Source organism: Rhinolophus ferrumequinum, chromosome 12 (assembly GCF_004115265.2).
Source record: "Rhinolophus ferrumequinum isolate MPI-CBG mRhiFer1 chromosome 12, mRhiFer1_v1.p, whole genome shotgun sequence".
Lineage (NCBI taxonomy): Eukaryota > Metazoa > Chordata > Mammalia > Chiroptera > Rhinolophidae > Rhinolophus > Rhinolophus ferrumequinum.
In genome coordinates, this window is record NC_046295.1 from 42,218,044 (window position 1) to 42,794,759 (window position 576,716).

Below are 576,716 nucleotides of genomic sequence, written 5' to 3' on the forward strand. Positions count from 1 at the left end.
TCTTCCATGTATATAGGAGTTATAGGTGTGTGTGTGTATATATACACATATATATATATATACACACACACACATATGTGTGTATATATATATATATATATATATATATATATAACATAGGTAAACGTGTTGTTAAACTTGTTTTTCTCCTTTTAATCTCTTTTTTTATTATTTTTATAAAGATGGGGTCTCAGCCAAGAACCTACAAAGGTAGAGGGAAAATTATTTTTCCTCCCCTACAGTTTGACAACTCATAATGGGACCTGCTGAGACAACATTCTCACTCTGGAACCTGCAGATAGAATCCTGGAAAACTGGCAGAAGCCGGCAAAGGGTAAGAATTCTTACCAAAATCAGCTCTCATGGATCTCTGTCTGCAGTGCCTAGTTTAGAGAAGAAGGGAAGTTTCACCATGTCCTTTGCTTTCCAAATTTAGATTAGCAGGAGGAAATACTTGTGTGAACTAGTTCCTTGGGTATAGAGATTCTGGTAAAGACTCTCTGGTAAAGACTTTTGTTAGGAATACTCTCGTTTTCTATTGATCGTGTTCCTCCCAGAGATGGTCATTGTCTTTCTATTGTCTCTGTCTTTCATGTCATTTGTCATAAGGAGGAAAACCATAAGCCAAATGAGGTTTTATTTTCATCTTGTTCTAAGTCTTGAGAGCTTGGGTTTTTGACCAATTTGAGACCAATCTCTGGCCTCCACCAACCAGAAGATGCAAGTAATGGCTTCTATCTGGCAGCCAGCCTAATAAGCTGAGAATCTAAGACACAAAGGGACAAGCAGCATTCTCTTTGTCCCACTGTGCCAGCTCTCAGGAGAGTTTGTTGAGGGGTCCCAGTCCATAAGGGGTCTTTTTGTCTCAGCCTTCATTGTTTCAATTGTGCTGGAAGAGTTCCATTCCAGTAGCACCTGCCCAGTGTCACAGATCAGCAAGAGGGTCTGTGACTGCAGGTGTCTCATGTTCTCAAGGGAAACTGGAGACACAGTTTTCACCACACCATTCTGAATGCCGGTGGTAATGAAGGTCTTTGCTTTCTCAGGCTAACTCTTGGAGTGGACCTTCTGGATCTTGTGAGAGCTGCAACGCCTTCAGGGATGCCCCTTGTTTCCATGGTTAAGTCATAAAAAGGCTTATGGGTTTGAGTCGCTATTGAGATTAATATACCAAGGAAGATCCTATTCATCAACTTCTAGATCTGAAAAACCTTGTTTAGAGAACTCTCTTGCTAAACAGTTGTTTTATTGGTACCTGTGGAATGATCACATTGAAAAGAGAACACAAAGGAGTGTAGCATCAAGCCTTAGGGACTCTCTTAACAAGATAAATTACAAAGTTCTTTTTACCTTCATTTTCAGAAGATCCTACCAGATTTAGAGAAGAGTGAGAAAGATCAGTGGCCATATGCAACCCCACTCACAGGAGTCTTCATTGGCTGCTCGGGGGTGTTCCTCCCTCTCATTGTGATTGTACTGCAGTCGTAAGATAAGCCAGACAGCTCCCTAGGGAAATCCCTAGGGAGAAACAGATGACTGGAATTTCTCCCAGGCCCTCCTACACAAAATCAGGAAATGGATGAGCTGGAAGGTGATGTTCAGGGACTGACAGAAGTAATGATAGAGGCTTCCCCCCTAAAGTGAATTGGTCCAAGTTTGAATTTGTACACTCAAAACAGCATATGAAGGCCTTTGTTGAATGCTTTATACAGACTTTACAAAGGCATAATGCACTCGACCCTGAAATTTCAGAATATAGAAACTTTTTTATTTCTATCTCAGTTGAAATGGAAATCTCCTCCCTGATATAAAGAAGTGATTGAAGATAATGTAGTTTGATGAGCAGGTCAGCCCCACGATATCATTCAGGCTCAACCAATTCCTTGAGGAATTGGAAACAACTGTGTCTTACAGATCTTTACAAAACCAGAAATGCAGTTCTACAAGCCACACAAAGTCCACCTATCCTTACCAATCCCAAAAGCTCCTCTTCATCTCAAAATGCTTGTAGACATTGTAAAAGTTTGGGACGTTGGAAACAGAATTGTCCTGCACTTAAGAAAAGGAAAAAATTAAATAGTAATGACCCTAGATATCTGATAATAGGCACATACACCCCAAAACTTCTTGGAGAAAACTTAGATACTTTCTCTGTGCCTTTGAGATGTACATTTTCTACCCTCATCTTCTCTAGGACCATCTCTTTGAAATCCAAACTTTAAGGAGATGATTCTCCTCAGAGGGGGAAAAGAAAGGAGCTATTTGGAAATTGGGCAGAAGAAAAAAAAATGTGTCTTCTCTGCAAATATTGGTAAAAAAGCTTTAGCCACCTGAGTAGGTAAACTTATTCTATCTGCCAGAAGCACAATTTGGATCCAACTGTTCTTTTATAAACTAGTGAGTTTTGTATGATTGCACCTGATTCATGGCTAAAAGTGCATAATACTCATACGGTCTCTGTTTGCATCTGTCCGTATGTTTATGTAGGTCTACATATGTATGTTGTAGATGTGTGATATTTTTCTACCTCCAGATGGAATAGCCAGAAATAATTTGTAAAAGAGCTATTCAATTGGCTTAATAATATGTGCTTATATGAAATAAGTATTTCTAAACTCTCAGAAATACAGAAACTAACCCAAGTGTTTTCTAAGTTCATGTGATCTGGGAAAATATTCAGTAAATACAGGCTAGTTTAAGTAGGTTTACTTAAAATAGGCATGTCTTCAGAGTTATCGGAATGTAGATGTATAACTTTTATTCTACCTAGGTTTATTAGTCAAATAGGTTCATGTTGTCTCTGTTACAGAATTTTTCAGCAAGAAAAATAACAGGATGATGGTTAACTTTGTTTAATGAAATTTTTAGGAGTAATCTAAATATGATTTTTAAGACAAGTGAATTAAATAGATGTAAGTGCAATGAACTTTTTAACAATTATGAAGTTTTATAACATATATCTACTTTAAAATAGCTTCCAAATCATTTTGGTAACTTGAAACCTTAAATTTTTTCCAAGTTAAATGATGGAAATTCATTGAATATTTAGATCATTTTCAAATAAGGTAAAATACTGAAACATTAATTACTAAATATAGTTTTGTCTACTCTTGGCTTATCACAAAGAAACTAAACATATTCAGGTCTGAAAGTAAATGTCTTGTGCTACACGGAAAATTGTACTGTGAAGAAGGATATGCTTCTAAAGATTATGAAATGTATTAATAAATTTGCCAATCTACATAATGTTGATATGTAGTAGTTCAAAATCTCTAACTCCTTAGTTTTCAATAGAAATTAAAGTTGCCAAGGTTGGGAATTCTAATTAATGTGTGTAATTAAAACTAGTAGAAATAGCAAGGGAAATATCTCTATTTTCACAGAAAATAAGAAATGTTTTTGGTTAAGAAAATGTATGAGGTATGGAGATGCATTTTTGTTAAGGGAAAGAGAATAATTTTGTCCTGAAGTACAACCAATTGTTTCAAAATTGCAAAGAGGAGAATAAAGGACAAATTAAATGGATATAGAAAGTTGGGAAGTGAGAAAGAAAGGGAACCTTGTGTAACTAAGCTGGCTAATATCAATAGTGTACTTGTATAAAACTATAATTTTCTTTCATCTGCTAAAAGGATTTTCTTGGACTGTTTGTCTGCTCTTGATAAAAAATTGTGAAAGGTTTTTCTTTACCTTTTAAGTAATCTGCCTAGAAAGCAAAGATTTTGTGTTTTACTAAAATAATTTTATGTGCTTCATGTTATCTTTACCATTAGATCTTTGATTACTTAAGAAACTCAAGTCTTCTACATATTAAGAGCTAAGTTTTGCTTACAACTATGTAATCTGTATTTGCTTTTAAAATATTTTTATTGTCACTTTGATTAAATAGGTAATTAAGTATTGTTTCACAATAATCTGTGATCCTATTTGGCCAAGTGTCCAAAACCTTTGATATTTTTGACAAACTTCTAAAAATCAAATTCTAAATTAAGTCTTTTTTACCTTGAACTAGCTTGGAGTATTTCAGAGAACTGAACATCTATTTCTAGAAAATCTCAAGATTTCTCTCTCCTTATATAAAGAGATATTAAACTAATTAGGCTCTTGTTAAATTGCATGGGAAGGGCGGCCAGATGGCTCAGTTGGTTAGAGTGTGAGCTCTGAACAACAGAGTTGCCGGTTCAATTCTCATACAGGCCAGTGAGCTGTGCCCTCCACCACTAGATTGAAGACAATGAACTGCCACTGAGCTGCCAGAGGGGCAGCCGGATGGCTCAGTTGGTTAGAGCACAAGCTCTCAACAAGATTGCCGGTTCCCACATGGGAAGGGTGGCTGTGCCCCCTACAACTAAGGATTGAAAACAGTGACTGGACTTGGAGCTGAGCTGCTCCCTCCACAGCTAGACTGAAGCACAATGACTTGGAGCTGATGGGCCCTAGAGAAACACACTGTTCCCCAATATTCCCCAATAAAAAAAAATTTCTTTAAATGGAAATGTTTTTTAAAAATTGCATGGGAAGCATTGACAAATAAGAGGTGACCCAAAAATTTCTTTAGGTTATATTTGTATGGATACATGTTATTAATATAAGTATTCCAGAAGTCATATGAAATTCCTAGAAATCTGATATGTCCTGGTATGTTATCACTTGCAACTCTAGCTATTATCTTAAAATACATGTCACAGAAACAACCAAATTTCCTTGTTGATTGCATTCATTTTAAATTTTTTTTATCATTTACAGAAATTATTGTTTTGCTTTTGCAAAAGTGTTTCCACAAAAGTGCATCATCTTCAGGGAGATTTATGGAATGGTTTCTGAAAAGTACAGGTTTCTGATAATTATCAGATCAAACCATTGAACTGGGTAAGAATTAAACAGGAAAATTCTAAGGAAATACTGGATTCACAAAACTGCTAACACAAGATCAAGACCAACAAGACTTTATTACATGGGACTGAAGGAACTGATGAGGGTACTGATAATTTTTATAACTTTGTTTTGTTTTTCCAGATTTAAGGAAACCTTTTTCTTTTCTCTTAAGCTATCAGTGACTTAAGCAATTTCTACTAAGAATTTGGAAATTCTTAGTGAGTATTCTTATTTTCATGACAACATAGGAATTTGCATCAGTTCAATAAGAATCTGTTCTCCTTCTAACAGGACACAATTGGAAACGCTGGTTATATTATCAAGACTTTGACTGGAATGTCATATTTGAGAATGTGCATAGAATCAGATATGACCAGTTTTAAGGAACCAAGGCTGACTTTAAAGCCAATGAATCCCCTTGGAGAGACCATCTGGTGTCTTGCAGCCTCACCAGGTTCACAGGTACAAGGGTCACTTCCTGACAGGTGCAGGATATACTGAGACCTTGAGAAGAGAGGAAATAATCCCATTGTTTTGGTATTGCAGACAAAGTCTGAGGGCAAGACCTTGGCTTCCGAGCCTCTGAGAGGCTTTTAAATAGTCCAACCTGAGACTCCTTAAGAAAAGTTCTGACAAAGAGGTTTAAGAGACTGTATATATAGTCAATCACTGTTCTTGCTGCAATTATGTGAATAATCAGGCCAATTTTATTGAGACTAGATTTATTTTGCAAACAAATGAGTTTTACTGTAATTATCTTTGGTAAAAATGGGGTGATTATAGAGAAAAAAAGGTTCCTTTAGTAGAACCTATACTGCACCTTGTGGATATCTGATTCTAGACCTGTTGATTGGTCAGATTTCGTTATCTAGCTGTAAACTGGACTGGATCCTGAATTGTAGTTTCTTCAAATAATCTGGCTACAACTCTTCAAACTAACATTTCCAATTATTTTCCCCACTCTTTTGACTTGGAGTCACTAAGAACAAATTGTATGAAATCCCTAGAAATCTGATGTAACCTGGTCTAATGTTATCATTTGTAATTCTAGCTATTATCTTAAAGTGGATTTTACAGAAATAACCCAATTTCCTTGCTGATTGTACTGTAATGAATTCTAATCAGATCTTTAACCATGGCCATTTTAAGTTTTTTGTCATTTACAGAAATTATTGTTTTGCTTTTGCAAAAGTGTTTCCCAAAGTCCTGCAAACTGAATGTGAACAACTTGGTATAAATTTCAGTGAAATGGCCACAATAGCTCCTGTTCAAATATGCCTGATGACCTCGGAGACATTCAAACTGCAAAAGCTGCTTCATCTGAAAATCTTCTGACTGGCTGCCCTCATGACTCATACTGAGTTTGTAATTTGCTTCATCCATTAACCATTGTGGGGTTTTTTGTTTGTTTGTTTCGATAGAAATGCCTCTTATTAAATACCTGATTGTTCGTGCCATATTGGCCTAACTTTGGTAGCCCACCTCCTAAAATGAGACACAAGTATTTAACTGCACTGCTGACCTAGTCTCAAGACTAAGAGACTGGTTCAATAACAGTAATACAGCCCCTCCCTCAACTTAGCTTCTGGACTGTGAAACTCCTTTGAAATTTGAAATGTAGGACAGAAAGAGAGCAGAATGTATACCATCCCAAAATATGGCCTCTTTGGCATGAGGATTATTTTGAGCTGATTGATTTTTAAGAAAGAGCAGACACAGGAAAAGCTCTGAAAATGTAGAATTAATTACCCTTTGTAGGGGAAATTTACATTAACAAGAGAAATCTCCAGTTATAAGTGTGTCTCCCTTTCTGTACCCGGAAGAGAAGGATCAGACTCTAAATCACAGGAAACTCTTATCACTGGAAAAGGTGCCTAACTTAAATCTGCATAACAACTTTACTCCTGTTTACTGTGCTTTTCCATGACCTCCCTTAACTGGCCTTCTGCCCCTTGCCCACCCCCTCCCCCAACACCTTTCTTTTGTCTGTAGCTGGAGATGGTATTTAAGGTGATGATGGCTTGGGCCACTTCTGGGAATGACTCAATTTTCCTGGGTGTCTCCCATGTATACAGGAGGTGTGCATGTTATTAAACTTCTGGGGTTTTGTCTTCCTGTTAATCTCTTTTATTACAGGAGGGGGTCTCAGCCAAGAATCCAGAAGGTAAGGGTAAAATTATTTTTCTTCTCCTACAAATACCTTTAGAAAGTTTCTGAGTAGTTAACTGTTAACGTTACAGCATTTTTCTTTTGAGGAACAGAACCATAGCTCCTCAAAAACATGAGCTCTGTCGACTAGACAAAATAATTCTCCAGGTAGTCCACCAAAAGAGGGTTTATTCGGGAAAAGAAAAAGAAACAAAACTACCAAAGCAGTGTGAGGACGCACACCTCTGGCCAGCCACCAATGTGCAAAAAGAAGTGCCCCCTTCCCAAGATGGCCCCCCTATATAAATCCCTCTCCCTGAAGTTGGAACCATAAAGTTTTAACAGGAAGTCAGAACTAGTGAGTAACAGGGAGCCCAGCTCCGCCCATAGACCTCCCAGTTCTATGGTTAGTCATCTTAAGATGCCAGTTCACTTTTATCAGCTCAAATAAACATAACTTAATCCAATGCTAATGGCAGAATGGTATATTCTTAGTCTCCTCAGAGAGGCACAGCATACATCGTTCAAACGGCAAAACTGGTGACCATCAAAATTTTGGCAGGAGTTACATTATATTTGTTAAACAATTTGTACTTTTAGCCATTTCATCAGTTTACAAGGCATAGTCATATACATTGGTATATACACATACACTTTCCACCAGTACAACATATATGCTATCTAGAGACCATGTACCTTATGTCAACTTTGGCTTCATGGTGATCAAACTGTAGTAAAACTAAATTAGATGCACTGACATAGTCGTTACTTAGAACCGACTGCTTTAAAAAAAATCTTTGGTGGTGTGTTAAAGGCATCATACTTCAGCATGAAGAGAGAAAAAATTAAAAATACCTCAAAATTACAAGATTTAATAAAAAGCTTTAAAACTCAACTTTCTTTAAAAAAAAAAAAAGTCACCCAAATTAATCCTAGATGTTTCAAGGCATAATCTCTAAATTAACAGGCCCCCACCCCTCCGTTACATGATTTTTTAAAACACACTTAAATTTAATTTTAAAAATAAACAGTAAATCACAGTGGCTTTATAAAATATCAAATTCAAAATGACAGTCTTACAGCCAAAAGTCAAAAGAAATATAAAAACAATTTTGGAATAAAGACTTTCAAAAAGTTTTGCTAAACTTAAATATCTTCCAGGTTCCATCACCCATCTCTGTCCCGGTGGCCTTGGTGCTGTCCAGTGGGCTGGGTCGGGTGATGTCAGAAGCACTCGGAAATAAACACAAGGGGCTTGCTTGCGAGTCCTGTCTTCTGGTTTTGGCGAGGAGGAGGCAGCAGTTTTTAAACTAGGTTGAATTCCCGCAGGTTTAGTTGTAGAATTGTGTCTTTCACAGCAGCGAACACAAAGCGGATGTTCTCTGTGTCTGTAGCACATGTGAAGTGGGAATAGATAACTTTCTCTTTGTCAGGATTCTGATCTTGATAAAGCTTCAGGATAAAGTCTCTGGCAGCTTTGACATCCTGCTTTGGTCCTGGTCACGGGAGCAGGTAGAGGAATAAAGAAGAAAGATAAGAACTCACCACCAAGTCCTCCCAAAATCATTTTCAGTGTACTCTTGTTCTTATTTGGGATGCTTCTTTGAGCTCTTATTTCTAGGGGCATGATTTTTATTATATCCCATTATGAACCTGTAAAACAGTAAAGTGTCTACTAACATCTACAAATTGTACTTTAGGGCAATTTGTTGAAAAATTGTGACCCAATTTAATTTTCTGATTTGGACCACATTTAATAAAAAAACACTTTTATTTATTTTTAACTGTGTTTTTCCAGGACCCATTAGCTCCAAGTCAAGTAGCTGTTTCAATCTAGTTGTGGAGGGCGCAGTTCACAGTAGCCCACGTGGGGATTGAACCGGCAACCCTGGTGTTATGAGCATCGTGCTCTAACCAACTGAGCAACAGACCACCCCTAATTTGGACCACTTTTGAAAAGAGGTAATTCTTATTAACTCTGGCAGACAGAAGTGGGCTAGGAAAGGGAAAAGGAAGAATATGGGACTAACGTTATTAGGCACCCAAGTCTGCTTTTAAAGTTTGTGGGCTCTATACTACATGGCCAATACGGTTAATAAAAAGGAAAAAGGAGAGTGCTGAAACACTGCTCCTCTGACTATCAGTGTGAAACTTAATAATATTTGAGACCTCCAGTACCAGAAGTAATTAGCAATAGGGCATAAACTCTCCTTTGCATCTGTCATGTATATTAGGAACCTCAGTGTCTACCCTGTGTCTGGGAAAGGGGCTGCCACTCTTTAACCTACACATAAGAAGTGCCAGGTGCTCTGACCAGCACCAAGAATGCAAAGATAAGTCTGGCACAGTCTCTGCCCTCAGGAGCTGACTGGGGAGAGGGCTGAGTGAGCAGACCATGCTACAGAGTGACAAAGGCCAAGAGAGCAGGGCGTGAGGGTCAGAAGAACTTCCCAAAGGAGAGGGTGCCTGAGCTAGGTCTTGGCAAACAAAGTGACTTAGCAAAAGGAATTGCCATTTGTATTCCAGGCACTGGGAGAGACATGTGTGGGGGCACTGAGGCGAAAGCACACAGTAATGTGACTGAGCTTCTGCGAGCAAGTCTGTTCTAGACAGAGGCTCCTGTGAGCTCGTTAACGAACTAATTTCAGCAAGGTCAACAAGATGAACACTTACCTGTGTATTCTGGAAAATAGCTAATTAGATGAGAGTACATGATTTTTTCTTCCAAAAGATCCTTCTTGTTTAAGAACAAAATCACAGATGAGTTCAGAAACCAGGGGTAGGTGATAATGGTTTTAAATAAGGCTTTGCTCTCTTCCATGCGGTTCTAAGTGAGAAACATGGGACTTAAGGTTAACTAGACAGAAAAGCAATGCTTTGGAAGCAACATACCAAATCACTGGTCCCATCCACCTGTGCCCCTCTCAGCCAGCTCCAGTCTCGGCGTCACTGTCCTTGCTGTAGCTGGTGAGTATGTGGGCACCTCAGGGCACCAGGCTTCCTGCTTCCATTTCCACTTTCTGGATCTCCTCCTATATCACCCAACTCTTCTCTAGCCCCAGACTAACAAGTAAGGATATAAGACTTTTGTGCAACTTGGAACAAGAAGGGTTATAGCCATATTTGACAAGTTTTCTGTGTAGAATTATTGGGATTACCAAGAGGGGCAAGTTCACAACTTCAGACCTGAGACACCCACGTTACTGGGTGTGGGCCTCCAGACTGTGCGTCAGGAGTCATGTGACGATGAGGGAAAATAGAGCCCTTCAGCAGGGTCGCCACCTTGGACACTAACAGGGAAGGGAACTCGCCTTATTGAGCACTGACCTGTGCCAGGCCTTATCGGCGGGCAATACAGGCAAGCTCCACAAGGGGAACAGAGCCGCCATTTTATGGATGAGCATTCTATATTGTTCATGAAATGTAAATAGTTTCCCAAGGCCGTACAATAGTAGGATCTAGTGGAAATTATGCAGGACAGTAACATTTCTGAGCATTAGACACTGGCAAGAAAATATCAAATGTTCCTAATTTATGGAGGGCAGACAGGCACATACAGAGCTCACCTGATGACAATAAATGTTCGAGAGTATTCTACTCTCTTAAGTATTTCTAGGAGGAAAGAAACAAGAACTTCCCTTCAGGGAGGGAAGTGGTCGGACTGAAAAACATCAAAGCCCATAGGGACATACCATCAATCTCTAATTCCAACAACTCACAGACACATGGGTTCATTCTCCCGCTGAGTACCATTTGGGGGCCTAAGATCTAGAATTTATGACCAGAGAGGTAACCCCTCACTTGCTTTTAAAGCTTCTTTAAAATTTATTATGATCTTATCAATAATGACGTCCAAGGAAATACAGTATATGAAGAAACAATTCCTATACAGCATAGTAAATGTATCCAACACATCTACAACCAGGAGGGGAAACTGGAGTGGCAACCACAATTTTTCTACAAATACCTTGTGATTTTTTTTTTTTTTTTTTAGGAGAAGAAAAAAATATTTAATGTCTTAGCACATCAGGCTGACATACTTGTCCCTGCACACCTGACTAATCTTTTACGTTTCCTGACAAACATCGTAAGTAATTCCTGAGACAAATTTGTAGCTAATTTTTCATATTGATAACTCGAGGCCTTTCCTTTTTAACAAGGTTTCTCTATTGGAAGAGCTGAGTGGCAGCCAAGATTTCTATTCTCCTTTGCACAATGACACTAGTAAAGGGGTTAATCCTCCATTAATTAGCTAATGTCACTATGCTCCTCAGAGAAAAGTCTGGTCTCCAGAAAAACAAGATAGTTTGTTCATAGTTATTGCCTAATCCTGGACAGAGTTCCTTAATGATTTACTCTCATGCCCTAGAAGCAAGAGACATTTTTCTAAAAGGTCAAGGGGTCTTGTGAAGGGTAGGGGAGAGGATGAGGGTATCCCAGAGAAACTACCCCCAACCTCACAAAGAAGTGACTGTGAGGGTTCATGTCATTTTCCAGGCAGATCCAGCTCTTGGAGCGTGACCCAGCCGCACTATGGCAACTCTACAGAGGACACTGAATGCCTGATAGGGGTGGATCGTGCCCGTTGCCCTGAGCAAGCCCCTTCCAGGGGAAGTAAAGGGCAGATGCCATCCAAGAACAGCACCTAGCACCACTCCCCATGCCAGCTCAGCTAGGAACCTAATGTGGGAGTGCAGTGGGTCATGGAGGATGGGAAGCCCATTCTCAGGTAAGTTGATTGGAAATAGCATTGCTAAACTCAGGCTATTCATTAGTATACGGGGGGTGGGGGAGGCTTGAAAAAGACACCCCCAACTCAAACCCAGGAATATGAATCTCTACTGGGGGAGTCCAAAAAGGTGGTATTTTTTTAGAACTCCCCAGGATTTCAATATGCAGCCAAAGCTAAGAACCAGTGCTTCTGAGTGTCTCCATCCTTGGCAGCACATTACGTTAGATCCCAGCTTCGGGCTGCACACACCACCAATTAAATCAAGCTCGGGTTGGACCCAGGAGTTAGCTTTTTCTTTAAGGTCCCAAGGAATTCCAGCATGCATCCACATTTGAGAATCAGGTTTCCAGGTCAAGGTGATTCTCACACTTGTAGGTTTATGTGAATTATCTGGGATCTTGTTAAATGCACATTCTCATGTATTCGGTCTGGGTTGATTCAGTCGATCTACATGTCTAACAAGCACCCAGGTAATATCTATACTGCTAGGCCAGACTTCACTTTGAGAAGCAAGGTGATTGAACCTCAGGAATAGAGTCTCGTGCCAGAGCTGGCTGGCATCTGGCAAGCTGCAGACATAGGCCTCTGTCTTCCACAACTAACCAGACTTCCCACCCAGCATACCTCATTGTCACCCTCGGCCAGGACCTGGTCATATTCACTCAGGGCAACCAAAAAGATAATGGATGTGACGCTCTCAAAGCAGTGGATCCACTTCCGTCTTTCGGAGCGCTGGCCTCCAACATCGACCATCCTGTTCAAAGAAACTCAGATCACTCAAAAGCTGGAACACATGACTCTGAAGAAAAGGGACATGAATCATTCTGTCATGGAAATCAGCACTCTTTAGGGTCCTCAATAATTTTTAAGAGTGAAAAGGGGTCCAACGTTTAAAATGCTGGAGCACCGCTGCTTTGGGCAAGGAGGAACCACTGGCAGTGTCCTAGCAAAGGAAGCACAGAATGTATGTGAAGTTACTGAAAACAGATGCAGAGGTCAGTCAGGTGGACTCTGCTGAGGACACTGGTTAGGAGGCTGCTGCAATAGTCCCGCAGGAAGCACAAGCATCCACCTGGGCGCTGCGGTACCCACTGTAGTGCCAGGACACCAGCCACCAAGGGGCAGGAAGGTAAGCGGTCCTCCAAGACCACTCAGCTTTCTCCAGGCCTTTGCCCCTTCCTGTTTTTATGGCTCCTCTCATTTATCCACAGATCCTTTCTCCACCATTAGGTGGCTACCGCCCTTTCTTCCCCATAGAGATCTGTAAGTGCCATCTGTCCAATATGGAAATCCAAAGTGTCTGTGGGAAAAATTTCAGGGACTCAGAGAAAAAGGACTGTCACAAGCTTGACTGCTAACAGGGGTCAGGCAGTCTATGGAAATGAGTCAGGTGGCCCTGTGCAAAGTAGAAAAGCATGCACTTCGAGAGTGCTAGGGGCCCTGTCTGAAGGGATGACTGCTACCCAACTGTAGTCAACCACCGAGGGACGAAAATGCAGGCTCACTATGACCAGGTCCTCAAACTTTTCAAGAGAGACTAGATGTTGTTCGTGAAATTTTTAAATATTGGCTCTAAAGCTTTTTAGAACACTAAGTGGGCCAAAGAGAATTCATCTGTGAACCAGACACAGGTTTCAGAAGTTGCAAGCTGCATTGATTCTGAAAAGGTTTAGATAAATTCATGGGCACACAGCACAGGAGATGTGCTCACCAAGATGCAGATTTTCCAGGGGCTCAATCACAGGGCTCTGCCAATGCTACAGTGCTCGTAAAGCACTGGGTTATAATAGGGCTTTCAGACAGAACCTGGACATGGCAGGATTGGATTTGTGTTGTCTCAACTAGAAAAGCATGTGTAATGACTTATGAGGGGGAACACAGGCACTAGTGGATATGAAAGTGCTTTGATCCCATAGAAAATACCTAGAAGTATGAAGCCGTCTTAATCTGGAAGTGAGAGCAAATGGTGAGAGAGAATCATCTTCAGGAAATTGCAAATTGTACTTCGTTCTTAGACCTATTTTTTTCAATGAGTAAAATTGATAAAAATCATTTTTTTAAAGTACGTGGGGCACTTGGCACTACAAGATTTCAACACCATTGATTTAGTTTAATCCAGTGGAATAGTGCTTCTCAAACTATCTGTGGTGAAGTACTAAGTTTTTGTTTGGGCTTTATTTTGTTTGCTTTTCCAGTCTAATGTTTTTGTTAAAAAAAAAAATATATATATATATATATATATAAATAGAAAAATTCAATAAAAAGTATATGAAATTTAAGTCTTCAGTTTTCTAAACATTAGATTTAGTAAAACTTATGTAATATTTAAATAAATAAATCAGAAAAACATCACAGGGTGAAAAACATAATTTAAAAAATTACATGCATAGATTTTTGAAAGTGTGCCAATAGATGAATAACTTAGAAAATCATTATTACATACATAACATTTTCTTGTCCGGAGTGAAATAAAGATTTTGCATGTTGAATATGAAACACTGTGTATATCAATATTAAAGTTTTGACACAATGAAAAAAGTGCTTTGAAATTTGCAGTGCCATGCAAATGTACCATATTATTCATTTGCCATAATGAAATGTAATGAAGATTTACTTAAGTCATCCTAAAAGTACTTCCTATATTTATATGTGGAAATTCATATTTTTTTGCACAGCTGTAAAATAGTTCATATATACATTATCTTACATAATTTTCAATACACATTTTAGATTAATTCTTAGTTGTTTTGTTTTGTTTTTCCAGAATAAACCGTGTGATGGAGAGGGCATATTGCCCCAAAAGATATAACCCCTCTTAGAAATAACACATTTAAGATCCTTATGGGGACTTCCAAGCCTGGACACACAGATTCTTAATGGACCATGTCAAGGAGACATTCTTACCGAAAGATGATATTTTCCAAGTCAAACGGATACTCGATGATGCCGGTTGTAGGCACTCGAACACGAAGTATGTCCTGCTCCGTTGGCACGAACGACAGCGTGGCGATACGGTCAATGTCAGTTAGATAACTGTAACATTAGAGGACAAGGTGCTGAGGCTCAATTTAGAGAAGGGAGAAGTGTCTCACACTCCAGGGAAGTCACCCCAACTCAGAGCGACCCACTCAGATTCACAGGTTCCATCAGTGGCTTTGAGAGCCAACACTCCAGCCCTCCTCCAGCTGTTTTGTAGAGAATATGGATGAGAAGGTTCATGAGCCTTCTGGGAAATCTGTACATCACTCCATCTCTCCTGATTCTAAGCTCATCACTATCTGGCCAGGGAGAGAGACAGCGGGGCAGGAAGGAGTAGGATATTGGAATCTGCTCTCTGATCTCTCACCTGTCCTTCCCCTCACACTCAGCCTCATCCAAGAACATTATAGAATGTAGATGCTGTTCTTGAACACTTTTCTCAGTGGAGTTTCTAAGAAAATACAAAGGCATAAAACAGGCTAATGGCAAGTTCTTTCAAAAGTAACAAGAAAACTTTTTCTGTTACACTGGGAAATTAAACCAAAACTTGTCTTGGATTATTTTTGGCCATATGTTAAAGCCCTGAGCTTAAACCATACCACTTTTCTGTGGTAAAACAAGAGGACACTTTTGTTAAAGCCTTTATAAAAGGCATTTGGGGGCAAAATAACTAACTCAGGCCCTGGCCAATGACCGAGTCCTGAGCCCCTGCAAACTGAGGCTGGCCCTGCCCTCTTCCTACACAGGCAGAGCCTCCCTAGTCCTGAGCAGGTGGCATGAAGGAGAGCCAAGAGGTAACAGGCTAACACTATTCGTTGTGCAGCTCGCAGCACAGGAAGCCAACCACTGCTTCTGAGACCCACTGGCAGCCTTCTGAGACCCACTCCCTGTGCCCCATACATGACTCCAAGGCTTATCACCATTGACTTCTGTGTGTGACCTTCTTTTTTGCTTATGCTTATCTCGTTCCACCAAGCTGTATACTCCTTGACACGAGAGAGCACTGGTTTTACCTGCCACCCTTACCACAGTGCCTGGTCCACAGCAGGCACACATCAAATTTTTGTGAAATAAATGCCTGTCCAAAGAAGCAGACATGACTAGCAGAGTAGATGACAGCCCTAACCTGGACCAAGGAAATGTACCGGTGTCTCAGTCTCACCAGTGGGACAACTGTCTGGGTTTATTTTCTCTGATGCAGCTCCGTCTACCCCCCTCCACTTCCCACATTCCTCTCGAACTTGCCCCAGGTTTCAGGGCTCCATTGAATTTTACAGCAGTTCCAGTGGGTCTTTTCCAAATGGATCTACATCAAGAGCCCCAGCCACTCCCCAGGGCCTTCACAGAAGCAAATGACATTAGGCCATCTCAGGAAAGGGCCAGGGATGCTTTGGCCAATGGGAGGGCTGTTCCTGGCTCCCCAACTGTCAAAGGCAGTCTGCCCTCCCCCTTGGGACACTGCCTCCCTTCCTTCCGGCTCTTTTCTGTGTCATCCAACACGTTAATGGGACTTTTATTTCCTTTTCCTGCTTTGCACTTAAATGTTCCTGAGCTCAGATGGGTTGTGCCAACCCGGATTAATGGGTTAAACACTCAGCCTGGGACAGATGCCCAAGGAAACAGATAAAATTCTGGTTTCCTTTCCTGCCCACTGTCTTATCTAGATAGTGGGGTAAATCACCCACCCATGCCAGCACCTGAAGGGAAGGAGACATCTCCGGAAAGGATTTCAAGGCCCTCAGAAGATGGAAGATGACACGGGCCAAGGGGGGAAAGAGCTGAGATGCGGAAGCAGGAAGCAACCCCTCTTCAAGGACCATGATTAAACTATTTGCCCAGTGATCAGGCTGACAGAGGAATGGCCTCAGGAAATTCTTAAGTATATGAAATTCTGTGATCTCACTGGGATAGTTTGCATGCAGAACCATCTTATTTCTTTTACCCTGAAGATAACTTATTTAAAACTACAGCTTTAGAGATCCAAAATACAGTGTATAGGCCCTTGCAAGTTGGTAAACAAAGGGCTCCAGGACTGAGCATCTTGAGTGCTGGCCACTAGAGGGCAGCACAAGACCAGCCTTTAGAGGGCCTAGTGCATTGCAGCCTGAACTCTGATTTCAGATTTTAGAGTTGTTGAATCTGGCATCTACTGATCAGGAAACCAGAAGACAGAGGCATAGGGAGAGGAGGAAAATAGAAGCCAGAAGCAGATATAGTTCTCATTTAAATCAGATCATTTCAGTACCCCAAATGAATTTAGTTCCACCAAGAGAACCCCACCTTTGATTTAGACTAATTGAAAGGGACAGAGGTTTAGGGCATGATGAGGAAAGGCAGGTATGGGCAAGTAGAGATCTGAGATACAGAAGGGGACTGAAGGTTTTAGGAAGTGGGAAGAGACACACCAAGAAGTAAGAGAGGATACAGACGAGCGGGAGGGAGGTAGTGTTGGTGAGCTAGAAGCAGCTCCTGTACATGCTTTGAAGTACATGTAGCATGCTTGACTGAAAGCCCTTTGGGCAGCCACGCCCAGGGCTCTGTACTCACTATTTGGCAGAGTCTGACAGCTGGTACTCCCTCCTCCTGTCGTAACACTCCTGGATTCCTGGGTCCAGCCAGAGCTGCTTGATGGCTTCTGCCTGGTCCCTAGGGAGCGCACAGACCTTGTCTACTTCCACCTCTCTGATTAGCTGAGCATTTTCCTACTCAAAGGAAAGAGAACCTTTCATTAGGCAAAGGAAAGGAAGCCAACCCATTGGTGACAAGACTTGCCCTGGTTCGTGGGTCAGGGAAGATCTCCCTAGGAGCTGGGATGTAGTAGGTGGTCCCCTCAGCTGCAGCCACGTAGAGTGGAGACGATGTGTCTGTGTAACTCAGTGGAGAGAACCACTGAACCCGACACCTGTGGCTTTCAGCCCCAGCAGTACTCAGGGGCCAGTTTCACCAGCATTCAACACCCAGTCGTGACTAGAGAAACACTGGAATGATCATCATAGTACTAAGAAACTTTTCTTCCTCGTTAATAAGCTATCATTTGAATCTCTGCATAGCTAATGGAGCAATTTAAAAATAACCAGTTATTATTGTCAGTGAGATACCAAGGGAGAGAAAGTAGAAGTGGGTGGAAGCAATAAGGGAATGCATTGTCTTTAGAGGATTGAAAAACAATAGTAACACCAACTAATCGCCCGTCTGCTTTCTTTTTCCTCTTTCCTTCATTAAAAAAAAAAATAATTACTTTTTTAGAGCAGTTTTAGATTTACAGCGAAACTGAGCAGAAAGTACAGAGAGTTCTACTACAGTATGCTTTTTATTATCCTGTGTCACTGATAAAGCTCCCACTGGGAGAACCACTGCCATTACAACCCTACCCCCATGCCACTGATTGCTATACTGTTAGTATATTTACATTACCATCATTATTAAAAAATTATTGCACTAATACCATTGCCCTATTATTGCAGTAATTAAGATCATTATTACTGCAATTATTACTATTATCACAGTTACTATGTATTACCCACTTCGTATGTGCCAAGGATTCTACATCCATTATCTCATTTAATCAATGGAAGGCTAGCACAAGACCAGAAAGCTTTCCAAACCTTAGCAAATAAAAATGATAAGGTTGGTCTGCATCCACAACGTGTCCGTGTGCTGATCCCACGGACTCAGCATCCTATCCTTGGCTGCAAGTTGCAGCAGACGAGAATCCTGCCGAGACAGACAGAAGCCTGGCACCTTCTTCGCTCGGCCATCTTGCCACCCGTCACAGCAGTTGCATCATGCAGAGCTGGCTATTCACTGGCAGCTGTGAGTCAGCACAGCATCCATTTGGCAGCTGTGATGGCCTCGAGTATATGTGGTACCCCCTGAAAAGTTGCTCTTACTTGCATTGCTCATTCTCTTAATAGTCCAACAGGGAGCCAGAGAACAGGGAGATCTCCTAGATTCACCTGCCTCCAGCACAACCAAGGGCTGTGATGAAATCACCATAACTTTGCCTCACATCCATCACAAGAGTGGATAAAAACTCTTCCCCTAGACTGCAGGATCCTCAGGCAGGTAGATTCTGAAACAAGACCAAGGTAGGATGGGTTAGTGGGAAGTACCCAGGAAGGGTAATCAGGGCCCTGAGTTCTAAGTAGTGCAGTTAGGACCTTGAAGGATCCTAACAAGTTACGTGCCTCAGCATCCTCACTGGTAAAAGGAGCCAGTGATTTTCAGAAGAACCCAAGTGTAAGTAGAATTAGTCTTATTATTGTAACATGACTAATACATATTTCTTGTTTGCAAAACAGGACACATTGATACCCCTTAAACTATGATTTCTAACCCGCCCACTAGCACATTTTGTATTATGTGTCCTATTCAGCCAGAGAGAATGATAAATGGAGAACCTGGGCAGTATTTATATGGAGCAGAAGGGCTGTCTCCCACTTCCTCCCCTCTTCTCACCACCCTCCCTTCTCCCAAAGGGATCAGATGGTCTCTTCTCCTCCTGTGCTTAGCAATACCCTCTAAATTTAAAGTATCTGTTTCCTCTCTGTCTTCCTGACAAGTTAGGAAATGCCGTGAGGGCAAAGCCAATGTCTTATTGGTCCTTATACCCCAGAATCTAGCACAGTGTCTGGCAAATAACAGGTGCCCATCCAGGCCAGATGCAGGGTTCCAATAAACATGTGCGGCACTCATAAAAATGTATCTGAGAGAAAAATCACAAGGAAATAACAGCAAAAGATGCTAGGGCAGGATGGAAGCCTCTGCCGGTCATGGTGTTTGCACAAGGAGCTAGAGAACAGGAAAGTCTCTCAGAGGAGGAAATACTCCGGTGACTCTTGGCCAATCTGTCTTCCTCTCTCTGCCCCTGGTGGAAGCCAGCATCTTTGCGCTTTAGGTGCCTGCCTCTTATTCTGCTCTCCTAAATGTAACTATTAAATTCAGCATAACTGCTAAGAGGTAGCACTGTGAGAACCACCAGGGATGTTAAAAATATTTCTGCCTCTTCTCACAAACACAATGTAGGATTGTACTCCATGGTGCATGAAATGTGGAAGCAACATTTGTCTCTTTGAGGAAGAAACTTGAGTCACTCAGGAAGCCTGGCTGATGGAGGCTGAATTGTGTCTCATGACAATCACGACAGCAGGTGAAAGGGAATGTGGTAAATGACTCACTAGCTCTTTAATGAGCATAGTGACCTCCTAACACACTATAATACATATGTAGCATGAGTGAGAAATCAATTTTTCTTGTGTTAAGTAAGCTGAGCTTCGGTGGCAGTTTGTTACTGCAGCATAACCTGCTCTATCCTGACTGACACATGTTGCAATGGATAAACCCAGCATCTGGCTCTTCCAGTCATCAGAAAAAGTGGATCCCAGTGAAATATCACAGAGGAATGCAGCCTTCTACACAGGCTGCTGGGGCATGGAATCTGGGGACAGACACAGACCTAAACTTTCAGGCAGGTAACCAGGGGCGCTCAGCCAGGAGAGAAAGACATTTTGTCTGTTCAGCCAAGTGAGAGGACTTCGTAGGGAATCTGGCTTGATGGAAGAGGGGAACTCCATCTCCTTGGAAACCCAACAGTAGAACATGGGTTTGGAACAGACTGAACTCAAGTATTCCAAGTTTAGAGGTCTCCTGGTTAGTAGCTCTTCCACCTGTCAAGATCATTTTCTTTAACTTCTGATTTTGAAATAATTTAAGACTCGTGAAAGTGTGGGGGAAATAGTATAAGAGTTCTTCTGTGCCTTTCAAGATTGCCCAAATGTTAACAATTTACTACCTTGATTTATCATTCATCCCCTCTCCTTCCAAGTGTATGCACACGCACACACACACACACACACACACACACACACACACTTAAAGTATTTGAGAGGAAATTGCAGATACTATGTCTCTTTATCTCTAAAGTTTTCAGTGTGACTTCCTAAAAAACAAGGACATTCGCTTATATAATCACAGTACAATGATCAAAATCAGGAAATTAACACTGACACACTATTATAATCTAATCTTCAGACCTCATCCAAAATTTGCCAATTATCCTACTAATGTCCTTTACCTGCCCAATCAAGGGTCACATAATGCATTTAGTTGTCTATTTAGTCTCCATTTATCTGAAAGTTTCTGCAGTCAGAGAAGTCACTTGTGTCACTCTGGTCAAGAATGGCCTGACAAGGATATGCTCTTTAGTCACACGTCATCATGAGGATGGCTGCTAGATGGCACAGCCATCCCCAGAGAACATTCCAGGGACAAATACTATGAAGGATAGGGAGGAACGAAGAAGAGAGCGACCTGTTTTTTAATATAAATTTTATTAAAATATGACATGAATGACTTTTGTACAGCAGGCCCTCGAATAATGTTCTGAAACATCATTTCGTTGTAAAGTTGATGAGATGCCACAGGAACTTCACTCTTGTTTACATCAATTAACCTTTAGTAAAACTGGTTTTCTTATATGTAGTTTCGTTTAAAGTCATGGAACCTATAGACACCATCAAGTAAGGACTTACTGTACACTGTTAACGTCTGTGTGTTACAAAAAGTGGGGCATTGTGCATATTTTTCTCTGGCTTATCTAAATAGTTTCATACACAGGAGCATGAGCATTTTGAGAAGCTGTTCAAACTAACTCTACGGTGCCACCTTCTAAGAGCAGGGGGGCCCTTACGCGAAGTAGGAACAGTTTTGTGTCGTTTAAGACTGGCTTCTTCATCTCATGGAAAGAGGGGAAGAAAAGCTGGAAGAGGTTCAGCTTTTGGAAATGCTGTGACTTGGGTAGGGGACATGCTGAGTCTGAGGTGGCTGCCATCTAAGTAGAGATGTCGAGGAAGCAGGTGAGTAAAATGGGTCTGCCGTTCAAGGGAGAGTCCTATGCCAGAGGAGTGTATTGAATTGCAAAAAAAATGAAAACCACAAAGGAGTAAATATTACAGGAGCAAATTCAGCAGATACAGAAACATGACCAGTTTTCTCAAACACAGAGCTCATAGCTGGCTTTTCCTCTTTTCCTTTCTCAAAAAACCCCACCATTTTCACTGCTCTGAAGGAGAAACACAGAAAACAGACGCCCTACGTGTGTGCTTCGCTCAGAAATTCCCAGGGTGACAGTGAAAGGAGCTGCTCATGAAGTGGCACCTTGCTGGTTTCACACACGGATCCTCGGCTGCCTGGGTGACAGACCCTGTCGAGCCCAGCGAGCCCGTCCGGCTGGAAGCCAGAGCCCAGTGGGCAGCCCAGTTCTCCAGCAGATCCTGGCTGGGAAACCCTCTACACCATTAACCACCCAGGACTACAGGGCCCAGAGCTTTTCTCCAAGACCGACTTTCTCACTGACTGGGGAAGATTCTTCCCTTAGTCAGGGAGCCAGAGTTCTTGTTCTTGCATCAGATATTTAAGCATTTTCATTAAAATCTACATTCATTATCATATTCTACGTGATAAAAACCTAATTTAACAATATGTCAAGTATCTACTGTCATACGTAATACCTATGAACCTCACAAGTTTTGTGAAAACAAGTGAGGTTAAAATGAAACCTGTGATTGAAAATGAAAGTTCCCTGTAACATAGTATTTCTGACTTTTATACAATCACCCCTACTTACTTTAACATCTACATCAAGATCTAGAATTACACTACCTATCCTATTAAACAAAAATTATAAAGGAAAATTACAGTGCTCCATGAACATCAGCTTTTAAGGCATCTTCAACATTCAAAAGAAAATGCCAGTCAACTATACTAGAGAAAGGAGCTTTTTCTCCAGAAAAGAATGAGGAACTTCTGCTTCTGGTAAAGAAAGACTAGCAAATTTGGATCAACTCTTCCACTAAGGACAGCTAGAAATGGTGGACATAATATTTTCCTAAATATGCTTTAAAAATATCAGAAAACTAATGAAAAAGTAAATAATTGGTGGTCCAGAATACAGGGAAAAAATGGCATGCAAGGAGTTGACCCCAGCACTTGCGAAGCCTTTCTCCCTGGGGTTCTGCTTATTCTGGAAGGGGCAGTGGGAGGTAGGGTAGCTCCTCTGTCAATATCATGGGGCTAAGGTGACAGGGATTGAAGTGTAAGGGTTAGCAAGAGCAAAAGCCCCTGAGAAGCCCTCTGGCTCTGGGTTGGGATCCCAAAGAGCAGCCCTTTGGGGGTTGCAACTCATCTTGAAATCATCACAATCTCAGAATTGAATATCCCCAGATACCTGGCAGAAGAAAAGGAAATTCCTTTTTGGAGTTTGGAAGACAACATCTTCCTCACCCTCAAATTACTGTTTCACATGTGTCTGGCACACCAACAAAAATAACCAAGCTTAAGAAGACAACTTCAAAAAAAAAAAAAAAAAAGAGGCAACAATTAACAAGATAGAAAAAGATATACCATGCAAACACTAACCCAAAGGAAGCTGGAGTCTCTCTATTAACATAAAAGTAGACTTGAAGGTTTATTTATCAATAATACCTCAATAAAGCTGAAAAAAGTAGACTTTAAGGTTAAAATAACTAGAGATGGGGATAATTCAAATGACAAAAAGGTTCAGAAAGACATCATAGTTCTAAAGTTCTGTGCAGTTAACACCATAGGCTCAAAATATAAAGAGCAAAATTTCTTAGATCTAAATGGCAAAATAGACAAATCTTCATCTTACTGGAAATATTAACTTACCTCTCTCATAACTGACAGAAGAAAGAAACACAAAATTCAGTGGACATACAGACAATTCAAACCTCATAATCAACAAATTGGACCTTAGGGACACACGTAGCGCCCTAGATTCAAAATAACTATAGAATATTGCCTGTTTGCAAATACATCTATTAATAGAATATTTACAAAAGCGACCATTTACTTATTAAGGTTTCATTATTAAGGTTTCCAGCTTCTTTTGATGAGATTCCAGATTCTTTAGGGGCACACCATCGGCCACCATGCCACCAGCGCACCCCACTCATTATGCAGACATTTAAATACTCAATCGCTGGTCTCAAGCTATGAGATTTCTCCTTGTAGAAAGGCAATCTTCCACTAGGAAAGTAAGCTTTTCTAACCTAATCCAAGATTCAAAACAAAAAAAAAATCTTTATTTCTACTCCAATATGTGTCGTCCTCATTTTTTCTCCAACAAAAATAAGTAACAGAATTCACTGGCCACCAAGTGTTGGCATGAAAGGCCAAGTTACTTTATCTTTTCCTGTCAGTCAAAACCTAAGTGGGTTTCACTAAAAAGATTCTTTCCAAAGGCTCCTGCAATAAATTACTTTGGCACAAACATCTGCAGCCACACTGAGTGTTAATAATGCAATGGAGAGATGGAACCTGTGGCCTTGAACTGTGTCAACTTCGCTAAGCTGTAATGACATTTCCCAGAACTTCCTTCCCTGTCATACACTTCTGGGTTAGGGTTTGCGATAAAAGAAACTTTTCTTTTGTTTTTTTACATATAGGGAATTTCTTTTTCACATTTTAATTTTTATTTTATTTGTCCCCCGTCTTATTGAAATAATTGACTTACGTCACTATATAAGTTTAAAGCATACAGAGTGATGGTTTGATTTACATATATTGTGAAATGACTACCATCTTCTCTAACATCCATCTTCTCACACAAGAGAAATTTGAAAGAGATTGGGGAATCAGAGGTGAACAATGGCTGTTATGCTCTGAAGGTCAGAGCTCTTGTCAGCTCACATGGTGGCTGATTTTCTGGTCAACGTTAGTGACAGCATCCTGGCCCTCAGCACCCCCATCTCCCACTAAGGATCTTCTCCTTCAGCTTCTCCAAATCCTGGGGCAACTTCTCCATGTCCTGGGGCAGACACACGTGCAGGTCCATGGCAAAGGATGCCATCTTCTCCTACAAATCACCTGCATTGCCAACACGGAGGTGGTGAGAGACACGTGCAGGTTCCACTTTGTCCCCATGGGGTCAATTTTACCTTCACAGGTTCTGGTTTATCTCTGCAGGCTCTAGTTTGTCTTTACGCTGCCCACTTCAAATCCAGCTTTCTCCCTGCCTGCCATCCCTACTGACCAACACCAGACTGCAGAGGCACCAGTCTTCCAACTCCTTCTTCACATCTCCACCAGTTATATACAGCACCCTCCCCACAATACATGTATTATCCATATCACTCTGAGCAACTCTGATTTCCTGATTGAACCAAAATTGATACATAGGACCTTCCATTCTGGTACATTCAATTCTATATAGGGGTAAAATCCCCTATAACCTTAGGCCCAGGTGGTTTTAGCATCTTAGACCTCAGTCGGGGTGACCTAAATGGCCCCAAATTAGGTGGGCACTGGCAGCCAGACTCAGTCACCATCCAGTGCTCAGTATCTCATACCTGCTTCATGCCAGATCCAGGACTCACATCTGAATATGACTGTGACCCTGCCCTTGAGGATTTCAAAATGACAGCTATGCCTTTTGGTGGGAACTACTACAGTCAGATCCACACACAAATGCTAAGAGATCAAAGAAAGGGAGACATTTCAATTAGGCTTGAGTGAGCGGATGGGCCAAGATTTCCCACCAGAGGTGGGCCTGATGTTCGCAAGAAGAGGGGGGCTGCGTCCCCTCTTCCTGTGTTCATATATGTGGATTCCTGACTGTGCTTGCTAAAGACGGCCGTGCGAAACGGCGGGCACCAGATCAGCTCTTTCCATTATCACCTTTCACATACATTCCTTCCGCTCAGATGCTTTGGAAAGCACCTGAAGCCCCTGTGGCCCCAGGTGACTGAACATTTTACCAATAGCATCGGAATGCTCCCTCCCTCCATGACCACATGTATGCCTCCACCCCGCCAAAAGAAAGGAATGAGTATATTTGGCCAATGGAAGCTGCCTCTCAGATAATCATTTGTTTTGGGCCAGTTTAACTGCATGTGTCCAGAGGCCATATAATATGGTCATGTGATATAGCAAGATGGGACTTTCTGTCCCTGTCACCATTTTGCTCCCCCCACCTCCTCCCCTAGTTAAAATGAGTTATTTTAGTTTTTTGAGCACATCAGAATTTTGTCATAAAAGACAGTTCAAATTAGCAACAGAAAGATCGGTCTCTTTTGTGCCTGTGCTTGTCTGCAGAATCTGCTGGGAGGACTGGCAGGGCCTGTGCCAGAACCCACCCGGGTCCTCCCCAGATAAAGCCAGGAATGGCTGTGAGGCGCTGATGTTGAGAAGGCAGGACCGGCAGGGAAAGCAGAGGAGCAGACAAAGGAGAGAGACCAGAGAGGCAGGGCTGCAGGGAGCTCCTAAACCAAAAGATACCCCACCCTCCCCTTCCTGACAGGGAAAGTAATAAATGCTTTGCTCCCCTGTTTGCTTTCTGTAGCATCACAATTAACTGTAAGAAATCTTCTTCTTTTTTTGGCATTGGATTATGTGTATGGCCTCTTCCAGACAATGAGGCATAACTAAAGGTTTACAGTGACAAAAAGCACTAGCAAGGTCTCAGTTCAAGAACAGGTTGGTTCCAAATATTTATTTGTAAAGTTGGTTGTCAGAAGCTCCAACTGTTTTCCCAGTAAGACAGAAACTGCTGTGGGTCCACCAATCCTGTTTCATTTTCCTCTGGGCTCACAGGTTGTGCTGCATTTCCTGCCACCCTTGCAGTCAAGTGGGACCACATAACTGAGTTCTGAGCCATGGGATTTGGGCTAAAGTGATACACACCAGCCCCAGGCCTGGCCTTCAAAACTTCCCATGCAATTCTCCTCCACCCGTTCTCTGCCCATTTCTCAGCTGAAAGGGGAAGACAACGAAGGCCAGGCGGAGGGGACCCTCGAGGAGAAAGGAACCTGGATCTCTCAAGTACTGTGTGGAGCACATCCCACCACCCATCTCATTGGACTGAGATGGATGTGACTGGGAAGTATTTTGCTAAGGCACCGAAATTTTGGTGACTTATTATAGAGGCTATCATATGTTACTTTACACACACACACACACACACACACACGAACAATGTTAGGATGGGGGAGTCCTAAGCTAGCACAGAGATGAACCATTGTACTGAAGGTACCAGACCACATTTGGGTACGAGGGTTAGTGTGTTTCACGTATAATTTTATTAAAAAGCACTTATCCCTGGTCTCATTTTTTGTCTCCCACATCCTACCTCCCAGTGGTTCCCTCCTCAAGGTTCCAGTTTCTCACACCCAAACTGCACTGCCACTTCCTATACACACACTTTCTAAGAGTGTGAGCACCCAAATCTTCTCATTCCCCTTCTCTCCAATCAAAAACCACGGATTTACCAGGCAGGAGGCAGACAGCTGTGGAGAGAAGGGCTCTGAGCTCTTATGTTTTAGTTTCTTTCCTTTATCCTTATCTGAGCTCAAACATGGTATTATCAGAGAGAGTAGGCTAACGACCCCAAAATTTCAGTGCTTTAACAACACACACAGGTTTATTTTACACTCCTTCTCAGTCAATATGAGCCGAGGGTGGAAGTGGAGAGGACTCTGCTCCATACAGTTATCCAGAGACCCAGGCTCCCCATCAAGTGGCTTTGACAACTCCCAGGGCCCTGGAGTCCTGCACTGGATTATCCGCACTCAGCAGATGAAGGAGGAGAGCTTGTAGCAGTTGGCTGGATGTTTTACACTCCAGGTCTGAACATGGTGGACTTAATTTCTGAACACACAGTTCATTGGGCACAACTAGTCATAAGGCGCCATCTGAGTGTAAAGGAAGCTGGGAAATGTGGTCTTCCTGTGCTCAGGTGGAAAGTGAAGCAGGATTTGTGAATACCTAGTATTGTCTCTGCCATTCACAGATTCTCAAAGTCTCTTCTCTTCAATACAGTGACCTCTAAGGTGTGTATGGTGCCTGTGTGTGCTTTTGTACAGATCAGAGTAAACTACAGCCATGGGCCAAATATAGCTTATTCCCCTCTTTATAAATGAAGTTCAATCAGAACACAGCCACACCCTGCCATACTGTCCGGCTGATTTCACCACTATAGTGGCAGCGTCCTGTTGTTGCAATGGAGCCTGTATGGTCCACAAAGCCTAGAATACTTACTCTGACCCTTGACAGAAAGCGTTAGCCAAGACCTGGTATAGATGGATAATTTCTAATTAAGTGCGTCCAAGTAGAGCACTGCTATAACCTTAACTCCTTCATTCACGCACTCAATCAGTGGGAATATAATCATGAAGCACCCACTCTTTGCCAGGCACAACACTAGGTATGAAACTATGGCTATGAGAAAAACTTTGTACTCAAGTATTCAGTCCTTACAGGAATGATGGTAACAAGCAAACAGAGCAGGGGAAAAGAATCCTCTAAGAAACATATTCAATGAGTGTAAAAAGCACGAACATTTCACCAGTAAATCTCCCCCCAACTCTTCAGAATTTTCCAAGGGTAATGCCCAGAACTGACTTGGATGGCGGACCTGCCCTGAGACTGGAAGCCTATAGTAAAATTAAATAAAAGCACCACCCAGTGGGAAAAGCTGAAATTATTTCTGATTCAGACTCCTTTTCACAAAATTTCGAGAATGTTCCCATTTCTGTTTTCCTTTACTACTTCCTTAAGTAGGCCATTTTATTATATCCTTGTTTCCTCAGGTGTAATATTACACTGTTTATCTTTATAAAGTCTATGCTGTGTCACCAGGTGAGAACCAAGACCAGATGTTTCCAGAGGCCCTGAAATCCAAGACTGCAAGCTGGCCCTGGGGAAGGTGGAAGGTCCCTATATTCTTCCTGGGGCACTGTCAACGTTCTAGAGAAGCCACTGGAGTACGGAGAGACGATTTAAGGCAATTCCAAAAAGATCCTCCCATCCACTCCTGTAAAATAGGTTTTCAATTCAAACAAACGCAAAGACAAGGAAATGCTAGATTCAAGAGTTAGTTCAGTACACCCGCCAGGCAGGTACATCCAAGGCTGAGCTGAAGGACAAACATTGAGAAATAAAGTTCTTCCAATGGCACTGAGCCAGAGCTTTATCTGGATGCCTCTCTCATTAAAGTCCATCTTAGGCTCAGGTTTAATAACAGAAATTCCATGTGTGTGCCTCATAGTGACTCAGACACCCCCTTCTATCTACCTAAACATGAGCATTGGAAACAGCAGAGAACATGGAAAATCAGTAGGATTTAGTGGTTCTGGACAGACTGGAAGCTGGGGTGGGGCAGAGGGACATTTGGTATTCCGTGATGCCTTGCATCTTCCCTGCATTTGTCCCAAGGTTGGCAGAATTTGGGGACTCTGGAATTCTGGTTCCCAGCTGTTCAGACTAAATGAACTGCCCTTTCTATCCCCACCCAGGATTCTTCATGCTCATGGGTCAAGTCTTGGTTTATAAGATGGGGATACACCAAAGCAAGAGGAGGCACTCTTCTCTCTAAACGTTTTGGTTCACCGGGCCGTGTGGTCAGCCCAGCAAATATAAGGTGCTCAGCAGGGTGCCTGGTACCCAGGAAACTCCCAAGAGATGGCAGCCTTCATTCGCTTCCCTGTGCCTCCCTAATTGCCTGGTGTATATGTGCCACCTCGAAATAAGAGATAAAGTTGGTATTCATGGATTCCGTGTTTGCAAATTCATCTACTAACTAAAATGTAATTGTAACCCCAAAATCAAAACTCACAGCATGTTCACAGCCATGTATGGTCGTTCATAGAGCAGCCAAAATTTTGAATTGCCTGATGCCCACATTCCCAGCTGAGGTGGGACAAGGAGACGCTCTGCTTTCTCATTTCAGCTCTCATGCTGTAAACAAGTGTCCTTTTCACAGTCTACTCAGTGCTATGTTTTTGGCATTTTTGTGCTTTTTCTTGGTGATTATGCTGTTTAAAATGGCCCCCCAGCTGCAGTGCTAAAGTACTCTCTAGTGTTCTTAAGCTCAAGAAGCTGGGATGAGCCTTACTGAGAAAGAGAGAAGCTTCCTTCAGGCCTGAGGAAACTCAGGATATAATTTCAGCTCATCCACCAATAAGGAGGTTTGGATAAATCCATCAGTCCCTCAAGCCTCCGTTCCCTCATTGGTAAAGCTAATGATCTTTTCACCATGAGCATTCTATAGTGCTGAAGAATATATTCTTTCATTATTAGGCTTTAGAAACAGTTCGTCTGGTGGACACCCTTCTTTCAAAGTATAAAAGAAAACACACCCACCATAACTGCTCTTCCTGGAGACCCCCAAAGCAATCATTATGCTTTCCAAGGGAGGATGAATGAATTATACCCAGGTGCAGATATAAGGCATTGTCGTCATTGAAGTACAAGAAGCACATGGCACAGAACCACAAAGGACAAAGGGCTGTTTCTGCTCCTGAGACCCAGGGTCTAGACTATTCTGGGTTGGCCCTAAAATCGTCAACACAACCAATGTGTCAGCCCATCTCTCTCCTGTGTCTTACGTATCCTCAAAATAACTAGGAAGACAGCATCACAGGCAGTACCCCCAAAGGATGGCATCACCCCAAATTGTTTTCCCTCTCTCATCACACATTCATCTGTAACCCTGAGGGTCTGGACCTCAGGTTATCCCATCTCAGATGGAGTGTGCCATGATGCCGCAAAGGCACTCAGCCACGCTTCCACACAATAAGTGAGGTTCTTTGCAGTAACTGGGTAAAGTAAGGAAATGTGTTGGGATCAGAGCAAAGTGCCTCTTTACTCAAGCACTTCAAAGCTGTACAAACATTTAACCAAGTTTCATACTCCTTGTCAAAACAATCCTGACTGAGAAATCAGCTGAGCACATCTAGGTGGTGGGCACTAGATATTTGTGTAAAGAACTGGACATGGTCTCTTAAAGTCCCCAGAGTCCAACAGAAAGGGTTGTCTGCTTACTACTTGCTAGGTCATTCTGGGTCCCTGACGGAGGTAGATATAAATCCACAGAGCCTGACTTAAGAGAGTCACAATACAGTAAGAGACCAGTGCATATCTGATTGTAGCACTGTTTGATCCAGAATCCCTTAGAAATAGCCTTTTCCTGTCAGCAGCTGTGGGATCGATACCTAGTCAAGTAACAGCCTCAGACAAGGCCTCAGGAGTCACTAAAGTCACCTACCTATTGGACAAGTGAAGCATATGAGTTTCCCTTTAGGTGGCAACAAAGAATATCTGCACCCCAGACCATGGCAGAGAATTTATCAGTAATCTCTCTGCTGTCTGACTCTTACCAAATGCTGAAACGAATGATATTTATGGATTTTTTTTTCTGAAGTACACACAGTTCAGCTATGCCTTTGTCAACATTTCCCAGAGTGCTATACTACATAAAACACGACTACAAAATGTTTTAAGTATAATGAAAAAAAAAAAGTTCCTTGTCCAAATAAGTTTAGGACAGGTCCGAAACAGTCACCCAAGTTTTTTTAAACTGTAGGACTTCTCAGAAGTTGTGTGTGTGTGTGAGTGTGTGTGTGGGTAAGTAACTGCCTGAGATGCTGTCTTCCTAGTTATTTTGCAGATATGTAAGACACAGGAGAGAGATGGGCTGACACATTGGTTGTGCTGATGATTTTAGGGCCAACCCAGAATAGTCTTGACCCTGGGTCCCAGGAGCAGAAAAAGCCCCTTGTCCTGTGTGTGTGTGTGTGTGTGTGTGTGTGCGCGCGCGCAAGGCATGCACACTGAGAGGACAGGGATCTGAGTCCCTTTTCTTCACTGATGTGCCCCCAGTGCCTAGAATGGTAGCTGGCACATCAATATTGTTTGAATGAATAAATATGTGCTATATGAAGATCTTTACATTTAGTCAATCCTGATAAAATATATTAAATCAAGGAGCAAGTTGTGTTAACAGGATACATCAGTTCATGAAAAGTATAAATGTGCACACCAAATTCTTAAACATTCACTCCCTTAGAATGAGAATGCACATAAGGACGACAGAAAATAAACCCTGGAACTATAACAGGGCTCCCTCAATAAATGCAGCGTTTAGCAATAACTTACTGAACTGAGCAAACAGCCATAAGCAGCCCATAGCAACCATGACAAATAGAACAAAATTAAGCAGTCATGCCCAAACAGAGCACACAACCTTTAATAATATGCTCATTTTATTATGAGCTTCCAAAGAGGGGATTTAGGATCCACTACTTGCCAAACTCAAGTAGCTTAAGTGGCAGCTGAGGCCCCATTTTCTCAGAGGGTCTTACTGGCTCAGACCCCAGCCGATTTCATAGCTTGTGAAAGTCAGCTCTTCTGTAATTGCTGCTAATTCCCTGGGGATAAACCTTCATGGTTCAGTATCTATTCTCATTTGCACAGGCACACACACAAAGCTCCGCCTCTCTGTCCCTCACATAGAACATTCAATCTGTTCAAAATCTTGGGTTTCACAAAGAATGGTCACATTTCCCCGCCTTCTACCATGTCAGCAGTTCCACACCCGCCCCCCACCCCATATTTCATCTCTACTTCCTCAGTCCTCCTTCCTGAAGTTTTGGAGTTTAGGGGCTCCCAATTCTTCACCTTTCCTTATAAGAGTGAGTTCCCCTTTCCTTTATCACTCCAATGAAGAGGAGACATACTCAGATAATACCCCAAATTTACAAGCCCATCCTACTTTTGTGGACCCCTTTTGCTTTTGGGTGGTCCGCCCCCCCATTCTCCCTCCTTCTGGTTACAATTGGCCTTGAGGGACTATCTTGTGGATCTTGGCAGGTCTGTTAATTCAGGTGTCCTCTCTCCTGTGGCTAAATGCCAGGCTGCTCACACTTTGCTGAGACTGTGAACCCCAAGCAGAGTTATGTGATAACAGTAGGGATGGGAAAAGAACAGAGGAAATTCTTTCATTTTGATGGCAATGAAGCCATAAGGGTTTTGCTTGCTAGTGAGACGCCAGGAGTTTCCAGGTTCCTGTCCATTCTGAGATTGCTTCTTCAGCCTTCTCTTTGATTCCATGACTTCAGCTCTAGCCTTTCCATAAACTCTCTTCTTCTGCATGAGTTACCCAGCTTATTTCTGTTGATCACAACAAAAAACCTGACTCCTTGTGTATCAATAGAACCGAGCACCTTTTTTCTAATGTAAACAGGCATGGTCTGCAATAAAAGGTTTCCTTTCTTCATGGCACATCTAGTAACATCTGCCTGTATGCATGTTATTAGGTTGGTGCAAAAGTAATTGCGGTTTTTGCAACTATTTTTAACTTTTTAAACCACAATTACTTTTGCACCAACCTAATATATTACATTTAGTTTGGGAAATGCCCTAGATGTTCTAGGCTTTATTTCTGAATCGATTCAAAGGCTGTGGACGTCACCCATATTATCTGTATTAGTTTTCCATTGCTGTGTCACAAACTGCCATAAACTTAGCATTCTGAAACAACCTTCCTTTATTATCTCAGTTTCTGTGGGTCAGAAGCCCAGACATGGTGTGACTGAGTTCTCTGCTCAGGGTCGCATAAGACCGAAATCAAGGTGTTTGCTGGGCTACACTCATCTGGAACTCAGCATTCTCTTCCAAGCTCCTTCAGATTGTTGGTAGAATTCAGTTCCTTGTGACTGTAGGACTGAGGTCCTAACTTTCTTGTTGGCTGTCTCCTGAAAGTTACGCTTGTCTCCTAAAGACTGTCCCCAGTCCCTAGCCACGTGCCCCTCTCACAATATGGCAACTGCTTCTTCAGGACTAGCGAGAGAATCTCCCTCCCTCTAGATTTTCTTCAAATGGGCTGATTAGGTCAGGCCAGACAGAATAATTAACTTAAAGTCAACTGATTAGGGACTTACATCTAGAAAACCCTTTCACCTTTGCCTTATCATGTAATCTAATCACGGGAGTGCCATCCATCACGGTCCTGCCCACACGCAAGGGGAGGGGATTATGTGGGGCGTGTACACCAGGGGGCGTGAGTCTTGGGGGCCATCTTGGAATTCTGCCTACCACATGGTCTTGTTCATAATTCTGGAAGCATAACTACCTTTCACTTTTCCCTTGGCTTATAATAAAGGAGTGCCTGTGATAGTTCATATACGGCTGTTATCGGGGTTATTGTCTCTAATATTAGTTAGCATTTGCTATACGATGCCCCACATAAGAAATACTTTTGGAATTAAAAATGAAAAACAATGATGCTTCCCTGACAGAGTAGGTTTTGCCTGGTGGTCTACAGGAATCATATAAATGAACCTGATTTTCTTTTCACTTTAGCTAGTGGAGAGTTCAGAAACAAATACAGCCATACATCACGTAACAAAGTTTTGATCAATGACAGACCGCATATACCATACTATAACGGAGCTGAAAACTTCCTATTGCCTAGTGACATTGTACCTGTCATAACATCATAGCACAATACATTACTCATGTTCGTGATGATGCCAATGTAAATAAATCTCCTGTGTTGTCAGCTGCATGAATGTTAGCACGTGCAACAATACGCGGTACATAATACTTGATAACAGCAAACAACGATGCTACTGATGTATGTAGTTACTCTACTATACTTTTTATCGTTACTTTAGGGTATGCTCTTACTAATTATACAAAATGCTGGCTACAACAGTACGCTGTATCACGCAGGCGACAGCTTCATACAGCCCATGTTTACTGAGTCTCTTGATTGCATCATTTCCCTTGGGCTTGGATTTCATCTCATGTTGTTTTAGAAATGTCATGTAGCCTAAGTGTGCAGTGTTTATAAAGTCCACACCAGTGTACAATGTTTTAAGTCTTCACGTTCACTCACCAGTCACCACTCCCTGACTCACCCAAAGCAACTTCCAATCCTACCAGTTCCATTCATAGTAAGTGCCCTATACAGGCATGCTAGTTTTTATACCATATTTTTAATGTACTTTTTCTATGCTTAGGTATATAAATAATTAAGTCACAATTGCCTATAGTATTCAGCACAGTACCATGTTATACACGCTTGTAGTGTAAGAGCAACAGGCTATATACCATACAACCTAAGTGTGTAACAGGCTGTACCATCTAGGTTTGTGTGAGTGCCCTCTGATGCTCGCACAATGACGAAATCACTTAACCACACATTTCTCAGAGCACAGCACCATGGTTAAACAGCACATGGCTGTATGTAGCTAGGTCCAAGTACCTCAGTAGAAGTTTATGAATACTCATGTCCTACAATAACTGTGTTCTACTTTCGCCCCTGCCTCACTCTTTTATCTTAATTCAAAATTTTTCTGGCACTGGGTTTTTTTTTTAAGATAGATATTTTTATAAGTTGCTTCCAAGAAATACGGCATAAATACAAACTAACAGAATAACAATAGCTAGTATAAGCTGAGCCATTATTCTGTGACTACCTTGCATAAACATTATTTCATTTGATCATTTACAACAACCGTTTGAAATTATATACTTTGAATACCCTGATTTAATAGATGAGGAAACTGAGGCTTAGAGAGAAGGGGTATTAGTGGAGGAGCAGCCATTCAAGCTCCAGGTGTGCATGACCCCAGAGCCTATACAGTTAACCACCAGGCTCAACTGGTTTTAAAGAATTTACATTTTAAAAGGAGGAAGGAGAGGGGATGATGGCTGCCTGTGAAATCCTCCAGACTACAAAGATATCATCATACACGAGGGCCAGAAGAATTGTTTTCTGCACACCTTGCCTGCCAACTGCTCTTCTACAACTTAAAATGAAGTTCTTTGGAATACAGAATTCAATAGCCAGCTCCTTCTCCAAAGAAAAGAGGAAAGGGACCTTCAGAGATAAAAGAAGGGCTTAGAAATAAGTAAGCTTTGCCATGGTGGATTGCAAACGGGTATAACAGAGCATCTGATACCAAGCCCCAAGCACAACGTGACTGTTTCCATACCGACTTTCAGGTATACAGCATGCAACAGAGGAGTAAAAGGTGTTCTTAAAACAGAATATGGGGAACCAGAGTTTGAAATACACGTCTGAAGGCACACCATTGATGCCAGTCCATGTATTCTTTAATCCTTCTTCTAAATGACATCATTTATATAATAAACAGTTCTTAAAATCAGTGAGCAATTGTTGTTGGTGATTTCTATAAATATCAATATCAGTGTGATGTTTACAGAATAGTAAGCATCACTAATTAGTTCATATACTTACCTACCTAGTCCCATAAATAGTAGTGACTGGGGAAAGAGAGCAGGGCCATATGGTTCACACCACTATGACTCATGGCGCCACCTAGTGACAACTTCCCTGATTGCAAGTTCACTGATACAAGCAAGACTCCATGGTCCTTGCTTTACACCTCACAGGAGTCAAGTTTCAGCCCAAATCATGTGGTCTGGATTTTATCTCGAAGTCCATTCATTTCATTGTTTATAATGTCTGGGTAAGGTCCCAGACATTCTCACTTTGAGAGAGAAAGAGATTGAGAGTTAGAGTTTAGTGAAAGGCATATCTTTATTGTTTACTATTACTTTTAAGGCTAGTAGAACCACTTGGAGGACACTGGCCTGTAATTCAAATTTCATTGGCATGTCCTTTGAAGTATATAAAAATTGGCAAGAAGGATTAAGTTGCTTCCACTACTCATAAAGCAAATGATTGGTAAGAGAAATGAACCCAATCGCCCATGTCCCTCAGCTATCCATATCACTTCCTGGATGCTCTAATAGCCAGCTCTGTGTAATGACAGGCAAGGCCCTTCCAGAGTGTGAAAAAGGCCCCAGCAGGCAGCTGCTTTCCCTTGCATACAAGGAGCTGCGTGAGGTTGTCCTACTCTTTGCACCGAATTTAACACCATGTTTCAGTTGCCTGTGTTTCTCATGGCATGCCTCTCATGTCAAATGCGCCATCCCTCTGGCCTATAGACACCCTCACCCCCACCGCACCACATTTTAAACTTTCAAAATCATGCTCCAATGATGCTGCAGTAGTTCGCCTTCCACACTGCAGCTTATCTTCCTGAAAATAAAAAATTGCCACACAACTCCCAGAGAATCATCCAACATTCCTTGCTCAAGGTTTTTTTGCTTTCTTTACACTGTGTGTGTGTGTGTGTGTGTGTGTGTGTTTCACTTTTTCCATTCTTTTCAATTGCTTGAAAAACTCTTCAGTACATCACAACAAATATTTCGGTCACAGCTTGCTTTAATGATGTGCTTTTGAAATGGTGGTTTTAATCCTGGATGCATTTTTTGTTGTTGTTTTCTGTTTGCAATGAGAATCCACAGGCATGTGTGCCTGGGAGCATCATTAAGAGAACAGGGCACCTCAGGTTCCCAAGGGCTCCCTTATTCTTGGCTCCACAGCAGGCTAGTCCAGCACCACCCCCCACCCTGCAATCTGTTTTTTAAATTGTTTAGATTGTTTTCAATTATAGTTGACATACAATATTATATTAGTTTGAGGTATACAACATAGTGATTGAACATCTGTATAAGTTACAAAGTGATCACCCCAATAAGTCTACTACCCATCTGACACCATGCATAGTTATTACAGCATTATTGACTATGTCTGAAAAAACCCAAAACACCAATTCAAAAAGATATATGCAGCCCTATGTTCAGTGCAGCATTATTCACAATAGTCAAGATATGAAAGCAACCTAAGTGTCCACTGACAGAAGAATAGGTAAAAAAGATGTGGTACATATGTACAATGAACTATTAGTCAGCCATAAAAAAAAATGAAATCTTGCCATTTGCGACAACATGGATGGACCTAGAAGGTATTATGCTAAGTGAAAGAAGTCAGATTCACCCTGCAATCTTCAGGGTGTATGTCCTGGGCTCTCTCTAGATGGGATTGTGGAGGAGAGGCAACTGCTGGTCCATATTGTCTTCTCTCAGCCATGACCCACTTCCCTATAGGTGACACCAAATCCAAGTGCATAGCTTTGAAGAGGGAAAAAGGGCCTCCCAGGAACTCCATATGGCCTGAGGGTTATGCGGGATCTGTGGGAGCTTTGTTTTGGTAGCACTTGTGACAGGGCAGAGTGATGGCCTTATCAGTTATGCACCAGCCTGCGGTGTTTCCAGTGGGCCTGAGCTGGTGGAAAGAGACCTTGCTACAACTCAGTTCTGGAATAATTAGCCCTCCTATCAAAGTTTTATCAGAGTATGAATGCCAAAAATAGAAGACACCCAGTTAAGTTGGATTTTCAGATACATAACAAATACTCTTAGTCTAAGGATGCCTCATGCATTTGAAGAGCATTTGTGCTAAAATATCTTTTCATTTACTGTAGTATTTTACTGTAGTAAAGACACTAAAGAAATCTGGGTGCTTCTGTATCAGGGAATGTTTATCAACATTGGGGGCATTTCCGTGCCTTTCGAAACAAACTTGGCATCAGCAAGGCTACCTCCTCAAGGGGAAAAGGCAGAAATCAGTGCCCATTTGTTTCTGAATAATGTCTCTGCTTTGCTTCCCGCTGTTCCAGAAAGTCCACTTATCTGCAGAACAGAAGCTCTTTTTATCAAAAGCTGGAGAGGATCAACTGTTTCCCCCCCCCCCACCCAAGACTCCAGGGCCCCCTCCTCATGGGGCTCTTTCTGCCACCAACTTTAAGGACCCCCTCCCAATCACCCTCCACCCTCACACATGATAAGAAGGAACACACACAACAATATGAATATACTTAACTCCACAGAGCTGTGCACTTAAAAATGGCTGTAGTGATAAATTTCATGTTATGCACATTTTACAACAATTTAACAAAAGTAAGGAACAGAGGCATTGTTTTACCACGAGATGCCTATAATGCAGCACAAGCCTGTCATGCCCTGGGTGACCTCCTGCCTGCAGAATTCAGTTACAATGATGTCTGTCCTCACCTCCTACTATTTGCCTCCAAGTCCTTTACTTCATGTGGGTGCAAAACTACGGCCTTTCCTGCTTCTTTGATGTGTCCCCACGTGGCTCTCCCCTCCACAGCTGGCCCTCCCCACCGCTGCCTGCCAGAGGAAACCTTGCAGCTCTCAGCCCCTCATCTCCAAGGTCCCACCCACTCTTTCCGGAGCTCTCCTCCATCGAACTGACTTGCAGGGGAGGCTGAGACCATGGTTTCTCCTGCTACTTATGGAGTAGGAACAACGCCTGATTCTCAACAATTTTCATTTGTTTTTTTTCCAAATGTCAAATCAGCTTCTCAGTAGCCAAGCATAATAACGTGTCCTTATTCAACCCCAAACTGCCCTGATTTACATACAGGTATAAAGCTTTCTCCCAACCCATGGGGCCCACAAAGTGCCTTTTTCCCCTCCTGGCGTCTCACAGCTGCCCTCTGCCAGGCATCTCCATGCTCTGCCCTGTCCCCCAACTCACAGTGACCCGAGCTGAGGGGACCTGCCCACTAAGATGTTGGTGGTCCCAGAAGGCCACCAATGATGCAGAAGAGACTCCTGTAGTACCCGTATCTCCGTACAAGGGGTGCTTGCTGCACCTCTACTGAACAAATTCATTTCCTTTTCTGCTTTGACTTCCCTGTTATGGTTCCCCACCCTACAAACCTGTCAGAAAGCTATTCCAGACCCTAGTGAGTTGGATAGTCTCCACCAAATTTATGTCCACCTCAGAATGTGACCTTACTTGGAAATAGTGTCTTTGCTGATGTAACTAAGGTTAGGACCAAGATAAGATCATACAGGATTAGTGTGGCCCTAACTCCAATGAGAGATCCTTCTAAGAGACAGAAAAGGAGACGCTGAGATACAGGGAAGAAGGTGGTGCGAAGACGGGGGCCCAGATTGCAGTGATGCATCGACAAGCCAAGGAGTGACAAGGAGAGCTGGGGACAACCGGAAGCTAGGAAAGAGGCACGGACCAGCTTCTCCCTCAGAGCCTCCAGAAGGAACCGACCCTGCCAACACCTTCATTTCCCACTGTTCGCTCTCTTTCCCTGGGCATGTGCTCAGCCAAGTTGCCCAGGCAGCTGTGCCTCTTAGATGGGCAGTTTTTTTCTCTGCAAGCTCACTTGCGTTCAGGTTGGTCACTGGAACAGCAGTAATTGGAGGAGTCCTCCTGCAGAGGAAGCTGCAGGAGCTCTTGTTGTCAGCTCCCTCATGAAAGAGCTGAATGAAATCTCTCTAGAGGGCCCTGGTCTTCCCTCTATTCTCCCAACTTTGGTTAGAAAAGACTCAGCTCATACTTTTTGCAGCCTCTCTTAGCCTTTCAGGGTTCAGGAAGCACAGGCAGCTTCAAATCTCCCCCGCACCCCCCCCCCCCCAGCCTCCAGGAGCCACAGATCCCCAAACACCAAGTTCCTCCACCAGATCTGATATCCTTGGGCCTCCCCACTGGGATCCAATGGCCTCTCCCATAGACGGCTCCTCTCGTGGTAGAGGAACCCGTTTGAGTTCTTTTCTAAGATAACTCAATGGTGACTTCTGTCTCATCTCCACACCATTGCCCTCGGTGTCAACAACTGAAAGGTATTAAATAGTTTGGAGTTGGAAGCACAGGGTAAGAGAGTAGAGTTTAAAAGACCAAGCTCTTATCTTGATCTTCTGTTGCTAACAACAAAACATATCATTTCAGAACACAGAGCTATATTTGCTCTCCTTCAGATTTTAGAGCAAATGGCGGTAGAACAAGGGAATCATAAAACTCTCAGATAGATTCATTTGCTCTCTGGATGAGAAAAGATACTATGGATCCTCCATCATAATCAGACACAGCAACATTGCATCCAAAACAGCTGCCACAATTTGGGCAAAGCCAATAATAATTCTCTATTCAGGACACCTAAGACCCATGGCTGCTAATGAAAATAGTTCAGAATCAGTTACTGTCATAAAAAAAAAAAAAGTTTGCATTATAGGTGTACTGGTCAGTTCTAAGACAGAGGCTGACCTTTGCTTTAGAAAATCTCCCTGTGTGGCACAGGGCAAGACTACGGCCAAGGGGATTAAACTGGAAAAATGGACCTCTAGCCTTAACCTTTAGTTTTTAACTCCTGCCAAACATTTCTGTCATTTAGAAAGCGTGATTAGCTTTTAGATAAGTTTTATTTTCCTTCAGCAGAGAACATATGTCGTTTTTTAACCAATGTCAAAGCAACTAGAAATGTCTCAAAAATGATTATTTGTTTTCCATTCCAGGAGTGGGTGGTGGTAGAACAATGCCAAATTGAGCAGGCCAGCACTCTATGAGCCCCGAACGAGGCCAGCAAATCTCAAGAGCAGAGAGAATCTTGGAAGCTGGACAGAACCAGTCAAAGGGAATGGCTAAAATTCAGGAGAAATACTGGGTCATTCTGCTTCACATAAAAGTGCATGTGTGGATTCCTCTCTTCTACACAATTGCTTTCTAGGTCAGCAAAGAGAAGAAAGAAAAAGAAATATAGAATGAAATTGGTTTTTTTTATCATTACCTACATAATTACCTTTACTAGAACTCTGTTTTTTGTTGTGTGGATTTGAATTACTGTCTGTCCCTACATTTCAGCCTGAAGAACTTCCTTTAGTATTTCTTTTAAGGAAGGCCTACTAGCCACAAATTCTCTCAGTCTTTTCTCTTTTAATTTGGGAATATCTTTATTTCTCTATCAGTTTTAAACCAACTTTATTCAGATATAATTCACATACCACACAATTAATCCATTTAAAATGTACAACTCAATGGTTTTTAGAAGAGACAAGGAGTTGTACAACTATCACCATAATCAATTTTAGAACATTTTTATCACCCTAAAGGAAGCCCTGTGCCCATTAGAAGTCTGTTTTGGGTTAAACTCTGTCTGCCAAAAGGATATGCTTCAGTATTAACCCCTGGTACCTCTGAATGTAACTTTATTTGGAAATAAGATCTCTGCAGATGTAATCAAGTTAAGATGAGGCCATTAATACATTTGCCCAGTATCTTTACAAGAGGAAGAAAATTTGGACAGACATCCACAGAGAGGAGAATGCCATGGGAGGCCAGACACAGACACAGAGGGCAGATGGGAGGTTGGCAGTATGCTGCCCCAAGTGAAGGGACGCCTGGAGCTACCAGAAGCTGGAAGAGGCAAAGACAGATCCTCTGCTACAGACTTTGGAGCGAGTGTGGCGCTACCAACACCTTGATTTTGGACTTCTAGCTTCCAGAATGGAGAGAGGATAAATTTCTGTTGTGCTGAGCCACCCTGTTTGTGGCGCTTTGTTACAGCAGTCCTGGGAAACTAGTATAGTCACTCCCCATTCCCTCCACACCTTCTCAGCTCTAGGCATCCAACAATATACTCTTCAGCTCTCTGGAACAGCCTATTCTGGAAATTTTATACAAATGGGACCATGCAATATGTGCTCCTTTATGATGGACTTTTCTTACTTAGCACAGTGTTTTCAAGGTTCATCTATGTTGTAGCATATTTCAGGACTTCATTTCTGTTTATTGCCTAATAATATTTTATTATATGAATATATTGTATTTATCCATTCATCAGTTGATGGAGATTGGGTTTTTTACACTTTTGGGCTATTACAAATAATGCTGCTATGGCATTCATGTGCAAGATTTTTGTGTGGACATATGTTTTCATGTCTCTTGGTTATATACCTAGGAGTAGAATTACTGGGTAACTCTATGTTTAACTTTTTGAAGAACTGTCAAACTGTTTTCCAAAGCAGCTGCCCCCCCCCCTTTTGAATTTCTACCAGCAATGTATGAGGGTTGCCTTCATTTTTGAAAGACAGCTTTGCTGGATACAGGATTTTTTGACAGTTTTGTTTTTTTTCCTTTCAGCACTTTGCATGCACATAGTCTTCTGGACAACTTGGGTTGAGTTATTCTTGGTTGTCTCCTTTCAATCTGCCATTTTGCTTGTTTCTACTAGTATCTACTAGTATCTACTAGCAACCTCCTTACTTGCTCACTACCAAGATTTCCACTGTTTTTGACAATGACCTCAAGAATGATTTTCTTGCTGTTTTCCAAGTACAGTCAGTCCTTTCTGATAAAACACCATGTTTACGTCCTGCCTCTTTCTCAGCATAGAACCACTGTGCCTGAGCTGGGAGTGGGGACAATGGCTCACTTTTCCTGGAGTGAAACCTCTGCTCTACAAGTAGGCACTGTGTGGTGGGGCAGGGGACTTGACAATCCTTGGTCTTTTTTTCTTAGCCCTCCTGACATGGAACCTCCACCATACAAGCAGGCTTGAGTGGGGACAATGGAGGTCCCAGTATTTTCAGTCTATCATGCCTCGGACAGAGCCCCTGCCCCATAAATAAGAGCTGAGTTGGGAAAGGGAGCCTAGACCTCTCAGTCATACTTGCCTGAGAGAGCGCTTCCACAGACAGGACTGTGGAGGATGACATGCATTGACAGCCTGCACCACTCAGAGTGAAACCGTGGCATTGGACTAGGAATTAGGGAGAGAAGACTAGGAGCTGTGGCCCCGTCTTCTCAGCCCTACCCTGCTGGATTACAGCTTCCATCACATGGAGCTGGGGGAAGGAACATGAGAACAGGTCATGGCTCAATGCTACCAGTCGTGATGTTCTTACTGAGACATAGATTTTCTTGGAAAAAAAGTTGCTCCAATTATTGTGTGATCTGAGGACAATTTCCAGAGACTTTAAATGGCTGTTACAATTTTCACCAGTTAAATGGTTTCACTGAAGAGAGAGTCTACCAAGTTTTTCACACCACCATACTGAGGTCTGAAATCCTCTTATATTCGGATGTACCAGTCAATCGAGTTTCCTTTTCTACCACCAGCTAAAACACCTCTAAAATCTGAAGTGACTATCCTGCCTTTGTACCATGTTTGCTATGAGGTATAGGCATTTCTAATATTCAGAAATATTTCAAGTGCTTCTCTCTTTCCAGGAATATAGAAAGATTATCTTTTCCTGCCCTCCTGGAAATTGGGTGTGATTCTGCAATCTTCTTTGGCCAATGAAATGTGCAAAGTTTGCCACTTCCAAGAAGAATCATTTGCTTTGAATTAATTGCTTCATTGTTGCTGTATGCTTCTCTGTCTTCTCACCTTGGTTGCAACAAACCCTGGAGCTTTGTGATGACAGGAGCTTTGTGATGGGGAAGCCTCTGCTATCCTGAGTTCTGAGCAATAATCCTGTGAAGCAGAGCCTTCACTCTTCTGGTTGCATGTGGTGTGATCAAGAAATAAATCTTGTACGTTCTAAGCCACCAAAACTTGGGGACTGTTTGCGTCTGTAGCATATCCTAGCCTATTTTGACTGGTAAGAATTTTATTCTTTTTAAATCTTCTATCACACGCAGTAAGTACAATTTTATGAATTTCAGAAGATTCTGGTTAAGGTCAATTTCATCACTTGGTATCTGTATAAAATCCCAGCTCCTTAGCAAGTCCACAAGGTGCTCCATGTCCGTGCCTTGCCGATCTGTTGGTCTCAGCTCCTCCATACTCCACTTCCTCCTTCCTCTCTTGTTGTGTGTAACACATACCACTCCCACACATACCACCTGTTCTCCCCTTCTTTCACATGGTGCCACCAGCATGTGCCACTTCCTATGGAGGGGAAGGGCTGGGAGGGGAAGGTCGAGTAAAGAGAGACAATAAACAAGATGTTGCATTTGCAAATAAGTTGCTGTGAAAGTGGGAGGGCCCAGAAATAGTCTTTAGATGAGCTGTGTTAAAAAAAAAAAAAAGAACTTTCCAGAATAATTGTTTACCAGCATGTATTAAAGTTTTATTTCAAGCTTTCTGCAAGGAAACACTGACAAGAAAGACAAAAAAGTCTGGTTAAAGATTATTAGGTTAGTCAGTCAGTTGGGTGAACAACCCTAACTTCCCCCGAAGTTCTTAATCACTTAGGAGTATCGGAGAATTGCTCAAGCATTTAATCAGGAATGCGAATTACTTCCCAGAAGGAGGTTGAAAATTACATCATGCAGAAAGTTCCACTGCAGACCCAGTTTGACATTTTTTTCTTTCTCGGGAGGCTATAAAGAGACAGCGCTGGCTTGATTGGTTGTGGTTCACTCATCAGTTTCCTCTTTAGAATTAAGAAACATTCCTGGATTTTGTTTTCATTCATTCAAGCATTTATTGAGTGACAGATGACTAGATGCTGGTGTTATAAAGATAAAAAGAGTCTCTGCTCTTCAGGGAGACAGACATATCCACGCATAATTGTGCAAACAAACAAAATGGTGCCTCAGTATGTTTAGGGGGCTATGCAGAGGATGTGGGTGCATTTGGACTCATCGCGATGGCATGGAAACGGAAGAGTAAGGAATGGGCTTAAAGAAGAAATATTTATATTTTGGAGAACAGAAAGGAGTTACCAGGGCCTCCAGACACTCTGGGAAGTGGAAATGCTCAGAATGGACATGGCATGTTCAGGATGTCCAATGAGCCTGAGTGTGTGTCTGTGTGTGGGGCGGGGATGGGGAGACAGAGGCTGGTAGGGGAAAGGAGCCTGGAGTGAGTTCTGAGGACATGGGGTGGCATCAAATCATACTAGGAAGGGGAGCACTTGTTCAGACGACTCTGGATAGTATCTTCAATAAGAATAAACTGGAAAGAGAGGAATGGAAGGCTGGAAGATAAATATAAGCGAGAAATGATCAGGGTCTGATTCCATCCAGTGGCAGCGTCAGCGTTGGTGGCTGTAAAATACTCTGCCGTGGATTCAGCCCATGTCCATTTCCTTGCAAAAAGCTTACAGGAGATTAAGGTATTCACACATCTACAAATATAACTGATTGATAAGATAGAAAGTGGAAAATGCCTAAGAAACCTATAGCTAAAGGGCAACAGGGGCTCAGAAAGCAAAAGAGATTACCTACTAATTGGAGAGATCAGGAAAAGTTTCAAAGAGCAGTTAGCATTTGGGATGAGTTATAAGAATGTAGTAGGATAAATGCTGTAATGGGGAAGGCGTTCAAGTCTGATGAGACAAAATAAGCAAAGGTCTGGCAGTAAGAAAGCTAAAGACCAAAAATGGAAGATGTTGAGGTTTGGCCCCAGCAAGAGATTAGATAGAAAACAAACGCTGGGGCCAATTCATGGAAAATTTTGTGCAGTATGGAATTCGGACTGATTTTACAAGCAATGGGGAGCCATTGAGGTTGTATCAGCAGGAAAGAGTTGCGATGTAAACAATGCTTAAAGGCTGGTATTGTAACAAATTACCATTGATAGAAGAAACAGATGAACAGAGGCTACTGGAACCATCCAGGCCACTCTACATGACTGGAGAGCCCTGAGAATGCAGGGGAAGGGAAGTCTGAGTGAATTTGTTAGAAACCAAACAGGTGAACTCAGCATGACCCATTAAAGACTAGATAAACAGGCAAGAGAGAAGGTGTTCACATTAAATAAACATGGGAGACGGACAGGAGAAGTGGGAAATCTTAGGGGAAGAGGATTCTGAGCAGAGGCGGGGGCGGGGAGGGTCAGCTTGCTACAGACTGTGTTTGAGGTGCTAGAGATGCATTTTAGAGGAGATGTTCAGAAGGAAAGATGGGAGCACAGGTGATAAGTTAGGGCTGGTCCTAAGACTGGTAAGTCAATCATTAAAGGCACTAGCTACAGTCAGGCATGAGTGAGGATGAACTATCCATACAGTCTATGCTCTGCACCACAACAGGTTTAAGGATTTGTAAAGGTGGTAAAAAGGTCTCTGCTCTCAAGTATGATGGGAGGAGAAAGCACAGACCCAGAAAATTATTATGTACAAATATAAACAAATACATAAAAGGTAACATGTGCCAACCACATCAGTAACCTGTAGACTATTAGTTGTTTGGAAGTCTGCTTCCCCATGTGATTACCCCATTTATAAAATTATTATCAGTGAGTCGTGTTCTTAGAGTTGGACTTGTCTTCTTCTAGCATTTGACAAAATGCTAAATCTGGCAGTGGTTTTCCAAGTGAACTCTATTCTATATGGCTTGACATCGGCCCCCCAAATTATTTACAAATAAAGCATCCTTGCCAATCTGTGCACTAGAACTTCCATTGATAACTTGGATGACAGGATATCAGTATTTTTCTGTTGTAAAATGTTTTGAAATGTCATCATGGGAAGATGCATTAAGTGGAACCATGTTACTATCAGTTTCACAAGCCCCTCTCTGTTCACTGAATCTTCCATGGGATAGGCTCAATCATAGTGACAAAGGACTGCATTTCGGGGCCCTTACCTTCTAACAAGAAACACTGGACTGGAGTTTTGGCCAGGACAATTAGGCAATAAAAAGAAATAAAAGGCATCCCGGTTGAAAGGGAAAAAGCAAAACTCTCTCTATTTGTAGATGACATGATCTTACATATTAACTAAATCCTAAGGAATCTATTTTTAAAATATTAGAACTAACGAATAAGTTAAGCAAGGATGCAGGACAAAAGATCAATATAAAAAATCAGTTGTATTTTTATACACTAGTAATCAACATTTCAAAAATGAAATTAAGAAAACAATTCCATTTGCAACAGCATCAAACAGAATAAAATAATAAAGTTAATAAAAGAAGTGTGAGATTTGTATGCTGAAAACTACAAAAAAATGTTGGAAGAAATTAAAGATCTAAATGATTGGAAAAACATCTCATGTTCGTGGATCTGAAGACAATATTTTTAAGATGACAATACTCTCCAAACTGATAGACATATTCAATCAATCCTTACCAAAGTCCCAGCTGCCTTTCTTTCAGTTTTTGCAAAAATTGACAAACTAATTCTGAAATTCATATGGAAGTACAAGAAACCCATATGGAAGTCATCAAAATAATCTTAAAAAAGAAGAACAAAGTTGGAGGACTCACAGTTCCCGATTTCAAAACTTACTAAAAAGCTACAGTAATCAACATAGTGCAGTACTGGCATGATGATAGACATACAGATTAATGGAATAGACTGAAAGTCTAGAAATAAGTCCTTATATTTATGATCAATTGTTTTTTTACAAGGGTGCCAAGACAATTCAAGGGGAAAAGAATAGCCTCTTCAACAAATTGTGTTTAACAACTGGATATTCACATGCAAGAGAATTAAGTTGGATGTTTATATCACCCAATATACAAAAATTAATTAAAATGGATCATCAACCTAAATGTAAGAGCTAAAACTATAAAACATTTGGAAGAAAGCATAGGAGTAAATTTTTGCAACCTTTGATTAGGCACCAAAATAAAAAAGAGGTAAACTAGACTACATAAAAATTAAAAAAACTTTTGTGCTTCAAAGGATACTATCCAGAAAATGAAAAAAAAAAAAAAAAAGCCACACATATAAGGGAAGAAAACATTTGTAAATCACTAACCGAAAAGGGACTTCTATTCACAATAAAGAACACCTGACAATTCAGTAATCAAAAGATAAATAACTCAATCAAAAATAAAGGATTTGAATAGACATTTCTCCAAAGAAGAAATACAAATAATTGATAAGCATATAAAAAGATGCTCAACATTGTTAGCCATCAGGGAAATACAAATCAAAACCACAGAGACACGGCTTATATCCACTAGGATTGCTACATTCAAAAAGACAGGAAATAACAAGTGTTGGCAAGGCAGTATGGAAACAGTAATTCTGACACATTGTTATGGGACTGGGAACCATGCAGCTTCTTCCAGAAACAGCTTGACATTTCCTCACATAGTTAAATACAGAGTTACTGTAGGACCCAGCAATTCCACTCCTAGGTATATACACAAGAGAATACAAGGTACGTGTGCCACATAAATACCTAGTCATGAATGTTCACTGCAGCATTGTTCGTAACAGCCAAAGAAGGGAAAACAACCCAAATACCCATCAACTGACAAATGGATAAACAAAATGTGGTATTTCCATACAATGGAATATTATTCAGCAACAAAAGGAAGGAGGTACATGCTACAACATGGATAAATCTTGCAACCACTATGCTAAGTAAAAGAAGCCAGTCACAAAAGGCCACCTAGTGTATGATTCCATTTATATGAAAGGTCCAAATAGGCAAATCTAGAGTCAGAAAGTAGATTAGTGGTCGCCTAAGACTGGGAGGTGGTGAGAAAGATGGGGTTGGGGGGGGTGACTGTTTAATGGGTACAACAGGGTTTATTTTATAGGGGACAAAAATATTTCTAAAAATCATTTAATTATACACTTTAGAGGGATGAATTGCATGGAATGTGAATTATAACTCAATAAAGGTATAAAATTTTTAAAGGGTCGCTTGAAAGAGGAGCAAGAGGAGAGAGGAGATACTGGGATCTGGAATTCTGGACCAGGGAAAGGCAGTTGAAGCATAACCAACGCTGCTTAATAAGGCCGACAACTTGGTTTTCTATATGCCTCCGCCTCTCAGTGATTCTGGTGTAAATTTGAGTCATGCGTCAGAATGACCACGCTACTTCAGTAGTTCTCAAGCTGTGCTTCACAACATCACCTGGGAACATGTTAGAAAACCAAAGTCTCCTGCCCTACTCCAATCTCCAGAATCAGAACCTCTGAGAGTAGAATCCAGCAATCTGTTATTGGAAGTGATCCAGGTGATTCTGAAGGACACCCAAGTTTGAGAACCAGTGCTGTATTCCAAAGAGGGAGTAGTGACAGTCACCTGGCAGCTGTTAGTTTTGATTCAAGTTCAGAGGCAAGGGGAGACAACTCACCCGTATTGCCCACCATCACTGAGTGATGGAAAGTCACAATGTACTAACGGAAAAACAAATGAGAATAACGTCTGACCCAGAAGATGAAGTACTGATACAAACCCTCTTCTCCAGTGTAGCTATGCAAGGGAATTTGCTCATCTGATATCACCCATACTTATAGTCAGGTTTAGTTTTTATAAAGATTACCAGAAACTTTCTCTTGTTAAGAAAATTTTGGTCCCTATGATCGAAATTTGAAAAGGCTTAGGTAGATAATAGTTTTTACAATATTGAAGCCACAAGACAATACCTGTACTTAACTATTTATTTTGTATTACCTAAAATGTATCCTAGGGCTATGGGGCTCAGACCCTAAGAAAATGTTTGGGTCCTTCACTAAAAGAGTGGTGGGACTGGAAGGAATCTTGGTGTGGGGGTACAGGGTGGTCTGGTTCCAGGGAAAAAGCTGACAACTAAGCCTGGGAATGTTCTTCCCTCTTTGTTCTCCTCTCTTCTAATTCTCACTCTTCCTCATTCTTTCCCTAGCTTCCTTCCAGAGACAGGCCTGGGCTGAGACAAGTAGAGTGTCTAGGGCACACAATTCAAGAGGACATGATACGTTCTCTCAGGTCCCTGCATAATCCCCGTGGGCCATAGAAGGACTGTGTATGCTCCTCTTGTTCACTAGAGGCACCTGGAGAAAAGACCCACACGGGCCCTGGAAGTCACTCAGGGCTGTTGGGCTGAGGATTCTGGCTTCTGGGCACCAGAGATGATCTAGAGATGGCAGGGTGTGGGCTACAGGTGGGCATGTCCTCTCAGGCCCTTAAAATCCTTGCAGAAGCAGGCCCAAGTGGGACCCTCTAGCTTGAGTCTTTGAGAATTAAATTGGTTTGGCAGAAATACACATGACGATAAAGTGCAAAAAGGAGATGTTCCACTTTACAAGCAATTTGGGGAATGGGAATTCAAACAATTTAGCTTAGAAGGGTTTAAGCAGGGGACGGATGTGGTCAGAAGGCTTTGGGAATGAAAGAATCTGTTCCTTAATGTAACATTCAACCTCTCGGGGAAATGTATCAGATTGCAGGCTTTTTAAAATACTAAAAATGACAAAATTATACCAACAAAAATACCAGTTTTGGTACTTTAAAATAGCATAGAAAAATCAGGATACTGAAAATGGACATTGCCATCTCTAGTAACTGAAGGGGAGTCCTTTTGAGAGCAGGAAACATAGTCATATTCATCTCTGGTTAGCCCCAGAGCACAGCACAGCACCTGGCCTGCCGCTTGAATGAACAAAACCCAAAGAATAGTTCACACGCAGAATAATGAAGTTCACACACAGGGGTGTAGAGGGTTTCACATTTTGAGAGGAAACCTTAGCTGCACAAATGAAGAATATTTGTGTCAAAGAGGAAGTTTGGAAACAATGGAGGTTAGATATCTTCTCCAACATGGAGTATTAATATGTTCAGGCTGCCGTAACAAAATATCACAGACTGGGTGATAAAACAGAGATGTATTTTCTCTCAGTTCTGGAGGTTGGAAGTCCAAGATCAAGGTGTCACGAGCAGGTATGGCTGCTCCTCAGGTCTCTCTCCTTGGCTTGCAAATGGCCACCTTCTTGCTGTGCCCTTGCATGGCCTTTCCTCTGTGTGAGCACTTCTGGTGTCTTTTCTTACAAGGACACCAGTCCTATTAGATGGGGGTCCCAATCTCATGACCTCATTTAGCCTTAATAATCTCTTTAAAGGCCTTATCTCTAAATACAGTCACCCTGGAAGTAACAGCTTCAACATACGAATTTTGAGGGAATTCAATTATGAATATATTCAATTATGAATTCAGTCCATAGTACACAGTGAACTCAAATGATATGCCCTCTCCTAAAATCTTACTAAAATGATAGTACAGTAATTAAAAATAAAAGAAACCCGGTCAACCCAAGGACAAAATGCATTGGAGAGGTTATGGAGAGGTGGCAAGAAATACTGGGGAAATGGAAAGCAGATGGCAGATAAGTGAATGTTAAGTACTTAGCAGAGAAAGCAAAACTTGATATCTACTGAGAGATATACCCAAAAGAAACTAATGCATTTAAATCTCAGAGCACCTAAGAGGCTCCTGGGTTGAGAGTCCCACCGTTTAGAAAGGAGGTGCCCCTGAAGGCAGTGGGTTGACTACTTTAATGTCTGTATGAGTAACAGCTGGGGTTCCTGTCCTTCACAATCATCCCATATTGTCAGAAATCTAGCGTTTGCTCCCTTAGCTAGAGGACACAGGGCCACCAAGTATAGTTTGAGGAGTGGGTGCATTTTGAAAACAGGTATATTAAGTAAAAGTCTGTGTGATGAATGGTGAACTCTCTACCTCGTCCTCTTGCTCAGAATATGGCAGCCAGACTTGAGATCAGAATATTCCTCTCTGGGAAAACAGACCTGCCCAGGAGAAAAGACCTAGAGCTATAGGCATTTGAAACTCCATAACAAAATAGTCAGTCTACCATCTAATCACCCACTTGTAACACAGTACTGTGCTTTCTATCATCTTTTATAGTGCCTCCTTCTTAAGCAAGAAGGAACAGTCAAGGATTAACAGTTAAAGACAACCTCCAACATAAAACAGCAAAATATAAAGAGAATGAAGCAACTTACGGGAAACAGAGACAAGGCAAAGAACAACAATTTTACGAAGCCCTTATAATAATTAATATCTTTGGGAATAGAAAAATCTTTGAAACAAGAACAGAGTGCTATTTGAAAAAAAACATTTGGAGAACAAAAAGAACATTTAAAAAATTCTATAGACAGTGGGGGGAAATTGAAGAAATTCCTCAAATGTAGAACAAAAAAGATAAAGACGTACAAATTAGGAATAAAATAATAAGAAAATTAGAAAATCATCCATGCAGTCTAACATCTGGCCAATACAAGCTGAGAAAGCAAAAACAGAGAAAAATGGAGAGAAAGACTTTTTTCAAGGGAGTCGTAGATGAAAATTCCCAGAATTAAAACATATAAAATTTCAGACAGAAAGGGCTCTGGAAGACCTAGTACAATAAATGGAAAATACTCAAAAATAGAAAGAAGATATGAATTTTCTGAGAAAGAAGATCATATATAAAGAATCAGAATGGCATTAGATTTTTCAAAACACAAATGCAGGTTAAAAGACTGTAGAGTCACGGCTTCAAAATCTGAGAATGACTTTCAACATAGAATTCAATACCTAGACCAATAGTGATCAAGTGTAAGGGTAGAATAAAGACACTTAAGACATTTACACGTGCAAAATAAATGAACTCCCATGTACCTTTTCTTAGGAGTGAAAAGTATCCAAGGGAGGAAAATGGAATTCATAGGAAATAGAGTTTGTCTTATCACATGAAGACAAATTTTGAAAGTCTGTGTGAAAGTTTACAAACAGATGATAGGCGCATAAAACAATCTTCTTGAAAAAAATTAAAATGTGTCAAATAATCATGGCAAAGGAATGGCTCAACTGTGAATAACATGTATACAATCATACAAGTGATAAATGATTTTATCCCAAATTGTTATATAACAAAATAAAGAATATAAGACTGTGCATATGTGTGTGCATGGGGGGAGTAAACATACAATTGTTTCTGTAATAGGAAGTAAATAAACGTATAAGGTTAAAGCTTTAATATATGGAGATTATTTAAAAAAGAAATTGCTGAAATTCTGAAAGTGATCATTTCTGGGTAGTGTGAATCAGATATGAGGCAGAGGACTGTTAATTTTCATTTTAAGTCTTGTAATACAAGATTTTTAGTATGCACCTGTGTTATTTTGATTTTTTGAAAAATAATAAAAACAGTTAAGTAGTTGAGGAAGCTTGAACTACTGGGCTGTTCTAATTAAAAATTATGGTGAAGAAGCAGTTGCATTATCAGTCATTGATGAATTACAGATTTTAAAAGAATTATAAGCACTGAACACTAAAGCCACCTGGAGCATGACCTAATCTTTCTTTTGAGTTTCCTAAGGCACCTCCAGGTCTCACTATCTCAGAGTTATCACTACGAACATCAATAGGATAAGCACACCAAGCTGGGCCCTGGAGCTGGTTAACAAAAAGCTGTACAACCTAGACAGCATCACATTTGATACCAGGACCACTATCTAAAAGAGGGATAGATAACTTGGAGGATTCAGAGAAAAAAGACGAAGACTTAGAAAGCTTTGTCTCTTAAAATGCATTCCCCCAGACCTTCTGCCAGTCCTGCTTCTCTAAAGTAAAATTCCATGATCATAAATACTTGGGAAATGCTGTAGAGTTTATTTCCAGAAAATCATAATGTCTTTTCATGTATTAGAGGGGCTAGGATATGCTCAGAAAAGAGAAGGGCTTTTTTTGGTCTAATACAATATTTCTCAAACATATTTGACCATTTCAGATTTAATATCTATTTCAATCCCATTTGAAGAAGACACATTGGGAAATTCTGATTTAAAAGAGTTGGAAATTCATATCTACAAGGAAATATTGAACTGGAAGTATTTAACTTTAAAGGTGAGAAAGAAAAGAGAGAAGAAAGGGCATTCAAATTTGCAGAGCTGTTTTATACACATTGGACACTCTTGTACCGTTGGAAGAGAGAACACAAGGAAATGCGACTTAGACTCAATAGAGACTTAGGTTAGACCAAAGGAAGAATGATGTAAGATTGTTGAGTAAGATCTCAGCGAATAGGCTGCCCTAGAGTAAAAACCCTTTTTAAAAAACAAACAAACAAATCTGAAACATGACAGTACTAGATAATTAGCCGAGAACCCACTCTTCTCACCCATCACTGTATAGCGTTGTTGCAGGGGAACTACTTTTGGTTAATTTGCCCTCTGTGCCAAGTGACTTGGAGATAACATGCTGAGGATGGCAGAAGCACAATGTGAAAGTAGCCTAGAACCCCAAGTCACTGCTTAGCAGAAACTTGCCGGACCAGATACATGGACGTTACATGAACAAGAAATAAACTCCTGTTGTGCTGAGGCACGGAGGTTTGGGGGTTATCTGTTACAGCAGCTAATAGTACTTACCTTGACTATATAATAAATATAGCTAAAGGGTTTTGACAGAGCTGAGTGCTGAGCTTAAAGGTATTTATTGTATTCTCTACAGTACACGACATTCTTAGACAATGTCATAATAAATAAGAAACCAGGATGCTTGGCAACTTTAGGCATTCTGAGAAATCCACTGCAGCTCATAGTTCACAAAAAGGAAGCAAATGGAAAGGGAAAAGTATATACAAGGGGCTCAACTGTATTTTAATGCTCTATTTCTTTAAAAACAAATTGTTCTGAGATGATGTATGTAGGCAAACAAAAGAAAGGCAGCTTGCCCTATTAAACAGTTAAAAATCATATTCCTTAATTAGTTGGCCTTCTTCCCAGAGAGGATAATGCTTCATGAAAGGAATAAAGAATGTGCATGATAATACCAGAGAGAGCCTGAACTTGCTCTGCAAGGACTGGGTCCCAAGGCAAGCAGGAGTGACAGCCATGACACCTTCTATATGAGGAAGTGCTCTGGGGGAGATAGCATATCTACATTGTTCTTGGAATCTTTTATTGTATCATCTGAAGATGAGTAAATAAGGGAGGAATTTACTGTTTTTCCTTCCTTTGACAAATAATGACATTTCAAATCATGATAGTGGAAAAGTACTGTTTTTGAAACAGCTGACTTTTAGGAAACTTTTGTGTAATCTGCCTGCAGAGTCAAAGTATGAACACTGGCTGGGTTATTTTCCCTTTGGTTGGTTCATCTAAAGCCTCAAGTACAAAATCAAGTTCTCATAGGACATTAACATCAGTGGGTCTTTAACTACTTGTCATTAAGTCCTTTTAAGAAGAGCTTTGCCCTGAAATGCCTTGCTGATTCAGAGCTCAGATCCATGCCATTTTAAGGACGCTCTAACCTCCTGAGATGTTTCTTAGCCTCTGTGGCCCAGGGATAGGAATGGCTGTGAGAGAAGGGGAGGCTCTCCCACGTGGAAGGGCATCAACTCCTTTGACTACACCAGTTCCTCTGACCTTGCTGCTGGTGCTAGGATGGTGTTTCTAGTACATTTTTCTTCCATGATTTCATGATTTCACATTTTACATTGACAATACTCAGCTGCAATGACCCACTAAGGAAGTGAAATTTAAATTCACTGAACAACTGGCTTCCACGTGCGGCATCAGAGTCGTGTTCTTCCGTTTAGCTAACTCTGACGGAGGCTCTCTGAGCAACCGCTGGGGCTGTGGGTTGCCAGGAGCACAGTTAACCAAGACAGTGTAGTAGGAAAGATGTGACCTGGATCCGCCAAGAAAGAGATACTAATTGTATGGCAGCGATTTGTGGGTACATTCTTTCGGCCACGAGGGGGAATCAGAGATATTTTCATGGAGGAAGTGACATTTGAACTGGACCTTAGAGTAACAATGCACTTGTTCAGGAAAGGTCAGGAAAGGTTATTGAAAATTAGTAGTGCTTACTGTGGAATTCATCCACATTTTATGCCCCACTCATAGCATGCTTTGTGATTTTAATGGAATATTTCAAGCAAACAGAAAGGTATTAAAAATAATATAACAAATGTTTTTGTACCTGCTGTCCTGCTTTGTCAAATCCTAACATTGTATGCTATTTGCTTTAGGTCCTGATATCATATAGATGCTTCCGAGGTAGCCCCACCATTTCATATTCTTCTCTTTCCAAGGTAACCCATCGTTTTTCTAACTTGCAATTTGTATCCTCTGCTTCTTATTTTCCCCTCCATGGCACATGCTGCTAACAGACTATTCATTCTTTCCCATGTACCTTAGAAGAGCTCTCCACCCAGGACTCCACTGATTGAAATTGGCATGAATGAAAAAGCCTCCTGGCTTAGCCTCTAACTCCACCTCTTTCCAGAAGGCTTAGAACCTAAGAAGTGGAAGAAAGAATTAACTGAGTCTGATCTACCCTTTGGCTTTTCATTTGTCCAGAAGCTAATCTGGGTCTGAGGTGGACACTCCACAAATTGTACCTCTGGGGATACAAAGAACACACTAGACCAACAGTCAGATACCCTGATTTCGAACCGTAACTCCTCCTCCCTAGCAAAGTAACCATGGGCAGGACGCTTAGGCTCTCTGAGACTGTTTATCTACCTGTAAAACAAAGACACCACATGCCTGAGCTGCAAGCCCATCAGGGCTGAATCTGTGTGCCTTTAGTATGCCTCCCTGGCACCTTGAACTTACTTCTATTAGAGCATATCACAACTGTGTAATAATTATCGACTTGCTTGCCATCTCCACTGAACTGTGAACTTTTTGAGAGTAAGGACCATGTACCTGACATACAATAGGTGCTCAATAAATACTGGATGAATGAAACTGATCAAACAAATATATTTACAATTGAACATATTTATACACATGTTTATTATCTACAAACAACTACGAGGTGTAAATCTCAATTGGCAACACAAATTCGCATACGTAAATGACACTAGTAGCCAGTACCACCCCCTCTGAGCACTGAAACTTGGACTGCTGCACTTGAAAATGTTCCTGTGATGATAACTGGGCCCTCAACCTCTGAAGCTGGGCTGTCAAGGATCAAATCCACGCACTGCCAACGTACTTGTCATGGCAAAGTACTCAACCTCTTTGCTTCTCAATTTCTCATCTATAAATTAACTCAAATGAAAACCATCTGCACCAGGCCAAAGATTTCTATTTTATTCACGAATCAAACAACATACCTGGAATAAGACTGGGCCCATCATAGGAAGTCGATCTATAATACAGTTCTTGAGTGAATGGATCATAGGACCCACGGCCTAGGGTCATCGTAGGGGTCGTGTGATTTCATGGGCTTAGAAGTGCTCTGCATGATGCCTGGTACATAGTGAGCACAGAATACACTTACGCCTCTTTAAAATAATGGTTTTGATTAATAGTTCATGGCTCTGAGGGAACGAGTCTTGACCCTGGTCTCATTGTCCTCAGATTTCCCCATGCTGAAGGGTGCCAACAGCTGAGTTTTTCCCATAGCGTAATGGGAAAGCCAGTGTACTTCTCTGGCCCTCCTGGCTTTGTGTGATACAGTTCCTAGGATTACAAGATGAAAGACAGACCACAGGCCGTGAGTGAGTGGGTATCTGTCCTTGCACTCCTTCAGACTAAATCCTCCTCCCTATTCTATGAAGGTTCCTGAGCATACAAGTGTCCAGAAAACTGTATAATACATACAAAAATCCACAAACTGGTGGATAAATGCTAACGGCTGTGAGAGATTACATGAGTGGAATTTTCTGGCACATTGGCCTGATGTGAGGGGGCCAAATGTCAAGCATGCTCTAGATTGGGGAGAAAAATAGACAAAATGCTACTATGTGGGAAATTTCACAAACATATTGGAATCATAAGATGGTATTAAGAAAAGGGTAAGTAATCAGGCATGTGGTTACCCCAGGGCCTTTAGCTTTGCCACCTGAAAGCATCACTTCAGAACACGGCTCTGTTAAACAACATTTGCAGTTTTTCCTGATTTCAAAGGCTCATTTCACTTTTCACAATTATAAAAGTTCATTGTAAAATTCTGGAAAACACCAGAATGATTATGATATATGGAAACCTTTGCCACCATCAGAGATATCCACTGTTGTTAGCTTTTTGGTAAATCACCTTCAGTATTTTATAATTTACGTATTACTTTTCAAACAAACTTATGACCATATTGCAAAGAATTGAGCACAGAGTTTTTCCATCTAGACTGTGTACAACTTACCATGTTATTGAATACTCAAATTTTTTTAATGTTTTAGTCTATGGTAAAGTAAGGCATGCAAACAAAAAGCACGGTATAACATATACATACATTTAAAAATAAGAATAAAGAAAATAGAAAGAACACCCTGAAACATGGATCTTGCTGCTACATAGTAAATACATGGATGTAACATAATATAACCTTTGTCCTGTTAAATATTTGGGACCCAGAATCTTTTTGCAAATCTCTGATAATTTCTTTATATCTGACAAAAGACTAGACATAGAATGTGTAAAAACAAAACAAAACAAAAAATTAAAACAAACCTATCAAAATGCCACACTGAAGGAAAAAAAAAAGAGCAAGCCAATTAGAAAATCAGCAAAAAAAACATGAACAGAGATTTCACCAAAATAGATAAAACAGATGGCAAACGAACTCATGAAACACTGTTGGGCAGGAATAAAAGTCCTGGCTCTCCACTTGGCCTTCTCTGATATCAACCCACTGGGAGAGGGAGAGCCCCTCGTTACCTCCCTGTGGGGATGTGAGTCCCACTTTTCTGGCACTGGCCTAGCAAGAAGGTTGGGGCATTTTGTTAGAGCCTGGCGAGGGTAGATGTCTCGTCTCAGTTCCCATCTGGGCCTTTGTTGGCATGGGTGGGATGGGCCACAGTTTTTCTTTGTTTGTTTGTTTTTAATGGTGTTTGGCTGAATAGAGGGGCTACTACTTAGAAGCTTTCTGCCTTGCTAGGCTGCCTTTTCCTGGTCCTTTGGCTAGAGAAAGCAGGTCTCTGTTGGGGCTTTTTTAGTCTGTGGCTGTTGCAGTTCCAAGTTATTGGCATCTTCAGCCCCAAGTCTGAAATACATGAGGCAATATGGAAACCCAGGATATCCCCACTGTGTTCTTCTTTGGGTCCTGAGGTCCCTGCTGGTCTTTTTCTTCTCTACACCTTTCAAGTCTTCTTATGTTTGTTTTATGTACAATGTTCAGGGTACTTACCATGTTTCCTCGAAAATAAGACCTAGCCAGACCATCAGCTCTGATGCATCTTTTGGAGCAAAAATTAATATAAGACCCAGTATATATTATATTATATTATATTATATTATATTATATTATATTATAATATATTATATTATATTATATTATATTATAATATTATATTATATTAAAAACCCGGTCTTATATTATAGTAAAATAAGACCAGGTTTTATATTAATTTTTGCTCCAAGAGATGGATTAGAGCTGATTATCCGGCTCGGTCTTATTTTCGGGGAAACATGGTAACAAGGAATAGCGAAAAATATGTCTATTCCACCTTTCTGGAAGAAGAAGTCCCCATTTCTTTTAATGCAGAAACATGGAAGCACCTGTTTTGAACACCACTCCTCCTGGATTGACCCATTGGGGTGTGATGAATACCCATCCTCATGGATTGATCCTCAAGGAATTTTAGGGAGAAACGAAGGTGTAAAAGGTAAAGAGCCTAGACGGGAGGCACCTAATAAATGCTTTTATACTGAATAAACCACTTCTGTATAAGTATCAGGGATTTCAAAAGCTTTAACTGAGCTTCCCACAGAAATACAAAGCAACTTGCTACTAAATGAAAAATGACTTTAGGAAGAATGTGATGTTAATGTCCCTCCCTGTCTCCCCACTCCTCTGGACATGAGCCATGTGCTTGCATTGATTTCTAAAAATGGTTCTATAGAAATGTAACAAATACCTAACTTAACTAAGTACACAAAGCTATTTACATCCCACATAGGCCAGGACACCAAGATTTTGATGCAGAGGCAATGGCCAGGATGTGTACAAAAACCAGCATGCAAAGTTGGCTCCAGTGAGACGCTTTTACTTCTCTACCTACTTTGGCCCCAAATTATCCATTCCAACAGGCTTGATCACCTACTTTTGTTAAGTTTCCATCTGAGAAGTGAGAATTTAAACAACTCCCAAAACAACCGACTTAAACTATGAGTAATGGAAACAAGTCTTTTCATCATTTTCCATCAGAAATTCTTTTCAAGGGCCTTATAAACACTGTCATCTTTTTTAAAGCCTTGAACATTTGATCACTTGCTCAAGACTGTACAAATCCGATCTTCAATTCACAAGGCCTGCTCTCACTGGGAACCTGCTTCCCCGTAAGCCTTCAGCCTGCAGGGCAACCTTGTTAAGACCACACAGAGCTCCCTTCTGAAGGCCAAAAGCCAGAAACGTTTAAAGAGGGAAAAGCCCCTCAGAAGTCTCATTACCATGACCAAGTTTTCAGCATGTTCCTATCAAAAGAAACAGCCCGCAAAACTATGATCTCCCTTTTTTTTTTTTTTTTAAATGAGAAACAAGCCCACATTCAGTCCACCTCACTATGTCCTATATTGGGGAAGGCTATGGCTCTGTTGGGGTATAGAGTTCTGGCTGTGTCTGCTCAACTTAAAATTCTAATTCACTGGGTCTCCTCAAGTTAAAAGTCCCTGATCAACGGTACTCACCCTTTCCTGAGAGGAGGTAGAATTAGAGGTGTGAATCCAAACAGGGGAATCTCAAGAGAGAACCCTCCTTTGATGATAAGTAGGCTTCTGATAAATTAGTCATCAATGAATAATCCATGTATGCTTTTACAGAGAATACGTCTGGTCAAGGATACAGTTTAGTGGACAGACTAAATTTGAAAACATAAATAGACCCAGCCTGATGAATAAAGAATATATATTAATAATAAGGATGGTTTGAAAGTATAGGCTAAATAAAAAACTATTTTAACGTTTGTATTTGCTATCTTTCAATCTCTTTAAATAAACTCGGCAAAGGCACTTTGAATAACAGCATAAATAATAAAAACATGAATTACCCCAAAGCCAAGCCAAGTCTTGGGTGCCTTTCTCCCTTTCTGGTTACACTCTGCACAGAGTTCCAAACCAATGCCCGCAGTGCTATACTGTAAATTACTAGTTGACATGCCTGTCTGTTTCCTCCTCTTCCATCTCCCTGAAGACTGGGAATTCTTAAAGGCAGTACTGAGTCATATTTCATCTATGTGCTATGAGGATGCACCATAGTGTCAGAATAAAACTTGTGAAATAAACAAATGGATGCTTCAATGAACAAGTGATCCAATGAGGAATAAATTAGCAGATTTGAATCACATGCTGTTTTTTCTAGTGAGAAATCCCCACATGTGACAAAGAGGGACGTGAACTGAGATTTTGTTAGTTTCCCAACAGGGAGGAAGGCCTACAGTTGTAGCAAGGCATCACTATTTGTCTTATTTTTATAAAAAACTTTGAAATCCATAGCCCTATATAAATGTACAGAATACCAACAAAACAACATCTTTCCTTTTTTTCGGGGGTGGGGCTTAAGGGGTGGTGCAGATGAAAATAGGTTAGACCAGCGCTATCTAAGAGAAATATAATGAGATATTTAGGAAATATGTAATGTTAATGTCTCTTACAAAATTTAAAATTTTCTAGTAGCCATTCAAAATACAAAAAGAAACAAGAGAAATAACTTTAATAAAATAATTTAAAGTCAATATATCCAGTACATCATCATTTCAACATATAATCAGTGTAAAAATTTATTAAGATATTTCAAGTCTTTGCAATCCACTGTATATTTTAGAGTTACCACACATCTTGGTTCAGACTGGCCACATTTCAAGGGCTCAATAGCTACATGGGGCTAGTGGGTATCATACTGGACAGCAAAGGGTTAGAAAGATATTTTGCTCCCATCTGTAGCAACTACTTTTTGTTTGGGTTTCCCATGTCATTAATTTCCTCCTCCCATCCCACGACTCTTAATCATTTATCCTGACATTATCAGAGTGGTTAGAGACATGTCATTTCTTACAAGTCACCTGAAATCTTTTTCGCAAATGTGTAGGGCACAAGATCTAAATGAAAAGAAAAGAAAAGCAGGTTTTATAGCTGAAGAGTTGAAGTTCAGAGTTGTGAGGTATCTCTAGTCACAAAGCTAGATTAAGTCTCAGGCCACACAGAAAATCTCAGTCCTGAGACACTTCATTTCCATCTATCCATCTTTTAGAAACCAGAATACTTCACAGCAGGGAAAACAGCTTGTTTTGAGAGTTAAATAATGAAGAAAAGAACCTCTTGTTTTAATATGCTTACCCAACTCCTCCACAAAAGGCCAAATGGCTCTCTGGGGTGAAAACGAGGTTAGGTCTCAAAAGGAAATTATATCCCCAACTTGAAAGAGATATTTGGTTCTCTTCCAAAGGCAGGAGAACCTTTAAAAATAAATCAATTCCTCATTTTAAGAACAACCATGTAGAACATGCATGCTGGATCAAATGTCACGTCTGAGAAAATGTCACCATCAAAGCCAAGTACAGCAAGTGAATGCCACAAACAGGATAAAATCTTATCGGAATTCATAAAAAACAGCTGTCTTTCTCTGTATTTTCACTGAGTCTAACCTTATGTATTATTTCTTATTTAAGTAAACATACAAAGCATTTATTCCACAAGTCAGAAAACTAGATTCTTCTCAAAGAAAAATTCTGGCTCCTTTCTTCCCAATTCTTACTTCTTATATATCTAAGCCTTATTTAGTGGGCTTAGTCATGTGAAAGTTTCAAATGTTGAAAAAAAAATCTCTCTCTTTCTCTGTCATTCTTTCTCTCCCCTCCATTCTCCCGCTCTCTTGCTCTCCTACCTCCCTCTCTTTCTTTTTATTCTCCACTGCTGTCACTCCCAATACCACCATTACCTCAGTCTTGCCCTCGCCACCGATTAAGAAGGAAAATAGGTCCATAAAATGCATTTAGCACTGATAAGAATGAGAAAATTTGAGTTTTAGTCTTTAGTTTTTAAAATGATTAGTGTTACTGGTGTGAGAAATCTGAAACTATTTTGTTTACTGAAGCATAGAGCAGATGAGTCAATATGCTGGTATTCTTGGGAATCAGAGTTACTGCTCTGGGAGAAGAGAGATACATATGGGTTGAGGTGAGGTGGGAATAATGTGGTGTTGGATTTAAATTGGAGACTAACGATTAATATGTCGGTATGTATTTATATGTGTGTGTATGTGTGTGTATACACATATGTTATGTGTATATGTGAGTGTATGTTTATGTTTCCCTAGCACTTCCCACTGAAAGGGTGAGAAGCGTATGACGACCAGGTAGCAATGAGCTCACGTAGCATCCAGACCTTGGTTTCTGACTACAACTCCCCTGTAAATGGAGCTGGGCCAGGGGAAGTAAAAGTAGACCTGAAACGTATTGTGCCACAAAGCCAGATCTACTCAAAGAATAAAGAGGGACACAGGCACAACTTGAAGGGGTTCCAGGTGGCCAATTCCCACCACCAAAAAGAATAATTATCATAACACATTGAAATAAGAAGAAATAAATAAGAACCTAATCGGGGTTTTTTTGGTGTGGTAAAATATACATAGCAGAAAATTTGTCATCTTAACCATTTTTAAGGTATATTTCAGTGGCATTAAGTACGTTCACGTTGTTGTGCAACCATCACCATCATCCATCTCCAGAACGTTTTCATCTTTGCCAACTAAAATTCCGTACCTACTAAACAATAACTTCCCATTCCCAACTCCCCTCAGCTCCTGGCAACTGCCATTCCACTTTCTGCCTCTATGAATCTGACTACTCTAGGTACCTCATATAAAGGGAATCAGACAATATTTGACCTTTTGTGTCTGGATTATTTCACTCAGCATAATGTCTTCAAGTTTCATCCACGTTGTAGCCTGTGTCGGAATTTTATTCCTTTTTAAGGCTGAATAACATTCCATTGTATGTATATATTGCAGTTGTTTATCCACTCATCCATTGATGGAAATGTGGGCAGTTTCCACCTTTAGCTATTGGGAATAACGCTGCTATGAACACGGTTTATAAATATCTATTTGAGTCTGCTTCCAATTCTTTTGGGTTTATACCCAGAGGTGGAACTGCTGGGTCATGTGATAATTCTGTTTCATTTTTTGAGGCCTAGTGAATTTCAAAAAAAAAAAGGGAAAAGAAATACTTTCCCTGAAAAAATTATTAGTTCATAAATATAAAAAAAAAAGACCACTAAAAATAATCATTTTCCCCCCCGTCTATCTAACAGATCTTAGGATCACCAGTAGATGTTAACGGGTGGAGAACAGGATATCCACACACTGGAAGCCTTTTGTGACTGGCTTCTTTCATTCAGCATGTTTTCATGCATGTTGCAGCAGTTATCAGTACTTCATTCCTTTTTATTGCCAAATAATATTCCCTTATATGGATATGCCACATTTTATCTATCCATTTATCAATTGATGGACATTTGTGTTATCTCCACATTTTTCCTATTATGAATAATGCTGCTTTGAACATTTATTTACAGGTTTTTGTGTGGACACATGTTTTCAATTCTCTTGGGTATACACCTTGGAGAGGAATTATTGGGTTATATGGAACTCTGTTTTAACCTTCCGAGGAGCTGCCTGACTCTTTTCCAAAGTGGGTGCACTATTTGGAAGTATGCGGTTTCTTCTATATATGAGTATATTCTTGCCAAAATGATTAAATCTAATGAGAAAACAAAAATGCAAATCCTGATTTTGTGGCATTCGATAAGAAACTGGCCTGGACCCTTCGAAAATTTCAATGTAACTGGAGACAAAAATAAAAAGGTAGGGGGAATGCTATAACTTAAAGGAGAATAGGGATGACAACTAACTGTAATTCAGGGTGATTGATTTGTTCCTGCATTAATAAAAAGAGAAACTATAAAGGCCATATGGGGGCACATGGAGACATTTGAACTTGCATTTTATGTTGTATAATATTATACCTATAAAGTAAACTTTCCTGGGTGTACTAGTGGTATTGTAGAATGCCTTGGTTCTGAGAAGACACCCTTTGAGGTTTTTCAGGATGACATCATGACACGTGCAGTTCACTTTTACTTACATAAAAGTGTGTGTGTGTGTACATGTGCAAAAAGAAGAGATAGAGAAAGTATCACAAAATATTACCAATTGGCTGAGGGTATATGAGTGTTCATTGAACGATTCTTTCCAGTTTTTTTTTTCTAGTTGTGAAATTTTTCTTTTAAAAAGTTGAGAGTACAAATTATTTGAAGAACACAAAAACAAAAAAATTCCCCAACCTGTAAAAGCATGAATTAAAATGGGGAGAGAGAGAGAGAGAGAGAGAGAGAGAGAGAGAGAGAGAGAGAGAACTTTTCAGATGCCTCCTCAACTCATGATCTCAACTTCTGACGAGCTGAGGTTAAAAAACTCAGAATGTCACTTTAAGACTCATGTTTAGATCCAGGACAGAGTGACATGAAACAGAACCCTACTAAGGTTCCTTCTAGCCCTTCTAACTTACCTTGGGCACATCATGTAACCTCTTTAGATTTCAGTTATCTAAACCATGAAAGGTCTGGGTTGACCTAGAAAATACTTCAGCGTACCTTCTAGCCCTGAAATTCTATGCCTCAATAATCATACTTTTAAAAAAAAGTATATTTTTTAAATTAATTGTTTTTTCAGTTACAGTTGACATGCAGTATTATTTTATATTTCAGGTGTTATAATCATATTTTTAAGTGGGATTCAGGATGAATGTCCCTTTGAATATATTCTCATTGGGGTGACACTTTAGGACTTCTACTTCACAAGACTTTAGATGGAATGAGTGCTTTACTTCAATGTTAACCAAGAATTCTTAATCACATTTAAACAGATGAGCCTAAATATGGTGGGAATATCCAGCAGTCCTTGTGCCAGAGCACACTGCCTTTAGATGGGTCCCGTTGCACACTGAGGTTTGGTTCCCAGTCAGTGGCCTCTGGGCATCTCACCAAGGAGTAAGTCTCCATCTATGACCCAAGATGCCCCTGGGATAACCAGAGAGTCAGAGATGGAAAGTTCCCTTTCGCCCTTTCTATATCAGGCTCCTGGGATATAATTAGGAGGCAGCTCTCAGAACAGATGTGTAGGGAGTTAGGTTGAAAAATATCCATGGAGAAAAGGGAGAAAAGAGTGAGGAGTCATCTTGTCTGGAGATGTTCTAGGATTATTGGATAAGTGATAAAGCAGTCCAGCCCTTGCGGGGAAAGGGAGATGTTCTCAGAACTAGCCAAAGTCAGGAAGGGGCCACAATGTCTCCAATAGATTTGAATCTCAGGCCCCAAGATTCCAGGGCACAAGACAGTTTCTCAACTTAAATTAAAAAAAAAAAAAAAAAAAAATATATATATATATATATATATATATATATATATATATATATATATATATGACAGGAGGGAATAGAGGTTAAAAAAAACAAACTAAAAAAACCTTCCCAAGATGACCATAATCATAAAATTCCAGAATGTCCTCACCTCATTATTCTCCAAATCTAAGATGGGTTCTCCTTTCCTCTATAGTTTAAAAAGTTAAAGATCATCTAGTCCAGTTCCCTAATTTTACCCAAAAAAGCAGGTTCAGAGAAGGCCAGGAAGTTGCCCAAGTTATGCAGCTCATGAGCCACAAAGGCACGGTGCCAATCCCTGCTTTGCTCCCGGATCAGGTTCCAAGAGTGTGAAAGTGTTCCCAAAGTTGCATTGAAAACAGAAGACCCACCATTCTCCATATGGGTTTCCTGCACCAGCTCGATGTTAGGCCCTGGGAATCAGGACCCTGTCTCATCAAGGCAGAACTTGGAGGTACGACGTGTGTGTGTCTTTCTGGGGAGAGATCACGTTCACATCCCTCTTCTTTCTCCTCCTCTGTTTTTCCCAACTGAATTAAACCAAACTCATGAGCAGGTCTGGAAGGCTAAATAAATTGGCGGTGAAGTGAGTTAAACCATATAACCGCACTTGAGACATAATCCTGGCGGAATATCAAAGCTCAAATGAGTCCCATTTACACCATGATCAGAATATACTCTTCAGATTTTATTTGATCTTTCCTGGCTTTCTGGCATTGGTTCGAAGGTCACTGTCATGTGTTGTTTGTTTCAATTTGGAAAATAAATTTGAAATCATCTCTGGCTTGTTTACTTTTCTCTTCTAGGGAAATAAAAGAAAATTAAAAAAAAATTCTCCATGCAACTGTTTCAAGTCTACTTAAAAGAAAGCTCTCCAATCCTCAAACTTCATCCAACAGATGCACAATCCTGATAGTTCTGTTATTTTTTAAATTGCATGACTCTTTCGTGTAAATATTGAAAGAGATAACACTGACAGTTTGTGAGCTAGTTGGATCCCAGCCAGAGAAAAAGGAATTATTTGAAAGTGGCCAGGACCAGAGATTTTGGGAAAGTGAACCCTCCTTTCATATAATTTAATGCTTTCATAATCAAACCTTTAAGTGAGGACCCCAGACCTCACACTGCATGTACCCAGAGAAACGTGAAGCATAGTGGTTAACAGCTCTGCCTGGGAAGTCAGGCCACCTGGGTTCAGTTTCCAGCTGACATGTAATAGCTGTGTGATCTTGGGGAAATTATTTAACCTCCAACAGTCCTCAGTTTCCAGATCTCTGAAGTGGGGGCAACTGAGAGCATGCACACTAAAGAATTGATGATGCTAAGATAATATCTCTTCGATAAAGCCTGGCACAGATTCACACTCGTGATAGTGCCCAGAAGTATATGCAGTCCCCACAAGCGTGGGAAGAGATGGCCCATGCTAAGAGCTCTGACACAAGTGACACACTCAACACTCTCCACGTGGAGGCATGTCAGCTGAGTAACACTCCTGGCCTCTGCCCCTCCTTCCTTCCATGCTGTGAGAGGCCTGCCTCTTGGGGTGAAGCCTGGGATCTTCCAGAGCTGATGATGACATTATGGGTAAGTCTATCACATTCGAGGTTCAAACTAGAAAGGTCACATGACTTAGTTATGAGCCCCATTCTCTGCACTTGGCTTTAGACTAACATGATATTTTGGTCACCATATACCTTACTTCTTTGTCTTAACTTCTCAACTACTTTAGAACTTGGTCGCAGAAGAGAGTATTACTGAGTCTTTCTTCTAACTCATGAACAAGACAACCTTTTTTTCCCCTATGGGATTCCAAAACAGCTGTCTGGTGATTCAGCTTAAAAGTAGTCATTGCCACTGACTTAACTTTCACAGCAGGAGTATATTTGCAGTTCACCAAACACATCCCATGAGCTGAACACAGCCAATTCCAAGCTTCCTACACTGGATTTTGAGCCACATGACTATTCAAGGCTTGTTGATTATCCTTCACCCAAGAAGCGATATTTCCAATCGCCAAATATTTCCTCAGAAAAAGAAAAACATGCTCATGTAGACTCTCTGTTCCTTTTTGCATGATATCACAACCCCAAATGTAAGGAGGAAAAATATATCATGCAAAAGAACAGCTCAGTCATGCTCCAAGACTGGATATCAACCCTAGACAAAACCCTCAGATAGCTTTGAATTTATGATATTATTTTCACACAAGGTTTTAATGTTACTTCACTAAAACTTATTGAGCCCAAAGGGATGCAAAGATAAACAGGGCATGATTCCCAATCTCAAAGAACTCCCAGTTTGAAGTGCGAAAGATGCATAAATAAAGAATTAAAAGTAATATGGTGAATGCAAGACACTGTATACTAGAAAGAGTGCCTAACCCCAGGGACGATGGACGAAAGTGGTTGTCAAAGAAAGTTTGCTATAACATTGGATGCCTTATTCAAGACGAATAAATGAAGTCAGCTATTTATGAGTGCAGAGAGAATGGGTGTCAGGATGTTCCAACAGCTGGAGCAAACAGAGAGGTATGAAATATGCCGGAAACCACAATCCAGTAGGGAGAGCAGATGAGGCTGGACAGTTTATCAGAGACAAGTTCAGGGAAGGACACAATGTGGTCTTACGATCACCTGTGTGAGTTCATTAAAAAAAAAATAATAATAAAAAAAAATCAGATGCTTTGCCCCAGAAATTGGTTCTTCAGTGGATGCAGGCTTCTGGCAAACTGGCCTGCATCCATGTCAGGCACGGGAGGTAAAAAGTGTGTAAAAGCAGAGAGGTCCTTGGCCTTCATGTAGCTTCCATTCCAGTGGAAGCCAAGAAGGACTTGGCTAGGCAAAAAAGGAAGCAAAGAGCAAAGGGAAGAGCATGTGCAAAGTCCTGGGCTTGAGGGAGCATCATGAGTACTGGGGCCAAAAGAGAGGAGATCGCTGTGGTTGGAGCTGAATGAGCAAGTATCAGAGTTGTGGACATGCTGCTGAAAACGGCCACGATGCTTGTGAAAACAAAGCCTGTCTTGTCTGCATTATTGTGTGCATTTTGTTTTGTTTTTAATGCCCAAACTATAATTCACAACTTGAGATTTCTGATGCTATCCACCTGGAAGCAGCTTTTTGTGTTTTTTTTTTGGGGGGGGGGCAGGGGTTGGCGGTGCATCACCTTTGTGACATGAATACAGCATTTCCTTTGAGGAGCTCAAAGGGCACGGGGATAGACTGCCACGTCACAGCTTCACACCACAAGGAGAGATAAACAGTAACAGAGGCATGCAGCACATGCCCTGGGAGCACTCTGAGAGTCACTGAGGACTTAGGAGTCACTGGGAACCTTCACCGGGAGGACTCTTCCTCCAGGGAAACAGAGACCAATATATTCTTGAAGCCCTAGGATCTAGACTAGTTGTCCACTTCGCCTTCTCTTGGGTCAAGCTTTTTCATGTGGAGAGAATTTTGAGCTTGTGCCATTCATTTAATTCACAAAACAAACATGTGCCAAGTGCCTCGTGTTGCCCTGGGTCAGGTCTCCACCTCTAAGTTTTCTAGGTGGAATTACCATTAGGCATTATCAGTCATTCATGTTAACATCTAATGGCAGGAATGCCATCCACCTGGAAGCACAGAAGCAAAACTATCATAAATCAAAACTATCATAAATTCATAACCAAATTAAGGGAGGACTTAACCTCCTATGCAGATTAGGAAGAACATCAAGTTATATTTTTGCTGACAGTAACATGGGTCATCTCTGGCCAAACAGAAAAAAATAAAAACACACCACTCTACCTACAATGATGATAACTTGTCCCTTGTAGATAGGAAAGTGGAGAGCAGGATTCAATATGACAAGCTCTTGTTTCCTTTAAAATAAGGCCCATTGTCTGGGTACATTCAGACATGTGGACAGACAGAGCCGGCCAGCTGCTTGGTCCAGCCTGGACCGTTCTTTCTGAGTGAAGGAGTGAAGAAGTCATCAGAAATAGCACCATTTGTTAGGGAAGTTTCTTTTTCCAATCCTTTAACCTCATCATTAAAAAAAAAAAAATTAAAAAATCACAAAAAACTGTTTTAAACAAATCAAACAACTTGAAAGAAATTACATGGGTTCTGCCTTATCTTTCTGTCATTCTGACCCAAGATTTCTGTGAGGGATATTCTTGTCCACAGATGCCTCTTCTTGTAATACGTGAGAGCAGCAAGACATGCAGATGGCAGCATCTACACGAAGGGGGGCCATTCATTCATTCATTCATTCATTTCATTTGAAAACAGGTATTAAAAAGGTAAAAAAGGTATTATCCTCAGGAAGGAGGTGACAATGCATCTGCAAACCATACACATTCTGGAACATGGATTTCCTCATTGCAAGTCTAATATATGTGTCTTTCTGGTACTTTCTACTGTGCCTGAAAAGAACTCCTGGATTATATGAAATAAATCAACCTATACTGATATATATGTATATAACATTGTACTTGATGTACTGCCATCATTAACTAGGAAGTTAATAATATTGTGTGTTTTTTTAATTTTGGCAAAGAAAGTAACCTGTTCAGGACATAGCAGAATATGATTCTTTGTTTTTGAAGAGAGGTTACCCATATGTTTAAATTTTGTAATATCACAAGAAGACAACATAGCCTTCATTTGAGGAAGGAAGTAAACACACTGAGAACTTTGGTGATCTGCCCAACACTGTTGAGGGTGTAAATGACAGACAAGGCAAGAATTCAATTTCATCTCAGCTGTCACCTAAGTCTAGCACACCAAGAGCTAACTTGACCTTGGAAAGAACGATCTTCTTGTTAGATCTCATTGTTAGGGCTTTCCACCTTAACTGACCCAAATCATGCTGCTTCTGATAATAATGATGATAAAACCCCAAAGTGAAGCCTCCACACAACTCAACGGGAAAGACATTCCATGTCAGCACAGAACAGAGGTACAACAGGAGTGGGCAGGAATTCCGGGCCTTGGGGAAAAGTGGTGGCTACTGATCAACCATGATGGGCTCCCCTGCATTCCATCATTCAGCCACTTCCAATGGAAGGAAGAGAATTTAGAGGCATCTTAAAATACAAGCAGCGTCACTCCTGTCATCCTCAACCTTTTTGCAACTTACTCTCCCTTAACTATTTAAAAGATTAAAATATTAGAAGTGTCTTTTATTTTCAAAGAGAATCTAGAAAAGCTTTCTAAATCTTTCTACCCTTAATAAATTATACAATCACTCACAAAAGCAAACAATTTCCTAACCAGATCCTGTAAATGGTCGACTTAAACAAATCTTTACTTCTAATTACAAAGTGCCAAAACGACATAAAAATTTGATTTAAGGAAAACACAAAGCAACAGTAACAATGTAAAAGCAATTTTACATGACTTTAGCTCATTCTTAATTAAAACTGACAGTTTTACCTCTCGGAAATCAAGATGCGGTACATGAGATACAATGTCTCAAAGCTCCCTGAAAACATTTGAGCTTCTAAAAAGAAGCATCAATGAAAAAAAAAAAAAAAAGCTCACTGTTGTGGTTTCTAATGAATATGTTTTCACTCTAAAGGAACATTTACTGGTAAGCGCACGCGCGCGCACACACACACACACAGTAACTGTGCGCGCGCGCACACACACACACACACACACACACACACAGTAACTAATCCAACAGAAACAATTTGTTAAAAAGGCTGTATCCCATTTGAGTCCCCACCTTAAAAAAAAACTTTTAAGACAGAGAGGATGCCTTCTAGAATGTTTTACCTAGGATAATTAATACTGCAGAACTTATCAACCAATTAATAAGAAAATCTACCTTTAAATTCAGTAATACCCAATGAACACATGATTCCCTTGGCAAGACTCCAAAACAAACCCAGGAGGTAATTTCACTTTTCACACAAGTTTATGGCATTCATTCATCAGTGAAGTAACTGGGTGTTCAGAGAAAACAGGTCTAAGGGGACAGCAACACTGACACACCTGTTTCCTCTCTACCATCAGAAAATGAGAGTATAAACTTTGCCATGAGGAGAAGGCAAATTGTGAAGGACTTTAGATCTAACAAGGATTTTACTAGCATCACCAATGATGTTAGCTTTTATTAAAGAATTTTGAATTGTGAGGGTCTTCTACATGTTCCCCTTTATATTTTAAGATAGCAACAAAACTGGATATATTTTACATGTTGGATGGATGGATAGATGTTCATATAGACTGACGGTCACACTAGTTTCTGGATTGTTTGTAACTTTTGTGAGATTTCACCAGATTTTTGAAAGCATTTCTTTGGTTGTGGTAGGTTCATACTTAGCCTTGAGGTAGGGGAAGAAATTAATATTTCAATGATCAAATTAATCTCATGACTCATCATTCGCCCTAAAACTTACTCATCTCCCAAGCCAGGCTTAACGGGAGTGGGTGGTCAGATTTATTTGTGATGGTGATTAAAGGGAAAATCAGTTCTTTCTCTGTCCCATTCTTTTTATTCTCCAAACTCTCATATTTCAAGCTCTGATGATAGCAATTTTCACACTAGAGTCAACTTCGATTAATCAGAGAACTATTAGGATAAATGGAAAAGCTCCAACCTAGGATTTTAGTGGATAACTTGTTGTTGCTGTGCCACTAGCTAGAACTCCAAATTCTTAGTCAGGAGAAAAATGTACCATGTGATTTTTAATTTCCAATAGGACGTGGGAAGAAAGAGCCTAAGTTTAACATTTGCCAGAGAACCAGCAATCCTGGGCTACAGCCAAAGGCGGAACATGGGCCTCCTTATTCCCAGAGGCTCATGCACAATCTGACTTTGCAAACTGGATGAGGAAGTAGGACTGAAAAAATATATTTAAACAGATGTTTTAAAAATTAGAAAATAAGAATGTCTTAAAATACTTCAAGAAACTCCGAGAAACTCTTCTATAAAAACTGACATTGATTGACCATTTTCACTTAACTGGGCCTGATTTCCTCATATAAGTCTTTAACAGACCCTTCTGGAATTTTTTTGCTTCCTGAGAATGAAAAGTTAGGCTGGAAGAATTAAATACACACAGATATGAGACATTATCAAAGTGCTTTTTGGTGTTAACACATGTCATCTCTTGTGATCCTGCCCCATAAATATTAGACTTTATTACTTAAATGTAAAGTTGTGTATTTGATTCTTAAGTTTTATATCTGGTAAAATACCATCTCAATACCAAATAAAAATATCTATTAACAATGAGTGAAAATACATAATTACTTAATTTCCCAATGTATCATGTCTCTAATTACTCACAAAACAAAACCGTAAGCTATTTTTATTATAAACAAAAGCTGTACTTTGGGCATGTGATCAACATAACCTGTACCCCTCATTCTTTACAGGTCAAAAAGAAGTTGTAATTTCCACATAGGAACAGGAAGAAAAGAAGGGCAAGAAGTCGCCACTGATGCAACCTCTGGAGAATGAGATGCAGCCCTGTCCTCTCCCCTGACCCCACCCAGCCCTGGAAGCTCTGGGCATGATGCTGTGCTGGGCCCCTTCGAGACTCAACGGAAATAAACATGGGATCTGACCTGAATTCAAAAATGCCCCCTGGAGGCGCTGTCAAGGCTACCGGCACCTAATCTAACCAAGGCAGCCAGCACCGCTGAACAAAACAAACATCCTTAATGCTGAGCACTCAGTTTACCATTGGGTGGAGACTAATTAGGTCGTTCAATGGAAAAGAATACCAGAAGTCTCCCTCCCACTATGGAAAGATTGATAGGAAAGTCAAATCCAAACTCAATACCTCCAAATAATATTAAAGATACATGTTTCAGTGGTTCTCAGCCTTGGCTGCCTAATCAGAATCTGGGAAGCTTCTAAAAGTCAATCCAAAAGCTCAGGCTGCATTCCGAGAATACTTAGCGCTAACTGACTCCTGGGGTTGGTACCCTACAGCAGCAGCAGAAAAGACCCCCTGGTGATTCCAATGTGCTGCCAAGACTGAGAACCAACTATTGTTTGGGATGTCCTATTGCCTGATAAACCCAGCAATCCAGAGAAGGGGAGCTCCAAGGGGCTCAAACCACTGCAGGAACTGCAGACAGAGGCATCTGTCTACCCAAATGTAAAAGCTGCAAAACTTCAAACAGAACTAGCAGGGGCCCTGTGAAGCAAATTAAACCCCCAAAGTCACCCATTCAAGAGCTGTGGTTAGCTAGATGGCCCAAGCCTACCATCTCAACAGCAAACTGGAATTCAGCAAAAGCATCTATTGGATGAGTAATAAGATGCCCTTTTAAGGGAATTTCAGACCTCACATTTCTAGAAACACTGAATTCTAAATTAGTTACTTGGAATAGAATGGCAGGCAAAATACTTTTATTGTTTAATTATTAACTCTCCTTTTAAAAAATGTTGTGTTTTTCTTGTGTGATGAGCCCTTGCAATTAGATTTGTGTAAGTTACATGCATGTACGAGGTGACCCCAATGTTGTTAAGAGTTCCTAAAAGCAGGGAGTCAGGGAAGAATCTGGGGTCTGCTGCCAAGAGAGCCTATAGACCTAATACGCTTTTCTAGGGATCACTGAATATAGAACTAGAAGGCTTTTGAGAAGTCAGGCAGGCTGTCCTTAGCCCTGGGGAAATCTTGTATCTAAATCATCCAAGCAGATTCCTCAGCACCTTTAAGGGAATCAGAAACGTTTCCTTTACCACAGCACAGGCCTAGAAAGAGAATTTTCCAAGTTGGAAATGCTACAAACAGCAAAAAGTACGAAGCTGCTTGGGCTCCAGTGAAATCATCATTAGTAAACATGAGTTCTAAGCTAACTCAAATTTAGGAGCACTGCCACTGAGCAAAGGCCTCTGTAATATTTATTCAAGAAGTCATAAATTCTCATCTGTGCTCATATGACACTCTTGAGAGATATTCATAAGCATTAAGGCTTACTAACAGTGAGTAAATACATATGAATCATTTCTTTAAAAATCAAAGCAGAAAGGTAGAAGAAAATATTCTTCAAGGTGGTATCTTAATTGAACGACTATGGAGGTTCAAAATCAAATGCTGAACTAAATTTCTGATAAATTTCCTTTCATAAGTAGCCTGACAAGTAATAGGCAGATTTTCAACAACCTAGCTGAGCAATAAGCTCGCTAACATTTAAAATTTAAAAACCTCTAGGGCCAGCCCAGTGACTCAGGCGGTTAGAGCTCCACGCTTCTAACTCCGAAGGCTGCCGGTTCGATTCCCACATGGGCCAGTGGGCTCTCAACCACAAGGTTGCCGGTTCAATTCCTCGAGTCCCACAAGGGATGGTGGGCTCCGCCCCCTGCAACTAAGATTGAACATGGCACCTTGAGCTGAGCTGCCGCTGAGCTCCCCGTTGGCTCAGTTGGTTGGAGCTCATCCTCTCAACCACAAGGTTGCTGGTTCGACTCCCACAAGGGATGGTGGGCTATGCCCCCTGCAACCAGCAATGGCAACTGGACCCGGAGCTGAGCTGCGCCCTCCAAAACTAAGACTGAAAGGACAACAACTTGACTTGGAAAAAAGTCCTGGAAGTACACACTGTTCCCCAATAAAGTCCTGTACCCCTTCCCCAACAATAAAAAAAAAAAACCTCTAAAATCACTTTTCATTTCCCTCTACATACTCTGAAGAAAGTGTTCCGAGCTCTGAAAAAATAAGTTGAATAATCGAACTAAATACGCAGCAATAAGAATTGAGGGAAGGAGTACACCACTGTGAAAATAAAAGCTAATGAAATGTCTTTATCATTAAATGAATTATATATTTCACTCATTGTTCATGCCTGTCTTAACTAATCATTTCAAGTGATGCAATACTTTGTAAAGAAGATAACATATATCATGCTTCTTAAACTAATTACTTAATACTACTGGAACACAAATCATTTTTATCATTTGATGACCTAAGTGAGCATGGTATTCTTTGTTACAGTTTCACATTTAGAGAGAAAATTATTCAGAAAACAATAAAGAAGGAATGGATGAAAATGACCTAAACAAGCCAACAGAAGAAGCAATGAATCCATTTTTGGTTTCTGAACTTGCCCCAGTATTAACCTTATATTTCCTGAGTGCCATTTAATATATAAAGCACTTCATTTTGCTCATGTTGGCTTATGAAGTAGATAGAGCATGTGTAGTTTGCGTTTAATGGATGGGGAAATGCAAAACCAGAGAGGTTACATGGCTTCTCCCAGGACTAGAGTGGGCAACTGCAGCCAGTGGACTAAATCCACCTGTGGCCTGTTTTTGTATGGCCCATGAGTTCAGAATACCTTTTACATTTTGCAAATAGAGTTTACAAGCGAGCCCCACAAATTCGTTTACTCTTTGCCTGTGGCTGCTTTTGTACTGCAACAGCAGAGCTGAATAGTTGCCACAGAGACTGTATAGCTCTCAAAGCCAAAAATATTTCTTCTCTGGACCTTTACAGAATAAGTTTGCTGACTCCTGCCTGAGACTCACAGGGGAGCCATGGGTAGAGCTCAGCTTTTTGGGAACCAACCCAATGTTCTGTCTACTCAATCTTTTGCCTTTCCATCAGCCATTTCAGCACGTGGTTCATCCCACGCACACGGCTGAGGGAAAAGAGGACGTTTAGGAAGCATAAAAGTAGGTACTTGAAGTAGAAAGAAAGAAGGCATTGAGAATGGAACTCGATACCTCAAATGAGAGGAGCCGGGAGGTATAATTGACTTGTTTCCTAGTTTCACAGGGCTGTGGAAGGAGAGGCATTCTGCCTCAGGATGGACAAATCCAGTCTCAGTCATACCTGATTTAGATGATTTAAATGATGAGATTTGAGGGCTTTTGACTTCATATTTAGATTGGATTTGAGACTTAGAGTTGATGCTGGAATGGGTTAAGACTTTTGGGGATATTGGAGTGGAGTGAATGTCTTTTGCTTGTGGGATGGACATGAATGGGGGGGTCAGAGGACAGACTGTATTGGGTTGAACAGTATCCTCCTGAAATTAATGCAAACCCCAACCTCAGAAAGTGACTTTATTTGGAAATAGGGTTTTGGAGACATAATCAAGTTATGATAAGGTCATCCTGGATTAGGGTGGGCCTGAATCCAATGACTGTTGCCTTTATAAGAAAAGGAAAATTTAAACAGAGAGGAGAAGGCCACATGACACAGACACACAGGGGAGAACTCTATGTGAAGACAGACAGGGATGGAAAGGACATCAAAGATTGCCAGCCACCACCAGAAGCTAGGAGAGAGGCCTGGAAAAGTCTCCCTAAGAGACTATTGGAACGCATCAACCTTAATTTCAGACTTCCAGCCTTCATGACTGTGAAAGAATCAATTTCTCTTTTAAGCCCCCCAGTTTGAGGTACTTACATACAACGGCTGCAGGAAACTAACACAGATTAGTAGACAAGTGGACATGGCCTTATAAAAAAGAATTAAGATCAAGAGAAAAGGAGAAAGTAGTGGAATGTCAAATCCCATAAAACCTTTTTGTTTAAAATATAAGCTCAGAGTACCTCTAGAAGACCTTGAGGGAAAACAAAACAAAACAAAAACCCAGACAACTTGATCACTAAATCTGATTGGGTTTTAAAAACATGTTGCCAAGGTAAGAGAACTGACTTTCACTTAAAGCATTTTCTTCCCAATAGGTCTGTTTACAAATCCATCCCTAAAATCCAAGCTTTCCCCATCACCCTACTAAGACTGAGAAACCAGATGCATTTTACAACAGAGAAAAACTGATGAACTAAACCACAAGACACACCTCTTCTCCTAATCCTAAATTTCCAAAGATGGCCTAATTTTTTACCTTCTACAGGGTGATTTAAAAAGAATTGCACATGTTCAAAAAAATATAATGCATGTTGTCAAAACCAGTGTGTAAAGGAATCATCAGTCACTTCTAGAATCTCCCAGTGACACATTTGCACTTCTGACATTACTTGGCACAAAGGCTAACCACCCCCTCCCCCACCAACACACACTTTTCAGCATAATATTGTTGAAGGTTGAAGCTGTAGGCATACATTTCTTCCAGACTGAGGAAATAACGATAAAGGCACGAGTTTGCGGACACAATGTAAAAATAAATAAAAAGTATGGTGCATGCTGTGTGTTTTTTTTTTATGTAATCTAGTCACTGAGTAATAAAAATCCCGATTGCTTTGAAACTCTTTGTATATTACATATATATAAAGTATACATGAAGACAGGTGCCACAAGATCACGATAAAGTTGCCCTTGGGGGATGTATTCTAAGGCCCATGCAATTCTGGCATTTTAGCAGCCAAATTTCTTTTTAGTAGATCCACAAGAAACACATCTTAGAATTTTCTCTTTATCATCATGTTATGTTGTAACTTGATATTAATTATTTTAAATAAACTCTATTTCTACTCCAGAATCTTAATGAACTCAGACATGGTATTTCCCAACATATTCGCATTCCCTCATACCATATAAAATTTTATTTGCCTCCTCCTTCCACCCTCATTATTTTCCTATGGTCTTAAACAGATTTGTATTTTAAATAACCAGTAGTGATAGGAAAGCCAATGACAGCTTGATACCACTACTTTTTCAGAGTCCATTGCTAGTTGGGTTATAAGCATGGATCTCATAAAGCTATCACTTAACTCCCAAGGGCTAGTTCCCCAAATGCACAGAACCTACTGCTTTCTCTGAGTAGTCTCCAGGGCACTTGTGAAAATATTTCTTAAGACTGGGAAGTCTTGAAAAGTTGGCAACTGTAAACCAAAGATCTCTGTTGCTCCAGTGAAAAATTAACAGAGTATCTTAGCTGACATAGAAAACGTGTATGTCTTCCTTTTCTCATTGCCTGAAATAAGCAACCTAAATGACTGCCCACATTTCTGAATCCCTGCACGTGGGGTAGCCCCACTCGACCACCAGCAGTAAGACTGCAGGGCTGACTAAATTCATCACGCTCTCCTGGAGTTTGACCTCAAGAGCTTCTTTTGGCCTCTGACCAGAACACTCGGTAAATCTTTTTGTTCAGAGATCTCTGCTAACCAGAGTAGGAAAGCATGCAGTCACAAATAGGGTCAATGCCCTCAGCGCTTTACCTTATTCTGCTCACACACGTACTGTATCCTCAGCGTGTCCATGGCTCTGATCATGGCCTGCATGGCAGTGAAGATGTTCTGGTAAACCAGCTTCGTGAATCCCTTTCGATCTTCATCGCTATAACCAGACCCATGGATAATTCTCATTTGCTTGATAAAGGTGCTTTTGCCACTTTCACCAGTTCCTAACAAGACAAAACAAGTGAAAAACACAGTCAGCAATCCTCAAAAGGAACATACTAAGAAAGAAGGGATTTCCTGGTAGTATTGGTTCATGTCACAATTAACAGGTTGATGGGGTAGACTTAGAAAAGGCCTGGAGAATGCTAATGCAGGGTAGTACTAGCCTAAATCCCAGGACAGGGGTCCTTACCCTGGACCCTGTGCATTAGAAGGCCTCAAATCTCTCTCTCTCTCTCTCTCTCACATACACACACACACACACACACACACACACACACTCACACACAATTCATTAAGGACACATGAGTGTCTGTGTCACTTGGAGTAACCCTAACCCTTGGCACTGTGACTAACACTGTTTAGGCCTCGGGGAACTGCTCGCCCACACCCCTTGCCCTAAGGCCTCAAAAGAGTTGGCAACTGTGTCTGAAAGCCCAAGACATTTGAGGATCTTGCTACCGCTATCCCAGCAGTGGCAGTGATGAAGACTGCTTCAGAGTGCAGGGAGGATGTGAACAGCAGGAACACTTGGGTGAGAGAAAAGGCTAATTAACTTGTCAATTCCTTCCATGCAGATACATGAATGCAATTGATCCTTGTACAACGAAGCACCATCCCCAGTGGTGCTAAGTGTCTATATTCTTGCTACTCCTCATATTCCAATCTGTACTGCAGGAGGTCCTCTACACCTGCACATGGCAGCCAAGGAACAGTTCTGAGAATCAACCATTTCTGTTGCTCTGACATTTGTATAGATGTCTAGACTAAGACGTGTGAAATATGATGCCAGGGATTGACGTTAATATTAGATTGAGCTATTGCTTGAAAAGATAGTAAAAGTTGTAGTATAAGTGATAGAGCTTTATATGATGAAATGAAAATATTTTCTAATATTTTCTGTGATAAAAATAATTTATTGTATGAGATCCCATTACCATGTTTGGAACATGCTATGTTATATAGATGGTTCATTTTTCAATCTAAGTATTGCTTTGAGAATTTTGTTAACAATTCAGGTTGACATGTCCTCCAGAGGGCAAAGTTTCTTTAAATTGAAACGATTGTGAAACTATCTCAGAACTAAAATGACTCAGGAAAAGTTGTACACTTCAAATATGTGAATTTTATGCTATGCAAATGAATTTTAACATAGGTGTTGCAAATAAGAAAAGTTGTCTAACTCAGTATTTCTGCCAAAAGAATACAAATTATCTGATAATCTTAATTAAAACATAATGATTTTTCTATAAAGAACATAAAAGTTATTGAATAGGAAATGATTTCTTAATTATAAAATATTTTATTACTCATTCGTATCTCGTTGACCCAACAGAACACCCAGACAGTATATTTATAGTTAAATTCCATTGTCGTTGATACTTTGCAGACTCTTAGCCATAAAGAAAAGCCATAGTTATACATACCTTTTTTGAAATTTTAGTTATAGAGACATGTTTGTCAGAGTAGGAGGATGGAACATATTGATAATAGTTTGTTAGCTTGATTATAACCTATAACTATTAAGCCTTATGTGATGTGGGTCATCATTTGTACTCAAATCAGGGCCCTGAGAAACACTTAGGGGACTTGTTCAATTTTTCCCATGTGGATAATTAAGACAACCCTTAGTATTTCATAAGATTTTTCCCTGTTAAAAAAAATATATTCCTTCAGATTGATCTTTTCAAAGCACATATCTGATTTTCTGTCCATCTTTCCATCCTCAGCTCAAAACCTTCAATGACTTCCCACTCTGCTCAGAAACAGACAAAAGTTAACATGGCCGTCTTCACCCGCCACTTCTCATAACACTCCTTCTTCCACCCTCTGCATGCCAGCCGCCCTGTCCTTTCAGACCCTTCCTTCTTGTGGCCTTGCACATGCTTTTCACAGTCCTAGAAGGTCTTCCTTCGTCGTGCTCACCTTTGCTCTCGGCCTGGCCTGGCTTCCCTGACAAGGTCAAGTCCTTCTAGTCTAGGTTCTCATGGTACCATGAACTTCTCTTTGCAGTACTTGTTCCTGTACTTTTGCCCGTTAATGTCATTCTCCATTGAACATGTGTCTCCCCTACCAGCCTGTAAGTTCCATAAGGGTAGACAGGGGCCACGTTTGTTTTTACTCACACTGTCTCTCCTTGTGCCACATATGGCATCTAATACTTGGCACATGCTTAATAAGCTTTTAAAAAATTGTGGTAAAATATACATAACAAAATTGACCATCTTAATCGTTTTTAAGGGTATAGTTCAGTAGCAGTAAGTACCTTCACATTGTTGTGCAATCACTCTCCAGAACTCTCTACATCGTGAAGAACTGAAACGATACCCATTTAACAACTCTCCATTCCTCCGTCCCTCTGGTCCCTGGCATCCACCATTCAACTCTCTGTCTCTAGGAACTTGACTACTCCAGGTACCACGTATAGGTGGAATCACACAGTATTTGTCTTTTTGTGACTGGCTTGTTTCACTTAGCATAATGTCTTCAAGGTTTATCCATATTATAGCATGTGTCCGAATTTCCCTCCTTTGTAAGGCTTGAATAATATTCCAGTATTTTTTTGAATACCTAATAGCGATAAAGAATTCATCCAGTTTCAACTATTATACTGTCAACAACATAGGAAAATAAAGTAGGTCATCCTCTCTCAATTACCCAGTGTACTATGTAGGTAGCAATGACTTCCGCCACAACAGGAACCACACAAGAAGTGGCGGAGCCGGGAGCCTTATCTCAATTCTCTCCGACTCTTTCTGGGTTATGAACTCCAGTCCCAATGAGGACAAATAATAGAGTAGTCACTATATACCAGGTACTCTATACAAATTATTGCCTTTAATCCTCACAGCCACCCTACAAGATACATACCATTATCATCAGCTTTATTTTACAGACAAGAAACCTGGGACTCAGAGTGATTGAGTAACGTATGCAAGGTCACACAGCTAGCAAAGGAAAGAACGGCGATATCCTCAGACAATCGGATTCTAATGACAGACTGTATTGCCCGAGAAGAAAGTCGGGGTCATGACTAAAAAGACTTAGTTATACTGATCAAATCTGAAGTTCACAGCCATACACTGAACCCTAAGCCCTGGCCGACCCACCATCATGTAGGCGCACACTGCTACAGTGTGAGGAAGAACCTTCAGACAGGTGAAGGACAAGTGTCCTCACAAGCAGTCTCACTGTCACCGCCCCTTCTATCTCCAGAGGCTGGAAAGTTGGGTACTGTCTTTCCATGTCAGAGATGAGGAACCTGGCTGAGTCTGCAAACAAGGTAAGGTCAGTGCAAATGCAGAGCTGGAGCTCCAAGGCAGGCCATCAATGCTCCTGCCTACAAGGTTCACCACAAATATCACCTCCCTTGAAGGAATTTCTTCCCCTCCAGCCCCCAGCTAGGCCTGTCCCCTTTGAGCTCTCAACGTGCCTGTGGATACCCCAGCGGAACACATCGCCTAATTGTTTATTTACAGACACGTTTCTCACTACACCCTTAGTCCAGCAAAGTGAGGCATGGAATTCACTCATTTCGGTACTACGAACAATGTGCTTGCTACATAGCCAGCTTTCAAAGGATGGCTACATTACGGTATGAATGGAACACAGGAGAAGTCAGTTTTCTTCCATAGGTCTTATATCATGGACAACAGCAGAAAAATAAGATGTGAATCGTCTAAAGATAATTGCAATGAGAGCAGGTGCCCCTGAAGCCACCATTTCAGTGATGACTCTTGGCTGCCTAAACCCCATGTGATACCATGAGGACCTGTGGGAAGACTCTAGACTGTCAGGACTTGGTCTAAAGTTCTGGATCAGATTAGACCTTTGTTCTTGTAGAACAGAGGCTGAGGCTGAGGGAGCAGAGACTTAGTCTGGAATATCCTCTTGCTCTCATTTCAGCCTCAATATAACCCCAGTTAGTGTCTTCTTTTTCCCATGCAGGGGTCCCTGCATCTCCTCCCATCTATGATACTGCCACACTTCCTTCTATTCCACCATAGCAAGGCTAACCTCTGGTCTAGTGCTACTTTATCCCAAGCAAACATTAACACTTCTACATTCTATACACCATGAAGCTAATATGAATGGAGAGATTATATAACTATCTCAGGACAAACTGCGATTTTGGCCCTGAAACCAAAAAATCAATCAAGACTCAGCTGAAAGTTTTGTACGAAGGTAGAGAATCTTTTTAGTTATAAAGGCCATCTACTTATAAGAGGTTAAAGCCAACCCCATCTCCAGCTCCAAATACAAACAAATTTCTGAAAAGTCATTCATGTTGTTTTTGGACATGGAGCATTTCACAAAGAAAAATCTTAAAAATGATTTTAAGGATTAATAAAAAAAGAATACATAAACATATTTGATCAATATCAATATTTAAAAATATTCTTCAGTTCTACATTGCGGTTATTTGAAGAATAAAAAAACAAATGTAGAGCAAAAAAGGACAGGTTAAAGGCAAAGAAGAGAGCTTGAACAACACTCACCACTGGGGGCTGAGGCTGAGGGAGCAGAGACTTAGTCTGGAATATCCTCTTGCTCTCATTTCAGCCTCAATATAACCCCAGTTAGTGTCTTCTTTTTCCCAAAGGGAAACTGAAAATCAGAAAGATTAAAGAGTTGATTTCATCTTTGTCCCAGGTCTACGCTTGTCCAAGGTCACTCAGCTTGGAAGTGTTGGGCCTTAGGTCTAAATCCAGGTGTGTGCTGGTATGGGTACTTCCCAGAATAACGCGATGTGCTAGTTTTACACTGCTGCCCCAAATAAATGGCCAGTGACCCCTCCTATCAGCTTCTTAGTAGAGTCTTCACCTGGCCCTGAGATTCTAACACTTGGGCCTTTAATCCTTCAGAGTTCTGCTCTGAATAAGATGGTTCCAGCGGCAGATAGGGGCATGAGGGGAGTGGAGGTGGGAGGCGAGGGTCTCTCATCAATGACAACTGTGAGCAGGACCATGGGGACCAGTAAACGCAAGCTAAGGACCTGAACTGAGTTTCTTCACTAGTTCTAAACAGAAACTCAACACATAGACATTGAGTATAACCATTTATTCTGTGTAAACAAAAGAAAAATCTAAAGGATATGATTTTTAGAATGAAAATTATTGGTAACTGGAGGACGAGGTGACCTAACTTTTACATCCTATCTAATTACATATTAGTATATGTGGTTTGGGTCAGTAGCACAGCCCAAATCTCTTTGTCAGGACTTTCTTATCCACTCCCCCAGAAAACCAACATGCTGGTGGCGGCGCTTTCATGGCCTGTCAACCTCAGAGAGAGAGGGCAACTTGAGCCCTGCACCTGGGAGCAGCTTTTGGTTGGAAGGTGAACTTCGCTGCTGGGTTACTAAGGAATTCAATCAGAGGTCCCAAGGGAGGGTGGGGGAAGGGCGGGGCGAGGAGATGGCAGTCCTGAAGCACTTTTACTCCTGGACCCAATGCTGTCAAAACACAGATGGGGAAAGGAATAAAATTACAATTCTGTTTCTAGATTCGGTTCCAAATATAAAGAAGGGAAACGGCTCTTCTCCATTTACTTTTTGCTTCATTTTCACATTTGGGAGAAAAAACCCAACAACGGTTATAAGTACTTTTAAGCTTTCATTAAGTGCCTGCTCCATTTGATGAGGTTCTCGCTTAGCATCATCCTACCACAAGTGGTATCTGTAATAAAATCAGCAGATATGTTCTGAGTAAGGCACTGTGGCCAGTAATGCAGATTCCCAGGAGGTCTTGCTCTCCGACCTCTGGGCTGGAGTCCAACCTGCTTCTCACATCAGGCTTGAATACTCTCCTGAGACTCTCACTGTAAAGCTCCGCCCAGGACCCTCTGCCTCTCCCAGCCCCTTAAACGTGGCTTATTTCCTTTTCCAGAGTAGACACTCAATAAGTGGTTAAATTGAACATACACAGATTGTTACTCTAGCATGGATGGCATATACCGATAATTTGTGTTCTATTTTAAGTTAAAGCTCAACTCCACCAGCTTCCAGCTTTCTGTGGGTGACAGGTATGCACCTTTGACCTTGCACAGCTCGGAGCTTTCCTACAAGACACTCGCTCCTGGCATTCACTTAACCAGTGTGCCCCAAAAGTCTGATATTTGTGTACCTACCTTGTGATTTTTATCATATTCATATGCCACCTGTATGGTTATTTAATATTTTTACATTCATTTATTTAAATAAGCTTGTTATGAAAGGAAACACAAATGTCATAAATAACCAACATCGTTTACCATGATTAATCAAATTAAATATATTTTAATAAAGTAAATAAGACCAGCGATATTCAAACTAAAAACATTGTGTCTATCACCAGTAATCTGGGTATCCTATTTTGGGAAACAATACAAATTATTGTCCTATTTATGTGAAATGTACCCTTTTACAAAGTTCCATCCTTGAAGGAACTTTCCCCTTCTTTCTCTCTAGAGGCTTCTGGAATTCTACTCATGAACCTCACCCAGGTACAAAAAAACTGAGGGTTGAAACTCATGTAATTGAAAAAGGGCCAACAAAATGTCTCGGCACTAAAATTCTAAGCTCTTTCTGAGATTTGAGAAAGCAACGTGAGGTTCAAGTTTCAGCTTAATTTTAAATACACAGAAAGGCTCATGGAGGAAAAAAAAAAAAAGGTGCTTTTTAGGAGGCAGGAGGGAACAGAGGCCAAAGCAAAATAAATCCTTTCCAAGTGATAGACCAAGGACATCTAAACAGAAAGCCAATTGTTCTAAAGTTTATTACAATCTCTAGTAGAGACCACCTCCCTGAGAGCCAAAGCGAGAAGCTGATAAAGCTTCTGAGATGGGCAGAGCCATCTTTAGTACACAGTGATGTTTTCTAAAACCATGTGTGAGAAGTCATTGTTTTTTTAGCTCAGTTTTGCAGAATGTAAACAGAACAAAATGTAAATCAGAATAAAAATGGGAACACCTTTCTGGACATTGGTCACATGATCTAAAGGATCCATGAGACCAATGGGCTTAGAAGAGAATACGGACATACTGATGTGACCCACAAGTTGGCTCTATAAGCAACTTTTTTTCCTTATTTTTCTTGTTCCTTGAAATTGTTGGAGCCTAAAACAGAGCACACTGTAGTAACCCAATAAATATTTATTGACTAAAATGAACAGGATGACTGTTTTGGAAAACAATAGAAAGTGGGCTTGACTGACCAAGAGAAGGCTCAGAACTGATTGGGTAAATCTGAGTACACAAAGCTACCTCACACAGAAGCAGGCACCCTGCCACTTGCCCTTTCTGACGAGGACACTTAAGACCCAACGCCAATTCACACAGGGAAGCTCAGGTCCTTGTACCAGGGTTTCCTGGTAGTGGAGATAGATGAGTTAAGAAAATTCCTTTTGGAATCTTTAAGCAGGAGTGGTTCTCAGCAGCATGGAGGGCCAAGAGTGCTGAAACTGGTCCCCTCTAACTTGCAGCTGCCCCTCGGCAGCAGCCACGCCATACAGTGAGAGTTTCTATACGTGCAAGTGCTGTAATCTTGGAACTTGTTATTTTAAAGGTACTGATTTATGAGAGAATCTGGCTAGTGTTGGGTAAAATTCCAAATGATTCTTTGCTGCTGTGGTTGAAAGGTTGCGTCCTTCCAAAATTCAACCTAATGAACAGAAAACCTAATGACCCAGGTGATGGTAACAGGATGGCCTTTGGGGGTGATTAAATCATGAGGGTGGAACCCTCATGAATGGGATTAGTGTGCTTATTATATAGAGAACCCTAAAGATTCCATCATAAAACTATTAGAGTTGGGCAAGCCTGGTGGCTCAGGCGGTTAGAGTTCCACGCTCCCTAACTCCGAAGGCTGCCAGTTCAATTCCCACATGGGCCAGTGGGCTCTCAACCACAAGGTTGCCGGTTCAATTCCTCGAGTCCCGCAAGGGATGGTGGGCTCCTCCCCCTGCAACTAAGATTGAACACAGCACCTTGAGCTGAGCTGCCTCCCGGATGGCTCAGTTGGTTGGAGCGCATCCTCTCAACCACAAAGGTTGCCAGTTCAACTCCCACAAGGGATGGTGGGTTGCGCTCCCTGCAACTAGCAACAGCAACTGGACCTGGAGCTGAGCTGCGCCCTCCACAACTAAGACTGAAAGGACACCTTGAAGCTGAATGGCACCCTCCACAACTAAGATTGAAAGGACAACAACTTGACTTGGAAAAAAGTCCTGGAAGTACACACTGTTCCCCAATAAAGTCCTGTTCCCCTTCCCCAATAAAATCTAAAAAAAAAAAAAAGAATAAAAAACTATTAGAGTTGATAAATGAATTCAGTAAAGTAGCAGGATACAAAATTAATATTCAGAAATTCAGCTTTTTATACACCAATAAGAAACTGTCAGAAAGAGAAATTAAGAAAACAATCCTATTTACGACTGCATCAAAAAAATAAAATGCCTAGGAATAAATTTAACCAAGGAGGTAAAAGACTTATACTCAGAAAATTATAAGACACTGAAGAAAGAAAGTGAAGAAATTACAATTAAATGGAAGCTGTGATCAAAGATAGGAAGAATTAATGTTGTTAAAATATCCATACTACCAAAGCAATCTATAGATTCAGTGCAATCCCTAGCAAAATACCAATGACACTTTTCACAGAACTAAAACAAATAATCTTAAAATGTATGCTGAATAGCCACAGCAATTTGAGAAAGAACAAACCTGGAGGTATCACATTATCTGATATTAAACTATACTACGAGGCCATAGTAATCAAAACAGCGTGGTACTGGCATAAAAACAGACACATAGATCAATGGAACAAAATAGAGAGCCCAAATATAAACCCATATCTATAGAGTCATTTAATCTATGACAAAGGAGGCAAGAACATACAATGGGGTAAAGACAGTCTATTCAATAAATGGTGCTGGAAAAACGAAACAGATATGTGCAAAAAAATAAAACTGGACCACCTTCTTACACCATATACAAGAATCGATTCAAAATGGATTAAAGACTTAAAAGTAACATCCAAAACCTTAAAACTCCTAAAAGAAAAAATAGGCAATAAACCCTCTGATATTGCTCTTAGTGATATTTTTTCTGATCTATCTCCTTGGGCAAAGGAAACAAAAAATAAACAAAGAAATAGGACTACATTAAACTAAAAAGTTTTTGCAACAAAGGAAACCATCAACAAAACAAAAAGACAGCCTACTGAATAGAAGAAGATATTTGCAAATGATACCTCTGACAAGGGGTTAATATCCAAAATTTATTTTAAAAACTCTACAACTCCACATCAAAAAAACAAACAATCCAATTAAAAAATGGGCAGAGGACCTAAATAGACATTTCTACAAAGATGACATACAGATAGCCAATAGACATATGAAAAGATGCTCAATGTTGCTAATCAAGAAATACAAACTAAAACCACAATGAGATATCACCTTACATCTATCAGAATGGCCACCACCAATAAATGAACAAACAACAAGTGCTGTCAAGGATGTGGAGAAAAGGGAACCACTGGTGGGATTGCAAATTGGTGCAGCCACTATAGAAAACAGTTTGGAGGTTCCTTAAAAATTTAAAAACAGAACTACCTCATGACCCCAGTAATTCCACTTCTAGGTGTTTATCTTAAGAAATCCAAAACATTAATTAGAAAAGATATATGCACCCGTGTTCACTGCAGCACTATTTACAATAGCCAAGACATGAAAGCAACCCAAGTGCCCATCAATAGAAGATCGGATAAAGAAGAAGTGGTACATATATACAATGGAATATTACTCAGCCATAAAAAAGAATGTAATCTTACCATTTGTGATAACATGGATGGGCCTACAGGGTATTTTGCTAGGTGAAATAAGTCAGACTGAGAGAAACAGATACCAAATGATCTCACTTATATGTGGAATCTAAAGAACAAATAAACAAACAAAACAGAAATAGACTCATAGATACAGAGACAAAGTGACGGTTGCCAGAGGGGAGAGAGGTTGCGGAGCTGGGTGAAAAAGGTGTAGAGATTAAGAAGTACAAATTGGTTGTTACAAAATAATCATGGGAATGCAAAGTACAGCATAAGGAATATAGTCAATAATGTTGCAACAAGTATGTATGGTGCCAGGTGGGTACTAGACTAATCAGGGGATCGCTGCATAAATAATATAAATATCTATCCATTATGCTGTCCACCTGCAACTAACATAAGACAATATTGAATTTCAACTGTAACTGAAAAAAATAAATAATTTTTTAAAAAGAATGCATAGGTTAAGTAATAGCAAGATACTGACAAGGTTATAGTAATCACTTAAAATTAGGCCATATTACTTTTGCCTTTCTTTCTCTATCCCAGTAGGCTTTTGACTCCCAGGCCAACTTGTCCAACTCATTACACAGTTCTAGCATCACTTTTTCCATGAATCCCTCTGAATTCCCAGGTAGAGACTCCGTCTCTTCTTTCTATTACTACTATATCTTTACATACCATTATTACTGCATTTGTCGTGATGTTTATATGTTTGTATGTCTTCTGACTAGTGTGTCATTTCCTTTAGATCAGGAACTCTCTTCTCTACTTTTGAACCCTAGCACCTTGGGCAATACCTGCCACAGAGTAGGTGCTCAATAAATGTCTAAATATCGGAAGAATGTCCTAATACCACTTTCCTTCGCACTCCTCATCTAATCACCACACAGCCTTGGAATCTTTCCTACCATTTAAATCAGACGGGCCTTTCCCCAAATAAATTAAATATATTGTCCCCCTTTAATTCTCCTCTGCACCCCCAAATCAACAAACAACTTTGTGCCTACGCAACTCTCCAGTTCTCATCAAATGATCTTCATTATGGCTTCATCCTCTGAGAGAAAGAAATTGATTTTCTGTTATACAGCTGTGAATCAATGAGTTCACAATTCAATGCAGGACGTGCCTAGTCATTCCAATTATTATTTACTGAGCAAATGTTGAGTGCCTAGGTTGGGGGCATGCATCTCTACCCAAGTGGGGAAGGCCAACACTCTGGTTTCCTTTCTTCAGGCCAAGATCCCTTTCAGCCCCAGTCTCCCCAGATCCATGCGCTCCAGAATGACTAAGACCAGAAGATTTGGGTAAGATTTTTCCAATGTGTCTTACAGATATCCAAAAGAGTTTCTTAAGTATATATTATTTAATTTCCAAGAAACAGTTAATATCTGTTTGTGGGAAGATGTTCTCAAACGGCTGGACTCCTCTCTGCAGGGTGGATTAAAATGATCAGGATGACCGTATCTTCCAGGTGCCCAGGACCAGCCCTAGTTTATACCTGTCATCCTGAGGTAATTATCTATAGTAGCATTTTTCATTCCCAAAAGTGTCCTGGTTTGGACAATAAAGTATATGGTCATCCTCAGTATAACTCTGCCAATTTGTGGTTGGGAGAGACGTCACAGGCTCCTTTGGCCTTATAACTCGAATTTACTGCTTAAACATACAGCCCAAGGTAAGAAAATACATAACCTGCACCTTAACAAAAAAAAACAGCTTTTCAGTAAGACAATTATTAAGAGTTGCTAACATGTTTCTTATATTGGGAGAATGTAGTTTTGGCCTTGCTATAAAACCAGCTGAACAACAGAACCCAACCAGTTGCTTTGTTACAGACAGTGGGAAATTGCATTCAAAAGAGGTCAACTAAAAGAAATCTGCATATGAGATAGCTATTATCTGTATTAATTATATCTCCAGTGACCTACTTATGGCGGGGGGGGGGGCGGGAGGAGGGGCGGGGGGGGCGGGAGGAGGGGCGGGGGGGAGGGGAACTTTTCACCAAAAGCCAATGTGATGTCTCTTCTAAGGCTGTAGTTAAGCATATAAAAGAAATTCTGTTGTTATTTTTTTAAAAAAAGGAGGTAAATAAGCTCTTTCTTTTCTTGTTTTATCAACACTGGCATGCTTTGCTGTGGTAACAACAAGGGTTAGTCCCCCAAGGTGTGGGGAAGCAAAGGAGAATGATTTGAGGATTATTCTCATTTTACCCCAGGATATAGACGTGTTCCTATGGCCTTTTCTTTGGAATGATGGAGAAGGCAGTAATGCAAATAATTACAGCCAGGCACTCCAGTTGGGGTTGAGTATTGTTTTCTCCTGAGAGCTAAAGGGCCTATCCTTGCTGGAATCACAGATTTTTAATACACTAGTCAACTGTGTGACCTTAGACAAATTACTTAAACTCTCTAAAACTCAGTTTCCTCATCAATTAAATAGGCAGAATAATACCCATCCCATCATCACTTGTGAAAATTAAAGTCACTTTAATTCTAAAAAGTAGTATTCAAATATTAATTATTGTTACAAGTGATAAGAAAAATAACTGGAAATGCCATGGTTTAGGAGGCTGAATGTGTTTGAAACAAGACTAGCAGCAGGAATTATATAACCTTTGAGACCAGGAACGTAGTTGTCTTTCTAATAATGGGGACATTAGGAAGTGGCGCCTGTGTTTGTTTCCTAGGCTCCTATAATAAAGTACCACCAACTGAATGGCTTAAAACAACAGAAATGTATTCCTTCACTGAGGCTGAGGAAGACTCTGTTCCTTGCTTCTCTCCTAGCTTCTGGTGTTGCTGACAATTCTTGATGTTCCTCAGTCTGTGGCAACATAACGCCCACCTGCGAGTTTGTCTTCACGTGGCTCTCGTTCCTCTGTGTGTGTCTGTGTCCACATTTTATCATCTTGTAAGAACACCAGTCATACTGGATTGGGGGCCCTCCCTAATCCATATGACACCTTAACTTGATTTTATCTGCAAAGAAGCTCACATGCACAGATTCCAAATTCATCATGAATTGGGGGCACTCTAGTCAACCCCGTACTGTGCGTGTTTGGGAAAGGTGATTGCAGGCTCAACACTCAGAGAAACTTGATATAATAATTTTTGGTAGGATTTTTACAGAAAAGAAAAGAATAGGGGATTCCTACACATTTTCTAAATATATCAAACTTTTAAACTTCCAACATGAGGGACAAGGTTTCCACTTGTCTTAATCACCATTTGGATTGTTACTAGGATGCTAAAGAGTTTTCTCATTACAACTTTTCCCCACACTTATTTTCTGTGTGAAGTAACTCCCTTAACTAAAGTTATTCTTTAGGGAATATAGTCAATGATATTGTAATAACTATGTATGATGTCAGGTACGGGTACTAGCCATATTAGGGGGATCACTTTGTAAGTTATATAAATGTCTAATCAGTATGCTGTACCCATGAAACTAATATAATATTTTATGTCAACTGTAATTGAAAAATAAAGTTTTTGTAAATAAAATAAAGTTACTGGATTAAGAGTAAACGTGGGTGAGCAATTAAGTTTCTGCAGCAGTGTAGCAGTGTTAGTTTAATTTCATCAGCAACAACCCCAGAAGTTTAGACTCAGGGGTCTCATTCCCATTTTATTTGGTCCAGTACTTTGTTCAACTTTTTTGTTTTTAATTTGAATTTGCTGATTCACTAATTCCACACAAACCCTCTCACATTCTATCTGTAGTTGTCACGGCCCTCTATCAGGTCCAGTCACACATTTATGGTACCTGCTGAAGGCCTGGAAGCTTTGTCAGCCCTAAACAACATGATGTCTAACACGATGTGGCCCTGAAACCAGCCCTCCTCCACCAACTAGGACCATTACTCACTTTCATCCAAAATTCCCTTACCCTACAATTATGAGCCAACTAGTTTCCTTTATTAATCAGTTATTTTGTAATTATCCTCAGTTCAGCTTTTGTCTCCCTCACAACTAAATTAAAAATAGCTTTGTATTCTGTATCCTCCCACAACACCTAGCCTAACAATCTGCACAAAACAGACATTCAGATGTGTGCTGACTAAAAATGAAAGGGCTGACGAGACAACACCGAGCAATTATTCCCATTTTCTAGGGCTCAACACAGTGCTACCCTCAGAGTTGGACAAAGGAGCTTCAAATTTTAGAGGGCATCATTTAGAGGGCCCTCTTTCATGTCTCCCCACCCAGTTGAGCAATGAGGCTACAAGGCAGAAGGGACATGCCCACTTGTAGTCCCTGTCCTCTCCCCAGCTTGAAGACCATGCTCCAGGCACTTTGAGAACCTAGAATGTCGCTGCCCAAATGGCACCAAATACACTTCCAGGGCCTATATGGGCCCTTCTCCAATCCCCCTCCTGAAGGCGAAGATGCCACTGGTAAGTACATCCCTAGATCTGAAGGGTAGCGAAGAGACAGATGTTTGTGAGGGGGTATGGACAAAGCTTGGATGTGCTGGCCTGAGGGCGTGTAAAGCCCTTTGCATTGTGGGTGGGAGGTGGTGGTGACTAGAGGACAGCAGTCAGGGGCTTCCATTTGTACTCTTGCCTGTGCCCTGCAAATGTTAAGTGCCTCCCCAGCTCAATATGCACTCAGGATTAAAGAGATCAATCTCAATGGCAAAAATCACTTATTTCTCACTTTTACCCAGGACATGACTTCCCAGCCTGAGTATATTTTGGTATAGATCTATACAGCAGAGAAACATCAGACTTGTAGTTATTTGCTAAAAGGATCACAGATTGAAACAGGGAATATTTGTTTTCACCCAGGGTCTTTAAGAACTGAAGAAAACTTTGAAAGCACATAAGAATGGCACATATTATTGGCTAAATATGCTAAGATTCTTCTGAGTTAGCCAGTGTTACTGGACCAGCCATGTTACCCAGGACAATCAGGAGCGATGTCATGTGATCACATTCAAATCAATATTTCCCTTGAAATAACCGTCATTACAGTACACATCTAGGTTACAAATGCTCAAACATGCATTATCATAATATGCATTATTTAAATTAGGCACTACAGTGTCAAAATCAATTCAACAATACTGATTTAAAATGCATTTAAAATATCTTTGAAGTTACCATTAAATCACACACACACACACACACACACACACACACACACTATATATTTTTTTTTCTCCTATAATCTAATCATTGTCTACACTTTAAAATCCAAACAGAAGCTAATAGGACATAGAAATGAGATGGCCTTGGGAGGATTTTGCCAGGATTTTGCTGAAGTCTAATTATCCAGAGGAGAAACAAGATGAGTTATAGACTACAGTGTGCATATTAAAATGGCCACTTCCATATTCACTCTCATATACTGGAAATTTAGTTACATTAGGTCTCAAGATCAGACTTGAGATTCTCCCTTACTGGTTATGACACTGTGAGCTTAATTCCTTTTTTAAATCCTGAGTGGAAATGAAAATTCAGATGAAGACAGTGAATATTTCCATGTCTGCTTAGTCTTCCCCTGCCCCTACCCACATTCCAACATACGTGGATGAATTTTTTTCCACTATAGACTTAAGGGGGAAAAATTCAACCTCTTTGGCAGACTAGCTAAGAATTTTCATTGAACTTTATGCAGAACTTAATGTGCCTGCAAATCAACCACAATCCAAATCAAGAATTCTTGACTAATGTTCTTTGACACAGTTTGACATACATTCTCTAGATTTTCTTTCCCTCCTCTCTCTCCTGATTCTATTTCAAATTCTGAATTTTCTCACATTCCTGGAGGATTCAATTTCCATTCATCTACTGATTAATTTACAATCTAAACTCTGTCCTGCAGGTAAGCAGGGTCTTTAACTTTCTTCATCTGGATCATGATACCTGGTCAAACACTGGCTGACGTAAACTCCCCCTCTATCCATCCCAGCCTCCCCACTTCCTCTATGAGGTACATCTGTGGCAGACACCAGCCTAGTCAAGAGACTAGAACAACTGGGATCTCCTCATAGACATACATACATACTCACCACGCACCCTATCCGGTGAGCCCAAATCACCAGGTCATCAGGTACTGAAGCTGCTTCCAAGACTGAAGCTGAAGCCCTCTTTCCTAGAACCCTCCCTGCTTCTAAGTCTGGTCAATTCCAGCCCTACAGGACAGAATATAGTGAAAAGTGCGTGAAAAGGACGATTCTCCTACCAGATCTGAGCAGCATCTTTGGGAAACAAGAAATAAGAAAAAGGAGTCGGTGGTATGCTCTTTGTTTTTCTAAAAAGCCTATCATTTTCATTTTATTGGCTTATTTCATAAAAAATATCTGCAGTAATTTTAGAGTGGCAGAATTTGCAATATAGCCTAAATATAAAGAAATCCAATACAAGCAATCAATTATTTCCAAAAAAAGTTCTAAAACAAAATAGAAAGAACCTATAATATCCAGATTCTTGGGGAATATTTATTTACATTTTTGCTTTTTTCAGTTATTTTCGTGGGGAGCTAGTGGTGAAAAGTGAAGGGAATGGGGAGGCTTTGAGAGATTGAGAGATGAGCACATCTCCCATTTTCCTAGCGATGACATGACCTGCTGGAAAAGCACATTTCAAGAAAAAAGGCTTATCAAGTCCCCAGCTAGTTTTATGGAAGCTAACAATTCTCATACGTCATTCAGAGGAGCTGTATAAAGATTTATTATTAATGAAATGGTGAAATCTCAATTATTCGTCCTCTTTGTTGTTTTTCCTCCTTGAACTCAACTCTTGGATATGGCAAGGCCTCTCACTTTGTACCTCTACGACTACACAAGAGACAGAGAGAGGGAGAGAGTAAGGCAAGGATTATTTACCAAGAACCTGTGTGCCAGGGACCACACCTACCATTTTCATAAATGGACTCTCAATAAATAGTGTTTGGGACTAAAACCTTAAATGTATGGAAAAAAAATCAGATCTGTATGGCACATCACAATAAACTCACCCCATCCCAGATGAGTTAAAGATTTACATGCAAAAAAAAGTTAAATGATCAATATACTTAAAGGAAATAAAGGTAAATATTTGTTCAATACTACATTGGGAAAATTCAGACTATTTTCATATAAACAACAGAAATAAATAAATTTTCATAAACTACACCATGAAAAACAAAAAACAAAAAACAAAGCCTTTCCTAGGGAAAACCTATTCCAACAAAGAATTTATATTTTTCACTGAAAGAGCTATTGCAAATTAATTTTTAAAAGACATCAATAGAAAACATGGAAAGTATAAAAAAGACAATTAACAGAAAGATAATAAAAGTATGCATATGAAAAATATTTGGCCTCACTATCATAAAAGAGTGCAAATTAAAATGATGAAATAATGTATTCATCCATGAGAAGGGCAAAATTGACAGAAATTCCACTGCTAGTAGGAACATAACAAAATAGAGAACTATTCCAATTTATTCCTGCAGCACCTGTGCACAGCAACAGGAAAGACAATATGACAGCTTGTATCAATATCATTCAAAATGTGGTATTACATCATCCAGAAATTCCAATTCTAGGATACAGAACCCAAAGAAATCGTTGGACAGGTCACCAAAGACATATGTAATGGGACAGTGATCATAATGTTATTATACACAACAGCAAAAAAATAAAATTAAATGTACAGTGGTAGGAGATGAAATCAGTTAGCTATGTTGACTCTATACAATGAAAATATTCCATGGCCAAGAAAATCAATGCAGATGAGTATTTACTGACATGAAATGATGTTTCTAGTGTAGTAAATGAGAAAGTCATGCCATAAAATCTACCTTGTCATAGGAGGGACTATAGTAAAGGTTAAGAGGGATCCCCGTGCTCAAATTCTAGGTCTGTCACTCACCAGCTGCCTAACCTTGAGCCTCAACGGCCTCCTCTGGAAAATGGGAATGATCATAGTACAAGCACTTAGACCAGTGCTTAGCCCATAGAAAACAGTAAGTGTTACTGTTACTTAAAGGTGAACGTGATCTGGATTACTTTTATGCCTGCGTATGAATGCCCACACATATGCTTTCAAGTGAAATTATAGTCACCAAATGTTAATAGTGGTACTTGCTGGTTAGTAGGGATACAGTGCTTGTTTTTATTATTTATGTATAAACAGGTAAAGAAAATCCTATGCACATTTGGTTATGAGCATATCGTATCTGTTAGTTGTCAAAGTTTAAACCTGAGTGTTTTTGCTAAATTATTTTTTAAAGTTTTAGTATCAATTTTACTGTCACAAAGAGCAGGAATACAGACTGTTCCATTTCCTCCCTATTCTCAGTATCAGAACTTCATATCCTGTAGGCTATTCTAATACTAAAGTTATCCATCTTATATGAATTTTAAAATGATATTAAATATTAATACTTTACTGAAAAAAAAATTCAGATCCCCAAGATAATTGTGTCAAAACATTGCCCGACAAGACTTTTTGGCTGCAAGGTCTACATTTATAACATGAAGAATTGAGGCGCAGTATTTTTCCTTCCTAAATCTGCAGAAAAATATGAGCATCCTGCTCTCAGTTGCTCACAGACCTGGAGCTTATCACCTGATGCTGAAGGCCAAACTGGGATCTCATTTCTACTTCATACTTAAATTACATGTTTTTGTGGCCGATTTTTCTTTTTTAAAATGCAAGTGTAAAAGTGATACTTTTTATCCATCTGACTAGCAAAAATTAAAGTCAGATAATAATAAAATGTTGGTGAACGTGTAGGAAGTTGAAATTTTCATATGTTGCTGTTGGGAACAATAAATTAGTCCAGATGCTTTGGGGAGACTCTGGCAGTATTTTTTCAAATAAAAAATATGCATATCCAAGGTTGGTATTATATGATACTACGAAATTATTTAATGCCTTTGTAAAGAGACTCCAGAGAGCTTGACTACCCCTTCTGCCACGTGAGGACACAGTGAGAAGATGGCTGTCTATGAACCAGGAAGCGGGCCTTCACCAGACACAGAATCTGCAGGCACCTTGATCTTGGACTTCCCAGCTTCCAAAACAGTGAGAAATAAATTTGTTGTTCATAAGCCACCCAGTGTATAGTATTCTGTTATAGCACCCTGAATGGAGAGAGGAAGAAAGAGGGGAGAGAGACAGAGAGAGAGAATGTATGGAGAAATTAAATAATTGGATCATTTAGGTAAATGGAAAGCAGGTGATTATTGTATTGTTTGAAAATTATCAAAACAAAGAGTTGAAAAAAAGTGGCACACCTTCATGTGCACAAGGCAACATGCATCACTGCACCATCATTTATAACTGTAAAGAACTGAAAATGGCCCAAATAGCTAACCAACTACATGTTGGATAAAAATGTTTTTACAGCAATGAAAAGGCATGCACTGAATGTGGAATACAGCTACATAGCTGGATCTTATAAAGCAGTGCTGAATGAAAAACAAATGAAAGCAGGTTGCCAAATGAGTTTTACATCCTATTTATTTAAACGTTCATTTTTAAGCACACAGAGAATGTGGTGTTCATAGTTGCATAGCTATGAAAGATACGGAGAATGGGTTCAAAGAAGTCATGGCAGATACATACTCACAGGATGGATGCTAATGGAGTGGGAGTAGGGGATCATGAGGGATAAGCAGGGGCCATGTCAAACCTTACAGATAATACTGATGAAAGAAATCATTCTCAGCCACACGTCTGGGGAAGGTGTTTTTTGTTGTTGTTGCTGTTGTTTGTTTGTTTGTTTGTTTTAACTTAATGGATCAAATGTTTTAGAAAGGAATAAAATGGATTCATCAGAAAACTGAATCATCCCAGGCTACCACCAAGGCGGCACACTGCATCTCCAAGTATATGTTAGCAAATCCTAGGGAACCCAGCCTTCCTCTTCTTCGCAGCCCCAGCCAGGGACAGCTGTGTGCACTGAGCTCTCCCTGTTCTTTGTGCTAACCAATCCCAGGCTTCCCAAATCAGAAGCTGGGCTGGAAATTGCCTTGTAAGTGACTAATATGCCACACACACATCCCACAGTTCCCTCTTCCTTCTCCTTATGGTCAAGCAGGCTCTTCAAGGCCATGACCCTCTCTCAGCCCTTCATTCAGAGGTGGATTATGGCCAATGCAGAAGTAAACCAGTGGGGTGGGGATGCCCCTCCACAGCAGCGCACCCTGTGCCTGAGGGCAAGGAGGCATGCAACCCATGTATATACTGAACAAGTGCACGAGTGAGTAAGTGGATGTGAGAAAGGAAAGGATGAGAAAAAGAAAAATAGAAAGGAAAAAAGCAACCGACTCAGTGGAACTATGATGAGTCGGCAGAGCCAACCACATCTCCCAGATTTATTATACACAAGAGCGATTCTGGCCCACTGGGACAATAAACAGAACATGGTGCATATCAACAAAATCAGTCAAGTCAGAGAAGACCACCTTGCCCTTTCCAATGTTTTTATGTTCTAGGGTAACTACAGATATTGTGCTAAGCTCTCTCACTCCCACAATTACCCAAACAGTATTTCATTAAGAACAACATATTGGTTAACAGAGAATAGAATGGCCCCCATTTGGGAACCTTTTGGCAGGGGATGAAACCGTCTTTTCAAAGAGTAACAAGACTATGATGGAAAAACAAGAGTGGGTCAGGATAAATGGTACAAAGGAATATGCTAAGTTTAAAACTGTTTTCCTCCAGTGGAACGAGGGTACAGTGGTTAATAGATGATTCTTCCATGGGAGAAAATGGTACCATAGAAGGGAAAGTTACCTTTAGCTTTCATCACTAAACTGGACAATCCCTATTCAAAAATGAAGAGGCAAAAAGAAATTCCTCATAAAACCAGGGTATCATTATTACATGAGCAATTGTTAACATTTTTGAGCAAGAAATCAGAAGGGACCTTAGGAATTATCTTACCCACCCACCATTTGGCCAATAAGCTTAGAAAGCTAAATGTCTTCCCTGAGGTCTCATAACAATTTAGAACTGCAACCCAAGAATCCAAATCTCATATTTTCTGCATGGTACCATCGCATTCTCTCCTTCACAATTCTCCTCCCTCTGAAATCTGTTTCCCAGTCTCTGAGGCTTCTGTTAGGCAATCTTTTTTTCAAATTATTCTTAAGAAAGTGAACATATTTGAATATAGATTGGATATTCTACAATATGGAAGTGTTATTAATACTCAAGTGTGAGGTCGGGGAGGGCATAAAAGAGAGTCACCAAGCTAGAGTAAGGGATTTAGTCTAGGAAGCAGAAAATAACATGAAAAAGGGAAGCTGAAACCTAATGGTAAAGAGGGAGTGGTCTGGAAACTGAAAAGGGTCTACTAGTGTGTGGCAAAAGTCCCGTGTACCAGAAAATTTCCATTAGCTATAAAATTCTGCTGAAAAATAAACAACAAAAAATTCAATACTTGTTTCATGCTTGATTCAATCAGTATTTTCAATCATTCTTGATATTATAGCCTACATTTTTAAAATATAAAATCAAATAAATTTGTTTACAATTTTTGTTTTATTTTTCAAAATGAAATCCCAATTAAGTCACCCTCAACCCCAGTATATTGACTGTGAAATATTAGGCTCCACTCTAAGTAGGCACACTTTAGTCTTTTTCTTAATTGGTCATCTTCAGATCATGGGGCCTCCTGTAGGTCTTAACTAGTTTATTCCAGCCCCAGCGACAATTAGTCCTCAATACCAGACTTCTAGGCTTCTGGAAGCAAACATGGGTACCTGCTAGGAAATGTCCAGCAACTTCAGAGTCTATATCAAACCAATCTGGCATTTGGGTTGTTCACACAAATGCAGTAATTCAGGGACAAGGGATTAAAGTACCAACCTCTCACCATGTACTATTGCCCAGCAAATGTAAACTCAGGGACGAAAACTCACGGAGCTTGGAAATGCTGTCATCTCAACAATGGAACCTAAGGTAGATCCTTTGTTCTCTTCAGAGCTCATACTGTATACTATCATTAGGAGGGAGGTACTGAATCAGTTTCCTTCGGATGTGAGTGTTTCCATGGTGACAAGAATGTGTGCCTTTAAACTCTAGGGCAAATGAACAGAGCATTCAGTACACCAGGCAATTTCCAGATATCTTCAAAGCCTAGGGAAAGACAAATAACGTCTATAAGTCTTGCCAAACATTGATTTGTCCCATTTCTAAGCCATAGGAGGCCAATGAGGGAGAAATTTCAGAGAACTGCATCCCAAACCAATATTGATCATAGATCCAGAGTAAAATATGTCTGATTGTCAGAGGGGCTTATCTTGTCAAATGAAATTCTGTAGGCTTCACCCAGAATAGGCCTGAAGTTGTGACTGTCATGCAATCAGGCAGGACAGAGCAATAGGAAAAAAAAATTTTTTTAAACAAGATCTTTCCAATCAGTGCAATTGAAATAGTGCTTTCTAAATACCAAGGATGGTTTATCTCATGTTTTCAAATGGTAACGATGATCTCATGAATCTGAGTGAATACTTTATAAAGTCTATAATCCCTTCTTTTGTGAACTACCTATTAGAGAATTTTCTATGGAGTGCAACTTAGGGTCTTGCTGCCGTATATATCCATGTATTCGAGTTTATCTAGAATTACTTTAAAGACAGACCAGCACTACTTTTACAGACTCTCTTGGCCAAATTTGACATGAAGCTGGATGGCCACAGATTAGGAAGAGTCTTATCAGGAACTACAATTTTCACAAATCTATGTCAAATCCATTCCTCAACTCAACTGATCTATTTCAACTTTAAAATATAGATCTGCTTTTATTCGACAACAGAAAACCCTCGCCAGACAATATGCTTCAAAGTACCTTCCATCAGATCCTTATCAAAATCCTTTTTTGAGAAATGTCCACAGATAATCGTTTGAAGGACACACAGCCCGGCCACACTTTAGAATCAACTGAAGAGCCTAAGATAGGAGCCTCACCCCCAGGATTTTGATTCAATTGATGCAAGGTGGGGTCCAGGCAGGATATTTTTAGAAAACTCCCCTCGTGATTCTAAGGTACAGCCCATCTGCACCCAGAGGCTGTCCAGATGGTTAGACCTAATGAACTCACATTTGAAAGCACTTATTATTATACACGAATATATTTCTTCTTACTTAAAAAGTTAAAACATTATAGTTAAATCCTACCTCAGCCACCTCCACTGCTCTCCACAACCCCAGTCCTCTCTCAATAAGAGGTGCTTTCCCAGAACTTTATTTATTTACATTTCGATGCAGTACTTCTCTGCCTCATTATTATTATTATTTTTAACTTTTTAAATTTTATTGGAGAACAGTGTGTTTCTCCAGGACTCATCAGCTCCAAGTCATTGTCCTTCAATCTAGTTGTGGAGGGCGCAGCTCAGCTCCAAGTCCAGTCACTGTTTTCAATCTTTAGTTGCAGGGGAATCCAATGTGGGAATCCAACCGGCAACCCTGTTGCTTAGAGGTCTCGCTCTAACCAACTGAGCCATCCGGCCGCCCCCTCTGCCTCATTATTTTTAACTGCTACATAGTATGAACATGCCATTATTCATTTTAAAAATGAATAAATAGTTGTTTTTAAAAGCTAGTCCTCTAACTCTATGCCATCCAGTACAGTAGCTGCTAGCTACATTGGCTATTGAATACTTCAGTGAGGCTGGTATGAACTTAGACATGCTGTAAATATAAAATACACACCAGATTTTGAATATTTACTACTAGGAAAAAAGAATATAAAATATCTCAAGAATTTTTTATATTGATTACATGTTGAAATTATAATATGTTGGATATATTGAATTAAATAAAATACAACATTAAAATCAATTTCACCTGTTTCTTTTTACTTTTATAATGCAATGATTAGAAAATATAAAATTACTCATGTGGCTCCCATTATATGTCTATTGAATGGCTCTGTTCTAAATGATGGACATCTAGAATATTTGTAGTTCATTTGGCATTGCAAAAAAAGTGCCCCAGTGGACATTTTTCTACATCAGTGGTTCTCAACAGGGAACAATTTTGCCCCCTACCCCAGGGGACATTTGACAATATCTGAACACAATTTTGGATGTCACAACTGGCATACCGTGGGTAGAAACCAGGATGCTGCTAAACATCCTGCAACGTACAGCACAGCACCCCCACAACAAAGAATTGTGTGGACCAAAATATCAATCAATAGTGTTGAGGCTGAGAAACTTAGTTATGTATGAATCCTTGTCCACATGTGGGAGTATTTCTCAAAGGTAGATCTTGAGTCAGGGAATTATCGGTGCTTTTGAAATTTTTATAGGTATCACCAAACTGCTTTCCAGAATGCATATGCCAGTTTCCTCATCCATTAGCAGTACGTGAAAATATTCAAATTAATCATTAAAGAACAAATAAATCCTGTCTAGAAAAGTTCAAAAGGTCTCAAAACGTTCACTAAATAGTCTGAGTTCTTACTATCATCAAAAGGAGTAACAATAGAACTATAAGTGCCAGAGTTTAAATAATATTTGGAGGATTAATCTCCCCTACCATTTAAAAATTTGTCTTAAACATAATTCATTTGGGGTTCTAACATTGTCAATTTTTAACTAACTAGATTAATTGACTAGTATATTGCTTTGCTTTTCAACTGTGGTCAAAATTTGAATCTTGGGAGTGTGAGCTGTAAGTCTCAAATACTATGCTATGTTTTTTTTAGTTGTATTTGTCTTATACCCAGGGTCCTAAAGCACTGTCTGTTTTCTGAGCAAAGGCTGCCCTTGGCATGACCTTTAAGGGTAGTAACTGATAATACAAGTCATGTGCCAGGGCTAGGTGTTTGTTATATTAGTTAGAGATGATCCTGCCAAACAAATCAGCAAATATAAATACATTACACATCTAAATCTGTTATGGAAATCCAGAGCTGAAATTTATATGAAATGCATTGCTCTCATATTTGCATTTTACCTAGTCTTTTTTTACGAAGCAAGATTATTTACCTTCTCCTTCAATTTCCATATTTACAAAAATGCAAATTGTAGCAAACATGGTTCATGTTTTAAGTTTTTTACATGACAAATTAAATGTAAGGTACTCTAAAAAGCAGTCATAACGCTTTTTAGGAGAATTGTGACTCTTATAAGCTTCCTCTGTTGTGAACTCCTAATAAAAAACTAATTTTAACTTTCTTCCTGCAGTGACTTTTGAATCATGAATTCATTCTCAGCATGAGAGCCTGTGAAACGAAGTGAGTGCTAGAAACAATTACAATTTGTTCTGACTAGTCACCATTTCCCCCTACATGTTTAAAAATATGTTTTGTGGGGCCATTTCCAGAGTACAGATTTTCAAATTATGGCCAGCAAAAGCTGTTATGAACTTTACCATGTCTTGGTCTAAACTGATATTTATAGATTTTCATATTTTGGGCCTAAAAGATTCTAGATAATAAAAGAAAGAAGAGGGGGAGGAGGAGGAGGAAGAAGACAAGGAAGAAAAATTAAAGGCTGGACTGTAAACTCCCTGAGGAAAGAGAATTGTCTTTCTTGTTTATCAGTCTATCCACAGCCGCTAGCACACATCCTGGAACATCTAGCATAATTCAAGTGCTTGATTAAAGAGTGTAAGATGAAGTACAGTTACTCAGCTAAAAAAGCATGCAGGGTGGACCAAAATTTTTGATTTGGAAGCGCAAATGAGGACTTGGCAAAGCTGTGAGTACTGGGAAGTCTGGTAACAGGTGAGCAGAGCCCCTCCCAACAGTCATCCTGAGGAAGAAATGCCAGCCATGCCTTTCTGGGGTGTACAAGGTGGGCAAGGGATGGTGAAGTCTCTCAGGATCTATCTTGTTCTGTGCCCATGTGTCCTTTGCAGCAAGCTGAGGAGCAAACATGGCTGCCCCCAGCAACCCCGCTTTGGCTGGCCTAGTGGAGGTAGAAAGATGCAATTTAAGCATCAAAGTTACCCTTCAGAACCTTTATGGGATTCAATTTCAGAAAGGACTGTCGTACCACTTCTGAGATCAGCAAGGGTCTCTCAGCTACTTGATAGATTCAGGTGAAACTCCAAATCAGACAAGTCTGCCAATGCCCAGGCAGAAAGAACCTTCTATTTATCCAAGCCTTGATGAGGAATCCGAGTCCCACAGGCTCACCCTCTTATGCTATGAAAAGGCTCTACTGCCCCATATGCATTTTAAGCTGAACGCTTAACCTCATGTATCTCTTTTGCCTCATGTATCTCTTTTGCCTGTTTCTTTTTTTTTTTAATGATGTAGGAGAAAAAAAAATGTTTCCTCCCTGCAGATGGTGGCTTGGCCTTACTCTTGCTATTAACATCTTCTGAAACATGCTCCAGCCATACTCTTTCCTTGATCCTGGCTGTGAGGTGGTAACCAACAAAAGAGGCCAAGAGGATCGTGGTCCTGTTAGCACAGCGGCATAGAGATCATTGGCACTTGAGCTTCTAAGATGACACAACTTGGAAAGGGAAACACATGTTACCAGATGTGGCCTGGAAGGTATTGATGCAACAGCAACTCCTCTCCACGGCTAGAGGGACCAGAGTTGTCCTGCCCAACAGGTTTCCTGAGTACCTACTATACGTCAGGTCCTGTAAAATGGCTATAAACAAGATGGACCTGGTCCCTGCTCCTCAGGAGCTTAGAGAATGGTGAGGGAGAGATAACTCAATAAGAGACCATTGCAGAGTATAGAAGAAGGAGGGTTTTAAGGCAGGGGGAATTAAGGGTCAAGGCTTCCTTTGGACTTTGATTTCTCCCCTGGGTTCAGTGGATTTGAAGGTCCCTGTGTCTGGCTGCAAAAGAAGCCAGACTGAAAGAAGAGACATATTCGCAGGTGAAATGTATGTTTTTCTTTACATAAATCACACAGGGGGAAATGTCCATAAATTTTAGGACTGAGAACTTTATACTGGTGAGCTTTTGTTTTGTTATTGTTTGCTTATTTGGGGGAAGTTGTTTCTCTCTCTTTAAAGTAGTCAAATAAATATGTATATGTGCTTAATTCTAAACCAATTTCCTCCCAAATTTTTAACAACTTTGTTGTGATATAATCTATATATTGCATAGTTTACCAATTTAAGGTGTACAGTTTAATGGTTTTTAGTATATTTATTGAATTGTGCAATCATTAACATGATCTCATTTTAGAACATTTTTGTCATCCTAAAAAGAAATCTTGTTCCCAATTAACAGCTCTTCCCTACTCCACCACCCAGCCCAGGTAGACACTAATCTACTTTCTGTCTCTGGAGATTTGCCAATTCTGGACATTTCAGTGAGATCATGTAATATGTGGTCTTTTGTGACTGGCTTCTTTCACTTAGCATAACGTCTTTTTTTTTTTTTTTTTAGGTTCATCTATGCTGTAGCATGCATCAGGATTTCATTCCTTTTTATTGCTAAATAATGCTCTATTAAACGGCTATACCACATTTTTCCATTCATCAGCTGGTAGAAATTTGGGTTGTTTGGACTTTTGGGCTATTATGAGTATTACTGCTAAAAAAATTCATGCACAAATTTTGTATGGACATATGTTTCAATTCTCTTGGATGGATACGTAGGAGTAGATTGGCTGAGTGATATGGTAGCTCTATGTTTCACCTTTGGTTGAACTGACGAAGTATATTCTAAAGTGTCTGCATCGTTTTACATTTCCACTAGCAATATATGAGCCCTCAAATTTCAATGTTTCTGAAATAAGGCTATAATTTATAATCCAAGTGCATGTTTAGTATAGTGCATTCTTTAAAAACTGTTGGTTATTAAATGAACGGTACACCACTAATTAGTAGCATCTAGGATAACAGAAATGTAATAATAAGTTATTTACTGAACCCCAACTAAGTAGTAGGCACTCCTTCTTTAATGCTCATTGATTCTGTGACAGAGGTATGATCTTAATTTACGGATGAGGAAACTGAGTTTCAAAAAATGGGCTATAATTATATAGCTACCATCACTGTACAATGGTCACATTAGCATTTGAGCTTGGAAAGTATTTTGGGGAAAGTGGGATTTAAGGTGGGCCTTGTTTGGCAGGTATGGGTAGAACAATGGTAGAGCAATGCTCTAAGACTAAGTCATCCAATGTGGTAGCAACTAGTCACCTCTGGCTACTGAGCACTTAAAACGTGGCCAGTTCACATTGGGAAGTGCTATAAATACACACTGGATTGCAAAGACTTAGTACAAAAAAATGTAAAATATCTCATTAATAATGTTTATATTGAGTATATGTTGAAATGGTAGTATTTTAGATATATTGGGTTAAATAAAATATATTATTACAGTTAAAGATCAAGAAAAACCCCCTCAGCCCCAAACTCTCCACACTCATAAAAATGCCAGTATTTTTATAATATAATACCCAGGCCACTTCCCTGCACATAAAGGGATGAGAAATTGAGTCATATGCATAAAACTGATACTAGAAAAACTCCTCTCAATAGAGGCAAGGGCAGAAGCTTGGGGAAAAATGTTGGTGAAAAAGACAAGGAGCCAATGCAGGATCTTGTAATGCAAGAGTGCAGGAAAATTGAGAGATGAGGCTGCCTGGTGAGTTAAGACAGTGTCAAGAAGGAGGAGGGAAAACCAGTGGTGCCAAATGCTGAGAGGAAATGGAAATAAAGATGAGACAGTGCTTTTAATTTGGTCAGCAGGCAGTTACCCCAGGCCTCAAAAAGCAGTATCGGCACAATGGCTGGAATAGAAGAAAGCAATGGGTGTGGGTGGCAAACATGGACTTATCTGAGGGTTTTGGAAGTAAAATGGAGATGATTGGTTGTTTGAAGAGAGAAGCAGATCAAAGGAATTTCTTTTCAGCAACAAGAGCCATTTAGAACTCAGACAGAAGAGTGATTCTAAAGATCAAGGCAAGAAGAAGAATCAATGAAGGAGCAGGGTTTGGGAATGATGATGATCACAGATGGAGCCTTTGAAAAAGTAAGGGGTGCTGCTGTTCACCAAAGGTTAAGAGTGATACTCATTTAAGCCATGGAGCTATTTTGGAGCAAAGGTGCCTGAGGACATGTAAGAAGGTTTGGTCCTGTTGATGATGGATTGAGAGTCCCCATGAATGGTGCTGAATAGCAGGGAGGGCCTGCTATGGGACTCCCATAAGCACGATCTCAGAAGTGGGCCCAACACCCAAGTTACCCAGGGTTACCCAGTTCTAGGTGTAAAAATGTGCCCACAGAAAGTTGAAGAAGTGAAGTCTTACTAAGAATCTAGAATGGGTACAGGGAAAAGTGAAACCAAAACTAGAAGGCAGACTGGTAGACTAGGCAGCTGCTAGCCCAAAAATTACTGCACAGGACAAAGGCCAGTCTGTCCCACTTATGTATTAAAGCAGTTAATAGTTGAATGAAAAACAGTGATTTTGTCTTTTATATTTATACACAGCAGTATAGTCATTTAAATCAATAGTAAGCCTTATGTTAATTTAAGAGTGGGAAAAGACATAGAAATGTTAAGAGTAATATAGTAACCATTTTCCTTCATCCCTTTTGCTTTTCAATGCCATCATTCATTCATTTAACCTGTGTGGTGTTCCTGTAATATGCCAGGTTCTGGAGAATGAGCATATGGAGAATATGAAAGAGGAAAAAAAGTAGAATGCACATTTTATTTAACCTGAAACTTAACGTCCATCTTGATAATTCAAATTCAATGAGTTTGAGGCCATGTTTATAGACAAGCCAAGAAAATCGTCATTGGTCTTCTCTTTAGGGGCCTGGAGGAAGGTCACATCAGATGGACTGAAGTCAGAAGTCCTTGACTTTAATGCTAGATGTCCCATGGTAGGAAAATCTGTTTTCATGCCGAGCACGTGTACACTGTAGAAATGTTGGTTTTGTAGTAACATTGACTAACAATCAAAAGAGAGTAGTGGCTGAGACCAAAGGACTTAGAGGGGAGCCCTGAGCCATGTGAACTAGAAAGCCCATAAAAATTACATAGGTTAAGCAGAAAAATCAGGTCATTTGGGAGACTACCATTGGTCTTGATTGGCAGTGCATGATACTTTGGCCAGCAAGTGATAAGGAATTGAAAAAGGGACAATCATAGTGACAACAGAATGTTTTAAAAGAAAAAAAAAAAAGAACAGGGGGAAGAAACAGACCCAAACTGTAGAGAAGAAAGATTATAAAATGTGTCTGTGAAAGTATTTAGACTGGGAAACATATCAAAAAATAAAAATAAAAAATCCAGACAAATCTTACATTTTTCCCCCTCTCTTGGATCAGCCCTACCTTTTGACATCTCTCTCTTCCCACCTCTCTTTCTCTTCCCACCTCTCTTTCCTTCATAAAATAAAACATACACACATATCTATGGGTATACATACACACATTATATATATATATATATATATATATATATATATATATATATATATATATATATATATCATAGTTATACAAAATATGTAATGAGACACTAATTCCAAGTTTACCCCAAAAGATATTTTAGAAGAGGCAGATTTGTTTCAATGTGCAGTAAACTAAAAATAATTATATCAGAATCACAATCTGTAATTAAAACCTGAAATTAACTAGCTACAAATACAAAATCAAATTAGTTTGAATTACCCAAGGTAATGGAGTCTATCAAAAAATTAAATATTTTAAAGAAATAATTAGCCTAAAAGGCATCCCATGCCTTCAAAAGATTGCAAAAACCTGAAATGTGTTTACTGGAGACTCTGCATAATTTAAACGAGGTCAGCCCAGGTCCAATTAGAAAGGTGAACACAAGATGCTTCCGAATGCTTTTGGGTCATAATTTACTGAGCTGTAGCAATAATTTGCTGAATGCCCCACTGGTGGCTTCATGGAGATATTGCAGGTAGATAAGCACAGGTCTGTTACAGGTATAAACCATAAATAATAAGCCCACAGCAGTCAGTGCTAAATAAATACTTAGTGATGTTATTTCAGCCAAAATTAGATTACAGGATACTTTAATTCCCTGCTTGAAAATTACTTTTCTCAAACCTTGAAAATTTCCAGAGAATACGTTGAATTTTTCTCTGTAAAGAATGTTGGGGTTGCAGGAGAAGGGAGCATCAATAGTGAAGATCTAGGTTTTAGCTTCCATTGGGATATAATTGTCCTATGCTTGAGGAATTGAATATAAATAAGCTGGGTCCATTTCTCAGGACATCTGCAGGTTCTGTAATGGAGTAAAGAAGGAATGAGGGAAAGCAAAGCATGAGCAGTAGAATAAGGAAGATCTTTCATCAAAACCTCTAAGAGAATAGGATGCTTGACATCAGTTGAAGAACCATCACAGTTCAAAGACAGTCATGGCCCAAAACAACTACTGCGTTTCCCCGAAAATAAGACCTAACCAGAAAATAAGCCCTAGCGTGATTTTTCAGGATGGCATCCCCTGAACATAAGCCCTAATGCGTCTTTTGGAGCCAACCTTAAGATAAGACCCAGTCTTATTTTCGGGGAAACATGGTAGACTTTTTGTACCATTTAGCTATCACCATTTGTTTGTTTGTTTCAACATATGTCTGTTTCTCTGTGGTTATTAGACCAGAGGTTGGGGTATATTTGGGAGTTGGCACGCTACTAGTTCCACCTCAGTGAAGAAGGGAACCAGGAGGGAATACAGCACACAGTCAACTTAGCAAAAGAGAGAACCTGCAGGACACACAGGGGAGCAAGCCGCCTCTGAATATAAACAAGGGCATGGTGTTAAAACTAGTCTCGGCAACAGAAACATCAAGCTTGCCCTTAAGGGTATTTCATGTGTGAAGAAAAGGGCAAGGTGGGGTTGACAGAAATGGTGATTTTCAATGCCTTACTTAGGAATTAAAGAAGCTGTTTGGTAATATCAGATGAAATAAAATTTTTATTTCCCAGGCTGCCACAAATCTGTAAAGGTGGTTATATATGCATTAGTGGTAGAGCCAATAATGATTAATAGAAGGACAAATATTTATACAACCTGGAACCCATATATTGTACATTCTGTTTCTCCTCTTAATTCGAATAGGTGGGAACATAAGGATTAATATGCATACATTTTCTTCTCTCACTTTAAAATGGGTGGGAACATAAGGATTCTCACCGGCTGAAACTCTCAGGAATATTCATTAATCTTTGAGAGTCTTGTTATATGTAATTAACAGTAGCCAACACATCGGACAAGCTCTGATATAAAACCTTGGTAGCTTGTTTATTTACACTCAATCTTATGCAGGCAGGCAGCCCTCCTCCATGATGAAGCTATGCTATCTACAATATGTGATCCATCCAACCTTGAGTAGCAAAGGAAGAGAAAGACGGGGAGACACCTGAGCTCCTACCTGCATTGTCCCAGAAGGGACTTTCTGCTCAGAATCACATGGCTTCAATGTAACTGCCAAGGAGGAGGAAAAACACAAAGGGACACACAAAATATTTGGTGAACACTGACGCCTGCCACACACTCCCAACTTACTAAAGAAGAGTGAATCAACTACAGATATGCCCCATTGGGAGTAAAGCAAATGAGGCTGTTAAGGAAACTTTTAACTTCTCTAGAGGATAAATTGAAATCTCCAATGAAAGCTGGTGACAAAAGGTAATGTTTGTGGACAAGTTGGTAGAAGGTTATGGTTTCACACTTCACGCTCTTCCTCAACATTTGGAGTTGAGGCTTTTGCCCAGGCAAGACGCAGAAAATAGCTGTTGGGGTCCCATTTGATTTCACACAGGGCTAGAATCCAAGTTTCTCAACTTCACGTCCAATATGATGAAAACTAGACATTGTTTCCTTTTAGAACACGGGATTCCTATTGAGACATAAGGCTGCCTAAACTTTCCACATTGAAAAAAAATTAATTCCAGGTCTTAGGGTCCTATTGATCAACCCTTGTAAATTATATCACCTGAGATATTTTTGCAACTAGGAATGTCCATCTCAGGCCAACTGAGTTACAATGTCTAGGGACAAACCCAGGGAGTGATTTTATTTTTAAGCTACCTGGGTAATTCTAAGAGGAAATTAAGTTTAAGAACCTCTATTAAGAACCTCTATTTTAGAAGAAACTCACCTCATCTAGAAATTACTGCTTTCTATTGGTTTTAAGGCTGGGAAGATTTAAGAAATATTAAGGCTTGGGACCCACCCCAGATATTTGAATTTAATTGGTCAGGGTGGTGGGGCTGGACTTTGGGATATTTAATTTATTAATTGGTGATTTTAAACTTCAGGTGATTTTTATAAGAACTGCTATTTTATGGCAACAAAGCCATCTCTCACCCCTCTTGTCAGACCAGAGGTGGCTTGACTAAATTGGGGAGGGGGAAGCAGCCCCTGGGTCGGTGCTATCCGTGGTGCTGAAATGCCATCACAAAGAATTTTTCATTGGTAAGAGTAGTGAACATTTATTATTAAGATGATAAAACATAAAATTTTCTACTGTTGCATATTTTAAAACTGGGAGACACAAAACTTCTGCCAAGCACAGAAATGATGTTCTGTGGGTTTTCAGTTTTGTATTATGGCTTGTTAAGGGAGAGGGATTGAAGGGGCTAGCGAGGGGTGGACGGGGATGAGACACCGATGTTGAAAGACAGAGAATGCTTTGCTGTTTATCCAGAGATCAGGGCATAGATTAAAATAATTGTGACTGGTGCTCTTTGACAATCCACATATTTTTATTTTTAGCTGATGATAGTGCCCTGAATATTTTCTTAAGTTTAAATTGTCAGAATTTTTTAAAAATATAAGATACTTTACTTCCCGATTAAAGTTTGAAAGCATAATTGTTCATAGCTTTTAGTTTTCTGCTTAAGAAGATGGACATTACATAGTTTGAGAGACTATTTTCACAGATTAACATCTTCATTTTAGACTATATAATGACAATACCAGTGAAGATTTCTAGTTGATGCACTTGTGTAGTGTTATAAAAAAAATGAGCTAACATGGTGCTATAACCTCAATAATTAGATATGGCCAGAGGTTAATGTTCCCCATCTTTCTCTCCACATCCCTTATGTGATTATCACAAATGAAATTGTCCAGTTAGTAATCTTTTATATTCTCCATGCTCTAAAAACCTACACTCATTCTCTCAAACTTTTATGGAGATACGGTATGTTCCATAACTCCATCCAATAACAACTCAGCAACAAAAGGTTTGGATGAATGCTTTAAACCTTTCCCAATTTATGGCTGTTCTCGGAAACAGAGAAAATGCTTTCCAGAGTAAATGATGTTAGGAAAACATGAGCCTCATCTGCTAACCTAAAAATGTCAAACATCTGAACCCCAACTAATAAGCCAATAGTTCAGAAATGCATGCCCCTTCTTTGCCAAATTCTAGCATTTTCCATACGGCAGAAATATGTGTATGTACAGAAATCTAATAAAACACACAAAAGTATCCTCTGGAACAGTTATGTTCCTAGTCCTCAGAAAGCACTTGGAAATTAAGGGCTTTAAGTTAGACAGGAAGGCACTTGCATACACTAATGTAGATCCATAACATGTTTGAAAAGTTAACAGGGGGGAAATCCCTCAAATTAAGTTAAAATCACTCAAGAACTTATTTTACTTAGTACCAGGCTATATATGAGCTTGACCACCTGAATTTACCGCTTTGGGGGTAAGGGAAGCATCTGCTCCATACTTATTTAAACACTCCACACTTCAAAGGAAGAATTTCAGATAAATCTCATTTTCCCCTAAATGGAAGTTCAGAGCCTTGCCAATTTGGTTCGTATATTAATACAATAGAGTGCAGTTCTCAGACCTTGACCATAGCTTATTCTTCATCTATTCAGACATTTAATGAGTGGGTCTAGTAGCCACAAGCCTTTTAATGGATTCAAGTCAAAGTGCTTTTAAAAACGCACAAGTCCAACCATCTTCCAGTGGTAGGGCACTTCTCCCCCACCCCCAAGGCTGTCATCAGTCAGATAAGACTTCTCTTTGCCAAAGGGCTTTCAGGAGCCTGCTAGTTTACCATCAACATAATCAGAATGATTTTAGCACAGCTTCCCTGAACTTTTGATATTCCCCATCTATAAATTAAACACTCTGGGAACCTCCCTATTGAGTGCTTTCAGAGGGCTCTGTAGAATCTAGAAGCGGGAAAACAGAAGAAGATTTTGAAGGAGGTAGTTTGGAATTGCTGGTCGCACTATCATGGGCTCTGGGGGCTGTTTTAATGATGAACTCATAACTTCCTCAAGCTCTGACAGATCCCAGCACCCTAGTGTCTGGCTCTGCCGCTTACGCAGCTCTGCTGTAAACTTGTTTTTCCCATCAAATGATCTCAAAACTCTTGTTCTCCAAAGAGTCATGTTTTTATGGAAGTAAACAAAGAAATCATAAATACTCCTCTCCTGCCATTATGAGTTCAAATCACTGCAGTATCAGGACGCTCATTATCAGAAGCCACAAACAGTAGGACAAGGGTGACAGAGTGAAACAGTGAATAGTCATGGCAACAAGATTAAGTCTTGTCTCACTTTTATCTGAGGACCTTTGGCACTGCCCTGCAACGGTGGCTCTGTGGTTTCATTCTCTCACATAATTCTAAAAAATTCCATTATGTCTAGGGCCAATGACAGTTTTATATCACTTGAAAAACTTGTTTAGAACTTGTTCTGTGTTGTGCTTCCCGTATGACTCAACTGTTGGAATAGGTACAATGGTGAAAAATATCAATCTATAATGTGAAAAGAACAGGTTTGGTCACATGCTGTTACCATCTTAAGATACAGACTAGCATGTGCTGCCCTAAAACTCACCAAATTTTAAAAAATGGAATGAAAGTGAAAAAAATTGTTCATGAAAGTATATCCAGTATATCCAGATCCTCAGTTTAAACAGTGATGTCTGTCTTCTAACACGTATCTCACTTAAAACCTTCTCCTCATATAATGTCTCCCATATTATAGTTTAGTTGACACCCTCAAGCACCTCATTTCTGCACAAGCTTTGTCCTTATAAAGAAACAGGCTTCAAATGCAAAGAGAATTCATTACCAAGAAAGAGAATGGACAAGTTGGGTGAGAGGCACAGAGACTGCAAGTCCACCTAAAATACTTCAGTAAAACTAGAGATCCACAGTTTTCATACATGATAAATCCTTCCAAGCTGACTCTCATCCAAAACAGAGCCTCATGGGCTTAGAGAATGCTGTGGCTCCTATCCCAGACTGTAGGATGACACTGGCTAAGATGCTGAGTCACTGCCTCTGACCCATCCAGCTGTGGGAGACTAGGAGTGAGATGGCAGGCGATGGCATGAGGATGTTTGTTCTGGTGAGAAGGAGCCACCCCAAAATACGCCTTTTTCGGTTTTTTGTTTGTTTGTTTGTTTGTTTTTTGAATATTGATTATTTTAAGCTGGTTACTTTTAAGAAATGAAAGACTCAGGAAGAACATTTGAACTTCCCCCTAACTGCCTAAAAGAATTTTGATAGAGGACCTGCTCCAGGAAGGAAGCTATCATCATAGATAACTATAATTTAATATGAGTTAAGTGTGGTAGACAGGGAGGAACCTAGCAAGGTCTGTTTCATCCAAATCCTCTCTGTGTCCCTATGTTGAAAATGGGCAACCATTTGTTACCAACATTTTCTTTTCATCTCCATGTGAATTGCCTTCCTCCCTTTTGAAGTTTAAACTATTACCTCCCTTTCTCCTTAGTTCAAGATGGAATAAGCCTCAACTGTCTAATTTCCGGTCGCATATTCTTAAAGAACCTCCATATGTACATACATAATTAAATGTGGCTATTTTCCCCTATTAATCTGTCTCATGTCAATTTCATTCTTCAGCCAGCCAGAAGAACTATGAGGGAAAAGAGGGGGAATTTCCCCCTTCGCTCACACAGATCTCCGAGATCTGTGGCATTAGTCCTACCCTATGCCACTCCTCTAAAGTTGGAGTACCACACCATGTGGCTGGCTCCAAGGCACCCTGAACAAATTAGGGGTCTTCACTCCAAGGCTGGGTACAACTGATTGCAAAGGAGCAGAGCAGATGGGGTTGACAATTGTCTTTAGGTGAGAAAACTTTGTGCCAACACAAACAGCTCACTTACTCTCTCACATACCTCAACTATTCCTCCAAATCCAAATACTACTGGGACCAGAAGTTCTAGGGAAGGTGGGGGATGCCCCAAATTCTGCCCTCCCCCAACAACAAACAAAAGCAAAAATTTGAAACCAAGGACCAACTGCTTATCCAAGCCGATACTAGTTCTGGTATCATGACAGCTTGGTGACCTTGGGGCACATTCTTTCAATTTCCCAAAAATCAAGTTTCTCCAGTCTTGTAAAGTGATGTAAGCTTTGTAAATTCAAAGGACATCTTGATGCCTGCAGTCCCTGGTCTTGGGCTTTTCAAAGACCTATTATTCCTCCCTTAGCCCTTTACGGTTGCTTTCCATGGGAGGAAATGCTGAGTGGACCCCAAGTTCCCTTCCAAATACATTTCATTGACAGACTCTAAGAGAGGCAAAATGGGCTGCATTTCATAAGTTTCCTTTGGGTCTGCTGACTAATTTCTTTAAGTCAATGACAAGCATTAACTTGTTCAACTGTGAACTGTTTAGACAGAAGTTATTGCTAAAAGTGGCCTGTTTGTACTTTCCAGTGTGGACCAAAAAGGGGGTTCTACCGAAAGTAACCTCACAGGGTAATCTGATCATAAATTCCTAACGGCAGGTCATGGTGGGTAGTCATGCCCGGGCCTATAACTTTTTGGTAAAGTGTTTATCTTTGCCTTAAGCAGCCCTGTCCACTGTTTCTGTGCAGATAGGTTAACAAACCTTTGAAATGCCTCTTTTCAGACCCCTCAGAGTACATAATCTCGTTAATTATCCGTAATCAAATCCCCACTTGCTTTCCTCCCACCTTCATTAATCTTCCTTCCATTCCCTCCTTAATTCAAAATGCATAAAAGGAAGCTGTAAACTGCCCTCTAGGAAACATTGTTCCAGAGAGTATTTGAGATCTTGCTTTCCAGCAATTGTCATCAGTTTGGCTCAGATAAATTTCTATAAAATTCTCTACAGATTTGGACATTTCTATGTCAACACCACCTATGCCCCTTCCTTGCTCCACAGAATAATTTCTATGCTTCTCCACATAACTCTTTAGGACACACTGAAATTCTGTCACTTACTCCTTCAAAATATATTAAGCACCAATTATAAAAAGGCTTTGAAGTTTGGGATTTGGAATTTTTGCCTTCCTCTGGCAGGTTGGAAATATTATGGGTCCACTTGGGGCTTCTTTCAATATTCACTTAATATATAACTAAGGTGACCATATGTCCTGGTTTGTCCCAGGAAGTCCTAGTTTTTTCCTGTTGTGCTGGCATAATTAAGTGCCCACTTTTATTCTCAGACTGTCCCAGTTTGACTGATAAATTATATTGCCACCGTACAGCTAAGTAGATCCAGTTCTCATAGGCTTGGGCTGGGGTGTGGGGGTGTGCTGGAGGAGAAGGACCCACATTTAGAGGGACCACAGGAAACCTCATTTATTTGCTAGTCTGTGACAGGCTGTGGGAAGGAAACCATGAAGCTTGCTGCCACCTTTTAAGAAACATGTTTGGAATCATTTATTTTCAGAAGCAGCCATCCACGTAGAGAGGTTGAGGGCATAAACTCCACAGCCAGACATTTTCCTAGCTATGTACAAATGGGCAAGTCATTTAATGTCTCTATGCCTCAGTTTCCTCATTGTAAAGTGAAAATAATGTAGTACCTATACCATGAGGTTGTTGTGAAGATAACATGAGTCAGTGTGCCCGTGTATACCAACTATTAGAAAGAGTTTTCTGCCACAAACGATCGCCCTGGATCCAGACCCTTGTCCCTCACAGCTACATATTGGCCCAACATAAAGGAGATCTCACTTTCAGAGATTTGCTGCAAAATACTTGATGAAATCAACCCAATCAGATTCTCTTTTAGGAAATAAATGCTTGTGAATGAGGCAGGTCACTGAAGTTGAATCTCAAGTGACAGGAAGCTCTTGTTCCCACACTTTGGCCCAGTCACAGACTCCTTAGGTCCCAGGGCTTCTGATCCCGCAGAAGAATCAGCCTTGATCCTACATTCCTGTGGATTTTTGTTAGGATCTTTCATCACCCAAGTTCCTCTGTTGGTGGAGCTCTTCACCAACTTAAATACAGGGGTACAGACTAAGCTTAATTCCCAGTGGAAGAGGCACAGGGGAAATCTGAGACCCCGTATCTTGACATCCACTGGAACCTTCCACTTATAAAATATCAAATCCTACAATCTTACTTTCTGACGACAACTTCAGATCAACTCAGCTCCCTGGAGTTCATAAATACCTTGGGTTCCTCGAACCCCTCATTGTTCCTCATATTATTTCCCCCCCGGCTTCATTTCCTCTTCTACTCAGTCTGGATTACATGGTTCTATCATTTTAATACACTTTCACCATCACTTTACTTTCACTTCCCAGTGTTTGTCCAGCCAGGGCACCCAAAGCTTCCAAACCTGCACTGCTCCTACTCTGCACATGAAGCTCCAAAGACAATACAGAAAACTCAGTTATACTTTACAATTTCAGTGGGCCCTCCGTGCCACACTTCCCCTCAACTTGGGCTAGTTCCTACCTGCATCACTCACCTCTACAACTTGATCAACCTTTCCCTTCCTCCTCTGCTCACGGGTTCCCCCTCCCCCACTGCTTTAGACCCCAGGTAAGCACACCTTGGTTTAAGAGACATTGTCCACCTGGATAAAAATCCAGTCTCCTTAGTCACTGTCCATCAGCCTCTCCTGAGATCCTGTTTATCACCTTGGCCTTGCAGTTGGCCAACACTCAATGCCAATTCACATGTCCATTTTGCATAAGCTGTTCTATCTATCTGGATTTCTTTTTCTTCTCTTCAGTCTACTAGACAAATATTATCTAACTTTCAAACACACCCCCCCTTTGCCCTATCATCTCACCTGCGACAAAATTTAATCATTCACTCCACTCTTATCACTTGACGCCTCCTACATATTTCGGTTGTTGTACAATGTATCTGTGGTTGCTGAAATATCTGTCTACAAATATCTGTATCTGCTACAAAATATTGGGCTCTCTAAGGTCAGAGGGCTCATCTTATCTTTTATTCTCAGGGCATTGAACGGTACCCAAGATGTGTCAAAAACCATTGATTGCATTGATGGAAATGTCCATCTGGCTGGCAGGGCTGGGTTTTCACAACTCTACTCAGCCATGTTAAGTCAGGCTCCCACTGATTTCTGCAGTGCTAGTGTCTGAAATCTGTTTTGGTTAAACTGCATACAAAAGGATGCACAGAGATTTCCCAGCAGCACTCACGGGTACAAGGCCTAGATGTCTTGGGATATGTAAGAGCTTCATCCCATCTCCAATTGGCCTAATTCCCAAACAAATTAAGAGCCAGTAAAGCCTCTGTTTTGTGAATCTGCTCAGGAAATGGAGGCAAGGCCTTAAAGACTGAGTTCATGTTTGATGGGACAGGAAGAAAGAAAACAATCACGGGAGACAAGAAAGCATTACATTTATGCCTAAATCATTAGTGCTTCGGCTAAGAAGGCAGATAAATTGCAGGCAGCTGGGAAATGTGGAAAAGCGCTGGCAACAAAAAAACCCATTCAAGGAATCGGGACTAATCTGATTGTACATTGCAAAACGAATGCTTTCTCTGTAAATTCATGAAATTCCAGTAAACTTTTATTTGGGATTTTAATTGTTTCTGTTTTATCTTCTTATTGGTTGGGGATTTTATTTTTAAATCTTTTCAAATTAGTTCCATTGGCTCCAACTGACCCACTTCTGATTGTGAGTCTAGGCAGAGGCTGGATACCCTAACTACTACGTCCACGACTATGATGAGATCCCATCATCTCCTCTACATGCCTCCTGCCCTCCACAGTCCCTTCCCCCAAAAATATCCTTGGTCAGCTTTTTCACTGGTGTTTCTAAAACTTTCCTGTGCATACAAACCTCCCGGGGTTCTTGTTAAAATGCAGATTCTGACTCAGTAGGCCTGGGGTATGGTCTGAAATCTGTATTTCTATCTGACTCCCAGGTGGTATCAATGCTGCTCTGGGGACTACTCCTTGAGTAGCAAGGCTCTAACCCCTTACCACTGCACCCCAAGTAGGTCATCCAGGGAACAAATGAAATATTCCAGCATTAAACTTCTACCTACGTTAATTTTATCTAAAAATTTCAAATCTCAACAAACACAGGGATCTTCACATGGTCCATCTGTCAGATCGACTCCCCTCAGTTTTTGTGAAATGAATCGTGAGAAAAGGGTGGAAATACAATTCTGTGACTCAGACGTGGATCTACTTGTTCACTCCCATTCAGCTTACTGCAATATGCTGAAATGTGCGTGTCACAGAATTTATGGGATACATTATCTAGTTTCAGTTAAACTAACCCTCACAAACTATATGAAGCTTAAGTAATGCCAAGAACCTGCTAATTAAAGATAACATTAAAAATCGACATCTGTCAACCAAAAAGATGGTCCAGAAATCCAAAATTATAATGAAGATTCTTTGGAATATGGACTTACAGTCATCTTTAATTATGGCCTTGAGAGTATACTGCATCTGGAAATAATAGCAGTATATGCATATAATTTTTAAGTAATAATTCCTACTTGGAGGGGCACATATGCAAATATTATTTCACCAGTGACACGCACAGTGATGCTTTGGAGACCACTGCTCTATACTACCAGCTGGTCTCCCTTGTAGTATGGAATACACATCCTGGCATCCTATGGTCCACCCCCCACCCCGCCCCAACTCCCTTTGTCTCCGGTGTTATGACCTTCCCCCACCTTCCACTCTAACCAATCATCTCCAAGATCCCAGCTGATATTGCAGCTGATATTGCAGTAGGAAAAGCCAATGATCCCAAACTCAAATGCCTCAGGGAGGGATCACAAAATCATGAAGAGGGAAGAAAGAAAGGAAGGAAAGGAAGGAAAGGAAGGAAAGGAAGGAAAGGAAGGAAGGAAGGAAGGAAGGAAGGAAGGAAGGAAGGAAGAAAGAAAGAAAGAAAGAAAGAAAGAAAGAAAGAAAGAAAGAAAGAAAGAAAGAAAGAAAGAAAGAAAACACACAACAGCAGCATACATGTGATGGTAAGTGGAAACTGTAGGTCTCGGCACTGAGAAAACAATAGGAAGCAGCAGAGACTATGGCAGCATAGAGAATGCATGCCTTCTATTCTTGCTGTTCTTTGCCCAGATGGGCATGCAGATCCAGAGTTGCCAGATCTGATATTTCAGGGAAAACATATATGGAATTTTACTGGCTGTCACAACAATGTTTAAACATAGGAAAATACACACATACTTGAACTTGCCAAGACTGCAAGCCACATTTGGACCATAAGCCATCAGTGTGCTCTCCCTACTGTGTAGAATAAAACATTTAACTGCAGCCACACAACCACAATTAATACAGAGAGAGGCAGGAAATGAAGAACAAAGTTCACAATTCATGAAGTCAGAGTTAACACCAAATTAAGTCCGATGAAGGGAAAGGAAAAGAGAAATAAGCACAGGGAAGAGCAAAATGAAGCATCCAAGCTATTAAGAAAAAAAGAGCTAAGGCAGAGATTCCTGTGCACTTCCTCCTTTTTTCTCTCCTGTGGGTTAATTATTCATCAATCTCTCTTCCCCAGAGTTGTGGGCCCACTATGTATGGCCTTGGGGAAGTGACTTGTGCTCACTAATATTCATGTCACCATTTTTTTTTTTGAGCAACAAGACTACTTTTCCCAGCATTCCTTGAAATAGGTGTAGATGTATGAATGAATTTTAGCCCATGGAATGTGAGAAGTGACGTGCAGAAGTGCCAGGTATGGTTCATGAATGAACACACACACATTCACACATACGTGCACGTGCAGAACCTTCTCTCTCATCTTTAACTGCATGAGGAGACCAAGGTCTAGAGGAAAGTGGAGCCACGTGACCTGAGAAGCTGAACTCTGCTGTCACCATCCCAGACCTATCTGGACTATGATGGGTGTGAGAAATAGACTTCTATTTTGTTCAACTACTTTGGTCTCAATCCTCCCCACGTGAAATACATTTATCTCAGCCTGTACCTCCTCTTGCCCAGAATCTTTTCTTCTTCAGCTAACCAGCCCATTTTCTCAACCATTGCTCCAATGGCATGATCCCAGACTCCTTGCCTCTCATCTCTAAGCATGCTCTATTTTACTTGCATGGTTCTCAAGGTAGGGAGCACAAAATGGAATTCCTTATCTGAAGTGGGGTATGACTAGTGCAGAACAAAACAGGATTAGCATCTCATTTTGCCTAAATGGTATACTTCTATTGATGGAGCCTGTGATGTCTACCCACTAAACCCTACGTTGTTTTTGTTTTGTTTCGTTTTTACTGGTGCTTGTCTTCTGCTTCATCTTCCCCATTTTATGATTCCAGGTTTATCTCTTGGACTGTTAGAACTTTGAAGTCTATCATGTTAGGTTTATTTTGTTATTCTGTAGTATTACCTTCTTTGTACAAGTTTGTAGATCCTTTTTGTTTTTGCCCTTCTTCTCCTAATAGCACTTGTACTTCAATTACATGCAGTTTTGGTGCGGTGCTAGCAATCAAGGACATCTGTCACCTTCCGACCTAGCAACTGGTCATTACTCAGGCTGTATCAGCCACTCACCCCTCTTAAATCGGGGACAGAAGAATTGAAAGCAACTACAATAGATACATCTTGAAAGAAATGCCTCAAACGGATGATCCATTAATTCCTGCTACCCAGAATCCCAGAGCATCTTCTCCACACTTGCTTGTTTGGTCTTTCCTTGAATTCTGTGAGTCCCTCTTTTTTTGTTTTTTATTGCTGCTATAACAAATTACCACAAACTCAGTGGCTTAAAACAACACAAGTTAAGGGTCTAGCATCCAGAGTATATAAAGTTAACAACAACAACAACAACAACAACAACAAACCAATTTAAGCATGGGCAAAGGACTTGAATACACCTTTTAATAAACAAGATATACACATAAAAATTGACACTCAACATCAGTAGTCATTAGGGAAATGCAAATCAAACCCACAGTGAGCTACCCACTGGGATGGCAAATTTTTTTAAAAAAATGGAAAATACTAAGTGTTGATAAGGATGTGGAGAAATTGGAACCTTTGCATATTGCTGGTGGGCATATAAAATGCTGTAGGTGCTAAGGAAAAACAGTCTGACAGCTTAAAAAGTTACAGAGTTACCACATGATCCAGCAATTTCACTCCTAAGTACATACCCAAAAGAATTGAAAACAGGTACCCAAATAAATACACGCACTGCATGTCCATAGCAGCACGATTCACAACAGCCCAAGCGTCCATTAGTGGATAAATGGATAAACCAATTGTGGTATATTCATACAATGGAATATTATTCAGCCATAAAAAGGAATGAAGAAATGATGTATGCTGCAACATGGATGAACCTCGAAAACAGTATGCTAAGTGAAAGAAAACAGACACAAAAGGTCACATATTGTATTATTTAATTTATATAAAATACCCAGAAGAGTTAAATCCATAGAGACAGAACACATGTTGGTGGTTACCAGAGAGAAAAGGGATGAAGGGATGGGAAGCAATTGCTTAATAGGTACAAAGTTTCCTTTCGGGATGATGACAATGTTTGGGACCTAGATAGAGTGATGGTTGCATAACTTTGGGAATGTACTAAATGCTACTGGACAAGTTCACTTCAAAATGGTTAATTTTATGTTATGCAAATCTCACATCAATAAATGCACACACATGCACGCACACATGCATGCTCACACACACAAATTTATTAACTCATGGTTCTAGAGTTCAGAAGTCCTAAAATCAAGGACTTGACAGGTCTACATTTATTCTGGAGGCTCTAGAGAAAACTCATACTTTGCCTTTTCCAGCTTCTAGAGGATACCTGCATTCCTTGACTTGTGGCCTCCTTCCACCACTGGCATCCCTCAACCTCTGCTTCTGTCATCACACTCCTTCTCTAAGTCTGACCCTCCTGCGTCCCTCTTGTAAGGACCCTGTGATTATAGGGGTCCCACCTGGATAATCCAACATACTCTTCCCCATTTCAAGATCCTTAATCCATCTGCAAAGTCCCTGTTGCCATTTAAGGTAATGTATCCACAGGTTTGGGGGTTTAGGATGTGGACATCTTTGGGAGGCCAATATTCTCTCTACCACACTCCCCTGTACCTTCAACGAATTCCTTTTCTTGCTTAAGTTAGCGAGTGTCTATTGCATGTAACCATAGAACCACAACCAATAAAATGCTTTATATTTTTCAGCATTGCATTTGGAATGAATGGGGAACATGAAAGCAGCAAGCAGGATCTGGTGATTTCTTGACACAACAGGAGAATGACTAAGGAAATCTGTAGGAAATTTATGTTTGGAACAGTGCTTTCCCCAGAAACAAGGAAGCCAGACGAGCAGATGCTTAAATAGTATCTGAGGGCTGAATGAACAAAAGGATGAGAACAAAATATGGAATGTTTAACAAAAGCATTTAATCAGAGGCTGCAGAAATAAGGATAAGACTGCACAGAGGAGAGTAAAAACACCAGGAAAATGTATTAAATATAAAACCTAAGCTAAAGCATTGTTTAGCACATACAGAATGAAAGTTGCTACCTACCCTTCTTATGGGGTGACATCTCCCTAGTGCTAAGCCTGAATCTGAGTCAGAGTCCCAGAAAGTCCTGCTGTCCCCAGATAGAATTAACATTTTTCTCCATCCCACAAATATGTACTGTGTTTACCATGCTGCTCTGAACTGTTAGATTCACGGCCAATTCTTCAAAGGAGAGAACAAGCTTCAGTTTTCTCTCAGCCACTGCCTCAAAGTGCCAGGGAACACAGTGGGGCGTTCACATGCTAGCCACATTGAGGAAAGCAAAGTGCCAGCAAACAAATTTGAAAAATCCAGTTTGGAATCACAGAACCTTCGAATGCCCCAGGAATCTATTTAGTTCACTAACTTGGAGGACCAATTTACCGAAACCTGGCATTGGTTTTCACAGGTGCATTACTCCACAAGCCCTGGTGAGCAAATAACCAATTGTGGGGACAGTTTAACTCCCTGACAGGCCAGGCCACTTCATTTCCCTGAGCCTTTTAAAGGCAAAGCTATTTGACTGCCTCTGCCTTAAACAAACGGTTAGTATAGGCAATTCATTTGACTTTGACCTAGAAATTTAATTCATGCACAATGGAGTGAGCTAGGTTTTTATTAGGAAGTCAGGGTTCCTGGAAGAGCAAAGAATACTCTTTGTTCAATCTATCATCTTGGGGTTCAGGCATTACTTGTATTTCATTCTCAGAAGCCATAGCGTGAGTCAGCTCAGCCTTTATAGATATGTGTTTGTAGAAAGGGGCGGGGGGTGTTTGTTCATCCAGGTGGAGAAAGCAGAGAGGATGGCTGGATATTGCCTGTTTCCTCTTCACTTGGGTTATAACCTTTAGTCAGTATACACTGGGTAAACTAGGTTACCTAAAGCAACACTGACAGTTGGAGTTGCCTGCCAAAGCAGTCTCTAGGATTTTAATTAAGTATAACCATCCGAGTTATTGCCTTCAGCACCAAGAAGATAACTTCCTAATATGATGCTTTGCAACATACATCTTTATAGTCAGGAAAATATTAAATAAGAGTACCATTGACCCTTGAACAACATGGGGTTTAGGGGCACCAACCCCCATGGAGTCAAAAATCTACGTATAACATTTGACTCCCCCAAAACTGAACTACAGTCCCTCAGTATCCATAGGAGATTGGTTCCAGGACCTCCACAGATACCAAAATCAACAGATGCTCAAGTTCACTGTATACAATGGCATAGAACAAGGTACACAGTTAGCCTCCACATCCTCGGAGCCCCAACATCAGATCGAAAAGACTGTCTTTCAGTCCACAGTTGGTTGAATTCCAGGGTGTGAAACCCAGGGATACAAAGGGTCGACTGTACATATGTTTCTTGAAAAACATCTGTGTGTAAGAGGACCAGCACGTTAAAACCTGTGTTGTTGGAGGGTCAACTGTATACTCATGCCCCTCCTCCCCAGAAAGGAGGGGAAAGCCAATGCTAAGGATAGGAAACCAGTACAATGTCACTTTAAACTCAGCCAACTTCCCCATCATCTCCCTAACCCTCTGTAGTCAATTCTTAAGAGATTTCTCCCTGCAAAATAAAGTTTCTGGGCTTGGGCTTTGTCCTGAAGGAAACTGGTATGCGCTCCTTGTTGCGGGAGCACCCGTAAGATTCACAACAAAACCAACGTGACCTACAGACAGGTGGAAGCAGTGTCACATTTCTTATGAGCCATGGCACCGCCCCGCCGCTTCGCTTCTCTCCTGGGGAAACGTCATGGCATGCTGACCAGATGTCCCACATTTTCCACGACAGCCCTGATTTCATTTATTCTGTCCTACTGTCCCACAAGTCTACTGGCAGTGGTCCACCTCCCACTGTGTGAGCCAGTTTCTGTGCCAGAGTGATGAGGAGATGCAGCACAGCAAAAGGCCAGGGAAGTAACCTTTTGAAAGACTCGTTCACCCATGGAACAAACAAAGGTAACCTTGAGGCCACACACATGTAATAAAAGATTGTGCACAAAGTAATTAGGAAGGTACTATTACTTATCAGTAAAATGCCCCACAATCAGCTCATTTTCAAAGAACTAAGAAATTCCAGCCTTAAGTGGACCTTAGACCTCATCTTATTCACTTTCCCATTATAAAACCACAAGGCCAAGCAGCAAATAAGTAAGAATAACACAATGAACACATTAAACATTTTTTAAACATTTGAAATCACTACTGGCACAGGTCAGGAGTGTAGACAATATGCCAGACCTGGCTTTGGGGTAAGAGATTCCACATTCTTCTTGAGAAATAGGGAAACACAAGTCAGAACCTTGAAAAAAAAAATCAGTAACTTAGTCATCACATGTTTAGTGACAGACAACAAATGACAATGTTAACATGCTCTCAGAGATGAGCCCTGCCCTCCAGGAAGGCAGACCAAAATACTGCGTTTGTTGGACAATCACCCATTATATTCAAGGAGAAATGCATTGGTCATACCCTCCCCACAGCCAGTGCTCTACCTCCTACATCAAACCATTTCATAGTATTAACCCTCCCGGTAGAATTGAACACTCCATCCTTTCTCTCAGATATTTGAATATCTGGTGAAATTACAGAAGAAAAAGTTACTGGATTGAAAGAAATAATAGATTTCTCCCACTCCCTTTAAACGAAAAAATTTGGGTATACCAGAGGGGCTCATTATCCAAGCATTAAAAATTAAATGTCCCTGGATTCAAATCCTGGCCCCTCCCTCCCTAGCTATATTATTTGGGGGAGCTCCCAGAACCCTCCATTTCTCATGTGTTAAATGCACATAATTAACAAAATCTCTCTCTACCTTAGTTTGTTAGGGTGAAATGGTTTAATCTGCGCAAAACATGTAGCACGGTGGTACGTCATACAGCAACATAGTGCCTTGCTCTCTGATGAACGCTTCTCTTACAGTGGATCAGATTCTTCTTCCATCTGGTAAATCCACTCCCTTGATCAAAAACAGTCATTAGCTCCCCATTCCGAGAGGATAAGGTTCAAACTTCCTATCTGACCTTCACGGTCCTCTGACCAGCTTTCCACGTAGATTCCCCATAACGCCCTTCTTACACTCAATGTTCCGGTTTGATGAGAACCACGTGATTTCTTCTTCATGTCTAACACTTCCCTCTCTGTGCATGGGGTGCTTGAATCTATCCCTTAACATTTCTCTCAGAGGTCGTAACCTAATAATTCTGTGTATGGGTATGTACATGTTTACTCTCATGTGATCTTGGCTTGCTTTTATTAATTATCAAAAATTGGAATATCTCATCTATAAGAGTAGAGTTCTACATTCTCATGAAATACAAGATCTAACCACTTTGGTCCTATATTCCCAGGCAGCAACCATGGGCTTTACCTGAAAAGTTGCCACCCTTGTAGGAGAGATGAGCCTTCTCCAGTTTACCCCAGTCACCACCACTCCCTACAGTATTACACCAACCTGACTTTCTCATAAGGTTACCTGCTCGGTCCTCTGAAGGCATTTGAATTTGCAATCCCTGATCTACATCTTACCCATCCTACGCCCTTCATAAATTTTTCTTGATTCTTCTGTACTCGAAATATTTCTTCTTCTTTTTCAGCTCCCATAGCTATATTTGTTAAGGTACATGCCAAATGTACCAAAGGTACATGCAGTAACACTACACTGCGGTCCACTGTGGTATAATACTTTATATTCTTGCTTTATTGCCCTTCCCGAAGTACATACCCTTTGAGACAGAACTGATGACCAGAGTACCTGGCTTAACACCAAATACAAGCAGATACTTGATTAATAATTTAATTGAACAAAAATCAGGTATTTAATCACGGGAAAGTCACATCTCACAAGGCATGACTTTTCTCTCTTGACTGGGCTTAGTTTCAATGATCAATTATTCCTTAGGAAAAATTATTAGGGAGCTGGTGTGGGGGGCAGGGAGATGGCAGGAAGCAGGGAGGAAGGTCCCCTAAGTATAGAGGACGTCGCACTTACAGGCATGATGTGCAACTTCAAATTTTGTCCTAGATTCATTTGCAGGAAAAAAAATCCGTTCAATTCTTTAATGATGGATGTGTTACGATTCTATACCTTGTTAGCACTTTATTTTGTTCCATGGATTATTACAGACATGATTACCTTAGAATCACATAAAAACCATGAGGTCTTGAGGCAGTGTTATCACCCCCAGTTACAGAGGTAGAAGCCAAAGCTGTACTTTGCATGAACAAAACACCCTAACACTCCTGACTTCTGAAGGCTGAAATGATGAGGAGACAAGCACAGGCATAGCAACGGACACTCAGATGTCCGAGCAGAAGGCAACGTGTTGGTCTGCACCATCTGAGCTCTGATCCGGGCTGTCACAACACATCCTGCAAAGGATCACAGTCACTCTCTTTTGTACAGATTCTCCTTTTCAACTGGGCTGTTCAACTACATATTGGCAAAGAAGAGAAAGGGTGAAAGAAAAACAAGTCAGGTCAAATAGATACATAGCTTTAAAAGCTTGCTCTGAAGTACGTTTTTATTCTTCCCTACTAGTGAGCAAATGAGAAGGTCTAATAAAGCTAAAACCACCTTATGTTGTACAGTTGTTCAATGTTCAGAAAGGACTTCGTAGTACTACCTCCTTTTCTCCTAACGCATCAGCATCTATAAAGCCCGTTCACCAGCAAGGCCACATTTGCTGGGAGTTGGGGTAGGGAAAGATTATATCTCTGCCAAGACTAAATAAATTGGAAACGAGATATAAAGAAATAATAAGGAAATAATTCAGCAGCAACATGTTGGAACAACAGACTCAAAAAGAGTCGGAATATAAAAACTCTGAGTTTAGAAACTGGAGTACACCTACTCTTTGAATCTAGGCTTAGGTTTTTCCAGATATTCAATTCTTCTAGTCCAAGAAAGAGATTCTGTCTGCTCTACGAAAAAAGGCAGGGTCAGAGTTTCAGAGGTCATCAGCACTCCCCAGCCCCCGAGACATCAGCTCAGGGTGGTGGAAAGAAAAGGTAACTTGCCATGGATCCTCCCACTGCTCTGGTTTCCAGATGGCCCTAAATAGCATAAGAACTGAAACCAAATCAATCAGTGTGTCGGACACCCAAAGTTTCACGTGTCCATATGTAGGCTGCTGGGTTTTGAAGAACCTGAGCTGAGATGACACCAAAGCCACAGAGCTAGTCAGTCTTGGTAAAACATCCTTCACCCCTAGTCTTTCAATTTTCAAAAGGGTCTCGCGCACGCTACGAAAATGTAATACTTTGGCTGGTGTCTACAGAAGGCGAAAGAAATGAAAGAACTAGTCAACTGCCATGAGAAACCCGCTCCTGGCTTATAACTGAGTTTGTAGGTAGCAACTGTTTCTTAGAACGGAAGATCCTGGGCTTGTCCTTGGCCCTGACAGATTTGCTCAAGTTTCAACCCTGGTGCCTTCCCCATATGTGTAAGAGAGCTGGCTACACTCCGCAAGTCCAAGCCCACTGCAAACAGCTCTGTTTTTGTTTAAAGCAAGAAGATATTAATGTGTTATAAAAATGAAGAATACTGAAGGCCCTAGGAAATAGAAAATAAGTGACTAGCATTTGTGTAAGTACGGGGATTAAACTAGGCTTTTATTGTTGCCTCTCTGCCTGAAATGCCTTTCCCCAGAATTTCCACCACTCTTTAATGCCCACTTCCCATGCCACCTTTTGCCAAGAAATCATCTCTACTTCCAAACTACTAAACACTTTCTATCCCTTGCCTGGCACTAGGTCTGCACTATGATGTATCTGTTTGCCATTTTACAGGCCCCGGTTGGAAACGGTTGCTACTATTGCCGCATCTTCTATACTTGCATTCTCCATACCACTTGGCATGATACACAAGTACACACCTGATATTTGATCACTACTTGCTAAATTAATGTCAAAGATTTATTCCTTGGCTCAGCTCACAAAGGATTTGAAGAGCTAAATGAATGAATTACAGACGGGAATGTGCCTTTTCTACCCCAGATGGGCTATCACAGCTCATGAGCACAGAAGATGATTCTCGGTGACAAATGCCTTCAATACTCTTCCTAGCTCTTTATTCATATTAGTGATAACTACCATCTAGCCAGGGCTTTCCAAGTACATCATGCTGACCGCAGTACACACACACCCTTCATCTTACAGAAGATGAAGCCAGCGGCTATTTAACTTCTCCGAGCCTGAGGTCACACAATTAGGAAGGAGCAGCAGAGAGGTTCCGCCTCAGAGCCCCCTGCTTCTACACTTTTATCCAGCTCATCACACCACTCCCTTCCAAACCGTTGTTCCCAAAGCGAGATGCTAATCGTGTGATTATAAAATACTGCACTTCTCATTTCCTTTTCACTTCCTACCGCTCTCAACTAACCCACACTATCACTTGACAGGCACGTGAGTGTGATAAAGTAAATATGGGCAGCTCCACAGACAGGAAATGAATTTTACTGTGGCAAAATTCACATTGCAACCATTTTGACAAGAGAAAGATAGGAAAGCAGCACTTAAGGCTTTTAGGATGTTTTCAAAAGACAAGCGCCGCTTCATAGACCGGCTGAGTTTTTGTCGTTGTTGTTGTTTTGTTTGTTTTGTTTTTTAAAACAAAGACAAGATATGAGTCTTTTGGAAGAGTGCCCAAGCACAAGGCTGTTTATCTCCCAGGACAGGGAGAATGGAAATGGCACACTGGGGTTTCCTCAGACCCACAGGGAGGGAGCTGTTATCTCCCCTGCAGGCCGAGAGTCCATGAACACGTCGCTAAGTGTACTGTGTGAAAATATTCAGCACTGCAAACACTTCTGAACAGAAAAACGCAAAGCCACTTCATGTTCTTCTGTACTATGACATGCTTCTGTCCGAGTGCCAGCTCGACCTCAGCTCCTCATCTAAAGGCAGTGTCGCTAAACAAATGTCATTGCATCGAGTATAATAAACATAAACATTAGAATGGATAAAAAAGATACCGTTTTCTTAATGATTGAAATTACGCCATGTTCATTAAGCTGATTATAGAAACCTTGAAAGGATGACAGTGTTTTACACTCATTTCTTTCTGGCCAAAGAGACTTGCTGCATGGAATACGGTACTGCACAATTGATATTTGTTGACTGTAATTACCTAGGGTTAGAAATAAAGACCTGACGGAGAAAACACACAGGCTCCCTTATGCAAGGCTCTGGCTTTCTCCTATGCCGCCTCCTCCAAATATCCCATATCAAGTGCTTTCGATGCTGTCATGTGATAAGCCATAGTAGATTAAATACTCCTTGGGATCTAACACCAGGGGAAAGAAATAGGAGAAAGAAATTAAGCTGATCCCAAAACATTCCAAAAGGGAGTGAAAAAGAAGTTTGGTCATTTTACTGTCTATTTGATTTCAAGTGTTGAATTTCAGGCACATTCGTTGGTTAAATTCGTTGAAGGATGATTTTATAGTTATGGGCAGCGCTACAAACAAGCAACAACTCCTCAGGACCTAATTAGACCCTTTGGAACTGCCCTGACGAGCCAAACATCTTGCCCACATTTAGTTTCTTTCTAAAGATGCTGCATTTGCACCACATAAAACTTTTTTGGTCTCACGGCCTGAACTTCTCTGGAGAACTGATGAACAAACTTAGCAGAAATGGAAGTAACTGAAGCGGCCTTGAACAGGCACAGTATAACTTTAAAGACAAAACTGAGTTTGGAAAACAAAATCAACAGCATCATACCCAAGCAAGCTAATGAACTTGACGAACAGCCTCTGCCTCAATTCAAGATTCTTTTTCTGACTCATCTTCTTCAGTAAGTTTTTAAAGTATTTGTCTTCCCTGGTGTTCCATCTTTAGTGCTCTTCTTGGTAACATATACAGAAATATGAGATACTTGATAAAATTCTCCCTTTTAGCTTTCTCCAACACTGTTTTTTTATGTTAAAACAAAAACTCATAGACACAGACAATAGTTTAGTGGCAACCAGAGGGTAAGTGGGGAGATGAGGGTAAACAGGAACAAACACATGGAAGGAGAACTGTCTCTGGGTGGTGAACACACAATGTGATACATAGATGATGTATTACAGAATTGTACACCTGAAACCTACAACTTGACTAACTAAATCTACTAACTTCAGTAACGACTAACCATTGTCACTTCAATAAACTTCAATTTAAAAAAAACGAAACTTTTTTGAACATATGGACTCTCCTTGTGTTTGTACTGAAATCTGGCTTAGCCCATTTAGTTATTTTGTGTTAATTTGGCAATACTTCATGGGGTTGGGCAAAGAACTCATTGCTTTTAGGGGCTCCACCACCTCATAAATTTGGAACTGATGCAAGTATACTCCTTACTGCGTCATCTTTGTATCCTTATATCCCACAACAGAATGGGGCACATCAGATAAGTATTTCTCAGTTGAATGGACAAGCTGAAATCCTACTCATCATTCAAGTTCCATCTCAAAAACTCTTCCCATGAAGACTTCCCCAGTCACCATAGGTTGCACTGATTTCTGACCTCTTGTGTATTTTATCACTTTATAAATCTCCCCAATTAGCGTGTATGTTACCTCACAGAGAGTGCTTTCTGTTCAATAATACTGCTGAATAAACACAAACAGCAAATTTGTCTCGAATCCAGGAAACTAAAGGATTTCCTAGCATATATTTGGAGGGTCCCATTGCTCCTGAGACTCAGGTTAAAAAAACAAACAAACAAACAAAAACAAGGAACAAGGATAAAACCACTCCTTATAGAGTTCTTACTAATTCCTGATCCAACCATGAATGGAATACAAAATACTGACTGGGCTTCAGGCAAAGAGCCAAGAGGGGTCTGTCCTTCCGGCAGTCTATGCTTTGATCAGTTGCTTTAACAAGTAGTCTCTGGGAGTCCCCTAGTTAAGTGAAAAGCCCATGGCGGGTACAAAGTCGGACTGACCAGTTCATTCAACACCATGATTCATTATTTACTTGTTGAGTACATATTCATGTCTAAATAATAAACCATGAGCCATGGATATAAAAATGAGTGCCACTGCCTGTAATCTCAAGGGGATCTCCCATTAGGGGAGACTGATGTGTAAATACTTATTAAACAATGTAAGAAATATGAAAATAGATGAACACACCAAGTACCACAACTATTCAGAGAAGGAAATAACTAACTCCGTTGAGAGGGTCAGGAGTTTTTTCACAGAGTAATTGATATTAGAGTTAAGCCTTGCAAAATGAATGGGATTTTTATGAAATGTGAAGTCAGGAAATAGTGTTCTGGGCAATGAGAACAGCATTGGTAATATAATAGCATGCCTGGAACAACCACTGCTATTAACATCTTGGTCTGAACATAATCCTTGTGTATTTAGGTCATTGGGTAAAATAAAGGCCCTGGGGAAAAAAAGCCCCACAACAAAGAAGGTTTGAATAGGGGGAAGGAGAATGGCTAGACCCCTTCGCTGCAATACTGAGCATCCCCGTTAAGTGCAGGCAGCTCACACTCCACACAAGGATGACAAGTGAGGGCTGAATCTGGCCTAGTGGATTTGCTCTGAAAGGTCATCTTTTCCTAATTCCCACAAAAGCACTATATAGGCTAACTGGGGCTCTGCTGGTAAACAAAATTTGATCGCCATGAAGAAAACAGAGATGTGTGGGGACAAATGCCATCAGCTTTGTAATTTACATTAGCTTAGCCCTGAGGGTATAGCATCTGCTAACCCCAGGGTAGTGTATGGTGGTCTGTTTCCAGCAATGGGTTGGTCAAGTACACATGTACTGGTCAAGTGTTTGCTGGACCATGAGCTGCCAGCTGCCATCAGGCCTCCTTCAGTCTAAGTCATTTCACCTGGTGAGCTATTCCTTCCATCCACCATCATACCAAGTAACATCAAGATTTAAGATGAAAGGTATCCCCTTCCCAGAAGATGGTGGCTAATAACAGAAATCAAGAAAATTTTAAAAACTAGCCCAACAAAAAATTGTAACTGAAGTAGGCATTTGCGTCATAAAGTATCTCAATTTTTAAAAGTGAGGTAACAACACGTTTCCTCCTGTTTTAATTAAGATCTAGCAATGCATCATCATGATGTCCTTGTTTGGGGGCCTTTACACAGCTGCCTAGTTTTTTTAAAAAGTACTAGAGGTCCAGATTTTATGATGATGTCCCCACTCTGTGTCTACCTAATGAAGCAAATAAAAGAGAGGACCACTGAAGCATATTACTTTTCATCCTTGCAATTCAAACTTGTAAAATGCAATGACGGTCAAGCCCCTATCCTGACAACCGAGCTCATGTATTCTTATCAATAAAGAGCTTTTGTCGGTAAAACTAATTTTTTAACCCTTTTCTCTTAGGAAAATTTGAGAGCAATCGATTTCTCCTTTACTACCTACAGTACACAGGGTTTTCTTTGATACAACTGGGAAATTTGTGGCCTCCAATTCCTCCTTCTGGGGCCCAAAATGTGCAAATTGTCTAATGCTCATCACAAGGCACCTCAGAGCTGCTAAAACACACTCAGGGGAGTCCAGAGAGCAAGATGTGAAACCAGAGTGTAAAAAACAGAGTCTATGTGATAGAAATCTATGGATCTTTGGCAAAAGGAAGAGAAGTCAAAGGAAGAATCCTTTTCACTCAAGATTAGTCAGTCACTAATATCAGTGTTCACAGACAGAACACTCATTTATTCTGATAAAATAAACATTATTTGAAAACAAACTCTCTGGTCCTCCACAAAATATATTTTAGGAATTAAGATTTCCAATCACTTTAAATGGGAAAACAACACATATTTGTGGAACAACAGGGTTTTATTCTACACAGAAAGAACTTTCTTAATTTAAGAAACTTTATCAGGGTCAGTCACACGGGCATCTGAGTTGTGCAATTACACAGGGCTCCATGTACTTGAATTAATGCTCTGCTGTTGCCATCTTGAAATTCTTCATAAGTTTTGCACAAAAGACCCATTTTCACTTTGCACTGGCCTGCAAATTAGGTAGTCAGTCCTGAACATTATGTAACCTGCCATCAGTTCATAAATGCCCTACCTACACATCCTGGATTATATGTCCACGTTGCCAACTCTTTATTGCCTCTTTTCAAGTGGGGCAAACATCTGGTCACACCAGGCTCCTGACAAATCACTGGTTGTCAAAGTTTGGCCCACAAAGCTCTTCACGCTGTCAGCAAGCTCATACTGTTATCTGTAATATGGGCGTGCTTATTCTTCCTCCGTGAACAAATTACCTTTGTATTAAATCCAGACATCACTTCTTACTGTTACAAAAGCAGTGTTCTTCCTCCTACCTGTACAGTGGCCTCCCATCTGCAGGGGATACATTCCAAGACGCCCAATGTATGCCTGAAACCATGGACGGTACCAAACCTTATATATACTGTTTTTACAATACATACATACCTATGATAAAGTTTAGCTTATAAATTAGGCACAGTAAGAGATTAAGAATGATAATAAAATAGAACAATGATAACAACACACTGTAATAAAAGTTATGTGAATGGATATTCTCTCTCTCTCTCTCTCTCTCTCTCTTATTATATCACCTCACCCTTCTTCTTGGGATGATGTGAGGTGATACAATGCCTACATGATGAGATGAAGTGAGGTGAACGATGTAGGTATTGTGACGTAGCGTTAGGCTACTATCAGGGGTACTGTGCACAAGCACTGTGTCCAAACTTGACAGTTGATCTGATCATCAGATGGCTACTAAGTGACTAATGGGCAGGTAGCATATACAATATGGACACTCTGGACAAAGGGGTGATTCCCGTCCTGGGTGGGATAGAGCGAGATTTCATCATGCTACTCTGAACGGTGCACAATTTAAAACTTATGAATTGTTTATCTCCTGAATTTTCCATGTAATATTTTCAGACCACAGTAACGGAAACTGCAGAAAGTGAAATTGAAGTGGGAGGGACTACTTTACCATTATGATGGGTCTTGTGTGTGGAAATGGAAAGTTGGTGTGGTGTGAAACATTTTGGTCTGGTGACTGTAAATGTCTAAGAGCCACTGATGCAGACCCTAACCACACCTACTTGGTTATCAGGAATGACCCCAGATTTCTACAGTTGTGGAAGAAAATGAGGAACTCGAGTACTAGCCTGGGTCAGTGCTTCTTAAACTGGAGAAGAGAAACACAAGGGCAGCTGGCAGAGTGCTGGGGACACAAAGCCACAGCAGAAATGTCTAGAAAGCATACATTCTTCATTGTAAGTCATCCTGAACATTATCTGTAATATGGAAACAAATATGTTAGAGCCTAACGTAAAATTTCCATTAATTTTTGTAAATACAAGAGTCAGAGACACTTCCTGCTGAGATACTGCTGCTTGAGTTTATACCCAAATGCCCAAGGTTCCTCCTTCATTCTCCTCTACTGTTAAGGATACTTGGATGGAAAAGTTTCAGATGCTCTTTTCTGCTATGACAAGAACCACAAATATGACAAGGTCTCAAAGGATGACAGTCCTGAGGTTTGTATTTAGAGGAAAGCAAGAATCTGCTAGAAATTAGTGTTCTCAACACCAATAAAAATGTCAGGACCTCAAAGGTTGAGTTTGAGATTGTCTCATTTTGGTAAAGCCTTAAGCAGAGGTCCACAGGAAGCAGAGCAGGGTGGGATTAAGGACTGAAGCTGTTCCTTACACACTCCATCTCTTAGGTGAATCTGGCTACATGGTCAAGAGGACCCACGGGATCACTCCCTCAAGTCCATCATTATCTCAAGTCCATGGATATTGTTTGAAAACATGGCAGGATAAACACCATCTGGCTTCTCTTTCATAACTAACTGCCTGGCAGTCCTTCTGGTTTACCTTTCAGTTCTTACCAACGAAGCAGAATGACATGAAGCAAAAACACATAATCCAGAACCCAAAAACATAGGATCAAGTCATGGATCCACCACTGGCTAAATGTGTCTGAGTTTCTACAAAAGGAAAATAGAAATAATACCAATGGAGTCATTCTAAGGATAAAATTAAATAGAGGAAAGTACTAAGTAAACTATAAGGTGCTAACAATTATTATATCATTCTTTCTACCCTTATCATTGATTTTAACATCACCCAACAGTTCAACTTAACCCTATAAAAATTGTTAATTAACCCCATACAATTACTGTTGGGGCAGAAAAGGGTTAATAAAAGTGAACCTGACAGGGGACTGCATCCTGTCCCCAAGAACCACCCAGGCTCATCCCCTAGAAGTAAATCTAAGATGTCTAAACCCTCATTAAAAGAGGAAATAAGACCCAACTGGTTTTAACTGGTTCTTCACACATACACAAACTGCCAATACCTGCCCGTTAGTTGAACTCTAGTCTAATTATAATGCAATTAGAATGGAATGAACATTAAGGCTTGGCCCCCACACCTGTGGGTTTCTCTGTGTGCATTCTGGGTAAGAGCATGCGCAGAAAGAAACTAGTCATATAACCAGCATATGTCAATCAAATGACCTCAGTCTATACGTCACATCTCCTGCCACAAGGAAATTTACCTACCCTTTCCTCTATAAGGAAAAGCTAACCGAAAGTGAGGTGCAGTCCTCTGCCCCGGCAACGTCTGGGCCGGCTTCCTTCTTCTTGAATAAACTTCCTTCCTTGCCCTCCTCATTTCAGGCGGAGTCTGTGAATTCTTTTAATTGCAATGACACAACAATTACCTAAAACCTCAACATTAATTTTTTTAATTAAAAATATTTAAATATGAAAATCCAACTGGGCCATGGTGAATAAGGGAACCAGGACTCCTTTACTGTCCACAAATTTGTCAAAATGTCTATAGGAAAGAGCCCATTCTGCACCTCAGCTATGCTGACCAAAGAGAGTTACCAATCCATAGATAGAAAGATGGACACGAGCGACTCCTGACTGTGACCTGTAAGTGCTTAGAACAAGATGTCAAGGCAGAGGTGACATCCCAGCCACTCCAGATTTTTAAAGGCCTGGGTCCCTATCCTTCAATTATAAAAGCTTTTCATTCCACAAATTCTAATGTTTTAAAAATAAATAGCTCTGGTAGACAAAAATGATTGATGTGAACTCACACGAAGCTGCACATGTGCAGCAAATGGAGCCTTCCCTGCACACAGATATGAACGAGAAGCAAGTGCTTGGGAGAGTAGCTCCAGGGCTCTAGGGAGGGAAAGAATGGGCGGAAGATGAAAGGTGATGGAAGAGGAGGATGGAAATCCCAGAGAAACCTCCCTTGGGCTCGCTCAAAAAGGACAATCAACCCAGCAAGTAGTTTCAGACTCACTTATGTTTCTCTCCTTTCATGTTCTGGATCTCTGCATGTTGAGGTGTAGTAAGTGCCTACCATTTCCCTACTGGACTAGCAGGGACCCTCATAGACTTGAGTCCCTGTAAGAATTTTCATCTTTTTTTTTTTTCAAGAAGAGTCTAAGCAAGAATGTTCAATTCCCATGACAGTCAATGACTGCTGTGTGAATGTCAGTTTGCCCCTGTGACCTACAGTGTCCGGCACCGATAAATGCTCAAGAAGTATTTGTGGAACTTTTCAAGAGGCCAAAATCCCTGTTTTCTGGAGACATGTCTCATAAATCTTTGAGTCCTAGAGAAGGCTCAAAGAATTGTTGCATGAACATTACCATGAGATTTGCACATTGTTTCTCTGTCATTTACCATGGATGAGGATGAAATATGGCTGACAAAGACCCATCCAATGAGAAAGGAAACGAGTATCATGGGTCAGAAACCATACTGAGCTGGAAGCCAAGGAGCCTTGATTCTAGTTCTGCTTCTTTACTAATTAGCAAGTTTCTCTTCTCAGTCCCAGTTATCTCAGCTTGAAACAATGAGGTTGAACTGTATGATTTCTAAATTCCTTCTATGTTCTAAGATTCTATTATAAGCAGCATTATATTTCTATTCCAAAACAAAACTAGATAAAAGACTATCCACTGGCAAAGAGTAATTCTTGATAAGTCTAATATATTCTGTTGAAAGATATCTTCCTTTCCTGTTAATGGGAGGGAGCCATTCAAACAATGAAGTGATTCAGGAAATGTTTGCCAGAGCAAGATGAACTAGATTCTTAAGTGGGCAGCCCTGCAATGAAACAGAAACATTGTAAGTGCTTTATTATTCTTCCAAAAGGAAGAAAACTATTCTTTCCTTTTAAGGCCTTGACCAGGAGACGGCAATTTAATTGATCTGGAAAAAATTACCAGCAATTAATAGTTATTATTTTTTAAAAAGGAAAAAAAAAATAGCTATCTCTTACAAAAAAAAAAAAAATTCCGGTTACTAGGATTGAAAAACCTCATTCTTACTGAATCTATCTAGTAGGAGTATGTACAAATCTCTTTTAAGTCAAGCAACATTTCTCCCTAGAAGCCCATTAAGTTGGTTGTTATTTTTGGAAAACCAAGTTAATGAATATTATCCTGCGATTATACAAAACTGGAATCTCAGCCCCTTAGATACTTTCTTCATTAATAGACATAGCCCCCTTCTTTTCAGGAGGTGAATGGCCATTATCATTAAAACAAATATAATGAATATCAAAACTGAGATCTGTTTTTAGATGCTGTGTCTCCTGCATACTGGTACACACACTGTGTCTTAGCAAAGGCTCAAAAGAGAACTGTTGCATGAATGCTGCCACCAAATGGGCTAGACAGGGCTTAATTAGTTAGAGTTCTTGGGTTGTCATTTTCTGGGCAGATATTTTGAAAGGAAAAATGCTATATGGCTCAAAAGCTTCAACCTCCCTAAACCTTCTGTTGTGCACTATAAGTCTGTGTCCTGGAAAAATTCCGATGTTGAATTCCTAACCCCCCAACTGATGATATTAGCAGATGAGGCCTTTGAGAGATAATTAGGTTTATATGACATCACACAGGTGAAGGCCCCATGATAGGATTAGTGCTCTTCTAAGAAGAGGAAGAGACACCAAAGCTTCCTCTCTCCCCCAGCAACAAGGCAACTATCCACAAGTCAGGAATATGGCCCTCACCAGAGTACAACCATGCATGCTGGCATCTTAACCTTGGACTTCCCAGCCTCTAGAATGGTGAGAAATAAATATCTCTTGTTTAAGCCACACAGTCTATGGTATTTTGTTACAGCTGCTCATATAGACTAGAGATATCAAGTGGCATGCTGAGAAGACACAAGCAAGAAATCACAATAAGTGATTGCTGATGAATTCTGAAAACAGAAGCCATCATAAATCAATGAGCAGGCAAAGTGTCTTGATAGAATGACTATTTGAGGCAGATGATTCAGGTAAGTATGTGTGGGAGTTGGGATGGCTTAGTGAAATTTCTCGAGGAAGGCATGCTGGGTCAAACGTGTTCATACGTGTCTTATGCAGATTAACATCATCCGCACCTCACATACCTTAACATGGTATAAAGGACGACAGTGAAACCAGAGGAGGTTTCTTATAAAGACCAACTGCAAAGACCCTCCCAAACGTTTCTGATTGCCAAACGTCTCTTCAGTGTCTGCATGCTGTATTAGTTTCTTAGGGCTACCAAAACAAACACCACAGGCTGGAGGCTTAAACAACAGGAATTTATTTCTCATAGTACTGAAGGCTGGGAAGTCCACGATCAAGGTGCTGGCCAATTACGTTCCTGATAAGAGCTCTCTTCCTGGCTTGCAGTTGGCCGCCTTCTCACTGTATCCTCACCTGGGGTGGGGGTGGAGGGGAAATAGAGAGAGAGAGAGAGAGAGAGAGAGCGCTCTTTTGTATCTCTTGATAAGGGCACTAATCTCGTTGGATGAAGGCCCCACTCTCATAACCTCATCTAACCCTATTTAAATAGCTCCCAAGGCTCATCTTCAAATACCATCACGCTGGGGATTAAGGCTTCAACGTAAGAATTTGGGAGGGACACAATCATTCAGTTCATAACATGCTCCTCTATACTCACAAACTAAAGTTAAATAAGCCATTTATTCATTAATGCCCACATCCATATGAGTTGGATCAAATATAAGCAACCAAATAAACTACTTCTGTTAATACGTTTCTGTTATAATGATATAGACCAGAGCAAAGGAAAAGAATCATCTATTGGAAATATTTGTAAATTGTAAAAGATTCAACTCTTACTTCAGAGAGAGCTAATGTATAAATGCCACCAATTTCTCCCCCCTGACTGTGTTAAAGAGGATTCTGGTTTCACTTCTTAAGACTCTTCCCCCTACCTCACATTTCAAGGATGATTTTGCTCTTGTCAAACTGGGGCTTTAATAATGCAGGAGGAGTAGAGGAATAAGAAGAGGATAAAGACACAAAAGACACTCTCTGACACTGGGCCACACATGGCTCATGGCTTCAATCCACTTACATTAGTTTTAACCTGCCTTATTCTCAAGTGGCTTTAAGGCAACTTAGAATTCTGGTGACTAGACGGTGCTGTCAAGAACTAAGAAAGGTCTAAGATTTAACCCTACTTGAAAGCAAACAAGTTAGCCTGCCACGGTTTTCATGGGTGCTGGCAGAAGAGCGAGAGACAAAGAACTTTATTACTCATAGCATAGAAAGAGCATGAGCATCAGCATATTTGTATCAGTTCTCCTGCCCCACAGTCTCAAAGGGGCTCTGTGGACAGGCCCAGATGGATGCCTGAATGCTCTGTGGTTGCATTATAGGAGAGGAACTCAGAGCTTTGGAAACTTGAATCTTTTCTAGTGGGTGGTAAGTGTGTTTGCCCTTTACTCTGGAGAAAGGCACTCTCTCTATCTTTCAAGACTGTTTGTTATATGAACATCCTTCAAAAGAAAGTCTGGAAAAAGAACAGTTAGTGCTTCGTTGTAAGACATGCAGAAACCTAACAGGGCTGTGGGGAAGAACTTCCCAACAATGGCCATGGAAGTGGGAAGCAGAGATTTCAGACAATGAATCTCCCTTGGCTTTAACTGTCCTCCTTTTGTATTGCCCCCTTTCCATCCCTTTTCTTACAAATGTGATCTCCAGATTAAAAGAAGAAGGGAACAAAGAAAGGCAATGATAGTGATACCTTATTTTTCTGCTATTGGTGGATTTGAGTAAGTTGTCCTTCTTCGTGCACCCACCATAGCCTGATACCAAAGTTACAATGGAAAAGACTATTCTCAGTGAACCAAATAGCATTTAGCCTTTGAATTTCTACACTGAGCTGCCATTATGGACACAATTCTACTTAAAATGCTCTCATGATCTCGAAGTTTCTAAAATTCAGTTGCCCTCACAATGCAGAGTATGAACACATGATCGATGCAAAATTAAAAAAAAAAAATCACCATAAGAAAAAACTAAAGAGGAAACAACAGATAATATTGTCACTAATAATAATAATACAGTCAATGAGCCACATAACAATATTTCGGTCAATGATGAACCATATATATAATAGTGGTCTCATAAGATTATAACTGAACTGAACAATTCCTATTGCCTAGTGATGTTGTAACGTCATGTGACAATGCAATTCTAACATGTTTGTAGTGATGCTGGTGTACAAACCTACTGCACTGCCAGTCATATAAGTATAGCACATGCAATTATATACAGTATATAATACTCGATAATGATAACAAACGCTATGTTACTGCCTAGTATATTTACTCTACCACACTTATCACTATTTTAATGTGCACTCTTTCTGCTTATGAAAAAAAAAAAGGTTTGCTATAAAACAGTGTGCCATGCTATACCAGCAGTAGCCTCATACACTTTGTGTTTACCCAGTCTCTTGATGGCATCAATTTTGGGCTTTATTTAATCTTGTGTTACTTTATAAATTTAGTAGAGCCTAAGCATACAGTGTTTATAAAGTCCACAATGTTTTAGTGTACAGTGTTTTAGGCCTTCACATTCACTTCCCACTCACTCGCTGACTCACACAGAGCAATTTATACTCCTGAAAGCTCCGTTCATGGTAAGTGTTCTATACAGGTGTATCATTTTTTTATCTTTTATACCATACTTTTACTGTATTTTCCTATGTTTATATATGTTTAGACACACACTTACCTTTGTGTTACAGTTGTCTACAGTATTAGTAACATACTATACAGGTTTGTAGCCTAGAAGCAACAGATTATACCATATGTAGTAGGGCTATACCATCAAGGTTTGTGCAAGGGCAGTCTACGATGTTTGCACGATGACAAAATTGCCTAACAATGCATTTCTCAGAAAGTATCCCCATTGTTAAGTGGTGCAAGACTGTATAAACAACAGTTATTATTGAGTGGTTATAATAAGCCAGAACTATGCTAAAGAAACACATATACAAAATCTTATTTGATTTTACAAATAAGGAAATAGAGTCCTAAAGAAATTAGGTTACTTATCAAGAGCTATACAGATACTATGTGACAGTTGGAATGTAGACACAAAAACTGAGCTCTTATACATTCTACCAATTTGCCTCTGACAAGAAAGAAAAGGTAATAAAATCATATCAACCCAAAGAACCAACATCAAAATCCTCACCAAAGACCAAGGCTAGTAGGTAACCAAAGTGAGACAACCATGGAAAGGATTTTTCCCGAAGATCCTGTTCCAGACATCATTCTTACCAACCTGGCCATGTAGGGAGCTCCAAACACAATCTATATCTATAAAGGCCAAATACTTCCCTAAGGACTCTCATGCTCTTTGAGTCTGAAACCAGGCAAAATGTGTAATAAATAAATAAAAATGGAAAGCAAATACCAAAACCTAAAATGCAAACAAATACAAAGACACAAGGGGGGAAGAAAAAAGGAAGACAAAGACTCACTCATCCATGGGCTGAACTTACAGAACAGAGACTGGCTTCAGGAAAATTCAACCATAATTTGCCACTAAATAGCTCCCAATACTTTATTCTCCTCATCTTGCCAAAGCAGCATCATTAGAGTTTTAATCTTGTTGGAAAACATGTTGGAGATGAGAGGAACATATTCATTAAGGATTAGCAGCTGTTACTCCCACAGTGTAAGGGAAGCAACAGCGGCTAATAGTGTAGTCAGTGAGAGAAGCAGAGAGGTTATTGCTATATTTTTTTTTTGTTTGGAAATAGAGTATATTAGTCAGAGTAGGCTAGGCTCTGTTGCAGTAACAAATCCCAATATCTCAGTGACTTAACACAATGAGAATTTATTTTTCTTTCACACATATAAAGTCCAATTCATGTGTTCATAGTTAGGCAGCTCTCCTCCACGTGGTGACTCAAACCACAAGGTACTGTTTATCGGTAGCTCTGCCCTCTCTAGCTAATGGCCTCAAAGATGACTACAGAAGGAGATGAAGAGGATTGTGAATGGGACATTTATTATGGACCAGATTTATTGCTGCCAAATACGTGGTATTTATCTAAGTAGAAAATGAGAGATGTCACTTCCGATATTCTAGCTTGTAAATAAATGTCCTTTAAGATTGACTTCCCTGTAATGGCTTAAAAACCATTCTTTCCTGATGTCCCAATGAATAAATGAAAATGGTGCACATCACTTCCACCTACATTCTAAGGATGAAAACGAGACACATGTCCCATCCATCTCATTGTCTGTCATACAGAGTCAGCCAAACCATGCTGGGTTCTCAGTTCTTGGGCGATCTGGGTCAGGGTCCCATATCTTAGTGTTTTCAGTGTATTTCCCAAATAAATCCCGGGTCCCCACGCAGCTCAATTTTGACATTGTGTCACATTCAAATAAACATAGTGAGGCAACTAACATGTACTTAATTCTCCAATTCTTTCTCAATCTTTACAAAATGCCAAAGGAGAGGTGTATTCTTAATTTTCAGGATGTATCCTCAAAATGTTCTCTCCTTAATATCTGTTCCTTTAATATCTTCCACAATGAGTGAAAACATTCCCTGAAACCCTTCTGATTTCAACACTCCCTTCAAAAAAGCATCCTGACATTCAGCCCCATGGCTTTTCTCTGTCTTTCCTCTTCCCCACTTCAGTTCTACATTATAGATCAATTTGGCCTCCCTCTCTTCTTTAGCATTCTCTTTGCATCATCCACTGCCTAGATTTTCCCCATGGAGAGCTACCAGCTGACATAGTGAAAAAGAACCTTGCCCTCAAAGAAATAGGGGTGGTAGATCACAAATACTCCCACGATCATAATTTTACTGTTAACGCCAAAAGCATTTAAAGCAGCAAAAGCCAGCTTGCCTCCTAAAGGGTTATGAACTTGGAAAGACCAAGGGGCTTACAAGTCTAATTTAACCAAAAATCCATTTAGATTTGTCAATCTTACTCTTCTCTGTACTATAGTTCTTGGCACAAAGAAAGTTCTCTATTACCTGTGGAACAAAGGCAAGTGGTTTTGTGGCTGAAACAAATGTGCCAGAAGCACAGAACCTTTACACAGTAGGAAATGTGACCAGCCACTTGATTCCATCATTCTCCAGACTAGCCAACAACTTTTTAGAGAATAAACTGTCCTGGCATCGATCAGAAATTATCCCATTTAATCGGGATGTAAGGAGAGAATCTTTTAAGCCATTAAAGGAAAATCAATCTTAAGGGACATTTATTTATAGTCTAGAATATCAGAAGTGCCTTCTTTCTCTACTTAGGTACGTAGCACCAACTTGACAAAGTCCTGATCAGTTTCCCCCACCTCCAGGACTTTTCCAAGCCCACGCATCAGGAAATAGCACTTTCTACTCTGCCCTCACCAGCCACTCAGCATGTGCTTCATCCTGCTGCAGACCACCACTCTATGTTTGCATCACCTCTCCAAAGCACATGGGACCCTCTGGCAGAGTAGGATGACCAAGCAGGAACTGAGTAGACACTTGCCCCAAACATGTCCCAAAGCCTCTGTCCCTTCACCAACCTGTTTATCAATGTACACAGTCTGTACTTAGAACATCTCAACTCAATGTTGGTGGTTGAAAATGACATATACAGAATTCTATATACATATATACTGGGGGCCAAAAAAATTCATACACAGGACTTGTATTCATATTTTGGTATATATTGCGTATTTCAATTTTAATAGCTTTTTCCTTTCTTAAAATGTATATACAATTTCTTGGCACCGTCTGTGTGTATCTATCTATCTGTCTATCATTTATCTATCTATCTATCTATCTATCTATCTATCTATCTATCTATCTATACCATGTTTCCCCGAAAATAAGACCTAGCCGGACCATCAGCTCTAATGCGTCTTTTGGAGGAAAAATTAATATGACCCAGTCTTATTTTAATATAATATAAGACCCAGTATAGTATAATATAATATAATATAATACCTGGTCTTATATTAATTTTTGCTCCAAAAGACACATTAGAGCTGATGGTCTGGCTAGGTCTTATTTTCGGGGAAACATATGTATATATATACATATATACACACATATATATACATATATACACACACACACACACACATATATATATAATTATATAATATATATATATATAATTACATATAGAATATATATTCTGTATGTATAGAAATATACATGTATATATTTAAATAACAAGTGAAGAATTTTACCATACCCAAGGCTTCACTATGCATGCAAGACTTCAGAGTACTACGGAATCATCAGTTTTTTTGGTTTGTCTTTGTTTTTTATCAGAGAGAGGCCAAAGTATAAGACAGAACATGGAATCAAACAGAGAGAGCAAGATCTTTTGTTGTTTCATAAGAGTAATTCAATTTTTTCATATCTTGGTCTTAGAGCCATACTTTGTGGTATAAATATGGAAGAAAGGAATAAAAGATCTGTCTGAAATCTCACAGTTCTTAGCCATAGAGTAAGATGGGGAGTACCCAATCTGTGGTATTTATGCTGGAAACAAGTAAATCACATAAGGCCTTATCAATCCAGACACCGGCTACTGTAAAACATGCTGTATAGTGTTCACAGAATGGTAAAGTAGAATGGAAACATAATTCATGCAAGAGATCAAGGACATCAACATCTGGATTATTTGCAAGTGACTGGTCCAGGAAGGTGACTCTGACTTCACATGGCTTGGTCATGGCCTACCCAGGGGTAGAACGATGGGTGACACTCTGATTGGAACAACGTTTATGGTATGGCAAGGGCAATGCTCAATCAGAAAAGATGCTCGTAGCAAGTGGAATGGAGACAAGGCAGTCAACTGCAGTGAGAGGCATTACTTACTAGTTGCCAGGTAGAGAGAGAGCTGAAGTATTCCAGAACTCAGGCCCTGCCAGCTAGCCTGGAAGCAACAGGGCACTCAGACTAATGGCTATTTACCAATTGGCACAGGGATATTTCAATATTTAATGCCCAGCACAGGTATGCTGATGCTTACCAGCTAATTACCAGCCCTTGTTACAGCTCTTTCCCAAACACAGAGCCAAGACCATGTAGCAGTAGAGGGAAAACACCTCTGTATCTAAGTTACAATCCCCAGCCTTGTCACTTACATCACTATTCAAAGCTAAGCAGCATAAAGACCTCATCCTTATCCTGGGGGGGAAGAATTAGTCAGTAACCAGAGGAAACCAGAACTCTATTTTCAGCTCTCTGTGTCAAAGCAAAGTCCTCCCTCCAAATGTCTTAAGAAGAAGATGACAAATCTCTCTAGACCCATTTTCAATTCTAGTGTCCACACTTATGTGGACATATTGATCGGCAAATGTCTAAAAACAGAACTGTTGATTCCCTGTCCCCCTCGCCTTCACTCTCACCCACGTCAGTAAATGGCATTACTATTGACCCAGTTGTTCAAGCTAAAAACCTTGGGATCATCCCGATTCTGTCCTCGCATACCCCTGGGCCATCTATCAGCACAACCAATCAACCCTACCTTCAACATATATAACCAAATCTAACCAGTTCATCCACCTCCATAATTCCTATGCTAGTCCAACGCACCATGACAGGGCACCTGGACAATTTCATAGCATCTTGGTCTTCCTTCTTCCACTCTTACCACATGGAGTCTATTATCAGTCCAGCAGTCCGAGTTTCCCTTTTAGAAAGACAATCAAATCACCTCCCTCTATTAATCATTGCTCTCCCTTGGGCTCTCACAACACTTAAATTGAAATCCAAACTCCTACTTCTCTAATCATGCTTCTTATCATCTTCTCTCTCCCTCAGCAGAACACAATGCCTTTAGTTCTTCCTGAAACCCATTGAACCTATTTCCATCTCAGGCTGTTTCCCCAGCCTGGAACACTGTGTCATTCCCTGGTGTGCTGTCCCCTGGGTCTTCATGTAGCGTGGCCTGTCTCTCAACCCAATCTCCCCTCAATAGTCACCTCTTCAAAGAAGTCTTCCTATTAAAACCAGACTCACAAATCCCCCATTTCCCACTCTCTAGCCCCTTACTCTATTTGATCCTTCTTCATAGCACTTGCCTAACCTAAAATCACCCTACACATCTTTTTACTGTCACACTACAGTGTAAGCACCATGAGGGTAGAGGCTTTGAACTGTTCTCTTCGGATTGCCAGAGGTCTAGAACAGGACCTGGCCCACAGAAAGCTCTTGGATAAATAGGGAAGGAATAATTGATTTTTTTGACCCACCCACGAAAGCATGGTCACTTTCTGAAAATCCTTCTTTGGTATGCACACATATTTTGACATTACATTGCTTTTGTGATTCTTAAAGAATCATTTCATTGTTGAATTCTTATCTTGAAATACATTCTTCATGCTACTTCAGCAGGGAAAAAACAAGCAGTAATCTCATGGTAAACTACGAAAGTACACGTGCTTCTCATTATAGAGTCTTAGAATTGCAGAGCTGAGGTTTTAGTGATATTTCACCACCGTGATCTCATTTTACTATAGCTCACAAGGGTGTTCAGAGCTGTGCCATCCAATATGGTGGCCACTAGCCACATGGGGCCACAAAACACTTCAAGTGTAGATTACTTGAATTGAAATGTGCTATAAGTATAAAACACATACGATGATTCAAAGATTTACTATGAAAAAAGATTATATCGCACTGATAAATTTTATTATCAATTATATGTTAAATGGTTATATTTTGATATATTGTGTTAAATAAAATATATTATTAAAATTAATTTCACCTATTTCTTTTTATTTTGTTTTAAAAATGAGATGAAAATTTTAAATCACATGTGTGGCTCCCATCTGCAGCTCACATTGTATTTCCATTGGATAGCACTGATTTCAGTAAGATTAAATGACTTGCCCAAAGTCCCAATGCACTGAACCGGAAGAGACAGGAGCACGTGCTGGACTTTTTTGTCCACTCAGATTTCTTCCCACTGCCCAAATCAGCTGTGGATGGCATATGGTAGTTTTTTTTATTAGGGGCAGAGAGAAGAGTAATAAGAGCAAGTAGTCCCGGGAACCAAACTACCTTGTCAATCAAATTCCAGCTCCATATCTAGTAGTGTGTGACTTTGGGCAGCTCATTTAATCTTTCTTTACCTCAGTTTTCTCATCAAACGTAAAAAGTATATTGTGTACCTCAATAACTTGTAAGGATTAAATAAATTAATAGATATAAAACCCTTAGAATTGTATCTGGCATATAGTCAGTGTTATATAAGTTTACTGCTATTATTATTATTATTTAATAATAATTCATATACTTTATGCATATCCCAAGGATTCATATACTTTAAAGTAAATTGAAGGCTAGATTTGTAACTAATGACAAATAGTGTTAGTCCAAAAGTCCTTTTTATGTCAATAGATATTTCGATAATGAGAAGTTCTGGTCAGATTACCAAATTCAACATATTTCTGTCCCTGACAAACCTATTCCAATACACAGAGAACATTGCGCATGTAAATTCTCATATTATTTGAAAATTCAAGCACAGTTAGAGAACAAAGGAGTATGAAGAACTCTATTTATGCCATTAGTCACCAATGCAAACAAGAACCAGATACTATTTCCTCAGTTATGCTGGAGACACACACCACACACACACACACACTGAGTCAGTTTCTACCCTGAGCAGTCAAGGTAACTAACACTTCCACTTGGGCTGAACAGTTACTGTGGAAACTCAGAGCCAGAAGAATTTAGAGACTGCCGAATCCAGCGTTCTCACTTGACTAATAAGGAGGCTCTGTGACTTTGTGACTTTCCCAAGGTCACACTGCAAATTAGCAGCAATACTGGGACTCCTACCAAAGACTTCTGGCAACTATCCACTGGGCTTTAGACAATATTCTGCTTTGTCAGGCAATTGAAAGTTTAAAAGTACCCACAGGAAAAGCAATTCATTAAATAGGCAATGCGGCAAGTGTAATAAGAAATATTTAGAATTTTGAAAAAAATGCAAATCTGAAATAATATTTCTAATTATAGCTCTAGCAGATATCATAATATAAATTAAGATATTCTTTGAGTTTTCCTAATCATAATAATAATTAAAAACCAAACCCTTGCTGCTTTGGTCAACATGATTCTCCATAGAGAAAGATGACTTTAAATAGAAATTTCAGATGCTCAAAATGTACATTTTAACTAAACAAAGGAATATCGTTTTCTTGGGTAGTAATTTTCCTGGACATTTTCTGGTTTGCACCAAGAGATAACGCCAATGCAGATAGAATCAGTTTAATTATCCTAATGGCAAATTTCAATTACCCTGTAAGTGCTAACTTACAAATTAAATTATCTGGTACGTGTGTGGGGTGTGTGTGTGCAAGCACATACACACGCACGCATGCACACCTGTACGCACACATAGAATGTATTGGCTTCTTTGGGACCATGCCTATTTTATAGCCTCTACCTTTAGTGTCCAATCTTTTCTTGATGAGCTTATGTCAAATAAACGAAAGCCACCTCCTCATTTCCTCCACCTGCCCATCCCCTAAAACAGACACTATGAAATTATTAGGCAAGGGAGAAAGACTTCCTCATTACCCTAAATGAACTGTAATTTGAAAATGGCCAGGGAAAGTTCAAGCGGTTTTCTCATGCATGAGCTACCTAGTATAGTCTGTATTGCCACAGTGACAAATACAAAGGCAGAGAGAAGATATTAAAGGGAGTGAGTCAGACATTTTAGACATTTTAGAACAAAGAAGAAGCATTTAAACCCAAATGCTTGCTTTGCAGGCTTGCAGCTGGTGGAGTTTTGGGGAAGCTTATGGTTTGTCATTAGGGTTTTACATTTAATTCACTTTATATCACCTTGTTTTTTTAACTCATTCTTAAATAGCTTAGCATTTCCATTGAAAGAGAAGAAATGTGTGAACAATATTAGACTAACAAGATGTGTTCAAACACAGGATATCCAAAGCAGAACACAGACAAGCATTAAGAAATGCTTATATCGCTCATCTCTTGAATTTGAGTTTTTCTTCTTTAAAGTTAAGTGACAGTAAAAGAATTAAAAATGATACTCATGAGACGGATAAAAGAGCTCGGAAAGTGTAGAATCTCTTTAACACAAATTAGGTAATGAAGAAACTGGTTGCCACTGCAGGCGGCAGTGGCTACAGAATCCAATCAATTAAAATGAGGTGATTAAAAGTTGTTGTTTTTTAATAGTAGAAACCGGAATAAAGAAATAAGTGATGCTTTGGGTTGCAAGAAAATGTATGGCCTTCAAAATATCATCTGAAGTCTTAGGCTGAGATTGTAAATCTTTTCTTGGCTGGGTTGAACTTTACAAGATGAAGGAATGAGAATATCTAAATAATACACAGAGTAATAATACTCTTAAGTTAAATTTAAGAATAAGTATAGTAACTCTGAGCCAATAGAGTTTTGTTGACTCTACCCAAGTAGCTGTTGCTACTTAAGGTATTTCAACCTGATATTAAATCATCTATTAGAGTTGTGATAAATTTATAAGCATTAATAGTATAAATGCGATTATTTGATTTGATTACATTTAGAAATAGTATTTTATTACATTTAGAAACAGTATTTGACTGTTTAAAAGAATAAGATTAATTTAATGTGTAACTTTAGGTTTATGAGATCTACTAGAGTCTCTTACATGCTTTGTCAGTGGTTTGAAATATTTGAGGATACTCAGGTTTTTTGAGTGTGTAAATATATTTTAAAATGTTTAAAGGAAATTTAATAATTTAATGAACTGAATTAATAAATGGAGTTAACTTAGTAAATTAAAAACAAATCAAAGAATTAAGTGAAATGCATCGTTATTTTATACCAAAAAATTGCTAGATATTACAAAATTAAAACGAAGATTAAAGTAAAGGCTTAAAAAACTAAGTTTTTACATTTTTCAGCATGGATAAATTCAGTATCAATTAAAACACGCAGCTTCCACTGTTTATTTGTTCACAGAAAAGCCCTTAAAACATCTGCAAACTCAGTTACAAAAAACACAGGCGAGCATACTGTATATCACTAGAATGTTGATGACGGTGCAAGAACGAGAGACCCAGATACAGCATTGCCAACCAGCTGGCCAATCACATCACCACATCAGATTCCTCAGCCCCATATTACATTCTGACTTGTCTGCCTTAGAAGTGTGTATGATTTGGAAAGAACTCCCAGATATATTGTTGAGTATTAAAAAGCTAAGTGTAAAACAGAATGCATAATATTTTATTAACTAGGATACCTGTTTAGCTGCTATCTAAGAAGGGTCCCATCATTCCTAGTTCAGAGTTTATATCGCAGCTTCATGGAATCAAGGACATAGGCCTTTGCTATCTTATTGTTATTTTGTCCTCAACACCCAACTTCCATCTCCTGGTAAAAGATGGTTGCTCTAGCTTCTACCACCAAGTCAGCATTCATTTCTAGAAAGGAAGAACACTTCTTTTCCTTTTAAGGTCACAACTCAGAAATTGCTGTATGACTACAGATTTACATCCCATGGGCTGTATCTTAGTCAAATAGCCACACCTAGCAGCAGGCAAGCTGAGAAATACACATATAATCTTTAGCTGGTGTCCATGTACCCAGATAAAACTTGTAGTATTACAGGAAGAAAGAACTGACATCCCGGACACTGCTAGCAGTCTCTGCTACAAATATGCCACGTTTTCAGGAAAAAAATTTAAAATATATATTAAGAGTATTCATAGTTGTGCATAAGAAAATCTGAAAGCTTAGGAAACAAATAAGATTCATGAAATAAATTATTGGTTCCAGAACATCAGTCCACAGTCTAATGTCAGTATGTAATGAAGTTTTCATTAGTCCAAAAGTGGAAGTTTAAAAAAGGACAAATCGTGAGTTAGTCATAAAAGTATGTTTATTCAGTTTAAAGTGTTACCCTCTATGACCCTGTTTCCCCGAAAATAAGACCTAGCCGAACAATCAGCTCGAATGCGTCTTTCGGAGCAAAATTTAATATAAGAAACCGGTCTTATGTTATATATAAGTAAAATAAGACCAGGTCTTATATTAATTTTTGCTCCGAAAGACGCATTTGAGCTGATTGTCTGGCTAAGTCTTATCTTCAGAGAAACATAGTAAGATAAGCCCTCTTAAGTTAAAATATCCTTTCTTTTATGCAGTAGTTTTAATAGTAAGTGGCAATATATCTGTTTATTCAGCACGTTTCTGGAACCCCAGGCACTACAGAATATGCTGAGGATTTGCTGGTTCTAATAGTCCCCACACTCATCAAATTTAGACTCCAGCGGGGAAAACAGATAATAAGTACAGTATCAGAAATAGAGTTTCAAACTAGGATAATCATTGTTTTTAAAAAGAAATGTTGAATGGGCTGTGGGAGACTATTCTGGGGAGACCTAATTTGGATTGGAAAGTCAGTGAAAGCTTCCAGGAGAAAGGGATATTTAAGATACATTCTGAAAATGAATAGAAGTTAGCTAGAAGACTAGTAAGAAAGCGTGCTGTAGGAAGCCAATCGGCGTGTTCAGAGGCCTGAGAAGGGTTTGACCTACCGAAAGTCCCAAAAGAAAGTCCTGTGGCCAGAAATGAAGGATCACAGGGAATAATGGCAGAGGGGTGGCAGGGGACAGATAGAGAGTCTCAGGCCGCGTGCAGATTTTAGATTTGCACCCAAGGGTGATCAATGAGAAGGCAGATGTTTTGAGTAGGAAAATAATAAACCAATTTATATTTCTAAAAGGTTACTCTGGCTGCAGTATGGAGAATGGACTGAGGGCTTAAGAGTGATGGATAATGCAGTAATCCAGACAAGAAATAGGACGGCTTGGAGTGGCAAAGAGGATGGCAAGGATTGGGCACAGTAGAGATTTGGCTTCTGGGGGTAGATTCTGCTGCAGTGTTGGCTTGGGGAGCCGGAAGCAGGACCTTCATTAAGAACAACAGCTCTGGAATCAAAATGTCTGAGTTCAAACCTTCGATCTACCCTGGCAGGTGAACATTGCCTTGAGGCCTCAGTTTCCTCAGATGCAGAAAGGAGAAGGTAATACTCACTGCACCTTTAAGCATGGGAGATGTAGCTGAGATCGCTCATTTAAAGTGTCTAGAACAATGACCGGGTGTACAACTGTTACTATTTTATTATTATTTCCATTTTTAGTGTTATGTGTAGTAAATCAATAAAGACTCTCTGGAAATGGTTTAGGCACCTGGGTGGTCAATGATACCCTTTAGTGAGATAAGAAAGATAGGTAAAAACACATGATTTGGGAAGAGGAGAAGGAAGACCCTTTAATTTTGGATATGTTAAGAAAAGAGTTGATAATCCTGTCTAATGTCACATTTTTCATTGTGTTTTAGACAAACATATTAAAATATGTTTAACATTCTTACTTGGCAAATTTTTTAAATTGATATTCCCATTTTGTTTCCTTTCTCAATTTTTAAAAAATAAACTCAAAATTCTAAAATCTGAAAACTACTCTTTAACACCAATTACAAAGATTTATACCAACAAATGCAATATATTTATATGTGGAGCACAAAATGTCTTACTCCTTCAAATATTCCCCACTTAGTGCAATATAAAGTGATTATTTTTGCTAGCTGCACAGAAAGAGGCCAATTTCCTATGAAATTTGCTCAGGTAATGATATGGCTCTTAACACACCAAACTAGATTTAAACTTCAAAGGATTTAAGCCCTTGTAATGACTGATTCTCCTTTTAGAGCTTCCAAATTTCTTATTCATAAAATTAAGTGTGAGAAAGGCCTCTAAAGTCATAGATCTAACTTCTTTATTTTATAGACAGACCTATACATATTTTAAAAATTTATATAGGCCATGATGAGTATGATTTTTTCAAATTATTTCAGAATAAAGCAGAAAGGAATAATTAGCAAATTTCTCAACTATAATTCCAATCACACATCTAAATTTTATCACGTATAGTTACTAGGAAAAATCTTTAAGGAAAGGCAAAGAATATTTTCTAAATATCATTTCATTGCTAGGACCGAGGCTCGCTTTTCATATTTTGACACCACTAATCTAGGTATAAATATATCAATATGAGTAATTAGCCAAGATATTGGACATTTTTAAAAAATCAATTCTAGGCTTTTCTAATTTGCCCTTCTTAAAGAACCAGCCTAGGTCTATCTTCCTTTCATGAACACTCCTAGACCACCCCAAACAACAGATATCTCCAGCTCCTATAAGGAATTTTTCATACTTTTCATTTAGTTATTTCATGTAAACTACTATAAAGAGAGACATACATATTCATTCAACCAGTATTTGAGCTAAGCTCTGCTCAACACTGTGGGATCAATGTGAGCAAAGCCCTCAAGTAGTTCAAGGTCTCCTCTGAATGAAACTCTTCCTAAACTCATCAATTGCTTAGATGTGTCAACTATGCAGACATTAGAGCTCTTACAACATCTGGTGTCCTTTTTTTCCCCCCTTAACCTTTTTTATACGACAGTCCCTCTAATCCAGGAAGCAAACTTTTCAAAGTTTCAAAAATAATTCAAAATAGAACCTAGTGGACTAATGGCAATACACTGAGGTTTCTTCCCTAATTTCAGCACTCAAATAGGTTTCATGAAATTGAGTACTATGTCAATACTATGGAACAGTTTTGCTTTATATTAAATTTGTACTATCTGATTTGGGAAAAAAAGAGAGAGAAATAAATTACCTTGTAGCCTTGATTCCAAGACTTAATACCACACAAATGAACATGTTTGAGATGACTTTGCAGTGAATTGCACATTTACGATGGTGGTGTTGCTCTCCTGAAAAGCTGTCCTCAAATCAATGGCAAGTCTTACAATCAACGTTGCCTTAGAAACAAAGGAATTCAACCTGAAGACTCAGACTGACTTAATGAAAGAATGAGTTGGCAACTCAGACTTGACTTCTAGCCTTGGTTCTACTGCCAATTAGCTACTGGCCACCAAGCCCTCTGACATCTGCCGAATCTCTTCACTTCTCTGGACCTTCTCTACCCCATCCATAAAAGGAAGTTTTACAGTTGTGTTTCTCAAACTCTCTGTGGAAAGGGACCAGTTTGTAGACTGATACATTGATGAAATATAATAGAAATACCCTTAGATGCCACAGCAATGTTAAATTGCTATAAAAGTTTCTAGATGCTTACTCTCCATATTTGTACTTGTCGTGTGTGCACAGACTGGCCCGGGCCCACAACTGCATTTTGAGTGGCATTGACTTAGCCTACTAAAACTTAGATTACTATGGAGACTAAATGAGGGCTCTGCAAATGATTTACCACCTTCATTTATTTGATTTTGTTCAGTGATACAATTAGCTTATGTTTCCCAATTACCTAGTAGCTGAGCAACAGAAACGAAAATTCTGGGATTGAGTTATTCAGAAGAAAGGTGTTACTCATCGCAGATTTGAAAGAGCAGTGGCATAGTTAATCAATCTGTGGGTCACTGACAACTGACCAACAATACAGAAGATGGCTTTCAGGCGAATAATAAAAGATAAATATTTTCTTTTCCTCTCAGTCATTAAAAAAAAAAAAGTAGAAAATATGAGAAATTATTAGTTACTCAAAAAAAAGAAAAAAACCTGACAACCAGAATTAATACTTTTTGGATGGAAATACCAGCCAATGTTCCCTAGACGGTGAATTTTCAAAGAGAAGACTGATATATGGTAGCTCTTACTGGAATATGCTTCCTCTGTAGCACTTAGTCCATGATAGAAAAATAACTACTTAATGGTTATAGCCATAAATCCACTGCAATTTATAAGAGCAAAATTTTTTGAGTAGTACATTAAAGTACAAGAATTCATGCAAATGTAGCCACTTGTTGCTTTTGTAAGGATTCTGGCCAAGGTAAAACATATGTATGTTTGTTCTTCCTCTTTACCCACCAACCTGGGGACAAAGGCTAAAAGACCCCTACAAATTACCCAGCTCAGACTCTGAAGACCTTTCATCAAGTTGATGAAAGAGAGATTGTTTCAACTTCAAGAAACAGAGCATCTCCTAGGCAGGTTCGTTCCAAGGGCCTCCTGGATAACTGCTGAAAGATAAGGATGTCTGCCTTAGAACCTAGAGTGACAATCAAAGGCTGTCGGATCCTGAGCGCCAAGCCAATGCTATCAGACAGAGGTTCTCAACTTGAGCATGTATCGGGATCACCTGCAGGCTTGTTAATACAGATCGCCAGCCCCACTCCAGAATTTGATTCAGAGGGCCACAATGGGGACTGAAAGTTGCATCTCTAACAAGTTCCTGGAGGGTTGTGATACTACTGGTACTGGAAACACACTTCAAGTACCACAGGTACAAAACATCTGGTGATGGAATTGGGAAGACCTCAGACGTCACCTGATCCAAACCTTTCATTTTATAGGTAAGGACCCTGGGGCTCAAAGGAAGTGTCTTGCTCATGGTCATATATCCAGTACTCAGAGGATTCCCCACTGAACAAAGATACTCAGGTCTTCAGAGCCTTAACGCACTGCTTACTTCATGATTCTGTTATGGCTACACATAAGGACCCTGCTCTCCAAGAACGGGCGCCAGCAGAGACTTCATACTGCTGACACTCCTATCCACACGTCCTTCTGGGAACTACATGCTAGTTCTATCAGTGACTTCATACTGGTAGGCAGGTGGCCTGAGCCCAGACGGGATTGGCAGTACAATGGGAACTATTTCTTGCCTAGATTTTAAACCCAGGAAGACTGGCTCCAAAGAACATGGTCTGACAACAATGCCATGCTGCCTCTTCTCCAGCTCCCTGGCAGGTGGGCACAATCAGATGGGCTGAGGTTTTGAAAAGTGACACAAGGATGCAGGAGATGGTGACAGATGATTTGCAGCACTGCTGTGGAGGTAAACATCCAGCGCAGGCTCAGACACTACCTGGGTGGCTGTGTGCTTGGCGGTCTGGTCTATTGCCAGTGTCAAGACTCCCTTGGATCCTGCCCTTTGGCTGAACCTGCTCTCCAATTGCCTTTGATTCTGAGGGCTTCCTGCTTCCCCTCCAATAAATTATTCTTCTGCTTAAATGGTCCGCAACCAAGAACCCCGGCCGACATGATAGCCCGTTAATGTATTCATCAGCAGAGAGTCAACTGCTCATAATGGAAGTTAGGGTTCCCGCAGTGGCTCCTACAGGGACTTACCCCATAGAGCTCTTAGATTTCCACTGATGCTCTTGATTCCTTTGACAGTGTTTGCAGCAGTGGCTATTTGACTCATAGGGAGTCCTGCCCAGGCCATGTCTGTGATGTAAGTCACCTGGTGAGAAGTGATTGCTCTAGGAGTTCACCCTGATCCATAGACCAGATCCAGTAGACCATAAGCAAGTAAGGCCCAGAGGGCTTGCAAGCTTAGAAAGGAGTGGAGCCAAGTCACGCTGATGGCTGTGCCCTGGATCTGCCCCAGCACATGCTTTCTCCCAGTCTTTATTACTCAAGTCCTCTAATTTCATGAGATGCCCTGGTGGGAATCCTTCTAATAAAGTCCCCTTTTTGACTGAATTTCCATCTCTATTTTATCTACACAATAGTTTTTCCATACTGACTCACTGAAAACCCTTTTCTGCCTTTTCAATCTAGTTTCCTTCCTCCTTCCAAACCCACGCATGGGAGTTCTTACAAGGAAACTTTTCTCGTCAGTCAGGTATTACAGAAAGAGAGAAAACAAAAGGTGATCTAGACCAGAAGGCATCTTTAAAAAAAGAGAAAGAACCTTTTGAGGGTTAACATTTTTTTACATTTTTTATCACACTCTACTGTCAGATTTTTCCATTTCATATCTGCTCACAGCCTCAAAACTTTCATCCTCTAACTCCACGCTTTAGAAATGGGGTTCTTTGGGTACTTGGATACTGCTGATTGATTTGAATTTGTGGACTTGTTATCTTTCTTTCAAGTGGCTTAAGCATCTTAAAAGGAAAGGTTCAGTTGTTCTCCACTAAAAGTAACCAAGGCCTATAGAGAAACAGCTAAATCCTGGACTGGGAAGGGTGGTACAAGATGAGCCTGGAGTAACTGGTTATGCCTGAAAGTAAGGAAGTCCTCAAAAAAATGATGGGAATATGTCACAGTGACACAGGAACCAGCTTGAAAGGGATCTCAATGTGCAAAGCGGGTACCATTTGGCACCAAAATGATGAATTGCAATAATGAAGTAAAGACCAGTGGTTTAGAAAAACCTAGGGAATTCGTGAGTTTGTATGAATAAATAGGAGCAAAGGGAAGGCACTTACAGTACAATGTCCAATGCCAACTGGTAAATGTGGAGAGAGTGTTGGAGTTGGAAAATCATCGTTCTGTAGGCATCATGTTATAGATTGGATCAGGAATCATTATTTGATATGAAATCTAGAGGGATGTTTTGATGAGGAGCAGGATACCTGCATGGTCTTAGAAAATAGTTCACATAAAATTATTAGACAGCAGAGAAAACAGGCAACATCTTGATGAGATGATCAAATTTAACATCATCAACGACAGGCAGATGGACATGGGGTGACTCTAGAAGTAACCCTTGAGGACAACACATCAACTATCCAGATTTCCAGCCAAGAATGCATAGTTGGAATCTCCAATTGTAAGAAAATCATCAGACAAACCCCAAATGAGGAACATTCTATTTAAAAAGGGAGAGGGGACTATATTCTTCAAAAATTTTAAGTCACAAAAGCAATGAGGGCCTGTGGAAATGTTCCAGATTAAAGGATTATACATATGATGAATTGATACATATAATTTACCCTCAAACCTTTCAGAAAAAAATGAAGGGAACACACAAATGAGAGGGAAAATGGGGTAAAATTTCAACAGATCAATTGGGTAAAAGGTATACCTGTGGGTTTTTGTACTATTCTTAAATATTTAAATATTGTTCCCAAATTAAAACAAAAATAATAATAATGATTTGGGGCTAGGAGATTGACTGCAGAGTGGCACAGGGAAGTTTTTGGGATGCTGAAAATATTTTATATCATGATTGTGCTAATGTTTACACAACTGTTTACATTTGTCAAAACACATCAAATTATACACTTAAAATTGGTGACTTTTATTGTATGTAAATTATACCTCGATGAAGCTTACTTTTCTGTTATGGCTACACATCAGGACCCTGGTCTCCAAGAAGGGGCGCCAGCAGAGACTTCATGCTGCGGACACTCGCATCCACATGTCCTTCTGGGAACTACATGCTAGTTCTATCAGTGACTTCGTACTGGTAGGCAGGTGGCCTACCAGTATAAAGTATAAAGGATGACAACGTCCATTATCTGAAATGTTCTGTATTCATTTAAAGGCAGAAAGAAGAGAGACGACTTGCATTTGTCCTTGAAAGTCCTCTAGAAACTGCTGTGTCATGGATGGAAGAGGCTATCTGGTGAGGTTGGTTTATTCCAGCCAGGATGGACATAAGCCACAGATAAAGTCACATGGTCCTCTTTCTGAAGTATATTATGGCACAAATATTAAGCATTACATTAACATTTACTTTGCAGTAAACACAGTAGTGACACAAATTGTTAAAACACCAAAACTCAATGTAATCTGCCACTGAGGGTCCTTCCTATTACCTCAGGTCCTACGTACACCACTTACTGTCCCCAGAAGTGTCTCGTGGTAGGCAGGGACAAGTTTGCGTGTGTACTGAACAAGCCCCCACGTCAGCATCCTACCCTCCCCATTTTTCAAGTCCCTACTCAGAGGATCCCTCCTCCAGAGGCTCCCCCTTCACACACTGCCTGTGCCACCAACTTGTCATCTCTTTTAAGCATTTATGACCAGCATCCTTATGACAGTTACTTGTGAACAAGCACCTCCAACTCAATGCTTGGAAATGATCCCTGGCACTGGGCACTATGCCTGGCACTTTGGAACAACCTATTGGATTAAACTAAACAAAGAGGAAGGAACATGGACATACTTATTAATTTGCTCCTTTTCCTCTTCACAGAGCCAGAAAATTCTGTCACCTTCTATTGAACTTATAACATCTGTACCAGTTCCTATAACAGACTTCAGCCCAGGAACATAATAGCTCTGAAATGGGATTGTGTTCTAATCAATGGAATGAAACTTTCTGGGACTCCGATTTTCAATTCTTGGTTCAGTAGGAAGAGACTTTAAAATCAGCTTATGGCTCAGAAAACAGTGAGGGAGACTTCAAAGCAAGACATTTCTGTTAAAGCACTACCAGGACTATTTAGACAAACTGTTATGCAACCTACAACTGAGCCACTAAAATAGAAAATGATATCTCACTGGTGGCTAAAAAATGCTCAAAAATAGCGAATATATCTGATATCTACCAAGTGCTCATTGCCAAAGAAAGCCAAGAGAAGTTAGTTCACTGCTAAGAAACGGTAGAGCCAGGGTTTGAACCCAAGCAGTCTGGCCTAAGAACCTACATTTTTAATTCCTATCCCAATATAAGTTAAATTCCAATTCCTCAGTAAACATTCCTTCCAGACAGTTCCAACATAAGGTCTGCATCCAAAATTAAGCCATCAGAGTTGCTGGAGACATTCAACCTGATTAACAAGCAACATTTCCCCAAGCCTTATTTAATACTAAAAAAAAAAAAAGTAAGTAAAGTAAATAAATAAATAATCACATTCTCCCTCATTTAATTGCCATTGGCCAGACACTTTCTTCCTGTTCTGAACAGTGCTCATCAGCGTTCTTGTCAGAACTCTTTTTGTCCTACTTTTATCTGAGGAACTGATAAGGAATTTCTTTCTGCTAAAGTTGACCATCTTTATTTCCCATCTCTTTCTGCTGAGAGAGCATCACGCTGACATCTTGCAATTAGTAGCCCTAAGCAAACCAACAGCTTTTATCTTTCCTAGGGACACTAACCCCTCCTTTAATTAAGCACAAACAGGATATGGGCTGACCTATTGAACGCACTTTGGAAACATCCTCAGATCATTTCGTTGTAAAAGCATGCTTCCTTGTGAAAGACGTGGCTTTTCAGGTCATTCTGTGCTCCACACAGTATCCTATACTCCCTTTTGCAAAGTGGAGCTTTTGCCTGAGGCATCTGAGCAGATCATCTAATCCCCCCACTATAGAGATTCAGGTAAATGAATTTTGCATGCAAACTGCATGACTTCAGACAAAACAACACAAACCCTTCCCTGATTCCTGTATTTTCTGAGTCTCTCTGACTCCTTTATTTTGAGGAAGAAATGGAACCGTGCCCTTCTCCTTTAAAGACTGAAAGAAATCAGAGGTTTTAAACTCCATCCTTCTGGGGTTCTGGACAGCTCCATGTGGTTTGGAAACTATTTCTAGGAGTTTCTGAGTCACTAGCACTGACACAAGGACCTAATCACAGCAAGGAATGATGAAAATGGAGGTCCTGGGAGGCCACGCAGTCCTGTCTCAAGAGGACAGGAAGAGGGTTGGGGTAAGGACCTGGAAAGGTGAAGAAGGAGTCTAGTCCCCAGGATTAAATTTGACTTCCAGGGCAAGCAATTTACCTGTAAACATTCCGCCCCTCGTTTAAGTGTAAATGCAAGCATTGTATTTCAAACAAATAGGCTTATTACCAATACAGTATAGCTCAGTGAACTGCTTCATTTTTCATAAAAAGGGCCAGCATTTGACAAGCTCCTGGTATATTCCAGACACTATACTTCATACACTGACACAAATCAAAATATTTCAAAATGAAAGAGGGTTCAGCCTGTCCTTGACAAGAAAAACTATGCAGCTAAAGCTAGGCCTGCCCCTATCGTCTCTGGGACCTGGGGCAAGAGTACCAACGGAGGCCCAATAATTACTACTTTAAAGGGCTAATGACTCAAGTAAATTGTCACACAATCCTCCATTGAAAACAATGTAGCTTTATAACCACCTGGAAGCCCAGGTACAATTTAGAATTCTCAGGCACCTCTCAGAGTTCTGGGCCAGACATGATAGACCTGACCTGGCCAATGGGCAGGATCCCTTCTTTTCCCTTCCTCACCCAGGCTCCCTCTTGCCCACACCTGTGGACCCTCAGCCCACATTTCCAAGCTCTTATACAACCCCGCACAGCTCCCCTTTTGGGCACTCTTCAGGGATGGATTCTGCCCTGCCAGCTTGTACAGGCCCTGAAAGCAGGCTTGGGGACATTGGGGAGGGAATTCCACTGAGGTCTGGGGTACCAGGGCCAGACAGGACTTTGGGAGGGCAGCCCATTTCATCCGCAGACACTTAGCCCAGTGGGGAGAAGCACAGCCTAGGGAAGGCCAGACCCTGCCCTCTATAAACTCCAGGAATAAGAGCAAGAGGTTTTCTTGCCCAAGGCAACACTGACTAAAAGCTTTCTCCATTTTATTCTAACTAGATGGACTTTTCCTTCCTTGGTGCTTCCTGAGAGGGTAACTCCTTATATCAAAGTCGAATAAACTGGTTTAAGAGATGTCTGGAGGGATGGAATGAAAAAGTTGAAATACTTGCAGCTATCTAGAAAGATTTGACAGCTGATATCCTGGTCTGCAAGAAGGAAAAGGTAAATATTCCTCAAACCTCAAATGGATTGAACAAGGTTCTACAAAGACAGAAAGGTGGGTCCCTGGCCCTAGGACATAAAGTGGGCAAACCTTAAACGTTCGTTTTTGAACTTGGGTGTACTACCTAGAGCTGTGCAGGGAGACCAAAAGTCAGATGAGGAAACTAGCCAAGGCAGCTGGGGCCACAAAGTCTGAACACTAGGAACCAGCACCCGCTGAGTCAACTGGGCAAAGGAGGTCTGGGCCTGCTGCAAACAGAAAGACCTTGCCAGAGGGAACCAAGGGAGGCAAGCAGAGGGGAATCACAGTGAGAAGACTGGCCAAGATCTGAGCCTCACCCCCATGATTGACCTGGTATTTGCTTTGTCTTTTCTCAAAGAAAGCTCGCCAATTTTCTGGGCCTCCATTTTGAATCCTCTAAAATGGGGATTATTACCTGCCCGCATCACTGAGGGGTGATGCCCATAAGAGTTTGGCAGTCCCGCACTCGGTAAGGGCTCAGTCAACGGTACTTTATTTAGAGCTGAGAACGCAAGGGTCAGAGCTGAACCCAAGAGGTGCATCACGCAGCTCCCCACCGCCCACCCGAACACCCAAGATGGGGTTATGCAGAATCTGTGTGTGCTGGACACAGAGGAGTGGGGAGGTCCAGGCTTTAGGGAGAAAGGCAAACTAGAACTGATGGAGGGAGACAGACAGAGGTCAAGTGTTCGTCTCAACCCCGTTTTGGGCTGGTCGAAAGTCGCCCCGTTGGAGGTACAAAGGACAGGGGTCTAAGGCATCTGAGCCCGGGGATTGGAAGCCGCGCTGCACCCGCTCTGCCCCGGGACCGGCGAGGCAAGGTGTCACGCAGGCACTCACCTAGCAGCAGCAGCTTGAGCTCTCGGCGCGCGTCCTTCTTGTCGCGACGAAGCTGCCGCTCTATCTCGGCGCTGATGCGCTGCGACTCCTTCTCCTCCGCGGACAGACAGCAGCAGCCAGCCATGGTGTGCGCAGCAACCGACGGGGCGACGCGGTGCGCAGCGCCCGGATCCTCCGCGCCACCGCTCGCGAAGCCGATCCGCGACCGGCACTCGGGTTCCGGAGAAAAGACCAGGACCGACTTGAATTTTGGAGAAAGAGGCCCAGGTCTCCGGGGTTCAATCCCTCCTAGCGGGTGGGCTGCGAGGCGGGGCGAATCCCGAACGCTGGGAACGCTCAAGTGCACCCGGGACCTGGGCTCACGCAGCCCACAGCTCGCGGGAGGAGAGGGCAAGCTGAGGTTGGGGGCGTTGCCGGTCCCCGAAAGGTCCCCTTGTTACAGGAGCCGGACACCCAAGCAGAGGGCGCAGACGGCGCGTAAAAAGTTGGGGCGTCGGTGCCCGGGGGAGAACGGGCTTTCCCGGACCTGGGGGTGTCCCAGGTAGGCCAAGGGACGACTTTGGTTGGAGGTAAAGAGGCTGGCTGGCCCTGGCCTGGAGAGTTCCGAAAACCTCAGCAGTAACCGCAGAATAAGACCAAGTGGAAAGGTTCCTGCTGGCGCTTATGGCTCTAAGTGGCAGAAGGAGGCGGAGCGTCCCGAACCAGCAACCCTGGCGTCTGCCGGAGTTGGCCTTGTGTCACACCAAGCCAATGGCGCCTGCGGGCGAAAGGGCGAGCAGCGAGCTGGGGTGCGGGCTCGGGGGGGCCTCGAGTCTTCGGGAGCAGCCCCCACACCTGCCTCCCGGGCTGTAGCGTTATTGGCGCGGAAGGGCCTCTTGCCGAGGTTGCTGTGACCAGCGCGCTTTGGTCGCCAGGCCCTGCTCCCTACCCAGATCCGGGTTCTGACAGGTGAACGAGTTTTGCGAACTCCCAGCCTCAACTCCTCCCAGCTGCAAGAGGAGTGGAGTGGAGAGAAGCCGAGCGTCCGCCACGGGACACCAGAGGCTGAGCTTTCCACGCCGACCTGAAGTTAAGGATCGCACACCAGCCTCACCACCCCACACACCCTGGTTTCCTAGACGGGCTCCTTCCGCTTCCCGCATCCCCAGCCCAGTTCGGGCTTGGTTAAAGCACTTGGTCAGCTCGGCAGCCTGTCTGCAAGGTGCGGCTGGGCCTGAGCCCGCTGGCGCTGAGCTCAGAGAAGCAGCTGCCACTGGGTTCAGTTAAATAAGAGAAGTGCCAGAGCGGAGAGTAAATATCCTCCCAGCCCCTTCCTACACCACCGGACGATGAGGAGAGCTGGGGACGGGAGGAAATGGAAAACGGCTGGCTATTTTGCATTTTATGATGGGAAAGATTCCTGCTTTGTAGAGAGGACTCGTAGGTTTCCAGCAACACCTGGCATGTTCCCTGGCCCAGCCCTGAAGCCTGACAGCAGACTTGCAAAGATGGGTCCGCACAGCTACATTGGCATGGCTCCTGGAACGTCAGGATCATGTTTGAGCTGCATTAATAAAAACTTAAAGATTGAAAAGCACCACTTTGTACTCAAATGGCACTATAGAATTCAGATTACAACATCTGATTTTGTCTTCTGTGTAGATTTCGAGGCAGAGTGCAAGGAGGTCCACGGGAAAAGCAGAAATCGGAAGGTTGGAGGGAGGGGATCTTGTCTATAGCAATGAATGTTTTTCCCCTCTCCTCTTCAAGTCATCATATGCCACTTAAGCCACTTCACGGCGATAGGTAATTAGCTAATGCTTCCTCTATTAACAGCAAGCAGTAGTGTCTTTCATTTGAGTAGCATATATTTAATCAATTCAAAGGGAGAAGCACATTGAGTGGAGAGAGTGGTGTCATTATATAAAGAACTTGGCGTTATGATGCTCTCTGCCTGAAGGCCTTATTTATTTTACAGTTTAGGTAATGTAGACAAATCAGGCATTAAAAATGAATGTGCATACATTCTTAAATGCGTGACTTTATTTTCATTTCCTTGCAGGCGTAAGTTGATAGTAACAGTGACCCCTACAGGAAAACTCCTGGACATTTCCCATTTGATCCTTGGCCATTTAGCCACACATTTCTCTCTTAGCCCTTATAGATTCATTTACAATTTGAGAATAAGACCTCTTAGCTTCTCAAAATAATAGTTGCATCATAATTATTAGTATTTTTTAAGTGATTAAAATGTAGGCAAATTTATACTCCAAGTCAACCGGGATAACTGATCTGTTAGATCCAAAGTTGCTAAGATTTCAAAAAATATATGAAACATATTGCTACGGTAAATCTGTGAAACTTCCCTGGGCTGATCAACTTGGTAGTATATATCAGAAGCCTTAAATGTATTCAACTCTTTTGAACAAATGGGTAATTTTCCCCCTAAGAAATAATCAGAGAGGAGCCATGATTTAAAGGTTTTATTTCTAATAATAATAACAATAATGCAAAACAACCTAAGTGCCCAACTCAACAGGGAACAGGTCAAATAAATTATGGTCTATCCATACAATGAGATATTATATAGTCACTAACTAGGTGAATATATGAGTAACAAATTTGTGAATAACAAATATTTGAGGGAAAAATCTCAAAATATATTGAGTGAAAAAGGCAAGATACAAAAATATAAACAGTATGATACAAATTTTATTATGGAAACACACAGTTTTGGGAAACTAAAGGGATATATAGTAGCAAGATAAGTCGCTCTGAGTCATAGCTTTTTGGTTGACTTTAATTGTCTGATATAAAATTATTTAAGGTAACTCGAATAAAGTTATCCAGGCCCCACTTTCCTCAGCTGTAAAATGAGAGGGATGAACCAGATTAAGCTCAAAGGGATTTTCAATTCTTTCTTTGATAATTTTCACACTTATAAAATAATATTAAAAATAATCATAAACCTAGAGCATTGGTAGCTAGTGAGAACTATAAATTTAAGATATCATAAGTCAGTTATTTTTATATTACTATTTTTTATTCACATCTCTAATTTCCTTATCTATAGGATCTGGGGGCGGGATGAGAATAATTTTAAGTTATTAATTCATTTGCAACATCTTACCAGGAAGGGATAGTTTTGAAAAGAGGTCTTAGTAAAAGAGAATATTTGTTTTCCTACGTTATTCACAAAGTGCTTCAATTCCATTTCATTCCTCGTGGAAATCAGAGCACAGCCTTGACATGTGTTTCAGATACCTGCCAAGTGCTGGGCTACAAAGGTGAACTAATTATCTGATATTCTTCCGAATGTCTTTTGAGTCCCTCCCTGGCCCTGTACCAGGCACTGGGGATTCAGATAATGAGACCTTCCAGACTTTAGGTAGGTTTCAATCTAGTGAAAAGAGGTAAGACTGATACCCTGAAATCTGAACCCACCCCTCCTTGCTTCCTCCCAGAGAGCAGAGAGTGAGAGCTCAGAGCCACAACCTACAGATGTGCATAGTGATCCCCGCAGCCGAGCCTCACTTCCTGTCACTCTGATGTAACTCCAGACAATTGTAACCACATGCTCTCCCCACCGCCATGTCCTGGCACATGCTATTCCCTCTTCCAGGAAAGAAAGTTAGGTACTTTCTTTCCCAAACACATCTCTTCTGAGAAACCATGTACATCCTGGTCAGTTAGACCCATCTTTCTCTGCTGCTGGAGCACTTTCTCTGTTCCTCTATTCACCATCTTGCTCTATGACACCTGTTTGTTTCCTCGACTAATCCATTAGTGACTCACAGGTGGAGAGTTTTTCTTGTTCGTCCTAGTATTTCTTAATTCATAAAATTTAGTTGACTGATTAAAATTGAAAACAAGAAATATTAACCTGAGATAAGAGAAAAACTGGAAGAGAGAAAAGAAGGGTCTTGTGGTGGATGACAGTGAAAAACCAACAAGCAAGTCTACAGCAAATCAATGTATGATTTACAAAGGACTTGTGTCCCCAGTTTGCCTCCTTAGAAGGAATGACTGCCCTATTTCTAATTCAGAGCTCCAAGGAAATGTGCAAGTCGAGGGCTGAAAAGATGCTGTTCTCTTTGACAAATGTAGCATCTTAGAATTTTAACGAGTAATATAGAGTAAAAATATGACCTTGAAATTCACAAAGCTAAAATGGCACTAATACTTATGCATGTATGCTGCTCTGGGGCAGTGTTTTTCTGTAGTTGTGACCCATTCCTGGGGTATGATTTTTTTTTTTTTAAGGAAAAGAACAGAATAGAAATAGAAAATATTAAAGTATGCTACATGTATTATTGTTTCATGAAACTTTTGTTTCAGATGCATACGTAAGTATCAACTGTTAAGCAGATCAGTCATCAACAGGGGTTTGCTGGTCCATATCCCAGGTGGGTTGGACTAAATGATACCCAATTTTCTAAATCATTTTTCTGAGATCAACATGTTCCCAATTTTTCTTCAATTTTCCAAGCCCAATGTGTTCTCTATAATGTCTTGAGTCCTTCTCCCTGCTCCCATTCCCCACCCTTCCTCACCCAATCATCTCAGCTTCTAGATGAGGGTGGTAAGTTAAAGATGTTTTTGTATTGTCTGCCTATTATTGACTTCAGGCGTGTTGATGGAGTAGTGATGGATATTTAGATGAATGGGTAATCATTGTAGCTGGTGAATGGATGTACTCAACATATATTTTTCTAAGGCAGTCAACTTGTCAACATGCTGCTGCTCCAAAATATTTTCTGCCTGAAGACCAGAAACTGTTTATTATATAACTTCTACTGAAAATACTAGAATTACAGTTATGCACTGCATAATGACGTTTAGGTCAATGACGGACTACATATATGATTATGGTCCTATAAGACTATAATGGAGCTGAATCACCGGTAAGAAATGGAGGGCTCCCAACAGGCTGTATAATAATTCAGGAGGAATTCTTTTCTCTGGCAGTAACAATATTTGTGGGGCCTGGCAATAGACTCCCTCTCACTCACAAAACGTCAATCTGTAAGTGCACAGATTACATCCCAATCAGTTGTCCACTGACCTGTTTCAGCCATAGAGGCGCACTCAGAGGGCACTACAGCCCTCCCAGATCTAGCATGATAATCGTCAGAGTACATTGCTGTAAATTCTTCGTTGAGGACCTAAGATCCTGTACAAGAACACAGGTCCTCAGACACGACCTTAACAAGTATGCAGTGCCACTGCCACTTTAGTAAACGTTTTCTGTAGTAGTGTAGAGCCAGTCTGTCCCTGCACTTTGGAAATATTTTCAGGTTGTAATGATGTAAAGCATAGATAAGTTTTCTTTCTTCCATCAGTTCAATGCCAGAGAGAGCAATTTGTGCCAGACAGGGTCAATGGAACCAAACACAAACGTCCAAAGTCAAAATAGTGAGTCCTCAATTCTCCACCCTCTCCATGTTAAACACCCTCTTTTTTTTTTTATGAGTACCGCCAAGTTCCTTAACCCGACCACTGCTCCAACATGCAATAGCCAAAACCACATTGCCATGACAATCCCTGTTTCTTTATCTCTTATTGATTTCTTCTTTCTATTGATCCTCAGGCCACCTTTCACTCCCTCCGGACAATCACTATTATGATGACCTATGCTTTACACAGCCAGTTTCTCCTTGATATTGCCGATCAATTTAGCCCACATCCCTGTTCATGGAGCAGCACTGACAACTTTGATGCTCTATTTCTGACCTTGTCAGAAGGAAGCAAGTGGAGGTCTTGTGGGACAGTGTTTAGAAAGTCTGCAGTAGTGTACAGTGATGTCCTAGGGTTTCACATTCACTCATCACTCACTCACAGCAACTTCCAGTCCTGAAAGCTCCATTCATGGTAAATGCCCTATGCAGATGTACCATTTTTTTTTCTTTTATACCGTATTTTTACTGTACCTTTCTTATGTTTAGATACACAAGTACTTATCGCTATGTTACAATTGCCTATAGTTTTCAGTACAGGTTTACAGCCTAGCAGCAACAGGCTATACTATATAGCCTGATGTGTAGTAGGATATCCCACCGAGGTTTGTGTAAGTGCACTCGAGAATGAAATCATCTAACAACACATTTCTCAGGACATATCCGCTCGTTATGAGACAATAAAACCCACCTTCAAACACACGTGACTGGGAGAAGGCAGGAAGAGCTATAGTTTGTTTTTAAATCTTACTTTTCATGGGAGTTAAGTATCTCAAGAGTTTAAGGAGTACAATCTTTCTGATAAGAAGTTTGGAGATTTTTATTTTGCTTATTTTCTTTTCCTTTTTTTATTTAAGTCTCTCCCCTCCAATTACATCACTCTTCTCCTGAACAAACCAATGTTAACAACCTAGTACATTTTTTTCTTCATTATTTTTTATGCTCTTATAATGATACATAAGCATAAAAAACACAGGAGTTTGTTATCATTAGTTTAAAAATGAGACCATAACAAATGGTCTATATTTAACTATATATATAACTATATATGTATAATATAACTATATATATATAATATAACTATATATATATAATATAACTATATATATATAACTATAATATAACTATATTATATTAGACCCAATCTTATATTATAGCAAAATAAGACCAAGTCTTATATTAATTTTTGCTACAAAAGACACATTAGAGATGATTGTCCAACTAGGTCTTATTTTCGGGGAAACACGGTATGGGATAGATTCCCAGGGGGGAAAAAAGACTGCTGAATTGAAGGATATATATATATATATATATATATATATATATATATATATATATATATATATATATATTTCATTTTAAAAGATATGGCCAGATTCCTGTTTAAAAGACTAAAACAATTCATATTTCTACTAAAAAATATGAATACCCATATCCCTATCAGCAATAAATATTATCACTCATTAATTTTTGGCAGCTTAAAGGGCTATGTTAATGTTAAATGTTAAAGTGCTGCTTTACCTTATGTTTCTCTGACTACTCATGAATTTTTCATTTCATCATAGTTTGACAGCATTTGCATGTGCCACCTTATGAACTGTTTATTTATATCCTTTGCTTATTTTTAAAAAATTGGTCATTTGTCTTTTTCTTGATCTATAAGAGCTCTTCAACATTACATATCAGCTCTTTGTCATCTGAGCTACAAATTTTCAAATACGTTTTGTCCTTTATAATTTTTAATGGAACCTTTCATCATAGAAAAGATTTTATTTTTACATATCCAAATATCTCTAATTTCTTGCACAGCTTCCAGAGTTCCAGTCTTTGTAGGATGGTCTCCCCATTTATAAATTGCACATTCAGTATCTTAGGTTTTCTTGCAAGCACTTTTATTATTTTGTTTTTTTAACATTTAAATATTTAATCCATCTGGTGTTTATTTTTATAAAATGTGTTAAGATAGGAGACTAATTTTATTTTCTTCCAGATGGATAGCCAGTTGTCCCAACATCATTTATTGAACATTCCATCCTTTTCCCAATGAATTAAACTTCAATCTTTGTCATGTATTTTATTCTCATATTGACTGAAATCCATTTTTTTGAGTCTATACTGTTTCACCGAGCTATTTATCTATTCCTATATCAATACCATCTTGATTTGTCTACAGGGGTTCTATGGAATATTTTTATATCTGATGGGACATATCACCTGTCAATGTTCTCAAATTCATCTTAGTTGTGTTCATTCTTCCATATGAATTATAATATCATTTATCAATGACTTCTTCCCTGGACTTCAAAGCATAACTGTAACCCTAACTTTAGCTGCCTTCTTGACACATTGGCTTGCACATCTAATAGGAACCTTAATTTAACAAACCCAAAACAAAACTCTGAATTTGTTTTCCAAAATGTATCTTCCTGCTATCTTTTCCATCTCAGCTCCACCAAGCACCTAATTGATTACCTCTTTGCTCCACCTCCCACACCTAATCTTAGCAATTATAGGTTAGGCCTTAAGCCACATCTGAATTTGTTTTGGAACCACTGCATGCACTGAGCAGACTAGGGAATGTCACACACATTTAATCTTTGTGAATGAGGCGCCCCGAATTGCCCTGCTGTGTTACTGTTGTCCTTCAGGTATATATATTTCTATTTTTGCTGTCACCACTTCTGACCAAGCCAACAGCACCCCTGACCTGGACTAAAACAATAGCTTTGTCGTTGTTCTTCCTGCTTCCACTCTTGACCCCCTAAAATCCACTCACCACAGGACAAGACAGCCACAATGAGCTCGTAAAATCCCCAAACGTAGCCCATCATTCTCTAGATTAAAATCCACCAATCGATTTCCATCAGAGATTAAAATTAAATGTCCTTGTTCTAGATCATGAGGCCCTACACGATTGGCCATTGCCTGCTTCTCTAACTTCATAGCCTAACATCCTCCTTCCTGTTCAAATACACTCTGGTCACACATATATGTGACCTCATATATGATTTTCTTTAAGGATGGTTTAGAAATGGACAAATGTTAACAAATTTGGCAATTACTTGGGGTCTATCACCTGTTATCATGGCTGCTGTTATTCATACGCACAATACCAGGTCTTAGAAAAATGGAACCGATTTCATCTCAAGATCTTCATTTATTTTTACCTTTGAATGGAGACATTGTTTTTAACAAAAAACATGCCATGTAGATTGTCTAAAATTAAATGCATTTAAACTAAAAAAAAAAAAAAAAAAAAAAAAGACCTTGTACCCTTTTTTCTTTGGACATAACTCAGGGCCTTTGCACTATCTGCTCTGCTGTCTGAATCATGCTTCCTCCAGACCTTGAAATATTTGTTTTCTACTTGTGTTGTCAGTCTCAACTTAAATGTGACTTACCAAGTGCAGGCTTCCCTGGCAACGTGGCCTAAAGTAACCACTCCTCCCTGCCCCCCCATCCACTTGATAGCATCATACTCATGTTTTTATTGTAGCATTCATTACTATCTAATTTCTCATTTCCTTCTTTATTAGATCATCATCTTCTCCCATCACATAAAGAAGATAAGCTCCATGAGAGGGATCCTGACTCTCTTATTCACTGGTGTATCCTTAGGGCCGAGATTGGGGCAGCCACATCATCTTAAATTGTACCACGAAACTCTAATCAGATCCCATTCTCAACAATACAGTGAAGTCTTGGAAAAGTCAGCAATATGGGATTTGTGATTTGATATTTGCCTGTTTTATACTACAGTATGTAATACCAAGGAAAATAAAACACCACTCTGGACCCTTGATTTGTGGAGCTAGGACCCTGCCTGTCCTTGCCAGGATATGTTGATTATAAGCAACAGAGACCTAATGTAAATGGACTTAAGTTAAAAATAGAATTTATTGTCTCTTAGGACTGAGAAGTTTAGGGATGGTCTTGGTTTTAAATTCTGCTAGATACAGGTGCTAAAGCAATGTCATAAGGAAGCCATGTAGTGTTTAATAAGTATCCGTGAAATTCATGGATAAATAACACCTACCTCATTGGATTGTTATTGAAGATTAGAAGAGATAATAGATACAAAACTTTGACTCCTTGCCTGAAAATAGTAAGTGCTCATTAGTAGTAGATAGTATTATTTTTAAAATAATACATTATCATCATCATCGTCAATACTTCATATTTGCACAAAAGATACATTTGTGATTACTCTGGTACTGTAGGGAGACGGGAAAGCTCTCACTTTGCACAATCATTTGGAATAATTCCAACTGTCTGGGAACAACGGCAGACAGGAATCGGGCTTCCCAACAAAGGTAGAGAAGTAGACAAACACCTTGCACGGCCAGCTGATCCAGATAAGAATTTAGCCATTGAGTTCTCTTGAAAGTAAATGTTGATTTTAAATATCTGAATCAAATATGCAGTTTTTTTTAAAGGTCATCATGAATGAAGCAAACATCAGAGGATACTCCAAGTTCTCCTCTCTTATACATTCAGTCTTTTTCTTCATGATTTGAAAATCTGTAAGTTTCATAAATACCAGTTAGAAATGTGGAGTTAAAAAGAAAATATGCAGTTGCCTTCTATCTTCTTTAGTACTTGAGTCACTCTTTGATGTTTTTAGATATATGGAAGTCCACCTACCCCCCTTTTTAAGGTCGTTGATGTGGATTACGATGGCCAGAGATTCTCGGACATAGCTTCCTTCAAGAGGTGGGGTATACGTTCCCTCCTCTTGGAGCTGGCTGAGCTATGTGGCTGTGTTTGTTTGTTTGTTTAGTACACGGTTGTTTTGACTGATGGACTGTAGTAGAAATGACACTAGGTCAGTTTCTAAGCATAGGCCTTAAGAGACTAGCAGCTTCCATTTTCTGTCTGAATCACTCACTCCTGGAATCCTGATTTGCCTCATAAAGAATCTGGAGAGATCCCATGGAGAGACTCTGAGACTACATGGCTGAACTCATCCTTCCAGCCATACCCACCAAGGTGCCAGGAATACGAGTCAAGCCATCCCAGCCCTTCAGCCTAGCCCAGATGGACATCACCAAATGACCCCCAAGTCAATGCCACGTGGAGCAGAAAAACCACCAGCCAAGCTTGCACCAAATCCTGGCCCACAGATCCCAATATATAATAAAATGGCAGTTGTTTTGAAACACTAAGTTTTGAGGTAGTTTACTAAGCATCCATAGGTAACCTGAACCCTCTGGTGACATTTCCTTTAGTGCAATAGTTAGTAATCTGCTAAATCAGGTTACTTCTGAACTGATACAGAGCCAACTGAGCACACCGAAACTAGCCACAGTAAGGTCCTGGAAACAAGTTGGACAGTACAAGTAAATGGTTTGATGGCCAGAAAGGTTATACTACAACAGTTTCTACTTTGTGAAGCATATACCTCTTTCTTCTGAGTACCTAGAATGTGCAGGTACTGTCATGTCAGCGAGGGTATGGAGTACCCAGTATACACAAGCAATCCAAAAAAACTTGATAGTCATACACCAACTTTCTGAGCTATGTATTAAGCACTGATATAACAACGATTGTGAGAAATAGGACTTATTCTTACAGCTTCTCTGCTAGGTATAATTAATTCCTGCTTACATGTAATGAGTTCTCACTCTTCTTTGAAACCCCTACCCCGTGCCATAACATATTAGTAAGTGCCTTGTACTCAGTAGAAGAGTTAAATATTTGTTTAATAAGTCTTTTTGTTAAACATTTATTAAGCCCTCTATTTGCAAGGACTGCACCTGGCCACAGGGGTTGGCAAGCTTTTCTGTAGAGGTCCAGAGAGTAAATATTTTAGGCTTTATGAGCCAAGAAGCAAAAGTGAGTATATGATATAGGCACTTATATAACCATTTAAAATGTAACCATTTAGAAATGTAAAAACTACTTTTACTTCACACCATATAAAAAATTTGAACTCAAGATGAATCAAAGACAAATGTAAGAGCTAAAACTGTGAAACTCTTAGAAGAAAACAGGTATACCTCTTTATGGCCTTGGATTAGGCAATGGTTTCTTAGATATAATACCAAAAGCAGGCACAACAAAAGTGAAAATAGATAAACTGAGAAAGAAAAAAAGAAAGAAAACATAGACAAATTGGATTTCACTAGAATTGAAAACTTTTATGCATCAAAGGAAACCATTAAGAAAGTAAAAAGGCAGAATGGGAGAAAATATTTGCAGATCATATATCTGGTAAGAGTTTAATATCCAGAATATAAATAAATGCTGCAAGTCAACAACAAAAAGGAAAATAATCCATGAGAATTTTTAAATGAGCAAAGGACTTGAATGGACATTTCTCCAATGAAGATGTACAAATGGCCAGCAAGCACATGAAAAGATGCTCAACATCATTAGTCATGAGGGAAATACAGATCAAAACCACAATGAGATGCCATTTCACATCTACTAAGATAGGTATAATTATTTTAAGAAAAAAGAAAGTAAGTCTTGGTGAGGACATGGAAAAATTGCATTGCTGGTGGAAATGTAAAATGGTGCAACTGCTATGGAAAACAAGTTGGTAGTTCCTCAGAAAGTTAAACACAGAATTGCCTTACAAACCAGCAATTCCATTCCTACGACCCAAGAGTCCTAACTGATATGTGAACACTTTCTAAACCACTTTTATGTTCATTGTCTCCTTTAATTCTCACAGCACCTGAGAATGGTGGCAGAGTGAGGGCTGGAACCAGATCTCCTGCATCTCTACTAGGACCCCTTTTGTTGCGTTGCACAGACTCATGGAGAGAGCTGCTTGGTGCAAGTGTCAGCCTTGCTGTAACAAATGTGTCAAGCCTTGGCCAAAGTCAAGGACATTCTCAGTGCTGGAAAGAGTTCCTTCATCATGCAGCCAAATGCTGAGAACAGGATCCAGAGAAAATAAATGAACAAAAGAAGGCTGTTACACAGTAATGTGATCAAATGGCATGATTTATTTGCGTAATGGTTGCTGAAAAAGAATATAGCATTTAACCATTCCTTTCTTCTCAAATCTGTATCGATCCTTTTAAATTCAACCAAGGAGATAATCTAACAAAGAATCCTTTTGATTTTCACTTGCACTATTCATATAAAAATAAATCAAGAACAAGCCATAACACCAGTCACAAAAAACCACATACTACTGTATGATTCCATTTGCATGAAATGTCCAGCCTGAAGAGGCAAATCCAAAGAGACAAAGTAGATTAGTGCTTTCCAGGGGCTGGGGAGAGGGAAAATGGGGAGTGTCAGCTAAAAGGTACGGGTTCCTTTTGGAGGTTATAAATTGTTCCAAAATGAGATGATGGTGATGATTGTACAACTCTGTAATACACTAAAACACACTGACTTGTGTACTTTAAACTGAATTTTATGCCTTGTAAATTATAGCTCAATAAAGCTGTTAAAAAAAGAACAACCCATAGGAACCACTACCATTCTCTGTTGCATAACTCTACCTTCAAATGTTAACAGGAAACACAAATAACTTTTATTTAATATCAGCAATGTGCCAGTCATTCATTATATTATTTAAGTATCCCAACAATATTATTAAGTAAGCATTATTATTCCATTGCACAGATGAAGAAATCAAGGCTCCAAGAGATTGTATCATTTACTCAGAGTTACATAGCTGCCTAAGACTTTGAACAGCTGAGAATCAAATCCTGATCTATCGGATGCCAAAGCTTTGGGCTTAAATTTTGGGTTTAATCTTTGATAATGTGTCTTGTTTTTGTTGTTATGGTATGAATGGTAAAGATTGTTTACTGAATAGAGGCAGACACTTCCTGGTTTCTGAAATATCCTGAAACAAATGTCTTGATGAAGCAGTTATTCACCATGTCTCCTATAACTACCTTATCAAAGGCTTTCTTTGTGGCAGAATGGCTGGATCATTTCACTAGAGACTAGGGGATAAAATGATACCACTTCCCCTGCACCCATTTTTAAAAGTTGAGTGTTTTCAAAACACTCAATTCAGTTGTCTGGGGGTTTATCTGAAAGCCAGCCTGTAGATTTATGGATCTGCCTAAGCTCATAGCTCTAGGCACTCAGCTTGGATAAAACTGTGTTCTCAAGGTGTTTTTGAGCAGGACACTTTGTCCAGCCTCTGCCTACATTGAAAACTTTCACGATTTCCCTGTGCTTCAAAGATTAGCTGCTTTAGAAATCATCAGAGAGGCTCCCCTATAGGATATATTTTAATGTGCTGGTTGGTTGGTTATCTTTTTCTTTCTGCAAAATACGGACTTGGATTTATAGGATGTAAGAGGTACTATATTGCAGAATGTAAAATCTGTCTTAAATCGCCCCATATTTGGCAATGAATTTCTCTCTCTCTCCTTTAGCAGATTTCCAATTGCACTTCATAGATGGATTTCAGCTGGTCAGTTCCCTGTTATATAAACTTGGGAATGATTATTTGGACTATATTTCAAACCAGTCTTCCTTGAACTTCAACCGCCATGCACTGCTAAAATGCACCAGAAACTCTAATTGTAATTCTTTGCCAGAGTTTAGAAATACTACTTGACACTTTTCAATGCCAACATTTCCATTCCTCTGTCTATAGATTTTTCAGACATTTAGAAGCTCCTTTTTTCCTGTATATACCTTGAATCCCTTTCATTGTCTCATTGCTGGCCAGTAATCAGCTTCCCTCTCATTGGAGAGAGCAGGGAGGAGAGGTGAGTTAGACTTAAAAAAAGAAAAAAGGAAAAAAAAAGAAACTCAGGAGGAGCTGGTTTAAAAGAGTATAGAGTTCACATAAGACAGTGTTATGTTTTGTTTCACTATCAAAGATATTTCAAAAAACTAAAGTGGTGAAAGAAAATCTACTGTATTTATTCATATTTTTGATTACCATGTTCTTTCCAACAGGTCCTCAAGGCTCTGTTCTTTTCCCTCAATCTATTCTCTTTGTTGTTCAGAATGGTTATTACTATTTTTCTGTCTTTCAGTTCATTGATTCTTTCTTTTGTCCCGTCAATTCTGCTGTTGATACCATCACTGAATTTTTTTAGTTCAATTATCATAGTTTTCAGTTGTAATTGTTTTATTCTACTTTATATTTTACATCTTTACTGTGGCTTTTTCTTTCTTTGCTAAGACTTCATTTTTTTTTTTTGTCTCAAGCAAGTTCATAATTGCTCATAGGAGCATTTTTATTATAGCTGCTTTAACACTTTTGTCAGATAACCTTAATATTTCTGTCATCTTGATGTTGGTATTTCTGGATTGTCAGTTTTCATTCATTTTGAGATCTTCTTTGTTCTCAGCATGACGAGTGATTTTCAAGCAAAATCTGGACATTTTTGTGTTATGTTGTAAGACTGAATCTTATTTAAACCTTCTGTTTTAGCTTGGTACGACACCACTCCTGTATGGTAAGGGGATACCACTTTGTTCCCGTCAGGTGCAGGCAGAAGTCCAGGTTCTCCACTGGTCCTACATAGACACCAAAAGATGAAGACTCCTCCTTACTGCTGCACAAAGGTGGGAGTTCTGGCTCCCCATGTGGCTGTCACTAACACTTTGGTGGTTGTAGCCACTTTACTGTTGGGCAATCATTAAAGTCTGGAGTCTCCAGTATGCTTCCTCTGACACCATCCCAGCAGGGAAGGGAAGAGGCATTTTGTTACTGCTGGATGGAGGGGGAGGTCCAGGCTCTGTATGTGCTCTCCACTGAAGCCATAGGGATTAGAGGGGGCTTATTACCAGCCAATGGGGGTTAGAGTCCCGGTGTCCTACTTAGCCTCTCTGACATCACCTTCGCAAGGGTTGTGGGTTACCTCATCACAACCTCGTGAAGGAGGTCTGACCTCCTCACCTGACATTTGCTGGCACAGGTGGGAGCAAGCCCACAATTTGTCTGGGATGTTTAGCTGCAATAAAGAGAGCAGTAACTGTCTAAAAATGTTCTGTCTTGCTAGGCTGCCCCTTTCCTGGTCCTTCGGCTAGAGAAAGCAGACTTTTGGGGGAGGTTTTTCATCTGCACACATTGGGATTTCTGAGTTCCCAGCTTCTTTAGCTGTAAGGCTGGGATATATGAAGTAAAAAGAAAACCAAGGAACTCACCATTTGGTCATTATTTAGGTCCTGAAGTTTAGCCAGCCTGCCTTCTTCTCTCTACCTTTCAGATTCTTATGTTTAGTTTATATATAATTTACAGGATTTTTAGTTGTGCTTGGTGAGAGGAATAGCAAAAGGGTGTCCATTCTATCTTCCCAGAAGCAGCTGCACAATTAAATCAATTCTGATTAAATTTCAAATATGCTTTCTTTATTCTAGTTGAGTTCATTTTTTTATTAAAATGATACATTGAAGGAAATTTCTAACTTTTCTACCATCTTAACACAATGGCTTGAAGATCATCTTTCTTCTTGATGACTCCTGACTCTCCTGATTATTGATTATCCTGATTATGAAGCTTACTGTCTTTTGCTTCACTGTATAGATTGCAAGTGATACTATAGCACTCTTAACCAGAATGTAATTAGTCCTGTTAACATTGTACGTAAAGTGAGATTCAACAGGATCGAGAACCTAAGAATTCAAATTTTAGTACATTTCTTTTGTGATTTCTCTTTTGTCTTCAGAGATTTCTTCTTCTTTCACATATAAAACTGTATTCTGGATAGCTGAGTTTGCCAGAGATGTGACTTTTCCCTGTGTATCACGGTGTATATCATAGGATTTGTGCCATCTTAGATGGCAGAGAAAAGTGATATATATCACAAGATTCATTCCCAACACTCACAAATGTGCTTGATTTAGCCCAGGAGGTCTGTTTTGTTGTGTGTGGTGCGAAGGTATCACAATGCTCCCTAAAATTTTCTAAATGTAGCAAAATGGGTTATAAGAAGGAATTTTAACCACAAGTTCATTTAATCTCCTTCAGTTTTGCACTCACAAGAAGAGAGGCTTATACTTTGAAGATATGATCTACAGGAAACAAATATGGGAAAGGATTTGTTTGGGACAGGAAGGAAACTTATATCTACATTCCATTTCCAGATTCTCCCTTAGTCTTTGTGCTCTCAGTCTAAAAATTCTCAATGTCATGTGCTCCTCTGCCCATGGTGTCTGAATTCCTTCAGGAAAAAAGAGTTAGTATGGTGACCTCTTGCCATCACCAGAAATCTATTCCCAATTCCTTCTTTGACCTCCACCTAGCCTCCATATGTCCTCTGGATTAGACCCCGTTGGGAAGCTGATATTTGAGTTATACATGGTGGAACACATGTTCAGTGCAAATTTTATAATAATGAAAGTCCAACATTATACTCAGTAGGAGATGAGGAGTAACTTGGAAACAAAATTGGTTGATGAGGCTAGGATTTCCTTCTCAAAGAGCTGGACTGTTGGCTGTGTCAGGCAAGAAAATCTTTAATATTTTGTATTCAAGGTAGTGGATTTCAAGAAGCAAAATAGAATCAAAGTAATATGCCCAAGAAAAGAAAGTGTTAATTCTGACATCCACTTGAGTTTTATTTTATTAACTGACATCAGAAAGGAAAGAGTTATAAGAGCAGTTTACAAGTTAACCAAGAGCAAGGCCTGTATCACAGTGGGGCAGCAAGCCAGTAAGAAAAAAATCCGTGTACACGTAGTCTAGCTGGTATTTCATCATCACTCAAACGCACTAATGCTTAAAGAATGTGCTTCACATAGTTTGCTTTCCACATCATTTTATTTTCCCAAAACACATCTATCTCTTAGAGGATTCATGGCTTCCAGCTTTTACTTTTGGAAAGTCTTGAGCTATTTAGCAACGATGACTCCATCTAGAAGCAGAAGATTCAGGTTAAGGCACCATTCCTGTTCTCAGAGTTCTGACTGACACTGTGCCAAGTGACCTCAAAGATGGAGTGATCAACTCTTGGGCCAGCCACACAGTTGCACACTGACCTAGCTGGAGGAAGGAGGGGGACTCTTAGTGTGGCACTTGGGAGAAGACTGAAGGCCATCTCTGCTTGTGAGCTTTCAGCTTGAAAGAATATGTGACTAAAAGAATATCACTGTTGCTGCCCAGTAGGAGTCAAGGAGTGTTGAGAAGTGTGTGTTAATGGCCCTGAACCTGGAGGTTTCCCTAATGAAACAGTTAACTCCTGCCTGACTCTTTTACTATAAAAATTACCTGGAAGACTCTAAGACGTATTTGCCATGTGACACAACTCTGACTGATTAGTGCCATTTCTGTTCTGAGAGGGGTCTCACCATTTGGTATTTTCAAGCTGTGGCCAAACATGCTAATTGGAAAAGGCTTTTTGATCCTGTATTTTTTTTCTATTGCTGTTGTAACAAATTAGCACAAATTCAGTGGCTTAAAACTATGTAAATTTATTATCTTACAGTTCTGGAAGTCAGAGGGCTGATGCAGGTCTCACTAAACTAAAACCAAGGTGTGGGCAGGGGTGCATTCCTTTCTGGAGGCTCCAGGGGAAAATGCTTTCTTGCCTTTTCCAGCTTCTAGGGGCTGCCTGCTTTCCTTTTGTCTTCGTCCCCTCCCACCTTCAAAGCCAGCAATGGCCAGTTGAGTTCTTCTCACATCACTCCAACACTGAGGACTCTTCTGCCTTCCACTTCCACTTTTAAGTTCACTTGTGATTACATTGGTCCCACTCAGATAATCCAGGTTACTCTCCCTCTTTTAAGGTCATGTGATGAGCAACCTTAATTTCATCTATAACCTAATTCCCCATTGCATGTAACATAACATATTCACAGGTTCTGGAGATTAGGTTGTAGACCTCTTTGGGGGAAGAGTTATGATTCTTACCATAGACTGCCATTGCCCTTGGAGATTCTTGTCACCAAAGTTTAGTAGTTTATAGTTGTGTTTTTACTTGTTGTCATGGAGGCTCTGAAAAACCCTCCTGAGGCATCCCTAACAGTCGAGTTTGATTCCCCAAACCTCTTTATCATTGCCTGGACCTTTTGTTTTATTTGGAGCTTGGAAAGGAATTCCTTCCTACGTGATGTACAGTTTTCTTTCTGAGGCTTGACAAACTGGGCGTAATGTATCACACAAGTCTTATTTCACTTCAGTAAAGAAAGTAGCACTAGTGAAAGAGAAGGGAATAAGAAAAGAAGAATTTATCATCTGTTTATGAAGGCCTTCCATTCATCCAAATGTGTGTATTTATTCGGTCAACAAGTATTTATTGACTGCCTGCCATGTGCCTGGAAATGTGATTAATACTGGGAACGCACTGGTAAGCAAAACAGGCCCAGTGTTCGAGTTCCTTGCAGTCTAGTGGAAGATACAAATATCAATGAAATAGTCCCAGAACCAAATGTAGGGCTTGTGTTTAGTGCTACAACAGAGAAGTGTATGGCACAATAGACCATAATAAGGGGATTGGAGCTACCCAAAGAGGCCAGGGAAGACTTCCCTGAGGACGGGAAAATAAATGTGAGATTTGAACTCAAAGTGAGGAGTTAATTTGATGATGTAAATAAGACAAGAACAGTCAGGGAGAAGGGACTAGCATATGCAAAGGTCCTATAGCAGGATAAGGGATGTAAAGAAGGTTAATACATCAGGAACACGAAGAAATAAGGTGAGCTGGCTGTCAGAGGACCCTGGCTATGTAGACTGTGTAAAAGGCTTTGTCTTTATCCTAAGAAGCCATTTAAGGGTTTTAAGTTGATGGGGGTTAGGGGGGAGGAAGGGAATTATCTTACATGTGTATTGAAAATTTATCTGGCTGCTTTGAAGAAAACAGATTTTAATCAGGCCACCGAATGGGTGTTAGGTCAACACCGACAAGTTAGGAGTTTATTGCCATATTAGGTGAGAAATCTTGGTATCTTAAAACAAGGTAGTAATGATAGAGACAGATGTGCATTAAAGACATATTTAAAGGTAAAATCCTGATGACATGAAGATGGATTAGACTTAATGTGGGAGAGAGATGGGCAAAAAAAAAAAGGAGGGTTATGTCCTTGTTAACTTTGAGCTGTCTTTCATCTACTGACATGTCATAAGGGTAGTTGAATATGTGAGTCTGGAGTCAGGCTTCTAGAAATTAATTTAGGAAGTGTTGGCACATAGGTGGTCATTGAACTCTCTCCTCAGAGAGTTGAAAGGAGAGAAAAGGGGCTAGGAGTAAGCCCCAGAGTCCTCCAACATTTTATGGCTTGGGGAAACTGCGAAGAAAATAGAAGCTTAAGGAAACAAGAAAAGCAGGAAGAATTTCATTAACAGAAGTAAAGAGCTTATGTCAAGAAGCAAATTGTAGTTCGTGGTGTTCCTACTTCTGAAATGTAAGATAAGTTAAGGTCTGAAGGATATTTGCTGGGTGTAGTGACACAGTGATCACTGCTGAGCTCAGTGAGAGCTATCTCAAAGCACCGGTAGAGTGAGACACCACACGGGAGGAAGGTGAAGTGAGGAAAAGGGGGGAATCAAAGTAAAGAATGTTGATAATTCTTCTGAGCAATGGTTATGAAGAGAAACCGTTAGGGTGGTAATTGAAGGAGAATGAGGTGATAAATGTGAATTAGGTTAAGTTGGTGATGGTGTTGTACAGTCGTCTATATTGTTGACTTATTTTCTGTTTATTTGTTCTAACAGTTGCTGAGAGAGGCGTGTTGAAATAAATCTCCAACAACTAATTTTTGTCTATTTCTTCTTTCAATTCTGTTAGTTTGGGCTGCAGGTATTTCGAAGTTCTGTTATTAGATGCATATATATTTAGGAGAATGACGTCTTCTTGATGAATTGACTTTTTATCATTATAAAATATTCCTATTTATATCATAATATTTCTAAAGTCTACTTTTTTCAACTACGTATTAATATAAGCAGCTTTTTCTTTATCATTTACATGATACGTTTTCTAATCATTTTATTTTTTTAAGAAACAGACTGTATTTTTGGGGGCAGTTGTAGGTTCACAGCAAAACCGAGCAGAAGGTACAGAGATTTCCTATATGCCTTCCCCCACCCCCAATATACACAGCCCTCACCACTATCAACATCCCCTACTAGAGTGGGACATTTGTGACAATTGATAACCCTCCCTTGATACATCATTATCGTCAAAATCTATAATTAACTTTAGGGTTCATTCTTGGTGTTGTACATTCAATTGACAAATATACAAGGACATATATCCAACATTATAATCTCATACAGGAGAGTTTCACTGCCATAAATATCCTCTATGCTCTGCCGTTTCATCCTTCCCTATCCCCTATCCCCTGACACCCATAGAGAATTTTTTCTTGCTGTCTCCATAGTTTTGTTTTTTCCAGAATGTCACATAGTTGGAATCAGGCAGTATGTAGCCTTTTCAGATTGGCTTCTTTCACTTAGTAACATGCATTTAAGATTCCTCTATGTCTTTTCATAGTTTGACTGTTTATTTCTCTTTAGAGTTGAATAATATTCCATTGTCTGGATCTAGCAGTTTATTTATCCATTCACCTACAGAAGGACATCTTGACTGCTTTCAAGTTTTGGCAGTTATGAAGAAAGCTGCTATAAACATTTGTGTGCAGGTTTTTGTGTGGACATGTTTTCAGTTCTTCTGAGTAAATACGAATGAGTGCTATTGCTGGATCATATGGTAACAGTATGCTAAGTTTGTAAGAAACTGTCAAACTGTCTTCCAAAGTGGCTGTACCATTGTGTGTTCCCACCAACAATGAATAAGACTCCCTGCTGCTTCACATCCTTGCTAGCATTCGGTGTTTTCAGTGTTCTGAATTTGGTCATTCTAATACGTGTGGAATGGTATCTTATTGCTTTAATTTGCATTTCCCTAATGACATACAATGTGGAACATTTTTTCATAAGCTTGTTTGCCATCTGTATATCTTCTTTGGTTAAGCGTCTGTTCAGGTCTTTGGCCAATTGTTAGGTGGATTATTTATCTTCTTATTGAATTTTAAGAGTTCATCGGATATTTTGGATAACAGTCCTTTATCAGTTATGTCTTTTGCAAATATTTTCTCCCAGTATGTGGCTGATCTTTTGACCGTGTCTTTCTCAGAGCAGAAGTTTTTAATATTAATGAGTTCAGCATATCGATTATTTCTTTCATGAATTCTGCCTTTGGTGTTGTATCTAAAAATTCACCACCATGCCCAAGGGCATCTAGATTTTCTCCTATGTTATCTTCCAGGAGTTTTATAGCTTTACACTTTATGTTTGGGTCTATGATCCATTTTCAGTTAATTTTTGTAAAGGGTATAAGGTCTGTATTTAGCATTTTTTTTCGCATGTGCATATCCAGTTGTTCCAGCAGCATTTGTTCAAAAGACTATTGTTTCTCCTTGCATTGCCTTTGCTCATTTGTCAAGATCTGTTGGCTGCATTTGTGTGGGTCTGTTTCTTGGCTCTATATTCTGTTCCATTGACCTGTCTGTTCTTTTACCAATACCACCTTGTCTTGATTATTGTAGGTTTAGTAAGTCCTTAAGTCAGGTAATTTCAGTCCTCCAACTTTGTTCTTCTCTTTCAATACAGTATTGGCTATACTGGGTCTTTTGCTCCTCCATACAAACTTCAGAATTAGTTTTTCGGTATCCCCAAAATAACTTGCTGTGATTTTGACTGGGATTGCATTGAATCTATAGATCAAATTGGGAAGTACTGACATCTGGAAAATGAAAACCACTCTACTGAGTCTTCTATCCATAAACATGAAATATCTTTCCATCTATTTAGTTCCATATAACAAAATATTCCTAATTCTTCCCTCCTATCCCTTGTATCAGTGCTGTTATCAACTTCGCTTACACATAAGCATACATAAGCATATATATGTATATATAATCAAATGTGTTTTGCTGTTATAATTTTGAATAAGTGGTTATCTGCTAGATCAATTAAGGATAAGAAAAATAAAAGTTTTTATTTACCCTCACTCACTCCTTTTCCAATGCTCTTCCTTTATTGATATAGATTTGAGTTTCTGACCTATATCATTTTCTTTCTCTCTGAAGAACTTTTAACATTTCTTGCAAGTCAGATCTACTGTCAATAACTTCCCACTATGTTTCTTTGAGAAAGTCTTTCTTTCTCTTTCACTTTCAAAGGATAATTTGAAGGATACAGAATTCTAGGGTGGTCATTTTGTCCCTCTCAACACTTTAAATATATCTCTGCACTCTTTTCTTGCTTGCATGGTTTCTGAGAAGTTGGATGTAATTCATATATGTCTTTCTCTGTAGGTAAGCAGTTTTTCCTCCGGCTTCTTTCAAGAGTTTTTCTTTATCTTTCATTTTCTGCAGTTTCACTATATCATGCTAGGTGCAGGGTTTTGTTTGTTTGGCATTTATCTTTGGTGTTCTCGGAGTTTCTTGGATTGTATTTGGTGTCTGATATTCATCGGAGGAATTTCCTGGTCATTATTGCATCACATATTTCACCTGTTCTTTCACTTCCTCCTGCTATTCTCATTACTTGTACATTATATCTTTTCTAGTTGTCCCGCACTTCTTGGATATTCTATTCCACTTTTTCCCAGTCTTTTCTCTTTGCTTTTCACTTTTGGAAGTTTCTATTGAGATATTACCAACCTCAGCAGCAGCCATGCCCTTTCTTCTTATCAAAGGCATTTCTGTTACTGTGTTTTTGCTCTCTAGCATTTCTTTTTGGTTCTTTCTTAGAATTTCCATCTCTCTGCTTTCACCCATCTGCTCTTGCATACTGTCTACTTATCCATTAGATCCCTTAGTGTATTAATCATGGTTGTTTTACTTTTCCAGTCTGAAAATGTTAATATCGCTGCTATATCAGAGTCTAGTTCACACTGTCTCTTCAAAGTGTGTGTGTGTGTGTGTGTGTGTGTGTTGTAATTTTTTTATTGAAAACCAGACATGATGTACTGTGTGAAAGAAACTCTGGCAAGTAGGCCTTTAGTGATGTGCTGAAAGGAGGGAACGTGTCTTGGACTGTTAGTGAGCCCGTGCCTCTGCCCCGGAGCTGAGAACTTCACAAGTGAATCTCAGTTTTTCTCATGCCTTAAGCTGGGCTGGAAGGCTGGACTGGGGCTGGAATTAGGTGCTTCCCTTCTCCTAGGTCAGTTGGGCTCTCACAAACCCCCACAATGTAAGCTCTGGTAAAATAGTTTCTGTTGAGGGCAGGCCTTGATAAGAAGTATAAAATGTTCTGGTGTGTTTCAAAATGGTTACTTTTCCCTTCCCCATGCCTGAAACCCCAGGGCATTTTTCTCTGATCTTCACTATGAGAACCTGTCCAGGAGGTAAAACTCACAAACTTGTGGGGTCCACCCTAGAATTTTAAACTCACAGATTTGTCCACACTGAGAATCCAGTAGTTGGTGGATTATAGTTTAGGTTTTCCTACTCTGGTACTTGTTCCCACAGAGGCTTCTGTTCACAGGTTTCAGATCTAGTAAGTTGTGATTCTGTCTCTCCAATTTGGGGCGGGGGCTGCAGTTTGCTCTGTGATCTCACAATGGATCTAAGAAGGGTTAATATTTCAGCTTGTTCAGCATTTTATTTCTTCTTAGGATGGAGTGACAACTTCCAAGCTCCTTACATGCTGGACTAGAAACTGGAAGTTTTCCTTTTACTTTTACCATCCTTATCCATGTGTTTACAGTGTGTATCTCATAAACAGCATTTATTCAGGGCTGCTTTTTTATTCAGTCTGGTAATTGCTGCCTTTTGTTTTGATTGGCATTTATATTTAATGTAATTGTTGATATGGTTAGGTTTAAATCTACCATTTTGCTATTTTCTTTTTATTGAACCTATCTGTTCTTTTTCTTTTCTCTCTTTTTCTGCCTTCTTCTGGATTAATGGAGTATTTTTTTTTTTACTATTTTACTTTCTTTTCTCTTGGCTTATTAGCTATACCTCTTTGTTTTGTTTTGTCATGGTTGCTCTGAGGTTTACAATATGCATCATTAACGTATCACAGTCTACCTTCAAATAATATAAACTATGTCACTTGTAAGAACCTTAAAAGAATATATTTCCATTTCCTGCTCCTATCCTTTTGTTATTACTATCATACCTATTATTTCTACATATGTTATAAATTCCACTATATATTTTTATTTTTGCTTTTAAGTTATCTTTTAAAGAACAAAAACATGAGAAAAAAAATCTTTTATGTTTATTCACATATTCATTACTTCTTTTTTTTACAGTTCTTTGTGAGAAAGAGATCCAAGTGTTTCTCTAGTATATTTCTTTTGTCTGAAGAAATTCCTTTAACATTTATTATAGTGAAGATCTACTTGTAGGACATTTTCTCAGCATTCACGCTCCTCCAAAGTATGAATCTTTAATTTTTGAAAGATTTCTCCTCCTATGGGATATGAATATCTAGGCTGATTTTTTTTTTTTTCAAGCTCTTTAAACACTGCATTCTATTGTCATAATAGTTCCAGATAACACACCTCTGTTAATTTTTATCTTGGTTCCTCAGGATATAATGTGTCATATTTCTTTGGCCACTTTTAAGCCATTTTTTCCCCTTTATCATTGGTTTCAAATAACCTGATTATGATTGGTCTTAGTGTGACTTTTGTGTTTATCATTCTTGGGTTTGTTGAATTTTTAATACTCTCGGTTTACAGTATTCATAAAGTTTTTAAAAATTGCCATTATTTCTTCAACTGTTTTTTTCTTCTTTCTCTCCTCCTGGCTCCCCCTTTCCTCAGCTCCTGCTTCATTCCAGAAATCCTGTTATGTCAATTTTCTCTAAATGTCATCTGTGAGTTTTTAATTTCAGGTATTGTATTTTTCACTTCTTGTAGTTTCATTTGATTCTTCCATTTCTCCCCCTCATTATGTCAATGTTTGTTTGTTTGTTTGTTTTACTTCTCCAACAGATTTACTTATTTATTTTTGGAAAATAATGGAATTTTGAGAGGGAAAAAAACATAGGGTAGAGAGGTATGGAATAGAAAATAATACAAATGTAAGTTGTTCTGCTAATTTTTATAACCACAACAAATGAGTACAGAGAATGCCCTATACAAAACAATACAAAAAAAGGTTCAAAGATGAAGGTGTTTCCTTAGGCGAGGCTGAAGACTTCAGTCTTTGGATTTAGTATTTGGATTCACTATTTGGATATAGGCTGCAGTCCTTGTTTTTGGATGGGTCACTGGGTGTGTGGCATAGTCCATGCCTCTAACCAGATCTGAACAGAATGGCCACTTGGCCCAGGTAGAAGTAGACGAAATGTTTGCTTTCATGTGTTGTGTAACTACCAAAATTCCACCCCCTGATGCAGTACCAGATGGGGTTGTACTTCTTGTCAAACTCCTTCTTAATATGGGCCACAATGTCCTTCTCTGTGTCTTATTTCTCCAAAGCCCGAGTGGCACACTATATGGAGTCCTGCTGCATCTTCTCCAACGTATTGGCATTTTTGATCCTGGCCTTTCTGTGACACATGGTTACAGTGAAGCAGGGGCTGGCTGACTGCAAAGGTCTCCTGGGGGAAGAGGCTGGTGAGGCTCAGATCCATTTGGAGGTACCATCTTCAACTGTTTTCTTTTTTTACATTGAGGTATAACTGGCATATAATATTCTATCAATTTTAGGTGTACAACATGATTCAATATTTGTATATATTGTGGAATGATCACCACAATAAGCCTAGTTAACATCAGTCAGAATACATACCTACAGAATTTATTTTCTTGTGATGCTATCTACTCTATTAGTAACTTTAAAACATGTAGTACAGAGAAGGGTGGAATCCAGGATAGATGGAAGGACTTAGATGCCTCCTCTGAGCCTGGAGTAAAAAAGTATTCGAGGCTCTCTGAACCTACGAGGAGAGGTAAAGCATCATCTAATCAACTTTGAACAAACCTTCCCTATTGAAAAAAATCTCAAGGAGAAAACCAAGATGGCGCAGTAGGTAAACACTGTGCTTACCTTCTCTCACAACCACATCAAAATGACAACTTATCTACAAAACAACCATTATTGAGAACCGCCTAAAATCAAGCTGAACTGAAGCCTTTCAACTAAGGACGTGCAGAAGAAGCCACCTCCAGACTGGTAGGAAGGGCAGAGACGCGGCACAGGCTGGTCCCACACCCACATGTGACCATTAAAGATCAGGAGGGCTATTTCAGCTGAGGGGATCCCCCCACATCCCCTAAAGGAGAGAGAGATACCAGCCCCAACCCAGCCCAGGGTTAGTGCCAGGGAGAGAAGTCCCCATAATTTTTGGTTTTGAAAAACAGTGGAGATTGTGACTGAGTGAGACTGAGTACAGCTGCACTCACAGGCGCTCCTCTTAAAGGGACTGCACGTGGACTTACCCACCAACAGAATCAGTTGCTCTGAGCTCCATCCCTGGGGCAGCAGCTGGAAAGGCAGCAGGGACAAATGGTGGGGAGTTGAGTTGTCTGGCTTCAGACGGGGGCTGGAGAGACAGCTTTCTCCTGGATGGAGGAGGGGGCTGGTGGAGGCCATTGTTTCTTTGTTGAGCCCTCCCCCTTCCCAGCGTGCAAACACAGGTGCAAACACAGGCCGCTGCCCTCTCTGAGTCTCCATTGTTCGTTTGCCCGCCCTGGTGATTTGAGACCTGGCCCCGCCCAACTTTCCTGCACACCCAGGCGCTTTCAGTGGCTTTTTCGTGCAGGCTGCCTAGGGTCTCTCAAAGGTTTGTGGAACCCAAATAAGCAGCATCTGGCTTGAGCATGTCCTTACCTCAGGCCGAGCAGCTGTAAGCCGGCACTAGTAGCAGCTGGCGTTGGTTCGCGGCTTGGCCTCTCAAAGGTGCATCCAATCACAGCATGGGCAGCAGACATCTGCGGAATCCTTTCTGGCTCCTGCTGCTGTGTTTCCCAGAAAATAAGACCTAGCCGGAGAATCATCTTTAATGCGTCTTTTGTAGCAAAAATTAATATAAGACTGGGTCTTATTTTACTATAATATAACACCGGGTCTTATATAAGACCCGGTCTTACATAAAATAATATAATACCAGGTCTTATATTAATTTTTGCTTCAAAAGACGCGTTAGCACTGATTGTCCAGCTAGGTCTTATTTTCGGGGAAACACAGTAGGTGGCCCTGTTCAGGCATGGGCTGTGACTAAAGTAGACCTGCAGCAGATCCCCTCCAAGGTGGTCCTGGGGCTGGCCTCCCCAGTGGCCAGCTTCAAATCGAACTGAAGCATCACCTAGCCATCTCCAAGTATGACACACCCAAGGGGGCAGATTAGGCAGGCACCAGAGTCCTACTGAGGCAGATCCTACTCTGTAGGGTCAGCCCCTGCACAACAACTCTTCCTCTGTAGTCAAGGCCAGTCCTCTCAACTAGTGAGCCCAAGGGTCAGTCCCTCCCATTGTTGTGCAATTATCAACCAAGGCTCAACTACACAACCCACACAAGGGACACACCTGGAGCACGTGGCTCAGGTGACCAGAAAGACTGCGCCACTGAACTCCACAGCACACCTACCACATAAGATCACTCTACAAAGACCGGAAGACATAGCAGCCCTACCTAATACATAGAAACAAACACAGGGAGGCAGCCAAGATGGGGAGACAAAGAAACATGTCCCAAATGAAAGAACAGAACAAAGCTCCAGGAAAAGAACTAAGCGAAACAGATAAGCAATCTCTCAGATGCAGAGTTCCAAACACTGGCTATAAGAATGTTTAATGATCTTGTACAAATGGAGATAGAAACCATAAAAAAGAAACAGTCAGAATTAAAGGATACAATAATGGAAACGAAGAATATATTACAGGGAATCAACAGTAGATTAGATGAAGCACAGGATCCAACGAGTGATGAAGAAGATAAGGTAGTAGAAAACACCCAACCAGAACAGCAAAAAGAAAAAAAGAATCCAAAAAATTGAGGAGAGTTTAAGGGGCCTCCAGGACAATATCAAGTGTACCAATATTTGCAACTTAGGGGTACTAGAAAGAGAAGAGCAAGAGCAAGAAATTGAAAAACTATTTGAAGAAATAATGACAGAAAACTCCCTCACCTGATGAAGGAAATGGACATATAACCTAGGAAGCAGAGAGTCCCAAAAAAGATAAACCCAAAGAGGCCAACACCAAGACACATCATAATTAAAACACCCAAGTTTAAATACAAAAAGAGAATCTTAAAAACAGCAATAGAAAAACAGTTAGTTACCTACAAGAGAGCCCCCATAAGACTGTCAACTGATTTCTCAAGAGAAACTTTGCAGGCAAGAAGGAAGTGGCAGGAAATATTCCAAGTGATGAAATGTTGTAAAGATCATGTAAGGTGCCAGATGGGCACTGGACTTATCAGGGGGATCATATCATAGACTGTGTAGATGCCTGACCAATGTGTTATACACCTGAAGAGTTGAAGCAGAATAACATTGATTGTCAACTAGAAGTAAATATATAGGTATATGTAGTCAGGGATGTGGAGTACAACATAGGGAAGATAGTCGATGGTATTGGAACAGCTATATAAGATGTCAGAGGGGTAGTAGCTTGAGGGTGGGTTATCACTTTATGAGGGGTTTAAATGTCTAACTATTATGTTGCTTTGTACACCTGAAACTAATAAAAAATAAAATAAAATATGCAGCCCAGTGTTATTAACTATAGTCACCATGCTTCACATTATGTCCCCGTGACTTATTTAGAACTGGAAATTTGTACCTTTTGATCCTCTTTACACATTCCACCCACTCAACTCCCACCTCTAGGAACCACCAGTCACCAGTCTGTTCTCTGTATCTATGAGGTAGTGTTTTTGCTTTTTTTTTGTTTTCGAGTCCACACATAAGTAAGGTAATATAGTATTTGTCTTTCTTTTTCTTTTTCTGACTTATTTCACTTAGCATAATTCCTTCAAGGTCCATTGTGTTGCTACAAATGGCAAGATTTCATTCTTTTTCATGGCTAAATTATATCATTTTATACATATATATATTTATATATATTATGTAATAAATATATATATTCACTATATAAAAATTGTATCACTATGTAATATATATTTATATATTATATAATAAATATATATATTCATCATATATATAAATTATATCATTATGTTATATATATGTGTGTGTGTGTATATGTATATGTATTCCATTCATTTGTTAACAAACGTTCAAACATTTAGGTTGTTTCCATATTTTGACTGGTGTAAATAATGCTGAAATGAACATGGAAGTGCAGATATCTTTTCAAATCAGTGTTTTCATTTTCATCAGATCAGTACCAAGAAGTGAAATTTCTGCATCATATGGTAGTTCTATTTGTAATTTTTTGAGGAACCTCCAAACTGTTTTCCATAATGGCTGCATCAATTTACGATCCTACCAACAGTGCAGGAGGGTTCCCTTTTCTCCACAGCCTCGCCAACACTGGTTATCTCTTATCTTTTTGATAATAGCCTGTCTTTTTTATAGTAGCCATTCTAACAGTTATGAGGTGATAACTCTTTGTGGTTTTCATTTGCATTTCCTTGGTTATTAGTGATGTTGATCATCTTTTCATGTGTCTGTTGGCCATCTAGATGTCTTCTTTAGATACCTAGATGAGTCCATTGATAGATAATCTTTTCAAAGAATTAGGCCTTAGTTTTATTGATTTTCTTTCCTCTTGTCTTTTTAGTCTATATGTCATTTATTTCTGCTCTGATCTTTGTTATTTCCTTCCTTCTACTGACTTTGGCCTTCATTTGTTCTTCTTTTTCTAATTCCTTGAGGTGTAAAGTCAGGTTGTTTATTTGAGATTTTTCTTGTTTATGGAAGTAGTCACTTATCACTGTGAACTTCCCTCTTAGAGCTGCTTTTGCTGCATGCATCCCATTAGTTTTGATATTTTGTATTTCTATTTTCATTTGTCTCAAGGTCTTTTTTTATTTTCTTTTTGGGTTTCTTGGTTGACCCCCTGGTTGTTCAGTAGTGTGTTGTTTAATCTCCACATATCTGTAGTTTTTCCAGTTTTCTTTTTGAATTTATTTCTAGTTTCATACCACTGTGGTCAGAAAAGATGCTTGATATGATGATGCTTTATGGGATTTCAATCTCTTAAATTTGTTAAGGCTAGTTTTATGGCCTAACGTATGGTCTATCCTGGAGAATGTTCCATGTTCACTTGAGAAGAATGTGATCAAGTTTTTATTTAAATCCTTAAGCATATTTATAATAGCTATTCTAAAGTATTTGTCTGCTAATTCTATCGTCTCTATCAATTCCAGGTGTCTTTCCCATAACTGATTTATTTTTTTCCTGGTTATGGGCTTCATTTTCTGCTTGTTCACCTATCTACTAACCTTTAATTGGACAGTGGACATAAATGTATGTTATGTTTTTTAGTGCTGGATTTGTTGTATTTCTTTTGGGAGTATTAGACTTTGTTTCAGCAGTCAGTTATTTGTGGATCAGCTTAATTTTTCAAGGTTTATTTTTATTTTTTTACATTTACTATGGTGGGTTTTTCCTGCATCTCTCAAGAGGGTCATATGATTTTATCCTTTACTTTGTTAGTGTGGTATATCCCATTGATTGATTTGCAGATGGACAACTGAATGGAAATAACTGAAAAAACCATTAGGAAGGGAAGTTGTAGTCAGAGATTTGGGTTAGTGCTTTGATGGTAGAGAAGTTTCAAATTCAAAGAGTGGTCATGGAAATGGGTGACTAGAGTGGAGTAGAGGAATTGATTACTATAGATGAAAATGTAGAGGATTCAAAGTCCAGGCTGCCAAGTGGGTTATTCATATAGATACTGAAAGTACCTGGGGTAATGTCAGGGGTGGTTAACAGGTGATAGCAACAAGGAGGAAACTGGGCATTTTTATTTTCTAGAACATGGATCAAAGTTTTGCAAGGTCTTTATAAATCCCTCTATTCTCTTAAATGGCCTAATGATATGATCTTATGTGGTTTGTGTTTTCCTACTAAAAGACCTGTGCATATTTAGTATGTGTTTTAATGATTTAAAAAACTCGTGATGCAAGACTCTTGAGTGACTGAACAAACTCCCATTCCCAACTGTCTCCTTAACTGGCCTCTTTCTAATGTTAGTCATATGATACAGATCTGGCCAATGAGATGTGAGCAGAAATCTGCTGTGGAGTGTCTGGAAAAGCTCTTGCTTTCCTGACAAAGGTAACCCCATCTCTTTCTTCAGTCTTCCTTTGTGTGTAGTAATGATGGTTGGAACTGCAACATCCATCCTGTGACCATGAAGAAATGGCCTGAAAACTTTAGAGACATCAGCCCTATTGCAGTTGAGTCATCAAAGAGTAAGCAGCACGTACTCTGAACTTCTTGATATTTGAAGGAGGGGAAAGCCTATCTGTTTAAGTCGCTTGAGCAGACTTTTGTGTCCAAAAAAAAAAAAATCTTAATATACATGGTAAATAGCAGGTGTGAGCTCAAAGATATGAGTTCACAGCAATGAGTTGGCCTCTTCTGATGGTCAAAAGTATGCCCCTCAGTCCACGTCATACTGTTTAGCAACCTGACCTCCCCAAACTAACCAAGGGTACAAAGAGATTTCAGGTAAAAGAATGCCCAGGATTATAATAATAGGAATTGATCACTTTCTTTTTAGTCCAGTTCATGGATAGTAGCCTATATTTGATGGATTACATGTAATATAATCTATAATACTTGCAATACAATTTATCTCTAATGCTAATATTTAACGCCAGCAGATTCACAAGTGAGTTCATGGAGAAATGTCTCATTTAAAGTAATAAATTAACTCTAAAGGGATATCAAAAAGATGTCAAAAAGGAAAAACAATCTTCCCATTGTTCAATGATTCTGTGGATGATCTCAGACCAGGCACTCCTGGGGGTATTTCAGTTTATCTTAGAAAGTCTAATAAGTAACAATGAAATCAAAGGTAAGAAGCTAGGAAGGGTCTCACACTGCCATCTGAATAATTTAGATGGAGACATATTTAAAAATTTTAAAATGATGGAGAAAAAGGATAAGAAATTATAACATATTTGTGGTCGCTAATTGGAACGGGAGAAGTCAATGTTGTTAGTTTCCTGAATCACTCATATTTTGAACCATTAAATTAGTCTCTTGGTGCCTAATTCCACAAAAACAGTCAATTTACTTTACTGTAATTTTTTTCCCCCCGAAGTTTGCCTGAATTTTCTTCCAAGTTCCAGACATATGGGCACATATTCTTTTATATGGATGTCTTTGAATAATTTTTTCCTTAAATATTATGCCATCACTGGATTTTGTCGTTGTTTCTTTCTGGAAATACCTCCTCACTCTTTATAGAATTATGCCCAGCAAAAGTACTTGGGTAAAAGAAATCTGATGTTATGAAGTAATTTGGAATCCTGAGAGTGCCTTCTAAAAAGATAACAGCATTTGATTTTGAATACAATTTTATTTAGCTTTGAACCATCCCCAAATGTACAGGCCCCTGAAAAACTCATTCCTTTATATCTAATCCAAGACTTAATAATTAGAAAGCTAAATAAAATATAAGTACATTCCAACATATTTTAGAACAATATATTCAGACATTAGTACTAACAAAATTGTGGTATTATAGTTTTTGCATTGGCAGTGAGCCTCTCATTCTAAAGTCCTGTTTCATCAAGATTTGAAACAGTTTCCTTATTGTATTTTTTCTAAAGACATACCTTTACCAACCATCAGAAACTAGAGAAACTTGTTATAGTTTTAAAGAAGGCAGATACTCTTTCAGAACATGTTCCTTCACTTTTGTTATAGTTTTTAATCTCTTCTCTGACTTTTCTCCCAACAGTTAAATGTCACCATATATGCCAATTCTTTGATAGAATATTCTTTTCTCTTTCTTCTCTGCCTCTAATTATGTCAGCACCATCCCTTGGCTGGAGAATAAGACAAGCACTTTCCTGTCTCCGAGGTGGCAGCCAGCCTGACATGTCTGGAATTGGTTCGTCAGGGCTGCTGTGAGGGCTCATCCTGGAGGCCATGCCCAGGGCTGGGTAGGTGGAAGAAAGGAGTCAAGAAGCCCTCTAGACAGAATGACAACAAGCCTGGAATGCCTGCATCACTTTACTTCAACAATTAAAAATAATTAAAGATAACTAAAGATAAAAATATTCCAGTGTTCCTTCCAGGAAAAGGCAGAATTTTTTTCCCTAAATACATTATTGATATATGTAGTCTCTCACTGTGGGCCTTTATAGCAAATTCATGTCATGCTAGGGTTCCAAGTACTAATCTTGAACATCAACTATCAGTTGCAGGTGGGAGTCCACCAAAGGCAAAGTTCCTGACACGTCCCTGTGGGCACTTCCCCACAGGAAAGCCACCCCTGGACGGCCTTATTGTCTGAACTTGGGTTTCCCCTATGGCAGACCCGTGTAAAGGATTTTGGTACCAGTTGTTTCTTTGAGAGGTGACCCCAGAGAGCAGAGGGAGAGTGTATGAGGCAGGGGAGGGAGGAAAACCAATAAATTTAGTGTGAACGAATGGGTTCCAGCCAAAGCACGTGGGCTCGGGCCCACTGGGAACACTCTGCGGGAGTGTGCAGAACAAGCCTGGGGTTTGCCCACTGGGGCCCGAAGCTGCAGTATGTATCCACCAACTCCTGCTCCTCACTGGTTATGCGTCACTCCTCAGGCGTTGACTTTTGGTTTCTGGTCTGTGGTCAGAGAATGCTAAAAGGAGGCAGACAGCTCCTGACCTGAAAGAGAACTGTCTGTAGTAACCCCCGTGTGAATCAGAGGACATGGAAGGGTGGTGACCCTCAGCCATTCTGAGAATAGTGATGCAAGAGCACAGCTCCAAACCCTGTGGATCTGAGTCTGTGCTTCTCTGCAGGCATTTGTGTGGCATGAGATTTGTGTGGTCTGAGCCCCGGGTTCTGGGAATTCCTCATCCTTCATGGGAAGTGAGCAATCTGCACAGGGAAGAGTTAACTCAGGAAGGGAAATGCTAACACCCACCAGCGATCATTCACTAAATCATATAGGTTCAGCTTTATAATTGAGGTAAGACGACATCCAACTTTTGCAACTTCTGGGAGACCCTTCCTCCTGGTCTCGGCTGAAACACAGCCCCTCTTCACTCAAAGGTATTGAAGCACCAGCCTAGGTTTGTCTGCCCTGTTAAGAACATTGATTTGCCATAATTACGTAGGTGTTCTTTTTTAGATAGGGCAGAGCTCTTTCAAGACGGCACCTGGAAAGACTGGCAAGAGGAAAAAAAATTAAATGAAAATATTAGCCACAGATTTTGTGATATTTTGTTTTGAGCATGTCAATATGACTTATTTCCTGTGAGTTAAAATGCTTCTAATAACCAAGGGATAAGCAAGTCTGACTGTACATACTCATGTGCATTTGCACGTTTATCTGTGCACACAACTGCAACAGGATCAAGCCATTTTTAGATTCTACATGTATACCCACATATATATAGTGACCAGTTTTTAAAAGATGTAGGATTAATCTCATCACCTAACTGACATGAACATTTGCACAGGCTTTTCCTCTGTTCAAGCAACAATTGAGCTGCTTGGAGACATCACACACACACACACACACACACACACACACACTCACACACGTGCACTTACACTCACAAAGTGTTAGGTAAATCTGATATCCAAATTGATTTTGCATTCTTACTCCCCAGCTTCCTGGCTATCCATTCCTGCCATTCCTTTTGAGAGCTTACATATTTCTGTCCAAACTGCACTTCTTTGAGCCCATTATGAGCATTTTTGGTAATTAGCTCCAGGTCACAAGGAGCAGGACTGCATATGCTCTGGGTGCAGTGAGCCAGGTAGGCTTGTCCTGCTGCCATTTCCCCAGGTTTATGGAAAGGCGTTGTTGTGAAGGACTCAGGGTGCTGTGCAGGCCTAGCTGGAGGGCACATTGTTATTCATAATGTCTCTTCCCTACTCTGAGTTCAGTGATGTCACGAATCAGTAGCTTAAAACCGGGCATGGTGGAAGTATTGCACCGTGAGAATAAACACACACTACCAATCAGTACCACAGTCCTGTATCGCCCCCCCCACCCCTTCCCCACTGGTTATCACAGAGTGGGCCCTTTTGTATTCCACAAAAAGAAAGCAGGCTCCTTTTGCTAGTGCTGCTCTGATCCCAGGAGTATAATCATGGCTGCTATCACCTCTGATGTGAGCCCTGCACCTCAGGTGCGCCACGGCTGGTACCCTGACTTGACAGAGTGTGGCAGGGGGTGTAGGATTTCTAACAGGCGTGGCCTCCCAGGTGAGGCACACCCCAGAGCGGAGGCACACAAGATCTGGTCAGTGGCTATGCTAGCTTCCTGGCAGATGGTACAGTGTGGAATTCCCATTTGTAGACTTCTAGGGTTTGCCAAGCCTCATTTGCCGGTATGTCTTTTCCTGGCCCCCTCATTTCTAAAGGTGCTTTAAATATCCACCATACACATATATTGGGCCAACTGAGAAGCGAGGGACAGTCTCAGAGGCCCTTTATGCCTGTCTACCTGGGTGGGACAGGTCCATGGTCCTCTAAGCTGCAAACACCTCCTCTGGGGCTGGAGAGGACAAATAAGGCTGGGGAAGTCTGCACTGAGGGATTCCTGCCCGCACTTCTTTATCATTTGGTTTAATTATCCTCATAATTAAAAAGGGTAAGTTGCCTTCTTGTATCCTGAGGCTAATGGGACAGAAAAATAGTCTGTCTGGCCTTTGCATTCTTAAAGAAACACAGGAAAAGAGAAAATCAACACAGATTGCATTTCAAGTCTTGAGGCATAAGAATTCAAAGAAAAATCTTTAGAACTCCCTGTGTTATCTTAGATTTTAGAGACCTACATTTTCTAAACAAGGCCTTGTTTTGCAGGGACCTAGGACTCTCCCTTAAAATTGAGTGCAGTTCCTTGTAATAGCTGAATCCATATTTTAATTAGCCATGGCAGTGAAACAAAGGAACAATGGTAATGCATAGGTAATTTAAAACAAACCAACTAGACACCCACCCTTTAACCACTCCTTCCACTGTCCAACGCTGATCAAAAGTTCAATAAGGGCTTTAAATTTGGAGTAGCTGATGAGTATTGCAATGACTCAACAGTAAACAAAAGAGTAAGACACTGGCTTGCTTACCTTCAGAAACTGTTCTATAAACATTATCAAATGAACCATTGCTGTTCCTTAGTATCAAGTTCCACCTCCACTCTTTGCTATGGTCTAATTGGTTTCTCAAGAGGCAGCACTCAGGCTATCGCAACCTAAGAGAAAGATGGGAGGAGGCAGGGAAGATGAAGAGCCAGGCGGAGAAGCTTTCAGACCAAATACGTTTTTATTGCTTCCAGAAGGACACGACAGGAAAAAAAAAAATCTGACAAGGCAGGCTTACTTTATGAGTCAAAAGGTCAAGTTAAAATATTTGGCTCAAGTAATGTTCAGCGAGTGACTTCCTGTTCTTTCTGTGGATAGAGGATCTTCAAGATGATGCAGACGGACCAAGCTCCTAGAGTGGTCAAGCCCCAGTCAGAAGGCTCCAGAGTGGGGAGAGCTGGGGGGCTGCTTAACACCCCACTTGCTCAGCAGAGGTTGTGGGAACTGAGCATTCTAGGCCTGTACTCAGTGTCAGTCCCCAGTCACACCATTCCCTTAATAGTGACCTCCAGAGAGAAGGAGCTTCATCAACTGGAAATGGTCTCCCAAACGTGTAGGGATAGGATAGGAGAGCCTTAAGCCAAAGGCTTTTAAGTAAAAATGACACTCTTCTCTAAAGTATTTGGACGGAACAGTATTCTGAAAAACACAAAATTCACAAGCAAGGGCTGAGCTGTCAAGTTAGAAAGACTTAACCTCAGGTACCAGGAATAGGTTTTGCTTCTGTTAGAGTTTTAAGTCCCTACACAAACACCAATTTTCTAGAAAGACACTTGCATCAACCCCAACTTCACACAACTGCTATCAAAAGAAAAGCTACTTTTTAGCTGATCTCAAAAGCTGAGATACAGTGTTTCTACAAGTCACAGACATAAAGGATGCCCACACCAGGTCCTTTTACCCATGTGGAGTGCACCCATTCACTACCACTGCTGAATCGGGGACACTCTAAGCCAAGCATTATTTTTACAGTTGCTTGCAACTTAAATCAGAGCTTATTTATTTTTTTAAAACAAATGTGATCAATACTACCAATACGAATATTTCTACTAAAGGAGACTGAAATTTCTGATTATTTTAGAATGGAAAAGACTTGTTTTGGCTGTGTAGAAAACTATTAAACCTGCCTACTTTGGAAATGCATGTGCACTATAAAGTGTTTTAAGGAAGGAAAGATTTATTCCAGTACTGCTCATAATAAAAAAAAAAAACTTTCTGGAAGAATCTTAGGCAACTTCAAGAGAAGCAAAACTCAAGAATGAAGAATACTGTAGTACAAAATTATGGCCAAAAATACTGTATTTTTAACCAGCAAGATCATCGGGGCATTGTTATACAACATTAGGTGTTTTTTGCAAAACTAGTTCCCATCCCCAAACAATAGACAATACATGCATTTGAATGACATTTTAAAGAACAGTAAATGATTCTTTTAAATACTGCAAGTTAAAAATGTTTTCTGACAAAACTCCCTAAATACATAGGTCTAGTAAGTTTCCAACGTGATAACAGGTGAGGAATCCAGCAAGAAGTTGCATTTAGAGTTTTTTGAGGAAAAAAAATCCATCAAAAACATGTTTCAGCTAAAGTAACCTCAACAAAGTTAACATATTTTTTCTCCCTAAACTTAAAATATTCTACTGAAGAAAATCTTTCTCCCTGTTATTTGTTTCTGTCTTCCACAGCTTATGAAAATCAGAATTCTTTTATCCCAGTACGACCAAATTTTACCCACTAGGTGTTTTAATAACATGTAAATGTCATTTCCTAAAGGGCTGGAACCATGTGGGGAAATGGAACTACATGATAGATAAGGAGGTAAGAAAGAAATTATTATTTGAGCACCTACTATGCGCTAGGTGTGTATGCATACTTTGAACAGATGATTCCAGAGGCGAGAGGGTTATTGAAAGGGCATTGGTAACTGGGAAGAAGGCAGGAAATGGTTTGTTATTCTGTGAGAAAAACAAATGACAAGTTTAGACTCTGTACTAAGTATCTACTAAACAGCAGGTGTCTAGCTCCAAAAATCTCTAGCTAATCATATACAACTAAGCCATTTCTTTTCCTAATTTGATGGAACCAAAATGAAATCCTGAAGACATAGTTACCAGGGCAGACCCATTAACGCTACATATGCTGGAAATATGTAGAGATAGACAAACATACAATATTACTTGTCTTAATTTTTGTGTGTGTTTCTAACCAAAGATACATCTTCGGAAGAAAATATTAATGGATACCAAGCGCACCTTATTTGTATCAATTGAGATGTTGTCGATTACCAATTAAGTGGTTTTAAACCCTTATTTAATTTTAAGAAGAGCAGCAATATACATTACAATATTTGGGTACACTTTATTTTTATATGGGTTAACATTCTGCTATATTTCATTTTATTCATTCTTTTTTGAGAAACTGAACACAAAGGGAAATGGAGAGTAATTTGAAGGTTATTTCCAACCAATATGAGTCTTGCAGTATCTCATTATGCAGCCCTTTCTTCCCATTTTTTTTTGCAAATAATAGTCATTTTGACCCAAATCCAGCATAAATAGCATTTCACTGATTCCTAACTTAAGACAACTAAAATTTACAATCATGTGGCAGTATAAGTTTAAAGATTACAGTTCATACACCTTGACAATCAAGATAGTCTGAAGTACAAAAAGTAAATTGTCCTTTAGCTGAATTACCTTTTTCTTAAATATTAGACCTGCCAGTTAATCTACAAAAAAATACAAGTTTCAGGTGTCCTTCAAATACCTTTTGTAGATGTCAGCTGCTAGGAAACAACAGACACAGGTTCCTGACTACCCCCACCCCACCCCAGTCTATTCCTGACATTCAACAGAGCTCTTAATATGGAAATGTTAAAAAAAACACAACACTTTAGTGGATTTTTTACTTTTGAACGGGTCTGTTATTTCCCTTTGTTTCAGATATGAGGCACAAACTTCTTAATTTAAGCTCTGTAAGGCATAGTACAAACCTCCAATTTACAAATAAGGGATTCTCTGTGGGTTGGAACTGCCGTATCACGCAAAAAAGGGAAAAATCATCTGTAAACTGGTACACTGCAATGTATTAAGTAAGTCATGAACTGGCTGCTTGCCTTGGTATGCTGAAAAAAGGTCTCTGTGTGTTTGTTTTTGAATAAAACATGCCCAAGTCACCATAAAACTCGCCACAGACTTCCATTACTTAGAGCATCAATAGGAGTCCAGTGGCACACGCTTATAACGCTTGCAATCACAATATAATATAAAGCATGAGTAAACTTTGTTTTTATACAAAACTGAAAAGAATCCCTTCCCGCCCCCAAGCCCCTTCGATAAAACCCGAAACAAAGAAACAAAAAAGAAAATCCTTTAGCTTCGATTGACTAGTGTGGATACAATTAGGTTTCTACGTATCACTGAAGCTAGGGTGATCAATTTTTTCCATTCTCAAGAGAAGGGATCTTGTCATGCACCCTACGAGGAACAGTGAAGCCACAAACCTCAATTCTGCATAGCAATTCCATCCCAATTTCATAAAGACAAATATAACAATCTTTCCCTGTTTTGCTCGGCTTCTTCGAGCTTTGAGATCAGGTTTAATTGACTACAATCTACTATAGCTCTATTAAATAGAATATCTTGATTCCCTACAACTGTAACACTTATGATCTTGTGATGAGGTTTTCTCTATACACACTGTAGGCCTTCGAATGTTTACTTTTTTTTTTTCTTTTCTTTTTTTTTTTTTAAATTTTTTTTGCTGCACCAAATTTAAGATTGCCCTTTCAGGCAAGCAGTGGTCTCTAGCTGTTAAAACATTTCCTTAGTGGATCACAATAGCTTCTAAAACTGCCTTTCTAATAAAGGCCATCAGAGAGGTAATACTAAACTGTGCATTTGCCAAATAAGAATATGAATTGTATAAAAGCTCATATTCCAATCCTAGGTCAAATGGCAAAAGTTCTACAAAGTTGGTTTCCATGTTTGTATAAAAGCTCCAACTGATTTATGTATTTTGCTATGAAATTACCTTTGGGTCTTATAATCAGTATACCTCTACTCAGGAATGTGCAAATGATTTTATACAGCACGATGCTAGTACCGCTCTGTACGATAGTAAGGTTTTTTTTTTTCTTCTTTTCTAAATGGAAAAAAAAAAAATATCCCTAGTCAGAAATAAACTGACAAATTTACATTCTCCTCTCTTAAAAAAGTAAATAAAATAACATTATCCAAAATGTGAATTAGCTATAAGACATACAATACAATTACATAGATACATATCAATACAGCACATTCAATCTGCCAAAAAATTAAGGATTACAAAGCCAGTATGGATGCTGCAATATCAAGAGAGAGATGTATGTACAATGATTAGAGCGATTGTAATTGCGCTATACCTACAGGCAGTCTGTTTCTTAATTACAGGTGCTTTCTGAGCAAGGAAAAAAAAGTAACCTGTGTTGTCTGAGGCTGGGAGAGTAAAGAATGAGAACGTTCCATTACTATTTAGTAACTCTGGTACTCATCTAATAATTTCCTCCTTCCCTTTTGTTGTTCCAAGAGATTGATCCATGTGGAAGTTTAGCCTCATGCCAAATAGTATAGTAGTTAAAATGAGACCAGTGTCATGGCCTGATTCTAACTTCCCAGCAGTTTAAAACAATTATGATTAATTTTCTTAAATCATATTTCAACTCAAGCTGCTTGACAGAAGCTCATCAATACATGTGCTGTACTTTTTGCATTTGTTGAAAATTGCACATATAGAATTCCAAACATCTCTCTTAGTAGGTTCAGTTACATAAATACATGTTCTACACAACAGAGAGGTTACTTTTGAGTTAAGTTCATAAATCTTTCTTAAGTTCAACTTAATTAGTCACCAGTTTAAAAAGATCCAAAAGTGGTAAACTAGCAGGAACTTCAGATTTGCAAATTAAAGGTGTCAGCTTAATACTATCAATCATGTTCTTGGCAGACCTACTGGACCTTAAAGAACATACAGAGAGTACAGTTGGCTTCAAATGAAGAGACACAAGCAGATTGCATGTTGCATCACAGAGGACACTTTTCCACATTGCTGATTTGGACACTCAACATGGGACATGGACACTAAACAATGTGATTTAAGGGCAAAGAAAAGAATGGACCATGAGAATCAAATTTACAGTTGCCAATCATTTGGCAATTGGTGGTGCAGGTTCATTCACAGCCAATCATTTTAGGCTTCACAGTCTCATTCTCTGACATTTTAAGATACTGGCTTTTATCTTTTAAGCTCTTATTCTGTTTTACAAAAAGCCAGCTTTGGCAACACATACCCATAATAAAAGTCATCTAAAAATTGTGGCCCAAACAATAAGAAAAACAAGGAAGGAAAAGTCTTAACAGGGGAAAAAAAATTAAGAGCCATTCGGAAAAGGCTCTGGGTAGCAGCCATTGGGGTAATGTAGTGTCTGTTGGCTTATTTTTTGGCATCTGCAATTTAAAGAAGAGAGGGTTAAAAAAAAAAAAAAAAGAAAAAGCAGCAAGGAAGGGAGGAAGGACAATGGCACATGGCATTTCAAAAGAAAGGACTCTTTCTGTGTGTCTTTGCCCTTGCCTTACTGACTTCTTGCACATTCTCTGAGCAACCATGCTATGGCTGAAGGTAGAAATCCAAAAGAAATGACAACCGTTGGATGGGCATCCATTGTCCTAGCCCAAAGGGAGGCAAGACAATATATTTATATATAAAAAAAACTCTATACGTGTATTCAGAGCAATACATTTAAAACCATAGTATTAATACTTATAATCCTTCAGCAAAAACCACAAACTGTTAAATTAAGCTGATGTTGATGGCTTAAATCAAATGGCATTGTCCTGACTTTTTCATTCATGAAAAAAATCTGACCAAGAATGGAACTACAAAAAAGGCCATTGTAACCTGGGAAAAATCAGGAGGGAAGTATGGGTTAGGAAAAGGGGAATCAGCTTTGTTTTGCTCAATAGAAGAGAGAGAGAGACAAAAAGAGAGAGAGAGACAGAGAGAGAGAGAGACAGAGAGACAGAGACAGGGAGACAACTCTTAACTTTGTGAGTGCATGACCAAGAATTTAAAATACATTGAGTCACAAGGTTTTGCCTAAAAAAAAAAGAGAGAGAGGAAATGTGCTGGGACTGTACTTCAGCATCCTGTTTTTCCTCTGAATAGTTTAAATAAAATCATAATATGTACTACAAACTCTGTGGACACACTCACACAGAGTCCAGGACGGCAATAAATTAGTATTATGCAAATTGTTTTCCACAGAAATACAGTCCCTCTCGTCTAGCTTCAATAGCCCACCAAGGAAGGGAAGGGCGGTGTCGAGGAGGCACAATTAGACCAGATTATACTCCTTCAGGTTCAACTGGAGGATGGTGTCCTTGACGGCAGCAAAGACAAAGCGGATGTTCTCGGTGTCTGTGGCGCATGTGAAGTGGGAGTAGATAATTTTGTCACTGTCTGGGTTCAGGTCCACGAACATCTTCAAGATGAATTCTCGAGCTGCCTGGGCATCTCTCTGGGGTCCTGTTGGCCAAGGGAGGAGAAGGACAGTTTGTTAGCTCATCCACCAATGCATTCACTCAACAAGTGTTTATTGAGTCATTGCCCATGAAGATGATGTCTGCACTGCACATTTTTTTATAAGGTACCTACATTTTTTTTCAATTTCAGTTTACATACAATATTATATTAGTTTCAGTTGTACAGCATAGTGATTAGACATTTATATAACTTAGGAAGTGATCACCCTATGAGTTTAGTACCCATCTGACACCATATACAGTTACTACATTATTGACTTGATTCTCTATTCTGCATTTTAAATCCCCACAACTATTTTGTAACTACCAATCTGTACTTCTTAATCCCTTCACCTTTTCCCCAACCCCAACCCACCTCCCATCTGGCAACCTTCAGTCTATTATCTGTACATATGAGTTTGTTTCTATTTTGTTTGTTCATGTATTTTGTTCTTTAGATTCCACATATAAATGAGATCATATGGTATTTGTCTTTCTCTGTCTGACTTATTTCACTTAGCATAATACCTCCCAGATCCACCCATGTTGTTGCAAACGTAAGATTTCATTTTTTTTTTTTTATGGCCAAGCAATATTCCATTGTATTGTATTGTACCACAGCTCCGTTATCCAATCATCTACTGAAGGACACTTGGATTGCTTCCATTATCTTGGCTATTGTAAATACAGTTGCAATGAACATAGGAGTACATAAGTCTTTTCAAATTAGTGTTTTGGATTTCTCCAGATAAATACCCATAAGTAGAATTTCTGGGTTATATGGTAGTTCTATTTTTCATTTTCTGAGGAACCTCCATACTGTTTTCCATAGTGGTTGCACTAATTTGCAGTCCCACCAACAGTGCTGAAGGTTCCCTTTTCTCCATATCCTCGACAACACGTTTGTTGATGATGGCCATTCTGACAGGGGCAAGGTGATCATCATTGTGGTTTTAATTTGCATTTTCCTGATGATTAGTGATGTTCAGCTTCTTTATTGGCAGAAACGTCTATTTAGGCCCTCTGCCCATGTCTTAATCGGATTGTTTTTTTGTGTTAAGTTGTATGAGTTCTGCACTGCAGATCTGATCTGTTATAATCATCTTCCCCAACACTATCATGTATACTTGCTCCTCTTTGTCACTTTATCTTGCCCATCTGTCCATCCATCCACAAAATGTGGTTAGATGAAAACAGGCTGATGGCTTTTAGGCCAGGCTAAGTTTAGCTTTGATTCCTTGGGTAATAGGGAGCCACTGCAGGCTCTTCAGTAGGGGAGTGAGAGTGACTTCTATTGGACTGAGTTAATTGTATTGGTCTCAGCTATATAATGTGTGCATACAGACAGACATAGCTGCCTCAGGCTCCCTTATCAATCCACCCCCACATGTACCTCCATTATGGATCACTTTACGTTCTCTAGACTGAAATCTCTGTTGAAATAGAACACCTGTTCCTTAAGGTCAGGTTCCTCTATAGTCATCTCTTGCAGACATCCTGTGTTTTTGAGCACATCATGTTTATGTAGTATTCAATTCACTATGTGTGATGATAAAAAAAATATTGGTTTACATTTTTGTACAACTTATATGGGGTCTCTGATGTCCTATCTGCTTAGAACAAAGACTGTGATGTATTTAGCAGGATATAGTAAAACGTATTTAATAATTGTGCAATGGATTTTTAGATATGACACCAAAATCACAGGCAAAAGAATAAATACATCAATTGAACTCCATCAAAATTAAAAACTTTGTTCATCAAAGGACATTATCAAGCAAGTGAAAAGACAACCTATAGACTGGGAGAAAACACTTGCAAATCACATATCTGATAAGGGGTTAATATCAAGAATATATAAAAAATATGTATTTCTCCAAAGAAGATATACAAATAGCCAATAAGTACATGTAAAGATGCTCAACATCATTAATCATTAAGGAAATGCAAATCAAAACCACAATTGTCTACTAGACTGGCTATAATAAAAAAAGTGGAAAATAACCAGTGTTGGCAAGGATGTGGAGAAATTTGAACCCTTGTGCATTGTTGGTGGGAATGAAAAATGGTGTAGCCACTGTGGAAAACAGGTTGGTGGTTCCTCAAAAAGCTAAGCATAGAATTACCACAAGACCCAACAATTCCATTCCTAGGTATATACAGAGGGTGCCAAAAAAATGTATACACATTTTAAGAAAGGAAAAAACTGTATTAAAATTGTAATAATATATACCGATAACAAAAGATGAATACAAGTCACATGTATATATATTTTTTGGCACCCTGATATTCAAAGGAATTGCAAGAAGGGACTCTAACAGATATTTGTATGTCAATATTCACTTTTTTGGCATTATTCACAATCGCCAAAAGGTAGCAACAACCCAAGGGTCCAACAACAGAGCATTAGCTAAACAAGTAGTATACACATACAATGGAGTATTACTCAGCCATAAAAGTGAAGTTCTGGTGGATTTTACAACATGCATGAACCTTGAAACCACAAAGCCAAGTAAAATAAGCCAGACAAAAAAGAACAAATATGGTATGATTCCACTTATACAAAGTACTTAGAATTGAAATTTTGATCGACGATTAAGAAGGCTGGCCTGAAATAGTCAATGGAATTGGAACAGCTATCATATATGATGTTAGAGGGGTAGTAAATTGGGGGAGGAGGGTTATCACTTTGTGAGGGGTGTAAATGTCTATTACATTGTTTTGTACACCTGAAACAAAAACAAAAACAAACAAACAGTTTATCCTAAAAAAAAAAGAAAAGAAAAGAAAAAGGCTGGCATCATATTGAATGAAAAAGTGTCATCATTTAAAATGCTAAAATGCTATGATACATATAAAATAATTTAATGTCCTATCTTTTTCAATGTATTATGGTTAAGTTACTAATTCCACAGCAATAATAAAAATACTTAAAAGTAAAACTAATAGATTATTAGAGCTGGGGCAGCTTCTCATTTTCATAAAAGAACGCTACCTTTCTAGCTTGTGAATAAACTTCCTCCATATGATTTTGTACTTGCCCTACATGGGAAAAATGGTCTACCTTTTCTTTCTCTCTCTCTCTCTCTCTCTCTCTCTCTCTCTCTCTCTCTCTCTCTCTCTCTCTCTCTCTCTTTTCTTAATTCTAATGAATATCAGGACTAGCCTCAAGTTTACTAAAGAGCACTTGGAGTGCGTTATGTTTTTAAATATAAATTATGTTATTTGAATAAACAAACTACAAAGAAATCATTATAGCCATCACAGCAGGAAGGGAATTTTACAGTCTCTGTGAACAATTTTGCAATTCAAGCCCATGTGGAAATGGTAATTTCCCTTCCTAAAGTACAGAAATGGCATTCATTATGATTAAGACCTTGTAAGTGCAGAAATGTGGAAGTGTGAAATTTTTAATATTATAAACATGTTTAGTATAAAAACATCACTGCAGAGTGGGCCTAGAGTTTTTTCAGTCTTAGCTCATCTTATAAGGGCTTTGAGTCTCATGAAATGACAGCTGCATATGCTTTATGCATAACAATCAGTGTCTTTTTTATCATGGCCAAGTTCCCTATGTGCATTATGTGTGTACTGGGAGAGATTAACAGTAAACAACATTTTCAGATTTTAAAACATTCAAATGGGCACATGTTGGAAGGAAAATGCTTATAGTAATGGGAAATCTGGGAAATCATTGGACAAAGGAAATAAGTAAAAAGATCAGGAAAATGTTGCATAGAGAGGGAGAGAGAAAAAAAAACAACAGTACCCCAAACACCCATTGAAAAAAAAATATTGCAGAAAAATACAGCCAATGTTTGGTGTGGTTACGTGTGCTGCACCGAATAGCATGAGTCTCTGTGGGGCAGGCTGTGCTGTATCTGTCCTCTGTCATCTGGTATACAAGCACATCATGAAAACAGGCTGGTCTACAGAAGGGTGCTCTGTGAAGGGGTGGGGATCATTTTCCATCTACTGATGCCCACCAAATTCTGCAAAAAACTATGAATCTCTCTTTCCATGGGTGTGAGCCAAACACCTGTGTTTCAGTGTAAGCTAAAGGCTTTGTGCCCATCTTATTCAGGTAGACGTTGTGTTTAAAGAACTAGCCTGTTGCTTTGGGTGAGCAAGTTAACTACACACGAAGTTACTTCCAGTTTCATCAGGTACACTGAGGAATACAGTCTCAGGCATTTATGATTTGGTGGCAGGCTAGTGACAAATTAAAAGGGGTAAAAGTCAAAACACTGTTTAGGCTAGGAAAGGATTTGTTTTTAACGGAATAGCAAAGCACAAAGGAAAATGTACTTGGAGAGAGGATGGGAACTCACAGCTAACAAAAATGGAACTATCTCTAATACCTGATAAAGTGCACAAACATTTCCACTTTGTATTCACCAACCTTCAGAATCTTATATGTATTTTGAAAGGGACCTTCAGCTAAATAGGTAACCTTCAGTTAAATAGGTAACCTTCTCTTCTGTGAGTCAGCACTGGACCAAATGCATGTGGGATAAAGGGAGGAGTAAAACTTCATCCCTGATGTGTTTATATATTCACAGAAAGCAGTGAAGCCAAATTGAATCTAAGTTTTTTGAAGTAATTGCCTTTCTGAGGGAGCTTTTAGAAGTACGGAAACATTGTTAAACTGATATCCATCTTAGATATCATGTTGATACAGTAATTTTAAAAGTAGTCTGTTCTCTTGCAGTCATGGGCCCTCTGTAATAGGTCTTTTGTGTTTCTGCTCTTCTGAGGCAGGCACCGTGCTAAGTAAGTTAACTACATGATTCCATTCAATTCCTTTTTACTTAGGAAGAAAGTGAGTAGTTGACTAAACTTGTCCAAGGCATCATTGCCAGTAAGTGGCAGAGTTAGAACTCTGACAGTCAAAGCTTGTCCTCTAACTACTATTCTGCTTGGACCAGAGTTTGGCACACTTTCTCTGTAAAAGGCCAGACAGTAAATATTTTAGACATTTGATCTCTGTCACAACTACCAATTCTGCTGAGGCAGTATGAAAGCAGCCACAGTGCCTAAATGAATGCGTGTGGTTGTTTGAATAAAACTTCATAAAAACAGGCATCAGGCCATAATTTGGGGGTAATCTAGACTCAAGTATGTAATGGAGGCAGGGGAAGATATGTGTGTGTACCCAGCCACATAAGCTCTTATGGAGCAGTGGCTGTGACTCTTTCACTGGTTTTAGAGTGGCCGGATGCATTTTGTTATCAATTAATAGACAAGCATTTCTCAGAATGGGTTGGGTGTCATGTTCAGTTGTTCAACATTTCACAGTCTAGTTAGGGAGGTAAGATTTGTTTACAAAAAGGAAGTAAATAAGGCAAAGCCATCCATATGAATACTGAAGTGGGTGCTATTTATTCTAAGTGCTACAGAAAGAGCTTAAAGAAGGGGCACTGTCCCTCAGGATGATGGGATTTCATTGGCCCATGAAGCCTCCCGGAAGTAAATACTTCCTGAATATTCGCTATGTATCAGTCATCATGCTAAAATGTCACACATACAATATCTATTACAGTCTACAAAATAATCCCATAAGGTTGGTCCTAAGGCCCAGAGAAATGAAATGACTTGATCAGGATTCTATAAAAAGGAAGTACCAGAACTGGGATTTGAACCTGGATAGACTGGTTTCAGAGCATGCGCTCTTGACCACAAAACTGGGTTCTTTCCAGAGAGAGACAGAGGTAGACTGTCACCAAACGAAAGGGAGGTAAGGAGGGAATTGTCATGGTTGGTACACAATTACTCACAATTACTGGACTTTTCCTCTTAATATACTTATTTCAAAACATGTAAGAAGTTGTTTTCTTTTGCTATAACTTTCAGCATTTTTAGGGAATAAAATGTTTCATATCATTAAAACATAGAGCAAACAAAAATTCTCACTCCCTCCGTCACACCATGCACGCTTCTGAGGGCTAAGGCAGCAAGGTGCACTGCAACATGTTAGCTCTTGCATTGGTCTTGGGAGGCAAAACATCTGATACCGGGCTGGCTAAAGAGTGCTGACTTACCATCATATTCTGGGAAGTAGTCAACTAGGTGGGAATACATAATTTTCTCCTCTAGAAGATCTTTCTTGTTTAAGAACAGAATAACCGAGGAGTTCTGGAACCAGGGATATGTGATAATTGTTCTAAAGAGTGCTTTGCTTTCCTCCATCCGGTTCTGAAAAAAATTATCAGAAAAACAAGGCGTGAATTACTTATTACTCAATCTGTCAATTGTGTTTATTTCCAAAGTCCAACCCATCTTCTGTATGCATTCGATTTTTGTAACCTTGGTTTGAGCTGTAGTAGCTTTTATCAAGATTTACGTGCAAACGATTCAGGACACATATGGGCTGTTTTCATTATGCAAACTCTCGGGTTGACAAGCAGAAGAGAATAATAATAAATCTGCTGAGATAACTCCTTCAATCTTAAGAGAAAACAAAGCCCACAGAATCGTGTTAAATCTGGCACACTGATAAATTTTCATGAGAAATTATTCGTTCATGATCAAATACCTAAGATCTGAATTTAGAAGTAAATACCAGGCTTCCTTTTGCATATCCTAAGCAGTGTTTAATTTGGGACATCAGAATTAACTCTTATTTAAATGATGAAAACTAAGTTAATTCTTTGTCCAAAGTGCACCTATATTTCCAGAATTATTATTACTTATTATATAAATCTATCCATCCATCCATCCATCCATCCATCCATCCATCCATCCATCTATACACATACGGGGGTGCGAAAAAAATATATACAAGTGGACACTTTGGTCAACGTTGCTCAAGCAGTAGTTTGCCGTAATCAGAAGTGTTTGGATGTTGATGGTAGCCACACTGAACACCTCTTATAATTGCAGAAATCAAATGTGACTAGTATTCATCTTTTGTTATCGGTATATATTGAGTACTGAAGACTAACTGAAAAGAATTCCTATAACTAGGATATAAAGAAGAAGCCACAGTGAGACTGGTATGAGGGGCTGAGATGCAGAATGGGCAGGACCCATACCCATGGTGTGATGATTAAGAATTTGGAGGGATAGCTCGGCTGGGGAGGTTCCCCTCTGAGGAGAAAGGATCACAGTCCCACACCAGGCTCCCCATAACATCTTGAAACTGGTAGGAACTGTGTCTGAGAAAGACAAAGGACTGCAGGAGATGGAGACACTCTTAAAGAGCCTGCACAAGATTTACTTGCTCACAAACTCACTCACTCTAAGCTCCAGTAAAGGGGCAGCAGCTCAAAAAGTGCCAGCGAAAAATGGGGAGAAATTAACTAAATGGACTATCTTCAGGGCAAGGGCTGGAAGGACAGTTGTCAGGGCAACTTTTCTCAGGGGCAGAAGCGCTGGCAGGCGCCATGTCTATGCTCTCCATTAACCTTATTAAAACCGTTCATTCTGACCCACCAAACACCTGCCTGGCCCAAGACTCTTCCAGTGGCTCCTCCACACAAGTGACCTGCCTTGGCTTGCATTGCGGACTTTCCCAAAATGTCTCAAAGGTCCATAAACCCCAAAAAAGCAGCAGCCGGCCTTGGCGTACCTTGTGGATTTTGCTAAGCAGCCCCAAACACAAGAATTGACCGTTCTCAACTTGCATTGTAACTCCCATCAGGTGGCCCCAAGCCTGGCCTAAGTGGTGACCAGTCTTGGCCTACAACATAGTTCCAGATAAATGGCCACAAGTCCTGCACAGGTAGTGGCTGGTTTCAGCTCATATCGTGGTGTCCACTGAAGGGGTCCCAGGCGGGCAGCTGGTCTTGGTTTGCAGCATACCCTCTCCTAAACACCTCCAAGCCCAGAACAAGTGGCAACCAAGTGCATATCACTTTGTAGCATGTACCAAGAGATCTCAGCCTCCAGAACTGTGAGAAATAAATGTTTGTTGTCTATAACCTACCCAGTCTATGGTATTTTGTTATCACTGCCCAAACAGACTAAGACAATGATGATCAGGTAACCCTCCTCCCATGGACTAGAACCACAGAAAAGGTAGAGCACTAAAGTGGGAAGTATTCACCCTTATTCTGCTCCCCACTTTGTAACCATGAATGGAATGGTGTGACCACTGAGTGTCCTTTTACTGTCATTAGAAAAATCCCAATTCAAGCAATCAGTGAGGGGGTGTTATACCTCTAATCTTTAACATCTCAAATTGATTCTCAAGATTTCTAATTTGAAGGAAACGTTGTTTTATGCAATCCCCTGCTAACACATGACTAACACTACCCATCAGGTAAAGCCTCAAGTTCCTTAGTCTGGCTTTCACAGTTGAGCACAACCTGACCCAACGCCCATCTCTAATCTGCACCCCTCCACAGTGAGGCCCTCCACAAATGCTCTCTTCTCCACATAAATGGACTCAAAGTCATCACTGTCACACAAGCATGATTGTACTTTCCTGACCTGTGGCCTGAAATGCTGTCCCCACTCCGAATCCTCCAGATCAAACTGACTTCCCCAAGATATCCTTTCCTGAGCCCCCATTGGGCTTGCTCCTTCCTTACACCCCCAGCATACATTATCCTATTCCTTGTTTGCCCATCATTCAGTACACACTGAGGGTTTGTAGGAAGCTGGGAATGACAGTATGTTGGAGGTGCGGCCTGTATCCTGCAGGACAGTAGAAAATAGGAGTGTCAATGTGTAATTACAGGTCCATGGGATGGGCCGGTAAGAGTGGTAAACAGGCGAGTGGAGGTCACAGAGGACAGATTTGACTGCGGAAGGCTTAAAAGCAAATATAGTTTTGAGTTGACTCTTGATAGATGGAGAGATTATAAGGAGGAAAGGAGAACAAAAGCAAAAGAGAATTTAAACCCACACTCCTTTGAAGAGATCTATGAAAATTCTGTTTCACTATTTCCCCTCAGACATAACTCATTGAAGTGCACCTTATAAATTACCTTAAAGGTCATCATTATTTTAAAAGACCAAGACTAATTGTTATGAATAACCCATGATAATGTAAAATTTGAATCAAAATTATCATTTGTAGCTTATCAAACACTGACTACTTGAAAAAAAAATATTCACATCCTTAACATGGATGTTAGTGATTTAGGAACATACATACTCTCTCAGGTATTTATTTCATTTACATATGTTCACTGGGTAAATAGATACAATGAGTCCGAAGCCTTATGAAAAACAATTTGCAAGCCTGGTCTGCATACAGGTTTCCTCCCTCAATTATTTAGGAAAAAGCTTGGTGTATTTGACTTTATATCTCCAGCAGGATCACATTGTTATGTGTCCTGTCTGATGTCAACATTACCAGAATTCAAAACATTCTGTGCCAAGCTCCTGTTGTTGGAATAAGAGGGGGGAGGGAAGGGTCAGGGCTGAGCTGGAGACTTGGGTTTGAAACAAAGGCTCTGCCTTAAATACGCCATGTAACCTTGGGCAAGTGACTGAACCTCAGTTTCCTTGTATCTCCTAGGGTTTGGGAGGAAAGAATGAGGCAATGCATGCAAAGTACTTAACTATGACGGGAGCCATTATCAAAGATGGAAAAATTGCTACATCAGAATCTCTTGGTTAGGCAATGCACTCAAATCTTCAGCCAAACTATTGAGTCAGTAAAATCTTTCTATTCCTTGGAATTGTAGAAAGTTAATCTATTCATGATTTCAAGGCCAGATACATCTGATTTATGAGAAACTGGAAAATCATACAGATTTCTGCCAATTTTGTTCACTTAGAATGTTTCTTCGAGTATCTATAATATCTCTAAAAATGTTCAATACTCTCAACCCCAGAGCAAACCAAGAGAAAAGCAGATACAATATGTAAATGGAGCTGTTGGAGAGACAAATAATTAAAGACACTCCCTAGCCATTCCACTTCTGCTATCTAAATCAGAAAACAGGAATAGAAATGATAAGAATACCAAACAGCTGGACAGATATTATTTCCTCCGTGATTTTCTTAGTCTTTGCAAATCTTTGCAAGTGATTATTTGAAATCAAATTTGGCATACTCTCTAGGCCTAACGACAGCTCTCGAAGGTTCTAATTATTATAATTTATGCCTATGAATCAATGTATTCTACCTGTACAGGATGTTTAGAGAAGCAAAGAAACTGAATATATTTGCCTATTACCTCCATATCTAAGGTTTCTAGGCAATGAGATGAGATCACAGAGCAGGTCCTTGTAAAGTGAACTGGTGCAAACCAGCATGTGTTGTAGAAGAGGGTGGAGGAGGAAAAGAGGAAGACAGAAAGACTGGAGGCAAGGGTCCAGGAGAGGCAGACACACATCCTCAGGCTAAGGAGAGTGGAGAGCCTGGATATGAGCAAGAAAACATGACAAATGGGTAACCCTCTCTGACGTGGAAGCCCACAGTCCCAGAAGTGAAAGAAGACAGGCCTACTTCCTTAAATATTTTCTAGTAGTTGAGTTTGATCAAGTGACTAAGTAGCAACCTCCTTTCAAAGACTATTTTACAGCACACTGATCTTTCTACTGAAAATTACCCTATGCTCCATATCCTACTAATTTTATGCGTACATGCCAGTGAGCTAACGTTTAGCCTTATACATAAATTCCTTCTTTCTGTTCATAACGCTCCTCATCTACCAAGTAGGATTCAGATGTTTATGCCTTGAGTAATCACACCATTGACTTTTCAATTCACTGGCCTTTCTCCCCATCTTTCCCGTACTCCATCTACACCTACTATTCTGTGCCACCATTTTGGGTCAGTTTCACTAGTGGCTTAAGAGAGTTCATCACCTTCTTGTTCTCTGATGTGATATCTCAGGGCCAAATGCAATTGTTTCCCTGACTCTACTCAAAATTGTTTTGCCTTTTAAAATTTGCCTTTAAAAATTGTTTTGCCTTTTAAAAATTGTTCTATCACACTGCAAACTTAAACCCTATGTGCCATCACTTTCACTGTAATTCTTCTACTAAGGGTCTACATACCAGACAATTTCCCTTAGCTGGTTCATCGGACATTTTTTCCAGCCTGACTCTCATGAAGACCAGTTCCTTCCATGTTTCAAACTTATCTAAGTTGATGGCTATAATCTCTTTGTTTCTACTGGAGCTAATTGGAAAAGATTTATAAATTTTTACATAATGAAGATACAGATTTACCTCCAGAGTTTACAATAACTTATTCAGCATTCCAACCTGTCACAAACTTCTTGGCTTATGTCCCCAATCACACAAAATAATATTTTAGCAACAACCAACCAGGTGTCCATGAACTGAGCCAGCCACCAAGAGAGCCAAGGAAACAACTGGACAGATCTATAGAATGTGGCTGATACTCGATTGGGTAGATTCTAACTAGGGACCACAACGGACTGTAGTTAGACCCTGTGTCAAGAATCCAAAGGCACAACTTGGCTGAATAAGCATGGAGGTAATTTGCTTGTAGAAAAAGCTCATCTACTAAGGTCGACTTAGTATCCTTTTTCTAGATTTAGCCAGAACCAAACAAAAATTAACTTAAAATGGACAACAAAGAAAAAAATAACAGATTATTTTCATAGATACCAGTGATTCTTCTTTTCCTTGAGCATCACTGGTAAGGCACAGTAAACATTTAATGTTGGCACCAGGACAAAAATTAGGGCCAAGACACTCATCTATAACCCACTTGTTTGGAATTGTGAAGAACAGTAAACAGAAGAAACAGGGGTATGGTAATTTTGAATCACAATTATATGCAAACTCCTCCAAGACTGAGTACCAATTCCATGGACCACCATTCTCTAACGACCTGAGTTTCTGTAATTCTGATCTGACCTGAATGTTAACAGCAGCAAAAAAGAACTCAACTATAGAGAGCAAATTTTGGTTGGCCTTCCCCAAACTATACTTGTATTCATTTTCTAGATTTTTTTTATTATTAAAATTAAAGTTTGGGCTGGTCCGGTGGCTCAGGTGGTTGGGGCGCCATGTTCCTAACACCGAGGTTGGTGGTTCCATTCCCACATGGTTCAGTGAGCTGCACCCTCTACAGCTAAGATTGTGAACAATGGCTCTCCCTGGAGCTGGGCTGCCGTGAGCAGCTGGAAGTTGGCCTGAGCTGCCAGAAGTTGGCGTGAGCTGCGTCCTACACAACTAGACAGAGAAACAACGGCTTGAACTGGAGTGGGGTGGGGGTGGGAGTGAGGGGCAGGCAGAAGAAGGGAAAAAAACATTAAAATTCAATGATCTTTTGCATTATAAAGTTTATATATGGTAATGATAAAAAAAATTTAAAAAACAAAAGAGCTGAAGGAAGGGAATAATTCCCATGGTTGAATTGCCCACGTGAAACTTGTGTTTTTGTTAACTTTTATTTTCTAAAAGAACTTTTAGATTATAGAAAATCATTTTTGTATTTATGCTTTCCAATTTTGAAGCCATTAGCTACATGTGGCTACTGAGCACTGAAGTGGTGGTTAATGCAACTGAGGAAATTATTTTTAAATTTTATTTAATTTTAACTAATTAAGACATAAATAGTCACACGGGGACTGTGGCTACTGTACTCGTGCAGTTTTAAAGGATTGTGATTATCTTGTATATAAAATTTTATATCCTGTATTTTGCCCTCAAAATTACATCCTAAGACTTTTCTGTTTCAAAATTCATAAATATATTGAATTGTTTCTTAAAGTTATAGTGAACTTAACTAAATCCCGATTATAAGATAGCTTTTTTACACTAGTATAAATAGCTCTATGATTTATAACTTTGTGTATAAAGATTTTCCTAGTTATAATTTTCTTTATATCAATATATCAAAGCACACTGCAAAACTTAAGGTTCTTGATAACTGACTACCAAATAGCTGTCTAGAGGAGGCGAACTAACGTATGCATCCTGTAGTAACGTGTGAATTTGCTCTTTGCACTATTCCCTCTCAAGAAGAGAGTTCTATCCTTTCAAAATCTTTTTCATATCAAATTACATGTGGCATGAAATGACATATAGGGTGAAGAAAAATGATAGCTCACTGTCTTGGTTTGAATTTTTTTGAATATCAGTGAGGATGAACACAGGACTTGCTAACCTGTAGCATTTTGTCTTTTGTGAATTATCAGCTCAGCTCATTGCCAATGAAAATTGTCTGCTCACGTCATTGTTCTTAATGGTTAGTCACAGATTTGTATGAACTCGATTCTGAAATTATTAACCATTATTTCAGTTTTTTTTACTCTTTGTCATTTTGAATTTTGGTATTTCAAAGAAGTTTTCTGGAGGGTGTTTGAAATCAGATGAAATCACTTCGATATTTTTAACTTAGAAAACAGTTCTACTTTATTAAGAAAATCAAATTTCTGTTTCCCAATGGGTATTTTCCTTAAAGCCAACTTGGTTTCTTGTACTAGCTAGCTTGGAAAACGTAAGCCATAGCTCAACCTGAAAAAGCATTCTGCAAATTGTACTACAAATGTTAGCAAGAAAGAGTGTTTGAATGTCAGTTTCTTTTGTTTTGGTTGTCCACTTTCTGATTGCACAGTTGATGAATAGTGACTTAGCCAAATTACTGAAGACTTTGGATAAAGAGATATAGAAATAGGCTGTAGGGATAAAGGTAAAGGATTAAAAAGAAAACAGGCTTGGATGATACAACCGAGTTTGGAAACCCTGAATAGCCTGAAAAGGTCCAAGGAAGATTTATCTATCTATAAAAACCAATCACATACTCATCAGTACATCACACTGAATCTGAGCAAATTCTGCCAGGAAAGTGTAAATCTGGGGAAAATAGGGTGAAATGAAATAAACTAAGGCAATACAGTGATGCATTTCCTTACTGCATCAAAAATTTTTTTATGGATGTATCAATTTGGCCCAGAAACATGTATTTGCCTAATTCTTTGGCAAACACAATAGGGTAGTATCAGTGTCAGGATAAGAATTTGGTTTGTCTGTGTCCAAAGAGGTAATTTCAAAGGACTTGTATAAGTTGCATTTTGGGGCCCTATTCAATGGGGTACCACTTGACCTGACCCATACATGATCACATACACACAGAAGTTATCATTAACTCTTGGTTCCTAAATCTTTCCTTTTCTTCTGCCTTTCAAAGACTGTGGGCATATGGCTAGAATTTCCACTGTGAAGGATCAGACAATAGGTAAAAAAGGAGAATTAAGAAAGGGAATCGGAGTAAGTTTGGAACTGAAGGATGGCAGTCAGCAGATACATTGATCAAATTACAAGAAAATCAGGCAGAAAAGAGGTGTAACCTGTTGGCTTGAAAGTTTGTTTGTAAGGAATATACAAAATATTCTGAAAATAAATTGCTTGTAAAATGAGCTTGGTGCATTATACTCCCAAGGCTATATTACACTTTTAAGCATAGTGATTTGTCATATAATAGGGTTTTCTAAAGTCTTATTTTCAAGAACAATAAGCAATGGAACTTTTTTAGACTCTGACCTGTATGTTTAGCTATATGAATGTTATATTTATTTTACATAAAATTGAATATGACTAACATTTGTTTAATGCGAATATACACCAGGTTGTTTGAAGCACTTTAGTATGTAAAAGGAGCTAGCAAGCTTTTCTGTAAAGGACCAGACAGTAAATACTTAAGGCTTTGCAGGCTATACTACCTCTGTTGTAATTACTCAACTCTGCTGACGTAGCAGGAAAGCATTTATGGACAACACATAAGTTAATGAGTGTGGCTGGGTTTCAATAAAGCTTTGTTTTGGACACCAAAATTTGAATTTCATAATTTTCATGTGTCATTAAATATTATTCTTAGTTCAACCACTTAAAAATGTGGAAACCGATCTTAGCTTCTGAGCTGTACAATAACAGGTAGTGGGGCTGGATTTGGCCTGGGGGACATAGTGTGCTGACCCTTGGTATGGAGCAGCATTTAGTAATTCTCACACCAACTCTAAGTAGTCGTTATTGTGATTCCTATTTCCTAGGTAAGGAAACTGATAAAAAGCAAGTTAACCCACACACATGTGCATATGTATCTTTACACACATGTGTAATATATATCTTTATATATTTAAGAGTTTGAGTATATTTACTTATAATTTATGTTCAGAGAATTTATAATGTAAGATGAAGCACATATATGTGAAAATAAAAGCAAAAATAAGGTTCCCCCTCTAAATTTGTTGTAATATCTTTGAGCCTTAATTTTCTCTCTATCTTTTTTTTTCATAATTCTCAGTTAGATATTGAGTTTCTATATTTATTTTTCCTTTTACTTATTTATTTTTTAAAGGAAAAAGCATCCATTTTCTTTCCACAGCATGGAGGATAAAACATAAGAAAGAGAAATCAATGTTTTTAATTCATTTGCTTAATTTTTAGTGTCGGGCAGTAAGTTTATTTACCCAGATGTTAGACACATATAAAAATGCCTTTCCAGATGGCTTAATATCATACATCTGGAGTTTTAAACCAATAAAATTATTGTGAAATAGTCCTTACTTAAAGATGAAGATATATTTTTCATGTTACTTTCAGTAGCTTTTAAAAAACAATTCTATAAACATCTTTAGTTAATAAGATACTAATCTATGTGTGAATTCACTCTGTCTCTGCTTTTACTCTTGATTCCTCTAGATGATTAACAATGTGAAAAAGGGGCAGGGAAAATAAATATGAAAAACTCAAACCACTCAGCTTCAGTTTATATATCTACTAAAAGATATGATTATGGGTTTTTTTGGTAAACTTTCAGCTAAAATTTTGCTGTATACATTATCTGCAGTCTTCAGTAATTTATTTGACGCTTGTTCTATTATCAGTGGCTTTATTTGACAACGGACACTAGAACAAAGTACTAGCACCTTTTTAAAAGCAACATTGACTGTCTGTATAAAAAAAAAAATTGGGTTTCTGGTCAAGATGGTGGAATAGGTAAATGCTGTGCTTACCTCCTCTTACGACCGAACATATCAAAATTACAACTAAACTACAGAATAACCAACATTGAGAATCGCCTGAACTCTAGCTCAACTGAAGCCCTACGACTAAGAACATAAAGAAGAAGCCACCTCGAGACTAGTAGGAGGGGCAGAGACGCAGAACAGGCATGTCCCACATCTGTGTGTGACCATGAAAACTCAGGAGGGAGGTATTTATCCAAAGACATCCAAAACACTAATTCGAAAAGATATATGCACCTCTATGTTCACTGCAGTGCTATTTACAGTAGCCAAGATAAGCAACCTAAGTGTCTATCAGATGACTGGATAAAGAAGTGGTACACATATACAAAGGAATATTACTCTGCCATAAAAGAGAAGGAAATCTTACCATTCGCAATAACATAGATTGACCTACAAGGCATTATCCTAAGTGAAATAAGTCAGATTGAGAAAGACAAATATCATATGAACTCACTTATATGTGGAATCTAAAGAACAAAATAAGCAAAGAAACCCAGAAACAGACCCATAGATACAGAGAATAAACTAATGGTTACTGGATGGGATGGGGGTTGGGGGGCTGGGTGAGAAAGGTGAAGGGATTAGGAAGTACAAATTGATAGGAGAGTCACAGGGATATAAAGTACAGTATGGGGAATATAGTCAATAGTATTATAAAAACTATGTATAGTGCCAGATGGTTAGTAGATTTATTGGAGGATCGCTTCTTAAATTATATAAATGTCTAACCACTATGCTGTATGCCTGAAATTAATATAAAATAATATTGAATGTCAAAAAATTTCAAAAATGAAAGTATTCTCTGATCATCATCAAAAAAAAAAATCAGTATTCCCATCTTGAATGACTTATTGGTGGGTACAAGAAATTCACCCAAATGCATGTGGACCGACTCAAAAGATCTCTCCCTGGAAAACTATAAATTACTCAATTATGCTTTGGACAAACAAGCTTCGAGAAACAATGGACTCCCATGCCCCTTTTTAACCCCCCCAGCATTCTGTATAATGTACACATGACAGTAATTACTATATAAGCTGCAAGGGTATTCTAAATTTACAAAGATACTAAATTTTTTTCAACAAAATATTATTAACCCCACTAATGGAGAACTAAGAACTGGTTGTGAAGTGTTAAGATGGAAAGTTTTAGTACTTTGCCCTACAGAAGAATTTTCTCCTTCTCTTTGTTCTTTATTCTGATAAAAATTTGCAGAATGATGTTTAAATATTTTTAATAAAATGTTTTTATAAAACATTTGCAATATAACCTTATTACTAAATTGAGCTGTCAGAAAAAATATTTGTAAAATATCAATGTTCCACTCTGTACAGAAAATTGTAATGTGGGTGTTAGGCAGGAAGAAAAGATCTTTTCCAGAAGGAAGAGATAAGAGCAACACAAATAAACTCAGAGATAAGTGTAACACAAATAAACACCTTTAAAGACAAGTAACAGAAATATTAAAACCACACCAAATTAGCTTCTTCTATAATGAAGCAACGGTGTGTGTGTGTGTGTGTGTGTGTGTGTGTGTGTGTAATTCAGGTATCATGGAGAAAGCAGACAACTTGGAAAGACCTGAGGGAAGACCTGGAAAGATCAACACATGCGCAAACGCCAGTAATTCACATGGAAAAATCTGCCTGTGGTCACTGACACACAATCATTAGACGTTATCAGGTGTTACTACAGAGATTCAGCAGGACAGGGCTCATGGTTGGCACACAGCCTCGAAAGAGTAAATCCAATTTAAAACCTTTGAGGTGAAGTAACTTTTCAGACAATATAAATGTGTTGGAAAATTTATGAACTCACAAATACAAATGTGCTGGAGACTAGAATATTTGAATAAAGATAAAAGGAGAAGGGATCAGAACTAACTCTAATGTTGAAATGGAACAGATGAGGGAAATGGATACGACAGATCTCAAAATTGCTACAGGCAGAGTGAGACTGAAAGAGTTCCAACCATTGAGGATGGATGTGTTTGTCAGCTGGCTAACATTCAGTTTATGGTGGAGGTCCACTTTGGCTGATGGTCTTTGCTGATTGATTGGTAGCGGTGCCATACTTGTTAAATATGTAGTGAGTTTCTAAAGTTTTGTTAAGTTTACAATCTGTAAGTTTCATTCAACTCTAAGAAGAGCATTTGAAATTCCCCAATCAGTCCTTTCCACCTCCCACCAATATTTTGATCTTTAAGGCCGAGTAAAGGATTAGGAACTGTTGTTCCTGATGTAACTCTGAACTTTGCAGTGGAAGCTCAGAAACTGTAAGGGGAAGGAATTTGGGGTGACAGTGACCATGTGCTCTTGAAGGCTATGATAGCAGAAAGGGAGCACAGGTCCTATACATACATATTTCCGCTGACTTTAGAATGTAACCTAATAACAACTAGGATCAGGATGCAAGATGAAAACGACATAGTCTAAATTACCCTTAAAAGTGTATTTTGAAGGTACCCACTGGTGCCCACAAAACCATCTTGTCGTGCCATATGTCCGACACAGACTGCTATTCTTCTAGTGGTAGACAAGATCATGGTTTCCTTAGTAGCACCAGGTGAAGGTTGGTTTGGGTTTGGGTTTGCAGTTAGGGGCCTTGTTAAACAACGAATTAGTGTCACTGGAGTACCCCACCAGGCTCACATCCACACTGTGAGCTGCTCACACGAGGTGAGGCAGGCAGGACCTGAGAGAAACTGCAGGAAAAACCCAGTCCATTTCTCCATCTCACAGTGTTTCACTGCATCCTTTTTCTGGGTGAAAGGCAGCCCTCTTTCTCTCTCTTCATCCTTTTCTCTTTTTGAGGACTGAACATCTAAAACTACATTTTCATAAATTCACTTCTGATGATGTGACTCTACTGTGTAATTCCATAGCATGTGTTTCTAAAAGTGACTCTGACCCTAAAAGATTCAGACAGTCTCAAAAGATATGACTTGGACTGCTTAAGCCAATGCATTCTGATGAAGGTGAAAAGAAACTTCCAAAATCATCGTGGCTGCAAAGGAAGGTTTCCTATGATCTAAACTTTTAAAAAGACAAAAGGGGGATTGAGGGGACGAACGATGAAGAAAATCACATAATCAAAAATATTTAGGTAATATAAGGATTTGAAAAGAATTACCATCAGGTTCTATGCTTAGTAGGTACTCAAAAATTGTTACATAAATGAAGGTAAAAACTAGAAATAACTCAAAAAATTTTTTTAAATACCCAAAACAACTTGAATTTGAAAGAAATTTTCAGAAACTTCCAGGAAAAGACATATTTATTCCATTCTGTTCCGAGACCTCCCCAAAATCAAACCAAACCTAGTGAAGAAACTAGGAAACTCCAACCACAGATGTGGAAGACTATCTGCCAAATATGTGATATCAGCTCTGACCCAGAAAGGATGCTGAAAGCCACTAAACACCTTTCCATATTTCAGTTAGCCTGATATTTGTAAACGTAGGATCCGGACACACACATTCCATATCTCCAGTGGTAAGTGATAAACTTCCACTCAGAACACGGAGGATTGGAGGTTTTACATTAGTCCTTGGAGAGGCTGAAGAAGAGTACAGTAGAAGTCTAGTTCCATGGCTGTACAAGAAGCAGGACTGATGAGAGGAACAGCTGGGTTATGCCATCTTTATATTCTCCAAAACCCAGACTCCTAACCCAGAGAACTGCCTGGAGAGGAGGCAGGGAAAAGAAAGCTGATTAGTGACTCACTAGTGCAAAAACCTAGAAATTTCAAAACTGTGAAGAAAGTTTTCCAGTATGAAAAACAGAAACCTAAGCAAACAAGCAGGAAAAGAAAAAGAGACAGAGATCAATGCAGAAAATTAAAATACGTTGGAAAGAAAATAAAAATCCTCAAAAATATATCCTTGAAAAAAAACAGGATACTGATTCCAAAAGGGGATTATTTGGAGAATAACAAGAGCTTTGTAGTTTTAAAACAAGAATAGTCTATAAAAGCCAAAATACAAACAAAAAAGATGGTATGGAAGGTAACTCTAGGAAAATTTTCAGGAAGCAAACAGAATCGAAAAACTAGAGAGAAAAATTGAGAAAAATGAAAAAAAAAAAATCAGTCAAGGTAGTCCTCCAGCCAAAAGAAGTTATAGCAAGGGAAAATGGAGAGCAAAATTTCAAAAGAATAAAAAATTAAAATTTCTTACAATTAACTCTAGGTTAAAGGGCCCCAGAAGGGCTAGGGGAAAGAAAAAAAAAATCTATACCAAAACTGATCCTCCCTTAAATTTGAGAATATCTAGGATACACAAAAGTTTTTAAAACTTTCCATAGAAAATAGGGTCAGATATGAAGAATAAGAAGCAGAAGAGCCATGGATTTTTGAAGGGAACATTGGAACACAATGGAATAATATTCTCAGAATTATTTATATATGAGAATTCTATACCTAGCCAACATATCAATCAAGTTTGTGGGCAGAACATGGACATTTTTAGACAAAAATAAAAATTTAAAACTATTTCTCTGGACCCTTACTCAGAAAGCTCCAGGAGGATATGCCCCAGTAAATAAGGGAGTAAATAAAGAAAGAATAAAATATTGGATTCAGAAACAGGGAATTCAGCACAGGAAAAACGTTAACCTCAGGATGACAATGAAACAAGGTTCCAGGGTGACAAACATGTAAGATGTAAGAGAACAACCAGTCCTGATTAGAAAAGAAGATAAAGGATTCTACCGTGTTTCCCTGAAAATAAGACCTAGCTGGACCATCAGTTCTAATGCGTCTTTTGGAGCAAAAATTAATATAAGACCTGGTCTTATTTTAATATAAGACTGGATATGATATGATATGATATGATAGAATATAATATTATAATATAATACCGGCTTTTATATAAATTCTTGCTCCAAAAGACACTCTAATTAGAGCTGATGGTCCGGCTAAGTCTTATTTGCAGTGAAACACAGTAGAAGGAAGACCTCCGATTAAAAACAAAAAGAAAAGGAAAAGGAATTGATACATTATCTGATATGCTGACTGTGTTTTGAAATATTTCACAGATCTGTTGACGAATTAGAAAAGAATCAGCTAGCGATATACATACACAAAAAGAAAAAAACAGTAAAAAGAAAAAACAAGTAAGGCAATTACTAACTCCAGAGAAAAAAGGTGACCAAAAAAATGACTTAAATCACAATGTACTACTTAGCTCATCCATGAACAACATTTACACTGTCATATAGTATAAACATTGACTTATAGAAAATTGTTATGTAACTATGTTAAAAGGGTGGGAGAAGAAACGGGTGAGGGTATTCAAACATCATGATCTTTACCATAACAGAAGGACAATGCCCTTGATAAATAAAAAAACAGTAGTATAAATATGTTTAGAAATATTAAGGAAATAACAGAAACCAAAAGAGAAGAGTTGAGGGCAGTGTCTCTTATCAGAACTGTGGAGGGATGGCAATGGAGGAAGTGCCATTTTAAAAATGACATCTTTTAGTTATTCATAGTTATTCAGCTTTGTAAACCATTACTTGTTTTAAAAAACACAAATTAATTTTCAATCTTCAAAAAAAAGATGTACGAAAATTGGGCGAGCAGGGGAAGAGGGAAGGGAGCGAAGTGGAGACCAGGCCGCATCTGCAGCGGTGGCAATGCGTCCGCATCTGCCGCTGTGGAAACGCGGCCCGCATCTGCGGTGGTGGAAACGCAGCATCCGCAGCTGCAGAGACGCAGGGGATCCCAGGACAGAACAGAGAACACAAAAGCCAGGAGGTGGGCTCTTTCCCTGCGTCCCACAGCTGATCTCTCCCGCCCAGGGGGCAGCATATCCAGCATTTGAGGCAATAACCTCAGCTAAGACCTCCAGTTGGGCCCTAGGTCAGACAAAGGACACAAACTCCATAGCTGGGCCCATCCCCCTACTCTTCCAATCCTACCCCGGCCCTTCCAGAGACTTAAACTGACCCCTCCCGGAACTGAGGAGTAGTGTCAGATTACAGAGGAGCCTTAGTGCTCAGGCTCTGGGAAGACTGGCGTGCAGCTCTGACCCAGGGAAGAGGCTGGGAAGAGTGCGATTTTTGCTGGGCTGGGAGAAAAGAGACTCCTCCACCCCCAGCCACCACCTTTTCTGGCCTGCGGGAAGAGTGTGACATGGCTGGGCTGGGAGAGAGAAGACCCCTCCATCCCCAGCCCCATCCTTTCTGGCCTGCCTAGGGCAGGGCAATTACAACTGCGGAGGCACACACAGGGATTAGCAGTAGGCGGCAGACGCAGCTCTGGGCTTTGAGTAGCTCAGAAATCTCCCGCTCGCCACACACACACACACACACACACACACACACACACACACACACGGAAGAAGTGCCCTAAGACTCAGGAGAACTGGACACAGGGCTGATGGTGCTACTCTCAGTGCGCATAGGTGCAGGCAGGGGCAGAAACTGCACTGACTTTGTAGAAACTATCACCCAAACCCCTCAGCCCCACGCATCTAAATCTGCAGTCCCAACGTCACTCTGGGCACCAGGTGATCGGCTCTGCCTGCACAATACACAAAGGACTCTTTGATACAGCAGAGAACAACCTGGAGATTACTTGGTGGGCTTAAACCAAGACTGGCGCTGCTTTTTGGTTTTGTTTTGTTTTGTTTTGTCTTTATATCTTTGATATCTTTGCCTGTGTTGAGTGTAGGTTGTCGGTTGTTTTTACATGTGAATGTATTTGATTTTTTTCTTTGTTGTTGTTGTTGTTGAGCTTGGTGATTTGCTTTGTTTAGAAATTGCCCTACCAGGGCCCAGCTTAAGAGGCACAAGATTCAACAAACCCCGAGGCCAACTCCAGACCAGACCAGAATACTACCAGGTTTGACCTACAAGTGACACACCCAGAGGGAATTCTCTATAGGCACAAGAGCCCACAGAGGCCAAACCACATTTAAGTGGTCAACCGTCACGTAGCAGAACACCCTACAGTGGGCAGAGCCAAGTCTCACAACTAGTCAGCCTAGGAGTTAACCCCACCTACTCACAAGCAAAAAGCAATTAAAGATCGTCTTTAACAGGACAATATAAACAACACAAGATTTACCTTTGGAGCACACGCAGAGGAGAAGTACGAAGTAGTGCAAGTCAAATATAAAGGACACATACTGCATAAGATAACCCAGCAAGAACTAAGAACTCTAGGGGATCTACCTAATACATCGAAGCAAACACAGAGAGTCAGCCAGAATGGGGAAACAAAGAAACATGTCCCAAATAAAAGAACAGAAGAAACCTCCACAACTGGAACCAAATGAAACAGAGGTAACCACCCTATCAGAGACAGGGATCAGAACACTGATGATAAGAATGTTTAAGGAGCTTAGAGACGACATAAAGAAGGATAGAGAAATCATAATGAACAACCAGTTAGAAATAAAGAAGACAATTACTGAAATAAAGAACTCACTTGAAGGAATTAACAGCAGGTTAGATGAAGCAGAGGATCGAGTCAGCGACTTAGAAGACAAGTTAGCAGAGATCACCCAAACAGAACAACAGAAAGAAAAAAGAATAAAAAAACAATGAAGTTGGTTTAAGAGACCTCTGGCATAACATCAAGTGCAACAACATGCGCATCATAGGAATACCAGAAGGTGAAGAGGGGAAGCAAGGGATCCAGAACATATTTGAAGTAATAATGTCCGAAAACTTCCCTAACCTAATGAAGGAAACCAACATACAAGCCCAGGAAGTGCAGAGTTCCAACCAGGATAAATCCAAACAGGTCCACACTAAGACACATTATAGTTAAAATGGCAAAGGTTAAAGACAAAGAGAAAATCCTAAAAGCAGCAAGAGAAAGACGGAGGGTTACATACAAGGGAACTCCTATAAGACTATCAAATGATTTTTCTACAGAAACATTGAAGGCCAGGAGGGAGTGGCAGGAGATACTCAAAGTGATGGAAAACAAAGGCCTACAACCTAGATTGCTTTATCCATCAAGGCTATCATTTAAAATTGATGGAGAGATAAAGAGCTTCCCAGAAAAGAATAAGCTAAAGGAATTTATTACCACCAAGCCAGCATTGCAAGAAATACTAAAAGGACTTCTGTAAATAGAAGAAAGATGAAAACAATCTAACTACAAATTTTAAAATGGCAATAACTATGTACCTATCAATAATCACTTTAAATGTAAACGGATTAAATGCTCCAATCAAGAGACATAGGGTGGCTGAGTGGATAAGAAAGCAAGACCCTTGTATATGCTGTATACAAGAGACTCACCTCAGATCAAAAGACACACACAGGCTGAAAGTGAAGGGTTGGTGTAAGATATTTCATGCAAATGGAAATGAGAAAAAAGCTGGAGTTGCAACACATATATCTGACAAAATAGACTTTAAAATGAAGAACATATTAAAAGACAAAGATGGGCACTATATAATAATAAAGGGATCGATCCGACAAGAGGACATAACCCTAGTAAACATCTATGCACCCAACATAGGAGCACCTAAATATATAAAACAGATATTGACTGACATAAAGACAGAGATCAACAGTAACACTATCATAATAGGGGACTTCAACACACCTCTGACAAGGGACAGGACTTCCAGAAAGAAAATCAATATGGAAACAACAGCCTTAAATGACACATTGGACCACTTGGATTTAACCGATATTTTCAGAACATTTCACCCCAAAGCTTCATAATACATGTTCTTCTCAAGCGCACATGGAACATTTTTCAAGACAGACCATATGTTAGGCCACAAAACAAGTCTTGATAAATTTAAGAAAATTGAAATCATACCAACTGTCTTCTCTAACCACAGTGCTATGAAATTAGAAATGAACTACAGGAAAAAAACTGGAAGACACACCAATTCATGGAGGCTGAATAACATGTTACTAAATAATGAATGGGTCAACCAGGAGATCAAGGAAGAAATCAAAAGATATCTTGAGACAAACGAAAATGAAAACACAACGACCCAAAATCTATGGGATGCCGCGAAAGCAGTCCTAAGAGGGAAATTCATAGCTTTGCAGGCCTACCTAAAGAAACAAGAAACATCACTAATCAACAGTTTATCTTTACACTTAAGGGATCTGGAAAAAGAACAGCAAAATAAGCCCAAAGGGAGTACAAGAAAGGAGATAATAAAAATCAGAGCGGAAATAAATGAAATAGAAACCAGAAAAACAGTACAAAAGATCAATGAATCCAAGAGTTGGTTCTTAGAGAAGATAAAATCGACAAACCTTTAGCCAGACTCATTAAAAAAAAGGAGAGGACCCAAATTAATAAAATCAGAAATGAAACAGAAGTGACAACAGACACTGCAGAAATACAAAATATTTAAGAAATTACTATGAGCGACTATATGCCAACAAATTTGACAATCTGGAAGAAATGAACAATTTTCTAGAGGCGTACAACCTTCCAGGGCTAACTCAAGAAGAAACAGAGAACCTGAATAGACTGATTACCACCACGGAAATTGAATCAGTAATCAACAATCTCCCAACAAACAGGATCCCTGGACCAGATGGCTTTACAGGTGAATTTTACAAAGCGTTCAAAAAAGAATTATCACCTATTCTCCTTAAGCTCTTCCAAAAAAATCCAGAAGGAGGGAAGGCTCCCAAACACTTTTTATGAAGCCACTATCACCCTGATCCCAAAATCAGACAAAGACACCACAGAAAAAGAAAACTACAGACCGATATCTCAAATGAACATAGATGCAAAAATCCTCAACAAAATATTAGCGAACAGAATTCAGCAATACATTAAAAAGATCATACACCATGATCAAGTGGGATTCATCCCTGGTGTGCAAGGGTGGTTCAACATCTGCAAATCAATTAATGTGATACACCACATTAACAAAATGAAAAATAAAAATCACATAATCGTATCAATGGATGCAGAAAAAGCATTTGATAAAATCCAGCAGCCATGTATGATAAAAACCCTTAAGAAACTGGGAATAGAGGGATCATATCTCAAAATAATAAAGGCCATACATGACAAACCCACAGCTAACATCATACTCAATGGGGAAGAGCTAAAAACATTCCCCTTAGGATCAGGAACAAGGCAAGGTTGCCCACTTTCTCCACTTCTATTCAACATAGTGCTGGAAGTTCTAGCCACAGCAATCAGACAAGAAAAAGAAATAAAAGGCATCCAAATCGGTAAGGAGGAAGTAAAATTGTCATTATATGCAGATGACATGAAACTATATATAGAGAACCCTAAAGACTCCACCAAAAAACTATTAGAGCTGATAGATGAATTTAGTAAACTAGCAGGATACAAAATTAATATTCAGAAATCAGTTGCATTTGTATATACCAATAATAAAACATCAGAAGGAGAAATTTAAAAAAAATCTCATTTACAATTGCTCCAAAGACTATAAAATACCTGGGAATATATTTAACCAAAGAAGTAAAAGATCTGTACTCAGAAAATTATAAGACACTGAAGAAAGAAATGAAAGAAGATACAAATAGATGGAAACACATACCTTGTTCATGGATAGGAAGAATTAATATAGTTAAAATGTCCATAATGCCTAAGGCAATATACATATTCAACGCAATTCCTATCAAACTACCAACGACGTTTTTCACGGAAATAGAACATATAATCCTAAAATTTATATGGGACCATAAAAGACCCCGGATAGCCTCAGCAATCTTGAGAAATAAGAACAAAGTGGGAGGTATAACGATACCTGACATCAAATTATACTACAAGGCTACAGTAATCAAAACAGCATGGTACTGGCAAAAAAACAGACACATAGATCAATGGAACAGAATAGAGAGTCCAGAAATAAATCCATGCCTATATGGCCATTTAATCTATGACAATGGAAGCAAGAATGTACGGTGGGGTAAAGACAGTCTATTCAATAAATGGTGCTGGGAGACCTGGACAGACACATGCAGAAAAATTAAGCTGGACCACCTCCTTATACCATATATAAATACAAATTCAAAATGGCTTAAAGACTTAAATGGAAGATCTGAAACCATAAAATTCCTAGAAGAAAATATAGGAAGAAACTTCACAGACATTAATTACCCGGAGTAAGATTTTTACTGATATATCCTCTCGTGCGCGAGGGAAGTAAGAGAAAAAATAAACATGTGGGATTACATCAAACTAAAAAGTTTTTTCACAGCAAAGGAAACCATCAATAAAACAAAAAGGGACCTTACTGAATGGGAAAAGATGTTTGCCAATGATATATCTGATAAGGGGTTAATATCACAAATTTATAAAAAACTCACTCAACTCCAAAAAAACAAACAACCCAATTAAAAAATGGGCAGAGGACATGAAGAGACATTTTTCTAAAAAGGACACGCAGATGGCAAACAGACATATGAAGAAATGCTCAACCTCACTAACCATCAGAGAAATGCAAATAAAAACCATAATGAGATACCACCTCACCCCAGTCAAAATGGCTATCATCAATAAATCAACAAACAAGTGCTGGCGCGGATGTGGAGAAAAGGGAACGCTTGTGCACTGTTGGTGGGATTGCAGACTGGTGCAGCCACTATGGAAAACAGCATGGAGGTATCTCAGAAATCTGAAAATGAAACTACCTTATGATACAGCAATTCCACTCCTAGGTATCTATCCGGAGAAATCCAAAACTCTAATTCAAAAAACTTTATGCACTCCTATGTTTATTGCAGCACTATACACAATAGCTAAGACATGGAAACAACCAAAATGCCTATCGGTAGATGACTGGATTAAGAAACTGTGATACATTTATACAATGGAGTATTACGCAGCCATAAAGAAGAAAGAAATCTTACCATTTGCAACAACATGGATGGAACTAGAGAACATTATGTTAAGTGAAATAAGTCAGACAGAGAAAGACAAATACCATATGATCTCACTTATATGTGGAATCTAAAGAAAAGAATAAGTGAATGAACTAATCAGAAACAGTTTTGGAGACATAGAGGAAAAACTGAGGGTTGCTAGATGGAGAGGGGTGAGGATAAAGGGGAAGGTGAGGGGATTAGAAAACAGTCAGTAACCACAAGATGGCCACGGGGTTTTGAAAAGTAATTTGGGGAATGTAACCAATAATGTTGTAAAGATTTTGTAGGGTATCCGATGGACACTTGTCCCATTTGTGAGACCACTTCAGGGATGATGTAGATGCCTGATCACTGCACTGTACACCTGAAGCTGAAGCTGAAGAATAATGAATACCAACTATAATTATATATATCTTTACAAGAAGTGGAATACAGCATTAGGAATAGAGACAATGGAAATGTAATGGCTCTGTGTGATGTCAGAGGGATAGTGGATGGGGGAGGGAGGTTCACACAGTGTGAGGGATATAAATGATAAATATCTAAGTATTACTTTGTCTTGTGCACCTGAAACTAAAAAAAAAAAAAGAAAAAAAAAGAAAAAAGATGCACTTGTTCATGTGCAAAAAATAAACTTCTGTTAAGATACAAACAAAACTGCTGGCAGTAATAATCCGAATTTGGGAACAGAAAAGGAAGAGTGAGAATATGGAGGAATTTTTTACTCTCTTCTATAGCCCTCTGTATATTTAGAATTTTTAATAATGAACATGTATTATCTTGGTTATTAAAATGATAAAAAATTGACTAATGTATTTTAATAAATTAACAATACATTTACTTTATATTAAAAAGTTACATAAAAATCAAAAGGCAAGCTATCTAAAGAAAAGACAAGTCCGTTACTGGGAGTGATACATGGTGCAGAGTTGACAAACGTCACAGAAAACCAGAAAAACAGTCAGAGAAAAACAGTCAGAGAAAAACAGTGACTGTTTTAACTCCTATTTTGCTCCTGAACACTCGGTCAAGAAGAATCTTCATATTGAAAAAGATAAGGAGAAGATCAGCAAGGTGAACATAAGATTGGTAAGGAGATTATAAGAGGCAATTCTGATTGCTCTAAATGATATCAAGACATTCTAAGGCAATACATCTGTCTGGTTTTAGTTATTACCATTTTTGTGAACATTAATCTATATGATTAGCAAGGCCGGCAGGGAATGGGTCCAAGGACCCTGGATACTGATAGGAAAAACGAACAGAATGGGGTGGTGTGTGGAAGAAAGTTTGCCTGCACTGTAGTTGGAAAATCTTAGGTATTCTAAGGACGACACAAAGGCTCGACACACCTACCCACAGCACCTTCAAGACAACAGCAAGGGTAGTTAGGTGAGATGGAATTAGAGACCAACCTCACTGACTTTACAAATGTGTCAGAGCTAGTAATTCCTGCATGAGAACTTATTCCTTGAGCATCTGCTCTGTGATAGGTGGTGGATGTGGGACCTCAACCTTGTGAAATGAAGTATGTTTCTCCCACTGTATAGATGAGAGCAAAGGCTTAATTTTGAATTTCCCTGTCTGTATAAAGTGCATGTTTTTTCTACTAAGTCATGTTAGATGATATCAATTGGCGAGGAATTAAAAAAAATATCTCATTCAAAAACAGATGTTTATGATGTTTAAGATGTTGGTGAAATTCCGCTTGTTTCATGCTCGCAGGACAACGTGGCATAGAGATGGTTAGTCGGGAGAGCTTAGATCTTAGCCTGGACCCCACGGCCACTTCTTGAGAAGTCTTTTCACTTCTCTAGCCTCCAGTTTCCTGATCCACAGATGAAATAAAATCCAGTGGAAAAAATACTAATAGGATGAATACTTTCAGCCATTAATTTTAAATGGATTACTTCAATATTCATTCACCTTTACTTTTAAACTTACATTTCACTGCACTTCAAACACTATTCTTTTTTTAAAATTATTATTAAAATTTGTCATTTCATGGTACTAAAAATCTAAAACCAAGGCAATTAAAGGATAGTAAATGACTGAGGCTCTCCTAAAATACCCTGGAAAGATCAAAGGATTCACCACTATCCTGGGAAATGGAAAGCAGTGTTCCTAGCACTCATTTCCCTGATATTCTCAATTAACTTTTAAGGACAAGCAGAGACTGATGCCTTCAGTAGGCACCACAGTAAATGTGGGGCATAAGCTGCCACCTGTTCAACTGCTGTGGAGAGCAATAGGAGTGGATCAGTTTCAAATAACAGCTTAGCCCAGTAGGCTAAGTATTAAGAGTAAACTCCATCACTCTAGGGCTGGACATCTTTGAAAGCTGTGGGCAACACGAAAAATTTCTTAACCCTTCTTGGCTGAAATTCCCTAGTTCTAGAGAGGAAATGTCAACTGCTCTTGTCAAAAAGCATATGGAAATCAATGGCACAACATGCATATGACCAATGTTTAATAAGTTATAAAGTAAATATAAATGATACATGTTCAGTATGTGGATGTTGGCTCATTGGGGTGGGAGTCAAGCGTGCCATGTGGTGTAGGTACCACACCCTGAGCCAGTCCCTGGTGTTCTATCAGGACTGCTCCTGCTATTACAGTCAGAGTCCACCGATGTGAAAAGGTTGTGCAAAAGCATGGAGTGAAATAGGCTGGAGGCAGGGGAAGGAGGAGGCCTGCAAGAAGGGCATGTCTCCTGCTTGGACCTGGCTCCTGGCATTTGCAAAGGTTGACTGTATCCAACACTCCTAGCTTCTCCATTCTCTGTGTTCTTAGCCTCAGCATTTGGGAAGGACTTGGGGTCTTCATGCTCCACTCTGTCCCCAGGCTCTCCATGCAGTACCTGGTTTGGACATTTGCTCTTTTCCCTTAGCTGCCCCAGTCAGAACATGTGACTGGTATCAGACCCTTGTGGGGGAAAAGCCTCACCTGTACAGGAGCAATTTGATGTCAATTAGATCTTCACAAAGTGAGGTTGTTGGACATTCACCCCAGAGTACCCCTTGTTACAACTCCCTTAACCAGGTAACAACATTTTCACGGAAAACAGGTAAAAAGCTTTAAATATGCTAGCAGGTCCTTCTCATCTTTCCCTTTCTCTTTGTCTAGGTTTCTCAGGAATGTGTATGTATGGCGATAAATTTCTGATGAGAACTAGGGCACTTCAGAAACATTCATTTATAAAACAATATGCTAAGTGCCGATCATTTTTCTCTACTTGCTAATACTAGGATGGATTTTCTAGGCCAACAACTGTTGGTGTTAATTCCACTTACTGTGTACACAGTTTGCAAAAGTAAATTGGCATTTCTCTAAAATAATGTTTTTCAAACTACTGACGACAACCCATAGTAAGAAATAGTTTACACAGTAATCCAGTCATACACACATACAGGCAGACACACGCAGCTGAAACCAGTTTCATGAGACAATATTTTTCCTTATAATATGCGACATACTCTATTCTACTCAGTTGCATTCTATCCTCCCTATGCTATTCCAGATACTTGTATTTAAAAAAAGAAAAATGCTGAACAAGACCCATAAAACTGGTTTTATACCCAGCAATGGGTCTTGAGTGAAGAAAACTATTGTGGGAATTCTGTATGTCTTCACTTATTTAGACTGTTTTCTCAGTTATACTACAATAGCAAATATTTTGCAAGATTGGGCTAAAATGTCTCTTTAGCCAAATGGATACACAGATTTGAAGTCTTGCAGTAGAAATCCCGATCGGCAAAAGAATATTTGATTAGTTACATCTAGTACATCTTTAAAAAACGTTTTTTCCATTGAAAACCAGCCACAACCATATTTTCCTTTTATAAGTACCAAATTAATATTACAAAAGAAATCATACAATTCCTTTCCATCAATATGGAGAGATTGCTAATGCATGAACTAACAACTTCAAGTATACTGACCCTTGTATTTGTTATAAAATGATCAAGAACAGACGTTCTGCAAACTCAATCGTTCTAAAATGCAAAATATACAAAAGCATGCAAGCAAACAAACCTGCCTCTCCCCAGCAGTATTAATTCTAATGAAGTTTTTACTTAATTATCCAATATAGATGGGGCCTTAATATGAATATTTTAGATGTAAAGAGGCTTCTGTGATAATATAATCCCATTAGTAATTATCAGGGTATTATCATTAGGTACCTGAGAAAAACAAGTAATCTGAGATAGCCAAGGTCACTTCCCAGATGGTACACAGAGGCTGACCCCATGCCCTCTATCCTCCAGCCAAACGGGAGTGGCTCAACCTTCCCGGAAAAGGCCTGTGGTTTTTACTGAATTGCCTTTATTTCCACCATTCTTTCTGGTTAGAATATCCTCAATCCTTACCTCCCTTCTTCTGTAAAAATGGCCTACTTTGAGTCTCATCTTAAAAGCCACCTCTTTGGTGAAGCCTCCTGAGTCATCAAGCTAGAAAAAAAAATCTCTGAAATCACACATGGTTTGTGAACATCGTTTGTGGCATTAACCCGCCTTTGACTTCTTATTACAATTATTCATGTAAATGTTATATCAACACTGATAGACCGTGAGCTTTTTGAAGGGTAAAGGCTGTGCCTTACTTATTTCTATACTCTCCCAACACTCAGACAGAAAGAACCTTGTCATGTCAGGTGATCAAGAAATTGTTGGGTGAGTGACCATTTTGAACAGGATGAAAAATGTCATATATCTAAAACAGGGACTCGCATGTATTCAATGCTACCCTAAAGTGATTTAAATACATACCAACTCATGAGTCTAATAAAGGGAGACCCAGTACTGCTTTGCCTTTCCAAGTTTTCCCCTCTTAGTATATTTCTTTACAAATCTGTTTCCGCTTTAATAGTCTAACTAGCATGCATCATGTATCGTGTGGAACCCCACTTAGCAATTAAAGGTGATTAAGGGAGCTATTAGGCATCTGCTCTCAATATTATTCCAGGAATGGGAATCAGTAATAGCCTACCTTTCCCCACAAGCCACTGCTTACTACCTCAATTTTGGAAGTGCTTGCCCAGCTTTCCTTGTGGTTTTGCCTTGCAATGATTCCACGTGTTCCGTGGAGGTACTGCCAAGACAATACAAACATTCTAGAGTGGGATGAGTGTCTTCCCTGACTGAATATGCAGGCCTGATAATTTTGTACTGATAACTAACTCTAAGTGAGCCTGCCGTATAACCATTAAAATGAACAAGCATATGCTGTCATCTTCACTTAAGCAACTTATATGCACTTTAATATAGTTGAGTGTGTCTCACAAAGTCCAGTAAAGAAAAGACATGGATAAGTGTGGTTAACCTAGAAGTAGGTAGAAATTTTATAATGGGGGGTGAGTGGGCAGCGGACTAGGGGACTGAGAGGTTTTCTGAGCTGTGATCTCACTCAAAAGCAATGCTGCCACCCTGTGGATACCAAGAGTCAGAATCTGTATCTGAGTCAACAGCTCTCCCTTCTCTTTAGTGATAAACAAGAAAGACCTTCCACTTCCTGTAATTTCAATTTGATGGCTGTTGCCAGGACAACTAGGAAATGAGGAACGGAACAGAGAGACCTCCAAAAAAAAACTAGGTCACCGAAGTGAAGTTATTATATTAATTCTAACAGGAACGGTGGCCCTGCCAAGGGAAATGTAAAAATGAATTTGAAACGAGGTGCCACTGTCCTGAAATATGATGGTTACAGGTACGCTGTGCCCATGTTCAAGCCGTGTGAGAGTCTCATGTATCAAAGAGTGCTTGTAAATGCTTCCCTTGGACGCAGACGACAAAATGACTGTCTCTAACTCTTATCATGCACACAGTGGGAAGGAAAACCTCATTTTGAAAAATCTGTTGTCTCTTGTAAGTCAACCCCTCTGGCAAGTATTTCTTTGTGCAGTTGAATTGTCAAACAGATAACAAAACAAAATAAACATGGTGTAGAGAGGTCCCTAGGCAAAATTACAGTTAACATATCTCAGTAAAAATGGCAAGAGCACTGAAAAGTACCACAGAAATTTGAAAATTTTACGATGAAGAAAGAGTTCCAATGGTTCATTAAGAGCTTTATTAGAAAGTGCCTCTATATTTGATACGAAGGCGTGTCTCATTGATGCATTTGGCAGGTAGAGTAGGTACTCATTAAATATTTGCTAAATCAATGGAATTGCCAGGCTGAGAGAAGTTCTGATAGGACTGATGTGAACAAGTTTTCATACTCCCACTCAAACATTAAGTAACAAGCAGGACGGGAACGCTGAGTTCATCCAGACCCAATTTCCTCTGTTTACAACACATCCAACTGCAACCTGCAGAGGTTGAAGAATTTGCTCCAAAACCCACAAAGCATTTCTGGTAAAGCCAAGACTAGAATTCAATTTTCTCACCCTTCAGTGCAAGGCTCTTTGTTTCCTTGTTTTGCTATGTAGAACTGTCTCTGTCTGTTGTTAAACCTCGTAAACCTGAATTACTTTTGCAAACTCACTGGGTTTTTATACAAGTTACTCTGCTTGTATAACTGCAGATTTTGTCTTGCTTCCTCCAAAGTGATTTTAAATTAAGGACACTTTCAAAATTAGCATGGAAATTTAATGGCCTTTGCTGAGGATTTTTTTCATATATGAGTAGGGAATTAAAATCTAGTTTTGAAGTCACATTGCTCAGACACATACTTGAATCACATGTTCTTCACTATGGTCATTAAGAGGTGGTTTTCTCTCTCTCTCTCTCTCTCTCTCTCTCTCTCTCACACGCGCGCGCATGCACACACACACACGCCTTGAAGAAAAAGGTTTCAGGTTATAATGAAGTAGCTGCCGAAGGCACATCTTCACATTCACTGTTACAAAGTCTAACATGTTTTCTTGGCTTTAGGATGATAAATGGTCCCTTTGTGAAATTGTCAGTCATGCTTACTTTGCCTATTTGATGGCTGGGTATGGATACCACTGCCTTCAGAATGATGAGGGCTAAGCCTTAGAGTTTCTTATTAACTGGAGAGCAAATAAGCTTTCATATATTTGAAGATGCCTGCAGTCAGACAGCCTCCAAATAATAAATATAAAATTGTCTGGGGAGGATTCTCGGGAATGTGGTGATATGATTTGGGGTGACAGGGAGAGGAAGTACAGTCTGATAATTTAAACAATACTCATAATGTAGGTAAAACTATTTTTCCCCCTAGAAAGATCTAGAAATACCAATTTGGTATTCTATCTGATTATTGTGTTTATTATTCTCCAGCATGCTTCCTAAAACCATTATGGCATAATATGAATGACAGAAAAGAAACTGGATAGTCTCCTTTGAGAAACCAATATATCTGAATTAATTAAAAAGATCAGGAGCAAGTGGGATATTTAACCATGTTAAATAACTCTAGGTACTTACTAAATGCAGCAAAAATTTCCTAATTTGAAACAGTAAAGCCAAATTGCCCAGAACGCTCCTGTCATGATGGTATCTTTGTCAAATCCCTTTCCTTCCTTTTGTGTGGGGACCGACTTCACAATGCCAAAGTCAAGGGGAAAACTCTCTTGAAAGCATAATCTTGATCTTTTTCCTGTAAGCCCTGATGAGTGGAGTATTGAAAAATAACACTGGAGGCGTGTGGGGAGGCCAAACTAAAAGCGGGCATTCAGAAACCCTAGCGTCTCTTGGCTGGCAACCGCCTCCCTACCTGTGGGTAGGCATCAGCCTAGGCATGCTTCCTCAGCACTGCATCCCTCTCCAAGACAGGGTTAGGTGACTTTGGGTTTGTTCCACCAGCACATACCACTATGGAAATACTTCGCTGCTACATTGCACTACCTACCACTGCCCACTAACTCGAGGGCCTCCTCCATTGGGCTGGGAGCTTTGAAGAACAGGAGCATTATCTCGTAGACTAGAGCATCCTAAGCATCTAGGAGATGGGACACTCCATAAATAATTGTTGACAAAATAAATAGGTATTTTTTCATATGGCCTATCTCATTTAACAATCATTAACAGCTATTTTATTTTAAGAACCCAGTAAGAAGAGCAAAAAAAGCATTACTGAGCTACAGAACTCCCTTGTCCTGCCATAATCATACTCCCAGCCCTGGATGTAACAGAACCTTGACGGGCAGTGGGCATGTTCTGACTAGGTGAGTGATGCTTTTTGCTATGTGTCCTGGACAGGATTTGGGGATCAACAGGAGTCACTAATAGGAAAGACAAGTTTCAAGACCTGCCAACTATGTCAAATAAGGAGACTTACTTCAAGGGCACATTACCACCTGGATGGAAACCACACGGAATGGTTGGGGATTTCTGAAAAGCTAAAAATGCAGACAGCAACCTGAGTGGGAGGCTGGTCTGCCCCTATGGCAGAAGCTATTCACTATCCATCCAAATGGATTTCTCCGCTTTTCTTATAATCATAGAATTGACTACAACCAGAGAAATGACTTCCCAGTTAGACTCCACGTTCAAGCATCTCTCGAAGTTCTGTGGGACCATATGACTAAGTTCATGGAGCACGAACAAAGTGATATGTGCCATTCTGTGTCTGTAACTTAAAATAGCTGGCGTAACTCCACCATGTTGTCCTCTCCTTTCACCTGACTGTCACTCATTGAGAGCTGAACTCAATTGCTTCCCTACCCTACAAGAGACATGAATGTCTACATTCTGTGAGCCACTGTCTTTTCAGGACTCTTTGCTATATAGCAGCTGAGCTTTCCCCTAACTAATAAATTCTCTAAGGAGAAATTTGAATTAGGAGGAGATGGTGGCCTCATTTCCCCTTTACATTTCTGAGCTTCATGTTTCTTTATCTATAAAATGAGACGGGTAACTAAAGTCCTTTTTGGCTCTAAAATTCTATGATTCACTATTATTCATGTTTCCATGAGACCTATCCAATCCCACCCTAATAAGTACCCTGTTCCCTCAAGTTTGCTTTCACTGTGCCTTGTCAAAGCCTGCTCCACAGCTTTCATTTACACTGATAACAGCTTGTTATCTCAACCTGGAGCTTTTGCCATTTACTGAGGATCAAAGCCTTAAATTAAAGGATGAGCTCCTATTTGAAAGCTCAGGTACCAACTGGAGTTGATGAGATTTTGGGATGGCAAAGGCTGTCCATGAAATGATTCCAGTGAAATGGAACCTTCAAGTTAAGCTCTGCTTGTATTAAAACATAAATATGAAAAAAAAACACACATAAATATGCTGAAAATGTGTTATAACGGTCTGCCAACAGATGAGAACCTACCCTGACAAGTACTACAAACAACACCCCAATTTGTTTTTTAAAACCAGAAAGGAATTATCTTCAAGGACCCAGGATCACATAATAATTTCTCTCATGGCTACCCCAATATTTACCCTTCACCAGACCTGCAAATAATTATCAACTTCCTACCAGGGTAAAAATCTCTGCCTCCTATTTTCACAATTACTCCCGTATCAACTAAGCCATTTTCTCTCCCTTTCTACTTCCTCCCTAGCTCATTAATATTTCCTGTTAGGAAGAGAATGGCTAATATGACTTTCACATTTGAATCTCTTAGGAGCCCAGTATCTGCTCTTACTGGCTCAGGTCTCCAATTCTTACCAGCATAGAAAACACTATAATATTTTCTACCACTACTAACAAGCTATCAGCTATCACCATAGAGCTCTCACTATGTCTTGGATGTCAACTTTTATAAGAATGATATCAACCATAACTGCATTTCTGGCTTCCACCAGCTCTGTGTATCCATTAGCATGCTCTCCAGTTTCACTCACTGCAAACAAATCTCCCACAGGCATACCAATTGTTTTTTCAACTCTTAATAATCCAATATGTAGCACAAGTAGCACTTGAAAGCCCCGTTTTAATTTCTCCCAATCAACATATATATCCTCAACATATAAATATCATGGACATTTGAATTGCTTTGAAATTTTCTAAGCCTGCTAAATCCAGATATGTTCCTAAAGCTAAAAGCAAAATTCTAAGAGATAAAAATATCAATCATCTAAACTATAATATTTCTTGATTACACACTGAGTCTAAAAATACTATATAAGAGTATAAAAAATATTATATAAATTTAAACCAATTCAAAGTCAAAGAAAAGTTTATCTGGAAACCTCAAGTACAAAGGATTGTTTCTCTCCAGCAGGGGAGCCATCTTTAATTATTTGTGTGCACTGCCATGCAAGGATATTTGCTCTGCATTTGCTTTCAGAATTCTATTTTCACCATTTTCAAATGATCCATTTTCCTCAAATTACCCTTTGTAATAATACCCCTTTCCTCCAATACAGATCGTACGTGTGTTTGACATGATTTTCTTTAAGGTTACCCAGCACAGGCATCAAGGTGTAAGAGTTAAATCAACACGTAAATTAAAAGCTCTGAACAATATTATAAATATTCTAAGACACAATAGCAAGGAATATATTCAAGAAACATTACACAAGTAGATGTGTATTTAGATGGCACAAATGATATGTGTGCTTTAATATCTGTGTTTTAATGGTTTCTAAATATCAAAGTACTAATTTCTAAACTTCATTGCTAGCTTTTAAAATGAAAACTACATATCCATGATAACAAATTTTAACAACAAAATATATAGAAAAAGTGTTAACTTCCCGTGTTCTCCTGTATCATTTCAGAAAAATTTTATGTACATACAAACATATTACATGTATTGACATATAATTTTTAGATAAATGGAAAGTATACTATATGTATTGTTTATGCTTTCCTTTTTTTTTACTTAGTATGTTTTTGAGATTATTATGTCAGCACATGTAAATCTAGCTTATATGTTTCTTAAAGAGCTTAAATAATTTTCTGAATCAGCCGTCTTGATGTTCGTTTAGTTTTTTTCCATTCTTTTCAATCTCTGCACTTAAGTTTCTGTACAAATGTGCACAAATAAGTCAAACTGCTGAGGCAAAGGACCTGTGTACATTTTAAATTTTGAAAGATATCCAGAAATGTTTTCAAAAGACTGCTGTGTGTTTAATTTAAAAAACAAATAATTTTGTTTGTAAAGACTTAAAACAGTGAATTACAATAAATATACAGATAGAAATAAATAAAAGGAATTAACAGAGTGCCCTTAGGATATAAAACAATTTGGATATGTGCAAACCTCTAAAGACATAATTTCTTGGCAAAATTCTGCAGACCCCCATGAAAATACATACTTCAGATTTTGTAGCTCAATGGTAGCAACATAAACATGGTATTCAAAACAATGTCATGTCAATTTTATCAATATCGATCTGAACCTAATACCATTATGTACAGAGCAAAAATCATAATTTTATAGCTCTCTAAAATCTTTACTAAAATTTAGCAGATTATGATTTGGGGCTTTTTAATTAATAATCCGAAAACACCTGAATGTTGAATGAACATAACAAATTCAAAATCTTTTTTACTTTTTATTTCTGTTAAATTCAATCATAGCAAAAGTGAACCCTCTTCATTTGGTGGAATAGGCCCCTGCCAAAGGGATAAAATAGGATAGTCCCTTGTCAATCAGAGTTGTGAGACAACATGCTTTTCTGCTTATATGCCAAACATTTAAAAGCCAGTGTTCAGTTCAGCTCTTAGTCAACACCTGTGGGACGTGACCACAGTGCTCTGTCTCCTGCAGACCACGAGGCAGGTCTAGGAACAGAGCAGAGGCTGGACTGACGGACACTCCCTCCTTTAGTATGAACCCAGGAAACCATGTCCTAACCCCGGGATAACTTGTGGAAAGGCCAGACACTGACACAGACATTTTGGTAATATCTGAAGAATGAAAAAGGAAATAATGAAAAAGTGACAGAGGCACACGCTGGTTTCAAAACATCAACAATGTAAAACCAAGCTGAAGATTGCAGCATGGGTACTGAATAAGGTAACCCATGGAAAAAGAGCAGAGTTTTTGCCTCGCTTTGCCTTCTAGAACTACTACCGTGTTTCCCCGAAAATAAGACCAGGTCTTATACTGTATTTCCCCGAAAATAAGACTGCATCTTATATTAATTTTTGCTCCAAAAGACGCGAGGGCATATTTTCAGGGGATATCTTATTTTTTCATGTACAACAAGCTACATTTATTCAAATATAGTCACGTCATCTTCTGGAACATCATCGTCATAACGTACCAAATGTGTCCATCTGGCTGACGATCTTAACTGGGGCTTATTTTTGGGGTAGGTCTTATTTTCAGGGAAACGGTATGTGCTCTGGTCATAAGGATCTACCGTGTAAAGCCATTTCAATTATTCCCTCCAGCCCCTGTTGTCTGTGAGGCAATGAATGAGTCACCTTTTGTGATTTCGCTAAGTGCTGTACTTTTTAGGAAGGTAACTCCAACTTTGTTGCGGGATTACTGTACGGTGATCAATCAAATGGGAAGAGATACCATTTACATTCATTACAAAGGTAAATAAAAACTGTTACTTGGACCAGGACTGAGTTGTACAAACAAAGTTGAAAATGTCCTGTCTGGTGGGATGATTCTGTAAACAGACAGATAGGGGGTAAAAAACAAAGCATACAGGTAACGCAGTGCCAATGTACTTAGGGAAAAGACAGTGAGAAACAGTGTGAAAATCTGTAACTGATCAGCAGCCTTGAGCCCTGCGAGCTGCTCTGGGAAACATATAAACGTTCCACAGCAGTGCTATTTTTGTGCTTTCTGCAATACATTGCTATAAAATAGTTGTATGTTGTTAGTGGTTCTAATTGCAGGCTTATGTATTATTGGTAATGTTTAGTACCAACACTGGTGAGAGTGAAAGTTGTAAAAAGTTAGAAAACGCTTAGTCGGTGCCCAGATTTCATCCAATGCCACACAAAAAGGTAAATAGGAATTTCCAACATTTTAGGGTTGAAAAATACAAAGCTACACTCCCAAACAAGAAAGTACGATTAAGTCAGGGAAATATCAGGCTTCCAGTATCAGAGTTCCAATCTCAGACTATAAATCTTTATATAACACAGAGCTTGAGGATCATCTGCAGACACTTAATGCAACCTCTTAATTTAATGATAAGGGTACCAAGCGTTGGGTATTAAATGATTTCCCCAAAATTAATAGATAAGTTAGTGGAATGTGTTTTCCTTATCTGTAGCTCAAGGATCTTTCACAAAAACAATACATAGTATCCTGCTCACATCCATAGTTTCCTTTACTTGTGGAAGAAGCCATGCTCACCTGTGGAAAAAGCCAGGCTCTAAGACACTCGGAGAAGACTTTTTAATAGTAAGCAGTGGCAAAATGGGGAATTAGATTAATTACCAGATCATGAGTAAAAGCTTTGCATGAAAGCCTGGCTTCATCAGTAAAGTAGCAGTGTGACTTTGGGTAAGTCACTTAACCTCACCAAATCCCTACTTTATAAGGAGAAGGTTGAACTACATGAACTTGAACCTTTAGTGCTAACATTTTATAAATGTGATTAGTTTGTTCATCTTAACATAAACACCATAGTTTTGTGAAGCAACAAGTCTTTGTCAGGACCACTTTGGAATTTACCTTAAGGTTTATGCAAATTATTCATGCAGTAGTTAGAGTACCACCTAGTGGACATTTGGCTGACTTGACTAGCCAAGAGAAATAAAAATTTCAGTTTATGTAAGTGCTAGAAAGAACTATTTATCTCTTAAAAAAAAAAAAAAAAACAACTCAAAAGATTAGAAGGGCATCTAAAGGTCTTATTGTTCATTCTTGCTGACTTTAAGAAGGGTCAAAAAATAACTATCTTTGACATATGAGAATTTACTTATTTACTAATGTGACTGAGTGCCATTATTTGGCATGCTAGAAAAATAATGACTTCAAGAAATTGATATCACCTATGGAATGACAGACAATAATTATAAGTCACATATCTGATACGGGTTTAATATTCAGACTATATAAATAACTCTTACCATTCAACAACAATTAAAAACCTGATTTAAAAATGGGCAAAGGAATTGAAAAGAACTTTCTCCAAAGAAGAGCTACAAATGGCCAATAAGCACATGAAGAGATGCTCAGACACCACTAATCATTAGGAAAATCAAAATCACAATGAGATACAAATTAGGATGGCTATTATAAAAAACAAAACAAAACCAGAAAACAGTAAGTGTTGGACAAGGATGTAGAGAAATTTAAAATAAACCCTTGTACATTACTGGTGAGAATATAAAATGGTAAAGCCACTATGACAAATAATACAGCAGTACCTCAAAAAATTAAAAATAGAACTAGCATATAATCTAACAACTTTACTTTTGGGTGGAAGACAGAATTGAAAGCAGGAACCCAAAAGTATTGAAAGCAGAAACTTGAACAAATACCTATATACCCATTTTCATAGCAGCAATATTTAAATAGCCAAAAGGTAGAAGCAACCCAAGTGTTCATCAATGGATGAATGAATAATATACAATGGGATATTTTTCAACCTTAAAAAAAAAGGAAATTGTAACACACTTGTATGCTATATGAATAAAACTAGAAGACATTCTGCTAAGTAAAATAAGCCAGTCCTAAAAAGACAAATGCTGTGTGATTTCACTTATATGAGCTATACATCAGTAGTCAAATTCACAAAGACAGATAGTAGAATGGCGGTTGTCAGGAGCTGGGGGAAGGGACAGCGAGGAGCTACTGCTTAATGGGTTCCATTTCAATTTGAAAACATGGAAAATTTCTGGTGATGGCTGTACAACGATTAAAAGTGGAAAATTTTATGTATGTTTTACTACAGTAAAAAGTTACTATCAGTGTGAGGTGGAAAATGAAGTCTCTGTTTTTAGAGAAGAAAAACTCTTCTTTGTTTCCTTAAAACTTTTTTTTTCAAGCTTTTCTTAGTGGTGTAGAGTTCATATAATGATGCATCGACTTAATAAACACGTACTGCAGAGAGTGAATTCTTGATAACTTGAAAACACTTTCGAAAAGGGACTGTGTACTTTTCAGAATCCAGGAGAAACAAAATAAACACCATTGTCCCCTGTGACTTCTGACTAATAAATAATGCACATTTGATGAAACTTCTGGGTGTCTCTGATTTTCTTGAGTTTGATCCAAAAGGGAGAGGTGTTAAACATGAAAATGTTCACGCTATTCTAGGCTGGGCTCAGTGCAGTGCGAGAAGAGTCAGACAACAGCATGGTGTTCAGATGCCTGGCGAGCTGGCTCTGCTGCTTAGCTGCCAGTCTGTAGCCCAAATAGCAGGTGTGAACTAGTGACAACTGGAGCTGCCTGTGCTGGAGGGGACTGGGCACTCTGTAAGGAATGACTGGCTCTGCGTGAATGCCCTGTGCTCTTGTGTTCAAAGAGGAGGTGCCTGCTTGGGGCTTGTTGCGGGGGTGGGCAGCTACAAAAGGTATGGCTGTCTTTAGCAAAAATTAATGAAGTTAACTTCAGGTTTTGGTAAGCCCTTCTGAAACACTCTCTGTGTTCCTGAACTTAACCCACTGCTACAAAATGTACCTTTGGAAAGAGATATTGTGCAAACTGAATTTCCTTAATATACAAGTGTCAGGGGGAAATGTGTATGAGCATTTTAACAGGTCTGACATAAGCCCAAAGCATGAACTTCTTAACTTCAGATTTCTTGACGTCAGTTTGCTGGTAAGGCGAAGGATTGGGGGGAAGGTATGGTGGACCTCTGGGTTCCTCTAAAGCAAGATTTTACAGCGTTGGCACTATTGATATTTTGGGCAAAATAATTCTTCATTGTGGGTGGGCTGTCCTGTGCATTACAGGATATTTAGTAGGATCCCTGACCTCGCCCACTAGATGCCGGTAGCAGCTCTCCATCTGTTATCTGTGAGACCCCTCGCCCTTCAAATGTCTCCAGACATTGGCCCTTTGCTGTTCCCCAGGGGGATAAAATAGCCTTCCCCTAGCTCTGTTGAGAAGCACTGTTCTAAACCTACAATGTAGGTGGTCAGTTGCTCGGCCAATAAACATACATCACTAACTATTCTTGCCAATGAGCTCATCATCTAAGGAATTCAGATCTACACTGAAACTATTAGAAAATGATACAAGCCAGGATATAAGACTGTGTGCTCGAAAGTGCAAACAATGACAATAACTCTTGTCTGATTTCCACAAGAAGCTTCCAGGGCAATTTGATAAAATGAAATGAGAGTATTAATATCTAAAGAGAAGTCTCTGTTTTTCTTTAAGATGACAAAACTGCTTAAAAGAGAAGGAACAATAAAGGCCTTAAATTGGCCTGTTTTCAGAGGATTTCATATGCCAAAGCTTTTACCTTCTTTATCTCTCCAGCCCATACTGACATGTAATCAACTGTTAAATCTTGAAGTCACGGTGACCCCCTTCCCACTTGCTCCTTCTGCAAGGGAATCAGCCCTAAAATATTCTCAAAGTGTATGGAATTTATTGAATTTTAATGTTTTGAGGTTGTGGCTTTTATACTGAGCCCCAGGTAAGTAGCAAATTTCTAAAGGGGAGTATTTTTTAGACTCTTGGATTAGGATTAATCATCATCATAGAATAATCACTTTTGTAGCATTTATTACATGTCAGGGACTCTCCTAAATATTTTATATATATGAAGTCATGGAATCCTTATAATAACCCTAACACTGTTAAAGAATGCACTATTATTATCCCCACTTTACAGCTGAATAAACTAAGGCTCTGAGAGCGTCTCCCCTTCTCCCCACCCCCGCCCCCCGTCAAGGTCAAATGATGAGAAAGTAGCAGGTCTGGGGTCTGAATCCTCTTTAGAATTCTAAGCACTTCTTGCCAAAATTGCTAATGTAAAGTTATGTCTGAATAATCCTGGATACTCAGATCTCTTTAGGCCTCCATTCCCTCAATTGTAAAAGATACTGAACTAGATAATTTGTACAGATCCTTGCCATGCCGAGCTCATAACAGACGTCCAATAAATATTTACCCCTGGAATTTTCTGCCATGAGATATTCAAGTCAGAGGTGTTGTGGAACAAACACTGAGCTTGGGGCTTCTCTGTCACAAGATCCATCTCATCTTCAGTTTCACTATAAGACAACGGACTGGATAACTTTAATGGCAAGTAGAATTGCAGTATACACTTCTTCTTTGAGGCATTCCTTTACATCGAGAAGTGTTTTCTGAAGAAACCGTCTCTCTCTGACATTCGGGTTAAAGAATCAGTTCTATAGGTTCTACTTAAACACAGCTGAACATTCAGAAAACTCTCAAGCAACCTGGTGGATTTTTGAAATCTATGGGAACTTCAGTTAGCAGTAGTTTTCGACTGGTCTCCCTGAAGGTGCTACAAGTCACTCTGTAGCCCCGGTACTGACATCATAAAGATTTCTTTTCCTGTAACATTTGTTATGATCTAATAACGCTCTGAATGGAATTCTGATACAATAGTGACTTCTGGATAAACCCACTCTGATGATAAGCAAGTGGAATGAGATAGCTGACTCAGAGAATCCTTCAACCCTGGCCAGTGATGTGCAGACATTGATAAAACAAGGGCCTGTGTTGTCCCGAAGTACAGAGTGAACTTAGCCTTTGTTCCTTGAACCCTACTGGAGTAGCACACTATATCAAACAGCTAAGCAACTGTTATAAGGACAAATCTGCCAAACAACATAGAAAGAAGAGAAGAAACAGGAATTGCAAACGCCCCTCAACATTCACACAGCTCTATATCCCAGGTGGGCAGAAGGTTCGATAAAAATACATGGGTTTCTTATCTATTGAGACTATGCTACTCACTCAAAAGAAGAACACAGATTGTAATAATCCCAACGAGACCTACCTATTCTCTTGGTATAAAAGACAAACGGAATCTTAATGGGGATTGTGTACCTGGGTAATGAAACAGCAACAAGCACTAGTCTCTCCTCATGATGATGCGTACTCGTCAATGGGACTAAATAATTAGCAAAATGATTGGCACAATTTGAGAAATTTCAAGTTAGTTTTAGAATTTAGCATATGGTCTGGAATGTTAAGAATGCTAAGTTAATTTCATTGTTTAAAGTGATATATATCATTCCACAAGATTAGGTTTAAAATTCATCTTTCATGTTTTAAAAGGCAGTCTCCATGGATGAGAAGAAAAAGGAACACGAAGTCTATTGACGAACAATCAATTCATTGTCTAATCACAAATAGAATGATTTTTATCTAGTTAGATGTTGGTTCATTTATAATGTACTCAATGCCTGGAGGATTTGTGCAAAGGCAGGTAAATACTTCCCTTCACATCCCAAGACCCAAAAAAACACAATCTCAACCGAAACCAGAGAACAGAGCCTGCCAGACTCAAAAAGACAGAGAGCTTATTATCAGTGTCAACAACAGGCCTTTGTCAGAAAAGGTCCCCCACCTCCCGGTGTTTTTTTCATTACCGTCTTTCCCTTTGGAAAGCGCTCTACTGTGTGAGCGAGCATCTGAAATTCCAACCTGTAAATCATTTAGCCGGATGTCTCAGACCACCCTAAATTTCAGCTCCAACATCTTAGGAGCTTTTCCTCTTGTTTTGACAAGTCCTACGGCAAGACCTCGGGCATGACCTCCCTCCTCAGGGGGAGAGGAACTGAACGGCATGCAAGCTCTGGTCACTTTAGTAAATCTGGACGAAAACAAATGATTTATACATGTTTTGTATCTGTGCCAAAAGAACTCTTACTGAGCACAGGCAATGTAAACTGAATCATGAAGCAAAGATAAAACTGTTTTAAGATTTTCCTTTTTTAGGTTAAGAAAAATAAAACACTGCTTCACCCAGTTTGCCCATAGTTTTTATTTGGTTGGGTTTTTGGAGTGGGTGGGTGGGGTCCATGTATTATTCTAGTTCAATGGGCAACTCTAAGATGAGATGCGAAGGAAGCACTGGCATATAAACAGTGTATTTCAGAAACTCAGTTTAATGAATCAGTTTAATGAATACATAACCTGAGTGCAAGCTCTTTGAAATTCAGTGCTGTCTCTTCCCTTTTAGTAAGTTGACAGCTGATTTAAGGGGTGTGGGGGCAGTGAGAGCATGGGGAGAAATGGGACATACATTAAACATAAGTTTGAGCTGCTACGGCTTCAGTGATTAGTTTCTGACCGTCCTCATGGGGCATGTCAGGCTGGCACCACTGGGGAAGTGAGACAGGAAATCAGATGTTAATTACCGTATGTATTAACAGGATGCAAATTAATCCGGAAGAACATGGTTAGTGTCATTTTTTAAAAAGAGAATTCAAATGAAGAGGCATCAGGTGAAACTAAGTTTAACAGGAATTAAAGACTCTTGTCAATAGCAGATGCCTGTGAGCACAAGTGAGCGCTAAGGTTGTCTACAGCTCTGTGGGTGCAGCAGAAATGATTCCAACTACCGATCTCTCAAGTGTCATGTTTAGTGGACAGGACTGGCCCCAGAATTTGCAGGGCCTCGTGCAAAATAAAAATGCAGCGCCCCTCTTCAAAGATTATTAAGATGGCGACATCACAGAATTAAACCAAGTGTGGGGCCCTGTGTGGTTGCACAGGGCTGCACACCGGTGAAGCTGACCCTGTAAGTGGAAGACTTTCTATGCAAAACATACCAAGTGAGTGGAATTTACAGCAGTGATTGTTTCTGATAATTACTGTTATGTTAAACTGAGTCACAGAAAGGAAGGAAAAAAGCTGCCCTTTGGAATCCCGAACCAGAACAAAACAAAAACCCAACCTTGTTGATTAGGAGGTTGGGAGCAACTATTTCCTACCTGCTTCTGTGTTCTACTCCACGCTCACTCTTTTTCCCGATGCCTAGGGGAGATCCCGGGACCAGGCGGGCTACCTTCCCACTGACCAGTTATCTGCCAGTGAAGGGCATTGTGCAATGTAGACTAGGAATTTCTAAATTGTGATCCACATTTCATATTGTATTTAGTCCAAACATGCACACACACACACACAATAGAAACAGTTTCATAAAATAATTCTCCTGACTGTGATTCCCTTTGAGATTTTCTATTCAATTTTATTTAAATCTGTTCTATTTCATGTTTTAAAAGATGCTGTTCGAGACCTACCATACAGAATTCACAATCTGATAATAGTTCCAGCTCACTGATAATGCTGAAAGCCACGGTTTGAAAATACCATTATAGCCGCTATTGTTTTTCGGCCAGGTGTGCTGTCCTCCATGACTCCCACTCTTCTGGAAACCCAACCTGCCTCTGACCACTGGGTCAATGTTAGCTCATATGGAGACAGTCAACATACTACATCCCCCGTCCCTAAGATTTTCAATTTAAAGTTGGAGTGGAAACTTCCTTTCCTTTTGGGTTGCTCTGAAGATGTGATTCAAGGTTTGAGGAGAGGAAGAGAGATGCCCAAACCAAATCCTGGTTCCAGGAGCCCCTAAGGCAGCTTCCTAGTTGCATGGGCCACTCTGTGCTTGAGCTAGTTTGTAAAAATTTTTGTCTTTTTCAATCACAAAGTCATGATTCATACAAACACTATGATAAATAAAACATGTAAGCAGATAAAATGTTATGAATATGAGTAATTGTATCTTAAAAGTTATATTGACTTCAGTAACCCCCCCTTTTTTTTTCCGTTTTAAAATCTTTTCCTTCTGTTATGGTGAAAATAATTTTCTAAAACAAAAGCTTCCCTGTTTTTTAGCACTTGCACAAATAAGACTTTCCCCATATTTTAACTTATTGAACATGTATCAGTTAAGTTTATTACTCTGGCTATAAGGCATAAATGTCAAATCAAAGAGTTCTCTTAAGACTGAATTAGCCACAAATGATGTTGTTTAGAAATGAAAGTTATCACAGCATTTCTTTCACTATTAAAATTATTGATATTATGAACTATCATTTACTGAATGTCTCTGTGCTCCAGTAAGTTTACATATTACCTATTTTAATAATCCTCATGTCACTTTGAGACAAATAATATCTTCATTTTGTATATTAAAAGGGAGGCAAAGGGATATTTCGTTCAAGATTACCCAGCTTGAAATGGGTGCAGATGTGATTCAAACCAGGATTCTTTCTAATTTCTATTTCCCTGTTGCCTCTTCAGAGACTGCCTTGAAGTCATACATCATGGTTGCCCAATATCCCTTAAAAGAAATCCCTTTTCTCTTATTCCTTTTTTAGAGTGACAATTCACATTACGTAAATTGGCAATTCAAAAAAAATATTGCTTTTATTCATTTCTTCATAGGCTAATGTGTGAAGAAAACATGTTGAAGATGTCCCTGTAGTAGGTTTAACTGAGGTAGCAGAAGAAACCTGGTGCACGGCCCTGAATCTTACTCTATTCTTTCGGAGGAAAATTTCATGTAATCTTGTGACCTCCTATTAAATACTGGGTCTGGAGTTCCACCAAATGTGCTGTTTTTCTAGAGAATAACAAAGCTACTGATAATGATCTTAAGCTTTATAAAAATGCAGATTCCCTGTTAAAAGGCAAATTCTTCTCTTTTTGCAAAAAAGGGAAAATCAGATGGTCCTCAAGAAAGACCCCAGCTGGTTAAATCTGGCCACAGAAGTGGTGCAGATTCCTCTGGCTTTGAGCCCACAGCATTTTCATGTGATTGTCTGCAATGTAGAGCTTTCATTGATGCTGAGTTTTAAACCCTCTGCAGTTGCTCCATCTAACATGAACAAACAAGTGGTGAGATAAATCCTGGCCTCATAAAACTGTCTCTTATTTCAATAAACTCCTTAATTTGTATTATTTCTACAGACTGTCTGAGGTTTGAAGACATTTGGAACAAACTGACAGAAAATGGATGTTTTCTAATAGCGCTAAGCTTCTTTGATTAGTCATTTGTGCTGATTTCTTTAGTCACTTGTATCTCCATTTTATCCTCCTTAAACAATCAGGAAAAGAGAAAGCTGCTTTAAAAAGCTTACTTTTATTTTACTAGATTTGAATTGATAAAAACTTTAAAACGACTTAACTTCTAAAATATCTATTATTTCTGTAATTCTCACTGTATGTATGTATATGTGCGCGTATATACATATATATACACATATATATGTATATTATATGTATACACACGTACATATTTTTTTCATGGAAAAAAATTGGAAAATGTAAATAAGTAAAAGTAATGAAACATAAAAACAATTGCTTTAATCCAAACATTCAGAGATAATCCCTGTGAACAGTTTCATACTAACCTTCCAGACATTTTTGTATGCGCTAATAATAAACACCTGTTACATATCTTTAAAAATTAGATGCATGCTATCAATATTATTTTTGAAATCCTTTCTTTACATCAATATATACTATATAACTTTCTATCTAATGTTAATTATACATCCATATTATCATTTTAGTATCTAAATAGTACTTTATTTTTTAGATTTACTCTTATTTTTTTAACCAATCTTCTACCATTGAATAATTTAGTTGTTTTCAAGTATTCACAATGTTGTGATGGACTATTCTCTACATATCTTTGGGACATGTAGCCAATTTAACAATTGGTATAAATCCCTAGAAGTGGAATTACTGAATCAAAGGGTATATCCACCTCAAAGGATTTTTAAAAATTACCATATGATTGGCAGATTGTACCAATTTGTCCTCCACCAATAGCATACAAGAATATCTACTTCTACATCCCTCTTTCTTTCTAATCTTTCCCATTCTAATAGGTAAAAAGGCACTTTCAAACACCAATTGTGTTTTTATGGTTATGGAATGGTCAGATTTACTTTTAAAATTCAATTTAGAGAAGCAAGGACCTCCAAAAATCCACTCTTCCACAAAAGCAATGAGAAAACTAGCAAAAAATTTTAATATCAACTTTTTCAAAACTTTGAGAATTAACCAAAGGCTTGCAACAATATAAAGAGCAATTACTTAAGAAAACCAGATTAATCTGGATCAGCACAGTTGAGTTTTGTGGTGTTTTGGGCACAGTGCAGGTAGTCTTGAAAACCAACAGCCTCCCAACCACAGCAACTGTGAAAACCAGCAGTGACATTAAATGTAAATGAATCTAAACACTCCCACCAGTAGGCAGAATGAATAATAATAATAACAACAACAATAATAATAATAATAAAACATGATCCAATTATATCCTGACTATAAGAGACCCTCTTTAGATTCAAAGACACAAATGGTTCAAAAATAAAAGCATAGAAAAAGACATGCCATGCAAAAGTCACTAAAAAAGGGTTGGTACGACTACACTAATATCAGACAAAACAGTCTTTAAGACAAAAATTGTTACTAGAGACAAAGAAGGACATTTTATAATGACAAAGGTTAAATCCATCAAGAAAGCCTAACAATTATACACATAATATGCACTGAGAAATAGAGGTCCAAAATACATGAAACAAACACTGAAAAAATTGAAGGGAGGAAGAGGCAATTGAACAACAGTTCAAGACTTCAATACCTCACTTTCAATAATGGGTAGAATAAACGAGGCAGAAGATCAACAAATAAAAAGAAGGCTTGAAGAACACTATAAAACTAGACCTAACACGTATCAATAGACACTTGACAGAATTCATATTCTTCTCAAATGTTCAGAAGGTAAAACTCCCCAAATTGATATATGAGGTCAGAGACAATTAAGTTCGTGAACTTTTTGCTACAATGTTGCTAAACTTTTTTGACATCAGAGGGATTATTCATTATGAATTTGTACCAACTGGACAAACAGTTAACCAAGTTTACTATTTGGAAGCCTGAAAAGGCTGCATGAAAAAGTTAGACGACCTGAACTTTTCACCGACAATTCATGGCTCTTGCATCACGACAATGCACCAGCTCACACGGCACTGTCTGTGAGGGAGTTTTTAGCCAGGAAACAACTGTATTGGAACACCCTCCCTACTCACCTGATCTGGTCCCCAATGACTTCTCTTTTTTTCCTAAATTATTTATTTTTTCAGTTACAGTTGACATGACTTCTTTCTTTACCCGAAAATAAAGGAAATACTGAAAGGAAGATATTTTGATGACATTCAGGACATCAAGGGTAATACAACAGCTGTGATGGCCATTCCAGAAAAACAGTTCCAAAATTGCTTTAAAGGGTGGACTAGGTGCTGGTGGTCAGTGCATAGCTTCCCAAGGGGAGTACTTTGAAGGTGACTGTAGTGATATTCAGCAATGAGGTATGTAGCATTTTTTCTAGGATGAGCTCGCGAACTTAATTGTCTCTCCTCATACATATTAAACAAAATCCCTATAAAATCCCAGCTGGATATTTGTTTTCTTTTTTTACAGAAATTGACAAGCTGGTTCTAAAATTTACATGGAAATGCAAGGGACCCAGAATAGCCAAAACAATCTTGAAAAAGAACAAAGGTGAAGAAACCACACTTTCCAATTTCAAAACTTAAACAGAAAGCTACAGTAATCAAGACAGTGTGACACTGGCTGAAAGACAAACATACACATCAATGGAATAGAATGAAGAGTCCAGAAATAAACCCTATATGTATGGCCTACTGATTTCTGACAAGGGTGCCAAGACAATTCACAGGGAAAAAAAAGAGTCTTTCGACAAATGGTACTGGTACAACTGAATATCCATATGCAAAAAAATAAAAAAATAAAAAAAGCTAAGCCTTTATCTTTTATAACTATTAACTCAAAATAAATCACAATATAAAATGTAAACACTAAAACCACAAAACAGAAAACACAGGTATTAAATCTTTGTAACCTTAGATTAGGCAAGTTTCTTAGTTATAACACCTACAGCATAAGCAATTAAAGAAAAAGGAGATACATTATACCGTCAAAATTAAAAACCTTTGTATATCAAAGGACACTTTTAAGAAAGTGAAAAGACAACCCACAGAATAGGAGAATATATTCATAAATCATATTTCTGATTAAAGTCTAATATCCATTTTACATAAAGAATTTTTATAACTCAAAATAAAAAGATAAAAAAAAAACTGTTAAAACACAGGCAAAAGATTTGAATAGGTATTTCTAAAAAAAGTATATACAAATGTCCAATAAGCAAACGAAAACATCTTTAGTCATTGGGGAAATCAAAGCCATAATAACGTACCACCTTACAACTGCTAGTAAGGCTAGAATAAAAAAGGCAGACAATAACAAGTGTTCACTAGGATATGGGGACATTAGACCCTAATACAATACTTCTTGTATTGTATTGCAAATTGGTACAGCCACATTGGAAACAATTTGGCAGTTCCTCAAAAGGTAAACAGAATTACCAAATGACCCAGAAATTTTACTTCTAGAAATATTCAAGAGAAGGAAAAATATGTGTCTACAGAAAAAAAAAACAACTACATGAATGTTCATAGCAGCACTTATTTGTAATAGCCCAAAAGTGTAATTAACTCAAATATCCAAATATGAATGGATAAATATTGTATATCCATACAATGAAATGTTATTTTGCAATAAAGAGGAAGTATGTTACCACACAGATGAAAACAAAAGGTCACATATTATAAGATTTCATCTTTATGAATTATCCAGAATAGGCAAATCTAGAGAACTGAGTCCATATTTGGGGCCACTTTTTCACAGAGGTATTTGCCGATTCTGGCAGTGACAGCTGAGAGGCTAAGGGGATGGGGCTCTAGAAAACCATCGATGCTTTACATTAGGGGAGTGCACGAGGAGTGACGGTATGCCCAAGCAAACAGGCACAAGCAGACTACAGCTCAGCTCTTTAGCTACCAAAAGGGCTAAAAGGAAAAATCCTGACAATACCAAGGATTGTCAATGATGGGAAATGACAGAAACTTTCAGACACTGCTAGTGGGAGTGCAAATTGGTACATTAACTTTGGAAAATACTTTTGCCCTGTTTACTAAAGTTGAAGATATGTATTCCTCATGTGCTGGCAATTCCACTCCTAGGTATATACGCAACAAAAAGTGTACCCATGTGCACTGAGAGACATTTACCTGAATATTCACAGTAGCATTATTTGTAATATCCCCATATTGGAAACATACCAAAAGTCCATAAATAGTAGAATGGATTAAGAAATTATGGTATGCTCATGTTACAGAATATTACAGACAATGTAAATAAATGACTTACATGGAATAGCGAATATATATATCTTAAAAACATAGGGCGGAGTAGAAGAAGCCAGACACAAAAGTTTATGTAAGTTCAAAATAGCATACTGTCTTGTACAAAGTTCAAAAAAACATACCATTTGATTCTGTGTGTACAAAACCTAAACACAAGTAAAAAGCAAACTATAGCGTTCAGGGATGCATAGTTACCATGTTTCCCCAAAAATAAGACCTACCTGAACAATCAGCTCTAATGTGTCTTTTGGAGCAAAAATTAATATAAGACCTGGTCTTATTTTACTATAATATAACACTGGGTATAATATAATGTAATGTAATGTAACGTAATATAACATAACATAATATAATATAATACCATGTCTTATATTAATTTTTGCTCCAAAAGACACATTAGAGCTGATTGTCTGGCTCAATCTTATTTTAGGGGAAACACAGTGAGTATCAAAATTAAAAAGAGAAAAGCAAAGAACTGATTATCGTAAAGCACAGTGGTTACCTGCAGGCAGGGCACTAGCAGGTCTTGGCAATGTTGTTTCTTGACGGGGTGTTGGATACACAGATGTTTTATGATATTTCAGTGTGTTGCACACTTTTTATATGTGTACTTTATGTGTATATATGTATATATTTCATAATTTAAAAGGTTTAAAAAACCACCAGTGGAGATGGATGATGGATTTACTGTTCAATAGATGGTAGTGAGACAATTGAACAGAAATATAGCAAGAAAATATAAATCCTTACTTATCATACACAAAAATGAACTTTAGGTGTATAGAAAGCGTATGTAAAGCAAAACTATGTAACTATTCGTAGAAATTAAAGGATAGACCTTCATATTCTTGGGCAAAATAAAGAATTTTTAAAGAAAATACAACAATATAACTAATAAAGGAAATGAGTGAATTGATCACATGAAGATTAAAACTCTTTTGTAATATAAAGTGAAAAGACAAATCATGCAGAGAGATAATTTCTATATGTATAAGTGGCAAAAATTAACAACCAGAATATGTTTAAAATTGTCTATATCAATTTAAAAAAGAAACAACTCCATTAGGAGTTGGGGTGAGTGGGAGAACGGGCAAGGACAGGAAAAGGTGTTCTACCTTAAAAGCAACCTGATAGGCTGAGAAGCATGTGAAACACACTAGGGCTTATTCACATAATGGAAGTATATTATGATCTAAATCAATGAATTAGAGCCATGTGTGGCAACACAAAAAAAAATCTCAAAAACAATGCTGAGTAAAAAAACTTGCAAAATAAAATAGTTTAAACAAAATTTACAATCACGTATAATATCTAGAATCCCAATATTACACATTGCTTATCAACACAAACGTATGTAGTATAAAAGTGAAAAGGTATGCTTAGGAATGATAAATGCCAACTTGAGGCCAGTCGATTCTTCTGGGGAGGAACAAAAATGAATCAGGGAAGGTTACACAAGGTCTTTAATTGTATTGTAACATATCATTCCTGTGGAAAAAAAAATTTAAAGCAACTGTGTCAAAATTTTAAGTTCTCTATAATTTTATATTCTTACTGTTTCACTGAAATAGTTTATAAAAACAGAACTAAACCAATCTACTTTCCTAGCTATTCTTACAACAAGCTGTGTATTTAGACCACACAGTATTGGCCCATCACAAACTTTGATATTATGGCACAAACTTACAACTGAGCAAAACTTAAGAAACAGCCTTTATGAATTCTAATATTTGGTTTCCTGGAGGAATATTATCATGGATATAATTTACTACCACCCACAGCATCTCTTTACGAAGTTGCAGAAGTAGTCACTCAGACTCAGTAGCAAGAGAAGCTAACATGTTTTAAAGACACAGTGGATCTTTCTTTGATCACTAAAAGATGCTTGACTAAATTTGTGGACTACCACTAGGAAACATACCTGGTTGGGGATTTGTGTTTCAATTCTTTATCTTGCCCTCTAATCCTTACTCTCCTTTCTTCCAGATTTTTCAGGTGATTTATTTTATCATACTGTGTGTGCAATTATGTAAATACACACACATATAACCTTAAAGGAAAATTCTGATAGATTTTACTATATTAAAACTTATACTTCTGTTGATCAAAGGATAACATTACGAGAATTAATGGCAAGCTACAAAGTGGAAGATGTTTGCAACACATATGATAAAAGGGTCACATCCAAGAATGTAAGGAACTCCTACAAATTAGTAAGGAAAAGATAGATAATCTAAAAAAAAAAGTAAAAATAAAAATAAAAGGACAAAGTTAGTGAATAGCAGAGCTAATATTCCAATCTGAAGTTTTACTTTATTTACTTTAAAAAAAATTGTTTCAGTTATTTGTAACGCTATCACCTAGCAATGATGACAATCACTGTTTACATTTGGTCTTGGTAGAAAATCTTCCAAATTCTTTTCTTTTGGGGGTGGAGGGCTAATAACCTTCCCCACAATAATTATATGTATGTAATTATTTGTGATTATAGAAATCAGATTATACTAAATATACTATTTCATAATCTTTTTCATATAACATAATTCACTTTTTAAAAAACTACTGCAGAGCGGTCAAGATGGCGGAGATTTCACATTTCAGTGCAAATGAGATATTTTGGTGAATAGGATCCATCTAAAAATTCTCAAACCACCCCCATAAAAAAGAAAAAAAAAGTACTGCATAGATTATACTAATATGAGTTCAATGCAAAGTCTTTAAAAGATTTCTAATATACATTCACACAAAGAATCCATGTGTGCCTGCTTCCCTATGCCCTTGCCAGCACTAAATGCAGGTCTCTAGTTCAAACTCACAAATGGTGATTAGAAAACTTCCTTCTAGCTTCCTTCAATCAATGAAAACAAAGAAAGTGAGTAGGAGCAAATAATGAGGAAAGAAAAATAGGAAAGGAGTTTCAAATATGGACAAATGGCTGAAAAAGAACAAAGGAATAAGGAAATGGGAAAGGGGTTAAATATAAAAAAGTAGGGCATCTTTCAGGAATATCCTTGTTAATCAGGCCACGAATCTGAGACAAGTATACCAAAGGGTGAGAAGCAAGATGTAGTTTCTGATTTCATAATTTGATTAAGAGTCAATAAAGAAGAGTTTGAATCAATATAATTGAGCCTGGATATCTTAACCTAAGCTCTTACTTTTAACTACTACTTATAAATTTCCTTTAGGTATTTCCTTTGGAGTTCAAATGTTTTTCTCCTCAATTTTTAGTAAGGTTTCCTCTCAAAGCTGAATTTTATCTGAAAAAAAATTTCCAAAGCTCGCTTAGAGTTGTTAGAGCAGAACAGAATACATGCTTCACACTTTTAAAGAAAATGTTCAAACTTTGGTTGCAGTTGAAGAACTTCAAAATGACTTCACTTAAAAACTGAGTGGAGGAGAAACAGCCAAAGGAACTGCATATTGAAGACTATTCGTTTTAAGATAGTTGAAAATCAAATGAGCAATACAGGAACTCCGAATTACTGGTCTGGTCAAGGATCTCTGACTGGTCTACCTCTCAGAATAATAAGAGCTTAGAGGTAGACGAGAGGTATTTCAATTCCTTCTTGAAAGAGAGGATTTTTATGCTACTTCCATGCTCTTGGCCACTCGATACCTCATCTTGCTTTTCTTCTGAGTTTGTCTCTAATTTTTGGAAGACACTGTGAAGGAGGGGAAAGAAAGCTGGTCTAGAAGGACAGGGGATTGAGCCCTGGGTGACCTTGGCCATGGGTCTTAATCTCTCCATATTGTGTCTTCATTGTTACAATGCATACCAGCAAACCCTGATCAAACTTCACAGGGCAGTCAGCTGGTGAGATTCAAATGAGTAATGGTTTAAGCAAGTTTTGCACAGGCATAAAATGCTTAAAGTATTATAAATGTCTATTTTCTTCTACTATTCTTTTTTTTTTTTAAATCTACTGAGCAATTTCAAGAATCAGGTTTGAAACATAAATATTTATGAAAATAATGTTGGGGAATACATCTTGGCAAAGGGAGGCGTAGGGTATGGGATATTCTCTTCATATTTTGAAAAGACTAAAACATAACTAGTAATGACCATTTCAAAAGAATCAATATAAGTTAGAAATACACCTTCAAAAAAGAAGTGGAGGAGAAAAAAGTCCAATTCTTTGAGATTCTATAAAGTACTTGGTGTGTAAGAAGGACCCTGAGTCAATGTCTCATAAAACATCTTTGTATTAATGCTCAGATATTCAGAAAAATAAAGAGTAAAAGAATTTGGACACACACTGATAAACTGAAATATGTTTTGTGAATGCCTTATTGTGTGCTCTGGGCTTTCAGTGGCACTGAAATAATATATGCATGAAAAGATTACCACAGAATAGTCGGCTCCATGCTGATGTGTTATCATAGGGAACATCAGACAGCAAAGGGAATATGCAAATCCACACAGCTCTACAACCCTGATTATTCTTGCCCACTATTGAATAATGTAGTTCCTTCTTTGGAGGAAAAAAAAAAATTGTATGAAATTCATTCCCCCAAATCTAGGAAGGCTGAGAATCTAGACAGAAAAAAGCAGATCTACATAAATTCTGAAGATGAATACATAAAATTTTAGAAATATTAAAAGCAAAAGCAATAATCTAAACTACTTTCCTGACTTGCTTTTGCTAGTGGCCTGTAATGCATTTTCCCCAGTTTCCCAGGATAGAAAGGAGGCTGTCAGTATCCATTCCCAGGGTTTTCTCACAAGTATATACCAAGGGAGGTGTAACAAAGTCTTCTTTGGGTTGAAGTTATGAACATCAGGTTTCAAAACCAAGGACAAAATGTTTCAGGGGCTTTTTCAGTTTTGTCTCACCAAAATCAGAGTATGTGAGGAAAGCAGAATTCTATAATTCGAAATTTCCTTAATGATTTAAGAAAGTAGAGAGGCAATGACATTTTCATATATTAGTACAACTGAAAAAAAAAGAAAAAAAGGATGTGACTACATCCCAACATTAAAAAATACTTTTGACAGTGTTTCCTAATTACCAACAGTGATGGCTGTAGCTCACGTAGATGAAGTAATTAAGCAGCAATATTTTTCTTTCTTTGCTTATCTACAATCAGGCTTGATTTGAGGTCTGAGAAATGAACATCACAAAATGACTTTCACCTCATTTAATTGCTTTAAAAATATTCACAAGTGATAGGGAGTCCTAATGAAAAAGTAACAGATTTATTTATTGTTTTAATTTGTAGCACAATGCATCACCACAGGAATCAAAGAACCTGGAGAAATATTTTTAGATGTATGTAGTGCCTACACATTGAATGGAAAGTTACTGTGGAAACTTTAATTATGATATCTGATAGTCAAAACAATGTCATCTTATTCTAATTAAGATAAAAATATACTCACACAAAAATCTGATCTCCATAAGCAATGTCAGGTAAAAAATGGAATAAATGATCTGTAATGTCCAGATAACTGAAGAACTGGATTAACTAGAATTAGCTGATGAGTTGTCTAAGGAATTTACTTTCTTTTGTGTTTTGCAAATTGTAAAGTGATAAATTGAATGGAATTTAAGGACAATATTTATTTCTTTATAGATACAATGCATTTATCTCATATACAATATGTACTGATAAACACATAATTTTCCTCTAGCTATAATGTAAACAGTGACATAAATAAAACTATGTGTGCTTCTTATGTCTTATAAAAGCATGTCTCTTTTATGAAGTCTTTTAGGGCAAAGTAGATTTTTTTTTTCATTTTTGTATCTCTTTAGATACCTTGGTACCCAGCACATAGGAGACAAGCCCTCAAAGTATTTTTTCTCTTGATTGAACATTTAAAGAAATCAGAAATGTTGTATGCCTGCTTCCAAAATACATAGTATGTTGAAAATACTACATCCAAGGATTATGGAACAAATGGACACAGATACAGATGAAGACAGAAATACATACAGTAGTCCCCCTTATCTGCTTGGAACACATCCCAAGACTCCCGGTGGATGGCTGGAACTGCGCATAGGATCAAACCCTATATATACTACATTTTTTCCTACACATACATATTTATGATCAACTTTAATTTATAAAGTAGGCACAGTAAGAGATTAACAACAACAACTAATAATAAAATATTACAATTATAACAATATTGCAATAAAAGATAAGTGAATGAATTAAGTCACGAACTTTCACCTTTTCATTTCAAGGAAGCACTTTATGGCTTCTCCTTGGCATGTCTGAATTGCCAGCATCCTCTACTCTTGTGCCTTGGGGCTATTATTAAGTAAAATAAGGGTGAGATGAACAGATCTGATAACAAAGGTGGCTACTAAGTGACTAATGGGTGTGGAGGGGTCTACAGTGTGGATACCCTGGAGAAAGGGATGAGTCACATCCTGAGTGGAGTGGTACAAGATTTCATTACGTCACTCAGAATGGTGCACAATTAATAACTTATGAATTGTTTACTGAATTGTTTATTTCCAGAATTTTCTATTTAATATGTTTGGATGGCAGTTACTGCGGGTAACTGAAATCACAGGAACAGAAACCATGGATAAGGGGAGACTACTATAAAGAGATATCATAGCTAAAATTCTGATGGCAATTGAATAACTTAAATTTTGAGAACTGATTTTCAGCCAGTTTGCATTACAGCTACAGAGGGCAAATGGCGGGTAAACCTCATTCCTAAAAAAGAAGTTCTTTGATTGATTCAAAAGCCCATACATATACTTACACCCCAGGAAAGATTCTGAAATGCATGAATATGTATGTGTAGGAAAATAAAGGCTATGGGGGATTAGATGTGTATTTAATGGATGTTAGTACTTGCAGGAAAATACGTAAAAGAACTAAGAAGCCAGAATTCTTGTATCTAACAAATGCACGGTATTAAAAGTATATTTTAATATGCCAGATCTTATTTTAATCAGCTATTAGTTATCTCACTTCCTCCTCTTTATTTTCTACTCTATCAGAAGGAAAGCTAATAGTTCCTATTGGCATGGCAGTCTGCAACCTCTGCCTCTAACAAAATATGAATGGCATCTTTCTCCATTCCAGCACACACACTGAACTCCAGCTCAAAGTCACAGTTTTCTACGCCCCTTAACTATCTTCTACAACCAACTCTGACTTATCATCAAGCCTTTATCATCCTCAAAATCCACATTTATACCTGTCAGGTTTTCATGTCATGGGAAGTAGATTACAATACTGAACCAGTTCTCCAGACAGGCATATCAAGGATACTTTTTCAATCACTCACTAATTAGTTGAGACAAAATTATACAATAGCCTATAGAATTCTGTAAGGGCAGAAAGGCCACATTACCAAGATACTTCATGGCCTTATGACAAATTGATTTACAGCCCAGCTGCAAAGTCAGTCATGTTTGCCAAGACAGGTTTTGAGTTACAGTACTCTTTGGGACCCACCCACCACACAAACAATGATGTAGATAAAATGAAACAAAACAAAACAGTCTGACTCACTCCAACCTTCCCAACTTCATCTCACAGGAAGAAGGCTATAAAACGATTTGATGATTAGCTGAGGGATTTCCATTTTATATTAATTTTTACAGCCTCTGGATAATGTTAAAAGTATCAAATAGGGTCTAATTAGACCTGAACACACAGACCTACTCTTACATCTGACAAAAATGCTTACCTTTCTGAATATACCACGTGGAACCACAGGGTTATTTTTGGTCATTTAACAATGCCCCAAATCAATAGTAAAGAAAAAAAACAAAGTTTATTCCATACCGCACACCCTACCTTCGCTCATTTATTTGTACCAGATGTTAAATGATAATCCACTGCTGTCTGAAGAGCACTTACCTCATTGTCCGACTCCACGAGAACTTGATCATATTCACTAAGCGCTACTAGAAACATGATAGAGGTGACATTTTCAAAGCAGTGTATCCATTTTCTTCTCTCTGACCTTTGGCCCCCTACATCGACCATTCTGCAAGGTTAACAATATTCATATTAATAGCATATAAAGAAAAAAAATCAACATACATATAGTTTTACTGACAAATTTAGGAAAAATACTCTCTAAAAAGAATGGTCATCCATGTCAATTCTATTAATACTTATTGAACATCTAATTTTCTGTTACCTAACAAAGTCAAGACATTCTGGGTAACAAATCATTGTGGTTATTAGAAAGTTACCAGATGTGTATGAAAATTATAATTTTGTAAAAACTATTTCTGTGCCAAGCCAAGCAAAATGATGTTTTTATTTAATCAAGCACCAAAGAGTCAGAAACAAAACAAGTTTTATTTGTGTTAACCTCTCCTGGCAAATAGCGACTTCAGTTTATTTTCCTATAAAATGACAATGAAGATCCCCGTAATTTCTCAGGAAGGCTAGAAATGACTGCAAATATATTTAAAAGATGTAAGGTGCTGTACATTTCAATATGGGTGTGTCTGATGCTTCAACTAAATGCAAACACAACTCTGTGGATCCTTTATAGGAGGGTAAGCACTTTGGGCTGTTTTTCCTTTCAATATTTGCAATAATTTGGACAGGTCCAGTTATATGGGATAACATAGTGCAGTTAGCTTTATGCACAAACCAACTTGCTAACTGACCAGAAGTGAAGTGTACGGCATCAAGATGCTACAAGAGGCCATCATTTGAACTATTTCAAGGATTTGTTTTTAACATATTAGTTCTGTGCTGAGTTACTGCTCAGGAACCAACACTACCATCAATTAACTGGAGTGATAATGTACATATGAAAATACCTAGCAGTACTTAGCATTGAATCCAAGTTTCTTCAAACTATTGTTCCATATCTTGACAAAAATGTGTACAATGTTTGTAAGATAAAATACTTTCAGAGATGAGAATATGAGGTGCAAAAGTTTGAGAGTATGGCCCTTAAAGCAGTTGCTGAAAATTGCTGTTGTTCCTGGTGTTCTCCTGCCTCTAAGCATTAAACCTAAACTAAGAAATCAAGGTTCTTTGAGTAACTGTTTCTGAAAGTTTTCCAAGGCACAAAAAAAGATATCTGAGGGGCAAAACAATGGATCCAGGGAGACTTATGAACTATGGACAACAAAATTAGAATTTTTAGGTCTTAAGAAATATTAAAATGGTAGCTCTTCCCTAATGCTGAGATAATAGTATGTTACTTATTTACATGAAGTCCTCATTCCATGAAATCCTGTCACACTAAGCTATACAACATGCTTTTGAATGTGGCAGGAAATTATTTTTCCAAGTCATTACTTTTATTGTAGTGGCAAAAAATGTCTTTTAAAAGCTAGTGCACACAATGTAGGAAAAACAAGATGTAATAGTTACCTGGTTTCGAAAGTCAGTAATTATAAAGCAGTGAGGAGATAAAAATCTCCATGAAACATGTTTTCTGAAAATATTCTGTAATATGGTTATAAGAGGAAGAAAACTTGCATGTCTCAAATAAAAGATCTCTAAATGTTATGAACTCAAAACTTAAGGAATCCAGAATGCCTGAGCTGTAAGGAACCTTGGTGATCATCGAACACAACCATTTTATAGGTGAAAAAAAATGGTGCTCAGAATTATTCCAAAATGTCACCAGCTTTAGGGACATGTCTATTAGAATAGTGTATGGCAGCTACATGTGACCACAGGTACAGAGACTGATTAGAATAAAACACACAGCGCTCTGGCAGGGGCTGATGGGAGGCTCACTCATCAGAGCCTTGTGGCAGAGTTACACAGGAACAGTTACATAACTCCTACTTCATAACTCCATATTGTATGTAGTTTTCTTTAATGGGATGGGCTCTCCCAAGGAACTCAAGTCTCTACACTCAGACATATTTACATGTGTCTACTTCTCAAAGCACCCTGTGGTTTGTATTCTACCTAAAAGTACAACTGAGTGACAGTGCAGTAAGAGATTAAATGAAAGTACATCAGCATTGTTTACTTCTTTCTCATCTTAAAAAAACAAAACCAAAAAAAACAACCTCTGCTGAAGTATTACCCAGACAAAATAGCAGCAGTGAAGGAGGAAGTGATACATTTTGATTGTTTTCCTATGTAAATTTAGACTAGGTTAATCTATATTCAAAATCATGTGTTTTAAACATTTTCAAGCAACTTACTTTAGAAATACAAAACATCCTATATCTTTATTGCTACTGAAAAATTTTTGCATTGGTACCAGAGAACTTGGAGGAATCAATGACATGAAAGCTTCTTACAATATATAATTTCTATTATTAATAGGATCATAAGATCATTCATATCTTATGCAAATCTATTAATATATATATTATCCTCATAGTTAAAATGATTCCCAAAAAGTTACAATCAGAACAATGTTTGAATAACTGATTTTTTTTTCAATTATCAGCAAACTAAGATTTTATTGATTTCTTGGTGATTTAATTTGAAATGAGAAATCTGCCCATACATCTTTCCTCTGCTTCCTGTTTCAGGGACACATTATTTCATTTGTGTATCTAATGATAATTATTGGTATAAAGCTGATATTGGTTTAAAGCCTGCAAATGATTTCAATATTTATAGAGTTCACCAAAAGTACTCAAGGCATAAGAGCTGGGAAGTGGGTTGTATGGACTCAATTACTACCTGAAAATGACACTTTGTAAGTCAAAGGGGTATTCGATGATCCCTGTGGTGGGGACTCGAACTCTAAGCACATCTTGTTGCGTAGGCAGGTAGGCAGGGTCGGCAACGCGGTCCAAGTCATTAAGATAGCTAGAGAAGGGAAGACACAATGAAAATGTCAGTGACACCATCACACCACATCTGCCTATGGAAAGAGAAGGACAAAAATGAAACATACTAGAGAAGTAGAGAAAAGAAAAAGAAATATCAGAAAGTGGTAGAGAAGTTTGGGAAGTCCAAAGATAACGGCAACCTTCCATTGGTCAGAGCAAGATTACCCATCTATGGATTATCTGGTTCACTGTACTTCTCATTTCTTCTCTTACCATTAATTAGAATCCATGTAAGAGTAAATGGGGAGAAGAAATAAAATGACTGTCCTACCCCCTACTTGTTTAGCAGGTCTGGTGGGTGAAACAGGACTTTAAAGCAAATAGTTTTTGAATTATTTATATAAATCTAATTTGTATAAATAAACAGATAACAGAGTTACACATAAGGTCAGAATGCATTTTTCTTTTCCTTTTTGCAGAGCATCAGAGCTTTTTCCTGGAATATATCTCCTCATTCCCTAAGAACGGACAGCAGGATACCATATCCTAAATTTTGTGCAACCTAAGTCATTCATGCTTAGTGAAACCACAAGATTTTTAGTTATTGAGGTGACAATGTTTAAGGTCAGATATTCTGAGTATGTAGACACCACACCTAAACTTTACACTTATCTGCTTATATTGTACTTTTCTATTCCTTTGGAGAAAATAAAAAAGCATTTTTTATTTTGAAATAATTTTAGACTCATAGGAAGTTGCAAAAATATTAATGAGAATTCCCTTGCACCCTTCAATCAGTTTCCTTTAATGGTAACATCTTATGTAACGACAGTGCATTATCAAAGCCAGGAAACTAACACTGATCCAACACCATTAACTAAACTACAGACTTCATTTAGATTGCACAGTTTTTACACACACACATACACACACACACACACACACACATACACACACATTTTGGGGGTATATAGTCCTATGAAATTTTATCACATGTAGAGATCTGTGACACCACAATCAGGATACAGAATTGTTCTGTGACCACAAAGAAATTGCACTGCACTACCCATCCCAACCCTAACCCCTGGCAACACATATGTTCCCATCAGTATAATTTTGTCATCTCAAAAATTTACATTCTGTTCGCTTCTCATTTTTTCAAAATGAAAATAATTTGCAACTTTGAGAATGACGTAAGTTGATATAATAGATTACAAACAGGTGAAAATGACTGTTCTGCATTGCATCCTCATGATTTCAAAGAGTCACTATGCTCTCCTTGGCTCTGAGGAGGATGGAGCACAGATATGATTTCAAAACACATCTACAAAGTGTAGACACAAAGTAATGAATGCGTGGATAAGATTTAAAGAAAATATTAATATTTTTATCAATATTTTTATTAAATTAATATTAAATATTAATATTAGATTGGTGCAAAAGTAATTGCAGTTAAAAGGTTAAAAAAACAGCAAAATCTGCATTTACTTTTGCACCAACCTAACAGAATTGGAAGGAGTTAGATCTCAATACCTTTATGCCTACAAACAAGAGACAGAGAGTTCTGAGATATGTAACAGGGACCGTCTGGTGCAGAGCATGTTATAACTCAGCAAGCACAAACACTCCCCTGACGTGACCTACCTAGGTAAGGAGTTTGTCTCACCCACCATTATTCCTGCCTTAGTACCTAAAAGTGTGCCTGGCAAATAATACTTCATGAATAGTTGCTGGCTGGCTGGATGGATGGATTTCCTATGTTGAGATTTAGTTTTAGAAGTATTTGGTTATTTAAATATTCTTCCTAGTGGTGTTTCCATATTAATGATATTATTAAATTTGAAACTGGGTGCTGAAAACAAATGTTACATTAAGACTCTAAGATTCATGGGATCATAAAATACTGGAGCGAAGTCTGACTTTTACAAAGAAATATAATTACTGCCTTTTTAGAGGTGTATCAATCCTTTAAGACAAAAATGTATCAGCCTGAAAATTTCTACTGCAAAGCAACTAATTAGTATTCCAGTGGCCTTATCCCAAACACATCAATGATTCTCAAGTTGGCAATTAGCTCTCTACTGACTGATATGAACCAGCCTGATACCTTTAATTATTATAAAACTGGCTAGAGGATAAAAAGGGGGAGAAACTGAGAGAATACGGGCATGAGAGGCAGGAAAGAAATATAAAAATGGCACTGGACCCAAAATTTTAGTCAGTATCTTGGCATGTTCTTAGAATTACCTGATGGGGTTATTTAGCAAGCCCATGTGTCTCATTCTACAGATAAACCAGACAATCACACCATAAATACAAAATCAATGGGCTACTTTATATACATGGATTTTTCTTATTTATCAGATACTTGATTTGAAAACTTGAAAGGAATGTTCATTTTGAAACCTACAAGATCACCATTTATTTAACTACTATATACAAAAATTTAATTCAAATCAGAGAACTTCCAATTTACATTCACAAACTTGCTCAGAAATATACTGCCCAATATACCATTTCTACTAACTTAACCCAGTACACAGAGCTCAGAACAGAGGGTGCTGATTCCTGTACACAGGTGCTGTCATGCTCCTGTGGTGAAGAAAAACTGTAGCTTTCTGTTTCTCAGAGATGAACGAAACAGGCTACTCGTTGCCACTCCATTTTCAAACAAGTATTTGCACAGGAGAGTTTAAAGAACCAGCTCATGAAGTGGGAAATTACCTGTCATACTGCATGACAGAAACCTGGCGAGTCTCTCTCCAATTTAGAAGTATGAACTGAGCTCCCTGATAAACGTGCTCAGGTAAGATAGAATCAAAGGACACATCTGCGATTGAAAAACCACCTCGCAGGGTTAGAGGCTCCCCTAAAAATACTGTCAGTGGTGTCCTTCTGTGAACCGGGGGCATTACTGAGATACTGGCTGAATATCGAAAACACTTTTCTTGCAAGAATATTTTTTCCACTTCACCTTTCTTGTGCTCATTTTCAATGTCAGCATAGTTCACAGAGAGTAATAACAGCAGTATAACAACAGTGAACTTCTAACTGAGTGCCACAGGTATCATCAACATATTTCATGGTAAGGAAATGGCCATTGAGATGTTCCATACATTTCCGATTAACTGGAAAACCACCAGCAGTTCTTCCTTGATATTCATTTTGCTTTGCTTCAGTTGGGTAGTGGAGGGAAAGGCCCATTTCACTTGGAGTAAAGCAATTGAATTAATATAGTTAAAAACAAACAACCAAAAATCTGAAAGGAACTATATCAACGTAACTGCTAGTTACATTATCTAGAACCGAAACCAAACCAAACCCAAACACCCCAAAACAAGGCAAGAAAAACAAAACAACAAACCCTCCAAACAAACAGAAGATACAAACTATTTTCTCCTAGAGGAAGGTTTGGGTGGCTCAGAAGCTACACTATGATAATTTGTGAAGCAGGTTAAACCTGCAGGCAACCAAGACAAGCACTTTTCACTGCCAAGGAGAAGCCAGTGTGGAGAGCTTCTATAATAAGTCCCAAACCCACAACTCTTCCCCACCCCAGGACCTAGAGGGACTCATAGCACTTTCTGCATTTCGCATTTGCTTAGGGAAAAAAGCTCCTCTCTTCCCTTAGAAATGGAGTCCTGGCACAGTAAGACTAGAGCATCCTCATTTGTTGATTTGTATCACATTCTGAGAAAAGTTAATGGAATAATCTCTTAACCGAATGTACTTTCCATTGAAGCATCCCATATTCTGAGGGAAAACGTTGGTGGAATATGGGGGGGATGGGTTCATATTGGATTATTCCATTCATTTAACCTTTTACGAAGAAACACCAAGGTCTGAACAAATTTATATTACAGAGTAAATTCAGAGAGTTAATTATAGCTATAATTTGTTTTGTAGAAATGATTCTGAGTGGCTGCTGAGGTCATTCTCAGGGTGTTGCTATGGTGACAGGCACAAGGTACATTTCCAAGGCAATGTATGTTTAACAAGTGGCTGGCAGTAGCTCTCTCTTGATGTCAGGGAGAGAAAGCTCCCACGGTATATATGAGACTTATTTAACTGTCTAGGAGACAAGATATGGTTAGGACTGTGCTAGAAAATAGGTTTTAGTTGATTAAACTCACCTTATTCCAATTCATTCATGGTGATTTAATGACTTGCCATTGCTTTGAGATATTGATAATGGATAACTTCATACATGATTTTAAAAAAAACCTCAACAATTTCTCATGTGTTTGCCCACTTAGGGCTCTCACACTCCGTGGAGTCAGGGTCCATGACTACCTTTGTCACCAACACTTAGCAGAGGGCCTGGAACACAGCAGGCACTCAACATGTGACCCTAATTAAAACTATTTTATGAAAAATGTTGTAGTGGTCAGAAAGGTAGGTTACACTTTTTAGTAGAAAACAAAGGATGACGGGGGTTATCAGTATCCATATTTATGCAATAACCTCTCTGGGCTATTATTGGCCTGCATTATGTCAGTACTAAATTCTGAACTAAAATGCCTGTGATGAATGTAAAAACACCACAGACAGGAAAAGCACTATTTGTTTATTAACTTCATTTAGATGTGCTTTCTGCTCTTCTTTAGGTCCTGGCCACAAAATGATATAATTTGCATAAACCATTTTATGCCTATCAAGATTGCTGGCCTTGGAACTCACTCTAATCAAGCAGGAACAGAGGGAGTGAGTGGTACTCACTCACTGTGAGAATTAACAGGCAATTCTCACACAATCTCTTTAATGAAAGAAACAGGTTTCTGATGAAAAGCAAAGCAACAAAGAGACCTCTGTAGTAAAATTTCAACAGTTCCTTTCCTACCATCAGAAAAACACAGGGTCATCTGGAATTCAACAACACATTTTGACCATGACTTTCTGGTAGGTGGTAAGGATATGAAGATTCCCAGTGTATGATCCCTGCCTGTAAGTTTACCAACTTGTGGGAAGCAAAGAGTTAAATGAAGAGGAGAAACGGTGGGCTTTAATAAGGATCGAATGAACATTTATATATTCAGAAGAGAGTCATTTTCTGGGAACCTGTTGAATTGTCTCTAATTCTTGGTTATCCACAAAATAGCTTTCTGTGGCATGACTGATTTGTATGAAAGACTTACAGAAATCATGTACATTAGTTTAAAAGTACACATTGTAACTGCTAACTTCTTTATACATTTAACTTCAGGATCATCTCTGGTTGTAGAAAAAATAAGAAATTCAGAAATCCTACATAACCCATTACTTTAAATGATTAAAAATACATGAGAGAAGAAGCTTAAACGTCACTAAAACAATATATTCAAATCAAATTAAATACGGCATTTTCTCTGTTGAATGTGTTTTTAAAAGATACGCCAATTGTTCCTTAGTTTTGACAATAGCTGGTCAATGACAGTTTTGAGTTGGCCTTTAAATTTAATTTATGCTCCAATTTGACATGTTATGGAGAACTTATTACATTTTTTTAATTAAAAAAAATCCCCACCACCTATGACAGGAAGGCTAATTGAAATCTAAACCAAGAATAGCATAGAAATGAGAAATTCAAATGGTTTTTTGTTTGTTTGTTTGTTTAATGAAGGAAACATGAATAAAACTAAGAGATGGTTTGGTAAGTAATCTATATCACATTATGGCTGGGGTTCAAACATTAATGAAAGTTACAGACATACAACCCTCAGCAATTATACCAAAAGGGGGAATGTAACTGTGTATGTTAAGTGGAAAAAGCATCTGACAGGTGGTATAAATCCAACCAAACATAGTCAGAGAAGTAAAAATAACATCTTAGGCCTACATGAAGCATGATATGCGGTGTGTATTGGGTTCTTCCAACTCCTCTGTAAGCGCCTCCTATCGAGAGGCTGTATTTATAACAGATCTGCAGTTCAAGTTAGATATTAAGATGAAGTTCTGGCACAGAAAAGGAATCTTGGTAGAATTTCACATTTTTAATTATTGAAAAGAAGGTTAGAAAAACTAGGTCGACTTTATTAAAAAAAAATTAAGAAGACCTCATTGTGAGAGGTACAGTCTCGGGGGAGTAGAAAGCTAGATCATGCCATGAAATCTTATTTGACACAGTCGAAAGCAGTGGAAGCTAAGGAGAAACCAGAAACACGTCGTTATTGAACAGTTGCTATGTGACCAAAAGGATTCAAAGGAAAAAAATAAAATAAATTGTCACACTGAATGTAAAAAAAATGGAGTTAAAGTAACCGTTCTGGAACTGCCATCCTGAGGGGAAAGTCAAGCACAGGTTTTGGTATCAAGACCCACCCAGGTGCCGCCCTTATCAGGCAGATCCCGTGGCTGAAATGAGCCTGCCTGGTAACCTGCTTAGGCTGGTTAGCTGTCCAGGATTGCTCACTACACGAATACTCCCATCCCCAGAAGAACTCCTCCTTTTGTGGAGGGCAAATCAACGTTCCTCTTTAACACCTGGCAGACCATGAGTAAACTTCAAGGAGGTACAACATTTATTACAGGTACTTTGTTCATAAGAAGTTATTTGTTTTCAATACAAAATTCCAGGTTTCAAAAAAGACCCCCCAGTGGTAGCAGGTAGGTGACAATCTCACAGTTCTGAAAACTACTCAAGGGAGAATATCCTGTGGCACAAAAGAGAAGCCTAATTTTCCTTTTCCAAAGAATTAAGCTAATCCAGAAAATCAGATTTAAAAACTAAATTAAGTATCTCATAGAAATGTCCTATCATTTCATTTGGTAAATAGTTTCAATATCTTATGAATCTTGTATATGGATAGTTGACCAAAGTCTACAAGAGACTACTGGTATCAAATGGGGAATGGGCTGAATAACTGTGTCTGTCAGGTGGACACCAGGGCCACGACCAGGCCGGGGGTCACAGAAATGGAGTCTTAAGTCTGCTCTTCAAGCAAATAAATTGGCCTTGTAATTAAAAACAAAATAACAACAACAGAGGGTAGGGGGCTGAGGGGAGAGAAGGGAAGGGAGGAAGAGATTTTTTTTAGTTTGCCTATTTGGCTTTGTTAATTTATTCATCTTTCATATGATAACTTTCAAAGTTGTTGACTAATCTTGACCCAATTTTTATAGTTCAAAAACAAATCATAAACACTAGAGACTGGTTTTTATTCTAGTCTGCCGGTCACAAAATGTAATGGCTATGTTTAATTCAGTTAATTTACACATATTTATTGAAAATCTATTATATGCTAAATTCTAATGCACTTGTGTGTGTTGGAGGGAGGGAGGTTGGCACAGGGAGCTGGAACAAACTGCTTAAAATACACACACACACACACACACACACACACACACACGGTGCCAAAAAAATGTATACACACTTTAAGAAAGGAAAACACTGTATTGAAATTGTAATACTCATTATATACCAATAACAAAAGATGAATACAAGTCACATGCATACATTTTTTGGCACCCCTGATGAGATGTGTGTGTGTGTGTATGTATATATAATTTTTTTCTTTTCTTTTTTTTTTTTTTTACCTTCGGGACATTAGGCTACCTGGGAAGCAAAGATAGCACAGATGAATCAATTAAGAAATAATTAAGTGCCAAATTGTGAGCTAACTATGAATGCAGTAAGAAGGGAGAGATGATTATGAACTGTAGTCACTAGAGAATAGTGTAGAGAAGTGGGGGATGAGTTACATCATGCAGACGAGAAAAGAGAGATGAGAAGAAATTAGCAAAGACAAAATTTACTTATTCGTTTATTACTTACTCATTTGACAACTTTCACTGAAAGCTACTCACTGTGCTTAGCACTGAGTGGGAAACACAAAGACAGAAAAAGAACATGAAGCCTGTCCTCAAAGAGCTTGTACTCTGGCAATGGAGATAATAATGCTATAAATAAACATACTGCAATGTAAATGCAATATGGGTCATAACAGAGGTTCCGGTGATTGTAGCCACGAGTCAGCCATGAGCAGAAAGTCACTGATTTAAAGCAGGTCTCTCACGGTCATGTCATCTTAACTTCGATACTGATTCTGTAGGATCAGAAGTTTCATTTTCACAAGGATGATGCGGTTTGGGGAGCTGGTCATACTAACCTAATTGAACTAACAATAGATTAAAATTCAATTCATAACTTTAGCCACAGTGATAATAAAGAAGAACATTAGGGTTGACCAATCAGAGTCCAAAGGCTGCTTGGTAGGTGGGGAGTAACAATGCAGGAACCTGAATGACCTTAAGGGTCACATGAAGATAATAAGGCTCCTGGCTCATCATCGCTGACCACAGAGGGGACCGTCTTCTAGTCAGTTATAGTTTTATGAGCCTTAATAAAAGCCCGTCAGTCTTTACCTTTAGTTCAACTGATTGTTAAATCCTACCACACTCTCCTTAATTAGCTGCAGCAGGCACTATAGTGGGTCAAAAGCCAAGACACATGAGACATAATCCTTGCTCTCAGAGTTCAATCAATCAATGAACATTTCTGGTCATTTATACCATCTTCCGTACCAGACATTTTTTGCGTGGCATTCAGAGGTACTGCCAGGGAATACAATCTAGAGTTCTCAGATGTTCACTTCTTATCAAAAGTTTTGTTGTGTAAAGCAATTTTTAGGGAGTACTGCTGCAGGAATGCAGGCCATCCATTCTCTCAGTACTCTAAAACTTATCTCTGAGTTAATTTAGAGCATGAGTCCTAAGCTAGGTTCTATCTAAATGGTGTGTGATAAAGACTAACTGGACCTTTAAGCAACATTAATTAGTCTGGAGGGTCACTGGGAGGAGCTAGGGCTTAGGGAAGTTCTCCCACTCTACAGAACAAATCGCAAGAACCCTACAGGAATAATTCTGTTTATAATAAAGCTCCACGGTTCTAACTGCCCCTTCTCTTTTGTCCCTTTTTCCTTCTGTAATACCCCTCGATCTTGGCATGCAGGATAGATAGAGTATGCACATGGCTTTCCACGTCTGCATGCACTGATTTGCAACCCTTTCTATTTCCTGAATAAATCCTTTTTGGTGATGAAACACCTAGTCAATATTATTTTTAGGTCGAAGAAGCAGAGGACTAGCTGCCTTTCAATATTCAGTCTTCTACGGGAAGGGCTTACAATTTTTTTTTTTAAATCAGATTGTAAATAGTTTAGGCTTTGTGGGCCATACAGTCTCTGTTTCAACTATGCTGTTGACTCTGCTATTGGGTGCAAAACCAGCTATCAACAATACATAAACAAATGCTTGATTGTACTGCAATAAAACTTTATTTATGAAAACTGGCAGCAGGTTGAATTTGGCCTGTGCGTTTGCCAATCCGTTCTGTAGTAACAGCACCCTGGTTTCAGCGAGGTACAAGACGGTGCTGAGTAGACAGAGCAAAGAACTGTAATGAAGAAGCCAAACTACTGAAGGTGCAAACGTTAAGCCAAAACGTGAGCAAGCAGCAAACTGACAAAATGAAGCGTGTCTCCCACACTGACTGTGGCCTTCAGGCAGAGTGAAAGAATGGGCACAGAGGCGCCAGTGCAAGCCCTTTCCCTCCTAAGGCTGTTATGAATGTTGGAGCGTGGTTAAGCATATCTAAGCCTTCTCTTTTCATCTCTAACAGCTCCAAGCATTCTGAAAAAAGGAAGAATTAAGACCCCAAGATTTATCAGAATTCACTGTGGAAGACAAAGACAGGGCTTTTTTGTTTGTTTATTCTTGCAAAAGGTTATTTTGCTCATTAGCTAACAAAACGAAACAAAAATAAAAGTAAATATATCACTCGAATGAAAAAAAATGATATGCCACGTTATTACTGTTGCTCTTTAGAAAAGATCAAACATACTCAAGATCATTGCCTTCTTCTGAGTCTAAGTTAGCATTTTTAGTTATTGAACCACATACAGAATGATTTCTCTGTTCATTACATTTCCAGATAAATTTGGGGGTGCCAGATTTTCATTTGACTGAAAAGGATTGTTAATGGTTTCTCAGTTAAAAACTAGCAGTCAGTCGACTGTAACAGAATCAAAAGACTTCAGAATTTAGAAGATAATTTTAAGATTATAGATAGCATACTGGTTTCTGAGGCAAGTGATGCGTCTACTTAGTCAAGGCCCCAGAGGTGCTGAGAAGCAGAGGGAAATCGACTGCTGGACCCTGACCCAATGTTCTTACCATACAATGGTCTCGTCTGCCTCCAAAAGCCTGCAGTGCGCTTACACTTCTTTTTTTATCAGCAGATCAAGAGTAAAGTCAGGATGGTTCTGAGAGGCAAAACCAACACACTCTGGAGTTCAAGTATTTGGCTTATCAGTGAGAAACTTTTTACAGCAAGGTACCTCTTCAAGAAGGATTCAGCCCTAAGTCAGGTGGATGTGCTCACCTACCTCTGAAATTCCTTTTGCATTTTAAATTCAACATTCAAATTCCTTGTGCATTTTTAAAATTAAGTTAAAAATTTAAGCATGAAGTTAGAAGTAAAGTCCAATGCTGACTTTATGCCCAAAAGTTAATTTCTTCATGTACTTTGCATTTATGGGCTCTGGAGTATGTGAAAATTTCAAGAAGGTATCCGATCTATTGAACTCCGTAGAGGGAACTTCAGTAAAGTGAGGCTAGGCATTATTTGATCTCTTAACTTGATCATGGGTAGAGCAGTCTTTTGCCAAAAGCCTGCAGAGGGAGGACTTTTCTCACTATATGCCAATGTGATTGAGATTTGTGTTCTCCACTGTCAGGGAACTTTTGGTACTGTAGGCAGTGAACTCATTTGACCTGATGTCTCAGTATATTAAAGCAGGTGGTGAATCCTAGGGGAAAAAAAAGTAATCCTACAGCCATCTGTTTATTGTGCTCTTTATCTAAAGATATTTGGAGCCCTCAGGCATTTTTTTTTTATCAATAACAAAAAAGTTAATAAAGGAATCTGCACAACTCTTCAGCATCTTAGAAGGCTTTTTATTCTTGCATTAAGTCAAGTTGGAAGAATGGACCAAATTAAAGCCAAATGCAAACTTATCCCAAACTGCTTATCCATCATCTGGAATTTCCCATCTCCTCGTTTCTACCAGAGCTGCCTAGACTTTGAAGCTTATTGTGATCAGCAAGTTGGCTAATCAAAGGAGAAAAAGGGAAGCTCAAATCATTTTATTATGTCCTTCTTACTGGCTCTATTTTGACAGCAAAAAGTTACTGTACGCAGTCCAGTGGGGAGCAGTTAAAACTGTAGGCTAAAATACAGAAATACCATTTGGGAATTATTTGTGACTCATAACATCTTCCATGTTATATGAATAATTGATGTGCTGTTAAATATGGCTAAGTTTTCTGGATGATAATCAAAACTCTGTTAGGTCTGGTTTTCAGTAAATTCGATATAATTTTCCCTCTACATATAAGATTACCTATAGGCAACATTGATAAAGATTAATAAAGAATTTGTAGCTTCCATGGTAAATGATTTATTTAATCATAGAAATTTATCCATTAGTCTATCATTTCTATCTATCTATCTATCTATCTATCTATCTATCTATCTATCTATCTATCTGTCATCCATCCACCCTCTGAATTTCACAGTGGTTAAAGTCTAGAGCTCTGGAGTCAGCAAATCTGAATTCAACTCCTATTCCTAGCACTTACTAATTGTGACCTTGAACAAGTTACTCAGCCTCTCTGAGACCAGGTTTCTTCCTCTGTTTGATGAGAGTTATAAGGAATGTCTACTACTTCGGGTGGCTTTGAGGATTAAATGAAATAATGCATATACACAGTTTCTAACATATAGTAAGTGTTCAGCAAATAGCTGCTATTATTGTTTTTGATGATAGAGCTTTCCAGATCCCAGACCTTCAAAAACAGCAGGAATAAAAGACTTGAATGCCTTCAGCTCTGAAACTTCATAGTTCATTTCTAAGGGCCAGAGAGACAGTGCCTACATCAGTCATTGAAATATTGGAAATTATGCAACGATTATTTCATGGAACAATCATCTGTGAAGGTCAAACATGAGCAGTCCCAGTTAGGCACTGAGGGTAGAAGAAAGAGATGACAGGTACAAAAGAGATATGTACAAAGTGTTAGGATAGATGGCATAGTGACTCACCATCTTTGGTGTTGGGCAAGACTTTCAGTGGGTGTGACTCCTAAATTGGGTCTTGAAGGATGAATAGGAGCTCACCAGACAGAAAAGAAGAAGACAGGCATGCTTGGCCCCTGTTCTCAGTTCTCCTGGAAAGTGGCCTGCACTGACTCTCACACCAGCAGGGTCCTGGAAAGAGTTACTGATATGCTGCAAACTTTATGCAGACATACTTGGCAGGCCCTGATTCTCACACTGCTAGAGATTAGAGATCACACTGCTAGAGATGTGTTCCCCCTAAATCTAAACTGAAGAACCACAACTGAAGACAGTCAGTACTCAGAGAAGTTGGTCCTAAATTCAGAAAGATTTCTGTAAGGTGATAATACTGTATAAGGAATTAGGTCCACAATATCAATGAAGAATTTATTTTAATTATAAAGATAGAAAGAACAGTATTAGGAACCCCACAAGAAGTAAAGGAGGCAAGATAAATTACTAAAGATACACCAGCAGAACATACAAAAAAGTCAAAAAGACAAAGGTGTAACAACTACCTTGAATACAGAGAAAGGGATTATTTTGAGTTATTCTGTGAAAACGAATTGGAAATAAGTGATGCTCAAAATATGGGATCCACCTCCTCATCAGTGCCATCCCTATACTTCACAGAGCATCTGCTGGGACTACACTGGAAAAATATGTGGAACACAGCAGCAGTCGGGTGCATCTAAAAGCCACCTGTCCTATCTTTGTGCTGGGAGGGTTTTCCTGGCTGAGGAAAAGTACCCGGCCTAAGATGGGGAAGAATAAGGCGACTCTAATACTGAGGCCTTCTGGCACAGTGGGATCAAAGGCAGGCCCGCCAGGCTGCTCGGGCACTGATCTAGAAAGGGAGTTGAAACATCCTGGTAAGACATCAGAAACATGGGGCCAGTCAACTCAGTTGTCCACATATAAAGCCTTACCTAACTGGCAGGAACTTATTGGATCTACTCTCCTTAAAGTAAACAGTCTTCTAGAGAAAATGAAGGGGGGAAAAAAGAAAGCAACAAAACACTTCCCGAGGTTTCATTTAGCTAAGGTAACCAAATGTTCCTGCTTCACCAGGAGCTTTCCAGTTTTTGCCACGATTTCCTCATAATTATTAATAGCAACCCCTTCTTCTCAAAATGTCCTGCTTTTGATAATAAACGATAGAATCACCATCTATTTAGTCTATGTAAAAAATTAGTATAACAAAAAGATTAAAATATACATCTTCTGGTAGAAAATGTATTTCAGGATAATCAAATAGCACCAGTTGAGAAAACCTTCTAATTTACGTAAGAATGCCAATGTAGACCAACAGATAAAAGTAGGAAATCATTCTTTTTCAAATCCTAATGGAATCACTAAATTCGACAAACATTATCAACTGGAATTAAAACTATTAGATCAAAGGCCGGCCCGGGCTGCCGGTTCGATTCCCACATGGGCCAGTAGGCTTTCAACCACAAGGTTGCCGGTTCAACTCCTCGAGTCCCGCAAGGGATGGTGGGCTCTGCCCCCTGAAACTAAGATTGAACAGAGCACCTTGAGCTGAGCTGCCTCCCGGATGGCTCAGTTGGTTGGAGCATGGGCTCTGAACCACAAGGTTGCCAGTTCAATTCCTTGACTCCCGCAAGGGATGGTGGGCTGCGCCCCCTGCAACTAGCAACAGCAACTGGACCTGGAGCTGAGCTGCACCCTCCACAACTAAGACTGAAAGGACAACAACTTGACTTAGAAAAAAAGTCCTGGAAGTACACACTGTTCCCCAATAAAGTCCTGTTCCCCTACCCCAATAAAATCTTTAAAACCAAAACAAAACAAAACAAAACTGTTAGATCAAGAGTTGATGGGGAACTGAAGACCCCTCTGTGACACCACACAGATTGCTTTTAGTGGCAGGAGGAAAACATATGACTTTACAATGCAGGGTGTCAGTGCCCGAATACTGTGGTGTACCCTAACTTCATCAATGATGGGTAAACCAGTGTACAATATCACGTAAAACACGTTCTACTCACGATGTTTATCTTAAATCTAAGCAAGTCTTGAAATGTAACTTCCAGTTTATAGAGACTCCAAGAGACAGAAGAGAAAGTTAAATCGTGCAATGAGGTGGCTCTCAGACCAATCCAGGCCAATGCCTTCTACATGCCAGTGAAAAGCAAAATAGGACTCGCCTCAATTAAAAGAGATTTAAGGGACGTGAAAACCAAACGCAATGTGTAGTCCTAAAATTGACCAGTACTAAAGGACATTTTGGAAGAATGTGGGAAGTTTGAATATGAACTAGGTATAGAATGATAAAAGTAACTGGTAATTAATTTTAGCTGCAATGTGGTATTATTTACTATGTAGGAAAATGTCATTTTTGTCCCTAAGAGATACATACTGAAATGTGGGTACAAGGACATGATACAATTTTCTTTATTACTTCTGCATAAAGATGTAGTTAGAAAAGAATCAGGTGTATGTGTATACACATATACCCCCTTACGTATCGTTTAGGAAATCAATTTCTCTCTGCCTGCTTTAGGGGAAAGAAATGTTTAAGGAATTATCATTTAAAGGGGCTTAGATCAGCTTGGCCCAGGTACCCCAACACCATTAGCTCAAGCATGAGGGATGTACCCAAAGAGCAGGTTTTTATGGTAGACGTGGACTGGATGACAGAAATCTAAGATGGCAGCTTTCCCAGAACCACAGTGCTAACAGGAGCCTGGAGAAACAGTCTTGGATAGCTAGCTCTTGGCTCTAAAGCAAGTAGATGTGGCACCATCCAATTCTCACAGTAACTAATGTGTACCTGTCCAGAAATCTACAAATCTAAACCAAGGGAATGTCACGTTGGTGGAGACATGTGATGGAGCCTCGTATCAAGAACACAACCACAATAGCTAATACAGGTATCCTTGGTGCAAACAGGAATCTCTCAGAGGATCTATTCCAGGAACAGGAGGCAAAACAGTTTGCTAAGGGGGAGCTCTAACCCTGGTAGGCACATAATTATTAAACATTGGTGCTCTATGCCCTAAACAGTAAGACTTCTCTGTAGGGAGAACAGATATATGACAGGTAAAGAACAGAAGAGGTGAAGATGGGGAAGAGACAGGATTTATGATAAAAGTAAAAAGATACAGGTTAGAAATGATGAGCGGTAGAGGACTGACTAATAAATACACCTTTATAATGGAGGATGTATTCATTAGTACGGGCCAGGAGCGGCATCACAGTAGCAGAGTAAGAAGTGGAGAGGAGTTAAAGTAGAATCAGTGAGGAGGGGAGCGGAGTAAACAAGCAGACAGGAGAAGACATAATAAGCAGGAACAGGGAACGAGGAATAAAACACAACAACATGGAGAGAGAGATGAAATTTGAAATGACAAAGGAAACAGAAGGACAGAGGGGGCAGGAAGTAAAAGAAAGACAGCTGGTCAAAGGTTGAGGGGGCAGAATTTGGAACAGACAGAGCTGAATGCATCTTTTTCATGTCTGTACTCACAGAAACTTATATAGGAGCTCAGGAGAGAGGAAAACAGGGAGAGAGGAAAGGAGACAGGAAGAGGGGTAAAGGCAGGCAGTTAGAGAGCAGAAGAGAAAGACTGGAAATAGAGTGGTGCGAAGGTGTGGAGGAAGGAAAAAGAAAACCCGGAATGAGTAAAGCACACATTTCAGAGGCACACGAGGGGGTGAATATGAGATAAAATGTGATTGACACAGAGCTCAGGAGCATTCTATGTCACAATCCAGAATTATGTAATTCAAATTTACTTTAAGAATGTAAGAACTGTTTTGACCAGGCAACAAATGCCTGGAACTAGCGTAAAAACATGATAAACTTTATAGAAAACCGAAGCCGACTAGCTCTTGGATCTTCTATGTACTACTGAGTGACGCCAATCAGCCTATGGGGCTCCTTATTTTCCCCATGGTCCTGCTCTCATCCAGAGGGTCATTTCAACATATGAACTGGCCTGAGGCAGCAGCATATTTTCCACCCTTCTTCTGTTTGCCCAGAACCAACACAAGAGGTGAATGTTGGTTAACATAATTAATATAGACAGAAATTTGGCTAAGTACTACAAAAAAATCCATTTTTCAGGCGCCTGATTATCTAGATTGCTGACTACATTGATTACAGTAATCCAGTGATTGCCAAATCTTTACTTTCTTTCTGTTAGGCGAGATTTAATCTAGAGAACTCACAAGTCTCTCTAGGAGGCAAATCTCTCCTAGGACACTTGATTTTGACTGACAGCTCACAAAATAATCCTGGCATGCATGCAAAATTAGACTCACATGCAATTTTCATGCAAAGGCAAACCTATCCATCAATATAATAGTGGCTCCCAAAAAGCAGTCAAGGTTGTGTCTGGAAACTGGAAACTAGGAAGTCTGATATTTTAGAAGCCATAATCAAACATAGTTGTTTGCAGTTTTTACTGTGTGTAGGTGTTTCCTAGCACATGAATAAGATCAGAAATTTGTATTAAAAATTATGATTACAAGATTTCAAATCACAACAAATCACAACGGAGTATGTGTTTGAGAATCACTGGTTTGCAACTTGAGGAAAGAGACAGGTTGGTGAAATCAGTTTCCTAGAGTCTTCATTTTTCCAACAGGAAACAGTAAAAAAACAAACAAAAACAAAAACCAAAACAAAAAAAAACCCACTCTCCCTAACTTTTGATGACAGTCCCTTATGAGGTTGGCACAAGTTTAATATCTATTTTTCCTAACTTTCAAGTTCAAATCAGGTACTACAGACAAAGCACAGAACATAGAAGTTATCAATGCAGAGCACCTGCACATGAAAGAGAAAGACCAAAGGATGTCCTGGATGAATACTTACTATTTGGTAGAGTCAGATAGCTGATATTCTCGTCGTCTATCATAGCATTCCTGGATTCCTGGATCATTCCATAAACTCTTTATTGCGTCTACGTATGGATTCTCAAAAGCAGACACCTTCTCCACATCAACTTCTCGAACTAATTGTGCATGAGCCTGTTATTTAAAAAAAAAAAAAAAAAAAAGCAGTTTTAATCTTTCCATCACAGAAAATTGTTTTTGGTTCACACGTTACGTTGCACACAATTCAGGTCTTCCTGCAGGTACTGGTTTTCAGATTGGTTTATAATAATGTAATGCCTCATTCTTTTTTCTTAGAGAGAACAGTCTCAAACCTTTCTCTGTAATCTTGAGGCTACTAGTCATCTTTATGAGGAAAGCAGAGTTCAGCTCCAATCAGAACAACGAGGACATCATGCTACACATGCAATTGTTTTTAGGTGATTATCATAATCCCAAAGCAATTAATATTATTAAAGGGAAAAGAGACAGGAATAATTATCCCCTCTGTTTATAATTTATTATAATCAAACACAAAATACACACAGCCCATGGGTATTATTTCTTAGCAGAAACTCAATCAGACTCCTCAAGTAATCAGAGCTAGTTTCTATAGTTCACTTTTCGGATAAGGTGTAAAAACACTAGAACAGCAGGCAATAGTAATGACTTAATTTGAACAGAAACCATTCCCAGGACATTCCCAAATAACCCAAGTTCTAAAACATTTATTTTATATCTTTCTTATCCATATTATCAGATTGAGGACCCTATTCGATTTTTTAACAAGGAAAAAGGACTTTGTTATTTCATTATACAACATTTAGCAGGAAAGGAGATTAAAAAAAATTCAGTAAGATTGAAATTAAAATGTTGTCAAAAAGCTATTAGAAACAATCAATGAATACAGTAGTGTGGCTGGCTACAAAATCAACGTACAAAAGTCCACTGCATTCCTATATACTAACAATGAAATCTCAGAAAAAAACAATTCCTTTTGCAATTGCAGCAAAAAGAATAAAATACCCAGGAATAAACTTAACCAAGGATGTGAAAGACCTATATGCTGAAAACTACAAGACATTTTTAAAAGAAATTGAAGGAGACACAAAGAAATGGAAAGGCTTTCCGTGCTCATGGATTGGAAGAATCAACATAGTTAAAATGGCCATATTACCCAAAGCAATATACAGATTTAATGCAATCCCCATCAAAACCCCAATGGCATTTTTTAAAGAAATAGAACAAAAATCATCAGATTCGTTTGGAACCACAAAAGACCCCAAATAGCCAAAGCAATCTTAAGAAAAAAGAACAATGCTGGAGGTATCACACTCCCTGACTTCAGCTTGTACTACCGGGCAACGATAATCAAAACAGCATGGTATTGGCAGAAAAAACAGACACATAGGCCAATGGAATAGAATTGAGAACCCAGAAATAAACCCACATAAATATGGACAGATAATTTTTGACAAAGAAGCAAAAAACATACAATGGAGAAAAGACAGCCTCTTCAATAAATGGTGCTGGGAGAATTGGAAGGCCACGTGCAAAAGAATGAAACTGGACTGCTATCTGTCACCATGTACCAAAATTAATTCAAAATGGATCAAAGACTTAAGCATAAGACCTGAAACAATAAACTGCATAGAAGAAAACATAGGTACTAAACTTATGGACCTTGGGTTCAAAGAGCATTTTATGAATTTGACTCCAAAGGCAAGGGAAGTAAAAGCTAAAATAAATGAATGGGACTATATGAAACTTAAAAGCTTCTGCACAGCAAAATAAACCATTGACAAAATAAAGAGGCAACCAAGTAAATGGGAGAAGATTTTTGCAAACAGTGCCTCCGATAAGGGGCTAATATCCAAAATATACAAGGAACTCATGAAACTCAACAACAACAAAAAAAAAACAACCCAGTTGAAAAACGGGCAGAGGACCTCAAGAGACATTTCTCCAAAGAGGACATACAACTGGCAAATAGACATATGAAAAAATGCTCAACATCACTAATCATCAGGGAAATGCAAATAAAAACCACAATGAGATATCACCTCACCCCAGTTAGAATGGCTATCATCAACAAGATAAATAGTAACAAGTGTTGGAGAGGCTGTGGAGAAAAAGGAACCCTCATACACTGTTGGTGGGAATGCAGATTGGTGCAGTCACTATGGAAGGCAGTGTGGAGGTTCCTCAAAAAATTAAAAATAGAATTACCGTATGACTCAGCAATCACATTCCTAGGTATCTACCCAAAAAATCTGAAAACATTCATCCATAAAGACATGTGTGCTCCAATGTTCATTGCAGCTTTATTTATGGTGGCCAAGACATGGAAACAACCAAAATGTCCTTCGATAGATGAATGGATAAAGAAGTTGTGGTATATATACACAATGTAATACTATTCTGCGGTAAGAAAAGACGAAATAGGACCATTTGTGACAACTTTGGTGGCTCTTGAGAATATAATGCTAAGCGAAATAAGTCAGACAGAAAAAGCAGAGAACCATATGATTTCACTAGTATGTGGTATATAAACCCAAAACAACAAAAGAACAAGACAAACAAATGAGAAACAAAACCCATAGACGCAGACAATAGTTTAGTGGTTACCAGAGGGTAAGGGGAGAGGGGGTGGTAGATGAGGGTAAAGGGGATCAAATATATGGTGATGGAAGGAGAACTGACTCTAGGTGGTGAACACACAATGGGATTTATAGATGATATAATACAGAATTGTACACCTGAAATCTATAACTTTACTAACAATTGTCACCCCAATAGACTTTAATTAAAAAAAATGAAAGAAATTAAAATGTTGTATGGTGAACCCCCAAGTTAACAATAATATACCACTGCTTAATAACCCCTATTAAAATAGGTTTTGTGGATGTAATATATATGCAAATTATAGACACATAAATATGCAAATAAACACATGTAATAACTAATTACCTTGGAATTTAAGGCAGATGGCTGATAATTTATTCAAACTGTCTTGATTTTGTACAGAAATACAAACTTTTGAACTAGGTTAGTGAATGGCTATCATGTCATGCTGACCTAATTATTTCATAGTTTTATACAGATAGAATTTTAGTAAATTTATTCCACCTTAGGCCCTGTCTGGTTTCCAACCTTTATCTTCCTTCTCTTCCCATAAATGGGAAGGGCCCTATGTCATTAGACTAACCTTGACTTTAATAAGGTTTCAAGAAGCCCAACGTACTAAGACTGAAGAAACCACCCCTCTTGCTAGTTCTGCTCTGACCTTGACAGTCTGATGGAGTAGCCCCAGCTGTACCCTGGACTCCCGTCTTGGAAATCAGATTCCTGTAGTTGCTTTTTGTACCTAGTCGCTATCCAGGCAATCTGCCTTGTTATTCCACCAGTGATCCTACTAGCCTGGAGTCCTGTTCCTGAATCCCAATCCTGGTGAGCCTACCTCAATTATAGTTCTCCACGAGAGTCATCCTTCGGAAACGGTATCACTCACTCCCCAGTGAATCCCCAAAGCTGTGCTCTGCTTGGATCCGTAACACCTGTTCTTCTGTGTTGATACCAAAGACTATACTGGACCCATCTGCTCTGCCTTCGGCCTGTTGAACTGGATGTCCTCCAAGCACAAAACACTGGATGTGTGGGCCTTCTCCATCCTGCCCAGCCGGTATGTCAAATGTCAAATTTCCACCCCTGCCTTTCTGCCTTTGCCCATTGAATATGATCAAGTTCTGACCCTTTGTGTTCTGAGACATAACAATGATCACCCTTGGTATAATCCTAAATTAGAGTACCCATGGCTACATCTGTATTATAGGGTTTTCTGGGGGATTCTGTGGGTCTTGAAGGGCAGCTGGGGGCAGAAGTGGGAATATGCAGATGGTTTCCTGCTGGACACACTCTAAAGAAAAGGTTTTGAATCTGACTTTGCTTCTTCTTATGACCTGGGTAAACTGCTTAATCTTCCCAAATGTTATTCCTGGTGGGGAACAGACTGCCCCACCAGCCTCATGTGACTTTGTGTTGTGTTACAATACAGTAGGGTCAGTGATTCTCAAAAGGTGGTCTACTCATCAGCAGTATCACCTGAAATTTGAAAGAAATGCAAATCCTCTGATCGTACCTCAAACCTTTTGAATCTGAAACCCTAGGAATGAGACTCAGCAACCTCTGTTTTACGAGGCTCTTGAGATGATTCTGAGACATGCAAAAATTTCAGAACCACTGCAAACTATAAAGCACCATACAGATGTAACTTGTGATCATAATTAATTGCCTGGCTGGCCACAGAACTGCTATGGGAAACTCAAGACGCCCACAGAGGCAACAGTCACCCCAAAGCAGGAGTCATTAACAGATGTTCATAAGGGCTAGGGAGCCATGGAAACGAGCAAACAGGCTTGGTGTAGGCAGTAATAAGTGATGGGACTGAGACACACCAAGAAATACGCTCACTGATTAAAGAGGGAAGCTGCTAGATAGCTCCAGCATATTGTTGCTACTGGGCATGCATGCAGGTCCCTTGCTGCCAGATCTTCCAATTTTTCAAGGGAACCAAAAATCTAGATTTTTTTTTTCTGTGAAATGTTCCCTAATTGTAAATTTTGGCAAACCTATCAAAGATAAATAAAGTATATGTGTGCCTGAGTCTGATTGGGGGTCATTCATTTGCAGCATTTGTTCTAAAAGATGCTTCTCTTTTGACTTCCCTAATAGGCTTGACCAATAACACTACGTACTGTGCAGAACCTAGAACATGGTACCTGCCGCTGGTTAATATATGCTAATGAGTAAGTAATTTTCATCACTTTTCTACAATATTTAGACAAACTATTATACTATCCATAGAGATAAATGGTTGAGACCTTTCTCTGAAGTGGGTCAAAGCAACATGGTGACATAGGTTAGCATAGACAGTATTTAGAAAATGAATTTGATACTATATGAGGCCAGCCATGTCAGTTGGAAGGAGTTCTGTTTGTTTCTGGAGAAGTTAGCTTATGACAGAGCAACCAATTTCAACATACCTGACACTTTTCACCATGATGAAATGTTTACTGGACCCCACTGAGATGCTAGACAATATAGCGATTAGGGAATTAGACATAGTTCTCATGAGGGTGGGGATGGGAGGAACATACAGATGGCAACCAACCAAAGCACAGGATGCTCCAGGATTAGGAACAAGAGGGGATTTTTGCATTTCCGTCCTCAAGTTCAACGGACTGTAAGGGTATTTAAATAAAGACAACATTCTCAACAGTGTATTGTAACTTTCCACTGAGAGCCTGCTCCTGTAAAAATGAGACTACTTTCTGTTGCCAGAAAACTGTAATTTCCTAACTTGGTCTATCGCTGCTTGCTTTTTCTTACATCTGAAATGTCTTCCTTCTTCCTTCTGGACCTTCTTTTGCTTTTTTGTTCTGGGGCTGTATCATGTGCTATATCTTATAGGAGGAAGTCATTCTTGATGTTCCTCCTCTTCCTCAAACTGTTATCTTTGGGTCCTTTGATCCATGAAACTTTTACATTTTCCTTTATGTCTTGACTTATCCCTCTTACAGACTATACATGGAGGGAAGGGGCTGTAGCTTACTGACTCATTTCTTTTGGGACCCAACACAGAGTGAGTATACAACAAATATCTGTCTAATTTAAGTGCATTTTAACATATACATACATATAAATTCAATGCTGAGTCCTACAAATCGAAGTCAGTTTCTTGAGAAAATCTTCCATCCTTACCTAGTCTCATAGCACTCCTTAATCCTTAACAGCTTTTATCACAGCAGCTGGTTTACGTATTTGTGTGATACATATTTGTTAACATCTTCCTCCCTGATCACAGTATAGATTCAAAGACTGGCTCAACATTGCAGCATCAGGGCCCAGCAGAGTGCCTGCCACCTGGTAGATGCTCAGTAAATATCTGTTGAGTAAAGAATGCAAGGAAGGAAGAGTGGGAATTCCATTAAACTGAAAATCAGGATACCTAACTTCTAGTCCTGGCTTTATCCCTAACAATAGCCAGAAACCTTAGGAGACACTACTTTACCTCTTTATAACTTCATTTTTCTTGTCCATTAAGATGATGCATTTGGACCAAATTATCTACCAAAGGTCTCATCTAGCCACAAACAGTATGACTGTAAATACACGATAAACACATTTACAATGCATAGAGGACGAAGGTGCTGACACTACCTCTAGGAGCGCATAATATCATTTACTGAAGCAAGACTTCACTATTTCCCACAGAGCTGACAATACAGAGAAGAGCACCGTCAAGCCTGTACATGAGCAACGCTACATGTGGATTGAGCAAGGAGAAGTCAGTATGGACAAAGGAGGTCAAACAAGGTGTCAGAGAGAAGATAAGGGTTTCTCTGGCAGGTGGAGATGAAGATGTGTGACGCTTCCAACCAAAGAGGAGGAATAAACAAAGGTTCACTGCACAAAATAAACATAGCACTTTCCTTTAACTGTGAAAAAAACCAGCTTAGTGAGGAAGTTTCATGCTGCCTATTCAATTCAAATTAACCTCCACATCACGTGAAAGCTATAATCTAAACCGTATCAGCTATGAACCATTAACTCAGAAGATAACCTCCAGCATCCATGAAAGTATATCACCCTCAAAACACACAGATCACCACTTTGCCTTCACCCAGGTCAGAATTTCTAAGTCACTTTTACTGCCCCCCCAAGCCTTGTTGTTTAATTCCATCCTTGCTCTTTTAGAAAATGACATTCAAATATAATCAACTGTAATTTGCATTTGTGTAAGAGCTTTCAACTGAAAGCTAAGTTATTTAAAAGTATGACAGCATTTTACCAAATAAACATAGAATTTTTAAATTACCTATATGCATGTCCCCAATGGAAGTTTATTCCTCTCACTATTTTTGTAAATATTCTGTATGTGGAAAGAATATTTTTTATTACGTTAGAGTTGAGAAAAATTAGATCCTTTTCTATTTGCCGAAATGTCAAATGTGAACAGTAGTAAAAATCACAACTAATTATGTGAAATTAAACAATTACTAATGAAAAAGACTATGATAAAAAGGAAACAATTCATTTCTAGTAATATTATAAATAACAAGTGAATTACAATTGACTATCCTTTTTATTTTGAACATTGTGCACAGAAAACCAAAACAGATATGGGTTAATTAATCATATAAGCAAAATATAAAATATAATTCTATTTCATTTTGTTACAATTGAGCACACTGGATGGAATTATTTCATGATGAAATCTAGCTTTCAGAATTCTCAGCAGCTGATGGCAAGCCTTAGAGGGAACATTGCGAGAACTAAGTAGCTTACTCAGGAACTCTGGCAGAATTCTAGGGAAAGACCACATGGAAACCACAGGATATGCCAGTGTGGTAATGTCTTATTTTCGTGATTTGGTGGTCATAAAATTCAGGTAAATCTTAGATGTGTTGATATTTCCATGGTTGCTTGAGTAAAGGGAAGGAAGAACTGAGTTCCCACCATAGGGGGTTTTACTCTGCCCACAGAAGGCCAAGCTTTCAGATGAAACAAAAAGGATCTTATAGTCACTTTGGAAAGATTTTCAAAAACTCATTAACACATCAGGCGGCTTTAGGCTGGAATGTCAGACCTATTCCAGTTCCTACACTCCAGAAGTAGAAAACCAAATGGCAACTTCCACATTTGTTGAAGCTCTTAGACACAAATATTCAGCTCATTAGGCCTGCTAGGTTTGAAGGGATGCCCAACACACACTGAGGACCTCTAAATTAGAAAAAGTCCAAACCACGGTTGGAGTCCGTTTTAATTCTGAACTGAGACTCACAGCGTCTCACTCCTTTTTTCCTTGGTGCTTATTTCCATTTTGGCATTTGACTCTAGAGAAAAGAAAACAAAAAACTGTAGACTCCTAAATAAACTGTGAGAAAGAAAAAAAAAATCCCAGGCTGTGTTTCGTTTTTCTTTTGCTCAAATGAAGTACAAAGTAAAAGGATGAACGCTGAGATCAGGCTGCTGTACAAATTGAACCACCTCCACTCTGTACAAATTGAACATGACCTTGGGCAAGCCATTTAACATCTCTAAACCTCTGTTTCCTAATCTATGAAATGGGGTAATAATAGCACTTATCTTAGAGGATTAAAGGACAGAATGCATGTACAACACTTAAAGACAGAGCCTAACAAAGTTACTAGTTATTTAAAAAGCAAAAAAAAAGGAAAATAGCACAGAAAACATAAACCATGGTGTACATACATACCTACTAGGTTCCGTGACCTTGGGCAAATCACCCAAACATTAATTTGCTCAAATGTGAAATAGCATTCTGGAGGTCATACTGGATATTCGATCTCTGAGTCCTCAAATTTGGAAGCACCCCTTAGCATAAAATTTCCTACAGATAACTTGGACAAGAGCTACCGTGTTTCCCGAAAATAAGACTGGGTCTTATATTAATTTTTGCTCCAAAACGCATTAGGGCTTATGTTAAGGGGATATCATACTAAAAAATCCTGCTAGGGCTTATATTCCAGTTAGGTCTTATTTTCGGGGAAACATGGTATCCTCTCTTAGACCACTTCACTGTCTCTGACTTCATCACAAGTTGAAAAGCTGACCTTCATTAAGGTGCTTTATACACAGAGTGACAGTTGTTGATGCATCTTTTTATGAGCATTACTGCATGAATGACAAAGAGCAGCTAAGTCACACTGAGCTGCTGCCGGTTGGGTTCACATAGCAAGTGATTCATTCCCACAGAACAGCCTTTCCATGCTTATTATTTAACTCGTGGCTCAGCAAAATTACAAATTACTACATGACACAGCCGTTTGGAGTCCCTGATGAAGCTTATAGATCCTGTGTGTGGAGTCGTTTAGAGCCAGGGATCTGCTGATTCTCCTTTGCTAAGTGCCCATGTCCCTCTCAGTCTCTCACTGAAAAATACGGAGAGCCAGAAGAGAGAACAGGAAGACTGAACAATAGCTTGAGATCAGTCAAGCCTTCAATCAGTCACATTGCAGCCCTGTGTCTTTAGGTATGTCACTCAAACTTCCTGAACCTCAGCTTCCTCATCTATAAAATGGGGGAAATAAAATATTGTAGGGCTGTTAGGAAAATTAGGAGATATCAGTAAAATGCCAAAAAAAGTATTATAATTACTATGAATTCTTGTGGGATCTCAAAATTACCATTAATAAATGTTAATAATTTCAACAAATATTTATCTACCATGTATCAGACAATGCACTAGACACTGATAAAGCAGAGAATTTATGTTAAGTGAAATGTTCCAGATAACAAAATATTAGATAATAAAGTTTACTAAACTGTCACATATTCTACGTTATTTAAGATTTTACAAATTGATTTATTATCCCATTATTAAATTTGCTCTTCCATCATTAATTTTTATTTTAAATATCCATTATGGTATTCACTAAGACAATTAATGATTATAAGGGATACTGCCTTTTCCCAAAAAACATTTGCTGAAAATACATCTCTCTTTGGCTTTGCTTCACTATAGGCTATATTTGTTTATTCTAACACAATGGATTTCTTTTTGGGTGAAGGAAATACTCCTTTTTTTGTTTAAAATATTCTTTTTCTTCTAAAGAACTCAGTCTCTTTTTTGGCTATACCACTATAATTTTCCATGTATTCTTCTATTTTGTTCTTTGCTTATAATTTTCCTTCTTCATGTTTGTTTGCCTGCCACGTCATAATGACCAGTACTAAGGACATGTAGGCCAGATGTTTGATGCGAATGGTATAACATATACTAAGCAGTTCCAAAGCGTCTGTTGACTGACGTAATTACATGGTTCAATCACAAAGAATCTTGCCTTCAGGTCTGTAAAATCTGGGGATGCAATATAAAGTTTTGTACTATTTGAAATGCTACTTACTACCTTTATTATTATGATGGTAATATCATAGTATGGGTATATATGTATATATATTCCCATACTATGATATATATATATACACACACATGTATGTGTGTGTGTGTGTGTGTGTGTGTGTGTGTGTGAGGGGGGTGTTGCCAAAAAGATGTATACACGACTTGCATTCATTTTTTGTTATCGGTATATAATATATTGAGTATTAAAATTTTACTACAGTTTGTTTCCTTTCTTAAAATGTGTATGCATATTTTTTGGCACTGTGTGTGTGTGTGTGTGTGTGTGTGTGTGTGTGTGTGTGTGTGCGCGCGCCGTGTTTCCCCGAAAATAAGACCTAGCCAGACCATCAGCTCTAATGTATCTTATCTTTTGGAGCAAAAATTAATATAAGACCTGGTCTTATATTATATTATATCAGACCCAGTCTTATACTGAAATAAGACCGGGTCTTATATTAATTTTTGCTCCAAAAGACACATTAAAGCTGATGGTCTGGCTAGGTCTTATTTTGGGGGAAACATGGTATGTATATATATGTATATATAATGAATACTACAAAAAAAGTTTATTTCAAAGAATTTATACAAAGTCACAGTGATAAAGAAGAAATTAGAATTGGAGACTTTTAAAGATATGCGTATTCATTAGTATTCAAAATAGTTAGGTATACCTGTATAGTTGCCTTCAAAGCATATTTAAAAAACATTAGTTTACTTGGGGTTTTAAATGGCTGCTTAGTTGAAAAATTAGTTCGAAAGCCAAAATGAGGTAAACGTGTAGAATGATTATAAAAAGTTACATAGATGTCTATACTGCAGAATTCACAACCTTTAATAAGGTAATTGTGCTATGAATCCATGAGTACAGCGTACGGAGATATTACTGTATTTTCAAACTTGTTTGATCACGGCAGCTTTTTCTCCCTCAGGTCAGTCAATTAGACTGACCCTCTCATGGATCACATTTTGAAAAGCATTGACTAGAAACTGAGACTCCCAAAAACCAACTAGGGATTGATTTTATACAAACGAAATAATTAATTAACTGCTTCTCCCTCAACTCTGGTATTATAGGTAAATGCCTGCTTTATGGATTCACATCATCTTCCTTTTTGAGATCACATTTTTGCATATGGTTCATTTCCTGATATTATGTCTCAGAAAAACCTAATCATGTAGCCTTTTGCAATGTCTGTGCTCCTACAATCTTATTAACCAGAGAAGCATGCTTCTGGTTGGGGATTTTATTTTGTTTGACAATAGAAAAAACATATAAAGACAATTCCCCCGTTCACCTTGGTAGACTTTCAAACAAAGATGGAAAAAATAAAAAGAACAAGCTTCTTAATGATGGGCGGCCCAGATTCTCCTGGGAATCCCAGAATCCTGCACAGGGAACGTAATCTTTGTGGGACATCCCATGTAAAACCTGACTGCTGCAGCTTCAGACACTGTGTTCAGGAGAACTGAAAGTGAAGGGCTCAAGGTCCCAGAAGCTTGAGGAGGGAAAGAAGCTTCTGAGAACACTTATTTAACTATCCCTTTAACTCAGAGAGTAAGAAATTGTTTTAATAGTGGAAATGTAAAAAGAAAGGACAGAAATGGTGTCGACTTATCTATCCTATGAAGAAGAATAATGAAACATTCAGAATCCGAGTAGCAACAAGGGAAGGAAATAAGAGAACTCACATCTCACTAGACAATTTTTTTCCTGGTAAATTAAAAATAAAATTTTTTCTTTTTTTGTAAATAAGTTATATAATTTGTCATTTTGAGAAAGTGCTCAAATTTCAGGCAGTTTACAGATAAGAATCAATTGTAAAAAGTTACTTGGGCCAATGTTGATAAACTTGTAACTTCTAGTGAGAGTATGATGACATACCGTGTTTCCCCGAAAATAAGACCTAACTGGAAAATAAGCCCTAGCATGATTTTTCAGAATGACATCCCCTGAACATAAGCCTAAGCCCTAATGCGTCTTTTGGAGCAAAAATTAATATAAGACCCAGTCTGATTTTCAGGGAAACTCAGCAGTAGTTAGTTTATAGTTTACACACGACACTTTTGAGTATGAAAGTGGTTACTAAAAATAGTTAATGTTATATATCTTTGAAATACTTATTGACCAACCAATCAGTATTATTACATTGATATTATTTAAACATTCTTAAATATAAAATTCTTCCTAAAAACTTTCATATATCTGTATAGACTAAAGTGAAAAAAGAAAAAGAGAAGAGTTTTTCTTGGTATATTCATGTAGTTTAGTCATGTTCTTAGGCATAACTGTTCCTAATATCATGAAGACTATATTTTTTTCAGAACATTGTATTTTTTTCAATATGGACATATTATATATTTAACTATTTCATAAAAATGCCTGCAATATTCTTCAAAATTGCGTTAACTGTTTTAGATAATAAACTTGAAATTGTTAATATTTCAATTGAGTCCTTCTCTATAGATCTTAATTTTTTAATTCAGAAATATCCTCTCTTTTAGGGGCTGAAATACCTATGAAGCCCAGAACAAATTCTGCTAAATGGAAATTCTTTACTCTGTTATTTATTCAAATGCAAATATGTAAATCTTTCAGTTCAAATATTTTCATAGGAACTATATTTATGTATCAGTTCATAATATTATTCTTTCACAAATACTTTGAGGTGACAAAACTCTTGATTGGTAGGTTATCACAGCTTGTTTGGACACAATTCTGACTTATATGTGAGTCACAACTAATTCCAAGTACATTACTGCTTCATAGGCTTAATTTAATAAATGTTTTATTTACCGTGACACCATGCACCATTAAGAACACTATTCATATCATTGTCATAAAGTACTTTTATTTTCAACATTTTTAAAGAAGAAAACGCATTTATCATAGTATTCAAAATAATGATAGTTTACCAGAATGAACTTTCAAAAGCTTCACTTTGATTCCATGAATTAAAGAGGGTGGGGTGAAAATCAAGCCCTCGATTGTGTATAAAGATTTTCTTCTGCTAAGAGAGTTAACAGATTAATAACTATTGCTTCATTTTGTACATGTATAAGAAAACTTGGAATTAAAGTGAGTTCATTTAACTTGGAAAGAAAGTCAGTTGATCTAAATGAAAAGTCATGCTTCACAGAGTGATATAAAAATGTATTTTTTACAGCTGCCCATGCTAAAATGTCATCTTTGGGCACAATCTCCTGAAAATAACAGCTAACCTTTGAAGTAGACGCTGATAGTTTTGCAGCAGATCTGTGCCCTTCGAACTGTGGGTGGTTCATGATATCACTATGGCTACAATGGTGGATACTATATATCAACAAACCATTTTGTGTAAGTTTACACATTATCATTGACTTTCTTGAGAAACAGATATTCAACATTTAATTTTTTGTTAAACATGCATTTTTAGGGTTTTAAAAGGCTTGTTATAACCGAAAGGATTTATTGCAAAATAAAAGCATGATCAAATAATAAAATAAATAGCAATAGATTTATGCCAAACAATAAATGACAAAACCATTGAAGCAAAAGCTCTCAGACTGCCATGGCAAGACCACTCAGTGTTGATTTTCCACATACACCTAATACACGAGAAATTTCCCGCTGGCCCTGCTCAATGACGGGCTGATGTCTTAGTGGGCCTCACAGCCTGTAGACCAGAGCACAGCATGACTGGCTCACCACCAAGACCATGTGGTAAAGCAGCGGCACATCTCTCTCTGCCACCCTTGAGGATGAAGGGAGCTGACTGTCTTTAGTCACTCTTGGCCCAACTTACTCCATATCAGCAGTGAGTGCCCATATACTGTCCGTAAGGGAGATACAGTTTCATTGTATTTGGGAAGGTTTTGGAAAAGGGTTGGGACATTTTTTCAGATTTGATCAAATATTAAAGTGAGAAACATGTACAACTGCCTGAGCAGAATCTGGAAATACAAAATGAAAGTCTGTCAAATCCATCCTGGTTTTTTTTGTTGTTTGCTTTTTGTGGGTTTTTTTTTTGGTGCAGCTATTAATAAGAATCCTTCATTAAAAAATGGAAAACTGGAGCAATTCTAAGCTGGTGGGATATTAAGACAACAGGTGTAAACCACAAGTGTCTTGGGCAAACCAGGACTTACCATGTTTCCCCAAAAATAAGACCTAGCCAGACAATCAGTTCTAACGCGTGTTTTGGAGCAAAAATTAATGTAAGACCCGGTTTTATATTATATTTTACTATAAGACCAGGTATAATATAATATAATGTAATGTAATGTAATGTAATATAATATAATATAATATAATATAATATAATATAATATAATATAATATATAATAAATATAAACATAATATAATACTGGACCTTATATTAATTTTTGCTCCAAAAGACGCATTAGAGCTGATTTTTCCGGCTAGGTCTTATTTTCGGGGAAACACGGTAGGATCGACCTACGTATGGGCAGACTTGGGACAGGGGAATCAAGAAGCCTAGAAGTTAGCTGATGGTCAGTCTACAGATCTACTTGGTCTAGTACAAACAACATCTAAAACTGAGAGCTTTCCCATTAAACAAACAAACAGATTTACTAATTCTATTGCTAAATGAAAGGTCCAGCAACCCTTCCCATATTCCAAGAGGACAAGAGGCTGTAGGCTGTAGCCACCTAGGCTACCACCTGTCCCTCACTATTATCAATAATAAGAAGAAACAGGATATTTCTTTATGGAAATGAACTCGGCTGGCTTCACTTTACTTGCCTGGCCCTGAAGTAATCTGATTTTGCACTCCAAACCCCACCAAACTACCTGCAGTTTGTGTAATTCTTCTGGTTTTTGTGTGATAAGGAGACTTGTGCATTCTGCATAAGAGGAAATAAAAATTACCTGGAATCTGACTTCGACCAGTGGACGTTTTCTCAGCTTCCTGGTCAGGAGCCATTAAAAATAATGTGCACCTGGGACCTTCCAATGCTGGCGGCCCCAGCCCCTTAGTTTATGTCCTAGAGCTGTGGTTACACTGAACTTGGAATGCTTGTGTTTTGAGTTGCAATCCACCCAGAGCGTGCGTGAGGTGCCAATGGTTCTACATGGTCTGTGATGTTAGGGGTCATGATTATCTCAAGGTATAACGCTGGTAGCAGCTAAAGGCTATGGCTTTGCAGGCAAACACGGAGTTTTAGCTATGCTCCTATTTCCTTGCTTTGGGCCTCTCCAAGCCTCAATTTCCTTCGCCCTAAACAGAGGTAATGATACCTTCGTCACAGCATTGTTATAAAGCTTAAATGTAATCTTATACATAACACAGCAGAGTAACAAGCACACACTAGTGGCTCAGTAAACAGAAGTAACCTTTAGTTTGCTTCTTATATTCAGTGAGTCAACTCTTTTGGAGTTTTCAACTTTTGAAAACCTATTCCAAAAATATATAAATAATTTCTATGATCCCTCCCAACATGCTAAATAGCACTATTAATTTTATATCTTAAGGAGATGCTGTTTTAAACTCTTAAACAATGGGTTACGTACCATAATTATAGTGACCACTCGTGATTATTTTATGGTTACAATGGTTTTTCAACTAGAAGCATGTAATGTCACATATAAACGTTTTTTCTTTTCTCCACAGGAAAGCCCAAATCTCATACTGCATTCATTTCAATGTCATTTTCAAAAGGTGCAAAGACCACAACCTGACTAAAACCACTTCTAAGACACCCAAATAGATGCATGTGAATATTTTACCCGGGATTATATATCCAGACATACTCTTCCCCTTAAATTCTGATGAGGTTCCCATGAAAAGCTAACATGATTGGTGATGTAGCCTGGGTCATGGCATTAAACTAAACCAAATCCATCTCTCTATAACTCAAAAGGACTTAGCAAATTGCATTGCTTTTTCAGGAAGATAAAAATGCATATTGCCTTTTATGTGTTCTTAGCTATATCTCTGTTTTTGAAAAGGATTCATGTAAGTTCTAAATTTAGCTCCTACTTCCTCTTTACTATGCCATCTGAGCTACAGCCCATCTCTGATAACATTCTGATCTTCACTCCAAGGAACATATATAGAAACTTCCTCTCAGAAGGAAGATAACCTTTCATTAACCTCTGCTGTGCTTGTGGATAGTACAAGATGATCCTTTCTTTCTGTCTCCAGATTCTATGAGTACCATCTACATATATTTTAAAATTCCTTTTACCTGCTGGTAGGAAATATCAACCTTTCTAGAGATTCAATTATTTTTTTGTAAAAAGATCTCTTGCTAGGAAATTATGAATTAAAGGAAGAAATTCATCTCTTTACACCTAAGGCAGAAGATTGAGGAAAGAAAAAACAAAAAGAAGGGGTGGTAAAGAGAGGGTCGGTATGCTGGAATGAGGTTAAAAGCACTGGTGCACATATAGATAGAAATTTCAGAGTCATTTATCTGGGTTAATTACCATTCTATGAAAATGCTCTTCTCTTTTCCAATTCATTAATATCAGACTTAAGAAGGATAAATTATCCAGAGATTTAAAAAAAAATTTTTTTGGTTATGAAGGGAAAACTTTAAGCAATATATTTAAAATTTCAAGCAGAAACAACTTGAGTGGGTAGCCAGTAAGTGTAGCCCAGGAGTTGCACATTTATGAAGCAAATCATTAGTCACAAAAAGTAGTCACCACCTAGTTAGAAAAGAACCTAGAGGTCTGGTGAAAAAAGGATATATAGTGGGGTCTCAGTCTTCTAAGAAACCTATCCATGCAACCATTTAAGCCTTTCCTAATATTCTTATCTTCTTGGAGCACTTACAGTCTTCATAAAACATTCACTGGGTACAAGGATATATTGCCTGGCACTGCTATTTAACTGCTCCATCTTTGTGTATAAAGAATTTCCAACAATGCTGTAAATTACTTTAGGTTATGGACTGTCTAATGTTTCTTATAGTCTGGTACCATGCTAGGGCTACTCAATAAGTATTTCTATAATGGAACTGAATTGTCTTCCTTTCTGATATATTTGTCCAGAAATATGATCTAACATGACTGAGGCTAAGAAGGAAAAATAACGATCAGCACGGGACACAGAAAGCAGTGCAGGAAGGTGCAAGGCCTGGCTGGGCCTATTGTATGATCTTGGACTAGTCTCCTAGCCTTTACAGGTTAGTGTTGACTTCCGTAACTGGGTTATTGGATTAGAGACTCGCTAAGATGCCTTGCCCTAATGATTACACACTCAAACATTCAAACATAAACTGGGGTAAAATTAAAATATTTAACCAGTGGTACAGCATGGACACGGTCGAACAGAGCAAGCTCTGCCCTTTTCATGCCATGCCTCACACCAACATTTTACCTGGAGGACCTCAAAGAGGCCAGGAACGTCCCAGGGTAGGACCAGGGCTGCTGGCATCACTCAAGGAACTTGTGCCAGTGGCTATTAATATTTTAATTTAAAAAAAATTAACACTGGTACTGTGTTAGGTAAGGGCTGAATACAAATTTGGCCTATAAGTAATATCTTTGTAATTAATATCTTTGAGTCACAGATGTGTTAATTTTATTCAAATTATTATTCTTCTCTGATGGCTTAGGACTGCTTATAGAGCAGGCAATAAAGTGAAAACTGAATTTCTCACCAACACTAATGATAATGTATCTTTTTGATTCTGCTCCTCCCATACTTCTAACTCAACATTTTTTTTGACGTAGCCCTTTTATAACTCCTGGCTTCTTCACAACAGCATTAGTTTATCTTGCAACGAGAAACCCAAACCATGCGATGTTCCCTGCTTTGCTCAATAAATCAAGCATAGAGGCCAAGAACAGACCTAACTACTACCAGTATCTTGGTTTTGTACATGAGGAAAGTATTATATTTTGTTCACAATAAAGTTCCCTGTGCCATGCAACAGCAATAATGGTCCTGTCTAGGAACTTGTGGCCCCTCTGGACAAAACTGCAGCTTGTGGCACGCCAACAGCTTTGAGGGCCCAAGAGGATGGTAAGAGAACAGCAGGAGGGCTGATGTAACCCTTGTACTAACTGGTACTATGTAGTACTTAGTGGTACTAGGTATTGGTACTTCGATGAACATTAGAATCACCTTGGGAACTTAAAAAAACCCTCATGTCTAGGTCTCACCCTTGGAGATTATGATTTAATTGGTCTGAGAGGTGGCCAAGGTTTAACAGTTCGTAGGTGGTCTAATGTACAGCCAGAATTGAGAAACACTGGTGGAGACCTGGGTCTCCAGAGCAGGGGACACATAATCACCCATGGAGTACAGGAAGAACTATCAGAACCTATGAGTTTAATTTGAAAAGGAGCAAGATAAGTTTTAACTGTATTTAATGTATGGAAAAACAATGGCCCCTCACTTGTCTGACAGTTGTGTGTAGCGTCCAAGAGTCCTGAGGGAAAGGCAGGAGGTTCCTGAGGAGTCCTTTCTCCTTCATGCACTTTCAGTGTGTTGCTACATATCTTACATATCTCCGTTAATGTGTCGCCACTTAGTAATGTACAGATTCTATTATCTTAAAGAGTAGATTCCTAAATACAGTTTAGAATGAGACAAAGAATAATCAGAGAAATATTTTGAGCCCTGCGAGGTTTCCTAACTATGTGATGGTAAACCACTTACAAGAACTGTATATGAGTTGCACATTTTTCTTCGACAAAATGACAAATGTTTCAAATATGCTGACCTTTTTTTTGGTCACAACAAGGGGATGAAGGATCAGCCTATTTGGCTGATATATTAATAAAAATAAACATATTTAATCTATCTCTTCAAGGCCAAAGAGCACTTTTAACAACAGTGAGAGAAATTGCTAGGCAACTTGGGCTGTGAAAGGAGCATTTTGAAAATGGGTATTTGGCAATGTTTCCATTGTGAAGAGATTTTGCTGTCAAAATCAATGTAAGGTGCAGCCGTTATGGAAGGCAGTGTGGAGGTTCCTCAAAAAATTACAAATAGAATTACCATATGACCCAGCAATCCCTCTCCTGGGTATCTACCAAAAAAATCTGAAAACATTTATCCATAAAGACACATGTGCTCCAATGTTCATTGCAGCTTTATTTACGGTGGCCAAGACATGGAAACAACCAAAATGTCCTTCAATAGATGAATGGATAAAGAAGTCGTGGTATGTATACACAATGTAATACTATTCAGCGATAAGAAAAGATGACATAGGAACATTTGTAACAACATGGATGGATCTTGAGAGTATAATGCTAAGCGAAATAAGTCAGACAGAAAAAGCAGAGAACCATATGATTTCACTGATATGTGGTATACAAACCAAAAACAACAAAAGAACAAGACAAACAAATAAGAAACAAAAACTCATAGACACAGACAATAGTTTACTGGTTATCAGAGGGTAAGGGAGGTGGGGGTGGGAGATGAGGGTAAGGGGGATCAAATATATGGTGATGGAAGGAGAACTGACTCTGGGTGGTGAACACACAATGGGATTTATAGATGATGTAATACAGAAGTGTACACCTGAAATCTATGTAATTTTACTAACAATTGTCACCCCAATAAATTAAAAAAAAAACAGTGTAAGGTGTGACCCTAGGGGAAAAATTATTGTATGTATAAACTTGAAAAACTTGGAAAAAAATCTTTTAAAGAGATAGTTTCAGTGGGGTTTTTAACTCATTTGTTCAAGATGAATAATGTAACACCTTTCAATTAGTTTGAAAGAACAGCTGCCAGATATCAGTGAAGATGGAAATTTACTAGCAAAATTTCAATTAAAAACCTTTGCCTAATTAGTGAATGGGATTAAAAATAAGCACTACGATTTAGCAGGCACAACAAGGATACAGTTCCATTGACAGCTACGTATCTTGTGTGATATTTCATTTCTGAGACATTAAAAATAAGAACTGAAGTAAACTGAACTTGGAATTAGACCACCGAATCACTGTCACATAGAATTAATCAAAATTTATAAAAAACATTAATATGTTTTGTATTACAAGGACTCAAAATTTTATCAAACATAATTTCAATAAAAACCAAAATAATTTGTATTGATGGGGTGCACGATCAAAAAAGTTTGGTCCATATTCTGTTTGTTTATTCAGTCAACCACTCCAAAATCAGAGATTTGTACTGAGGAAAGAGGAAGTTTGCACCAGATATTGTAGATGCCAGTTACCTGTTGGGTTAGTAGCATACAAGAGGAAGGTTGAGGAAAAGTTAGGAATGCCGTCCTAGAGAGTGAGCCATGAAGAAACCTCTGGAACTTTGCTAAAAATTGGTTTAGAGATCAAACAATTGCTTTAGTAGGCAAGTAAACATTTCACCAGTTCCATGATTCTGGGAAGAAATTGTTTTTCATATTTTTATTCTCCCAGTGTCTCATCCTATGGTTGTATATGATGGGTGCTCAATAGATGCTGCTGACAAAAACCAATTATTTTTTGGTGAGAAAACTGTACCATTCTCTGCAGTACGGCAGTACAGGATCCACTACCACTAATACAATATAAAAACACCATTCTTATAATTGATAATGTGTTCGGCTAATATAATACCTACAATGGTCAGCCACTGGAAAGTGGAAAAATTATTAATTAGCATCACTGCATTATAAAAAGCTGCTGTTAAATATAGTACAGTGGAAAACTACACGACAGTGTTTTGAGCCCCAGGAGACACCTACTTTCAATCTGTTAGACTTATCTGTTTCACACTCCATGTATTAATATTTGGTTTAGTTGCTAGAATCACTAAATATCTTGATCTTCATATTATTGTGCCTGTAAAAATGCCCATGTGATATAATGGAAACTATTATGTAGAGACTATATCTCTGATGACCACAGAAGCACTGTATCTGCTTTTGTGAAATATCCTGAAAAGCAAATCATTAAGGAAACGGATTAACTACAGGCAATAAGTATTCACGAACATTTTTACGTATTCATATAACTCCCCTTGGGTTTCCTTGCAGTGCCAGGGTCTCCTGTGGCCTAAACTAGTTGTATGCAACAGCCCTTGCCAGCTCGCCTCTCAGAATGCATTAACTAGCAGAAGAATCTCCATTGGCTCCGGATCACGATCACGTGCTTCTCTCACCTGAGGTGCCTCTGCTCTGGGGTAACTGAGGATGTAGCACATGTAGGTCAAAGACATTCTTTGCAGAGATTTAAACCCATCCCACACCCAGGCAGCATTTAGAGCACATACCCCCACCCCCACCACTCCTTCCACTGCTTTTCTATTTTTTAATATGGGGCACAAAAATCTGAATTTTGTTAAGACAAAAATTTCATGATTCCTAATGTTCTCCATGCAGTATCCATCACATACAACTGTTCTACTCATTTTACTGAAGGGTCTTTTGCTCCCCGCTTGTTGACTCATAATGGACAGGAGCTTCGGGACCTTTTTTTTCTCAAACCCAGATGTCCAATAGCAAAGCTCTTGTTCCAGTTATTCACAGTGTTATATGATTGGGAAGTGATATGGTTGGGAAGACTAGATGTCCAGCTCTGCAGAGCTGTGTGTATATAATGCACTGAGGTAGAACACTAGGCAGTGGAAAGAAATGGGTATGTTGGACCTGGAAGAGGAGATGCCTGGAATCCAAGTATATAGTATCCGGATAGGTGAGTACCCACAGCATCCACAACGTTAATATAAGAGTGGATATTTAGAAAAGCACCCCAGGAAACCCCCCAAAACCTGACCTTGGAAGTACTCAAATCTATGCTAACAGGTATCACCTATCCCCTTCCTTGTTAAGGTTAGCAGAGTGCGTTACTGCCCAGTCCTTCCAGACTATTTTTCCTTTGACATTATTCCTCCCATCATTTATAAGGTATGACGGGTGAAATATTTTATTTTATTATCTGAGCACCTCCTTTGTGTAAAGCACTGCAGAATACACAGTGATGCAAACGGATAGGGGAAAAAATTACGAACACAAAATCATAAAAGGAAAAACCCTGGAGAAGAATGAAGACAACTCAGGATGTGATTAAGAGGTAGCCCCTAAATGCACATATTGGGGAACTATACAGATCCGCCCAGGAGCGCTTCACATGTCCAGCCAGCCCCACACTGAGATCTGTGCAGGCCCAGGGGAGGCGTCTCAGTGAGCACGGTTACCTCGTACAGTTGTCCTGTTACTCAGTGTGCCAGGCCCGAAGCCAAGGGGGCAGCGGGAACTAAACCCCGCCACATGCTGCTGGCCAGGCACACAGTGTCCACGCACACGGAGGCCTTTTCCATTTCACCCGCAGGCACTCTCAGATAAGGGCAGTCCTGCAGGGAAGGTGCCAACCGTACCAGCGCGCATATACTTCTTGTCCTTGCCTCCAAGTAGCATTTATAGCACGTGCTACACAACTGAACGGCAAATTATACACAGTTGTGTGCTGTTCTTTATTTATTTTATGTCTTCAAGTATCATCTCCCTAGCTAGACTTTCCCTGAGGAATAGTAGTAGTGTGTCCCTCCCTGGGGTGGTTCAATTCCCTAAGGCGGCTCCCTTAGTTGGTTCTGAATATTTATGTTTTACGTATCTGTTTGGATCAGAAGTAAACAACCAGTGGGTTGGGACCCGGCCACTTTAGGTTAATGACAATTCCCTGGGGTGTGTTGGTAAAAACTTCTTATCGCTTTCTAAGGTTATCTGGTTCATAACTCTGCCCTTGGCCATGTTTAGACATGAAACCACTCTTGAAAACATAAGTGTATATCCTGGGCGTCAAGTTTAGTTTTCAATTCCTCAGATGCTCATGCTGAAGAAGAACCGGGAATTGAAAAGTTTTTCTGTGAATACCTCTTATATGATATAACAGTGGCTTTGAAGAGCAAGGAAGCCAGCAAGCTCTATGTCCTCTTTAGGCAGTGAGTCTGGTCAGACACACACCTATTTTTAATCCTGCATTCTATTGCTAAGCAGGCAATTTGCTCAATAAGGCAAATTGCAAATGTTTTATGTAAATTGTACAGTTGCCACTCTTTCTTTTGTAGAAATAGCCTCCACATAAGGAGAAGCTGATCCAATAGTTAAAGTATGAAAGACTTGGCTGTTGTAGAAAAAACATTTTCTTCCAACATCTAAGCAAAGACAGTTTCCAAAATTCCTACAGTCTGATAAAATTAAAACCACATGGAAAATAGCGTTATTGTTTTTTTAAACATACAACATTACATATTTTAAAATATGTAATAACACATTCAGAACTTAGGTATTGGGTACCAATAAACACTATCATTTGGAAATTGAATCTCGGAATTCTCGGTGTTAAAACACAAAATAAACAAGTAATAATGGTTGCACTTAATGACTTGGTGTCACACTACAACTACACATTTGTACCTGCTGAAACAGTGAGAGCAGTTGGAGATTTTTGTCTTAGCCCTTAAGTGCGTAGCAGGTGAGCGCTGATGGAAGGAACTCAGTTATAAAATCTCTCACTTCCTCATTTTGCTCCCCTGTAATTTATAACCATTTTCTGGAAACACTGGCTATTGAGAGATTAATTCTGATATCCATTATGAACTGTTAAATAAATGTGGTATATTGCTTTTTGATCCATTTGTTTAAGGTTTGTGATTTTTTTTTTTAAACTTTTATTTATTTAAGTGTGTTTTTCCAGGACCCATCAGCTCCAAGTCAAGTACTTGTTTCAATCTAGCTGTGGAGGGCGCAGCTCACGGTGGCCCATGTGGGGATCGAACTGGCAACCTTGTTGTTAAGAGCACCGGGCTCTAACCAACTGAGCTAACTGGCCGCCCCCAAGATTTGTGATTTTTAGCAGATATAATTGTATACCGTTAGGCCAACTAAAACTGAGATTCCATGGCTTGGCTGGCTTTTGGCAAATAATTTTTCAAATACACAATGACTCAACCTTTTTAAAAAATTTTTTTATTAGTAGTAAACTATGGAGAGCTACATTAACCAAATTCAGTGCACCATATTCTACAACTCCAGTTGGTTTTAGAAAGAACTACAGCCTTAATTTGAGATCAAAGCCTGGGCCACATTTGTTTAAAACGTCCTGAGGCAATGTCATTCCTGGCATAAGATGCTGGCAGGACCTGGAGACAGCCGCAGGTACTGGAAACGTAGTGACTTGTGGCTTCTGGTAGTAAGAACACTCTGGCTTTTCAGAGTGATCACTTCATAAGTTATATGGATGTCTAATCACTATGTTGTACACCTGAAACTAATATTGTATGGCAACGGTAATTAAAATAGTAAAAAAACAGAAAGGACCAGTCTCTGGAATGGACAAAAACCCACATCCCTCCTCCAATCTTTTTTTTCTTTTTTTTTTTTTTTAAACCTGACTAGGTAGATGAGAATAGGGAAAGTCTACTCTTGGGTCCTTGAATTGATAAAGAGTTTTAAGAGAACGACATAGGCAACTTCTATCATGGTATGGGTTATTTGAGTTTTCAATTTCTAATTAGCAAAATACCACATTACTGGGTGATGTAGGTTTTTTTTCAGTTGTTAAACTCTACCAAAAGCAAAACCAAATAACGACATGTTTATACACTCTTTCAGATTAGAAGTGGCTAGTGCGGAGACGAAATCTAATACTTTAAATCTAATGATTTAAAGAACTGGGATAGGAGCATAACTTTTATAGTGTCACTTTGAACCAAAGTAGAAAAAAGTGTTATATAGTATAAAATTACATATAACTACATATAGTAAAGATAGAAAAATGGCTATCTTTGAGCACTTACGCATGTGAAGTAGGCACAGGTCTAAGCACTTCATATACTTGTAGAGTATGCATTTAATCCTTGCGACAACCATAAGAGCTAGGTACAGATTGCAAAATAACTTGCCCCAAGGCCATGCAAGCTTATAAATGGCAGAGTAAAGATTTAACCCAGTAGAGTTGGCTCCAGAATGCCTGTGTCATAATGATACACTAATAATGCAGACACAAACAAAAGTTACTTGTCTAAGTATTTTAGATAAAGAAGCTGTAGATAATAATTCTAGGTTATTGGTATAGTGGGAAGGTTTCCAAAAGTGATTGCAAAATAGGCTTCCTAGTAAGATGATTTAAAAATGTTAAGAGAAAAAACAAAAGGAAAAAATCGGAGATCTGAACATTCGGTATTATAAACTCATGGCCAAAATAACCAATCTAAGCAGTTATATGTGAGGAAATACGGTTGAAGATATAGGATTGGATGGAAGCCATTAGGTGGAGTAAATTAGGCCTGAACACCCTTTCGTACATCTTCCTCCAGATACCCTCATTTCATGATCCCAGTGATTATAGAGGTCCCCCAAGATTTGTCAAAGCTCTTTCTTCTAAACTCCAAGAAAACCCAATATTCTTTCAAGTGATCCATGACCACACTAATTTAGCAAGTTCTCAAAAATTATGAGGAATAAGCAAGTGATAGGGTCCCTTCCTTCCTTCTTTCCTTCCTTCCTTCCTTCCTAACAGTTTTCAAATCTAAAAATGTGAATATGCTCAGGTAGATTCCCTAAAAAAAACACTACTGTTTAGATAATGTTGTTTTGTTTGAAATAATCTGTTTCATTTCTTCTTTTAAATTATATAGCACACCTTTAGGCAGAAAAATCAAGCCAGGATGGGGATGGGGGGAGGGAATCTTATTGTCCTCAGTCTTCCCCAGAGTAACTGTTAATGCCAGAAGCTACTGGAGCCATGTCTACAAAGTAAGCTGGGAACTCAACAGAGATCCACAACAGACAAAAAAGCAGGGAATACAGTACCCATCCACTGCTCTTCAAATAATAAAAACAGAACTACAAGATGTTTAAATTCAGTCAACTAGAGAAAAGAACTTTCAGTAAATCCTGTATCTATTAAGCCTACAACTAAATTGTGGAATTTATGTTTACAGAACACACTGTGACTATTATTCATCTTGACAAGATAAAAATAATGCTATAATCTTCATATACTGAAAGGTGCGTGAAGGAGAAGTAGGACATAAATGGTTTCTAATTTTCTATCTTTCATAGCAATGAGTAAATAGATGAGGCCTACATTAAATATAGTTTTTAAAAACTAATGATTCCAAAATCCTGATGTTTTATATAATATTTCACTTTTAGTTGTAGGAGGAACTGTTAGAAACTAATTTCATTTGTGAAGAAATGTTTATCTGAAATTCAGTAACTTTTTTTTCAGTGTCTCCTTAATTTCTTCTTACTACTTCTTAGTCCAAATGAAATTAAGTTAAATATGTATAGAATCACATAAGTTAAGCAGTTTTTCTCTCCATGCATCTGGAATGATGTTCACCAAATGCTCATGACAGCTGATTCTCTGGATGAGACTCTAAGTGAATTTTGAAAGTTCTTTCTTCGTAATGACTGACTTAAAAAGAAAAAAAAAACACAAACAAATAGTGTATAATTTCTCAAAAAATAAATAAAATCACCTGAAACTAATACAAAATAATATTGAATGTCAACTATAATTGAAAAAAAAAATAGAGGCATGTAAAGTACGGCCTAGGGAATATAGTCAATAATATTGTAATAACTGTGTACAGTGTCAGATGAGTAACAGACTTACTGCGGTGGTCACTTTGTGAGGTATATAAATGTCTACTCACTATGTTGCTTTGTATATCTGAAACTAATATAATATTGTATGCCAAAGGTAATTAAAAAATAATTTTTTTAAAATTGAAAAAAGGAATGAAATCATTCTAAAAAAAGCATCAAAATGACTTCTAAATATATTGACACGAAAAGATGCTAAAATATAATATAGGAACTAAAAGATTGTGAAATAGTAAAACAGCATTTTTATTTAAAGAAATCCACATGCATAAAATTCCCAAAAGAAATAGAGCAAAATATTAAGGGTGATTATATCCAGTGGGATACTGGGTGATTTTAATTTTTAAATTGATCTTTACCAGCATTTTCTGATTTGTCTGCAAAGAACAGCATTACTCGTGCAATTTGATATAAACATGTATGTTGAAAACAGAACCCTGACAATTTTTATTGGAGTGTAGCTGAGATTTTCAATGGAAATTCTGGAGAGAATATGATTTCTAGATAGTACTAGTGACTCTAATGAAAAAAAAAATCCTATTGTGAGAGAAAGCTTTAATTTCTGAGAGCTGACTCTATAACAGATGTGTGGGCTGCACTTAAAAGGCATTCCCTTTATAACTGTCGTCTTTGAGGTCCACACTGGCTGGGCTGGAGACTGCCCTTCTCCATCCCTTGTTGCTCTAGCACTTCCATTTCTGGCTCTCAGACTCTGTCTCTCTTTCCCCTAGACCTCATGGCGGAAAGCACTACGTTATTAGCAGGTGAATAATTAAAACTCTTTCTGAACCCTGTGTTACCCAAACTGGAAGTCAGACTTGATTGATCAAGACCTTAAGGCCTCACCAAGAGTCTAGATTTTTACAGTAAAATGAGATGGCCATTCAAACATTGCTTTATTTTAGACAATCCTTCATTCACTTTTTTGGGATTAAGATAATTAAGGATGATTTCTGAATGGACTGAGATCTGCTATCCGTAAATCATTACATCTCTCAACATTATCCAGAAACGATGAGCTACAAACTACTCAAAGTCCTGGCTGAGCATATTGGAGAAAGCAGGGCTGGAATTTGACACTTCCAAATTACAGCGTTCATACACAGGCCAAACTCTGCTTAGGATGCCTCATTTGATTTGATTTTAAACACAGGTTTCCCCAAAAAGGTTGCATTTCACTTCCCAGCATGTGCTGCTACGTGGTTGTTGAAGCCATCCTGGACTGCCAGCGACAGCAGGGGACTCAAGTGCTGTCTGGCTTGGCACATCTCTTGTGCCACAACCTAAATGAAGCTCCATGAAATGAAGACAAACAAAAGGGCAGAGAGGTACAGTTTTGATGTTGAGAGTTGGTTCTACTTTACTCTGAGGAAACAGCTGATTAAATTTCGAGGTGGCAAAAGTTGCTATTTAAAAATAACTACCTTACTATGTGTAGTCGGTTACAAACCTAAATGTTACTCTCACATTTCTGATAATACTAAAAAAGCTGAAAAATGCATACAATTAGTGCATTAACCAAAAGATGCTTTCCCCAATATTTTACGTGCAGCATTTCTATGCCCAATTGATGATGACAGAGAGCTTTGTTTTTTTAACACTGCTGAGATTTCCAAGAGGGCCAAGTTCAACTTCTGACTGTCTGTTTTATTTTCTTCATCGGCAACTGGAGAGGATAGCCTTTCTAAATGATTTAGTGACTCATCTTTAATTCATTTTTCCTGTCTGGGAACCTGGACATTTTTCTCTGCAAGAAGCACGTTTCATTTTTTAAAAGAAAATGTTACAGTTTTTCCTCTGCCATTTTGGATGCACACGGCACTCAGTAAATGGTTCATTGAATAATGATTAAAAAAAAATCCGTAGTCTGATGATATGAAAGAATTCATGTACTTCTAAACAGAACATTTCCTCCTTTTTAAAAAACATGAATGGATTAGCATGTAGTTAGGTATAAGTTATTATCTCTGTTCTCATTCTTGGATTGGGTATTTGGTGCAAATGTGTGCATTTTATTATGTTTTATAACTTACATGTTATGTAATCTTATGTCTGAATCAAATCTTTATTTTAAAAGAAAAAAGTGAATAGGTAACTGATCTGCCTTCCATTGTTAACGTTACAGTCTAGCTCGTGTCAATGTGCCAGTCTCAGGCGAGGGGCCAGGGGGAGGTGATTTGCTCATGGACCTTCAGTTGCAGGTTCTTCGAGCCCAAGGTCACAATCTAGACTTTTCTTTTCCCTTCAGGGAGAGCAGTAGAAAGAGAGGGGAAGAAGGTGACAGGCAGGGAAAGCAGATCAGACATGGCTACTTCTGAGCACTACAAAAGGAGCACCAACTGTATTCTGGGGAGAGACATGGATGGAAGGAATATCACTCCCTCGGTGGTGGCAGCTAAGCCCCATCCTGTTTCACATGCATCCCCAGACATTATGCCTCATGCTTTTAAAAAACTCAGCCCAATGGAGATGGACTGAAGCACAGTCACACACACATATACATGCAAAGAATTTTCAATATTTTCTGCCCCCCATGGGAGTTTATGCTGACCTATAAAAGAAAAAATTCTCTGTATATATAACACATATATTAGAGAACCCTTCTTAACTGCTTTGTGTAAGAGACTGGCATTAAAAATAGACATTGGAAGCATTTAAATAAAAAATTATCCAGCATCTCACAGTGAAGTCAAATTTTGCATTGACATTTCCTACAAGGGCAAATGGAAGGAAAAAGGCCCAAAGCTTTCAGCACATATTTAAACCAGCATGGCCACAGAGAAATGATTGGCAATGGGACAATCATCATTCTGTAATTTTCACAATAAATTGGACAAAATCACTGCAATTTGGTATAAATGTTCCTTTCAGGTATATTTTTCAGAGTAGGCATTATATGTTATTCTAATGTTCTTTTGCCCTCCTTGCCTCTGACTTAGTTGCATTCTAGAATTTTTATTTAAAAGGAAGCTACGATAATCATTATTTATTATTTTAGATTTATGCAGGGTTGTACCATATTATTAACAACTATATGCATAAATAAAATGAGAAAGTGAAACAAGCCATATGTAAATTATGCCACCTTCCTAAACGACACTGTTTGGCATTGGTGAAAGTCCTCTGACATCACCTTCATTACATAAATGGCTCTGACTAGGTAGCATCCTTAACACTGACATTTGATTTGTGAAAAAACAAGGAGAGGGGCAGCCTGATGGCTCAGTTGGTTAGAGCACCAGCTCTGAACAACAGGGTTGCCGGTTCCATTCCCACATGGGCCAGTGAGCTGCACCCTCCACAACTAGATTGAAGACAATGAACTGCCACTGAGCTGCCAATGGGGTGGCCAGATGGCTCAGCTGAATATAGTGTGCGAGCTCTCAACAACAAGGTTGCTGGTTCAATTCCCACATGGGATGGCAGGCTGCGCCCCCTGCAACTAAAGACTGAAAACAGCAACTGGACTTGGAGCTGAGCTGCACCTTCCACAACTAGATTGAAGGACAATGACTTGGAGCTGATGGGCCCTGGAGAAACACACTGCTCCCCAATATTTCCCAATTAAAAAAAAATTGGGGAAAAAAAACAAGGAGAAACTGAGTCATTCTTAGCAACTTCTTCGCAGGGATACACAGTGGTTTCTTGGTGAGGTAAAGAATTCTAGCCTGTGTTTTAAAGATGGGAGTAGGGTTCCACTGACCCAATCATGGCTTCACTTCTGTTATTTAGGAAGCTATGCATGATATATACAAAATAATTAAAAACGAGAATAGCCCTTTTAGTCACCTACAGGTGTGCACCTTTGAAATCACTTGAGGACTATTTGACCAGGGAGTTTTATTTTCAATAAATCACCCCCCCCGCCCCCGACGGGGGTTTCTATGCCACAAGAAATGAGATTAAGTTGAACTCCTTGACTCTCCCACCACACACACACAGACAAATGTCATTGCAATTCAACAAGGGAGCTACAACATCCCCCAGCCCTAACGTGGTTGTCCTCAATTTTATCCCCAACTGATCTTGGGGAGGGATGGTAGTATCTTCTGTTCATGTGAACTTGACAGGAGCTACAAACCAGACTCCAGTGCTCTGATCGCGGTGAGGAAAGCCAGATTAAAACCATCAAATGAATTCTCTCTTCATGGCCTGATCAATCCTGACGAGACCGTGTGAGCAGAAGGGCACAGACTCAACAAACAACATTCCTTAGCTAAGAAAACGGACCCAGTTTTCATCAAAACCAGTTTAAACATGCTATTGGGTGGAATGCAGGAAGAAACCCAATTAATATTTGGTGATGGAAAACCACCTTGTTTTGGAGAACAGAGATGTTTTAAAATTCTGATTGCTATTTGCTATGTTTTGGAGATGTTTTGTTGAAGACTGCCTAGAGAAACAGAAAAGTTGAAAGCTACATGCCCTCATGTTTATAGCATGCTTCGCGAGGCTGAGGATGCCGGGACACCGACACATTCGCCTAGTTCCCCACATGCTGCTGACGCCTGGGCCTTGCCTTGGGATTCCCTCAGTCTTGTCAAGACCACCCTTTTGCGCCCCAGAGACTTCCAGATGTATGGCCCAACCTAACTGAGCTGGCTTTGGGGCTCCTGGGACACTCTGATGAGTATATTGCATCTTTTGCAAGGCTCCAATGGATATGTGTACCTTCTCCAGGCTCCTAGAATACCGTATGTAACCTCACTGCCATGATATCCATTATCAGAGGTATCACACTGACCCACGATTCCTGTTACAGCAATGCCTAAGGTATGAAAGACAACACCAACCTCAGGACAGCCTGTTCTCCAGCAGACTATGATGTACAAATGGCCCCCGTAAGCCTTTACCTGGCAGAAAACAATGAAAAATACCATTTTCACACCTGGGCAAGAGGACAAGAGCAAGGCAAACTGGAAGAGGTAATGAAAGGGCTTCTCATCCTCCTCTTCTTTCTCAACACCCCATCCACTCTGACCCTCGCTCTATTAAAAGAAAATCTAAGAGGAAAAAAAGAGATCCATTCAACTGACTGAATGTTTATTTATATTATTCTTTGTATTATTTCCCCCAGGGACAGACGTGTTTTAACCAGAGACAAATGCATAGGAATAAAATAAACCACCAGAATAAATTCTAAGGGGAAGGTATTAGGCTTCAACTGGCTGCTGAGTGTAGGATGTGTCCTTAATATTCTGAAAATCATCAATTGTAGGAAGAAATTTAAACAGGAAGCCGAGAATTTGAATCTCAATATAACACTGCTCTCCGTATGCCCTTGGGCAAGTCATTTAACATTTCTGAGTCTGCCTATTTTTAATCTATAAAATAAAATGAGAAATCTTTTAAAAAACTATTTTACCTACCTCATTATGAAACTATGGGGATTAAGTGAGATACTATATACAAAAATGTTGCTAACTTGCAAGGTGCTACTCTAACATGACATTAGTTTTTAGCATTTCAAGACTGACTAGTTGGGAACACAACTCAAGGAACTAGATTTTAAAACAATCCATTTTTGCATTAGTTCTTGGTTCTACTTCTTGTTAGAAAATCTAAATTGGTATTGCATTTCATTTTCCCCTGGTTATATCTACTGTTTGCTTCTTATAATAAGCCAGTGGTAGTGTCAGAAGCAATTGTTGAACCTAAGTTGGATCTGGGCCTTCCTTTTTTAAACAAAATTCTGTGGTGGTGAATTCCTTCGGTGTATTATTTCATTATAAACTTGAGATGGAATCATGGAAATCCCTTACAATCCATCTGGCATCAAGAAGTGATGTAGGTTAAATTGGCAAATATAGGAAACATTAGAAAAAGCTAACGAGTTCCTTTGTGGACATTAATTTAAAATGCAGTTTCATCTGAGCAGAGTTACGTCCTCACATAAAACCCCAAAGTTACCTACGGAAAATAATTTCCAGTTCACCACATTAATTGCAAGGCTTGTTTCCACCCCTGCATCAATCTTTCCCTCACAGTCTCATAGCTATATTTTTATAATCAGAAAGATGGCCTCCTCATCCAAAACACTACACGAAGCAAGGAGAAAAAGCACATGTCCCTTTTAACCTAAATATTGTGACTAAGACTCTCTCCTTGGTTAATCCTCTTGTGGACAATAGCATCCTTACAGCCTAAAATATAGTAACATTTTTATTATGCTTTTGAGTGAGCAAAGCACTTTCACACACCGTTTCTTTCATGCACTCCTCAACCAGAATTTTGCGACACACTAGGTAAATATTATAGCATGAGGAAACAGAGATCTCAGGAACTTGGATGGAATTTGGACCAGCCTTGTGCCACGACACCCCACTCCTCACCAATGACCTATTTTGTACTGCAACAAACACTGGACCCCTTCAACCCTCCTGAAGCCGTGGTCGCTGAGATACCACCAAAGTGGCCAGTGATTCAGGAGGTTTTTCCCTTACTAAGATAATCTTTCCCTGGGCAAATCCATCCCCCAAAACTCAGACCGCCAGGAGTTTGCTCAGCCTGCAAGGCAGTGGTCCGTTATGTCTAGAAACATCCCTTATTTGTTCACGAAAGTCCTGCAAATATTTTGGCAAATAAATTCAGAAAGCCGGAAACTCTAATTATTAGGCAGAGACAAACCCACAGTAATAACATAAACAACAAAGTGCCTTTTCAGCGCTGCTATTCAATGCGCCTTCCTGTTGCCAGTGCCACGAAAAACACGCCGGGAGTGGCTTGGAGGAGATGGAAGAGGAAATGACTCCTTCAAAGACCACGTCCTGTGGGCAGACGGTGGCCCTACCATTTGCTACAGCAGATATCAGAAAGGAAGGGTGGGCAGTATAATTTGCGAGGAGAGAAAAATGGTTTAAAAAATGGGAGTTCCTAAAGAAAACTGTTTAGGAGGGGCACTTACAATTCTGTAACGGATGAACTTTTTTGTTTTCAGGTTGGGAACGAAGTGAGCGGGGAGGTAAAGATTTTGCTCAACTGATTGCAAATGCATGTGAACTAATCCTTTGTGGAGACATGCCCTCTAGGTCCTCCACATATAGCTGTGCGTTTTGTGCCATGTGGAAAGGTGAGCATAGTGGGGTCAACCTGGGGCCCGAAAGCCTGCCAGCATTCTGCTCACCAAGCTGTGTGCCTTGTTCAGTCAGGAAGAAGCACTTTTTTGTAACTGGATGTCTATGTCTTTTTTTATTTGCACAAAGGCACTCCATGTGCTGGCAGCAGACCTGAGCCTAGGTAAAGGTTTGCCCATTTCAGCTTTTGGCCCTTTAAGCCCGTGCCGTTTTACATGTCAAGCAAACGTAGTCATGTTGGATATCCTGGATTTGAGTATCAGCAATGTGGAGCGTCACACAAATCAAGTAAGTGATTTTTTTTCTGCTTTCCTTTCTCTGGCTGGAGCAATGAGAACGGCCCCATCTGCCCCTGTCTCCGTGGGGCTATTATGAACCACTGCCAATAGTGTAATTACATTTCTTTTTTCAACATGTCCAGAGACATCTTCCGCGGAGCCTTCCTGTAAATTAACATCACCGTCTTCCTCATTTAAGTTCAAAGTCAGTAAAAGAATAAAGATTGTACGTTCAACAACGTGCTAAGTGGCTAAGGGCCACGGGCCTACTTGAACAGGGCAACATCGATTTCCCAAGCAAATCACACACTTCCACGTGTCCGAATTCCAGCCACTCACAGGTCCCCAAGTCATTTCACTAGAGTCTTATGGTGCAACGCTTTTAACAAGCAACTCCACTGCTGGCATCTGAGGCAGCAAATCAAAAATCAAACCCCAAATTGGCTCGTTTTTCCCCAGCAGACTGCGGGGATAGATTCCTGGCCAAATGCAGAAGAGCTGGCAGCTCCATATCTCTTCCAGAGTCAGCTTGGCCAGGGAGATGCTGGAACAATTGGTCTCACTGCCTTCTGAGATGACAATTAATTAGTGTGGTGGGAACAAGGAGGCGTCTATCCAGGGAGCCAAGCCTTTGCCCTCCTGAAGGCTGTGGCACTGGCCTCTCATCGGAGCCAGTATCTGCACATAAGACGCACTGGCGACAGCTCCGGGCCTCCCTTAGGGCAAGCTATAAGGGCACAAGGCATGGAAAACCTTCCAAGGACTTCTATGTTGGGGAAAAAGGAAAAGAAAAGAACACCGGTAACATTAAAAATCCAACTCAAAACCAGAGACAAATAATTCGGCAGCAAAAAGCAATGGCATGTGAGAGAACACACTATTTCTAGACATAATAATGAAGGAAAAAAGGACAAATGTTTCATTGAGAAGTGCCTCAGAGCGTGGCATACAGAAGAATGTGTGGTGACAGGAATCCAGTCCCATTGAGGAAAATTTGAGCTCGGTGACAACATCCTCAGCAGGCTTTATTAGGCACTCGTACCAAGTGCATTGCTCAACACGCTGTGAATGAGAATTGCATGAGTCACAGGACAGCACCCCCCGACTCGAGCCGACAGCAAAGGACATCACTTATTTAACCGTAGAAGAGGATGACTGATGACTCCCAAGGGCTTTCCAGAAAGGAACATAATATCTCATTGCAGGGATGGCTGAATTAAGATGAATCTCAAAAGAAACATCCTAAAATTGTTTAAAAACTAGACTTATTTAGAAATGAGTATTGTTTTACAAAAGATTCTATGTGTTTCATATAGTACCCCTATTCCTAAGCTTACAGACAAAGCCTCGACACTGGGATGGGGTCGGGAGTTCAATTGGTAGCCAGATGGAATCTAAAAATAAAACCTTGGTGTAACTCTGACCTCCTGGATACCTGGATACCTTACCTGCCAATTCTTTATTTCCTCTCTCAGCCAAACTGAATTAAATTGGTCATCCACACTGGCTTTTCAACCTGGCCCTACCCCTCAGCTCCTCGCCTGTTGTAACTCACCTTCCACCTGCACTGCTCCACGGACAGGTGCTGGTCAAGGTGATCAAATCCAGTGGGCCCCTTTCAGGTCTTCTCTTACTTGTGTCTTCTTTACAGTATTTGCTAATACTGACTACCCTGTCTGAAATTGTCTGTGATTTTCTGGTATGGCCTTCTCCTTTTTCTATAAAACCTGTAGCACCTTAAGCTTTCCAGCTTGGCTTTTCACCTGAGTCCCAGGTCAAGACTTCCAAATGTCTGCTAGACCCTCCAGCTGATAGAAGGTAGGCACCTTCTATCCCAACATGTCCCAAACACAGCCTTTATCTGCTTTCCCCAGTCTCCCAAAGCTGGTCTTCTTGTGTTTACCTGTCAGAGTTAATGGTGCCCTCATTTACCCAGTCACCTGAGCCGGACACTGTGGATAACCTTGGCTCCTCTCTGCCTCCCGAATCCCCCGCTTCCAGTTCATCACTAAGCCTTATTCAGTCTCCTTCGTACCCAGCTCGCATACTGCTTGCCTCGGCTTCATCTCTACTTCCAGGGCCTTGGGTCGGGACCTCATTCTCTCTGCCCTGGACCATGGTAACAGTTTCTCAACTCATCTTCCTGCATTCAGAAAGCTCTCTTTCAAACCCATTCTCCACACTATCAGATGATTCCTCTTGAACACAAACCCATGCATATCACTCACCTGCTTAACATCTCCCCACAGCGCCCCACTTTCTACAGGACAAAGCATTTCTGATGTGAACCCCACAGCACTTCTTGGTCTCGTTACCTCCCACTCTGCACTTGTAATCTTAGCCAAGTGGGCCTACTCTCAGTTCCCCAAGCCTGGAAAGCCCATTCATACCGCCATGCTCTCTCTCTTTGACGTGTCCTTCATGACCCGAGTCAAACACCTGCTTTCCTCCGAGGCCCTTCCTGAGCCTCCCGTGCCCGTTCCCAGGCAGTCACTCTGGTCTCTTTACTCGCACAGCACATGTGCATCTCCAGCCCGGCTGCTCACACAGGCTCTAAGGGTGCCCTGGGGACAGAGCCCACCACAGAGACTACCACTTTCCTTCTCTCCCCTCTGCAGCTCCTAAATAAAGTGTTAGGCACCTTGCAACCATCAATCAATTTTTCCTGGGGAAAAAAAAATCGATGTCACTCATTCTTGACCTTCACAGGTGTCATTTCACAGCCCGTCTTTCCATGAAACCTGTATTTCTGAATGTACACACAGATATTTTTTTCAACCAATATTTCTAGGATGGGAAAAGAGCAGCAAAGTTGTATAGCTTGCCTAAAAGCTGAGAGGCAAAGATTCAGAGACCAGGTTTTCAGATAAAAGACCTTTTTCCCCCATCTATGACTGTCAAAAAGTTTCTGTAATAAACCTCCCTCAAAACAGGATGCCTATTGTGTAGGACACGCCTCCTCCCTCTGCCACACAATTTTAAACGTGCAATAAGTCTTCTGATGTATATCATGAGCTGGATATTCTGGGTATTCTTCGGTGGGAAGCCAAGATCTGTGGTGCCTTGGGAAGTATACAGGACTTATGCTCTAAGGTCATTTTTGTCCATACAGAGGTTACTGAAAAGGACCCAAATTCAGTGGGACAGGTAAATAACATCAAGCCAATCTTAACATCACTGTTCTAACTGTTCTGCTTTTGTTTTGATCTCCAAGCTTTTACATGTACCTCTGCTCTAGTAACTGTGTCCCAGCCTGGTCCCCACTGTTAGGCTCCAACTTGAGAACCCCCTCCCAGTTCCGTCCCACCCTGAGGGTTATTACAAACACTGTTAGCAATATGTTGTGGGAAGCTTGCTCTGCCTACTTCAATTGTTGCTGCCCTACTTCTGCATGTTACAAAGATCCCCTTACTCTCCACTCCATCATTTTTCAGCCTCATGCAACGCTCACTCCCATACCAACTGAGCTGGCATCTCCCCTTCAATGTATCGTTTCAGAAGAAGGTTATTTTTTTTTGGCTTCAGGAACTTTCTCTTCCAACTCTGGGTGAAAATCAGCAAAGATTCCCGTTCTTGTCGACTGAGTGCTTAAGTAAACAGAGCAGGTGCCAGAGTCAATAGGAGATGGAAAACGAGATTTTGCTGAAGATTATTTGTACTGGGGCTCTACTGCCCTGCCGGCACAGAATCAGGTCACATCCTGTGAAAAAGAGCATGGAAGTGGAAAGAGCCAGAACTTCACAAAGGGGGACAGGCAGGTTTGCCTGCACCAAAGTGGTCAGGTAATGTCCATGCTTTCGTGTAACTGGACAGAGTTTCCTCCCCTAGCTAGAAGAAAGCTCTCATTTGTATACCCAGAGAAGAAAATACCCCCTTATGCCCTGCCCTATTTCAATAGATTCCCAGTGTCCACTGTGCCACCTGACCATTTCAGCCACTCAGGAGAGTGCCACCTTTGCCTGGACTCAGAGCTCAGAGGCACAAGTGCTTTGACAAGGAAAGGGGGTGGAGTGGAAGTGTGCGGGGGCAGAATAACCGCAGCAACCATGGTTTCCCAACCCACTCTGCCCTGCCAAGGCCTGGGACCCCAAACCCACTGAACAGGGTGTGCTGTTCCTGGCTCTCACACCCTCTGCCACTGGCAGGATTTGAATGGCTGACTGTTCCAGCCCTTCAGTGCAATGTGAATTTACATCCTCTTTTCAGGTATGCATGTATCATCTCCAGGAAACATCCCTGTTCAACTCTGGGGCTATAGGAAGACTCCAGCACGGTGCATTTCTCCTACTCTTCTGCTTTGTCCTTCAAAACACATCACCTTTTGCAAGCTGTTCAGGTATCTCAGTATCTGATGAGGAAACCTCACAGTTTTATATTTGCAATGATATCCTTGCCTTGAATTTACAATTACACTTTTCTAAGGAGTTGAAGAACTGGACATCAACCCCTCGTTAGCACTTTGATGGCCAAGAAAAGGTGGCTTCATCTCCATTTTACCAGTAGGGAAATGGAGACAAAATAAAATTGAAGAATTTCTACCCTGGCAGTCAGCTGCAAGGCTCTCAAAATAGTGGCTCTTTTAGCATATACCTTCAATCATGCATAGGCAGAGAAAAGACTTTCCAATAAGCCAAATATTTTCCCTTTTCTCTTTCTGTAAGAGCTGAGGGTATTTTAGAAAAGGACAAGAGAGAGAGAAAAGTGGATCAGAGTTGTTATCAACCAAACTAAGCCAACAGGAAGAAAATTTTACATGAGTGCACACTACATGTCACTTTCCTACTTCATGGTCTTTCCACCCAGAAAAACAAAGAGAATTTGTCAGTGGCAGTCAGGAGTCAGATCTGAACTGAAGTTACACTACTGTGTGGCTCTGAGCATATTTTAAACTTCTTAGTTCCTCATCTGAAAATGAAGATGGGGTGGTTCTCTCAGAAGATACAATAGGGATGACATGAAATGATGCACATAAATAGTATCAATAGGGACTAGCGCGAGGCAAGTGGTGATGGTAGTTATTAATATTATTTATACTACTAGATGAATAGCAGATCCTGACTTCAGTAATTATGAGCATACATTTTATTTCAAAATCATTTACATGAAAACAAACCAGGGAAACCATCCTCTTGACCAAGAACTTGGCTGTCTTTCTGACTGTACAGATGGATCAGTACAGCCACGGTAATTCTAGATTTTCCATTGAGCCCTGGGAAATCTTGATCAATTGGCAGTTGGAAAAATGAACCTATGATATGCACAACCATGTCACAGAGACAGACATGCTGGATATAATACAGAACAGCGGCCGGCGGCTACTCCTGAGTGCCCTATTATTCCATTAAATTTCAATTTAGGATCTTTGTAAAATTACGACAAAAAAACCCAGGCACTATTTCATTAGAAAAAAGCAATTACCTTATATCCTCCCTGTCCCATTTCTAAGAATCTTTCCACTATTACATAAACCACCTAAATGAATTTTGGAGGGCCTCCAGGCAAGAGGACAGAGCTCGCTGTGATCTGTTGATATGATAATGACAGGTCATTAGGGGAAAAAAAAAGAGTTAGGGGTTCAAACTGGTTTTGAACCTAAATTGGAAGAATCGCTTTCTGATTTTTATCCTGCAACCCAAACATAAAGTTACTATTTCATATGGATTACATGTCTCCCTGACATCCTATATATTTTTATAACTCTAAAATGTAGACCCATAAGTATACAGATTAGGGGATTGTTGAATTAGCTTCTGGAAAAGTACTCATTTTTGTTCTGTTATTTAAATCAGTTTTAGCCAAGAGATGAATGTATTTGAGACTATTATGAAACACAATGGCTAAAGAACACTGTCTCATGGGAAATAAGAATTCACCAACTTTGAAGTTACACATAATGCAACTGATAGCTCCCATTTCCTTCTTAGGAATTACCGGTCACATCAATTTTAACATCAAAATTCTGGAAATACTTGCTGTGGAAATTATCAAAAAATATTCAAAAGAAATGAAAACAGGGAGGATCCTTCATGCGGCCGGACTGAGCAGAGGTTAAGTGTCAGTGATATGTTCATTCACTGCTTCAGATTTGGTTCGTTCATGCTTACTCTTTCTTTTTAAATGGCCCCTAAAGACAGAAACAAATCAGCAAGATGTGAAAAAGTCCTCTTTTCTCTGTCCTGGACTGTCCTACTCATTCAGGAACATTAAGGAGATGCGGCCAATGTGAGCCTCTTTCCTCTCTAGACAAAGCCAGTGTGACCATACAGGTCGAGCTCTGTTGGAGCGCTGCACCTAATAAAATATGTAGGCATAAAGGTGCAGCTGGTATAATTCACAGGTTGGCATGGTATGCAGGATTAATGGTATCACTTTTGCTTTTCTATTAAGAGAGAATAATTTTAACATGTAAGATCTTCTTACCTAGAAGTTCAATGTTTTGTATAAAATAGAACAGTTTAGTCTAATTAAAAAAAAAAAACAATCCTGTATTTTCAAAGAACAAGTAGCCAGCTTTTCGGGGAAATAGACACTTGAAAAATAGGAAAAGAGAGTATTTGATAAAGCTCTGCAAATAGCTCACTGGTTATTGCCTTGTTTTCCCAGAAATGACTACAATGACAATATGAAAGTCCCATTGTGGCCTTGTCCCAGCCCAAAAGAAATTACACAGACTTACATCCTAAGAATGGCCAGTTGGCATCTTAGTGAAGAAACTTCTCTGAAAACACAAATGGAAATATGGAAGGGAAACAAGAGGCAATACGAAAATTGGTATAATGAGGGGATGGGCCGGGGGAACAAAAATGTTAGGATTTAGAAAGCAAAAGTATTACAGAGGATACAAATAAATTAAAAGAAGCACAGAGAACCTTGTTAAAGATTAATGAAGCTTCTTTTCTTTTTTTTGTAAAACGTCCCCTTTCATAAAAAATAAAAATCAAAGTTAAGTATCATGGCTTCTTGGCTAGAGCTGTAAGCTACGTTTTAAATCACAAGCCCAAAGAATGATTTTCCAGGCTTATATTTTGATGATGCATGGTATACCTATAGCCCATTATCTCCTTGTTTTTCCTTTGTTGTCTAAAATGAGGTCTGTTTTGTACAAAAACATAGAACATGTCTATCATTGGAATAAAAATCCCATAATTAAACATGCAAAAACAAATACAATTACCCACAGCAAGAAAACAAATGCCACCATTGATAATGTTAATCCATTAAAACATTTAAGGGCAAAGATGCTGAGTTTTATTTCCTAGTGAAAGTCAGTTTCACTACCTACCAGTAAAAGTGCAATAAAATGAACTCTGAAGAGATGACTGACTGTAATACTATGAGAACTAAAATCAGGTAAACCAATCATAAGAATCTATTGATATTTTCAGATCGCATTAAACACAGAAAAGCATTTAATTAATTTCTTATATTTAATACATGCTTTTGTCAAAATATAAATACAGTAAATCTCCTAGTCAGAGGCACAAGCTACAGCTTAATTCCTGGCAGAGGGTTTGGCTCACGGGTCTTGTTTACCAAATATTTGTTGAATGAATAAATAATCTAAATACCATTTATATTTGCTTTATATTTTGGCATGGGAAGTGCCTGTTTTTCAATGAAAGGCATTCCTGGGTCTACACAACTATTTTCATTCTCTGACTGTAGTTGGCAGAGGTTGTGAGTTAAGAATATGGTGTATCCTATGGTGAGCCTCCAACTCGAGAGGAACCTGAAGAGAGGTGTCTAGGTTCTTAGTCTTGTGACTGCGGATGCACCTTCTCCCTATGAAAGCCAAGTACAATAGCCCAGAGCAGAGGAGACAAACATTTTATATTCAAGAGATTCGTGTGTTGCATTATGTAATGAATTGGGGGATTTGGACTTTGTTACTTTTTCATTATTTTACCTTGAAAACCAATAACATGAAATAAGGGATTTAAACATGACCTCTTACCACCACTTCTTTTAAATATTTGTTTAACAGAAAGAGAATTCTGTGAAGAGGGTGGGAATAATCCGTGGAATCAAGAGGTGTTGGTACCATCTGGATCCACACTGCTTCCAAATTCTCTCTGTCACAAAGCCCTCCCTTCCATCTTCATGGAAAACCGAGGCCTGACCTTCTTTGTAATATGATCACCACCACCTCTTAAGCCTCAGAAAAGCTGAGAAGTTAAGCAGAGCACGCTAGGTAAAGCAAGAGAGTAAAATTCAGACCCATCCAGGTTTAAGTGGAGTGGAAAACCCAAACATGGAATTGGCTGGGTTCTCCCCATCACTGTCGGTATTAGCATCTTGCTACCTCAGGCCCTCTTCTTTACCAAACATGGAATTCTCTGTTGTGAAATTCAATCACTTTCAATAGGCATCTAGAACTTGACCTACATCTCTTAGCTTTGTGAGATTAGGGGTGCACAGTTCCCTGAAATACCGTTTTTAACAACGTCACACCTATCTCGACCTCTGTTGAACCTGCAGGATCCAGACCCTCTGTAACATGGACTGGATTCCAACCCAAAGCGGGGAGGGAGGGAGGCATCTACCTAAACTCCTGCCCTGACTGCTCATGCCTGTTAATAACAAAAGGAGAGACCTTCATACTCTTTTTTAAAGGCCATTTTATTTTTTGCTGTTTAACGAAATAACAATTTATAGATAAAGCATGTTGAGAAGGCAATAAAGGCTCTGTTTTTTGGGTTTTGAATTTAGGTTACATGTTTCACATAACACTAGGCTTCTTTTTATTTCCTTACAAACACCCCAAAAGCTTTTTTAAACAGAGCTGTCAGCTCTGTTTGTTCCAGTCTCTGATTTACAAAGAGCCTGTGGATGAGAGCAAGTGCAAAGCGGGAAAGTTGCTGTAGCATTTCCATTACAATCCTGCTTTTGAACCTATGAGCAGGAATCTACCCTTCCTGCTTTCCGCAGCAGCACACTCTGCTCACCCCAATTCTAGCAGGTGGCATACCAGGGCATCTAAGGTTTGGGGGGAGGGGATGGTTTTTATCTGTGGCCCAGTCATAGGATTCAGTCCCCAGACCCGTTCTACATTTCATCGTCTAGCACTGAGATTCTCATTCCAGAGACACGTAACCTGGGAGAGCTTTTCAACACCAGACAACAGCCTGTCCCACTTGAGGACCACTGCTCCAAATCCATACTAATGAGTGAATCAAAGAAAGCAAGGCATTTGCTGCTAAAAATCAGTCCCCCTCAGCCACTTGCAGTGACTGCCACTACCTACTTTTCACTGCCTGACCCAGGGCTAGTGTCTTCACTTCTTACTAATCCCTAATCCCCCTCTCAGCCAATCTGTTGCTCTTGTGGGCAACCCACATGGCTTTCAAGTCTCCAAAGGCCTACCCATAACCCTTTCTCAGTCTTTATCCTCCTCTGTAGTAGCAGTCACTATTGGTCACCTCTTTGTGAAACTGCTGGCTGGTTCTCCGCTAACTCCTCTAACCTTGTCTCTTTCTCTCCTTGGCCCCTTTCTCTCCTCTGGCTGACCCCTGTGTGCAATCATTCCCCTAGAATTCTGTACTAACCCATTATTTTTCTCTCCACCCTGACCATCTTGGTCATTCCTTGAGATGCAGTTACCCTGTTTCCCTAAAAATAGGACCTAGCTGGATAATCAGGTCTAATGCGCCTTTTGGAGCAAAAATTAATATAAGACCGGGTCTTACATAACATAAGTATTATGTTATATTATATTACATATTAATGGTTATGTTTGTTATGTTATGTTATGTTATGTTATGTTATATTATGTTATATTATATAAGACCTGGTCTTATATTATGGTAAAATAAGACCGGGTCTTAATTTTTGCTCCAAAAAACTCAATAGAGCTGATTGCCCGGCTAGGTCTTATTTTCAGGGAAACACGGTACCACCTGTGTGCAGATTAATGCCTCAGTCCCTCACTTCTCCAGCCCATTCCCTGTTCAAGGCTCCTAGCCACCCCCATCCCTGCTCTGTAATAGCCTGCAGGCATTTTAACTCCTCTAACTTGCTCAGGAAGGTGGGGCACCTCAGAACAATTATCTCCTTCCCTTGGCCTCCTCTTGACTTTCCTGTTTCTGTCACTGTCATGCAGGGTGTTATGCTGGGTCTCAGCTCCCGCTCCCCACATAAGAAAGAAGGCATGGTGAGGCCAAAAAGGAACACCCACGGAGCCACAGATAGGACAGTCATACCACTATAGTCCCTCTGGCAGCTGGGTTGGAGACACAGGAAACAGGAGCCACTCGATGCGCAACCCGCCCGTCTGCTTCTCTGTCAACCACCCTCACTTGCTAACTGCAATCCTCCTCTCTGCAATCCGCAATCCACTGTCTACGCTTGCTAGCTTAGCCACAGCAGTTGTATCAGTGGCTAATGGCTAACCGGTAACAGCGGATGACCAACTAGTCACAGCTGATGGCGAGCTACTACCCGAGCCAGCACCTTTCCACGTGAGGCCGAGAGCCTGGAAACCGCTCTCTGGGACTCTGTCCCCACAGTCATTGTCTTCATATCTCTATGCAGCTATACATCTCAGCCCCTCGCCCTGTTTTTGCTCCTTTGCACTACACACCAACCACAGTAACAGAAACCAGTCATTTCCTCCCCAAAATGGCCTCCCATGTTGACATCCCTAATCTACATCACCTGTGTGAGTACCCATAGCTGCTTAAAGGCTAGCTCCCAGATGTTTTCTCCAGCCCCCTTTTGACACAAGGCCTTTCTTCTTGCCATTACTACTCTGTGACACAATTGTGATACTTCCCATACTGCTGATGAATAACAACAAAATAAAACCAGGTGCTAAGAGCTATTGCACGTGTGGGGACAGCGCCAGGAGTGCAGTTTCCAGGCTCTCGGCCTCATGTGGAAAGATGCTGACTCAGGTAGTAAATGGCCATCAACTGTGACTGGATGGCCATCAGCTGTGGCTAGTTGGCCGTCAGCTGTAACCAGTGAGCCATTGGCCACTGATATAACTGCTGTGGCTACGCTAGCAGAAAATGGGGGCTAGCAAGAAGATGGTGGCTGAGCTAGCAAGAGCGGGTTACAGTTAGCAGGGCGGATTGCAACTGGCAAGTGGGGTTGGTTGGTTGACAGAGAAGCAGACAGCAGGTTGCAGGTCGCGTGAATCCTGTTTCCTGTGTCTCCAACCCAGCCGCCAGCGAGAATATAGTGGTATGACTCCCCCATCTATGGCATCGTGGGTGTTCTTTTTTGGCCTCACCATGTCCTGCGTTCTTATGTGGGGAGCGGGACCAGAGACCCCGCATGACACTCCACATGACAGCAGGTATATCTTTACAGTCTATTCAGAAGAGTTACCTAGTCATTCCCTTAATGGGTGGCTTGTGTTGCTTTCACTACAGAAGAAGGTAGATGTGAAATAATGATTAATACAATGATTTCATAAAACCAAGCCCACACTTTGATCCACCTGTCTGGCTACACTGTGTACAATAAAAAGCCTATCAAGTGTATTAAGCCATGAGTGTGAACCTTGAAAACATGACTGAAAAATCACCTCCATTTGTGTAATTTGGAACCTTTGCTTTAAGTAAAAAAGCACTTGTTGCCTTTTAACATAAAGACATCAACTCTAAGCCCTGAGAATCATAAGTTCCAGAGTTATAATAAGATCCAAAGTTCAAGAAAATTAGCTCCATGCAGGATGTTCATGTGTCTATAGATTTGGACAAACTGTGTACTAGTAGCTTTTCAATGGAAGGCAAGATTTTAAAATGGTATTTTAAAGTACTGTTATGCTGGCATGAGCCACACAGAATGCAGTGATATGAAGCTGACTGTATAGGATGAAGAGGAATTGCATGAACCCACCTTGAAGCTATTTTGAGTCTTAAGAGAGTGAAACTCTTACTGGCCTCAGGAAGCCACTTGTCAGCTAGCAAAATTATAACTTCTTATCCTGGATTTAGTAAAGTATGCAGTGGTAAAAACAGTTAACTGCTTGAACTAAGAAAAAAAAATCCCTAAATAAATGCACAGACAGACATCTATAATTTATCCTCTATATTAGGAAGGCCACGAGAGGCGTAATTAAGTGTGGTTTCATGCAAAAATTTTCAAAAGAGGCTAACTTTCTATTCTTCCACATTGAACAGAAGCCATAAAATATTCCTAGGCTGGGGTTTCATATGAAGGCTGCCCTGGGTAGAACCAGTATTTCTCAGTGGCGTAGCTCCTGGCCCGCAGGGGCACCTGCAGGCTGGTGGGTTAGGAAGCGAGGGAGCTCTGGTAGCATCTGGTTTCCAAGGGCTCTCTCAGTCCTGCTGCCCATCTTGCTGACCAGTTTCCCTGCCAGACAATGTATGAGGGAGCTGCCTCACATATATTACCACTAATGTTGCCAGTGACCACTAATATTATTATCCCTGATTGATAGAGGACAAAACTAACTTTGAGAGAAGATAAGGAACATGCCCGAGATCAGGGAGATTGGCTTGATTCTAAGGACTCCCTTTTCACTGGCAGTGGTTCTCAATGGAGGCTGACTGCCCCCCGGGGGGTATTCTCCTTGCTACAGTGACTGTGAAATGCTACTGGCATTGAGTGGGTGGGGACTAGGAATTTTAAATGTTCTGCAACACACTGGACACCCAAGGAAGAACTGTCCTGTCCCACATCCAATAGCACGCCATCAAGGAACACTGTGCCAAATGGAGCCAAATTTATTAAAATCCAGAACTCCTCTACATTTATCAGCCATCTGTTTTTTTAGCAGTTCATTTTGCTGGTCTACATTTTCTCCCGTATCTGAAAGGCCACCAGGCAAACCATCAAGTCGGAGTCCGCATCAAGTCAGTTCAAAATGACGATACCCGTCACATACTTTTTCAGAATATCATTTCAAGAAAATACATGTAATTTATAATATTATGAGAACAAACGGGTTCTTCTCTCATTCTCACCTTTGCGTTTTTGTAAAATTACTGAACTTCTATATAAGAAAGCTACTTGCTTCATATAATCTGTAGCTTGAAACTTGAGGAACGTTCCGGCAATGCCAACCTTGGAAAATGTTATTTCAGGATAACCTAATGAGACACTGTAAATATCAAGAAATAATTTGCTTGGAACTGTACATGCAAAAAAGCAGCATTACCAACCATGTAAAACATAACTGCTGGGGAGAGATGGCTGAGTGCTCAGTGGGCAGTGGCATAGGGACAAAGCTGACCAGAAAGCACCCAGAGCTCTAGGCCCAGCTCTGCTAGTCACAAGCTCTGTGTCCTTTGGCACGTTGATTCTTTTTCCCTCTGGACCTCAGCTTTTTTCCATCCATAATAAAAGAAATCAGATCTCCTTTAATAATCACTCCAGCTTTCATATTCTATGACTCTACGAAATACTGCGTTGGAAAGTGCTACCAAATGATAATAAAGAACTGAGTAACACTGATTGTAACTAGCCTTAGCAAGGCTCAGTCAGTCCGTCAGTCAGTCAGTCAACAGTTATTGAAGATTTACATCGTATCAGTACCATTTTGGGGGCTGAGGAGAGAATGATGATGAAGATATACCTATCCCTCCCCTTGAAGCGCTTACTATTTAGAAGAGGAACAGATATCAAATTGCTAAAATTGTTAGAAGTTTACATGAGGTTCAACAGAGGCACAGACAATTGTGTTTGATTCTAAAATTCCTGGAAGGGGTGGGAACACCTATGCGTGAAAAACTGCATTATAATTATTTACTATTAGAGTTGGTAAAACAAAGTTGGGCAGTAATTAAAAACAAGTAAAAAATGAAACCAGATCATCGCAGCCAAAATGGCTGGTTGTAATATCTTGTCAGTCTTTACTGATTGCCATGGCTGAGCAAATTATCAAATTATCAGTTGTATACACTACTATCGATGTATATACCATATTGATGGACAAAATAATCTGATCAGAACTTCTTGAGAAATTTCACCCAGTAACTGAAAGTTGCATACAGCAGAGAGTTATAAAAGGAATGAAAACTGAGTTCTTAAAATGTGAATTAAGCATAACTATCTTGAGTAAAAAATGAAAATACGCTAAGAAATTAGCTAACATAAAATTTAGTCGATATTTTATCTAAATTAAAATTAAAACTTTTACAAGGGAGGCATATTATGTTGTTTTTATGGAATGATTCTAGCCTACAATTTTCTAAAGTTAATTAATACATTGTCTTTAAAGAAATATATTCATCTTAAACAGAATTAAAAGACAGTCTCCATGTTAGATTTTAAAACAGGTAGTTACTGAGCTTGAAGAATGTGCCAGGTGAAAACGGAGTTTCTTTGATAAAATTGAGTGCATCCTGAAAATCCTTTCTATCTCTCACCTGTGCACACATCAATTTTTATCATCTTCCCCGTGCCCCATTTCAAGACCTACCGTAGCTCAAATCCCAATTCCGTAAACGCTTGCCTAAGCATCCTGGCTTCCTAGAAATTCTATACTCAGATAGCACTAACTGTGCCACTCACTTGGGCTCTCAACATGTATGGGCTTTTTTTGTTGTTGGTTTAACTATTCATTTGTATTCCCTCAACTAAACTGAAAATTCCACAGACACCAGCACCAGATTCCAAAATTCCTTGCATCACAAATATTGTTTTCCTTTTCTAAACTACTTCCAATTTATGTTAGTTGGCTCCTTGTAAACCACTGAAAATCCTCTTTGGATCAAGGCTGAGTATTAAGAAATAAAGGATCCCCAATAAGAACTAGAACTGTGCCCTAGATATGGTAGGATGTTAATAAAAGACTATTAAACGAATGATTGATTTAAAATGTTGCAGTCAAATCTTCATATTTAAGATTATATGCTCATCTGAAACAAACCCCAAAATGTGCACATGGAGAAAAATTAAGCAGAAGGAGAGCATTTTGGGGTTCAGATCCATGGTGCGAATCCATCTCCAGGTGGCCCTCAGGAGGACAAAGACAGTCTCTCTTTGTGAATGGGAGGAAGACTGATGTGTGAAAGCCATCATATGCAACAGCACACATTCAGGAAAATAATCCTGACGGCAGTCCTGCTATGAATTAAAGTTGTAGGCCATTGAGAACTGGCTCATCTGATCTGGATTGTTTCTAAGCACGTACTATGGAAGATGACCAGAGACAGGTCTAAAAGACACATAAGAATAAAAACATCTCATCATCATGAAGCCCCTTTAGGAGGACTTTAGTAGGCTGTGGGCACAAATCACTTATCAACCCAGACCAATAATTTAGCTTTGCGATGTAAATCTGTGTCAAATCTACCAGGCCCAAGCATAAATATCAGCCCTCTCAGACCTCGACAGAGCCAATTTTGCTTAAGAGTAGTCAGTAGTTTGGAGTTACTCATACCCTGATCTCTTCTCTTGTCCCAGATGCAATAAGAAGCATCAGTATTTACTATGATAGACTTTTGTCTTTGTTAAGTACATAACATAGTATGTAGTATATGAATAAACAATAGAAATAGTAGCAAATTATATTACTAAACTAATTCAATCTCAGAACAGTTCTATGGCAATACTTTTCAAAATAACCCACTCCGTCCAAACCAAATGGAGTTCAACGTTTTGGTGTTTGATGTGCACGGTCACCTATTTTTTCCATCTACAGCAACGCTTTTCAAACAAAAAGCCAACCCTCACAGATACATACCAAACTTTATGAATTCTGAGTCTGAGGGTATTTAATTGATTTGTGGCATAGTTTGATTAAGAGATTTATCTTTAATAAGGAAACAGTTTATTAAGTTTCTTCCTAAATGATAAAATTTCCCGAAATTTAACTTGTCAAGGAATATAAATGCTAAATACCAGGAGACAAGCTGTACTTACTGATCTAGTCCACATATTTCATATTATAAACAACATTATTTTCAACTGTCTCCCTACTGACTGTCTTTGTCAATATTTACTGACATAAATTTTTCCTTTCTAAATAAACTCATAATTATTCATTCTATCATCATTTTGATAGAAAGAAAACACAAAGAATTGACATTTGTAAGAGGAAATTTAGCTGTATAATTTGTAGGACAGCCTAATTAAATGAAGTCAGAAAATTACATTTTCTACTCTTCAATACTAAGCCATTTTCTTTCACAATGGGAATAACAAACCCCAACCCTAAGTGCTTCAGAAGAAAACATCGAAGGAAGAATGATGAAATTACCGAGTCAAGGTTGACTGTTTATCACAGCATTTCAGGGGACTATATAATATTTATTAAAGAAGACGGGACGTATAGGAACACAACCACTTGAGTTAAGAAAGCTAAATTTGTGTAAGCATATGAAGAATTTTGAATTATGCTTTCTGGAATAATTTAGTTACCTGGATTGGCAAACAACCACATTTATTACATAAACGTAGAGAATAGGACAGGAATTAAATCTTCTTAAATAGTACTTTAATGACATCACACTGCCTTGCTGAAAGATTCCTAACTGCTCTCAAATGCATCTAGGATAAAATCCAAACTTCACTGTGCAGCCTATTAAATGCTCCTTAATCTGGTCACTTCCTACCTCTATAATTTTAGAACCACTACTCCTCCCCAGGGCCATGATTCACTCTTCTCTGAATGGACCTTACTGCCCTGTCCATGCTCAAACCCATCCCCTTCCTGGAATGAGTTCCCCACTTCCCATCACTCAAGGCCTGGCGCAAGGTCCCCCTGTGCTAGTAGTCTCTTCTGACCATTCAAGCCACAGAGAACGCTGAAAATATTGAGAATTTCTAATTAGATAGATGGCTCGATAGAAACACAGCTAAAGCAGGTTCAGAAATAACTGCTTCCCTTCATCACTTAGTTCTTTGCAATAACTCTGGAAGGTAATATGCTGATATGACAGTTTAAGACTAGGATAAAATATGATCTTCTGGGTCACGAAAGCAATGAGAGTTTTTGAATAGTTTCCTTTGGGGATAGTTTAGTTATGTGATATAATAAACACATTTGTTACACATAAATAGGGTTAAAGGAAGCAGTTTGAAATGTATGTTTGAAACATCAAAGAAAGTTTGAGGTCTTTTTTAGGTGTTACCTTTTTGCTCACCAATGGCACAAGATTTACCCCAATCATAAAAACCTCAAGCTGTACTTGAAATGGGTACATTTTAGTGAATGTAAATTATATCTCAAAGTTAATTTTTAAAAACAAATTTAAAGCTTAATTATGACTCTGCCTACAACATATACCACATTATAGGTTAAACACATAGCTAAGGAACTAAAAATTAGTTGACAGAAGAAACTTCAGTTTCTTCTTTCTTGTGATACCATTCTATTTCCTTAAGACATACCCTCTGGGTTCCCCAGAAAAGAATTACAGCCCTTTACCTAGCACTATGTTCTTCCCAAATCAAAACCACTATTTATTACCAGTATTATGCTTAGGAACCAGGGGCGAAAGTAGCCAGTCCAGTGATCTGCTCAGATGAGCTGGGTTAAAGATACAGCTCAGAAAAGTTATTTTCAAAACATCCAGACTGGCTTAAATTTCTCCTTGCTGCTCTAAAACACAAATAGGGTTTTTGTGTTTTTTATTTTGGGGAGGGTGGGAGGGGTGAGGGAGATCTGTTATAAAATCTCAGGGGTCTTCAACAGTCATGGGCTTTTCCCATCCCTTCCAATGTCTTCTTCAAAGGCAGGGTATTCAAATGTTGCTTCTTGGTGGCTTCCTCTGTCCTTCACCTTGCTTTGCTCCCAATGTCTGACTCTATGATGAGCTCCCAGGTGGAGTGATAAAGATGTCAGTTGTTCAAAGTGTGCTATAAAAATATCACTCTTTTTCTGGTTCATAATAGAATGGCAGAATGTTACTACCTGAGTGGACAAATATGAAACCTATTATTTTTTTAATATCAGAAAACAGTTGTCATAAGAAAAAAAGTATTCCAGTAGGACAACTTGAGATTTTCTGAGAAATATTAACTTTCCTCAGTGTGTGTGCATGCATGTGTGTGTGCGTGTGTGTGTGTGTATGTTTACATAAGTAGCCATAAGCAAGGAGCAAGAATGAGACTGAACGTTTGGACAAAACACTGCTATGCCCTAAATTATTATCTCATATATACTAAATTGAAAGTTTACTTTATTCCAGGGATAACAGGGATTGCGTTTTAGTAGTTTCTCCAAATCAAATAAAAGGTAGCTTGAATGTCTAAAATTTCCTGAAAAGCAAATGCTACAGTGTTTCCCTGAAAATAAGACCTAGCCGGACCATCAGCTCTAATGAGTCTTTTGGAGCAAAAATTAATATAAGACTGGTCTTATTTTAATAAGATAAGACTTACTACAAGATAGGACTTATATAAGAGTGGGTCTAATATAATATAATAATAATATAATACCAGGTCTTATATTAATTTTTGCTCCAAAAGACGCATTAGAGCTGATGGTCCGGCTAGGTCTTATTTTCAGGGAAACACGATATTAGTCTTATACGTTTATCAGTTTATATGTTGTGGTATATTATGTTAGCTCAGTATTTCTTGAGCATCCATTCAGCACTGAGCTAAGTAATTGAAACTATGTGAAATGGAATGCCAAGGCACTGTGGTTTGGTAGTAAAGTGTGCACGTAAAGTAAAAATTACATATGGTCTAAATTAACTGTGAAAATTCCTAAAATCACTGTCAAATTACCCATGAAGTACTAGGATCTGAGTTCTTGGATGCTTAAAGGCCGAAAGAACAAATTCTTTAGTTTCTCTTAGCATTTCAGCTGTGGCATTCCCTTCCTGAAGCAATGCAAGCCGTGGTTTAGCTTCAGGGGGGGCCTATGTGTAAGCTGAACTTGCCATTACGCTAAATGTGTATACGACACAGCTCTGCTGTGTACAAAACTGTTTCTGACTTTAGGAAACTCACACTACAAACATAATTTCACATGAGGTACAGATTATAGAGCACATTTTAACCTACTTTAGCATACTTAGTTCTTTACCACAAATTTGTTTTTGGCGTGGAAGAAATTATCCTCCATTTCACAGATGGGAAGACTGAAGACCAGAGAAACGGAGACAAAGTCCAGGGTCACACACATAAAGACTCTCAGGATTTCTGACTCTGGGTCCTGTGCTTTTTACAGTATACCAGCCTCTCTCTGTGTACCATGTCCAGACACATGAAGGGGGCTTATGTCCACACAGAAAGCAACACAATACACCTGAACATTGCACACACTGATAGCACACTCTCCCAAGGGTAAGGACTAAAGCAAAAAGAAAAACAGAAACGCCAAGGTGAAATCTGGTAGAAGGAAGATCTGACTTAGAGGAAAGTAAGAGGATACTCCAGGTCATGAGAATGTTGCCACAAAGGCACTGGAGGGAGGGAACAGCAAGCAAATTTGCTTCACTGGAAGGAAGAATGTATTCGAAAGTCCAATACTAGAATAAGGTTTTGTATTCCTCCTTTGGGGTCTAATCCTGAGGACGATACAATACTCCAACACCCCACTTAGCTGAAGCTAGCTGAAGAATAGAAACGGAAATGCAGTAACGATGGTGAGCAGGTGTTTGCCAGCACAATGAAATAGCTTTATCTGTTTTCACATGCAAGGTATAACAGCTGATACCTACTCATGGTTGGGTACAAAAAGGAAATGATCCTTATTATATTTATGATCCTTTGTGAGGCTTGATTTCACCCCCAAAGGAAATAAATGCTTATGTATTCTTTAACAGGGCTAATGGCAGAGATGCCTATTTATTTTATATTTATTTGCAGTGCTCCCAGGAGTTGAAAGTTTCCCCCCAAATGAAAGCATATGTAAGAATCAAATCACTAAACCTGCTCTTCTCTTATTGCAAATAATGTATTTAGGAGTTTCTTGGCAGATGTTTTTGTTTCAGCGGCATTTCCTAAGACATAAGAAGAAGGAAGAGGTGGGAAGAAGGAATGTCTGTAAGAAGACAATGAAAAGCAACCACAAACACTGCTTCCGGGCCCAGGGAACAAGACGACACAAGATATCCAAAAGCAGCTGTGTGCCTAGGAATTAAGCAAATTGAGGACATAAACAAAACATCTGTTACGTTGGTGTTCAGATTTGATGATCATGGGTGGTTCACACTGATACAGCATTCCTTTTTCTTAAGTACAGGAAACAGGCAGGCACTTCACAGAGTATATGAGGCTCAGACTTGCCGTGGGTATGTCCAGAAGGAAGATAAAATGAGTCTTTCTTCACAGTCTCACTTCCTTTTCCTGGAACAGTCTACCTATTTCTGGCCTAGGCATGATGGCTAGAGGCAGAAAGCCAGGTTCCAAAGTGCTCTTCCCATCACCTCATCCCATTGCCCACCCCATCCCAATCTGTTCCATCTTAACACATTCGCCCATAAAACCTGAAAAAGGTCAACTGGTTGCCCCATCGCCTCGGACTTCTTCCATTTGTGCTAGAAGTGAAATCTCTTCACAGCCTACATGAATCTCTTCAGTCAAAGGGCAAGGGATGACATTAATCCATATCTTTTCTGTTAGCATAAGTGTAAACATAAATATAATTTACCTTTTTGCCAGGCTAAGCCACAATCAGGGGTGCTAACTATCCCCACAGAAAGCAGGAGCCACCGGCCAGGCTGACTCACCATTAGGTTGAGAGAGTGAGTGTTCACTGCAGGCAGGTCCTTCTACTCATCTGTTAATTACTTTATGGATTTGCTTCCCGCAAACACGATCTCCATGGAGTTCTCGGGAATGGGGAATTGCCTTGGAAAATGTCCACTTTCGTAGATCAGGGCCGATTTTAATGCTAATAAAGAGCCTCAGAAGCTGAGCTCAGAAACCAGTCACCTTTTCCCTGGTAATTAGGAGAACCACAGAAGCCACAATGCTGAAGGTGTCACTTTACACTTCACTCCTGCAGACAACGGGAGCCTCTCAGAGTGACTGATAAAACATGAAGGCCATGCTGGATAGACAGCAGAGTTTATGGAAACCAAATAAAGTAAAATAAAGTAAGTAAAATAAAATAGATTGGGATTAAGATCCCAATCTATCCACTCCCTGTCCACTCCACAATCAGACTAACTCATTTAACTCACTATTCTTATTTTTCAGTGTGTGTGAAGGGTGGCTGAAAAGAGGGAGAAAAAGAGAGAAACCTACATAGAGAGAAGTGCATGACAGGCAGCAGTATGTCAAAGCCCAGTCACCCACAGACCACCCATACAACTGTCTGCCATAGCCACATACCACTGGGATTAGTATTTACTTCATATTTTTGAAAGATAACTTATATCACGGCTATAAATGAAAAAAAAATCACATTTCATACACACCTTCGATAAACATAAAACATAACAATGCAGTTTTTACAAACAATCATCTCCTGAAGGGGAAAGAGAATGGGCACAGCAGCCCTGGAAGCAGGGCCTCATTGAACTCAGGCGCAGATGGCAGAGCCTGGCCTCTTCCCCCAGTGACCACCCAGACAGGATGCAGAGCTCTTGTTTGTACGGGCAACAGTATGTACTCCCCATTCAGGCTTTGCAGACGAGCCTGTGTTACATTCCACGCACCAAGCACAAGACCATGAGGGTGAGTTTAGGCAAGTGACGGAATCACCTTATTCCACAGAATGGCCACAAACCTCCTTTACCCAGTGGTTATAGAGAGCAAATGAAATAATGTAGTAGCACTTAGCACTTCTCCTCCGTAAAAGCTATCTATATGATAGTTGTTGCTGCTGCTGTTTTAACTCTAACGTGAGGATAGGCAAACATGAGCTCCTCTACAGGATTTCCCTAAACTCATTGTTTTCAGCTAATATTTATGAAGGGATTTACTTACTAGGTGCCAGGCATTATGCTAAGCACTGGATGCTAATTCTCATTTGATCCTTATCTTTGTGAGCCTCCCAATAACCCAATAAGGTAAGTATTATTACTTTCCCTATTTTACAGAAGAAAAAAAGTGGGGCTTGCCCCAGGTCAGTTAGTAATAAATCAGTGAACTGGCTTCCACTCCACTCTCAGTGAAAGCAATTAAACTGTGGAGAGCGGTAGGAGTGTGCGCTATCTCCAACACCAGTACCCTCAACTTGACTTTCATTACCTCTTAACCACACAATATCACCTTAAAAGGCTACCATTCTCCACAAAGAGTGACTGAGAAAAAAATCAATTAACAGAGATCTTCACGTCTAGTATAGTAGGAAATTAAATATAAGAAATCCTTTCAACTAAATTTATTTTGAACATACTAGCCAAAAAACTCACCCTTGGAAGCACTTGAGATTAACCATTTTCAATATTGACATTCCCAAGAATGGTAAGAACATCAATGAAGAGGTGGGTGCAGTTACCCTGTAACATTTTTCTCTATCTAATAAAGCTTCTAATTCTTGTCGTGCATTCCTCCACAGACTATTCTGTGGCAGCTATTCAAATAGTCTGTACTCTCATGACATGATTTGTTTATATTGTCTATTCCATTTGACAGAGGCTGTCATTATGAAGGTTATTATTATCAGTTTTTCATGAAATTTGTTTTAGCATCATGAATACCAAGTGCAATGGTCTCAGTAACGGAAATAGCTCCTCCAGCATCACATGTGACGATGAAAATGGGTAAAAACCCATCAGTTCTTGTCAAGGGACACTTGAAATTTGGAGCTGAACTGCTGCTAGCTGACAAGTTAATATACTTTCAAGAATGAATTCTGTACATTTGTTGAGAGACTGCTGTATTATTTTTCAAATAAGGGGACTCGGCCAAGTAGGAAAAAACAGGTGGGTACTCAATGTTTATCCCTTTCTTATAAAGTTTGTTATTTGAGGAGAGGTGGGATACAATGAAAATAACCTGCTCTAATTAAAATTTTTCATGTGAAACTACTCTGATCCCATTTTGTTTAATCAAACAGAAATAACACATTTTTATTGAGATGGGGGCAGGAGAAAATGGGCTTAAACTGCCCTGCAAACAACACAGCCCCTCTGCAACACCCACTTCTCTGTCATTGCAATTCTTTATTTGCTGCTCTGTAGTTCAAGTTCTATTTGCTCCAATATGTGTGTTCCAACTACAGGTGACTGTTGAACCACATGGGTTTGAATTGTGTGGGTTTATTTACACACACAGTTTTTTCAATAAATACCTGAACAGTTTTCAATCCAAGGTTGGGAGTACAAGGATGTGGAGGCTCACATTACATTGTCCATTTTATATAGGGGACTTGAGCAGCCATAGATTTTCATACCCACAGGGGGTCCTGGAACCAATCCCCCATGGATACCGAGGGACAAACTAAATTTTTGGAGAATTAAAAATTATATGTGGATTTTCGTCTGTGAGGGGATCGGCGCCTCTAACCCCTTGTTATAATAATAGTCAATTGTGTTCCCCTCCCTACATGTCCAATGTGTTTTCAGTCCATTCCACTGACCAAAGCTGACTTTCTGTCTCTTCCCTCCACACACCAATTACTTCCCCATCAGGCCTGGTAGGCACACTTTTAATGACCATGTCCCTTTTCCCCAGGAGCCTGTGTGATCCATGACAGAAGCATAAGTCTCAGTCTCCTCTCTAATCCCAGCACCTAGAACAGCTTTGGGAACATGGCATATGATCCGTAAATATTTGCTGAGTAAATGACTGTTTCTGTTTAGTCTCTACTTAACTGCCAGTCCCCAGGAGCATCAGATGGATAAAGTTCTGGCGCTCTGGTAGGATTTATGTAAAGCAGTGGAGGATTTTTTTGTCTTTTCTTTTCTTTTTCTTTTTTTAAGAATCCCTTTCAAGCAGAAAACAACTGCAGTCCAACTCAAAATTTTTAAATTTGATCTAGGAAAACAGCCCAGGGTAATGGCAGAAAGAGGAGGAGAAAGAGAAGATTGGAAAACTAAGTGCTTTTAATTCAAAAGAGCTGGGGTTCTGGATGCCTCTGTGCCTTCCTTACAGGCTATGTGACTTGGGCAATTTAATCCTCATGGTCCGGGTTCTTCATTTCTAATATGGGGATCATAAGATCTACGACTGTACATACGATTTTGGAGATTTAAATGCATTGTATATAAAATGCGAGTACACTTCCTGGTCCTTTAAATGCACTAATTATGTTGGCTTCCTAGCCTTTCCCAGGGTCCCTTTTTAACCTCTAGTTATCTGATTTAAAGAAATCACGATAAGCAAGCAAGCAACAACAAAAAAATCACGATAATCAAGAAAAAAAATCAAGATAATCAAGCAAAAAAAAAAGAAAGTGGGGTATTAAAACTAAGGTCTATTACAGTGTTATTAAGCTAAATATTTGAGAGAAATTTTAAAGTTCCAAGATTTTGAGTAATTTTTTAAGATGAACAAACTAATGAGTCTGAAAAGTAATGACAAGTAAAGACCATCTGAAAAATCTGCAAAAGACACAGGAAAAGACTGCAGCTTTAATTATAATTCTGAAATACCTATTTTTATATTTTCTATGGCAAGTCATTCTTAAATTGTTCTTACTGGATACTGGATTGTCCTTATTGGACATGCGCCTCTGAGTAACATCTCTGCAAACTCCCAAGAAGAGCAAATTCTAGCCTTGATGATTATTGACAACCACTCAATACCCAATAAGTATTTCTGGACAAGTTCTAATATATTTTTTTTAAATTATACCTAATGCCTTTATTGATTTAAAAATGTATTCTTGCAGTGTAGTCACTCAAGGGGAAGATCTGACAGAGTGATATGTCTGTAAACAGATCAGACCAGATCTGGAAAAATACCATCGAACCAGTTCACTGAGGTTGAACCTAAAATTCTACCTTTTGGGTTCTGCTATGCTGCTGAGTTTGAAAACTCCCAGTTAGATGCACTTTACCGGCCTCATCTGGTTTGCATGACATGTGCATTACATTTTCCATCAAGGAAAATACCAAGTTCAGTAATTTATTTAGTGTCCAAGCGTGCCACACAGCACATTAATAAGTAGAAAATGGATTATCACCTCAAGGAAAGGGGACAGGAAATTATCTCATAATTGATGGTATTTAGAAATGTATTTATCAGTCAGTCCTTGTAATGAACAAGGAAGCTTGACAGAAGCACACTGGCCGTGGGAGAGACCTGCCACAGAAAAGGGAGTGCTGCTTTGTGAACCAGGCTCATAGCAACGCGATGGCTGCTTCCTACCAGCTTGGGAACAAGTCCTGTGCCTCAGTTCCCTCCAAGGTAAAATAGGGGAGAAGTGAGAAAGATGTCCTGGCTGAGCCTTTAGCATGTAGGGATTCGTAGTAGTTTTCTTAGTTCCACTGAACTCCAAATGGAATTATTTATACTTTTTTGCACATAGTTTACGCCAATAAGTCTGGATGTTTTACTGAACCCTATTTTCATTTTAGAAAGCCTAGTTCATTAATTTCACTATATCCTAAATTCTATTTAGCTGAATGTGACAAAGAATGGGCTTTCATCGTGGAGAGCTTTTTGTTCCCTCTGGGACCAATTTGTTTTCTGTTAGTTTATCCCTGCTGATGCAGGCTGCAGCTACACATCGAGTGTTTTACATTTTTCACTGCAGGAAAAGGACATGCTTCCCAGGGTCTGCCCAAGCACGACAGGCCTGTGGCTGAAAACAGGTCTAGAGGACCATGAGCAAGGTAGGAACTGGGGTTGCACGCACTCTGGGTTTGTGCATATGGGCGTGAAACAACAACTTGAAGACCAGGAAAGACCCTGAAGTCCTGGACCAAGGGCACATTGCTGCCTTGAGGCCTTGTTTCTGGCGTGTCCCTGCCAGGCTCACTGTATCCGTCAGCATGCTCACTCCCTTCCTTCTGCAGGTCTTGGCCCAAATGTCAGTGTCTCAGTGAGGCTGACATCTTCCTGCATACCGTATAACATTTCCCATCCCCCACACTACTATCGATTTTGTTCGTAACACGGGTCATCTCCTAAGACACTATGTAAATGACTGTGTCTATGTTCTGTATCCCTACACACACACACAAACACACACACACACACACTACAATGGCAGCTGCACAAAGGTAGGGACTGACATCTGAGGTATCTTGAGCACTACATGGCATGTAGAAGTGACTCAAAAATCTCCCTGGTAATACATAAATGGTGTCCGTTCGGCTGGTTTTTTTTAACAGATGCAATAGGTGGCTGACCCTTTCAGTCACAGCCTGTTTTCTGCCCAATTATCTTTCACTGAGCTTTTATGGACACAACCAAGGGTGTATGGAGGATTCATACTCTGAGAACTGTTGACAAACTGAATTAGCTACCAAGAATTATTTTAAATGGTATTACAAATGCATTGTCATGTTTTTATATATAGTTTTGTGAAAAACAGACCTTGCTAAGATGAGTCAATTTTAAGTCCTTTTCCCTTTCCCCAGACGATACACAAAATGAGAGAGCAGAAATGCTAGTCCAGATCTTACATTTAAGTGACCTAAATTTAACCCAGAATCCTAGAAAATAAGCCATCCCAGAGGGCAATGTGGCAAAAGCTTCTGACCCAGCAAATAACACTTTTAGGAATTTATCTAAAGGTTGCAATCAAGCAAATATAAAAGGTTTTCAAGAATTTCAATGAAGCATTTTTTATGTTAGAGAATAACCAGAAACAATGTACAGGTCCAACAATTTGGGTTCACTGTGCAAGCTGTTTACAGGCATACAATGGGAAACTGCACAGTTACTAATACACGGTTAGAGAAAACGATCAAGTGACGTGGAAAGGGCATTCACAATGAGGTTCGTGAAAACAGCATGCTGAGATCCAATTTTTGGTAAGAGAAAGAGGAAAAAGCACAAGAAAAAAGACAGGAAGGATATATTCCACAAGTAATCATGATTTATGGTCCTGCAAAGTGACACTTGATGGAAAATTTCCTTCTTTTACACTTGTCTCTATTTTCCAATTATTTTTGTAATAAAAACTATTTTTAAAGTGCCCGTGTGCAGATGAGATACATAAGAACATGATACTGAGTCACAGTGAAACTAAATGAGCATTTAACTAATGATTTTCCCTCCAGAACGCTATTGTTCTTACCATACATATTTATCAAAGGCTTGCTTAACAGAGTTAGCGCCTTCCGAGGAAAAAGCAAGTTCTTTAAATCAAAATGCAAACATTTCAGTTCACAGCTTATTAACCTAAGGAACTATCGTATAAGAAAACAGAAGGGATTAGTGAAATCAATTAAGATGTTTAGGTGACTGGGAATAAACATAGTAGCTGGAAAGAGAAGGAGACATGTTTGCCCCATCTGAATTCCGTCAGTTAATGGAAATGCAATTAATATCCCCAAACATCCACCTCTCAGTATAAACACAGTCCTTACCCTCTCTTCACAGAGTGCCTCCAGCCTCTCTGCCTAATGTGCTAGCCTAGCCTCTGCCAGCAGCTGGGGAAGTGACATTGTGCTCTCTTTGGGAGTCTCAGGACCTTTATCAGCAGCATCTAAAACATCTAGATGCTTTATTCCCTGAATTCTCATTGCTTAGTTTACAGAGAAGAAACAAAGAATCAGGGTAGGGAGCTTTTCTAGCTAGGTTGAGGAACAGTGGTCCCTTCTCATACAGAGAAAGAAGGGGCTGGTTCTTTTCAATACTTGGGTTTTAATATATTGGCTTCTGTATCGAGTCTCTGGATCATCTGTGAGCCCGGGTATGAAGAGTCTTCAGTCTCTGAGGAAAATTCATTCCTTTTGCTCCCTCAACTTACTCCAATCCCAAACTGCCCAATTCCTGCTCCCTGCCTACCCTCACCAAACTAATTATGACAATTTATGAAGCAGACACTACCAAGTTTAACACTGTCATAGGATATCAATTCTCAAGATTTTGGTGTATCAGAAAATTGGTTTAGCTGAAGAGGATGTCTTTGACTTACCAATGTGCTCTCAAAACACACATGGAGGGAGACTTCCCTGAAGACAGATAAAATCTCTGAATGGATGGTTGTTCTAGGTGAGAAGCAAACCATACAACAACTGCCAAAAGAGACAGCCAGTCCAAGAACATACTCAAAGCTACCAGCATTTCTGTAGCTTCAGAAATACTCTCGGGGTTGAAACTGGGGAGAGAAAAAATACACATATTCTCTGTTGTGTAGGTGATTCCTTTCGCACTTGCTTCTGGCAAGTTCCTATGGGGGTGTAAAGCCTTTTTTCTCCTCCTCCAATCTGCAGGGAGAGCCAACTGCCTCCAGGACGTTGCGTACCAGCTGTTTCCAATCAGTGTGCTGGCCATTTTGCCCAACGTCTCCATTCTGCTATATGTCAGAGGAAGAGAAAAGCCAAATGATTACGAAACCAAAAGGGGCTTATTTGAAGTAGGGAAAAAATTTAAAGCATGAAAGAAAACAATGAATGAAGCAAGCTGCCACAAAAGTGAAATTTTCCATAATGGTGAATAAGGAGTTAGGAATCTCAGTTCTTCCTGGTGGCAAAGACAAGAGATGCCTGGAGAATACGTTCTTCATCTCATGCTACTGGCACTCCCCAAACTGAGGCCAAAACTCTAGTCTATACCTCCTGTCACCAATTGTGCTTTTAGTAAAGTTCATCCTTTCCCAACAAGGGCATTCTGTGGCTGTTCAGTCTTCAGGTATGGTTGGCAGGCTGGTCTCCTGCTAACACACCTTCAATGTCTGTCAGCATTCTGAACTGTAAATGTCTCCTTTTAGCACGGAAGGGCCAATGCCCCAAGGACACTGTGACTTAAGAAACTTGTCAGAATTCAGCAATCCCTAGCAGGGGTAAGGGTTCAAAAAGGAAGACGGTGAGGAGGAGGTACTATTCTTCTCATTTGGGACTTTGTACCACAGTTTAGTTCTTAAATGAACAATAATGACTGTGAACGTTCCTCAGAAAGAAAGCCAGAAACATTCACTGTCTATCCTTGGTTCTGTTTTCTTTACGGGCAAAAGACTGCTATTCATTTGTTTCCTAAGCTGTTCAAGGAGCAAAAGGCATGACAGCTACTTCCAGGAAGGGAGAAAGTTTTTTAAATGGGAGGAATTCAATATACCCATCTGTCAAGATTTCTTACTCTTGAATCACCCCTCTGAAGGTTGTGCACTTTGATACCACATGAAGCAGACCTTGTTTTGGAGGAGTGGCAGGTGTTTCACAACTAGGGTGCTGTTTACAACGAGATGCCGTGTATTCAACAGTGAAAAATAAAAGCAACACTTCAAAACCCAATGTTGAAGAGATGGCCCTTTACCCACGCTCTTGTCTTGTAGCTAGCTAGCCACCCTGCCTGCGGAGAGAAGAGAGTGCCCATTTTCTGTTGCACTGGCTCTTAACCTTGACCCTATGTCAGAATCACCTGAAAGTGGATGAATTTATTACTTCTGAACGTCAACTTCCATATCTACAAAACTGACATAATAATATTTACATCATAGAACTATGCACAAAGTGCCAGCATTCCGCTTGGCACAGAGCAAGCCCTCAATAAAAATGGCGGCCTCTGACTTTCCCTTTTTTGGAAGCAGCAGGCACAGTAGAGAAAAGCACTGATATCAGACAGCCCCAATGTGAAACTCCAGCTCTACTACTATTCATTAGCTCTGTGCTCTTGTGGAAATCCACCCACTTCTCCAAGCCTTACCTGCAATAGGGAGAAAACAGTGGTACCGACCTGCTGGGTTTCTCAAGCCTAAAGAAGACTACATCGATTTCTAGCTCACAGCAAGCTGTCTAAAGCTAGGGGTTATGACTGTTACAGTAACATCAGAATTGGGATGGACTTTAGAGATCACACATCTTCATTTTATAACTAAGAAAATCGGAGCTTGGGAAATGAAGAGATTTGCCCACGGTCTTGGCCTTTTCCTGAAATTCCCAGTACTCACACGCATGAATACACTGACAGAAGTGCAAGTTCTGCTTCTTCTCAGGGAGTCATCATGCGCATAGAGCCGAGAATGCCCAACAAGCCAGGTACACAACAAAATAAAAACGATGAAAACAGAATCCCAAGAACAAAGTGAAAACCTAAGAGAGCTCTGCTGAGGGCTCAGGAGGTTTTAATGCACTATTTTCTTGCTACTTGTTTGGGGGAAGAAAAAGAAAACAAACATACAGACACCAACAGGGTACTCCCTCTCCTGCGTAACTTTCCCGAGGGTTAACTGTGTTTTAGTAACTGAGTTTGGAAAGAAAAAGCATAAAAAGTGTATACTGGATTTTTTAAAATGTTCCTAGGAGCTACAGTATTCTACATGTACAGCTCACAAAGACTACTTTTGTTTTTATGATTTTGAAAATACCTGTCCCCAAATCTAAAGCCCCTTTACAAACTCACTAAAATCATTCATGATTTTGGATAACTTACATTTTCCTAAAATTGATTTTTCAAAATGACAGTGAAAAAGGAAAGGATGAGAACTATGTTATCGTGATTTATTGTCAGAAATATTTATTTGGTCTTCATCGCTATTCCTGGCACAGAGTTCCTAAAACTTAGAATTTCCTACGTGGTGATAGGAGAGTCATAATGGTGAAAGGAGAGTCTTTTGTTATTCATAACAAGCTCCTTACGACCACAGTAGAGTTTATGCTAATTAGTGATTTTTGGAAAACACCTAGGTAACTGTAAGACGGGGGCTGGTTGCGGGGGGCGGGGGGGTGCCAATTATATGATTAGAGGATTGAAGCTTTCAGCCCCTCAAATCAGTCACCAATGGCCAATGGCCGATGATTTAATCAATAGTGCCCACAGAATAAAGCCTCCATAAAAAATCCCTAAAATACAGGGCTTGAGAAGCTTCCAGGCTGGTGAACACAGAGGTGCTGGGAGGGTGGCACACCTGGAGAAGGCATGGAAGCTCTGAGCCCTTCCATGGGCCTTGCCCTCTGCGTCTCTTCTATCTGGCTGTTCTTGAGTTACATCCTTCTTTAATAAACTGATGATCTAGTGACTAAATTTTTATTTGAGTTCTGTGAGCTCCTTTAGCAAACTGTCAAACCTGAGGCGGGGGTAGTGAAAACCTCTGATTTATAGCCAGGTGGTCAGAAGCCCAAGTCACAACCTGGATTGATGACTAGTGTCTGAAGTGGGGGTAAGAGGACAGTCTTGTGGGACTGAACCCTTAATCTGCACTAACTACAGGAGACAGTGTCAGAATGAACTATAGAACATCCAGCTGATGTCACAGAATTGCTTGGTATGGGAGAAACCCCCGTTCCACGAACACACATTTGCTGGCCTGAAGCACTGGGTGTGTAGCAGAATACAGAAAAGAGAAGTACGAATTTTTTCTTTAAGGACAAAAAAGTGGTCTCATCATCTTAACAATGCCTTTTGTTCAAACTAGATTCAAATTCAATAAATGCTGATATTAAAAGAACATAAAAATCTACCCCTTAAGGTTTAAACTTTTAATATGAGTTAGTGACCTACTAAAAATGCTCTAATATACTGTTCTCAGCATTTAAGAAGAAAGGTGATGACATTTCTTTTATTTGTAAAATTAAATAAATCTCAAGAAATCGGTCGGAAAATGTATTTACACAATTTAATTAAATTGAAGTTTTTAGCAATGACAGCACTCTTTAGGAAAAAAGCATCTTAGTAGCTAATTTCCAATATTCAAACCATTTCTCTCAGAAAGCAGTAGCATTATAAACTGCTACAGTACAGGAAGAATGCCCCATAGACTCCTCAAATGAATTTTGAGTTCTTTTGAAAAATGGGATTCCATTGGCTTAAAACAAAGGGGGCTGGTTAGCAGGAAAGATTTTGGTTGGTAGGACATTCAAACATATGTTATCTGATAATAGGGTGTTTACAAGACAGATGAAAGAGTAAGTGATCTAAAATAAACTTTATTGAGAAGTGAATATTGTCTGTGGCTGCCCAGTCAATCACAACAAAGAAAGTGCAGTAGAAGTTACTACCCTGTGAACCTTTTATCTATCTGCCTAACTGAATGTACGGATAAAGTTTAGCAAAGTTTGACCACTTCAACCATCCCAAAAAGTAAAATAGAGAAACAGTTGCTTAGAAAAGCTGAGTGGGGTCTCCCACATTTGGTCAAGAGCTTTAAGCTTGTTTTGACTGATGATATAACAAATAAATGAGTCACGGTGCCTGAATACTGGCAGACACACTCGATTTTACTGAAAACTGAAGAGATTTCTTACTTTTCAAAATAAAGGATCTTAAAGAAAATTTACCTATTTTCCAGTCCATAATTTTAAACCAAAATGAATTTAATACTTATTTTTTTGCCTTTATTAAAGAAATTACTCACTTTTAGGGCTCAGCCATAAACTGATTATTAGGCTTGAAATAAGTCATCAGATTGTTTCTTATTTACTTGCTTCACTCTCTAAACTTCTATTTGCCCCAAAGACAAGAGCAGTTTTCAACTCTATATGCAGTTTTGTGCTCATGCATATAGGTAAGGAATGCCAGCTAAATTGGCACATCTGCTGGGATTCACTATTCGTCTGCTCTGGCATCACAGCCAGAGCTTCACAGACTCTTTATCCACTAGTCCTCCCAGCTGAAGGAGAATATTTGTATTATTAGTCTTAATATTATATAAATTCCTAAAAATAATATATAGTGTTAATGTATGATATCAATATATATGCTATATATTAGTATATAATATAATTAGTATATATTATAATAATCATATGCATATGTAAGTGATATACACACAGTTAAATTAATATTATTCTCAAGGGCTTTGTGTTGCATTTTCACTGAATTTTATATCACTAGTACTATTTCACCCACACCCTTTCAATAAGCATTTACTGAAGGCTTAGTATGAGCCAAGTATTGGCTCTTTGGCTCACATCATGATTCTAGTTCTTAGCAATTATTCTGTATCAGTAGTTCTCAAAGTGTGATCTGGGTGCCCCTGGAGATTGCTGAGACCCTTGAAGAAGGTCCAGGAGGCCTAATTACTTTCCCAATAACACTAAGTCCTGCTGGGCCTTTGTTGCTCACATTGTCTCATGACTGTGCAGTGGAGTTTTCCAGAGGCTACAAGACACATAATGACGCCAATGCCAATGCTCGGTTAACGGAACGTGCGCTTGTAGATGCTTGTTTTGACACCGTCTCAATTTTAATTTCTAATAAGGTAAATAGTAAACATCAATAGACCTAGCCCGAATAAACAAAAGCGCACATTGGAGTACACAATAGTTACTAAGAATGTAACGTGCTGAGACTAAAAAGTTTGAGACTTTCCAATCCAGACAGCTAGTGGGAATTCCTCCTGTCGACTTCAGAATACTAATTCTTTGGTAACATCTGGAACATTTATCCTTCAAAATTGGCATTCCCAGAGAAAATACCTAATTAAGAAAGAACAGCAATAACAGCTCCCCTGAACAACTTTACTGGGTGTGGTGGGGTAAAAGCAGGAAGGAGACAAATGGTTAACTGCAAGAGTGAAAACAGTTTAAATGTCTATTAAATGTCACCAATCCCTTCACGCCTCAGTACAACAGGACTCTATAATTTGACCCTAAAAAATACTGACTTGGGGTTATTTTGTGATTGAAGTTTTGCCTGCCTTGAAGGAAGGAAGGGGGGGGGGGGGAAGGAAGGAGGGAGGGAGGAAGGAAAGAAGGAAAGAAGGAAGAAAGGAAGGAGAAAAAGAGGACGTGAATCTAAAACAAACACACAAAAAATTCAACATTGAGTCTGTTTATTCTGCAACAAGGGACACTGAATGAGGAGAATGTCAGCTTTTGGAAAGAAGTCTTTGGCCTGGGTTTACCAGAAAGATGAGGAAAAGAATCGTTCTTGTAAATCAGAACAGCAAAGTGGGAGCTTCCAGATTATTCACTCATAATTAGCCCAGCTAAGTCCCTTAAGTGTCTGATGCATCAAAGTACTAAAGCCATTTGCTCCCTCAGCGAGAGTAGACAATGGGAGCGTGCATAAGATTCCATTTTCTGCATGGAGCAGAGAATCAAATCAGAACACCAGAAAAATTTTATATTCTGCCCAGAAGCTTGAACCTCCCCACCACCCATTACTCTACCTCCTTTATGCCCAGAGTTCCCTTTGAAATACCATGTATCATATCTTAAACTAAACACATCAAAACAATTTTTGGTTCCTTCCACTTTACTCAAAATATGCCTATTGAATTAAACATTTCAAAAATGTACTTAATCCTATCTAATCTTTTATAAGGCTGTTTATTCATTTCTGATCTGTTTCTAGCATCTTGCCTTTGTCTGTAAATACGGCATTCCGAGCGTTGCCAGAATATTTTCAAAGAAGGATCATTATCCCATGTCATGCTGCAAGTTCATTTTCAATTTGCTGTCTATGCAGGACCCCTGATACTAGGCAGAAAGGCTTCTTGCTTTTTTCCTCTTCCCTTTATTATCATAGTCTCTAATGGGAGTTCTGCTTGCTGTATGAAATTAGTTTGCTTCTCTTTGTCAAAATAAATCATTGTTTGCTTCTTACCCAATGAACTACTACATCTGTATCTGTTCTTTAGTTATTTTCCCCTGGAATCTTAAGTTACCATAACCTAGAAAGTTTAATCAATTGCCATTTCATCCCATTTTGGAGTTTTTGTCTTGATCTTTAGAATAATTTTTCAGTTATAAGGTAACGCTTCTGTCAATGTCAATTTGCATTAATTTTACATACAGATATGATATATGCTGAACTAAAACAAGTAAAACTACAAGTTAGTTGTTTCTTTTATCTACTTACAAAACACATAAAAACGAACCCTCCAAATAGACAATGATTTGTTTGTTGGACACGCTTTATACATTATTCTTTAGTTTTTAACTAAAATTTTTATTCAAAATGTTTTTTGCTTTCCAACACATACAATATCCTCATGGAAATAATGTTTCTAAATTCTGTTCCCAATGTCATAGCGTATATGCACATATCTTTGCATTGGTTATTTGGGTAGGTAGGCAGAACACTGTACCTTCCAGTCCTCCACCCACGGTCCCTCTGTCAACCCCCTAAAAAATATGTGATTTGACTGGTAAAGATGTAATGAATTTACCCAAGCCAGCCAGCATTACTTAAGCTATGTCTAGAGAGTTTTAGTAGCAGTCATTTTCTAAATGCTCTTATTTCGTCCTGAAAATACAAGGGGCAAAAAAAAAAGATGAGCATTAGAAATGAGTCATAAAACAGCATTTCACTAGTAATAAAAATTCTAACAAAAATGCACTGAGGAGAGGCAATCAGGATACTCACCCTCAGTTTCCAAAAGAGCTAACATCTTTGTGTGGGAATCATTTATCCAGAGACTAGTCAGATGAAACTACCTCGTTCAAAAGTCAGGATAAAAGAACAGAATGCTCTAATTTCCATAATCTGTTATTTTAATTTATCTTTATTTCAGAGTTTAACTTTGTAATTCATTAACACTCAAAGCTAAAACACACTTAAGTCAGCACTTCAGCAAAAATGAACAGCTTTCATTTTCCTTATTTTGATTTTTTTTTTACAGTAACCATTTTGCCATTTTTTAATCCTCATATATATTCTCAACTAAGTTATTCTTATCTTGCCTAACCTCAAGGGCCAACCCCAACAGACGTTCTCTCTCTCTATCTCTTGCTATCTTTTGTAGCAGCAGTTCTTATCTTTTCTCCAAAAGTTTAAATAGTTTCCGTATATTTTTGTTGGAGTCTTTCCCTTGCCCAAAATAGTTTTTTTTTGGGGGGGGAGAGAGGAGGAAGATTGGGGGGGAGCCTGTTGAGGGTATAAGAAGATAGGGAAATGGTTATTTTAATTTTGAATCTTAAAAATCTAGGCATTTACTCACCTTACCTCAATACATATATTCAAAGAAAACTTAGTGTTTAAGTTCATTTTGCAAAGCTGAGTACATACTGCCCTTCCTCTTGTTATGTGAATGCTGTCTGTGTGCCTGCCTCCAGCAGTCCGGTGGCCTCAGGACCCTGCCGCTGCCACTTCTTTGAAGCCCACTCTGCCGCAAGTACTGGAAGAAAGGGGCAAGCGTTCTCTTTCCACTTTGCTCACTCTAAGGGATATGTGAGATCAGAGCTTTGAAAAGCACCTAGTTCTTGTAACAGGAGCCTCTATGCCAGGAATACAGAACACGCCAATACATGCAGTGCTATTCACTCTTCCAGTGTGATTTGGTTAGAGCAAATTCCAAAATTCCCTTCCTCTTGATCTCAGTTGTTTTTTGGGGTTTTTTTTTTAAAGCACATTTTAGACTCTGAGCAACTGATCCTTGTGGACAAAACCCTTTGAACTAGAGCTTTGAAGCCAGGTCATTGCCCCAGGCATGAAACAAGATGAGAAATAAGCCTTTAATTACTAATTTCACCAAACTCGGCCTTTTTTCAGAAGCTAAGGTTCTGTACCCAGAAAGTGCCCATCCCCCCAGCCCCCACCTTTTTTGCTTTCCAATAAGTCTTGAGCATCCAATTTGTCAAAACGTACTGGATTCTAGCTTCACTTGTCCTGCTTTGACATCCAGAGAATCTTAAGACCAGCCTTATAGACAGATTTCAAGTCCACTGAGTTCTCTAGAATGCTGTGGGGCACACGTGAGGCCTCTGTCCTTTACCGCATTTTCACAGTCCGGCCTGCCAGCCTCGTGTAGTCACCACCGCCTGTCTTCCCAGCCCCTCTGTAGCACGCCACCCATCACTGGCACCTTCTACCAATCTGGATGCCGTGGAAATATATAGGAGGTAGGCTCCACTACAACTGATCATCAAATGCAAAACGAACAGAAAGAAGGACACTGTCTTCCATTCATAGGCTCAATGCTGGTTTCCGTGACGTCCATCCTGGTTTATTCCAGGTCAATGCCCATTTCCATGGACAGCGTTCAGAGTGATATGATGTTCTATCTTACCAGAGTGAATTTCGTAATCACAGCCCAGTCAGTGATATGAAGTCCCTCAGTGCTGCAAAGCGTGCTTTTGAACAATAGTCACGAGCAACGTTTTGTTAAAAACTGAAGATGAAAAGCATTATTGAAAGTCGACATGACCTGGGTTTTATTCTGTGGCATTACTGGTGTGGAAATCAAACATATGCTAGCCATTCTTACCGGATAATGCTTCATTTATGGGGAGCAGATAAGAATCTATGAGTGGATTAAAAACACTGAACGATCCCTTTTGGAAACAATATAGTTGTTTAGTTAATAATATTTTGAAAAGAAAGAAAGCCTCGTGTCATATTTTGTAAAGTTTTTTTTTCTGAACCTCTCAAACAGGAGAAAAATTAAGTGGCTAGGTTATATGCATATTTGAATGTAGTACACAAGAAAATTCCACTGGAATGTGAAGCAGTTTTATTGTTTCATCCAATTCCTAATTATCTGAGGGTAAACTGCCCACTTGATGGATCATCTATGAGGTTTGGAAAGCACCTGGTCCATGAGGTAAATGAGGTGAACTAGGAGGTCATACAAGTACTTAGAGCACAAGCTTGACGTAAATGTATAGGTTGAAGGACACCAGGTCCTTGCACTTGAGTCATTAGCTTTCACAGCCTCAGCATTCAGCAGAGGTGAGGGCTGGTCTCCCGCAGGGGCTCCCCATCCTGTCTGTGGCCTTTTCCTCCCTCTTCTAACCACAGCACATTATGCTACACCGTGATAACCTCAGGCACATCTGCAGACCGGGCTTCACAGCTCTCCTAAACCTCACAACAGCCTTTCCAAGCAGGCCTCAGATTCCCCTCGTTTAGAGTTGAACAAAATGTAGCCTGAAGAAATTAGCCAAAATTGCAAATAGGAACAAAGCTAGCATTCCAATCCAGGTAGGCCTCGTCTCTAAGCTCTAGTTCCTTCCAGAATGCCATGCTATTGTGCTATTTCTCTACATTAATGTACCACGTAGACAAGGGTGTTACTATATCCTTAAAATCCATATTTTTTAAGGATATAGTAATAAGCAGTAACAAACAGTAAAAAGTGATATTGCTAGTAATACATTGATTGAATGGAATTATTTTGTGATAAGATGGGAAGAAGAAACGACAAATTACATTTTTCAATGGTCATATAAGCATTCTTTCTTCCGAAATGTTCATTTAATAATGAACTTAAGAAGAATGGTAACAAACATTTATGAGTACTTGACTCTGTGGAAAGACCTCTCTGGTAATTGCTTTATGTGATTCTTTTTATTTCCTCTTCACCCTGTAAGTTAGCTATTTATTATCATTTCCCTTTAACCAAGGAGGAAACTAAAAACAGGGAATGTCACTGATTTGCCCAAGATGACAGCTAGTAAGTGGCAGTACTGCTACCCAAATCTCGGTGATGAGAATCTGACCACTGGGCAATCCTGTCGCTACCTGACGTTCAGGCAACTGACTGGTTTACATGGACAAGTAAAGGAAGACTCAGAGCTGAGTGGAGAGGTGGAGGCACTCTGGAGAGACGCTCCCCTTGGTCTTTGCCTCTCAGAGGAGTAGAGGCAGGCCAGCAGAACCTCATGGTGGGAGCGCAGAGCTCTTGATATCCTTCCTTCCTGTGGGACATGACAAAGAACAGAGAGGACTTGGCAAAGAGCAAATAGTGAAAATCTCTACATTAGAAAATACTTAAATCTGTGCAGTTCATTATAGAATAGTAGGCGGTATGATGAGGCAATGAGGAACCTTGAGTAGAAGCCGGCTCACACCTTTTTGTATACAATTTTGGGAGGGGTAATGAGCATTTATTTAGTTAATAAATCCATTATCTCTATTTTAAAACATAGGATTTACACCCAAAGAAGCTAAATTGGAACATTTGTAAATTACTTAAGTTTGGAGAGAAAGGTAAGATGAATCTCCATAAACCCTTCAACAATCATCAAGATTTTGCCATACCATACTGTGAGCTTCACTTATTCCACTCTTTAAAATACTGCTTAAGTATTTCACAGCAAACCCCACTTGTCCTAAAGCTGTCCCTATATACTTTAATATGCATCTCTCAAAATGCATATATTCGTAAAGACATATAAAAAAAGTTCTTATAAACTACAATGCGATTTTCAAGCCTGACAAAACAGTAAGAAAAAAATTTCCTGCTATCAGGCCTGGTCCATACATATTCAAATTTCACTGATTATCTAAAAATTATTTATTTATTTATTTATTTTTACTTGTTTGAAACACAATCCAAACAAGGGACAAACACTGCATTTTGTCTCTTTAGTTCCTTTTAATCTAGAACAGGCCCCCTGCCCCAACTTCCTCTTTTTATCATGCCAGCAACTTAAGGAAGAAACTAGCTCAATTAAAACCATTTTTATTCATTTCATGCTCCCAATCATTTACTATGCATATCAGTACACAGTGGACCTGGACTGATACATTCTAGCCTCAGAGTAAGTTTTTCAAAGAGGAAAACAATGACACAGGACACATCATACAGGCAGCTGTGTTTTGTCTTCCAGAAGTTATCTACATTACGAATGACTAAACATGTCTGTTTTTACAATGATACTTAATTACAATGGGAAGCATACTGAAGCCCTATTTGAGAGACTGGTAGGAACCGAGCCAACCCACCTCTTGCCCCATTACAAAGGAGGCACCAATGCCAAACCTGGGTAATTCTCTCAAGAACAGAGCTGCCCATTGTTAATTATGGAGTCCGGGGAATTGGTAGGCTAACAGACGACTGTGATGCAGGGAGAAAATCAGTTTGCCGTATCACAGAATGTGCTCAGCTCATTTTCTTTGTCAGGGGTTTTCAATTATTTATGATCAAGCTCCATTGCGTGTTTTGTAATAATAATGAAGTCTTAGTAACACGAAACCTCCCTGTACCAGGACACGGCTATTAAATCTTTGCTGAGAGCGGGGCAAGGGAGCCAGGGCTTCTTCCTGGTGATGACTATCGGGTCTGCAGACAAAAAAGGGAGAACTGGCCAGCTCTGAACGGCAAATCCAGTTTTGTCAGTGAAGACAGTAGTGGCGAAGCGACTCCGGAATGGCCTCTTTGCTTTCATCTGCTGCAGCTCTTTCCTGCTCGTCTCTACCTCCGTTTGCCTTGAGCGCTGGGTTAGAGCCAGGGGCTGATGAGCCCCGACAGCCGCCCTAAGCAAAGGTTCCAGTGCATATGTCCCCTGAGATTCTCATTACCTTTGTCTCCTTTTTACACTCCTGATTTATATTCTGTGGACAGAACAACAGAAAAGGTGTCTGTGAATGAAGAAAGGCCACTCAGGGTCTGGGAGGCTGTGGCACGTGTCCGAGTGGCCAAGGCCACAGTGTGAAGCTCCCCAGCACGCCACAGTTATTCATCAAACCCATTATCTTATTTCAGAAATTACCATGGCTAGAAAAAAAATCAGTGACCATTGTAAAAGACTTTCTCAGAAGAAAAAGCAATCCAAGACGTGCTTCCTTTAGAATAAAGCCAGTAAATGGTAAGAAGGGCCAAGACGGTGGAATGGCAAAAATGATTCAGTTATCAATGTACCCTAATTCTATGGGAGGGTGACATCTTTAGAGGAAATAAAATATAGCTACTCTTAATTGACTAGTGGCCAACTGTTCTGTCACTGGCTAATCAAGGCCATTCTCCCTTTCTCTCCAATCTGAGGTTATTAGCTCACGCTGCACGTTTCTGTGACTCAGTACTAATACATGGCACAACACATCACACGTCTGCTATCACTCCTTTTCAACAGTTGGGTTCCTGGGGGACAGCGAATGTGCTTAATCATCCGAGAGCTTTGCACACAGTAGACATTCAATAAATAACAGTTTTAGCAAAAAAATCCTAGGGAGCCTCCCTGTCCGCCTTCACCCATCTAGGCTATTGTCTGGCCAGGGTATATGCTGCAGTGTTTCCTACTGCAATACTTACTACACTACATTGTAAATGGGCCATGTCCTTTCTTGTTCGTGCTCCCAGCTAGCAGTTTAGCAACGCCAGAGCAGTGTAGTTATTAGTTTATATAATGCTCAGCACAGTGCCTGCCACATAGGTGTTCATTAAATCCCTTGAATGAATGAATGAGGCAGAGAATGACTCTGCAGCCAAAGGGCTATTTTTTCCCAAATAAATTATATGCAAAATAAAAATTGAGCATTGATTTCACAACTCAAAAATCAATCAACCTTTTTAAGAGTTTATTGTGCCTTCATCTAGCATTGTTGCTATTCACTTATAATAAACATATGCATTTTGAGGTTTTTACTTCCTTATTTTATATAAAAATAGGATTGTATTATGCATAATAATTTGCAAGTTTAAAAAAAAAGTTAATAAATATGTGACACGTGACTTCTCAGATTAGTACATACAGTTCTACCTCACTGTTTATTTCAGCTGCATGGAATTCCAAAGAGTGGCTATACCATAATTTATTTCTTTACTGATAGATATTTATTTCTATACTGATAGATATCAGATATTTACTGATAGATATTTGCAAGTTTTCACTATTATAAAAAATACTATACAGAACCTAACTCACTATTAATGTGTGTGTGTACGCATGCATACTGACCCCCACTTTATACCAGGCACTGTACTTGCTAGACCTTTAGGATATAATGGTGAGCAGTTACTAGCCTGCCCTTAGGAAGATCAGAGCTTGATGAGAGAGATGGACATTCTTCAAAGAATCCCATTAACAAATATATAGTCACAAATGGGATAAATGCTCAGAAAGAAAGGAATAGGATTATATGAGAGCATCTCATAAAAGAATCTGGAATGGGGAGGTGGGCGGCATGTGCAAAGGCCCAGTGCAGGATGGAATGTGGCAGAAGCATGGACGTGAAAGACTATCTGGCCGGACCTCAGAGAATACTGGCGGAGAATGGTGTCCCTGCACACTTTTATAAGCATTTCAGTCATATATTTATTTCACAAACATGTACTGAGCAATGTCACATGCATAGAACTGTGCTAGGTACTGCCGATTCAGCAGGAACAAAGCAGGTACGATCCCTGCCGTCTCAAAGCTTTCATTCCAGCACAGCAAATTCTGCAGAGAGGAATTCCTAGTTGCAAGAGAACACAGAATTTAAATTTTGTTCCACGCTGCTAAACTGCCCACTTTGGGGTTTGTTCAGCCCTTCAAGGGCCCACTTGTTCACTGGGTTAGCAGACCGCTCAAAGCTGTTTCTTGACTGAATCGAATTCCTTGGCTCAACATAGTTCTTTACTAAGTCAATGAGTGATTCTGGGGTCACTGCGCTATCTCAGGCCAGAGGGACTCCACATTCTGACAGAATCACATGTGTACAAATACCACAGTCAAAAAGTTCTTTCTGACACTTTATCAGGGAACACTGGGGTATTTTACTGTAAAAGAAGCTTATTGCTAAATGAGATTTGGGGCCTCGCTGGAGATTTAAATTATTCATATTATACCTGTTCTCGCTTATCATGGAAAATTGAGGGATGACCGTATGGAATCTGCTACCCAGTAGGGCAGGCTGATAACATCTACCTGTGGCGAGATATGAGGTGCTCAGCAAGTCGCAGCAATTCATCTCAGGTTGACTCACTCTCACTAATTCCCAATTATCTGAACCCCAACCAATTTTTTTCCTTCATTTTTTTCCCACAACCCTGACCCCCCGCTTCCCTCACTCCCCTCTTTCTCAGCAGATGATCTTAAAATTAATTAGGAATGTCTGTCAAAAGCTGCCTTCTTCTCTACTTGAAACTTTGAACTTCAGTGAGTCTCTTTTCACTTCACTCTTTTCTCTTTTCTCTTTTCACAATAGTTTCAAAGCATTGGGTATCCTGCTTCTCCACATTTTTGTTTTATTTCATGTTTTCCCTATTGTGAACCATTTCCCTCTTTACTAGCAAATTTCCACTGACCTCGTCACACCCTCAGGTGTCTTCTTAAGTTAAAACAAACAAACAGACAAAAAACCTTGTTTGAATCCTGCTTCTGCTTTCCCCCTCAAGCTGCCATTTCTCTCCCACATCCATCCCCTCCTCCTGGCTGACATTCTCATCACCTCACTTCCCAGACGTTCCTCCTGCTTATTGACAGTGCCACCTGTCACTCTGAGCTCACCTGCAATCTGAAAACACTGGCTCCCACTGCCTCCTTGTCTGCCCTGGGCTCCAGGCGGCCCCCGGGGTAGTTGGCATCAATATTAGGAGTGGGGGATTGGAGTGTCCTCACGATCTGGTTCCCCCGTACCTTTCCTGCCTGACCTCCCTCCACAAAACATGCCTCTCCTTGCGGTCTTTGGTCTGTCATATTACTCAGCTTTCCCCGGAATGGCCTGGTACCTTTACTCATCACCTTCCCTGACTCCCATTCACCAGTCAGAACCTTCCTCATCTTTCAGGACCAGTGCAAACTTCACCCAGCAGAGCCGTTCTGGGCTCTTTCTCTTCACTCCCTCAGTATCTGGTAAATGTCTATGTATGCCCCTCACTGAACAACACAATCCCTAGAGGAAGAGATTATACCTTACTCACCCTGTATTCCTCAATGTCCTGGTTTTGAATCCATCTTCCCTACACTTTTGCAATTTCAGCCCAATTGCCTAGGTTTTCTGAATTCAGTTTCTTTATTAGTAAATGGGGTTAATTAATACCCATATTTTAGGATTAAATTTACATTACACTTATTATAATCCATTAAATGAAGAAAAATGAAACTTTCAGAATTTTCTAATACCTAAGGCAGGCTACAAATAAATAAATGTTTGTATATATATATATTATACAATATATATAGTCTATACTATATATATATGTATATATTGTATATTGTATATATATAGACTATATATGTATATTTCATTTCATATATGTGTGTGTATATATATATATATATATATATATATATATATATATATATATATATAAAATCATGCTTCCCCGAAAATAAGACCTAGCCAGACCACCAGCTCTAATGCATCTTTTGGAGCAAAAATTAATATGAGACCCGGTATTATGTTATGTTATATTATACCTGGTCTTACATTTGCTTTCTACTTGTCATCACAATTAATTTCCAAATAATATACTTTACCTGATGAAAAAATATCCTTTTCTCATACTTGTAGTATATCTCTAAGTTTCAGCAAGCATGCTTTTCAATAATATTACTTTGGTTATTAGCATCAGCATCCTTCTTAATTAAAAATCTCGTCCTCGTTGCAGACTTCCACGATAAACCTGTGCTGTGCCAACAGAGTTGAGAGGAACACTTTTATAACAGGTCATGGTCGTAACAGATTAAGATGCCTGGTTTGACATGGCACATCAGCTAAATTATTTACTTTTAAACTGCAAGAAAGAAATAAAGGCAAGTGAAAATGTTAAAGATAATAAAGGTCAGGAGATCTAAGTTGTTTTAAAAAATCAATAATCCACAAAATATTATCGATGACGTGGTGTGATCTCAGACATAAGAACAGGGTTTACAAAATCTAAATTGGGGTAGGAAAATGAATACCAATGTGTTTCTGGAATGAAACAGGATAAATCTGAATGGAGACCGCAAAATTTCACCCAGCTTTGTCCGTGGTGGCCTGAGACTAGAGGATGTACAAGTGCTGCCTAATCAGCCAGTCGGCTTCCTTAACCATGAGCCACAGCAGGGAGTGTAAGGAATAAAATGAGACACTTGATGTCCTAGGACATCTGGTACCTGGTGGGGACAAACAGCTAGCTAAGAGTAAAGCTCCCATTAAAGGCTAATTCCCTTCCCTTTCCCCAGGGGCTAAGGGGAATTCTCCCACTCAGGCTCTGTCTGTTTTACAGGTAGGCAAGTGATTCACCCTGGGAGAAGCTGGGAGTGAAAAAGGTGGGAAGCAAAATAATTTGTTACTGGCCATTCTAGTCCAAACCTATCATTAAAGCACAAGTGAATATACTTATTTTTAAAGGAGAGAGGGAAAAAATGTCCAAAAGTGGATTGTCATCTTCCTAACTACAGCTCCAGGGTTGTATGACTTCTGGGTGGGGGCAGGTCACCTAAAAATCTGTGCTTCTATTTCCTCACACCTAACAGTCAGTCCACGTTGCAGGGAAATACTAAAACAAAACAAAAAAATCCCGTTAAATCATTTTCAAATTGAAGACCAAATGTAAATGCCCTTACAAGGACAGTGATGGAATGACTCTTTTGACTTTCTATATCTATCTGGATAATTTGGCAAGCCAGGGCAGACTTGCTGATCTAAGATAAAGCCAAGTCCCTTCCCCTGTTAGGTTGAACATTTGCTAGAGAAAGTTCACGGAAGATTAATGATACATCTTGCTTCTACTGGGGCAGAAGGTCTCTCCCAATTCATTTTGGCATACATTTGCTTTTAGTTTAGTAAACAGCTGACTGCAGAGACCACAAACAATCAATTTCCAGAACACAAAGAGATCTGGGTGATGTATTTGATGGAAGTTCACACTTGCTTATGTTTTAAGAACAAGGTTCACAAAACAATTAGTGCTTAGGTCAAATAATTAGCAAGTCTTTTGGGGTGACCCAAATTAAAGTTGGTGTAGGCTAACATTCTTTTATGTTTCTTTGTTGGATGTTGAAACATATCGACATGTTTGAAAATAATGCAAACTTGCTCTGCTTTCTTGCATCAATTGTTCAGAATAATATTTGTGATAGTATCACCAAAGAAGCAGCTAGATTCTTTACAGGCTTGTTTCAAAAAAAGACATACAAAGACGATACATACACATGTACTGTAAGGAAATTAAATGTAAACTATAATAAAATATATGATTGTGAGATAGTATCAATAGAAAAAATTCTAGTTTGCTTATAGTATTCTATTGGTCAACTAAAGAAAACTAATGTCCTTCCTGAAATGATTTATCATAAAAATGCTGCACATATTTGTTTTCTGTATGTTCAAAAGTTAAGAATGGCCCTTATTTCATTCTCTATTACCAGGAAATGAAATTCAATCAGATATTAAAGATGACGAATCCTAAAGTTCCTCATTCACTTAACATGGAATTTGACTAATAGTGAGTGAGCAGATATATTTACAACATTCATAACAGTACCATTAATACGAATTGTATGGTTATCTGAATTGTTATTTATTAACAATACCTATATTAACAAGAATAAAATCACTTCTATGATTATTACCATTATTATAATAATCTGATTAAAATCAGGGCTGGGCTACCTTTCTCAAGGCAGCCCGAGGTCTTGGACTGGGCTCAGGTCTCTGCTGGGTGGCTGGGCTCAAGTATCTGCCTTGTAATTAAGCTCCCCAGGTGATTTCAGACCTTACACAATGTTTGAAAACCACTGCCTCAGGCTCATGGGAAATCTTTTCAGACCGACAGAATGAAAGGATGACACATCAAAATTCCTCTTTAGAGCAAGCAGTGTGGCCACACTATTTTACATTTGTCAGAAAATTGAATGAGGTAACTGCAGGGGGCCATTTGGTAGAGGCTTGCTTAATCTCACCTATAGGTTGATGATGTAACTGGGAGAGATTTCAAACTGAACTATTCAAAGGTGAATGCCCTTCGACACCACTTTCACATTCAGGAAACGTCTATCTAAATGATCCTTGAAAGATTCCTCACTGTATGTACAACTATACTTGTCCATGCTGAAAGAACCATGGGGACATATGATGAGCCACGTTTGAGAATGAGCACAACATGCCAGCCAGGGATTAAACACATATTTGGCCTAGAGCTTGCTGACACCCACAGTGACATTTGTTCTTTCATTGCAATCACATTTTAAATGAAATAACCAATGTTAAGTGATCATACCTGACATTTAATTAATATCTCCAACAATTCATAAGATAATAGCCCCAGTATAATTTCGAATGTCAAAATCTCTGGAATGAATCTAGGAGAAGCTCTACGGCCAAACAGTTATAAAGACAAGTACATCATTAGTATTAAAAAATGTAAACTAAAGCATCACTTTCACCTATAAGATTGGAAAGACTTAAAACTAATAAAACTCAAGAGTTGGCAAAGATGTGGTAAAAACAGACATCTCAGACCTTATACTATAATTTAGTATGATCTTTCAGGATGGCAATTTAGCAATCTTTATCAAAAGCCTTAAAGACTATATATATTTTGACCTAGCAATTCCATCTCTAGCAATTTATCCTGGAAAGATGTTCATTACAGCACAAGTGAGAAAGCATGTCAAAAAAAAGTATTTACGGTATATATCCAATAAAAATAATCAGTATTTATATACAGGTCCACACTCCCTTATCTATAATCTGAAATCTCAAAAGTTCCAAGAACTGAAAGAATTTTTTGCAATTCATTTAATTTAATTCATTGTCCTTCATGACTTGCCACAAGGCTATGTGTGATCTTTATTCCACGAATTGCAAATATTAATATTTTGCTGATGAAATGTTAATATATTACAGGAAACTACCCCAAACCTCAATGGGGAGGGGGGCCTTCTAAAATATAGAGTATATTTCTCAAACTACCTGTCTAAAATATAAAAAGAAAAAATTTTGGATTCAGAAATAATCTTGCCCAAGGAATTTTAGATAGGGAATAGTGGACATACATTATACGTACATAATTAAAATCTTAATGTGTTTATATATTACTATGTTCACAGTGGCTTTCTCACATGGTAAAATTACAAGCGATTTTTACTTTCCCCTTTTGCTTTCATACGTTGTCTCAATTTTCTTTTTACCATGAGCACATTTATTTTGTATTTATATAATAAAAAAAAATCAATGTATTTCCATTTGGGAAAAATGAAAGTAAAAAAAAAATCTAGTCCTTAAGAAAACACCCATCCAAATATCTTAATTTCACATATTATAGATACATGTTATAATTCATAGTCAAGTAATTTTTCTGACGAACAAGCTTTCCAACGACTTCCTTAATTTGTGAATAAGTTTCACAGAATTATGTCATCATATTTTTATCGTAGTCAAGACCCAATGGCAGCAGAAGAAGCTCACACACCTTCCCGGGCTTCCAGAAAAGATCTCTCCGTGGGCAATCATTGGAAAACAGACACCTTTCAGTGCCAGATGCACCACTACAATCACCACCCCAAATGGCAGGAAGGAGGACAAAGAAAGGGAAATCACAGAAGGAAAAAAGAATATATGCTTTTGTGTAGAAATCTTTGTCTTGACTGCAAGACAAAGAATTAACTTTCTGTGGAGTAAATCTTGCCCCTCCAATGAGACTGTAAATCCCTAGAAGCAAAGCCCATGTCTTCAACTTCCTCTGGCCTTAAGGGAGATAAAAAACGCTTATTTATTTATTTATTTTTTTAAATCCAACTAGACATTAAACAAATAGCCATTCTATCCATCAAAAACATGAAGAAATTTAAAAAAGTATCCAGGCAGGAAGCAGAAGTCAAATGAGTGGTTTCCAGAATTACGAGTTTACAAGGCCCACAATAATAGTATCACACAATCAGCTCTCTTTGATTAAATTTGGATCCATTCATTCTACAATATTTAACTGCAGCCACGTGTGAATCAGGCACTGTGCTTGGCACGAGGGACCCAGCAGTGAGCAGAGCAGTCTTGCCTCTGGCCCTGGCTGAAGAGATGGAAAAACAGTTGGAGTGGCCGCATAGAACTCCACCTACTCTTTTCTCATAAGGAAATTAAACATGTGTGTCCTGGTGCCAAAGGTGTTTATGGAGTCAAGTACATGAGTTGCCTTTTGGGAATAATTAAGCCCAATTCTACTTTTAAAATCCAGCCCCATGAACTTACAAATTGAGTGATTTAGGAAACACATTTTAAATATTTTTCATTTGTGAAACTAGAATGCTACCACTTACACCTCATACTTTTGAGCATATTAAATACCTGACATTACACTGGGCCCAAAAACACCAGGCAAAGGTCATTTCTCTCCCTTTCCTTCCCTTTTCCTCGCTGGACTAGTTGCCCTCTCTTAGTCACGAACACCCTGGAGTCAAGATAACAAGATACTCTGATTATCAAGGAAGAATCAGTCAGTGTTCCTTCGCTCCTTGATCCCAGCCGTAACAAGGACCCGGGAATCCGTTCATTTACAGTCCCCACCATCACTGAAACTCGACACCAGCTCTCAGGTCCAATCAAAGGCCAGGCCCCTGCTTTCTAGAAACCACTGGTGTACCTGATAATGGGTACCCATGTCTCATTCTTCGGTCACAGCCTCTTTAATATCTTTAAACAACCAACAATTTCTCCTTAACACATTCTGCAGTTTACCCAAAGGCCCATACATTTCTTCTGACTTAGTACTTCCTGGAAAGAATTCGACAACCATTTAGTAGACACTTACTATACTGATGTTATCATCTTAAAAGTTTTGTATCTATATTCTCTCATTAATGCTTACATTGACTATATGAAGTGGGTTCCGTTATCACCTTCACTTTTCAGACGAGGAAGGCATACCTTAGGAAGTTTAAGTAAGTTGCTGAATGTTCTTCTGCAGAAATACTATTAAGGTGTAAGTTCTGGGACCTTCTCTCCAAAGGTTAGCCCCCTAATGATTTCACATGAGCTATGGTGGTGGAGAGTCTAAGATGGCTCTACTTCAGGCAACTTCAACATCACCGGGGAGCTAGTCAGGAAAAAAAATCAAGGGCCTCCCCCTGATCTACTGAAATACAATCTGCACGTTAACGAGATCCTCATATGATTTATACACACACTGGAGTTTGCAAAGTACTGTTCTAAAATGTAAAGTCACTATTTCCAACCTCTTCTTTCGTTAGGTTGGCTCAAAGCTGCCATCGGACTATATGGTACTTTTAATGCAAATTTGAAAAAGGAATCCCATCTGCCATGGAGTGTTTGGCAAAATGATAGTGTCACTGTACAAAAAAAAAGGTAATTCTTCCGTGGGGCTGCCATTCTCCCCCATGGCTGGGCACAAACTGCACAACATCTACGCAGACCATCTGCAACGTATATGGTATTGGCCATTTTATGCCAACATCATATTCTTTGAAGTGAAGAAGTATCTTCATACTGACACTGCACTTGGCCCTCGCAAGGCCAAAATTCCTAAAACTCTGACAGCACTGCTAACACAAAATTTTTCACTACAATATGGAATATAGGATCAAGATCAGCTGGAGGATAATAGAATCCAAAAGTATTTTAACACACAACTTTAGTGAGGGTTTGGCTGCAGTGTACTATGACCAAATAGCTACACACTCTTATCACTTTGCGATAGGCACAGCCTAAGAGGCAGTAAAAATGGCTTAAAAAGGTCAAGAAAGTGAAGGCGAGGCTAGTCTTCAAGAATGCACAAAGAAAACAGTCACCTGAATAGCTGAGCTCTTACCATACAATCACTGACTGTCTAGCTCGCTCCAGACATGCCAATGTCTACTATTGTCAATGCAGCCTGCTTTTCAGCTCAAAACCTTGGATTTCTTACCACAGAGGATGTGTGTACATTGAAAGGAGCTGATAACCTACCAAGCAATCTAATATTCTTGTAGAACTCGGCAGTGATACCAAGTTTCTCGATACATACCAGTAATCCACTCCTCTAAGTCGTTTTTCATTTTGAACAAATCATACAATTATTATAAGAAAACTGCATAATCATCTTACAAAGTAATGGTGGCAAGAACTTTAAAAGGTATCTCCTTAGCAAATTCACTTTAAGAAACATAAAATGGGGGGGGGGAATGTGTTCAAAATATACGTTTACAATATATCAGCCAAAAATAGTAATCATAGCTTTTAATGAGTACTTTTTAATCCTTTGAAACATAAGTGTCATATTATAATGTGATAGGTCGCAAAAATGTCATTTTTTTTAAAATAACTATGCTTGCTGATATTTGGGTCTGGATACATGCCCATGTGTTCATGAAGATCATGAGTATATTAACAATATACTATTTAAAAGCACAATTATGTAGCAAGTATCATTGATTTAGGGCAAACGAATATAGTAGAGAATAAGAGCACAGTTTCTTAAAAACAACAAGATTTTAGGCTTTGATACATGTGACTTAGATAAGCAAAACTGTTGCTTTGCCAAATACAAAGCAAGCACTACTGTAAGTGTCTAAAAAAGCTAAAAGTAAGCCCAGAACTGAAAGTATTTCTTCAGTAGGGTGAGAATGAGAAGGAAAATGCTACATACCCTCCCTAGATCCCATCAGACTCCATTAAGCATTCACTTTCCTTGGTTCCAGCAGGATATATTCTGCCTCTCTAACTGAAAGTAGATGCAGAGATTTAAAATTGAAGGGGAAAATCATGCATTACTTGGTTTAAAAGAAAAAAGAAAGTATTTATGTGATGCTTTGCCAGGAGTTAACAAAGAACAGCCAAATGACCAGATTCACAACTTCCTACTAAAATGTGTTAAACTATGCCACATGTATTTAATATGGTAGCTGTCAGTCCCTGGACATCCAACGTCGGAGTGGCTGAAAGGGGCTTAGAGGGAGACTGCTGAAGCAGAGTTCTCTCGTGTGTTTGCACAAATCAGTAATGTTCCTTAAAGCGCTCTCTTTTCTTTTTTTAAAAACAGCCAAATTGGTGTATGTTGACTAGCATATACGAGATACTTTCATTCATTCATTCATTCATTCAACAGACTAGAACCATGTGCCAAACACTGTGCTAATTTAAATAACTAAAGCTCTATGTCTGCCCTCAAATGTGAATTTTCTTTCACCAATTTTAAACAATGTGGATTAGCTGAACACAGACACAAGAGATGAGTTACTTTCAAATGCGACGGGCTGCAAAGCAGATCGGGCACCTGTAAGCTGAGAAAACACTACCTGAGGACAGTAACTATATATATACAATCTGGAGAGGATGCTGGTCTTCATCAGTTTTATCCCCACGCACACAGTCTCCAAAGGTCATTTCCAATGCACAAGACAGCAATCACACATAAGTGTGTGCGTGCAACTGTGTGTATGGATACATAATGTCTACGGTTCTGCCTGTGCTTATATCCCTACTTCACCAAAATGAGTTGTATCCCAATATCCTCATGGAGACCTAAATAAATAAAAAATTTCCATAACAGGATTAACACACGGTTAAAGAAAGGGCAAAACCATCTTCCATTACCTTCTTACCTGACTACAGTCCTCACAATGAGCCACACTAGATGGTCTATTTCCACTATAGCTGGAGACCACAAAACAAAAACCAAAAATCCAGGTGAGCCTGTTCAATCCTTTTAATATGTTATGGATAGTGAAGATATAAAATCAGAAGGGATTCTCATGCCAAATCGGCCTGATGTTTGTGGTGCAGAGCAGTGCTGGCCTAGAAAGGGAATTTGGTAGGATCCCATTGCACTCATAGTCCAGCTCCCACTCTTGCTAAAGGAAACGCTCAAGTGAGAAAGAACATGACCCCACTGAGTGATGACCCCATTGCATGATGACAAAACCACACAGAGCTCCACCATCTTTTGTAAATGAGATAGTTAATAATAAAAATGCCATGTTATTAATCTAGGAAAAACAGAAGTCTTGTACTGAGCTAGGCAGCAACACAGATTGAACAAGGAAATATACTGAGGCGCCAAGAAAGGGAAGACGTTTATATTATAGAGAACAATTATAATATTTGGATTCACCCTGGGAAATCGACCCGTTAAAGAAATATTCTTTCTTAAAGGTACCTTTAATTTAAAGTGAATAAATAAAGCTCTTGTATCTTGAAGAAGAAAATTAAAGCTGAATGACTTATGCTGCACAATATAAAATTCATTGCAAAGCTTAGTCATTAATGTAGTACTGACACAAATATATACAAAATAGACCAATGGATCAGAAAAGAGTTGAGAAACAAACTCACACATAAATTCACTTGATGTGCAACAAAGATGAAAGACACTGCATTGCACTGGGTAAAGGATGGTCTTTTCAATAAATTAGGTGGGTTAATTAGATATCAATATGGAGGGGAAAAAAGGGTGACACCCGCCCCACCTTACATCATACTCTATAATCCATCTGAAGTAGATTTTAGATCTGAATGTAAAAAGCAAAACAAAAAAGAATTTAAAGAGAAAGCAGATTATCTGCATGACCTTAAAGCAGGCAAAGATTATTCTTAAAGGATACAATAGGCACTGATCAGAAGGGGGAACAAATGATAAACAGCATTTATTATAATTAAGAACTTCTTTGCACTAAAGAACCAAGGAGAAAATAAAAATCAAGTCACAAAAGACATCTGCAATACAGTTAATCAACAGAGACTCACATCCTTAACATATAAAGAAATCCTAGAAAAACAATAAGAAATCAGAAAACCCAACAGAATAAAAGGTAAAAAGTATTCTATAAAAGATAACCAAATGGCCGTTACACATATGAAAAGGCACTCAATATTCCAACTTATTGAATAAATGCAAATTAAAACAACAATGTGATACCACTATCCAGCCACCAGAATAGCTAAAATAAAAAAGATTAATAATACCAAGTGTTGTCAAGGATATGGAGCAACTAGAACTCTCATACACAGCTGGTGGGAGTATAAATTGGTACAATCATTCTGGAAAATTCTTTGGTACTATCTATGTACTGACACTGACCAGATGTATACCTTCCGACTCAGCAATTCCAAATCCTAGGTACATACACCAAAGAAATGCATGCTTATGTTCACCAAAAGAGGTATAGGAATGTTTATATTGGCATTATTTGTAATAGCCAGAAACACCCAAACTTGTATGAACAATAGGATATATAAACAAGCTGTAGCATATTCATAAAATAGAATATTCTATGACGGTGCTGCCCAATACAGTCACCAATAGTCACATATAAATTTAAATGTAAAGTTAAAAGATTAAATAAAAGTAAAAGCTCAGTTCCTCAGTCACCCTAACTACATAGCATGGGCTCAACGGCCACATGTGGTCAGTGGCTACTGTACTGCAGAGCACAGACATAAAGCATTTTCATAAAGTTCTATGGGGTACTGCTAGTATACAGCAATGAGAATAAATGCATTACAATTACAAGTAATAACACAGGTGAATTCCACAAGTGTAATGTTGAGTGAAATAAACCAGATACAAAGGAATACACACTGTGTGCTTCCATTCATACAAAGCTCAAAAACTAACAAAACAAATCTACGTTGTAAGAAGGCAGGACGGTGGTCGGCCTTTGGGGGTTAGGAGCACTGACTACAAGGTAGGATGGGGAGGCTTCTGGTCATGTTGATTCAGATCAACAGATCTAGATGCCAATGTGCTCACAATGGTAAAATGCATGGAGTCAATACTGATGATGTGGATACTTTCCTGCACATAAAAATTACAAAAACAAAAGGAGAGAAAAGAAAAGAAAGCAGTCTTAGTCTATTGCTGAAGTCTTTCTTTGCTTCAGAGTCCCCTCTGATAAAACTGAACTCAAGATACTCATCCTGGATAAATGACAGCATTCCTTGGGATTATGGATTAATCTTAGCCAAGAAAAAGGGATAAAAAAAATCTCATATTCATTGTCTATTTTTACATGGTTGTCATGGGTATAAAATGAATAAAGAACTGCAATGGAACATGGATGGCGTGAGGAGAAGAAAATGTGGCTAGCAAGTATTTGCAAGACATTAAAAGAGAAAGAAAAGTATTCAAAGTGATTTTGAAAGTTGTTATAAGTACTAGGGAATCAGTGGTAATCCAACTCCCAAGAGTCCTAGAGAGAAGGGAGTGGTAAGCCAACCTCAGAAAAAGAGGTGGTTAAGGGATCAAATCAGTTATGAAAAGTCTCCAGATTCCTTCAAACTACTTATTAGAAAGAAAACTTTCAAAGATTTATAGAAGCAGGTGTAGAAAGTTTCTCTATGAAAAAGTGTTGTCTATCTTTGTTGGCCAGTAGCCAACAATCCAATTAAAATAACTAGCACTAACAATACCCACAAAACTAGCATCCGATTTTCAACTTTAAACACTGTTTAAAAACAAACAAACAAACAAACAAAAAATCTACATAGATGTAAATATTGTAATCACTTATGAGATGGAGATACAAAGAAAGAAAAATTTCCATTGAGCTAGAAACCATTGTCAAAATGAATCTGCTGTTTATTGTCCTTTTTTTTTTTAAATTTTCGTAAGCACACTGGAATGGACAAAGTTCAAGAAAGGCAGGAGCTTTAAATTATAACAAAATAACTTTAAAACAGCTTCATCGTTTTGTTGAGTTTCAGCCTGAGGAACATAGTGTTGGGAAGGATTTCAGAGGTTGTCTAGTACACTCCTTGTCTTATTTCAATAAAATTTTCTTTAAAAATTTCACATGTTAAAAATACATTCTATTTTTGAACACATCCAGATAAGGAGATTTCTCTACCTCCCTTGGAATCCCATTTCAATGACTGTCACGCTGAGGAAAAGTTTTCTTAGAAACCCCCTAAATCTGGTCATGCTGTTTATGTTATTTTCTCTTTGTTTTATTCTTCATAAAGATGGAAGATTAATAGTATTCATTTCCTCCATGATGACAATTCATCTTATAACTTCCAAACTGTTTATCATTTGTAAAACATTTTCACATAAATTGTCTATTTAACCCTTGAAACAATCCTATTATTATCTGTCCCATTTTACAAATGAGGAAATTCATGCTTAGAGAGTAAAGAAACTTAGGCTTAGGAAGAAAATGAGGCAATCCCGATGTTACTCAGCTATTCAGTGCTTGGGCTCAAACTTAGCTACTTATTTCATATACAACTTACTAAAACCACTAACAAGCATCATTCCCCTTCTTCTATTAAATGTACCCAAGAATCCCCTCAGGGACTGTCAATCAAATTGGCCAACCTTGTCCAGAGAGCTAGCACAGAATCTAGGCTAGAGCAATCAGGCAAGATTTTTCAGGAATTTGAATCTTGAGTGGAGTCAAGGCAGACTAAAAAGAGCCAGAGTTCATCCGTCTCACAGATGAGGTCCCCAAGACCTGCCAGGGTTTCCAAGAGCTAGTTCTTTGGCTTCCACTCAATTCTTGGAGTGACCTCATAGTCCCGTAAATTCTCTTTCTACTTAAGTTCACCAGTGTTGGCTTCCGTTGCTTGCAAGCAGAGAACCTTGACTGATACAGTTCTTCAGAGGAACAGATTAAAATATATACTGATTAACTTCTGCTTTTATTATGTGCTTATTATACAGGTGAAAAATATTAAAATGAAATCAGTCTCTTAGCATTTTATAAACTAAGAAAATTCTCTCATGTTGAAAAAAGAAGTACAGTCATTTCTTGTTCAACTGACCAAAGGCAGGAATAAGCTGACAAGTTCTCCAGAATCTTGGCTATATTTTTCTCTTGAAAATGGCTTCTGTGAGCTTAGCTTTCTCAGGAGGTACAGAAAATTCAGAAAGCTGTAAATGTGTTTAAGAAGGTCCTGTCTCTGTAACAAGTCCTTTCTTAGAGTTCACAGAGGACAAGAGGTACGGTAGCAGCAAGTCCTCTGAGCCTCTCCGCCCAGGAGAGAAGGAAACACAAGTGTCAGGCTTGCGAACTCCTGGCTTGTTGGTCAAAGGCAGCTGCAGCCTAAGTGCTAAATGAGCCCCAGTCATGAGGACTACTGAGTCTAAAAGTAGAAACTAGAATAGAAGAAAAGGTGACGACATTACCTACCAACATTAGCATGTGGCTAAGTTCTACTCAATAACTGTCTTGAGTTCACTTCTTGAAGAAGCATTGCATCATATTCTTTTCTCTTCCGGAGACTGGCAAACGGAGCTGAGGCCTGTCAATAATACCTTGAAATTGCCATAAGGATACCTTGATTTCACAGTTCACAGAAATTATAAGGCAATGATAAAGGGATAACAGGATCTGTATGAGGAATAATCCGCTCAATGAACAAAAGCTCCTACAACACGTGGGGCATGTTGTGGAGGAGGCAAGGAATTATAAAGCTGGAAACTTGCTTACTATGAAGGTAATCTGCAATCTGACTTGAGAAAATGAGGCACATGCATGTGAAGTACCATGTTGAGACCTAACTGGAAAATAAGTCCTAGCATGATTTTTCAGGATGACATCCCCTGTATATAAGCCCTAATGCGTCTTTTGGAGCAAAAATTAATATAAGACCCAGTCTTATTTTCGGGGAAACAGTATTGCAGGCAATGCAGGAAGAATGCCAATGCCAGGAACGGACAGTAAGTTATAAAACTCAAGGGTCAAAACCTTGTGATCTACTTCTTCAAGCACATCTTCAAGACAGTTCTTAGCCATGGTGGCAAAGACACTGTTCATCTCTTCCTTTTTTATTAAAAGCTGATTTCAGCACCAAAGCAAAGAATAATCAGAGAAGTATTTCTATATCAAGTAAGAAACCAAAAAGTAATAGTGATGAAAATTCTCCCTTTTGAAAATTAAATGATGTAGTAATCTCACAGTCAGATGCCTTACACCTAGAGGAAGCTTAAGTGTATCTTTTGATTTGACTAAAGCGACAAATATTCAATCCCTTTCACATCAGTTATCAGTAGTTGTGTTTAGGGAAATGGCAAAGTAATCATTTAGGAATAAAGAAACCCTAGCTCACCATATATTCAGAAGTCCTCAAGCATGTTCTCTCACCTGGGCTGAGTCCAAGCAGCTCACCTATAAACATTACTTGTTTGGCAAAGAAAGAACAGGATAACAGATATACACTCAGGGAAGAATCAATCTTTATTTTGGTAAAATTTGAGAATTTATTACAAGCCACTCCTGAACCAGTCATCCCTGGAACACTGAGGAAGGTCTGTGAAAGGTCATGTGATACCACACCACCACGTGGAGCAGAGATTGTGGCCTGGATTCCCCCAGATCACTGCGCCAGCCCCCAGCTAACGAGAGGGACTCTTGCTCCAATGTAGTAACACTTTAGGCAGGAGCAAAAGAAATTCCAATCTCCTGGTGTGGCATTCCATAGTTAGAACCAATTTCACAGCAAACAAAACTGAGCAATTTCCGTTAAGAATAGGCTACATCATTTGTAAGTTATGCTCTGCCTTATAAAATATATGAACTCAGAAGCTAGTACAGACAGGTTCGACAATACTGGAAAGTGATTGTTTTTATTTATGTTTCTACCATAGATCATGGCCAATGTGGCAGCAAGTGCAAAGAAGCTTTTTGAAAAACTAAATGGCTATTTATTTTATCTTTAGTGTCACAACATAATATAAATCACAACGCACTGCTTCCCATATTACCAATAAAATGCATACTAAATCCCTTAAACTATTTACAGAATATAGAGTATATTGTAAGCAAAAACTGCTGTAGAAAATTCTAACCAAAACATAAAATATTATTATTAAATAAGTATTATAAACACAAGAAAATAAAATTCAGACTGCTTAGCTTGGATTCAAAACTTTTCACAAGCACATCCTAAACCACACTTTCTTGTTTTTCAGTTCTCTTCTAGAAGAATTCTGCCCAAAGTAAACTGGTCAGTTTACACTCTGCATGCACATTCCTTTTTCTGAACATTTACTTCTGCCATTCCTCCTCCCCACTGTGCCCCTCCCTCAGCTGTTCTCTTGCCCCTTCCTGGATTGTAAATTTCTGCCTAGCCCTGATTAAACTTCTCTGCATCCCTGACAGCACAGTGCACTTATACACACAAAACAATTCTGATAGCTATTTGTTGATTTGAAGAAAATCACTTCAACAGCATTCAAGGCAGTAGAGGAGACCTTAGGTGTTTAACCTTACGAAGGATTGACCAATTCACAAAACAAGAACTTTTTGAGCCTCTACTATGTACAAGATACAATGCCAGGGGGACAATGAAGAATACCAAGATGGAACTGACATGACAGTTACTTTCAAGGAGCTTAGAGTCTAGACAGGAAATGAAATCACCATCCAAATCATCAGAATTAATACAAGCTAGATGATTATAAATACTCCACTATGGGTTCTGCTGAAGGAGGGTGGGATTACTTTGTACAATGAAGGAGAATAGAGAAGAAGTCTACGAGGAGGAAGCGAGGAAGCGGCAGTTGGGTGAAACAGGAAGGAGACCCTAGAATTCCTTAACAAGCATTAACAAATGCAAGGAGTGGGTACAGCTCAGGAAGTTAATGGATGAAGCAAGAGGAGTGTGATACTGGATGAAGCAAGAGAAGTGTGATGCGTTGTTAGAATATGTACATACATGTCGTTGTGAAAATGGAACAAATGTGAAAGTAATTTATCTTATGAATTCAAGGGGATTAAACATATTGAAGAATTCAAGGTCACTACACATTAATGTCACTATTTTAGGGAGTACTTTAAGTAACCGAGAGATACGAGAAGATTTCACAGGATAACTGGATATCTGAGAAAAAATGTAGTATCTTTTCATGATGTTGATTTCTAACTGAATGGTATTCAACAGAGTAAAATCTACTTAACTAGACCTAATATAAAAAGCTCAAATAATGCACATTGTTAAATACTCCTCATTGTGTGTATGAATATAGCATAAATTCCACTTCATCTTGTACACCTACATGACTGTATAATAAATGATCTTCATATGAAAATCTAACATCAAGGCAAGATCCTGCAGGATTCTACTGGAGCATCCAAGAAAGATGATTTCTTGGTATAATTAAGAAAGACTGTGTTATATTATAAGGTGTAAACTGGCAACACCTATTGGTCATACTACACATGTGGCAACTCAGCCAGAATTCAGCAGATCCCCGTATTGTCAACCAACTATAGTTTGGGAAAGTCACGGGTATTAAAAAAATTTTTTTTTTCTTCATCGGAATTGTCTCACAACTGCAACAAAATAAGCATGCCACTTATTTAGGAACTCATTACACTGAGATTTCTTAGGGGCAAAAAAACAAAAACAAAAACAAAACCTGATTCTTTTAAATTCATGCTGCTCAGACATCCAGGCTGCTTCATCTGATTCAGGTACCATACTCCCAGGTTCAAAAACCTGGCAGCTTTTTTCACTCTTGAGGATACAAGCAGGAAGGATTATTTGCGGAGGGTCTCTGGTATTCGTGGAAAAACCCTCTTGTTGGCATCAGAAAACTAAGTGTGAGAGTATCAATTAGATAAGAAACAGCCAGTTAATTTCAAGGAACCATCCAAGAAACAGATATGCCTGGTTTTATCTGTAGAGTTAGATGCTTCTAGATGGTAACAGAAGTGAAGGTACACAAAGTTGCTTTATTTTACCTACGATTCATTTTTCGCGAGTTAAGCTCAGCTTATGGGTCACACTGGGCATGCCAATTTCTTGCTATTACCTATGGATCCTGGTATATGGAAATATCCTCGAGAGTAGATTATCAAAGAGTACTAAGAGAATGAAACTTGTGATCGAAAGCCCTAAAAAAACTGTAGGTGCAAATGCTGTGTTTTGCCAACAAGCGGTGAGGTTTTATCAGCTTGCTGTAAGATCAGCACCTATAAGCTCTAAGGAACAAAGACTGTATCCATCGGTGGAAGTACTGATGGATTAATGGAAGGGAAGAAAACAGACTCTAAAGACATTTCTACAAATTCCAAGTGGATTTCCCTTCCATCAGATTGGGGCCTCTGCACCGGTGTCACTGCCTGGTATAACTCCAGTCCTTGCCTGCGAGTTTCCTAGGGGGCAACTGCAGTGTCACTCAAACTGGAGCTACCATCACCTGTACCAACCTTGTCTGGTATCATGCATCTCTAATATTTGGAGTGTGAGCAATTATAGCGTTGGTTTCCACCAGAATAAAAAACCCGGTTTTCTCCTTCAACTAAGAGATGATGCTTCAACTAAGAGATGATATTAGAAATTTAGATTTTTATCCTAACCCTTTCTCAAGTGATTTTAGAAGTTTACATGACTTTAATATAATTGTAGGGAAACGTGTTTGAAAGGTTACTGGAAGTGACAGATGAACCTATTTTGAAATAAAATTAAGCCTGTGGTACTATTGAAAGGAAGTTACAAAATCCAAAATTTAACTGGACAGAATGTTCTTAAGCTGTTTTCAGTATTTTTTCAAGGAATCACAAAGAGTGGAAGGTAAAGCAAGGCCATGGCCTCCTCTCTGAATTCCCTCACTTTTGACATTGTGTCTTGAACTTACTAACTGCACTCCTAAATTTTAAAACTCCATATATTTATCAATAAGAATACAATTTCATTTTTTTATAGATGTCACTTGAAAGCTTTAAGAAAAAAAAAACATTTATAAACAGCTTACTGAACCATTAAAAGTCCCATTTAGGATGAGATGAAAAAGGTACATTTCAAAAACCCACGGTGCATCCCGGCCCCGTGGAGAGACCGCTTGCAGGGTGGACACTGTGCCAGCACTTCCCCGAGGAGCCATGCCTACCTTGTTGTGCTCGTACTTGTAGGGGATCTTGAGAGTGTCCATGGCTCTGATCATAGCCTGCATGGCCGTGAAGATGTTCTGATACACCAGCTTGGTGAAGCCCCTTTTGTCTTCATCGGAGTATCCTGACCCATGGATGATTCTCATCTGCTTGATAAACGTGCTCTTGCCACTCTCTCCTGTGCCTGAAAGATGGACAACAGCAGCTGGTCAGACCATGACACCTTCCCACAACTAAACCAGAAACTGATGGCTTGGGTTTGACATTCCCCACGGGCCTGCTGAGAGCAGCATCACAGGAGAGCGGCATCAGTGGGGGTAGAAATGCCACCTATAGTGAACACTCAGCAAAATTAAAGGGATGAGAGTCCATTTCAGAGGCAGAAGAGCTTAAAGAAAAACAAAACTGTCACCTCTTTGCAAGCCACTCAGAATTTTGATAGTGATTTGTAACCATGTATCTTCTAAGAAACAATGAAAACAGCATTTTTTGAATAGAATACATACTTGATAAAGCTCTCTTCCCTGGAGAATATCTGAAATGTTTCCAGGAGGCTGGGTTGTTTAGCCAGGATTTGGATTTGGAAATAACAACACACTCACACAAATGCTGTTCAGAGAGTGATAAGTGGAAAATGCCTGAAAATTTTTAGACATTTTCCTCTTTATTTGTAAATGGGGTATGCAGAGAACACAGTATTCAGATAAGAATGAGGATTTTTCTGGACAGCAACTGCATTGATTGCTTAGGGGGTCTGGTTGGCTGAGTTATTCCAAGGAATCACCTATTTCAGAAAAACCATAGTGACGCTCCTTTCTTCTGCCCATTCTTGATTAACAACATAAGAGAGAAATTTATTGTTACTGGATCTTTTTCTTCTGTGCTGTATCATGTTTTCCTTCTTCCATATTCCTTTTCTGGTACCATAAGTCTGAACATAATCCCTAACAAAGCTACAAATGTCCCTGGGAAGAAGGAAAGATAGAAAAATGAGATCATTTCACTGAATTTCTATGGAGATTCTAAACCTATAAATCTAAAAAACTTCATTTTTCTAAAAGTAAGTTGTTTTTTTTTATATGTTACTTCATTTCTGAATCACTTCTCACTCACTTTGAAATTTCCTTGAGATCTCCAAAACAATAAATGTCTGTCTTCCCTTCACAGTGTGGAAAAAAGGTAAAAGTACCAATTTGGATATTAAATATGGAAGACTATGATAATAAAACACTTTATGACCAGCATCCCTACTGCCATTTCTTAACTACAAGGCATTAAAAAAAAAAAAAGTAGAAGAGGAGAACTAAAACTAGGAATAGAACATCTGTCCTAATTTCGTTTTTCTGGTGGTTGGATTGCATCACTATCTTTAAAAACATTCTCAAAAATTAAAATGAGTATGACAGCTTTCATAGAAGCACTCTTAAGTGACTGCAGATGTCTTGGTAAACCCAGAAGTCTTTCACAGATACGTAATCAAAGGTGATTCCTAACCCCATAGTACTGCCGTCACCAATTCCTTTATCATTTTCACGTAACTTCTAACAAAGTGATCTGGAATTCCTTGAAATATAAAGTCAGCACTGCAATGTGAATGTTATCAACCGATTTTATAATAACAAGCTTAACACAAAGAGTTTAAAATGAATTTTTTAATAATCCTAATCACGAACACTGGTAAAAAAGCAAAAAGTATCGTAAAGGTAGCATCTCCAGTAGAAATAAAGCTACGAAATTGTCAATCAACAAAATCAACAATCTACAGAAAGAAACTGCCTTTACTTTTCCAAGCAATTCAAAGTATGCAGGAGAAAAACCAGATTGCTTCTTTGTGTATTATCTCAATCGCAGACCCAACCACTTGCTCTAAGAACCCAACTATAGACATAACCATCAAATCTCTGCCAGTTTTTTTCCCACAATAAAACAAGAAGAAAACTAAAGTACAAACTGCATTGACTTGCGTTTCCCTTAAGTCATGTCAGGCAAGAGCAATCCACACGTGACACCTCTTGGGACTTGGTCATGAAGCCCAGGGCATCACACTAACGCAGACTCCCAAACACAGGCGGAATGTGGGGCCAATGAATGAATGGGGGGAGACTTAAGAGGAACGAAAAAAGAATCCAAAAATGAACTCCAAAGTAAAAGAATTTCCTGTTGCCCCAGACACACCCAGAGTTCCTCTCTCTCCATTGTCTTGTCTTGCCTGGTGTCCCAGGAGGCTGACCGGCGAGGATTTCATAAGAGCTCTCTGGTCAGTCTTCTGCTTGGATTTAGTCCACTGGAGGCACCGGGAGGAACCAGAGAGCAGGAGAATGAGGATGGAGCATTTATTCCCCCAGCTCCCTCCCTGTAACGGCATCACAGATGTGCTGTTTCCCCTTCAAAAGGCCCCAGCCCCAGATGGGTGGCCCTCTCCAGCTTCCTATAACTACTCCCCTTCCTTTGCTCGGCTGTTGTGGGGCCCTGGTTATTGCCCCAGCCCTCTCTAGTTACCTACACCTGGCCCACACCCTTGGTGAAGGTCCCTGTATAAAACTCATCTCAGTCACCCAGCTGGAAAGTGCCATATACTTCCTGCTGGGACCCTGCCTATATAAATACCAAAAGAAAAGCAGCAGCAGCTTAATAAGGGTTAGGACAGGGAAAGCCCTTCCTCTGCCCTTCCTCTACAAATCTTATTCATAAGGTGCTCTGTAGTTTACAAAGAGCTTCTAGTCACTAACTCACACTCTTAACTCTTCTGAAGGCCAATCACAATGAAGAAACCATAGAGCCCAAACCAGAATCCAGGGCTACTGACTCTGCCCGAAAGTACTAATAAACCCAGTACCTGTGCCCCCAGCGTGCATGCATACACACACACACACACACACACACACACATACACACCCTCCAATCTCCAGTATAGACAGGGGAACTCTGGTCTTCACCTCCTGAATACCCCTTCTTGTACAGGAAACCGAAATTTGTGTTCAACTCTTTGCCAAGTACTTAGAAAAACATTGTCATTTCATCCGCTCAAAAACCTGTGAGGTAGATGTCTGTGTTTATTATCCCCATTGCATGTAAAAGGCAAGGCCTTGGAGACGGGTGGCATCATGACTAAGATGGCATGGCCAGTAGCAGGCAGCATGAGGCCCCAAGCCCAGTTTGGGTTTGTCACTACAGATGACCGTTGAACAACACAGGTTTGAACTGCGCGGTTTTAGTTATACAAGAGCAGTTCAAACCCCCATTGTTCAAGGGTCAACTCCGAGGTTGGGGGTCTGCTTATGCAGAGTGCAGGCTGGAGTTCTGTGCGAAAGGTCAGTGCCCCTAACCTCCAAGTAGTTCAAGGGTCGACGGTTCACAGCTGCCACAGATTCACGATAATTAACTTCTACTGCTCACAGTCTAAAAATGTCTCAACCTGGCTTTGACTACACCCAAATTTTAGCCATTTCACCTAATTCTGAACTTCTGAATAGTAGTTCAACTAACGGGGACCCATTTTGAATCTTGGTGCCACCTTCCGATTGACTGGCTATCCCTCCCAAGTAAATTTCCCTCATGAACTTACTGTTCACACTTTGATTTTTATCATATAAATGCAGCAAATTCAAAGTAAAGGCAAAGCCTCATTTAAGAGAACATCTGTGTGATGCAAACGCTGTAGGTACAATGATAAAAGTAGTCAAGTGAAGCATTGTTCTGTACTAAGACTGGATTTGACCAAAGGAAAATATACGGACTAAAACATCGACCAAGCAAACAACTCAGCTTCTTCGTTCCGTAACAGGTTTTATGGTGGAGACAAATGAACTGTTCTTAACAAATGTGTAAGCCAAAGAGCACATACTTTTATTTTTCTAGACTTATACAATATTCTCAGGGGGTGGAAATGGACATTTTAACAATCTACTCAGGACTGGTATGAGAAAAATATTTGGTAAAAAAAAAGCTATTCCCAAATTATATAAAATGATGTTGTTTTCTAAGGCCACATGAAAGTGTGAGAGATAGTACCATTGTTTAACTCTGAATGAAAGAAAGCAGATTTGTCTTCTAGTAGACTGCTTTGTGAGTGCAATGATGGTTAATCTTTTCACAGCATGCGGCAGGAATAACTCTTGACCTATCTAAGTAATGTAAATGTACAGTTTCCAAACCCAACAACAAAACACAATCTAGCGAGGAGCCCCGACATAAAATGCCTGGGGTGGGAGGCGTGTGGATGTTCTCCTTTTTGCTAATTTGAATATATCTCCAAATCATTAATAACTTTAACAAGCATATCAAAACACACAGTGGTGTGAGTCCCACAAAACTCCTACTTTTCTCCTTCAGTGGTCTCTATAAATATGGCTGAAAATTTCCCCCCTGAAAAGTCATTTGCACCTTTGAGCAAGTACTCTGCCTTTTCTTACCCCAGCTCATCAACATGCCCAGAAATGAGATTATTTAGGAATCATGCTATGAAAAAGGCCACTTCATCCAGCCTGCATAATTGACTTTGAGAGATATGTCATTTTTTTCCCTCCCTACCCATTGCATCACGATAATAGAGAGCAATCCCCAGTTCACTTCACATGTCCTTCCATCAGAGCAAACATCAACTGTGAATTTAAAATCCTACTGTGGCGTGCATCACTCTGTAAACTGTTAGAATACACCATGCTAGACATACACACTCTCACACACAATCCAATGCTTCCATTTTAGGCTTTGCCAAGATCTTTTCAACACAAGAGGATTTCTACATCCAGCCTTGGCCACAAATCCGTACTTATTCCATGTATCCTACCCATACTAAGCATCTCTAATTTACACTGTTTATTCTGCCCATTGCACCATGTAATCTGTAAATAGTTCTGTCCAATTACTCTCTAAAGGCTGGACAGCTTTTCTTATCCTACACCCTACCTAAATGACAGTTTTAAATTCAGTAATACATTAACTTTTTAACAGCAATGGATTATCACGTATTGTTGAAAGCGATCATAGATAGACTCATTGGTTCCTCCTCTCCCACTTAAGTTGGCTTCTTAGACTACACTTTAATCAAAAGAGCTGTGAAGCACAATCCATGTATTAGAATTAGAATTGCTCAGTGCCCTAAACATGTCAGTCACTACTATAAGACACTGGTGTCCCCAATTTCCAAACAAGGGCCCTGTATAACAATCCCTTAACACTGCACTATCAGGAACTTCAAGGGTCCTCATGGTTCATTCCCTTTATCCTGAAAGAAAGGTAGAAAATGAACCTTTTCTGGGCTTTTTACAGGCTCAGAGAGACCCACACCACTGCCACTTTTTGTAAGATCCCAGGGAAAAAAAAGAAATGCCAAAATGGAATTATAAAAACTGTGGTATTTAAAGTTGTACAATGAATATATTTGTTTCATTCTGCCAGTGCCTCTGATGACTGTATTTGGAGATTTTGTCAAACCATCAGAAATCTACATCTGAAGCCCTTAATTAATGTGAAGACTCAGGCCAAATGCCCCTGCCCTGCCCTCTGGATTGGCCAGCACCCAGATAAAGAGCAGCTAAGAACAAACCCATGTCTCACAGAGCTCAATTATCATTCAAGTAACTGTACTTAAGGTTCACGGGTTTAAGCCAAGAGTCTAAAATACAGACTCTAAGCACTACCAGAGCTGAACTTGGGTTACTTCCACATAAATCTGGATACAGCAGAACTAGAAATTTCAACGAGGAATTTTCAACCCACAAGCACATCATCAACCCACACCTGCAAAAAATTAATAGCTCTGACATAAACGTGATTTCCTAATACCGAGCCAAAACACAACCCATGTGCTGTCCACATTCCAGGCCTTTGTGCTCTAACATACATGTATTCTGCCTTCTGTGTATTTTCTTCCACTTAAATTGGAAACGTGAATCTGAAACTGAACAGTTCTAATACCAAAGTCACCATAACTTCCTCTTCTTTAAAGACTGTCCTTTGAGGACAAGGGTTGGGGATACCTAACCCTTTATCCCCAGCAAGGTCTGGCAGAAGTAGTAGATGGGTTTTTAAAATGCACCATCGAAATTAACTGAACTTAGTATTATCAACTGTAAGTGGGAACTAAATAGATGGGTAAGTTAGTAGTAATCAGGACTATTAATAACAACTCATCCAGTTAAGTTGTTTTTAAAGGAATAACAGGCCAAATGCATTGAAAATGCAATTTATTAAAAATATCTGGAAGATCATCTAGTCCTCGCTGTCCCATTTTGGGTACTTTCACTGGGTATACTCCTGGGAAAGTACCTGATAGTGCTTCCAAGGTCACTCAAAGGTGCAAGGGCATTTTCTTGGAAAATCAGTTTTACCATGGAGTATCCATGGCAAACATCTACGTATTACAAACTAGCATCGGTTGGTTGTACAATCTTCTGAATTTACTAAAAACCATTAAAATGTACACTTTAAAATGGTGAATTTTATGGTATATTAATTATATCTCAATTTTTAAAAATTTTAAAAACTAACATCAGCATAGTTTGGAGAATAGAAATTTAAATGAATTTTCATGCTAAAACTTTTTCAGGAGGTCACTTTGAGCCTAGGTTCCCAGTCTTCCCCTATCCTTTCCTCCTGGAGGAGTGAATGTTTGTTTACTCTCTTCTGTCTCTGGGTGTGTTTCAGACAAAAAGGCTGAGAAGCCCAGAACTCAATTATTTTACATGGAGGGGAAATGACTTGTTCAAGGATTCTGCTGGTTGACAACTAATTAGGAAAAAGATGGACTACATTCTACCAAGGTCTCCTGTCTGTCCAGGGCTCCTAGTCTTCTGACCTCACAAACTGTCGTTTTATAAAACATTTTTCCAATTCATATGTTATAAATATTTAGTATAGAAAATTCAGAAAAACAGAAGTTTCCAAAATTACTAAAATTTGAACATTTTAATGTATTCCTTTCCAGTCTCCTTTTCTAGGCAAATGTACTTTTTTGTTTTTATTCTAAAATAAAACTGGCATAATGCTGTATTGTTATTTTTCACTTAACATATTGTGATAATTATTCTAAGATACTAATTATTCTTCAGAAATAGTTAATAATGATTGTCTGAAAGGACATCATAAAGGTGTGGGATTATTTAACAAGTCCCTGTTGAAATATATTTTGAGTATGTCTAATTTTTCATTTTGTAAATGTTGTAATAAACATCCTGAGAAAAAAATCTTTGTCTGAATTTCTACTTCCTTACAAGAACATCGTAGAAATGTGATTAGATGAAAGAGTTATACAGGCTCTGGCAGTCACATAGTTGTACCAGTTGATACATCCATCAGACAATTCTTTGCCCTTTTTTTTTTTTAACCAACACTACACTTTTTTAATACCTACAATTTGAGAGACAAAAATAAATCTTTAATTTACATCTTTACTTATGAAACTTGTTTCATACTTAGTCATTTGTATTTCTTCTATGAACCTACCTTTTTTTGAGGACTCAGTGTCTTTCTTATTGATCTCTTAAAACAAATGAGTTTTTAAAACAAAGTTAATCCTTGATTACAAATGTTTCCCCAACTTATCATTTTCTTTTATTTTCAAAATTTGGTACATAAATTTAAAATTTGTATTTAATTCATCTCTATTTTAGTTTATGTTGTTTTAAAAGTCCCAAATATAAATATTTTATTCTAGCTTTTACAGCTTTATGTTTTACATTTAACTAATCTATATTTTCACATGTAGTGTGCAGTGATTTTTTTTTAATAATCCCAAAGCTTTTCCCCCAATCATTCTATACTTTAAAGCCATTTTGTCAAAGGAGTATTTCTAAATATGATGGAGTGTTCGGTCCAAACATGAGGCTTTTCATGCCCCCTAATGTGCTCCCAAATAGTGATCAACAAAATATATGGGCTATACTGAGCCTTCCTAAGCATCTCACTGACTGACAGTCCTGTTCCCGCTTCCTCCACTTTCCTACACCATTAGCAGATCAACCTTTCCCTCCCAAAGCATTCGATTCTTGCTCACATTTAAAGGCCTCTCAAGAACACCTGAAGAATAGTAGAGAAAAATATGCCAGGATGTTCAAGATCCTAATCGCTCTCTCGCTTTATGAGTCTATTTTTACACGTATGACACATTCTGTACATGCTACCTCTCCTGGTTCCTCCTCTTTACAGATCTGTGATTTTGGGTAAGTTATCTGTCCCCTCCAAGCCTGTTTCCTCATCTATAATACTACTGTCTCTTTTACAGCCCTGCTGTGAGTTTTCTGTGAGTCAATCCAAGTAAAGTACTATGTCTGGTACATAATAAGTACTCAGTAATTACCAGCTATCACTTGCAATGCAAAATCAAGTGTGGAAATGAGAGAATAGTCTGATACAGGTCTGGGGGGATGCAAAAACATAGTAATCAAGAGAAATAATATTTTAATGCAATAATTTAAAAAAAATTGAAATTAACACCAAAAATAATCCATGATGAACAAAATATCACAATTTCAAATAAAGACAGGATGAATAACAGTACTGTGCCACTGACATCTGAGAAGCTGCGTGAAACTCTGTATCCAAGGCAAGTACCTTACTTGGCTTACCCTCGTCTCAGCCCTAATTCTAATTCCCCATTCATCAAAGTAACTGAGATAATCATGTCCAGTATCTCAATATTTAGAGCCATAGTGTTTGGAGGTTTTTAGAGCTGAATAGTTTATTCATAGTTTTATTGAGTGTATAGTCCTTGCTTTCACAAATGTAGCACACAAGTGTGAGCGGTAGATGGTAGACAGATAGATAGACAGATAGATAAAATATGAGGTGGAGATGGATGCTCTGCAATAAAAAATTAGAGTAATGAAATACAGAGTGACATAGCAGCTACTTTAATTTAGGAAGCCAGGAAACTTTTTTAAAAGGTGCATTGATGCTGATACATGAATATTCAAGATACAGCCACAAGAAAATTAGAAGTAAACAGCATTCCTGGCAGTGAACCAGCTGACATAGAGGTCAAAATGGCCGGTACGTTGGAGGCACAAGGGGGCCAACGTGGCTGAGCCATCTCACGTGCTGCGGAAAGACGTAGGTGATAAGGCGGGAGCCTTGGCTGCAGAGGCAGAGACTCAGTCACGTGAGGGGTAGTGTTTCAGGAAACCAGTTTGGATTTTCTTCTAAGTGCACTAAACAGCTTTGGAGCATTTTAACCAGGGAAGTGATACGGTTTGATTTATACTAAGTAAAGAATGAAACAGAAGGACAAGCTAGTAGGGTGTTTCAGTAATCCAAGCAAAAGAAAATGGTAGTTTGGACCAGAAGGGCAGAAGGCATGATGGACAGAGGTAGAATCATTCAGATACTAACCTGGAGATAGATATAAGTGGGCGGTAATGGGGAGAAGATGAAACAGGAATAACTCCTAGATTTGGGGCTTGTTAACTAGATGGGTGGAGGTCCGAGGTTCTTAGAGAAGCCTGGAGATGAAAATATTTGGGTACGGAGAGAGGCTCATTCAGTGTGTAATGCTTATTCATGCCCACGCGAAGCACTTTTTGTATACCTACAAGGTCTACTGCATTGATGGAGAGGATACACATGAAACAGAAGATGCGATTTGCGTCCTTCATTCTCTAGTCCTCCAACAAAAGCAAGGACACAGCCATGAATGAAGTCCTCATGCTAATGGATGAGTCAGAGTAGACTGCAAAACCAGGGCTACAATTTCATTTCCTATGAGATGAAATTATGTAAAGCTCCTTATGTAAAAAGATATGGAACTTTTTAGCCTCTAAGTTATACACATACACACACGTTATCTATTTGTTTATATTTATAAAGTAGTGACATTGCTACACGCACACTTCTTTAGAGAAAACCAGGATTTTATTGAACATTATTTGGAATGTATAAAGAAAGATACTATAAAAATACCAACTCATAATAATAACATTTACGTTGGAACCCTTCAAAATACATATCCACCCACAGATTTTTTTCCTACATAGATTATTTCAGATAATAAAAAAAACATGAATGCAAGCGTTCCAGATTTTTTTCAGTTACACATGATCATAAACTGCATCCTTTAAAAATGCACTGTGGGAAATGATGAGATGCACTCTGGAAAGCACTCTGAAGGACTCAGCTAACCAGTAAATACTTCCTCAGAACAGAATGGCTCATGGGGCCTTCCCTCAAAGAAAGCAACAAATTAAATTTGTAGTGGAGGAAAAGGCCCAGGACGTATCTGAAACGCCAATTTTGGCCATATTTCATATTCATCAGCAGAGGATCTACAGGCAGGTGTGTGGCACGGAAAGAGCACCAGCAGATGTGAGGGGCCCCCCGAAGCCTGTCACGCCGTGGACAGCGATCCACACACGGTCACTTGGCCTGAGGGCTGGTGATGAGGGAACTGGCCTGGGTAACTTCAAGGGCTCCCTCCAGCTTTCAGATTTTATGATTTAGTATCATACTCTGTATGTTGTACAGCATTAAAAACCATTCTGTATTTCTCACGAGGCAGAAAAACAACAACTTGACCTATTGTTTACTATGTATTCAAATATTAATTCAAATTAGTTGACTAAAAAATTGTAGTAGTCTTCTTTCAAGGTTAATATGGCACAATTTTTTTTTTCTTTTACTCGTGTGGCTTCTTCACTTTGTGCCTCTAAAAATAATTATCTTTTGATGTAGGGGAATTAAGTTATTGGAGGGAGTGAGCAAGAACTGCTCCAGTTAAGAGAAGCAATGCTCTGGGCTGCCTCACAAAATACATGGGTATCCAGACTGCAGAACACCCCATGCTCTCTGAGTTAAGCGCACCCCAACATTCTAGACAATGATACTAGGAATATTAAGGAGGCTTGGATATATTCCATGTCTGCCCAGTAATCATAAAACTGTGACAGGGTCTTGAGAGACTGAGATAGGGAAAATGCATGAATCTGTTCATGCAGAGCTGTTATGGAGCTAGCAGGGACTTTTAGAAGTCCACTGTTCCTGTAGCCTCTGAGATTTAATTAAAATGGAAACTAAACTTAGAGAAATGTTTCCCTTTTCTGAAAGGAACAGAAAGAACACAATTTAAAAAAACACACATACAAGCAAACCAAACCTATGCATTGTTCACATTTTTTAAATTCTCTCTTGGAGAGAAAAGTTGATGTTGATCAAAAACCACAGTACCTGCTGAGGATCTCCTCATTAGCATGAACACCACCCAGCAAGGACTCTTAGAAGGAATCCTTTCCAAAAGGCTAATTTGGGAGGATTCAACAACTACACTATGGAGAAATGCACTGGGAAATCATTTGGGTTCTAACTTCCACTAGAAGCATAAAACAAAAATAATTTTTAAGATTCAGCTTTTTTTGTAAAGCTGGGACATCCACCAATGGAGGGAGGAAGTGGCCCTTTTATATTCAATGCTCAGGGAGCAGTGAGGATAGGGACAGGAAATGCCCTTGCTCTTTGACAGTTGAACTACTCCAAAGCGAGCCAATGATGACCCTTTGACACTCACTGTGCTGTCCAAAGAGAGGGCACGACACCTGACACCCACCAACTGATGTCAAGACAATCCCCCAGCCCTATAAAGAGTCATCCCCTGATTTGTTTAATTAGTTTAAATTTTGTCCTCTCATTTATTTTGCCTGGTAGCCATATGTCTCTCCAGCCGTCAAGACAGTGACAATGACAGGCATGCAGCAGAGTGGTAATGGAGCATGGCTTTCCCTTCTGCTTTTTCCCCTACTGGTTTTTTTCAGAAATAGCAACAGGCAACATGAGTCTCAAATAATCAAAAAAGTGCTTTTTTTCCTTACTCCAAAGCAGTTGCAGGTGGAAAATACGCCTTCTTCCTGAAAGAGTACAACACACTCTTTGCTCAGAAGGATCACACCTAGAAATGTATATCCAGTGGGCAGGAAAAAAGAAGACAGTCTTACAATAGTATTTGCCCCTTGAGGAAGTAAAAGTAGAGAAAAGCACATTGGGGCATTTTATTAATGGTTAGTAAAGCTTGCACAAATGCCTTCCTACCACCTGACTGATAAAAGGGGAAGTGAAACTAATTACACTCTCAATTTAAATTGAGCCTCTCCTCTTACTACACAATCCACGGAATTGTTCCAAGAAACACAAATTAGAGTTAAAGCAAAAGATACTCATAATCCAAGATAACGTTTGGCTCTTGGAATGGGTCTTGACTTCAGGTCACACGACCCAACAAATGTCCAAATTATATTAGTATATACACCGATGTGATTTCTTATAAACTGATCTAATCATACATTAGTACAACATTTGGGGCTGTGTAATAATAGTTGGAGTAAAAACTAAACGACCAGAAACCAAGCATTTTATGTGCAATGTTTCTCTTGAGATATTTCATCACAGAAAAGGTAGGAGAGTCATTAAGATATCTAATGAAAGCTTGCATCACCTAGACAATGCTTGCTTACCTGAACCAGTAAAGAAGTTGGCAAAATTAAAACAACTTGAATGCAAAATACTAAAACAAATTTAATATATATATATATATATATATATATATATATATATATATATTGAATCACTAGGCTTTGCTCAGTGTAGCGATATTTCCAGGCATTTACAAAACCATATACATACACACATGTGCACATACACATATACATACAGTGGAAGCAGGGATCGAAAATCAAATGCTTTAGCCTAATGCTGACAGTAGAAAAATCATTTTCTTATCCTGTTGTCTACCTACAGCTTTCCCAAGTATATTTACCATTGACTTTTTAAAAAGCCTATTAATACACTGCATATTAAATAGAGGAACTATTATAATATTCTAGATATTCCACAAAGAAAAGTTGAGAATATAGGTGAGGAAACTTCCCCTAATCGTGTATTCTTCTTAATAAATATTATTGCTAAGGTAAGTCATTACTTATTGCTTGTATTGTATTATAACAGGAATAGGAATTTTATAAAGTATACATAATAACATTTTTAAATAACAGCTTTATTGAGACATAATTGATATACCCTCCAATTCACTCAATTAAAATGTATAATTCAATGGTCTGTAGTATATTTACAGATGCATGCAACCATCACCACAATCAATTCTAAAACATTTTCACCTTGAGTAATAAAACTTTAATGAGTTGCCAAATACCTAGACAAAACATCAGACTACTTAGTTAGAAAAACCTTGCTGCTAAATGCACTCCCTCTCCTTTAAAGTATATATTTATATTTGGGCTTTGTTGTAGTTGCTTTGTTCTTTTTTCCACTTAACACATGCTAAAGAGCTTGGATTTGATTCAACAGCCTATGAGGAGCCATTGAAAATATTTGAGGAGGTGTTAACTCTATCACAGGAATCCATTAAGAAGCAGCACAGCATGAGTAGATAGTACAGATTTTACAAGAGAGAAACTAGACAAAGAAATGGGACGCAAGAAAGCTACTGCAAAGTTTCAGGCAGGTGGTACAAGCCTGAATTTGTGTGGTGAAAATGGGCAAGAAAGAAGGATTTGAACCATACTGAAAAGTCCGAACAAGCAGGTGTGGCTCTGTCCTGTGGCAGAATGGGAGAAAGGAGTCACAGAGGACACCAGGGCTCATGTAGGGAGACTGGGGAAATGAGGGTGCTCTAGCACAAATGGGGGATCCAAAAGGAAACAACTGATTTCAGGGCAAAGCTGATGGGCCACTTTCAGATGTGTCATGTTGGCAAATGTGTTTCCAAGGCGTGGCAGAGGCTAGAAGTGTGATTCCAGAATTCATCCTGCCCAGCTTGTGGAAGGGAAATGGTGTTAAGTATGTGTAGTCAAATGCTCAAGGCAGGGGACAAAAGCATCTGGTTGATGAGAGAAAGCTTCTGATGGGGTAAAAAGGGCAGTGATGGGACTGAGATGGCCCACTGTCCCTCTACATGCAAATGGCTACATGAAGGAGAAAGGGCAGTCCAGAGTAGGGCTAGTTTTGAAGTGAATAATAATCGTGTCCAACTAGAATTACTGAGTCTTCAGAATCAAATATATAATACCATAAAGAGGGTATTATTTAACTGTATTATGCTGGGTATCTCCAGCCATGGCCATTTAACTCTTTTGCATATTAAGAACACAGGACCACGTGGCAAGCCTCATTACTTTTTTTTAAACCAAATCAGTGATTCTGATCGAATTACCCCAATTTTATGAAGTCCTGATACTTAAAAGATTAGGGTCACCATATAATTTATTATCCCAATTAGGTAACTTTCTAAAGTGAAAGAGGCACCATTAAAAATTATGCTAGCACAATACGTGTAAATCACAATAGTCCTTGGCGAACTGAGACAAAAGGATGTCCCATTAAAGGTATCCTGAAATGGAAGAGGGTTGCGACACAGCATCAAAAAAGCTGAAGAGATGCTATAAAGGTGAAAAGAATATAGGATCCAGAATACAAATGAATATCAAGGCTAGCACATAGTCCTAATACCCCTATGGGTGTATATTACAGAATCAAGAGCTAGAGATGTTCCCCACCCCCTCCCCAGAATGGACATGTGTCTTCCAGACTCCAGACTGGCACCTTCACTGTCTTACGCTAGAGAAAAAGTCAGGAAAGGGGCTTACAGCAGATGACTGTGCCCTTTTTTAGGTAATGCCTTATTATGAGATCACGAAAGAAAATGAGAAGACTAATTCCATGCTGGATAACTGATCAGGTCATCTTACAAATTTATAACACTTTATAAAAGTATTAATAAGCAAAACAGTCCCACAGAAATGCAAGACCTCATAAACCTACCTTTGTGTTAGCTCATGGAAGTGATTCTACAAAGGATATAAACTTCCATGATACATAATGCATTAAAAATAGGATTTAACATACTCGGAGAAAAAAGTGACAAAAACTTCAAAGAGTTCACAGTAAAATGTATACAAAGCATTTGCAAATCATACTTAAAAAGAAGAAAAATCTCCCCATAAAGAAAAGGGCGTTAGAAAAAAAACAAACTTTGATCAATTAAAAATTAATTTAGCCTCATAATATTAAATAAATTATAACTTCTAATAAAAATGACATAATATTTTCATGTATTAAACTGGCAAAGGTGGCTTTTAAATGATCACATTCAAGACTAAGAAATCTGGGGGGAACTGGCATTCTATACACATAGGAGGAAATACAAATAGCTACAGCTTCATTTCAGGGAATGAATTCAGGGAAATTCAGTGATAGCTGTCACGTCTTACAATGGACTCCTGTCCCAGTGATTCTATTCTTAGGGACTTCTCCCAAGGAAATAACTGTGAAGTTTGCAAGTATTAGCTTTGTAAGATATCTATCCCGTATTGTTTGAAAGAAATCAAAAAATTAAAATCTAATGCGTTCAACAACAGGAGATGGGTAAAATAAATGATGAGAAACCAGGCAGCCATGAAAAATGGCATTTCATCACCTTTAGTTTAGATACAAAAATGTGCGTGACAAATGAGCATTTAAATGGGAAACTGGATTACAAATCCGTAGGTAAACATCACAGCGATCCTTGGAAATTCACACACACACACGCTGTACGGATAGAGGGGGAGCTGAAAGGGTTTATAATCGTCTCAAACGTGGTCGGCGCTGGGCATGAGCAACTTGTTTCCCTGTTGCTAACATATTTTCTCAATTCAACAAATTGAACGGCTATCATTTCGTAAAAAGAAAAATAATGTTAAAGAGAAACTGACAACAATATATTCAAGCCCCTTACAGAGGGCTTCACATTACAGATGTTAACAGAATGGGTGACAGAATGGAAAGAATACCGACATTTAAGTCTGGAGAAGTAAAAAATGAGCTGGTGTACAGCCCTATTTGGACTTCCCCAGTCATTTGAGGATAAAATACACAAGAAAATCTTAAAGCGAGTTCAAGTATCACGTAAGGAATGGCTCTACTAGACGGCCAGCCTTTAGCAGAACGTGTACTTTGGGCCGGGTTGTTTTACTTGTTAATTCTGCAGTGCTCCAACAGTGTGCTTTATGGGTATCATGATGCATTTGCAAAACGGTTGGCTGAACAGAGTATAAAGTGAACTGACAAGCTGGATTAAAACCATAGCCCTCAAGAATACTAGGACATTCCCAATAGGTTTCCTGCAGAACTCCCCAAAACACAGGAAGTGCATCAATCCCCACTAAATATATTAATAATAGTCCTTGATATCAGGACCCTGAACACAGTAGGCGTCCAAAGAAAAATGGTTCATAATTATTGTACCCCCCAAAAAATTATTGCATACAACTATGGGGAGTTCAGAGCTAGTTACCCCAAGATGTGCTTCTGTGTTATGGGGATTGTTTTGAGCTAAGGGTCACTTTAGCTGCAGGCTCAAGAAATTTCTTTGACTACCTGGAAGAACTTGAATTAGGGGCCTCGCATATAATAGGAGATAATCAGAGATAACCTGTCTGTGGGGCAGGATAAACTTCTAGTTACTACACATCTGCTCCTCTTATCCTGCAATGACCCTGTGAAGCCTCCAAGGGGCATTACCTCATCCCTAGCTCAGGATGTCTTATATACATACCCATGTTTCTTTTCCATCTCTGAACCTCTCGTGCATGCAGGGTCTCTCATGTATGTAGGGATGTTTGTATTAAATGTAGTTATTTTCTCTTGCTAATCTGTCTTGTCTAGTTGGTTATTAGACCAGCCAGAAGAACCTTGAGGGTAGAAGAAAGTTTGTTCCTCTCCCACATCACCAAAATGTTACCAATAGCTGTGTCTGGGTTGTCAGATTACAGATAATGCCATTTTTTCCTCTACATTTTATAAATTTCGAATGAGCATTTATTAAATAAATTTTAAGCAGTCTTTGCAAATCCCAGGAATCTATTGCACTTGAACCCAATCATTAACCAGCTGGTTACGTGACTGTGAACAAGTCAATTTACCCATCTGAGTTTCAGGTTTTTCAAGTTTATCAAGGAAGGGGCTGGGATACAAGTGTCTAGCACAATAGCAGATAATACTTTAAGAGTGATGACTTTTTAATGAATATGAATTATATCTATGAAAAAAACATTATTTGTAGTTGTTCCACTAGTTACAATTAGCACATAGACTAATAATCTCAAATGGCAGATATTTGGCATCGTAGAATCCATTTCTGACCTCATAAACTCTCAAACCAGCACAGATGTGAAGATTATTCAACCTGTAGAACCAAATAAAGGGCTCCCCTCAGGGGTTTAGGTTCATGAGCCAAATTTGAACCTTATGGTCACTTTAAAGCCAAGCTACAAACCACAAAAGAACCCCAGAGATGTTAACTACAGTATATGCTGTCACATATTCATTCATCTTGAGAAAAGGAGTGTATGATATATTTGTCAAGTATGATTTAATATAATGGGCAAAGAATACCAGGAATGCTAGTCCCTTTTCTGCCATTAAAATGTTTGACCTTGAGCAGTCACATAAATAATATGGGCCATAATTCCCTTATATGTACCATAGGAGAGTCATGCTAGAAAAACCAAAAGTGCCTTCTATTTCTATCATGATATAAATCTCTAATACCTACAGTCACACAAGGCAACCCTTAATTAAAGCTTGGTTTTTGCCACAATGCAAACTGGGAAAAACTAGAGTACTTCTGTCATGAGAATGACTAATGTCTTATTTTAAGACTGTGCCACACCATGTTAGGCAACTATCAAAGTAATGCTTCAAAAAAAAAAAAACATTTTAGTAACAAGAGAAAATATTCATCATATATCAGAGGAGAAAGCAGGAAGTATGAACAAATGGTACCTGTTCAAAATCTAGTGATGCATACAGAATAGACATGTAATATTAACAATATACTATCTGGTAGCAATGCTACTGTGTTTCCCTGAAAATAAGACCTAGCCAGACGATCAGCTCTAATGTGTCTTTTGGAGCAAAAATTAATATAAGACCTGGTATTATATTAGACCCAGTCTTATATTAAAATAAGACTGGGTATTGTATTATATTATATTATACTCTCTTATATTATATTAAAATAAGACCAGGTCTCATATTAATTTTTGCTCCAAAAGACACATTAGAGTTGATGGTCCGGCGTAGGTCTTATTTTCGGGGAAACATGGTAGTAATTTTATTTTCTTATTTTTTTCTGCATTTCCTAAATTTGGTACACTTGAACATATATCATTTTTAAATCAGACACTGTAATAATAAATAGCATTTTAGAATTATTTTAATAGGGTTCACAAATCTTCAGTTGAACAAGGTAATCTGGCACCATCCCTTTTTCTAAATTTATTCAGAAGCCAAATCTATCACCAATAAAGGCTATTTTACAAAGCTTTGTGTAAGATGCAGGTTGTCACCATTCTTCCAAGGCACCCAGTCATCTATACAACATCAAGCTGCCTCACCCCTTCTAGCTTCCCTTTTTAGATCAGACACGAAACCATTCCTCTTTCCTCCCCCACTGAACCATTCGGAAACCCATTCTCCGAGGCCCCTTCTGGTCTGGACAGTGGAGAAGATGTTTGGGAGCAAGTGGAGATTCACGGGCCCTTCATATTAACCCTTGTCAACTGCCATCTCTTCTGTTGAGGTACTGCTCCAACCTCTACCGGTCTGCTATTTGACATCAACTTGGCTTATTCAGAGTGGGATTAACTATATCAAGTGCAATCACATAATCAATGAACATAATATGACACACTGCCTCTTTAAAACAGCTGTGATTCCATAATTACTTGCTCATGACTAGAGTGACAAGAACACCTGAATAAGTCAGGTATCCCATGTCTAAGTACTCCGTTACACACCCAATTCCTGGGGGACCTAAATTAAAAGATGGCACAGGAAAAGACAGCTATTCAGCTTGGGAGGGATGCTGCATCCCAGAATACTGAGGGTCTTGGTCCAACCGCAGCAGAGAATTAAGCAAAGCAGCTGGGGAAGGACAAAGGTCTATCTGTCAGCCTTCCAGTTCCTTTTGAGACTGTCTTCACTGCGGGACTTCCTTATTTGTTTAAAGCATTGTAAATTCCCAGAATATCAGGCACACCCATGCTCAAGTGGAAGTACAAAAACACACTGCAAAGCCAAATACAAATGGTTCTTCCACTAGTAATTGGAGGCCATCCATCAGATAAGGCTGATTTTCTTTTACATGTTTAACGTGGCACCTTCACAAAAGAGATAAGCGCACATTAATGAAAATCTACTTGCCAGCTTTGAAAAGTTAGCACTCAAAACAGATGGGAAGTGGCTGTAAAGGTCCTTTACACGAAAAGTAGGAAAATAAGCAGTAAACAGAAAACAGATCTTCTTAAATTCCACACTGCTTTGTTACCACTAAACGAAATTTACTGCCTTAGGTCATGTTTGTCTGGGTTAGGATTACATGCAAACCCTGGGCCAAAACTGTTCTCCATATTTTTTATTCATGTAGCTTTTCAAGAAAGTGTAAAATGACCTTTGTGTTTATTAAGAAGATAGAAAAAGCTTTCCCACTTTGAAAATGCTTAATTACCTAGGTTAGAGGTAAGCTGCATACTCAAATGAAAAATAGATCCACTTAGGAAAAAAAAAAATAGTTGTCCTAATTATACATGGATGATCTAATTAAACTGTCATTCACAATTCATTAAAGCTATTAATAAATTGTAAATGGGGAAAATGAATATTATAGTTAAATTTACAGGAATGTTAAAACCATTAAATATAAAGACAGCCAAGAACCAGTGGTAAAATTTCTTAAGTACGTGAACTTTAGACCTCACTTAGGGATCCTTAAATGCCTTCTTCTAAAGGCTCTAGACCTACACTTCGTTTGGAAATGAGGAAACTGAGGTCTGCTGGAGTTAAGTGAATTGCCCAAGTTTACATCCCCTAAGTAATTTTCCCAGCACTTATATGGTTGCTACACTACCTGAAATGCACGCATTTCTTGGTTCCAAACAGAAAATGCTAGCATGCCTTGCTACAGTCAGTGCAAAGGAGGGTTAGGAATCCTGGAGCAGTTCATGGAACAAATATAAGAAGGAAAGAAAAGTTAACTGCTGCAGGGGAGAGAGGACCAAATGCTAAGGTGATAACATCACCAACTAGAGAATAATAATCATGCTGCTTGTTGATACTGCATGAAGGGAGGAGCAGCAGAGACTAAAGGCAGAAAACCTTTATGAAATCTGATGTGTCTAGAAAAAACATATTTCCTACGAATTTCAAGGTGAATAAAATGTCCTTATTACTAATCTTCCTATTGACAGAAGAAAATTTCACTTAAAACAAGATAGTATCCACACCACCAACCAACCAAACAGCAGAACCTCTCCACTGTATCAGTAAGATTTAGAATAAGCAGAACAAACTTCTGTTCTAGCTCTAGAAATCACTGTTTTCTTCTTTTCTTAAGGAAGCCCCCAAATTACCTAGGTAAAGGAAACCCCCTCAAAGGCGATCACGTTGCAGTGCTATTGAGGGCCTGCACCCCAACCCTGACATAAAGCCCTGGGCATTCGAACCCATGCATTACACCCACGGACTACTGAAAAACTAGTCTCTAAAAATGACTCCGAGTCACACACGCAAAATAAAACATGCTCTGTATTGGTGCTCACTGTATTCATTCTACACATTAACAGCATATGTATGACAGCTTTGAAATAAATTCCCTCATTAGGAAGCACAGTGACGAGCCCAGGTTCTCTGGACACACCGATCCAGGCATTACGACCACTAGCTGTGTGGCTTAGGGCAAGTTATCTGACCTCTGCTGTACTTTCCTCACCTGCAAAATAAAGATAATGATGCCTAGCTCAAAGGGTATTTTTGCAGGTGAAATGCATGGGAAGCCCTTAGCTGACTGACTGCCACATAGTAAAATTCTCTAACACTGTTTTGCTAAATAAAGTCCAAAGCCACTCACTAAGTAGCCTCATCTCCCATCTGTACCTTCACACTTGCCATCCTTTCAGCTACACCCGTCTCCACATACCCCGTCTCTCCCTTCCCCCAATAAGCAATGTTCTTTCAGATCTCCAGGCTTTTGCACTCCCTATCCTTTTCCTACATACCCTTCTCCGCCTGGCAAAATCTCCCTCATTCTAGTCCTTTAAGTTGGCCAACTCCCCTGAGGCCCGTTGTCTGTTCCTTCTATGTCTATATGTGATTACATCTGGATTATAATTACTTATGTAACGAGAAAGAAATTTATTTACTGAAATGGGGAGGGGGGAGCAAGGATCAGCCTGGCAGGCTGATCCACGTTGGCAGTGGGCAGTCAGTGAGGGCCAGGCGGGGCTGCACTTCCCAGGGAGCACCGGGTCTCAACATGGAAGGAGGAGAAGATGCCAAAGCACGCGAGGTGACTCTGCCCTACGCTGATGATGTCCCACATCTTCTCCAAAGTTACGAAATCTCACAAAAAACTGAACATGAATGGATGTGTGTGTTTGGGTGTATGTGTACATGCACGTGTACACACTCACAGAAAAAGAGACAAGAGTGTGTGCCATGAGGATGTGTGGGAAGGGTTCTGAAATGCCCGAAGCACTAAATTCACATTCAGGCTTAGTTGTACCCTAATGTCAGAAGGTCAGGAAGTTTCCATGTCCAATATGAGTTATAAATGTTTACATGCCCATGTAGTCCCCTCATTATACTAGTCCCCCGCTATGAAGTTCTCAGGGCTGGGGAATCCTAAGGCAGAGTGATTTAGAACAGAGCTTCTCAAACTGGACTACTTTCGAATCACCTGGGAAGAGGATTAAAACGCACATTCAGATTCCGCATTGCTGGGGTGGAGCTTTAGATCCTGCGTGTCTAATCAGTTCCCAGGTGATGCTGATACTGTGAGATCACGTATTAATACGTAGCCAGACCCCAGGGCACAGATGCTAAGAGCCAGACTGCCTGAGTTCGCAGCTTGGCTCCGCTACATAATGGCTGCATGACCTTGAGCAAGTTACTTAATCTCTCTGGGCCTCTTTTTCCCCGTCTGTACATAAGAGCACCTACGCATAGGATAGCTATTGAGGACTAATGAGTGAACAAGGACGAAGGTGCCTAGAAGAATACCTAACACAGAGAACGTGCTAGATAGATGTTAGCTATTGTTATTACTAAGATTCATCTCTGAATATCTCCTGCACCTATCATGATAGCAGCAACTCAAAAAAGCAGAAATCAATGCTTTTTAATGTTACTTGTGAATGAATATAACGTGTTCATCAGATATTATGAACAATAAATATCACAGTATTTACATCAAAATCCTTGGAAAATATTACTGTACTAAAACATGGGCAGTATTTAAAATGAGTCATTTTAAACTGATGAGGAGGTGCATCCGATGTCTTCCATCTCTTGAAATCTCAGACTCAGCTTCAACTCACTGTCTCAACGCCAGGACACAAACTGTTGGTACTCATTGTTCAGGGTGGCCTTTCACCCTTTTCCAGCTAGGGGAGAGAGGCTGGGGCCTGACACAGGGCTCCCCAAGAAGGCAGGGGCCAGAGAGGTGGGGACGAAGGAGGGCATGGAGACAAAGGTCTGGAGGGAGGCAGCTGGCATGGGGTTCAGCCAGGAGGGCAGCGGAGACCACATAGACTATAGTCATCTCCAGCGATGCTTCAGGCCCCTCAGATGCAAGAATGAGCAGCATCCTAGCAAGTGGGCTGAGCACAGAAAAAAGAATGATGGCCGCTATTACCGTGTTTCCCCCAAAAAAAGATGGGGTCTTATATTAAGTTTTGCTCCAAAAGACGCATTAAGGCTTATGTTCAGGGGATGTCCTCCTGAAAAATCATGCTAGGGCTTATTTTCCGGTTAGGTCTTATTTTCAGGGAAACACAGTAGGTACTGAGCATCTTTTATGCGTTGCGCCTCATGCATCCCATTCATCCTGCCGTGACCCTGTGAGGTTAAGTTTTATTATCCACAGAGGGCAGCCTCGGAGGTCTCCCAGTATTGTCTAGAGACTCATATTTCCATCCTTAAAATGGACAATCCCACAGCAGCTGACCTGGGAACCTCAGGACACGGAGAGGACCAGCAAGAGGAGTGACGCAGATTGTCGTGGCAGTCACTCCTCAGTGTGGGCCATAGCAGAAGTCAAATTCTGCAACTCACGAGGGACTCAGGGAGCAAGGCAGGAGCCGGAGGTGAGCAGGGACCACACCGCATGTCAGCAGCAGTGCTGGCCACTCATGTCTAACGTCCCTGGCTGGGGCCAAGGAGGGATGACAGCAGCTGGGATGGGGCCACCACCAACAGCTCACACCAGGTCACAGCCCTGGAAAGTGGGTTCAGGTGAGCTACAGGAAGGGAAGTCTAGCGCTCCATCTGTAGGGAATGTGAGGGTGCTGATACCAGGCCCAGAGGAGCTGGAAACTTCACTATATTTTTAAAGAAAAACATTAACAGACTTGCATGCAAATTCTCCTGTGGGCAGGAAACTTTTCCATATTTTCTAGATCTTTATTCATATTCAAACTCAAAGAAAGCTCTGCCTTGGTTCAGAATCCTATTTTCCAATTTCCTCTTGAATTTCCTGCAATCTGGTTTTTGTCTTGAACCCTTGAAAGAAACTACCCTCAGAAAAGATTCCAGCTTCCTGTGGCCAAGTCTGGTGTAAAACAACCCCTTTCCCCACCACTGTTTCTTCCTGTATTTTATTTCTTACAGATGTACCTTCCTATTTTACCCTGACTCTTCCGTATGAAAAAAACCTCATCATATCTGGTTTAAACTATATGCCGTATGCAATGTTCTCACCAGGTTCCCTTCCTGAAATGATGCCTCTGTTGGCGATTATAAATGATCCCACCAAGCTCCTATCCATGTGTTGGTCAGCTCTAAACTCATCACTAAATACTCAGGTCCCTACAAAGGGGATTTCGCATTTCAAGGAACTATTATACATCATTCCCTACCTGCAATACGTTACTCTTGCTCGCGTCTTCTCTGAGCTGATTCTTTCTTGATTTCTTTCTGTCCCCCCACACAAGAGGGCTGTCCCTACATGATCCAGGAAAACACATTATAACTTATTTAAATTCCACCTTTGAAGTCCACACCAGCAGCCCTTTGTTCCAGCAAACCTTCCCCCTGAGGCACAGGGCTACGCTCCCAGGCTCACCGGCACCCTACTGCCCATCTCTTCCACACCCTGATTATTTCAATATCTGCCTTCTCGTGTATTAAAAACATCTGTACAGATAAACAAGAAAATTTTGAGAAGTGGTTATCTCAAGGGAGGGAACGGGGAAAGGGAAGGCAGCCTTTCCCCCCATCTCTATGCTATTTGAAATATTTCACCACGTGCATGCACCATACTTATTTTTCACTAAATCAATACTTTTTTAAAAATAAAAGAACCAGTTAACTTGTATAAAAATACGTATGTGCGGGCAGAGTCAATGCAATGTTCTCATGCATGGGGGAAAAGAGGGTGGAAAATACTAGAAACTGGAAATACCTAAATCAATCTATAAATACATCTATAAAACAATACCAGGCAGCTACGAAAAATATTATGTTGTCATTGGAAACACCTACAAGAGATTGAAAAACAGATTAAAAACAATTTTTAATTTAAAAAAAAATCTTCATTCTTTATATAAATTAAAAGCTCTGTGAGGGTAAGATTTATATCCTCTATCTTCACCCCATTATATGTTGTTTAAGGCACATCTATAAAATATTCATGCTGAACATAATCAATCTTTACCAGAATCATCTCCATTCGCTTATTTTAATCAATTGGCCTTTGCGAAAGGTATGTTTGGACTCACCTTTCACAAACACCTTCAGAGTCAGTTTATAAGTTATATAAGACAAATTAGTCTCTGGGCTTTATGACTAAGCTATTTATCTAAAATGTTACTATGTAAATAGTTAATTTACATAGTCTGTTTATGGTCTGCTTATGGAAAGCCCAATCTGTTCTCAGTCCATAGTCGGAATGAACCCCTTACTTCCAGGGTAAAGGTTTCCTTGAGGAGAGGGGACTGCAAAGATGAACTCCAAAGTCCTTTCTACCTCGCAACCTTATGATTGGCCACATTCAGTCTGGGGTCATCTGGAGAAGTCATCAGATTCAAGAGATCTGGATGATCTCAAAGAAAGTTTACATTTCCGTTTTCTAAATAAGCTTTTTCAGTATCCCATCTGCCCCAAGAATCAATCCAAGTGACACAAGGCCTGTCTACAGAGGGAGGTCAAGGGGGATAGCATTGATTCCAGGCTGGTATCTGGCCTTTGTACGACAAGAGCTCTGCTCTTCACCCTATTCCTTCCAGCCACCTGCCTAAAGGCGTTTTAATAATCAGTAGGATAATCAGGAGTGCACAAAAGGACAAAAACTCAAATACATCCAATTCCCTATTTGTTAAAAAGTTTCTGGGGAAGGCTGAAATTAGGTACTATCTGTATTTTGTATTTCTTTATCCCTTTTAATAAAGTGAAAAACTATGCCTAAAGGTGGGTTGATTCAAAGCATAAAATAGATTCATTTTTACGCTGAAGAAGAAGTTTTGGTGGTAGTGTTGTTCTAACAGTTGCACTGTGGTAGAAACATGACCTAACAATTCTACAAAACAAAGAACATAAAGAAGCCTTTTAAATTGCACTTTCAAAGAACTTTCTCTATGTCAAATCCAAAATAAAAATAAAAACACCACAGAAGATATTGTTTTATAAACAAGTCTCTTTCCTATTTCCCAACTTTTAGTCAGATAACAAAAATATCAAAGGAATACAAATAATGAAAAAGAAACTTAGTATATTTGCAGTAATCAACTATGCTTTTTTCCCAAAGGACTCAAGTTTATTATGTTTTATTTTTAAACTATTAACTTAGAACACTTAGAAATAAAGAAAAATTAAGATGGCAGACAAAATTCAATTAAGTTTTAGCTTTTGTAAAATTATTCTTCGTTTATCAAATTTCAACACAAAATAGCCAGTATGCATTTAACTTATATAGTGTTTTCCAAATTCAGTTTGCTATGCTATCAGAAAGTGTCACTTTACTACTAAAATGCAACATTTGTTTCATTCCATCTATTGCTGAATAATTCATAGGTAAATGTCTAAGAAACCCATTAATAAATAATGAACAAAAACAAAATATTAGATGTTGTGCTAGTGACTCAAACCAAAAGAAAAAAGTGAGACTGGGAAAACATGAAAAACACTTCCAATGGGGAAAGCAGAGAAATAACATGTGTAATTTGCAGATGTGTAAAATGAACAATTCTCTGTAATTCACTATAGACAGGTTTTAATAAACATGAAAAAATGTTTTTATGTTAGATTATGGACACAATCACACACTCCAGTAACAGCTGCTTCACATTGAGTTCCCAAGTACGTCATCTCCATTAAGCCACCAGATGGAAGGCAATTTGGAGGTGAGATTGGGCGAGGGGAGCACCCCTAGACTGCTGCTCTGGGAGTTGCCCCCAGCCTGGCTAACATGCTCTCAGCGGGGCCCATCACTAGACATGAAGGGCCCAGTGTATTTTGACAAGTTCTTGAGATGCTTTTGATGTGCATCAAAGTTCAAGAAACCCCTAGTTACTTCCTGCTGTCTCTCAACAAAATCATCTCTGGGTGTTTATTGTTATTTCCATGTTGATGATATGAAAATAATAATAATTTGTATGCTTTGAAAATCACTGAATGTTTTTAAGGCAATATCCAAAAGTTGGTGTACATGAGAAGAGAAAGCTGCATATGGAGGGCAGGCAGGTTTTCCCCTTTGTCCTTTCACAGAAGGAATCTGATGCAGGTTATTAGCCTTTCAGTATGCCCATTTGAAAGGGAGGAGCCAGAATTAGAAACTGCTTCAAGGGCTTGTCTCCCAACAGCCCCTACCATGCACTGAATTCCTGCACACCTCAACTCAGTTTATTCTTAAAATAAAAACAAAAACAAAATCTGAGCATAGTTCATGTGGGACGCTTTGTTAAGTAAAGCAATCCCCTTATGGCATTTAATCTGCCTGTGTTTGAACAGATAATAATGCTGTGGCTATCAAAACTAAGGAAGTAAATCGAATACAGTGGGCTGGCAATTAGACAGAACTAAGTAACAATTGTAATGAACTCTGGCACCAGTGACCTAGCTTAATATCTGCTGTGGCATAGGCCTCCCCTTAAAACCCAACTTGGCTCTTGGAATTTTTTCTCCTCAACAAACTCACTGTTAAAGAAACAACCAATTAGAGTGTTATCTCTCAGGGTCACAAATATTTGTTTAACTCTCTATTCTCATCAAACTCAAAAACCTGGTCCCAATATCTGATACAATATTTTGTATCCCACTTAATTGAGTGGCACAAAATGTTATCCTTTCTCCCACAAAAGGGTTTAAGATGTCTTTGAAACTCCAGAATGAAAACTGTTTCATTTTCTTATCATCTTAGTTTATACATGATCTTGAAAAGTTCAGTTTCTTTCTCTGCTCACATCTGATACCCACAAATGGTCGTATCATGGAGACAGACAGGGTTCAGCTGGGTTTCAATGAAAAAGGCACTGTAACTAGATTTCCACCTTCTCTGGAATAGGTATTTTGTCCTTTTTCTTCCTCACTCGTTTAGCTCAGCCACATGCCAAATAGTGTTAGAGAATTCCAGTTAATAGGAAGTTATGTTCCTTTCATTTAATAAGTGTCAAAGCAAAGAAAGGTGTGTCTAATGCATCTCCAACCTGGCCACGGTGCCACATCACTGGGCTTAAGGAACAGAACTGAGGGCATGCAAATTTCCAGACTCGTGTTCCAGAAGCATCCTGATACTTGACAAAACAGAAAGATGATGCCAAGAGTCAGGCTCCATGGCAGTGCTGAGCATACCAGCTGGGTGATGTCCCCCGTGTCTCAGAATTTTCTGGACAGTTTAACATCAAATCCTAATTAACTCAGATCAGCACTGAAGGAAGCTTGTCATATTTCAAAAAATGTTAGAGCTAACAGGCCACAAAATGAGGATTCCGGAGTTGCAAAAAGCCTTCAAAATCCCCTACCTCAAACCCCTCATTTATAGCAGACACATAAACTGAGAGGTCCAGAGCTATTAAGAGACCAGACTAAATCCAGAGCAAGTTAATGGAAAAACCAGGCCTGGCAACAAGGTCTTCTGATTCTTGCCACAGTGCTACTGAGCTGACAAAACGTCCCCCATCATTCCTATGGTAATCACCAACACAAGAACAAAGTCCGTCTAAGGGAGGCAATAGTGGTGTCCAGAGAAAACTCCCAATTAGCACTCTGGGTAATATGCTCAATTTTCATTAAATTTGCTCCTGACTATTGCATGATTTCTGTTAAACCAGGTCTCTCCTGCATAACCACAGAATAATAACCGACTAGCTAGTAAGCCTGAAATAGTGAAGATGCAGGCATGACATACTTTACACTGGCAACACTGAAAAGGTTCAAATTCTACAGCGATTACTCCAAGATAAATACGGGGGATGCGGGGAGGCTTTCCAGAATCCTGACTCTTTACTGAAGTCAAAGAAGAATATTTGTTATACTTTGTTTCTATTCATATGCAAAGCCAATTTCAGTAATTATAAGTAACAATAAATAACAGTAAGTTCTATTAATACAAAATTTGGTAAACCATTCAAGAATTTTGCTCAATGATTCTCAAAAAGCTTAAATCAATTTGTTAAAAATTTGACTAGTGTAAATATGAAAAAGAAAATAACAGGTATTTAATTTGCCTGCTTCAAATCACTTGGTAGATTAATTCTATGGATTAACCCTTTCTATAGGTATTATAAACGTTAGATTTACAGGGTCTTTAAACCTAAAGCTGTAGATTTACAGAACATAAAGGAAGTGATCCCCAGTAAAAAATTTTGCCTAAAATATTCAGTAGGCTTTTGGATTTAGTTTTGTCCAAAATCATCATCATGTAAAGCTGTCTGACACACTGATGACAGGTAATCACTGTTTCCACTCAAAACCAAGACGTCATGTTTCCCTTCCTTCCAATGACCACTCCTCAGCTCCTTCAGTGGGTCCATGAATAAGCCACAGCCATGATAAATAAAAAACATCATGGGACATGCCTTTGATTCCTTTTTACCAAAGGTTGTAATTTTCCTTATTAAACAGTAACAACAGTAGTATGTGTATTAAGCACTTTCTATTTGCCAGTCAACGTTCCAAAGTGCTTTACCTATATTAGCGAATTTAAGCCTCCCACCAACCTTACAAAAGGTAGGTAATATTACTGTTTTACATAGACACCCAGCATCACTCCATCGGAAACTTACTAGACCCCCAAACTAAAGGAGAAATGTAGAGTCCAAAGACAGAGGATTTGAAGGTACCATTAGGGAAAAAGTTATTGATTACTTGTGTAAATTTAAATCCCTACCATCCTGCTGTGACCCTGTTGTGACCCTGTTACACACTACCAACCTCCAGTTTCCTTTTTCATGTCTTTGGAATGTGGGAAGAGCTGAAAAGACGGTTTCAAACTCTAAAAGATTAATGTTTTCCTTTTAGTACAAGGATTCCTTACTTTCAAAGGCATACATCCTACGAAAAGATCAATTTCTAAGACAGATGCTGTAACCCTCATGGGTGAGCACTGCTCAGTTAGTGTCTTCTCAGCATTCTAAATTCTAGTTTTCAACCTCTCCCAATCCCATGGTGAGTACAGAGCCCCATGAAGGATGAGGAAAGAAAGCACCCTCTCACCACCCAACACTCGGCCAAAGGAAGAGAACATGTATAAACTAACTGCAGGGACAGAAGTGGAGGGGACTATTTCTCTGCTGTGCAATACACATTTCACTGTATCCAACATTAAGAGACCCCTTCCAAGCACACTGCTGGGCACCAGGGACACACTGCCTCTTTTCTTAAAGACAGCAGGTAAGAGAGTCATGAAACACCTGCAGTCCACGACAAGAATTGGATGAAAGAAGAGAATGACAGTCACACCTGGGGGAGCATCATTTATTCTGCATTTTGAAATAAGAATAGACATTTCGCAAGTGGCCTTGGTAGACAGGCAAAGAGAACAGCATAGGTATCACTTATACCCACGTAGAATAACTTTCCAACACAGTACTTTGAATGAAGATTATAGCTAATAAAGTGACCTCATTTGAGAGCATATAGGTATATAGCTGGGGACAGGATGATAGAAACAAATGCTGGCAGTGTAGAAATAAAATAATAATAATGCTAGCCACCGCTGATAATGCCCCTGTCCATGTCCCTGGGGGCATGCATGATGTAACAATTTGCACTACACAGAGGAAGGGGCAGAGTCACTCTTGCACGGGAAGCAATTAATGAGAAGCGAACGCTCTGAGGGCGGCGGGGAAGAGCACAGGGAATTTGCTTGTTCTTTTCCAACTAGGTCAGATTCACAGAGACGATGGGATTTCATGAGTAACTTGAATGAAACAAAGGTCAGGTATCTGCAAGCTAAAGACGTAAGGAAGGAGGAGGCTGGAGGAATCGGGGAGCTCACCTTATTTAATATTGTGTGAGGCTGGCCCTTCCATCATAGGATGAAAGAGGAACAGTGTACAGAGGTCCAGCACCAGCTAACGGGAGCGAACTGTGGGAGCGCAGTGGCAAAGTCCCATCAGAGGGAGAGAGGGCAGGGTTTAGCGAGGCACATGCTTGTTGCCTCCTTAACATTTCTGCTGGCCATGCTACCTGTGTGCTTTGTCAACCACGTGGCATCTTACGTAGTGCAATGTCCTAAAGCAAAGCCACATTTTCAGTGGCCGGCATGTCCTTACAAGATCAAACTCTATATTATTGGTCTGGTTAACTACAAATGTGTCATTTAAAAGACAACTTATGTCTTTATAAAGGCAATGTCGACAAATTAATATTTCTAAGCATTGGTTTCTTCTTATCTATAAGAGGAACAGCAGAGTAGCTATTAACTGATAAAAGTGCTGGGAGGGTTAAAAGGACAAATAAACGTATTTAGCTTAGTATCTGGAGCATTGCAAATTTTCAGTAAATGCTGGCTATTTATGTTTCATTCTTTCTCAAAATCCCTTCAACGGTCAGAATTTAAAACTTTATGTACTGATCTACCTTTTTCATGGTATTATGGGCTATGTCTTGGTTGTATCCTACTGCCAAGACAAAGAGAATAAAGATTAGTTTGAACAACTGACCAAATAAAATGTAACTGCAAAGTACTCGTACATCTAGCCCCACGCCATAAAATACACTGCTAAAACAACAATAAATAACTTTCAAATTGTGCAATATTGTGGGTTACTTTGGCCTACTCAGTAATGTGAAAAATTTAAGACTTCCTTTGGAGGTTATGAAACTGACAAAATGATTATATACAAGACAGATACATATTTTTAAGGAACCAACTTAAGTTGAATTATTTGCTAAGGTTAGGGATATATTTTTTAAGTGGGACAATATTTCTTAGCCAAAATGTTGGTCGCTATGTTCCTCTAAGGTCAGTCACAATCGAATGCTATTAACTACCAGCCAGGTGAGGGAAACACAGAAAGCCCTGAGTGCAGGGCAACAGGGAGCAGTAGAGACTGTGGCTAAGCAGTTTAGCCTGTCTAAAGGCTATCAAATGCCAAGGGGATTGGGGTGGGGTGGGATGGAAAGGATGGAAAGGAAAGGATGGAAAACGAAGCATGCCTGCAGGCTTATTTCAACCCATAAACTAGCAGTTTGCAACCCTGATAAACTTTTCAGTTCTTCGATGATTTCCCTTTTCCCAATTCAAAAGGTAACATCAATACTTAATACAGTTCACTGAAAAGTGAAATAAAGAAACAAATGATCACTGTGTTGTGCCCGTAATGTAAGTCTCAGTGTCAGTGTTTTTCAAAGATGTGGTGTACAAACACATGCAGGGAGAGGGTCCCAGAGAGTTCAATATTTAATAAGCTTCCCAGGTGATTCTTCACATATTAAAGAGAACGCTCTTCTCCTTATAATAAATTCATTTTGTAAGATTTTTCTGTTCTATTCACATTGTTAGTTGGGTTCTGTCATTCCAAAGTCCTTTTCCTTCATTTACATTTTCCAACTTTCATTCTATAATAAAACATTTTCTTTTATTCTGGTGTAGTGTAAATTGAAGGACCGTAAGTTTACAATTATCTGTTTTATGTCATTTTCTATATATAGTTTTTTATTTTTATAGGTCTTATTATATCCTTTACACTTAGAGATAACGTGAAATTTTAAATGTGTGATATTCAGAATCTCCATATAAATACAAATAAATCTTGAAATACAAATAAGAAACTGCCATCACAAATCAGGATTTCATAGAAATAGTTCATTTAAAATTTTAAACTACCCCTTGCAAATCTGCCTGAAAGTATGCTTTTGAGGAAATAGCACAAATCAGTTTCGAATGTTTATCCAAACATTACAGCCCAGCGCAACTTCATCACTCACTGCTTTGTTCCCCTCACTTATTTTTTATCTCTGTGATTATCAAGAATCACTGACTTTCCTATCTTCCTACTCCCCGCAATATTTAATATTTCACAATTATTCAAAGGAAAGTATATTTTTAAAAAGAGTCATAAGGATCTCTCCTTTCCAAATAACTGCTGAAAAATCAAACTATGTATGTGCTAATCCAATTTTTCCATGGCAAAATTCTTAGAAACTAAAGATGTCATGATTCAGACCCAAAGAAAACGTGGCAACACAACTCTGGGAATCCTGTATGTTCAACCTAAGTTCCACCCTCTCAGGTTGTAGAACCTGCAGGTGGAAGCCAATTGGGATCTGCTGGATAGCCTCCACCCTCCAAAAGCAGGGCAAAGGTGGACAAATGGAATCCTTGCCTCTTCATTCAGTACCATTTATTTTGTTTCTTACTCATTAGGAATAACTGAATATGGTCATTATCTTTTGTCTTCTGAGTATTAGAGAAAAAAGTGGGTACAGCTGCTTTGGTTTTGTTTATTACCAGGGGTAAGGAAGCTTTAATTCTACTTAAAATGCTCTATCAAATCATCCTGCCCTTTCTTTTCAAATCTTTCTTTTCCTTCATTTTCTCTACTCCCTTCATTTCCTTCCCTTCCAAACTCCTCAAAAGCAAGAGATTGGTGAAAGACCTGATATTGGTTAAGACAGGTATCGCTTTCTTTTTCTGCTCAAATCCTAACTTTATTTTAATACATTTGACTTGATGATTCTAAGAAATAAATTTTAATACTTTGGAATATAATTTTCACATATTTTAAAATATGTATACCAGGGATTTGTTTTTATGCAGGTATGGTGGGGCCTACATCAGGAGATAACTGCCACTGAAAAGACAGCTTGTCACTCACAGTTCCCAAGAGGAGGGGCATGCCACTGTATGCAGAACCAAGTCACGCCATGCAGGGCCACACAGGGAAGCACCAGGGTCAATGAGGAGGCAGAGGGGGCCAGAAAACATGGGCCAGAGCCTTTACTGTGGTTTTCACAGGAAGGAATGAGCAAGACAAGGTCGGCAGATGGGACTAGCTAGTTTGAATAATTTCAGTGGGCTCTGGAGTGTAGGGACTCCCCTAGTTGCCTAGTTGGTACCAGCCCCTGGGGTGATATTAGGGTAGGAAGACAGAGGCTCAACCTGTGAGAGCTCTAAAGGAGGTGGTGGGCAGGAAGGGGCTCTGGATTGGTCCCTTTGCATGTGAAAAGCATGCTCACAAGAGAGCTGTTTGCTAACTCCAGAAATGAGTCAGCCCTGAGAGGAACAGTCTCTTTAGGATCAGCAAGGCACTAGATAGATGCCAGATCATTAAGAATACAAAAAAATAAGAAAATACAGTCAACAGAAAATATCTGTAAAAGGTGGGATAACTGAGTTAAATTAAGACCACACAGACTCCAAAGTATCATTTCCTTCCCTTCATTAACACTTAGAACCAGCAGAAAAATAAGAAACGTTACGAGTTCACTTTCTTTCCTTCATTGTTAATGCCTATTTTTTAATGCAGTACTAATGAGTACAGAAAGCCTGGAAATCATTTTGTACAAGCAACCATGTCATAAAAGATGTATGAGATCATTCTCTGTATGAGAAATCTTTAATACGTTTCATTATTGGAAACACATATTTCAGCATCTAACAAAACAGTTTAAAATACTGCTATCTTCTATGCATTACATAACAAAAGTAAAAATAATAAAACACTCTTTTCTTTAAAAGTACTATCTGGTAATATTTTTATATATAAAATTAAAATGACAAAGACAAATGTTTCAGAACCTAATAGATTATGCCAGAGTTTGAATGAATACTCATTACTAAAAACAATGTGAAACAACTAGGAAATCAAATAAAATACAGAAAACAATTGTTTTAAGACATTGGGTAACAGGCAATACAGGGACACAAATAAGGTAAATCATATGACTGCCTCCGACAACTGCCTGAAAGCAATTTCTACATAACGTGGCAAGGACAGAGATGGGAATTCAGGGTGGCTGAGAAGGCTAAAATTTGCATAACAGAATGCTGGAAGGAGAGAGCTACACACACACACACACACACACACACACACACACACACACACACAGAGTTCTAGAGATGTGCAGAGGGCCATTCTCGAATCTTTGGCTCAATAATGATTTATGAATGAGTAGGGTAACAACACTCCATGAGGCTTGGGAAAGAAACACTAGAAAGCAAAGTCCAAACAATTCCCACATGTTCACACATGTTCATGTTTCCACCAGTCAGAAAGGATAATACATGAGTCACTGAGTCATCATAAGTGAAGTAACTATAGTAAATGCTGCTCTAAATTCCCCCTAACAAGGCTTAAAAGCAAGTCTAAAAATTATCAAACTAATTCCAAATGAACTAGTTGCGTGATAGAACAAAGACTACCACCATTTAAAGGAATAAAAAATCCAACAACCAACAATCTAAGATTCACATGTGTGGCATCCAATTCCAACCTACAAGGTAAATAAAAAACAGGGAAAGATAACCAATAAGTAGGAGAAAACTCAGTAAAATTAGATCCAGAAAAGATAGGGATGTGGGAATTAGCAGACAAGGATTTGGGGGGGTTGGGGCGGGAGAGAAACTATACTAATTATGTTCTACAAACTTAATAATGTAAAGGAAAACATAAATATGATAAGAGAGAAAGGAATATAAAAAAAGATCCAAATGGAACTTTGAGAGATTAAAAGCACAATCTCTCTGAAAAGAAACTAAAAAGAAATCGTAAGTGAACCTGAAGACACAGCAATAGAAATTTCAAAAATGAAGCAGAGAAAGAAAAGACTGGAAATAATGAACAGTCTTAGTGATGTGTGATACAATATCGAGTTAACCGACATATTTAGAAGTTGAGTCCTAGAAGGAGAGAAAAGTGGGGACATAAAAAGAAAACAATTGAAGAAACAAAGGTTAAAAGGCATGTTACATATAAAGACCCAACTATCTGCTGCTTTCAAAAAACACTTCAAATACAAAGATAAAAATGGTTTAAAAGTAAAAGGATGAGAAAAGATACACCATGCTAATACTAGTCAAAACTATGGTGGATATATTAACAAAGTAAATTTTAAAGCAAGTAATAGTATCAGGGAAAAAAGATTCTTTCATAATAACAAAAGGGGAAATTTATCAGAAGGATGTACATGTTTATATATCTAATAACAGAATCTCAAAATATAAGAAGCAAACAACAGAACCTCAGAGAGAAACAGCAAGTCCACAATTATCTTCGGAGATTTCAATACTCCTTTCACAAAAATTAATAGAACAAGTAGACAGAAAAAAAAGCATCAAAAATTTAGAAGATTTTAACAACACTATTAACCAATTTACCAACTGGCATTTATATAACACTTCCCCCAACAACAATTAAATAAGTATTATATTCAAGTATGCACAAAACATTTATAAAGATAGATCATATTCTAGGCTATAAAACCAGTCTCAATAAATTTTAAAAGATTCATACAACATATGTTTTCTGACTACAATGGAATTAAAAATCAGTAACAGAAAGATATCTAGAGGAATCCTCCGAAATTTGCAAACTAAAAAGCACACTTCTAAAAAGCACATAGGAAAATAATTAAAAGGGGTATTAGAAAGTATCAGGAACTAAATGATAATAAAAACACAATATGTTAAATGTAGAATGCCACTAAAGCAGTACTTAAAAATTAATAGCACCAAACATCTATATTAAGAGAAAATAAAAAGTCTCAAATCAATGTCCTCAGTTTGTACCTTTAAAAAAAAATATTAAAAAGTGGGGGGCAGCGGATGGCTCAGTCGGTTAGAGGACAAGCTCTGAACAACAGGGTTGCCAGTTCAATTCCTACATGGGCCAGTGAGCTGTGCCCTCCACAACTAGATTGAAGACAATGAGTTTCTGGACGGGCAGCTGGACGGCTCAGTTGGTTAGAGCACGAGTTCTTAACAACAAGGTTTGCTGGTCCAATTCCCACATGGGATGGTGGGGTGCGCCCCCTGCAACTACGATCGAAACAGTGAAATCGGTGAAAACGGTGACTGGACTTGGAGCTGAGCTGCACTCTCCACAACTAGATTGAAGGACAACAACTTGGAGCTGATGGGCCCTGGAGAAACATAATGTCCCCCAATATTCCCCAATAAAAAAATTGAAAATAAACAAATAAATAATAAAAACAAGAACAGCAAATTAATCCCAAAATACATAGAAGAAAGGAAATTTAAAGATCAGAGTAGAAATCAATAGTTCACCACTTAAACTAATAAAGATACAAACATAGATTATCTTGTTATGCGCAGAAGAAACATCTGAAAAAATCCCAGATCCATTCCTTATAAAAACTCTCAGCAAACTAGGAAGAGAAGATGTAGTCCTTCATAAAGAAACTTCATAAAGAAAACTACAAAAATACCTATAGTTCACATCACACTTACTGGGAAAGACTGAATGCTTTCACCCTCAGATCAAGAATAAGACAAAGATGTCCTTTCTTACTAGTTCTACTCACAATATACTGAAAGTTCTAGTCAATGCAAAAGGCAAGAAAAAGAAATAAATGGCATTCAGATTAAACAGGAAGACGTCTTTATTCACAGATAACGTGAACTAAGACCAATATGCAAAAATCAATTTTATTTCTATATACTAGCAACAAACAAATACTAAAAAAATTTAAAATACCACATAGGATAGCATCAAAACAATGAAATACTTAGGGATAAATATAAATATAATAGATATGCAAGACCTGTACAATACACTGCTAAGAAAAATTTTAAAAACTCTTATAAAAGGAGCGATATATATTGTGTTCATGGGTTGAAAGACTAAAAAGTGTTAAGATGTTAGTTAGCTCTTCCAACATTGATCGATGAAGTTAATTCAATCCTTATCAAAATCCCAGAGGGCTCTTTTGTAGAAATTGACAAGCTGATATAAAATTCATATGAAAATACTAGGAGTTGAAAGGTCCAAAATAAATTTTAAAAAGAACAATACTGGAGAGCTAATATCTGATTTTAAGACTTACTAAAAAGCTACATTAGTCAAGACTATGGTATTGGTATCAAGATACATAGATCAAAGGAAAATAAGAGGCCAGGACTACGTACGTACACACACACACACACACACACACACACACACACATACACCCCTCATTATTGACAGAGCACAAAGGCAATTTGGGGGAGAAAAGATAATATTTGTAACAAATAATACTCAAAAGATTTTCTTCTATGTTTTCTTATAGAAGTTTTATAGCTACATGTTTTACATTAGATCTAGAAGAAAATATAGGAGAAAATTTATGATCTTGGGTTAGGCAACTATTTCTTAGCTATGATACCAATTACATAGTCCATAAAAGAAAAAAAATGATAAAATTGATTTCATCAAAATTAAAAACCCCTTTTCAAAAGACGCTGTTAGAACGAAAAGACAAACCATAGACAAAGAGAAAATATTTACAAAGCATGTATCAGGATTTATAGCCAGAAAATATTAAGAGCTCCCAAAACTGAGTAAGAAAACAAGTAATCAAAAAAAAAAAAGCAAAAGATGTGCACCCTTCACCAAAGCACACGAAACACTACTCTACATTAGTCATCAGGGAAATGCAAAGTAAAACCGCAATGAGATACCACTTCATACCTACTAAATGACAAAAATGAAGAAGACTGACCGTACGAAGCACTGGCAAGGATGTGGAGCAATGGGACCATTACTAGGGATGCAAAATGTCACAACCACTTTGAAAAACAGCTGGGTTTCTTAAAAAGGTAAACATACACCTACTACGCGTTCTAGCCATTCTACTCTTAGGCATTTTACTCAAGAGGGGGAAGAAAAAGCATATGAATGTTCACAGCAACTTTATTTGTAGTAGATAGCCAAAAACTGGAAACCATCGAAATATCCATCAATAGGTGAATGGATCAAGAAAATGTGAATATCCACACAATATAACACGTCTCATGAAAAAATGGAGCTACCTATTGATACACACAACAATATGGATGAATCTCAAAATAATTTTATTGAGTGGAAAAAAAGACAAAAGTGGACATACTGCATGATCCCGTATTTGTAAATCTCTACTAAATGCAAATTAGTCTGTAGTAACACGAATCAGATCAGCTGTTGCCCCAAAGGGCACAAGGGCTGGGAGAGTGGGAAGCAGGCAACTTTTGGGTTTGATGAATATGTTCATTATCTTGGTGGTTATATACATAAATGACAAAATTTATCAAATTTTACACATTAAATGTATACATATTATTGTATATCAATTACGTCTCAAAAAGCTATAAAATGTTATAACAAACTATAAGAACCCATCTAAATTATATTTTACTGGGATCATATTATATGCAAGCAGAATATTTTGCTATACATGTTTTCTTTTATAATAGGATTTTATTAAGTTGCAAAGCACAGTTTAAACTTTTTAAAGGTAGTTACGGTTTCCCAAAGGAATAAAATTCATTTTCCTTAGGCTTGGTTTACTACAGCAATGCCTCACGATAGCAGACACTGAATCTTATTACAAGCCAAAACTTCACCCAAGGGAAAGTAAATAGGGCATTAATAAACATTAAAACAAAGTTTACTCATCATAAAGTCAGGAAATTCAAAGCTAAGAGACCCATGAGGGCGAAGAGGTAATGAATTTGTGGGAAATAATGATATACAATCTGTGACTGCAAATTGCCTCTTGAAATGTACATTTTCCAATACTAATTCTTGGCACCAGCGCTGGACTGCGGACCCCACCATCCTCCAACACTTTATGTTCTTTCTCAGTGCCTGGAGATGCTTTCTCAGCAGAGGTCAAAGGCCTCTTCCTCCCTCCCGGGCTCCCTGACTTGCCCGCTGCCTTTGCATGGTCAACAGATTCCTGCCCCACGTCCAGTCAGTCCATCAGCGGCCACTTTCTTGCCTCTCACAGTTTCTTTCAGATACTCACTCTTCATCATTCTCCCTAAGGGTTTTACTTTCCCAGTTTTTTTTGTTTGTTTGTTTTTCAAATTGCATCGACTTTTTAAAACTTTTCCCTTCGTGGGAAATCCAAAGTGAAGGTAAGCAACCTTTTTCTTTTTTTTTTAACTCCAAGTACCTCTTGGGAAGATACAGTGCAGGACTTGCAGTGTGGGAAACTGCCCCTATCACCTGTACACTGCCACCCCTGGTGGTCTTACCACAGCTGCTCACATGGAGGGAAGAATTCTATTACCAAGTCAGAGCCAACCATGGTCACTCCACACCACAAAGGGCTGTGCCCCATGCTGCAGCTTTTTGTATTTGAATATCACGTGCATAATTATTAGGCTTCAGCCACCTGCTGTACCTAGAACCAGTCCTCTCCATCAAAATCTAGGTGTCAGTCTTGTTAGCACAGGTCCGCTCCAGCCTTCTCTATACTCAGTGCCCTCTTATTTCCCTTTCTTAGCCACCGTGAAAAGGAGTGAAGTACTGATACCTGCTATGACACAGATAAACCTTAAAAACTTTATGGTAAGTGAACGAAGGCAGAAACAAAAGGCCACATCTTGTATGATTGCACTTAAAACAGGAAAAGTCCAAAATATGCAAATCCATAGTCATGGAAAGCAGACTTGTGGTTATCATGGGCTGAAGGGAGGGAGAAGTAGAGAGTGACTGCTTTGGGGGGTGAAAATATTCTGAAATTCGTGATGATAGTTGTACAACTCTGTGAATATACTAAAAAGCACTAAACTGTACACTTTAAAATGGTGAGTTTCATGTTATGTAAATCATATCTTAATTTTAAAAGATATCTCAAGAACTGAATTTGTAGAAAGGCAGAAACAAAGACACCAAGGATATCCTTTCCTAGAATAAAGTATTCTAGGCCACTTCAGATAAAATTAAGCCCCTATGGGCTAAATGAGCCACTACATTCAAAAGATGAATTATTTCCCTTTCTCTACATAAGAATCAAAAACTAAAGATTTCCAATTTTTATACCATGATAATAAATGTACCAAGATGTCTAATATTCATTACCACACAGTTTCCTTCCTCTTGGATTCTGAAGCCTATCTGAACAACCTCATGCAAAGGCAAAGGCAAAAAGTCACTTGAATTAGGCTATTAGACAAGGCAGTGACATTCGATGCATTTAATGTATTTCCCAGACACTGTCTCAAATGCTTTCCATTTTCCAATCAACAACACTGCTCTGTTCTAATAGATCTGGCCATCAGATATAATTGGCCTTCAATTACATTTCATTCCAAATTCATCTTCATAAGTGTACGAAACCGAAGGAAAGATAATGCTACTTGCCAAAGCAGAGACACTAATACACCCGGCCTCTTAAAGAGAAGTCAGGGAGAAAACCAGAGCCAGCACTGACTGCGTGAGTAATTCCGAAGTGTGGGGATTTTCTGGGAAATCACCTCCTGGGGGCACGTGTATTCCACTCTTAGAGAGTCTGGGGAAAGTGATGCCACCAGCACAGCCCCGAGTGGACAGCATTCCTTTCCCCAGTGATGCATGACTACAGGTCGCAAGAGTTTCCTCCAAATAAAAATACTCTGGACAAATCATGGTAGGACAGCATTTTTTTTCCCTGAAGAAATCATACTATATTTACTTGTACGGGTTCCCTCAAGCCACCCCCCATATTTGTTATTTCTAAGTGCTGAGAGACAATAGTAATCCCTTCATAAGGCAGCCAAACAGCCCATTCAGTCTTACTCCGCCCCCTAAATGCTCCCTCTGGCCTTGCCACCTGCAAGTACGAAATATAACTGTGGCTCTCTTAATGATTTCACACTCCTGCGATTCCCTGTAATTTCCTAACACACCCGAATTACCATCCAGGGCCCTAAAGCAGCAATTTAAGAATTTCTGCTGGCCTCAAAGTTAATGCAACCATCAAAGTTTCCAATTTAACTCAGGAATTAGCTTGTTTACTGCCCAAGATCTTGCCTCCCTATACAATTAGTCTGATCCACCGGTTTTACAGTGCCTGATACAGAAGAATACAATTAAGGTCAACTTGTAAACAGAAATGTCATAAAATGCAGATGTCTACAACAGGCAATGAATGAAGATGTTCAATCCTTCATTTAGTGAAGGAGAAAAATGGCAGAAGAAAGATAATATATATTACATTTATATATCAACATATGTGTGTTAGTATATATCATGTGTTTTACTAATATACTAAGAGTTTTCAATATCACATTGCAAAATGTTTTTCAGTAGTTTCAGCAGCACCTGAAAACATCCTAGCTCACTTTCTGGCTACATCAACAGTTAACCCTATACATTTTCCAAGAAATCTGAGGCAGTTATTTGTTTAAATACATGAAGGCATCACAGTCAAGCACTGAGCACTTCCTAAACGTAAGGCAGAACTGGTGTTTTGTCAGTCCCAAGCATGTTTCCATAGACACAGGGAGTCAGCACCCTGGCTCCCCAGCTCACTGTCAACTTCTACTTGAGCAACTGGATGCTAAAGGTTTGAACTTTGTCATGAAAGCTGTTGTGGTCACAAGCCCCTCCTTCCTCTCTGCTCCCTAGTCGGTTACATACTGGCTACTTACATCATCTCTGCCCCAGCAGGAGTTTCCCTTCCCAGTTTTATTCACTCTGCAGCTAACAAAAGGCGCAAGTGCACACACCAGTCAGAGAAGTACTTGGGGCTCTCAAAGGCGGCAGCTGTGGGCCAGATCAAAACTCGGGGTGTTGGCAGGGATTTGCGCTTCTCCCCTACTGCTGGTTTTATATATGTGAGTATACAGAAGAAAAAGAAATACATCACCCTCACTTTTTTTCAAAAAAAAGAAAAGAAAAAAGGGAAGTATGTTCTTGTTCTGGACGTTCCACATTCTGATCCATCCAGTGCATGCATTTCCAAGAATATGTGTATCCCATTCCCAACAGACCTAAAAACGTAACAGGTGACCAATAATTCATTTTAAAGTTTTGGACCTAGTAGCAGGTTTGTCCCATTTCTTGAGCAAGCAGGTTTTTCAAGCTATCTTTCAAAATCTAGAATATTAGAATCTAGTAAAGAGAGCTTAAAAGAAAAAGCCTCATCTTCGTGATTTTTCAGAATTCAGTGATTCCATCTTTGTCAAATAGAACTTTCTACAATGATGCAAATGTTATCTATCTGGTCTTTATGTTCTTTACTAATGACTACCATATGTGCCTACTGAGCATTTGAAACATAGTGCAATTAGGGACTGCATTTTTTACTTTTATTTAATTTTAATTAATTTATATTTAAATTGTCACATGTGCCTAATGACTACTGTATTAATGCAGGTTTAGACAGACAGGGCAGGTCTGGCCCCTGAAAAAAAGGGAATAAGCATCACCAAAACAGACTTGGGTCCAGATCCCTGCTCTGCCATTTATTATGACTTACTGGCCTTGAGCTAAGTGTAAAATAACATGCCAGCGGGAGAAGTGTCATGAAATTAAATACAGTCAAGTACGCAAGGCCTCTTTTCAGTCCATGTTCGTTTCCGTGCTGGCAACGGTCAGAAAATAATGAGACATCTGTCCCTCAATTTATGCTCCTTCAGAAAGAAAACACCAACCAAGCAAAGCCTTGAATGGTAGATACCAAACTGCAAATGGCCGTTTGTTCCTGAAAAATGGGTTGAAATTCTCCATCTCTGTTTTATGTACGTTTACACTCTTTGAACTTCTTTTTCTTATATAACAAAGTTTACTTGGATCAAAAACAAAATTTTTTTCAAAGTGCTGCTCCCAAGTTTTGGTTCTTTCTTCTGGTATTTCCAAGGATGAGATGGTGGCAAGACAGACACAATAAAACGATGGTTCACAGCCTATGAGCAGGTAAAAGGGACAGGACTGTGGAACTGGCAGCCAATCTATCAGACTCAGAGGCGTGGCTGGATCCCAGCGTCAAGTGCACCCTGAATGCCCAAGGCTCCTAAGGGCAACACAACTAACCTGGTTAATCTAACCAGGTTAACATGAGTGCCTCCAAGGCTGGAGGTTTTCCTCATCCATTCCAGCCAGGGAGATGAGCCCTCCTTGTGGTTACATGCTAAGTTATCAGCAGGTAATTTTCCTTGGTAAATATATCTGATAGTTAAAGGTAAATGACACTAGCACATACCACATATTGAACAACATTTCTGGGGGGCAATTTGACAAAATGACTACTTAAAAATATTCATTACTTTTTGATCCAGTGATTACATTTGTAGGACTTTGCCAGAGGGGGGGGAAATGAGATAATTAAGCAAAGATGTCTATCTATAGGAATGACTGCTTAACATTTTATACAGTAAAGAATGGAAGCAATCTAAATATTCATTAACAGAGGACTGACGAAATAAATTATTATATATTTACATCATGAAATACTATGCAACCCATAAAAATGACGCAAATTCTGATGCAGAAAGATGTTCAAAATATTACAAAATAACACGTAGAATAACATTTATTAAAAAATGCATTTATATATATATATATATATATATATATATATATATATATGAAAATGTTTAGAAAGACATAAACCGAAAGGTTTATAAGTGCTTTTCACGAGAAAGTAGGAATTCAGGTGATTGGTGTACTCACTGGTCATCTGTTACAGTCTAAATTTTCTTCCTATAATACATGCACAGTGTTAAATAATAAGAAAGAAAATCAAAAGGCTACCACTGGTGAGTCAAACCTTCAAGGATCTCCAGGATTTAAATTCTAAAACAGCACAAAAAAAAAAAGGAAAAATTTTTAATTCATTTTATCAGGCTATCATAATAAAAAATACTATAGCAAAGTTAATTTATGAATATAAACATAAAATCATTAAAAACAGCAAATTAAATTCAGTAATATATTAGAACAGGGATCATTCTAGTGATTCAAGAACACTTTAATATTAAACTATATAAAGAAATAAGTTATCACAGATGTCAAAGTTGGACAATCAAATGTTCATCTCAATATGTATGTAGTGACTCTATCCTGATTTTAAAACAAAATAAATCTGGAATAGAAGTACCTATCTTTAATGCAACTAAAAAAAAAGAAATCTCAAACTCCCAACAGTAAAACACTAACGGTATTCCAATTATTAATATTAAATTCAGGACCAAAAAAAGAATTCCTGCAGTGGTAACTATCACTGAATATTGTACTAGAAGTTCTAGCCAAAATACTAAGATAATTTAAATAAAAGAAATACTAGAAATGAGACCAAAATATTATTATTTTGGGATAATATGATTGCTTTTCTGAAGACAGTAGAAACAACTGAAAATTCTGCAATAATAGAATGAAAAAACTTAAGAAATATTCCACAAATATTTTTGAGTATGTACCATGGTAAATCCTGAGACAGGTGCTAAGGCTGCAACAATGAATAAAAATAGAGACCCAAAGTGCCTAACAGAAAAAAATATATATAAGTTGTTAATATTCTTTTGTCCTGTGTTCATGAACAAAACAAATGCAGGTGGCATACGTTCCCGTTTTCAGGTAGTTCAGTAAATGGATTTAGTAAGCCCACTTACAAATGTCCAAAAATCAACAGTTTTTGTATAATCAGCAAGCATCAGTTACAAGATATAATTTAAGAACAGTGTATCTACTATAACCATCAAAAACAAAATATAAAATACCTAAAAATAAATTTAATAGGAAACATGTAGAGCCTATATAAATAAAAGTACAAGATTTCATTTACTGAGGTTGAGAGAGAGAGAGAGAGAGAGAGAGAGAGAGAGAGAGAGAGAGAGAGAGAGAGAGAGAAGGAGGCGTTTAAAATAAAAAAGGGAGGCATACCATGTTCATAGATGGTAAAAGTGCAAATTTTCCCAAAATTAATCTATATATTTAGTGCGATCACATTCAAAACACCGGTGGGATTTTTTTTTTAAGAAGTGACAAAACAATTCTAAATTTGATTTGAAGAATAAATGGAGAGAATGGGCAAAATTTTTTCTTTAAGGAAAACATGAACTCCAAAAGAGAAGTCTTGATAGCATCCACACATTTTTCAGACACAAGTGAGCTGAGAGCCCGGCTCTGCTACCAAGGTGGCTCTCCTTGTCCTGCCTGTGTAGCTCTAGAGGGTGGCATTTATTTTTATATGCAGCCAGTGTATGGCTTTATCGCTATATAATCCCTCATGGCAGAGCAATGCCCCCAAAAGAAAGACTTCTGAAGCTAGATGTGTGTGAAGCCACTAATGTGTAGGAGAGACGGCTGCCAGCAGAAAGAACATAACTTCACTAAGAAGGGTTCAGGAGCTCACTGAGATTCAAATCAATTGTTGAATGGGAAAGGGGGAATATGGTGAATGCATTTTCTGGGTTTTTATGCTTACTATTAAAGATTTCCAGCAAAAAAAAATTGAGCAATTGGTGGAAGCTCTTATTGGGCAATTATAAGATAATAAGGTAAAATTTAATTTTCTCATATGAAGAATATTTGGATTACTATGAAAATCTGAAATCAAATCAATAATATTTAGTTTCACTAACATTTATATCTCAATATATTTTTAATAGCATTTTAGAATATAACTCATTCACCCACCCATGTCCCAAACATTACCTCCCCCCAGTACTTTTCAAGTAAATGAAAATTCAGCGTACATGAAGAATAAGGGGTTAGGCCTGTTTTACAGATACAGATAAGAGACTGAAGAACTTGCCATACATCGCACAGAGCAAGTGAGCTGCAGCTGAGACTGGAGGCTGAGCTTTCAATATCTGGGTCTGGAATAGGGACCCTCCACACACACCTCCCACCTCCTTTTCCACAGCCATGGAGCTAATGAGGTCCAAAGCGTCTTAAATTATGAGCTTCTACCCCCATGTGCAGTCAGCTATATTCTGTTCTGAAACTAACAGGCTGAATGCCCAAGCCTGACCAGACAGCAGTCCTTTAAATGTTAATACTGATTGTTCCAAGAGAGACCAATGATAATAACGAACACATGTGTGCTTACTCTTTGCCAGACACTGTTCTTAGGACTTCAAAGGTACTTACTCATGCAGTCTTTATAGCATGCCTCATGAAGTAGACCCTAGTACAATCATACCCCAGTGTATAGATGACAAAACTGAGGCATAGAGAGGCCACCTAACTAACTTCCCAAAGGCCACGGGGGTGGCTAATGGAGGAGTTCAGGGGTTCTGCTCCAGGGCCTACACTTCAGTCAGGGGGCATGGCTGCATAGCATCATGCTTGCTAACACAGAAGTCCATCTCTCCGTATACCCCAAGGCGAGGGCCAGCTAAGAGTCCTCTCTCTAACAAGAAAACACAGGATGGCCTACTCAAATTACCTGTAATAAAGTTTAATTAATATAAATTGCAAAGAATGGCTAATTGCTGTTGTTAAATCTCCATACTTTATTATATAGCTGAAAATATTCTTGTACAGAGTTTGGAATTAGTCCAACTATCAACATCTATCCCGAAAACAATAAAGTCAACCTTTATCTGTGAAATCTTACTTTGGTATCAGCCTACTGTGACAACACTTCTGTGAATGGCTACAGCCTTGTTGAGATGGCCCTGGGTGCACCCTTTCTTTTACTGGCTGTGCATATTTGTCCTGTTAATCAAACTGCAAGTTTCCTGAGAGCAGGGCCATCCTATAAAACCTTCAAAATACTTTGTACGTAAGTACTTAAATTTTTGGCTACCAGGGATACAATGGAATAAATATTTTTATTGTTGCAAACAAACAAAAACATTTAAGTCCTATAAATAAATCTTAGAAAGCCATATTTAATCATTTTGACAATTAACTTGCCACTGCTAGTAGCAATTTCTCTAACTCATCTCACTTCTGGAATGCTGACTGGGTACTAGGAATTCCAATGAGTGCTATATTCGAACTAAACCAGTTAAGTCACACAACTGCCCTTTGAAAGTGACCTTGTTATAGAATCATCCCCATTTCATAGAGGAGGAAACTGAGGTTTAGAAAAATAAAGGAATTTGCCCAAGGTTCCACCACTACTAACAGATGATGCTAGGATTCAAATCCAGGCCCTCTGCTTCCAGAGACTGGGTTCTTAAAACACTTGTGTTCCATCCTCTACCTACACCTCACCGGCTTAAGTTAGACCACCAGAAGTATTTTTTACCTACAGCTTAACCCTCATGATCTCACTTTCTAACTAAACTTGAGTACAATATTAACAGCCTTCAAATGAAGAGCGCTAGAAAGAACAGTCCTATAAAACTTGCACTGCCCTGAGGGTCTTGTCTCTCATATGATTTAGTGCGTTCATTTGAAGACCCATCGGAGAGGTATTCTTCTGATGTTGGCATCAGGAAGAGCTGTGCTTCATTAAGGACACCGTAAATTGTCTAGCTGACAATGTGCTCAGCAAGTTGCTAGAAATAGGAAGCTCGATGCCCAATTTAAGGTCCAATGAAATGTATATACACGTATACGAGTACGTGTATATAATTTCATTCTGGTTCCATTTAGTATTATCAAATTCTATATTACATATAATGTATATCCAATTACACACTGTAATTAAATATAATTATGATGGTTTTTACTTTTTCATCTCTATCTAATTTATATCAACCTTATCTATAATGAGAGCACCTTTAAAATGCTTTGGAGAAAAAATGGTACATAAGAAAAGTGCCCAGCAGATGTTCAGCTCATTTTCAACAATCAAAACAGAAAAACAATCGGGAGACAGGAGTTAATCCTAACCGGAGTGGGGGCGGGAAGGGGAACTGGTGGCCCACACACTTCAGCCACCCAACGGGCTTATTTTTAAAGTCTAGACAGTAGTTTTAAATTTTTAAATTAGTTGGCACCATTTAAAATCCAAGAGATTTCACATAAAAATCTAGATTTCTTGTTTTTCTTTAAAACCTGTAAGCTCTGGCAACCCTTTAAGCCTGTTCTCCATACATGGCAACATTTGAAGCTGAACAACAGCTCCAATAAATCTTGAGATTTTTGTTTGCCAGCATCCCAACCCAGACGGTGCCACTCATTTAAAACCACCCGCCTCAATCACTGTGGCATCTGACTTTGCAGCTCGCGGCTAAATCAACAGGAAAACAATTCCTGATAGAGAAATCTGCAGCTACACTTATTAGGCAGAATTTTCTAGCTGCTGGGGGACCACCCCTTTTGCCTCTTTTATCTGAAAAGACAGGATGAGTTAGAAATGTGGCTGGAGAAAGGCAAAAAGGGGAAAGGCATCTACTTACAAACACCTCCTCGGCCAGGGAGCATCCTTGCGCTGTTGGCACTGACTTTTTAGCAGTAAGTTCCTTCCGCAGACTCCTTTCCCACGCAACCCATCATTAAACTGCTGGCCCCGGGGCCACACTGATCCCACTAAAAGCAAAAATGGCATAGTCAAGGGCTCCAACCCCACCAAGACGCCTTTCCTTCACCACCCACCTGGAGGCGCCATGAACACAACAAATCACTCTTCTCAAGGTCAAAACAAAACCAAGCCTCCACTTGAAAAACAACTGCGGCAGCCATTGTTCAACCCACAGGCATTTGGAGTGTTCATGTAAAAAAGTCAAAATTTCCCCTTGCAGGAAGCTCCTGGAAGGAAGCTGGTGCCCTGAAGCTCAGCCACTCCTCAGACCAGAGAAAACAAAGGCAACGCAGGCATCTATTCTCCAGAATGGCTACAGCATCCTAAATAGGCAGGAGAGGCATTCGTGAGTGGTAGTCTTCCCAGGCAGGCTCTAATCAGAAGAGTGTTTCACTTTGCATTTTGGAGGACAGGTCGTGGGTTTTCAGCCACATTTTGATCAGGATCCAATCATAAAACCAGGTGAAGATTTGAATGGGATTGTGGGTGTCAAGTTATTTATCACCCCACCCCAACTTACCATTGTCCCAATTCATTGGAAACTAGAGCTCTCCGCCACTGGCGGCCAGTCAGGTAAAGCAGCCATGTACAAGCATATGTGGAAAATTATTCCTGACACTGTACATTCCTAACTGTTGAGATTCTTTCTTAAATTATTTTAAAAGTAATATGCATTTAAATATTTCCAAACAGAACCAGATGGTAATAAGTGGTAAGTAAGTATCTCTGGACCCATATTCCCCATTTCCACTCTCATCGTTTATTATTGTTCTTACCGTCCTTCAATGGTTACCAGTTTAACCAAATGATAGGCTTGTATCTCTTCTTGATTTGTCAACCTCAGAGAGAATTACTGACTGAGGCCGATTAACCTCGTATCTAACTCATTCACACTTCCTTCACCTCTAATTCTTCCCTAGTTTTCTGCACTGTGCTATTTTTAGTTCTTCAATTGGTTAGCTCTGTTTCTTGTTTCAACAGCATTACACAGTATTTCTTGACATCCCACCATGTGAGAGAAGGAAATTAGCATCCCGACATATCCCTGTATCACCTCTCTTTCCCTCCTGCCATCTAGCCTTGGACTTCTGTCAGCTCTTCCACTCTTTTCACATTGCCAGGTTTTTAAGCCTTGTTTTGTTTTTTTTCTGTAGTTGTAAATAATGTTTTCCTGGTCTTGTGTGGAGATTAACCAATAAAATATTTAGCTACATTTACAGTATTGTGATCATGCAAATATCACTTCCTGCGGAACCAACAGCAGTGCTCTGTTCCTGAAGGAGGAGATATAATTCTTCTGAGCCTGGCTGTACCTCAGGGTCACCTGGGTTTTCTTTTCTTACATGACATTAAATGCTCAAAATCATAGCACACTTTAGTTTGCTTTAATTTTCACATTTGTAAATAAACATATGAAACAACTATTTGATTAGACCAGTCCTAGTCAATATTTACATCCATGTGGTTTTTTTAAATCAAAACTACGTTCATATGACTTCAATACTATCCAGGGTTCATCCCTTTCCAATAAAGAAATGCACATTACTGTGAAAGCACAAGGGAACAGTTATTGAGCTAAACAATTAAGCCAATAAAAAGCACCCAAGGCTCAAATGCTCGAAGGCATACGCCCAAGGGGAAAGATGACACAAAGTGAAGAGATGACTCACTCAGCATGGCTTCTTTTTCTTTTTTTTTCTACTCTATGCAGGCTAGCTATGTGATTTAGCTTCTTGGCGACCTGGTTTTTGTTATTCTTTATTTGCTTTAAAAAAAAAATAGCAACAACATATAGACAAATAATTAAAAACATATACAGTCTTAAATTATGTGCTTGGCAGTGTTGAGAAACAGAAATGGGTCACAACACCTAGCAGAGAGTAAACTGCTTGTCCCCAGAGATAATTATTTCTGAAACAGGCAAAGTTACAGGAGAAGCAGTGCTGCGCGTGGAAAGATCAACGCTTTGAGAGTAAGACAAAGCTGAGTTTAAATCCTGCATAAACTACTGTCTTATGAGACTTGGGAGAGTTACTGAAGTTCTCTGAACCTCTGATTCCACACTGTAAACTGTTAGAATACCACCCTCTTTGCAGAGGTGCTATGAAGATGAAGTAAGATGGTGTGTATAACACAGCCAGGATGGTATGGTCCCTGGCACTTACAAATCCGTTCTTAGTAACTCTGGATCTTACATGTCCGGGCTCAAGGATCTCTCAAATTATCTATAATAAATGAAGACCAGGGATCAAGCTGTACTTACTCAAGTCCTAGGAAGAAATAGGGGAGTAGGGCGGCAGGCAGGTATTATTAAGAATCTAGTCATAAAACTAAAAGAACTGTACAAAATGAAGACAAGTCATACAATGCTAGGCAAAAATTTGGTCAAAAATAATGTTATTACAAATTTCTTTTATGATTAGACTTTTTGGAAGATTATTTTTAAGCCTCTTCTTTGATTATAATCGGAACTAGACACTTCAGTGCATTACGATCTTTTGCAAGCAACATATACCATGCCATAGACAATTAAGAAGTGATTCCAAAAGATACTACTTTACTAGTAAATAAAGAATAAAAATCCATGAATCACAATTTATCCAAATTTAAGGGTTTTTTTCTTCAAAGAAAAAGGTTCTGTATGAATCACTCTATAAGTTGATTACAAAATTATGAATTCTAGAATTTTGGACGAGAAGTACTCCCACATGTTGTACATATGTAAGAATCGTGCACACAAACATGGTGTCACTCAAACTTCTTCTCCAAAACCACAGTAATATTTCAAGATCTACAGCTCACAGTTACATGGATTTTACTCTCTGAAATCTAAACATTGTCTTATTTAGTGTGCTTGCACCTGCTTAATCCATGCTGTATCAGTGGTGTAAATTTAAAATTATTTCCAGCCGAAATGATAGTGCTCGACTCCTACATGCTTACAAAAATAGCTTCTGTTCGAAAGTAAGCGGTGCTGAGGTGTTAGGATGGATCCAGACCACCATCTAAACGCAAGAAAATTTCCATATTTATTTATTTATCTTAGTATTATCAGTAGGCCTTTCTTTCATTATTTCATTGGCCTTTCACTATTTCTACATAAGGTTAATGTGAAACCTGCTTTATATTTCTCACTCACTGCCAATATTCTGCCATATAACAGTATTTCCTTTAATCAGTCAAGACAAAAGAAAAATGGTGAGTACGTAAAATGCCATCTTTTAATCATCAGAAGACGGGAAGGGACATACAAATCAACAGAAAAAAACCCCCAAACAATTCAATTAAAAAATGGGCAGAGGATCTAAACAGACATTTTTCCAAAGAAGGCATACAAATGGCCAACAGGTATATGAAAAGATGCTCAATATTGCTAATTATCAGGGGAATGCACATCAAAACTACAATGAGTGATCACCTCACACCTGTTAGAATGGCTATCATCAAAAAGAAGAAATAACGCGTGTTGGTGAGGATGTGGAGAAAAGGGAACTTTTGTGCATTGTTAGTAGCAATGTAATTTGGCACAGCCATTACAGAAAACAGTTTAAAGGTTCCTCAAAATATTAAGAATAGAACTACCACATGATCCAGCAATTTCACTTCTGGGTATTTATCTAAAGAAAATGAAAACACTAACTCAAAAACATATATGCACCCCAATGTTCATTACAGCATTATTTACAATAGCCAAGATATGGAAACAACCTAATTGTCCATCGATGGATGAATGAATAAAGAAAATGTGGCATACAATGGAATACTATTCAACCGTAAAAAAGGAAATCTTGCCATTTGTGACAATATGAATGGAACTTGAGGACATTATGCTAAGTCAAATAAGCCAGAGAAAGACAAATACTGTATGATCTCACTTATATGTGAATTAAAAGGAAAAAAAAAGCTCATAGATACAGAAAACAGATTGGAGGTTGCCAGAGATGGGGGTGGGAGCTGGGGAAATGGGTGAAGGGAGTCAAAAGGTATAAACTTCCAATTATAAAACAAATAAGTCCTGGGGATGTAATGTACAGCATGGTGACTATAGTGAATAATACTGTACGGCATATTTGAAAATTTCTTAGAGTAGATCTTAAAAGTTCTCAGCACAAGAAAAAAAATTCTATAGCCATGTATGAGGACAGGTGTTAACTATACTTATTGTGGTGATCGTTTCACAATACTGAATACAAATATCAAATCATTATATTGTACACTTGAAACTAATACAATGTACATCATTATACCTCAATTTAAAAGGAGGCGGGGGCGGGGGGGAGAAACCAAAACCAGTCCTTTTGTTTATGAATGTGATGCTTTCCAGTACTTTGGAAATTCGCTTCAACATAAATCTTCTGAGCACTTCCTCTGTAGAAGGCAATTGACAAAATCCTGTCCTGCAGAAAGGTACAGCTAGGAGCCTTGGTGGCAGAAGGTGGGGATGGCTACAGTACCCCAGGGCAAGTCACAGTGAGGCAGGTATAAAGGCAGAGGCACAAAAATAACAACTGCTATGAATCAAGTAAATTCATGGCTGATTGTCCACTCCCAGGTTGTATATTGTTCTGTAGCCAACTGAAAGTCCAGTGGGCTGAAGTGATTGGAAAATACTCATCCCTTTTACCAATCTGACCTTAAATCTCATTTTTCTCATATTCCATGGTTATTTTTCATACCTTAGTCTCAAGGAAAACCTCTTAGACACTTCTTAAGAGCTTATTAACCAGGTATTCGTCGATGCTCCAGAACCCTCTTTCCCATAGCACAGAAACCAGAAAGTTGCTGGAAATTTATTCTGCTGCTCAATTTCACCTTGATTATAGTTCCACATCATCTCCAATTGGCTAGTTAACTGCCTAACCATCCATAGAGCGATTACACATTATGGAATTATGAATCTAACAATTAACTGACTGGATAGGTTTGAGGAGTGCTATGCTTCTGTGTTTAGCCACCTGGAGGCTAGGCCACATCGAAACCATCCCAGGCTGAAAACTTGTGAACCTAGTGTTCACTCCTGGCCCAGAAAGATCACACAGCCTTCGCAAAGGGTGACTGCCATCACTCATAGCATTTCATACATACTCATCGGGTTTGTCTATATGCTTACAGAAAGTCTTTGCTACAGGATATTTTTAGCAAAGCAGTATCACTATTCTCAGAAAGTTTTAGAAAAAGGAAATGATTTTGGTCTTTGTAAGGAGGCACAGGCTCAAATTGCACTTCTGACACACAATGTTTAAAAAAAAAAAAAAACAGGGAACAGTTTGACTGCTGATGTTGGCAAAATGCATGTGCACACACACACAAGTGCATCTTCTTATCTAAGCAGTGGGCAGGTGGAAGACCAATCAATTATGGTCATGGAATTATGGGCTACTGAAACCCCACTGGAATTTTTCAAATGGAAATTCTGCATCTTTCATGGGGGGTTGGCATAATATAAGAGAGACACATAACATATGACATGGGGGAGAGGGAGACTACAATCATGCCTTCAAGTTATTATACAGACAAACGTTAGCCTTTTCTCAGAAGTAATATGAACTTGCTAAAAAGCTTTTGTGAAGGTATTCACAGCACCTTAAAGTTTCAAGGTAACAAAAATGCCATCAAATATTCCTTGCACAGAAGTGGAAAATGCATTCTCATTAATGAATCCTCTACCTGAATCAAATGTTTGATTCTACGTTTCAAAAAAAAAACCACAAAAGCCAAAACTAATACAAGTGTTAACAAGATGTTTTTAGAAGAAGCATCGTAAAGAAAATACATACATGGGTCTCTAATTTGTACCTGTATGATGCACCAATGCTTGAATTCTTCAAATACTTACACTATCCAGCTCTTTGCTATAGCGATGTAGAAAAGACTAAAGAAACTGTGCGAACACTTCCTACACAGAAACAGGTATTGTTTTTAACTCAGCAGCTAGTTCCATGTAATGGCATGAACTCACATATGGTAGGAACATTGGAGTGCTGAATATCATCATCATATTTCCATGGAAAGCAACTGCATCATTTTTAAAAGGTTCTTATATAAGAGGGCCCACCTATGAGGAGCTAGTTCATGCTGCTAAAAATCTAAGGGAATGTGTGGATGTGGCTCTGGTTATTCCCTCCCAAATTTCTCTTTGGGTAGCCTCCTGGTGTCTGTACAACTTCTCAGTTCTCAGCTTGCTGGGAGAATTCCCACCACCGCTCTAGTGGATCCTGAGAGAACTGTGTGGCCTTGGGCCTCTCTAAAGAGCTGTTTCCCTTCCCATAGCGGGTGGCTGTGCAATCTGCTCCTTCTCTCAAGGCCCTCCCACCTGTACTGGGTTTGGCTGTTTTAGCTGGTTTGTGCTCATTTTCCTACATATTCTGGAAGCCCAGCAAATGTACTGGAGACTGTGCATGTAATCTCAGCATCACTGGAATGTCTGGCCGTGGCTTTAGTATGAGCAGTAGGAGAATGTGGTGACTCCAATGACCACTCACTCACTCTATTCCACTTTTAGTCGGGAGAGCCTTTCCTGGGAAGTCATAGTCTGAACTTACTGCACCCTCGAAAAGTCCACTCCGAGACACCTCAGGAACAGGTGGACTGGGGTCCTGCTGCACATGGGTCTTTTGGCTCAGTGTCAGGAGCACAGAAATAAAAGACCTCACCTTTTATCCTTTCACCCAAAGACGATTTTCCTCCCCTCAGAAGTCATCCTGGATCATTGCCGTATATGCAAATAGAATTTTAGAGGGGGAAAAAAAATAACAACAAAAACCAGCTAGACCAAGCAGGGCGCCGACAGGAAGTTGTTGAATCTCAGGGGAACTACCTATAGATTGTTATGCAATGCCTTACAGAGCTGAGGAAATAATTAACCAAGTCCTTGGAAAAGAGAAAATTCCTAACAGGATAAATTCATTTTATTTTTATTTTCTTTAGAACTCTTTTACAAACCCGTATGTCTTTATTGTCTTAAATATCTTTTTTTTTTATCATCTTAAAAAAAGTCCCCTTCATATAACATCTCTACAACTTGATCCATGGAGAACAAACAGGTAAATTATCAGTCTATTCTGAAAAGAAATTGAGTCAAAATGTGAAAAAAAAACCAGCTGTGAATAACTTTCTAGGTAATAGTTATTATAAGTATAGGCTAGAGCCCAAAAGGGGACTTGTTTCACCTCCTGACGTTCTCTGCCCCCACAGAAGAATCACAGCACTGTTCACACGTGCGGGATAACTACGCAGTCCTGAGGACCTGCCGGAACCGAGCTCTAACACTAAGCCCGATCTGGAGCCTCCTGCTCTGCATTCAGAAGCTCTGGGCGTGGGCCCAGAAACCTGCAGTATTAACAGAAGCGTCCCAGGGGCTTCTGGGACAGGGGCTCTGAAGCGGGGGTTCCTTTCACAGAAACCTTGAGAAACTGCGCTGAGGGGCAGGGAGCAGAGCCAGGGAGAGAAACTACTTGGTTTCCCACTGGAATCGACAAAGGGACCAAGTTCCCCCGTCAGTAACAGAGCAATCCTCAAACACGTTCAGGTATTCAACGGCTGAGGGAAGAAGGCAGAGCATGACCAAATGAAAGGGAACTACCCAACCTGAGCAGCTCAACACTGTGGCAGGGAAATGGCAACTTTATGACTACTTGCTTCAAGATGGTTTTCAAAAGAGTCTGTGGAGTTTCGTTTTATTTGGGTTTCCTCCTATGGCAACCCAGATCACATATAAGGAAAGGAGCTGAGGAAATGAATCGTGAGCCGTCATTTATTCTGCAGAAACTCGTCTTCCACAGAATAAAGGACAGTTGTATGCCATTTAAAATATTACATACTGTAAACAAGTGCACAGGGTTAAGCTTCACAGCACAAAACACTGTGCGTGACTGGGTGTTGCCAGATCAGTGCAAGTGGGACTTTTTAAAACCTGCTGTCATTCAATTCAAATTTAAATAAACTGATCTTAACACAGCATGAACATGAAGTCTTTTTTTTCTATAAATTTTTTTTTCTGGAACAGTTTGACTTTATGTAGCTTTACTATTTGAAGCTCCAAGACAGCTTACGCAAAAAGTATAATCCACCTCGACTGCTGCTGCTATGTCCTAGCATTGCCACAGTGTAAAGTCCCACATCAATATTTGCTTATTCTTCAGCCATGTAGATTATAGCCACCACCACCCTTTACCTTGTCACATAGCTGCTGCCTGGATATCCTGGTCATACCTGCTGTTTGCACACACACTCTCCATCCAACAGAATCTTGTTGCTCTAAGCAACACTATTAGCCGAATACAAACAGCCATGCTCTTTCTAAGTAACCTTTGAATCTTACAGAACTTCCTAATATTATGTACCCTGTTACACAGATCTGGATTTGACATTTGAGGCTCCCTGTGACTGTCGCTGGTGAAATGACAAAAATCATCTCTTTCAAGTCAGGACTCTCACGCCTACTCCAAGGTCAGACCTTAAGTGTAAGTTTCCAGGAGAGGTCCACCCCGGCCCCGCCCACCCCTACTCCCTCTCACACTGCCGGTTTTTGTCCGTTTTCTTCAGAATTTTCTTCATGGCTTTTTGATTATTTATCTGTTTGTGTACTGGTTAAAATGTCTGTGTCCCTACTTGTTTGGAAGCTCTAAGAGGATAGGGATCTTATTCGGTTTTACCTCATTGTATTCCCAGCACCTGGCAAAATACGTGGCATATCCTCAAATTTTTTTTAAGGATGGAAACTATTCGAGATGCCAAAGGTGTAACTAAGGTCTAGTCCAGGGTGTCCAAACTGCGGCCCGCGGGCCCGCAATTCATTTTTTATTGGCCCGCAGCAAATTCCAAAAATATATTTAGTTTACTTAAATAAACCAGGTGAGGCAATACGTACTTCACCTCGAGTGAGTGGCCCGGCTGTTTGTGTATTTTACCGCATATGGCCCTCGGTGAAAAACGTTGAAAAAACTTTGGACACCCCTGGTCTAGTCCCTCATATCTGTTACTACCATGGCCATCTTCAGTCTGGTCTGAAATGTGAAGGAGACTCGTTCTCCTTCCTTGCTACATATGTTGGTTAGCCTGACTTAATTTTCTCTTCTTTGCCTGTCATGCTGTTGGGATAGCAAAACCAATACCAATCCCATATGAAGTAGTGCCTTCATGCAACTTATCGTCGCCAAGCAGCACCATGCAAACTACCAAAGTGTCAATATTATCTTGAGTGTCTCTCTGGGTCTGCAGAGTCATTGGCACATGGAAGCTACTGGGTGACTGCTTTCAAAACGCCTGAAATGCCTGCCGTCTGGAAAACTTTTCTTGCAGTTGAGAGCAGAATGAAGGACCCATGTGTGGGGAAATATCAGAATAAAATATGCTGAACAAAATGAAACACTCTGATTCACTCTTGATGACAGAAAAGGACTGGGCCCCACTCCCCCGGTACAAACAGCTACAGGACGTTTCCCAGTTAGTAATGCCACGTCCTTGTGACTCTGTCTCAGCAGTCCAGCTGCTCGATCACAGCCAGGGTTCTCATCTGCAGACCATTCACTCACTCTTCTGGCCAACAATGTTTACTAAGCCTCTACACAGGGCCTGGCCCCATTCTCGGTACTTGGCGTGGGCACAGAACCGCTCGTGGACCTTCTAGCAGGGAGAGACAGACAGCAGGCAAATAAATGCACAGGATGGAAAACAGTACTGAAAACTCCTAGAAAGAAAAGCAAAAAGGAACAAGGGGTTAGGATGTGCTACGCGAAGTGGGGGTGAGGAAGTCTTCATGCAGACGACTGAAGTAAAGGTCTGCGACAGGCTTGAAACGGAGGAAACGAGCTATGCTGATTCTAAGTGCAGGAGCAGTCCAGGACGCACACACCGCAAAGGCAGAGTCCCAGAAACGGAAGGGAGGCTGGTGGGTTCAAAACACCTCAAGAAGGATGGAGCAGGAGCAGAGTCAAGAGAAAGAGCAGAAGACAATGTCAGAGAATGGCGGGAGACAGGAACACAGCAGGCAGAAGACCAGTAGGTCCTCTACGATTTCAGCTTCTACTTGGGATGAGACTGGAAGCTCCCAGATGGTTCTTAGCAGGGCAATAATATAGCTGCCTTATGCTTTAACAAGGTAACTAAGGGCAGTGGGAAGAATACACTGGGAGGGAGGGAGGGAAAGAGAGAGGAAGGGAAGGAGAGAGGGAGGGAGGAGAAGAAAGGAGGGAGGGAGGGAGGGAAGGCTGGAGGGGAAGGAATAAGGGAGGGAGGGAGGGAAGGAGGGAGGGAAGGAAGCAGGGAGGAAGGGAGGAGAAGGAAGGAGGGAGAGAGGGAAGGAGGCCAAGAAAACTTCCTTTAATACCCCCACACTGGAAATAGTACTTTTCGTTCTACACTGTGACCAAAAAGCATTTTGGAGCATACTGATTAATCTGCCAAAGGAAGATATGATGCAGCGCCTTTCCATCAATAGAGAACAAAACTGCTGTTTTCTCATCTTTTTTCTTTTGAAGAAGTATATCAGAAACATGGGCTTCAGGACAGCCAGGCCTGGTTTCAACTCCCATCTGCTCTACTTGTAGGATGGGGGGCATGAGCCAAGTTATATTTATTTACTCCTTAAAAAAGATGAACATACTCCCCATTGAACACGGGACCTGGCCGAGTGTGCAGCGGCTGCACAGAGGATGGCTGTAACCGTTACCCTTACAGTGATGATAATCGGAGACTCCACGGCTTTTTCAAAATGCTTTTTCCGCATTCTGCAGAAGGGCTATGAAGACACAGTACCCAGCATCTTCCTCATTTATTAATCTCAACTGCCAAAGCCTCCTTAAAATGCAATACCAGGGACATTTTCAAAAGCTGCTACAAGTCTAAATACTCACATTTCGTCAGGGTGTTACTTCCTGAGATTTAGCAAGGACAGCAGCAGCTGTACTACAAAGACCAAAGATGAGTATCACCTATGCACTTAGAACTGCTTCATTCTTGGTGATGGAAAGAAAACGACATTCAATCCCAACCCTATGCCACATGCTACATAAGAATTCCTAGGTAACTGCTGTTTGGTAAACTTTTTAAAATAAATTCTTATTTTTTAGCAAAATCTACGTTCTCTTTACAAAAGAAGGAGTATGTTGTTGTTTTTTTTTTTTTTAAGTAATCTAGGAAACCAAAGGTTTCATTTGTAGACACATTTCATAATGTGTTTTTAAAATCCATTCTTTTCCGTCATTTTCTGTTTACAAAGGCATATGCCTCTGGTTGCCTATCCACCATCCACTCCCCCTTAACCCTCGCTAGCAAAGCCACAATGCTGCGAGGGTGTTCATCCCTCCCTGACACACTTCAGGGCATGGTGGGTGGCCCTGCCCTCAGTTCAGGGGTGAATCCTGAATCCCATATAGAATCACCACTGCGTCCAGCATCTGGTTCCCCTTGCCAGGGAAGTGAGCTGACCTTGAAGGCAGGTCTGACTCAGAGACTTGGGAAAGGACTAAATACTGATGATAATGGCAGTGGCAATGTGTTGGAGGGACCTTGGGGAAGTTTTCCTTGCTCTCAAGAAGGAAACACAGGGGGGAAAAAAGAGACCTTTTTGTCTCTAGTTTTGCTGCATATGAATATGGAGCTGGAAGCCTTGCGGCTGTCTGGCCAAGCACTTAAGTCTAAAGAATCCCAGAGAACCCAGAGGCTAAAGCTATCACATCTGGAGCATCCCCTACCCCTGTACTTGCTTGTTACGTGAAAGAATCATGAAATAATTTCCTCCTTGCTGAAGTCAATTAGAATTGGGTGTTTTTGCTACCAGCAGCCTGCTAAAACTTGTTTTAATAAACGATTACTAATTTTCTGTTAAACCAGTATTAAAGCTGAAATTATTTTGATAAGTGATATCACACCTGTACAAATGAATAAACATGACTTTTCCCCTTATTTACTGCTTTTCATATCAAGTGTGATATACATTCCCTTGTGAAAGTCATTTTTAAATCTCATAAATGAACTGAGTAAAATCTGAGATTTTAAAAAACTAATGTCTTCATTTTTTTTTTTTAAACATACACATATTCTGGTTTGGTTATTTACAAAAGCTAATGAAAACTATGTGCCCACATAAGCTCATGGTATTTTGGAGAACTATAAGGTTGGAAAAGATTTACTTCAACCTCGCTCTGCTTTTTTTCTGTAGGTTTTTAGTGCCTCAAGGAATTACAGGGTTTTGTTGAAAAGCAGTCCTTAGTTGAACCTTTTCTTGAGTCCTTCAAAGACATCAGGCTTTTCACACGTTTCCCTGCATTAGTGCCTCAAGAATCCCATAGGGTTTATGTGTGTGTGTGCCCATTTGTATCATGTATACATATAAGCACACTCATGAGAATCTATGGTTCTCAGAAGTTCGGTCCTTGGAGACAGAAACTTAAGTATAAAAAGTTGTTGGAATCTAAAATTTTGCCTAAGCACTTCACTAAATGACGAATTTCCTGAAAAACACTTACAAAAATTGAGTGCAGTAGTTACAATATGCCAATAAAGAGCATTTCCTCCCTTTCAGCACACAAAGAGAAGATGTTTATTTGCTTGCTTTCTTAGACACACATGACCTAAGAATGCATTCCTTGCATAACTCCATGTTGACTTTTTTATATGTACAGAAGAAAATTTCTACTGCAGTCACTTATCTAAATGCCAAATGAATTTTCTTGAAAATATATTTAAAAGAGTCCCATTAATTTCAGATTGCAAGGCAACTTACATACTCAAACTACAAAAAATGCTTTCAAGTATCCACAATAGAAGCTGCACAAAATGAAACAAAAAATCTTGGTGGCAAAGCCACATCTAGGCTAGTTTGAGACTATTTGCCATTTATAGTTGACGTATCACTGTTCACTATTTAGAGATGACATAGCACATTCAGTCAGAGAACCACTCAAAGCAAAGCAGGTGGTTTTAAATGGAATGTGGACATACCGGTGGCTTAGGTGGCTTATCAGGCTGAATCAGTCACTTCTGGGATGCACAACTTTCTGCTTTACTCTTTTTCTTGCAGAAAGAATACATTAAGTGTTAGAATTCTATGGTGTTTCTAACACTATAGAATGGAAACGGCCTCAAACACCAGAAAAAGCCTAAAGTCAGACACATTTCAACAATAAATACCCCAATGCTTAATTGGGACCAGCATGCCAAGCAGCAGCACCACAGAGAATCACGGTGAGAACCATCTTCTCCATATTCCATCTCCGCATCTCCACTCCCCCACTCGTTGTCTTTTCAACTCCTTTCAGAATTCCTTTCCCTCGTTTTTACCTTTCTCTGAACTTTTTCCTATCATTTTCCTCTGCAAAGTGGAACCATGTAAGAAACACTTAAAACTGGCTAGTCAATTAATTTCCACAAGAAGAAGTGAAAATTTTCAATTGAGCTTCTGGCATTTATGTTACACACAAATTCTTCATGGATTGGAAAGACTACGGTCACCAAATGCTATAGTGCCTTATAGGCATGGGTTTTATTCTGAAAAGGAAGAGTAAGAAACACTGAAATTTGTTCAATTTTTTTTAAACCTCTAGGATTTTTGAGTGACAGAAAGACAGTGATCTGGCCAAAGGCCTAAATATAAGAAAAATTTCTTAAAAATAAAGACTGAAAATTATTGATCCAAGTAAACGCTACAAAAGGTATGGGAATAATTTATTTTGTTGCTATAACTCTTCAAAAGTTAACAGCAGATTTGAAACAAAAAAGCAAATAGGTAGATTTCAATTTTAGATTTAAATAGGTGAAATTAATTTTTATTATTTTTCTGTTCTAATTTCAAAACATTCCTTAATCTCTATCAAAACACATTCCAATATGTTAGCTTAAATATCCAGCTATTTTAATAGCAATCTTATATGTAAAAGATGGTGCCTTCTTTTGCATTAAAAGCTATTAAATTCAATACAAGTCAACTTAATTTTTTTCTCAATATGCTGTAAAGGTCTACATTACAAAACTCTAATGGAGAAATATACTTTGGTATCCAATCTTTCAAATTAGTTGTCAGAAAATACTAACAACAGTTGATCTATAATAGACTGTATCAGATATTCCAGCATTTGTCTTCAGTATAGGCAAAGCAAAGCAAATAACAAAGGAGTATAAACACACTGTTGATTTATGCATGTATTGATCTGATGAGAAAAAAGTACATAAAAGTACAGATAAATTTACAATTTATTAGGTATTTATAATAATGTCACTTGAAATCTTTCAACAGAAAAAAGAAAAAAATGGTATTTGAAAACTAGTTTAGCTACATGGACCCATAATTATAAAATATCATTGTGAAATGATTTCTTTAGGATTAAAGTTAGTTCATAAAATCATGTTTTAAACTATTAAGGTATGAAAAAAATTATTGTAAAATTCTTATGAAGTGAGGAAACATTTACAATTTTCCCATAATGAAGCTGTTCCATAAACTCAAACATATTGAGTTTGCTTTAGATGAGGTATGTCTGTGGTTATTTCTGGACACCAGGAATATGTTAACACTTTTTAAGGACTTAATTAGCTCTAGTATTCTGCTTGCCTTCTCTTTATGTTAAGAAGTCTATGAATCTGTTACTATCCCTTCAGAACTGTATGATATATTTTCATCCATCCTTCCTCTTGGACTACTATCATTTCAGATTCATCTATTTCACGACATGCTATTGGTTTATAGCACCCATATTAATTTCATTTTTGCCAACTGCTATTTCTATATCCACGTTATGATATACCTCAATCACTAACAACACTCCACACTCAAAAGTCATTCATCTCTCTCCCTACGCTCAACATGAACCACAATTTTCCGTTCTTGTCTAGACTGAGTTACTTCTATGTTTTCCTGCATTCAAGCTTACTTTTACTTCCCTCCCCCTTTTCAAAATCATTAACTTATCTCCTATAAGGACTTTTATAAAACTCTATCTGAAAAATCCAAGACATTCCCATATTATAAGTACATCCTTATTAGCAACTTTTTGGTACTAGGCCTAAATATGGACCACATATTAGCTGAAATGTCTCCTCTTTCAAGGAAAATATTCTAATATTTGAATATTTTTATTAACAGTAAGAGCTACTTGGTTTGGTAAGTCCCCACCAATCAAGAAAACCCATTTTAGACTTTAAATAAATGAGAAATAATATTCTACTGAATTAAGTCACTGATATGTGGGGTCTGTTTGTGACAGCAGCTGTTATTCTAAAATAACAGTTAATAGTTACATAGTATTTACTATGTACCAAATTTCAGTACTCTACATATATGAATTTATGATTTAGTCCTCACAGCAACAATAGCACAGATGAGGTAGTACTATTAATACCTGCAGTTATAGATGAAGAAACAGGGCAGAGAGAAGCCTTATAGCCTGTCCAAGAGGCTGAGCTATTAACTGACAGATCCAGGTGCAAACTCGGTTCTGTAGCTCTAGAGTCCACACTCTCAACCACAGTGTTATGCTACTTCTCCTAATTTTTGTAATTCAAAGGAATATTAATATAACCAATGATGGTACAATTGGAGTAGAGGATGAAGGCTGAGAGATGTTGTCACCAAGAAATCGTCAGGGTATTAAGATAAGGTGGGAGGGCAGAAACATAAAGGATATCACCAACACAATATTCTACACGAAGACCTGAACTTGTCATGTCATAGAGAATTTTTCATTTCTAGAATTCATTAGAGACTTTGGTTTCATAAAGTGACAAAAGATCGCTTTCATTTAGAAGATAAAGTTTGATCAATTTAATTCCTTAGAAGTAAAAAACTAAGGAATCTATGTGACTAGTCTTTGCTATACTTTCTACTTGTATGTGAAAGACTAAAAAAATTCTTATTTATAAAGGAGGTAGGTACCAGCTTATATAACAATTCCTTTGTCCACCAGCACACAATTAGGAATGCACATAAAATGTCACCACTCAGAGAAGTGGAGTCCAGGACAGGGCCTGGGAGGCTGCAGACTTGACAATGGTCGGGACACACGAGCTCCTCAACAACGCACCAAAATATACTCTGCTATTTCCAGAACTATTTCCTACCTACTTCCCCTGAATTAACTGGGACTTGTGGTGGTTTAGGGCTTTATTTTATTTTATTCTATTTTTTGATAAGTTTACAACGTAATGGAAAATGCAGTGATGTTCACTGCAAACATGACAACAAGCACAAATACTATCACCACAGTCATTTGTACTCCATTGTCAGAAACAGGCAATGGTCAGATAAATTAAGATTTTAAGATGTCTTTCCTTTGCTTCAAACATACATAAAACTTAATTTTGTAACCCTTACATTTCACACAAAAAAAAATCTGGACTGAAAGTTACACTTGGTTCTGATCTCATTACATTAGCAAATAAGCAGTGTTTTTTACAATTGTTAATTGTTCATTCCTTCTACGGACATGAGTCAGACAGGGATCAATAACAGCTGTACTGGAATGATAACAGCTAACTTTTATTGAGTATTTATTACTGCTAGCCCCTATGCAAAATATTTAACACATATTATCTCATTTATTCTTTACAATAATCACTCTGTGATTATCCCCTATTTTATAGAAGAGGCAACTGAGACTTAGAAAGATAAAGTGACTTTTATCCTTTATCACACAGATAACAAATGTTGAAGTTAAGATTCAAACCCAGGCTGGGTGAAGCTGGAGCCCATACCATTAGCCAACATACTCCATGCATCCCAAAAAGATGGTGTGCGAAGTCGTCTCATCAAAGCAGATAACAGTAATATCAAAGGAACCTGTCTAAGTTCCCCCAAAGCCTCCAGATTACAGCCACCCTTTTCTATAAAATGTAAATTGAAAGGGCTTGAGTTCCCCTCCCACAGTGAGCAAGCATGCCACCTCAGCCTCTTGTATTTCCAGATTCTTGAGGGCTTAGTTGCTTTGTGACCGCCAGCTCCAATTTCCTGCTGCCACCGAATTCTCTGTCTCTGGTTGTCTCTTGCCTTTGGCCTGCTGTGCTCTTTTCCCATCAGGCTTTTGGTGTCTCACCTCACCAGGTAAAAGAGATCCATACAGGATACCCCTCCTGTGGTTGGTCAAGAGCCGTGTCTGATTCCTGGTACGAGACCTCAAAGCAGGAGGCTGCTCTGCCAAATCAATCAATGTGGGACCTGACGGAAGAGGCTGCGAGTCACGGCTGGAGCCGGCCTACATCCTCACTGGAGACCCAGATTCACACTGCAATCGTGCCAAGCCATTAATCACGGACATCCCGCGAGCGAGGAGGCAGTCCCCAGGCTCCGGCGCATCATCCTGAAGGGCATCTCAAGAGGAAAGTTTGAAGAGGCTTGTGTAAACGAGCATTACACTGCTAATAAATACGGTTAATGACTCCCTTAGAAAGAGGGTGAGCCACCTCAGGTGACTGATGCCAAGGAACAAGCTGAAGGAAAGAACTGCTGCATTTCCTTCACTGAAGGCAATACCAATAGCCAGCAGAATCAAAGAAATCGATCAATCTCTCTCTCTGTCACACACACACACACACACACACACACACACACACGCAGGCCAAGGCCCAGAACACCAAGCCTGCCTTCTGTCGCCTGTGTGAGAGCCAGTGGCCATTTACAAAGCAGGAAGGGCAGGGTCAAGCCGCTTGGCTTCCTGCTCAAGGCTGCCTTAGGCGGGGCTCCCACTGACTGAGAATGAGAACGCTCCCAGCTTACCAGGAGGACCAGTCGCCAAAGAAGAAAAATGGCACTGGCATCTATCTCTTTTGATGCCTTTTTTGTCTGGAACATTTTTAAAAACAACTGATACATTACCAACTTTCAACACAGATTTGAAGTAAGAACCTGGTTGCTATGAAATACTCCAAATCCGAATTGCATACACCACTGCCTCACCACTGAGTATCACTCTGTGATTCTCAGTAAATCTATGCTCCGGTTCCTATCTCCAAGAAAAAAGTGACAATATCCCTGTTCTCCTCCTTCCCTTTTACTTTCCACATCTGGACTGCAACAGCAAATAGTTCCATGTCACATAAACCCAGAGCACTGAATTTGAATCTGACTTTACAGAAAATACAAACATACCATTACTTTTATGGGAATATCTTCAAATTCTCTGATGAATATAGTTACTTAGGAATTATTTTCTGCTACATCAACATATACAAACAAAAATACACAACATAAAATAAACCAAAATATTAGTAAGGTTCGTGAAACTACCACTAAATAAAATTATCAGTATTACTTTGTAGTGTGTGAAACCAAAGACAAAAGTTTACTAACTGTATTTAAGAGCGACTGCAATAAAACTTGAAGGAAAAATGAATTTGTAATAGAAGGCCATCAGTCTGGCACACCTATAGCCTACCTGTAGATGTTTAGAATTATCCCTCTCTTAAAATGCAAACAGAATCAAGCAAGCAATAATTTTGGCTTATAAGATTCAATTCTAATCACTTGACAAAATCATTTATTCCATTCGGGAAGTGAGGGCCAGTCTGGATAGCTAGGAAGAATCTGAAATAGAAAGCAAATTTTTCTGATTTAAATACTCCCCCTCTCTTCTGCTGAACAATCTCTTTAGGCTTGAGAGACAAATGTTTCTGCATTTTCCTAACTTCAAGCTCAGTATTTCAACAGCTGATAGAGAAATTCATTCACCCAGAAGAGTCTGCTGTCACAGAAAATGTTCTCAAATAGTGGAAAGATTACATAATGCCAATCTGCACAAGAACTCAGAAATTAGGCCTTCAAAGACAAAATCGGTTTAAAGACCTCCTTTCCTTATCAGGTGACTGAACAAAGGAAAGACTCAAGCAAGCCTTTGGGGAGCTATTTATTTCAACAAATATTTATCAATTTTCTATTCTGGGCCTAGCATTGAGCTAAGCGCTGAGCATACACAGATGTAAAGGAATAAAAAAATGATTTGTTCTTATGAAGCTCTAAGCCAACTCAAAAATCAAATTTCATACACTACCCGATCGAAAATCACCAAACACGGAAAATCAGAAGTCAATACAAATAAAGAACGACTTCCCATAAGTGGGTTAGTTCCCTAGTGAGAAAAAGAAAAGGTTACTGAAGTTCTAATATAACACTTAGTAAATGAGTATCTAACCTTTCTTAAGCCAAAACAAATCAATCCCTCATCAGTTTTAAATCATAACTTAAGAAAAGAGTAAGTTAAGGCTTAGGAAGTACTAAAAGCACACATTATCAGAGAAATTTGCTTGTAGAACAAGACACTTTTATTTTAGGAAACCATCATCTAACAAAGGTTCAAATATGAGAGAACATAAACTAACCAAAATCCATCACCTTAAATTACAAATGAGAGAAGTAAAAAGAGGGCAATTAACATCAACAATTCATTTTTTTCCCTGGATTGGAAACTATGGATGATTTATAGGGAAACCTAATGTAGAGAGATGAAAAATAGGCTTATACTTCATGCCAATAGAATCCAGAGAAACATGGCAGTCCACTGGTAAATCTGCTCATGATCCAACAGTTCAGACATAGAAACAAAAAAGCTTTAAGGTATTTACACACATATCATTAGAAAAGATTATGTAGCAGATGCTATATCACATTCACATCTCAGTAAAGACCACGTGCCCAAGAATTTTTTGTGTCAATCCAAGTGAAAGTGGTTGCCACTAAAATAACCACAACCCTAATAAAGAAAGCTGTTTGATGATACATGCAGAAGACAAAGAGTAAGCGAAAATGAATACATAATTACAGTGTGACACCTCTCTGACATGGATTACACCAACAAGCATAATTATTTGCTAAGACTACAGACTGATAATTAGCCTTCCAATGCGGGACTGATAATACATAGTTCTATTTGCATTAACGTAAGACTATTTTAGAAAGTAACTATAAATGCTTGGCTCAGATAGAGCTTTAAACCGGAAACCAGCAAATTCTTACTCTTCATCTTTTAATGTGGTAGAATTTACTAAAATAACCTTCTCTCTTAAAAGACACATCCTAGGACCCTACAGAAAAAAAAAAAAATGTTTAAGAGCATGTAGTTCCCAGTAAGATTCAAAATATTTAATAACCAAACAGTATACATCTACCAATCGGGACATACCAATCAGAACAGCACACCAACCAATCAGAATAAATACAGTTAAAAACAAAAAAACAACAAAATAATGCTACAGTAACTTTGTGATGAGCATGTAACTGTCAGAATACATAAATAAAGAAATAAGGGCATTTATGTCTATTTCTATAAAACAAGGAACTCAGGGTCTTGGGTTTGGGTAAGTAAATAGAAATATCCACAAAGCAGTGGGTTAGTATTATAATGCACTTAGTAAGCAATCCTGCTATCAGTGATCATGCGCTAATTTCATTCAGTTGAATTATTAAAATTATTATTATTTTGAATTTTCATTTTTGAAATGAAAATTTTCTCTTTGTCTTTTTGTTTTCAAGAAGCCACAGATTGAGCTGAAAGACCTAAGTTTTGCTCTGGCCCCAGCTTCCATTAATTGGAAAGTTAAGAAGAGAAAAGAAGAAAACAAACGTTTACTGAGATCCCCTCATTTGCTCAGCCTTGTCACCTTATCAACTCTTCATAACCACTCATAGAAGAAGATATTATTAACCTAGTTTACAAAGGAGCTGTAGCTCTGAGGCCTGAAGAACCAACATTACAAGTCTAGTAGTAGCAGGCCTAAGATTCAGTCTTGGAGAACTCTACTCCACAGGGTCATATCACCTCTCCAGGCCACTGAAAATGGGGACTACATGTTTATTTCATCACAATTTTCTATGTTTCAAATGCAATCCCACATGTGGAAGGATATCATAAAGCATAATGGTTGTATATTTATCCAGAAGATAAGGATTTGTCAATATGGAAAAACTTGATACCATTTTTCAGTGATCTGTATTTTTTTCTTTGCATTCTTTTTACTTTAGCAGTCGACCATTCCATATAATATTATTCAGTGAGCGCTGAGAATGAATCACAGGAAGACATGTTTCCTCTCCAAACATACTAAGAAACAACTCCCTTATCACTTATTCCTTCCTCTAAACCACTTCACAGAAAGGATCTAAGGAAAGAGATTATACCAAAGGCAAAGAAAGAACCAAAGTCAACAGTATTATGAAATGAATATTTAAAATATGTACAGACTCAAATATAAGAACACAAAGGAAGAGCACAAAAAAGATACACCAAAGAATCAAGAATCCTGATTTGTTGCTGCTTTTACTGGAAGACAGAGGCATCTTCCATAACTTTGGGCCCCAAACCAAACCTTGGGTTTTGAGGCAAAAAATGGCTGTACTGTCCTTGATTCCCATATGGTCTCCTCTAGGCTGGCCTACTTTTCAAGGATGAGCCAGAACACTGTACTTTCTCAGTGACAGCTGTAATCACGCCAGCCCAAAATCCTGCCCGTAGATAAATTTCTGTATCTGACAGGATTATACCTTTACGACTAGGAATTTGAACCCACAAGTTATATAATCTGACATAAAAGGAAATATATAAAATTAGGACTGAGTGGGGGGAAAAAAAAATCAAAGTTCTCCAACTGTCACTGGACAGCCCTAAATACTTACAAATGGTTTTCTATCAGTTTCATATTGACTATCTTTTATCCCTACCTAAATGATTCATTCAGGGCTAAGAGAAAGTCTTGTATTTCCTTTCAATCAACCACAGAACTAGATACATACCAGGTATTAAATACTTAGTGGTTATTTCATATCAAACATCAGAAAAGTTCCATACCATAGAAACTTTTTTAAATGATGGATTTTTTGAGTCAAAGAAAAAATGAAATTTGGGAGAGGATATTCAAAAGAAAAAATGGCTTGGGCGTGGCAGGATGGCTGAGTTGGTTAGAGCACAAGTTCTGGAACAACAGAGTTGTTGGTGCGATTCCCACATGGGCCAGTGAGCTGCGCCCTCCACAACTAGACTGAAGGAGAACAACTTGGAGCTGATGGGCCCTGAAGAAACACACTGTTCCCCAATATTCCCCAATTAAAAAAAAAAAAAAAAAAAGGCTTAACAATTTAGAGTAAATTTAGCAACCAAGTCAAAGATTTATTTTAACCTTTATGATTAGAAAACCAAATTTTTGTCCCTCATATAGGAAATGTATTCAAATATGAAGTAACCTATAAAAGAACAGAAATTCCTGAAAAAACGAAAAGCACCTTCAAGAGGGAAAATTAAATGAAGCAGAATTAGCTACCCCTAAAGTTTCTCACCAGAATTCTTTCTTTTGAGCCCTTTTCTGTTTTTGCCTTAAAATTGTTTAAGTCCTTAAAGGGTAATTTTTGCTTTGTTCCATGGCAAAAATTCTTATACTTGTTAACTCTGTCCCTTAAGGACCCAGCCACTGTTACCTTTGGAGATGTAGACCCAGAAAGGAGGCTCTTTTTTTGGTGGATCTTTACCTTAGACCCTCAGATTAGCAATGACAAACTAGAGTGTGTTAGGCACTCTACTGTGAACTGCACTTGTAATACTTGACCTAAGCGGGAGAGCAGCCACAATCCATTCATTCATTGCAAAAAAAATTAAAAAGCATAATGCGTGCTAGATGCTGCTAGGGAGGAAGAGGACGTACAGATCCCACCTTCAGGGATCCCCAGTCTGGCACATAGGAAGAGCTGTGCATAAATAACCGGAATTACAAGATGGAGCTGACTTTGCCTGAGCCACTTCCAGCTGCAGGCATCTGGACCTCTGTGCCCGAGGACTTTCTCCAAGTCAGGGACAGCCACTTGACAGGTCAAAGGTGGCAGAAGCGCTCCCAAGAATGACCATCCAGAGTTGATATATGAATACTCCAGCTCCCTCAGCCTTCAGGTGGACTTTATAGCATCACTGTTCTCCAAAAAGTGAACTGTGAACCATGCCAGCAGCATCTCCATCACTCAGAAGCTTGTGAGAAATGCAGACTCTCAGGTCTCAGCCCAGATTAGTCTAACTGCATTGTAAAAATGGTGAGTCTGAAGCACAGTCAAGTTTCAGAAGCCCTGCTCCACACCACCTCCCAGAGCTTCTTCCCAGGCCTGACCATCCACTGCCCACTGGGATGGCTTGTTTAAAGAAAGCACCTTGATTGGCTGCCTTCCCTGAGCTATGTCACTTCTCCACTGTCTCTCCAATGCTTCCTTCATTTACCCAGTCAACACACACATAAGGCAAAGATAAGATGTCATGGGATTTTAAAAGAGACTCCGACTAGTAGAGATCAGAACTGTTGAGAAAGGGGTAGCATTTGAGATGTGCTTTGCATAGGCAGAGATAAAGGGACAAAAGGTAACCTGTGGGAGGGGGAAGAGAGGGAAGAAGGGAGAGGAGCAACAAACATGTGAAGACAGGGAAGGGAAGGAAAAGCGGTCCTGCCTGAGTTCAGCCAATGTCAGATGCATGAAGGTGAGCAGGAAGAAATAAGTCTAGAAAGGGAGGGTGGGATGAGAAGAAACTTGACTGACAGATGAAGACATCTCGCCTTTATTTTGTACCTAATGGGAAGTAATTAACAGTTTGAACAGAAGATAATCATAAAAAAGAAGGAGAACGAGGAGGAAAAGGAAGAGGAGGAGGAGGAGGAGGAAGAAAAATTACCTAACAGCAATGTGAAAACTGTAGGGAGGGCAGGGAGTTTGCGTCTACATTGAACCCCGTCGTCTGTCACTCTTATAAGCTTAGCCCCCTGGGAAGTGGATAAAGAGACCTAATACTACCTGAAGGGTAAATAACTGAGTGTTCTATGTCCACACATACCGTGTGACTCACAGCAGTGACCAAAATGGGTTATAGAAGAAAAACAGTAATATCACTGTGCATTTATTTGGATAGGGATTTGGTGTTTTCCAAGAGCTCTCCCAGACATCTCCATGTGCTCCACCCAGCAGCCAGGCTGCAGTGTGAACACCCCGACCCAGAGCACTCATGCTAACCGGGTTGAGATCTTCAGGAGCTGAGGAAACGATCTGTGTCTGGGGCCCCCCCCAGCCCATCCCCAGGTTTGATGATTCACTTGGTAGACTCAAAGGACTCAGCACACAGTGATTGTCGCTGTGATGTATTACAACAAAGCAAAATCAGCAAAGAGGAAAGGTGTGTGAGTGAAATGTAGAAGAAACCAGACACAGGCTTCCAAAGGTCCTCTCCCAGGGGAGTCACACAGGATGCACTTACGTCCTCCAGCAATAAGTTGGGACAGCCCGTGTGAAATGCTGTCTATCAGAGAAACTCGCCTGAGCCTAGAAATTCAGGGTTTTTTTTTTTTTACCAGGGGTCAGTCACCGTCTGCCTAACACCTGCCAAAATTCCAGACTGCCAAAAGGAAAGCAGGTATGCAACATAAACCACATTATTTGTTCAAACAATGTAGGCACCGTGAGCCACTCTAAAGAGTTCTGAGAATGATGAGCACTCTCTCAAAACCTAAGTTCCCAGACGCCAGCCAAGGGCCAATCCTGCAAGCAGGACTTTGAAAGGACAGTAGTCAGGCCTGCTATGTTAACTCTTTCCTGCACAGAGTCACAAATACATCCTTGGAGCTTAAGTTCTAATCATGCTATTGACTTAAAGCTCTGGCTACTCACCAGAGGCAAACTGTCATCAATAGGTGTTTGGGGGAGTTTGGGGAGCTTAGGGTATGCTAAATATAAGGATATAGGTACAGATGCCAGATCTACTTGGACAAGTTTGTTCTAAACTGTCGGCTAATTTCAGTAAGTAGTAGGAGATAAAACAAACGCGTTACGTATGTATAATAAGAAATGTAATGAGGCATTTCTAATTGGCTACAATTGTATCAATAAAAAAAATACTGTATATAGCTTCTGTCCCAAAAGATCCCAATTCATCAGGACTGTCTTCTCTCATGGAGATCTGGAACCAACCAAAAAAACAAAACGTGGCTCTTTAAACACAAAAAAAATCTTAGAGGGGCAAACTCTACCAGACAATAAGGAGTAAATCTACTATTGCTTTTTTGCCCATTCTCAGCATGTGTCTGATTGGTACTGCCAAAAAAAAATCATCTGAAATCCCAGGACTAAACCATTCCTAAGCATCATTTAAACTGGGATAGCACTTTTCCCCTTTCATTTTATCATGCTTTCAGAAACAACGCTTATCTGAAGGTCTCCTGAAATCTGCCTTTTGTAAATTTACTGCAAAGTTACGATAGAAGTTGAGATGTTTATATATGTGTCCTAACTTAAAACTATGTAAAGTAACAAATAAAGTCAGGACCGAGACTCCCCTTGTAACTCACAAGATGATTTGAAATGTAACGCACAATTTTCTTAGCCTCAGAGATATAGCTTTAGCTGGATGGGATAACAGATCACATGAGATGACTGGATGCATTTCTTGACCTGCCAGGAGTAAATTTCAGTTCTGGCTAGTGAGGTTTACCATTGTGTATGACGTTATTCCTCTTGAAAATGACAGAGGAGCCAAGTATTCTTTGTAACCTGGAATGTTCGGCTTTGTCAGAGTACCCAGCCAATGCAGATCTCCCTGCTGGGCAGTTAGGATGAGTTTACATTAGAGACCAAACTGCATTTGTAGTGAAAAATCCCTGGCACAGAAACTAAGTCTTTATGTTTTCAAGGTAAGTGAAGTTTGCCTCTAATCTATTCATCACCCAGGGACTAAGAGGAAAGAAGCAATCATAAAGGAAAAAACATGCCAATAAAAGAATGATTGCTAATATTTGCCCCTTATCTTTCATTTTCAGAACACTTGAAAAGTACAGTAAAGAGCAATCCAAAATATGACTTTTTTCTTCTGCAAACAAAGGACACTTATGAAAATAAAAACCTTTAGGCCAAACTATTTAATTTCAGATAAAAGAAATAATATAATTTTATAAATACAGATTCTGAGGCTGATACATTTATCAAGCAAGCCACCTACTAGAAAACAGGGAAGACAAGGCAAAAAAAAAAAACCCAAGCAGCCTCTGCACCATCTGATTTACCACGGGTTCTATGAATTTATATGCGAGGACATACAAAGAGGAAAAAGCACTCATGTAGCCACGCATTATAATTTCAACAGGTATGAACTATGCTTCATTTGCTCAAAGTAAATTTCAGCCCAATCACAGTTTTTCTTACAAGGAGTTTTGACCATTGAAATTACACAAGAAGACACTTACAATGAGGGAAGCTGACACTCCAACATGCAGTCCTTACCTGTAAGAAGAGTCCACACATCTAGGAACATGCCCGTAACTTACACATACATAGTCAGCACATTTTTAACAACTCAGGTTTGGCTTCCAAGGCTGCAATCTCCAGAAAGATACGTAATATCTCGTTAACCAGAACTGGATTTAGGAGAATATGCCCTCTTGTAAATCCAGATATAGAACTATCTTAAAACATTGGGGTAAAAGTCAGAACCTGTTTAGAATAATTCTCATGAGTAAGAGAGAAGGAAACAAAAATGACTTCAGAAAGTTCAACAGGCTGTAATAATTGGGGCTAGAATAGAACACATCCTGGTAAATCAACGAATTGCTGAAGAAATAAACTTACCCCTGACAACACTTCTTACAAGCAATGAGTCCATTTTTCCAAAAAGGTGAGACTCAAAACAAGGACACTACCATAAGTGTGTTTGAGCAGCCTGAAGACCTACCATAAACACACATGGGCAGGGAGAAAGACTGCCCCCCTAAAGGTGATATGCTCTAATTTTTACAGCAACCTTTTCAACCTCTGTTAAAAGTTCTAGAACGAGGCAATACCCTAGGTTAACCACTGTTCCGAAATCCATACCCACCCGCTGTGAAAAAGGGCCTCGTACCCATGGGTAATAGCTACGATGAGCACAGGCTACTCAATAAAGAGGCAGTGGACAAGACAGGACAACATCCTTCTCAAGATTTTGCAAAAGAAATGGAATTATTTACTACCAACTCCTCTCCCGCCATGACCAACGCTCTCCAACTGGAAAAACTGAGTTTCTGAGTCTGTTTTATATTAAGTAATCTGAATAAAACAACTTCCACTCAACTATCAAATTTCTTAAATGAAAAATTTCAATGTAGTAAATGAAAAATTTCAATGTAGTAAATGAAAAATTTCAATTGCTAAATATGTAAGCATGATGTTAGAGTCTGTAAAATAAAGCACAGATTTCACCCACTACCCAAAAGTAGAGTGTTCCTATGAAATCTTTCGTAAGCCAAAATGGTATAAAGCAAAGACACAATTGCCATTAATTTATACGGAGTCAATTTTAAGCATTCCCAGACCCAAAATTCAACACACACAATGTCGTTATTTCATTCACCATGATCGAAACGCTGACTTATGCCTAGTTCTACACTAAGCAAAACACCCTTACAAGTTCTCTCAGGCTCTTCTGATACCTTAGGACATGTCTTGCTAATTAATGCACAAAATACATGGAGATAAAGCACAAACGCTCATAGACACAGGTCAAAGCTCTGTGGTTCCGAGGAAGGAGCTTGGGGTCACTCTTGCTGCTTGGGGTGCACACTGTCTCTATAAAGGCACGACTTGCTGCCAAAAAAAAAAAAGCTGAATACTTTTCACATTTATTTTCATTAAAGCAAAAAATCCTCTTTGGATTTCTTTTGGTTAACAAAAAAAGGTACTAATGACGTTCTTTCATAAAAGACATTAGGTTGGTGCGGTTTAAAAGGTTGAAAATAATTACAAAACCCACAATTACTTTTGTACCAACCTAATAGTATAACGGGAACTTTGGAAACGTGCAAGAGACCTGTATATATGGAATTGTAAGTTGGCTTTCTCTCTTTAAGAACCATTTGCCTTATGGAGAGAAAAAAAGAGATTAAACCAATTTGGCTGTAAAGCAAATAGGTACCAAATGAAATATGCTTCTCCAAAAATATTCCTTCTCTTCTACATGGAAATTAGAACGCACAGAGGACACAGAATAAGAAAATGCTCCTTCCCCAATCATACGAGAGCTGAGAATTAAGTTTGTGAACTTGTTGCACCGATGTTGCTAACCTTTTTTTGGTATCAGAGGGATTATTCATTATGAATTTGTACCAACTGGACAAACAGTTAACCAAGTTTACTATTTGAAAGTCTGCTGAAAAGGTGTGAAAAAGTTAGACAACCTGAACTTTTCCCCAACAATTCATGGCTCTTGCATCACAACAATGCACCAGCTCACACGGCACTATCCGTGAAGGAGTTTTTAGCCAGTAAACAAATCACTGTGTTAGAACACCCTCCCTACTCACCTGATCTGGCCCCCAATGACTTCTTTCTTTACCCGAAGATAAAGGAAATATTTAAAGGAAGACATTTTGATGACATTCAGGACATCAAGAGTAACCCAACAACAACTGTGACGGCCATTCCAGAAAAAGAGTTCCAAAACTGCTTTAAAGGGTGGACTAGGCGCTGGCATTGGTGCATAGCTTCCCAAGGGGAGTACTTCGAAGGTGACCGTAGTGATATTCAGCAATGAGGTATGTAGCACTTTTTCTAGGATGAGTTCGCGAACTTGTCACACCTCATAGCCATTATACACTGGTTGGCACTTAAACTTCAGGCAGTAAGGAGAGATTAAAACAGACCACTCATAATGTGCAATGTCAGGGGTGATACCATCCCGCAACCCCCCTCCCCTGCCAAAAGGCTGTGATGTATGAGAGACCCACTCAGGCAGGGCAATCTGATTTCCTTCTATGGTAAGAGATGAGGCCACAGTCGAGGAAGAGCAAATGTGTACCTTCTCTTGATTTCTCTATTCCCTTTTATACCAACACAAATGAAATACTGAGGTCAAATTCAGGTAGAATATTTTTGGCTTTATATCTTTTAGGTAAGTAAACAACAAAGTAATAACCGAAGACCTGGAATCGACTGGAGATTCACATTGGAAGATGGACTGTGGAATCTTATTGTAAGAGGTTAATCTGACTTTCCTCTGAGAACGAACTGCATAGGGTTACAAGTTCTAGAAGATGGAAAAAAAGTTTAAATGATCTTGACCTTGGAAGGATGTTCCCACAGAATCAGGATGAAATTCAACAGGAAAAGTAATCTCAGCAAATTAAAAAAAATCCATGCAAATACATGATAAAGGGAAATGCAAACATGCAGAAGACTTGACTGTCTGCAGCTCACAGATGACCAAAGGTGAAAAACAAGGCTAGAAATGTAGTACTGTATTGAAAAAAATAAGTAAGAACAATCAAGGTACTGGTAGACAAAGCTACAGAAGCGCTCACACTCAAAATTGCTATATTTCTTGAAATGATTTATTAAGACAAAGATTTCTAAAGTCACATGTATCTCAGTTCAGGAGAAGATGCAGAAATATTATCTACTCCAACTTCATAAACCGTACCTCAAGTGTTGGGTTCCATTATGAGTTTTCTTAAAGAAAACAACTAGGGTAAGGACTAGATTTTATTTCTGCCTTATGAGAAACGATGGAAGGAACTCATAGAGTTTCATGTAAAGAAGAAAGCAAGCCCCAGGCATGTCATAACACTAACTTCAGTTATTTGTAAAAGTAGATGTGTTACAGTGGGTTCCAGAATCCCAGTGTCCCCAAGAGAGGGAAACCAAAACTAGCTTCAGGACAGATTTCTGCTCAGTATATGAAAAATTTCTAACAAACATGGATGACCAAAGAGAATTAATTCCTTTCAGGGGATCAGGTTCCCACCCCTGAGTGTACAGGGGGAAAAAAATGACAATAAACTGGGGGATATTATAGAGATGGCTCAAGTATGGGGTGCAAGCTTGGACTCTACAGCACATTGTTAAGTGAGATTCTATAATTACAACTCTATGAAAGACTTCACATGTGTTAATTAGAGTCATCAAGACTCATAGAGCATACTACCTGGAAAGAAGGCAAAATGCTCTAAACAACCAATGAAAATAACTTCCTTTCTGTACCTCAAAATGCACAAAAATGGGGGGGAAGGTAGACAGAAAACCTCATGTATGTTAATAACTGCCAAGGACTTACAGGCCAGAAGCAACACAAATGGACCAAACAGAGAGAACCCAGCTGGGGGTCTGCTTATCTGTTCGTAAAATAGTGCCCAGTGTTGGCGGATGCAAGTGGCAAAAGTTCTAAAAGACCCACTGGTTAAGAATAAGTAACACTGCATTGGAACTCATACACCTATACTAGCAGTAGGGGAGCCAAAAAGGACTAGACAGCCGACGCATTCCCCTTTTCCCTCTGGCCTGGCAGGGTGAGCGGCTGAAAGCATACCCACTTTGCAAAGTGATCTAAAAATGTGGAGAAATATACCCGATAGATGTACATTACAAAAAATCCCATAAACAGTGAGGCACCATTCGGAACGATTTATCAAAGTGGCTGGCTCACCCAAAAGCGGAGCAACAAATGGACTGGTTATAAAATACAACAAAATTCAGAAGCAGCAAAGCTCATAGACTGAAGCTGCCCACTGCCTCAGAGCCCTCCCACCTACCCCATTCAGACAACTAAAGAGCTAAAAATAGAATATATACCTTCATCTCCAGCCCTCTAGCTCAAGTGCTTAGGGAAAAACGCAAATAGTCCCAGGAGAAATAGTGAAGGAAGTCAACGGACAAACAGAAGGACCACACAAAATTTGGAACATTCCTAAGAGAAAATTAAGACAAGGCACAGAACATGCAAAAAAGAAAATGAAGAGAACACTCTGGAAGATTTACTATAGGAAACAGAAGAAAACACAGAGTAGAATTGCTTTGTACTATCAAGAAAATTGAAGAAAATGTGGACTGTTTAAAATGAAGTATTAAAAAACAGAATAAGGTAGAAACTGTCAGCACTAAGAAAAAAATAATGATACTGCAGAACTTTAAAATGAATATGAAGCATCAAAATCATATAGCAGGCACTTCAGTCATTCAAAACCTATTTGTTAGCACTTGACATTTATATGCCAAACACTGACAAATCAGTGCTGCAGATAAGACATTGGAGCAAATCACACAAGGCAAAGAATGGAGAAATGAAGCAATTAGAGGAAATTTGACAGCTTTGGTAGAGAAACAAAAGAAATACAACATATGAATGATTGGTGTACCTAAAGAAGAAAAAATTCTTGTGGAACAGAGACAATATTCAGTGATAAGTAGGGGGAAATCCTTAAAATAAAAGAATACACAGCTGAATGGGTTCAGAGTGTTTCGGGATAATAAAGAGAAAACACTGAAGCGAATCTGGTAAAATTATTAAACTTCCACATTAAAGAAAAAAAAGGTCCAAATAGAAAAAGTGAATCACAAAGAAAAAATATTCAGGCTGACTGCAAACGTCTCATCAAATTTAGATGTCAGGAAACAATGGAGCAACATTCATCATGGAGAAAGCAATGTGGATAGAAAACAGGTGTAGCCCAAGAATTCTATACCCAAGCAAGTAAGTCACTGTATGTTAACGCCACAGAAAGGCATTCTCAAAAACACGAGAACTCAGAAAATATATCATCCATGGACCCTTTGTGAAAAATATCTAAAGGCATAATCCAATCAACTCATAGTAAATGAAAAATAAAAAAAAATATACAATTAAAGAAAATGAGAGAATATCTGGTGATAGGCATTTATTTAAACACAGAATTAATACCAAATATGTAGTTTTAATTGCAGACATGATATAAAAATACTAAATTTTCTGAAAACTGATTAATATATAGGTGATGCACAACAAAAACACTTGTGTGTCTTTCTGTAGGCTTTACTAGAAACGATTCCCTGTGATTATCATAGGTATTGAATATGAAATCAAAGGATTAAAAGTTTTTAAAAGTATGAAAATAAATTCACATGGACTGCAAGATCAAACAAACACTAATTTTATGCCAGCAAAGATGAACAGAAAACACTAAAGAAGGAAGGAAAAAGCAAACCATTCCAGGATTAAGAGAGTAGATACATTGAATTTGAACTGTCAGGAGGCTATAATCAAGGAGAGCAGAACAGACAAATTGTGGATTAAAATTATGAGCATGGAAACGATCCTGAATACCACGTAAACCTCTCATTCCATCTGACACAATATCTTTTCTATATTCAAACTAAAGTAATTTCAGTTTTATGTTCAGGCTTTCAATGACCATCAGTAAGTTACAGGGACAAAGTGCTACCTTCAGAAAAATGTCCTTAACCATGGAAAAGTCTATGTTGTTCTCATAGGAGTTTTATCATTTGATACATTCAGCGTTGTCTCAAAGAGGACGCTTAAAGAAAATAAAATATAGGGATAAAATAAAATGTGTTAATACTATTAGTAAACATTAAGATTTAGAGAACTAGTTTAAGTCTGGTATCGCTAATTTGTCTATAATAGACAGGAATAAAAAAAATTCAGAACATGAAAAAAAAGCACAGAATGGAAGTAATATATATCAGGTGTTGGTAAATTATATTCAGAGTGCCAAATTCAGTATGCTGCCCATTTTTATAAATGTTATTTGAATATAGCCACAGCCATTCATTAACAAAGTGTTTATGGAAGAATTGAGTAGTTGCAACAGAGACCACATGGCTTGAAAAGTTAAAAATATTTACTATCTACCCTTTACATAAAAAATTCCCCAACCCCTAGTAATAGGTGAATAAATTTCTCCACTGTGCATAAAAAGGACACAATAAATACTATTTCCTCTCTGAAGCTGATAAACTGGGAAACATAACTTGAAGAATACTACTAAAACTTATACAGACTACCAAAGTAAAATTAAAAGCAGATTACGTAACTTTCAAATGATTGGAAGTAGAACATACAGCAAAAAATCCAATACAAACTAAATAACAAATGAAGGAGAGAGGTAAGAGGGAGGAAGAAATGGTGAGGGGGAGAAAACTGCCAGAAATCAATAAAAGAATCAGAAAACATAAAATGAAAAGCAAAAAAAAAAAATCTATTATATGAACAAGTGTAAGCAGACTAAACTCACCTACGTAAGGAAAAAAACTCTCAGGCTGAGGTTAAAAATAAAATAAAAAAAAAACCCTCTGAGAGGAACAATAACAAAGATTAAGAATAACTGAAAATAAATGGAGAAGCAAATGAAAACAAAAGGACCATATTAATACCCAACAAAATTGAATTCAAGATATAACAGCATTAACTTACATAAAAAGATAATGTTATAATGAGGAAAATTTCATTCTTATGGACATTTTTTAGTTACCTCAAAAAAGAGTACTTACATATATAAAGCAAAAACTTCTGGAAATAGGAGTAATTGCCATAAACACTAGAGTTGTGGAATACTTCTCAGTACTCAGCTCAATTCTCAGTACTTGGCAGAATCACAACATAATATAAATAAGGAGATTTACCATAAATATAAGCAATAAAAATAATACACATATATTTATGTTTTTATTATACTCATATATACGTACATATTTTTTTATGTATCCATAGAATAAAAATCGACTATGTAAAATAAACTCTAAAAAGTAAAAACATTTCAGACCACATTCTCCCATCAAAGTGATATAAGATTAGGAATAAATAACAAAGGTTGATAAAAATTACACTTGGAAATTTTAAACTACCTTAAACAACCCTGTTTCAGAGATAACAATTAAAATCATAATTTTAGGGGCGGCCGGGTAGCTCAGTTGGTTAGATCACAGTGCTCATAACACCAATGTCACCAGTTCGATTCCCACATGGGCCAGTGAGAAACAACGGTTTGAGCTTGGAGCTGAGACCCTGGTGGGCGGCCGAGTGGCTCAGTGGTTGGAGTGCAGTGCTCGTAGCAAGCACCAAAGTCACTGGTTTGAGTCCCACATGGGCCAGTGAGCTGCGCCCTCCATAACTAGAGTGAAAATAACGACTTGACTTGGAGCTGAGCTGCACCCTCCACAACTGGATTGGAAAAAAAAACAACAACTTGACTTGGAGCTGACGGGTCCTGGAAAAACACACTGTTCCCCAATATTCCTCAATAAAAAAAAAAAAAAAAACACGTAATTTTAGAATATCTATAAAGGAATGATATGAGCAATACACAGAAAAATTCAAAGCTTAAACACTTAATTCAAATCAAGAAAATATGAAAATATATAATCTAAAAATTGTAATTCAATAAAATAGAAAAAGTACAACCAAATAAACCTAGAGAAATTGCAGGAAAGTAATAAAAAGGCAAAAACAGATTATTAACAAGGATGCTAAAACCATTCAATGGGGAAATAAATAACAAAGGTTGAAATAAATGGTACTGGGACAACCAGATACCTACTTGTAAAAGCAGCATCAAGTTGGAGCCCTACCTCACACCATATACACCATACACAAAAATCATACCATATACAAAAATCAACTCAAACTGGATCAAAGACCTAAGTGTAAGACCTAAAACTACAAAACTCTTAGAAGAAAACATGGAGGTAAAACATTGTGACCTTCAATTGATTTAGCTATGGTTTCTTATATATGACACCAAAAGCACAAGCAACAACAACAAAAATAAATAAATAAATTGAATTCACCACAATTAAAAATTTTGTGTTTTGGTACAATTTTTCACATAGCCAAACCTGTCATATAATCTTATCAGTTCCATTTTCTTTCTCCCTTGGAGACTTCTATCCTAGGGCATGGTCCATTTTCTAGAAATATCTAAGTTAATAAAGTTGAAACTAAAAGTGCATTTTAAAAAACCTAAACTAAACAATAAATTGAGGCATTAGCTATTTTTGTAAACAGGCAGTTTAGAAAATAAAAGACTGTATAATAGAAATTAATTCAATACAATATAAATAAATACAATATCTTTTTTTGTGTGCCCATTAGATTAACAAAACCCTAATGATAGCTAAGATGAACCAAACAGTCACTAACATTAACTAGAAGTGGGAAAGCAAAACAATACAACATTTCTGAAAGGCAGAGTGGTGATGTGAATCAAAATTTAAAATAAGCCATGGATCATTTGTCTGATGATCCAACTCTGAGGAACTTATCTGAAGGGGTAATCACACAAGTGCACAAAAATGGATCCCCTATGATGTTCACTGTAGCACTTATATATATATATATATTTTAATGGAAACAAACTAAATATTCATTAATAGGGATCAGGTGTAAATAGTGGTGTGCTAGCAAATATTTAACAACTAGTTCTGCCAGGAGAGGCGGGAAGCCCTGATTTGTAGCATTTGCCAATTTCTATGGTGAAGATATTCCCATCATGGCTGATTTCAAGCTACCAAAATGAAGTAACTGAATGCAGAATTGAAGAGAAATGTGTACAGTTGGCTTTCATGAGCAGGTGCAAGCCAGCTACAGCACACTACTGTATGATTCAAAATACACTGGAACAAAATAAAAATACATTGAATAAAAAGCCAAAAATATGACGAAAAAGATTTATATTAACATAGCAAGATATCCATTACATATTACTGGGGAAAAGAAAAAGCCAATTACAGACAGAAACATGTTGTGTAATCTATAATACTGTGAACTTATATGTGTATTTCATTTTCATTTTGAAAGAAAAAGAATCATGCAACAGTGATGCATAAAACCTACATTCAATTTGGTTTTACCCATAACAATAGCAGAATGTCTGGCTTTCATGGAGTATCTAAAGCAGATTAAGATTTTTTTTTTTTCAGATTAAGATTTTTATTTCAAAACAATAGCAAAAGATCAACAAATGATTTGGCTTCAAAGTAATTAAAAACTTGTGTATTAACGCAAAACAAAAAGAAAAACAATAGACTGGGGTTAAGTTATTTACAGTAAATAATAAAAAGGTTAATTTTATTTGTATGTTTGGAGCTCACAAATAGGCAAAGGAAATAAAGAGACAACCACAAATAAGAAATTCAACTAGAAACAAACATATGGGAAAATACTCATTCTCGCTAGTGATCAAATAAATGCAAATTTATAATTATGTGCCATTTTTGCCTACTAACTTATTGATACTCTCATATTGCTCATGATGTTGCAAATTGTATACAATCATTTCAGAAAATGTTTCAGGTATGTGTAATCAAGAGTGATGTAAATGTTGGGGCAGCCACATAGTTCAGTTGATTAGAGTGCCAGCTCTCAAAAACAAGGTTACCAGTTCAATTCCCGAATGGGATTGTGGGCTGCACCCCCTGCAACTAAAGACTGAAGACAGCGACTGGACTTGGAGCTGAGCTGCTGAGCTGTGCCCTCCAAAACTAGATTGAAGGACAACTACTTGGAGCTGAGGGCCCTGGAGAAACACACTGTCCTCCAATATTCCCCAATAAAATTTTTTTTTTTTAAAATAGTCACAAAAATGTTCAAATTCTCTAACCTAGAAATAATACGTATATTAATCAATTCTAACAAAAGTGTATATATGATTATTTAAAAAATGTTATTTCCACCAAGAACTTCATCCCAGCATTATTGTGAAAATGGAAACACTGGGAGAAACCTAAATGTCAAAAGAAAAGAAAAGAAAAAGAGTAAGAAAGCAAATCAATGTATGCTCTCTAATCAATTACATAGCAATTCCAAATATTAACTTGAAGTCTATATAGCCACAAAAAAATAACTTACAACCTAATGTTAAATTGTACAGTATGACTAAACCTATGCAAGAAACAAAAATAAAACAGACGAGAAAGAAACATACAAAAAAATCATGTTTCTTATGTTATATTGGTACATTCTGAATAAATTTATGAGTGTTTTAAATCCTTTTTTCAAACTTTGTATAAGAAATGATTGGATTATTTGTAAAATTTCATATTCACTGAAAACAAAACATAAAAAAAGTTATTAACATAGAATGGGCTGTCATTCTTTCAAAGGCCAACATTAAAATAATGTATTTCTTGAGAATGTAAGAAAATTCTTAAGTGGAAGAAAATAAATGCTTCTTGACTCAAACTTTTGTCTATTAAATACAATAGTCTTTCTCACTATTAAATTTTTTAGTATTTTAGAAAGCAACTGTACCACCAGAGGATATATATCTCACTCTATTTTATTCCCAAAAGAGAATGAACTACCATATAAATTCAGGCAGTAGTATACTGCTTGAAGATACATTATATATAAAGGAAGAATATTTTTAACAGAAAAAAGCAATCATTGTGTGACCCTGTGATTCAGTACTAGGGATGCACAATGCATTAATTAATTCTGGGAAGGATACACTGTAACTTGAGTAGCAATTCACAGACAGACTCTAGGGGTTTAGAAAAACCCTAGACAAGAATCACTGTTCCCATAATAAGCATGGCCTGGAGTGGAAAGCCCGACTGAAAATGTGTTTCTTAAAGAACATAGCTCATGATTTTCCTGAAAATATATTTGGAGTCAAGATTTCCCTGAAGAAATATTAATGAAGTCCCATGATTTCCTCCATTAAAATGCAACCCCTTTGCCAAGAATTGTATGGATAGGGAAATATAAATTGTTTATCCAGAACTGATCTAGCAACAGACAGGTTAGGCATCTTCTCTCACAGAAGATGGGAAACTTACGGGATTTATCATTACAATGGTATGTGCCCAAAATTTTTCAGTTATTTCTAATGTGCTTTGGATAACATCTTAGATATGACCCAACATATAACAGGAGAAACTAGAATTTTCAGAGGACATCCCAATCATAAGTCCTTGAACACCTCAAGGCACTTCCATCTCCAGAATCCATGTCTTACCCAATTTCCACTCCAAGAGGAACCAGTATAATCATAATTCATTATTAGTTCTTGACCCATTAGGAAGTGATTGGGAATAAAAATACAGAGGTTGATTTCAAGTATCTTTTGTTTCAGCACTCCCTAGTTCTGCTCTCAAATTATGCAGAATTATTGAAATGATCCAAAATACATTTGCCTACATTATGAGTCAAGAAATCCTCTTAAATCAATACTATCATGGACAAATGTAGCCCATTTTGAATGTTGGTCATAATTGGAAGTAGATTTTAGGGACCTTGAATAATCTGAGAAAAAAAGTCTACTCTCTGAGCTTGGATGTGATTGCCCAGAAAGTGAACAGCTTGTAAGAGAACACAACCAACAGATAGGGAGGGGACTTTCTCAGCTAAAAATGACAAATTACTTCTAAACAGGTGTACCTCGTTTTATTGCGCTTCACACCTTTATTGTGCTTCACAGATGTTAGGGTTCTTTTTAACAAATTGAAGGCAAGACCCTCTATCAGAAAAAAGATTACAACTTGCTTCACTGCAGTACTTGCTGTATTATGGCCGTCTCCGAGGTATGCCTGTATTACATGCTTCCACAGGAGTATGACTCCACTTGGTAAGAATATCTCATGATACTACTTATCTCCTTATTGCCTTGGGCAACTGAAAGGCACTCTATAGTAGAAGGAAGCCAGCCAGGTGAAAGCAGACTTCCTAGACCAGGACCTCTCAAGAGATTCTAATAACGAAATCACCAGATTAGCAGAGTACTCAATACATAATAGATGTGTCTGTATCACCTTAAACAGCTGACAGGAAAAAACAGGGAGGAGCCATGTTGTAAATTTTCTTTTAATATGTGAATGGGTTTTCTCAGGACACTGCTTGACATGAGATCTGGGCTTAGTCTATCTCACCACCTCTGGGAGCGAAAGGACAGGAGAGAGCACATAAAACAAAAATTCCTCCCATATAACCCAGACTTCTACACTTGCTCACCTCCCTGCCCACGATCTGGGAGAGGAAGGAGAGGAAGGGCAGGGTCGATGTGACAATGATAAAGACACGCGGTGGGGCAGTGCGCTGACAGGAGGAAGCTGCATGGGCCTGGCTCTTCCTGATCAAAGCCACCACGCCAGCACACAGGGCACCCCTCCATTACTCCCCTGTGCACCCCTGCAGCGCCTAGTGAAGGCACGGCTGCAGCACCCCAACTAGCAGCACTCCCTCCGCCCCACCAAGCCCCACTAGACCTCCCGTTACTCTTCTTCGCCTATGACTGTTCTCTTTTTCCCCTGCACCTGTCCAACTCCAAATCCGAAATCAAGGTAGGTGAGCCTGAAGCTGATAAGATAATGAGAACCATGAGCCAGCAGCAAAGTAGGGGTCGAGGAATGCCAAATGCCTGCCTGGCACCGCCAGCAGACCTGGGTCTTCTTACAGCGAGGCTCTTTGATCAGGAAGAGCTATGGTGAGAGTCTAGCTGTGCTTTCCTTGGTCATAGAGCCCCTCCTCCAGAAAGCAGACAGGAGACACAGAAAGTTGCTTTCTTCAAGTTTCTCTGACCGTGGCCATGACAACTGAGGGTAGTTCAGAAGCCAGAGCAAATATATATGTACATACTTTAAAACAAAAAAAAAAGGATGCAAATTCCTTACTCCGTGATATGGCTATGTCCACCATTAGCTGTTTTTCTGGTTTCGATGAAAGCCCCCAAGACAAAAATGCTCCCAGTAACGCACACTGTCATGGGAGAAGAAATGGACACAAAGGGTCCCTCCAAGAGTTACATGGGAGGCCCTGGAAAAGGGACCTCCTGGCTCCAAATACAAAGCAGCCCCCCAACGTGCCCCAGTAAGGTGTACACGGCATTCCCAGTGCCCAGGCTCAAGTGGCCAACCTGCTTTCACTGAAACTGGCAGAAATAGCTTGGGCTTCAGAGATTCTCTGGAAGCGAGTGAAAAGCACTGCTTAAAGCCAAATGAAACAATAAACAGAAAAAAAAAAAAAAAAAGCAGTGAGTCACAGGTAGCTGCCTAAGGGAATCTCAGAAAACACCGAGGCCTGAGCAGGTCAGCCTGGAGCACAGAAACTCTCAGGCTCCATCCACTGCTGGGCCCCCAGGACGCGGCCCTTCCTGCAGGAAGCGAGACCCACGCTGATATGACAGGAGGCTTTGGATACCCTTCGCTGTGAAGGCAGTGAAACTATCAGCAGCTCGGCAGGCAGCAGGAGAGGCCGCTCTGCACGGACTCTGCACGGACTCGCCAGTGCCTCCTCCTCACTCAGGCTTCTTCCCCAGGGCGCTGGGAGTTATTCCCAAAGGGAAAGGGGGAGCGGAGGGAGAGCAAGGCTGGGGGGGGGGGCAAGGAGGAGCCCACCAGCCCTGGCAATGCCTCCGCACTGGACATCCGATCACTCCTTGGAAGGGCTGGGGCCCCTAGCACAGAGGTGAGTTTGGGCAGAAATAAAGCTGCAGAGGGCAAGCAGAGCAAGTTCCAAAACTCAAACGGCCCTTAGATTTGGTTGGATCTCTTTATTCTACAACTTTCTATAGAAACAGTAAAGGAACAAGATAAACACCCCCACTTTAGTTCAGAGAGGTAGGGCAGGAGTAGTTGACCACCTTTCAGTCCCAGGTTTTAGAAAAAATAGACATACCGAAACCACTATGCAGACCCATTAGGAGTGTTTAATTATTGAGGTGAAACTTGCACAAAGCCAGTCTGCCATGGTTTTTGCATGATTTACCAATTTTCAAAAATACTGTATCACAAGTGTTAGAGCGACAAGAGTTAAATGCTTAACAAGTATCCTGGCATTCTTTTAAGGGCAAACTAGGAACAAGAATTAAAGTCATCCTGTATTATTAGAACAAGTAACAGGAAATGGGTCAGCTCTTTAGGACAAGAGAAAAATTGCATTTGCCATCTGCAGAAATAACATGATATAATGAAGGAGCTCTGAAAAGCATAGATCCTAAACTATCAATTCACATGGCAAAAAAATATCATGGTATCTTTACCTTAAAAAAAACAAACCAACCACCACACCTACTCTGACTGACTACGTATAACAAAAGCAAAGGTCCCTGTTGATGCCTTCCCTCCTAATTACCTATATGGAAATACAACTAGATGTTTTAAGGCTCTCAAGTAACTGAGATGGGGACGTGCAAATCATTAAATGAGGAACATGCACTATTACTTAACACAGGCCTACAAGCACCTTCTCCCCTTCCAGCAAATGCACTGCATCCTATTTTGAAACCCAGTGGCCCATGATAGATTATCTAGCACCAGCTCACCAACTCTCTGCTGGTAACCACGAACAGATCTCAAGTCCCCGCCCTCTACAACAGGAAGGAGAATTTTACATTTTGTTCAATGACAACATATTTTGTTTTGCGGACCAAAGTATTGCTAAAGAAACTTTATCATCTCCTAAAAGTACATTCATAAGTGTCTTTCTTTTGATGTATTAAAGCACCCAACTTCCCCTCTGATCAGCTCACAGCCAAATGTTTGAAAGCATCAACTTAGAAGTTCCCTAAATCTTAAAGAAAAGCACACACCGGAAAATCTAAGGAACCTCTCCTAGCCTTTGGTTAAGGAAGCTGTGATGAGAGAGTAAAACGGGTAGGTAGCATTCACGCAGACTTTTTTGGGGAGTAATGGTGGGGGAGTGGGCATGGGCTGCAGCAAACAGTGTAAGACTGGATAATGGGTGGGTAAGACACTGAAGCATTTTGCTATAGAAACAACTAGGCAGCTGCTGTTACCAGGAAACATATGGAAGACGCCACCTATCACCCTGCTGCCTGCCTCTTCAGCAAAAGAAAAAAGAAAAAAGAAACAAGAAAAAATTTTAAAAGACAAAAAAAGTTTTTAAAACATAAAAAAGCAGCAAAGGAAAAATTATATTTCAATTTTTCTCACAAGTGATGGGCATCAAAAAAAGTAAAATTCTGGAAAGAGGCAATTAATTCATGATTTCAGTTCTCCAAAGGAAAAACACAAGGCTATCTCTTAGAAATAGACATGAACATGTTTCTAAACATCAGTATTCACTGCCTGCAACAGAGCCAAAAACTCTCTCTAGCTCTTTTTCTTTAATTTGTGGATCAATTATTGCTCCCTTCTGTGAGGTGTCAGTAATATAATGTATTAATAATATTCTAGTTCCTAACTGCACCACAATCCATTACACACTTCCTTGAAACTACTTTGTTTCTAAAGCAATCAAATTGCTCACAACCCAAGATTAATTCTGTAATAAAGGTGCGTGGAATTTTCAAATTTCAAAGGGCTGTGTGTGGAACAGTTTTCCATTCAAATTGGTTGATAAACACCATTGGCTTTCCAACCAGAAACAATATGAGAATGTTCAACTGAATCATTCTTGCTAGAGAATGAATGAGAAGCAGGCATGGAGACAAAGACGATTTCGATTTCATCTTTAAAACAGAATTCCTTTTACTGTGTCCCAGGTGGCCCATGAAACAGCAAACAGGAGTGGCAAATGGAGAACATATGGATGACACCCATTAGAAGAAAGCAAGAAGTTTAAATTAATTTCCTCCAACTGCTCTTTCTTTTGGGAATCCAGCTGCCCACCCTGCACCAACCCTCCTACGCTCGGCTCCATCCCCATCCCCCAGTTACTGACAACTGAATCATTGTAAGTGGAGCAAGGCATTGTGCTACATTGAGATACAAAGAAACAAGCGCCATTATCTTTGCCCTCCGGGAGTTACCAATCTAGTTAGAAACCCAGGGCAAGTGGTCATTAACAATTTCTCACAATTAAAGGCAAAAAATGATACAGTCCAAGGAAATTATATATACAGAGAGTGCCAAAAAATGTATACATTTTAAGAAAGGAAAAAACTGTATTAAAATTACACTGATGGTGACCACTTTGAGCACCTCTTATAAGTGCAGAAATCAAACGTGACTCATATTCATCTTTTGCTATCAGTATATATTGAGCATTACAATTTTTTTCTTTTCTAAAATGCATATACATTTTTTGGCACCATATACACATATGGAACTTCAAGAGTTCAAGTTCTCAAGATCATCTGCTTTTTCCAGTTGTGTAATCCCCGAAAAGCCTTCAGATTATTTTGTCTTTTTCTTTGTAGTAAGAGCCAATAGAAAAACCAAAGCCAGGAAGAACACTCAGAAGGACATGTTAGTCCAGAAGGACATGTTAGTCCGAGGGCGTCAACTGTGAAACAAGAAACGCAAAAAGTTCTTTGTAGCCTTTCCTGTTGGCAAATAAGAAATGAGGAGTGTCTCCGGTAGCACATTGTCTTGCACATAATAGGTGCTTAATATTTGTTCATTTGACCAGCATTCTGTATGCAGCTGTTTCTTCTTATGATATGCTTGGTTTAAAAAAAAAAAAAATTAGAGAAAATGTTTATTTTCCAATAACTAGCAAGTGTTTGTTGAATAAATGAATTTGAAATCTCTTCATAACTTTATTTTAAAATAACACTCATCTTAATCTTAAAATTGAACCTAAAGGCTTTTAACAAAATATTCTGTACTGATTTCTGAAATTATGGCTAGGTATAAAGGTCAATCTCAGAGCAATTTAGTGAATTCAGTTTTTGGTTCTCGGCACCGCAATATGCCAAGACTTTTTGTTTGTAAAGTCCAGATTCATGACCACCTAGGGTTTATGAACTCATTTCCGACAGCATGTTTAGGTCCTTTTTTTCTTGTTACTACATTAGATGAGCAATCATACACAGTTTTTACATATCAGTAATGTAACAAATCAAAGATGACTGTCGAGCAACTTCATAATTTTATTAGTAACAGCTGTTCACACAAAACAGTGTTTGGACCTGATAATAACTCTTTCTTTACTGTTTACTCCATTCAGCAGAACAAGAGAAAACTTTCACTGTTTACTGTAGTCAGTTATTGACACAGATTTAATTACCAACAATCACACATTTTACCTTCTACTGCTATTTCACACTTCCCTAAGATTAATTCTGCAAAGATCTTAACATTGCTTTAAAAGCCATTATAAAAGTTTCCTTTGAAAAAAAGTCACTGCTCTCCCCTTAAACTAGGAAATCAGACTTTAAATTTGATGCTACATATATTTGTATTTCCCTCAACCTAAAACATAGTCTGGAAGAAACAGAGTCCCTGGCCAACCTTAGGGAGAAAGCAACCCTAACCTTAAAATGGTTTCTCTCTCTTCCAAAATGTATCCTTTGAGCTCCTCACTTCCCCCTACAATACCCAATCAACATTTTCATTATAATCAAGAGAATTAATAACCTCCCCTTAAAGAAAAATTAGTATAAATGCTAGAATAAAATCATTCTGGGAAAATCTTGTTTATTTCTTTTCAAACATAAGTTTGCCTAAATCATAAGGAAAAATGTGTTTTTTTCTGCTAAACTTAGCATAGCTCACAGCCTCACAAACTGCAAAAGCTGTTTCAGGTCCTTAAAAATTCATCTATAATAAAAATAAGAAGTACATTCAATAGGCATCTCTAAAAATTGAACATAAGCCATCTCTTATAAAGTGCAGCTAGGGTTTTTTTTTTTTAATGGAAAAGAGGCTATCAAATTTATTTGTAATAAACAAAATGGTTACTAAATCATTCTTCCGTTCTCCTTTCTAAACTTATGTAAAAAATATCTGAAGAGATATACACTGAATATTTCACTGTACAGAAGAGTTTTAATTTGTGCCAAAGTTCCCATATGAAGAAATAACATACAAGTACAGGATTGACAGTTAATATGGCAGATCTAGATAATGAACTTACATGGTTCAATGCAAAAATCTTACTCTGAAAGGCTTTGTTATATAGAGTCAGAGCTACAGTTTTGATTTGTATGAGGGATGCTCCCACTTCACTCTTCAAACATAAATTACAAGTACTTTGTTTCAAAAGAAAAAAGAAAGAAAAAAGAGGAAAAGCATCCAAATAAATCCTGACATTTAGAAATATATTCAACGCCAGGAAGCTCAGAGTAGCAAAAATAAAACCGGTTTGGTCTTAAAGCAGCCTCATAAACACCGCATTTTGGTATTTCCAGGGAGCTGCTGTTCTTAGGGCTGCTTAGAGAGGTGCTTTCATCTGTGGTTCTGGGTAGCCATGCTAGACAGCCACTAACCTCTAGTTAATTCAGGCAATCAACATCCCCATTCTTCCCTCCAGTGAACCCCACAGAGGGATAGGGTAGTGGGGTGGGTGCTTTTCTCCAGGCCGGTGGGAATGAACTCTCCATATAGTCTAAAAATTTGCCAGAAAATTCCTAGTCTTCCATGTCCCTTCTAGCTGTCACCGTAGTTTTCAGTACAGATGGACAGCTCTCAAATTAAAAATGTTTTACCTGCCATTCCTAAAATTGAGTATTTAATCATTGTGGTTCTCCTCATGTCGTGGATAAGTAAATCATAAAAGTGGGCTTGATTACCACCTGTATTCTAGAGAATTTTAGAAAATCCACTCTAATGAGTGTATCGTGGAGAAAAGTGGATGGCTAATGGATGATAAGGTTAAAACTAGCTTCTCTACACGACAAAAAGTAATCAAGACATGGAATGATTTTTTTTTTCTTTAAACTTTCATATTGAAAGCATGAATGTTAGCATTCTCAAAAGCACCCAGCATAGAACTGTAATACACTGGCTCGATACGCGACGTTACAGCTGCATTAACACTTCCAATCCTGGAATGCATCCGTATTCAATTGGCTCAGAGTTACATACAATTTTTAAAAAGAAGAACATGATTTTATTTGGCACAGATTAAAAACATTACATATCCCCCATGTCTCTATAATTCATTCATTATTTTATGGCCACGATTTCTATCAGGAGGACCATAAATAAATTTACTCATTCAACAAATACTTATTGAGAGCATTCTATGAGACAGATACTGTGCTAGAAGCTGGAAATTAATAGTGAGCGATGCAGGCAGAATTCCCTACCCTCATAAGCTTCCAGTCTACAACAGGAAGAAAATCTACAGTTACACATGTCATTAAGTTAGAAGATCAAGAGCATACATTCTTCCATCGAAGACTGGCCTAAATTACGTCTGTTTTCAAAAGGTGGAAACCATTCAATAACAAAGGTTTGGTACATCTTCCTATTTGATGATTAAGATCGAAAGAGTCAAGACTTCAAAAACATGTAAAATCAGAACAGCTAAATAGGATAAAAATGTATCTTCAAGGAACTGAAAAAAATTTCAGCATGACAATCCGTGACGAAGCAGGCATTCAATGTCACTTGGTTTTATACAGAGTAAAAGACACTGATGCTAAATAGTGTGACCTACGTATGTACCATCGATAGAAATATTTTACTAACATTCATGAATATTAATCAATTAAAGGAAATATGTTCCTTACACCTAGAAAGTATACAAAAATTTCAACCAAGTTTATTAATAAAGTGTCCTCTTGCATATATATGTAGAATACAAAGTTTTCCCTGAGGTGTCAAAGAAAATAAACACTGATGTAAGTGAATTCAGAGGATGAATAAGTTAAAGGAAACAAGAAAAGAATTCATCGTTGAATATGATATATATGGTAGTACGTTTCTGGGTTCATTTTTTAAAAAGAATAAAAATCAAAATACTGTACTGTGGAATTTGGAACAAATTGGCACAATTGCTGGATATGAATAAAAATAACCCAAATTTTAGTGCCATATTTTCATCTAGCACTATTTCCATGTCTAATTTCTCCATACTATTAATATAAAATTAAATAATTATGTGGACTAATGAAAGGTCCCCTGCCAAATAAATCCATTAAAATGGCATCATGCCTTGAGCTAATTATCTACTTTGAAAAGAATTTAATCTGGAATTTCATTTAAAAATAAGGGTGATTCCTCAATTTAAATATTTAAAAATATTGGTGAATCGTTAAACCGTGAAAGGGTACATCCCTTAACCTCCTTTGGTCAGGTATCACTTAAATGAATGAAGGCACCAGAAGACTCATCTAAGGAGCCCGTCAGGAGGTACTCAAAGGAACCCCTTCCCAATACCTGCCCTGATTCACATCGACCATCATTTATCTCCTGGACTCAAAAAATCATGAAATGCCCATACACACAAACCTACATTTAGCATATATCATTAACTATATAAATAGCATAGATATTACAGTAGATTTGTTACAAAAGCAACATACTTAGAACATGAAGCAGTAGCAAATGTTACATGATGTCTAGGCATCACATTTCTAACAGCAAGTTGTATCATTTTTAAATGTTACCAATGAATGTAGGTGCTAAATGAAAGTCATATTTTTCTACCACTTCTAAGAGGCCATATTTGGGGGCCGGGGTGGGGCTTGTATTAAACCCTACTCAACTATCTAATAAGAAAAAAAAAAAATCCTCCCCACTGCCAACACTTAAGCAGTAAAATTGTTTTACTTTATTTTTTTTCTCATGCAATTACTTGCAAGTTCATTTTTTTAAAGCACAGTATGTTATTTAAATACACAGTGTGCAATTAAGCATCCATGTATGTGTATTTCCCCAAAAGTCCTCCTCCTAGACATTGAAACCTAGGCCCTCAAACAGATGAACCCCCTGGGCTCTAACTCATAGCTCCTAGGAACCCAGAGCTGTCACATTTCAAGCCATAGGGTTGGCTTGAGAGCCCTCACCACCCAATTCACAGCTAAACAGAAACATGTAAAGGCTGTAAACAGGGAAGGGAAAAGAGAAAAACCGTTAAGTCTAAAACACATGCTTTTGCCCCCTTAATCATGCACCCAAACACTCTATACATTTCTCTTGCCCTCTCTATTGTCTTCTCAATCATGATAATTCAGAAAACATTCAACTACATTTTCAGCCAGTAAAAGCAGCTCAAAATGAGAATAAAAATAAAAAAATAAAAAGATCATTTTCCCATAAGAGTTTACCCTGCCCTGCCTTCATTTCTGAAAGCCCACCTCTTTTATCAAGCACTTTGCCTTCTGTTCTTTATAAACATGTGCACATTTATCTAATCTGCTTCAAAATGAAAACATAAAGCATAGCATGTGAATTAACCATTTGTAACTATTTGTGATCATTATATTTTGTTCCTTCTTTAAATGATCCAGGTACATAAGCAGTTCAGTCCAAAAGGCAACTGATTCCTTGAACCAGGAGACTGAATGCTCAAGATAAGAAAACACGTTTCTCAAATCCGAATTGACAATACAATATTCTTTTCTTCCAGAAATGTCTGAGAAACATATTTATTATACACGTAAATATCCTGAACACGAGTGCAGGCATTTTTCAGGCCTGTTACTGCAAAGCTGTTTGCTCTTCTTACCACAATAGCTCAGAGTATGTTACCCTGGCTTGTATATGCGAACCCTGATGGCTGATTCTGAACAATCTCTCAGAGATAATAATCAACAGAATTCCTAATTGAGAACCAGCATTTTCTTGCTAACTTAGTGTTAGAGAAGAACGTTGAGTTTTTTTGGTTTTTTTTTAGAGATTAAAGGGAAATTTCTTGCTGTACACTTCCCGTTTTCCTTCCAGTCCAGATTCCAAACATATTAAAATGCTGTCCGTTTTAAACAAAAGGTTTCTATTTGTCTCCATGAGAGTAATTGAGAGGCTGCACTGGTTTTCAGTAGTAACTATTGTGAATTCAGGCCTACATCTGGGTTGCCTCATTAAACAAAAGATACCCGTCGCTGTCAACAACCACACAGCACAACGCTCCCCTATCCCTTGCCTTTTTATCTGGAAGGAATTTTGCAGACAAGAAACACGCCTGTCACTATCCACTGGTCAAGAAACTCTTCTGGGGTCCGTCCTTTCGTTGGTCTGGTGGCTAGGGAACAGCACTTGTGTGACACATTTGTGCTTGCCTCCCTGCCCCCCTAATACATAAGCCTCCTTTCTTTGGAGGGCCAACCACTCGCCTCTCTCATCATCACTCCTTGAAGAAGCCAGCTGTGACTCTGCCCACCACCGTTCCACCATTCCCTCCTGACCCCAGAATGCACTGATATGGATGCACACAGGCCACCCCCTAGTTGCCCTGGCTCCGTTCGCCACCCTCGGGCCACACACACAGCTAGCTCCCCACTCCACCACCCACGGGGCGCCGCGGCCACGACACTGGAAGTTCAACCCCTCTTTCCACCTTCCCATGCCTTCCCCCGCACCCAAGTTATTTGCCATTTAGGAGATGCACGGCAAATAAACGCGCACCCCGAATGCACGGCCTTCAGGGGCCGGGGGCAGGGCAGCCCGACCCCTCTGCGTGTGTGTGCGAGTGTATGTGTGTACGCGCGCGCCCGAAAGGGTGCGGGTGGTGGCCGGGGGCGCGCCGGGGGAGGGTAGGGAACAACCGCGGGCGCCCTGAGGCGGGGGCCGCTGGCGGCGGCTGCCCGGGGGGTTCGGGGGTGGCTGGCGGGGGGCGCCGAGGTCCGGGGAAAGGGCCCGCGAAGGCCGGCCCCGGGCGGTACTCACCCAGCAGCAGCAGCTTGAGCTCCCGGCGAGCGTCCCGCTTGTCCCTGCGGAGCTGCCGCTCGATCTCGTCGTTGATCCTCCGGGCTTCCTTGGCCTCCTCGCTCAGGCAGCACGCCATGATGGACTCCAGAGTCATTCTTCCAAAGTGCCTCCGCTGCAGCCCCGCCGGCACCCCCTGCTCACACGCGCGCACACACACCCTCCCGCCCTCGCTCCCCCGAGGCAGCGGTGGCCGCCGAGCCCCCGCCGCCCGGGCGCGCGTCCGGGACTAGCTCGGGGAACCGCCGCGGTGGCCGCGGCCAGGGCCGGAGCCACCAGGTGGAACGGGGGTGCGGCGGGAGCAGACGGCTGGGCCGCCCGCAGGAGCGAGGCGGGGCGGGAGGCGGCCGCGGGCGCTGGTTCGGGGTGCGCGCGACGAAAGGCCGCCGCTCCCGGCCTTGCTCAGACGCCCGGGCTTCCTTCCCCGGGCACGGGCGGCTCGCCTCGCCCCCCGCGCGGCCACCGCTGCCGCCGAGGCTCCCCTAAGCCCTGCGCCCGGCGGCGAGAGCACATCCACCGGGGCGTACGCAGCGAGCGGCCGCCGATGGCTCTCTGCGCCCGGCGCGCCCGCTCTTGGCCGCCGCTTAACACGGCTCCGGGCGCCCTCGGCCCTGCCCGCGCCCACCGCCCGCCGGCTGCCGCGCGCTCCTCCGCCTCCGCCTCCGCCTCCGCCTCCGCCAGGCGCCCACCCCCGGCCCCGATTGCCAGGCGCGGAGCGGCTGCTCAGTGCTCGCCCTCCCCCTCGCCACACACACACATTTTCTTCTTTCTCTGAACTGGAGCACAGATCCGGGAGGGAGGCGGCGGCGGCGGCGGCGGCGGCGGGAGGAAGAGGAGGAGGAGGAGGAGGAGGAGGAGGAGGAGGAGGAGGGAGCGGGCGCAGGAGGAGGGAGCGGGGAGGCGGTGCCGCCCGGCCCCTCCTGGAAGGCTCTCCTGGGCTCGCAGCCGCCGCGCGCGCCGCCCAGTGCGGCTCTCGCCTCGCCCGCGCTCCTCCCGGGCTGGGCCGGCCCTGGGAGCTCTGCGGGCGCCTTCCGCTCCCGCGCCCTCTGCGGGGCCCGCGGGCGCCGCGGTCACGGCCGCCCCCGGCGGAGGGCGGGGTCGGGTCTCCCCAGCTCAGCCAGGGCGGCCGCCAACCTGCCGCTGCCCGCCGGCTGCCCGGGCGTGGTGAAGCAGGAATATGGCGGCCTCTGTCTCCCTTTCAGCCCACCAGCCCCGGAGCGCGGCCTCGGCCCTCGGGGAATCCTCAGGATTCGGCCCCGCGAGCCCCCTGCACCGGCTGTCACCGTGGACACCCTGCCCAACTCCCCGCAGGCGGCCGCGGCGCTCGCGCCCCCCGCTCCTGGACAGCACAGATCTGCTGGCGCGACCCTCTGCAGCCGCTTCTGTATTCCTTCCCGTTCCTATTTCTATAACGCCATTCGGTTAGAGAGTATCTCTGTCATCTCTGACCCCAGTTCAGTAGTAGAAAATCAGATACACTCGATAGTGGAGTGTGACGGAGGAAGAGAAGTAATTGTCACTGGTTCCCGGAGGTGTGTGTGTGTCGGGGGGGAATTAAAAGGTGAAACTCTCCCCAGTTACTGGACATAGAAATGTAAATCCTGAGCAGAAAAATGAAGCTGCCGAAGTTACCAAGAGCTTCCTGATATCTTCCAAGTTTTCACGCCATTGAGGTTGTTTTTGTTTTCTTACAAGCTCTCCTCCTGTTTTTTAAAAGGCACGTGATGTTTAACAGCCAAGTAATCGAATTTACCCTTCTAGGCCGAGATTGAATTATGGATGTCTACTGGGAAAATGCAAAATAACGTGAAAGAAAAGGAAAGAGTAAAATAGAAAAATGAGAAAACCAACATCGCCTCAGCAAAATTTTATTCCAGTATTTTGTTTTCCACTCTCGATTGGGGCAGTTTACTTAAAAATGTTTGCATATTTTGTTGTTACATAGGACTGAAAAATGGCTACACACACACAAAAAAATCTTGCTCATTCAGGTTTTATGTAGTTTAATAGCTACAAGAGATGAAACTCATATTGCGTCCTGCCTTAACGGAACCTGAGGTCTTGAAAGTAAATTGAATTCTATACAGGGAGTCCCTTTTTCACGTTTTGTTTTCTCTGAGATGTCTCTGGTGCAACCTGCTGATCCAGAGTGTAAAATATGATCATGACAGTCTTATTGCTACAGGTCACAAATGCACAAAGGGTTCTCGAATGACAGATGTGTGACTACCTTCTTTCATTTGCCTTTACCTCCACCCCTTGACTGCCCCCACCTCTCTCTTTCAGAACTTAGATCAAAGAAGTCATCGCGATATAAGATCTATATTTTAGACTCCCTTTTAAAAGGATATTTGGCCTAGAAAATGATTAGATTTCACCTTGGCTCAGAGAGCAGAAAGGACAAACCTCACATTTATGTGAATGCCCACAAAAAGCCACTAGACCTGCTGTGAAATTTAAAATAAAGTGACTAATGAAGTTAAAGACTGAAATTCAACATGCAGAACTTTTAAATGGCTTCAGAGGAAAAGCTTAATTATAAGTTTGCATCCATATATATGTGTATATATATATATGCATATATATGTGTATGTATATATATGTATATATATATATATGGGTTTCAGATTCAAAACATCAGAAAATTAAATGACAGGAAGCTTCAAATGTCTGGGTTTCCTAGCCAAGAATCCTCTGAGATTTTTGAAAATGTCATCAAGCTACCAGGATCCATTTTGACGGAATTGACCTATTTTTTGATGAAAGGAATTAACTGCTTCGATACACTGTAGATACAAATCACATTCCAAATCACCCCAAAACACAGAGTAAGATGATCAACCATTTTAAGTATTCTAGGGCAATTACTAGATAGCTGAAAAGCAAGCCACAAAATCCTAGGAGCTTGAACACTGAACACCAGAGGAAAATGGGAAGACTGTCACCTCTTCTATGGTATTCTGAGATGGATCCCTACCCCCATGATCATATCACCCTGTCCTTGGGGGACTGGAAAAGAAAAACAGTCAAAGGTATAGAATAGTCTCTAGGAGTGATCCTAGAGTTAGAGTGAAAGGTCGCACTCTTGTAAAAGGAGTTCCTGGAGAAGGATAAGCCTGCACTCCTTCTGTTCCCAGGCACTTGGCACAGCTGCTTCCCAGCATGCATAGCACTACACCACTGTAATTCTCATTCATTCTCTCTCTCTCTCTCTCTCTCTCTCTCTCTCTCTCTCTCTCTCTCTCTCTCTCAAGCTGCTTGAGAGCATAGACCTTGTAAATGATGAATAAAGAAAAGGATACCACAACCTCCATCAACAACAAAAACACTTGCAGACTCCCAGTCCCAGGCAGTGCCTTAAAGTCTTAATAATCTATTTGGCCAGACAGTCCACATGCATAAAAGAATAAACAACAATGTAAAATGAGACGCACTCACTACCAATCTACACTGTAGAGAACGGATTGCTAGGAGTTCAAAACAAGGAGCAGAGATCCCAGGCACCGTTCAAAGCAACCCAAGAGTATGGATAGGCACACGGTGGTGGTCACCTGTAAGACCAATTAGAAGTCAGCCTGGAGCATTGCCGGCCCTACAACAGCTGGGAAAGAGCTGCTCTGTGCAGAGCTTGCTGGCACAGCTGTCTGGCCAGGGAGTCAAGTGGCCTTGCTGGGGTGGAAAGCAGGCCGACGCAGGCTTAGAGAGCTGCAAATGGCACCACCTAGAGGACAGTTTTCACAACAGCAGAAAGATAGTGATTCTTAGTTGAAAGAAATGGTTCTAGGGTCAACATGTAGAAGATGAAAAATCAGGTGTGAAACAGAACACCTTCTTCTGAAAGAGAAAAGCCACCAAACTGATAGTCTAGATGAGGTAGAGTAGCTCAGTGACATCTTTCTATTATTATCCTCAGAAATGCATTCAACCGATCCTCTGACTAATCAGATATACTTATTTTGTGCTTATCCAAGGTCAGCATTATCACAGTAAGTATTGTACTCACAGTGTAAATGCCATCTAAGTCCCACCAGACTGGAAGGCCCGAAAAGGCTGGCCAAATGGGAATGTGTTTAAGCTGAGTAGAGCAGTGTTTCAGCCACCGAAGCCATTTACTAATATTTGATTAATGAATGAGTGAATGAATGAATGAATTGGAGCAAATGAATGAATATGTACTAAGATCAGACAGTGAGCTATCAGGTCACCCCAAATCATAATCCAAATCCTTCTGGTATCCAAAGGATCAAGGATAACTTAGCTAACATAGGAGTTTCCTTTTTGCCTTGAAGTTATTACAAGTTGGAGCCACCTGTCCCCCAAGACTCTGCCCTTGCTGGACTTCCACCTAAGACCAAGGGTGCAAATTGGGATCTTTGGCCTGAAGAAGTGTTGCTTTTGACTTAATGGTGCTATTGAAAATTTTGAATTAGCTATCAGAACTTAAACATCAAGAGATTCACATAGAAATGGGGGTTTCAGTTCCTGGTCAAGATCTGGCAATCCCAGGCCTATATTTCCAGATGATGACCATTCCCGTCACCTGATTTACTCCCATTGTTGTGAATCCTGGACCAATTTGTACTCTCCATTTAGCACATACTGTACCTGTGAGCATTCCAGGTAGGACCTCTAAGGCAGTGAGCAGGATGGGGATTGGATACTGGATTTAATCAGGTTGTTGAGGCCATTGATTTCTTTCCCCTTTTTTTGTTTCCAAGTTTCTAAATCAAATAATCGTTTAAACCATTATACTCATCTCTCCTCCCTTTGATCATTTCTCATATAAAACTCCATAAGGGCTTTTTGTCTGTTTGGTTCATTTCTAAATCCAGCACCTAGAATAGTGTCTGAGAGGTAATAGATGCTTCAGAAACATTTGTTGAATGATTGACAAAAAGGCCACATGTTGACCGCTTGGCAGTCTGCCTCTTTTCTTTTTTTCCTTAGCCAGATGGTAGCCACCAAAGTTGGCTCCCTCTCTAAAACATTCCTTGGCCCTGTGCTTAAAAATCTTGCCTCAAATGGGTTCATCAATGAAAATTGGCCATTGCTACGATATCATGAAAGCTGGGGATGCAACATTTTTGTTCAAAACCCAGATGGAAACATGTATTAATTCCACCTAAATCAACTTTATAGGAAAATTGATATTCCTGATACAAATTCATTTCAAGTAATGTGCATGTTATATATTGGAGGTTATGACACAATATATATTCAAAGTTGTTAAGTGCTCAATGTGTGATAAATTAACGAAACACAGCACATGTTGATGAAAAATACATAAGTAATTAAAGTGTCTGTTGTGCTGTCTTCCCAATGATTGAAATAGTCTTAAGATTAACCTTTCAATTAATTACTATCATAAATTTTTTAATCTGCCATTCTGAATTTTATCAAGATGTAAGAAAGATAATAGTTTTTCAATTTTAAATAGGAATATAAAATACCTTTCCCTGACCACAAAATTAGATATAATAGTGTCTCTCTTGTTTTGGTTTTTCTTTCCTGTCTCTTAGGCCTACAAAAATCTATTTGAACCATAAAAATTTCCCAAGGCCCCTTTTAAACTTATCAATGTACTTCAATCTTCTCCTCCTTATACAAATTCTTAAGAACCAGGTTTGGGGTGAGTACTCTGGACCGTATGGAATGGGGCCTGGAATAGGATGAAGTAAAGGAGGCACTATTTTGCCTTAGGTGCCAATATAGTGCTGCACAGAACTATTATTTAAAATTTTAAAAATGTGTTCTTCATGGAGTTTCTTTTTTTTCAAACATATATGTTGTGTTCTTTTTTCCCCCCAAGATTTTATTGGGGAACAGTGTGTACTTCCGGGGCCCCTCCAAGTCAAGTTGTTGTCCCTTCAATCCCAGCTGTGGAGGGCACAGCCCAGCCCCAGGTCCAACCACCGCTGTTAGTTGCAGGGGCCGCAGCCCACCATCCCTTGCAGGAGTCGAACAGGCAATACTGTGGTGGAGAGGACGCGCTCCAACCAACTAGCCATCCAGGAGTTCAGCGGCAGCTCAGCTCTAGGTGCCGTGTTCAATCTTAGTTGCAGGAGGCGCAGCTCACCATTCCTTGTAGGAGTCTAACTGGCAACCTTGTGGTTGAGAGCCCGTGCTCCAACCAACTGAGCCATCTGGTCACCGGGGAGCTGAGCGGCAGCCCGTTGACCTCATTCTAGGTGCGGAGGGCGCAACTCACTGGCCCATGTGGGAACCGAACTGGCGGCCCCGTTGCCCAGAGCTCGCGCTCTAACCAACTGAGCCACCCGTCCACCCCTTTATGGAGTTTTTTAAAATTTACCTTAAAACATTATTTGTCTTGATTGCTGAGATTTGGGGTGCTCTCTTAGATTTTGCACCCATGGCAAATGCCTCACTTGCTCCACCCTATCTTGGCCCTGGTATAGAAGTTGTACATGAATTGGCATAGAAATAGAGAATTTATCGCTCTACAGAAGGACTGTGTGGTGGAGGATTATCTATTCTTTAAAACTTAAAATTTTACATGATTTCTGCCTGTGGAACTGGAACGAAAAGATTGGGTTGAAAAGCCACTGATTGATTGTCCAAATGGAAGCAGTAGAAGCTTCCACAGCCTCTTCAAAAACACATGGTATCAGGAAAATCAACCCTTCCAAAATGATGAGAAAAAATGCAGGAAATATTATGTATTTTCAGCTCACTGTTTGGCTTACATTAAGAAGCAAAGACCATAGAATAAAGAGACCTAAGGGGCCGGCCCGGTGGCTCAGGTGGTTGGAGCACCGTGCTCCCAAAGCCGAGGTCATCGAGACACAACGGCTTGAACTGGAGTGTGGGGGGGAGTTGTAAGGGGGGGCAGACATGGGGTGAGGGGCAAGGCGGAAGAAGGGAAAAAAAATAAAATAAAGAGACCTAAGAGGCCTCTGGGGATGTGATCCTGGGAATTTCTTTTAAATCCATGAATGAGTTCTAAAAAATAAAGCAAACTCAAAAGCCAATATACAGAGGGGCAAAGGTAAAGGTGTACTGATTACAGAGGGGTGACATGGAATCCCTACATTTCCTCCTTTTTTCTCTTCCTTCAGGTCAAAACCTCTGAGATAATCCAATTGGCACATTTTCCATCAGGGTCATACCTACCATGTTTCCCCGAAAATAAGACCTAGCTGGACCATCAGCTCTAATGTGTCTTTTGGAGCAAAAATTAATATAAGACCCGGTCTTATTTTAATATAAGATCGGATCTTTATAATATAATATAACAATATAATATAATGTAATATAATATAATACCAGGTCTTATATAAGACCGTGTGTTATAATATAATATAAAATACCAGGTATAATATAGTATAATACCAGATCTTATATTAATTTTTACTCCAAAACACACAATATAGCTAATGGTCCGGCTATGTCTTATTTTGGGAGAAACACGGTAGTAGAGGGTCTAAAAATTTAGCCAGGTTTGCAGCCAGGCAGTGGCAAAAGCAGAATTGGACCTTGGGTTTTTCTCTCTGTTTTCTATTCCTTACTCCTAATGCCCCTGCCTTTAAACTGAGTAAGTCCTGGGGGAAGTTATATTTGGTCTCTACCTTTCCTGGTCTCAGAATTTGTCATCTTTTTGGAAATGGTTAATGGTTCCCTTAATCTTTTACCTTTTCTCAGGAAGCCCATAACCTACTGATAATAAATCATAGCACCCTTGACTGAATATTTGTATTTTCAATTAGATCAAAACCCCAGGGTAAAGTGTGGTTCTGACCCTTGGCTGCACATTAGAGTCACCCAGGGAGACTTCATACTAGATGCTGGATTCTTACCCCAGATATTTGGATTTAATTGGTCTGGAGTGGGGCTTGATATATTTTTAGGTTTTTGATTTGTTTTGTCTCTTTGTTTGTTTTTTATGCCCCAAGGTATTCCGGTATGCAGACAAGATTGAGACTTATGGTAATAAAACAAATGACATACATGCAGACCTCATCCAATAGATGGATAATGCAGCCATAATTGCCTACTCCAGCTGGGAAATAAAGCCAGTCCTGCCTAAAACAGGGCCAGTACTAGGCTCAGAGATCACTGGAACCACAGTGGTTCTGTACCCCAACCCACTGTCCCTTTAGACGTTTTTTATTTCTCTTTTCCCCTCATTTTCTTAATTTTTTTAAAATCAATGTTGATTGTCCAGGGGTGGGGGGAGGCTCAGAAAATACAGGAAAACACATAGAAGAAAATGAATATTATCCATAATCTTATAACCCAAAGATAATCCTCATTTACAATTTTTGTTAGGTTTTGAGTCTTTTCTATTAAGGTGTATAGACATTAAATTATTTACAAATTAAAATCATAGTGTACATATTGGTATTTATTTTTTAAGTTATACAAGCATATGAGAAAAGGCTCAAATAGAACAAAATTTTACACAAAAGTAAGTCTCCCTCCCACACTGCCTACCCACCTCTTACCTCCCCCCTGGCAAGCAGTGTTACTAGTTTTGGGGCAGACTTCCAGAAATATCTATCTATATCTATATTTATATCCATATATCTATATCTATATATCTTTTAGTTACAAAATTGGTTGCCTACTATACAATCTATTCTGTAATTTGCTTTTCGTACTCATAATATATCTCAGAGATGGATCCATATCATGCCCTTTTTGACACCACATAGTTTTCCATTGTAGGTTCCCACAATTTCTTAACCAGTCCATTATTGATGGGTATTTGTTTCCAGTGCTGTGTTACTTTTAAAATAAATATTTGTGTATTTAGTTCTTTGTTCTTTCCATGATTTATTTTTTCACTTACTCAATATACTTCAAAAATTATTTTAGTGGCTGGTTGGTGTTCCATTGCATGAATTTATAATAATCTGTTCAAATAATACTGAATTATTGGACATTTATGGTATTTCCAATTCTTTATCATTATGAATAATGCTGCAATGAACAATCCTTGTATACAAATGTTTTTGTGTATCACCATGTTCCTAGAATAAATTCAACAGAATAGAATTATTGGCCTAAAGCACACATGTTTTTTAAGGTTTTTGATATAGAGTGCCAAATTGTTCTCTAGAAAGTTGGTAGCAATTTATATTCCTACTAGCAATGTACGAAAGGTCTCCTTCCCCCATCTTTGTTAAACTACAAGTACTGATTTTAAAATTATGGGATTGGTTTAGGGTCAAAATACTGTGATTTTTTTTTCTAACTGTAATCTTTCTTCATTATGAACTATTCTGAGGCTTTAATAATTTCAGAGATTTTTATAGACCTATGCATCTATCTACAAATCATTTATAAAAACTATTTTAACTGAATAATAAGCCATTACATAAAGCTAATTTAAAAAAATTAAAGTCATTTTATTTTAGAGAGCTTAAATAACACATAAACCTATAATTCAGTGAAAAGTCTACTTGGTAGTACATCCAAAATATTCTAGGCCTTCTTTTAACACAAATCCATAAGACCTGTAGTTTGGCTACATCTTGAATTTGTCCTATATGTATTTCTAAAACTTCATTCTGAAGATGGGAATACCCTTTTAATTCTGCATCTAGGGGTGTAGCTTGCCCAAAGCAAATACAAACTACTGGCTAAGCCTTCCCTTTCATTTACAGGGAGCCAAGGGAAGGATCAGTTTGTTCAGCTGCATAAGGATTAGACCTCAACAGTGACATTTTGCAGGGATCAGGGGAAGGACGTTAAGAATTACGCAGGGGGGAAAAATTGCTCCCCTGGAAGATATGAAGTCCTATTTAATATCTACCTTATTAAGCCACAGGCCACATGCTGCTTTTGCTACTGTACTTGTAAGGAAAATCTCTAAATATAGTACATTTCTATTGATTTTAAAAACTAAAAACCAGATTAAGTAAGGGTAAAACAAATGCACGGAACCCTTTCAGACCATTCACTGCTTAAATCTTTTTAAAGTCATCACACACCATTTCTCTTGGACTCTATGTCCTGCCAAGTGATTAATATCTGAAGGTCTGGAATCACTCAAATGTACCTAAATTATAGTTAGATCTTACCTGAAGTGCATGCCTTGTAAGATTTTTTTAGTCGGGCCTGCCTGAAGAATTTTGAGGCATGTGGTGGAATGTCAATGAGATGGCAGATTGCTCAGATGCCTGTTGTTGGCTCTGAAATGCCACCTAAGCCATGTCTTTGTGCCAAAGGTATTTATTCCAGTGGATATCTTTCCACAGGGATGGGCATAAGTCTGCCAATTTCACTAACTGCAATTCCAGGAATACAGATCCTAAACTTATTCAAGGGAGGAATACAAAAAGAAGGGTTATCTGAGGATTCCTGAATCATTCTCTTTTCCTCTCGTTGGGTGAACACTTCGGTGGCAGGTTGATCCATGGGGCCTTGGTGCCCTGACTATACGGAATGCAAAATATTGGTAAAATGGCAGGAAAATAATTTGTGTCTCTTCAATACATCATATTCAAGTTATTGTATTTATTGTCAGGCCACATTTGTCAACTTAGTAAAATAGACTGTCGTACAAAGGTCGCTGTTATGTCACTGAATGACTTAACCTCAAACTCTATGCACTAACCGTGGGAACCACTGCTGACATGTCTTAGGATTAGAGTGGGCAGGCGTGGTGTTAGTTAGGGTCAAAGGGGAGGGTGGGCAGCAAGAGCAGAGGAGGGTCATGCTCATTTGGCCACAGAGGCCTGATAAGATAGATCCTTCTGTTGGTTTTGTCCAAAGCAGTTCAGTATTATAGTGTCCAAGGATTACAGTTCCATGAGCTTATGGTTCCAAAAACCTCCCTCATTCAATTCAGCATTTTTATTCATTCATGTATTCATCCAACTCCCATTTTATAGCAAGGCAGGACACAGAAAGAGGAAGGAGTCTGTGATTGAAAGGACTGGAGTCAAGGTTAAGAAAGTGGACCACAAGGCAAGAAGGTTGGAACCTGGCTCTAGCAGAACAGAATTAGGGGCCAGGACCAAATCTAGTGCATTGCCTCAAAGGGAGATTCGTCAGAGTGACCTGTTGCTGATCGCCAGAAAGTCGGGTTCTACCAGAAGTCCTGGATTGGTCCTGGGAGCTGGAGATGGGCCATTCCTGGGCGCCAAATGGTTCCAAATGCTATTTGGAAGAAATGGGAAAAAGCAGCTGGCATTTGACAATTCTTTTCTTTCCTTTCCAAACAGGATCAGCTTAGTGATTTCCAGTTCTGGATTTAGTTAAAAGCAGTTTCCAAAAATTTTCAGTTTCCTAAAGTTAACTTTAGTTCACCATTCATACTTTTTTGTCTATTCCTCAACACTTTTTGGGGCTTAAAAAAAAAAACCCACAAGGATATATTGTTCCAAAGCTTTAATCACAAGTGAGTTTTTTAGAAAATAATCATGAAAATTTTAAATTAAATTATTACTATTGCTTCCAGGATTATATAATATACATCCTCATAAAACAACAACAACAAAAAAGCCACACATTTCTGAAACCCTACATATTATGTCCTGTGTTTTGTTAGTAGTAACTCATTTTGTTGATTTTTTTGTGAAAAAGGGAGCAAGACAAGAAAGAAAAAGAGAGGGAGAGAGAGGAGGCGGAGAGAGAGAGCATAAAGAAAGAAAAAAGAAAGAGAGAGAGAGAGTGAGAGAGAGAGAGAAAGAAAAGGGAAGAAGGGAGAGAAAGAGAAAAAAGAGAAGAAACCTGTTATAAAACCTGAGGATACATGATTGCAAAGACAGGACACACATGGAATAGTCATCTCTGGGTCTCAGGATAATAATAGTTGAGACCATGGCCAAAGTAGAAACCATGTAGATTATCATATTTCATAACGTTATTTTCTGATTACAAAATAACACCTGCTTATAGAAACTTTGAGAAATACAAAAAAAGAAGGAAAATAAAGTTACTCTGAAGCCCAGCATCGTAAATATTTTGCTATATACCATTTGTCTATTTTCTATGCAAATATAAATATGAAATTTTAAAAAAGTTTTAGGTAGCACATCCCATTTTGAATTTTTGCCCTTTTTACTTAGTAATATATTATGTTTTTTCTTATCCTTAGATATTTTGTAACATGATGTTATTTTATCCTGTGAGCATTTGATAATTTACATTCACTTTTCTTCCCTTGGTGCATATTTAAGTATTGACTTTTTCTCCTTGCTATTTTATGTAGTACCGTCATGAACATCCTTAGCTAAATCTTTATGAGCATCCTTGAATTGCCATCACAGTCAGAAATGTAGTAACTGGGACAAATCATCTTATAGACTGTTTTTACAGACATACTTCAAAATAAGAAAGTTACCAAAACACAGAGAAGAGACAGTCCTGTTTCTTAATCTTAAACAAACTCCCTAATTTTTACCACCTGCCAGACCTCGCTCTGTTACTCTTCATGTCTCATTCCTCCCACGTGGCCACTGATCACATGGTGTTGACTCTGAAAGGAACGCTACCTGGTAGCACAGGGCAAACAGAGCAGAGGGAGCCACGGCCCAGGCGTGGAATCACTGGAGGCCACTGCATGTGCAGTGGAGGAGCTGTGCCAGCTTAGGACTGCTCAAGGAGGCATAGCTGTTGATGAGATACTCGTACAGTATCCATGGGGCCCAGCGGGATCTGTGGCCATTCAAGGCCAAAGAAGGGAGTTCTAACAAATGGAAGGAGCCCGTTGTGTGGAATCTAGAATGAGTCTATTGAGAAATTAGGTAGGCAGGAATTACACATAAGATCTGTTGATAAGGTTAGCCAGGCTAGAGGTCAAAAGCAGGGATTCGGTCTGCAAGATCAGGAAGTGGCAAGAGTTAGACAAGGAAACAAGAAAGTAGGTCCAGTCCTGGGATCATACTTATAGAATGAGAAAAAGTTCTGACTTGGGGCTCAAATAAATGACTGAATGATCTAGAGCACAAATCCCATTTAAGGGAAGGTGCATCAGTTATATTAGGCTAAGTTTTGCTGCAGTAACAAACAACCCCTAAATCTAAACGGTTTAAAAAATTTTTTAATTTCTTCCTCAGGCTACATGTTCATTGCACGTCAGCAGGAGGGCTCTAATCTACATTATCTTCACTCTGGAATCCCAGATTAATGATCTGTATCACCTATAGTTGTGGCAGTGGGGCAAGAGGGATGAATGGCCCAGCATTAGTAATTAAATGGTCCCACTCACATTTCCTTGGCCAGAACAAGTCATATGCCTAACTTCAAGGGACCATGTGCTTGGAAGGAGTGGTGAACTGGAAATCTTGGTGAGCACTGCCAGCGGCTGCCAGATAATGACCAAGCTAACTTCTAAAGAGGAGACACTATGAGGGGAGGAAAGAGTCAAGATGTTTAACTATAGCTTACCTGGAGTCCTAACTCCTCTTTTATCTGGAACCCTATAGTGGGACTTAGGTTTCAGTAGACTGGGAGTCCTACTCCAACTGACCTTGAGAAGGAGCAGCAGAGACATGGTGGGCACCGATTCTGGGGCACGGTGTAGTGAGAGAAACTCCACCACAGTTGCACCTTGAGCTCATAACCAAATAGGATGAATTCTAGTATGTCCAGGCTGTTAGGGTCCCCACCTTAAATGTTCTTCAAATTTGTGCTTTTAGATAGTTGGTGACAAATTGACATCCCCAAGCAGAGTTTTTATTATTTAGCTCTCCTGGGGGAATGAAAGCATCTGTGTGTATCCAGATGTGTAATATTAAATGTCAAACAGCTCAATGACAGTGTGAACCATGTTAATCTCAGATATGAACACTTGGGGACATTTGTTTAAGGTAATTAAAACTCCACCCCAGCATCTCATTCTGGTGATGCTGACAAAAGATGGAATCATATTTTTTGGAGGTATTACCCCCAAGTATTATCAGAACACCGGCTGTGCCTTTGAGACTGTGCAGGGTACAGCTCCTGATGTTCAGCAATTATACTGGCAAGATGACAGAGAAAGTAAGCACTCACTTGGTATTCATTTCAAACATAGTTCAAATTTGGGAGAATCTTCTGAAGCTTCAGACATAAGAGGTCTGACGATTAGGTTCACAAACTTGCCACCGTGTGCTTCCATTGGCAGCACTGTACAAAGAGCTTGGTAAGGTTTTATAACCTTGGTATATCAGGTTCTCACAGCTGTGTTGGTGTCGACGCATGGCGGTGTCTTGCTGAATGGCGCTCATTATTGTTGTTTCGTCTCTTTGTGTGCCATCGCGAGTATGTCTGAGCTTGAATTAGAGCAACGAACAAACATTAAATTTCTTGTTAAACTTGGCAAGAATGGAAGTGAAATCAGGGACATGTTAGTCCAAGTTTATGGGGATAATGCCATGAAGAAAACGGCAGTGTACAAATGGATTAAACGTTTTTCTGAGGGGAGAGAATGTGTCACTGATGAAGAGAGGTCGGAGTGGCCAGTAATGAACAGAACTGACAAAAGTACTGCAAAAATTCATTGAATTGTGTGTCCAAATCCGCAGCTGACTGTGAGAAACATAGCAGACCATGTAAACATCAATAGAGAAACAGTTGGGAACATCTTAACTGAAAATCTTGGCATGAGAAAGGTGTGTGCAAAAATGGTCCCGAAGGAACTCACTGATGAATAAAAGCAAAGGAGAGTTGAAGTTTGCAAAGACCTTTTGGAGAGACAAGACGATGTTTTGGTCCTTGTTATCACTGGTGATGAAAAATGGGTGTACCAATACGACCGTGAAACAAAGCATCAAAGTGCACAATGGAAGTCAGCCAATTCTCCATGACCAAAAATGTTTTGTCAGTCCAAATCAAGAATCAAAATGATGTTGCTAATCTTTTTTGATATCAAAGGGATTATTCATTATGAATTTGTGCCAACTGGGCAAACCGTTAACCAAGTTTACTATTTGGAAGTGCTGAGAAGCCTGTGTGAAAAAGTTAGATGAAAATGACCTGAATTTCTCTAACAATTCATGGCTCTTGCATCAGGACAATGCACAAGATCACACGGCACTGTCTGTGAGGTAGTTTTTAGCCAGGAAACGAATAACTATATTGGAACACCTCCCTACTCACCTGACCAGGCCCCCAATAACTTCTTTCTTTACCCAAAGATAAAGGAAATACTAAAAGGAAGACATTTAGATGACATTCAGGACATCAAGGGTAATACAACGACAGCTCTGATGGCCATACCAGAAAAAAGAGTTCCAAAATTGCTTTGAAGGGTGGACTAGGCGCTGGCGTCAGGGCATAGCTTCCCAAGGGGAGTACTTGGGAGGTGACTGTAGTGATATTCAGAAATGAGGTATGTAGCACTTTTTCTAAAATGAGTTCGTGAACTTAATTGTCACACCTCGTATGCTAATTTCACATTCAAATTAACAAGTAAGAAGCTTGTGGTTTTTCCCTTCATAATAAGCTTTTCTAAAGGAAGAGATTTCTAACTTAGATGTAGTTTATCCAATCTAAAGAGGCGGGTAATCAAATAAATTCTGCGGAAATCATTAATTTACTATATACCATGTTTCCCTGAAAATAAGACTGGGTCTTATATTAAGTTTTGCTCCAAAAGACATGTTGGGGCTTATTTTCAGGGGATGTCTTACTAAAAATCAGGCTAGAGCTTTTTTCCAGTTAGGTCTTATTTTCGGGAAACACAGTAGCACCATGGAAATATCATGTCAACACAAAGAGTAAGTGTGAGTCATAACCATACTCTAACATGAAATACATTTTTGCTGATTAACAGCATGCAATCTACAAGGGAAGCTGCCTAATTGATTTGCCAAAGGTTAGCGTTATCACGACGGGCTTCATGGTCGACACCACGCTTAATTCTTACATGGATTCTGCTGAAATGCATGATCTGAATAAGCATGTGGTTCAATTTCTGTCTGCATGGATCTTTTAAATAACTCTGTGCCAAGTACTAAGGGCTTGCACATCTTAACAATGCATGACAATGAAGATCCCTAGATCTTTACTTAGATTCCTTACAATATGTTATTCCTTTTGAAAAAATAAAAAGTTTTCCACTATAAGAACCATTATAAATTCTCTCCTTGCAAAAGAGGGTGTGTATATTATAAATATTTAACATTTATAGAAAATTTAAAATGTTAAAATAATGTATTTCCAAGAAACCTTTTGTGATTAATTTCTTGCAAATCTTTGGAAGTCTTCGAAACAGAAAAAAAAAAATGCCTTCAGAGGCAGTCTTCTACATATCAATTCAACTAATTTGATCAAAATTAGGAAGTCTTATGATTTATAATTGACTTTGTGATTTATCCACTTTTCATGTGACAAATATAGTTCACACTAGAAAAATAACCCCTCTCATCAATTAAGAAGACTCACTGAGGAGTTGAAAATGATGATGCAGGCATCCCATAGTGACTGCTGCAAAATTAAAGATAATAAAATCTCACCCTATATGTCATTATGCACAAATCGTTGAGAATATAGCTGTAGTTAGGACATTCAACAAGTTAACAGGCAGAAATTAACATTTCACATGCCTTTGTACTTAAATGACTCAGTGGTTTGGAGAAAAAGATACAGCTTAAAGCACGGAAGATTTTGAAATACAGGTTGATTCTGGTCAGGAAAGTCAAACTTAAATGCTTTTAGCAGGCTAATACAATAAGGCTTTCCTTAAAAATATACTTTATCTTAAAAAGATGGTCCTGATTTGTCATATTCTCAGCTGAGCCTTTAAATTTCTTCCATTTTTTTGGTTTTTAGAAGTGACTAATTTAATTTTGATATTTAAGTTGCTGAATATAACCCCTCCCTCCATTTTCCCATCTTGCAAACTGTATTGATGCATTTTGTTTGGTGGAGGTTTATTTTCTTTTTTAATTAATTGTCAAGCATTGGTGATAGTGTAAATAAATAGACATGCTCTTATCTTATAAATTGGCATCACTTTTCTGAACAATTTGGTGACAGTAAAATTTTTTAAAATTTTAATAGAAGCCTAAAAAACATGTATATCCTTTGTCCTAGTAATGACATTTCTATAAATCAATCCAAGAGTCAAGTATTAGGGAATTGGCTAAATACATTATGCCATATCCACAGGATGAAGTAATCAGGAATAATCATTCTCTATAAAAAATATCTAATGACAGCTGAAAATATAATGTGAATAAAATATACTGTTATCAAACAATGTGAACAGAATGATCCTAATTATGTTTTTAAAAATTATATATATACATAATGGGTGTGTGTGTATATGTGTGTGTGTGTATGTGTGTTTGTTTGGAATGCTTTACACCAAAACCTCAATAGTTGTATCTCAGAAATGGGATTGTGGGTGATTTTTATACTTTTTCTTTGTATTTTTAAAGTTTCAAAATGAACCTATTTGACTTTTGAAATTTAAAAAATATATATTTAAAATACATTTATTAGACATACAACAATGTGAATATACTTACTGCTATTGGACTGTATATTTACGAATGGCTAAAATGGTAAATTTTTATGTTATGTATATTTTACCACAATAAGAAGGATACATTTATTAGTAAATCTAGGTGTCCTTGCATTTGGCGATGACATTTTAGATACAACACCAAAAGTACGATCCATGAAAGAAAAAGTTGTACTTCATTAAACTTATAAACTTCTCTAAGAAAGACACTGTTAAGAGAAGGAAATCACAAGGTACACATTGGGAGAAAATATTTACAAAACACATATCTGATGAAAGACTGATATCCAAAATATATAGCAGACTCTTAAAACAAAAAGAAAACAGATAAACCAATTTACAAATGAGCAAGAGATCTGAACAGACATCTCACCAAAGAAGATAAACAGATGGCAAATAAGCATATGAAAAGGTGCTCAACATCATATCTCATGATAGAATTGCAAATTAAAAACAGTAACAAGATACAACCACCTACCTACTAGAATGGCTAAAATCCAGAACGCTGACAACACCAAATGCTGGCAAGGATGTGGAACAACAGGGACTCACTCTCATTCACTGCTGCCATTCATTGCTGGAGGGAATGCAAAATGGTAGTCACTTTGGAAGACAGTTTAGCAGCTTCTTACAAAACTTAACATACTCTTACCATGCAATCCAGCAATTGCATTCCTTAGTTTTTGTCCAAATTATTTGGAAACTTATGTACACACAAAAGCCTGCACATGGATGTTTATACTGTGTTTCCCCGAAAATAAGAGCTAGTCACACAATCTGTTCTAATGCGTCTTTTGGAGCAAAAATTCAATATAAGACCAGGTCTTATTTTACTATAATATAAGACCGGGTCTTATAACATAACATAATATAGGGTCTTATATTAATTTTTTCTCCAAAAGACTCATTAGAGCTGATTGTACGGCTAGGTCGTATTTTTGGGGAAACAGGGTAGCAGTAGCAGCTTTCTTCATAACTGCCAAAACTTGGAAGCAACCAAGACTTGGATAAATAAACTGGTACATCCAGACAACAGAAAGAAATGAACTATCAAACCACAAAAAGATATGGAGGAAATTTAAATGCATATTGTTAAGTAAAAGAAGCCAATCTGAAAAAGCTACAGACTACATGATTCCACTTCTGTAACATTCTGGAGAAGACAACACTATGGAGACAGCAAAAAGAAAAATCAGTAGTTTCCAGGTTTTCAGGGTAGGGGGTCATGAATACTGGAGCACAGGGGATTTGTGGGCGAGGTCGGTGAAATAAATCTGCATTATACTGCAATGGTAGATACATGCCACTACACATTTGTTACAACCCATAGAATGAATAACACAAAGAAAGAATCCTAATATAAACTATGGACTTTAGCTAATGATGTACCAACACTGTCTCATAAAAATAAACAAAAATTGTATTAAAATATTTATCTTGAAAAAAATATACTTATTAACCAAAATAAAGGTCACTATTTCCAGGCACAATTCTGCTTTTAAAATACTTATTTCCATTTCCATAAGTACCCCTTGTTTACTTACTTTTTTGGTGCAGTTCTTTTTATTTTAATAAAATCAGAATACGCACAGCACATGCAGGCTAGCACGCAAAGAGCATGTTAATGCAATAAGCTAATGCCTAAAGCTCCAGTGACTTTACAGTCAACAAGTTTAAGTCCATTCTTATGTGATTTTTAAAACCTTATGTATTAACTGAAAATATTGCTTGCTGATAGAACTTGCTAAAATATGATTGCTGAATGTACGGGTCACTGATTGTGCCAGTACAATAAAGATAACTACATGTTTGAAGATTGAAATGTGCCAGACATTCACTGAGAAAAAAATACACATAGCTAACAAAACTCATGCCATAAGCATCTGAGAATCTGGACACTTCATAACAGTGTTTTGAAATGTTTCATTAATATCTTAAGACAAGTGTATCAAAACCTTGGCATGATTTAATTTTAAGTCGCCAATTTTATTTTTACTAATATCAGAAAAGTTATGGCTATCCTGCCAATGCCAGCTCGGCTTAATTTGACTTAAGACTGTAATATAACTTAACATTAGAAACTCATACTACCTCGATTTAACACCGCATGATAATTTATGGTGTCTGACAGCAACCACTAGAAATTTCCAAGCAGATAATTTTCATAATATGTAACTGTGACATGATCACTTTCTCAGTAAGAATCCCAAGTCCCATTATTTTTACATTTTGATTAAATAATTTCACTATCTGAATAAGTAATCTATATAAAATTTGGGGGTCTAATTTCTCAATTCTAATGAATGTTTCAGTAGAAACCCGGGCAAAACACTCTCATGCATAAACCTTAAGAGTTCTGTTACTGCTTTAGGTAAACGGGAAAATAAGATGCCGAGGGTATTCACTTAAACTAAATATATTGTTCTCATAATACCTGGCTTCTGAGTTTTAATAGAACAATATCCATCAGTTGGAAATACATGAGAATCGGAGTTAACTTTTGACATGAGGAAGCTAGACAGAACTGGGTGCTTTGGGATGATCCCAAGCACATGGCATGGAATTGAGAGTCCCCTCAGAGAGCCTGGAGTGGAATCAGGTAGCCAAAGCAGTAAGCCAGTCTTTTCTGTAGAGCAAACACACTAGCTCAGGGTCCCAATACTGATATGAATGAAACTGTAGTGAAGTCATTATTGTGGTCACTATTGTGGTTTGGCTGTCTGGGTCTCGACAACTTTAAGAAGCCAGAGAGTGACACTAATATTAACTTTCTTTTCATGCATCTCTGTCTGACATTAAAATATTAATTTAGTCCATAGAATAAAATATAGTCATCAGACTTGCACACTGTCATGGGAGCAATTATTCCCACTAGACATCAGTCCTCAAGATTCAGCCTTGCCTGGAGCTATGCATTTTGAAATGCCAGATACTTTCTCATATAAGTTGGCAAGTCATCCAACCTGCTGTTTGATATTGCAATCAAGTAGTTGATGTTATAGATCAGTAGATACACAAATCTCTGTCCTGTAGGGACTGCTGACATTGGCATGAAACAGCTTGTTAAATTTGGCACTCTGTATTGCACATTTGGTCTGCTAGACAGGTATTATACAAAGGGAAGATGCATCACAGCTCAAAATTATAAAAGAGTAGAGCTGAAAGAGACAATAAACATCTAACCTTGCACTCATCTAATATGTATTCCCCCAAACAATGCACAATCCTAGAGGGCAGGAATAATGTCATCTTTATTCCCACCTAACCGGCAGGACCTGCTTCTTTATACTTGGCATGCAACATAATTTAGATTATTCACATTACAACACCTCTGAGAAGGAAACGCTCCTGTTTACTATAAGCATGTCTTTGCTTTCTGAGTCCCTCATGCTTAGGCCAAAGCCCCCAGGCGTGTGGTGCTTACGATGTCTACGGGGTTGATCTTGCTTACTATTGCCTTAAAATTAGAGAGAGAAAATTAGCCAGCTCCCCAATGGTCTTTTCACTGCCCCATACTGTCAATGTGGAAACAGAAAGTGCAGTGGATCCAGTGCAAGGCTTTCCCTGGTTCTCCACAAGTGCCAGACGCAAAGGACAGATCAGGGTCCCTAATGTTAAACCCCTCCAGGGACACTATACACACAGAAAGAATCATTTTCCCCCAAGATGTTCAGGAAGTTTTCTTATAGTAGCCCAATGTGTGCACAGAATTAGCTTCTAACAATCCCCTCTATTTCTATCCTTATGATGATTTTTTTATATCAGGGGGATTTTTGCCCCTCTTTGCCTTGATATATAAGAATGAATAAACTTTCTTCTTCAGCACAGACCTTCATGAGGTCTGTTTGGGCCAATATCTATCATCTCCATCTGAGCTGGCCGTTTGTTTATTTATCCTTTATTTTGAAAAGCAAACCTGGGATTGAGCAATAAGTAAATGGATAGTGAAGAGTGGGAGCCAGGTGTCTCACTCTTTGAGTGAGAGATTACCGATAAGCAAGAGGGGAAGGCTAGAATAAATTGTATGGTACTGAATTAGAGTTGAAGACATCAGTATGAACTCATGTTTAGCTTACGATAGATGCAGACGGATAAATATAAAAAATAAATACAAGCATGTGTGTATACACAAGTTAGTATACACACATATATGTTCAAGCTCTGTTCACTGCAAAGACATAGAAATAACAACACCTCAAGGGCAACAAGCATACCCAGGGCTCAGATCTTTGTAGCTAATACCATTATGCAATAAAAGGAACCGTGCTTCCTTGGAGAAAGGACTGATTCTAGGACTGGGACAGACAGTGCACAGATAAGCTGGAGTGTCTTATAATGCCAGAAAGTGAAGAAGTGCTGACAACAACAGAACGATGGGTGTACGACAAGGAAAAACCGGAGCCAAGCAAAAGAGCTGCCAGTGGCCAAAGCTGGAACAACATGAGCAATAGAATAAATAAGGCAGGGCTGGATTATAATCCAACGTGCAAAATAAATATCCATGAGTGCACATTCATATAAAGAAATGCTTGAATGAATCAATGGGGGAGAATAACTGAATCTCCCGTACAGAAGAATTCCAAATGATTTATTTATGCAGATACTGCCCTCTCAAGAGGGACAGCATAACTCCTCACTCCTTTACAACAAGCTAAGCACAGTGATTTCCTTCCAAAAAGCACAGGAAAAAGAGTAATTTTACAATGGAAAAACCTAACAAATACAACCTCAGCCATATAAGTGAGTTTTGTATCATCAGTGATAAGTCATGTTGATCGTATGTATCCTTGATATGATGTCCTGAGCATGGCACATTTTCTCTATGGTTTTCCTCCCACAGACCCTAACCTCATTCTAACCATGATAAAAACATGAGACAAACCAGAGAGGGAAATTCTACATAATACCTGATTAGACCTCCCCAAGACTATCAAGGTCATTGAAAACAAAGTCTGAACAACTCTCACAGTCTTGAAGACCCTAAGGAAATATGAGGACTAAATGTAAATCTGAATAAAATACGGACTTCAGTAAATAATAATGATGTATCAACATTGTTATGTATCAACATTCATTAGTCGTATCACCCTAATGGAGGATGTTAACAACAGGGGAAATTGAATGCAGAGTATATGGGAAGTCTCTACTATTTTGACACTTTTCTGTAAACCTAAAACTATTCTAAAACAAAAAGTTTATTTGTAAAAAGCTAGAACTTAGAAAGGAGGTGATTAGCTGTGTTTTCTATTTGTTTTTATATCATTCTGTCCTCTTCTAGGTGAAAAACGAACTTGTCACCTAGTTCTATTTTATAAGATTGGTCACTGCAGTAGAAGGGAATCTGTGCAGACCCAGGAGAACAGATAGGTCCCTTGGATAGCATGTTACCGATTTTCTCTTCTAGTGGATGCTTCTCTGGCTCTTTAGCATTTCGCTGCCTGTGGCCAGGGAACTGGCTACCTTCCTGGCTGTGACAGATGGCTAACTCTCACAGGCCATTTCACCGCCTGAAGATCTCCTTAGTGAAATGGAGCAATGTTGATGGCATCTTTGCCAATCACTCTTTCGAATACCCTTGAGGCTTCTGGAATATTAACAGGGCAGGGCCTCATTAGAGGAGTCACCTTATTTTTTAAAGACTATATTCTCACAGACACTTTTAGGTGTTTCCCCTCTCACAGTTTCGACTCCTCTGAACGTAGCTTCTCTTTTCCATGCATTGGCCCTAGAGCTGGGCACCTTTGTCATTTTCATAGTGTGAGGCCTTGTTTCTCCGGCCATCGCTGATTGGATGGATCATTCCTGGGCATAGGGGACTGATCAGGATTCCTCCCTGAGGATTTAGAATTAGGGCTGAGATTTCCATCTCAGAATTGCATTGGCCTCTTGAGTTGAAGAGATGAAAACTCTTGAGCACAATTATCTTTAGCCATGTTGGTTTTCTGATGCTTGTAGACAAAAGTATGATTGATTTAGAGGAATCATATTTTTATTATTAATAAATAGAGAGTATAGAAGGGAGCGAGAAAGAAAGCTGTCATAATGATGTGCCCAGTGTCGTGTTATGCAATTTGGATTCATTATCTTGAGACTATTTCTCTTGATAAAATAATAATCATAGGATTTATGTCCTCATCAGAACCTTGATACGTCTTCAAGACTGAAATATCGGTGTCCATCAAATATATCGATAGAGTGTGAGTTCTACCTTTCTCTTTCTAAACCATTTCTGAAATATTTATTGTCGTGGACATATATTGATTGTGGCTTCCCAGTGATCAATCTTCTAGGACCCAAATCCCTGATTTTCCTTGGGGAAACTATCCTCTATGGATTTAGTCATGCTTAAAAATGATCTACCCCTAGAGTTTTTCAGTTACATGAACCAATAAAAATCCCTTCTGCCGAAACCAGTTTGAGTTGGGTAGGTTCTTGCCACTTGTAACTGAAAGAAACCTGTTTAATGTACTTACTAAAATTACATGTCCGTGTCAATGATGGGCTCACTTATTACCTCTGTAAACTCTTTTGACTCAGATCTAAGTCTTCCCCTATTTCCCCATTCTCCCCTGCCCCACCCCAAAATCAACCTTTTGTGTGTGTGTGTGTGTGTGTGTGTGTGTGTGTGTGTGTGTGTGTTTGTATCTTCCAGCAGGGCCTTAGTTATAAAATATACATCATTTAAGAGATCATATGGCTGGTTAATTTCAGTTGGTTAACAAAAGGTATTTTAAGTGCTTGGTTGAAAATCCTTCTTCTCAATTTGTGTATCTCTCTTTCCTCAGAGTACAAAGTACTGTCAAAGATATGGCAAGGCATGAGTCTTGGCATGCAATCAAAATGATAAGAAAAAATATAGTTTACACTTTCACATGTGTTATTTCATTTAATCTTTAACATCCAAAGGAGATGTTGTCTTCATTGCTATGATGAGAAAACAGATTCAGATAAGTTAAGGGATGCACACATAGATCCCAAACAATAGCTAAGCATCACACGGGACAGTGATTCCAATGTGCCCAACACCTACCATGTTTTAACCCAATGTTGGAGATATTATATGACATTTGCATTTTATAGATGTAGAACTGAGACAAAAATATCAGAGAACATGCCCAAGGTCATATCACAGGCATGTGCTATTCCATATCTGCTAATCAGTAAAATTAGAGTTTGAATTATTCTGATGCAAGTCAAATGACTTTTGTACAGTATCATTAAATATAGCAACATGACAAAAACCAACAACTGGAAACAAGAATGAACTTGACCAGAAGGGGAGATCATCAAACCAGAATCTGGAATCACCATTTTTTTCTTAGCACTCTAATAACAGTGCATAGGATTTATGTATTTTGCATTAAAATTTCACTATTTTAACTGAAACTAAAATAATTTTATAGACTAGCATGCACATATGATGAAAATATTTTGGAATTTTCAGATGGAGTATTTAACTCTTTTTATTTTCCAGTTCTTAAAAATCAATTAATATACTGTAGTCCCCAGTTCTACCATCTTTCAATCTAATTTTAAATCAGTTAGCATTTTAAATTATTATTAAGCTAACCTTTGCAGAAATAACATTTCATGAATAACAGATGACATATGTATAGATAATAAAAAATATAACAGTATATTTCAAAGAGTAAAGATATATTCTTCATGACATTAATTGGACTAGAGGTGTGTGTGTGTGCCTGTGCATGTGTGTGTGTAAAACTGTGCAGCATTAAATTTTAGGGATCAGTAACTGCTCTTAAGGAGGAGATCTGGGTTTTCAGAGATTTTTTTTTAAAATAGGATTATAAATGATACTTGCTGGTTAGAGCAATTTGACTAATAGTACTAACATCTCCAAAAATAATTTGATGTTTTTGACATAATTTTTATTATTACTTTTTTGCTGTGTCTCCATTTTCCCATTTATGAAAGAAAGACAATGACACTGATTGTTTTCACATTTATATAAGAAAATAAATTTGTCATAAAAATCTCTGTGGTAGTCTTACACCATCCCAGAAAGAAAAGACTGGTGGCCACCAGCTAACCGATAGTTTCTTAGATTAGACTTGGTACTTTCCACTTCCTGTCCCAAACAGTAGAGACCAGGGTGCAGGGACATCCGATACTGAGGGGTAAGCCCCGAATCAGGCCAGACAGAGAGAAAGGTCAAGCCAATGAATGGAGCAGGAAAGTAAAAGCAAGTAGACAACCAAAGAATAGGAGCAGGGACAGCAGAATCAAACGTGCACATTTGGGATAAATGCTGTAAGGTGAATTGTCATGGAAGGAAGGAGGGATTTCTTAGGGGCCTTTCTTAGGAAGAGGAAAAATATACAGCGTTGGTCACATTATTGCTCTATAGTGGAATTTTGCTCGAGTACAAATAAGGAAATCTTTGTTTCCCGTTTTCAAAAACATTTTACTTTGGAAAATTTCAGACACAACAATACACACAAGAGAATGATAAATCCCCAAGTACCATCACCCCGCTTCAGCAATTGCCACAATTTTGCCAATCTTCTTTCATTTATCCTCCCCCACACACACTTATTCATTTATTAGCCACACACTTATTCATTTATTAGTTTTGCTGAAATATTTTAAAGCATATTCCAGACATCAGAAATTTCATATTCTCCCTTATGCATCTCTAACTGGTACTTCAAAAAGCATCTCTAATTAATCGTTGAAAAATTCATGTCTTTAATGTTATGTAATAACACGTTTTTATTGAAATTCTGTGATTGTCTCAAAGGTGTTTGGTTTGGATCAGGATCCTAACAAGATTCACATGTTAATTTTGATTTTTTACCTCTCAAGTTTATTTCCTTCTATCGTAGTCCCCGTTGCCCAGCTGCCCCTTTTCCATGAGTTTGGTTTGTTGGAGAAACTGGGTCATTTGTAGAGCAATGTCTCATGTTGTGGATGTCGCTTAACTTGCTCTTCCATCTCTCTGATTTCTCCTAACCTGGAATATAGATACAGTACTCGATGGAATTTGGATTAATATTTTAGATAAGAACATGTCATAGAAGGTGCTATAAATAAAATACATATTTACAAACCTATGGGCCAAATCTATAGAGGTGGTTTTATTTGGCCCATACAGTTTTTTTAATGCTTTATTTGGCCCATACAATTAAAAAAGAAAAAGTTGAATTAGTTTCTGAATCAACCTGGGTTTTGGCAGAAAACAGATGGCACTCTCAAATGAACTCTTTATAGGACTAAAAACAGAACTGAAGAGTAAAAGCAAAGAACGGCAACACACTCTGGGGCTTGTAACTGCAAGGATACATCACATCCCCATACTTGGAAGCGCTTCTGGATGGGAGCCTTTGGTAGAGGAGAGCAGCCATGGCCAGCCCAATCCAATCCAATACCTTAGAGAGAGGGAGATGGAGAAGTAACATTCTTTCCTCAGGGTCCTCCCTCCCTCAGTGACCACTGGCTGGTGATTCCCACTGGCTGAGCCCAACAGGAAGCTGGACACATCTAAACCCATTGATACTGTCCCTAAAGCCAGCCTCCCTGCCTAGAGCTGTGTCAAGAAGGGTGGAGAGTGGATCCGGAGGGACAAACACTGCCAATATTTACACATTGAAAGATTTTTATGTAAAATTCTGTATTTGAAGCTTCTCTTGTCATATGTGACGTTCTGGCAGCCCTACGTCCTGATGTTGACTGCTGGCTAGAGCTGAGTAGGGGCTGCCCTATGGCAGGACGCAGGAATGGTGCTGTGGATCTCAGCTCATTCCTAAGAAGAAAAGGAGAGCAGACAGGAGAGGAGTCTGGAACTGGACTGATTACTCACCTAAAAGAAGCTGAGATTTTAATCCAGAAGGTGCTGAGTTTATGTTGAATTGTCCCGAGTATGTTTTCTGCTATTGGACGTAATGGAGGTTCATATGAACTTAACTCAATTTGGTGAGAGAAAAATGAAGAAACAACATTTTTTCACACCTGAGTGCTGCATTTATATGTAGTATGATTATCATCATGGTAACAGGAAAAAGAATACAGAAAAGAAAACCTTCGTACATTTATAGGTGTGCTGAATACATATTTTGGATGATTGCCACATGTGAACGTGGATATCCTGCTGAAGACAAAAATCATATTTTAGAATAAACTTTTAGTTTACAAGAATCTGAAAATATTTATTTAAAGACAATCACTATGAAAATTTTATTTCTGAAAAATCTTAGTATTTTTGACATTACTGTGAAGAAATGATTGTTTCTCAGCTCATAGGTTATGTCAAAGATCATTATTCTGCACACTGCTGACACTGAACATATAGGGCCACCATATACAGTAGTTCAAGTTTCATACGCTAGATAGTAGCATTCACTGTATGGGGTCTATAAATAGGCATTTTTCTGCTACTTTCTCTTCTTTGTATTATTTATTATTTCTGGGTTAAAGTTGATTAATCATGGATATTACTGTAACTAATTTAAAATTATTCTGCCTTGTGAAATGTTGGCATGTCCAGTCAGTATCACGTATTCCCACCACACTGAACAACTTGTGCCCTGTATAATACCTCCATTCCTTTCTACAGTCAGCACTTCCTGTCTGCAATTCCTTTCCTCAGTGCTGCTTTCTAGAGCCTTTCTTTGATGATCCTCTCAAATGACTTCTCTACAAATTATTCTTTCCTGATTTATCTCCCCCCTCTAAAGTACAGTTCTTTTGACATCTCATTTAAGTCAACTATCACTTTTCTTAACTGTAATGTAATCAATTATTTACAGAAAGAAAGGAAAAGGGGAGGGAGGGAGGGGCGGAGGAAAGGAAAGAATGGGAGGGAGGGAAAGATGAAGTGAGGGAAGGAGATAGAGAAGGAGGGGGAGATGGTTTTGGATGGAGGATAAAGACTTTATAAATGTAATGTGGAAGGCAAGCATCTCTAACGTGGGTGGGTCAGAGGATCAAGAATATTGCTTCTCCAGCTCCAGCTCCTTTCCGTCCAGGCGTCCTCTCAGCATCTGAAAGCACGCATGTCTCTTCAAGATTTAGTCCAACTTGTTCCCACGCCTAGTCAGGTTTACTTAACAAATTCATCTTTCTGTTATCACAATTTTGCTTCTATTCTCTGTGAACTCCTATCCTGACCTTATCATGATAGCACTTTTGACTCTGTCTACCCTGAGTTACACCATAAAGCATCCTATACTACTTTGATTACGCAGGTCACCATGCTCTTTTCTCTTCCTCTTCATCTCCAGGAGTGGGCAACAAGAGGATTTTTTTGGCAGAGCAAATGAATATTTGCTTATTTATTAATTCACTCATCCTCACTGCCCCATGCGTTCACTCACTCAGTAAACAGTTTCTGAGTTGCACAGAACGGAAGGTGCTTGCCAGGGACTGCATGAGCTGCTTAAACTAGAGATATGCTCTCTTCCTCTCACAAAACCCCACAAAACTGTTCTTATCTTATTTCCTTTGCTGGTCTCTATCTTATTCTTTTGCAACAATTTGTGACGGGCAATAGGCAGCCACAGCAGTTCTGGAAGCATCTATATTGTGCTGAGTTTACTTTTTAACCCATTAGGCAAAATCTTGCTAAGAAGCCCTTCTCTTGTCCAGTTTTCTCAGATATATTTTGTCACACCCATTTGGCTGGGGTACTTTATTCTCAGGTTTTCATTGTAAATTTTGTCCCCCAGAAGAAACCCTGACACAAGTTCAGGTAGTCTGTTTGTGGTGATTTCCTCACAGTAGTCAGAAATGACTTAAGAGCAGATTGGGCTTTATACTGTGACCTGGTTTGGGAGCAGATGTGAAACAATCACCTTATCCTCACATATGAGGTCTGACAATTAAGTTCGCAAACTTGTTGCAATGATGTTGCTAATCTTTTTTGATATCAGAGGGATTATTCATTATGAATTTGTACTAACTGGACAACGAATCATTTTACTATTTGGACATTGCTGAAAAGGCTGCATGAAAAAGTTAGGCGACCTGAACTTTTTGCCAACAATTCATGGCTCTTGCATCACGACAATGCCCAACTCACACAGCACTCCATGAGGGAGTTTTTAGCCGGTAAACAAATCACTGTATTGGAACACCCTCCCTACTCACCTGATCTGGCCCCCAAAGACTTCTTTATTACCCTGAAGATAAAGGAAACATTGAAAGGAAGACCTTTTTTAAAAAATCTTTTATTTATTTATTTTTTAAGTGTGTTTTTCCAGGACCCATCAATTCCAAGTCAAGTAGCTGCTTCAATTTAGTTGTAGAGGGCACAGCTCACTCTGGCCCATGTGGGGATCGAACCAGCAACCCTGGTGTTACCAGCATCGTGCTCTAAGCAACTGAGCTAACCAGCCACCCCAAGGAAGACATTTTGATGACATTCAGGACATCAAGGGTAATACGACGATAGCTCTGATGGCCATTCCAGAGAAAGAGTTCCAAAATTTCTTTGAAGGGTGGACTAGGTGCTGGTGTCAGTGCATAGCTTCCCAAGGGGAGTACTTCGAAGGTGACCATAGTGACATTCAGCAATGAGGTGTGTAGCACTGTTTCTAGGATGAGTTCTTGAACTTAATTGTCCAACCCTGTATATTGGAGGCGGGCAGGCAGCCACCTGGAGTAAACTTATGTTACCAGTCTTCAACTTCTGTTATTACTTAAGTAAATGCAACTCAAAAATTTAATTATTAACCAGAAATGGTTCAAGAGGTCGTTCTTTCAAAGGTAGTCCTTTCAGAATTCTTCCTCTTAAATCGGAAAAAAGAAAAAAAAGATAGGGTGGTGATGGTATTTTCACTCTGATTAGCTCTGCTTTGGGTAGGGCAGTGGTCTGAGCTGTGCTCTGGCTGCTGCCCAGGTCCTGAGCCAGCCGCTCAGGGGCAGGAATGGCCTGGCTCCAGAGCCGGTTCTGCTTTCCCGTTACCATGGATTCCCATTCTGTATTGTGATGATGATGACCATGCACCATTATTTCAAAAGTGGAAACATAAGGTCCTTTTCAATTTTAATTTTTACAGTTTTTCTGGGTCTATAAAAGACTGTTTACTATGGAAAACTCAAAAAAGGCAAAGAGAATAAAAAATATTCTAATATTACTTAGGAATAATCACTTTTTTTTTTTTTATTGGGGAAGGGGAACAGGACTTTATTGGGGAACAGTGTGTACTTCCAGGACTTTTTTCCAAGTCAAGTTGTTCTCATTTCAGTCTTAGTTGTGAGGGCGCAGCTCAGCTCCAGGTCCAGTTGCTGTTTTCTAGTTGCAGGGGGAACAGCCCACCATCCCTTGCGGGAGTCGGAACTGGCAACCTTGTGGTTGAGAGGACTCGCTCCAACCAACTGAGCCATCCGGGAGCTCAGTGGTAGCTCAGCTCAAGGTACCTTTTCAATCTCAGTTGCAGGGGGCGCTGCCCACCATCCCTTGCAGGACTCGAGTTGTTGAACTGGCCACCTTGTGGTTGAGAGCCACTGGCTCACATGGGAATCGAACCGTCAGCCTTTGGAGTTAGGAGCATGGAGCTCCAACCGCCTGAGCCACCAGGGCGGCCCAAGGATAATCACTTTTAACATATCGTGTCTATCTTGCCTATGTACATATAGAAATTATATACATTTTTAATACAAAATTAATATATCACATTATTCATCTTAATTTGTAACTTTGTTTTATAACTATTAGGTGCAAAATTTTTCAAATAACCATTTTTAAAAATTTCAGTTTATACACTGCATATTGTTTTACTAATGTTATTTGACATCTGTAAATAAAACTATTTAATAAGAAAGTGAGGCACTCATTTACTTTTTTCTAATGGGTATAATCACACACAAAATCACCTGTCAACATTCTTTGGCCATCAAAAATTCTCTCTAGCTTGAGAACCAGAAAGTAGCTATATTTTAAAAACAAACCAAAACAAAACAAGAATTTCTCAGCAGTTTTATCTAAAGATTGGCCTTTATAGGATGTGAACATTTTAGGATTTGATTTATAAGAACATTTACATTGACCTTTTGCTCAGTTTGCTTTGGAAGTGTACGAGGGGTGATGGATTTAAGCATTAATAAGTGCTTTTAATCAAAAATAAATTCCATTTCCCCTGGGAACAAGAGGTCATATTCTTTATTTGAACAATGTTAGGTAGCTATAACTGAAAAGAAAAACCACAGAGAAATTACTGATTAAAAAGAATTTAAATTCTCTTCCCCCTTTATGACTGTGCCAGTTTATATTCAGGGACCTCTCCTTCTCCAAGGAAAGGCTATTCTGAGACAGGTGCAATGTATTCTCTGTTGAAAATGACTCACCTTTGTAAAGTGACATACATCTTGAAGCACAGTCAAACATACCAGCTTATTAAAGCCTGTGAGTTGGGCAGGGCAGGGTTCATATTGCATTTTACAGAGGAGTTCGGTAAACCAACTGCTAAGATGGTCCCTAAGGATGCCCACCTGGTATTCATGCCCCTGTGTAAACCTTGTCCCTTGAGTGTGGGCTGGGTAGTGCCTTGCTCCTAATCAACAGAATACAGCAAAGGTGAAGGGACGTCACTTTGTGAGTAGGTTAGAAAAGTGCAATTTCTGTTGAAGATCAGATTTTCTCTATTGCTTCCCAGCTTCCGTGCTTGGATGAGGCAAGCTGCCACGCTGGGGAGGCCCACGTGACAAAGAACCGAATCCTACCAACAACAGGTAAGCTTGAAAGTGGATCCCTTGCCAGTTAAGCCCTGAGATGACTAGAGCCCAGGCGACTCCTTGATTGCAGCTCTTGGGAGATCCTGAAGTACAGAAGTGAGCTAAGCCATGCTCAGATCCCTGACCCATGGAAACTATGAGATAATAAATGTGCATTGTCTTAAGTGCTTTGTGGCAATTGTTACACAGTAATAGATAACTAATACCAAGGGTAAACTGAGGCTGCATATAACCTGTTTGTGGAAATAGTAAAATATGACCACACATTCTTTAACACTCCTGCCATCCAGAGGTGAGTTCTGTGTCCTGTGATTGCTTCCATCCATAGCGTGCACTGAAAGCGATGCTATGTGACTTCTCAGGGTGAGCTGTAAAAGACCAGTAGTGTCTACTTTGATTAAGAAACACTTTTGAAGCCCTGAGCTGCTGTGTAAGAAATCCGACTACCATGAGGCTGCCATGCTCTGAGGAAGCCCAAGGCACCTGGAGAGGCCTCACTCCAGTCCACAGTCATAGTGGAGCCCACACATCCCAGTACAGGCACGAGACAAGTAAGTGAAGAAGCTTCCAGATGATTCCAGCACCAGACATTCAAGTCTTCCCAATTGAGCCCCCAAACCTTGTGAAGCAGGGAAAAGTCATGCCCACTCTGCACTTTCTGAATTCCTAACCATGGGATTTCTGAGCACAATGAAAATGCCCAGAAATGTTGTTTTTTCACTCTACTGATTTTTGGGGTGGTTTGTTACACTGCAATAGGCAGCTGGAGCACTGCCCAGTGTCACACAGCTTTTAAGTAGTAGAGTTGGAACTTAGATGCAAGTTTTCTATTCTTACTTCAGCATTCTTTCCAGCACTCCAGATGTTGCCTTTTATGTAGGGTGTTTATATTACTTTTCACTTGTTATGAGAGAATTTCTGCTGCAGTGGTGGTCAACTTTGGTAGCATATTGGGATCACTAGGCAAGCGTTAAAAATACTGATGTCTGGGTCCAGTTCCCAAAGATGCTGATTATTTGGTCTGGAGTACAGTTTACACGTCAGGATTTTCCCAAAACCTCCTAGGTGGTTCTAACATACAGCCACATTTCAGACTCACTACTCTACACCAACATGCTGATCAATGTAACAGATCACACCTGGTAATGACCAAATCAATTCTCAATGATCCTTCCAAAGGTAATGGAGCAGAAACAGAGTCCAAAAGAACAGATTAAATCATAATTCTACTATATAGAGATTATGTGTGAGCGTGTGTGTGTGTGTTTGAACGTGACATAAGCACCACTGTGTGTGTGTGCAGATATTTAGGAGGCAGAAGATTCATTTTCCAACCTGTATATGTGTATATGCCAGGCAGTGTACTAAGCACCAGGAGTTACCATAATGCTAACATCTGATATGCTTGCACTAAAGGAATTTACCCTCTGATAACAAGAAAAAGAAGAGGAGAGCCTTGGGATGTAATTTACCCTAGATTTGGGGAGTATTACTCTCCCACCCAACAAGACTCATCCCTCAGGGCCATCATGGTAAGTACGGAACTATGAAGTAGTGTTGAAACATAGTGCTGAGCATTGGCTAATCTCACTTACTAGCAAAATGCCTTGATCCTGGAATGCTAGCTTCACTGCTCTCAAAAATCAAAATTGTGTGTGTGTGTCAGATAAACAGACAAATATTTGCAGGTCACGGACCTTCAGGATCACCCGTAAGCCTTTAGAACCACAAAAGTTAAAATTCTTGAATATGAGGGTCTACTGAATCCTATGAACTATAATTCAATAAAGACACAAAGAGTGGTATGGTAGCATAGAAGAAACAATTGCTTTTTTGAGATTTGTTTTAACCAAGAAATTTTCGGAACTTGAGTGGAAGGAGAAATCAAGGGTGTGTGTGTGTGTGTGTGTGTGTGTGTGTGTGTGTGTTTTAGAATGCCTACATATACACAGAATTACTGTACATGTAAGTTACATAATAAAAAACTATAAAATTATATACAATAATATTATATGATCATCCAATTTGTTAAGAGGCTACATCTTAATTATTCCCACCATAAAAAACAAATGACAATTATGTGATGTAATAGAGATGCCAACTATCACTACAATGGCAATCATAACATAATACAGGCACCCCATGTATAACACAGTTGTTAGGTTCCTAAAAATGCCATGTTATGCGAATCCATGTTATATGAAACAAAGAACTAGTACAAAAAAGGGGGTGAGATTCCAAAAATTATAAAAACATACTATTATATTTTTATAATTAAGAGAAATATCTTAAGTAAAGCAATTTTCACCAAAAGTATAACATATTAATATGTATGAAATAATGTTTTCTTTGTCATCATTACTAAGCTTTTATTACGTTCCGTGTTATTTGGGGATTTCTCTCATTCTCAAACCGTGTTAGAGTGAAACCGTGTTCTAGGATGCCGTGTTATACGAGGGTTCTCCCCATTTCTCGAACAGTGTTAGAGCGAAACCGTATTATATAAGTGCCATGTTATACAGGGGTTACCTGTATATAAATGTATCAATCAGTGTTGTACAACTTAAAATTATGTGATGTTTTATTGCAAATATATTTCAATTAAACAACTGTGATTTTAAAATTTTAAAGTTATTAAATTGTTGTTTGCAGTGATGAAAGGAAAATACTGAAATTATGTAATCAAACAAGGTAAATTCTTAAACAATGGAAGAAAATGACTTACTGGAATATGAAGCAAATAATTGAGTAACATACTTTGAGGAGAGAAAGGTGTTATTATCACAGAAACTCCATCTCAATTTGATGAAATCACACAACCATTTAGAAAAACATACAAATGTCTGTGCATACATATATGTATTTCTAAGATTATACATTTTAGGTACCATAAAGAAATAGGAAGAGGGATCAAGACTGGAGAAAATTATACTGCATTACCTGAGACATGGCTGATCATAGTACTAAATGTAAATGTATTGCTGTTCATAGAAACATGGCCGTGAGATCAACAGCAGGTTCTCCCTTTAGTGGACACCACTTGTGTATGTGTGCCAATGAAATACAGTAATTCTACCTTTCTCCTCCAGTTCTAACAGCAGGGTCTGTGTGTTTCTTTGACTGGTTGCCCATAAACCAGAATCTGTCATTTGCTACATACTCTGGCTAGGTGTTAGCCTTAAGCTGTGTCCAAGAATCACCCTACTTTGCCAACCTCAAGCTTCCACTAATTCTTGAACCATTTAAGAAAAACACTTTGCTTCCTCATTTCCTACTACAAAGGGACTGACCACATTCACACTGAAGAAATGGTAAGCAGTAAATGTCACCGTACTGCTGGGGTAAACCTTCACAGGAAAAGTACTTTTTGAGCTGGCCCTGGAAGAAGTCTGTAGGAAATGGTCAGAAGTTTCTAAAACCCACACAAGAGAAAGCCTTAAGAATGTTTATATCATAGTTAGGGAACCAAGAAGTAAAACTGGTGAAAACGAAATCATATTACAAGACAATATATGTCCAAAAATGCTTAAATATTTTGGTAAGTGCTTGGTAATTTATGCTATGCGTTTAGAAAAGAGCGATACCTCTACGAGATGGAGTGGACTTGATGTAGATGGACTTCAGCAGAATGATCAATTTTGTGGACATTACATACATGGAAAGAAGCAGCAGCAGGAGAAGAAAAAAACAATATGTAAGAGAACAATACATCAATGAACTCCCTTGCACAGAGGGAAGAATCATTCAAAAGTGTGTCGGTGGCTAGATAACACCACCTTGGAGCAGATGCATATAATGTAGTAATTTATAAAATACAGTAATCTATAAACATCTTCTTCAAAATTGACTGCAGTAGTCTGCTTTTAGTGGCTGCCACTTTCATTTCTATTCATCAGTTCCTCTTCCTGATGATCTGCACATCTGCATTTTCACAAGGAGGGTGGGTGCTAGTGAGCAGCAGGCAGAGGAATGACAGAGGGAACTGGTTGGATAGTCCGCTAATGACTCATTGTCTTGCTGGTAAAGCAGAGATCTGTTGTGCCTTTCAGCTTTCTGTCTATGCTGTGTTCGGTTTCCTATTTTCTAGGCAGTCTCTTTGACAGCCCGCAGCAATCAAATGAAGGGGGATATCATTGTGATAATTAAATGCTTTTTAGTTCTATTGCTTGGTATTGCATCTCTTCCACGGTAGTATACAATGCAGGAGGCAGAGTTGCTCTGGAATCTGGAATTACCTTGCTGTCAGTGATAAGCAAGAACAAGCTTCATAATTATATTTATATAAATCAAAAATTGTTTGTGAAGAAACAAAACCTAAATATATACATACGTACATAAACCACAAACAGTTAAATGGAATATTTGGAAGAGGTATCAGGGAGCAGGTTAAAGCAACGATTTTATTTTTATTTTAAGTTTACAGGAACCTTAATTTCTAAGAGATTTTTCTCCCTTTCAGGTCCAGTTCACATGTTCTCAGAATCTGGAAAAAGAAACGTATAGTTTGGGAGAATCCATAGGCATTTGCTTAGGGCTGGTTCGGATAACCTGCTCTGGGAATCATTATGTGATGACAGGGGATCATCATCTTGATGTATTGTTTATTGTAAGGAAGTTGCAGAACAAGTATAGTGTGACCATAAAAGAAAAAGATGCAAAAAAAAAAAAGAGAGAGAAAGAAAAATGGATGTGTGTATGTATGTATCTTTCCATCTATATATCATTTATCTATCTACCCATGCATAGAAAATATCTTGAAGAATACACACCTCATTCTCAATAGCGTTTAATTCAGGTGAGGGGACTTGGGAAAGGGTGGGGTACTGACGATGAAGGATGGCGTATTTTACTTTACATATTTGTGTATTGTTTAAATTGTTTGCAATTAATTACTTCTGAAGTTTAAAGAAGCTTCACAAAGAAAAGATAATAAGCAAATAAATCACCAGCTGGGATCTAAAATACAAGAGTTGCTTAAAATGACAGCATAATGATTTTTTTCAACAATGATAAATTAACTGCTTTGATCTCACTATGATGTGTTTATAAAAGCTTATGGGAAAAATGACAAACATGCTTGATTGTAACAATGCCTTCAATGGCAAATATCTTGTTCCCTGGAAATAACTTGGAAAGAATAGGAGATAAACCATGAAGATGATGGTGCTACAGAATAGAAAGATCTGGGATCAAGCTGTAACATTATTATAAGCGTGCATCGGAGGTGATAAAAACAAAACGGAACAACAAAAAAAACTTAAATGCTTAAGCAGATATCGGGTGCATTGTTTTAAAATGTAAATTTAATTTAGAAGACATTTTGTGATTCCCTGGTGTTCTGGACTGAATTGTGACCCCCCCCCCCCACCCCGCCACCCATATGTTAAAGTTCTAACTCCCAATGAAACTGCGTTTGGAGACAGGGCCTTTTAAGGAGATGATTCAAGTTAAATGAGGTCACAAGAACAGGGCCCTAATCCAACAGGACTGGTGTACGTATAAGAAGAGACTCCAGGAGTATATATATTGCATGGAGGAAAGGCCAGGAAGAAGGCGACCATCTGCAAGCCAGGAAGAAAGTTCTCAGCAGAAACCAGCCCTGCTGGCTACTTGATCTTGGACTTTCCAGCCTTCAGAACTGTGAGAAAATAAATTTCTGTTGTTTAAGCCGCCCAGTTTGTGGTATTCTGTTCTGGCAAGCCACGCTGACTAATACCACATGCAAGCTGTTATGCAAGAGTGGAGGAAAGGGTGACAGAAAGGAACAAGGCAAGGACTCTGCCTTCTAGGATCACAGTACAATGGCTCGGGATTAGGAGAGTGACCCTGGAGGGAGGCTGCACGGTATGACCTTGAGCAAGTTACTTAACCTCTCTGAGCATGAATTTCCCATCAATAAATTGAAGACAATAAAACATAGAGGGATGTTATGAGAATTAAATGCTTACTATTTATGAAGAACCTAGAACAGGGTCTGGCACACCATAAACACAATTTTAAGTATTTGTTCAACAAACAGATGACAATGTTGTCCATTAGAAAAGAGGATGAGATCAGAAACATGATGATTAACTTCAAACAATAATGATTTGCTTACAATTTTCACTTAACACCTCAGATAAATTTATATATTCCCTACAAAAATTATGGAGCAGCCCTCTTAATGCAAATCCAAATTATGATGTTAAAAAAGAAGATAAAATGAATAATAGTGTGTCAATATTCATTTATTAACTGTGACAAATATACCATCCCACTATGTGATGTTATTAATAGGGAAATTGGATATGGGGTATATAAGATCTCTATCTTTGCAATAATTCTATAAATCTAAACTACGCTAAAATAAAAATTTACTTTTTAAAAAAGAAGACAAATTAAGGGGCAATAATTTACAGAACTACTGACCATTAAAAAATAGACTTTAGGAGCTGGGCCACAGCAACCCTTCATTCCCCCTGGTCTGTTTTACAGACAGGGTTGACTTAAGCGTCCTTTACACACAGCACTAACCTAGAAGGTGGGATGATGCATCACATTTGAGTTCTGCCTCGAACTGGAGTGTAGCCTCGGGTACATCACAGTAACCGTTCCGGGCCTCAGCTTTCCATGGGTCCCCTTCAGCTCGAACATTCTTGAGTTGAACTGTATGTACACCGACGTCACAAAGGAAGGCAGCCCCAGGGAGCAGACTCTACCCTGATACTTTATCTCAGCCTATAGGAAAAGGACTGTATGCAGTTTGTGTGCCAGTGTGTGAGTATGTGAGAATGGGTTGGGAAACAACTAGACAAAACATTTTTTAAAAGACTCAACATTCAGGACCAGGTTTTCATGGTGTATTCCATTCAACCAATCAATCATTCCGATTTGGAGAGGAGCAACTGTAGGCAAACCCTGACACTACAATATTTACAGAAAGCGTGCCAGGGAAAGATGACATTCTAAATAAGCCAATGCTATATGAGATGTTCTTAACAGATACAATTTAATGCAGGGAAAGAAGGGTCTTGAATTTTCCTACAAAGGTAACTGAACAAGAAATATTATGAAGTGAGGCCAAGAAAATTTCAACCCAAAAGGAAGAAAACTTAGAAAGGTTTAAAATAATGGAGCCTGATGCCAACCGATATTGAAGAAATGCCATTACCAGCAATATACAGACCTGGCTCTGAGAGCCACCTGTTGAGAAAGCACTGAAGGATAATGACAGCTGTTCAGTCAACAAATTGGGAGAGAAACTCAACTGCCCCAAAGCTCTTTCCAATTCTACTACTAGTTTTCATGAACAAATTGTTGTTCATATTGTAATGGTTACTATAAAAGTTGTAACATTTTCCTTCTGTGAGATGCTATCAACACATGTCTGATAATCACTTGTAAATGAAAACTCAGTGATTCACGCGCTATGATTTCTTCACCTAGGTAATTCTTAGCAAATTATTAAACACAAGCCCCACATCCTTCATGCCCTGCAAAAAAATTGATTTACTGTGATTGCACATTGATGTGCAATGAAGTTTATTTTTCTTTTAACCATTTTTAACAGCATTGATTGAGGCAAAAGTTCAAGAAAACAGACAGCTTCTACTTTGGCTTTGATCTTGATGTTATTTAAAAGACTTGTGCTTGAAAGTTTAAAAACTAATGATGGTTCAGGCAACCCAAAGTGTTCTTCTAACACTATTAAATAACCATTTCAGGAGTCAATCCCTTGCGGCAGATATATATATGGGAAGAGAATTCATGTTCCAGAAGACAATGATATGTCCTAGATAGAATGAAAGGGACCCTCTTCTGTTTATTTTATATTGGAAATATGTTTAATCAAGCAGAAAGCTGGAAAAAACTAGTGGTTTTTTGTTATTGTTTTGTTTTTTTGATGGCTTAAGTGTATTTTATTGGTTTTCTTAGAACTAGTGTTTTTTAATAGTCACTAGTACATTCTACTGATATAAGGACTGAAACATGACAGCAACTTATGCAACAATTTGTTCTTCCGAGTTCATGTTATAAACATTGTTACCAACAATCAATAACAAGACTGAAGTTGAAAATGCTGTGTATATTTAATCTATATGTATATGCAATCAGCTAAATAAAATTTTGAGCTTTAATTGGAACAATTCTAACCACTTTATTCTAGTTCAGGGCCACTAAATTACACAAACTCACAAGGCAGTATTCACCTTTTATTCAACTATAACTCATCGTGGATTATGTGAATGGTATCCTCTTTGAACTGTACAACATAGCTTCCCTGCTGCAGCTCATAAAAATTAGAAAATAGAAAACGCATATCACTAAACTCCAAGTTACTAAAGTCTTTCTCTCATTTTTAGCAAAATTTTATTTCAAAGGCCATAATATTTTGGAAAGAGATATCTTGTCTTAGATATTTTGTTTTAGTTTCATTCCTTTTCCTTCCCAGTATTCCCTTCGTTGGGCCAAAGGCTCTTCTCCCACTCCAATTTTGGACATTACTAATCACCAGTGATTACAGTGGTGGCATGGCATCCAGACCTGACCAATGACGGCCCTGTATTGCCTGGATGATAGTGATTGGTCCAATGGTAAGTGTGGGTCAACCAGAGTTCTTCCATGAGATTTGATATGTAGAAAGCGCTGTGGAGATGTAAGCCTGGGAATGTTGGCAGCCATTTTCCCCACTAGAGGGAAATCCTGCCATATAAAATTAAATCAAAAGATTAAAGCCAAAAGAAGAGTAAAGGGATGAGAAGTGGAGGAAAATATTCCTAAGGACATCTACTTGATTCCATCAGTTTACTTCCAATCTCCAAGTTACGTGTGCAAATAACTTACAGTTTATGGCTTAATGTAGACTGAACTGAGTTTCTGTTGCTTGCATTCAAAGGAGCCTGATTATCAGAGGCCATGATTGCAAGTGTTTCGTTCCTCTCAGGAAACCACTCCAAGTGGAGTTGATTTAAATCCATATAGTTCTACATCCTCTCTCAGAAACAGAAAAGTTTTCTTCATTTTAAACACCAGATCTCCGGTGTTAGGAATTCACATGACTCATGATAATTAAGACAATATTTCTAGGCAGTACTCAAGTACCAACAATATATAGCACATGAAGTGAAATTTTAAAAATATCTTCTACATTATCAAACTTTTCTGAGCAGAGGTACTGTGACAATGTCACCAAGTGTACACACTTTGCCGCATTAAGCAAGTGGAGTTCATCTCACCTTTTACCATGCATACCTATACATTCTTTCTCACATTAAGTGCATGACCACAGAAAAAGTCAAAATGTGAGCATTCGTTCTAATACTAGTTCAGTCAATCTTTTTTTTTTTTTTTTGGTGAACTTGGACAAATTAAATAACATTCCCTAGCCCAGTTTCCTGATTGTCAAAATGGAGACATTTTAAAGAAAATGTCTTCTCCTCTCTCCTGATTAGGTCTTATTTCCTACAGTGTCCAATATGGGGTATGACACAACACATATTCACTACAAAGGATAATAATCATTCTCTGACTTAAAAAATATATATATACCTGTTCAGAGCAAATTGGAGTCTTCTCTTTCACATATTACTTTATGTAAACTAACTTAAGGCATAGGACCTTTTATTTTGAGTTTGCTTTCTTCTGCCTATGTAGGGCTGATTCTAAATTCCCTATTTCACTTGAGGATAAACCACCGTATAAACTAGACTAATAATTGCTACTAATACCAAAGAGCTTCAAGATTAAAATGGCTTTTCATATACTTCATTTCACTTAGTCTTCACAACATAGTAGTGTGGCACGGCTTTTGGAGTACAACTGAAATAGGTTGGAATCTTGCCTATATAGCTGTGTGATTTTAAGTGAGTTAATTAACATATCTGATCCTCAGTTTCCTCACTTGAAATTTAAAGAAAATAGAATCATGCTTCTTAGGATGATTGTGGACGTCAAATTATATATATATATATATATATATATATATATATATATATATATATATATATATAAATCATGTACCATGACCACAATTTAATCAATGGGATGAAAGCCATCTAATAAAGGGAGTGATCATTCTTATTTTATAAATGAGAAGAAATCAAGACATTGAGTGCAAAGGAAGCAATCAGAAGGCTTTGAATCATTTTGATTCTACATGCCGTGTTCCAATCTACTTCTCTGCTCTCCCAGCAGAGAGAGCCTGCAAAAAATTTCTTCACACTTGCTTTAATTTGATCTTTGTAACAACCCTAAGTGGTTTATGCAGAAAATTACTCTTCAGCTCTGTGGGGAAGTGAATTTTAATGGGTGAGTTTTAATGGCTGTTCAAATTGAAAAGGTTGGCTAACATCACAGCGCCAACAGGAGAGAAGTAGAGCAGAAATACAAAAGAAGAATGCATATGAAAACTGAGATGACCTGGCCCACAGATGAGGCTAATTGTGCTAACCCAGGACAGATGCATTGAACAGTGAGTCACAGAAAGTGGAATCTAAACTCACTCTCACCTGACACTCAAAGGCGGTTCCCTTACGTTTTTGTTATTTTAGTGAATTGTCCAAAAAGGTGGAAAGAGGCTCCAGAAAGAAGCAAAGAAAGATTTTTCTTACTCTCTCAACCCCCTTCATGCTTAGGAAGCAAGGTTGCTATTATTATTTTAGAAATGGTAATATTTAATATAATAGGTATCATTCACTGAGTGCCTAATTTGTGCTAAGCACTTTGAAAGGTGTTTTAGCTTTAATTCGTTCAACAACCTTGCAGTGCAGGTGGTATTTTTATGATGATGATGATGATAACTATTATTATTATCATCATTGAAGAGAAAGATGAGAAGGGTTTTCCGTTACAAAGTAGAGAGTAAGGGCCATAGGTAGAAAAGAATCTCTTACAAGAGAGAAGCTCTAGCTCATCCAGCTGGGATTCTCTTCTCTTCCCTCCCTCCCCTCCCCTTCCCTTCCCTTTCTTCTCTCTTCATCATCTTTTTCTCCCTCCCCTCCTTCTCCCTTCTTCTCTTCTCTCTCTCTCTCTCTCCCTCTCCCTCACCCTCTCGCTCTCTTTCTCCCTCTCTCTCTGTTTCTCTCTCTCTCCCTCTTTTTCTCCTCTGTCTCCCCCAGAGGCATCTAGCTAGCTAGCTAGCTAGCTATTTTGCACTGTTGCGGAATGAGACAACTATGCAACTACCAAGAGTTCTGCCTTAAAGTACAATAGTCAGCTTAACTTATGTTTTGTGTTCTTATCCAAACAGACTGTCCTCAGTTTCTCCAGGCATCCCAGGTAACCCCTATTGTACTTGAGGCCTTCTTCTGAATAATGGCAACAAGTCTCACACCCTGTGATTTTGGGACGTGATTCCCAGAGCTGTGTATGCACATTTCCTTCTGAACTGCTGTTCTGGCCTCCCCTCCGCATCCTCTGCTGGTTTCTGAGCAGCTCATATATTTTTTCATGACCTTTCACTCTCTCCTTCATACCCAAAGACACCCCTATTGCAATGCTGTGTGTGTTTTTATAGTTTACTAAAGGAATGATAGACGTGAATTATACCTCAGGATAAGAAACAATCAGAAATTGAGAGCAAATATCACTGGTCTAAGAGTCCTTGCCCTTCTCTGCCACACAGAATCTATTTCAGGTTCCCACTTTTCATAGGGGATCCCATCAACTCCTTGGTGGGACCTGTCATTCCTATGTAGATCTTTGTCCCAACAGTTTCCGTCAAAGCACGAGAAGCCAATCTAAAAATCACTGTTACCTTATCATGCAGAGGAATTGAACCCCCTTTTTAATTGAATGTCATCCATCCCTGCTAGCCTGGGCCCTTTTTCATCACCAATAGTCACATTCCAGTATCCTCATAAAAGAAAGATAAATTTTCCCTTGAGATAGTTTCTGTTACTACCTTCAGAGAATATAAGATGTTATCAGTTTTCCTTTTTCTTCATTGCATCTTTGTTCCTGCCACATTTACATTATCCCTTAAGTAAAAAGGCCAGAGATCTCATTCCACCATAAAAACTAACGCTGTATGAGCAGAGAAGAAAATAACACACTGCATTCTTTCTGAAGGTAAGGAGTATGCCCCTTCTGGCATAGCTTCATCAGATCTCATTAATATTCCGGCAGTTTCAAGGCACTCATGCTGTGACTGTGAGGGAAAAGACATATTTAGGAATTTGGGGAAAGTTACTCTCCATCTCAAAATCTCCATCAGTCTAATAGGCTCAGCCATCATTCCTGAATAGGCATGCACCATTCGTTTAACAAATATTCACTAAATGTATATGAAAATGTCACAGTCACCATTAAGCACCGTTCACCTAATGGTCAACAAAGGATTAAACGCCTTTGCGATGGATGAAATTAGTTTTGTTCTAAGGACTATGGGGAAATGAAAGAGGAAAACTACTGACTGGCTGAAGAGTTCAATGAAAAGTTCAACTTCATATTGTCAGATTCCTTCTTCTTCTCTGCCCCATTGTTTTGCCCAGTTGATTAAATTACACTGTGGTTTGAAAGGCACATCAGCCAGAGTGGAAATCTATATGTATTCGTGCTCAGGTTCATGTAGTTTTTGGAGAGAGGAAAAGGAAAGGTCCTCCCTGGGGTTGGGCAGCATGGTGGCCCCGGGACTCTACCCCAGCAACACTGCTTACATCACCCATTTTCCATAGAACTTGGAGTCAGTAACCAAATGTTGTTGTGGAAGAGGCTGCACTGGCACAGGGCAAAGACTCTAGTACTGATCCTCGGGAGACCTGCGTTTTTTAACTCTCAAGTCATTCACTAAACTGGGTAACAAGAGTGAGACTCAGTTTTCTCATCAGTAAAATAACAGATTCAATGATCCAATGATTTTGAAGGACTATTTCAGATAGAAGAATTTGAATCATTATAACTTTGAGAATTATCACATTTAATTACTTGTGATGTCTATGTGAAAAAAGAGCTGGTCTCACTTATTTGTTGATTCATTCATTGATGTATTCATTCATTCTCGGCATGAATTTTATGGTCAAATAGACTTTGATTCAGGACATGGTTTCTCTACTTATTAGATAAATGACCTTAGACAGTTAACTTATTGATTTCCTTGGGGTCCTGTTTCCTCATTTCTAAGTGAAATTAATACTACCTTCATCACAGGGCTATTAGGAGGTATATTAGTCATAAACAAAACAAATAGAACGTGTGTGTATGTAGATGGATGGATGCATAGATATATAGATGTAAATATAGACGTTATAGATATAGATATAGAGACGTAGACATAGATATAAAGATTTTAAGGAATTGGCTTACATGATTGTGGAGGCTGGCACGTCCGAAATCTACAGGCTAGGCCAGCAGAATGGAGACCTAGGGAAAAGTTGATACTGCAGCTTGAGGTCAAAGGCAGTCTGCTGGCAGAATTCCCTCTTTCTAGGAGGAGATGGTTAGTCTTTTTCTTAAGGCCTTCAATTGATTGGATGAGACCCACCACATTATAAAGGGTAATCTGCCTAACTCAAAGTCTACTGATTTAAATGTTAATCTTACCTAAAAAATACTTTCACCGCAATATCCAGACATGTTTAACCAAATATCTATGTACTGTGGCCTAACCAAATTGACATATCAAATTAACTATCACAGAAAGAGTACTGATAATACAGGGAACAAATTTAGCACAATGTCTAACACAGAAAATAAATAAAAATGAGCTATTACTATTGCTGTTGTTGTTATTATTCTTTATTGAATACCTACTTTTTTTTTTTAACTGGGTTATAAGTTAGGTTCTGAAGACAACAACTCACAAGATACAACGTTCACCCTCACAAAACTTACAGTCTAAACATGGGTCTTAATAAGCTACCTAACCATACAATACAGTGTTCTGAATACCATGAGTGTGAGAAATACAGGTACTATGAGGATACATAAAAGGGGCCTCACATCAGAATGGGTTGAGGGGCAGAGATAACTTGGCCAAGATCTAATGGATGAATAGATCCTGGTCAAATAAATTGACATGGGAGAAGGAAGAAGCAGACATATGTTAAGAAAATAAATGCATGGAACTGAAAATGAGAAAGAATATAATCTATTCATAGAAGTGCAAGTAGTTCATTATTTTTAGGGTCATAGGATGGAAGAAGGAAGTGAGGACAAAAAGGTAGACAGATTGAAGGCTTACCAAGCTAAGCATTTTGGACTTTATCCCAAAAGTAATAATGACCTGAATCATGGTAGTGATGTTGGAAATGGAGAGAAGAGACAAATTTGGGAGATCTCAATAGGTAGAATGGATAAAGCCTGATGATTAATCAAATGTTTGAGGTGGAGAGAGGGAAGAAAGCTAGGACTTAGAGTGAGCCAGGCTTTAGAAGCTGCTACAACTCTTTTGGACATAATAAAGGGTATTTTTAAGAACGTTGGAGGACTTTGCTTTAGTCATTTATACTTTCTGTTCTTCATTTTCTTCATCTGTACAATAAAGATGTTGGACTCAATGCTCTTTGAAAGACACTGTCTTACTCTAAAATTCTACAATCCTGTCACTACTTTTTAACTTTGTACATGAGTACATTATTTTTGGAAATGCTTTCTGTACTGCCAATAAACTAAAAGCAATAAATAACATCATCATGCTGGTATTTAATTATGATCTTGCAATTATTACAGGATGTCACAATGAAAAAGATCAGGAAATTAGATAATACACGCTATATCTTTTTTAATGTTCTGTTTAAACTGTCAGAAAAAGAGGAGTAGTTGACACTGCAGATCTAAAAAGATTAGATGAATTGTTTTAACTAGAATCAAAGATGGTAAGCAAGTTTCCATGAATAGTGAAATGGACCAAAAAGCTGATTGGTGAAAAAAATGCATGGGAAAGAGAAACAAGTAAGTTCTTTCCATTTTTTTTCTTTTCTATTGTGTATTTGCCATATATATATATTGCTCTGGTTTTAAGCACTTGGTTTATCTTTTATGACACTTGAAACCTAGTGTTTTCTCTATAGCTTAAACTTTGTTTGGTGTGCTAATAAAGGCCCTGAAGAATATGAGGGAGAGAATAAAATCAAACAAAAATTTGAACTGAAAACCAGTCTAGGTGGTCATTGTGTCCCTCCTCAAACTGGAACCATTATTTAGAAGTCTTTTTGAGTAAGAATTGAATGGTGAAAAGATTTTCAGAGATAATCTGGCATAAGCCATTTGGAACCTGGTTGAATAGTTACTGGAGTTCTTTCCACCTGAAAAACTTAAGGAGCTAAACATAAGGCTGTGATTGATTCAACACTCTGATCTTCTGGCAGATTCCTGGGAGCAAATACCTTGCATCATAAATACCATATTTGCAGCTAATTATCATTATTTAGTTGGACCCACAGAGAACCGTTAGAAGACATTCCATCAAAAACTAAGAATGCATATTAATTTAGATGAAACTCAAGTTTGGGGGTGGGGAAGTGTCTATAACTTGCTAGACAGCATCTTTAAAATAATCAGCAAATTTCATTTCAAGTACTGTTGTCTCATCTTATTGTATCTAATTATGTTAATAATCACTACAAACCATATTAGTAAGTTTAATTTTCTTGGGGTAAGGAGAGGAATCCACGGTAACAAAGTCTGTTGTGTAACGTCACTGAGTTCTATTCCAAGGGCTAGATGAATATGATAAATGTTTTCGCCTCACAATAATAATCGTAAATATTACTTTTATCTCACTATTGAATTAATAATTAGATACTGACTCATATTCTTCCCTGATTTAAATATAAACCTGAGAATTACCTTGTCCTGAAAGATAGTCTCAAACAGTCCTTTCTGTTGTATAGCTACAACTCTAATTTAACACTTTTCAAAGTGTTTGAATTACAGGTCAAAGTTTTTTCTAATAAATGCTATCACAATGTAAATTTACTTAAATATTTTAGTAATGTTAGCTATCTTATTTCAAGGCAATAAATGAATTCAGATAACCCTAAGATTACTGAAGCAGGTGAAATTTAACCTGAATAATACTGCTTTACATAATTTTGCTGATGTCATACTCAATTTATTTTGTTTCTATTTTATTATAATCCTCTAAGGACAAGAACAATGTTTACTTTTCTATGTTTCAAGTATTCACTGGAATTTTCAGTCCCTGTTGGTAACCAAATCAAGAGAAGTCGGCTAAGGTGAGGCATCTGTCCAGGTGCATTCATGCCAGCATTTGGGGTCCAGGATAGGGGAACAAATTAGAATTGAAGATGCTTCCTGAGCTGGCAAGGAAAGGAGAGGACCAAACTCAAGTCAGCAGTGAATGTAGGGGAGAGAAAGTGCAAAGGGCAGGAACAAGGAACAAGACAAAAAAGAAGAGACAAGTCAAGGGTCAAAAACTCTGCTGAACCAGAACCAAGAGGGAGCAAGGGCAGCAGCTGGATCAGCAGTGTTGTGTGTGACCACAGCCCCTTGTGCAAGGCTCCAGGGTCTCTGTCCTTTTGGACTCGTAGGCAGGCCAGGTTCCACTCTGCATGTTCCCTGGCCCGGGAGGAGTCCTAAGTTGCTTGTAAGCCCAACTCTGTTGCCTACTTTGCCTTCAAAGGGTTGGGGCACCTCCTTTCAAGAAGAAGAAAGTGGTCAGGGACCATCTATCATTATGAGTTCCAAAAAAAAGGAAGAAAGAACATGCAGCATTCTCAAAGAGGTCCAAGAATGTTTTTGTCTCACTTCTATTTTATTTATAAACCTTTTCATTCTCCCATCAGAGCTCTGCTCCTTAGTACAGTGGTTTAAACTTAACCTCAGGGTCCATTTTGTCCGTGATCTACATCTGAGGTCTTCTCCTGCGGGGGGATAGTGAGCTGGTGAGAGAACATATAAAGCTTTGACTATTCCCTCGGTGTTTGCACGTAGGGTTAACATTCTTCTCCACTTTAATCTTTCCTGGATTCAGCCAGCTACAGTATAGATCAACCAGAGTTGACATGGTTGCTACTCATGCTACTCACCCTTCACAAAGAAATACCATCAGAATGCCAGAAGAAAACAGCTTTAGTTGTTTATCTGGACATGGACATGGACAATTCAGGCCCTCAAATCCGTATGTGAAGGATGTTTTAACGTAGCTGCAGAATCTTCTACAATGTGACAGAACCTCACTTCAAGCAACATTATACACTAGACAAAGGAATTTCCCCTAGTCTTTTCCCATTTTCTTAATGTTCCCCAAAACAAACAAAACAAAACAAAGCAAAACAAAAGGCTTATCTGATTAGGTTTTACTGTAAAATCCAGGTAATAATGTATTATATTAACAAAATGTCACGTTAAAATATCAAGACAGTTCAGTAAAACACACAGACATACCTACTCATTATCAATTGAGTCTCTTTTTATCAGAGGGGTCCTATTTAGATGTCAAATTCCTTTCTTAGCAGCTGTAGCCACGGCTGCTTCCATTAGAATCAGGAAGCTCTTCCGAATCTCCAGAGCTAGAGAATTCCAATGTAAAGTGTCTCATGTGTATCACTTTTCCAAAGTCCACAGTATCACCTGAACACATAAAATATCATGGTAACAGACACATACCTATATTCATACAATTTAGACAAGACGAGAAGACTGGCTACTAACTATCAGTTTTCTTAGATGAAAATGTTGAAAAGCGTGAACTATAGAAATTAAGGTATTGCTTAGCAAGGATGGGGACAGTGAATACAAGCAGGGGCAACCCCCCAAAACTAAAACAGCTCCATTTTTAAAGGTATTTTTATATATTGGGGCTCCTCCGAATATTTCATTTGAAAAATAGATTCTGATCTTTCTGCAAAATTTTGAAAACTATTGCCTTGTAAAATAGTGTGTTCCAAGCTGAAATAGTATTCTCAGACACCGATAAATAACCCCTAATCTAGAATCACATTGTTATAACACTGTTGATTTTGGTGGAGTTGGAGGGAAGGGAGGTTTGGAAGGAAAAGGCAGAGAAAACTGAATAAAAAAGCATCATTGGTTTCATTCACTAAGGGTAATTAGTCTATGCCAGTTGCCCAATCACAATCACCTGTGAACTTAAAACTCAAGAGGCTGCCCAGCAACTTCACCCCTAGATACGTATTCGAGAGAAAAGACTAAGTCCAACAAAAGCCTTGTATAGCAATGTTCAGAACACATTTATTCATCATAGCCCCAAGCTGGAATCAGCCCCGATGTCTGTCAGCAGGACAAACTTGGTACGTCCATGCAGTGCAACTACTCAGCAATAAAAATGAATGAACTACTGATACATCGACTGAACACACGAAATATCACAGCGACAGACCCATACCCATTTCCATACAATTGACATGCAGCACGAATAAGTCTCAAGGCTACTGGGCTGAGTGAATGAAGCCAGACCAGACACAGAAAAGTGTACCCCGTGATTCCCCTCATAGGAAGTTCTAGAATAGGCAAACCTAATCTATGGCAGAAAAAAATAAATCACAACAGTGGGGAAGGGGCACACAGGAAGCTTCCAGAGTGATGGAAATGTCCTACATTTTAATTGAGGTATGGGTTACATGAGTATATTTGTCAAAACTGATCAACCTACACACTTAAGAGCTGTTTTAAAACTCTTGAGAAAATTTTATCTCAATAGACTTAACTTGCAGGGAAAATACTCAACTGAAAAATTAGATATGGCAAAAAAAATATAGGAAAATATCTTTATGAGCTCAGAGTACAAACAATTTCTTAAACAATATACACAAAGGCCCATCTAGAAAATATTGACAAATATCTTTATCAAAATTAAAACTTACATGAAGAGTAGAGGTACAGAAAAGGCCAATTCAGAAATGATTAATAAACATTGAAAAGGTACTTGACCTCAGGAGTAATCAGGTGAATGCAAATTGTTAAAAAAGAAACTATTTCATACCTATCTGATTGGCAATAATCCTGTGACCTGGTCAAGCTGCGGGATTGTAAATCATACTGTGCTGCAGGATTGTCCATCAGTTCAGCTATTTTAGTGAAAAAGCACATTCTAGTTCCTAGTAATTGAATTTCTGTTATATATCCTAAAGAAACTAGTTCATGGGCCCAAGGAGCATGTGGAAGGATGGTTACTGTGTTCCATCCTTGTTCATACTAGTGTTCATACTAGTGGAAAAAATGGATTCTACCTTAATATCCATTAATAAAAGAGATGGATAAGTAAAAGGTGGTATACACACATGATATTGTTTGCAGTTAAAAAGAATAAACTAGATCGATATTTATCAAGATAGATAGATCTCAAAAACATGTTAAAATAAATGTAATACTATATTTAGTTTATAGAGGCATACTCATATACAAATGCATAAAAACCAGATCAGATGGATCACCAGAAAAATCTTGATAGTGACTACATTTGGGGAGCGAAGACAGGAAAAACAAGTGGAGTAATGGTTGAAAAGGATTTTATCTGAAACATCTTATTTAAAAATACCTTAGAAGAAGCAGCCATAACACAAATAAATTAATTTTGATTCATTTCTCACACCTTATACAAAGATGAACTCAAAATGAATCATAAACATTTAGGTGTTGATTCTAGTCTGTCCCTTGGGTTAGGCAAATTAGTTGTCACATATGACACCTAAGGTTACAAAAGAAAAAAAAAATGATAAATTGGACTTCATCAAAATGCAAAACTTTTGCTTTGTGAAAGACACTACTAAAAGTGTGAAAAGACAAGCCACAGACTGGGAGAAAATATCTGCAAATCAGAAATCTGACAAAAAGACAGGAAGGAAAGAAGGAAGGAAGGAAGGAAGGAAGGAAGGAAGGAAGGAAGGAAGGAAGGAAGGAAGGAAGGAAGGAAGGAAAGAAAAGAAAGAAAATGTATCCAGAATATATGAAGAACTATCAAAATTCAACAAAAAATGAACAGCTGAACTTTTCTTAATGACCAAAGACTTGAACAGACACTTCACTAAAAGAGATACATGGATAAGCAGTAAGCACATAAAGATGTCTAACATCATGAGTCATTAGAGAAATACAAATTGAAACCATGATGAGACAACATCACACCTATCAGAATGGTCTAAAAAAAAGAACCTAACAGTTACAAGTGCTGACAGAGATGAGGGGCAACTGGAATCCCAGACATTGCTATCGGATATGCACAGTGGTACAGCCATTTTGGAAAACCTCAGGCAAAGAAATGTAGGTGCTGCAGTTGAAATGAGGCAGGCCATGAGAAAGTGGTAAGGGCAGGAGAATATGGGTGGGATTCCCACAGCATCTGTTTCCACCCCCATGTAACTGTACTTCTGTTCCCAACTTACTGACGGCTCTGTTGTGTCTTGTACGTAGGCCAATCCAATCATAAACATTCATCGACTTGCATATCGCACAATGCTTTTTCCACAACCCTAAGAAAACACAAGAAAGACGAGAGAAACGGGGTGTTTGCCACCAATGCCAAATACAAGCAAACAAACGCCCTGTGTATTCTGAGGTGAGCCTGCTGTGTCCCGAGAGGAGAATGGCCAGGGTTGCCAACATTAGATTCCACTCCCTCCATGTGCAACGTCACCCATCAGATATGAAAAGTACTTTTGTAGGTGGAGGTTCCTGAGTCTAGTGAAGAAGAAGAAGGGGTAGGGAGAGAGGAAAGAACAAAAGCACCTACATTCCTGCCCATGACTCGTCCAGCTTACTGGGTCCTCTCCCTGGGCAGCCAGCCTTGAGGTTCTCTCCAATGGAAGGAGGCCCAGAAGTGCAGCTCTTCATGCAGTGTTAACTCCCCTGGGAACTTGTGCCCACATCTGCCTCTCTTCTATCAACTCCTCTGGATCTGCTGCCCAGTGCCAGATGTTTTTACATGTCTAAGAGATTTAAATACCGGGCACAATGCCTGTGAATCTTGAAATCCGGAGTCCTGTCCTGCCACCAACTACGGTGGACCGTGATATGCAAAACAGGAACCCCACAAAGGGGCCCACTTTATTTCATCTCTTTCCTGGGGCAAGTCTATTAGGTAATTTTTAAAAATCAACTTTATTAGACATTATTTTCACACAAAAAGTGCACTCATTTAAAATGTGCAACTCCATGAGTCTTAACAATTGTATATTCCCATACAGAATCACCACTATAATTGAAATATACAGCATGTCCGTCATCGCAAAACATGCCCTTTTTGATGCAATCTCTGCCCCAGTAACCACTGCTCTGCTTTCTGTTATTATAGATTACTCTCGTCTTTTCTAGAATTTCAAATAAATAGAATTATACATTATTACACTTTCATGTCTGACTTTTCCTTATAGTGAGAAGCAATACACAATCTGTGGTATACATTTTTTACATACTATTTGAGGTTTAAAGATGAGTTCCGGAAGTTGTAACTCACAAAAGGAAGCAACGTGAAATTCTTTGAAATGAGTTTTCTATAACTAGGTTACTGAATAAGGCTGACTTGCCATCAGGTATATCTTGATAAAAGATGCAACAAATGACTCTGCTTGGTGTATTCTGAATTGTCAGCAACTGTAATTCTCACAGAGAAGCAAGCAACAGCTTTCTGTAGTAAGAACTTCAGGGAGCTGATCTGCCCACAGTTGGATCTCAGCAGGGTGAGCAGCGTAAGTCTCTGGGCCATGTAGTTCTTCACATCCTCTACTTGGCTAGTCAAACCCAAGCTGATAGACACAGAATCCATCTCTCTGCCCAAATGGCACACTGCCCTCCAAAGATTCAGACTTCTGAAAGAAATCCAGATGTGCTGTTCTCCCTGTTCTTTGTCACCAACCCAAATCCTGCCCTCGTCTCATGTTTAGTCTTCCCCAGTCCTCCCAGCATTACAACCATATGGCTACTTTCAATTTGCTGCACACAGTGAAAAAGATCAAAGACCAGATTGCTTGGAGCTTGATGAATGAACAATTTGAAGAATCTATTTCCCAATTTGATTTTTCCACTGAAAAACCAAATTTCCAACACTTAATATCAGAAAATAAAAGAGGGGTAGGGTTACAAGAAAATGCTCTGTATCTCCTGAAACATCAAATTTGCCCATACAAACTCCCAGCGCTCTGACCACACACACAACTACTTAGATTTATACTCCATCTCAAAAGTGGATCATTTGCTCCAATGACCAGAGTTAGCTAGACAGAATGCTTGAAGATGAAAGAAAAGATTCTAGTCTATGTCAATGATTACATTGTTTCAATGCTGTGTTTTTCTGTTACCATAGTAAAATCAGCTCAAATGTATATATAAAAAATATATATATAAGTTTCAATCACAGTCACCATCTTTTCTTGTGGCAATCATTTATCCATAAAGAACCCAATTCAAAATTTGACATATTCCATGGTAGCCAGTATCTCCTCCTTCACTGAGGACAGCTGATGGTAGTGTCATGACAAGGTGACTTTGTAGTCAATATACCTGAACTTGAAATACTTGCTTCACTTGACATCCAGGCCACCACATTCTCTAGGTTTTGCTATCACCTCCCCGGCCACTTCTCAGTCTCATTTCGGGTCCCTCTTATTGCCCTGTTTCTAACCACTGAACAGACTGCCACAGATTTAGTCCTTGAACCTTTTCTCTGCCTTCATTCTCTCCAGTGATGATCTCAGCCAGTTTTTACAAAGCCATCTAATATGCTGATGATTTGTGCCATTCTATCTCCAGCCTAGAACTCTCTCCCAAATTCTAGACTCTTTTAAAAGAAAGGTTTAATCGACATCTCCATTTGGCATATCAAATTTAACATTCTCCAAACTAAAGTCCTGATATGTGCCCCACCCCCGCCTAACAGTCTTCCCATTTCCGTAAATGTCAACTCCATCACCTAGTTGCTGACTCTAACATCCTTCACTCATTTGTTCCTTTCATAATGCCACACTTCCATCATTCATCAAATCCCATTGGATCTATCTTCAAGTTGTATCCTGAATTAAACCACCTCTCACCACTTCCACTACTCATTTTTTTCCTGGATTATTGCAAATAGCCCCCTAACTGGTTTCCCTGCTTCTAATACTGCCCCTCCTACAAACTATTCTCTACACCAGGGGTTCTCACAAGGTGGTCCTAGACCAGCAGCAGCAGCATCACCTAGGAACTTGCTAGAAATGCAAATTCCCTGTACCACATCAGACTCATTCAATCAGAAACCCTGCCGATGAGCCTAGAAACTGTGTGGTGACAGGCCCTCCAAGGTGATTGTGATGCATGTTCAAGGGTGAGAACCACTACTCTGTGGAAGTGGTTGGCCAGCACGATCCTTTTAAAACGTAAATTACATCAAATCACCTCTCCCCTCAAAACCCCCCAGGGGCTTTCCGCCTGCTTAGAGTCGCAGGAGTCTAAATTCTCATGATGGCCTCAGGGCCCCCTGTGACCCTGCCCTATTCCCACCCTGTCTGTCACCACCTCTCTATTCTCCCTTCACTCGTGCCCCAGCAATTCTGGCCTCTTTGTTTGGCCTCAGGGCCTTTGTACCTGCTGTTTCTTCTGCCTGGAACACTCCCCCCTCTCTCCTCCCAGATAACGACAAGGTTCACTTCCTCTTGGTCTCTGCTCAAAGGTCCGCTTATCAGAGGAGCTTTCCCCAGCCGCCGTCTTTAAAATACCAACCCCCACTTCCTACCCCCACTCTCCACGATCCTCTCCCCCCTCCCGCCGTATTATTGTTCTTCACAGTGCCCATCACCACCTGACAGAGGCTATACTATGCTTGTTTATTTGTTTAATGGTCATTGTGCCTCTCAAGAATATATGTTCTACGAGGCAGGGATCTGTGTCTATAGTATTTGTTGCTGTACCGCCAGAGCCTGGAACAATGCTAGCGTATGGTAGGGCCTCCATAAATATTTATTGAATAAGTGAATATCCAATAAATGATGATCAAAGCATTTCTCTGAGGAGATGGTGCATATATTCCCATGATATTACCATTGCTCGAAATATTTCTGGGGGCAATATTGGACGAAGGGAAACTAGCTAGGAGGCTCTCTGCAATAATCCTGGAGAGAGATGATGGTGTCTTCGATTTGAACAGGTGATAGCAGAGGAGGTGGTAAGAAGCCATTGGTTTCTGAATACAATTTGAACATAGATCCAATGATCAAGTTCAATTTACAAGTCACATACGGAAACCAGTCTCAGTATTTAAGAGAGACCACTGCTTTAAAAAAACTAAAAAAATCCAGTTACTTAGCTTTATCACACACATTATTTACTAGTCCCAGAATCATATGACATTTGGCTATTTCAGAAATCAAATTTATCCTTGAAAAGTGAAACACAGAATCACTGAAGACATTCAGAGTCTCTGAATGCAATTTCCTATATGATGAAAGAATAATTCTGATTTTTATTGAGTGCATTTCTATATTTGTGTAATTTAATCCTCACAGAAATTCTCTGAGGTCCTTGTTATCAACTCCATTTTTCAGACGAAGTAAATGGGGCTCAGAGAGGTGAGCTAATTTCCTCCAAGCTTCCAGCTGCAAAGCAGGAGGATTTAAGCGCAGGCTGGTTCACACATTTTCTTGATGAGTAAGAACAATGTTTTGGGAACAAGCATACATGCTCCCTAGAAAAGAACATTCATTTTGGGCATTTCAGTATGTCTTATTTTTATCTCTCTTGACTTCACACTCGCATCTATTTTTTAAAAATAATTTTTAAATTTTTAAATTTCAGTTGACATACAATATGATTGGTTTCAGGTGTACAACATAGTGATTAGACATTTATTTAACTTATGAAGTGATCATCCCGATAAATCTAGTACTGACACCATACATAGTTATTACAGTAGTACTAACTATATTCCCTATGCTATACTTTACATCCCCATGACTATTTTGTAACTACCAATTTGTACTTCTCAATCCCTTCCCCTTTTCCACCCACCCCCAATCCCCCTCCCAGCTGGCAACCATCAAAAATGTTCTCTGTGTCTATGAGTTTGTTTCTGTTTTGTTTGTTTATTTTGTTCTTTAGATTCCACATAAAAGTAGAATCATATGGCATTTGTCTTTCTCTGCTTTACTCCACTGATTTACTCCACGCTGCACAATACCCTCTAGGTCCATCAATGTTGTTGCACATGACAAGATTTCATTACTTTTTATGGCCGAGTAAAATTCCATAGTATATATGTACCTCTTCTTCAATCGACGGACACCCAGGCAGCCTCTGTATCTTGGCCATTGTAAGCAATGCTGCAATGAACACTGAAATAGATGCTGAAATAGATGCCAATGTCCCTTTGAAGTGCACACTTACATCTCTTAAGCACAACTTCCTCGAAGGGTCGGAGCCCAGCAGCAAATACAAGATGTTGCCAGGACATCGAGGCTAGTTTTGGTTTCCCGCTGCCCAGGCTGGGAATGGAACGTCTTTGCTGTGGCCAAGGCCCTGGGTCAGGTGGTGCAGTTCCTCCAGACACTGTTTCCAGTGTCCTTGGAGAAACCCTTGCCGTTGCCATGGGGATTCAATGCTTTCCAGGGCTATGTAGCCAGCATTGTCTTGGGACAAGGAGCTATTGTTTGGGTAGAAATAGAGGGTGTTTTTCACTGGGGATTTGGGCTTGAATAAAGATTCACATTTCAACAATGTCCCCTTTTGTAAAAATGGGTGATTTCTTTTTAAGGTTGCATGATGTTTTTTCAGACTCAGATCACAGCTCCTAACAACTGTTTTCTCCTACGGTTTCTTAAGAATGTTAGCTATGTGCTCCTGGGTGTCAGACACTCATGGAATAAACATCTCATCTCATATTAGCATGAAGGCACCATGCTGCCCAGAGCAAACTTGGGTATTGCCATGGCTGGGGGACGGGCAGGGAAGAGATGGGTTCATAGGTAGGAACTGGTACTCCTGGAGAGCAGCTTCTAACGCAGCATACACTTTAAATATGTTATCCCAATTAATCCTTACAAGCACCTGAGCAGATATTATGCAAGTTTTACAAACAAGGAACATAATCAGGTAACTGGAGCAAAATCACACAGCTGGTGAGAGTGGAATCTGGGATGCATTCCCAGATCTCACTCCAAACCTGTTCTCTTTCCATTTCCTGTTCCATGCTCCCTTGCTGACCTTTTTAAACTTCGGATTTCTCAAATGAGCCACCTGGCGGGAAGAGTGCATGAGATGGTGCTTGTGAATGCCTCTACCACAGGCATGTTACATAATACGTACAGTAAGCACTCAACATTGTGGGTAAGTTATTAGAACTGTGACTTTAAGGAAACAGGGTTAAAATTGGTAAAGGAAACAAATTTTACCACACGGTAATTGTTATAAACAAGAGTTCAGTTCCTACAGCACATTTCTGGTCACAGAAACATCACCTAGCTTCTAAATAAGGACCCCAAACACTTCTTATAGTAAACATAGAAACGAACATGAGCTACACAAACATTTTAAAAAGATTAATAAAAAGAAAGAAGATAATGATTTTCCAACTCACTCATTCCAGCTCAGGGTCTCAAGGGGTCAGAGCCTCTTCTGGCCTCTCACGACACAAGGCGGGGAACCCACCCTGGACAGGACGCCCTTCCATCGCACCCACACCCATCCTCACTCAGACTGGGACAACTTAGACACGTCAGTGAATCTCGAGCGCACATCTTTGGGATGTGGGAGGAAACCGGGGCACTCGGAGAAAACCCACGCAGACACGGGGAGGACGTGCAGACACCACACAGGCAGGGTCCTTGGCAGGGAACCAAATTGTTTTTTTCTCTCATAAACATTCTCCACTCTCCACTCTTTCTCTCATAAACATTATAAACAAACATTATAATGAAATGACGTTCATCAAGGACCTGCTATATTCAATAAAAATTAAAATTTTTCCTCTGTCTCCTCTAAAATTTCTCCTCCTTTTGCATCATCTCATCTTTTCAAATTTTCTTTCTTTTGGTTTTATCTCCTGTTCTTTCAAATCTTGCTTTCTTTTCCTTCTCATATCCTTTTCTCTGTAGAAAAAACAAAATCTACAGATCCCATACCAATTGCAACATAAGCTTTAAGTCCCCTAGGAATAAACCAACAAGAACAATGCAAAGTTCATGTGAAGAAAACTATAAAATTTTATTGACGATATAAAAAAAGACCTGAATTGACGGAAAGCTATATATGTTTCTGGATGAAAGACTCGATATTCTAAAGATGTCAGCTTTCCAAATTAATCCATAAATTCAATGCAATCGTAATGAAAATCCTAACAGGAAATTTATCAAACTTGATAAGCTGATTTTAGAGTTCATGTGGAAGAGAAAATGCACAAGAACAAGAAACAAAATTAAAGAAAAAAAGAAAAAACAGGAGAAAGGACCTGACATTTCAGTTATCAAAACACACTAAGTTTACGTTAATTAAATAATGTTGTATTACTTCAGAATAAAGACATGGACAAATGGAACCGAAAAAAAAGTTTAAGAACAAAGGGACATTTAGAATATAAAAAGGGAGCATTTCAAATCAGATTAAAAGGATATATTATCTTGTTTGATTCTTACAACCATCTGAAGCAGAGATTATTTCCTCCATTCTGTAGATGAAGAACCTAAGGCTCAGAGAGAATAAAGAACTTTCCCCAGGGCACACAACTAAAGGTGAGGCATCCGAATTTGAATCCAGGTCTAGCTCTGAAGTTTGTGTTCTTAAGCTAATAGCTAACCACAATCTTCATTACATGTCATTTTAAGGCTACTTTTGCATGTTACTCTTACTGCTACTGGGTGGAGGGAGAGGGAAGAGAGGAGGTTCATTTAAGAGTCCTGAGTTGTTTCAGAAAGAGAATATAACTAAAAGCTTCTTCCATTCTCCAGAACATTTGTTTCTGAATGGGGCAATGAATTCCTGTGCCAGGCTGGAAATTTATAGCTGTAAGGGGATCCTGAGAATTTCCACTAAGATGAGAAATGATTTGAGCCGCTGAAGAGAGATGAATCTCTCCCAGTTTTAAGCCTTAGAAAGACATTTCCAGGTCAGGTTTTCCGGCTTGCCTGAATGCCAGTGATTCACTTATTATGTGATTAAGTGATGGGCTTATGTTTCCAGAGCTAATGATTCAAAAGCTTTCTGTGATATTAAACTGAGACACATGAAAAAACAAAACAAAAGGCAATTAGAAGCAATCAAAGCATTCAAAAATTAAGATGCAATTTCTGCATTTGCTAAACTCTTCATCAAGGAAATCAGTAAATTTTTTAAAAGCCATGAATATGATACACAGAGAAGTAAAAAAGCAATCAGTTTTAAAATGTACTTGTTTTCTAGAATGCTTAGGCTATTTAACACTGAGCCATTTTTCACTTGTCTTATTACATTGCATTTATTTAGACATGTGCCTTTGAACACTCTCTTGAGTAATACTTCTCTTTCAGTTTTGACAGATGAATGGGCATTGTGGGAGAGGGAAAAACTTCTCTCTATCCTTCTAGGTTCTTCCAGCTGGTCTAATAATCAAATAGACATGAGATAAATTAATAAGAGAAAATGACCAAATTTAATTCCATACATATGTATGGGAACCCCACATACATGAGAGAGTCAGAGATCCACATACATAGGAAGTTCAGAGACAAAAAAAAAAAGGCGGGGGAAATGAGGTATATATGATATTCTGAGCTAAGGAAGAGGTAAAAAGGCACCTTGGGGGAAGGTTGTTCACAGGATGATAAGAAGAGTAGATGTACAGGAACTAGAAGTTTGCCCTGCACTGTAATTGGTCATAAAAAGTTATTTCCAGTGATAACTCTTATTATGGGCAAGGCCTCTAATTTAAATTCTTTGAGCAGTAAAAGTTTCTCATGAGTCTGCAGGGTCTCAGCTGCATTCAGCTCAAAATAATTCACATGTCAAAATGGCACATCTTGGGGAGGCCTGTTCTGAACCCCTTCAGTATCTAACTCCTTGAATGCCGGAAGAACTCTTATAAGCATCAAAGAATAAAAGCCATGCCGAACTATTTATGAAAGTACGCCCAGCAAATTGCAGTTGGGCAGGCTTCTCATATTTGGATAAGTTGTTTGAAAATCCCTGAAGTCACATTCAACGAGATGGACCTTAACGTTTGTGAGTATACCATCATACTCAGCCTCTAAGTATCTACCAAGTGACACAGAAAACAGGATTAGAAATAATTCTCTTTCCATGCAAGCAACTCTTTGGCTTCTTCAATTAACACTTTCATTTTGCTCAGAGCCAGATTCAATACCTTTTAGAATATGAAGGGATTTTACCTTTCAGTCAAACATCCCCATTTCCCCTCACCTCAATCCATTAGTCATTCATGTCTTTCTATTTTGTTAGTATGGCCTGAACACACCTTTTTCAGTTCCTCTAATTCATCAAATTTTTTCTTGTCTAGAGCCTTTGCACTTATTATTTCCTCTGTCTGAAAGACTCCCACATCCCCTCTCCCTGTTCGTCAGGTTTCAGCTTAAAAAATCAACCCCTTTTAGGAGGTTTTCCTTACTACCCCTTAAGTATGTCCTCCTACCCATCTCCATTCGGTTCCATTACTTAAAAAACTCATATAAAATTGTTTCTTTCTTTCTTTTAGAGCAATAATTATAATTGTATACATAAAAAATATTTTCTTTTATTATTTCCAACTTTTCCAACAGGACTGTATACTTTGAGAGTGCAGATTATATATAATATAATCAGTGTTCTATTTGTGACCCCAAAGTACACACATACAGAGGGTGCCAAAAAATGTATACACATTTTAAGAAAGGAAAAAACTGTACTAAAATTGTAATACTCAATATATACCAATAACAAAAGATGAATACAAGTCACATTTGACTTCTTCAATTACAAGCGGTGCTCAAAGTGGTTAACATGAGCGTCCAGATACCTCTGATTCCGGCGAACTACTGCTTGAGCAACATTGACCAAAATGTCCACTTGTATGGCGGCTCATGCTGTTTCAATTTCTTTCTGAAGTACCGCCAGTGTAGCCAGTTTTCTATGATACACCACATCCTTTAAGGTCCCCCATAGGTAGAAGTCAAGGGGTGTTAAGTCAGGAGAACGTTCTCGAATTTCAAATACCACTTCAAAATGGTCTTGCACTCCTCAAAGGACAACCATGCTTCTGCCATTTTCTTTGACTGTCCTGCCTGTCACGTGGTGACACTAGCATTCATTTGATAACGCCATCTTTTGAGTGAACATCACACTACCCATTGCTATTGTAATTCAATTCAACTTCAAAAAGTAATACATAGATAACATCTCTTAAAATTTTTTTGGCACCCTTGGTATATATTGTTTATAAGTCAAAAAGTGATATATATGCAAGCACATAAGAAGAGACGAAAACTACTGACTAATATCCCTCATGGATATAGATGGAAAAATCCTTAACAAAATATTAGTAAACAGGTCTCACCAACATATAAAAGCAATTATATGTCATGACCAATTGGAGTTTATCCCAGAAATACAAGTTAGTTTAACATCTGAAACTCAGTTAATGTAATACAGTATGTTAATAGAGTGATGAACAAAAATCATACTATCATCTCAATAGATGCAGAGAAAGCACTTGGCCCAATTCAATAGCCACATATATAAAAATTCTCAACAAACTTCCTCAACCTGGCAAAGGGCATCTTTGGAAATAACCTACTATTAACATTATACTTGTGGTGAAAGACTGAATGCTTCCTCCCTAAAATCAGGAACAACACAAGGACGTTCATTCTCATCACTTCTATTCAAGATTGTACTGGAGATTCTAGCCAATGCTAAGGAATATAGATTGGAAAGGAAGAAGTAAAACTGTCTTTATTTGCATATGACATGATCTTATATATAGACGATCCTAAGGAATGTACAAAACAAACTACCAGAACTGATAACCTAGGTTAGAAATGTCAGAGTATGTAAGATCAACACACAAAAATCAATTTCATATCTATAAGCTAACAATGAACAATCCAAAAATAAAATTAACAAAATAGGGGCTGGCCCAGTGGCTCAGGAGGTTACAGCTCCATGCTCCTAACTCTGAAGGCTGCCCGTTCGATTCCCACATGGGCCAGTGGGCTCTCAACCACAAGGTTGCCAATTCAATTCCTCGAGTCCCACAAGGGATGGTGGGCTCTGCCCCCTGCAACTAAGATTGAACACGGCACCTTGAGCTGAGCTGCCTCCCGGATGGCTCAATTGGTTGGAGCACGGGATCTCAACCACAGGGTTGCCAGTTCAATTCCTCGAGTCCTGCAAGAGATGGTGGGCTCCGCCCCCTGTAACTAAGATTGAACACGGCACCTTGAGCTAAGCTGCCGCTGAGCTCCCTGATGGCTCAGTTGGTTGGAACGTGTCCTCTTAACCACAAGGTTGCCGGTTCGACTCCCACAAGGGATGGTGGGCTATGCCCCCTGCAACTAGCAATGGCAACTGGACCAGGAGCTGAGCTGCGCCCTCCACAACTAAGACTGAAAAGGACAACAACTTGAAGCTGAATGGCACCCTCCACAACTAAGATTGAAAGGACAACAACTTGACTTGGAAAAAAGTCCTGGAAGTACACACTGTTCCCCAATAAAGTCCTGTTAAAAATAAATAAATAAATAAATTGTCATATTTTAAAAAAAAATTAACAAAATAATTTCATTCATAATACTATCAAAAATATCAAAATACTTAAGAATATATTTAAGAAATGCAAGACGTGTGCAGTGAAAACTATAAAGGATTATTGAGAGAAACTAAAGAAGACAAATAGAGATGTATTTCATGTTCATGGGTTGGAAAGACTATTAAATTGGCAATTCCCTCAAATTACCTATTGATTCAATGCAATCCTTACCAAAATCCCAGAAATTGACAAGCAGATCCTAAAATTTATAGAGAAATGCAAAGGGCCTAGAATAGACAAAAGCATTTTGAAAAAGAAGAACAAAGTGAGAGAACTTATTTTACCTGATTTAAGACTTACTATAAAACTTTAGTAATCAAGACAATGTGGTACTAACATAAGCATAGGTATATATAGATCAATGGGACAGAATAGAGAGTTTGGATATAAAGTTTGGATATATGATCAACATAGTTTTGATAAAAGTTCCACAGTAATCCAATAGGATAAAAACCATGTTCTTAACAAATGATGCTGAAAAAAATCACATATCTAAATGCCCCTTTCCTTATACCATACACAAAAACTTACCACAGATTGTAGATCTAAATATGAGCTGCTAAAGAAAAAAACCCACAAGCCCCAAATGGTACTACTCCTGCTAAAAACCCATGACACCAAAACTAGATTAATATCTGATCTAATTGTTGTTTCAACCTCTCCCCGGAAATGTAATCTCAACCAACCAGTATGGAATTTTCTGGTCAAGTACCAGTAAAGCAATCTGTCACACAGGCCCTTTTCATCCCCCATAAAAAGAAGAGGCAATCTACATAATAAAAATCCTTCCCTTTCTCTTGCCTTAACCCCCAAATAATCTTCTTTTCCCCCAGTAGCTCCTTTGGCCCACCCTTCTTCCTATAAAATCCTTCCATTTTGTGCATCTCCTTGGAGTGCCCTTCTAGTTGCCAGATGGGATACTGCCCGACTCATGAATCACTTAATAAAGCCAATTAGATCTTCAAATTTACTACTCGGTTGAATTCCGTTTTTTAACAGAGCTAAAACAATAAATCTTCTAAAAGTAAAGAAAGATGAAATTCTTTGTGATATAGGCTTAGGCAAAAATTTTTTAGGTATAACACCAAAAGAATACTCCATAAAAGGAAAAGTTGACAAAATGGAGTTCATCAAAACTGAATTTTCGTTCTTCAAAGGACAACATTAAGCAAATGAACTAACAAGCCATAGGCTGGGAGAAAACATTTGTAAGATGTATACCTGATAAAGGACTTATATCCCAAATATATATTAAAAACTTTTGTAATTCAACAATAAGAAGACAAACAGCTTAATAGAAAAATAGGCAAAGTATTTGAATAAATGCTTCACCAAAGAAGATACGTGACTTGCAAATAAGCACATGAAAAGATGCTCAGTATTATTAATCACTAGGGAAATGCAAATTAAAACCATAATGAGATACCACTACACACCTACTAGAAAGGCTAAAGTCAAAATGGCTAACAATACCAAGTATTGGCAAAGATGTGGAAGGAGATTGTTTTTGAGGGAATTCATGTGAGAAAAAGATAAATGAATGCTATGTGACTAATGAAACCTAAGGAGATATGACTTACACTTTTTTATTTGGGCAAGTCTCCAAATAGTTCTGCTAGGCTACGAGTATTCAATTTAAAAATGAGAGAATTTTATTAGAAGAGCCATACAGTTCCTTCTTCCAAAATATGTGAATAAATGGAAGGGAGAAGGAATATAACTGCAAGCAAGGGAGAAACATACATGGAGCTGTAAGTGTGTGTGACAATGACAGACCAGCCTGACTAGGTATGGACTGCAGGCAGATGAGCTTTGGGAAGCAAATCTGGAGAGAGTAATATCAGATTGTGATTTGTCCTTTAAACCCCAGCCCTTGAAAATTGCATTTGAAAAAAGTACAGAGCAATATAAAATGTAGAAAAAGTATTTTTTACTCTTACAGTAAACGTCTGTTTGCTTTACTCATTTGGGTAAAAATTTCCCAGTGATTTAATTCTCCAGGCAACTTCATTACAAATCGCTAATAAAAAATAGCGAAAAACATTATCAAAGGAAAAGTTTTTATGTTCATTTCTATTCTGGTGTCTTAGCTTCTCCTCTGACCTTTTTATAGATTTATTTTAACAAAAATAAAATTTCATACAACTATAAGTAAAACAGGACTCATTACCACACATCAAAATTTGAATTTGACATGCCTGGGCTTGTTTACTATAATAATGCTTCATGAATTATTTAGAGTGCTCTTGAGACCTGGAAAATCTTACCTACTTACCTATTCATGTGCATATTCTTGTGAGACAACACAAGCATTATTTTACAGAGAAGAGTCAGAGGAAATTAACGTGAGAAATAGATTTCATCAGGAAAAAACTGTTTGATGTTGGTAGTACCATACTATGTGATGTGTCTCAACCCTTGATTGAAGCATGGGACATACTGGACAGAAAGCCACAGTTAAGGAAGTGCCCGAGCCTTCTCATTTCTTCGCATAAGGATGTGACTTTGAAGTCATCAAAGAGAAAGCAACTGAAGGGTTTGAGATCAGAGTGCAAAGAACTGGAATGTAAGGGAAGCTGCAGAAGATTCAAAAAAGGGAAGAAAGAACCACGTAGACAGATTACTTTCATAGGCGTATCCCACAGGAAGCGATGTCATCTGTTCATATGAACCCTGGAGAACCTCTGAATCTCTTTGTCAAAGAAGGCAGCTCTCCTCAGAGAGGAATCTTGTTTTCAACTGAATAGCCTTCAGCACTTCAATCACACAAAAGAGAAAGTAAACCTCTTCCAGGGTTTACCTAAACTTGCAAACATCTGAATATCCCCTGCATATTTCTTTTGCCATATCAGTCTACTCCTTGGTTTGATTTTTTAATTGATTCATATTTTCAAACTTTAATACATTTAAAATGGAAAATATATGTAACTACCACAAATGGAAATCCAGGAACATTGCTTTAAAAGAAGGCAACCATTAAAATAAATTAAATCAAAATCATGTTTATTCAGTCCTTAGTTAAGTATTGTAGCTTGTGGAAGGGCCTGGGGAGTTGAAGATATAAAACCACAAGACTGAGCCTTTCATCTTGCCTTTTGAAAGAGTTGAGAGAAAATCATCCTGTGGAATCATCTCTTAAACTACGGGTTGTATTACCATGTTTCCCCCAAAATAAGGCCTAACTGGAAAATAAGCCCTAGCATGATTTTTCAGGATGACATGCCCTGAACACAAGCCCTAATGTATCTTTTGGAGCAAAAATTAATCTAAGACCTGTCTTATTTTTGGGGAAACACGGTATCTAGTAAGTGTAAAGTTTACATAGTTTGCTTTCAGTATTTTGAACAAGGTCTATGTAACAATAATAAAAAAAAATCTTTACTGCTTTTTAAACTTTCATTTAGTGGGGATATGCTTCCCTTGCTCTTGGGTTAGAATTCAAGCAGCTCCTACGATTTTTGCCCGTCATTCTCAGGTAGTAGAAATCCAAAGACCATATTAAGTGACAAACACATTCTTACTTTTAAAATTGTCTTCACTCTGTTACTAGAGCTGGTTCTAGTCAAGGTGTGAAAGTCTTATTACATGGTTTTCTTTTTTTTTAATTTTTTTCTTTTTTTTTTTTAAATGGACATTATTTTTTTTACTGTTGTTGTAGTTTAAGGAGGGCGCAGCTCACAGTGGCCCATGTGGGGATCGAACAGGTAACCTTGGTGTTATTAGCACCACGCTCTAACCAACTGAGCTAACCAGCTGCCCCAACGTGGTTTTCTTTAGTTTAAGTCAAAATCTACTTTCTGGTTTCTCCCATGCCTAGATCCTACCCCTGCTCTTTGGAGACATTCTGAATAAGTCCCTTCCTTTTCTTCTAAAACATTTCTTCATATAATTGAACACAGCAATTTTGACTTCTTTCATTCTTCATTTCTTAAGGCCAAATTGCCTCTCCTCTCAATTGTTTCTCAACATAAAATTTCCTCAATGTAAAATTTTCAAACCTACAGAAGAGTTGAAAGACATACAGTAGATACCTGTATACCCTTCACCTAGATTTTATATATATCTGTGTATCTATCTATCTGTCTATCTATCTATCTATCTATCTATCTATCATCTACGTGTATACACATATATTTCATGTTTGAGCCATTGAAAGTAAGTTGAAAACATCATGCTTAAGCATTTTAGTACGACAACATGTATCTCCTAAGAATAAGGACATTGTCCTCAGAGCCACACTATCATTATCTCACTTAAGAAACATAACTAACAAAGGTAAATTGCTATGTCACACACAGACCATACAAAATTTCCCTATTACTCAAATAATGCATTTTTAGCTGGCTTTTTCAATCTAGGATCAAATAAAGGGTCTTACATTCTATTTGGTTCTCATGACTCTTTAGTCTCCTTTAATCTAGAATACTCCCTCCAACTTTGTGTAAATTTCATGACATTGCTCAAGTTGAAGCTCTAATCCAGCCATCCTGACAGCCTCAACCTGACAAGCTGGAGCCCACAGCTTCCTCCAGACATAGATGGGCAAAAACAATTTAGAGGAAGATTAATACCTCCTTTCCTTTGAAAGGTCTTTTAGCAGGTGCCATAGACAGTTGGTTCCTGTGGTTGAACAGGCCTGCTTCTTCTGAACACCTGTCAGGCTAGATCTGCCCCATCACGGAGTTACAAAATTCCATTTTTGAGCTTGCCTACACAACCTCCTGGTGGATTCTTTCCTGTTGGTTTGGATCACTCACGCAAACAGTTGAGATCATTTTGAAGGGTGAGTCTCCGTTTCATTCATACCAGCTGTCACTGATTTGTGACATGCCCACAAGTGATGAGCAGAGCTTGGCAGGAGGAGAGAAGAACTGGGCACAGGAGTTACTCAGGCAGGACCAGCACAGGGCAGACTGACTGCATGTTGAGAGAAATGCAGAGTCTCAGGTTGCAAGTAAAGAATGGCAACCTAGGGTCCCAACAAGCTCTGTTTTATTCAAGAGCCAGCAGGGATGGGAGAGAGGAGATTCCAAGATGGTACTGATGTCTTCAAAAGTGAGCGGTGAGTGTGGAAGGGAGTCTGGTGTAGGAGACTCAGAATCAGGGAGGCAGGAAGACAGCAGAATGGAAATTTGACTGGACAAACAATTTGTGCCTGTGCCCCCAATCAAAGGTTCAGAGGCAGATTTCCGTCCCCAGAAAGCGAGCTGCATGAAGCAAAGCAAAGCTGCACTGCAGAACTTACTTAATTAGGGGGCTAGAATGGGCTATCCTTTTATAATGGAGACAGAAACAGTGTGTGAAAAGGCGTCACACCCAGGGGATCAGCAGTAATCACCATACCCTGAGTCCTACATTTAAAAGACGATACCCAAAACAAATGGTGGTTCCAGGTATGTGCACATTTGTCATCATTTGATGTTCTTCCCCAGTTAAGTCAGCCTAATCCTCACTTTTCTTTTTGGCTCAGATCCTAGCTGAAAAACAAAACAAAACAAACAAAATCCCCTCAAGCACTTTTCATTAATATAACCTCTATTTTACCAGATATCCTCAGTCCATTGTATTTTCAGTCGGAGTAAAAATTAATAATATACTTGCTATTCCAGGGGATTTCTTACGTTCTGCTTTCTCCAGACAATCCTCACATTTATTTTGGCGCCTGAGCTTCTGGGGGTTGCCCAGGTCCTTCCTACAATACTCTTTCACTGCCACTTCCTGAGGCCTGTAGATTCTTCCTGGTGATCAGACATGTTCTAGTCTCACCCCCAGTGTTATTGAGGCTGTAAGCTGTAAGGGTCAGGAGAGGCTATCATGCTGCAGTAAAAAATGGTCCCCAAATCATATGGGTTTGTCACACAGATTTATTTCTTATTACACTTCATTACAGGTCAGTATAACTTTGCTCACGTTGCTTTTACCCTGAAACTCGGGCTGATGGAACAGCATTCTATCTGGAACATTGCCAGTCTCATGACTGGAAAAAAGAGAAATGGCAAACCACACACTGGGTCTAAAAGCAACTGTCTGGAAATGACACATGCCACTTCTGCTTACACTTCATTGGCCAAAGGAAATCTAATGGACTGGCCCGACATAACTGGTATAGGGAAGTGTAATCCTTCCCTAGGATACAGGTATTCAGGAACAATAATTCAGCTTCCCATATGTGTTACTGCTTTCAGGATCTACGTGGCTCATGTCCTCATGTGCCTATTAGGATATATCTGCTTCTCTAGCAGGATATTATGTGCCATTGCCATTGCATAGGGACAAGAAGCTTCTGGGTCCTTGGCTAGGACTGAGTTTCTGGCTGGTGTATTGTCCCCTAGTTTCTCCCTAGGCCAGGTTTTCAGCATTTGTCCTTCTCATCCCATCGTGGATTTTGGATCTGCCTTGGGACCAGGCTTAGGTCAAGATTGACAAGCTCTGGACAAGCATGAGTTGCCTCCTTTTCTCCTCCTACTTGTAGCTGGGCCAGAGGCCTTCCCGCAGGTTCCTTTTTGGCTTTGCAACTTCTTCCTGAAAAACGTTTTTGTGTTATTTCATTATTATCATATTTTGCATCCTGGCTAACCATTTCGTAACATACTGCCAACAGATTCAATTAGTCTTGTGTTTCTTTTTGAAGTGATTTTTTTTTTCTTTAGCATTTCTTTTAAACCCCAGTTCATTCTAGGTTTTGGCCTGCCTGGCACTATTGTCACAGGGTTTTATCATTCTTTTCAATTTATTTCTCTGTAACTCAAATTTCCCCAAGCCTCTCAAGGCCATGAGTACAAATGAAATCATGTTTACAGTAATAACTCAAATTTCCTTGACTCATCTTGCCCATTTGCTCATGTAAGACCTCCTAACCTCAAAAGTCTCTCCAGTTATTTCTGAGTGTGCCAGGAGTGAGAGTCGGGGTCAGGAGTCCTCCCACATTCGTCTGTCTAGGCCCCACCCCATCAACGTCCAATCATATTCCTTAGTAACTGTTCATTGGATACTAGACATTGCGAAGTTTATATTGTTTTGGACTGAATATTATATTCGTTTAAAAAACATTTTCTGGCTGGTAGGTAAATTCCTAGCAACTTAGTTTGATCCTTTTAAGGTTTTTAAACAGCCTTTTTAGGGTAGATCTAGAAGAGACTTTTTATGGAGCTAATTTCTTAGGTTTGTATCCCATTTGGGGTCTCTACTGAATGCCCTTTGTCTTAACGAAGTCTTTCCAGTTTGGTTGGAGGAAACTCTAATAATGTGTGAGCCTGGAGACTGTTCATCTTATAGCTATCCAATAATTGCTCCTTTCTCAGAAGTTGTTCTTTTCTGGCTTCATGGGGTCTCATTATATGCATTTGCATATTGGTACTTCATCAAAACTTGAAGGAATCCCTATATAAATTTCTGGAGTTCTTTCTCCATGTAGCTCTGTTCTCTCTGGTACGTCATCCTGCAAATTTAGTTGCCTGAAATCTAATCTTTGTCTCCTTAATTCCAGATTGCCAAACTCTTCCCGTGTCACACAGTCTAAAAATTATCCCAGGAGAGAGAACCTAGGCAATGGTAGGGCTCACCTCTTTTATTTCTATTTTTTAGGGATAAGGCCCTTTTGCCTTTTGTCTAATGTCTAAAAATAGATGTTTCCTATATTTTGTCCATTTTTCTTGTTGTTTCTGTTTGGAGGATATCCAGTTTCTTACTACCTCATGGTTGGTAGAGGAAATAGGCAGGTTCTTTTAATAATTAATCAAAACACTTAAGCTAAGGAGTTTAGCTACTTCAATTGTGTATTAACCTATGTCTAAACTTCCTGGAATCCAAAAATTCTAAGGGCAATAACTTCTGCACATATTCTTCAAAAATATAAACTCCAAATTGGCTTGTTACATCATAAAGTATATTTACAAACTTTCTTGTGCAGCACAAACATTCTCAATTGAAGAAAAAGAATTTTATTTATAGAATTTCTTTCTCCCTGGCTATTTATCTTTTTTTTCTGTGTTTTTTTTTTTTAACTGCTTTCTTACAGTATAGAGTATATGCCTGATTATTTCCCTGCTTTTCATTCTCTCATTTGGATACTTTTCATGTGGATAATACTCAGAATTCCATCATTTTCACATTGGTTTAATTTCTTCATTGTCCAAATTTGAGGTTCACTTTACTCCTTCCATCACCCACTTTTAAGGAAAGTGATTATCAGGGCAAAATTTACCAGTGCTCTGTTTTTAGAAGAATGAGGATTTGAGCAGACATCTATCTCTTCAGGAGAAGTTCCCCATTCTTATTATATCTTGTCTCTAGGCCAATCTTATAAACTGCATGAGAGAAGCTTTTTCAGGCAGCTTGTAAAATATATTCTCTTATAACATTCACCCCATCTATTCCTCTCTTTGTTTAGTTTCATGGAAATGGCCTCTGAATCCATTTTACTGATGGAAAAGATGTATGAAATTGGTTTGAAAACATAGCTCTTTCTAGGTAACAATGTCTCATAGTTGAATGATAATTATGTTATTTTCCCATGAATCCTTGGCCTCTGTTATTTTGCATAGCAAGGGTAGAGAAGCAAGATTCAGGCAACATTGTCAACAAACATCAAACCCCCAGATTAGGAGGAAAGACTCTCAGGCTCAAGGAAAGATGGTATAGGAATGCGAAAGGAGGAGTGGAGGAGTGAAAGCAGCTGTGTCTGTTATTTTGGGTGGACTGGTAAATATAAATAGGACCTATGTCTCTATTACTGATTAGAATTTTGTGAGGCTTAATAATCTTTGAAAACTACAATATATTTTCTGTGACCATAATTTAGCATTATACACATATTGTCTCCTTCTGAGAGTGTACATAAAATTTATGGAGAAGGAACGTGCACACCTGAATGAAAAAATAGCTGGCTGTGTGGCTTTCTTTCAAATAAGAAAGAACCAAGTATTGACAAGCTGATTAGAACATTGATGTATACAAAAAGCAGTCAGAGCAGACAACAAAAATAGCTTAAAAAATATAGATTTTTTTTTTTAAGTACCTAAGCCCAGGAGTATTTACAACCCTCACCAGCCATAATTGATATCAGTATCTGAGCAACCTAGGTGACTAATACGGATATTGAAAAAGCCAAACAGGGCCTTTAGTTTCTCTTTAGATCTTTTGCTCAAACAGAGAAATTTAGGCTCAGTATAATGAAAAAAGCTCTCTAATGTTGTGAGCAAGATAGTGTAATTAGAAGGTTTTATCACTCCCATATCATTAAAAGCAAGATCATGTTTCCTTTTAATTACTGAATATATATTTTTTAACTAAAAGGTAAATTTTTTCCTAATGTTCAGTGAAATTCATTTTCTCCCTCTTCACAGAACATGAAAATTATTTCCATGAAAGCATAAGATAGATATGAGATGATTGGTTATCTTGATGTTCTGCTTACATCAAAATTGTTCGATAGCATTTCCCAGAATAATTATTCATATGTAACAAACATACACACACACACACACACACACACACACACACACACACACACCCAGAGTAAGAGGGAGAGAGAGGAAGAGAAATGGCTTATTAAATAAGAGACTAAACTAACTTTAGACTTGAAATAATAGTGAATTATGTGACTATCATCCTAGTGTTAAAAAAAGTATTCACATTATCTTGGGAAAATGCTTACAAAAATAACATAATACATAAAAAGACTAGGATACTAAATTGTGTTCTTCAATATGATCAACTATATAACCTAAATTCAAAAGCATGTAGAATATTAGATGTGACTTCTAGTTAAATGTTATAGACTAAATGCAAGTATTTCCCTGCTGCCTCCTGAAACCACAATAAAATGATAACAAGAGAGTTGTTAAAAAACAAACAAACAGAATAAACCCAAGAGGTCAAATAAAAAGCCATTAGAAATGCCAGGAGATGTGAGATGTCATTTAAAGTTTAGATTCCTGAAAGTAGATGTACAAGTGGCAACTGAGTTGGAAAACCAGAGAAAGCTAAAGAAATAAGAGAGAAATAGAGAAAAAGCCAATTCATGCCTTGACACTCCTAAGGGGCTCTGGAATTGGTAAAGTTCATTATCTTGATAATAGAGGGGTAGAATTGCTTAAAAGTCTTTTTAAAAAACATTTAGACCCTCTAGGTCTCCTTGCTTCTCTCACACAGCCAGGAGACACTTGTTTATAAAGACTGAAGATTTATAAACAACACAGTTAAACTAGAGGACATCAAGTATTCAGATAAATTATTGGATGGGGAGTAGTAGAAAAAGAGGGATATTAAGTGACAATCCCACTTCCTCCCAGTCACCTCCAAGAACACAACCTGCCAGGTTTTATACTTTTTTATATTGAAGACTGGATTCTTCTTTATTCTGGTTTAAGGAAAAATATCTACAGATATTGACAACGGGGAATTTCTTCACAAAACAGCCAGACTGTCTTCCAGGACAGTCCACCTTATCACTTGCACAGAAAGCTTCCAATCAGCGTTTGAGTCCCTCACTTATTAATATGTTTGTAAAGCCAAGGACTGTCATCCATTTGGAGACAACCCCTAACAGTAAATGGAGACCAGAACCGATGGGAATAAAAAGAAACCCCAAGGAAAAGCCATAAATACAAAGACCAGAAATAAACTTCGAATCATTTATATCTTCAAGATAATGGGAGAAGTTATTACATCCAAAGATGGTCAAGTTCCTATACTGAAATTAAAAATATAATAGTTGATATATAAAAATCAATAGAATGGTTGGAGAATAAAGTGGGATATCTTCAAAAAATTAGAACAGAAAGACAATGAAGCAGAAAATTGGAGACAAAAGATGAGAAAATGAGAGGATCAGACAAGAGATTCTACATCTAATAGACATTCTAAAAAGAGAGAACAGATAAAATAAAGAGGAGGAAATTACTAAAGAATTATACAAGAATTTCCATAAATGAAGAATGAAAATTCAGAGTGGAAGGGCCTATTGAGTGCTCCGCATAATGGGTGAAAAATCTATTCTACACCAAAATACATTATCACAAAGTTTCATAAAGAAATAAATTGATTTTCCTGATTTAATTAAACAAATTCAGATTATGCTTCTTTCATCAGAGAATTTGAGAATGAATTTGGTGATACTGACATAGAAAATGAAGCATGCAGAAAATCAAGGCAAACAGCATTAATACAGAAAGCCACACAACAAAGAAAATGTAATCAGAGTGGCTCAGTCATTGAATATTGCTTGTATGGTCACAATAATATACATTCTGAATCTACATATTGAAATGTGGGATCATTGTGGGAGGGGAAGTGTGTATTTGAGAGGCTAGGAGTGGGGTGGAAACAAGAGTATAAATTTAAACCTTCCATAGGAAAAAGTCAATAGATAACACCTAAATTTTTTTTTTAATAAAAGGATGAGACAAAGAAATAGCTAAGATAATTCAGAGTGACTGCCCCTAGGGAGCAAAAACCGGGAGGTGGAGTTCGGGAGAGGAGATGGCTGCTTTAATAAGCATGTATTATTTTGTTAAAAAGTAAAACACATGTTAGTAAAAAATAAAATTCTGGATAAATTCAGTGGCTCTCACTGGACGATATAAGATAGGGGTAATTTTTAGTTCCTTTTTAAAATTTTCTCTATTTCACATTTTTTCTATAATCACACTTATGCATTTTTAAGAGGACAAATAACATGCTTCAACCTTTAAACAACTATTTTACTAAATTGGAAAAAAAGTATATCTTTAAATTGTTCACCAAACCAAATAACTTACATTATTAATAATGGGTCATATCAATATGCTAAAGAATAGAAGAATATTATACGAGGTCAGACAATTAAGTTCACGAACTCATTCTAGAAAAAGTGCTACAAACCTCATTGCTGAATATCACTACGGTCACCTTTGAAGTACTCCCCTTGGGAAGCTATGCACCAAAGCCAGTACCCAATCCACCATTCAAAGAAATTTTGGAACTGTTTTTCTGGAATGGCCATTAGAGCTGTCATTGTATTATTACCCTTGATGTCCTAAATGCCATCAAAATGTCTTCCTTTCAGTATTTCCTTTATCTTCAGGTAAAGAACGAAGTCATTGGGAGCCAGATCGGGTGAGTAGGGAGGTTGTTCCAATACAGAGATTTGTTTACCGGCTAAAAATTCCGTCACAGACAGTGCCGTGGGGACTGGTGCATTTGTCGTGAAGCAAGTGCCATGAATTGTAGGCGAAAAGTTCAGGTCGTCTAACTTTTTCACACAGCCTTTTCAGCACTTCCCAATAGTAAACTTGGCTAACTATTTGTACAGTTGGTACAAATTCATAATGAATAATCCCTCTGACATAAAAAATTAGTAACATCGTTGCTACAAGTTTGCAAACTTAATTGTGAGACCTCGTACATATATATAACTCATTTTTTATAACCACTGAAACAACATAAAGTTGGAAATGAACTATTTATATGTAGGTAAAAACATACCCAGCTTAGATCTACATAAAAACTTCCAAAAGCTCTTTCATCTTTCAAAACACCATCAAGATTAAACAAATTTAAAGGGAAAGTAAATAAAGCCTAATCAGCCTTGAGATTATCCATATTTACCTCCACTATCTTTTATCAACGCATAAATTCACGTTTTTACTTAGTCATCTTCTACCTGTGCAAACTGGTCGTGATTTTTCCCTAAAAGAAGCTTTGCTAGGTGTGGGATTGATCTGAGGTGAAAGGGCTCAGGAAGAGAAGATGGCAAAAGTGATCTGGTTCCTTGAGGTTCCATTTCCTCATCTGTAAAACAAATCCACTGGTCCCTCTCTTAAACAAGTAAAAGAAATTAGATATTTAAATCACCTACCACAGTGCCTGACTTACAGTAAGCATGTAGTAGATATTTTTCCTTCCCTCATCACACTTTCAAATTTTTAAAAGCATCTAGAATAATGCTTTGTGTATGATAGTGAGTAGCTATCTGTGGTGTAAAAATTTCATACATCCAAAGTGAGTTATTAATCTGACCGTTAGCTTTCTCCATTGTGGCAGGCACTCTTGGTTCCCTCTCCCATAGCCACGTGCCCATGAGGCCTCTTAGTGGAAAGAGAATGTTTTCCACCACAGGCTGAAGTTTCCCAGCATCCTTTGCTACCAGAGAACGAACAAGAGACCCCATCCTGGCCACTTGGGACCTGAGACAAATGTGCTGGAAAAGCTTTTGGAAAGATGTCTTCCTTGATAAAATAGAAACGATCTCCTCGCTGCTTTCCCCGCTGGAGAGCATGTGCTTGGAACGACAGCAGCCATCTTGTGACCAGGAGGAGAGGCCCAAAGAATCACCGAGAAGCTGAACCTTGTGCTACGTACCTACACATTTGAGTTATGTGAGAAGAATAATTAAGCTACTTTTAGTCTGATGTTCTATTCCTTGTAGTTATAAGTATTTTTCAAATACATCCATGATAAGCTTAAATTGTATAGCCTTATAATGGACAATGCTGGTAAAATGGGTAGATTAATTCCTGCTTTTCTGTTTTACTTTTATGTACCAGCCAAAAAAGAAATTTTCTTTTTAGCTAAGCTAAATCAGCATATTACTCTTCTCTGCTTTGAATTGGGCAGCCTTCAAACTTGAGATGGCTTAACTTTTCTGATTCTAAACTAAAACCTATTATTTTTTTTAAGTCATGAAATTCAGAGAGGTATAAAAAAAGAAGTAAAAAGCATTCTTAGTTCTACTTCTTAGAGAAAATCATTATTAATATTTTGCTGTGTTTCCTTCCAGACTTTCTATCTGTAATGACTTTAATTATTGTTGCTATTTTCTTATGTTATGATAGAATCAGATTTCTCCAGAGAGCAAATCAGTGGTGCCAGGTGGCTGTCAGAATCCTGAAGTTCTTCTGTTTACATAGTCAGAGGAGCAACAGCTTGTTAGCGTACCTGGAGGCTCTAGCCTGGTGATCTGGCATGGAATTTGTCCAGCCTCCTTTGGAGAAGTAATTCGGCTTATACTGGATGGACTTTTCTTTCCCCTCTCTGATCAAATCTATTCTCGGTACCCAAGGGAACAGATGTTCACCAGGGGTCTGGAAGTTCCCACAGAAAAGGACATCTGTATTGAGTCAACGTATTAAGAGTTTGGAGTTGGCTGGGAAAGCAAAGCTACTTTCCAATATACACAAAGCCAAACTGGTAAATCAAGAAGGGTGACAGTCAGAATTGCAGAATCTGAGGGGAAGACAGACAGTCCCAAAATGTAGGGAAAGCTCAAGGAGAGTAAGGATGCTGAGGAGACACCACCAAGGGCTATAAGGGAAACATGGCTCGAGACAAATGGCTTTTAACCACAGGGCCCAAAGCCATTATATAACCTGCTTCTCCATCATTTCAAGTGGCTATATGTCCAAATTGTACACTGATGATTGTGATATTCTCAAAACTCTTTTAACTAAATTTTGTTTTTTAAAAAAAAGACACTGGTGGCTGTGGCAGTGGGTGGTGACAGTGGGGGCAGGGAGGGGAGATGAGAGAAGCAAGGTGGAGTTGGAGGCTTGGGTGCATTGCTGAAGCCCCTCAGCTGCTTTCAGACAGCAGGAGGGATCCGCTGTGGACTAAGGAGAGTGGAGGAGCGTGGCAGGGCTGCACCCTCACCCCACCGACCTGAACTCCCGTCTCTCGCACTTCAGCCTCTCAACACTACAAGCCTAAGTACTCCCTCAGTGACTCAACCCTTGGCTTCCTGGGACTGACTGAAATCTCCTGGACCTGGACCTCCAGAACAGCGGTGTATTCGTCTCCTAGATTTGCCACAACAAATTACCAAAAACTGGGTAACTTAAAACAACAGAAATTTATTATTGCCTAGTTCTGGAGACTAGGAGCCTAAAATCAAGTTGTCAGCAGAACCATGCTCTCTTTCAAGGCTCAGGGGAGAATCCTTCCTTGCTTCTTCTAGCTCGCTCTTGGTGTTTGCCAGCATCCATGGCATTGCTTGGTTTTACATATATATATTTGAAGGGGGGTACAATGTAGCCCATAAAAGTGTCAAAGAATGAGATGCCAGATGAATATTTTAGAGATCCCTGTTTTTTATGGAATACAGTTCTACAAATTTTTCTTAACTTTTCTTGATCACATCTACACTTGTGATGGACCATAGAAATACTTATATTGTTGGGATTGAATTCTGATTCTGAAGGATTTTCAAGGCAGAGTCCCTCTGTCATTAATACTAGCACACTAGTCAGAAAGAGAGAAGTGGAACCAGAGAACGACAGACAGGAAGAAGAGGAGCATTGCACACGGAATTGGGGCAGAAGCATGGAGGCAAGGAAAAAAGTACAGCCAGGGACTGACTGCAGCAAGTCGCCAGGCACAGAGACAGCTACTTTCCCCTTCTCCCCATGGGACACACGGTTATTCATTTCTGCTTCTCACTGTGTCTGCTTTTCCCCTCTTTCTCTAGATACTGTTCCTCTGTTCCATTTGCACCCAGAACACAGCTTCCTTTCACTGCATCATGTTTAACTTCACATGCTCATTTGAAGCCACTAGAATTCTTGTTTCCCAACTCTATTTCCTGAGAGTGAGAACCAGATTGGACTGGAGGCATAGGAAGTGTGATTAAGTACACAGGATTGCTCCTTTTGTAGGGCCTGAACGAATGCAGTGGCAGTGAGAATGAAGATGATGAATGTTCTGTAGAGATCTCTGAAAGATAAATGGAACACAACTTGGTAATATATTTGTGTGAAGGGCGATGGAGAAGTCAAAGATAATATCTAGGTAGTGGCCTCTGATCCAGATTGACAGAGTAGCATCGATCCAGTATATAACCCATTTTAGGGAAGAGAGAAAGGAAGACACAGCAGACATGATCCGGTTGCTAAGGCTTCTGTTGGAATGAGATAAGCATCACTTCTGCTCCTACATTATTGAGCAGAACAGGCCATGTGGCCAAGCGTGATGTCAATGCGGTGGAACACTGTCACACGCCCAGAGGAGGGTATCAAATGCTTGCAAATAATATAATCTACCACAACGGTGCTGCTATTCACTAAAATCAACATGGGAGATATTTGGGGATATAAAATATATGGAGTAATTATGCCCCAAATGTGGCATTGGGCAATTGGGTGAACAGTGGTCCCACTCTTTATCCCAAGGTTCCTGGACTGAAAAACATTGTAGGTAAATCAAAAGGTGAAACAGCACTCAGTGAAAAGGTAGAACATGTGGATGTATTTGCCACAATAACAGAGCTTCCTGGGATCTTAGTAGAAAGGCAGAAGAAGGTGGAGCTTGGTGGGAATCAGCTCACACAAGATAAAGCACAAAGAAGTATGGAGAAGAGTGTTACTGAGTTCCATCTAAAGTTCACACTGTGTATAAACACATGAAAGGCTCTGAGAAGTCCTGCAGTAAAGATTTTATGAAAAGTATTAGTCCACATAGTAGCCTCCCCACTTTTTTTTTGTTTTATTATTAACATTAAACAGCTTCAAAGCATGTACTTTGGGAAACACTCTGGTTGACAAGGTAAAATTGTGAATTAAAGAAACAAGACATACAAACAAACAAAAACTGTAGACACAGACATCAGTTTATTGGTTACCAGAGGGTAAGCGGGGGAGGGGATAGAAGAGGGCAAAGGGGGCAAATACATGGTGATGGAAGGAGACTTGACTTTGGGTGGTGAACACACAATGCAATATACAGATAATGTATTATAGAATTGCACAGTTGAAACCTATATGATTTGATTAACTAATGTCGCCTCGATAAATTTCACAAATTAAAAAAAGAAAGTCCATTGTAACATCTTTCATCTGTACTTATGACCACAGAATTTTGAGAACTGCTTGGCAACAAGGAAATACTCTGATGGAAATGTTTTCAAATTCCGTTATTTCAAACCAAGTATTACATGGAACCCTAGTATATAAAACAGAGAGAAGCGGAGCTGTTCTGATTTTAGCAGGCCTGAGAAGACTAGAGCCCCACTTTTGTTAGTCCTCTGTGTCACCCCTCCTACCTCTGCCCATGAGCTAGCTTCATGGAACCTTAGGAACCAAAGAAACATTGGCTGAAAAATCCATACACTAAGACAAGGCCTTTGCACTCGGATGGGGAGACCACGGCAGAGAGGGCTACACAACCAGTCGCACAACCCGGTCTGCAGTATATATAGGTCTCTTGCCCCACTAGGCAGAGTGTATTTTCTGTTGCATTTTGCTGCCCTATGTCTTTGTCCTACCACTTGTGTATCTCCTTGTGATTACTCTGTTTCTCTGTTGATTCCTAACATCACAGCATCAGTGAACATAATGAACTCTGTTCTTAAGAATCTCCTTGGGAATAGGCCTTACACGGAGAATCATTTAGCCTATTACTGGTGCGCAAATAATAGCATCCTAATGGCATGAACAAGTTAATGTTTCTACTCAAGTGGCAAATGTACTGATAGAAAGTGACTTGGGCACATGCCAGATTCACTCAAAGATTAATAGCCTTTTAAAAAACTTTCTGAATAATGGTTTATCCCAACCTCAGAATAAGATAACAATGATTTTGAGGACAAAATTCTCAACAGATTCAACTTTTGAAGATCTGGATATGAATGTGCTTAAAAGATTTCAGAAATATTCATATAAGTATTGAGAAGCACTAACAACACTCACGCTGTGCATGTCTCTTTGCTAAGGTTTCATCTACTTATCAATGTGCCCTTGGAGAATGGATTTACTAGAAAAGCCAAAACTTGTATATTAGATTTTATAAATAATAAAAAACAAGTAAATGGGACAACTGTGCCAATAGAAGAAAGGGCAATGCTCGCAGCCTCCTGAAAGCTCCCGTGCTGTGATGCGGGAATTACCTTCATAAATGGAGCCCCCTAATATCAATCAAGTTTTCTCTTCTGCATACATTTATAGGGGTTTGCTTGCTTAGAGGGGACAGGATCGTTTGGTTTTTACAAAAACTGAGATCACACTATGATTATTCTAAAAGTCTTTTTCTCATGTAAAAATATGAGAAACTTATTTCCAGATACAAAAAGTTATCTTTCTTTTAATAACTGCATACTATTTTATCACACAAATCTACCCCAGTTTATTCAACAATTTCCCTTTTTATAGACAGTAATCCTATTTTCTTGTCCTGTGACAACATCAGATGTTTACAGTCTTTGTCATTATGAGGAAAAATACTTTGTTGTATTAATTGGCATTTCTCTGATCAACAGCAAGGCAGAGCTAATTTCACGTGTTCCTTGGCCATTTAGAATTTTCTCTCCTAAACTGATTGTGTAAACGCTTGTCCATATTTCTAGTGCATTGTTTAGTTTTCTTATCCATAGGTAGAAATAGTCTGTATATTAGAATTTAGCCACAACCCTATCTTGTCTTTTAAATTTGTTTATATTTTCCTTTACCATTAAATAGTTTTAAAGTTTAATGCTGTCAAATTTTCCACCCTTTCCATTAAATTTTTGTTTCTATGTGTTATTTAGAAATCCCTTCTGATCTGGAGACCATAAGGTGTTTTTTTTCTTGAAAGTTTTCAAAATTTTGTTTTATCACATTTATGTCTTTGATCCATCTGGCATTTATATTTATGGATGGTATGAGGTAGGGATCCAGTGTTGTTTCCATGTGGAAAACAAATTTTCATTTGATCTTGATTCTCTTCCATACTTAAGGGATTTTCCTCAAATACATATTCAAGGCTGGGTTGCAGGCTTGTCCATATTACATTTCGAAAGAAAGGCAAAAAGAGTAACCAGCTTTTCTTTTTACTGACTGACGCTGACATTGCGCACACCACTTTTATTCCCATTGCAATGGCCAGAACTTAGCCACGAGGCCATATGGAGCACTAAGGGGGACTAGGAAAGCAGCTTTAGCTGAGTAGCCATGCTCTAAGGCAGAAGGAAATTTTGAGTCAACAACCAGAAATCTCCACCGATATCCATTTCTCCCATCTTCCTTAGAGATAAAAGAAAATTTTATTTAAGAGAACAATAGTTTCAAGTAAAATAAAAAACTCTCTTGCTGCTTGCTCTGGTTACGTGACCATATGTGGAAGTTGATAGGTGAGATTTCTGGGACAGATCCTTCAAATGAGAACAGCTAACTTGGTACACCTTTTTATCCTTCTCACACCCTGTTACCTGGAATGCAACATTACTATTGAAATTGCAGAAAGCATCTTAGAACATGAGGCATATCGATAATAAAAATCAAGCACTCAGGATGGCAAAACACAAAGTCAGAGAGTATCTTGGTGGTTGATGACTTCTCAGAACTACTGCACTAGCCCTGGATGCCCCATTTCTGAATTTCTTTTATATGAAAGAAAAACAACCTCCTATCTTGTTTAAATTGTTATTTTAAAATCTGTAATAGGTAGCCAAACCTCTTCTTAATTTATTTTCAGTTCTTATTCCTCTTACCCTATTATCTTATTGCACAGGCACTTTTGGTGTAATGATAAACAGAGGAGTGAAAATTTGACATCCTATCTCGTACCTGAGTTTAAAGAAAACACGTCTAAGTTTTCTCTATTAAAACTAAGGTTTGCTGTGATATTTCGCTACATACCTTTTGTCTGTTAAGTGGAAGGAAATCTGCAGAATTTTTAATCATGAATGGGTGTTGGATTTCAATGAATAATTTTTTTCTCTTTATCTTATTAAGATGGTTATATGGTTCTTCTTTAATCTGTTAATATGATGTCTGTCATGGAAAGATTTTTCTAAAATTTCTACAACACGTTAAATGCTGCTCTTCCTTCATGTCCAGACTTATTTATCCAACTACAGTTTTGAGACTACTTTTGAATACCTAATAGGTATCTCAATATTAAAATATTTAATACCTAATTCTTAAATAGATTCCATCCATTCTTCTCTCCCAGTGATTCTCTCACTTGGAAATTGGCACCTCCATTCACTTAATTTCTCAGCCTCATATTTGGAATCAACCTTATCTATTCTCCTCCTCTCACATCCCACATCAAATCCATCAGAAAAATCATACCAGCACTGCTTTTAGATGTATATGTGAATTTTTCTACTTGTCAGCACCTCTATTTCTTCTATACTGGCCCATGTGGCTTAGGTTAAATTTCCCTGGGAACTGATTCTGAGATGGAGATGTGCATGCAGAAAGTGTACTAGGGAATTTCTTTGGGATAAACAATTCTGAATGAGAAAAGAAGTAGGACTGGGCAGAGGAAGAATCGAATTGAGATGGAGTTGCAACAAAGGCCTCAGGAGTTCTGGATCTGGGATGGAAGAGGAGTAGAGTTTAGACCTCAGAGTTGATAGTCATTGGAAGCTGCCCTGGGGCGTGGTGTTAACATTGAGCATAGCAGGCTCTTTTGACAAAGGGCAATTCCTAGAGGATTCCATTGAAAGTCATCAGGTACCAACCAACATTCCCAACATCTGGGGGAATAAATTCCTCAGTCCTGCAAGGGCAGTTCAGGTGGGACCCCACAGCATCCACTACACTGTTTCCCGGCAACTCTCCCAGTCCAGGTGCAATAGTTTTTGATTGGTCTCCTGCTGTCCCTGCTCTATCAGTAATGACAGTAATCAAAAAGAGAAGATGGCACACAAAATGAGTAGAACGGAAAGTCACGAAACAGATCTACATAAATATGATCACATGATTTATGACAAAAGGTGGACTTTTCAATAAATAATGAAGAGTCAATATCTATACGGAAAAAAATAAATCTCGGCCACCATATTATACCATGTAAAAAATCTATTCTAAATGGATTGAAGATCCAGATCTCAAAAGTAAAACTATATTACTTGTTTAAAAATATATAAGCTCATGAGTTGAGGTGGGCAGAAATTACAATTTATAAATGAGCTCTGATTATTGGACCATGCTGAAATTAAGAACTTCTGCTCATCCAAAGACTCTATTAAGAGAGTAAAAAGGCAAAATATTTTCTTTGCTTACTGTGGGGACAGAGCCCCAAAAAGCAGTTTCCAGGCTCTCGGCCTCACATAGAAAGGTGCTGGCTCAGGTAGTAAATGGCCATCGACTGTGATCAAATGGCCAGCAGCTGTGGCTAGTTGGCCGTCAGCTGTAACCAGTGAGCCATTGGCCATGAATATAACTGCTGTGGCTACGCTAGCAGGAAATAGGGGGAGCTAGCAAGAAGATGGTGGCTGAGTCTGCAAGCGGCACAGTGAGGGTTGAGAATTGTGTTGCTCCCGGTTCCTGTGTCTCCAACCCAGCCGCCAGCGAGAGTATAGAGATATGACTCCCCCTACTTATGGCTCCGTGGGTGTTCCTTTTTGGCCTAGCCATATCCTGCGTTCTTGTGTGGGGAGCGGGACCAGAGACCCCGCTGGACGCCCCGCACGACACTTACTTTTAAGATTTTCAATTTATCACTGGTCCACGGACTTTTCACCATCATGTGCTGTGATGTGGTTTTATTTATGCCTGTTTTGCTTGGGTTCATTAAAGTTTTTGGATATGTAGGTTTATCCTTGTCACCCAAGTTGAAAAATTATTCAACCATTATTACTTCAAAGTGTTTTTCTGCATCCTCTCCCTTTTGGGACTCTAATTATAAATATCTTAGACTGTTTTTTTTTTTCTCACAGGTTACTGAGGTTCTGTTAATTTATTTTTTAGCCTTTTATTCTCTCTCTGCTTCATTTTGAATAGTGTCTATTGTTAAGTCTTCAACTTCAATTATCTTTTCATTTGAAGTATCTAATATGTTAGTCAATCCAGTAAACTTTTTATTTCTTATCATAGTTTTCAGTACTAGAATTTCCAGTTTTTTTCTAGGCAGTTTTGTTTTAATTTGTCCTGATATTCCCTATTTATCCCCTTATTACATTTATGTTTTCCTTTTAAACTTTTTGTTTTAAATCTTTGCTCATTCCATCATCTCTGTCATTTCTTGATATTTTTAATTGACTGATATTTTTTCCTCATTATGGGTCAAATTTTTCTGCTTCTTCACATATCTAAACATTTTTATTGTACGCTGAATATTATCTGTTATTTTCTTGAGTATCTGGATTCTGTTGTCTCCATAATAGAGTATTGAGCTTGTTCCAGAAGGCAGGTAATTTTCTTGAGGATTAGCTTAATTTTTCCAAGTCTTCTTTATAAGATTTGTTTGGGGAGATCAAAGTGGCTTTTTCTACTACCATTACCTCCAGTACTTGATTAGCCGTATTCCTAAATTATGGCTTTTCTCAGGTCTCTATCATATGCTCTGAGTATTCATTAAATTCTTCCTACACAGAGTGGTCAGTACTCGTATGTCTCCCACCCCTGTGACATCCCAGGAAGGTGCTATTTTCACAGCACTATGGTAGTTGTTCTTCACTGGTAGTTGTCCTTCTAGCCTTGTGACGTCTAACCTAGTGAGTGAAGGGCTTCGTATTTGGTCAGTATTCAAGGAGTCTGCTACGCAGATTTCTGGATCTTCTGTACATAATTCCCTTGTCTACATTAGCCTTCTAGGCAAATTCCAACCATCTCAGGGTTCCTGAATTCTGATCACTGTCTCCTCACCTTATTGAGAGTGCTGGGCTCTATTTGGGCTACCTATCCCTGTGCCATCTTTCTTTTATTTTTTTCATAGTGTTCTCTCTTACCTGGTACAATCTATCAGTTTCTTTGATCTGGGCTGTAAATAACAAAAAGACCAAGTGCAAATCGTTTAAACTATTGAGACAATTATTCCACATAATAGAAAATTCAGAGTGGGGAAGCTTAGAGTAGCCAAGTTCAGTGGATCAATAATACCATCAAGGGCCCAGGGTATTTCCACCTTTCGGTTTCCATCCCAAGTATTTGGCTTTTGCCCTCAGCCTTTTACCCTTATTGTCACAAGATGGTTGCATTAACTCTAAGCACCTCATCTTCACTCAGTTGTCCAGTGGCAGAAAGTAGGATACCCTTTCAAATGTCCCTTTACATGATCAAAGAAGACTTTGCTAAAAGTTGCACAGCCGTTTTTTTCCTCCGGTCGTATTGACCAGAATTGTGCCACATGCCCTTCCTAAATTAGAAGGTGATGTGATATAACTGCCATGATTAGACTAATTATGATTTGCCTTCTAAGGCTGGGAAGGAACCCAGTCTGCCCAGAAGCAGATGGCTGCTGATGATCTAAACAAAAGTAGCATCCTGCTACAAGCAAGAAATTGGAAAAAATGGCTATTTGGTACACAATCCACAATATCTGTCATTGTATCTAGTACTTTAGAAAAATCTAATTAGGTAAATAATAAACACATGCTTATTTTAAAGAATTATTCAGATTGTTTTATTACTTACATTCTTAGGGTCACAATATTCCTGATTATATGCTGGCTGTCTCAGAGTTGATCACTTCTTCATGTGGCTTGTAATATTTTTATAATGAGCAAAACTTCATTTGGGATTTTTTTTTCTTTGATGGGAATTTTATTAACACAGGGTTGTTAAGAGTGGTCTGTGGTTTTATTATTGGTTGGTTTGCTTAAATGTTTGCTTCAGCTGGGATTCCCAAGAGTTTTCACTAATCTGAGACCTATTGTTACATTAATATTTCAGTGTGTGGAATGCCACACTAAATTTGTAATGTAAAATTTTATTTCACCCTATGCATAGCCCAGATGTGGAACTTTAATGTCTTACAGAAAGCATGTTTGATTTCTATCTTGAGGCTCATAGAGTCAAGCTCTTTTTTGGTTTTCCAGTGGGCAGTTTTTTCAGTTCTCCTTTTCCAGGAGAGGCAGCCCTTCCAGGGACCTGGTTTTATCCAGGATTTATCCATTGCAACAAGGCTGTTTTATTGGACACTTCCAGGGAACACCATTTACAAGGCAGTTCTACTTAGGTTCTATTCACATTGTGCTGTTTCCTCGAAGTTGGTGGGGGCTCAATGCCAAGCTTGTAGCCCCTAGAGACTATGTTTCATCCGAGCTCTCCCCTCTAGGGGATGTCCTTTCTTTGTTTTGAGCTCTGTTAAGTATTTAATGTTTTTAAACTATATTTTATCCAGTACTTCAATGTGCTTGTGGTTGAGGGAGAGGGGTCTATATTAGTTCAGTTTGCCGTATTACCAAAAAATCTTATTTATAAACATACAGCTTTATTTTTTACTTTAATATTGTAGATATACTTTTATATTCTATTTATTTTTATTTTATTTAAATATAGCTTTATTTTGTCCTTTTACAGTTTACTTTGTACTTTTACAGTTTATTTTTTTCAGGTGATAACTGGGAGTGTGGGTGCTTAGAAAAGCTACTAAGTTTTGTTTGTTGATTTTTTATTCTGTATATCTTGTAGAATATTAGTTTTTTGTTGTTATTGACTTTCTTACATTTCCTCTACATGCAGTCTATTGCCTGCATATAACAGTAGTAGTGTCTCTTCTACATCTTACTTATATGTACACCTGTTGTTTTTTCTTGTTTTATTGCATTGTCTATATTTGCTATATGAATAGTAGTGATATTAGTAATCACCATGCCTAACTTTACTAGAGATAATTCTAAGTCACTACTATTTTTTTTCAGGTTGTAGGGCGTATGGAGATATACTGCCCAGATCTCCTTTCAAGGAAGGACTTCCTGCCACAGCTCTCAGTTCCTTTAGGGTTTCCCTTGGCTGAGCTGCTTCAGCCAAGAGCACATTACAAGATGCCCCATATCCAGTGATCAATCAAAGCATGGCTATAAAGACCCAGTCCTATAGGTCTGAGACAGGACACTGCTTCTCTCTCTGCCCAACTCTGATGTCTCCTCCCTTATTAGGGACTGATCCCTAATAAATATCCTGCACATTGAACTATGTATTTCTATCTTTATCTTTGGCCACATCCTACTGACACTGTATAGACCTCTTAAAATCACTTATTTCCAATTAATTTATAATTTTAGCTTTTAAAAGTCTCTAACCCAAGATTCCCTTAAAAAACATTAATTTCAGTTGTATGTGTGACTTAAACACACATATATAGCTACCTTTGAATATTAATTTTTAGAATTTATTTAATTATTGTCCAAGAATGTAACCTAGTATTTTTCTCTAGAATTTGAGATTTTATTTGTGGACTAATGTTTGGTCCAGTACTACATATTTTTCATGGCCATTTGGAAAAAAAAAGTGATTTGCTGTTCATTGGGGACACACTTAACATTATATCTATTAAATCATTCTTACTAACTGAATATTCAAATTTGCAAAGTTTTATATTCTTATTTAAATTTTGAATATTTGATATATCAATAATGATACAGTTATGTTACATTTTGATCCTATAGTCATGCATTTTTTATTTTTTTCTTAGCATTACTAGCAGTTATTTCCTTTATGTGTTTTTGTCCTATGTTACTTAGGGCTTGATTTATAATTTATTTTCTTGGAGGATTCTACATTTTCTCAATCAACCCTTCTTAGTTTAATTTAATTCTTTACTTTTAATTCTGGTATGTTTCACTAAATATTGTCATATGCTTTATTTTTGTTAGCCTTTACCTAACATAACTTGCCCTTCCTTTTATTTTAACCCTTCTGTTTTGTTTATAATGGGGTATTTTTAACCCTTTTTGAAAGGCAGTGTCTTTTAATATGGATATTTTACTCCTCTTGAAATGTTACATGCTTTTTAAATCTGTACAACTTGGCCTGGAAAAGTAAGGGAATTAGAAAAAGATAAGATAGGAATAAGTTAGCATAAGTAAGAGTTTGTCTTTTCACAAGAAATTAGAAAAATTTTGAGTGGCACCTATATCTGTGTTTCAAAAGGGCTGCCAAATCAATCTGCAGTTTGGACAACTGGCCAAGGACAAAGCCATTCTGAAAAGAAACCTAATTTAAGGGGTGTTCTGAAAACAGTCCTCAGAAGGTATGCTCTTCCGGCTGTGGGAAACAGCCGGGGCAGCTTTGCAACTTCTCTCCCTTCTGCTTCTAAGGCCAGAGACTAGAAGTGAAAATAAGTGGGTTAGAAAATACACATGTACATAGAATGTGGTCAGAGCCAGAAGTCAGAGTAAGAGTAGAAATGAGATCAAGAAAAGAAGTTTAAACAAAGAACAGCCAAAAAAAAAAAAAAAAAAAAAAAAAGAAGAAGAAGAAGAAGAAGAAGACAACTGCAATAATACCAGTCCATTTTAGGGCTCTGCCAAGTTCCCAAAAGCCATATTGCTGCTGTCGAAGTATCTCATAGAAAACACTAAAGTAAATCAGTTTGTTAGAATCACTTATTTTCCCTCATACAGTTTATATCTATTGCTCCATGTTCTCCAGTTTCAGATTGACAAAAGGCTGGAAATAACTCATAAAGACTAAGGGCTTAGCCTCCTTGTTTTGTTTTTACACTGACTAAAAAAAAGAAAAAGAAAATGGCTGCTGAGTACAGATTCAAATACCTCTGTACGGTCGAGTGCTTTTTTGTGTTCATGGGTGCCTGAGGCCTATTTATTTTGGGAAGTACATTGGTATTCATTTCCACTAGAAAGTTGCAGAAGGAAGCCAGATCCTTTTTTTCCCACAGAAGGGGAGCAACAAATATTTTTTTTAAATACTTAGGAAGGAAGAGTAGTGATAAGCAGGAACATGTCAAGGAATATTACATGTTCTGCTTTAGGAACTTTGGAAGTGCTTAGTGCCCAAGATAACAGAAAAGCTGCTTTTGTTGTAAGCAAATGACAATTTAAAAGTAATCCATTTCTAAATCTCAAGGGTGGTACTGTGAGCCTATCCAAAGGTCTGAGGTCTAAGTACAAAGGAAAGGGGAAATGAAAAATAGGGAACAAGAACCCAATTTAGAAAAGAAATAGCCTGTTCCGCTGAAGAAATGCCGGACACAGATGTACCAGGCAGCAGACACAGTCAGGCAGGGTTACCAAAGCATTCCCAAGTGGAAGATCAGTTAAGAATTGAGTCACATGGGGCATTAGATATGAACGAATATGGTACGCCCACTTTGTAGAGGATTGGCCTATTATTTCTTTCTGAGTTTTAATTTTATACATATGCTCTTTAAAAGACACTGATGGCTCCAGCGTCCTTTGATTACTGAGCATTTCTTCAACACTCACCTGCATGGCTATTAAAATAAATTGATCTAGAAAAGACAAAGCTCTCAGCAACTAGCAGCTTGTGCTCCAGAACAAAAGAACCCATCTGAACTTCTAACCAAAAGTGAGATGGACATATGACTCATGGCAGCTCACGTGATTTCTGTCTTTAGACATCAGCTTCCCAGTCTCTGAGGCATAGGGATTACAGTAGCTGCTCTCTAAACAGGCTGGAATTGCAGTGGTTCATCTCTGAGACCCAGTTGTGTGGAGATTGGTATGCCAGGTATAGATCTATTCAATTAAATGGAAACAGCAATCCTTCTTTAAAGTAACATATTCTATGGAAACAAAAAGCACTAAGTCCAAAAATGTTTATCATAGCAATGTTTATAGTGGTAATAAGACTGGAAACAACCAATGGCCATTATTAGGGATGGTCAAATGAATGTTGGTTCTTCCATTCTATGGAATATTATACAGCTATTTAAAAATGAGTTAGACCCTATCTATTGATGGCAGATACATTACTGACATCTTTAGAATGCTTACTGTGTACATGTCAGCTATGTGCTGCACACTTTACAATCTTATAAATTGAAAACTATTGTTTCCCCTACTTTGTTTTAAAGATAAAACAACTGAGCACAAAGATGGTTAAATAATTTGCCAAAGATACCAGAGGTAATAGGCAATAAGCCAGGATTTAAGCCTAATCAGTTTAACTCAAGAATCTGTGCTTTCTTTGTACGTACAGAAAAGCTTATAAGTAGCAGAGAAATGGAAAGTAAGAAAACATTTGAAAAATAACAAACAAGCCAAAAACTACATATGCATTTAAGTGTTTGTATAAACTTGTACGAACATGAAGAAAAGAATGAAGGGATGCAACCAGATTATTAACATGGATTACCTTGGGGAGGCAGGTGTGGGTAGGAATGGATGAAGTGAAAGAACTTATTAACTCTTTATTTATATATCTTTGCCTTGCTTCCTAAGTTACAGACAGCACATGTCTAATAGTTGTATCTCTCATCTAACTGATAATGTTCTTTGTGCATCCACAATACATTCCAGAATTCATTCATCCATCCTAAGAACATTTATTAAATATTTGCTATGAGGCAAGCACTAAGCCAGACATTGGGATACACAGATCAAAGACATCTAGGGCAGCTTCACCCAAGTGCAGGAGACAAGCAAGTATAGCATGTGACAAGTGTTAGGAGAGCAGTAAAAAAAAAAAGTAGGTACAGTAAACATAGGCAGGGCCCAGGTGTGAGGGTAGTGGTGGGAAGAACGGCAATCCTGAAATGTTTCCCTAAAAAGTGGCACCAGACAGCCTGAGCTTGGCAATCCCCTATGATCTTGACTTCACTGTTATTGTCTCCTTTGTTTTCATTTCAGTTCAGTTCAGTTTCTGGCTTAGAGAAACAAGAAGGCAGATTAACGAGGCAGATAACCTGGGCTTTGGAATCTGGTAGGCCTGGGTTTGAAACCCGAATCTGTAATTTACTAGTTGTGAAACCTTGGACAAAGTGTGCTTAATTTCTCTAAACGTCAGATCCTTCATCTGTTAAAGGCTGATAATGATTAACTACATTCAGTTCGAGGTGAGTATCCCGGGTATCTATTACTGCATTAAAAATCTCCCCGAATTTAGAGGCTTAAGGCAGCATTTAGCAAGTGAATCCACAATATGGGCTGGGCTCCCTGGAGACAGTTCATCTTCGTACCATACAGTATCAATTGGATGGCTTGACCATGGCTAGACGATCCACCTTCTAGCTCATTCTCACAGCCAGCAAGTTGGCACTGGGTCCTTTCCACACTGGTTTCTCCATGCGGCTCTTGGGGCTTTCTTTATAGCATGGCGCACAGCGTCTAAGAGCAAATGTTCCAAGGGATTGGAAGTAAGTACAAGCTGGCAACCTCGTTGGATCTGGGTTCAGATTAACATCTGAGCCCAGACTAACATCTGCTAGATTCTAATGGTCAAAGCAGTCACAGAGCCCGCCCTGATTCAAGGGAAGGAGTGCATGGGGAAACTTTTGAGGAATGCAAGTCTGTACAACTCAGAAATTCCAAAGGCAAAGAAATGCAGGTTCTGGCAGTAGAAATTTGCACCTGTGTGAACTGAAGAGATAAGGTTGAAGAGATATGGGTAAGACACCAACAGGGCAATGCTCCTCCTGCCAGATCCACCCTAGACGGTGAGCTCCTTGAGTTACAGGAATCTTTGACTGTGAAAACAAAGTAAGTATTCAATAAGTGATTACAGAATGAATGGATGAATGAATGTAAGAAAATTGGCCCTAAATGTAAACAGGGAAAAAAAAACTAGAACTTAGCATGACATAGAGCAATCCAGCCTGCCACCTGTTTTTGTAAATAAAGTTTTATTGGAACACAGTAGCACCCTTTTATTTATGTGTTGTTTATGGCTGCTTTCACACATCAATGGCAGAACTGAGCTCTTGATACAGAAACCTATGGCCCACAAAGTCAAAAATATTTATTATATGCCTCTTTACAGTAAAAGTTTGCAAACCTGTTTCACAGACTACTGAAAGCTGAACAGTCTACATCCACACTTATCAGTTCTCCTTATTTCCAGTTTCCTTTCCTTTATTACTATTCATCTATAACTGTGTACTCAAGGCTTAGATATAACTTAAGAGGAGAGAAGGGATTTGATCCTAAGATCCAGAAAAGAAAACTCTACTTGCACCATTTTTATTATAACAGATGCAGCTACCATGAATGGAAGGAGAGAAGAGGAACAGTTAGAGCAGCGAATCTATAAGTAAAATATGCT

General features: G+C 39.0%; 3 protein-coding genes and 2 long non-coding RNA genes across 6 annotated transcripts; 2 read left to right on the forward strand and 3 right to left on the reverse strand.

Moving 5' to 3' along the window:
* The first annotated feature begins 216 nt into the window (after positions 1-216).
* Positions 217-6,150, forward strand: LOC117032359 (uncharacterized). Of its 2 annotated transcripts, XR_004424721.1 has the most exons (4): positions 217-334; positions 4,747-4,978; positions 5,167-5,329; positions 6,120-6,150. It is a non-coding gene; the product is annotated as an uncharacterized LOC117032359 (long non-coding RNA). The 2 variants fall into 2 exon arrangements; XR_004424720.1 differs by having other exon boundaries at positions 5,167-6,144.
* A 1,343-nt stretch (positions 6,151-7,493) lies between these two features.
* GNA14 (G protein subunit alpha 14) lies at positions 7,494-167,325 on the reverse strand. The gene is made up of 7 exons (XM_033123814.1): positions 165,591-167,325; positions 79,303-79,487; positions 17,282-17,436; positions 14,660-14,788; positions 12,380-12,509; positions 9,697-9,850; positions 7,494-8,519 (listed from the first exon to the last, which is right to left on the reverse strand). Exons 1-7 carry the CDS (start codon positions 165,712-165,714, stop codon positions 8,329-8,331), a joined length of 1,068 nt encoding a protein of 355 aa, XP_032979705.1. The 5' UTR covers positions 165,715-167,325; the 3' UTR covers positions 7,494-8,328.
* LOC117032358 (uncharacterized) lies at positions 8,535-11,747 on the forward strand. Its single transcript, XR_004424719.1, has 3 exons — positions 8,535-8,985; positions 11,018-11,110; positions 11,521-11,747. It is a non-coding gene; the product is annotated as an uncharacterized LOC117032358 (long non-coding RNA).
* Positions 167,326-191,161: 23,836 nt separating the features above from the next.
* On the reverse strand, positions 191,162-191,428 carry LOC117032414 (dynein light chain 1, cytoplasmic-like). Its single transcript, XM_033123943.1, is given in 1 exon segment — positions 191,162-191,428. A coding segment is annotated over 1 exon segment (267 nt).
* A 13,003-nt stretch (positions 191,429-204,431) lies between these two features.
* On the reverse strand, positions 204,432-483,428 carry LOC117031869 (guanine nucleotide-binding protein G(q) subunit alpha). Its single transcript, XM_033122716.1, has 7 exons — positions 483,071-483,428; positions 385,086-385,270; positions 290,064-290,218; positions 273,032-273,160; positions 270,266-270,395; positions 214,696-214,849; positions 204,432-208,658 (listed from the first exon to the last, which is right to left on the reverse strand). Exons 1-7 carry the CDS (start codon positions 483,204-483,206, stop codon positions 208,468-208,470), a joined length of 1,080 nt encoding a protein of 359 aa, XP_032978607.1. The 5' UTR covers positions 483,207-483,428; the 3' UTR covers positions 204,432-208,467.
* Positions 483,429-576,716: the final 93,288 nt, after the last annotated feature.

What these genes read in the sequence shown, in the direction of transcription:
- GNA14 (XM_033123814.1), bottom strand. Translation starts at nt 165,714, where the DNA reads ATGGCTGGCTGCTGCTGTCTGTCCGCGGAGGAGAAGGAGTCGCAGCGC. An exon ending in GCTCAAGCTGCTGCTGCTAG is followed by an intron (nt 79,488 to 165,590) that starts GTGAGTGCCTGC and finishes TTGTCTTGTTAG; the next exon opens with GAACTGGTGAAAGTGGCAAA. An exon ending in TGGCCGAGGGTGACAATGAG is followed by an intron (nt 9,851 to 12,379) that starts GTATGCTGGGTG and finishes TTTCTCACTTAG; the next exon opens with AACCGCATGGAAGAGAGCAA.
- LOC117031869 (XM_033122716.1), bottom strand. Translation starts at nt 483,206, where the DNA reads ATGACTCTGGAGTCCATCATGGCGTGCTGCCTGAGCGAGGAGGCCAAG. An exon ending in ACAAGTACGAGCACAACAAG is followed by an intron (nt 290,219 to 385,085) that starts GTAGGCATGGCT and finishes TTTAAATAACAG; the next exon opens with GCTCATGCACAATTAGTTCG. An exon ending in CTATCTGACTCTACCAAATA is followed by an intron (nt 273,161 to 290,063) that starts GTAAGTATTCAT and finishes TCCCTTCTCTAG; the next exon opens with CTATCTTAATGACTTGGACC.